Genomic DNA, 571,835 nt, shown 5'->3' with positions numbered 1-571,835 from the left:
TCCGACTTCGGCTCAGGTCATGATCTCAAGGTTCGTGGGTTTGAGCCCCGCATCGGGCTCTGTGCTGACAGCTCAGAGCCTGGAACCTCCCAGGCCTGGAACCCTCCCTCTCTCTCTGCCCCTCCCCTTCTCATGCTCTCTCTCTCTCTCTCTCTCTCTCTCTCAAAAATAAACATTTTTAAAAATTTTTTTAAATGAATAAATAAAATATAGCCTTTCTGGATCCCAACCCAAATAAGGGGGTTTCATTACACCCTGAACTCTGATCCTTTTTCTCTAGGACCTTGAAGATTGTCAAAAGCACTTAACTGCATATTAGGAAAGAAGAAAAACTTCCATAAGCAATGAGCTAAACACCCACCTTAAGAAGTTTAAAACGAAAAGAACAAGTTAAAGTCAAAGAAGGAGTGAGGGTAATAAATGAAGGTGTGAGTTAAAATAAATAAAATAGAAAAAAAATATTATCACAGGGAAGATTGACAAAGCCACCATTTGTTCTTTGAAAAGTGTAACTAGTAAAATTGATAAGAGAGAGAAGGCACAAAATGATGTACACCATAAAAAGGAGAACATAACCACAGATGCTGCCAACATTTAAAGGATTATAAGAATGTATGAAAAACTTTATTCCAAAAAATGTTAAAATTTTTAAAAGAAGAAGTGTGAAATCTGAACAGTTTTATAATTATTAAAGAAATTAAATCTTTGCTGAAAGACTTTTAACACAGACAAAAAAGCATCAGGTGAATCTCCACCCGATATTTAAGGAATAAATAATGCCAATTTTACACAACCTCTTCTAGAGTATAGAAAAGCAGAATTCATCCCCCAACTGTTTTATAAAAATAGAATGGCTTTGATAATAAAACCTATCAAGGTCAGTAGAAGAAATTATTTCTTTTATCTTTTTTTCTTTTTCTATTCTTATTTGTTCTTTTATTTCCATTTCTATTTTATCGTTTGAGCGTCCAACTCTTGATTTTGGTTCAGGTCATGATCCCAGGGTTGTGGGATCGAGCCCCACATCTGGCTCCACACCGAGCATGGAGACTGCTTAAGATTCTCTCTCTCTCTCTCTCTCTCTCTCTCTCTCTCTCTCTCTCTTTCTCACTCCCCCCGCCTCTGCCCCTCTCCCCTACTGTGCTTTCCTCTCTCTCTCTCTCTAAAATAAAGTAACAAAAGAAAAAGAAGGAAAACTTCAGGCAAATGTCATCATAAGCATTATGGAAAAATCTGAAATAAAATGAGGCAGCGATATATAACATAGAAGCTTCACTACAACAAGCTGGGAAGCTGGGTTTGTTCCAATAGGCAGCGTTGATGTGTCATTCAAAGGCCAGGACCATTCACCAAATTAACAGAATAAAAGAGGGGGAAAAAATCAATTGATCTTGTCATTAGATGCAGAAAAAAAACATTCGGTAATATTAAATATCCATTCATGATAATAACATGGATAAAACTATGAATAGAAGAAAACATCTTTAATGAAGATTATCTACCGAAACCTACAGCGAACATCATGCTTGCTGTTGACTGAATGTTTGTGTCCCTCCAAAATTCAATCATTGAAACCTAATCCCTAATGTGATGGTATTTGGAAGGGGGGCCTTTGGGCAGTGATTAGGTCATGAGGATGGACCATCGTGAATGGGATTAGTGCTTTTGTAAAAGAGATCCCAGGGAGCTCTCCTATATCTTCTGCCAGGTAAGAACACAGTGAGAAAATGGCCATCTATGAGCCAGGAGGCAGGTCCCCACCAGACACAAATTCTGCCAGTGCTTTATTCTTATACTTCCCAGGGTCCACAACCGTGAGACATAAATTTCTGTTGTTTATAAGTCACCCAATCTATGGTATTCTGTTATCGTGGCCCCAGCTAAGACAGAATGTTGCAAGCTTTCCTTCTGATACCAAAAGCAAGTGCTATCACCGCTTGTATTCAGCATTTTCCTGGAGGTTCTTGCTAGTTTGATAAGGCAAAGTTAGTATTTTATTATTTAAAATAATGAGACTTGGAAAGGAAGAACTATCATGATCACTTTTCGTAGATGATACCTTTGTGTGTTTAGAAAATCTAAAAATCATATGACAAACCATTAATAATTGAGATTAGCAGGATTTCTGGATACCAACTCAGCTGCACTTCTCACATCAGCAACTTACAGTTAAAACATAAAAATGAAAAGATAGCACTTACAATAGCATCAAAAATACCAAATGTCCCGAAATACAGTTGATAAGAGATGTGCAAAACCTGAGATGGAAATTCTACGGCATAATGGGGAGAAATCTTTAAGGACAAAAATAAATGAAGGCTTATCCGTGTTCATCACTGAAAAATATAACATGTGAAGAAGTAGATTCTCCCCAGCTTGATCTATATGTTTAATTCAGTCCCAAACCAAACCTCAACAGGTGTGTGTTGTGGGGAGGAGGGAAGCAGGGGGACTGGAGAAGCTGATGCTAAGATTTTTGTGGAAAATGCAAAGGCCCCCAAATAGCTTGAAGAACAAGCTGGTGGACCTTCTGGACAGTGAGACTCATTTTCTATAGCGATTAAGATGTGTAGTATTGATACAAAGACAGGCAGATAAACCAGTCTAAAATAAAACAGAGTCCGGAAGTGTCTTCACACAAATAAACACTTGATTGACAACAAAAGGTGGCACTTCAAAGCATTGGGGAAAGGAGGGTCTTGTCAACACATTGTATGGCACAAATGAATATCTAAACAGGAAGATATGAAATTTGACCCATATCTCAGACTACACACAAATGCCAGTTCCGGTAGATCGTAGATCTAGATGTAGCTGGGAAACAATAAAGCTTCAAGTGGATAATAAAGCAGAATATCTTTAGGGCTCAGGATAGAGAACATTGTCTTAAATAAGACAAAAGCATCAATCATAAAGGGGAAACACTGAGCCACCTGATTGCATTAAAATGAAGGACTTCTGTTCATTAGAAGATACAGATAAGAGAATAAAAAGAAAGCCACAGACTGAGAGAAGATCACGGCAACATATATATAAACAACTAACTAACTAAGGAATTTCTACAAATTAACTCAACAAAAAGGTGGACACGGGACTTGGATATCACACAAGAAGACATCCAAGTGGTCAATGAACCTATTATGAAAGCGCAGCTTCGGTAACCAGGGAAACGCTCACGCAGGCGGGCATTCATCAAAGCCTCACACGCAGGCAGGCCAACTCCACAAGCTAGAGTGAGGACGCCAAGGCCAGGTCACTGGCCATCACCTGGAGCCCCATCCCCTTCTCTCGGGAACCCGTCTGGGCAAAGCACCACCTACGCCCCGGCCGCCAGGTGGCAGCCTCAGCGCGGGGAACGCGGGAGACTCCTCCCAGGCGGCCCAGGCGCCGTCCGCAACCTGGTCAACAGGCCAGGTGTCCCTCGGCACGAGTGGGCGCCGGCCACCATCCACAGGAAGCTCGTGGCCATGAGACACGGCAGCGCCTTTAACAAAATTTGCCCTGATCCCTGGGCTGAGGCTAGAAGTGTCTGTGCGGCCCCACCTCCTGCAGGTGGTTCTGCGTTTGCGCTGGGGGGAGGGAGAGGTTAACCGGCTCCTGACAGCTCTCTCATTTCCAAAGAAGTTCCCCAACATGCTCCGAAATCAGTATGAACAGATCTGTCTCCCGTTTGCCCCGGCATTCTGTAAACTGCTGTTTTCATGTTGCCTCTCCGGGCCGGCTGCTGTCTCTGTAAGGGTCGTGACACAGTTACCATTCCCCACCCCCCGCCCCAGCTCACCCAGGGCTGAGTCAGCTGACTTTTAAAGTTCCAGGCTCCAAGTTCCACTAGTTTTGCAAACGTATGGAATTCAGCCCCTCTGGTTTTTAAAGCCAAATGGCATGGGGATTAGTCTTCCCCGTGAGCTCCCGGGTGTGAGGGGCTGTTTCTCTGCCCTTTCCCTGCACAAATCTGCCTCCCTCCCGCCAGCAGCCTCCCTCTGACTTTCTGACCTTCCTCATCTTTCAGATGCAGCTTGTCCTCTATATTTAGTCGTGGACTTTGTTCTGCCGGTCTTTGGGTTGCTCTCTGGGCTTACTGACTTAGATGTGGATGATATCCAGTTGGAAACATGGGATGGTGTGAACTCAGGTCCTCCTACTCTGTCACCTTCCTACGTTCCTCTCTTTTCAGAATCAATTTTTAAAAGCTATGGCCCTAAGATAATTGGAACAGAGCAGATGATCTGAAGTGCTTTAAAAACATTTTTATCAGTATGCAGAACATGTCACTGTTAAGGTAGAATAAATAAATTAGTTTAACAAGGAAAATAACTATTGTGTTGAAATTCCATTATTATACCTAGAGAATACACTTTTTTAAATTAGCAGCAAAAATGACAACTACGAAAGCGTCTAGCCAAGCCCAGACCAAACCCTAAGCTGGTAAGACTCTCTCCCATAATCCACGTCATGGAAACAAGTGCTACTTTGACCACAACAAACTCCAGATAGTATTAATACAGTTCATCAGATCACTGAAAAACAATGCTATAACTCCTGGAGAAATCTGGGAAACTGCATTTATTCTATAAATATTTATTGTTCCATGCTCTACGTGAAGTATGCTGTGATACCACAGAAAATAAGATGGATGTATCTTACTACACAGAGCTTATCACAAAAAGTAAACATAAAACTCAGAAGTATACCGAAAAAAACATAATATTGGATCTGATGATACAGACCTTTCTAGAGGAAGCAATAATTTTTGCTGGGGAAGTGGAAGAAATTGAGACAAAGACAAATGTTCTTTGGTGAATGTTTGTCAGAAGCCACAGCAATGAATTTGTCACATTTTGTTCCTATCAACTTGTGTTCATTTTAGTAAGGATACGGTTGGCTATGCTGAGGTAACCATTGGCTTCAAAATCTCAGGGATTAACGCAACAAAGTTAATTTCTCAATCATGCCAGATGTACATATGTGGAGCTGTGCTGAAGGACCTAAGTTGACAGAGGCTTTATCATCTTGAACTGAGAACCCAACACCTCTGAGGTCACCACAGCAGGGAAGAGCGGAATAGAGGAGGTACATGGGCTTTTAACTTAGACCAGAAGGGACACGACGCTTCTGCTCACAACCCGAACCTGAGTGTGGCAGACACTGGGAAATGTAAGGGAACACATGGTGGGCCCTACTGTCCCTGCCACAGATTCTTTCATTACAAGCAACATAAATCAACGAGCTTACTTATTCAGGGGAAAATATATATATGTTGGAAAGATATGGGGGGAGAACACAGTACCAAAGAGAAGATGGAAGGGCCATCTTTGCACAGATAGGACTCAAGGAGCCTCAGGGGTTCTTGATAACAAGAAGCCTTTGAGTATCTCTTCTGGGAACCACTACTAGAATGGCCCTAGTCTTTTTTCAATTCTCTTCGATTCTTGTATAAGCGTCAAAATCCCAAGGACTAAGTGGGAAAAGAAACGGTCACTTGGAAGTAGCCTCCAGTTATCCCTTCAGTTTAATATAGTGCAAAGTCAGCACATCTGGGTTTACTGCCCCAAACCAAGATCACATCCATGGGATGAAGGAATTTCCCCAACGGTAAATCATAGCCCTGTTATGAATGGTGAATAGACATAGGGTGAGCACTCTGTTGATATTCTCACTTTCATCTTTATCCCGGTGTTTCCACTTACTTCTCCCACCCTAGCTAAGTCCAGAACCTCAGGGACCCTGCTATGAGGACTGATCACCTTGTTTAAAGCGAGAAAGCTGAACTGGAGAAGGTCTTCTCTGAGAATTATTTTAGCTTAGGTGGAACTGGTGAGATTTAAATAGGTCAGGTGAAGAAGCCCACTTTATGTCCAGGACATTAGTGGGTCATGTATTTCTCTCACTAGCCAGATAGCCAGAGGAGGCCCCAGGAAATTTGAATGCTAATTCTCAGAAGAAAGTCTCTGGGAAACAATGGTGACAGGGCTACACCCTCAGAGTCAAAAGACCAGGTACAAATCCTGGATCTTCAATATACAAGCTGTGTGACATAGGGCAATTTATGTCTGAACCCCAGTTTTATCATCTATAAAGCAAATATAACAATGCCCAATTTATGGAACTATTGGGATTATTCAATGACAATATATATAAACAGTAAGTGTGAGGCCCGGTAGGTATTCTAAATGGGGTAGCTGTTATTATTATTATTAATTACTCCTTTTATTAGTTTTATTTTCTCTCTTCTTTCCTGAGCTTGCATTCTTTGTTCACCTCAATTAACCCACAAAAAGGAAATTTTGGCTTTTGAGAGTTATCCCCAGAGAGTCCTTTGCGCCTTTGTTCCTGGGGATTTAATTTTTTTTTTATTTATGTTTGAGAGACAGAGAGACAGAGGACAGAATGTGAGCAGGGGAGAGGCAGAGAGAGAGGGAAACAAAGAATCCGAAGCAGACTCCAGGCTCTGAGCTGTTGAACACAGGGCTTGAACTCATGAACTACGAGTTAACCAACTGAGCCACCCAGGAGCCCTGTTCCTGGGGCTTTAGATGAAAATGTTTAGCATGGATATTTTCACTGTGTACAAAACAGTGGCTACTGGATCTCCTCTAGTGAGCTGTCCCATAGACCAGGGAGCTGACAGCAAGGTGGGAGCCACTGGTGTTTCTCTTAGGAAAAAAAAAAAGATTCTGAAGATAGCTGAGACAATACAGGTAAAGAAAAAGATGTCAAGATATAAGAGGGCTGGTAGAATGGCTAAAATTAAAAGACTGACAATGTCAGGTGTTAATGAGGATGTGGAGCACCTGGAACTCTCAAACATTACCAATGGGAGCATAAACTGATAGAACCATTTTGGAAAACTATTAGGCAGGGTCTAAGAAAGTGAAACATACATCTACCTTTTGGCCCAGCAGTTCTCCTCCTAGGTATACATCAAGGAGAAATGAAAACATATCCACAAGTAGCCTTGTATAAAATGTGCATAGCAAAAAAAAAAAAAAAAAAAAAAAAAAAAAAAAAAAAAAAAAAAAAAAAAATGTGCATAGCAGTGAAAGAAAGAAAGAAAAAGGGAAAGAAAGAAGAAAGAAAGAAAGAAAGAAAGAAAGAAAGAAAGAAAAGGAAAGGAAAAAATATTGTGCATAGCAGCTTTATTTACAGTTGCTGAAAACTGGACATGACCTAAATATTAATCAATAGAAGAATGAGTAAGAAAAATTTATCACTATAAATCCATACAACTGAACACGACTCAGCAATAAAAAAGCACAAGTTGGGGCGCCTGAGTGGCTCAGTCGGTTGAGCGTCCGACTTCAGCTCAGATCATGATCTCACAGTCTGTGAGTTCGAGCCCCGCGTCGGGCTCTGTGCTGATGGCTCAGAGCCTGGAGCCTGCTTCGGATTCTGTGTCTCCCTCTCTCTCTGCCCCTTCCCTGCTCATGCTCTGTCTTTCTCTGTCTCCAAAATAAATAAAAACATTAAAAAAAAAAAAAAGCACAAGCTACTGACACATGCATCATTGTAGATGAATTTGAAAACATCATGCTGGGCAGAAGGAACCAAACCACAAAGAGTACATACTATGTACATACTGTATGATTCCATTTATATGAAACTCATGAACAGGTAAATCTAACATATGGTGATAGAAATCAGATCAGTAGTTGCCTCAAGGTGGGGGATTACTAGAAAAGAGTATGAGGCCCTTTCTAGGATAATGAAAATATGCAGTATCTTGACTACAATGATCATAATATGATAATATGTAACACGTTAATACATTTTGTCAAAATTTACTGAACATACTGACCTATGCAGTTTACTGTGTATAAATTATATCTCAATAAAGTAAACCAATAAGTATCAGGGCTAAAACAATTACTCCACCAAGAGCAAGGGAACAGAGTCATCAAATGCATATCAGAGAACAAATGCTTTCATCGTGGTCCCAGATCACAAAACAGTCAGGGATGATGTACAACAGAAAGAAAGAGTATGAGGAAGGTGTAGGTCATGGCAACAGGGCTGGTCATGAGCAGGCAGTCTCCATGAAGGTGTAGCACTGGAGGGCAGGGGTGACCATCGTACAGTGGAAAGGGTGACAGATGGCCACGTAGCGGTCATAGGCCATTGTGGCCAGGAGAAAGATGTCCGTGTCCCCAAAAGTCAAGAAGAAGTACAGCTGGACCAAGCATCCTGCATAGGAAATGGACCTGCTCTGGGTCTGGATATTCACCAGGGCCTTGGGCACGATGGTGGAGGTGAAAAGGATGTCAGCACAGGACAGGCTGGCGAGGAAGAAGTACATGGGTATGTGAAGACGTGCGTCAGTGCCAATGACCAGAATGAGGGTTCCCAGCCACAGTGACCACATACGTCTGCAGGAACAGCAGGAACAGGATGTACTGCTGTTCTGGACGCTCTGAGAGTCCCCAGAGGAGGAACTCCAAGATGCTGGTCTGGTTCCCTCCTGCCATGAGCCCAAAAGCTAGAGAAAGAGACCTCCACGAAGAGACCCACGAAAACTCTAAGCATATTTCCGTATATATTAGCAATATCCCTGCAATTCAGGTTAAAGGAAAATAAATAATTTTTTGAACTCCTTATTTAAATCCCAGTTACTTAATATACAGTGTAATATTGGTTTCAAGTGTACAATTTAGTGATTCAACACTTACATACAACACTTGGTGCTCACCCTCCTTAATACCCATCACCTATTTAACCCATCCCCCCGCCACGCCTATCATTTGATAATCATCAATTTTTTCTCTCTAGTTAAGATTCTGTTTCTTAGTTTGCCTCTCTCTTCCCCCCCACCCCAACCTGGTTGGTTATTTTGTTTCTCAAATTCTACATATGAGTAAAATCATATAATTGTCTTTCTCTGACTGACTTATTTTGCTTAGAATAATACTCCTAGCTCCACCCATGTCATTGCAAATGGCAAGGTTTCAATTTTCTTGATGGCTGGGTAATATTCCATTGTACACATATACCACTTCTTCTTTATCCGTTCGACGGCGGATGGACATTCAATGGCTGATGGACAGGCTCTTTCCATAATTTAGCTACTGTAGACAATGCTGCTATAAACATCTGGGTGCATGTATCCCTTTAAGTTAGTATTTTTGTATTCTTTGGGTAAATATCTAGTAGTGGCGAGATCACAGGATAGTTCTATTTTTAACTTTTTGATGAACCTCCATACTGTTTTCCAGAGCGGCTGCACCAGTTTGCATTCCCACCAACACTGCAAGAGTGTTCCTGTTTCTCCACATCCTCGCCAACACCTATTGTTTCTTGTATTGATTTTAGCCATTCTCACAGGTGTGAGGTAATATCTCAGTGTAGTTTTGATTTGTATTTCCCTGATGGTAGGTGATGATGAACATCTGTTCTGTATGTTGGCTGTTGGCTATCTGTATGTTTTCTTTGGAGCGATGTTTGTTCATGTGTTCTTCCATTTTCTATTTATTTATTTATTTAATTTTTTTTTTTTTTTTTTTGAGACAGAGAGAGAGAGAAAGAGATAGAGAGAACTTCAGCAGGGGAAGGGCAGAGGAAGAGAGACGGGGGGTTTGAGAGAGAGAGAGAGAGAGAGAGAGAGAGAGAGAGAATCTTAAGCGGGCTCCATGCCCGGCACAGAACCTGACATGAGGCTCAAACTCACGACCATGAGATCATGATCTGAGCCAAAATCAAAACTCAGACACTCAGCTTACTGAGCTACCCAGGTCTTCTGCCATTTTTAAATTGGATTATGTGTTTTTGGATAAGTTCTTGATATATTTTGGATACTAACCCTTTATCAGATATATCATTTGCAAATATCTTCTCCCATTCTGTAGGTTCATTTTAGTTTTGTTGATTGTTTCCTTTTCTGTGCAGAAGCGTTTTATTTTGATGAAGTCCAACAAATTGGACAACTTCAAGAAATGGATACATTCCTAGAAACAAATAAAATGTCAAAACTGTAACAGAAAGAAATAGAAAACTTGAACAGACTGATGACCAGCAAAGAAATTGAATCAGTAACAAAAATACCCCAACAAACAAAAGTCCAGGGCCAGATGGCTTCACAGGTGAATTCTACCAAACATGTAAGGAAGAATTAACAGCTACTCTCCTAAAACTATTCCAAAAAATAGAAGAGGAAGGAAATCTTCCAAATTCATTCTATGAGTCTCACTAAAGTCTCACTTAAAAAAGAGAACTACAAGCCAATATCCTTGATGAACATGGATGCAAAGTTCTCAATGAAATACTAGCAAACCCAATCCAACAGTACATTAAAAGAACCAGTCATCACGATCAAGTGGGATTTATTCCTAGGTTTCAAAGGTGGTTCAATATTCACAAATCAATCAACATGATACACCACATTAATAAGAGAGCAGTATTATCATTTCAGTAGGTACAAAAAAGGCATTTGACAAGGCACAACATCCATTCATTACAAAAACCTCCAATGAAGTAAGTTTAATAAAGGTCATATACAAAAAACCCACAGCAAATATCATCCTAAATGGGGGAAAACAGAGCTTTTTCCCTAAGGTCAGGAACAATACAGGAAGATCCACTCTCACCATTGCTATTTAACGTAGTACTGGAGGGGCCTGGGTGACTCAGTGAGTTAAGCCTCTGAATTTGGATCAGGTCATGATCTCACAGTTTGTGGGTTTCAGCCCCGCATTGGGCTCTGTGCTGACAGCTCAGAGCCTGGAGTCTACTGCCAGTTCTGTGTCTCCCTCTCCTTCCCCTTCCCTGCTCATGCTCTGCCTCTGCCTCTGCCTCTGTCTCCCTCTCTCTCTCTCTCTCTCTCTCTCAAAAATAAACATAAAAAAGTTAACATAGTACTGAAGTCCTAGCCACAGCAACCAGACAACAAAAAGAAATAAAAGGCACCCAATTGGCAAGGAAGAAGTCAAACTTTCACTATTTCCAGATAACTTGATACTCCGTATAGAAAACCCAAAAGATTTTCCCAAAAAATTGCTAGAACTGATACACAAATTCAGTAAAGTCACAGGATACAAAATCAATGTACAGAAATCTGTTGCATTTCTATACACAAATAATGAAGCAGCAGAAAAAGAAATTAAGAAATCAATCCCATTTACAATTGCACCAAAAACCATAAGATCCCTAGGAATAAACCTAACCAAAGAGGTGAAAGACCTGTACTCTGAAAACTATGAAACACTGATGCAAGAAGCTGAAGAAGACACAAAGAAATAGAAAGACATTCCATGCTCACGGAGTAGAAGAACAAATATTGTTAAAATGCCCATACTACCAAAAGAAATCTACACATTTAATGCAATCCCTAACAAAATACCAACAGCATTTTTCACAGAGCTAGAACAATCCCAAACTTCATATGGAAACACAAAAGACCTCGAATAGCCAAAGCAACCTTGAAAAAGGAAAGCAAAGCTGGAGGCATCTCAATTCCTGACTTCAAGTCATATTACAAAGCTGTAGTAATCAAAACAATATGGTACGGGAACAAGAATAGACACACATTTCAAAGGGAGAAGGACAGAAAACCAAGAAATGAACCCATTTCGACTATACTTCAAAAACGCAGGAAAGAATATCCAATGGGAAAAAAGCAGTCTCCTCAACAAATGGTGTCAGGAAAACTTGACAGCCACATGCAGGAGAATGAAACTGGACCCCTTTCTTACACTGTACACAAAAATAAATTCAAAATGGATTAAAGACCTAAATGTGAGGCATGAAACAATTAAAATCCTAGAAGAGAACACAGGCGGTAACGTCTTTGACCTCAACCATAGCAACTTCTTACCGGTTATGCCTCCTCTGATAAGGTCAACAAATGAGTTTATTTACTGAGCATCATCTCCCTGCAAGGCTCTGTGTTGACACTGCCAGGAATGTAGACACAGTCCTGTACCAGAAACTTCTCCCTTCTTTCTAACCTGAACGTATTCTGCTATAGTTTCTTCTCTTTCCCTGATTCACTGAGTAGGAAACACTTGGATGCTTTGGCCAAACTGTTGCAGAGAAGAAGAATGGCAATAAAACAAAAATTGACATACCTGGGGAAAATCGACTGGCCAAGAGTACTTCAGAAGGCACATTTGGTTCAGTTCTCAACCCTGTAGCCTCAGAAACCTGTGTCAAGGGCAGATCCCACTAACCAAGCTTCAGGTAGGGACAGATAGAAACCAGAAGAACCCCATTCCCCACGCCTGATAAATAGAACTTAAAGGTAGAAGAGAGATTCTGCTGGCACTAGATCCTCTGCCTCTAGACAAGCTATATCAGAGTGTTGCTTGATGAACACAGTCAGATTGTACTGTTTCATTGGAGCCCTCTGTTTACTATAAGGAGAACTTGGTGAAGGAAAGGGTCGTGCCAAGCCTGACAAGTTATTATCCTCTCTTCCAGTCAATGCTTCCAAAGGCACTGCTAGCACTGCTCTTGGAAGACCCAGTTTTCCCCTGGATTTGCCTGGTCGACCTACTCCTTTCTGTTCTGTTTCTCCAAACAGGGTTTACCACAACCAATTAGCTTTCACTTACGAACTTAAAGCCCCGTACAATCCTACCTCCCTAAGATTCCCCCCAGGTCACCTTAATTTGGTTGGAAGGTTTCCAAAATTCTTCAAAGACAGTTTTACAACTAATCTCTTGATATACTTAAGCATGTGGCTGATTACATAATTTGTGTGCGGATTTTACTTATTTAACTCTCAAAGGGCAAACTTACTTCAAAGTTCACGGAGAGATCCATCAGCTCAGCCTGTGTCTAATATATTGATGATATCCCTCTACTTTTTCTTCTTCAAAAAGAAATAAATTCTCATGGTGATAATAACGTAAGCTCTCTGGGAGAAGAGATTTTGGTCTTTTTCCTGCTGTATCTCCAACACCCATACCCTTGTTCCTAGCACAAGGTAGCTCAATAAATATTTGTTGGTTGAATGAATGAATGAACGAATGAATACATGATCTATCCCGTCAGATTGGCTTGGTTTCCCAGACGATTGCCAGAGACAGAATTTAGCCCAACTTCTTTGTCTCGGGGTGTCTTTAATCACGTAGTGAACTTTCTCATTGTACTTACCTACTTAAGTCATCTACATTGAGATCTAGTTCTTCACGTCTGTCACATCTTGTCAGCTCCTTTGGGTTACAATTTCACTGTGTTCCGTATGTTCTTTCTGAAGCAGCATGTTTTCTCCCCACTTTACGCCTGTGGTGTTGGTGATTTCAAACATGCACTTTTTCTTCCAATGCTAAATAAAATGGCATGCAGGGGAGCCCCTGTCCTGTGCCTGCTTATGAGGACCTGACATTGTTCGGAAACATGACATCCATTTTACGCCAGTTCACATATTTCCATCTCTTTACAATTTTAAGTTTCTAAGTGGTATGAGTTCTTAAAACATACCTTTATTTCCTTGTTTCCATGAGGAAGACCCTCATGATTTCTGACCACTTGATAGTATTTCTTTGATCTGTTCTCCAAGAAACTTTGATTTCTATATTCCGCATTTTCTACCCCTAATAGTATGCTTTGTGCTATGACTTTCAGAGATACTAATACAGGTTCCTTACTCTATGATTACAGGGGACTCTTTATTTAAGTAGCAGTTCAGGAAGCAGGTATACATAGTCTAAAATGTTGGACTTATTTGGAATCTTCTGGGCTAGAAGATATAAAGATTGCCTTAAGAGAGTGTGGGGCGCCTGGGTGGCTCAGTTAAGTGTCCGACTTTGCCTCAGGTCACGATCTTGCGGTTTGTGAGTTTGGGCCCCATGTCAGGCTCTGTGCTGACAGCTCAGAGACTGCAGCCTGCTTCAGATTTTGTGTCCTCCTCTCTCTCTACCCCTCCCCTGCTTGTGCTCTATCTCTATCTCTCAACAGTAAATAAGTGTTAAAAATCTTTAAGAAGACAGTGCAATATTCACGCAAAATATTTGGCCCACGTTTACAAATTCTAGCATTCTCATGGCCAGAGCCATAATGCATACTACAGTATCTTAAGAAACTCTTTATGTTTATTCATAACAAACTAAATGTGTTCTTAATTTAACAATATTAAAATACCAAGCCAACACTCCTAATTTTATTTTTAACATAAAATAAGATAAAGTATATTCTAACATAAGAACTTACTCAGTATAGATTCTCGCCCTATAACATTTCCAGCTGTACATAAACTCTTCAGAACAGGAAGGTACTTAAAAGAATCCACAGTGGAAATTCAACAAGCAGAGTCCAAGACTCCTGGAGATGCTGACTTTCACATATTTCTAAAATGGCAATCAAGTGTCCAGTTGTGTGGAAAGTTGACCTGGCATCTGAGGTCCCTCCTCTAGACTCAGGATTTACACTCTTTCGAAATACAATTAAATTGATGGAGGGAGGTGGGTGGGAGACAGGCTAGACAGGTGAAGGGTATTAAGGAGGGCACGTATTGGGATGAGCACTGGGTGTTGTATGTAAGCGATGAATCATTGAATTCCACTTCTGAAACCAATGTTGTACTGTATGTTAGCTAACTAGCATTTAATTAAAAAAAACCACAATAAGTCAAAATAGGCCTTTAATCCTTCATAAAGATAATTTATAATTTTAGCATCTTTATATTCCCCTAAATAAGAATTAACACAAAGTAATGTGATAATTCTCTTTTAAAAATAATAACAATGCTAATAATTGCACAGTATAACTTCTCACTCTACTTTAGAAAAAATATGAGTATCACAATTATGCAAATTTTTAGACTTCACTTTGGTGAAGTATAAAACTTGAAGTATAAAAACTTGGTATTTTACATATATCTACATATTCAATTTACATATATTTAATTTACATATTAATTTACATATATTTAAATATAAAATAAATATTATATTATTAAGCCACAATACATAATATAAGTATTACATGAATGTTTAAACACAAAATTACATTATTAAATCATAATAACGTGAATATTATAATACATTTTCAAATGTAACATATACGCCTTTTTGCGTTCACTTGGCACAGTGTATCTTTGGAAATTCCTCCACAAGTCAGTTCAAACCGATGTGAAACCTGATGATATTTATCCTATATTTATTCATTTGTCAGAGAATTATAACTATGCTAATATAAAAAGAAAACTTGTTTTCAGTGGTTTACACTGAAGGAAAAGTACAAACTTCAAATGCCTCATTTTACAGCTTAGTGCTTGTCAGGTGCAAGGGCCAAGTCAGAACAAAACCCTGACTTGGAGTTGCCTATATTGGGCTGGAACAAGGCAGGTAAACGTAGGTGAGCACAGCTATACCTCATGTGATTGTAGAGAAATGCACTCAACAGTCAAAGGAAGTGAACAGGTTCTATCTTCCCCAGAGACAAAAATGAAGAATAAAAAAGTTAACACTAAAAATCATAATAGTATTTCACTATTATGAAATAGAGAAAGCACATTCACCACTGCTGGTGGCTGTGTAGTTAGTAAAAAGGCTTGCTTGATGAATTCCTTCCCTACATTTATCAGGAGTTAGAGAAATGTTCACCTCTTTGACCCTGGATTTTCTCTGTGGGGTCTTAGGAAAGCAGCAAGGAGGAAAAAAGGCCTGAGTTGACATACCTTCCTTAATAATTTGTTCAAAGTTAGGACGATAATTAAATAACCTGTGGCATGTTCATTTTATGGGATGTGTAGTTATTAACATGAATATCATGTGGTTTATTTTTTTAACTTAAGGTCTGTGGTTGAAAAGGAAAAAATGGTCAGCCTTGTGTATGTGTTGGAGGGATAAATACAACGAAAATACTTGCTTCACTAGAAGATAAAATCCTTTGCCAATATCTCTACATATTTCCTTTATACTTATATTCTCTTTGTACTAAAAAACACATTAAAAAAACTTTATTTGTATTTATGTGTGTGGATGGATAGATGGTGGATGATGGATGGATGGATGGATATGGGTTTGTATGAGCTGAGACAACAGCATGGAACCTGACTGTCAAAACTGACTACCTCATAGCGGTGGGATATGGGAAGAGGTCGGGAGAGATTAGTTTTTTCTTTATACATCTCTATATTTTTTAATTTTTTATAACAGGTAAATGTTACCCTTAGAGTAGGGGAAAAATCAAATAAAGAAAATTTAAAGGTGAGGAGGAGAATAAACAAGAACATTTTTTATTTTTAAGAAAAAACAAATTTGAAAAGAAAAGTGGTACTTAATAGCACTGAACCATACACGTAAACACAGTTAAGATGCGGTAAACATAGGAATGCATATATCCTTTGGAACCAGTGTTTTGATTTTCTTTGGGGCAAATACCCAGGAGTGGGATTACTAGATATATAATAGTTCTATTTTTAACCTTTTGAGGAACCTCCATACTATTTTCCACAGTAGCTGCACCACGTTGCATTCTCATCAACAGGGCTCAAGCGTTCCTTTTTCTCCACATCTTCACTGACACTTAATTGTTTCTTATGCTTTTTCTATTAGCCATTCTGACTGTGTAAAGTTGATATCTCACTGTGATTTTAACTTGCATTTCTCTGATGATTGGTGATCTTGAGCATCTTTGCATGTGTATGTTGCCTATCTGTATGTCCTCTTTGGAAAAATGTTCATTCGGGTTCCCTGCCCATTTTTTAAGTGGATTATTTGTTTTGGGTTATTGTGGGTTTTGTTTGTGTTTTGTTTGTTTTTATTTTTGGTGTTGAGCTCTATAAGTTCTTTATATATTTTGGATGAACCCCTTATTAGACATATTATTTGCAAATACCTTCTCCCATTCACTAGGTTGTCTCTTGTTTTGTTGATAATTTCCTTTGCTGTGAACCCCTCTGTTTATTGCAGCATTATTTACAACAGGAAACAACCCAAGTATCCATCAGTAGATGAATGGAAAAGTAAGATGTGTTATATATGTACAATAGAATATTACTAGCCATAAAAAAGAACAAAATCTTGCCATTTGCAACAACATGGATGGACCTAGAGGGTATAAAACTAAGTGAAATAAGTCAGAGAAAGACAAATACCATATGGTTTCCTTCAGATGTAGAATTTTTTGTTTCTGAGAGAGAGAGAGAAGCAGAGGAAGAGGGAGAGAGAGAATCCCAAGCAGGCTCCACACCCAGCACAGAGCCTGATGTGGGGCTCAATCTCATGACCGTGACCTGAGCTGAAATCAAGAGTTGGACACTCAACCAATGGAGCCACCCAGGCACCCCTCATATGTGAAACTTAAGAAACAAAATAAATGAACACAGAAAAAAGAGATAAGCAAAAAAACAGACTATTAAATACAGAGGACAAACTGGTGGTTGCCAGAGGGGAGGTGAGTGGAGGGAAGGGTGAAAAGGAGAAAATAAGATTGAGTACACTTATCTTGACGAGTACTGAGAAATGTAGAAAATTATTGAATCGTTACATTGTACACCTGAAACTAATACTGTGTTAATTATACTTGGATTCTTAAAAGTAATTAAAAATGATTAAGATGGGGAAGCCTGGGTGGCTCAGTTGGTTAAGTGTCCAACTCTTGTTTTTGGTTCAGGTCATAGTCTCACAGTTTTGTGAGTTTCGAGCCCTGAGTCAGGCTCTGTGCTGACAATGTGGAACCTGCTTAGAATTCTCTGTCTCCCTCTCTCTCTGCTCTTCCCCTGCTCAGGCTCTCTCTCTCTCTCTCTCTCTCTCTCTCTCTCTCTCTAAGTAAATAAATAAACCTTTAAAAAATGGTTAACATGGTAAATTTTATATGTATTTTACCACAATAAAAACTTTTTGGAAAAAAGAAAAGAAAATCATGCCATAGGAATTTAGAGCCAGCAAGTCTCTGAAGAATCCCTTTGATTTAGTTGTTGCCATTTTTCCTTGGCAGCCATGTTTCCATTGTGCAGTATGGAATGTTAAACAATTGTTAAACAATAGGAGCACAGTGAATAGAACAACATATTATCACATGCTGTAACAACATGCTATTCTTAGGACATTAGTCATTATCCCAGGATCTATTTGAAACAGCTACTAGGAACATGAAGACAGTACCTTTTTTAGTGAGCAACAGTCATTTCATGTGTATCAGCAAAATGGAAAAATTCAAGGTGCCTTCCTTAAAAGAAAATCCAGGTCAGGAGGGTGCAAGAACAAACCCTAAGACACTTAGCACATAGTAAGAATGGCCAAGGGGTAATAACTGTCACAGCCAACATGTAGCCTGTGGTTGCTGTGTGCTGGGCACTCTTCCAAGGGCTTTGTGTTCCTTGTAGCATCCCTATAAAATAGGTTCTATTATTATTATTATTATTATTATTACTATTACTATTATTATTATTTGAGAGAGAGAGGGAGGGTGGGAGGGAGGGAGCGCGAGTCAAGGAGGTGCAGAGGAAGAGGGAGAGAGAGAATCCCAAGCAGGCTCTACTCCAGCACTGGGCCTGACATGGGGCTCGATCTCACAACCGTGAGATCATGACCTAAGCCAAAATCAAAAGTCAAAGGCTTAACCAACTGAGCCACCCAGGCACCCTCAAGTAGTTTCTATTATTTTCCCATTTTAAAGGTGAGATACTGAAGTACAGAAAATTTGACTAACTTCCTCAAGGTCTCACAGCAAGAAGGGCAGGATCATGCCGGAGACCCTGGGACATGGATGCATGGACCTTCTCCCCTATTGGAAACTTGTACAGGTAGCCTTTCCCTTCCATTGTATTTCCCGGGGCCCCTCTGCATGTACCATGCTCCCTAGATCCCTGGGTTTTCCCACACTGCCCTCCCACACACCCATATCCTCCCATTCTTCTGCTCCATTTAAATCCCACTTTCTCCCAGGTATACTCTCTGAACACCCAAACCATTGGCACAACTTCTACTCTGAGCCCCACGGGCACACACTGCCCAGCATTGTACTGCCTGTGCCCAAGCCTCCCTCCCCAGACCTGAATGTTAACTATCCAGGGCCCATCCATATGTTCCATTCTCTAACATGAAGGGATCCTCAGACTCTGTCAGTTCACCCTTCTCCATTTACTGATGGGGAAACCGAGGCCCAGAGTGGGGAAGACACTTGCCCAGACTCCCACAGCTGGTCAGGACTTGAACGCCTCACTCATTCCAAGACTTCTCTGACACTCCTCAGAGCGCAACGGGGCCAGCACCCCATGGACGCTGAACAATGTTTTCAAACTGAGTGAATAGTCGAGTTGGAGAGGTTATCCCCTGGGATGTGGCTACCAGTTAGTTCCACACATTTAATGCGTCAGAAGAAATTAATCAGCCTGGGAATTAGGTCGCCCCGCAGATGCAGGAAGGCTGCTGTGTCAGGCCAATGAGGACAGGACAGTCAAAAGGCTTTGGAACAAGGAGCAGAAGTCCTCTTGCCCTGGCTCCAGCTGGGCAGGGCTGAGCTCCTGGCATCTCGGACCGGGGCTGTGGGGTGACAGAGGGCAGCACTCCTGAAGTCCATCAAGCACAGCTCCACAGACATCTCCCGAGCCTGCTGTCCTGGGGTGAATCTGCCGGCAGCTCCAGCCCCTCCTCCCTCCCTCCACTTCTAGGTCAGGTGGGAACTCTGGGGCGAGGTGGGCTCAGAGTAGGGCTCCGGGAGCCCAGGCTGGAAGACTGGGCATCTAAGTCCCCAGCTCCACCTTACTGCTTTCCTCACAGGGAGGTCAGAGAAAGGGCTCTTCCCTAACAGAGGAATCACAGTGAGGTCACAGCTTTGAGGGGTGACAGTTGCGGCACAGCGTGAGTACAGCCAGATAGAATAGACCAGGGTCCCTTGCTCTGTGATTGTCAACAAGCCCCGTCCTTCTCAGGCCATTAGCACTTTCTTAGAAGGAGGCAGAGGAGTGATAGCATCCTCTGAGCACAGGTGGTCACCACAGAGGGGTGTCTCTCCCAATTCTGGATTCCCAGACTCCTTTGTTCCCCCTCTCCTACTCAGTCTCTCTAGAAGGGTAGGAGAGAAGTCATGCTGGCTGAGGGCTCCTCGTGGGGCCGGGGGGTGCAAAGCCCATCCTTTATGAAGTTTCCTGGTTAATTAATTAGTGAGTGACCCTCTGTGCTCCCAGCCGACATGCCACCCCTCTCACCTTTGGCTGTTGAGGTCAATCTTCTTCCCCAGGCGTGCCTGCCTTAACTCCCCCTGCTGGTAGCAGATCAGCCTCTGGGTGTGTGGTGTGGAGGGCAGAGCCCATCTGTACTCACAGGTAAGTGGTCAGGCAGGAGACTTGCTGGCACAGAGCAGAATAAACAATGGCAGAAAGGCAAGGGCTAAATCAGGGGGAGAAAGAGAGAAGGGGAGGGAGAGAGATAAACGAGAAGTACCTGCCAATGCGTGACAGAAGGATGAGGAAGTGCACAAAACCATACGTAGTTCAGACTCCTGGATTCAGTTCCCAGCTCTATCCCCAAATTGCTGAATGACTTCAGACCGTGTTCTCTGGGCCTTGTTTCCCATTTGTGTCATGGCTGTTGGGTTAGGTGATATGTTAAAATCGTTGCCAATTGCTGATGCCAAGATAAGAAGATGAACTCTTTGATCGTGTCTTGTTCATAAAGCTCTGAATGCCCTCCCTGCCTGGTGCTCAACTACCTGCCCGGCATAGAGTAGATACAACAGGCAAGATTGCTATATAAATTATTAAAGAGAAATGAATGAGAAGTTGGCAGAGGAAAGGAGAGGATAGAAGGAAGCCCTTGGAATAGAAAGGCCTCATCTTTGGCTAAAACTGGTTGAAGAGAAGGCTATTCAGGAGAAGAATCTGAGCTGACCAGCAAGGGACCAAAGTCAAGGAGTTGGATAGACATTCCCAGGACTGGGAGTGCTGGGGGGCCAGCGACGGTTTCCCCTTTTTCCCACTGCCCATGTCCCCATCTGATAAGGCACATGGAGACTTTCAGCAAGAGTGAGAGGAAGGAGGAAGTTGTTGGCATTTGTGTGTTGACTCCTGTGTGGCTGGAAGAATCCATGGAGGTCTCTACGTCTCTCGCATTTTTGAGTGTAGGGGTCTGGGTCTGGGTCTTTGTGTGTATATGGCAGGTATGTCTTTGGATGGATCTGTGTATGCGTCTACACCTCTGTGTAAATGACTGTTAGTGGGTGTCCATGTGTGCCCATGTGTGTCTATTGCTGTCCTGGTGGGTGTGAGTGTGACTCTGGCATGTCCGTGTGACTCGATTTATCAGGATATGTCTGCATCTTTGTGCAGGCTCGTATCCCTGTGTACTTCTATGTCTTGGGGCATCTGAGTGTTTGCTGCAAAGGTGACCTTTTCCGTAAGCTGCCTGGGGGACGGGGTTTCTGGTTCTAGATCCTAAGATTCTCTGCCTCATTTTGTGACCTTAAATAAGTCACTCCTATCCATTTCAAAGAGACACCTGCCATGCCTGGGCCTTAGGAAGGGGTTCGGAGTCAAAACCTGCAGCTCAGCATCCAGGGAAACCAGTCCTGTGCCTGGATTTCCAGGGGAGCCAACATAAATTCAGTCAGTTTACCTCCCATCACCAAAAGTGTTTCGAGGCTGGGGGAGATGGGGAGGAAATTGACATTTTTAAAGTACCTACTATTTGCTAAGTGAATATATATGCCTCAAAGAGGTTAAGTAACATCTCTGAGGTTTCTCTTGTAATTTCCATTGTACATGCTATTCCCTCTTTCTAGAACTCCTTTCTGCTCTTGTCTGTCCAGTGAATGTCTTGTCCTTCAAGCTGGCCCTGTTCAAATGCCGCCTCCTCTGTGGAGCCTTCCCTGACTGCCAGGAGAGTTAAGACAAAGCCCTGTGTGATGGGGCGCCTGGGTGGCTCAGTCAGTTAAGTGTCCGACTTTGTCTCAGGTCATGATCTCATGGCTTGTCAGTTTGAGCCCCACGTCGGGCTCTGTGCTGACAGCTCAGAGATTGGAGCCTGCTTCCGATTCTGTGTTCCTCCCTCTGTTCCTCCCCATCCTCACATTCTGTGTGTCTCTCTCTTTAAAAGATTAAAAAAAAAAAAAAAAAGACAAAGCTCTGTGCCAGGTCTGAGGCCAGATAGAAACAGATGAGTAAATATTTGCCCTCAGAAAGTCCATCATCTTGTGGAGAAGATGAGCATTACAGCAGAAGTCACAACACCAGCAAATAAGGGCTAAGTTCCAAAGGAGGGTTACAAGACAGAGAGGAGAGAGGCATTCAAGCGAGGGCTGGAGGAGTCAGGAAAGAAGGTGGGGCTTCCTGGAGGGGGTAGAGCCAGAGTTGGGTATTGGGAAAGGGTAGGAAGAGCATTTCAGGTAAGGAGCAGTGTACAGGAAAAGCCTGTGAGAAACGTGTGAACAAGAGATGGTGAGGAGGCCAGCCTGGCTAGGGTGGGGGGACAGGGAAGCATGTGGAAGTGGTTGGAGCTGAGACCACCGGAGAACCAAGTTGAGAAGTTCTGGCTGCCAGGCTGAGCCATTTGCACTGTACCCGATGGGCAATGGGAGACCAGCAGGGCAGTAAACTGAGTAGAGAGAGCATGGCTCAAGAATCTCCAGGCCCCTTTTAGTCCTGGCTTTCTCTCTCTTTAAGGCTGCTGTCCTAGCCCACAGGAAACACGCTGAAGTCTCTGGGTGAAGATGGATGAGAATGCATCTGTCCTCAAGATCGGGGACCTCTGGCCAGGAGGGAGACCAGCCCACAGACGGTGCAGACAGTGTTGAGGCCTGGCATGCTGCCCTTCAGGTGAGAGAACCCAACATTCCTCTGCTGTCTCCCTGCCTTGGGTCCTATCTTCCACCCCACCCCACTCCACTGTGCCTCACAGGGGTAGGGAGGACAAAGCCATGTGTCAGCTCTTCCCCCCACCCCCCCCCCACCCCCAAATACCTTTCTCTGCCTTCACATTCTCTCTGCTTGCCTGAAACGCCCTTCCCACTTCCAGGTCTCTATCTGGTGAGCTCCTACTGATTCTTCCAACCCCAGTTCAAACTTCACCTCTTCTTTGGAATCTTCCCCGAATCAGACAAGCACAGGAAATTACTCCTACTACTTTGTTCATACAGTTAGTGTAGTGCTTATTGTTGTGCATGGCTGGAGGTCAAGGACCGTAGCTGACCTGCCTTTATAATCCTAGAGACCAACATAAAGCCTGATCCAAAGCAGGCGCTCAACAGATAGGTGTGAAGTGGACAGCTGAGCTGTTACACTGCTCCCAGAGAACCCCACACAACCCAACCCCAGAAAGACCACTGAGTCCAATTCCAGCTAAAAAACACATTGGCAAAACAGAGGTTGACCGTAATGGAAAAGGACCTGGAAATTAGGTCCTCTAGGAAAGAATCTAAGGCACCAGGTGTGTTTGGAGTGGAGAGAAGAACACCTCATAGACTTTTTTTAACACTGTGTGAAAAGCTGCAGAGAAGGGAGATTAGGTGTTTAACCTTCAGTGGCCAAAACTTCGACCACTTGTAGAAGTTACAGGGAAGCAGGTTTCAGCTGAGATTAAGAAAAACATCTTTAAATAACTACAGGCTTCCAGCAGTGGACTGGATTGCCTCTAGTAGCCTCGGGGAACAGGGAGAAGGCATCAGAAGCTGAGGGAAAGGGAACCAACATCTACTAAGCAACCATTCCCTGCTACGTGCTTATATATACATTAGCCATTTAATCATGGCATCAACCACGCAGAGAGGAATCATCAGTATTTCCATTCTATAGATGAGAAGAGTAGAGATGGAACGAATATGGGTCTATGTTTACAAAGTCAGTCAGGATTAAAACCCAGGTGGCTCTGACTGCAAAGCCAGTGGCTTTTCCTCTATATCATGCACTGCCCACCTGGAGGTGGGGGGGGTGGGGGGAAGGTCAGGGGCTCTGCAGGGGAGAATCCTGTACCTCAAAAGAGGACAAATCGGAGAGGTATCAAGGTCCTGGCTGTTCAACACTTCAGCTCTGTTCTGGGGATAGGGGTGGAGTTGGCATAAGCAGATGACTCCCTGCGATAGCCAATGAGTGACAGTGATAGAAAAGCAGAAAAATGAAAAAATAGGCTACATCTGGGACTTCTCCTGAAACGCGACAAGAGCAGACACTGCAGTTTGCACATCATCTCCTCTCTTCCACCTTCCCTTGCCTCTTTTTTCTCTCATTGCTCTTTAAAAAGCTTCATTCAACAAATACCGATTGAGTGAGTTTTGTGTATAGATCACTTGGCAAGACAGGGAATAAGCACAGCTCCTTCTTGCAAGGGGCATCTGAGCTAAGAACTGACTCGGTCCACTCTCTGGGATCTCACCAAAGCCTGGCCCTCTTTCCTGACAAAGCAGGGATAGGCTAGGCTAGGAATAGAACATTTACAGAAACTTTGCATCAGTGGGAAAAAATGTGTTTTAAGGAAGAGATTGAGTGGGTGACAAAATGAGTGCTTTGTTTCAGAGATAATTGAAATCACTTGGTTTACTGAGAAACTTTGAAGTTTTCAGTCAGCTGAGGTCAGAGCAAAGACAAGACTTGCCCCAGTATCATAGTGGATGTTACCTTCTTCATTCCATGCGCCCTCTGCCAACAATCCCACACAATCTCTTCCCCCTGTCTGGATGCCTCCCCCTCCGACACCATAGCACGTCTGCTGGATAAAACTGTATTCATTCTCTAAGACCCAGTTCAAATCCCATCTCTTCTTTATATTCTTGCCAAACTCCTCCAGTAGAATAATTTACTCCCACATGGTTCATAAAATTAGTAAAGGAGGAAACACTGCAAGCTGCTCTAGGTCAAACTGTGGGCAAAAGCTAAGCTTCACCCTGTTCCCCACAGGCCCCAGCACAGGAGTCAGCCAACTATGTCTTACGGGCCAAATCTGCCCTTCTGCCTGTTTATAATAAAGTTTTATTGGAACAAAGCCAAGGCCGTTCATTTACATACTATCAATGGCTGTTTTCACACTTCAATGGCAGAGCTGAATACTTGTAAGAGACCCTATGGTCCACAGGCCTAAAATACTCTATGATCCTTGACAGAAAAGTTTAACGATTCCTGAGTTAGCACATAATACGTGGTGAATAAACAAATGGCAAATGCCATAAGGGGTTTTATGAAGAAACTTCAACTGGTGTTCGGATGGCCTGGGTCCCAATTCTGCCTCAACTGCTTGTTTGACTATGCAAATGATGGTAGATAAATAGACGGGTGGCAGGGAGGTGGGTAGATAGGCAAGAGTTTTGGGTGCTGGGTGCTGCGCTAAGTATTTTACACTTATTACCCACTTTATCTTCACAACAACTCCATGGGTAGCTATTAGTATTTTCTTCAATGAAAGAAGAAGAAATGGAGGTTTAGAGCGGTCATAGCACCTGAGTGGTAGAGCCAGATCTCAAACTCAGGTCTGTTCTACTCCAAGCTTGAAACTACCCGCTACCTTAGGACACCCTACTGAGATTCAGATACTGAGTTTCTTCATGAAATGAGGATTACTGGGTGGGCAGTGTGGTTTCCAAGCCTTTTTAGCAAGCGTAAATTTAAAAATAGGATACGGAACCCGCACATGCAGAAGCCTACTGAAAGGTGCCAGAACTTAGGCCTGCTCCTCATCTGCCCCCTCAGCGCCCCCGCCTCTCTGGCCACTCCATGGCCCTGGCCAACCTCACGACGGCCCCAGAATTCCTCCTCCTCGGCCTGGTGGATGGAACAGACATCCACCCGCTGCTCTTCCTGCTCTTCCTCGGCGTCTACCTGCTCAATGCCCTGGGCAACCTGGCCATGGTGGTGGTGGTGAGGTCGGATGGGGCCCTCCGCTCCCCCATGTACTATTTCCTGGGTCACCTGAGCCTCGTGGACGTCTGCTTTACCACTGTCACGGTCCCCAGACTGCTGGCCGGCTTGCTCCACCCGCGCCAGGCCGTGTCCTTCCAGGGATGCTTTTCCCAGATGTACTTCTTCGTGGCTCTGGGCATCACCGAGAGCTACCTGCTGGCAGCCATGTCCTACGACCGCGCGGTGGCCATCTGCCGCCCCCTGCACTACTGCGCGGTCATGACGCCCCGGCGCTGCGCGGCGCTGGTGACCACGTCCTGGGCGGTGGCCCACCTGCACTCGCTGCTGCACACGCTGCTCATCTCGGCGCTTTCCTACCCGTGCCCCGCCCGTGTGCGCCACTTCTTCTGTGACATGACGGTGATGCTGAGCTTGGCGACCTCGGACACGGCGACCGCGGAGGCTGCCATCTTCTCTGAGGGCCTGGCCGTGGTGCTCACCCCGCTGCTCCTCGTGTCGCTGTCCTACGCGCGCATCCTCGTCGCGGTGCTGGGAGTACGGGCGGCCGGGGGCCGGCGCCGTGCCTTCGCCACCTGCGGGGCCCACCTGGTGGTGGTGTCGCTTTTCTTCGGCTCTGTCCTCTCCGTCTATTTCCGGCCGTCCTCCGCCTACTCAGCCCTCTATGACCGCCTGGCCAGCGTGGTCTATGCTGTGCTCACACCGACCTTGAACCCTTTCATCTACAGCCTTCGCAACAAGGAGGTCAAGGGCGCCCTGAAAAGGGGGCTCAGATGGAGGGCTGCACCCCAAGAGGTGTGAGGGAACGTCCTGGTTCACTGGCATTTCAATGATAAGAAAGATTACAAAAGAACACGCCCCTCTTTTTCTAGCTTCCCAAAGCACTAGCAGTATTGGTCCTGTAGCATCTTATTTCTGGTTAAATTAAAAATTAGACCCGAAACAAAGGTGACAATGTGTTTATTTTACAGAGATGGGTACATAGCAATAAGCTAAATTCATTTCTGCCTTGACTGAATGTTTGAAATAGAAGCTACTTGTAAATTTTGGAAAAATGAAAGGGAACAAGCAGGGGACCAAGGAAAGAGCCTTGTAGCTTCTGTAGAGAAAGGGAGAAGAGTGTGATATGGCAGCAGTCTAGTGGATGGAGAGGAAAGCCGAGAAGCAGTGCAGATGCAAGAGTTTTTAAGGAGGTTTTTTTTTGGCAGGGGGTGGGGTGGGGGGAGAGGGCACTGCAGTGTAGACCACATTCTTTTCAGACTCCTTTTCTGGAAACTTCAGGAAAGACCTAGTTTTTATTTTAAGTAGTCAAAAAATTATTTTTAAGTTCTATTCCCTAGACAATATGTCCATCATTTTCATGGCAGGAGTTCAAAAATACAGATGAAGATACAATTCTCCTTGACTATCACTCAATCCAACCTCCACCCCCATCCCAGTTACCAGTTCAATACCTCCCTTGCCTTCCTCTCCCTGCTTTTGACACATAGATCTTCTCACTCTCTACATATTATTCTGTAATTTCCCTTGTCATGCAACAATAATCTAGGAGATCTTTTCTTATCACAATAGATGGAACTTTTTCACTTTTAACTTCATGGTATAGAACCCTATACTGTGATATTCCAGAGTTTAACCATTCTCTTATTGATGGTTATACTTTCCCAATGTTTCACTATTACAATGATGTAATGATATCCTTGTCATAAAAATAATAAAAGATAACATTTAGTGAGGACTTATGTGCCAGACGCTGTCCTAATTACTCTACATGTATGTCTGCCTTAAATCTCACAAGATTCCAGGAGGAAGATATTATTCTCATTGCACAAGAGAGGAAACAGGCCTAGAGAAACCAAGCGGGCTTCCCAAAGCTGTAAGACTAAGCAGTTTATCTTCTTCAATAATTTGTAGTTGACTCTTTTCATAATATTGAGCATATTTTAGTAATATATAAGTTCCTAAAATATAACTGTACCTGTATTTTCAATTTATTTTATTTCAGTAGTATTCTTGTGATTTTAAGATTGCCTCTTTAACTGTTAATTTTGCTTCTTTTTCACTCCCAGAGTTCCTTATTTGTATCTTTTCTATTTTGTTGCCTTATTTTATGTGCCATTTCATCTGTTATTATTCATATTACCAAAGAACCAACATTTAGTTATTATCATTCTTTTGCTTCTTGGTTTTCAACTCCATCAAGCTTTTACTTTCATAGTGATGAATTCCTTCCTCCTGGTTTCTCTGTGTTGATTTTGTTAAACCTTTTCCAGATTCTTGAGGCTTGTGTATCCTCTCGACTTCGGGAGGGGTGTCTCTGCTAAGGTCCACTGTTGCTGGACCTCGACTACACTCAGCATGGATAATACATGTCTTTTCTTTTGAGAAGGGAGTTGATGCCCTTCTTAGGGCTTACTGTTTCTGCTGACTGATTCTGTTAGACGCAGCAACATCTTCCATCTGGTTCTGGGCTCTGACTTTAGCTGCCGCTACACGGTCCCCTTACTCATTATCCTGATAGCCTCTGGAGACACACTAGCTCTCAACTCCAGCAGGGCTCCAACAGGGTACGTAAGAACTTTTCAGATCTTCATGGCCCAACATGGTTGCAAAAATTCATGTTTATGTGCATGCGCATGTTGTGTGGGATTTCAGACACTCTTCCATAGACCAGAGCTGTCATGATATGGCCGTGTAGTGGTGGGCTTTTCTGCAAAGTGGCTTCTCCCAGAGTACCACCAGACAAGGAGGGAAAGTTCACTGTGGCCTCCAATATCCAAAACTATTTGAAGATTTTACTATACCCCCATTTGGTTATTGAAGGACAAAGAGCAGGGCCTCACACTAATATCTGGGCTCTCCTTAGAATCACTATTATTTCACATTATTCTTTTTTTCCCCCTTCTTTTAAAATTTATTTATTTAAATTCAAGTTAGTTAACATACTGTGTAGTATTGGTTTCAGGAGTAGAACCCGGTGATTCATCACTTCTGTACAACACCCAGTGCTCATCCCAACTAGTGCCCTCCTTAATGCCCATCACCCATTTAGCCCATCCCCCCACCAACTTCCCCTCCAGCAACCCTCAGCTTGTTCTCTGTATTTAAGAGTCTCTTATGGTTTGCCTCCCTCTCTGTTTTTATCTTAGTTTTCCTTCCCTTCCCCTATGTTCATCTGTTGTGTTTCTTAAATTCCACATATGAGTAAAATCATATATTTGTCTTTCTCTGACTGACTTATTTCACTTAGCATAATACACTCTAGTTCCATACATGTTGTTGCAAATGGCAAGATTTCTTTCTTTTTTGATTGCCAAGTAGTATTCCATGGTATATATACATACATACATGTATACACACACACACACACACACACACACACACACACACATACACACACACACATCTTCTTTATACATTAGAAAAAAGAAATAACAGAACTAAGTATTTGAAAGAAATATGTATACTTACCAATCCTGATGTTAACTTTGTGTATCTTCAGTACCCAAGACAGGTAACTGAAATCCTTATTAGAAAACAATAAGAGAATTTAGTAAGGTGTAATATTTTTAAAATGATATACAAAACAATCAGTAACTCTTTTATGTACAAAAAACTTACTTGTCTAAAAACATAATAGTGACCCCATCCAACATTTTTTTTTCAATGTAAAATACCTAGGACTAAATGTAGAAAGTAATATGTAATAATATACTAGGTTAAGACACCTACAAAATTCAACTAAGAAATGAAAACCTGGAATAAATAGAAAGGTATTCATTATTTATAGTTTGTAAGACAACTGTACAAATAGCCAACTCTAATTCACAAATCAATGTAATAATTCAATGCAACTCAAGTTAATTTCCCAACAGATTTTTTAAATTGTAATTTAATAAAATAGATCTAAAGTATATCTGAAAGGATAAATGTGTCAGGAAAGTATTGGAAGAGAAGAATATAGAAGAGGGCTTGTCACACAAGGTACTTAAAATGTACCGTTATACATAGTATGGCCTCAATATAATAAGTCCAGAAATGAATAATAATAATAATAATAATAATAATAATAATATAAGCCCAGGAAGTATATGTGAGCACTTAAGACATTGTAAAGGTAGTTTTTTTTATACCTGTGAATGTGGAGACAACTCACTTGCTGAGGAAGGGGAAAAAAGAAAAAGGACAGTTGGCCTTAAACAAAATTTTGGGTGGATCAAGCATAGAGATGTGGAAACTAACACTGTACAAGAGCTAGAAAAAAGAATGAGATAATAATAATAATTTGGGGATAGAAAAGCCATTTCCAAGCATGTGGAAGAAAAAAATCATGAAGTAAAAATCAACTTATTTGTCTACTTTGAAGTTTATGATCTTAGTAAGGGAAAAACACATCACTACCAAGTTCAAAAGATGAATAACAGACTGAGGGAAATGTTGCCTACAAGATAGATCATGTGATCATAAGAAAAAAGAAAATCGACTCAAGGCTAAGGACATGCACAAGGAAAAGTAACTAATCAATATAAAGAGATGTTTGAGCTCACTGATACATACAAAGATTCAATTTAAAAATAGTAAAATATCATATTTTGATGAATATTTTGAGAACAAAAAATCCAGAGTTGGGAACATGTAAAGAACCAGCCACTTTCATTCACTTTTGGAAGGAATTTACCTTAGCAGAATTCCTGGGAGGCAATTTGACAACTTCTACCCACTTATAACCTGTTCATATCCTTTGATCTAGTACACCCATTTCTAAGAATGTGTCCTTAGAAACACAGCATAAGTCCACAAGGAAACGTATGGATGAGGAAATAAAATTGAAGTATTTTTCAAAATCATAAAAAACTGAAAACAACCCAAGTGTTTACCAAGAAGATTATTTAAATAAATTATAGTAAATACATCCATTCAACAAGCACTGTATAGATTCTAAGATCATTATATGTCTTTATATGAAATGATGAATTCAAAATATATTTTATATAACCTGAGAAAATGGTGTGTATAATTTAATGCTATTATATGTAATGTTAGTCTACACAGAAATTATCTATGTACATAGAATATTCCCCAACTTCTAACTGCTTTTATGGGGGAGGGCAGAATTTGGGGGAACCTTCCATTACAGTTTATTATTTATTTCTTTGTTGTTTGGATAATTTTCCAGTGAGAATGTATTCTTTTTGTAGTCAATAAAAATTTTTTAAGAAGAAAGGAAGTCAAAGTTGGCATTATTAGGAAGACTTCTTTTAAAAGGTGAGATTTTTTTTTTAAGGCACACTTTAATTTCAAGAAACATATGAAAATGTATTCAAATCAAATCAGTTATTATTGTCCATCTAGCAAGTACAAGGCACTGAAGTAGTCATTGAAGAGATAAGAGAGCACCTGTCTTCAAGACACTGAAAATATACTTGAAAAGAAGTAAACAAAGAAAGCATCACATAATTTCAGTGTAGTATTTCAGAGGAAGAAAATCTACCTGGGGGTCATAAATAGATTCTAACCCTCTGTCACTATTTGTGCTACTTTAGGCTATGTATGGGCCACCATTTTACTGTCTATAAATTAAACAATTCATAAGAGAATCATATGGCTCATTCCATATAATATGATTTTAATTCAAAAGAGAAATTTTCATCCAAAATATAGATATTATCAAAAGAAGCAGTCTGTCATTAACTGACAAGTGATTGATAAATCAAAGGAAAAAACAATTTCGGGTATGATCATAAAAGTGGTGAATCAACCAACACCTGAAATGAAGATTAAAAACTAAATAAATAGGTAAGCAATGGAATAAATGATGATCCTTGGAGAGTAAAAAATTACAAAAGCAGTACATAATAAACTGGAAGACATTCTTCATGAAATAAACATGTTTGGCAGAAGCAAAGCACTGAAGGGGCTGAGAAATTTGGATTTATTTATTAGAGAATTAGGAACTACTGTACTTTCTCTGAGTGCAGTAAACACTAGCGTTAGAGTGATATTTATTCAAATTTGAATAATAATTGCCAAGTGTCCACTACATGTCAGTCCTTGTGCTACATCACCCCCCAGATTCTGTGGTAAACCCAGGATGTGAGATGGACCCACCCCTAGTGACAATGAGAAAACCCCCTGGGCTGCATTAGCTTGGTGCTTACTAGACTTTACGGAATACTACTCATTGTCAATATTATGCCTACTGTTTGAAAACATACATTAGTCTTTAGAGTCCCTGTCCCAGAGAAAGCTGAATCGTCCATTTGGAAAATACTCTTCCTAAGGCTCCCTTTATGTCCCGATTCCTCAGGCTGTAGATGAAGGGATTCAGCATAGGGGTGACCACAGTGTACATCACGGCCATGACAGTCTCCTTAACAGTAGAATTGTTGTCTGAAGGGCACAAGTAGAGGCCAATGATTGTCCCGTAGAAGAGAGACACCACGGAGAGGTGGGAGCCACAGGTGGAGAAGGCCTTGCGGATGCCCCCGGCAGAAGGGACCCTGAGGATGGAGGACACAATCCGTGCATAGGATAAAAAGATCAACAGGAATGGAACAATAATGACAAGCCCTCCCAAAATAAATATCACCATTTCATTTATTTGAATGTCAGAGCAGGCCAACTTTAGCAGAGCTGACATGTCACAGAAAAAGTGAGGAATCACATTATCAGCACAGAAGGACAGCCGAGCCATGAGTAGCGTGTGCAATAAAGAAATAAAAGTGGTTAGCACCCAGGACAGCACCACCAGGGAGAGACAGAGCTTGGGGCTCATGATGGTGGTGTAGTGCAGGGGAAAGCAAATGGCCACATAGCGGTCATAGGCCATGGCCACCAGGAGGAAGCTCTCCAAGTCTGCAAAAAGCAAGAAGAAGTACATCTGGGCCAGGCAGCCGGCATAGGGGACGGACGGGACCTGGCTCTGCATGTTCTGCAGCAGTTTGGGCATTGTGACAGAGGAGAAGCAGAGGTCAGAGAAGGACAAGTTACTGAGAAACAAATACATGGGCGTGTGGAGGCGGGAGTCCAGGAGAATGAGGATGATGATGAGCAGGTTCCCCACGACGGTGGTAACATACATGAGCAGGAACAGGGCATAGAACTGGTCCCGCAGCCCTGGCTCAATAGGCAGACCCAGGAGGAGGAACTCTGAGATGACACTTTGGTTTCCCATTTTCATGTTGATTTTGTCCTACCTTTGTAAAATTAAAAATAATTTGCATGACAGCGTGAATACGTATGTGTATATACACACATATATACACACTTCAGAATTTTCAAAAAGAAATCTTAATTTTTTTAATTAAATACCCACAAGTCATAAGGGTTAAGTTCAGTACTTCTTCCACTAGGATGAAAGTATAATATGTATTAACTCATTCATTCTTCACAGCAGCCCTATGAGATAGGTACTATTTTCTTCAGTTTTTACATTTAAAAAGTTGATATTTATACTCAGTAGGTAACTTGTCCAAGGTCCCACACCTGTTGAGCAACAGATCTGGGACTGCAGCCAACAGTCTAACTTTGGAGCTTGACTTTTAGTGGGGAGTGCTTCCAGAACTGGTTACACTTTGCAGGTTAGCAGGTATTACTGAGACAAAGTCCTACAGACGGCAGCACAGACAGAATGAGTTCTGAGAGTAAAGCATTATGGGGGAGGAAATGTTTTTTATTCACACATCTGATAATTAAAGAGAGATGCCTACAGTCAGCTTCAGAATATCCATAAATACAACCATTTTCTCTTGGTCAGAGGACACAGCAAGAGGGTCAGGTCCTCTCTGTGGTAGAGGTACACAAAAGCACCGGGAACCACAAAACTTGTGGTGCAAATCAACCAGTTCAAGGAGTGGGAAATTAAAGGGTCCTTGAACTCTCTCAATTTGTGAATACCTCAAAAAACATGGATAGAATAATTTTTGACATATTACTCTTAGAAGGTTTTGTTTCCTCGCTCTTCACTTTCACTTCTTCCCATTCAATAGATAGTTAGCTCTATGCTCCTTGCCTCAGGATACAGACGTGGCAGGAAAGCAGAAATGGTTCACAAGTTTTCCTGGCTTTTATTTCCAAAAGCCTGAGCTCCAGAGTGAAGCCAGAATTTACCGGTAAAGAAAAAAAATGTCTGGACTAGAATTGGGAGGTGAAGTGAAGCTTCCTCCCAGCAAACCAGAAAGAGATCTCCTTGAGCTGGGGGTGGGGGGTGCAGGCAGAGGAAGGGTGGGAGAATGATCAGTGGGTCACAAGAACAGAGATGGCAGACCTGGCAATGCCACCAGGAAGGCAGGAAGGTCAGATATAATCACTGATTCAGAGGAGAGAGAACTTTAAAAAAGTACCGTATGTAATTTTTTGCCAATAGATCTGATGATTTAAATGAAATGGTTAACTTCAGGGATACCTGGGTGGCCCAGCTCGTTGGACATCTGACTTTGGCTCAGGTCATGATCTCGCAGTTCACGAGTTCAAGCCCCGCGTTGGGCTCTGTGCTGACAGCTTGGATTCTGCATCTCCCTCTCTCTCTGCCCCCACCCCCTACCTCACTCTGCTGTCTCTCTCTCTCTCAAAAATAAATAAACATTAAAAAGTTTTAAATAATAATTAACTTCGGAGAGGAAAAAACAAGTATATGACCAATATTTACCCAAGAAATGAGAGGTGACCAATGCGGGCTTCCCCTCTTGTCTCTGTGGATCCCTCAAAGCCAATGGGCTGGCATTCATTTTTCCCCCCCTAGCCAGGCAATTAGAGCCCCGGTCTTCTAAATAAGGAGTTATGAGCTCAAATATCACCAGGGCTGCTTAACAGGATGTAGCCTCCAGAGCCGACCCACCGTGAGGGCCAGGACTGTGTCTACCTTGATCACTGTGAGATCAAGTTTTCTACTTGTAGATTTGATGGTAGTTGATGGTATCACCACATTTGTTGATTCTAGCAACTGCATGAAGGACAATAAAGTACCACAAATTCTTGTAGAACTTATGGTCCAAAAAGAGAAGTTGTAGAGACCACATTATTTGAAGGTAGTGCAGTAAAATGACAAATTAATAACAAACATGTGATATACTTGGATATTAAGCCTCTACTAAATGATTTTTACATCAAAGAACAAAGTAACACTGCTCTATTGAGAAGGAACATACTACACACAGAGTCATCATGGAAAAAGAAAAATCTATGCCTCATTTTTACTAATAAGCTAGGAAAAAATAAAGTATTAAGCTGAAAAGGATAGAAAAAAGAATGGCAAAAATTCAAATAAAAAGGATTAAGAAATTTATAAACTTAAAAGCGTATATTAGCAAAATGGAAAACATAAAAGCAGTAAAATGATAAAATAATTTGAGAGCTTTGTTTTCAAAAGGTCAACACAATAGACAAAACTGGCCAATTAAAAAATAAGTATAGAAGATTAGGAATAAAAAAAAGGATACAGTTACAGAGACAAATTTTTAAGTTTTCCTAAAATGTCTGAAATAAATGTGAAAATCTGGATGAGACATTTGCTAAACAAAAACAAATTGAAAAATTGGCTCAATAATAAATATACATGATATCTGAAGAGACCATTAAAATAAACAGTCAAGAAGTCGAAAAAATCAAAGACCAACAAATATGAAACAAACTGAAAAAAATAAGTATCTATAATAAATTACTTTAAGCCAACAATAAGCATATAAAAAGATGCCCAACATTATTATTCAAATTAAGATCATAAGATAGTACTGTACACCCACTAGAATGGCTAAAATGAAAAAATTGACAATATCAAATTTTAGTGATTAATATTCTCATATATCCCAGATAAGGATATAAAATAGTAAAACCACTTAGCAAACTGTTTGCAGTTCTTAAAGGTTAACATTCACTCACCCTATAGTCCAGAAAATTCATTCCTGAAATATCCCAAATAAATGAAAACAAATGTCCTCAAAAGCATGTTTAATAGAATTTTCCAAAGAAGCTCAAGTCATAAGAGCTAAAACTGAGAAACCCAGTGTCCAGGAGAATAGATAAAAAAAACTGTGGCATATTCATTTTAATGGTGTACTATATAGCAATGAAAAAGAATGAACTATAATGATTCAAACAACAGAATGGATAAATATCAAAAACATTACGTTGAATTAAAAAATCCAGACTCAAAAAAATGTGGGTTGATTCCATTCATACGAAGTTCATGAGCTAGCAAATCTAATCTATGATGATAGAAATAAGAATAGTGGTTACCTCTGGACATGCATGGGCACTAACTAGGAGAGGGCATAGGAAAACTTCTGGGATAATAGAAATGTTCTGTATCTAGATCAGTGCAGTGGTTACATGGGTGTAAAATTCAGCGAGCTGTACACAGAGATTTGTGCACTACATGTAAATTATATTGCAATTAAAAAAAATCATTGGGCCAGGAAGCTTTTTGGATTTTTCAAACTCTCAAGGAACGATAATCCCCAGGCTCTACATAAAGCATTCCAGAGCCTAAAATTAAATAGAAAGCTACATAATTTACTGAAACAGAGGGGGGGGAAAGACATGAAAATAGAATTATAGAACAATTCCACCTATAGAAATGGATATGAAAAGCCTAAAACACTAATAATTCCAAATTTTCATATTTGAAAAAAAGCTAATGTTTAATTTAAAAAATTAGTATTAATGAACCACAGCCAAAAGGCAATTGAAAAATATCAATACCAATTCCTGATCAAAGCTCAGAATAAAATAAGAGATTACTTCCTTAATATAATGTGCTAGGATCTGCCAAAATTGGATTGTGTCCCCTCTCCAGATGTGAGCATACTTTCATTCTCTAGATCACAGTGAAATGGAAATCATAGGACTCCATCAAGAGATTTAATCCTATCACAAGATTTTGTTCTCCTTTAATTCCCCATTAACTGTAATGCCAGGTCTCAACCACATTGCTCCCAGCAAGGCTTCTTCAACTGTTCAAATACTTTCAGGGCCTCGGAACTCAACAGTGGGTTGCTTGCCCTACGTTTACCATCAAGTTCTGCTGGCAACACTGGGTGACTGCTGGCATCGGCACAGACTGTTCTCATATCTTCAACAGCTTTACTCGGAGCAGACCATGAGGACATCAAACACACTCTCATCTTGCCCTGTATTATTTTTAAACCAAAGGGACTCTGAACAGATTTACAATCTCTGCATATTCTCCTACTTCATTGCAAATATGAAGCCTGGTTTGTTTTTTTTTTTGTAGGACACTTAAAGACACCAGTGCCCTTGCTTAAGAAAAAATAGTTGGTCAGTTTTGACTAATTTAAGAAGAAACACAACAATTAAGTAGGGTGTCTCAGGACACACATAGGGCATTTTTCTGAGAATTCCCAAAAATACATAATAAAAAGATCTAACTTATCGAGAGTCAACATCATACATAATGGTAGAAATTTTAAATCCTCAAGACTCTGGAGGCAATCAGAATGAAGCATGGTGGTTAATCTAAAGCAGCACTGTCCACTGGCAATAAAATATATGCCACAAATGTGAGCATTTTAAATTTTATATTTTCAATATAATTTTAAATTTTCAATAAACACATTTAACTTTTCAATAAACACATTTAAAGTGGCAATTTTAATTAAAAACAGAACTACCCTATGACCCAGCAATTGCACTAAGAGGTATCTATCCAAGAAATACAGGTATGCTATTTCGAAGGGGCACATGCACCCCAATTTATAGCAGTGCTATCAACAATAGCCGAAGTATGGAAAGAGCCCCAATGTCCATCGACGGATGAATGGATAAAGAAGATAATGGAGTATTACTCGGCAATCAAAAAGAATGAAATCAAGGGGAGCCTGGGTGGCTCAGTCAGTTGAGCCTCCGACTTCCGCTCAGGTCATGATCTCATGGTTTGTGGGTTCAAGCCCCATATGGGGCTCTGTGCTGACAGCTCGGAGCTTGGGGCCTGCTTCAGATTCTGTGTCTCCCTCTTTCTCTCTGCCCCTCCCCTGGTCATGCTCTGTTTCTCTCTCTCTCTCTCTCTCTCTCTCTCTCTCTCTCTCTCTCAAAAATAAGTAAACATTAAAAAAAAAGAATGAAATCTTGCCATTTGCAACTATGTGGACGGAACTAGAAGGTATTATGCTAAGCGAAATTAGAGAAAGACAAATATCATATGACTTCTATCATTTGAGGACTTTAAGACACAGAACAGATCAACATAAGGGAAGGGAAGCAAAAATAATATAAAAATGGGGAGGGGAACAAAACATAAGAGACTCTTAAATAAAGAGAACAAACAGAGGGTTGCTGGAGGGGTTGTGGGAGGTGGGATGGGCTAAATGGGTAAGGGGCATTAAGGAATCTACTCCTGAAATCATTGTTGCACTATATGCTAACTAACTTGGATGTAAATTAAAAATAAATTTAAAAAAATAAAAATAAAATGGCAATTTTAAATTTTCAATAAACACATTTTATTTTTATTTATTTTTAATTTTTTTAACATTTATTTATTTTTGAGAGAGAGAGAGAGAATGGGAGCAGGGGAGGGGCAGAGAGGGAGACACAGAACCTGAAGCAGGCTCCAGGCTCTGAGCTGTCAGTGCAGAGCCTGATGTGGGGTTCGAACCCACAAACAGTGAGATCATGACCTGAGCCAAAGTTGGACACTCAACTGACTGAGCCACCCTGGCGCCCCTCAATAAACACAATTTAAAAGGCAAAAAGCAGGGTGCCTGGGTGGCTCAGTTGGTTAAGCGTCTGACTTCAGCTCAAGTCATGATCTCATGATTCATGGGTTCGGGCCCTGACTCGGACTCTGTGCTGACAATTCAGAGCCTGGAGCCTGCTTCAGATTCTGTGTCTCCCTCTCTCTCTGTCCCACCCCTGCTCATGCTCTGCCTCTCTCTGTCTCTCAAAGCTAAATAAAACATTTAAAAAATTATATGTAAAAAAATAAAAGAAAATAAAAAGGCAAAAAGAAACAGGTGAAGTTAATCTTTGTTACGTATTTTATTAACGTCAAGATATCCAAGATACCATCATTTCAACACATAATCAATACCTGTACGCTAAAAACTCACACATCTATTTTCTTCGAAATCCAGTGTGGATTTTGTACATACAGCACATCTCAATTGGAACTAGCCACACTTAACTGCTCAATAGTAACATGTGGCTAGTGGTTACCAGATTGAACAATACAGATCTAAAGTATAGCTTCTCTATGGCATACTCTGTAGCCAATTACAACAAAATGTAAAAAACAAAACAAAACAAAACAAAAAAAAGTGAGTAGGAGTGCTGGAAAATGGTGCCTTGGCATGCCAGAAGTTTTGAGAACTAGATCATATGAATCAGTGGGAATCAGACTGAGGAAAAGTTCATCAGAGTAACTGACTCTCATGTAACACAAGCTATGGAGAGACCCGCCTAGAAAATAAATGGTCCATTTCTCCCAGAAGCACTAGAAAACTCTCAAATTCGTAGAAGAAAAAATTAGATCACAGGGACATTGGGAGGGTGGAAGGGAGTGTAAACAACAAATTCTGAGGAACACAGATGGGTCCCGGATATTAAGATATGAAGCACTTAGGGGTGCCTGGGTGGCTCAGTCAGTTAAGCATCTGACTTCAGCTCAGGTCATGATCTCACAGTTCTCGAGTTCGAGCCCCGTGTGGTGACAGCTCAGAGCCTGGAGCCTGCTTCGGATTCTGTGTCTCCCTCTCTTTCTGCCCCTCCCCCACTCATTCTCTCTCTCTCTCTCTCTCTCTCTCTCTTTCTCTCTCTCTCTCTCAAAATAAATAAACATTTAAAAAAATTTAAAAAAAGACATGAAACACTTGATCACAACCCAAACCTAGACATCATCCCAGGCATGCTGGCCTATTAAGTAACTGGGAGACTTTGCTGAGGCAGTCTCCTAATGAAGCCAATGGGGCCAGACACAGGGGGAGATAAAACTCTAGCAAAGGTCTGGTCACCACAGCAAGCACAGCAGTGAAGTCCCCTAATCTGAGCCTCCCCACAATGCTTTCTCCTTCACCTTCATGGGGTCTGTGCCCCTTGTGAGTCCACCATTGAGGCTGAAGAAGATTGTAGCCAGGGAGCAGTTGGGACGTAAACAGATCAAAGGGCCACCAGAACCCTGAGCACTCAGCTGTTCTCCTGAGCTTCCCCTCCACAAGCTTTACTTGGAAGAAGGCGTGTACAAAACCAAGTGGCGGCTCTACCCCCACCTACCCGTCAGCAGCCTCATCCTTCTCGCTGGTCTGCACCCAGCACTCCTACTCCAAAGGAAAACCCATTTGTTTGTCCGCCTACCTGGCTTACACACCCTCTCAGCCACCCACCTCAGTGGGTGTAGGGAAAGAAATGATGAGCCCAGACTGATCTGAGCCCGTGTTGCATACCCGTCTCAGCCTGGGGGCTGTTTAGAACCAGGGGTCTGCCCAAACTGCAGAATGACACAAAGGTCTGAGTTGCTTCAGATTAGAAGTCAATAGATGTTCTCTCATCATCTGCAGGCGCTAGACCCCAACACTGTAGTTCCTAACACTGGAACTACTAGAAAAATGGCTACCCCAACCCACGTGAAAAGCTTGTCTCTTTTCCCTTTTAAGACTTGATTGACTCAGGAGACATTAGTCAGGGAAGCAAGAGTTAGAAGAGAGTAAGAACGAAATGGACATTCTGGGGACAGCAGCTGACGTGGTTGAGGCTGGGAGGACCCCAGTGTGTGTTTACAGTATTTAAGTGGTGGGCCCTGGAGCCAGGCAGCATGGGGTCACCTTACTACCCCCATACCTGCTTTGTGACCTTGGCCAAGAAGCTTAATCTCCCTTAGTCTGAATTCCCTAATCAGCTTAATAGAAACACAGCAGTACCTAATTTATCATGCCAAGGTAAGTTGAGACGAAGTGTGGTATTAGTAAGACCACTGTCATCATCAAGTTCTGTGATGAGGATGCAGTGTTTTCCCAAGTACCCCTGCCCTCATCTCCCTTTCACCCATGAGCCCAGCATGTTGGTACAGGTAGAGAAAAGGTAAAGGAGCACTGTGGGATAGAAGAAGCTACTGGCCCAGAAGGGACAAATATTTGGAACCCAATAGTGAGGATTTCCTCTCAAGTTATGAGCTAAAGATATTAATATTAGGATAACTCTGTGGAGAGTGAGGAAAGCCAGCTTCATGGAGAGGCGTTCCCCAAATGGTCTCTTATACCCTGTTTACCTCAGTCCCAAGCAAGATATTTAGGAACCAACAGAAGTCAGACTCCATCATTACAGGCTAGTAACCTTGGCAAACTGCTGAACTTTTGCAACCTTACACTCCATCATCAGTGAATCTTACACACCTTACAGAACTGTGGGTTTGGAATGACTGGCACTTGCAAAGGATAAAGGACTCCACAAACATACGATTTATTTTTTCCCATTAACAACTGCTCTGGTGATTCCCAGTTACATTTGGAGACGGGAATCACTGTTGAGAGAGGAAAACAATGAAGCTGACGACTTCTAAATCATCCTGCAAGAACTGCACTACAGAATTATGGAATCTTAACATCTGTTGCACGGGATTTTAAAGTAACTACCTCTTCTGAACTCCCTCCCAGCTTACCCAGCTTCTCTGAGTGTGGCTCCAGAACCTGCTTCCTGTTTGTTACTTTTCCATCATACATGTTAGGCTGGAGTCTCTGCCATTGTCTCCTGACTCTCTTCTATAATGGCCTGACTCCTGGGATCCCTGGGTCCCAAAGAAACTTATTAGTATCAAACCCAGTGCTTGCCCCCACCCTTGCGTCTGCATTTTTCTAAACCCTGAGACAGAACTCTGGGTTCACTCTAAGTCTGATCTTCTCAGGAAAGTTTTCCCCAACCATTAAAGCCCACACTAATATCTCCCTTCTCTATCTTTTGCAGGATCTGGCCTTCTACAATAGTTATCAGAGTCAAATACTGTGGCATCTGGCCACCGCTATTAGATGTTGTCCAATGACCGCTTCCATTTATACCAACCTTCTCTTCTCAGGTGGGCTTTAAACTCCATGATAGCAAGCATTGTGTTGACCCACCCAGGAAATACTTAATCTATTACATCATTAATGCATTCCTTCTAAAAATATTTACTGGGTAACTACCATGTGCAACGCTCTGAGCCACGTATTTCTCTTTGCCTGCCCTCAAAGTGCTTATAGTCTAGACGGCAGACATGCAACTAAACAAGCTCCAACCAAGCATTACAAATGTCCTCACAGGGGAAATAAAAGATGTGATAAGAGCGCATATCAAGGACACCTTTATCTGTTAGGTCAGAGGAGACATGTTTTATTTTGTTTTGTATTTTAAGGAAATTCAAGCGAATCTGAGGAGTTTTCCAGAAAAAGAAAATAAAAGTATCTAGAGAGGAAATAGTATATGGAAAAACTCAGGTGAGAGAGCCTGGAGCTTTTTAAAAATAAAGGAAGTTCAGTGTGGCTGAGGTATAGTGCATGCTCTGGGAGGAGGGTAGAAGATGGGGGTCATTGGGAAGGAGGAAGGCGAGTGGTACAGTCTGGTGATTCCTCAAAAAAGTTAAGCGTACAATTGCCATATGATCCAGCAATTCCACCCCTTGTGTTTACCAAAAACAAACAAATAAACAGAAGTTATAGAAAAAAATACTTGTATATGAATGTTCATAGCAGCACTATTCACAATAGACCCAATGTGGAAACTGCCATCATCTGATGACTGGATAAAGAGAATGTGATATATCCATACAATGGAATAGTATTCACCAATAAAGTACTGATACATACACAATATGGATAAACCTTGAAAACATTATGCCAATTAAAAGAAGCCAATCGCAAAAGCCACATATTATATGATTCTATTTATATGAAATATCAAGACTAGGCAAATCTATAGAGACATAAATGGATTGGTGATTTCTAGGGAAAAATGGGTAGTGATTGTTAATGGGATTTGGGGGGGTGGGTGATGAAAACGTTCTAAAATTAATTATGATGATGGCTGCACAATTCTGTGAATACATAAAAAATAGTTAATTGTATATTTTAAATGGGTGAATGGTATAGTATGTGAATTGTATGTTAACAAATCTCTAATAAAAAACAAGTCTTTTTCATTGGGAAATTTGTATGTAGATTGTATTAAATATATGTATATTAATGTTAAATTTCTTAAGTGTGATAATGTAACTATGTATGAAAATGTTCTTGTTTCTAGGAGATCCTGAATGCGGAATATAGTGGCTATGTGCTTTGATGTCTGAAAATTATCTCAAATATATCAGCCATTTTATTTTTTAAGTTTTTATTTTAATTCCAGTTAGTTAACATACAGTGTTATAGTAGCTTCAGGTGCACAACATAGTGATTCAACACAGATCAGTCATTTTAAAAAGAAGAAGGAAGGAAAGGAAAAGGGAAGAGAGACAGGCCTAAAGGTGCGGTGACGAGAGAATTACAAAGCAGGGGGCTAAGACTCCCCAGGAACAGAAGCACCGGTCCCCTGGCTCAAGCATATTTTTGCAATTTGTCTGATAACAGTGAGCACATACAACATGGTATTTGGCATCTGGACAGGTCATGCACCTGCAGTGTATTCCATACTGGGTCAGGAGTATGTCTGGCACCAGACAAAACATTCTTATCCCTGGCTTGGTGCCCATATGATGTCCTCCTGGAGGGGATGAGCAGTCCCTGCGGCTTTCCACCTGGGAATGAAACTGCTTTCAGTTCCTTGCTGTTCTGTCCTTTTCCTTCAGGACATTCTTACGGTGCCCCCGGCTTCTTGTTTTCCAACAGAAAAGAAAAAGGAGAGGGAGAGGGGGGAGGGAGTGAGGAAGAGAGAGTTTGATATTGGATGTAAATATGAACAAATGAAATATGAACAAATTTGAGCAATGGATGGAGTATAAGAAAAACAAACTAATTTGAAATTAAGCCTGGAGCTTTTGTTTTGAATGTCACAGGTGTAATGACATAGGATTTCATCTTTAAAATCTCTATCCCTGCATCTTGTTATAAAAATAGAAATTTAAAAAAATAAAATAGAAATTCAGTCATTTATAAATTTATCAATTATGTTTATTCTTTTTATTATGAATCAGCAGTTATTTAGTAAAATTATAACACAACATGTGTTTTTACCATGCTTTAGGACACAAGATGAGGTTGAGACTTGGAACAAGTATATATGGTAGACTAACTATATATGTGTGTTTTTCAATGTTTATTCATTTATTTTTGAGAGAGAGAAAGCACACACAGCAGGAGAGGGGCAGAGAGAGAGAGGACGAAAGAGAATTCCAAGCAGTCTCCAGGCCATCAGCGCAGAGCCCAACCAAGGGCTCATGAACTGTGAGATCATGACCTGAGCTGAAACCAAGAGTCAGCCACTCAACCAACCAAGCCACCCAGGCTCCCCTGTATGTTTGTTTGTTTGCTTTTTAAAGAAAAATCAAGATCTAAAACAAACTTGACAAATATTTGAAAATGCATAATGTTGGCACAGAGTTGGTCACTGTATTATCCTTTATAATTTTCAATATAATTGAATATTTTCATACTCATACTGTTTGTTCTTTATGAATTTTCTGTTAATATTTTTTATTTATTAAGTTTTTCTTTTAATTCCAGTAGGTAGAGTTAACATACAGTGTCATATTAGTTTCAGGTATATAATATAATGATTCAACAATTTCATACATCACCCAGTGCACATCATGACAAGTACACTCCTTAATCCCCATCACCTATTTCCCCCATCCCTCTGTTCACCATCAGTTTATTCTCTATAGTTAAGAGACTGAATAATATTCCATTGTGTTTATACACCACATCTTCTTTAACCATTCATCTATCAATGGACACTTGGGTTGCCTCCATATCTTGGCTGTTGTAAATAATGCTGCTTTAAACAAAGGTACATGTGTATCCCTTTGAATTAGTGTTTTGTATTTTGGGGGGAAATACCAGTACTGCAATTACTGGATCATAGAATACTTCTATTTTTATCTTTTTGAGGAACACTGATTTTGTTTTCCAGAGTGGCTGTACCAGTTTGCATTCCCACTAACAGTGCACAAATGTGGGGGCACTGGGTGGCTCAGTTGGTTAAGTGTCCAACTTTCGGCTCAGGTCATGATCTCACAGTTTGTGGATTTGAGCCCCATGTCAGGCTCTGTGCTGACAGCTCAGAGCCTGGGGCCTGCTTCAGATTCTGTGTCTCCCTCTCTCTCTTCCCTCCCCAGGTCATGCTCTCTCTGTCAAAAATAAATAAACATTAAAAAATTTAAAAAAAAAAACACAAAACAGTGCACAAATGTGCCTCTTTCTCCACACCCTCACCAACTCTTGTTTCTTGTGTTTCTGATTTTAGCCATTCTTACAGGTGTGAGGTGATATCTCATTGTAGTTTCAATTTGCATTTCCCTCATGATGAGTGATGTTGAGCATCTTTGCATGTGTCTGTTAGCCACCTGTACGTCTTCTTTGGAGAAATGTCTGTTCACGTCTTCTGCCCATTTTTTAACTGGATTATTTGCATTTTTGTGTTTTGGGGATTTTTTGGATCATCTGTTTCTTGGGTGTTGAGTTGTATCAATTCTTTATATATTTTGGATACTAACCCTCTATCAGGTATGTCACTTGCAAATATCTTCCCCCATTTAGTTTTGTTGATTGTTTCCTTCGCTGTGCAGAAGCGTTTTATTTTAAAGTAGTCCCAATAGCTTATTTTTTATTTTATTATCCTAGCCTCAGGAGGCATACTGCAGAAAAACGTTGCTATGGCAGATGTCAGAGAAATTACTGCCCACGCTCTCTTCTAGGATTTTTATGGATTCAGGTCTCACATTTAGGTCTTTAATTGATGTTGAATTTATTTTTGGGCATGATGTATGAAAGTGGTCCAGTTTCATTCTTTTGCATGTTGCCATCCAGTTTTCCCAATACCATTTGTGGGAAAAGACTGTATGTATTTTTCCCACTGTATATTATTTCCTCTTTTACTGAAGATTAATTGACTATATAATTGTGGGTTTATTTATAGGTTTTCTGTTCTATTCCATTGACTTGACTATCTATTTTTGTGCTAATACTATACTGTTTTGATCACTACAGCTTTGTAATATAACTCGAAATCTAGAATTGTGATGCCTCCAGTTTTATTTTCCTTTTTCAAGATTGCTTTGGTTATTTGAGGTATTCGGTTTATTTTATTCTTATATTACTTGTAGGTGTTCTTTGTATATTCTGAATTTTAATATTGTGTCTGTTAGACATGTAACTGTCACGTCTCTTTCAAGTTTGTTTGTGTTATCTTTTCTCCTAGATAAGTTTCTTATTTTTATGTGGTCAAATATGTCAAACACACATCAATATAAACTTGTCAGTTTCCACTAAAATAATTCCTTTGAGAATTTGATTTAGATTGTATTGAATGTATATGAGGAGAACTGATATTGTTAAAATATTGACATTTCAAAACTCATCAAAATGCACAATTTTAAATGGATTGATTTTAGTATATAAAATTTACTCCTCAAAAGCTGTTTAAAATGAGGCATCCTGGGTCACTGTAAATGTCCACTTATTGTGGTATTCTTTTATATCTTTCAGTAAAGTTTTAAAGTTTTCTTCTTATGTTCTTGCACATAATTCCCATTGCTATTGAGAACAGGATCTATTTTTCATTGTCTTTTTTAATGGAATTTTTGTTACGGATGGAAGTGCATTAATTTAATCTTTTTCTTGCCACTATATATTTGTTGTATGATGGCAATGAGATTTCAGAATTTATCCAGTATAGCAACTAGTGTTACCTTAGCTAGCTACCTCATAAATATAATAAAATATTTCAAGAAATGAAATATTAAATGAAAATGTATAATGCAAGATTATATAAACTATAATCGACTTTTATGAACATATATACATATACATAGGTGGCTGTTAAGGTAACTGGGTAGAAGGTGACATCAGAAATCAAGATGTAGAATAAAGGACAAAGAGCAGACCTGAGGGAACATAAAGAGTTTAATAATGTGCATGTTGAGCTTCAAGTGTTCATAAACCCTCAAGTAGAGACATCCAATGGATAGATGAGAATAATGGTCTGGAACTCTTGAGAAGAGTCTTGGCTTCAGATAGAGATGTGGAAGTCACCAGAACATACCTGAGGATCAAAGTGGTGGGTTTGGATGCCATAACTTAAGGGGACAGCTGAGGATACATATGGACCAAGGTTGGAAAACTAGTCCATACCATAAATGAAGCTAAGAGAGGTTTGTTTTGTCTTGTTTTTAATGGCTGCTCCCCTTCTTTCTAAAGTGAAAGAATATGAGAAGAAATTATAGAATTACTTAGTCTAGGATCTTCCATAGATTCAACAGTTGACATACTGTGTGACTTGGCAAGTAATTGAATGCTATATTTTTCAGTCTGTGAAACAGTAATAATATCTACCCCAATCCTTGGAATTGTCATGAGGGTGATGGTAGTGTAAACATACAGATATAAAGTTCTTTTATAAGGTCCAAAATATCAAACAGAAAAGAGGTATCCTTAAACTCTGAATTTGTCTACTAGCTTCCAGCTTCTTTCGCCATTCCTGGGGAAATCAGTTTTAGGTCCCCTGGGTATTAGTTATTCCCAGATAAAGACAAAATACACTCCTGTAGCAAAGGGCTAGAAAACTCCATTTCAGGTCAGGCCAGGTCAGAAAACAGAGTAGACATGAAAATAAGTAAGAGGGGGAAAAGGTTGAGAGATAAAGTGATGTGAATCTTGTGCAGAGAGAGGTAAGTAGGAGATGTTTAGAGGGAAGCTGGGAGGTGGATATGGTGGAGCTTATTTAGTCTTGACCTAAGAATATAGAGAATTATTTTTAAATTATACCATAATCAAAGCAGAGTTCAGGCTTAAAAAAAACATAGTCTCCTATGATAAATTAGTTAAAGACTATAAGGCATGAAGATCATTTAAAACAGGAGTTTTTAAAGTACACTTTTTCAGGATCACTGAGGAAACACAAAGAGAAGGCTTAGCCAGCAGGTCACCAAGACCTCTCTTCCCTCCTTCAACTATACACCTCCACTTCATCTCTTTTACATATTGAATTTAGTATGTGATTTTAGCAGAAAGTTTCCATGGTAAGGGAAAAAAATCTGGGATAATATTCCAATATTATTATATCTACTAGATAGAAATATGTAAAAATACCAAATGTTACCGTCATACAGAGAAGGGAATTTTCTTTCCACAAAAGACTCTTCCCAGGGCTCCCTTCATGTCTCTGTTCCTCAGGCTGTAGATGAAGGGATTCAGCATAGGGGTGACCACAGTGTACATCACGGCCATCACAGTCTCCTTAACAGCAGAATTATTAGCTGAAGGGCACAAGTAGAGGCCGATAACTGTCCCATAGAAAAGAGACAGCACAGAGAGGTGGGAGCCACAGGTGGAGAAGGCCTTGCGGATGCCCCTGGCAGAAGGGACCCTGAGGATGGAGGACACAATCCGTGCATAAGATATGACAATGAGTAGGAATGGGATGATGAGAATGAGCCCTCCCATGATAAATATCACCAACTCATTGACTCGAGTGTCAGAGCAGGCCAGCTTCAGCAGAGCAGACATGTCACAGAAAAAGTGGGGGATTATGTTGTCGGCACAGAAGGACAACTTGGCCATGAGCAGGGTGTGCAACATGGCATGGGCAGCAGTCAGCACCCAGGACAGCACCACCAAGGAGAGACAGAGCTTGGGGCTCATGATGGTGGTGTAGTGCAGGGGGAAACAGATGGCCATATAGCGGTCATAGGCCATGGCCACCAGGAGGAAGCTCTCCAGGTCTCCAAAAAATAGGAAGAAGTACATCTGGGTCAGGCAGCCGGCATAGGGGATGGATGGGACCTGGCTCTGCATGTTCTGCAGCAGATTGGGCATTGTGACAGAGGAGAAGCAGATGTCAGAGAAGGACAAGTTGCTGAGAAACAAATACATGGGCGTGTGGAGGCGGGAGTCCAGGCGAATGAGGACGATGATGAGCAGGTTCCCCAGGATGGTGGTAACATACATGAGCAGGAACAGGGCATAGAACTGGTCTCGCAGCTCTGACTTGATGGGCAGGCCCAGGAGGAGGAATTCTAAGACAACAGTTTGATTCTTTCCTGTCATGCTCTGTCTTCAGCATTTTAGGAAGAAATTATAGTGTCCATTAAAACCTGAATTTAAAAATGAACATATTTCTATGATACATGGCCTGCTGGGTGCTCTGCAAAGATACTTTACATCACTCTCATCACAATAATTACCATTCCTATACTCCAAATCTCTACAGTCAGAATGTCTATGATTGGAAATGACTTTTCTTCACTTCTCTTTAACATGTAACAATATCTCAACTTTTATAAAACAATCTTATCCATTACCTTCTGAGACACATATATTCATTTTCCTCATATCTACCTGACCAGGCATCCTCCGTAACTCTGATTTCTGTTTTGTCAATCTCTTCATGTTGATGTTCCAGGGCTTTCTCCTAAACACTATTCTCTTACAGTGCTACATATACCACCAAGAAAAACTCATCTACTCTAATGGATTTGATAACCATTTAATCCTCAGGTGTAGGTGACTTTGTAACCTAGTTACTTAATGATTATCTTCCCTGAGACTTATCACATGCATTTAAAGCTCAGCAGATCCCAAAGGAAACATGATGTTACCCTGGCCATCTCCCAGTCCCAATTCCCTCCCCCTGTAGGTCCCCATAGCTCACCAAAAAGGAATCCAGGTATACCAGTCGTACACCTGAGTTCTCTTTCATTCCCTCCTTTCTCTCATTATCAGTATCCAATCTGTCAACACATCCTTAAGATGCTGCCATGTAAATCTCTTTCTCATTCATCCACTCCTTATCTCCACCATCACTACCCTGGCTGGGCTAACATCATGTCTGCAATATTGGAACAGCCTCTTCACTCATCTCCCTGCATCCATGCTTGAATAATCTCCTTTAATATCCTTTGTTTGCACTGTGGCATTATAAGATGAAAATCTGATCATCATTCTCCCTAAAGTCTTCATAGATTCTCATTGCTCTTAAGATAAAGGCAAAATTCCTTTCAAAGGCACGAAAGGTGCTTCATGACCTGACCCTGGCCTACTTCCACCAGCTTCACCTGGCCCCACTGTGGCACTCACACTCACCTCTCCAAAAATGCTGCACTTGAAAGTCACAATTTCTTGCCTCCAGACTTTTGCACTTGCTGTCCCCCCTGCCTAGCATCTTCCTCCCCCTGCTCCCTCTTCACCTGGTTTTCCCTACTTATCCTTCAGGCATATTACATGTCACTTACTCAGCTATACCTCTCCTGTGCCCTCCAGACCAAGTGAGAACCTGCTGCTATGTTTCCACAGCATCCTGTGCTTGTCCCCAAAGCACTAAATGCCCAGGGGATTGTGTATAGCTGTCCTCCCCAGTGGACTGTAAACTTCATGCAGGAAAGGTCATGTCTGCCTTCATGACTGCAGAAGTGCCAGCACCTGGCACGGTGCCTGGATGTAGCCAGTGTTTCATAAATATTCATTGGCTGTGCTTCAGGCTGAGACATGCATTCCTTCAACTTTAAAGACAGCAGACTCCTGGGGCACCTGGTGGTTCAGTTGGTTCAGTGTTTGACTCTTGATTTTAATTCAGGTCGTGATCCCAGGGTCGTGGGATAGAGCTCCACTTTGGGCTCCATGCTGAGTGTGGAGCCTGCTTCAGATTCTCTCTTTCTCATTCTCTCTCTCTCTCTCTCTCTCTCTCTCCCATTGCCCCCCTCTCCCACTCCCCCCACTCTCTAAAATAACAGTAATAATGAAAACTAAAGACAGAAAACTCCTGTTAGAATATCTACTCCTACTAAATGCTCTCAAAACAAGAACTCACTAGCTTCACCATTTAGCACTGAATTTGTCACTTTGTTACAGATTTATGAATGTAATACTGCACCCATGGAAAATGTTGGAGCACCTCAGATAACACTACTCTTATCACTGATACATCTGATACAGGTAATAGAGATATACAACTGTGTTTATAGATATATAACAATAGATATAGATATAATCTCCTATTGGTTCTGTTTCTCTGGAGAACCCTGACTAATACACCTCCGTGTGTCTCAAAGCTGACAAAGAAAGCAGAGGAGAACCACCAAGAGATGTGGGAAGCTCCTTCATCAAAGACATAACGGAGAGTCCACGTGCTAAGACTTTCACCCTGCTGGTGCTGTTTGATCCAACCACATTTAACAGCTTTTACACATGGATTTTATGTACTGGCATTACAGTGGGAAGAAACATCTAGGGGAAATCATACAGCTGTTTTCTCAGAATTTTGCTTCCCAGTAAATGAGCGGGATCCATCCCTGGTGTTGAGGGTATGATAAGGAGTCACCACCCAGAGACAGCACTTGCAGATGCTACTACTGATTATGCAATGACCATCTTCACCCATCGTCAGTAGTTCTCAGACTAGACTGCACATGAGAATCACCTAGCACAGTACTTCTAAAATTAAATGCTCATGCAAATCACCCAGGAGTTCTGCTACAACACTGATTCTGGTTCAGGGGGCCAGTTTTACATTTTTAATTAGCACCTGCTGACTGTTATGCTGTGGTCCATGGGCTACACATTGAATAGCAAATATTTATGATGCTTTTAAAAATGAACATTACTGGGTGCCCTCAGATATATATAATCACAATCTTAGAGGAGGCCTGTGCAAAGATTTTTAAAGCTCCAAGGTGATTCTAAAATAAAACAAGGGCTCAGACTATTACATTAAATTAGCCTACCACAAGAGCCATCATTACATTGGAATTATACAATCTTGTAAGAATACATGACACAGTAATATTTACAAATGCTATCATTGACCACAAGATTGTAACTGGTGAACATCAACTGAAATATTTCTAGAATGTGGGGATGTCTTCGGAGGCAGGGAGGTGAAGAAGAGGAGGGCTATCATACCTGAAGCTCTATCCTACAGAACATCATACAACCTGGGAAAGCAAGACCCTCAGGTTGGAAGGACCCTAAGAGACCAGCTCATTCACCCTCTGCCCAACTTACCCAGTGTGTCTGAGGGTGACTCCTGGACACTAACCTGAGGTCCTGTTTCCCTTTATTTACTAAGACATGTGAAGTGATAACCTCTGTAATTGTCACCTGTGTCTGCAGCATCCCTTATCACATCTCCCATTGTGCACATCCCTGGCCCTAGAGGGCCCTGGATCCCAAAGGAGTCTAGATCCTAAAGGAACTCATTAAAGACACAGAAATTACCCAGGACTCCTTAAGATAAATGCTCTCAGAGTCTTGGAGTGGTGATTGACTACATCACTGACCACACCTGACTAAAGGTGGCAATGGAGAGCAGCTCATATATGGATGAGTAGTCACTGCCTGTTTAGGGAATGGGCAGTAGTCCTGTGGGGCTGGAGCCTACAATTTGGGAGGTGAAGAAGGATGGTTGGAGAAGCCATGGAAATTAAGGGATCAGACTGAATAGCCTGAAACATCTTACAATGTAAGAGGCTTTATCCTATGGCCAAGAAGATGTCATCAGTGGTCTTTGAACAAAGTGCCATGAAAGACAAGTATTTTTGAAAGATTCCCAGGGTGGCATACTCTCTCACTACAACCTAGTTCCTCATAAACATTCTCAAGGGGAGAGTTAAACCTGCAGCTAACAAAAATTAGATCTCTATGACGCAACCATATGCAGGTACATAGAAAGTACTGGAATAAGAGAAAATCTAAACTCTCCCAGATTATGTTCAATTCTTCCTCATGCAGAGATAGAAAAAGAAACTCAGATCTGAATCCCACTGAGGTACTTCTACTTCATTACCTCTCTTGGAAAATCTCCATAGAACTCTGTCACCACCATCATCTCTACCACTCTTCCTATGTGTCAGATTACCTCTTATTTTCCAGTTCTTCCTTGTACTGTGATTGATCACAAGGCCATAGGTGACATTTATAAATCCTTCTTTCACTAACACATTCTATGTTCTCATTCGCCATTATCTCTGTCTGGATGGGAGTTTTTTCCATAGCAGTATCATGCAAACCTTCATTCCTAGGAAATCTGTACCCTCATTGGTCTTGCCTTTATTAGGTTGTTATAGTTTCCATTAAGATTTATTATTAGACAAAATCTTAAGTGGCACCCAAAGAATTCCCCAGAATTTCAGACATGATCCTAGCTGCACCATTTGTGTACAGCAACCCAGATTCTCCTTAGTAATCAACATCACCACCTCAGGCAGAATGGCAACTCTTCTCTTTGTGCATCAGTTCACATAAGAACAGCAAAATGTCCAGATGGTGGGCTCAATTTCTAATTCAGTGAAACCATCGTTATGGAAAGCCACCCCCTGATAGAATCACTCCTCTCTTCAGAACTATATAAGACACTGCTTGTGCACCATTTTCAATTCTTCAGTTTCATTTTTTATTTTAGCCACAGCTTCAGTAACTGCACTGACTTCAATGAGCTTTATCAGAAGCTACCTGACAGCACGTTACCTCAATTCTGCTGCACATGCTCCTTGTTTTCTGCCCTGGGACTTCTCTTACCTCACGAAACAGGATGCTATGGGGGAACTTTCTCAGTACTCATATTTGTATGAGTGCATGATCCATTTTGAGTGAATTGTTGTAGAGATTGTGAGGTATGCATTGAGGTTCATTTTTATTTTTTGCATATGGAAATCTGATTTTTCCAGCACCGCTCATTGAAAAGATAATTTTCCATAAATTATCTTTGCATCTTTGTCAATAATCAGTGGACAACACTTGAGTGGATCTATTTCTGGACTCTATGTACTATCCTATACTGTTACACTCATCAATAGTTCTATATTTTCTCCAATACCATAGTTTCCTGATTATTTTAATTAACAGTAAGTCTGGAAACCAGGCAACATGAGTCCTTTTAGTTTGTTTACTTTTCCAAAATCAGTTTTAATTTTTAGTTTCTTTGCCTTTACATATGAATATTATAATCATATTGTTAATTTGTATCAAAAAACTGGGAATTTTGATTGGAATTGTGTTCAATTTCTAAATCAGTTTTGGAAGAGTTGACATCTTAACAATATTGAGTTTTCTATCCATGACCATTTTACATCTACCCATTTTTTTATTTGACTTCTTTAATCAGTGTTTGGTAGTTTTCAAGATATAGTTCATTCATATATTGTGTAAGATTTATACCTAAGTATTAAATGTTTTGGTGTTAGTGTAAATAGTACTTTAAAGAGTTTTTCTTCCACTTTACACATGTTTATTTCTAGGTGATATAAATATAATTTTAATATATTAATATTATATTTATACACAGAAATGAAACTTCTTAATATACTGACCTTGTATCCTATGTTATTACTAAACTCACTAATTCTAGAACCATTTTTTATGTTCTTTGGGACTTTCTAAATAGACAATCATGTTGTTTATGAACAGAGATGGTTTAATTTCTTACTTTCCACTCTATATACTTTTTATTTGTTTTCCTTGCCCTTTCTCACTGCTTAGGACTTCAAATACAATACTGAATAACAAGGGTGAGAGCAAACATTTTTACTTTGTCCCTGAACTTAGGGAGAAAGTATTCAATCTCTCACCATCAACTATGATATTAGCTATAGTTTTTTAGAAGTTGCTCTTCCATTAGGTGGAAGAAGTTTCCTCTATTTCCAGTTTGCTGAGAGTTTTAATCACAAACTGGTTACATTAATGTTGAATTTTTTGTCAAAGGCTTTTTCTGCATTTGTTCAGATGATTCTTTTTCCCAGGTAAATCTCCCTTTTTAATAACAAAGGGTCACTTGGTAACAACTGTACAATACACTTACCCACAGAATTATACTTTGGGACACAGCCTTAATTAAATGGTTTCTTTGAGGTTTAACACCATGCTGATTTTAAAATCATATGGCTTTTCCCATTTGCTTTATTGATTGATCGTTTAGATTGATTGGTTTTTGAATGTTGAATGAACAGCTTTTCATTCCCATGATAAACCCCATTTGATAGTGATATATAACCCTTTTCATGTATGGTTAGATTCTGTTTGCATTAATGAGGATTTTAGTGTGTATGTTCGTGAGGAATATTGGTCTATAGTTTCCTTATAATTTCTTTATCTGGTCTTGATATCAAGGCTTCATAAAATGACTTGAGAAGTATTTCCTCCTCTTCTAAATATGGGGAGAATTGCATAGAAAGTATCCTTTTTCCTTCATATAATTGATCAGTAAAGCCATCTGAAGTTTTCTTTGTCAGAAGGCTTTTACCTACAAACTCTGTTTCTTTAATAGAAACAATGATTCAGGTTATCTATTCTTTGTGAGTAGGCTTTGGAAATTGTGTTTTTCAACAAATTTGCCCATTTTATCTGAGCTGTAGCATTTATGGGCATAAGATTATTCATAGTATTCCATTATTATTCTTTGAATGACTATAGGGCTTTGTAGTGACATCTTATATATCTTTCCTAATATTTATGCTTTGTGCCTTTTCTTTTTTCTCCTCTTAATCATTCTGACTAAAAGTGTATTTATTTTAGCTAATTTTTCAAAGAACCAACTTTTGTTTTCATTTTTTCTGTCTCATTTTTCTGTTTGCAATTCATTGATTTCTGTTCTTTTTGTTATTTCTTTTTTTTTTTTTTTTTTTTTTTTTTATTTTTTTTTATTTTTTAATATATGAAATTTACTGTCAAATTGGTTTCCATACAACACCCAGTGCTCATCCCAAAAGGTGCCCTCCTCAATACCCATCACCCACCCTGCCCTCCCTCCCACCCCCCATCAACCCTCAGTTTGTTCTCAGTTTTTAACAGTCTCTAATGCTTTGGCTCTCTCCCACTCTAACCTCTTTTTTTTTTTTTTTTTTTCCTTCCCCTCCCCCATGGGTTTCTGTTATGTTTCTCAGGATCCACATAAGAGTGAAACCATATGGTATCTGTCTTTCTCTGTATGGCTTATTTCACTTAGCATCACACTCTCCAGTTCCATCCATGTTGCTACAAAAGGCCATATTTCATTTTTTCTCATTGCCACGTAGTATTCCATTGTGTATATAAACCACAATTTCTTTATCCATTCATCAGTTGATGGACATTTAGGCTCTTTCCATAATTTGGCTATTGTTGAGAGTGCCGCTATAAACATTGGGGTACAGGTGCCCCTATGCATCAGTACTCCTGTATCCCTTGGATAAATTCCTAGCAGTGCTATTGCTGGGTCATAGGGTAGGTCTATTTTTAATTTTCTGAGGAACCTCCACACTGCTTTCCAGAGCGGCTGCACCAATTTGCATTCCCACCAACAGTGCAAGAGGGTTCCTGTTTCTCCACATCCTCTCCAGCATCTATAGTCTCCTGATTTCTTCATTTTGGCCACTCTGACTGGCGTGAGGTGGTATCTGAGTGTGGTTTTGATTTGTATTTCCCTGATAAGGAGCGACGTTGAACATCTTTTCATGTGCCTGTTGGCCATCCGGATGTCTTCTTTAGAGAAGTGTCTATTCATGTTTTCTGCCCATTTCTTCACTGGGTTATTTGTTTTTCGGGTGTGGAGTTTGATGAGCTCTTTATAGATTTTGGATACTAGCCCTTTGTCCGATGTGTCATTTGCAAATATCTTTTCCCATTCCGTTGGTTGCCTTTTAGTTTTGTTGGTTGTTTCCTTTGCTGTGCAGAAGCTTTTTATCTTCATAAGGTCCCAGTAATTCACTTTTGCTTTTAATTCCCTTGCCTTTGGGGATGTGCCGAGTAAGAGATTGCTACGGCTGAGGTCAGAGAGGTCTTTTCCTGCTTTCTCCTCTAAGGTTTTGATGGTTTCCTGTCTCACATTCAGGTCCTTTATCCATTTTGAGTTTATTTTTGTGAATGGTGTGAGAAAGTGGTCTAGTTTCAACCTTCTGCATGTTGCTGTCCAGTTCTCCCAGCACCATTTGTTAAAGAGACTGTCTTTTTTCCATTGGATGTTCTTTCCTGCTTTGTCAAAGATGAGTTGGCCATACGTTTGTGGGTCTAGTTCTGGGGTTTCTATTCTATTCCATTGGTCTATGTGTCTGTTTTTATGCCAATACCATGCTGTCTTGATGATGACAGCTTTGTAGTAGAGGCTAAAGTCTGGGATTGTGATGCCTCCTGCTTTGGTCTTCTTCTTCAAAATTACTTTGGCTATTCGGGGCCTTTTGTGGTTCCATATGAATTTTAGGATTGCTTGTTCTAGTTTCGAGAAGAATGCTGGTGCAATTTTGATTGGGATTGCATTGAATGTGTAGATAGCTTTGGGTAGTATTGACATTTTGACAATATTTATTCTTCCAATCCATGAGCAGGGAATGTCTTTCCATTTCTTTATATCTTCTTCAATTACCTGCATAAGCTTTCTATAGTTTTCAGCATACAGATCTTTTACATCTTTGGTTAGATTTATTCCTAGGTATTTTATGCTTCTTGGTGCAATTGTGAATGGGATCAGTTTCTTCATTTGTCTTTCTGTTGCTTCATTGTTAGTGTATAAGAATGCAACTGATTTCTGCACGTTGATTTTGTATCCTGCAACTTTGCTGAATTCATGTATCAGTTCTAGCAGACTTTTGGTGGAGTCTATCGGATTTTCCATGTATAATATCATGTCATCTGCAAAAAGCGAAAGCTTGACTTCATCTTTGCCAATTTTGATGCCTTTGATTTCCTTTTGTTGTCTGATTGCTGATGCTAGAACTTCCAGCACTATATTAAACAGCAGCGGTGACAGTGGGCATCCCTGTCGTGTTCCTGATCTCAGGGAAAAAGCTCTCAGTTTTTCCCCGTTGAGGATGATGTTAGCTGTGGGCTTTTCATAAATGGCCTTTATGATCTTTAAGTATGTTCCTTCTATCCCGACTTTCTCAAGGGTTTTTATTAAGAAAGGGTGCTGGATTTTGTCAAAGGCCTTTTCTGCATCGATTGACAGGATCATATGGTTCTTCTCTTTTTTTTTGTTAATGTGATGTATCACGTTGATCGATTTGCGAATGTTGAACCAGCCTTGCATCCCAGGAATGAATCCCACTTGATCATGGTGAATAATTCTTTTTATATGCTGTTGAATTCGATTTGCTAGTATCTTATTAAGAATTTTTGCATCCATATTCATCAGGGATATTGGCCTGTAGTTCTCTTTTTTTACTGGGTCTCTGTCTGGTTTAGGAATCAAAGTAATACTGGCTTCATAGAATGAGTCTGGAAGTTTTCCTTCCCTTTCTATTTCTTGGAATAGCTTGAGAAGGATAGGTATTATCTCTGCTTTAAATGTCTGGTAGAACTCCCCTGGGAAGCCATCTGGTCCTGGACTCTTATTTGTTGGGAGATTTTTGATAACCGATTCAATTTCTTCGCTGGTTATGGGTCTGTTCAAGCTTTCTATTTCCTCCTGATTGAGTTTTGGAAGAGTGTGGGTGTTTAGAAATTTGTCCATTTCTTCCAGGTTGTCCAATTTGCTGGCATATAATTTTTCATAGTATTCCCTGATAATTGTTTGTATCTCTGAGGGATTGGTTGTAATCATTCCATTTTCATTCATGATTTTATCTATTTGGGTCATCTCCCTTTTCTTTTTGAGAAGCCTGGCTAGAGGTTTGTCAATTTTGTTTATTTTTTCAAAAAACCAACTCTTGGTTTCGTTGATCTGCTCTACAGTTTTTTTAGATTCTATATTGTTTATTTCTGCTCTGATCTTTATTATTTCTCTTCTTCTGCTGGGTTTAGGCTGCCTTTGCTGTTCTGTTTCTATTTCCTTTAGGTGTGCTGTTAGATTTTGTATTTGGGATTTTTCTTGTTTCTTGAGATAGGCCTGGATTGCAATGTATTTTCCTCTCAGGACTGCCTTCGCTGCATCCCAAAGCGTTTGGATTGTTGTATTTTCATTTTCGTTTGTTTCCATATATGTTTTAATTTCTTCTCTAATTGCCTGGTTGACCCACTCATTCGTTAGTAGGGTGTTCTTTAACCTCCATGCTTTTGGAGGTTTTCCAGACTTTTTCCTGTGGTTGATTTCAAGCTTCATAGCATTGTGGTCTGAAAGTATGCATGGTATAATTTCAATTCTTGTAAACTTATGAAGGGCTGTTTTGTGACCCAGTATATGATCTATCTTGGAGAATGTTCCATGTGCACTCGAGAAGAAAGTATATTCTGTTGCTTTGGGATGCAGAGTTCTAAATATATCTGTCAAGTCCATCTGATCCAATGTATCATTCAGGGCCCTTGTTTCTTTATTGACTGTGTGTCTAGATGATCTATCCATTTCTGTAAGTGGGGTGTTAAAATCCCCTGCAATGACCACATTCTTATCAATAAGGTTGCTTATGTTTATGAGTAATTGTTTTATATATCTGGGGGCTCGGGTATTTGGCGCATAGACATTTATAATAGTTAGCTCTTCCTGGTGGATAGACCCTGTGATTATTATATAATGCCCTTCTTCATCTCTTGTTACAGCCTTTAATTTAAAGTCTAGTTTGTCTGATATAAGTATGGCTACTCCAGCTTTCTTTTGGCTTCCCGGAGCATGATAAATAGTTCTCCATCCCCTCACTCTCAATCTAAAGGTGTCCTCAGATCTAAAATGAGTCTCTTGTAGACAGCAAATAGATGGGTCTTGTTTTTTTATCCATTCTGATACCCTATGTCTTTTAGTTGGCGCATTTAATCCATTTACATTCAGTGTTATTATAGAAAGATATGGGTTTAGAGTCATTGTGATGTCTGTATGTTTTATGCTTGTAGTGATGTCTCTGGTACTTTGTCTCACAGGATCCCCCTTAGGATCTCTTGTAGGGCTGGTTTCGTGGTGACAAATTCCTTCAGTTTTTGTTTGTTTGGGAAGACCTTTATCTCTCCTTCTATTCTAAATGACAGACTTGCTGGATAAAGGATTCTCGGCTGCATATTTTTTCTGTTTAGCACACTGTAGATATCGTGCCAAGCCTTTCTGGCCTGCCAAGTTTCAAAGGAGAGATCAGTCACGAGTCTTATAGGTCTCCCTTTATATGTGAGGGCACGTTTATCCCTTGCTGCTTTCAGAATTTTCTCTTTATCCTTGTATTTTGCCAGTTTCACTATGATATGTCGTGCAGAAGATCGATTCAAGTTACGTCTGAAGGGAGTTCTCTGTGCCTCTTGGATTTCAATGCCTTTTTCCTTCCCCAGTTCAGGGAAGTTCTCAGCTATAATTTGTTCAAGTACCCCTTCAGCACCCTTCCCTCTCTCTTCCTCCTCTGGGATACCAATTATGCGTATATTATTTTTTTTTTAGTGTATCACTTAGTTCTCTAATTTTCCCCTCATACTCCTGGATTTTTTTATCTCTCTTTCTTTCAGCTTCCTCTTTCTCCATAACTTTATCTTCTAGTTCACCTATTCTCTCCTCTGCCTCTTCAAGCCGAGCCATCGTGGATTCCATTTTGTTTTGCAATTCGTTTAAAGCGTTTTTCAACTCCTCGTGACTGTTCCTTAGTCCCTCGATCTTTGTGGCAAGAGATTCTCTGCTGTCCTGTATACTGTTTTCAAGCCCAGCGATTAATTTTATGACTATTATTCTAAATTCACTTTCTGTTATATTATTTAAATCCTTTTTGATCAGTTCATTAGCTGTTGTTATTTCCTGGAGATTCTTCTGAGGGGAATTCTTCCGTTTGGTCATTTTGGAGAGTCCCTGGCGTGGTGAGGACCTGCAGTGCACTTCCCCTGTGCTGTGGTGTATAACTGGAGTTAGTGGGCGGGGCCGCAGTCCGACCCGATGTCTGCCCCCAGCCCACCGCTGGGGCCACAGTCAGACTGGTGTGTGCCTTCTCTTCCCCTCTCCTAGGGGCGGGATTCACTGTGGGGTGGCGTGTCCCGTCTGGGCTACTTGCACACTGCCAGGCTTGTGTTGCTGGGGATCTGGCGTATTAGCTGGGGTGGGTAGGCAAGGTGCACGGGGGCTGGAGGGGCAGGCTTAGCTCGCTTCTCCTTAGGTGATCCACTTCAGGAGGGGCCCTGTGGCAGCGGGAGGGAGTCAGATCCGCTGCCGGAGGTTTGGCTCCGCAGAAGCACAGAGTTGGGTGTTTGCGCGGAGCGAGCAAGTTCCCTGGCAGGAACTGGTTCCCTTTGGGATTTTGGCTGGGGGATGGGCGGGGGAGATGGCGCTGGCGCCTTTGTTCCCCGCCAAGCTGAGCTCTGCCGTCCGGGGGCTCAGCAGCTCTCCCTCCCTTTGTCCTCCAGCCTTCCCGCTTTCCGAGCAGAGCTGTTAACTTATGACCTCCCAGACGCTAAGTCGCGCTTGCTGTCGGAACACAGTCCGTCCGGCCCCTCCGCTTTTGCCAGCCAGACTCGGGGGCTCTGCTTGGCCGGCGAGCCGCCCCTCCGCCCCGGCTCCCTCCCGCCAGTCTGTGGAGCGCGCACCGCCTCGCCGCCCTTCCTACCCTCTTCCGTGGGCCTCTGGTCTGCGCTTGACTCCGGAGAGTCCCTTCTGCTAATCCTCTGGCGGTTTTCTGGGTTCTTTAGGCAGGTGTAGGTGGAATCTAAGTGATCGGCAGGACGCGCTGTGAGCCCCGCGTCCTCCTACGCCGCCATCTTCCGGAACCTTTGAATGAAGTATTCTATTCTCTGTATTTATGAGTCCGTTTCTGTTTTTCGCTTATTTGTTTGTTTATTCATTTGTTCCAGTGAAACAGGTTTCAGATGCCAGTCTACAAAACTTGTGTGTGGTCTTTGCCCAGGGTCTCAGGTACACTGTGCAGAGGCCCTCACAGGTACAGCTCAAAGGCTGGGTCTATCTGGCATGAAAAATCTGGTGACCATGTCCCAGCATCTTACTCTCCTGGCCTCACAAAGCCCTAAAACTTCCCCTCACAAAGTCTCCCCACAAAAGCCACTGCTATCCCCATTCCTATGTCAACTCCCTGTCTGCTCCTTCAGAGAGTTCTCCAGTCTCGCCTGCTGGCATCACTGCCCCTCCTGTTATTTCTTTTCTTGTGCTTGCTCTAATTTCCTCTTTTCCTCCTTATATCTTTAGGTTGGAAGCTCAGATCATTTATTTGAGAACTTCATTCATTTGTAATATAAGCATTCAGTGCCATAGATTTTCCTTTAAGCACTGAGTTAGCTGTATCCTACTAATTTTGATATGCATCTTTCACTTTATTTTAATTCAAAATATTTTCTAATTTCCCTTGTGGTTTCCTACTCTACCTATAGATTGTTTAGAAATGTGTTGCTTACTTTCCAAGTATTTGGATATGCCTATTCATACCAAATACAAAAATCATTTCCAGGTATATTGTAGATGCAAATGTGAAAGATTTTCAAAATAGAATGGAACAAGGGCACTTGGGTGGCTCAGTTGGTTGAGTGTCCAACTTCAGCTCAGGTCATGATCTCCCCATGAGATCTTGCTGCTGTCAGCCTGTCAGCGCGCAGCCCGCTTCAGATCCTCTGCACACCCCACCCGCCCTCCCCACTTGCACTCTCCCAAAAATAAATAAATATTTTAAAAATAGAATAGAACATAAAATCTTCTAGAAGACAGTATAGAGTATCTTTAGTGTCTTGGATTTAAAATAATTTTGTTTTGATTAAAAGCTCTACATTTAACAATTTTAAAAAATTCTGTCATCAAAAGACACCATTAAGACATCAAAAGATACCATTAAGGATAAAATTCAAGTCACAAATTGCAAGATATTTGTGGAGTGGTGTCATCAAGATAGCAACATAAATCATTCCCAACTTCAGTTCTCTCACCAGAAGACCAAACTTTCCATTGACAAGACACCATGTGAAAATATCAGGACATGAAGTTGAGGCTAAAGTACCACAGAGACCAAGAAGGACTGCATTAGAAGAAGAGGAATAGATGAATTCACTATTATAGTTGGAGACTTCAAAATCCATCCCTCGGAAATGTACAGATCCAACAGGTAGAAAATCAGCAGAAATGCAGTTGAACTCAACACCACCACCTATCAACTGGATATAATGGACATCTACTGACTACTTCATTCAACAACAGCACAATACATATTCTTCTCAAGCTCATCAGGCATTCTGCCCACAAAACAGACCTTAACAAATTTAAAAGAATAGACATCATACAATGTCTGCTGTCAGACCACAATGGAATTAAACTAGACATCAATAACAAAGATAGCTGGAAAAAATCCCAAAATAGTGACTAAGCAACACTTGTAAATAAAATATAGGTCAGAGAATAAATCTCAAATTTATTTTTAAAATAGTTTAAAAATTAAAACACAACTTATCAAAAGCAGTGCTGAATGGGAACTTTACCACATTGAAAGCATTTGAGAATCATAAAATGGAAATCAACTTACATCCACATTTGTTACAACAGACTTCTCAGACTCTAGCCTCAGCATAGACAAGAAAACAATTCATGCAATGCCACATCTTGTCATAAACTGAGCATGTCACCACTCCTTACCTCTCTTGTGTTTTGTCAGGTTTTCCCAACTCTAACCTTCCTTATACAAAGAACCTACTGTCTACTCTCATTAAAATGTACTTAAGGCTCACTTATCCTATATATGCACAAACTTTTTATATCCTATTAGAAGGTGTGCAAAGGGGAAAGAGAACACTGGGATAGCAAAAGATTGACACCATGTCTTAAAGGAATCAGCCAGACTTAAATAAAATTGAGTTAAGCCTAGGTGTGGTTTAGATTCTAAAGGTAGCATGTTAGAGAAACTTCACATATTCAAACTTACCTTGAAAATTCCCTTTCAACTTTTAATACCCTACTTACATCAGTAGACAGGTCATTATCCAAACAGAAAACCAAAAAGGAAACAATGGCTTTCAATGACACACTGAACCAGATGGATTTAACAGATTTATGCCATCCTAAAACAGCAGAATATACATTCTTTTCAAGTGCCCACAGAACATTCTCCAGAATTGATCATATATTAGCCCAGAAAGTAAGTCTCAACAAATTAAAAGACTGAAGTCATACCATGCATCTTTTCTGACCACAGTGTTATGAACTAGAAATCAACCACAAGAAAAAATCTAGAAAGACCACAAATACATGAAGGTTACAATAACATGCTACTAAACATGAATGGGTCAACCAAGATATCAAAGAAGAAATCAAAAAGACATGGAAATAAATGACATGAAAACACAGTCATCCAAAACCTTTGGGTTGCAGCAAAAGAGGTTCTAAGAGGGAAGTTTGTAGCAATGCAGGCTTACCTCAAGAAGCAAGAAAAATCTCAAATAAACAACTCAACCTTATACCTAAAGGAGTTAGAAAAAAGAAGAATAAACATGAGAAGGAAGAAAATAATAAAGATTAGAGCAGAAATAGCTGATATAGTAACTAAAAAAACAATAGAACAGATCAGTGAAATCAGGAGCTGGTTCTTTGAAAAGAATTGATAAACAAAATTGATAAACCTCTAGCCAGACTCATAAAAAAAAAAAAAAAAAGAGAGAAGACTCAAATCCACAACTATAAGGCTAATAAATCTTTAGAAATCATGAAAGAACATCCAACGGGAAAAAGACAGTCTCTTCCAAAATGGTGCTGGGAAAACTGGACAGCAACATGAAAAGGATGAAACTGGACCACTTTCTTACACCACACACAAAAATAAATTCAAAATGGATGAAAGACCTAAATGTGAGACAGGAAAACCATTAAAATCCTAGAGGAGAACACAGGCATTAACCTCTGACATAGGCCATAGCAACTTTTTTTAAATGTTTAATTATTTTTGAGAGAGAAAGAGAGGCAAAGAGAGAGGGACAGATCCAAAGAGGGCTCTGTGCTAACAGTAGAGAGTCCAACGTGGGGTTCAAACTCACGAAATGCAAGATCATGACCTGAGCCAAAGTTGGACACTGAACCAACTGAGCCATCCATGCACTCCTGGCCATAGCAACTTCTTACTAGATATGTCTCCTGAGGCAAGGAAAACAAAGTCACAAATAAACTATTGGGACTACATCAAAATAAAAAGCTTCTACACAGTGAAGGAAAAAAACCAACAAAACTAAAAGGCAACCTACTGAATGGGAGAAGATATTTGCAAATGACATATCTGATAAAGGGTTCATATTCAAAACATAAAAAGAACTGATACAACTCAACACTCAAAAACCAAATAATCCAATTTAAAAATAGGCAGAACACATGAATAGACATTTCTCCAAAAAAAGACATACACATGGCTAACAGACACATTAAAAGATGCTCAACATCAATCATCATCAGGGAAACACAAATCAAAACTACAATAAGATATCACCCACACCTGTCAAAATGGCTAAAATCAACAATGCAAGAAACAACAGGTATTAGTGAGGATGTGGAGAAAAGGGAACCCTGTTGCATTGTTGGTGGGAATGCAAACTGTGCAGCCACTCTGGAAAGCAGTAGGGAGGTTCCTCAAAGTTAAAAATAGAACTTCCTATGATCTAGCAATTGCAGTAGTAGGTATTTACCCAAAGAATAAAAAAATACTAATTCGGGGCTCCTGGGTGGCTCAGTCGGTTGGGCAGCCGACTTTGGCTCAGGTCATGATCTCGCAGTCCATGAGTTAGAGCCCCGCATCGGGCTCTGTGCTGATAGCTCGGAGCCTGGAGCCTGTTTCAGATTCTGTGTCTCCCTCTCTCTGACCCTCCCCCGTTCATGCTCTGTCTCTCTCTGTCTCAAAAATAAATAAACATTAAAAAAAATTTTAAAAAAATACTAATTCAAAGGGATACATGCACCCAATGTTTATAGCAGCATTATCTACTATAGGCAATTATGGAAATAGGCCAAATGTTCACGGACTGATGAATGGATAAGGAAGATGTGGTATATATAACCAATAGAATATTATTCAGCTATAAAAAAGAATGAAATTTTGCCATTTGTAACAATATAAATGGAGCTACGGAGTATTATGCTAAGAGAAATAAGCCAATTAGAAAAAGACAAATACCATATGATTTCACTCATATGTGGGATTTAAGAAACAAAACAAACAAGTGGGCGCGTGGGTGGCTCAGTTGGTTAAGCAACTGACTTTGGCTCAGGTCATGATCTCACAGTGGGTGGGTTTGAGGCCCGCATCAGGCTTCATACTATTAGTGTGGACCCTGTTTGGCTCTCTTCTTCTCCCTCTTTCCTCTCTCTGCCCCTCCTCTGCTCACACTTTCTCTCTCTCTCAAAAATAAGTAAATAACCTTTAAAAAAATGAAACAAAGCAAACAACCATAGAGGAAAAAAAGAGAGAGAGGAAAACGAAGAAGCAGGCTCTTAACTGTAGAGAACAAACTGATGGTTACCAGAGGGGGGATGGGTTAAATAGGTGATGGCGATTAAGGAGGGCACTTGTTGTGATGAGCACAGGGTGTTGTATGGAAGTGTTGAATTACTAAATTGTACACCAGAAACGATATTACACTGCATGTTAACTAAATGGAATTTAAATAAAAACTTAAAAAAAGAAAATAAAAGAAAAGCTGGAGGAAAAAACAAAATAACCAAATTTAAAAATGGGCAAAGGAGACATATAAATGGCCCATAGGCATATGAAAAAAAAATGCTCAACATGACTAATCATCAGGGAAGTACAAATCAAAACCACAATGAAGTAACACTTCACATCTGTTAGGATGGCCATTATCAACAAACAAACAAACAAACCAGAAAATAGAAAGTATTTGTATGGAAATGGAGAAATTGTAGCCTTTGTGCACTGTTGGTAGAAATATAAAATAGTGGAGCCACTATGGAAAACAGTGTGGAATTTCCTCAAAAATTATAAATATAATTCTCAAATGATCCAACAATCCCACTTCTAGGTATTTATTCAAAAGAAATGAAAACAGGATCCTGAAAAGATATGTGTGCTCCCGTATTCATTGCAGCATTATTCAGATTAGCCAAGAGACAGAAACACCCTAAACATTTATCAGTGGATGAATGGATAAAGAAACTGCAGTATATACATAAAACAATATTATTCAGCCTTAAAACAGAAAGAAATCTGTCATATGCTACAAAACATAAATTTGGAGGACATATTATGCTAATGTCAGTTACAGAGACATTACAGTTAGAGAGAGATAATTACTGCATGATTCCACTTACATGAGGTTTCTAAAGTAGTCAAACCCATAGAAGCACAAAGTAGAATACTGGTTGCTCAGGGCTGGGGAAGAGGGAAATGAAGAGTTGCTGTTCAGTGGGTATAGAGTTTCAATCACGCAAGATGCAAAAGTCCTAGAGATCTGCCCTACTACAAAGTGCATAGAGTTAATAGTGCTCTACTGTGCAATTACAAATTCACTAATAAGGTAGATCTCATATTATGTGGGGTTTTTTGCCAAAATAAAAAAAAAAAGAAAGAAAGAAAGAAAAAGAGAAGAAAGAAAAAAAGCTGGCTGGCTCCTGGAGCTAAGATGGCAGAGGAGTAGGGAAACCCTAAGCTTGTTTCATCCCTTAACACAGCTAGTTTTATCGAATCATTCTGAACACCAAAAAAAATCAGGGGTCTGAGAGAATGAAAGCTGCAAGACTAGAACAGAAAAGCAACCACCTTTTGGAAGGGAGAAAGTGCGAAGAGTTTACAGGAGGAGATATTGCTCTGGGTACAGCAGTAGGAGGGAGCTGGCTCACAGAAGCTACTGCAAAGTAATATAAGCAGGGGAGCACAAAATCTGAACTTTTAGCAGTCTGCTACCAGTGAGGGAAGTGCCTGGCTTAAAGGCGCTCAAGTGGTACAGCAGGAGAGAATCCCGGGAGTGACAGCATGGTCTGACGATCCCTTGGGTCACAAGGAAGATGGGTTGTGCAAATGGGCTGTGCAATTTCCAGGCATAAGAGAGGGGACTCCCTCAGGTTGAGGGCAGTACGCAGGGGTGCTGGCTTTCTGTTCTGACATAAAGTCCGAACAGCTGCACTGTCATGCCACTGCTTTTTTTGCACAGACCAGCAAAAGTCAAAAGCATGGTAAGACCCTCCCCTAGAGGAAGAGCATGGGTCTGTGCTGCAGGAATCCTTAAATTTGGAGTTTTGAAGCTCAGTCATGAACCTGAGATTAAAAAGTTGGACACAGGCAGGGGGAACGCAGGGTTCTGATGGAAATGACGTGTGATTAATTGCTCCTCTGTGAAGTTTTCCTGAAGAGGAAGGGGTGCAAACTTTCAGCTCCAGGGCTATAGAACTGGGACGCAGATATCAAAATACAAGGAGCACTGAGAAAACTCCCATTAAATTCAACAAAAGCCAACTATCACCAAGGCATATCATAGTCAAATTCACAAAATACACAGGAAAAAAAAATCATGAAAGCAGCAAGGGTAAAAAAAGTACTCAAACTACAAGTGAAGACAGATCTGTAAAGATCTGCCCACAGAAACTTGCCAGGCCAGAAAGGAATGGCAGGATATATTCAACGTGCTGAATGGGAAAAATATGTAGCCACCAATTCTTTATCCAGCATGCCTGTCATTCAGAATAGAAGGAGAGATAAAGAGTTTCCCAGACAGACAAAAAATAAGGACGTTGTGACCACTAAACCAGCCCTGCAAGAAATTTTAAGGGGAAACTCTTTGAGTGGAGAAAAAAAAAGACAAAAAAAGACCAAATGCAACAAAGACTAAAAAGGAACAGAAAACATCACCAGAAACACCAGCTCTACAGGCAACACAATGACAGTAAATTCATATCTTTCAATAACCACTCTGAATGTAAATGGACTAAATGTTCCAATCAAAATACACAGGGTATCAAAATGGATTAAAAAAAAAAGAGCCAACTATGCTGCCTACAAGAGACTCATTTTAGACCTAGAGACACCAGTAGATTGAAAGCGAGGGGATGGAGAACCATCTGTCATGCTAATAGATGTCAAATGAGAGCTGGAGTAGCCATACTTACATCAGACAAACTATATTTTAAAGCAAAGACTGTAACAAGAGATGAAGAAGGGCATTATATCATAATTGAGGGGTCAATCCATCAAGAAGATCTAACAATTAAATATATTTATGCCCCAGCTTGGAAGCACCCAAATATATAAATCAATTATTCATAAACATAAATAAACTCACTGATAATAATACCATAATAGTAGGGGACTTTAATATCCCACTTCCAACAATGGACAGATTGTCAAAGCAGAAAATCAACAAGGAAACAATGGCTTTGAATGACACACTGGACTGGAAGGACTTAACATATATTCAGAACATTTCATCCGAAAGCAGTAGAATACACATTCTTCTCAAGTGCACATGAAACATTCTCCAGAATAGATCACATACTGTTCACAAATCAGCCCTCAACAAGTACAAAAAGTTGAGATCATACAGTGCATATTTTTGGATCATGCTGTGAAACTTGAAGTCAACCACAAGAAACAATGAAAGCCCTCCAATACATGGGGGTTAAGGAATATCATACTAAAGAATAATGGGTGAACCAGGAAATTAAAGAAGAATTTTTTTTTAAATACACGGAGGCCAGGGGCACCTGGGTGACTCAGTCAGTTAGGCGTCCGACTTCAGCTCAGGTCATGATCTCACAGTTCGTGAGTTCAAGCCCCGCATCAGGCTCTGTGCTGACAGCTCAGAGCCTGGAGCTTGCTTCGGATTCTGTGCCTCCCTCTCTCTCTCTGCCCCTCCCCCACTCACGCTCTGTCTCCCTCCATCTCTCAAAAAATGAATAAACGTTAAAAAAAATTTTTAAATACATGGAGGCCAATGACAATGAAAACATGAGAGTCCAAACCCTTTGGGATGCAACAGACAGTCCTATGAGGAAAGTATATTACAATTCAGGCCTATCTCAAGAAGCAAGAAATGTCCCAAATACACAGCCTAACTTTACACCAAAAGGAGCTTGAAAAGGAACAGCAAACAAAACCTAAACCCAGTAGAAGAAGGGAAATCATAAACATTGGAGCAGAAATAAACAATATACACACAGACAAACAAAAAACAGTGGAACAGATCAACAAAACTAAGAGCTGGTTCTTTGAAAGAATAAGCAAAATTGATAAACACCTAGCCACAGATATCAAAAAGAAATGAGAAAGGACCCAAATAGATAAAACCATGAATGAAAAAGGAGAGATCACAACCAGCACCACAGAAATAAAACAATTATAAGAGAATACTATGAAAAATTATATGCCAACAAATTGGAAATCTGGAAGAAATGGAAACATTCCTAGAAACTCACAAACTACCAAAACTGAAAGAGGAAGAAATAGAAAAATTCAAAGATCCATATCCAGAAAAGAAATTGAATCAGTAATAAAAAAATCTCCCACCAAACAAGAATCCTGGGCCAGATGGTTTCTCAAGGGAATTCTACTAGACATTTCATGAAGAGATACTACCTATTCTCAAACTCTTCCAAAAAACAGAGATGGAAGGAAGATTTCCCAACGCATTCTATGAAGCCAGCATTACCTTAATTCTAAAGCCAGACAAAGACCCCATTAAAAATGAGAATTACAGGCTAATATCACTGATGAACATGGATGCAAAAATCCTCAACAAAATACCAGCAAATATAATTTAACAGGACATCAAAAAAATTGTTCACCATGAAGCTCAGAGCCTGGAGCCTGCTTCAGATTCTGTGTCTCCCTCTCTCTCTGTGGCTCCCCTGATTGCTCTCTCTCTCTCTCAAAAATAAATAAACATTAAAAAAATTAAAAATTAAAAAAGAATTGTTCACCATGATCAAATAAGATTTATTCCTGTGCTGCAAGTATGATTCAATATTTGCAAATTAATCAATATGATACACCACATTAATAAAAGAAGGATAAGAACCATATGATCTTGTCAAAGATACGGAAAAAGAATTTGACAAAATATAGCATTCCTTCTTGATAAAAACCCTCAAGAAAGAAGGGACAGATGCAACATACCTCAACATCAAAAAGGCCATATACAAAAGAACCACAGCTAATATCATTCCTCAACGGAGGAAAACTGAGAGCATTTCCCCTACCATCAGGAACAAGACAAGGCTGTCCACTCTCACCATTACTATTTAACATAGTACTAAAAGTCTTAGCCTCAGCAATCAGACAACAAAAAGAAATAAATTGCAGACAAATCAGCAAGGAAGAAGTCAAACATTCACTGTTTGCAAATAACATGATACTCTATGTAGAAAACCCAAAAGACTCCACCAAAAAATTGCTAGAACTTGTACATGAATTCAGCAAAGTCGCAGGATATAAAATTAGCATGCAGAAATCTGTTGCATTTCTATACACCAGTAACAAAGCAGCAGGAAAAGAAATCAAGGAATCAATCCCATTTGCAATCGCACCAAAACCAATACGATATCTAGGAATAAAACTAACTAAAGAAGAAAAGACCTGTAGTCTGAAAACTAGAGAACACTTAGGAAAGAAATTGAAGAGGACACAAAGAAATGAAAAAGCATTCAATTCTCATGGGTTGGAAGAACAAACATTGTTAAAATGTCTATACTACCCAAAGCAATCTACACATTTAATGCAATACCTATCAAATACAATCAGTATTTTTCACAGATCTAGAACAAACAATCTTAAAATCTGTATGGAAGCACAAAAGATCTTGTTAGTCAAAGTAAAATCCTGAAAAAGAAAAACAAAACTGGAGGCATCACGATTTCAAGTTTCAAGCTATACTACACCTATAGTCATCAAGACAGTCTGGTGCTGGCACAAAAAGAGACACACAGATCAATGGAGCAGAGTAGAAAATCCAGAAACAGACCCACAACTACATGCCAACTAATCTTCCACAAAGCAGGAAAGAATATACAATGGGAAAAGGTCCCTTCAGCAAATGGTGTTAGGAAAACTGGCGACATGCAGAAGAATGAAACTGGATTACTTTCTTACACATTACACAAAAATTCATTCAAAATGGATGAAAGACCTAAATGTGAGACAGAAAACCATTAAAAGTCCTGGAAGGGAACACAAGCAGAACATCTTTGACCTGGGCCAGAGCAACATCTTACAAGATACCGCCAAAGGCAAGGGAAATAAAAGCAAACATGAACTAATCGGACTTCATCAAGATAAAAAGCTTCTGCACAGCAAAGGAAACAATCAACAAAACTAAAAGGCAGCCTGTGGAATAGGAGACAATATTTGCAAACAACATATCTGATAAAGGATTAGTATCCAAAATCTATAAAGAACTTATCAAACTCAACACCCTCCAAAAAAAGTGTCTAAAGAAGACATCCAGATGGCTAACAGATGCATGAAAAGATGCTCAACAAAACTCATCATCAGGGAAATACAAATCAAAACCATGATGAGATACCACCTCGCACATGTCAGAATGGCTAAAATTAGTTAACACAAAAAACAACAGGTTTTGGTGAGGATGTGGAGAAAAAGGAGCACTTGTGCACTTTTGGTGGGAATGCAAACTGGGGCAGCCACTCTGGAAAGCAGTAGGGAGGTCTTCAAAAAACCAAAAATAGAATTACTCTACAATCCAGCAACTGCACTACTAGATATTTACCCAAAGAACACAAAAGTGCTGATTTGAAGCAACACATGCATCCTGATGTTTATAGCAGTATTATCAACAATAGCCAAACTATAGGGAGAGCCCAAATGTTCAACAACTGATGAATGGATAAAGAAGATGTGGTGTAGATATACAATGGAATATTACTCAGACACCAAAAAGAATGAAATCTTGCCATTTGCGATGACATGGATGGAGTTTGAATGTATTATGCTAAGTGAAATAAGTCAATCAGGGAAAGACAAATACCATACGATTTCATTCATACATGGAATTTAAGAAACAAAACAGGCTGATGTATGGGAAGCAGTGGGGCCAGGGGTGGGGGGGGGGTGGGGAGAAGAGAGGAAACAAACCACAAGAGACTCTTGATGACACAGAACAAACTGAGGGTTGATGAAGGGAGGTGTGTGGGAGGTGGGCTAGATGGGTGATGGGTATGAAGGAGGGCACTTGTTGTGATGAGCACTGAGTGTTGTGTGTAAGTGATGAATCACTGAATTCTACTCCTGAAACCAATATTGTACTGTATGTTAACCAGCCAAACTTTAAATTAAAAAAAAAAGTTATTTCCAAAGAAAAGCTGGAGGCATCACAATTCCAGACCTCAAGTATATTACAAAACTATATTAATAAAAACAGTATGGTACTGGCATAAACATAGACACATAGACTAAGAGAACAGAATAGAAAACCAAGACATAAACCCACAATTATATGGTCAATTAGTCTTCAACAAAGGAGAAATTGAATGTACAATAGAAAAATACAGTCTCTTCAACAAATGTTATAGGAAAAACTGGACAGCACCATGCAAAAGAATGAAACTGGACCATTTTCTAACACCATACACAAAAATAAATTCAAAATGGATTAAAGACCTAAAGGTGAGGCCTGAAGCCACAAAAATCCTAGAAGAGAGCACAGGCAATAATGTCTCTGACTTTGGCCACAGCAACATTTTTTTAGATATGTCTCTGGAGGCAAAGGAAATAAAATTAAAAGCAAACCATTGGGACTACCTCAAAATGAAAACTTCTGCAAAGAAAAGGAAAAAAATCAACAGAATTAAAAGGCAACCTACAGAATGGGAGAAGATATTTCCAAACGACATATCTGATAAAGGGTTAATATCCAAAATATATAAAGAACTGATACAACTCAACACTCAAAAAACAAATAATCCAATTAAAAAATGAGCAGAAGACATGAACAGACATTTCTCCAAAGAAGACATACAGATAGCCAACAGAGACATAAAAAAACACTCAACATCAGGAAAACACAAATCAAAACCACAAGGAGACATCACCTCACACCTGTCAAATGGTTAAAATCTACAATACAGGAAACAACAAGAGTTGGCAAATGTGAAGAAAGGGGAACCTTCTTGCACTACTGGTGGGAATGCAAACTGGTGCAGCCACTCTGGAGAACAGTATGGAGGTTCCTCAACAAGTTAAAAATAGAACTATCCTATGATCCAGTAATTGCACTACTAGGTATTTACCCCCAAAATATAAAACATTAATTCAAAGGGATTCATGCACCCTAGTGGTTATAGCAGCATTATCTACAATAGCCAAATTATGGAAGCAGTCCATGTGTCCATAGACTGATGAATGGATAAAGAAATACACACACACACACACACACACACACACACACACACACACACACACTGGAATATTATTCAGCCATACAAAAAAGTCATGAAATCTTGCCATTTGAACAACATGGATGGAGCTAGAGAGTATTATGGTGAGCGAAATAAGTCAGTCAGAGAAAGACAAAGCCATATGATTTCACTCATATGTGGAATTTAAGAAACAAAGCAGAGAAGAAAGCAAGAGAGAAACCAAGAAATAGACTCAACTACAGAGAACAAAGTGATGGTTACCAGTGGGGAGGCAGGTGAGGGGGATCAGGATAGCACTGTGTAATGTAAAGAATTGTTGAATCACTATATTGTACACCTGAAACTAATATAATACTGTATGTTAACTATATTGAAATTAAAAAAGAAAATCCCCCAGCAAGGGACCCCATTTTATAGTAATATTGTCTATCAGTAGGTCAAATGTAGCCAGTTTTTCCTTTCATTTTTTAAACAGCTAATACTTCTTTAGTACAGCACCAATTAAATGCATACCTGTATTTACACAAAGGGAAAAGATATGTATCTCTACACACTAGACTCTTACATGGCATGTGAGGTACTCATCATTCATTTATTTTCCCTTTTTATCTCTCTCTCTCTGCCCTCTGTTGCTTTTTGAACATCTATGATCCCATTTATATAAACTAAAATTAAGATTATCATATATACCTGTGTTTCCTGTACAGTCCCATTATAGTCCCAGACCCCTTTTACTCTCAAAATATACTACAGTTTGAAGTATGAAGATGTAACACAGCAGACATCCTCTGTGGTGAGACAACAGTTCTGGAGTTTGATTTTGATGGTTATATGAATCCATATATGTAATAAATTATCATAAACTACACACAAAGACATCATCATCATCATCATAATCTTCATAAAAGAATGAGTGCAGCAAAACTGGTAGAATCCAAGTTTGTGGTCCAGTTCATTGTGATGTGCTAGTCAATTTCCTAGTTTTGTTAACGTGTTCTACTTATATACAATGGTACCACTGAAGGAACCTAGATGAGGTACAAATTATCTTTCTGTACTATTTTTTTAAATTTCTTGTGACTCTGTAATTATTTCAAAATAATATCTATCTATCTAACTATCTATCTACATGGCAGTCTAGGAGGAAGCAATTTCTCACCACATCCCCTTATCCACCTTTTATCTAAGTTGAGCTATGTGGCTGAGTCCTGGAGAACAAAATGTAGGTCAAAGTGATGTATGCCATTTCTGGTTCCAGTTCATTGAACTCTTCACTGTCGTCCTCTACCCACTGTCTTCCTCGGGGCTGAATGTCAACACCTGAGGTGACTATGGAGCCTCCATCAACCTGATGACATGAAACATAGGGCTCTCCATGTGTCAATGCCAACTCAATTTTACATGAGCAAGAAAAAACATTCACTGTATCACACCACTGAAATTTCAGGGTTTATTTGTTACACCAACTACTGTACCTTAGGTAACACATGGAGAATATTAAAATAAATCAGCAAGCATAATAGTAAATGGAAAAAGAAAAACTGAATAATAACCCATTTTCATAAATACATAGACACACAAACAGTTCTTTGGGTAACTGGATGGAAGATAATATGAATCAAGAAATGAAATATCAGGGGCGCCTGGGTGGCTCAGTCGGTTGAGCGTCCGACTTCAGCTCAGGTCATGATCTCACGGTCCGTGAGTTCGAGCCCCGCGTTGGGCTCTGTGCTGACAGCTCAGAGCCTGGAGCCTGCTTCGGATTCTGTGTCTCCCTCTCTCTCTGACCCTCCCCCGTTCATGCTCTGTCTCTCTCTGTCTCAAAAATAAATAAAAAAAACATTTAAAAAATTAAAAAAAAAAAAGAAATGAAATATCATTTGATGCAGTCCCACTTGTCTATGTTTAGTTTTGCTACCTAGGCTTTTGGTGTCAAATCTAAGAAATCACTGCCAAGATCAATGTCAAGAAATTTTCCCTATATATTTTCTTCAAAAAGTTTTACAGTTTTAGGTCTTCTATTTAACCCCTTACTCTATTTTGAGTTGATTTTGGTGTATGGTGTAAGATAAGATATCCAACTGAATTCTTTTTTCATGTGGATATCCAGTTTTCACAACACCACTTGTTGAAGAGACTATCATTGCCCCATTGCATGTTCATGGCGCCCTATTTGAAAATCAGTTGATTGTATATTACATGAATTTATATCTGGGTCCTCTACTCTGTTCCATTGGACTGTATGTCTATCTTTACACCACTACCTTACTGTTTTGATTTCTGTGGCTTTGTAATATATTTTGAAATTAGGAACTATGATGCCTCTAGCTTTGTTCTTTTTGCTCAAGATTTCTTTGGTTTTGCAGAGTCTGATATAGTTCCATATGAATTGTAGGATTTTTTCTATAAAACACGCGATTGGGATTTTAATAAGGATTACTGTGAGGCACTGGGTGTCATACGTAAGAGATGAATCACATGGTTCTACTCCTGAAGCCAAGACTACACTGTATGTTAATTAGCTTGAATTTAAATTAAAAAAAAATATTTTTTAATGTTTATTCATTTGGGGGAGATAGAAAGACAGAGACAGAGTATGAGTGGGGGAGGGGCAAAGAGAGCAGGAGACACAGAATCTGAAGCAGGCTCCAGGCTCTGAGCTGTCAGCCCAGAGCCCGACGCAGGGCTCTAACCCATGAACTGTGAGATTATGACCTGAGTTAAAACTGGAGGCTTAACCAACTGAGCCACCCAGGGGCCCCTAAAATAATTAATTAAAAAAGAGGAAAAAAATAAGGATTGCAGTGAATCTGTATATTGGGAAATATGGACATCTTAACAATATTAATTCTTCCAATCCATGAACAAGGGCTGTCTTTCCATTAATGTATCTGCTTTAAATTTTTTTATCAGTGTTTTATAGTCTTAATATACAAGTGTTCCACCTCTTGGTTAAGTTTATTCCTAAGTACTTGATACCTTCTGATGAGACATCAAACTTAAAAGCTTCTGCACAGCAAAGGAAACAATATGAAAATGCATCCTATTGGATGGGAGAAAATATTTGCAAATATCTAATTAAGGGTTAATATACAAACTATGTAAGATTCTCCTACAACTCAACAGCAAAATAAAAATAAATAACCTCATTAACAAATGAGTAAAAGACTTGAATAGACATTTCTCCAAAGAAGATGTACAAACGGCCATTAGGTATATGAAAAAGTTGCTCAATATCACTAATACACCAGGGAAATGCAGATCAAAAACCACAATGAGATATCACCTCATATCTGTTAGGATGGATATTACTTTTTTAAGATAACAAGTGGTCAAAAAGGAGAACCCTTTTTTTTTTTAAATTTTTAATGTTTATTTATTTTTTGGAGAGAAAGACAGAACACGAGTGGAGGAAGGGCAGAGAGAAAGGGAGACATAGAATCCAAAGCAGGCTCCAGGCTCGAAGCTTCACAGCTTCAGCACAGAGCAGCATCAGCACAGAGCCCGACGCGGGGCTACAACCCAAGAACCGTGAGATCATGACCTGAGCCGAAGTCAGATGCTTCAAAGACTGCGCCAACCAGGTATCCCCGAAAAAGAGAACTCTTACGTATAGTTGGTGGGAATGTACAGCCACAATGGGAAATTGTAAGGAGTCTCCTCAAAATAACTAAAAATAGAACTACCATGTGATCCAGCAGTCCCAATGTGGGTATATATCCAAAGGAAATGATACCAGGATCTCAAAAAGGCATTTGCACTTCTGTGTTCATTGCAGCATTATTTATAAAAGCCAAGATATGTAAACAACCCAAATGCCCATCAACAGATAAATGGATAAAGAAAATGTAGTACATACATACAGTGGCTTATCATTCATCTTTTTTAAAAAAAGAGAAAGAAGTCTTAAAATTCATGACAACGTGGATGAAACTAGAGGATGTTATGCTAAGTGAAACAACCACAAACTGAAGGACAAATACTGCATGATTTTATTCTGGATAAGAGGTGTCTAAAATGGTCATAACCACATACAAGGAGAATTGAATAGTGTTTGTTGGGGGCAGAGGGACGAAGAAATGCAGAATTGGTTTTTCAATGGGTATACCTTTCTGTTACATAAGATGACTAAGTTCTAAAGATCTGCTGTACAATATAATACCTACAGTTAATAATATGGCATTGTGCACTCCAAAATATGTGAAGAGGATAGATTCCATGTAAAGTATTCTTATCAAAAAAGAAAAAAACACAAAAGAACACATGGAAATTCTTGGATATTATGGATATATTTAATATCTTGGTTGTGGTGATAGTATCATGGGTGTATGCATAAGTCTAAATTCATCAAGATGTCTACATTAAATGTGTGCAATTTTTATCAATTATACTTCTGTAAAGCTAAAAACAAATGGAGTTTAAGCAAAGTGGAAGTTTGGGGGGAAATATAAAAATTCAATTTTTTGTAGGTTAAGATTGAAGTGCTCATAGAGCATCAAGGGGAGAGGTCTACTGTGAAGATGAAAACAAAAATTGAGAACTTGTAAAAGATTTAGACTTCAGATAGATATGTGGAGGTAGGCAGTATTTTTGAGAGGATTAAAATAATGGATTTAGATGCTATCAGAGATAACAGGAAATGAACAGTCCAAAGTTAGAATTCTAGACAATGCTATACATGGGGCTGACTGAAAAATCAATGGCTTTTCCCTTATTTCTGAGGTGGGGGAAATGAGAAGAAATTCTAAAATTAGATAGTCTGAGATCTTAGGCTCAATATTGACCAATTCTGGGACTTTGGCAAGTTATCAAATTCCACATTTTCAATCTTTAAGATGGTAATAAGATTCCTTTGTGGAGTAATCATAAGAGTAGCATAAGTTCATGGATGTACTATTTGTTGAAAAAATTCAAAATACTAAGTAGGAGGAAGACAGCCTTAAACAGTAAGGCTTTAACCAGGCTCTGGCTTTCCCATACCTGTGTGAGTAACTTATAGAGTTCCAGGTATGGGTTAGCTCCCAGGCAAAAACAAACTATTGTAGCAAATGAGATAGAAAGTTCATTTTAGGTTCAGATCAGGTCAAAAAGACAATGTAGACATGAAAATAAATCAGAGGAGAAGAGGAGACAAAATAACGCGAACCCTTGTTCAGGAAGAGGTATGTAAAAATCTGCGTTCAACAATGAAAGTCCAGTTTAGTGAAAGTAAGCAGAGGAGTGAGAGGCTTGAGTTTTAGTCAATATTGACCTGGGAGAGCAGGGCATTACTTAAAGCAGAGTTTTAGTTAAAAAACAAACAAAACATATAATATAAACTAATTTAATATATATATTATAATAAAAATAAAATAAAATAAATAATAAAAATATATATAATATATAATTATATATAATATAATAAAAACTAATAACATATTAGTTGTTTCACAACTGGAAACAGAAAGCTCAATTAAAAGTTTAAAAATAATGTTTCTTCAGGGTCACCTGGGAAGAGCAAATAGAAAGAACCTGCTAGCAGGTCATTGGGATCCCCTTTCTGAGTGCAACCACATAACCCCACTTCATTTGTATTATGTACTGAACAATTATTTAGTAGGTCTTTTTAATAGAAAAATTCATGGTGAGAGAAAAAAAAGAAGCCTGGGTCAACATCAGTGTATCTACTTGATAAAATTATGTAAAAATCCTCAGCTTTACCATTATACAGAGAAGGAAATTTTCTTTTTGAAAAGGAGTCTTCCCAGAGCTCCCATCATGTCTCTGTTCCTCAGGCTGTAGATGAAGGGATTCAGCATGGGGGTGACCACAGTGTACATCACGGCCATGACGGTCTCCTTAACAGCAGAATTATTAGCTGAAGGGCACAAGTAGAGACCGATAACTGTCCCATAGAAAAGAGACAGCACAGAGAGGTGGGAGCCACAGGTGGAGAAGGCCTTGTGGATGCCCCTGGCAGAAGGGACCCTGAGGATGGAGATCACAATTCGTGCATAAGACATGACAATGAGTAGGAATGGGATGACGAGAATGAGCCCTCCCATGATAAATATCACCAACTCATTGACTCGAGTGTCAGAGCAGGCCAGCTTCAGCAGAGCAGACATGTCACAGAAAAAGTGGGGGATTACGTTGTCGGCACAGAAACACAATCTGGCCATGAGGAGAGTGTGTAACATAGCATGGAACATGGTCAGCACCCAGGACAGCACAACCAGGGAGAGACAGAGCTTGGAGCTCATGATAATGGTGTAGTGGAGGGGGAAGCAGATGGCCACATAGCGGTCATAGGCCATGGCCACTAGGAGGAAACTCTCCAGGTCTGCAAAAAACAGAAAGAAGTACATTTGGGTCAGGCAGCCAGTAAAAGGGATGGATGAGTCTTGGCTCTGCATGGTTTGCAACAATTTCGGAATGGTCACAGAAGAGAAGCAGATATCAGAGAAAGACAAATTGCTGAGAAACAAATACATGGGTGTGTGCAGGTGGGAGTCCAGGCAAATCAGGAAAATTATCAGGAGATTCCCCAGTATGGTGATAAGATACATGGCCAGGAACAGGACATAAAACGGATTTTGTTGCTCTGGCTCAATTGGCAGGCCCAGAAGGAGGAAGTCTGAGACAATAGTTTGATTTCTTCTTGTCATGGTCTGTGTCCTTTAGGAGGAAATAATGGTGTCCATTAAAAAACTGAATAAAAATGAAAATATTTCTAAGATACATGGTCTGTAAGCTGTTCTGCAACAGATTGATTTCATCCTTGTTATCCACAACACTCTATAACCACAAATATAACAATTCACTTAACCTAATCATTTTCTGGCTCAATTTTTTTTCTAGTTAATTAGCATTTAATAATATTGACTCTTCCATACCTTCTGAAACATTCTGATCCCTTCTGTGCAATCATCCTGTTTCTTAGCTCTTCTTTCTCAATAACTGTGATTGGTGTCTTCCATAACAGAATTTTATATATTGGTGTTTTCTTGGGCTTTTTTTCCTAAATCCTATTCTCTTATAATGCTACATAGACAGCCCTAAAAGAGTTGCTTACTCCCATGGCATAAATTACCATCTAAACCTCATGGATAGACCTCTATCACTGTCAGAACTGTATTCCCAACTGTGTAGTGATTATCTCATCATAGAATATCACAAGCATTTTCAGCTCCACAGACCGCAAATAAAGCTCATGATCTCACCCTGCTCCTCTCCTAATCTGTGCCTCCAAGTCTCTCATATCTCAGTAAAAGAAATCCAGGTTCAAGTCATACACCTGAGAGTTTTCTTTTACTCCCTCCTTTCTGTCATTATCAACATCCAGTCTATGAAGTCCTATATATTCTGACACGATAAATCTCTTTCTCATTTATCCACTCCTTATCTCAACCATCACTATCCTGGCTGGGCTGACATCATGTCTTGTCTGCACTATTGAAACAGCCTCTTCACTCATCTCCTTGTGTCCATGCTTGAATACTCTCCTTTAATATCCTTCGTTCACACTGCAGTATTCTAAGATGAAAATCTGATCATCATTCTCCCTAAAGTCTTCATAGATTCTCACTGCTCTTAAGATAAAGGCAAAATTCCTTTCAAGGGCACAAAATTGCTTCCTGACCTGACCCTGGCCTACCTCCACAGCTTCACCTGGCCCCATAGTGACATACACTCACCTCTCCAGAAATGCTGGACTTGAAAGTCACAATTTCTTGCCTCCAGACTTTTCCACTTGCTGGCCCCCATGCCTAGCATCTTCCTCCCCCTGCTCCCTCTTCACCTGGGTTTGCCCTACTTACCCTTCAGGCATATTAAACATCACTTTCAGCTACACCTCTCCTGTCCCCTCCAGACCAAGTGTGAACCTGCTGCTATGTTTCCATGGGATCCTGGGCTTTTCCCTAATACTGCCCAAGGTATTGTGTATAACTGTCCTCCCTAATGGACTGTAAACTTCATGCAGGAAAGGCCGTGTCTGCCTTCATGACTACAGAAGTGCCAGCACCTGGCATGGTGCCTGGATGTAGCCAGTGTTTCGTAAATATTTATTGGCTGTTCTTCAGGCTGAGACATGCATTCCTTCAACTTTACAGACAGCAAACTCCTATTAGAATATCTACTCCTACTAAATACTCTCAGAACAAGAACTTACTAGTTTTTGACATTTTATTATAGAATTCCCTGACATAATCTCTAACTCATGGAAAATTTGGACTACTTCAAGCACACTGCTCTTTAACTGAAACAGACAACCCAGTATACACATCCACACCATCACTTTTTCCTTGTGTTGTATCCATAGGATTCAGTGGTATTGCCATAAAAAAAATCTCATGTATAGACAGGTTTAGTAATTTGTGGAGGAAAGGAAAAAATAAAGGTAATTTCTACCCTTGAGACCTCATTCCAGTGCTTCTCCAGACACCCACACCTCAGAGAGTCCCTCAAAGCTAAGAAAGCTCAGTAGGAGCATTAAGGAATATTAAAAGTTCCCTCCCTAAAGAAGCATAACTGAGTCCAATGGCTAGAATTTTCACCCTGCTGATGCTGTTTGAGCCACATTAAAATTTTTTATACGTGGACATATGTGCTGGTGTTGCAGCAGATAATGACATCAAGTGAAGTTTCATACACCTCATTTATCAGAATTTTTCTCCTCTGGAAAATGAGCGGGCACCATCCCTTGTGCGAACGTCTCATTAGGAAGCACAGACCAGAGAGCTAGCAGACACTGCCACGGATCAGGCGTAGGAGCTTCAGCTGCTCCATTAACGATGCCTCTCATCTTGTTCACATGGCCAATCAATGGTTCTCAGTCTGGGAGGCCCAAGAGGCAGTGCTTCTAAAAATCTACATATGAACTGCCTAGGGGTCCTGTGAAATGCTAATTTTGATGTTGTAGATTTGCAGTGGTGCCTAAAATTCTACATTTTTTTAGGCACTAAATTTTTTATTTTCTGATGCCAAGTCTGCTGGTCTGTGGACCATTTTAAGTAGTAAGGACACACATTTTTAAAATACTGATTACTGTACCAGTAAATGTAATCAGATTCCTGAGGGGAGAGGGCTATCCAAAGTATTTTAAAGCTCCTAATGTAATTCAAATATATATTCCAGGGTTAAGAACCTGTGTATTAAATGCTTGCCTCAGGGGCGCCTGGGTGGCTCAGTCGGTTAAGCATCCGACTTCAGCTCAGGTCATGATCTCGCGGTCCGTGAGTTTGAGCCCCGCGTCAGGCTGTGGGCTGATGGCTCAGAGCTTGGAGCCTGCTTCCGATTCTGTGTCTCCCTCTCTCTCTGCCCCTCCCCTGTTCATGCTGTGTCTCTCTCTGTCTCAAAAATAAATAAACGTTAAAAAAAATTAAAAAAAAATAAATGCTTGCCTCAGAGATCCGTTAAAATGATACAATCTTGTGAGATGCATTATGTAGTAATATTTACGAATGCTATAATTAATAAAAAGACTCAATGTAACTATGAACATCAATCAAAATAGTTCTAGAATGTGGGGGAAGTCTTGGGAGCCAGGGAGGTAAAGAAAAGGAGGGTTATCATACCCGAAGCACCATCCTACAGAACATCATACAACCTGGGAAAGCAAGACCCTCAGGTTGGAAGGATCCTAAGAGATCAGCTCATTCACCCTCTGCCCAACTTACTTAGTGTGTCTGAGCACTCCAGGAGACTAACCTAAGTTCCTGTTTACCTTTATTTACAAAGAAATGTAAAGTGACAGCCTCTGTAGTTGTCACTTGTGTCTGCAACATCCCTTCTCACATCTTCCGTTCTACACATCCCTGGGACTAAGGGGCTCTGGATCCCAAAGGAGTCTAGATCCTAAAGGAACTCATTAAAGACACAGAAATTACCCAGGACCCCTTAGGACAAATGCTCTCAGAGTTTTGGAGCAGTGATTGACTACATCACCCATCATACCTGATCATGCTTTGGTGGGGGGGGTAGGGGGGGCGGTGAGGATAGACAGAAGCTCATATATGGATGCTCAATCACTGCCTGTTTAGGGAATGGACAGTAGTCCTGTGGGGCTGGAGCCTACATTTTGGGAGGTGAAGGAGGATGGTTGGAGAAGTCATAGAAACGAAGAGGGACCAGACTGTGAATATCCTAAAAGATCTTACAGTGTAAAAAGCTTTATCTTGTAGGCAACAAAATGTCATCAGTTGTCTTTGAGCAAAATGTCATGAAAGACATATTTTGGAAAGATTCCCAGGGTGGCATGATCTCTCACTACAACCTAGTTCCTCATAAACATACTCGAAGGGAGAGAGAAACCTGCAGCTAATAAAAATTAGAGCTCTATGACCCAACCATATGCAGATACAGAGAAAGTACTAGAGTAAAAGAGACCTCTCCCAGAGTATGTTCAAGTCAGCTTTGCACAAAGATAGAAACCTAGATTTTTCATTCCTTTGAGGTATGTCTAGCTTCTCACCTCCGTAGGAAACTTTAATAGCACCCCACCACCACTATCAACTCTATCATTCTCCATATGTGTCAGATTATCTCCTAGTTTCCAGCTCTTTCTTACACTGCATTGATCACAAAGCCACAGCTAGTATTTATAACTCCTTCTTCTATACTTCCTCTATATGTATGACTTCAGCTGGATGGTTTCTTTATATTCAACCTTCATTCCTTGGGAGTCCGAATCCTCAGTGTTATTGCCTTTATTGGGTTGCTGTAGTTTTCCATTATATTTTAGTAAGTGGTACTCCAAAGAATCTCCTGGGTATCAGACAGTGCTTCCTCAATGTGTAGAGAAATTCATTTTTCTACTGTTAATTTGGATTGAATTACTCCAGACAGTATGGTAACTCCTTTGTTTGACTGTTGGTTCAGTAACATAAAGAACTTAAAATGGCCAAGTGGCAGTCTCAGCTTCTAGTAGAATAAAACCATTAAAGCACTCCTTGGGAACTGCACCAGACACTTCTTGTGCACCACTTCAGATTCTCTTCAGACGGTCTTTCATTCCAGCTACAGCTGCAGTAACCAGTTCTGCAGACTCCAACCAGCTCTATGGAGACACAATCTAACTGCATTACCTCAGGCCTGCTCCACCTGCTTATTGCGTCCTGTCATAGGGTTTTCCTGCTTCCATGGAGTAGAATACCATGGGAAGCCAGTTTAATATTCATCTGTACACAACCCGAAAGTGTAAGGAAGTTTAGGATCCGTGGGCCAACCCTTAAAAAACAAGTGGTCGCAGGGCACCTGGATGGCTCAGTTGGTTGAGCATCCAACTTTGGCTCAGGTCATGATCTTGCAGTTCATGGGTTCGAGCCCCACATCAGGCTCGCTGCTGCCAGCTGTCAGATCCCCTGTCCCCCTCTCTCTATCCCTCCCCAACTTGCACTTTCCCAAAAAATAAATATTAAAAAAAAAAAGTAGTGGGAGCTGATGAATATATGCTTCCCCCGTTTTCATTAAGGTGGATGATCCTATGATGCATTTCATCAAGTCTTATTCACCCCAGTAGTGGCCAACTTAAATAAGCCACCCCGGTTACTGGTTTTCCCTTCTTTGCTTCTGTCTCTTCCCCTGTGAGGTAACAGTCCCAAATAAACTACTAGTGAATAATAAGACTTCGTCTCAGTGTCTGCATTTGGGGCAAACCAGACTACAACAGAACATAAGATCTCTAAATTAGCAGCCCAAAATTGTGGGGGTGGGAAGCAAAAATTTTGTGAGTACATTATTTGGTCTAATAATAACAAAAGTCAGTCCTGCTACCATCCTTTGATTCCTGGACCCATGAATCAAAGCTATGGAAGAAACAGCACCACATATAGGTTCCTGGTTCAAAGTATATACCATATTTTAAAGGAGCGTACACGAATCTTTCTGGATGTGATCTCCCAACTGGCATCACAACTGAATCTTTGGTATAAAGCAGTAACTACAAAGCTAGAAAGGAACTTGCTATCATCTTCTGTATCCTCCTTTCATGCACCTTCTGAGGGATTCCTCCACCCTGATTATTTTTAAAGCTGGAGATTATCACTCCCCTCCACTTGTTTGCTTCATAGACAGGTAAACAATAGAGATCCAAAAAATGAGGGCAGGGAGAGGATGTAGAGAGGAAAGACCAGAGTGCAAATGTATTTTAGACAGATATAAGAAGTAGAGAGAGAAATGCAAATTATATATATATATATAATTGTATGTATAATACATGCTTACTAAAGCATTTTATTACTTTAAAGTAATAAAATGAACTTCATAGACTAACAGCTCCAGTATAATGCCTGGTAACAGTACTGATAGTGGGCACCCTTGTCTTATTCCTGACTTTAGAGGGAATGTCTCTTTATTTCCCCATTAGGCTTGATGTTGGCTTTTGTGCTGACTCAAATGCATTATTACTTCATGTTAAATAAGTATCTATTCCTATTATATTGAACATTTTTATCCAAAATGGTTAATTTTAGCAAATGCACCACTGTCATAAAAAAAAAAAAACTCTTCCCACATTTAAAAGGACTGAAGTATTTTAATTCAACAAATGAAATACAGAAAAACAGTAGCTATAAAACCATGGAGATGATAACTTAATAACAAAAATGCTTTAAATTATACTATTTAAACTTCCTTCATCACTATTTAAATTTCACTCATTATATTAGTATAATACCTCATCTCAGCATCTGCAATTTTAACAAATGCTTGGAAAGTTTTTTGTTCAGAAACAGATGCTGGTCTGACAGAAACACATTTGAAAATATTCTTTTTCTGGTCATAATTTCCAACACACCTATGAACTCGGCCTCTAATCAGTCTTGGAAGTTCACGATCCTGTTTTTAAAAAAATAAATATCAATAGTTATTTTTTTACTTCATCTGAATTTCAATTTTTTGAAACTAAAAATATAATCAACTAAATATCAATCACCTCAAAATGCTGTAATTCCCTCAGCTGACTTAGAGCCCCACGGCTGACAAGACCATAATAGCTGGGCATATAGGGGTGCCCTGTCACAGAGGAAAGACCTTCACTTGCGTAGGGCTCCTTACAAGCTGGTGAGCTATTGCTTCTTAAAAGACTGAATAATTCCCACTGTAATGGCACATGAATTATTCACTTCTATTAGACTGCTAGAGTTCCACTTTTAGTAGATGGTAGACCAGGTAGTTTAGGCCAAGTCTCTAGCTAAGAACAACTAGAATAGCTGGATGAAATATTTATATCTTCTTGTAGACATTAGAGAGATACCAACGCAGTGGGGGAATACGGAGACACCCATTTGGGAGAAGACAGGGGTCCAGAATGCGGCCTGACATTTACGGATGTTTCTCACTGAGGTTCTGTATCAAGTATAGTCAAGGCAGTTAAGAGTCTAAAAAACTGAGCAGAGTTTCTGACAGGCTCCCAGGACCGGGAGATAAAAAACAGAGTTAGAGGTCCACAAGGAAAAGAGATTCTGGTCACTACCTCCACCATCACCCCCAGCTTAGAGTTAGGACCCAAAAGGACCCATGCCTTAATGGGACTAGTAAAACAGGAAAAAAAAAAAACAGTAACAGGAAAAACACAGCCAGCATCAATTCCTTTTAACCATGAATAAAATTATTCTGGAATTGCTTTCACCAAATGGTCATAAAAAGCACTAGCTATAAGGGGTAATATTGATAATTGCTAAAAGGACTATATTAAAATGAAGAATTTCTGTTCCTCAAAAGCTACCATTAAGAAAAAGCAAACTATAGAGTATGAGAAAATATTTGCAAGACAAATAATGGACAAAAAACTTGTACCCAGAATAGTTACAAAAACAAAAACAAAAAAACAAAACCAAAACCAACTCCTCTAAATAAAGAAGGACAAAACAATAACTCAATAGAAAAAAAGAACAAGAGGCCTGAACAGACTTTATAGAAGGTATCTAAGTGGCCAGTGAACATATATAAGGTGTTCAACCTCATTAGTCACCCGGGAATGTAAAGAAGTAAGACAGCACTAAACACCCACTAAAATAGCTGAAACAAAAAAGACTGACAGTACTAAGTCTTGATAAGAATACAGAAAAACTAAAACTCACCTACACTGACTGTGAGTGTGTAAACTGGTACAACCCTTTGGAAAATTCTTTGGTGAATAACTACTATATTGGAATATACAGATACACAATGATGCAGTGATTTTACTTCTAGGTAGATGCTCAGCAGAAATGCGTGCATATGCATGAAAAACACAGAGAAGAATATTCCCAGAGCATTATTCCTAACAGCAAAAAATCTGGAAACAACTCAGATGCCACCAACAGCAGGAGAGAAAATTAAATTGTTTTACAACAGAATACTGTACATAGAAATATAAATAAATGGGCTATAGCTACATGCAACAACACAGATGAATTTTACAAACATTGTGTTGAGGGAAAGACATAAAAGATGTACCATATAATATTATTTATATAAAGTTCAAAACTAAGCAGAATTAATTTGTGATATTAAAAGTCAGGACAATAGTTACTTTTAGGTAGAGACAGGAGATAGTGTGAGGAGACACAAGGATACATAGGGTGACAATAATATTCTATTTCTTAACCTTGGTAATGTTCACTTTGTGACACTTCACAGATACTTCATAGAACTGCACAATTATGATTTTTACACTTTTAGGTATACATTATACTTCAATAAAAAATTTTAAGCTTATCAGACTAGAGAAAACTATTAAAAATATTACAGAAATTAATAACATAATTACTATTTCTTGATCATCTACTCTATGTCAAATGCTATACATTCATGTTTTATCATCTTATCTCCAAAATAACCTTTCAAAGTAGGAATTAGTCTCCCCATTTCACAGATTAAAAAACTCATAAAGTTGAAGTAGCTTTACTCAAGGTCATAAAACTAGTAAATGGTGGGAGTAAAAACTGGAATCCAAGTCTGATTTTGGAATCAAGGACAAGTTCAGAATTAATACCCAACTCTTCTATAATGTATGTAAGTTAAAAGTCTGCAGCCTCCTTTGTGATCTCCACCCTCCTTTGTCACCCTCAGCCTTCTTTGTCACAAAGAGTCTTTCCTATATCCCAGCCCACTCTTTGCCTTCCTTCAATTTTAAAGCCACTATCCTCACCCCCATCACTTACTGACTCCAGGCTCTGGTAATTATAAACTACTTGCAGTTTCCTCTACAATCCATGCTCTCTCTTAGCATATGCTGCCCTCCCATCTTAGAGTGCACTCCTCACGCTTCTCCCCTCCCCCAACACACTCTGGCTTTACGAGTCTTTAAATATATAAGATCAGATAGGTTACTACATTCTTCAAAAATCTTTCTGATCTGCCCCATCCTTCCTATCTACTTCTATAGCACACTGCACATTCCTCTATCATACCATTTATCATGCCACGGTTTAACATTTATGTAAGTCTCTCTACCTGAGATTGTAATAAACTCTTTGAAAGAAAGCTATTTAGCACTTATATTCCATTTTGTATCCTTTGTATCTAGCACAGCACCTGGCAGGTGCAGGTAGTTTCTCTAGATTAGCTAAACAAATAAACTTTAATGTCAGAACTGAAACCAAACAAAATGCTGAAAGTACTACTAAATTGTTAACAGAATTTCTACCGCAATGGAATTACAGCCTACATTTGTATGTTTTGTTGGCACAGGCTTTGCAAAGAATATTTAAACAAATACTCACGATTTCGTAAAATACACAAGGCAGAGTATTTTTCCCATCTCTCATAAGGAAAGTCTTTGAATAATATGGACCAGGTGTAACAGCTGAATCAAGAACAGCTAAGCAACATTAAAATGGGGGAGGGGGGAGAAACAGCGTTGGTAAATGTAAATAAAACTTAACAGTGAGAAGTGACTTTTAAATACTATTCCTACACCAAGCTCTCCTACTTTTATTTATACAATAATAAAGACAACACTTTAAGAGGGAATGACATTTCTGAAACTGCTTTATACCAAGGAAAGCAAAATTTTTGGCCTTGTCTAACTCAGGAACAGGTTATGTGCCAAAGTTCATACCATGGACAATATTTGGCCATTTGATGCTTTTTTCTTACAGTGTGTTCTATAGAGTGGTTAAATCCTCAGACCATTCTATATTATAATAATAAAATACAAAAACATAATGAATAAGCATCATGGTTTAATGAAGGAAAAAACACTGAGTTAGAATCAGAAATCATTTATTTGCATTCCAGTTCAACTTAACTAAATTGAGCAAATTGTTTAACCTCTTTCAAATCTGTTTCATATATAAAATGCAAATAATATTTCATGTTTATTTCAATAAATTATCAAATGAGAGCATTATTCATTCTTTAATAACCACCTGTTGAGTACTGACAGTGAACATTTGTTATTTTGAGGTCTCCATTCCCCCTAATAATACCCAGATTTTCCTTTAGGAAACCTCTGCTATGTCATTCTTAGCCATATGATTTGGATAGGATCTGACGGACCCACAGATCCAGGAGACTAATTTAACCCATCAGCATATCCCATTCCCAGCTAGAGTTCAAGATTGGCTAGTCATTTGCTAGTTTCTGGAAAACACAATGAGAAGGAACTATCAACAAATGTGACAGTGTGGTATAAGCATGTGTGGTACAGAAAATTTTGATAGTCATCTTAATACCAAAAGGAAAGAGTCAGAAGTGCTGGAGAGACCACATTTGGAGCTTCAGGATGAAGCCAACACTGTGATAGGACAGAAAGATGGCTAAAATCAAAAACATAATTCTAGATGAATATGAATATGTGTATTTTAAAACACATAGAGCAAAAAATATAGATTGTGAAATCAAATGTGCATAGTAAAATTATAAAAGCATGGACAGGAAAGATACCACAGGGATTATCTCTAGAGAAGAAGAAACAAGGATGGGGGCTTCAAATAGATCTCTAACATAGGTATGTGGATATTTATATTCTCTATTTTTCTATATATTTAGAATATTAAATAATTTAAACAGTATTAAATATTTATTTTATTTGAATTAAAAGAAATATGTTTTGAGTCTCTACTTCTTGTTTATCTCTTCATTCTAGGTAAAATCAAATTCTGGAAACATTCTAAAAACTTTTAAGTAATAATTTAAGAAACAGATTAATCATAGGGTGTTTTCTCCTATCACTAAAGGATTCTTCATAGATGTTCTATTAGAGTATTTAAAATATGATTTAACTATATACGAAATTACTACTGGATTTAGTATAATATAGTACAAAGAACACCAGATTGAGAATAAAGGAGATTTGGTTTTTAGATCCATTTCTGCAGCTAAGTTGCTTTGTTGTAGTCAAATGTACTCTAATGAATTGCCCCATTTCTTCACCTACCTCAAGGATTAACTTAGAGCTCTTGTAACAATCTTTCCAGTTTTAACATTATAAATCAGAAGAATATTACCATAAATAACCAAATACATCTTAAGTCACCCAAATCAATGACAAATTCAGGAATTGAAGAAAATCCTAATAAAACATAATCTCCTTTTGCAAATTTTATTTTTCTTTAAGGTTCCCTAGGTATTCCTATTGACATTCAAAACTATCGTCCAAATAGTACTACTGAGGTTTTTTGAAGTACGATACCTACCCAATATTTCAAAAAGAAGTACAGTTTTCTGTGCATGTTCACACCAGTACTTCATGCTTTCAATAACTGCAGATATAATTCTTAAAGAATTATCTTTTTCCTTAAGCTTTAACTGATACAATGAGTCTTCCTTTTGAAAAAATAAAAACACAGCATTAGAAAATCCTTTCATTTTTTTTTTCATCATACTCTTTCACTTTCCATGTTAAAGATTCTAGGTCCCCAGGCATAAAATGTGTAATATATGCAACAAAACCCACTACTGATAATTTTAGTAGTTATTCCCCCAAATTAAAGACATCATTAGCACTTTATAGCAGGAGAAACTAGGATTACTTAGAGACCATTAATCAAGAAGAGAATTATTTATATGAACATTCATCACTCATTTATTCACTGAGTATTTTTAAAGCAAAGAATTATTCATGTGGACATTCATTCGTTTACTTGTTTTTAAAGAATCGTGTGCCAATCCTGTGATAAACACAGGTGAGTAAAACACAATTCCTTTCCCTAACGTGTTAATACTCTAAGAGGGGAGCCAGACACATTCACTCATTCATTACAAAAGTACTCATTGGCAGTTACTATGCACCAAATATTGTTAATGAGGAAACAACACTGAACAAAACAGACAAGATATCTACCCTCACAGATTCTGCCATCTAATGGACGATCCAGAAAATAAACAAATAAATACATAATTGAATGTCAGGAGTTGATATATCCTATGCATTTTTTAAAAACAGGGTAAAAGGATAAAGACAGACAGGAATTATTAAATACATTGATGAAATGAGAACTGAGGAACACTAAAGTATAAAGGCCCTGAGATGGGAATTGTGTTTGGCATTTTAAAAAATCAACTAAGAATACAGTGTGTTAAGTTATTAATTGGGGGGGGGGGGGAGGGTACTTTCCTTTGTGAGGGTGGGGACACATCAAAGAACAACTGATGGGACTTTTTTTCCAACTACAATTACCTTCTTTCTCCTTCTCTTCGTAACCAAAATACCAATGCCTGCCATTGAGAGCTACTGCCATAATGAACAACTGTTACTAAGGTAAACTATGTCATATCATTCTTGTATACAAGGAAACATAAGGTTGAAAGCCACTGTGATATATGCTATATTAGTCAGACTTCTAGCAAAAAAAAAAACAAACTTTCTGTTGAAAAGACTTCTTACGAGTGTATGTACAGAACAAGCACAGGGTACTTAAGCCCTCAAAGACTAACAACAATAAGAAACTACTGTCACTCCTAGGCTGAAAGGACAAAGGGAGGAAGTAAAATTACCACACCTGTGAAAGCTGGACTCATGGAGGGGCTGTATCATTTAGGATCAGCTACTGACTATGACACAACATTTAAACAGGGAGAAAATGGGAAACCCTAAACTTTCTCCCCACCCTCTAATTTCCTGCCAGTGACCCCAACTGGCTGATCCCTAACAGGAGCTAGCCTAGGGACCTCAGGATGCTGTACTGTGTAGGACAATTCAGCCTTCCAAAACACAGACAAGAGTAGAGTGTAAAGAATCTACTGAGCCAGGGCACAAAGGAAGGTAGTGAACAACCAGCACATAGAATATATTAAAGATATTTACAAAGAACAATTAGAGCAAAGAGTGGTGATAGGAGGAAATAAGGCTGAGGTACAGATATAGAGAAAAATATACAGAGTGCATATCATGGTCAGAGAATTGTGAAGGGTCTGAAATGGTTAGTGTATTGGAGAATTAGTAGATTATGGAATACGAAACTGGAAAGGTACAATAAATTCTGACTTGCAGTCCAAATCTATCCTGCTATTTTTGTAAATTTTCATTGGAACACAGCCAAGCCTATTCATTTATGTATTGTCTATGGCTGCTTGCAAGCTACAAAGGCAGAGTTGAGTGGTATAGCTAAGAGACTATATGACCCATAAAGTAAAAAATATTTACTATCTGGCCCTTTACAGAAGAACTTTGAGAATTTCTATACGTAATGGATAAACTCATCACCCCAACAATCAATAAACAGTGAAATTCAGAACCCGGTAGGATACTCTAAAGCAACCATGAACAGGAGCAGCCATTCACAACCTCTAAGAAAATATTTTGGAAATGAACACTCATCCACTCCAAGGGAACTAGATATTTGTGTTAACCAAGAAATGCATGCCATGGGATTGATTTTAAATGCTCTTATCGCTGTAAACTTCTAAATGTTTATCTCATTTTTTAAATGTAAATACAAAAATGTAAATAATTCATATTTAAAAGTTTACCTTGAGAGTGCTTTCTTCTGGAATATAATCCAACATTTTCTTCTTAAATTGGTTTTGTTGAAAATTAGACTTAAATGCCTGTAATGCACTGTTTTTGTCTAGACCTCTCATTGTGGAGCCAGGTATTTTTGATGAATGTGTTTGTCTGAGTACTTCAGTTTCTCTTTGATGAGATGAGTTAGGAGGTTCGGATATTTTCAACTGTTTCTGTTGTTGAGCTCCCCAACTCTTTGGACAAGAATTTATTCCATCATTTGCCACTAAGTTTGTCCTTTCACATTGAGGCCTAAAATCATTTCTATCCCAAGTTTTCCAGCTAGTATTTTTGTTGTCATCTCTGTAGCTGTAATAGTTTAAAATTAATATTAGTTTTTATTTCTATATACTTTTCCTTTTAAAAAATTAATAGTGAAAAATTGTGGTTTATAAAGTACCTTGTAACTACTGACTAGTTGGAAATTCCAAATGCATTATCATAACAACTCTACAATATATTATACCTCTCTTTTTAGGTGAGGAAACGGAGGGACAAAACAACTTGCGTGAAGTTATATAGCAAGTTACTATCAATCTGGAACCCAGAGAATCCTACTCTCCCCACACAGATTCCAGTGCTATAAAGTATATTTTTAAACCATATAAGCCTTCATATGACAGTGGTTGTCTCTGAGTGTAAGATTTTAAGGACATTTTATTGCTTCTTTATACATTTATTTTTAAATTTTCTACAAAGTAAAATTTTTACAAGTTAAACTATGGCTTATAGATGATTCTAAATAACGAGAATAAATATAGGCAGTATAGGTAACTATTTAATTAGAAATTTTGTACTTTTACTACATAGCTTAAAAGCCCAATTTATGAATCTGTTGCAGGATTGTATTATATTAATCTAAGGGAGTTGGATTAATTTAATCTATAAGGAGATCAGAACTTATGAGAACATAATGTTAATGAGGCCAAAATCAAAAGTATAATTTCTGAGCATACTAGTTAAGAGTTCCACAAGGAGAAACTAGTCCAGGTCACAAATTCTCATTTCTGAATAATTTTTCTGAAAATATCACCAGGATCACAAGGGGGCAAATAACACAACTCATCCCTCGTTAGGGAAAATAATCCAAGAAAAGGTCCTGGTTTCCTAGAGACCAGGCACAAGTCCAGACTGTATGGGGCCTGAAGCTTGTATGATGTGAAGAGGCTTCTCAAGTAAATTAGGTGCAAAAGTAGGTATGAAAATAACGAGAAAAGAAATCACAAATAATTACAAAATTTTCAAAGGTGATAAATATCGCAAACATCACAATATCCAGGAAAAAATGTTACTGGCATTTTTATTAATTAATTGTCTGATACACCTCTATAAAACTTTTCCTACATCGATCACCTCCTCATATGACAGCAATTTTATTTCCAATAGTGAGAACAGAAACATAATTTTGTCTTTCCATGACTATAGGATAACTTGTATTACTCAGTTTAGAAAAGTTTCTTTCAGCTTCCCAACTCCTTACTGGTAAACAACACATCTGCAACCTGCTCCAATGCTTTTGTCTAGGAGGTGCTCCTGGCCTGGGGACAAGCCCTGGAAAAACTACAGTCCTAGGTGAGCCCACACAGTTGGTTATTATTAAGTATAAAAATGTTCTAAATGTAATTTTGTCTAGGCAAGGACAAAGAGATGAAGGAGGAGGGAAAGAAGGGGAGGAGGAGAACGGAAGGAGAAAAAGAAAGAGAAATCTTAAGTAAACTCACCTCCAACTACTCTTGCTTCTTTCAGTATTTGATTGAATAGACTTAGACATAGAATCTTGACTTCTCAGGGGAGGAGAAACTGAATGTGGCATTTGCCTTTAAAGGAAACATGTCTTATAAATATTAGTAGTTTGTTTCCAAATTGAGAAATGTAAAATGTACACAGAAAAATGACATCAGTCAATAACAGACACACACAGTCATTGGTGTCCATTTTTCCACATACCCTGTGTTCAGTGTTTTCATTAAAGGAGGCAACTCTGGATTCACAGCTTCCCAGGCCCAATCTCAAAAGATATAAATAACATAGATAAAAGTAAGATAGGTAACATTTTTAAAAAATAATTATTTCATACTTATTTAATTCGTGGGAAACTAAAAGCCTGAATAAGCAGTGGACTCGAAGATATGTATGTGTTCTTTAATAGCATTGTTGTGGAATTTGTCACAGCCTGCCTTATTAATTTTTATAGATGTCTTTCTTCTCCACTGTATTTTAAACAAGGATAATAGTTTAATCTGTATCTTTTCCACAATCAATCCTAGTATATACAGTACCTTGTATTTTGTAACATGAATTCAGCGTAATCAATGTTTCTTAAACTTTTTTGACCCCAACCCACAGCAAAAAATGCATTATAGCCCAGGGGCACCTGGGTGGCTCAGTAGGTTAACCTCCAAACTCTTGATTTCAGCTCAGGTCATGATCTCATGGTTCGTTAGTTTGAGCCCCGCATCAGGCTCTGGGCTGACAGTGTGGAGCCTGCTTGGGGTTCTCTCTCCCGCTCTCTCTGCCCCTCCCCTGCTTGTGCGTGCTCTCTCTCTCTCTCTCTCTCTCTCAAAATAAATAAATAACTTGAAATAAAACTACATCATAGCCCAGAACATATATATATCTATATATATATACACACACACAAACACACACACACACACACACACACACACACACACACACACACGGTATGCATGTGTGTGCATGAGAGAAAGGAGAGAGAACATAAAACTGCACCATCAACTTGTATCCTTACTATCTGTGATGCACTCTCATATTTTTTATTCTACTTTATTCTCTTCTATTTCCTTCTTTAAAGATTAACTTTTTCCCAATCGGACTAACGGATCAAGACACAAATTTGAAAATCACTGATCTAGTCCTATCTTTTACCCAGTATAAGAATCTTATAGATCTCTGACAGATTGTAATCCTGGTCAGAGTTTGGACAGTTCAGTACTTCAGGAGGATGAACATTTCCCTATGGAGTAGCTCCAAATGTTGTTATTTTTCAAGTCCAACATTCATGCTATTTGTAAAAATATTTTAAACGTCAGAGAAATTTTTTAGATGGCAGAGGATGACCAGATAAATGCCCATTTATGTATATCCATGTGAATTTTTATCTTTTATCCATAAAAATGAGAGTAATATAAAATTCCTATTTTAAATTCCTCAAACGTGAAAGAAAATAATTACAGCTTAGAAGCAGACTAAGTAAGGTCTATGATAGCACATTGGATGAAATTAACAAATATATATATTTTATATTTATATGTGGCTACATATATAGATTTTAAAATTCCAGTTGCAAAAGAGCCTATTTAAGATTTTTAAAGTATCCTCAAAATTATATAAATGTATATAACCAGTATATACCAAGTATATTTCAGAATACCTGCCTATCCATGCCTTCTTCTTAAGAGAAATAAAAAGTCAGCAAACATTAAGACCTCTCTGCACCCACCACCACAGCTAATTGTTACAGAGATGAGAGGCCTAATCATAAAGCTAAACCAGAATTTTAATGACCTCTCTGAAAAAGATGTGCTGAACCAAAGGCTCTCTGTCTCTAGAATTTAATCAGAAGATACAGAAGGCAGTCAACAGTAGACTCTGAAAACTAAAACTAAAAAGGCTATGTTAACTCCCAGCAAGGGCAATTTAGTTCATGGGCTAGTTGAAGCTATAAGGAAGCCAACTGGATGAGAGAAATGAAGCATCAAATGAAGAAAGGCAAAAATGCTAAGAGAAGAGAAAAAAGCCAAGCAGCAGAAATGTTAGGCTTCTACCCTGCTACCCCCATTTTTCCTGTGTTCACATGCATACTTATCCCTATTTCTGACGCAACTTGAGTTTCTCCATTCTTTATCACCACATGCCTAAGTCACAATATCCATGTATCTTGAAAAAGAAAAACACAAATCTTTACAATGTGGGTTACAACTTCATTAGAACAAAGGCTCCAGATCTAAGATACTCCATTTAAATGCTAAGCCATCCTTGTAGACAAGGAAACTCAAACTACTGTACTGGAATGTTCAGAAAGAGCCAAGTAATCCCTGTATTTGGATGGTGGAAAGAAGAAAAAGTAAACTTTCTATTTCCATTATAATAAAATAAAAATGGTAATTTTCTATAATCTTCATTCTTATTTTCACCTTATTTTCTTACCTGTTGGTAAAGGAGGGAAGTCATAACTGTCAGAAGCAGTACTGATACTTGGATCATTTGTAAGTGGATTAGAGGTTAATGGCTGTCTATTCCTCTTTTTCTGATTGAACAATGGTACAGGCAAACAGCCTAAATTAAATATATCAATAAATTAGTACATAATAGGCAAATAGTCGATCTAGTTATAGAGTAACTGTATAATATACAACTTGAATTTGTCTACTTCTGTATGTTAATTTTATATTATAGATATATTTCTACATCTTTGGATTGATTTTTACATTCTTTTTAAGATCCCAAATAGCCTCATTTGTCTCTACAAAAACTCCTTTCTTGTTCTACATTAACACTGACTTAATTCCTCTTGTTTGGAAGTAATTCCCATCTCCTTCCTTACCCCCTGACCCTTTCTAAATCCACTTTTTGTTTTCCTTATTTCCCTCCTGTGCTTGCTTATTACCATGTCAACTGGAGGGGATCCTTTAAATACAACAGAGGTGAGGGAGAACCAAACTTTGATCCCTGCTTTCCAAAACCCTAACCACTCTTTAGACTATGATAGCACACTCTTTAGGGCCACAGTTCTCATTTGACTAAGATTTACACAGACTTGTGCTTAACATGCCAGCTCCTAGACCCCACTGTCATAGATTTTATTTCAGCAGATTTAGTTTGGAATCCAAAACTCTACAATTTTAACAAGCACTCCAGTTGTCTCTAATGCATATTGTCTGTGGGTCACTTTTAGAATGCCTTAAAGTGATAATATCCAGTCCACATAAGAATAAATAAATATCACCTCCAAGCTATCCAGATGGGAGGCCTGGGATCTCAAGTCAAGCCAAGAGTTAGAATTTATAAACACTAAAACTAGAAGGGATCTCAGAGCAAAAAAGGGATCCAAAAAGCTTGCACAGTGCCACAACGGAACTAAGGTTCCCAAATCTCAATTCAGGTATCTTGCCACTAGACCATACTCTAGCTGGTCCATCAACATGTACTATGGGAGAATATAGTCTCTGTGATAACTATCTGATGAAAAGCTGGTAAAATTATGTGAGCTCTGAAATCAGACTGCATGGGTTTGAATCACAACTTCAAAATATAAACTTGGGCAATTTCCTTAAACTCGTTGTGCTAATATGACATACATAGAGAGGCAGGATAATATAGTGATTAAGAGCACGGATGCTAGAGCCTAGCATCTAGAGCTAGATTCAAATGCTGGTTCTGCCACTTCATAAGTTACTGATTTAACCCTTCTGTGCCTTAGTTTCTCATCTGGAAAACAGGGATGTTAATAATAATGCCTATCCCAGAGAGCCAGTGTAAAAATTAAATAAAATAATACATATAATGGCCAGAATACAGTACATCCAACAGCTATTACTATCTTCACTATGCATTATCACCATTTCCCTGGTTCTCTTCATTTTTACCATCTGTCCTTTTACTAACTAATAAATTGGGAAAGAAGAAATGGTAAGGGAAGTTGTTACGGAGACAGAAGTGCTTCTGGAAATATTTTAAATAAGTAGGTCACAAATACAAATAGAAGTAAGCCTATTTTTTTGTTTTCAGTTTAAAAGTGCAGAACAACTCAAACACATAAGGTTGGTAGAAAGAACACTAGAGTAAATCCAGGAAAGTTTCATTTTACTCCCACTTCTGTCACTATTTTGCCTTGAGTAAGTTATCTTACTTCTCTGCACCTAAAAGAGGTTAGACTATATGTTCAGTCTTCCTTAAAGTTCCTTCCAAAATGTTCCCTCTATAAACTACACAAGATTTACATGGAATATAAAAATATAGAAAATTTAAAAATAAAAGTTGTTCAATACCTGCTGTACTTCGAGTTGAATTTTCATTTAGGTTTCTCTTCATTTCCTTCAATATTAAAATCTGTAACTTTGTCTTTAGCACTCCAAATTTACAAATGAAGTTGTCTGACTAAACCTTCCAAGAAATATGCAATTCACATTATATCAACAAAAAAATCAAATTCTCAGCCTACTAATTACTGAAATTTTGATTTAACACTATGGCTTCAAAATAAGGTAAACACTTTACAGAACCCTGCTTCCCGAATAAGAATTTACAACATGATCCATTTTTCCAATTCTGTTCAAAATTGGTTAGGACTGAGGTGGCTATAACCTTGCTGCCTAAACATACATTTTTTTTTTTTCCACACAGTCCACATAACATGTTTCACAACCAAAAACCCACAATGAAGATTCTGAACCAGATTTATAAAAGAGGGAAATGGCTACAACACTGGCAAACTGATAGGCTCGCAGGGCCAGGGAGGAAACCTACACAAGTGAACTAACCACGTGAGAACACGCTCCAACTCACTTTAAAACACTGTGCAGATCACTTGCTTTGGCCATTAACTGGAGACCCCTGTATTACAGAATACCAAAGACTAAGGCCTCAATATCCAGATTAATTGCAATAATAAATATCTACTCAATCTATATAATTTCAACAAGTGAAACAAGGTTTTTCTTTGTTTTTTCTTCTACAACAAAATTTGTTGCAATTTTTTTCCATGTTTAGCCTCCTCCTAATATATTTCAATCCCAATTTAATGCAACAAACACCTATTACATGAAAAGGCAAAATACAAACCTAAATAAGGTAACCTCTGCTCCCAAATTCATTATCCAGTGAGGAAACAACTAAGTAACACCGCAAATCATACTGAGGTAAACACTAATTTCCAAATATCACTTAAAGAAATAAAAATGGGGAAACATAAGGGCAGGGACTGCCTCTGCTTTGTTTCCAAATCTTGGGCTTGAAACCGGATATCGCGGGCCCTTTAGAAAATATTCTTGATGTCATTCTAGGAAGCAAAACTGAGGTTATACGACGTTTTCTCCGCACAGAAATACCAACGCAACTCACACCATGAACCTAGAGCGGGGCTTACAAGGGTCATTACGTTTCTGAGTGCCAGCAAACAAAATCAACAAAAATGAGACATCCTCTCCCAGACCGGAGGGCCGGGGACCCTGAGGTGCCCCCACCCCAGCTTCTAACTGGACTCTAACGGCAGTTAGGTGGTTGGCAGCGTCGACGTGCAAAAAGTTTGTTCAGTCAACACACACACACGCACACACAGCCCCCAAAGGCCACTAGCTCAAATGGAGGCAAGGAGGGCCTATTTTGGCCACTCCTGGGCGGTCCAGTCAGGCCTACATTCTCTTTCCAACCACCTCTCCTGACCCAGGGACTGGGGCAGTTTGGTAACTAGAGACAATACACTCTTTCATTTCTTGGCCCTCGGGCCAACACGACACGCAACTTTAACCCTCAGGCTCCCAACCCTCCAACAACTGTCACCCGTTCTCTTCGCTCCGTCGTCGTCGACTTCGCCAACACAGCCCAGTCAGCTACCGCTGACTTCCCGGCCTCTGAAGAAGCACGAGAAGTCGAGCTTTGCGCAAGCGCACCTGCACCCGCGCCGCCCACTGCGCAGGCGCAGGAGCCACCTGCCTCTGGGGCTCGGGTGCTGTGGCATAATCCTTTCAGTGGACGGTGAGAAAAAGATGTTCACGCGCCTGTCCTCCCTGTTCACTACTGTGAGGTACGAGGCGCCGGATGGCTCGAGGGACGAGCCGTTCTATTCACCGCTGAGACGTACCCACGACTGGTGGCCCAACACTCCTCTTTACCCTTTCCCCAGCGCACACATTTTTTTAGGTTCTAAAACCTAAAACGTTTTTAAGACATTGGAGGTTCACCTAGAAGAGAATAACAAGGCCTCGGGCCTGAAAAGCAGGTCATAAGGTTTGTTTGACTTTGCTTCGTGTGGGCTGGGAATTAGTCATCTGGCGGCTGGCTGGCTGGAGAGCTGAGGCCCCGGTTAAGAGGAGGGCCCTGCAACTCTAAGAGCAGGGACTGCACTGTGCGAGAGCTCAGTGGAGGGAAAGGGCGTTCAAGGCCCGGGAGAGGAAATGGAATGCCGCAATGACCCGGAACTCTGGCGCTGGCCAGACACCTCTGATCTTGGGCAAGTTATTTACCCCCTCTACACCTACACTTCTCTTCTCAGTAAAGCAGGTATAACTATTTACTCAGTTCCCCTAAAACTATTAAAAGAGAAAAATGAACAGCCCTGGGGCACAGTAAATGCTCGGTAAATGTTAGCCCGTAATTAATAACAGTAGCTACCATCTACTGAGTCCTTACTATAGGCCAGGAATAGTAATTCTAGCTCTGTCTGAAATCAAAGGCCATGCTATGTTGTTACTATATCTTCTGGCCATTTGAAGCCTGGGAGAGGTGAACAGAAATGTGCGGAGAGTCTACAGATGGAGGGAAGTTTGTTAGTACAGGCCTAGGACTATGAGACCATGAAACCTATTAGTACGGTTGACCCTTGAACGGTACAGTTTTCAACTGTACAGGTCCACTTATAGCTGGTTTTTTAGAGTGCTGTACTGTACATGTATTTTCTCTATGATTTTCTTAGTAACATTTTCTTTTCTGGAGGTTACTTTATTGTAAGGATACGATATTTAATACATATGTAAATTATGTGTTAATTGACTAGCGGTAAGGCTTCTAGTTAACAGCAGTCTATTAGTAGTTTAAGTTTTAGGGAGTAAAAAGTTAGAAGGGATTTTCAGCTGCTTGGGGGTCAGCGCTCCTAACCCCTGCATTGTTCCAGGGTAATCTCTAGTTTCTTATAAGATTAGGTCAAAAGAAGGAGAATGAGTATGAATGCCAAACTCAGGAATAAGTTTGAAGTAATTGTGTCTTCATTTAATTTGGAAAAGAGAAGACTTCACAGCATAAGATGTCTGAAAAGACTTGTTAGTTGTCATGGTTCCAAAGGGAAGACTTTTATTTTTTATTTTATTATTATTATTATTATTATTATTACTATTACTATTAGAGTAAGAGAGAGAGTGCCAAGAAGTGGAGAGGGGCAGAGGGAGAGAGAATCCTAAGCAGGCTCCGGCTCAGTGTGGAGCCGGATGTGGGGCTCCATCCCACTACCCTGGAATCATGACCTGAGCTGAAATCAAGAATCAGATGCTCAATCAACTGAGCCACCCAGGTGCCCCCCTCAAAGAGGAGACTATTAGAAAATGAATAAAAGCTTTAGGGAAGCAGATTTTGACCTAACATATACATGCATGCATACATACATACACACACACATACACACATATATAACACCCACCCATGTGCCCCCCAAATGGATTTCTCATTTAAAGAAAATATTTTAAGCCCACTATGGACAACATGCTGTGCTAAATCTGCCAGAACTGCAGAATGAGCAATGTGGAATCTTTACTAGTTGTGTATAAACTTATCTATTTTATCCCTATCTTGTTTTTGGTGACATTTATTTATTACCATCTGGAAAGTTGGTCCGGATGGGTGACAGCAAGAGGTCCATGGGGGAAGGAAAAAATTTAAATAGAGTAGTTTGAATACATGACTGCTGGACAACCACATTATGTATGAGATACCTTATATGTAATATTGAGAGAAGATCTTCCTTATCCCTCAGCCATACTATTTTGGAAACAACATCTTAAATGCATCTGCCACAAAATTTCTTGCGTGGATTTATTGGACATCCAAGACTATGAAAAATTTATTCTCCCTTTGTTTTATACTACATTATTTTACTAATAATCAGGCACCGCTATCCCTACAAAACATTTATAGTGCTGGAAATTATTAGGTTTATTCTTTTAAATACTTCAAAACATTAAATATTCAACATGATAATGAGACAGTGATGAGGGAGCATGGGACAAGCTGACAGCAATCCCCACCGCCCGCCCCTCCACCCCCCAGGTGGAATATGTGTGATATTCCTTGTTCACTTCTGGCTACCCAAGAACAAAGGAAAGGGGTTTAAGTGCTTGCCATGGTGATGTGGGAAACTAAGACAAATGAAAAATTGAATTCCCTTACTGCCTACAGTCCATTGGCAAGTCCTTGAAACCGGCAGAGTAACCTCCCTCTAGGATCTCAGCTGCCTGAATGATGACACTTTGCTGGGGGCAAAAGGGAATCTTGGCTTAACATTATCCCAACCTTGAGGATCCTGTAAGTCTACTTTAGCATATAAAAATTCCTTTGGAAATTTCTTTCTCTCAACTCCCCCAAGATATGCTGGCAATCATACTCCAAGCTTATGGCCCCCTGATAGAATCTGAAGGGTCTCATGACTGAGGTTTTACTAAATGGTAATAAATGGCATTTCCCTAGCAACAGCTAGCCCCTCAAGGTCCTGGAAACTTTGCTTCCAAAATTCCTTAGAGAATTACTCTAACCCTGACCCCCTCCCAACCTGAAGGTATATAATGAGTTACCTGTCACTACCCCAAGTGCAACTAACTCTTTCCCCCCACAGGTCCTGTCCCCGTGCTTTAATAAAATCACGTTTTTGCACCAAAGGCGTCTTCAAGAATTCTTTCTTGGCCGTCAGCTCTGCCCCACCCCCACCCTGTCACCCCAAAACTTCATCAATAGTGATAACTAGAAACGGTTCTACTTTATACACCATCAGTTCTCTGAACTCTCAAAAAAGAATTAGACTAGTGAAAATTTGTAGTTTTTGTAGGGCTCAAAAATTTAGTGTGCTTTGGGAAACAGGGAGTTAAAAATCTTTCGGAAGTTAACTTGGTATAAGAGTATGAAAAGCCTCTGTTGCTCTAGTTCTAAGGAAATGCTCTCTTTTTTTTCTAATAAAGCTTTCCGCAGAAGACAAACTCTGTACACAATAAACAAGGTAAGTATAGGACAGAATTACTGCAATTCACTAGCTCGCAAAAAAAGTTATTCATTTTGACATGTAAGGGAAACTTTATTTCTGAATGTTAAATGTGCTTCAAAGTGCTGATCTGTTAAAATTCCATAAAACAAGCCTCGAAATGCAAGTCATTTGTGCCAGCTTCGAGTAAATAACCAAAGCAGCATTTCCAGAGAGACTGGGCAAAGGACAGAACTAACCACAAATCAGAAAAGAAACAAAACCTAATCAAGTGTTAATAATTCACCATAGTTACAGTTTTTAAGACCAAAGTAAAAAATACAACCATAATTTGTTTACATTTGCTTTTGTTTTGAGCATCTCTACATTAGTGTTCAGTGTACATTGATGTGGATAGAAAAATCAAATGCTACATGGGCTTTTTCTTAGGTTAGAACAGTAATTTTAACGTGTAAATTTGGATTTTATTATTTTGCTTTCTCTATCTCTGCATTATAATCTCCTAAGGAAGAACATAGGGATTGGTTTATTAAACATTATGAAACATTCACATCTTACACTCTAGCATCTGTTTTGTTTGTATGCTTTTTGTTTCCTGAGCACGCTGTAGTAACTGTTTATGCGAATTCCAAAAGAGCAAAATTAGAACTTTGGGGAAGTCCAAAAATAACAGGAAGCACCCTGTTCTGTTAAAAACACTGGGCTTAGAATCAGAAAACCTGGGTCCCCGGCCCAGTTTTCTCCTGGTAGCTGAGGGACTTTTCCTTTAGCACTACAATGGCCATGTCAGTGCCTAACCCACCCTGTCTTATAATGTAAATATATGAATAAACTGAGGTAATGTGGGAAATTTAATTACAAATTAAACTTCTCTGAGGTTGTGAGGAATTACTCTTGTATCCCTATCAAACAATCTGGCGCTACTAGTACATGGTATTTCCAGAACTTGAACATATTTGTCTTTCTGGATGATCAAGCATGAAATCAAATCTGATTTGGTTCAGAGTCATTTCTCCAAAGGGATGTAATCATCTTAGTATTCTGAATAGTTTCCCCTAATAAGACCCCCTGCTTGAGTAACACATTCCAGTGAAGAGTCTGGGCTTCTAGTAAATTAGACTGTGTATTATAATAAACTCATAATTCGGTTAGTATATATAGCATGCCCCAAGACATTTTCAGGCATTATGAAGACTTGAAAATTATTCACAGTTGCTTTTCCTTTAATAGTAAGGCAAAACGTGGGAAAGATTCCTAAAGAAATTGACAGAGAATTACCGAAAACTTCATGAGAAGGAAATTAAGACATATTTCAAAGTAGCTTTTTACGTCCTAGTGATCATTTATTTGGTTCTTGTGTCTCTGACTATGAATAAGCATACTGAAAGAAATGGTGCTGGCTCCACAGGAGATCTCTCAGGATCTCTCCGCCTTTGGCTGTTTATGGAGGTGAGATTCAAATGTGCTCAGATAATGAAAAGGCTCTGAACTCATTTCAGAGAAGAAATGTTTTGAAATGTGAGTGGAAACATAAATAACAAATCATAGCATGCATATTATGAGCCCCTTCTTTATTTTTTATAGATTTTTAGTTTTTTCTCATATTTTTGAGGATTAGAAAGGTATAAGCTATTTTTACTATTACAGATAGTCATGGAAGCACCATTAGGTGACATTGGCTATAGGTGAAAGGAAACCAGAATTTTTGTATTAGTATGAGAGGCTAATTTATTATTGCATTTAGATCTACTGACCATGTGAGGGAGTAAGAAGTTAAACAGCTGTATCTAGTTCATCTCTGCATATTTTAATCCAAATATGGTAAAGGGCAGGGCTAAAGGAAGGGAGTGTCCCTATAATAAACAGGGCTCAGAACTTGTAACAGAATATTAAATTATACTCCGCTCAAGAGAACTCTGCACTTTGCACTTTGGTTAAAGTACCATTTAGATTTAAATCTCTAAACTTTTCTTGAGAAATTAAGTTCTATTTGATTTCTTCTTTTCTGAATTGCAGAAATCAGGTAAAACTACTTGACAAAAATGACTTCTTGTCATGTTACTGAAGATCCTATAAAAAAGGTTGCTATCTTTGGAGGAACTCATGGCAATGAGTTAACAGGAGCATTTCTAGTTAAGCGCTGGCTGGAGAATGGCACTGAGATTCAGAGAACAGGGCTGGAGGTAAAACCATTTATTACCAACCCAAGAGCAGTGAAGAAGTGTACCAGATATATTGACTGTGACCTGAATCGAGTTTTTGACCCTGAAAATCTTGGGTAAGACTACATTTTGTGTTGTAGCATGTGTGCGTGTGTGTGTGTGTGTGTGTGTGAGAGAGAGAGAGAGAGAACACGTATATGTAGCACATGATATACGTATCCGTACGTATAGTCGCTGTTGTGAAACAGATCACTTTCACTTTTAATCATACTCCGCTATGAAGTACTCAATTACCTAAACTGGGCCTCCACATGCTCTTTTATAAACTTTTAAAAGTATCAGACTGTTCTTAACTGATTTTCTTTTTAAATGCATTCTGTACAGACTAAGACAATAACAATGGTTTTTATTTTTAAATCATATCTTTAAAAAAACAGATTTAATAGTCTTTTGTATTATATTAGTTTTGGCCTGTATGCTTGCATACATATTTGTTAGCTTCCTAGGTGGTTTGCTACTATGTTTTTATACAACTATATTCATGGCAGTAATAAAGTTCTAGTCAAAAAAATTGTAATATTTCAATTAATATTTGTTGAATATGAAAAAGTGAATAAATACCCATCATCAAAAACCATCACACCACCTTGTGAAATGAGGAGTAGATGTACTGGCTTCAGTGGTGGATCCCTGAGAGATAAAAGCACTTCACTTGCATATTCTGAATTTAAATTGCAGCTGGTTCATAATACATTGCATGCAGTGTATGCAATAGTAACACTCTAGGTATTACAATATAATACATAATATAAATAATGCTAATTGTTTTTGCCTTTGTTTACATCCTTATAGCTCCTAGTATAGATATATAGGCCTCTTAGTATTTATTTTTCACCACTTTCTTTTATTTACCTAAAAATATTATTAAACACCTACTCTTCACGGGGCACTGTGCCAGGTACTGTGGGAGTACTATGAACAAAATGGTTTCTATCCACAACGAGTTGGAAAACAACTGACTGAGATGGAACATGTGCAAAGGAGCAACTCATACAGCAGCCACTGCCCTGTGTACTCATGTTCTAATGAAGGCTAACTTGAGTTTACAGAGTTACTTAAATTTAATCTCACAACAGATCAAATACAGTTACTACCTTTAGTACAAATATGCCTCACTTTATGAAGTAGATGTTTTAGGGAGAATTATACATGAGTCACATTTTGTGTATCAAAGCATATTTTTACTAGCATACATTTTAATTTCAGGAATGCTTTATCTTCATGACTGAGGTTATGGTGATATAATTAAGATTTTATCTATTCACCTAGGGGTGCCTGGATGGCTCAGTCGGTTAAGCTTCTGACTTGACCTCAGGTCATGATCTCGCAGTTCGTGGGCTGGAGCCCCATGTCGGGCTCTGTGCTGACAGCTCGGAGCCTGGAGCCTGCTTCGGAGTCTGTATTTCCCTCTCTCTTCGGCCCCTTCCCTGCTCATTCTCTCAATCTCTCTCTCTCTCTCTCTCTCTCTCTCTCTCTCTCTCTCTCCCCCTCTCCAAAAATAAATAAAACGTTAAAAAAATCTTTTTAAAGATTTATCTATTCACCTAAAATAGCTTTTAACTAACTCTTATAAGAATTTGTTGAAGAATAATGCTTTTAGTCGGCATGTTAACTTCTTAAATAACTCTGAAATGGACTGGGGTGGGTTTTCCTATTATGACCATCAGTAGTATGCATTGTCCGTGAGAGCAGTCTTTAAAATTAAATTCGCTTTCTGCTTCTTATACTTTAACACTATTCAGAAGCTAGGCAGTTCTCTCTCAGGGTAGTTATCACACTTATAAAATTTAATTACCTTCTCCTGACTTCCCTCTCCCAAATTTGCTCCTTTTCCTATATTCCCCATCTCAGTAATGTCACCATTACCCATCAAATCTTCTATGGAAATCAACTTAGAATCTTCCCTGTTCCTCAAGCCCCATGTCTACCAAGTTACTAAATCTTCCCGTTTATTCAAGCATTGAATATTTTGCAATCCAATACTCCTCTCCATTTTCGCTACCTTATTTCATTTCATCTGTGGACTGAGTAGCCTCCTAAAGAATCTTTCTTCATCTAGCCTTACTCCAATCCTTCCTGCCATTGACTCAGTTTAATAGCAGCCATAGGGATCATCCTGACAGACAAATCTTATTATGTCCTTCCCCAGCTGAAAATTCTTCAAAAATCTATCTGGCATAGATTTAAGTAACTTAGTGTGATTAAAGTGCCTTTTAGGATCTTGCCCCTGCCCATTCCTTCTGCTTCATCCCTTGAGACTCTTCCTATGAGACCTGGGCCACGGGCATGAGAACTCAAAGTGTCCATTATCTTTCAAGACTTCAAGCCTTGGCTCTGAGCAACTGGGTGGTTAGTGATGCCATTACCAACATGGGGGAGAATTAGAAGCAAATCACTTGGGTGTAGAGGAACCTCACTGAGTTGTTTCATGAATTAACGTTTAAATATTTATTTTGAGAGAGAGACAGAGCATGCAAGCAGGGGAGGGGCAGAGAGAGAGGAAGAGAGAGAATCCCAAGCCGGCTCCCGGCTGTTAGCACTGAGCCCTATGCGGGGCTCCATCTCATGAACTGTGAGATCGTGACCTGGGCCAAAATCAAGGGTCTGATGCTTAACCAACTGAACCACCCAGGGGCCCCCATGAATTAACTTTTAAAATGCATACCTATCCATTAGGAACTATGGTTGCATATAATAAAAACCTGAAAACAGTGGCTTAAGTAAAGGTTTCTTTTTCACAAATCAATCTGGAGCTTGGCGGTCGAGGGCTGGTTGTAGTGGTTCAATAATAACATAAGCGCCACAGGTCTCTTCTGTCTTCCCACTGCACCTTCCTTAGTATGCAGCTTTTGTCCTCATTCTTTTTGCTTTATGGTCAAAAAATGGCTGCTCCACCTTCTTGATTGCATTTTAGGCAGGAATTACCCAGGTTCCAACTGTAGGTCCCTTGAAGACACTAGCAAAAATAGTCAGGGAACAGAAATAGATGGAAGTATAGAGAAGTGGTTGAGTTAAACCATTGTTTAATGAGGAAAAATAAACTTAAATTGTCAACATATACAGTAAGGGGGAAAAAATATCCTAAAGAGTGAGGAGAGGTAGAGACTGATTTGAGAATTCAATAAAAACCTCATCCCAGAAAAAAAATATGTATGCATATGCCTGCAAAATTTTGCATTTTTGTGGAGTTTACAGACTTTGTAAAGCTTACCCTGGACCATAATGGTTCCTAGGACCTCAATTAGAATCCCTAATTAGGTAACATGATCACCTAAGTTTACTATTTTTGTGGACTAGAATTAGCTAGAGGACAAAAAAAAATTTGTGTGTGTGTTTGATAGTCTAGCCCCAATAAATAGCCCAGTGCACATAACTATTTAAAAAAAAACAAAACCAAACTATTGATTAAATTAATGAATACATTTTGTTAAACATTGAAGTCAAATGGTGAATTCTGTTTGAAATGTCCTCCCTGGGATCAGCCACATGAATGAACTACTGTTTGTGAGCATGCCGATGCACCATTACATAAAATCAAATGGAGAAAAAAGAAGGAAGTCTTTATTTATGAAATTTTGAAATAAGTTTCCACTTGACTTACAGATTTTTCGTATTAAAGGTTTGGCAACTGTTTCCTTATACACTGTGTTCTTATTGTATGTTTAATGTTATCTTAGCCACAGATGTTGTTAAATCTTTTTCTTTCTGCTAATAACAGCAAAAAAATGTCAAAGGATTTGCCATATGAAGTGAGAAGGGCTCAAGAAATCAATCATTTATTTGGTCCAAAAGACAATGAATATTCCTATGACATTATTTTTGACCTTCACAACACTACTTCTAACATGGGGTGCACTCTTATTCTTGAAGATTCCAGGAATGACTTTTTAATTCAGATGTGTCATTATATTAAGGTAATGTCAATGTTATTAATTAAAATTCTTTTTTTTAATATTTACTTATTTGGGGGAGAGCTCAAGCAGGGAGGGACAGAAAGAAGGGGACAGAGGATCAGAAGTGGGCTCTGTGCTGACAAGCTGACAGCAGCGAGCCCCATGTGGGGCTCAAACTTATGAACCGTGAGATCATGACCTCAGCCGTAGTCAGATGCTCAACCAACTGAGCCACCCAGGTGCCCCAGTGTTATTAATTTATAAGTTAGCATGGTACCTGTACTTTTAAGTCAATTGTAGATGTAGAGCCACCAGAAAAGGGTTGGAAGAGGGGGTCCAAGAGAGATGAGGGAGTGGGAGGAGCGCACCAGAATAGAGGTGGTGTTGACGGCAGGAGAAAAGTTGAGGAAATGAGTAAAATAATAAACACAGTGAACAAAATAATCAAACAGTTGCGGATTCTCGTGTTTATAAAATTATAACTCACTTATCCAGACAGCCACTAAACCATAAGCTGTTTGGTAAAATCAATACCCACACTTAAAATGGTGTAGTTGACATAGCTCAATGCTAGTTTTAGAAAGCTTGAGAAATAGTCATTTAATATGACCAAAGACCAGTGATAAAAAGGCTGGCTCTTTTTAGTTCTGCCCTTGTCTCCATTTGACTCAGATACCCCAACACATGTCTGTTCTTTCAGTACTTGTATAGCTAATCATTTTAAGGCTCAGAAATTTACAAGATGAAAAATTCAGCAATCCAGGGCTGACAGCTAGAGGAAAATTGCTAGAAAGTAACAACAAAGCAAAAAACACAAATAATGAACTATGTGTTTATTTCTGTATAATAGCTACTCTTCCGTCCAGAGGGCCAATATGCTTAAGTGGAAGGAGTTTGACCTGTGTATCCAGGAGAACCTGGGCTTATATCCTCGCTTTCTCATTCACTAACCTTGGACAAGATACTCCACACCCCAAACCTTGCTCTCCTTGTATACAATTGGCATAATAACACTTACCCATAGGAGTGTTAAAAGCCTTAAATGAGATACAGCATTGAGCCTTATACCTAGCAGACAGTAAAGATTAATTGTTAACTTCTGTTTCCCTTGAGCTTTTGACAATAACTGGCTAGCAGTTCTGGTGGGAGATCATAATGCAATGATTCTTTTTGCTCATTGAAGGGAGAGTTGAATGCTCTGGTTACCGGGCATAGAAGCAGCATGGCTGACAATGTTATCAAAATCCAGAGGCCTTATCTTGAATTCTCATTCAGATAAGTCGAGGTGGGGGGGGGGGGGTTACCTAACATCTGTACGGACCTGGACCATAAGGGTAGAAACGGAATTCTTTATGAGACCTATACTAAACTAAATAGGAAGTGTCACCAGTGGTGAAAACAAAAATAGCCAAATCCATTGAGAAGCAAAATTTATTTCATACATTTTTTATCATGGTTCTGGAGAATTGTTTAATGTACTTTTTGCCCAGAAAGCTATGTATAATTCAATTTTATATGTAATTCATTGATGTGTTTTCAAAGCTATAATAATAACACTGAATTTTAGAGTGTTTCATAAAGCTGTCTTACCTTTGTATTCTATTACTTAATTGATGGAGTAAAGCATATTGAAGACATTATTGACTCTCTAGTGGCAAAGAGAACAAAGCATATGGTCTTTACATAATAAGAAAGATGTTTTAAATTCTTTTCAGACTTCTTTGGCTCCATTACCCTGCTATGTTTATCTTATTGAGCATCCTTCCCTCAAATATGCGACCACTCGTTCTATAGCCAAGTATCCTGTTGGTAAGTCATATTTCCCATTGTCACAACTGCACAAAATATGTCCTGGATGAAACTCTGAGACAATTATTTTCTGGAGAATATTTATAGCTACCTTGCTTATCATTATGGCTTATAATTGTCAAGTAAAAGCAAACTAACTAACTCCAGGCAGGCTCTAACTATATCAAATGTCCTCAGTTTCATTGAGCAGTTTCTGCATTCCAGGAGAGAAACAGTGAACTGAGGGAACTCTAATCTTTTATAATATGCAGTAAACATGCCTGCCCTTGTGCCTAGAAAGAGATCATCTCTATCTTCCAAGACTGTTCACTGTAAAAACATTCTTGAAAAATAATCTGGAACCAAGGCAGTCAGTGTCTTACTGGCAAGACATGCAGAAACACCAGAGACCCATAAAAAATCTTTTCCCAACTTTCCTCTTAGCACCTGTTTTGTACTCATGTCTCCCAAGAGTTGTTTGCTATCTATCCACTCACTCGTTTCCGTGTCAGTTACTGAGCTGTGAATGCATCTTTACCCTCTGGCAAGTTCCAATATGGAGGCTTGCACACTCAGTCTCTTTTTTTCTATATTCCACTCTCTTTCCTGAATGACCTGCTAGCATAATTGTTTGCACAACTTAAAATCCTTTTTTGTGAGATCTAAGATGGTTTTAACCAAGAGTAATTTAATTTCAAAACAAGTTGTCAAACAGTATCAGCAAATTTAAAGTTATCTTGGTTATTTAATTGTTGGTAATTTTGGTGCATAATCGGGGATCTGTTGGGGCAAAGGTAAATATCTAAGTATAGGTAATTATTCGAAATAAACCAAATGCTTAACAATGAATGATAGAGATCCTGTTTTTCTGGGACACCAAATAAAGCTGAAGATTTCCACACTTTGAAAAAGCATTCTTGGTCTATGATATTTGTGGGGAAATGCTGCTCTTAACTAGAACAAATATCTACCAATATATTTGCCCCTTTTTAGGGCCAAGCCTTTCAAATATTTCAATATGATAGAGTACTAAGATCATCATAAACAATTAGAAATACTGTATGTTATCCTGCCAACTTCATTAATTTGGAATATTTTTATACCATCCACTCACTGGGGGGAAAATACTTAAGCTCAGACAGAAACTATCTCCAACCCAACGTTTTACAATATATCTCTATTGTCTCATAGAAATTTGCTCTAGCTTCTACTAGCCTCCAAAAGGACCACCTTTGTATTCTATTACCAAGGCAGCTGAAATGTGGCAGGATCATTCTAAGTAAACTTTATTGTGGAAAGAAGCTGTTTTCTGCAGCCAGCCTTATGATCATTCACAGAATCTTCTTCATTTTCTGTCTCTGTTTCTCTGTCTCTCTCTCATGTGTGTGCATGCACACACATACACACACACCTACACACGTGCACACACACACAGAATACTCTAGACAGAATCTTCTCCTAAGTTAACTTTCCCAGATCAACCATGGCCTCATTTGAGACTCAGAAGATTTAAGTTTATGACCACTACTTCTTCAGCTCCACTTGGGACTATGCTGTGGCTATTTCCTAAAACTGTAAACATTCTTCTCTGACACAGGATCTTGTGTCAAGGGTAATTGTTGGTTTAGAAAATATGGCCACCCTGTTATCTTCCACTCACAATCAGGAAGGAAAAAATCCTTCAGTAACTGACTCTTCTGACTCAGACACCCTCTTCTACCAATCACAACTGCTCTCCACACCTTCCATCTCCTCTCCAAACAAGAATATGTACAATCTTTTTGGCCGCACAAAGCTCAAATGGCTTAAACAATAAAACAGATTTATTATTTTACATTACAGCTCAGCACATCGTGAGGGGCCAGGTTCTTCTTATCTTTTTAGTATACCATCTTTAGTGGAGTTTTTTAGCAGCCCCCATGGCCACAAGATGTCCACTGTAGTTTTAAGCATCATATGCCAATAATACAATATCTAATGGGTGAAAGAAAAGTCTTAGGAACTCCCTGCAGACCTCTGTTATAACCACTTGTTCAGAACTGGATCACATATCCATTCTTAAATCAATCACTAGGATAATGGGAGTACTATAAACGACTTAAACTATTCCATATTTACACCTGGGCTGGAGAAAAGTTCACTTGCCTGGAAGACTGGATATCGAACCAAAATCAGGACTCTATCAGTAAGGAAGAAGTGGAATGGCTTTTGGATGGGCAACCAATAATGTCTTCTACAACACACATATAGACATATCCTTGAACATGTTTTAACACATGTGTACAAATCATTTATACACAAAATGCATACATTAACCACATTTATACCACATACTTAAATGTGTGTCCAGACGCATATGCAAAAAAGCTAAGCACAACAAATAAAAAATAAATGTCAAATACAGAAAGATTTTGTGAATCAAGAAATAAGAGAACTGGGTAAAAATAGAATGGGTGAAAAAGAATGTATATGAATGGATATGAATTGGTTAGAAAAGAATGAATGATATTATTTTTGATAAATGGGGGATAACTGTATGGGAGACTGGAACAGGAGGGAGGTAACTAGATATTTGGTTTAGAGAGACTGTTTTGTAGGTGTGAGGATGGATTGTATTGGGGTGAGAATAAATGAATACAAATTAATCCTAGGGAAAACTAAAACTATTGCACTATCACATTAGAATTAGTTGTTATGTTAAGGGCAAGAATGTTGCTCTAGGGTCACCTAGATGGTCATGTTAACCATCCATGGCACCAAATCTCTGTGACTCAAATAGATGCATTTCCTCCTGTCAAGACTAAATGTTGACAATGTTGATAATATGGCAATATTGAAGGATATTTAAGCAAAAAATGACCCCAAGATCTTACTACTCTAATACAATTCTTTGATATTTTTTCATGTTTTCTCTCAGTTTTTATTCACTATGCTTATAATGTGTACATGTAAATCTTCTGCTTTTATGTTTTGCCTAACATTGTCTCAAATATTTTCCATGATGCTACATGGTCTACCTTTTTAATCATTTTAATGATGATATTCTAGGTCTTAATATATGAACGTGCTCAGTTGTCTAATATATTGTAATATTTATATAAATATTATATGTACCCCTTCTGTACCGAGGTGTAGAAGTTGGTCCCCAGCCTCAAGGAGTTCTGAGAGCCGATATTTTGGATCAAATGAGAAAAATGATCAAACATGCTCTTGATTTTATACATAATTTCAATGAAGGTAAGTAGGAGGCAGGAATTATTTCCTTGTTAGTGTGTGTGTGTGTGTGTGTGTGTGTGTGTGTAAATCAGAAAAGTGAGATGAAATGAACACACATAGTGACCTAACCACTAAACGCTGATATAGCAATTGTCAAATTTGCCATGCTCATGATATTAGATGTTTTTAAAAATGTTATTCACTTCAGCCATTCCTCAATGACCAGAGTAGACACATTTAAGCAAAGCAGCTACTAACAAATCTCCCCAAATAAAATCCTCATTTTCTGCTAATCTACACCGTAAACAGCAAAGAACCACTAAGAAATACAAATATCCAATAAGCGCATGAAAAGATGTCCAACATTACTACTAATCAGAGAAACACCAGTTAAAGTGAGAAAATATTTTCTCCCACCAGAGTGGGCAGATATTAAAACCTGATAACATTAACTGATGGTAAGTGTAGGAAAAGAGGGTGCTCTCATTCCCTGCTGGTATAAATCCAGTAAGGACACTTTAGAGAATAATTTTTATAGTATCCACTCCTGAAAATGCACAAATCCTGTGACCCAGCAAGTCCATACCTCAGAGACATGCAAAAGCACAGGCACACCCGCTGTGTTGTCACATGCAAGGGCGGTCATCAGCATCATTGTAACAGCAAGACAATCGAAATGACCTGAATATTGATCCATTGGTAAACAATTAAATAAATTAATGTGAAAAGATCTTCAAAATACATTGTTAATTACAGAAAGCAAGCTATAAACCAAAACATACAGCACTATACCAGTTTGCTTCAGAATAATAATAATAAACACTTGCTAGAATACACATACATATATATGAGGAAAAAACAGGTTAATTTTATTTTAATTGTTTTCAAGGTGAACAATGTATTTGCATATTATTTGTGTAATTAAAAACAATTAAATGGGGCTGGTGGCAGGATGATATATGGAAGTCTACTATCTGCTCATTTATTTGATAAACCTAAAACAGCAAAAAAATAAAGCCTATTGATTATTAAAAAATAAATGTACTTGAAATTTAAAACTAAAGTATAATTGAAATAAAATCAAAGAAAGCTGAAACTAATATAACACTCTATGTTAACTATACTGGAATTAAAATTTAAAGAGTTAATAAAATTTGTAAAAATTTAAGAATTCCTGAGAGAGAGAGAGAGAGAGAGAGAGAGAGAAAGGGACATCCTACATAAATAATTACTCCAGCAGGCTTAATTGGAATTGTCGTTGAGGAATGAGTCATTATAGTGACAAAGCTGGAGAATAGTTCAGTGTCATGGGGGAGTATAATTCCTTAACCTCAGATTGTGCACCCTACTGCAGTCACAGGAATTTCTTCTGTGCTTGGGAATCCTTTGACTCCAGAGTCATAAAGACTGAAGATCAGCTTTTTACCACCTATGTCTGAGAACCGGTTCTATAACTGTCTCATGCACCTGTTATTGGGAAGGTCACCACTAATTGATAAGAAACCCTTCCGATAGTAAGTGGGGACTACCTTACATTAAGGAACAGTGAACCCAGGTACAAGACCACAGACATGAGAGGAAAGACATGTTTTTCAAATCATAGTCCATAGATTCCTATCCCCAGGGGTGGGGATCTCATGGCTGTCTTGTAGCTCCAGGACAGGCACCCCTACCTCTGCTCCTACCAGACCAGTTCTTCTGTTTTATTGCTCTTCCGTGTAACGTTTTCTTTAAGCAAAGGATCCCGCAATTCAAAAATTTTAAACCACTATTAATCTTGACTTTCCAGTTTGGTGGATTTCTAACTAACATGGAAAGAACACCATTATCCAAAGAATGCTGACAAAGAGATAACCACCTAGAGAAAAACTCTCTAGAAATGTGCAGAAGAGCTCCATCCTTGGCTTTGTGCTACTCAAAATTATTACTAGTAAGTTGGATGAGGATATATGTGACATGCTTATATATAAATGAAAGGTGGCAGGAAGCTTGCAGGAAAATATCTGTGGTTAGAAGGTAGATCTAAAAAGTGCTGACAACCTTTAACAATTGTGTGAGGCAAATATTTTAGGTTAACTACATTTCAGGTTCAAAATTTGCTTTTATGTTTAAAAAAAAAAAAATCCCAGAATAAGGGAAGTGATGGTCTCTTTTCTGCATTGAATAAACACCACTTGGAGAATGTGAATAAATTCTGAGTCCGTATTTCAGGAGGAACCTGTATGAAGTAGAGGTTAGCCAAGGAGAGAATTGAGAAGGCTGAAGAGTTTAAAAACCATAATATAAGAGCCATCCCTAAGATGCACGTAGAACTTCAGTTTACAAAGTATCTTCACATATAACCTCACGAATGTGACATATGTAAGTAGAGAAGAAGAATTCTTAGGCCAGCAAAAGGAGACTTTTCATATTAGAGTTTTAGACGTGTCATACTGGAAAGCAGCAATTAGACATGTTTTCTGTGACTCTGAGGACAGAATAGAATCAGTGGGATGAAGTCACCTAGAGACATAAATGTCTGATTAACAAAGCTGACCGACAGTGGAATGGACCACACTTTGTGAGGCCATCCAAGCAGGAGTAAGATGATCACTTGGCCAGAAAGACGTGGAGAATTCTCAAGCACTGATGAGGTTAGGCATTTGAGGCTTCTTCCAACTGTGAGATTCTAAGTAGCAAACTTAGAATGCTTCTTTACGTTCTACCACTTTTTTCTGTCCTTCTAATAGACCTTCTGCTTTAAAGAGATGACACCTGTAAGTTTCTATCTTCCCTTTGGAAGATGGAGTAGATTGTAAAAATGCCCACAAATTCTTCCCTTCCCTGTGTCCGTGTTCTCACAATGTGGTGTTTTAGATCCTTCTGCCAAGAAATGGAGTTTATTTCCCTACCTCCTGAATCTGGCTTGGCCACGTTACTTGTTTTGTGCCGCAGAAGAAACTCAAAAAGGACTTGCACACTGGAGCTTGCTCTCTGCTCCTCCTAGGAACCCTGTACTGCCAGTATGTGGATCAGCCTAGCCTAGCCTGCTGAATAATGAGAGGTCATGAGGCGGAGAACTCAGACACCCCAGCTCCAGCTGCCAGCCTGGCAAATGCCAGACATGAGAGTAAGACCATCTTAGATCATCCAGCCTCCAGCTGACCTACCAGCTCACCACAAATGCATGAGCAAGCCAGTCAGAAATCAGAAAGCCAGCCTACACCGGGGGAACTGCCCAAACATTCCACAGAATCATGAGCTAAACTGGGGGTGGTTGTTTCACACCACTCAGTTCTCGGGTAGTGTGTTAAGCAGCAAAAGCTAACTGATACAGAAGTGATCACAGGCTATCCACATTCCAACCCGGGGCTGCACTTTCTGTTCTAAGGACAAAGGAAGAGTTTCCTTTGAGTTGCAACCATAGCACACTAAGGATCCTCTCTTGGATGAAAATTCATCCGGTTTACACAGAGCTGCCTGGTGTACATGTAAACTACTCCCTTTACATGTTTCTGGGCATTGGGTTAATGTTGCCTCATCTTTGGAAGTCAGGCTGCCTGCATCCTAAGGTCTCACATACTTAGTTAAGAGAAGGAGCACCATGCTGAAGTCACCTAACCTGCCGGAAGTCCCCCTGAGGATGTGCGGTCATAGAATGTCAGAGCTGGAAGGGCCCTCCGAGATATTGTCAAAACCTTCGTTTGACAAGTAAAGAAAGTGAGCCTCCAGAAGTTAAGCATCTTGCTCAAGATTACACAGCTAGACTGAAGCCCAGGTGTCCTGACTCCCAGCCTATCGTGGCTTTTCAAGTTCTGCTTTCTGCCTCTCCCCATTAGTGTACTTGTGGATGGTGTACCAATAGGAATAATTTGAGAACCTCTTTTGGCTGAATGTTGGTTAAGAATATCCTTAACTTAAAATGGCATGTTCTCCCTGTAACTGTCTTCCTTTTTGGGGTGTTGTTCTTCCGTTAAAGTTTCAACTTCCTTTTTTTCAAGAGATTCTTCTTAATCACTATTCATACACGTTGTTTTCACCATAGGAGAAGAATTCCCCCCCTGTGCTATTGAAGTCTATAAAATAATGGAGAAAGTTGATTATCCTAGGAATGAAAATGGAGATATTGCCGCTATTATCCACCCTGACCTGCAGGTAACATTTGCTGTTTCTTTAAAGTATTCAAATTAATGATGTCTCACTTTCAAATAGAACTTTACAATTCATAAACCATTTTACATACATTAGCTCGTTTACCTGCATTACCTACATTTACCCACATTAGCAGTGTAGGTAAGGTATTCAGACCTTCGTTCAATAAATATTATTGAGTATATCCTCTGCTGGCTCTGGGGATACATCAGTGAATATGGTCTATACTCTCATGAGATTTATAGATGTACTAAACTCTAAACTGTGGTTTAGAAATCAAGATAACCAGATGCCATAAAAGAATAATGAAGTGGGGAGGAAGAGGTCAGACAAGGCCTCTCAGGGAAGGTGAAATTCCTGCCCAAGTGCAATGGACAGGAATTATTGTATCTATTTTATCATAAGAAAACAGGCTCACACAGGTTTCTAGTTATGGAATGATTAAGTCACAGAGTAAAAAGGCACAGCATAGGGAATATAGTCAATGGTATTATAACAGCGTTGTAACTACACTTGTGGTGAGCACAGGTAAGGTATAAACTTGTCGAATCACTATGTTGCACACCTGAAATTAATGTAACATTGTGTCAACTACACTAAAAAAAAAAAGTTGTTTAAAGAAAATAAAATTTAGATCTTCCCCATAGTCTTACAGCTGTCAATGGCACATCCAGAACTAATGTTCTTTGCAGTTGACCACATTGCTGCCACCTCCCTGTGATCACCACTGAATAAGTTAGAGCAAAACACTCAGAACCTCCTTCTCTGCGGTGTTTTCTACCACCACTCCCTGACTCTCCTCAGAACCCCAGTATCTGCTCCTTCTCTGGTTTGATCAATAATGGCATAGTTAAGGGGGAAAAAAGGCTCTTGGGAGAGCATAGGAGATTGAAATCTAGAAAAGGCAAAGGCAAAAGCAAGGAGAAGCAAATATTCCAAAAAGCTAAAATATCCATATCAATTGTGAGAACCCTATGCACCCTCAGACAGATGGAAAAGACTTGGCAGATTATCTAGTCTGGGGCTTTCAACTCTGGTCATACATTGCCTAGAGAGACTTTGAAACATAACAATGCCAGGATCCCACTTTGAGATAATATAATCTTACTGGCCTGGGTAATCAGAGTGGAAAACTACTGAGGCAGTTCAGACTCCGATCTAATGACCCTAGTAATAGTCATCCAGACTTACAACTTAATAAAATAAGCTGTCTGTAGACAAGTGGAGCAAATCCTGCTTTCTGCCTTAGTGGGATCTGGGTGGAAACCAGAAGAAGGAGCCTTAGGCAATGTTTTAAAGGAAAGAAATATAAAGATTGAGGGAGAGAGGAAAGCACTACAGGTAACAAAAATAGCAAGTACAAGAAACAGAGGCCAAGGTGATGATGTCATAACTGGCTACAACACAGGATTTTTTTTAAGATTTGTATTCCTCAAGGATCCTTGAAGAGTACAAACATCATCCTGGTGAAGCAGAGAAGTGAGGTTAATGAGATCAGTAACAAACAGGGTTTGTGGTAGGTCTTGAAAGGAAGGACAGTATTGATTTGGTTGCTCAGTATTTACAAGGAGTGAGTGATTCACTAATTATTGCAATAAATATATTTGAGAGGCACCTGGGTGGCTCAGTCTGTAAAGCGTCTGACTTGGGCTAAGGTTGTGATCTCACTGTTTGTGGGTTCGAGCCCCACGTAGGGCTCTGTGCTGACAGCTCAGAGCCTGGAGCCTGCTTCGGATTCTGTGTCTCCCTCACTCTCTGCCCCTCCCCCCCTCGTGCTCTGTCTCTGTCAAAAATAAATAAATAAATATTTTTTAAAAAAATACATATATTTGAATGACTACTAAGCCTATCCTGGGCCCTGAGGTTCAAGATAGACAAGATCCCTCACGGAGCTTCCATAGTAATCAGGGGATAATGGACCATGAATAAGTAAACAATACATAAACCAGATCATTTCAAATTGTAATGAGTACTATAAAAGAAATGAACAGAATAATAGAGGCTAACAGAGGGTTCCTATCAGATGGAATGGTCTGAAAGAGCCATCTCTTAGATGATGGCATTGAAGCTGGAGCCTGGGCAATGAGAAGTCATCCACGTGGAAAACAAGTCCAAAGGCCCTGAGGCTAGAACAAACTTGGAGTGTTTGAGGAATAGCAAGACCAGTGTCCATGGAGATCAGGGAGCGAACACTGAGGATAGTTGATCCTGGAGAGAGAGACATAGACAGACACCTGCTTGTGAGTCCAGGTTTTATTCAAAGAGAGACAGTTCTTGGTCATGGATGCTCACTGGAATGACCTAGAGGATGTACTCCCAAATGCCCGAAGCCTATTACAAAAGCACTAAAGTGGTGCTTCTCAAACTCAGGCCACAGGAGAATCACCTGAGGAGCTTTTAAAAAATCTTGATTCCCAGGCCCCTTCCCCAGGGATTCTGATTTAGTTCCTCAGGGTGCACACAGGAAATCAGTTAGGTTTACCAGGTGATTTTCATGTGGCTCAGGTTTGGGTATAGTTATATCTATAGTTATATATTTAGATATCTATAGATATAGATATAGAAAGTTTATTTATTTATTTTGACAGAGAAAGAGCACAAGCAGGGGAGGGGCAGAGAGAGAGAAAGGGAGAATCTCAAGCAGGCTCTATGTTGTCAGCGCAGAGCCCGACTCGGGGCTGGAACCCATGAACCGTGAGATGAAACCATGAGATGACCTGAGCTGAAATCAAAAGTCTGATGCTTAAACAACTGAACCACCCAGGTGCCTCATACTCATCTATATTTTTTAAATAGCCCAGTCAATTATAGCATGCAGGTAGGGTTGAGAAACTTACTGTAATGCAGAGCTTCCCAAACTTTAATACTATGCATGTGAATCTCTGGGGACTTGTTAACATGAAGGCACGTCAGCAGCGGGGAAAGAAATTGTGCTTTAATAATAAATTCCCAGGTGCTGCTGAGAAATGTTAGAAGTGCAGAATCACAGAACCCAAGACCTCTAGAATCAGAATCTGCATTTTAACAAAATCTGTACACAGTCTGAAAACATATCAAAGTGTGGGAAGAGCTGCTTTAGTGTTCTTGTGATGTGACAGCACTGGTATTTGAGGGCTCATGGTCTGGATCAGATAACTCCGTTGTTATCATGGAGAACATTCACCTTATCCTAAGACAGGCCCCAGCCCATCCCCACTTTGTCTCACTAAGCCCCATCAGAATAGAGTCCCTTGGTGGGCAGGCACAAGGACTCATTTTTTACATCCCTATAGTACAATGTCTTGCACACTGTTATTTCTTAAACTTTGCTGAACAAGATTTAACTTCTGCTAGCAACAGGTAGAACATACACTTAGGGAGACATGCATTTATTTGGCCCTTTAATATTCTGAATCTCTTTGGCAACATTCAAGGCAAACTTGGTATTGAAACAAACTCCAGTCACATGTATGCGGTATAAAAACTAAATGGGGAACTCTTAAAACTGCCGCCCAAATTAATGGTTCAGTCTCAGTTTGGCCAGATCACTCATGGGCCTCCCAACACATCTCTCAAGTAACTCTTTTGTTAGACACTGCTATAATTTGTTAGTTGTCTAGAGAGCCCGACATAAAACTTTTAAGGTGGGGAAAAAGTCTAAATGTAACTTACGTATTTTAATTGTTTCCTGAGAGGATCAAGACTGGAAACCGCTGCACCCCGGGGATCCTGTGTTTTTAACTCTTGATGGAAAGATTATTCCGTTGGGCGGAGGCAGTACTGTGTACCCAGTGTTTGTAAACGAGGCCGCGTATTATGAAAAGAAAGAAGCTTTTGCAAAGGCAACCAAACTAACACTCAACGCAAGAAGTATTCGCTCCTCGTTACCTTAAGAATCACTTCTAGCCCACCTGTGACACAGTATCTTGACAAACTCCACTAGGTTGTAAGCTCTTGAAGGGCAGGGCTGTGGCTTCTTCGACTTCATATCCTAGTACCTAGTCCAGTGCCTTACCACAGTGGGCATTCAGGCAAGTTTTTGAATGAATGAATAAATTAATGCGTATCTTCTCAAAGTATCATAGTGGACACGTAGCTTATTCAAAGAAGTGCATTTCTTATTTCTGTATAACTTTTTATATATTATACTTTGAGAGTTTAACATTCTTAACAAACAGCCTTTAAATTCAAATTTCAAAACTGAAATGGATACTATACCTTAAAAGTTATTAACTTGAGCCTAGAATTAAATGTGTTTTCAAGTAATGTATAAATGCTACTCGAAACTCATGATGCAGACTTGTGATTTTTAAATTTTTCATACCTGAATTAATGATAATATATTAAGCATCCCATCTGTAACTTTAGCAATAGTTGTGATATCCATAGGAGATTTGTAACTGCCCTTTTGAAGATGAAATGTGAACAGGAAATGAGGGCTGATTATAAAGGTGACACTAGGAATAAATCAAGGACCTGAATGGCCCTTTGTCTGCAGACAGTCGCCCACACAGCACAGCTGCCCCGACATGGCCCCTTGTTCTGCACTGACCTCGGGGAGCGGGGAGCCTCCTCCAGACATCTCACACTCCCCTTGGGAAGCTAACGTTCCTTCCCAACTTGGGAAAACCTGGAAGAGGCATATTCCTTCCAACAGTCGCTTCTCATTTTGAAAGAACGTGCTTGCCCTTGTTCCCAGCCAACACGTGAGGAAGTCTTTGGGCTCCGGCAGCAAAGGCGGTAAAGACAGAAATAGCAGACAGCAGCGGACACTAATGTGACCCAAAACCATGTCTCTGATTCACAGATGCATTCTTTCAAAAAAGTGCCCGTGATCTAAATGCCCAAAATGCCTCCACACCCACGATTCTTCCCCTCAAAGGTCTTTGGGCTGAAATGCTGCCTCCCTCTCTCCCTCCAGCCCCTGCAGGAGCCTCCCTGCCTCCTCTTTTAGGCCCCAGCAGCCAAGTAAAGAGTGTTTTTATCCTGTGATTTGGACCCCAAGGAACCCATGTTTATGGTTTCAAATGTATGTACCAACCATCATACTGTTATCTGAAACAAAGATGTATGTAAATATCTCATTCTCCAGAGTAAACCCCATTAAACTAATTTCATTTTCATATTCAGTGTTTTATAAAGCACAAATAAACTGTTTCTAAATTTTTCTGCACCAATATTTTCGTACTTTGCCAAAATGATTTTTATTGGAATAAACTCTCTTCCTTCTGAATTCTGAGTGAAAGTTCAATTTATCAATCTTCCTTCTTCCACTGTGAAAGTTCCTTCGTGTTTTATGTCTGAGTCCAGTTTTTCTGGGTCAGTTTTTTCCAGATGTAAATTTTGGCAAGAGTACTTTATTTTTCTATCAAACTTTCGTTACCTATAAAATTTACAATGTAAATGTAAAGTCTTATTTCCTCTGACTCAATATTTACAGTATTCAGAGTTTCTAATTAAATGATTTTTTTAAAACCTAGAGCTATAGCCACTTTCAGTTACAGACTTGATGTTTGCATTTGTAAAATGGGGGTCATCATAATAGTGTCCCTTTCTTGGGATTACTGCGGAGAATAAGTGGGCTGATGCAGCTGAGCTCTTAGCACAGTGGCCAGGACAGAATAACAAGTCATTGAAGTTCAAATTCCTAACACGAGGGCCCTTTGTGATTTGCCCCTCCCTCCCCTACAACCTTTCTAAATGCATGGCCCTTCAGGTCCTCTCAGTTCTGGTCTGCTTCACATTGTTTTATTCCTGTATGCCTTCACACAGACTGGTCCTCCCACCCAGAATTCTCTCCCTCCTTCCTCTGCTCCTTTCCCCCATTCAGCCCTCGCTCTAGCTAATTCCTACTTCTCGTTCAAAATGCTCCTCAACTCTCATTTAATCTGTAAAGCCTTCTTGGCCTCTGCCTCTTTGCCCCTTCTGCTTCCGTCCCATTTTGAAGATACTACCGATGTCTTTTCAGTATCTGCAATCTAATAAGTGCCCAATAAGTGTGCTCAAACATCCCTTCTCTGCTGAAGCATCTTCATAATCCACCAATATCCCTATCTTCTCTTTGCCTCCTCTCCTTCTTTCCCAGCCACATCCTCAGTATTCCCATCATTCCCAAGTGAAATTTACTTTTCTACACTCTTCAGATGTCACTACGTCCCAAAGGATGACACAGGGAAAAATACACCTTTTTAGCCTGCAACCCCATTGCAAAAACAGGGAAATGTTCACATGTAATAATTCTCCTGTGTAAAACCTTTTAGTAGCTTCCCCTAACCCTTGATATGAAATCTCAAAGCCTCACGACAGCTGGACAAGTCCTCTGCCTACCACTCCACCCCTATTTCATGTCACTTGTCCCCTTGCTCCCAGAAACTTGGCCACACGGACTTCTCCATCCTCAGCTGCATCAAGCTCCCTAGTAACTTGAGGTCTCTGCCCACATTGTTCCCTCTTCTTGAAACCCTATCCCACCCCCATAGTCCCTTTACCTGGATGAGACCTATTCTGAAATGTGACTGAGGCCACTCTGTTATTCAAACTCATTGGCACTACTGACTCGCACTAATTACTAAACCTCAGGGAGCCTGGATCCTTGGCCCAGGAAAAAGCATCATGACCTTTATGTGTCCTTCTACCTCTCTCCAAGTCTCAATTTCTCTGCTTATTAAATGGGGATATAATACTTATCAACTCTATAAAACTGTGTCATTAAAACAATCAATGTGATTGGAAAAGCTTTATAAATAGGAAACATACACTCTTAAAGGCTTAAGTTACAAAATACCTTTTGGAAGGTAATTCTTCACAATATCAAGAGCCATAAAACTGTTCATACCGATTGACCGAGGCATCCCACTCCCAGAACATATCCTATGACAGGGGTTTCCACCTTTTTTTTCTATCAGTCCACCCAGTATGCTCCTGTGGATAGCACATTCCTAGATTACAGGCCGAAGCTTGTTTGAGCTAGGATGTAGATTATGTATAATTCTCATTTCTTTGCCACTCAAAAAGACCCATCCCAGGAAAGGGTGTTACTCTAGGAGTCATTTGAAGGAAGTAAAAAATTCACCAAATGCAGCGAATCACTTATTAATAGATTGTTTGCAAGTTTTGCAACCCATCAAGACCCAGCGGTGTCTTGGCATTCAAGTTAAAAACTGCCATCCTTATGAAGTAAAAGAATTTTAAACATGCATATACATTGGAGTTGGCGAATAACTATAGTAACATCATTGCCTCCTCACAAAGTTCCTGTGAGGTGGACAGAAGGGACTTACACTTTCTGGTCTCCACGTGGAGCCATGGTTTTGTAACCATGCAAAATAAGTGGAGAGCCAGTAGGGCATGATGGATAGATCACTGCTTGGGGGTCATTTGGCCTAACCCGCTAACATTTTCTGGCTGTGAGTCCTTGAGCGTGTCATTTCAACTCCCTTGGTCTCCCTTTACTCAAACTGACCCCAGACTTGTCGAGTGGTTCAGATGGAATACTGGACATTCAGTGTACTGGGAGATATAAACACTGGGAGATGTACAAGGGTGACCTGTCTCAGCATACTGACTCTATCCCTGAGCTGGAACCAATAATAATGCTTCAGGTCCAAAAAGTGGGCGGGCTCCCCTTTATCCCTAGAGAAAGCAACTCTCCAGGATTCCCAGCTGGTCTTCATATTGGCATACCTAAGACAAGGATAAATCATGATCATGACAAGGCAAAATAAATATTTATTAGAAATAGTAAAAGCATTTCTTCATTGGCACTAAAACGTTCTCTATGACTTCTTTCTTAATTTAACACAGAGTTACACACATAACACTAAAATCAAGTATGTGAATTAAAATTTACAAGGATCAGGCACATTCAGTGAGAACAAGGTGACAATTCTATGTTTGGGACCAAGATCACAGTATAAACATGTAAATCAATGCAAAAATCAAGTATGGCTTACAGGCCCGGATGAAGGCCCATCGACCTGGGCCCCGCCCAGAGCAAAAGGCCACAGTTCACCAGGCTTTGAGGAAGGAAAGGAACTTCAATAATACTGGGCTCTCTCAGGCAGGGGCCTTCTAAGAGCTTAATTACTTCACAGTACAACCTCATACCTTCTGCTACAACCCAGAGGGGAAGGTAAGCACCATTTTCATTCCAAACAGATACATCACATGATGTCTAGAATAATAGATTCCTCCTGAGGCAGTTTAGCTCAAGGAAAATTTCTAGCCAAAACCATTATCCAAGCATGGGAGATTCCATGCCTGGAAAATGCCTACCCCTTAAATTACTGAAATGTAAATCATGAAGTTTTAAGATGTCCTTATATGCCCATGAATTCAATGTGGCACGGTATGTGTGTGTGTGTGTGTGTGTGTGTGTGTGTGTGTGTGTGTGGTTTGGACACACCTATGTGCACACTTGAGTTTTAAATCCGTCATAGGGATCATTGGGACAATGCAGACTGCCATCATGAATCATCTGAGCAAAACCCCAGCCCTCCCTGACATAACATATGTGGCAACCACAAAGGCAGACTCAAGTTTACTGAATAACTGTGCTAAAAAAAAAACCAGAACAAAACAAAACAAAAAAAACGGAGCTGGGAGAGACCAGGAGTCAGAAACTCCAGCTCCAACAGCTCTGGTATGACTTCCTGCCTGGCTTTAAACAAATCCACTTTCCTTTCTGGGGTGTAGTTTCCAGGTGTAAAATAGGGGAACTGATCTTTTTAAACCAATGATCTCTGCTCTGACTCATTGCTTCCTTTTGCTTTGGTAAACCTACTGAGGCTCAGATGATCTAGGCTGAAAGCTTTTTAAGGGATGAATATCCAGGACAGAAAATGGTCCTGCCAACAAATTCCATTCAGACCCACAGAGAACAGCTCTCCATATGTGTGAGAAGACCAAGATCCCATTACTGATTTCCATTTGCCTCACTTCCCAGGTTTTGTTCAAGTGGGAAATGGAGAGCCATGTGGCTCTGTCCATTCATATCCAAACAAAAACAATTTTGGAATGACCAGACCGTGGCACCATGGATCCAAATGGCTGTACTTCAGATCAGGGCACCTGTTCGGGATGTATGCAAGTAGGGAACTCCAGATATAGGATGTTGATCTCCAGGCTAAAAGGACCTCGAAGTCCATCTGACCGTGATCTTTAATAACATCTCTAAAAAGTTCTGCGTAAACATCTCAAATATCTGGAGTAGTTGCTGGATGAACGGAACCAAAATCTTTGTCCTTGAAATTTCCAACCTTTGGCACTGGTTCTGCCCATCTGGAACACACGTGCTCCACCTACCTCCGTGACAACCCTCCTCCCCCAGCCTCCCCTTTCCAGAGGACATGTCAAGTGCCTGCTACCCCTGCCCACACAGGAACTTGACCCGAGCGCGGCTTAGAGCCCTGCTTGGCATCTGCTGGGAATACAGGGGCTGCCGCCGACTTTGCAGGTCTCAGGCTCGCCCTCGACCTCCTCTCTCAGCCCTGGCCCATCAGGGACACAAAGGCCAAGTGTCCACTCACCCAGGGTAGTTGCCACGCAGAGCAGCCCCAAGTGGAGAAATGTCCCCAGAGTGGACTGCTCGGCCTGCACTCCTCGGTTTACCTCAGCTCAGATCCACTAGCCAACTGCTAAGTTGTCTAAAAGCCAAATTTATTTTTATGCCCTTTAAAATTAAAAATTCATGATTAATATCACTGTAAGTCCACCCTCCAAGATTCCCACATGAATCCTTTTACCAGACACATAAGGCAGAGTAGATTTTCTGGCTGTCTAGGCTCCAGTGATCGGGAACAAGTCTTCTGTCTCCACTGCACCTCTGCCCCAGATGACCTTGTGTAATTTCTGGGGGAGGAAATTGGAGGACGAGGCTCTAAATACAAGCCCTGTGCCTTGGCAAACACTCCTTTCTCACACTCCTTCTCCTCAGCTTCAAAATTCACAGTTAACAAAAATATTAAATGCCAGAGCATTTCAGGTATTTTGTTAAATTCCTCCAACGAGAAATACTGTTGTATAATAGTAACCTCTGAGATTTAAGACCGTATAAACAGAACAGCTGCTATTTCTGTTTCAGATGAAGCCACGATCCCAGCTGGGAGGCATGCGTGACTGCAGGCCCAGGACAAGCACAAGGGCCAAGCTCTTCCCCCAGGTCGCAGCAGCCCACACGGGCCCTGCCTGGCATGTCTCATGTGGACTTTTGTGTGTGTGAAGAAAAGCCTTTTGTCCCTGCTCTGGCCACCCTGAGGCCAAGTATATAATACTTACAGCTGCCCCAAATCCCAAAATCTATTTTAAAACCACATACTTCATCTGAAGTAATTTTCAAAACTGAAATGTCTTTTCTCTATTGAAAATAAAAACCCTGTGTTAATTACTAAAAGTGTCTCTCAGTGTGAGACAGTTCGAGCCTTGACGTGCCAAGGCTCTCATTCCAAGAGTAGTTTCCTGTTCCCTGAAGGGTCCAAAAAGGCATTTCCAGAGCTCAGTCCCCTCCTCCCCCAGGATGTCCCACTGAGTTCAGTCCCCTGTTTGTGCTGGGATGGGATCAAGAATCCCTTCAATTCTGGAGCCCAGTCACAGTAAGGGAGCAGGTGGAATGTGTGGGCCGGGATTGGGGCCGGGGGAGGGGGGGGAGTGCGTCAAGGAGATGTTGGCAGGAAGGAAGTTCTGCTCCTCAGGCCTCTGTCCCTTCCCTGCCACGCTTCTCTCCCAGCCAAGATGACCTCCAGTTGGTGAGCCCAGAGACTTCACCCTGGATTTCAGGGACTCCCAGGCTCAGGACTGCCCACCATGGATTTACACAAACTCTTTGCTGAGTAAAAAAAGAAATCCAGGGTGTTTCCCACTCAGACTGACAGCAGCCTCTCTCAGTTCAGTCAGCCGCTCAGCGTGAGGATGCTTTCTGCTTGTAGGCACACAGAGCCAGGCTCCTCCACTCTGCAAAGCCCTCAGCGCCAAGTCCAGGGCCAGCCAGCAGCCTCAGACGGCCCATGCCCACACCAGCTCTGCATTCTGCTCCTACACCGAAGTTTCCGGAAATTCATCTATTTCATCAAAGGCGTTCAGGGTGGTTTTGCTGTTGCTCCTGGAAGAATCTTGGATTTTGTTGAAATCTGCTTTCAAAAGAACCCCAAAATCCCTATTTTAGAAAGGCAGCGCTCTGTAACATGGGCTTCCATGTCCCAATGCACCACCTAATTCTTTTTTCACCACCTGATTTTTAAAAGTTATTCCAGGTAGGGTTATAAAATGTCACAGCTGAGGGGCATCTGGGTGGCTCAGTGAGTTAAGCATTTGACTTCAGCTCAGGTCATGAGCTCACGGTTTGTGAGTTTGAGCCCCACATCGGGCTCTGTGCTGACAGCTCGGAGCCTGGAGCCTGCTTCGGATTCTGTCTCCCTCTCTCTCTGCCCCTCCCCCACTCTCACTCTGTCTCTCTCAAAAATAAATAAACATTAAAAAAAAATTTGCTGCCACAGCTGAAGGGGACCTGAGAACCAATTTGCTTCAACCCTCCCATTTTGCAGATGGGGAAAATCGGGGCCCTCACACACGATTTGCCTAAGATCACATGGTCAGACAGGTGTGGTGGCCACGCTTTCTGACAGCAACAGTACCTGTCCGTCTTACAGGCCCTGGATCTTCATTGAGGAAGGAGACATGCGTTTTCCATTCCGTCCACTTCACCTCATTGATCCTGCAAGTGTGATAGTCATCCTATTTCTCAACTGCACCTCATTAGGTGCAAACAAATAGCATGGCTTTTGCGGTGCCCTAGACAGCCCTCCTCTGCCCACCCCAGGGATCTGGGACTCCTACCTCACATGGTCATGTCAGCATTTTTAGGGTTTGAAATCTACCCAAGTCCCCATTTTCCCAGGCCTCAAGGGATTGGTCTCCTCCCAGTGTGTGGGGCCCCAAAACTCAGAGAGGTGTCAAGGGGACATCTTTAGACAGCTACAGCTGCTCCTTACTGGTCTATGGGGAAGGAGGGGAGGAGGGCCCAGGCCGAGATATGACAGTGTGAGGAGTAAACTTGTGGAAGTTTAGAAGTTTAGGGTTAAACTAGGGTTAAGGTCTCACTAGGTGAAGGTGGTTAGGGTTCAAACCCCAGTAAGAGTGGGCAGAGTCTAAGGTGCTAGATTATAAATGGAGGCAGTGGTTTGGCTGAAGTTCACATTCAGAGAACATCTCTAGAATGAGGGTGTCAAAATGAGAGACACTTGTTAGGCTAAGGATGACAGCCAGAAACGGTGGTTTCCGCGGTGTGGGATTCTCAGTCAGAGAAGCTGTTTCCGGTAAGGTGATACACAGAGGGCAGTGTGTAAGGTCAGGCAGTCAGACGGGGGTAGGATCGTCAGAAAAGTTGGTCACGGCATGAACAAGCACTTTCTAAAAACCAGACAGCCTGATATCTGTCGAAAGTAGCTGTCTCACTTTCCACTTGCCAGTGACGAAATGTGCCTCGGGTCCCCTGGTGTCACATGAACCCACACAGGATAGAGAGGAAGACAAAGAGTGCCAGGCCAGCAAATGTTTCCTAAACCAGACAGTGTCAGGGAGAGGCCATGGAGGCCCCTGCAGGGGGCAAGAGGGGAACTGCAACCAGCAGTCTCCTTTCCTCTCCCTTCGGAAGCTGGAGAAACCTCATCCCAGGGCCAGCAACCCCACGAGAGCAAATTCCCTGTTCCAAGGAGGTCAGAACCGACGGTAGCTGTGGTTTGGGAAGCAAGCGGTGGCACCGTTTCTCCAACGTTCACCGCCTCATCTCTCTCTCCCCGCCCAAAGACCACCACCACCCGGGGGCCCCTCTCCCTTTGTTACCGCAGACACAGCCGGAAATCTTCCTCCGCTACCTTACACAGCTCTCCCATCCGGAACCTGCTTCTCAGCCATTCTGGTAACATTTTCTCAAACTCCAGAATCGTCCTGGCTCTCTGGGGACATAAATGAGCCTAAGCACATCAGTGAGGAGCCAGCCCAGGAAGACAGCTCCACAGGGATGTGCACGCACGCGCACGTGCACACGCGCACACAAGTACACGCACACACACCACCAAACAGCCAGCTCTCCCTCCACTGGGCGCTTAACGCATAGATCCTGAGGGTTCGGCTAATCCACAGATTTCAAAAATGAAAAACCAGTAAGTTTGGGGAAAGTGTTCAAATTGCTTTAAACATAACGTAAACAATGTTTCTGGAAGTCCAGCAGCTTCCTAAGTGAAAATGTTAGGATCCTGGGATCCCACAGGGAAGAGAGGGGCAGACATCACGTAGTCCCACCTCCATGCCAGCCTTGGACTACCCCTCAGCAGTTTTCCTGTCAATAATTTGTCAAATCTATCCTGAATATAATCAACGAACCAATTAAGAAGGCCGTAATAATTAGAAACTTCCTGGTCATTGCCCCCAACACCTCAGTTCTGCCTTCTGGGGCCACAGAAGGAAACTGTCCTTCCACAAGTAGCTCTGCAGATATCTGAGGGAACCCTCACCTTCTTGAACTCTAGTTCCAATACCTTCTCTTGTGAGGCACAGGTTCCAGTCCTCTCTCAGGCCTGGTAACCGGTTCTGGACCATCCTGTGGGGTAGTGTCCTCAGTGTATAAGGCCCACAGCGTGTAAGAGGTGGCAGCCAGGGTCGAGGACAGCAGAATTGTCCTAGGCCCTATGCTGCTCCTCTCAATGCAGTCTAAGGTCACAGTTCAACATCCACATATCACGTCATTAACTCTGAGCAGTACATGTCCATAAGCCTGGGTTTGCATCACATGTGCCGCTGTCCAGTCACACTGCCTAGACCTTCTACCCAGGGAACCTGGACTAAGACTTCCTCAAACCTGGCTGATCGCAGAGCGCTTATGCAGATTCCCAGGCCTCCACCCCAGATCCACTGGTAAAGACAGTTGTCAATACCGTGTGCTGAACTTGGTCCCCGTGAAGGCCCCCGTGCCAGGGCCTCTGCCAGGCTCACCTGTAGACGCCAGATGCGCTCACTCTCCTTGGAGACGTTCTCCACGGTCTCTCCCATCAGGGCGATGAGCATGTTGAGGAGGAGGACGAAGGTGAGGATGACGTAGGTGATGAGCAGGAACAGAAAGAGGATGGGGTACTTGGAGTTCTGTTGTATGTTCAGGTCGCCCAGGCCTATAGTGAGCTTAAAGAGTTCCAGCACCGAATCGCTGAAGCTGCCATAGGAGCTACAGTCCTTGTTGTCACTGGAACACTTCTCGATCAATGAAGCCAGGGCTGGGAGGACATAACAGGGTGTTCTCCTCTGGCTCTGTGCCTGGCTAATTACCCAACAAGCTCATGCATACTTGCACGTAGACACATGCCCCCCGCCCTCTCCCCCCTCCCCCCCCCCCCCCCCCCCCCCCCCCCGCCACATACACACTGCAGCCCTACTGCCTCATTCTCTCTGGCCATTTAGATTCCACCTCCAGCCTCAGCTCCCGGAAGCTTCATCAGGCTGGTTCTTTGCCCTGACCTCCTGCAGAAAGCTCTTCCTGCCCAACAAAACAGGCTCCTCTACCCTGCCATTTGGCCCTTGATCACTCACAGACTTGCAGAGTTGTGAATTATAATCCATATGTATCCCTGGTTCCCCAACCAGGCTTTGGACTCCCAACTTCCTATAGCCTGGGCCATCCTCCAAGACTGTAAGGTCCTGAGTCTCTTTCTAATGCTCTGTAGGGAGACCCTCTGGCCAAGACCTGGCTTCTTTCTTCTCTTCTCTCCAACACACCATACTAGTGGCTCATTGTTGGTTGGATGGATGGATGGATGGTCAAATTAATGAGTAAGTGGATGGATGAATAAATAAACAAGTGAAGGAGGAAATAAATAAGCACATTGTGGTCCAGCAAAGATACCAGAAGATGGGAATGGCTGCCTAATTTCAAATGCCAATGATCCCTGGGGGGGGGCTGGTGGATGGGAGGAGGAGAACTGGCATGGGAAAATACAATGATATCTTTCTCTGCAGGAGTTGTAAATAAAATAAAAATAAAATCAGGTTGTACAAATGAAGAGATTTTAAGTGGGGCCTCCCTATCTCCAGTCCCCAGCAGACCAGAGGCTCTCATAGATATATCCGAAGTAAACAACAAGTAACACAATGCGTGGGGCCAAAGGAGGTTATCTCCATGCATTAATTTACTCCTATTTTTCAAAGACCATTGATGAGTCAAATTTCTGCAAACTTTAGTTTTCCTATTTGTAAAATGGGGCCAAAACCACCTGCCCAGCCTACCTCAGGTTGTGGGGCCACATAACATGCTGGATGTGAATGTGGGTGGCATACCCCACAGTGTGGATGGACAAGAGTGACGGGTCTGCTTCTAAGCCTCAGTTACCTTATGATAAGGGATGATGACTCCCCCTTAGTCGAGATATTGGGAGAAGTAAAAAGACAATGCTTGGAAAATGCTAAGCATGGCAAGGGCTCCACTGGTAGGTGACATAAGTGTTGCTGAGGCTGCTCCTGTGCCTTATCATTTTGACATCTATAGAAGGTGCTTTACAAATGTGGGAGTTCCTATTATTTATAAATCAATTACCTACTCCAAATCCAAGTAAGAACACAATATATACAAACAAGAACTTCAGAACATCATGCAAAATGACCTATAAAGAAAGAAACATGATTCAAGGGTAAGGTTTGAGCACATATTCACTAGACCCTGATCTCCTTACTGCTTCCCCTCACCAGGCCCCTCATCCTAACCATGCCTTCCCTCAGGCTGTCCTCCCTTCCCCTAGACAAATCCCCCTGATGCTCCAAAGTTCAGCTCTAGGCCGACCTCCTCCAAAAAGCCTTCCTTCCCTTCCCTTCCCTTCCTGCTCACCTCCCTCCTCCCTCCTGGAACACAGTCTGTCTCAGTCCCTGATGATTCAGCCTGTATGGGAGCACCTTTCTTCACAGACTCACATCTGAAATCCTCATACTTCCTGGGGGCAGTGGTGTGCTGGAGCCAGCACATACACGCTCGTAAGAGCTGACGGTTACGTTTTCATGAATTTTGTAAGCTGGTGTTTAAACACAACCATTATTAAAAATTAAATCGCATAAGCTTATAATTAAGTAAATTATGTTCAAAACAAAGATAATATTCAACACCCATCACTTAGTTATTTTACAATTACCTATGCTCTTAAGGTTATTTACATCTACAGCAGTCATACGGTGTGCGTGTACTACATAATGTGTTACTGCACATCTCTTCCCGACTCTGTTTGATGATGTCATATTGGTAGCTGGAAATCAGCCATGGTAGGATTTACACCATGGAAATTGGTAAATGGTACAAATCAGAGACATTATTCTGCTGATTGTCTAGGTCTGGAATTAAGACAATGATAGAGAAAATGTTACGGCAGATTAAACTTCCGAATGTATCCTATCTGTAGCTGCTGTATGGTAAATTACACAATAACATTAATGAAACAGTCTTCCAGCATTTGAAAATTATCATCCGATTCAGCAAATAAGTGGCTCACATCATTGACAAACAAGGGAAGATCCCACATAGGGCTTCATCTCACATCTTCAAGTCAAGAAAAATACCAACCAGCATTTATGCTTGCAACAATACTTTTGTCAGTTGCAACCACAGATTGGCAACAGATGGAAGAGCTCAACAAAATCAACAAATCATTCTGCTGGATTCAACTCGCTATGTGGAATTTACAATAAAGAGCATAATTTATTTTATTATTTGTAAATGGTGTACTACTCATCCTTTGCATAGTAAAATTTATAATAAACATAATGTGTGTGTGTGTGTGTGTGTGTGTGTGTGTGTGTGTGTGTGTGTGTTTCCCAGAGAGCTGGTCGTTAAATATTTACCAGCACACCACTGCCTGGGTGTGAGCACACTTCTTCATAAAGCGTTATTCCTTCCCTGTGTCCAACAAGCCAGGTGTTTTTGGGTCTGGACACTTAAAGCCTGACCAAAGGCAAAGAGAGACAGTGGGGTTTGGGAGAAAGAGCAGAGGCTGGCCCATGAAACAAGGCCCTTTTGTTCTCCAGACCTGTCTCCCCACCTGAAAATGGACATTCTCTGAGGGCTCCCCCGCTGCAGAGCCTGCCTGTCTGCGATGCTCAAAAGCTCCAACGCACCTTCTGGATCATGACGCTGTACATGCCCATGGACTGGAATCCCCGCGTGTAGTAGAGCATGTTGGCCCAGCCCAGGGCCATGGCCAGCACAAGGCAGGCGAGGTACTCTTTGTAGGCAAACAAGTACAAGAAGACAGACAGTATCACAAGCACAGCTTGGACAAAACTGTTCAGGAGACACAGGAGACAAGGGCCTTACTTACTCCTCCTCAGCATATGGGTAGATACTCAAACCCCCAACCTCCCACACCCTGTGGGCTAATGCCAAAGAGACAGGCGAGGCTGCCCTGGCCCCACTCAACCATGTCTAAAATCCAGCCTTGCAGGAGCCATCAGCAGATGCGAGTCAGAGCCAACAGTGGGCTGGCTGCAGCTGACAGGGACTTGTTAAAAATACAGATCCCCAGGACTCAAGGAGATTCTGGTTCAAAAGCCCTGCAAAGCAGCCCAAGCGGTTGGATGTTTTTTAAATCACCCACGTGATTCCATGTGATTTCTGAGCCCCACATAGGTCAGGAAACCACTGGGGTAGACAGGATACAGTGAATAATTGCATTTTTAACAAAAATGACAAAAACTGACCATGTCTATACTTAAAAGCCATTCATAACAAAAGTCTCCCACGACCTACTTTTAAAAATCTTTTTTGGGGTGCCTGGGTGGCTCAGTCGGTTAAGTGTCTGACTTCGGCTCAGGTCGTGATCTCACCGTTTGTGGGTTCAAGCCCTGCGTCAGGGTCTGTGCTGATAGCTCAGAGCCTGGAGCCTGCTTCGGGTTCTGTGTCTCCCTCTCTCTCTCTGACCCTCCCCTGCTCACACACACTCTCTCTCTCAAAAATAAATAAATATTAAAAATAAATAAATAAGTAAAATCTTTTTAAAAGCTATAACACATGCTAAACGATAGATACGCTAAACAGAGACTGGTTGCACAACAAAATGAATATACTTAACGCTGTTGAACTGTACACTTATAATGGTTAAGATGGTAACTTTCATGTTACGTGTATTTTACCACAATTAAAATTATTAGGGTACAATATATAACAAACACACGGGATCAAAATTACTCCTAAACATCGCTAACCAACAGCTATGCAGACATCTGGATAAAAAGCTCTCTTGCTTATAACATCACAGTCTCCACGGTTATAAAATATCTAACTAGCCAAAGTAGGACACAGGCAACCTTGTTTTTCTCATGCAGTGAAAAGCAAATGTTTGGGTAATCGATACATTTTGGACTGAAATGAGGAAGCGTGTATACACCCTCCTCATCACTGTCAAAGCACCTAGGAAGCAGAAGAGAAGGACAGTGCATCGGTGCCTTTTGTCTGCACTAAAGCCAGTGGCTGTATAAATGAATTCTTCTCTGGAATTATCTTATTTTCTCAAAGGGAAAAAGACTCCCATGTGGCTCCCATCATGGGGCAGTCCTGCACCTGGCCTACCACTCACTGAAGTATCTGGGCACCCCACCTGCCCGCAGGGATGAAGAATTCCGTTCGTGCCTCTAGAAGGCAGGTACATAGGTAACAAAACACCTAGGTATTTGGAAACATTGGGCCAAGATTCAAGGTTCTATAGAGACCCAGCTTCCCAAATGCTCAAAAGAGGGGACCTACAGAGCTATAGAGCCAAACATTCTTCGTCCCATGCTGCAAATCCTGCTCCATTCACAGGCAGCAATACCGAATCAGCCTCTGTTCATTTAGAGACAAGGGTCACGTAAGCCTCTGATGTCATCTGCATGTGACCTCGTTCAGAAAGGCTGCTGGGCTGGGTTTTCTGGCTAGGGCCCTAAGGCGGCCAACCCTCCTCTAGCATAAGATGAAGATGACTGGGAGGCTGGGGTTGAGGCTCTGCATGACTCACTTCCATGCTCTGGGCTTTGGTTTTTCATGCTACAGATGAGACTCTATGACTTCTCCAGTGCTTTCCAGCCCTGATCTGCCAGAGTCCGACATGGTAACCTTGGACCCCCACACAACTAGAAGGAACTGGCCCAGACCATCCATCCCTTCATAAAGAAGTAAACAACACTACTAAGCCTCCTCCTGCCTTCTCTGCCCCATCTGCTGCCCAGGGCTCTATGTCAGGGTGAAGTCAGTCATCACTGCAGCCTGATGGTGGGCACTGTGGTAGGGTCTTCTGGTCCTCTCCATGGGCATCCATGGGCCTCTCTTACTAGAGGGGAGAAAGGAGGTCCCTGGCCACGAGACTATGGCAGGATGACTGAGACATGGTGACGTGGGAGGATGGTCATTCCAGAGGACACAGCACCCACGACACAGGACTTGAGCCCTGCCTGTGCGGTGCTGACCAATGGGATAGACCTACTTACAAGACAAAGTGAAACCAGGCATCAGAGAGAATGGACTGCAGATCTGAGGGTCTCAGCAGGAAGATCGCCATGCCCTGAGGCCAAAAAGGAAAGAAAAGTTGCACCCTCTTCATGCCTCTCACTGGAGGATCTGAGGAAGGCAGTGTCTCCCCAGGACTGAGACTCAGTGAGGGGGAGGGTGTGAAGGCCAAGCCGGAGCCCAAGTGAGGGATACGGAAGGGGATCTGTGCTGGCACACAGAGGCAGCCCCAGGGTAAGCATGGCTGCACCCCCAAACTTCTCATACCTCTCACTACCCCCTTATCCCCACCCAGACTCTGCAAAGCAGTACAGCCACACAGCTCCCTGCCATTCTGCAAATGTGGCCCAGCTTCTAAAATCAACAACACAAGAAACAACGGGTACTGGCGAGGATGTGGACAAAAAGGAACCCTTGTGCACTGTTGGTGGAAATACAAGCTCGTGCAGCCACTGTGGAAGACAGCATGGAGGCTCCTCAAAAAGTTAAAAATAGAACTATCCTACAATCCAGTAATTGCGCTATTGGGTATTTACCCAAAAAATACAAAAACGCTAATTCAAAGGGATACGTGTACCTCAAAGTTTATTGCAGGATTATTTACAATCACCAAACTATGGAAGCAGCCCAAGTGTCCCATGATAGGTGAATGGATAAAGAAAATGCAAGATATATAGCTATATATCACAATGTGTATATATATATGTGTGTGTGTGTGTGTGTGTGTGTGTGTGTGTGTGTGTGTGTGTATATATATATATATATATATATATATATATATAATAGAATATTATTCAGCCATAAAAAAGAATGAAATCTTGCCATTTGAAATGACATGGATGGAGCTAGAGAGTATTATGGTGAGCGAAATAAGTCAGTCAGAGAAAGACAAATACCATACGATTTCACTCACATGTGGAATTTAAGAAACAAAACAAATAAGCAAGGAGAAAAAAAAAAAGAGACACACAAAGAGACAAACCAAGAAACAGACTCTTAACTACAGAGAACATACTGATGGTTACTAGAGGGGAGGTGAGTGGGAGAATGGGTGAAATAGGTGATGAAGATTAAGGAGTATACTTATACTGATGAGCACTGAGTAATGTACAGAATTGTTGAATCGCTATATTGTACACCTAAAACTAATAGAACACTATGTTAACTGCACTGAAATCAAAATTAAAAATTTAATTAAAAAAAAAAAAGACAAAAAAATTATACGGCCTTGCTTTGCCGCCTCTGAGCCTTTTTTGTATGCTGTTCCCCATGCCCACCCTGTAATGGCCTCCTCCCCAGTGTCCTCATGCCCAATCCTACCCTCGCACACTAAAGGCCATCTCTGCTTTCAAGCCTTCCCTCCCTCTCGTATCCCCAGATAAAAGTCATCTCTTTTCCTCTGAGCACTTGTCTGGACCCCACACAGGGCCCTTTTCGTAGCCTATTTTAAAGTGCAGATATTTATGTCTATCTGAAATCCCCTACAAGACTGTGAGCTCAAAGAGGACAAATTCCCTCCCTCCCTATCACCTCCCCCCAGGGCCCCACATACAGAAGGTGTTCAGCATGTATCTATTGATTCACTAGTTAGATGGATGGATTGATAAGTGATCAATTGATAAACAGATGGAAAGATGGAAAATGGATGAAGGATAGAAGGACAGTGGGGAGAAATGCTGTGAATTCAGATGAATGACAGGGTCAGTGACAGGTGACCGAATGTGTGGATGGAGGGACAGGAAGATGGGTCACTGAGTGGCTGGGAGGGTAGATAAATGGCTGATAGATGGGCAGGGGGGTGGAGAGGTGGAAAGTAGGTAGGACAGACCTGCTGATCTATTTATTCTCATTTTGTAACTAAGAATCCAAAGCTTAGAAAGGAAACGCCTCCCCAAAGCCGCTCAGTAGTAAGGCAGAGCAGGCTGGATCAAAGGCAGGCCTGCTGTCACTCTGCCTGCCTTTCAGGCAAGTCCAAATGGGCTCTGCGGCCCACTCACCTCTTTCACAGAAATGCACGTGGCCCAGATGAGCACGAACATCCTTCCCAAGAGCTGCAGCCACCCCATCTTGTGCGTCAGGGCCAAGGGGTGTGGGAGGGCCTGGGAGGAAGGGAAGGAATGGATGGGTGCAGAATGGGGAATGAGGAAGGCAGGGACCATGCACATACACATGCCTAACCCTCAAGTTGAGCCAAAGGCCAGCACGAAGCCTGATCTCTGTAGGGTGTGAGAGAAAGAAGGGCAGCTCCCTACCCCTGCCCCACTCACAGTGGGAGCCCGGAACTCTACAGTGAGGACACAATCCAGTCCATGTTAGCCCCTCACACCTCATGGCATTCGTTCGTTTCAGAACCCATCCGTATCCCGATACTCACAGGACACTCACAGCTGAAACTCTGGGCCCTGTGTAATGAATGGGAAACTGAGCCCCAGAGCGATGGGAAAGCTTGTTCAAAGTGACCTCCCCCTCCTCCCATTTCCTGTGGCCCTCACAGCAGAAACACCCAATCAGCTCTAGATTTAGATGGAGCCTGGGCAGGGTCTGGGTCTCCCAGCTCTCCAGATCTCCCCATAATAGCTAAGCACTGGAGACATATTCAGTTCCCTAGAAACTGTGAAGGATGACACTTGGGGAATGCCATGCAAATGTCTTCGTCATTCTGGGCCTCAGTTTCCCCATCTGCACATGGGACTGCTCCCAGGTCTTGAAGCTCTGACCATCGCACCACCCTCCCTCCAGGCGCAAACGTACCTCCTCCTCCCGGGGGCGGTAGTAGGAAACGAGAGTCAAGGTGATGTTGTAGAAGAAATAAAAGCAGAAGGACAAGAAGAACATGTACTTGGCAAACTTCTTCCACTTCATATGCAGCAGCGTGTGCAGGGGCTCCAGGGTCAGCATCTCATGCCGGTTCTGGGGGTGGAACACCACTACCATTTTCAAAGGGCCTTCATTCCAGAGGGAGCTCTGAGTCAGCACCACCCCTGGCAGAAGGGCCAGTCATTGTGTCCCATGACTGGTTGGTCTGGGAATGTTGGGAAGGTAATTTCTGACTCTGTAGGCTCTTTCCCAGAGCCCCCAGGCAGCGGCCGAACCCCACAGGAGCCAGGTTTCCAGCAGGAGAACCTGCTGCTCAGTGGGAAGCAAGGGCTATGAGGGGGAAGGGCCATGACTGGGGTTATGGCCCCAACTTGGCCCCCTTCACTGTACGACCTTAGGAAAACCCCTGACCCTCCCAGGGCCTCAGTTTCCTCATCCATAAAGTTGATAGCAATCAAACTGCCCTACCTGTCAGGCTGCCATGAGGATTCCAGGGAGACCCCAGACAAAGCAGGCTCTGGGGAGCATGACTTTTGGTAACACGTGGAGGATGAAGATCCAGCCTGCTGCCTCACTTCCCCCAAAAGCCAAAAACCTCTCACTGCTGATCCTCTCTCTTCCCCTCCAGCTTTACAGATTTCCCCCCTCTTGCCTACTCCAGGAAGCCCTCCCTGATTGCTCCAGCTATGCCTTCCCAGAGGGTAAGGGGGTTTTTGGAACCATTAGGGAAGAGGGGGAGAAACAGGATAGATAAGATCAACACCAGTCATCCCACCCTCGCACCCCCACTCTCACACTGCCCAGGCCAAGATTCTGGGCCCAGGAGACCCCCACCACAAAAGTTTACAACCCAAGGTCAGCTGGGAACAGGCAAATACAGCACCTGCCCTACCCCTCCCCTTTCTGTGTCAACTCTGCCTGCTAAGGCAAAAGACTACAGACATGTCCAGCTAGTGGCATGGGTCTTCCCAGTGCCCCCTGAGCCCCTGGCCAGAGGCCAGCCTCCCGCCCCTACTCTTCCCCAGCCCTCCCAGGAGACCCACATCAATGTTGGTGTTGTAGACAATGATTTCCAGCACTGAGTTGTCTGTTGTAGTGTCCACGTTGGTGAGGTCATAGAGGGAGGACGACACAGGCCCATACGCCCAGTCAGTAAACTTCCTGGACAGACTCCGGAGTGGCTTCTCCTTGATCTCACGGCTAAGGATGTACTTCAAGATCTGGGGACAGGAAGAGAAACAGCTGTAGAGGAGGGCTGGGAAGATGCTCCCACCTGGATGGATTGAATCCTGCCCGTGCGTCTGCCACCAAGACCCCTGGGCTCAGCTTTATCTGTGGAATGGGTATGAAACTTGCTGCTCAGTCTGCTTCCAGGGACTGTGAATACCAGGGACGAAAGGTGTGGAGGCCCTTTGCATGATGCAGAAAGCTGCACAATCAGCTCGTAAATCCTCGTACCAGTTGGGGACCCCATTCAGTGAAGAATCTGGGAATTGACAATTCTGAGAACTAATTTCTGTTTGACCCGGATGTGAGAAGATACTAGAAGTTTTTCTGGCTTCCCTATCCCTCAGTCAAGACCATGCCCATTGAGGCTCACTCGCCCACTGACTGTGGGCCAGACAAGGGGTGATACAAGAGTGCCAGCCTGACAGAGAGGCCTCGGAAACCCACTCTCCAGGTAGTGATCCTCAAACCCCACTGCATGGTAGAGTCATGAGGAACACTCAGCAATCCCTTACCACCAGCTGATTCGGTCCGAATCTCTGGAGGGGGGATGCAGAGATCTGTGTTTTGTAAAGCTCCATGGGCAGTTCCAAAGCGCAGGCAAAGTGGAGAGCCACTGCTCTCCAGCTCACTGCTTCCCAAGACAGGGGCCAGGGCTTCCTGGGGCACCAACCCAAGGCCCAGGAAGAGGGTCCTGCTGGGGAGAACAGCATCAGAGCCGTGATCTCACATATTCCCATGTCATCTCATATGGGAGCCTTGTCCCCACAGCCCAGGCAGAGGGCTCCCAGGGACAGGCAGGTCTCCCCATCCTGAGCCCCCAGCCTCGAAAAGCCTCAAGGAACAGGGTGTGTCTTAAGTGTCTCTGCACCCTCCACTCCTAGCATGGCGGCCACCTTGGGCATCGTCCAGAAAAGTTTTCCAAAAACACTGAATGAAGAAGAGAAGGGACCAGGAATGAGGGGGCCCCATCCCCAGGACTGGCCACAGGGGAGCACATTGTCCTCTAGAGAATCAAGGGGACATGGGGCCATGCTCCACGCGGACACAGCACTTGCCTCAGCGGCTGGCAGGGAGGGGGCCTCAGAGGAAGCTCCACTTGCAGCCCTAATCTGACTCTCCTCAAAGCCTCCCACAAACTGTGTCCCAGCTATGGGTAGGAGACAGTGGGGAGGGTGGGGACGCACACAATTCCTCCTCTGTCGAAGCCAATCTCCAACACCTCCTTCCCCCACAAGAGAATGAAAAGGTCCCTTGTGAGCCCCAGGCCTTACCACTGGGTCTAGACCCAAGGCCCTCGGGGCACCCACCTCCCTTGTCAGCTGCCCCGAGGCTGGCACAGCTGTGATTGTTCAACAGCCCCTGCACCCACCCAGTCCTCCCACAGCCTCCCGGAGCCTCAGTTCCCTCTCAAGGATCAGACACCATGGAGGCTGAGGAGCAAGCTTCTCTGAGCCTTGCCCCCCACCAGAATCCTGACCTTGATCTCAGACCAGGTTGTGACTCCAGCCAGCCACAGAGATGGGAGCCCACCCCAGCCCGAGTCTTCACCAAGGCTAAGCCTTGAGTTCCTCAGCCACACCACCAGGGCACAAAGGGCCGCAAGCAGTCACACTCTCTGCTGGGGACTCGGCTCAGAGGTTCAACATGAGAGACTGAGGTCTCTCCAGATCCAGAGCAGCCATTCCCAGACTCCTGTCCTCATGAGAGGCTGAAGGCCCAGAGGGTCAGGCCCAGCCTCCGCTTGGGTGCCTCGCCACCTGGGAATCCTCAGCCACAAAGCACATGAGGTATTGTGTCACTGTGGTCTTAAAGCTCCCTCACTCTGACCCCAGACAAAGGGTTCCAGAGCAGGGGATAGAAACAGAGTGTTAGGGACTGAAGTCCAGAGCAGGGGCCCCACACGCCGCACCTCAGTGGTCCTGTGTGGTCACTCACTCAGAACAAACCCAACTCAGGCCAAAATGCACTTCAAGACCTAAGGCCAAGATCTTCCCCAGGCCAAGGTGTAATCTGTGGAGTCCCCAGAAAGGCCCATGAGCTGGCAGAGTGGCAGTGAGCCTCCCCGCTCTCCTTCCTGCCCCCTCACCAGGCCCCACCTCGGCCTTGCCCATCTTGGCAGCCAGCTGCAGCGGCGTGAGGCCATCATTGTTGCACATGGTCTCCAGCTCCCAGGTGCCACTCCTCAGCAGGATCATGTCATACATGCGCTTCACAAAGTCATTCTGCGTCTTGAAGTCCTCAGCCACTGTCACCAGCGCGTGTAGGATGTTATTTCCCCGCGAGTCCTGCGAGGTGATGTCTGTCTGCTCGTTCTCCATCAGCAACTGCACAATCTCAGGCTGGTTGGTACATGCTGCCAGGGCCAGGGGTGTCTCGCCTGGAGGGTGGTAGGGGGAGCGCCAGAGCTCAGTTCCCTCTTAGACCAGAAGAGTGTTCCCCAAGCCCTAGGACTGAAGCCCATATCCTTAGCAGGACTGATCCCTCAGATTCCCTGTGACCTCTCCCCACACCTGCCCTGTATGGGGGAGGCTAAAGCTACATCACTTCTATAACCTAACTGGTCTCTCTTCTACCACTCTGGCCCTCCAACACTACCTTCAGCCTTCAGTACAGCAGCCAGATTGACCCTAGTAACACATGAGACTCACCTCACCCAAAATAAAAGCTCAGGTTAGAACAATAGCCCACAAGGCCCTACATGTTCTGACATCATCTTCTCTCTTACCCTCATAATTCCCCTCCAGGCACAACGACCTTCTTCCTTTTCCTAGAACATACCGGGCATTTTCCTACCTCAGGGCCTCTGCACAGGCCATCCACTCTGCTGGTAGTGCTGTTTCTTAGTATCTACATTGTTCATTCCCTCACCTCCTCCAAATCTTTTGTGCAAGCGTCATCTTTTCAATTAATTACCCTAACCACACTATTTAAAATTGGAATCCACCTCCTTCCTGCTCTGGAACTCCCAATTCCCCTTCCCCTGCCTTACTTTTTATTTTTTCAATAGCACTTAGCATTTTCTAACATATTTTATGGTGTTCTTATTTATTATGTTTATTGTTGATGGTTTTCCTCCAGTGTAGAATGTAAGTTCCATGAGGATAGGGATCCTTGTTTTGTTCACTGATACATTTCCGACACCTAGAACACTGCCTGGTATATATAGTAAGTGATCAATAAATGCTTGTTAAAAAAAGAGAAGGCAGGTGACTCACACATGGTCACACAGCAAGCCTGGGATAGAACCAGGACTGGACAACATGTCTCCTGCTGTTTTCTTTCCAATCTCCCTCCTGTTCCCTCTCTTCATCCCTCCTTACAGACATTTCCCAACACTGTCTCCAACGGGGTCTGATGCTGGGCAATGGACTGGACAAGACCCTGTCCTCCTGGCTGCTCAGACCCAGGCTGTCCTTATTGAAAAACCACTCAGAAGAGAAAATAGGCCAGAGGTTGTCAGTCAAGGGCCGGAGTGGGAAGACAGGTTGACAAAGTTGTGTGGGAAATTTTCGGGTGTGATGGAACTATTTATGTCCTGTCCTAATCGTGGTGGTGGTTACACAACTGTATGCATTTGTGGAGCTGAACAGAACGGTCCGTTAAAACTGTGAATTTCACTGTATCTAAAGTATATGTAATGATCTTTTCTTCACCCAGAGTGTCTTGACCCCAATTGCTTTTGGATTCTCTAACTTGTGAGTCAGGAAATTTTCCCCTCTTACTTTTGACTTCCTAGGTGCATTCCTGGAAGGCACTGGGCCCAGTGCCTGCATCAGCTCCTTACTACACTGGCAAATCATTCCCCTTCTGGGGACCTGTCTTTGCGCCTATAAAATAGGGCTTTGTCCCCCAAGTCTCGGTTCCCTACACAGGGCTGCTCAACTGGATGCCCAAGTGCCCTCTAAGATCACAGCTGACGCCCCCAGAATGCAGCTCTCGCATTCTTTCCCCACCTCTCCAGCCCCTCCCTCTCTGGTCCACCCTGGATTTCCGGTTCAGAAGGGTTTGCCCCTTGCGGCCTCCCGGTCCCGGCTCTGTACTGCTGGGCCTTGGACATGTTGAGCAGGCAGGGATCAGCAGTGGGGGCTCCAGGCCCTGTCCCCCAGCGCCGGTTGGGGCAGCCCGTGCCGGGCGGGGGCGGTACCCACCAAAGTAGAAGCCCTCGTGCTGGTACTTGGGGTTGAAGAAGACCCCCCTGGCGTGGGCGTTGACGTCGGCGCCAGCAGCGATGAGCAACGCAGTGACGTCTCCCTGCCGCCGCTCAATGGCGATGTTCAGTGCCGTCTGCCCTGCGGACAGGGTGGGGATGGGGGAGGGTCGCTCAGCGGCTGGGCCCTGGGTGACGCCTCCTCTGGGGCCTCCACACCCTCCACAGAGCCACAGCTAAACACTAGCTGCCTGTCTGGTCTGTGTCGCCCAGCTGTCAAGAATCCCAGCTTCATTCTTTGCTCCATTCATTCGCATGGACGCAAGGAATATTGATGGAGTGACTGCTCTGTGCTCCCGTGCCAGGCGCTGGGGACAGGGAAGTACATGGGGTGTGGTTTTGATTCTTTTCCTCGAGAAGCTCACGGTCTCACTGGGAATTAAGTGCTATGATACTGGGAGGGGCAAGGGCTGTGGTACCTAGAGCAGGAACTCTTAACATAGCCAGAGACGGGGCAGGGCCACGGTTCCCAGAAGTGACCTCTATGCTGAGACCGCTTAAGTTTATCAAGGCTGGGTGGGCTGGCTCAAGACTTCGTAGGCCAGGTTAAGAGGTTGGAACTTTATCCTGAGCACTGTGGGAAGTCATAAGGCATTGAAGCAGGGAAGTGACATGACCAGAGTTTGGGGTTTTCTACCTGTGTATTTTCCCATCACTCTGGGTGCAGAATTGGAGGATGCATTAGAATCACCCCAGATTTGTGAGGAACTGTCACTCCAGAGGAGAAAGAAATGCTGAGGCCCAAAGACCCTTAGGAGAAAGAGTCCTCAGCATGGCCTGAGGGAGTGATTGGGAGAGAAGGGGTGACTAGCCTAGGAGCTGGGAGAATGGTGCCCCAGGGACTGAGGAACAGAACAGGGGAGCAGTAGCAGGAAGGGGCTGGAGGGACCTTAACCCTGTTGGTGGAGGCTGTGGAGCCTCCAGATGGAAGGGACTGGAAGGCTGGGGGTGGGGAAGGGTCTCGGAATGCCCCACCAGAAACAGCATTTTCCAGAGAGAGGCCACCGTGCCATGCCATACACAAAATAAAGTCCTGGTGGATTAAAGAACTTGGCGTTTAAAAAAAATGGAAAGTTCATTTATAACTAACCTTTTGGCAGGGAAGACCTTCTTAAGCAAGTTATAAAATGCAGAAACAACCACAAAAGAAAAACAAACATGTTTGATAAGATAAAAACTAAAGCTTTCTGTATTTCAAAAGACATCTTAAAGAAGGTTAAAAGGCAACTGATAGGCTGGGGAAAATATCTGACATATAGAGACAGTATGTTTTTAAAAGTTCCTGATATATTAGCCAATAGACAAACAACCTGATAGAAAACTGAGAAAAAAATTATTAACAAGCACCTCACAGAGAAGAAAATTCACAAGGCCAATGAAGAAAGTGAAACCTGTTTGGAATCATTGATAATCAAGAAAATGAAAGTGAGAATCTAACAAGTTAACACTTTTCCACTTTTCACCAGCCAGACTGGCAAAAACCAAAACTAAAACCAAACAAAAGGATAATTTCCAATATTAGTGAAGGGTGAGGGAATGAGTATTTGGGAGAGAATAAAGCAGTACTTTTTGGAGGCAAATTTGGCAATTATCATTATACATTTCCTCGAACCCAGAAAATCCAAATCAAAGTATTTTCCTAGAAATGTGCACACTGAGCACAGGGTCATAGACAAGAATGTGCACTGTGAGATATTGGCGAGAATGCGGAAAAAGGGGAACATTTTTGCACTGCTGGTGGGAATGCAAACTGGGGCAGCCACTCTGGAAAACAGTATGGAGGTTCCTCAAAAAATTATAAATAGAGCTAACCCTATGACCCAGCAATTGCATTACTAGGTATTTACTAAAGGATACAAAAATGCTGATTCGAAGGGGCACATATATTCCAATATTTATAGCAGTGCTATCAACAACAGCCAAATTATGGAAAGAGCCCAAATGTCTATTGACTGATGAATGGATCAAGAAGATGGGGTACATATATACAATAGAATATTACTAGGCTATCAAAAGAATGAAACCTTGCCATTCGCAACAATGTGGATGGAACTAGAGTGTATTATGCCAAGCAAAATAAGTCAGTCAGAGAAAGATAAATATCATTTGATTTCACTCATATGTGGAATTTAATAAACACAGCTGATGAACGTAGGGGAAGGGAAGGAAAAATAAGATAAAAACAGAGAAGGAGGCAAACCGTAAATACACAAAACAAACTAAGGGTTGCTGGACGGGTGTTGGGTGGGGGTGGGGGATGGGTTGAATGGGTGATGGGCATTAAGGAGGGCACTTGTTGGGCTGAGCACTAGGTGTTATATGTAAGTGATTACTCACTGAATTTTCTCCTGAAATCATTATTACACTATATGTTAACTAACTTGAATTAAAAAAAAAAAAAAAAAGAATGTGCACTGTGCTATTGTCATCGTGAAAAATTAGAAAACATTCAGATAGCCATCAACAGGGGAATAGTGAAATTAGCCACAGGACAGCCATCCTCAGACTAAGCAGGTAAAAGGAGGCAGATGCTTCGGATTCTGTGTCTCCGTTTCTCTCTGCCCCTACCCGCCTCTTTCTCTCTCTCAAAAGTAGATATTAAAAAAAAATTTTTTTTTAAGTAGACAGACTTTCATACAGACTCATATTCTGAGATGGGAAGGTGTCTGAGGCATATAGTTTAAAAAAAAAAAAAAAAGGCAAGTCGTAGAACAATGCAAACAGCACCATACTATTCTATGTTAAGGAGGTAAGTGAATAAATAAAACCATCTACTTCTATGTGCGCATAGACACATGTGTAGAAAGCCTAGGAAAGTCTTCCAAGTCTACACACCATAATAATCAGTTCTGGATTGGACCATAGGAAATAGGCAAAGGATTTTTTTTAACTTAATTTAAATATTTAAATGTTTGACAATGAAACTCTCTTCATGTGTTATTTATGTAATTAAAAATAGTTATGTTGAATCTCAACAATGGATATATAATGGTTCATTAAGCTAATATCTCAAATATATGGTTAAAACTTTTAATAATAAATGTTTTAACTACATAAATTGCCTTGGAAAAGGCACGTTTCTGAAGGCCTCTAATAAAATGCTAAAAATTACAATATTTTAAAAGTGGTCTTTGGATCATCTTAGCAGCATATGGAGGAAATATTAGTTATCTTTGGATCCTCTTAGCAGCATATGGAGGAAACATTAGCCTCTGCCTGCCGGGGGAACTGAGACTCAGAAAGAAAAGCAAAGTAACATGCCCAGAGTGAGGAAAAAGAGGACACTGGTGGTGCTGGAGCCCCTTAGCCCCAGGCGGCAGGCAGCACCCAGGACTGAAGGAAAGGTGCCAGAAGATACCATCAGAGGGGAAAAAAATGGGGTGGGGTTGGTTTCTGGGAAGACAGAAATAAACGGCTCTTCCCACCATGCGGAGAGAGAGTGGGTGCTCACAGCCCCCAACAAGCCCACCAACAAAGAAGGAAGGGGTGAGGGGAGGCTGAGAAAGGACAGAAGTCAGGGGTTGCAGCTGGGACAGCAAAGCCTTAATACGCTAATCTTCATTTATTCACCCATTCGAAAAGCATTTATTAAGGACATCTTATGTGAGACGCCAAGCATCCCAGGGAATCCACTATGGGCAAGATAGACTCCATCCCCACCCTCAAGGGGAACATGCTACTAGAAAAGGGAGTATGTAAGTCCCTGTAATGCTGACAGGAAGAAAGGGGGACAGAAGGGGACTGAAAGGGAAAAGAATCAGGACAGATAAGCCTGAGGCACTGGCCTAAACCTCCCTGGCTACAAGACTACTATCAACTCCCTGGTGGCAGGCTGAGAACATTTTATAGCTCATCCAGTTTCTCTCTTTGCTTTGGCCACCAGGGAGCTCAGTGTGCAGCTCAGCACTCAGTGGCAGCAGTCTTCCCTGGGTTTGCTCTCTTCTGATCAACAGTGTGGAGTTTTCACAATCTTTGACTTTTTCCTGCATGTAACGAAAACCCTTTAGAGAGTCTGTAGTTTAAATAAATAAATGAATAAAAATTAAAATGACTTTCTCCCATGAGAAAAGTTGAGGGCCCGAGCTAGACCATCACCTGCAAAGAGCAATGGTTAGCGCCCCATGGCATATCAGCAGGATGGCATCCAGTAATTCCTGAGCCCAGCATCTCTGTACCTCATTAGACCCTAATGGGATGTGTACTGAGTCCAAAAACTCCAGGGAGGACACATCTTACAGATTATTCACAACAGATTTGCTGGGCAGCGAAACACCATCTCAGATTTGATCTCCCTGCCCCTCTCCAGCCCATTTAAGAGAGAAACCACAACACTGAGACCCAAATGGGGTGGTTCATGGTAGCGATGACGACAGTTGCCCTGTATTGGCCTCACCCAGCTGTCTGACAGATTCTCTGGCCTTCTTTCCATTGCTCCAGTGTGTCGAACTCATTCCCATCTCAGGCTTTTGCCCTTGCCCTGCTCCAAATCTTTTGTCACCACGTAGACCGCAGGTCAAAGGTTACCTCCCTGCTTATCCACTCTGAAGTTGCCTGTCCCCAGTCACTTTTGATCCAATTACCTTCTTCTATTTTATTTTCATAGCATTTTCCATCTAAAATTACCTTATTTGGAGCATTGGCCTACATCTGTCTTGTTCACCACTGTACCCTGGTGCCAAAGGCAATGCCTGGCATGTGGTCAGTGCTCAAAGCTATCTGCAGAACAAAGGAACAGAGGCGTGCTTGCTATGTGGTGCTAATGCTAAGTGCTTTCTGCGGTGACAGCAGTGTCCCTGCATGGCCTGGCTCCCACCGGACCCTCTGCAATCCCTGTCTGCACGGCAGCATACCTTCGTAGGCCTCCTCTGTGTATGCAGCATTGATGAACCTGTCCAGGATGTCGTTCTCTTCAGCAAAAGCCAGCAGGATCCGCACGATCTCCTTGGTGTTGGGGTTGATGTTTAACAAGGCCTTCATCAGGCAGGTCTTCCCCGTGTCAGAGGCCGTCAGCTTGTGCATAAGGAAGTCTGCAGGGAGGGAAACAGAATGAGCTGCAGGAGGGGCCTGTCTGCTCCTGGCGGGGTTGGAGGGGGGGGGGGGTGGGCAGGGTGTGGGGGCTGCAGGCTCAAACCTCTAGACCCTGCTCCAGGCCCTCCCCTGCTGCACACTCCCCTCCTCCCTCTCCAGCTACTCCTCCCCCAAGGCCCCGGAGAGCCTTATCTGAGGCCTTTTGCTCTTTGCTTTCTGTACCCTCTCCCTTATAGGGGACAACCTCACCCACTGCGTGGCTTTCCACTGTCCACTTCAGTGCTGACATCCTGAAATCTCCAGCCTGCCTCCTCCTGGTAGCCTACAAATAAAGCTCATCACCTCCCCCTAACAAGCTACTCCCCAAGCTAACAGCTTGGGCCCCACCATCCACCAAGTCACCAATGGCACCACCCTAGACTCCTCCCTTTCTCTCGCCCTCCTTGTCCTTGAGTCCAGCCAATTCCACTGCTGAAGAGCTGGTCACCTTCCCCCACTCAGATGCTGCGGTCCCCACCTCGCCTGAATAGCTTCCTTCCCATCCGCCATGCAGGAGCCAGACCACGACCTTTACCTGTTTAAGCCCTTTCATGGCTCCCCATTGCCCTCAGAGTCAGGTTCAAAGTCCCCAGCCCAGCATTCTGGGCTCCTCACACGCCCTCCTCACGGGCTGTCATGGGGGAAGGTTGACAGCAGGAAGCACGCAGGGCCCCCAGCCCTGTACCGTCTCTGCCGGAGCCAGGCACTGACCAGCCACTTCCAGGCCACGACGTCGCTTGCAAAGCTCCTGCAACTCCACCAGCAGCTCCAGCAGCTCCTCCACGCTGTCCTCTGACACGGCTGCAAAGATGCGCTTCTTCAGCCGCCTCTTTTTTCGCCTCTGCTCTTCCTTGGCCAGGTTTGCACTGAGGCCAGAAAGTGTTTCCAACTCACCACACATGCACCCCCACCCCCACTCACGCCCCTTCCCCCACCAGAGCCACGATGCCTGCAGGGTGCTGCAAAGCCCAGAACCCCCTCCATTAGTGCTCCGGGCCCCTGGGATCCGTGTCGCCCTATGCAGGCTTCCCTCCTCATCCAAATGCAATCACATTTTTTCAGAATATACGCTTAGGGGCTCCTGGGTGGCTCAGTCGGTTAAATATGTGACACTTGATTTTGGCTCAGTCATGATCTCACGGTTCATGGGATGGAGCCCTGCATCCAGCTCTGCACTGACGGTGTGGTACCTGCTTCAGATTCTGTGTCTCCCTCTCTCTCTGCCCCTCCCCCGCACACTCTCTATTTCTCTCTCTCTCTCAAAATAAGTAAGCTTTTAAATACACACACACACACACACACACACACACACACACACACACACACATATTTAGATACACATAGTAAAGGTGATTAGGAAGAACTATTAATGGTGATTACCTAAAAAAGTATGAGAGTAGAGGAAGGAAAATCCCACTTTCATCTTTTGTGGTGTCTGAATTGTTTAAATCTATCTCTCTGGGCCCCCATACTCCGAATAGGCAACCATGGTAACTCACATTCTTTTGTTTGTGTGTGTTCTTGCGGAAATGCATATGATGTTTCATGGTTTATATGCATATATTTTTAAGTTACATAGACGGGATTGTGTTAAAGTTCTCATTCTGCTTCATACTGTGGCTTGAATTCTTCACAATGAATGGGTAATACTTTTTATAGTTTATAAAATGTAGTACTCCCCTCCCCCCACAAAAATGCCTACATGCCACAGCCATAGGCCCAGACATTCGTCCCAGCCCCCGGGAAGGGAGGCTTCTTTCTCCTGGGTCCTGGTGCCCGTGTCCCTGACACCCACCTGGTGGACACCGTGGGATGAGAGGAAGGGCCAGGCTCACCTGGGACTGTTGGGATTGGACGGCGTCTCTGTCACGTCGTCCTGAGGGGACTGCGGAGAGTCCATGTCATCACAGTTGCCAGAGAGGCTGGAGGGTGGGGGAAAGGAAGAGGGACACAGGAGTTTAAAACTGGACAATGGTAGCATGCCGCAACCGGGCCTGGCCACGTGGCCCAGAATGAGTCTCCGCCCCCGCCCCCTGGAACTGAGGGCTGGGTTGGCAGGGGGTGGGGACGGCCGGGCAGGGGGGCCGGGACTCACCACTGCCGGATGTTGGAGTCCATAGGCTTGGAGAAGACGGGCGGAGAGGTCTTGGAGACTGTGGGGTTGGGATCAAACCCTTCTATCTCCAGGAAGAAGTGTGCACTGTGGGGACACCCAAGCAAGGCCATCAGAGCTGGGGCAGAGATTGTCCACCTGTGTGTCCTGCAACCCTGCTTCCAAGAGTGCCCAGCCACACAGAGCACTCGCTCTCAGCCGGCTCTGTGCTGGACCCCGTCCCTCGTGGCCTCACTCTTCCCTCACAGCAGCCCTTGAGGATGGGTACCATCCCAATCATCTACATTCCACAGGGGGCCTGAGGAGGCTCTGAGGTCAAGCGACTTGCCCAAGCTCACACAGCAGGCAGGCAGCAGAGCCAAGATTCAAAGCTGGGTTTGGGTGACTCTTGTCACTAAAAATACTGAGTAGATGAACACAGGGGTCTCAACCGGGGTGGCCTAACATCTTAGGGGACTTGCCTATCTGCAGGTGCAAAGGACCCACCAGCGATGGTGAACGTGGCAACAAGAACCACAATTTCCCATCATGCCCCCCAACTGCCCCTCTGGCCTCAGATCTGAAGAGCCCTGCCAGGGAGAGGTCCCTAGATGCTGACATCTACAAGGGCCTTTCCTGGCTGCCAGGGCACAGTCCCCACCCCCACATTCAACCCCCTTTGACCACCTCTCATATTGTTTTGTTGGCACAGAAAATAGATCTAGAGCAGTGAGTGGATATAAAAATTCCGGGTATAGGGCTAAGAACCCCTTGTGGAGAAGGAAAACTCAGGAAAGCACTTTGGACAATGGAGGCAAGGAGCAGTAGAGGGGCAAGTGAAGAGCATGCTTTCCCCCAGGGCCGGAAGAGAGACTTGGGCGCAGGGTCTGTGACCTGGATAAGCCCCAAGGAAAGGGACAGACTTACTGCCCCATGAGAGGCAAGACACAGACCCAAGATAGGACTCCCCAACCAGACATAGACCGGCCTCACCTTTAGACACGCCCACAAACACAGACACGCCCACTCTCAGAACCCACAGTCACACTCTCAGGGACAAGCCTTCTCATGACATCCAGAGTAGTGAGGATCAGGCTGGCGGTCAGTTGTTGCAATACTCCCCACGCCGTGGCTGCTGCAGCACACCTGCCGGCTCGGTGACCTCACCTGGGAACGATGGCCTTCTGCCACCTGGCCTCTCTCCTCAGTGCCTTTGCTGCCTGCCTCTTTCAGGCCCAGAAGGATCAACACACTCCCTCCTTTTCTCACAAGACCACAGAAGAGCTCCCAAGGTATGATTCCAGCCATATCAAGTTCAGAAGGAAGGGCATCAGGGAAGGGATCATGGCCCCATTCTACAGATGAGGGAACTGAGGCTCAGGCTGGAGCAGCAGCTCATCCATAGTCACCCCACCAGGCTGGAAGCCAAGTTGGTCAGAGAACCTGACTCCTGATTCCAGCCTCAAAGTTTATACCAGTATCCATACTGCTCTCCCCTCAGCCCTCTGGATCTTCCAGCCAAAGCAGCTCTAGGGATTAGCTGCAGGTGGAAACTGCCCAACATAGGCACTTCCCAGGATGGGGCAGACAGGAGGGAGACTTGGGTCTTGCCTGGGGAATTCCTCTCCTCTCCAGGTACACACAAACCTGGAAGTCTCAGAACAAATCCAGTACTTGGGTGGGGACAGAAATGCGGTGGGAGACAGGGCTGGCTAGCACATTGGGCCTCACCCTCCTATCTTCTGCCCATCAGAGGAACGTTCTGATCTGACCTGAAATCAAATCCTTCTTCCAAAAGAGAAGTAAACCCCTGATGGGGAGCCCAAAATCTGGGTTCTAGTCTGCCTCGGTCTCTGCTTCTACCTCCTGTATGCCCCCAGGATGGAGAATAGTTGGGCCAGATAATCCCTAAGGCCTGGACTCTGGAGCCAGGACAGCTCTAAAATCATCCACGAATGGACTGTGCAGCTGAAGTGGGCATCAGAGGTCATCCAGTCTGATCACCACTCTTGGCATCCCTGGAGTGCCCCAGAAATGCCACCCTAAAGCTGCCTGGGCTCCTCAGTAGTGCATCTACTCAATAAACATTTATTGAGCACCCACAGTGTATCAGGCACTGTTCTAGGAGCTGGAGATTAAATGGTGCACAAATGGGCAAAGATCGCTCTGAAGAGCTACCGTTCTAGTGAATCGGTCAGAACTGGCCCCACGGATCGGACCAGGGCATAGCACAATGCGGCCATTTCTTTTCCTGCTCCAGACAACACACTGACCTTCAGCTGTAAGATCCTCAGTGGAAGGAACTATAACTGCAATGTCCTTGATTCTCCAGAACCCAGCACTAGCTTTGACACTCAGAAGACTTAACAGAGGAGCAGAACATGGACAGGTAACGTATGAAAGATAAATGCGAGGAAGGAAAAATGGCTGGTCAGATAGATGGACAGATTAGTTGGATGGGTGAATAAGGTGGATAGATGAGTAGATGGTGCACGAATGCATGAATACATGGAAGGCTAGATGAATGGATACATGGATGGCTGAGGAATGAGTACTTGGGTGGGTAGATCAGTGGGTAGATGCAGAGACTGGTAGACTGGCCCAATAAGCAGGTAGGATTAAACCTTAAACTTTAAATGTTGGAAGGTTGCATCCCTCAAGTGACTCCTGTTGGGCTCTCACTGCCCAAAGCTTTCTTCTCTTTTTCTCAGTCTTGCACATGAAGCTAAGGAAGGGTCCCCTGCCTCTCCTCTACCTCTCCTCCTTCTCAGGGCCTCCTCCCAGAGTCCAAAGGGGCCTCAAGGATGGAGCAGAAAATCAGATCATGACAGCATCTCTCTACTCCAGGCCTGGAAAACAAGGCCCCCAGGGAGGGGAAGAAATATTTCCTTATCTTACTGTGAAGTGTCCTCCCTCATGCCGAGGAACTGTGCTAAGCCACCAGGACACTTAATCATCAACTTACCCCCTCTGTCTCTTGTTGTCTCACCTGCTCCTTCACTGACTCACCCACTTACTTAAAAACTACTAGGGGCGCCTGGGTGGCTCAGTCGGTTACGTGGCCATCTTTGGCTCAGGTCATGATCTCACGGTTCGTGAGTTCGAGCCCCACATCGGGCTCTGTGCTGACAGCTCAGAACCTGGAGCTGCTTTGATTCTGTGTCTCCTTCTCTCTCTGCCCCTCTGCCTCTGGAGCTGTGTCTGTGTCTCTGTCTCTCTCTCTCAAAAATAAATAAACATTAAAACAAATTAAAAAAAAAAACTACTAATATGCTCAGTGTAGGAAACCTGGGGAGCAGGGAAGGAAGAGATGACCCTTCTATGGATCCTGTCCTCAGAGATTTCAACCAAAGCTAGGACATCATCCCAATAGGCACCTCAGTCTCTTTAGAGAGGAGCTGGGCTATGGGATCTCAGGGGAAGAGAAGGTTCTTCAGTTGAGGGCAGGGACAAGAATGGGCTTTGTGCTCTGTCACTGTGGGACTTGCTCTGGATCTTGGAGCAGATCTGTGGCTTGGAAAAATCCCCAGAAGCAGAGAGCACAACATGAGAAAAGCTTCCATGGCAGGAAGGCAAGGACTATGTCTGAGGAAGGAAGTCTTTGGTGGCAGGGAACAAGAGTGTTGAGAGCTGGGCTGCAAAGATTACTGACTGTGAGCAAGGACCCAATTCCTGGGATGGGGAGCTGCTAGATCATGAGGGCCATCCCACACCTGCCCTATTTGCCACTGCACATGCCACATCTCACCTGCCATCATGACAGATGGTGAAGTCTTGGCCATGTGCCATCCTAGCTCCTAATATGCAGCATATGCTGTTTGTTTGTTCCTACCTTTGATCCAGACCAGAGGGCACCACAAGTGTGTTGTTAACTCAGGTGAGCATACAGCTCTGCACCATGTCTCCTGCATTTCTGTCCCTTTTGAAGATAATGAACTGCCCCTGAGCTGGGAAGGAGCCTGTGTGGCCAACCACTTTGTCCCAAGAAATGCCCAAGGGCCCTGGTCTCCAAAAGACCCGTTCCTCCATACCCTTCAACAGCCTGGGCCTCTATCCCAGGGTGTCACCTTGCCCAGGATTCAGTAAGGAGGCCATAGTGGTAGCTGTTCATGAGAAATAGCATGATGGTTGAGGAAAAGCTCCAGGTCCAAAAAAATTTCTCCCCACCTAGACCTCTTGGTGTCTTCAATCCCACCATTAGTACAGATTCACTTACTGATCAAACTGGCCTTCTTTATTTACATAGAATTTTTATTTTTCTTTCTAGGCTGAGTCTTATACTCAGTTTTGAGGGAGATGCTCAAACCTTTGGGGTATGGGGGGAAATAGGCATATGAGGGCCCTCAAAGAGCTCTTGGGAAGAAGGGGCTACCATTTCAGGAGACAACAGCCACACCTCACACCCAGGCCTTTGGCTTTTGAGGCCATAGGTAGAGCTGAGTCTACAGCTAAGTCATGAACAGGGATAGGCTCAGAAAAGGCAGTTTGGCTGTGGAAAGATCCTGGGATTTTCCTGAAACCCTGTCTGAAATCCTTCCCTGAGGTCCAAACCTCCCCTAGGAATGTGAGAGGGGGAAAGGGAAAGAGGCAGGAGGGTGGTATTTGGTGGCTTAGCTCAGGGATACCTCCGCCCTTACCTAGACAAGCAAGCCCACCCAGGTCCAGGCTGTCCCCACAGTCCCGCCAATACCTGTCTGAACTCAGTGTCCACTCAGTTTTCTCTCCTACAGTCCAGGATGGAGCCTCCACCTGGATGTCCCTCGGACACTTCTCAGCCAAAATTCACATCTGAATTTGGCTTGTCTCTCCTCATCTTGCTCTTTCTCCTGACATGAGCATGTCAGAGATGGCCCCATCATCCCTGCAGGTCCCCCCACCAGATGAAGGGGATGTCTCTTGGTCCTCCTTGTCCCCGACTTCTTATAGCTGATCCTGCAGACCCTATGATCCTGATACCTTTCTGACCCGACCCCCTCTTCTCCATCCCTGATCACCCAGGTTCAGACCTCACCACCTGTCACTCAGGCTTCCCAAGAGCTTTGTCATCTCCCTGCTCCCAGCCTCTCCTCCAAACCATCATCCACACAGATCACCCAGAGTATCGTTTCCAAAATGAAAGTCTCACCATGCCCTCCCTCTCACACAAAATCCCTTTAGGCTCCCTACCGCCCTCAGGTTTGTCTAAATTTCTTAACCAATCCCCAAGACCCAGCTCCAATGAGACTCATGTTCCCCAAAATTCCTCCACCCACAAAGCACTTCAGCTATACAGTCCCTCACTGGTCTCCGCCCCTAGCCTCTTTCTGGGATGCTCTTTCCTTTCTTCTCCACCTGCCATCACCCATTTCAAACCACTTCATCCAGGAAGTGCCCTGAGACTTTCCACAGGATCAGAACGACCCACCCCTTCTCAGACCCCATCCTGCCTGGTTGTCAGGACACTTCCCACATTCTTCTGGGTGCCTTTCTCACCAGACTATGAGCAGGGATGGCATTCTTTCTGTCTCCCCAGCCTGGGCCCTGGTGCATAAAAAACTTCAGTGATTATTACTCAAAACAACAGACAAAAAGGAAAGCACCAACTTTACATCTGGCCCAAAAGGGGGCCTGGGATGGACACAGAGGAGGCAGGACAAATGAGCTGAACTAGACCTGGAGCTCACCGGGGTCTAGTGAAAGCACAGCTTGTGGGGAGGTGAGCCATTCGGGCTTGAGGGGCACCAAATCAGCTGAGGGTGTGGGGGACTGCCATGGAGGCATCTCAGGGGACAGGGATGACCCTGGAGAAGTACTTTCCTTGCTCCTGCTTCTTCCACATCCCCATCTGGGAAGTAGTCATAGCCATCCCAGCCCCATCCGGTTCCCAGGGGTTCTTTGGAATAATAATAACAATGACAATGATGAAGATGAATCTCCAAGTAACAAAAACACTATCAACACTAGCATGTGCAGGGCACTGACTATGTGCCAGGCACAGAGCATTATGCCAACAACCTCAATTAACCATCATCCTATGAGTTGGTGCCTGCTGGTGTCCCCATTACACAGGTGGCATTAAAGGGCTTGAATAAGCTGTGGCTCAGCACCCAGTGGACAGGAAAGTAGTTGGTGTATGTAAAAAAAGTACCCACTTGGAGGCCCAGACTACCCGAAATTTCCATGTGCTTTCTTGTTCCTTGTTTCAAGGATGGCTCCAGAAATCCCTTGCTTCACCCAGAAGCCTTCCTGAATATTTCTGCATCAGTGCCTCTGATACCTCCAGGGAGACCTCCCTGATTATTCTGGTTGTACTGACTTCCCCAGCTCAGCCCCCTGAGTATGCAGTGCTATTTCCCCACCCTCCCCCCATTTATACCTAGTTGGACACCAAGTCACCCCAGATGAACTGAGAGTCTTAGGTCTACCCCAGGCAAGTGATCCCTGAGGATGGACACCAGGATCCTTCCTGTGCCTTTACAACACAGTGACCAAGCCCTCCAGCCCTACCTCTTCTTTGTTGGCGTAATCTCTGCTGACCTCTTCTCCTGCAGGATGGCAGGGTTCCCACTGGGGACAGCAGCTCTTCTGCCCATGAGGGGCACCATTTCCTTAGTGTGGACATTCATGACTGGAACACAATCACAGCACAGATGCTTAGGTTGAGTAGGCATGGAGGAGCTTCAGGGGGCTTCAGACCCCCATGTGTCACCATGTGGCCCCTGATCATACCCCAGGATAAGGATCTCACTCTCCACCTTCCCAGGCTGCCAACTCTTCCCAGGGACAGGGAGATTGTCCCCACAATTTCTCCTGCTCCCTACTCCAGCATCCCTGCTCCTGTGCAGCCTAGGAGAGCCCAACAGAGCTTCTAGGTAGAGACCACCATGCCCTTAGCTTCTCTCAAGACATCATCTCCAGCCACCAATATTCAGGTGGACTCCCAAGAATTAGCTCTGCTTTTTCTAATGTCCTTATCAGATTTTGAGCTATCCTCAACAGAATAAGACTATCACATCCTTTACTCCAGACACTATGCTCATAGTAATACAGCCTCCAGCCTCTCTGGTGTTTTGGATTTCTTAGCACCCTGGTAGTCTCTGCAGCTAACACACTGATTATCTTTGTGTCATCCACCCAGAGCTGAGTGCAACCGGCCTTGTAGCTATCTGTCCATTGGACTCCCTTCTCACCTGAAGGGAGCAGTGGAGCCCCCTCCCCAATGCAGAGGAGGCAGCCCCTCAGTCTTGAACTGTTTTACTGATGTTCATACTGATGGAGCTGGATGCCATGTTGGCATCCCTCTGAGGGATATGCTAAAGAGAGGGACTGACGTGTCTTTTGAGGACACTAAGGGGACCTTAGAGGTTTCTCTGTATAGGAAAGCCTGAATAAAGACCAGGGCTCAAGAAAGTTAGCAAGTGGCAAGAAGCTGGTGTGGTTGCAGAACCTGGGGAGTTCATGGGGACCACTGGCAGGGAGAGGCTCAGAAGTAGGTGGGGCCATGTTGTATGGGCCTGGAACATCAGTCAGGAGCTGCGGCTGGTCCCAAGGGCAGTGGGGCATGGGAGGGACCTGGGTTACATAGGAGACAGCCATTTTAGAGGAAGGTGGAGTGGAGGATGGAGGAGACCAGGCCATGGGGCTGGGAGGAGGCTGCCGTGGAGGCCATTGGCATGGGTAAGTGTAGGCTGGCCATGTAGGATGAGATGGACAGGGCAAAGGTTTGTGTGGACAGGAGGTGACTCTACAGTAGATGGGGGGGGGGGCATTCTCAACTTGAACAGCCCCCAGAGAACTCCCTCAGAGTCATGGAGGTGGGGGCAGAGGACAAATTTCTATAGGAAGAGTCCAGGTGGGTGGGATGGAGCCAGGGCCACTGGTAACCTTGGTCCAAATAGGAAAAGTTCCTGGAAAAAGTGTCCGGAGCAGTTTGCCATCAGACCGCAGTGAGGTTGGGAAATGGGACAGGCGTCCTCCCCCAAAATTAGCAGCCCTGGGAAAGGAGGAGTTATCCAGGGGAGGGCTTTGGTGTTGGAATGCAGGTACCTTGGGGCAAGGACCTTTGAAGAGGGGCCTTAAGGCCAGGTGGGTGGAGTATCCTACTGAGAGAGAATCATGATCATGTGAGTCCCTGACTATATCCACAGTTACAGGATGAGGCTGGGTGGCCTTTACCACCTTCCTCAGCCCACAGTGGCTTATGGTCAGATACGGCTAAAAGGTTGAGCTAAACCAAGAGTGAAGGAGAGGGATGCAGGGCATGTCTCTTACCCCTCTCTGGGCCTCTGTTTTCTCTTCTGATAAATGGACTGAATGGACCCAAGGACCCTATGGCTCTCACCTATGACAGCTGGCTGCTCCCTCCTCCCTGCCCTGGGCCCATGAGTTGGGGCAATTCTGGGAAGGTGGGCAGGAGAGGGTCAAGAAAACTCTGGTCTGAAGCTATAATTAGCAGTGATAATTAACTCCCTGAGTCACCCCACAAACCCTGCATTCTCACCTGTGGGACTCTCTCGCTGCCTTGCCCTCGCTGTCTCTGGGATTGGGCTTCCTCACCTGGGAAGTGCCTCCCAAGTCCTGATACTGACTGGAATGGCCTTCCCTGGAAGACAGACCAGGCCTGGGGGCCACGGGGAGCCCCTGCAGCTGCTGGCTCAGCACCTGTGAGTTGCCTGGGCCTTGTCTCTCTCAAGCTCTGGGCTACCTCATCTCATCCTTACCCCCTTACACTCCTGCCCCAGAGAGCCACATCCCTGGGGCCTGCTGGTGGGGACAAGAACCTCACTTCTGCCCCTTGGAGGGTGTGAGCCCTTCCCCCTCTTCAAGATCTCCAAACCTCAGGGAAGTTTCCTGGGTCCATCAGAACCTGTGCTCTGGCACACTCCCTGGGCCAAGAGCTCACGTCTAACTTTGTTTCTCCTGCTAGAGATCCAAGCTTCTTCCCAACCCCTCCCCCAAGGCCTATCAGCAAAGGGTGGATGTGACCTAAAGGACCCCTTAGGTCTTTGCCCTAGGGTCCCCTAGGACCTTGGAGGGCACTGGTTGCCATGTGTGGTGAGGACTCACCTGGTAAGGTCCGGGTGGTGGTGGCTGCCCTTGCTCTGAGATCACCGCATGTCCCAGGCCCAAGGACCCCCAGAGGGACTATGGCTGAGGCGGCGGGAGGCTCTCATCATAGGCAGGGAGATGGCTGAAATGAGGCGTCGGAGGCAGAACTGGCTGGGCCACCTGCCCTAGGCGCCAAGCAGGCCACACCCACCAGCCATAGCTGCAGCGCCCGCCCACCCACATGCCTTGCCTGAGTCACCCCCACACCCACACAGCAGCCCAACCTGGAAGAAGGCAGGGGAGGCAGCAGGTGCCAAGGCTGAAGTTCTGGACCCAACTCTTTTCTCTCTTGTATTTGATGTATCATGAGCCTCAGTTTCCACAACTGAGAAATGGGAATTATAATACCTACTTCCCATGGATGCTGTGAAGAGTCAAAGAGATCATGCTGGTGAGAGAGCCTAATGAATGGTCAAGTGCTCTGCCCTGAGCTCTGGGAGGAAAGGCCACAGCCAAGCACTGGCCTGGTTGATCCAAAGGTGGCCAGCCCCGAGACTTGGTATCTGTCCGTCAAAGTCTGGGATCAGACCTTTCCAAAGACAAAGGAAGTCTCCCACTCAAAGCTTACAACCAGATATTATGTACTTCAGACCTTGGGGCCAGACAGCCTCACCCCTTTCTGGCTATATGACCTTGAGCCAGTCATTCCTCCCGTTTCCCACCTGTGAAATGTGCATAATAAATCCACCTTGCAGAATTACTTGAGAAAACACACAGAAAGGACTTGAACAAGGCCCAGAGCACAGAAAGGACTCAAGAAACAGTAACAGCTATTAATTCATATTGGCTTTATCATCCCAGTTGATTCTCCTGGACCACCTGGGCCACCTGCCAACAGGCCAGACCATGGGGAAGACTCTGCCCCCCTCCTCACCCAGGCTGCAGCTGTGAAGGGGGTGGAGCTAAGGCTGGGGCAGCCATGCCTGTCTCTTGTCACTCAGGAATTGCATACCTGTTCCCGCTGGCAAGACAGGACTGGGAGGGAACAGGAAGTGTTGCCGACAGGGATGTAGCACCCGTGACTGATGCAGCAGGGATTTTCCCAACTGTCATCTGGGGCAAGTCCCTCTGGCTCTCATCACCACAAATGGCCAGGCCTGGAGAGAGGCAGGAAGCAGGCTCAGGCTTCTGACCATGGGGCAGCAGGACCTGTGGCCGGTAAGGGGCAGGAAATCTGGCTTTGGGGCCAAGAGGCTTTAGTGTGGGTGAAGTAGGGTCCCCGCTCTTGCAGTTTGACATCAAGGGGGGCCCGGTTCCCACAAACATTGCCTGAAACTCCTTCATGAAAGCCTGATCTTGGATCAATCATCGTCTTCCCTCTAAGATTCAATTAATTGCCCCTCTGACTAGCCCCTTGTCCCTTTTAGCTTGCTTCTCACTGCCTCAGAACCCTAGGGGTGAAGCTGTTGCCAAATTTCAATGTTTACATTTTGCCTGGTGTTAGCACTTTTTCTCAAATACCAGGCTAGAGCTGCTCTAAAAGGCCCCTGTCCTCCACCCAAATACACTTACTCTGCCCAGCAAGGAGTAAGGGGAGCCTCCGCTGCTGTGCATGGAGCAGGGAGCAGGTCAACGACAGAGTCAGAGCCACTACCCCCCACCCTCCTACCCCAGATACAAGGAAACAGCAGCTCCTGCCATCTGAGCTGGTTTGCATTCAATCCCGTTTAAACCAACACATTGTGAGAGCCCACAGTAGGAGATAAGGCAGGGAAACAGGGGCCAGTGTAGGATTCAGAACTGGAGAAAGCAGTCTCCACCCTCAAGAAACTGTGGGCCACACAGGAGACAGGCTCAGGCAGGAACCATGGCCCCACTAGGCAGGTCATAAGGACAAAAAGGGCTGAGGTCACTGAGGGGGAAGGAAATCCCTCCCATGGGGAAGTCAGGGATGGGCTCAGGGAAGCGAGAGCATTTGGGCTGAACTTGGAAGGAGGGAGGACTGCCTACACAGGAAGAACAACAGGAGCAGGACTGGGAGGCAAGAGATCCAGGCACTTTCAAGGAGTGGTGATGAGCTTGGGTGACACACAAGCTCGGTGGGGTAGCAGACAGGAGTTGCAAGTCAGGCCCCAAGCCGCTGAGTCAGCCCTGACCCCTTAATCACAGAAGGCTGCGCTGGTCCAGCCTCAAGGGGGAAGGAGCCCTGTTGGGGATGTTGTCACCAGTGCGGTCAGGCAGGGAACTGACCCAGCTCAGCTGAGTCAGCACCCCAGACCAAAGACAACACCTCCACCAGTGGAACCCCAGGCTGCACTTGCTGGGGCTGCAGGTGAGACGGATTCCCACCCGTGTTTGGGGCCCTCATAGCACAGTGGAGCCAGGAGTCCTGCCTTCTTCTGCCAAGCCTGGAGCCCCGCAGAACCCAGTATTGCGCACTCAGCCTTGGACACCACATGGGTGACTTTTAGCACTCAGTCACTGCAGCACCGGGGCCTGGGAACCTGGAAGGACCAATAAACTGCCCTCCGCAATCCAGCTCCTCGTTCCTCGTAGCAGCCATGAGCCATGCTGTGCCCACCCTTTATCAGTGACTTCAGCTCCTTCTGTGACGGTGCGTGAAACAAGCAGAGCCTAAAAAAAAGAAAACAGTGACCAAAGGAACCTCCCAGATGCGCTGTGTGTGCGGAACAAAACACAAAGGGGAAATGCAGCCCGTGGCCCGGATGGGATGGGGCAGCAAGAGGGAAAAGGGCAGCCATTAGATATTCCTGCCCTAATCTCGCTCCCCAGAGGCCTGAATTTTAGGCAGCCCCTGGACATTTGCCCTACGTGGGGCCCCATCTCACCAGACTGGGGTCAGCGTCTGTCTGCCCTGAACTGTAAAACGACCACAAAGGACATACTGGGCAGGAATCAAGCACAACCTCACCTCCTCCCTATACCCCCCAAGCCCTGCAGACATCAGGCTCTGGTGGCAGGCACACAAGCTCTCCCCTGAAGAAAGAGGTGGAAGAGAAAGGGTGAGTGCACACAGGGATGGGCCAAGGCCTTGACCTGGTCTAGGAAATACACCATTTGGTATAGTGAAGAAGGAGGAAGGACTGAGAGCCAGGCAGAGCTCCATCAACTGCCTCAGGCCTGAACAGATCCACCCTGACAGTGGTCAGGAGAAGCCCTGTCTGCATCCTAGCAGGCCGCAGATATCTCCAGGCTAGGAGAGCTCAGCAGCCTCCCCATTGGGGATTCTGGCTTGTGGCTCATCCTGCCTCCAGGTGATGGAGGGAGGGACACAGGGACAGAGAGAAATAAGGAGACAGTGACCACCACAAAGGGGAAAGAATGGGCTAGTTGCATGTGTCCTTCTTTAAACAACGCAGGTTTACACAAAAGGTTATGATCATTCATTTTACAAAAGGACACCCACAAGCTTCCTTCCAGCTCTGAGTAAGTCTGAAAGTTGCAAATATCTGACATCTACATGACACCTTCAGAGAAAGGCTTACAGATAAAGCGAGGGGTCTCAGGCCCACAAGAGGAAGCACGTCTACCTTCCCCAGGGATGGACTGGCATGCCCCAGCACCTTCTCAGCCAGGTTGCCTGGCACCGCAGGTAAGTTCCAGGCTTTGGAGTCACACTGCCTGGGGTCAGACCCAGGCAATGCTCTTTGTTGACTGTGTAACCTTACTAACTGTCCCAGCCTCGGTAGTATGCGCACACACACACACACACACACACACACACAGAGCCAACTCGCTATGCTAGCCCAGTGACTGGCACAAAGTTCACAGTTGATATGATATTTACCTATTTATTTATTTACTTGCTTACTTACTTATGTATTTGATGGACAACAGGATGGATGGAGGTGGAGATACATACCACTGCAGGGGAGCAGGACGATGGTCACAACAAATAGAAGATCATTAAAAAACTCTTGCCACATGCTTTTGAGACAGGGTTCCATACTTTCATCTGAACAGCAATAGAGCTAAAATTTTTGGAACTGTGATGGATCACACAGAAGGAGGAAGTCACTCTGGAAAAACCTGATTCCACCAGAGCTGGGAATAGGGCCAGCCTCCCCCACCTTCTCTGAGGAATAAACGACATCACCCCCAGACCACTTTGTTCAAGGAAGGTATTAAACCCAATACTGAGAACAGCTTCAGCATTTTACATTGAAGGACATGTTCTAAGAGGTGTTTTCCTGGGCCTCATTCACTTTTAGTCCTAGTGATAGAAAATAAAATAAAATAGGGGCATCACATACGTCCACATAAAGATACATCATTCATGATACTTAACAAAGTCTGTAAAAAAAAAAAAAAAAAGAGAGAGAGACAGAGAGCGAGCAAAATCCTTTCCTTTTAGGAGACTCACTTGGGGACAGTGAGAGTTGGATGGCTATCTCTTCCCAGGCATCCAACAATGCTTCACACAGCTTGTCCAGGGCAGGCGAGGAAAGTGCCGAGGCAGGCACAGACCAGGCCAGGCTGCTGAGAGTGCCGTATGGCAGCAGTGGCATATCCTGAGGCCCAATAGTGTTAAGAGAACCCTGTAGGGGTCGCTCATTTCTCCCCTAAAGCAGCAGGATCCTTGACGACCTCAGCATCTTCTGGCTTGAGGGAACCTGCAAAGTGCCTCAGATGAACCTCCTCCGGCTGGCCAGGGTGCCTTTCTCTTGTACTTGTGTCTCTTAAGAGGGGAACCAGGGCAAAATTCTTCCAGTTTCTTCCTGAAACTGAAGGGTAAAACATCATTACTGCCTTGGATGCTGCAAGCAGCAATAAACACTTATTTGTTGGCCTTACCAATCTCCAGATGAAAGGAGACCCAGACATTTCGGTGCTTCCTGAGACACATGGATACATGCCATTGCCTCTTTCCTTACCCGCTTAAGGAGCCTCATCTTCTCTGGCACTTCCTAAATTCTCTTCCTTCACGTTAACCTGACTTGCAGGGGCCTCATGAGAGCCCATTGCTTGCCTTTCCCAGCTTCCATTTCCCCCCTGCCCACATGGGAGGGAGACCAGGTCTCCACAGAGCAACACTGGGACCTGCCCCATGGTGGCTCCACATCACATCAGCTATAGGGTGATGGACACCAGCCAAAGAATCAGGATTTGGGGACCAGGCCCCACCAAGGCACAGCAAATTGGGAATAGTGCCCAGGAAACCATGATGATACCAGGCCTTAAATGGGGCTCTCATATATGGGCAGGAAGCTCCCGAAGGGGGTCCAGTTGTTTCCCCCATAGCCATCTCCAGGTTCCCAGCCACCTAGGCAAAATGACAGTGAAGAGGGAAAGCTGTACATGTTCTCCTCCCACTGCCAGAGCCCTGGTCAGCCAAGGCCTCTGGTTGGCCACCCTGGGTCTAATCTCTCTGGAAAATCAGCCTAAATTTATACCTCCCACTCTTAGGTCACAATTCAGGCTCCTTTGCTAATGTCAAAGGTGTCAGGAATATGGGAGGCTGGTCCATCATGACCACTCCAGCTGAAGTCTCCAGGTCTCAGTATTTACCCCAGGCCTGCAGGCTGACACTGGCCTGCCCCCAAACACAATCTAATACCAAGCATCAACTCCTGAAGGATGATCCCTTGGGGAACGCAGGCATAGAAGCTGGGTTCATGGGGATACAGGCCAGGTCTCATTGAGACACAATCTTCTGGTTGGCCTCACAGACTGCTTGGCCCAGCTCCAGCTCAAAGGCTCTCAAAGGAGGCAGGGGCTCCCAGTGCCCACTTCCCACAGTCCTAATGCCAAGACTCCCACACATGCCCTCCCTAGTGCCCTCCTTAGTGCTCAGCTACTAACCACTTTTCTTCCCTGGCCTTTCTCTTATACATTCCTTTACCCCTTCCCAATCACAACACACTTTGTGGGTGGGAGAGTTCCTTGTTATCTGAATTATATGACTATTCATTACTAAAGTGTCCATGTTACAAGGTTGTACAGGAAAGCAAAATCCTCAGGAAATATTCACTAATTAATTATAAATGTAAAATCAGGGAACCTCTAACCATCTCTGGCCCCAACCCCAAGTAACATGAATGAATAAGTGTGTCCCTGCCACTTAGCCAATATAATATCTCAGTGAATGTGTAATGTTAGAAGCAGCCAACAATGTCATGCAAACACAATGTAAATCAACTGCAAAGTGAAACACCAAGTCTCTTAAAGATGTGGGGTTTCACAAAATCAATAGGAGTGATGTCGGACACCTGCTCAAATTACAGACAAAGCCATCTTTGAAAAGTTAGACCAGGTAACAATTGAAGAGATAATCAATAAGTATTATGGCATGACACAGGAAGTGCTTCCAGTGAAATTCGTGGGAAAATTACGGGATTGCAGGAAGCTCTTGGGAAAACTGATTACGCCCTTAAGTAGTTTTCCAAAGTAAGCCTCTTGTTAAAATAGATTTCTACTTCCAGCTCTGATGGAGTGTCTAGTACTAGGCTAGCCACTCTGCTGTAAACAACCATAAAACAGGATAAAATACTTGCAATAAATGTTTCCAGACATAGGACACAGACTGGAAACTGTGATTGCTGAGAGAAGTGAAACTGACAAAGTGAGCCCCATGATTGCGCTGATACTTTGCTTAGGGACAATTTCTCTGACCATGGTGCAGCACACAGGAGTCCAAACAGAGTATGGCAGTGCCTCTGAGCTAAGGAAGAAGAGATCAGGGTTTGGAGCAGCCAAAGCAGCTAGAATCTGTGGGACAGGGTGCAGGAGAAGAGGAAGAAGGGAGCTGTAGGGGTGGAGGTCCAGAAGTCTCTGGGATGGGTTGCTGGATCATACCTGCACAGTGTGAGACCACATAAGGCTCACTAGGCAGTGGTCACTATGGGGCTGAAAGTGGGACAGAAACACTAGAAGCTGAGCAGTACTGAGTGGAGAGACCACCACATTAACACTTTTTTTTTTCCTACTATGAGGATCAAGCTAAAATACCAGAAATACCCTATTTACTCTACATGCCCTAGAGTAAGGTCTACTCAAGACCCACCCACCCTAACAAAGCCTAAAACTAAGCCCTGACAAGATCCTCAGGGGAAACAGTTGGGAGGTTGAGTCCCACAAGTTTTATGGGATTGGCAAATAACTTGGCATTTCACATATCTACCATAATAAAGTTTAAAATTAAGTGTATACAAGTTCAGGGTGATTCATCATCAATAATTGAACTGCCAATTAAAACAAAAATTCGGGGCACCTGTATGGTTCAGTCGGTTGAGCGTCCGACTTCGGCCTAGGTCATGATCTCACGGTTTGTGAGTTCGAGCCCCACATCGGGCTCTGTGCTGACAGCTCAGAGCCTGGAGCCTGCTTCGGATTCTGTGTCTCCCTCTCTCTCTGCCCCTCCCCCACTCATGTCTGTCTCTCTCTCTCTCTCTCTCTCTCTCTTTCTCTGTCAAAAATAAACATTAAAAAAAATTGTTAAAAAAAAATTCAACCCAGAGTCTCTACAACATATTATCCATAATTCCCAGTATACAATTAAAAGTCACTAGACATGCAAAGAAACAAGGAAATGTGACTCACAGTAAGGGGGAAGAAAAAGCAGTCAATAGAAACTGACTCCAAGATGGCCCAGATGTTGGATTTAGCAGGCAGATAACTTAAATCAGCTATTATGAGTATGTTCAAAAAAAAAAAAAACAAAGGAAAATATGGTCTTGATGAGAGGACACTAGAGAATCTCAGAAAAGAAATGAAAACTACAAAAAAAAAAAAACCAAATAGAAATTTAAAAACCAATAGCACAATACTTGAAATGTAATAGTCACTGGATGAGCTTAATAGCGGTTTGGAGATGGCTGAGTATAGTATCAGTAAACTTGAAGACAGATCAATAAAACTTATCAAATTTGAGAAACAGAAAAAATTAAGGAAACATGACCAAAATCTCAGAAACCTATGGGGTAATGTCAAGTAATCAAAAATACATGCAACTGGGGTCCGCAAAAAAGAAGACAGGGAGAGTGAAGCAAAATATATATGGTTTCCCAATTTGATGAAACACTGACATACAGATTGAAGAATCTCAGGCAAACACCAAACAGGATAAAACCAAAGGAAACCAAACCTGAGCACGTCTTAGTCAAACTGCTGAAAACCAAAGATGAAGAGAATATTTTGAAAACAGCCAGAGAAAAAAAGACATATTACATATAGTAATGCAAATAATGAGCTACTTTCCATCAGAAACAATGGAGATCAGTGGAGAAAAATAGTGTTGGAAAAAACTTTTTTAAAAAAAGAGGAAAAATATCTGTTAACCCAGAATTCTTTATTCAATGAAGATAGTCTTCAAACATGAGAATGAAATGGACATTTTGACTACTTCACATCCATTAAGTGGCGAGGACAACCAATACACCACCACAAAAACCCAGAAAATAGCAAGTGTTGGTGAGGATGTGGAACCCTCATGTATTGCTGGTGGGAATGTACAATAATGCAGCTGCTATAGAACATAGTTTGGCATTCCTTAAAAAGCTAAACACAGAATTACCATATGACCCAGCAGTTTAATTCCAAAAGAATTGAAGGCAGGGAGTCAAACAGAATCTTGGACACCAATGTTCACAGCATTATTCACAATAGCCAAAAATGTGGAAACGATCCTAATGTCAATCAACAGATGAGTGGATAAATAAAACATGGTATATACATACAATGGAATATTACTGAGACAGAAAGTAGAATAGAGACAGAGGGAAAAATAGGAGTAATTGTTCAATAGGTAAAGAGTTTCTGTTTGAAATAATGAAAAGGTTTTGGAAATAGTGGTGAAGTCTGCACAAATTGTGGATGTAATTAACACCAATGAATTGAACACTTAAAAATGGTAACTTTTGTGTTACGTATATTTTACCGCAATTTTCTAAAATCTAAAAACAAAGAGTTAGTGCAAAATTGTAGTTATAACTCAAAATGTGTTCAATAAAAACTAGGTTTGCTTCATTCTTTTTTTTTTTAAATGTTTATTTACTTTTGAGAGAGAGAGAGAGAGAGAGAGACAGTGTGAACAGGAGAGGGTGACAGAGAGAGAGGAGGGAGACACAGAATCTGAAGTGGGCTCCAGGCTCTAAGCTCAAACTCACAAACAGTGAGATCAGACCTGAGCCGAAGGGGCTCAGGTTGCGGGGCGAAGAAGGCCTCCAAGGAACAAGGAACAAGGAACCCCAAGGCTTCACCTGCCCATCATCAGGCCACCTCTGTGCTACAGCACCCTTCCCTCACACCTCACCTCTGCCTGAGCGCAGAGAGAAGCTCAGGGTGCGCTTGATGCCCTCACAGTTGCCCGGGTCTTCATTGATGATGCCCACATTGGTGTTCCAGGTGGTCCAGTTGACCTCATCCACCCTGCAGGGCAAGGAGACAAGGGAGTTGGGAGCTGATGGCCTAAAAGCCATGCCTATCTTCCCGGTTGAGGGCTTGGTGCCACAGGCCAATCCCAAGAAGCCCATAGAGCAGGATAGGGAGACATAGCCGGTAAGGGGAAGGCTGCAAAGGGCCTGCGTTTTGGACACCACCCCCAAAGCTGTATTCTCTGACCATATCATGGGGCCCAAGGACTTTAAATATTGGATTCCTGGTTCTGACTCTGATCATTGGATGACCCCTTTTGGACACCTCATTTTCCAGTAGGTCTCCTATGCTCACAGCTCAGCCTTGGGATAGCCCTTTACCTAACTACAGATGGCCTTGGGAGAGTCCCCTATGCACATGACTGGTCCCAAGAGGCCCTGAGGAAGGCTTCTGTATCCACAGCTGGCTGCAGTGAGTCCCCTATGCCCACAAAGCCCTAGAATGGCCTCTGTGCCCATAGCTGGCTCTGGGTGGATCCCTGATATCTAGCTAAGCCCTTGAGCTCCCTAAGTTTGATTCCTGCCTGAACATTACCTGAAACACCACCTGTAGTCATCCTTGCCATCAGGTGTGTACCCCACTTGCAACAGCTTGCCTGAGCGGAAGGCCTTCCTCATACACTTAAGGAAGCTCTTCTCCGTGTCCAGGATGGTGATGGCTCTCTGTGGGAAGACACAAAGGGCTGAAGGGCAGAGGCTTGTCCAGGGGCTAGCTTCCAAGACCAACCTCTCCAGAGTTTCTCCCAGCCCCAGTGCCCCCAAGCTGGACCTCTAGTGCCTTCCATACCAGGCTTGTTTCCATAGCCCAACAGGTGCACACTCCAAGCTCAGCGCATCCGGCCCGGACCTGCTCAGGCACTGAGGTGCCTGCCAGGTTGGGGTTAGGGCAGGGCCTCCCATGAGTGATGTAGAGTGTCTCACCCCAGGCTTCCCTACTCACAGAGGGGCAGATAGTGTAGTAAAGAACAGGGCCTCAAGATGAGACAGCTTGACTTGAATCCTAACTGCTACTTACTACAGACAGTCCCCAACTTATGATGGTTCAACTTAATGATCTTCAACTTTATGATGGTGCAAAAGCAGTGTGCATTCAGTAGAAGCCATACTTGGAGTTTTGAGCGTGCATCTTTTCCCAGGCTAGCAATAAATGATACAATCCTCTCTTGTGATGCTGGGAGTTCCCGGTCAGCAATGGGATCACAGGGGCTAACAACCAGTACACTTACAATCACTCTGTACCCATACAACCATTCTGTTTCTCACTTTTATTATAGTAGTCAACAAATTTCATGAGATAGCCAACACTTTATTATAAAATAGGTTTTGTGTTAGATGATTTTGCCCGACGGTAGGCTAATGTTAAGTGTTCTAAGCACATTTAAGGTAGGCTGGGCTAAGCTGTGACGTTCAGTAGGTTAGATGTAATAAATGCATTTTCAAATTACAGTGGGTTTATTGGGACGTAATTCCACTGTAAGTTGAGGAAGATCGTAGTTACCTTGGACACAGATGCCTAAGTGCTCAATGCCTCAGTGCCTTTATACAAAAATGGAGATAGTAATTGTAGCCACTTGACAGCATTGCTGTGAGGATTAACTGAGAGCATATAAAACACTTAGAACAGTACCTGGTATAGAGTCAATGCTACTTAATAATTAGAACGATGCTTTTATTATTAGGTGGGAAGGCAGATTAAGAACCAGGTGGCTCAAAAACGTAGCTGTCAGGATCAACCCCATTTTAGCTGCTCCCCCCAAGTCTGGTGTCTGGGGCCCACCCTAGACCAAGCTCTTGTGAGGTGGGCATCCCATGGGGCTGAGCCTTCCGTTTCCTTCTCCTGGGCACTGCCCAGTCACAGTAAACACAGTGTCTGTGAATACCAGCTGGTGATGCGTAGCAGGGAAACCCTGAAGGAGGGGCCAGAAAGGAGTCAACTGGGAGAGATGCTTCTGCTTGATCCCCCAGGCCTGGCTGGGCTCTCTGCCCTTCCTCAAACCCTGCAGGGGCTCATACACCCCCGCTGTGTTAAGCAGCGACAGAACAGCCAGTGCCCTCCCGCTGTGCACACCCCACCCACCAACCCACCTGTAGCTTCCAGATGTTTTTGCTCTCCTGCGCGATCTTGTTGACGGTCTCACCCATGAGGGCGATGAGCATGTTGAGCAGGAGGATATAGGTGAGAATCACGTAGGCCAGCAGCAAGATGATGAAGACAGCCTTGAAGTCATAGTTCTCGGTGAACTCCAGGTCGCCCATACCAATGGTGAACTTGAAGAGCTCCAGACACGTGGAGTAGAGGCTGTTGTAGGAGCTGTCGGGTGGCCGACAGCCAGGCCCTCGCCACCTGTGCAATGTGGACTCAGCCGGCACAGAATTATTCTTCCCATCCTCAATCAGTGTCACCACCGCTACAGGGCAGGGGCAGGGACAGGTGCAACTGGATGGAAGCCAAGACAGACCCCCCCAACAGACACGCCCCATCTCCCAGGATGTGTCTGCAGTAAGAATGCTGCTCGCCATATGGCACTTTTGTGTGAATTAAAAAAGAAAAAAAACCCCTCTTCTTCAGAACTATCAGCAAACCGTCATAGTACAGTTGACCATTGAACAACATAGGTTTGAACCGCAAGAGTCCACTTATACACAGGTTTTTTTCTGATAAATTCAGCATAGTTGTAAATGTATTTTCTGTATGATTTCCTTGATAACATTTTCTTTTATCTAGCTTACTTTATTATAAGAATACAGTATATAATACATATACAAGATATGTGGTAAGGCTTCTGGTCAACAGTAGGCTATTAGTAGTTAAGTTTTGGGGGAGTCAAAAGTTATTTGCAGATTTTTGACTATGCAGGGAATTGGTGCCCCTAGCTCCCATTTTGTTCAGGGGTCAACTGTATACTGTTTTGTTACAGTAAGAACTTTATCATCATCTGCTAGGGGAAAAAAAATGTTTTAAAAAATATGCAAATGTACATATACAATGTGAATCTAGCTGCCTTTGTACAGTGCACAACCTGTCTAACTTTACGTATCAGTCCTGGATCCACACCCAGCTTCTCAGTCACCCTTGTCTTCCTGTCCCCCTTAGAAGGTGCCCCAAAGCCAGCACATTCCAGAATGATGGAGACTAAGCAGCTCAGAGCAGAATGGTCTCTTGCTGCATTCTACACTTTTCTTTGCAAAATGTAGTCTGGAGCCTGAGAGCTTCTGTAGTTGTTGTGCCCATGGTTACTGCACATCCAGTATCCATTAACCCATTTGGCCAAGTCCCTTCCTGTGGGTACTGATAGACCAGGACCTTCACACAGGGTGCCAGAGCTCACAGGCATCCCTATCAATCAAAGCTCCTAGTCAAAGCTGTCCATAACTCCAAGACAGAGATTCCAAAACAGGCTGTGGGGAGGGGGAAGGAGAGGGTATACATGTGAACCATGTAATTGCAGAACTCAGACGAGGATCAAAGCAGAGCCAGGTGCCCAGAAATTCTGTGGATGTGTCAGAAGGGCACAGGAGCCAGCTTGAAGAGGCTCCCAAAGATGATTTCTCAGACAATCTCAGCATCAAGATGGTGACAGTAAGATTATAACCCATTTAACAAAGTGAGATTCCACGAAAAATGAAACAAAAACAGAAAAGAATCTGTGAGGCCACACTGACATAAATAATAAATGAGTGTAAGAGAATGGAAAGCTCTTCCCTATAATAGAATGCCAGTGAATAAATGTAGAAGGAATGACAGGGTTAGAAAATCATCATTTGACAACCATTAGGATTAAGTGATTCAGGTGAGAATCATCAGCGGATGCTAAAATTACCGGTTGAAAGTGTGATGAGAAACAGGATATTTACCTAGTCTCAAAACATCTCCTCACAAATTACTTATCACACCCATCAAAACCAAGTAATTAAAGTTAACACCACCAGACAAGGGCTAAACAAACGTTACGGAAGCCCTGATACAATGCACTGAGGAAGACACACATTACTTCCTCCATAGTCTGACCAAAAATGCACACCTGGATCTAATTTTGAGGAAACATCAGACAAACCCAAATTGAGAGACATTGTAAAAACTAGCCTTTACTCATTAAAAATGCTGAGGTCAAAAAAACAAGGAAAGATTGAGGAAGCACTCCAGATTAAAGGAAACTAAAGAGGCATGACAACTGAATATAATGCATGATCTGGGATTTTTATTTCTACAAAAGACGTTATTAGGACAATTGGTGAAATCTGAATAAGGCTGGTAGATTAGTTAATAGTACTGTATTGATGTTTATTTCCTTATTCTGATCATTATACATTGTTTATGTAAGAAAATATCCTTGTTTTTAGGAAATGCAGGCTTTATCCAGTGGTAAAGGGTTGATCATGTCTGTAGCTTACTCTTTTTTTTTAAGTGTGGTGTGTGTGTGTAGAAGGGAAAGTGATTTTAAATTGTGATAAAATTTGGGGATTGTGGGTAATATGTACAGAAAAGTTATTTGTACTATTCTTGCAATTTTTCTGAAAATCTGAAATAATATCAAAATAAAAACTTAAAAAAACTAAAAAAACCCTAAATAAATAAATAAATAAAATAAAAATAAAATGAAAACTAAGCCAAAATGCAGCTATACTGTAGGCAAGCAGCACTTCATACCTCTAAAATTGTTTACAATATTTTATGAATCACATTTCCAGGTTCTCCTGCTCATTTCTGTGCGTTCTTTATCCATCCACTCTGTCACCTGCAGATACACACCCCAGTGGGCCTCTCCCCACCCAGCCCCTGCAGAGACCTCAGGAAGCTGAGGGTAGCCGGAGCTCTGCCCGCCACCAGCCCTGACCAAGCCCATTACCTGTGGAAAACCCGAACAAGAAAACAAGGTAGACAAACATGAAGCGACACAGGTCTCTCAGGATCATCTGCAGGAGAGAGCAGGCTTGTCAGAACCAAGTCCAGTCCCCAGGCCGGCCAAGGGAAATGTCACGACTATGTCAGCCTGGGATTAATCTTGAGCCTAAGTAGAACTGGAGAACATGCAGAAGGGTCTGGTTTGGTGGTTTTCAGCTCCAGTGTCATAAGGAAGTCATCCACAGCTTCTCCCACCATGGCCTTTGTTCTGGTGGGAGAGCAGGGCCTGGTATGTAGGGGGTCAAGTTTCAGGGGAGCCCCCAAACCCAGGTCAAGACCAGATGGCCTGAATCTTGAGGAATTATCTGGGAAAGTGGGTGCTGAACTAAACCAGCACCTCTCCAGACATTACAGAGGATGGACAGAGTTTGTAGACCATGTCCCACATACCCATGAGGTAAACAGGTTCTACGGATAACCTGCTTGGATGCTGGCACCCACCTTCTCAATCATAACAGCATAGATGCCCATCTGCTGGAAGCCGCGGGTGTAGTAGAGCATGTTGGTCCAGCCTATGGCCAGGGAGAACACCATGGAGGCCACGTACTCCTTGTGGTGGCAGAAGTACAGCACCACGGTCCCCAGCATGAACAGTGACTGCACAAAGCTGAGGGTGGAGGGATAGGAAGCTCTGTCTAAGAGCACCCAGGAGGCCTGGCACCCCCTCAGAAGCACAGACAACAGGCTGTTGCGGGAGCTAGGGTTGACTGTCCTGTCTCCTTTAGCCCGTGATTCTCAGTAGGAGTAATAGCATCCCCAAGGGGGAAAAAGTTGGTTATGGGAGTACAAAATCTTACTCTCTTTTTGTAGAAAGCACAAATAGAAATACATTGCATGGACAACTCTACAGTATATTTGTGGTATTAGATTTCATGGGAGGGGCAATTAGGAAAAAATGTCTAAAAAGGCAATAATGAAAAAAGTCTGGGAAACATTGCTTTAGCAGTGAGGAGGTACAGGCCATGCTCTCCTGAAAAATCACAGGTGGAGTCTGCTGGCCATACCATCAAACTCAGGAGGAGAGCCAGGAAAGATGTTCCTCAGCAACTTGGTCTGGTGGGGGCTGCCCAAGTAGGATCCATGGATAAGGTGTAGTAAATCTGATGATCCTATGACAGAGTCTGCCCAGTGGTCCTTTCTTTACATATTCACCCCAGGTCTCCTTGTTCATCATAGCCTCCTCTCGAAAGTACCCCCAGTTACATTTATACTGTCGACCACGCTGACAACCTCACTTCCCATTTCTGTGAAAGAACCAAGCAAAAAAACACCACTGTGATGATGTGAGTCTACTGAAAACTGATGCCAATAAACTGGCTCATCAATTGGAATTCTGCTGCAAAGGAAAACTATTCCTCTGTATTTTCAGAACCTTGGCGAAAATAAGAACTGACACCAGTTGAAATAGGTAAAGAGTTACCTTGGGTGGCAAATGGAGCCCCCACATATGCATTTGGGAAGCAGCAGACAAACAGAAACTGACTTAGCAGACCCAAATCCAAATCTGTACTTGGGAAAGCTGAGAATCGGCTCTTTTAACCAAGGAGCCTCAAAAGGGTTAGAGACCTCCAGAAAGGAGATGAAGAGACCTAAAATAAGGAAGAGTGGAGGTTTTGTCTCTGAAGAAGACAAAGGAGAGGATCTTTGGACCCACTTTCATCAAACAACAGTGAAAGCATTGGTATTTTACCAAAAGCAGATTATGTGATTTTTATATAATACAGATTACAGAAAGCCCTCTTCTCCACTCAGTTCTCAGAAAGCTAGCAGCCAGACTTCTTTCCTCCAGGCAGAAGACTGAAAAGATGCAATCGACTAACTTTGGATGTTTGCCAATAAATAGCTTAACCTAGACTAGTTTATAGTGAAGCTCAAAATTGATAAGCCCCATTCATACATTAAGAGCTCCCGGCAAGCTTTTCAGTCCTCCACTCTTACTCATGAGCAGATATAAAAAATTTCCAGAAAACAAAAAATTCCCAGGTATCTTCTAATATGAAAGATAGAGCAAAACAAGAAAATGGGAAACAACAACTTAGAGAAAATAAAGCCTATGCAAAAAGAAGAAAATTTATTTTATTTTAAAATTTTATTTCAATAGTCTTAGAGAGATAAAAGAAGATATTGCATCAATGAAACAAGAATAGAGTGCTATAGATAAGGAACACACAGAAATTAAAATGTGGTATCAAAAGTAATAAACTCAATAGAAGGGGTAGAAATTAAAGTTGATTTGAACTTCCCAGAAAGAATAGCCAAAGATAAAGAGAACACAAGTGAGAAGATATAAGAACTGGTTCAGGACTAAGTCAGGAGGTTCAATATACATATCATAAGAAATAATTCAAGAAAATATCCCCAAAATAAAGGACATAAATTTCCAGATTGAAAGAGCCCACCAAGTGCCCAGAACATTGGATAAAAACAAATCCAATCAAGACATATCATTAAGTTTCAGAACACTAGAAACAAACAGAAGATACCACAGATTTACAAAGAGAAAAACCAAACCAGGTATTAAGAGGATCCAGAATCAGAATAGTTTTGGACTTGTCATCTATAATACTGGAAGCAGGGAAACAATGGAGAAATATCTTCAATTTTTAAAAAATTTTTTATACCCAATCAAGATATCAATAAAATGTGAAGGTATAGTAGAAATATTCTCAGGCATGCCAGATTTCAAATAAATTTTACTCCCCCCTTCCCTACTATGTGCCTTTTTTCTTTAGCTGAGGATGTTTTTCCCTCAAAAAGGGAGTGAATCAGTAAAAAGGAAGACTTGGGGTTCAGAAAATAAGAGATCCAAATCAGGAGAGAAGTGAAAGGGACCTCTAAGGTGCTAGTGAAGGGATGACACCTCGGGTGCACATGTGGGAGAATGAGACTCAAGAACCAGACACAATAAAAGTTGTCATCACTGTGCCCTTCACCAGGAGACAATCCTTTTCACCAAATGACAATACTGAAGGAGGATAAAGGAGGAAAACCAAGAAAGAGACAGGAAGTCTAGCCCAGAATGAAAGCAGTGAGCATCCCAAAGATGGCAACAAAGAGGAGTCCCAGGATGATGGCTAAGCAGCAGGCCCAGAGAGCAACCAGCCCAGTAAGAAAGAGAGGACAGCACTCTAGGAGGAGATCTCTCAAGGAAAAAACTAGGAGCAGGGATTCCAATCATATAATTTATGTGATTGACTTTGAGAAAAATTTTACTGAGAGGCTTTGAGATGTGTGGGACAAGTTAACAACAGGTACAAAGAAAACTAAACAAGTAACAACAAGATAATTACAAATTTTAGGAGAAACAAACAAAAAAAGAAGTACAGTATATTATGAAGCTCAACTGTGAATACTACTTGTAGAGACATAACATAAATTACTCAATACCAACTAAAACAAAAATTACTTCAAACTATATTGGGAGGCTAGAGGAGCAGAAGCAGAGAGGAAGGAAGTAAAAGGATGCTAAATCCTCATCCACCAGGTGAGAAAACATCAGAAGAAAGAGCTGCAAGAATGAAAAGTGATTGTCCCTGGGAAGGAGAATTTACAAGATGGGAAGGTTTAAGATGAGGAATTCATATACTGGCTGTAAGCGTTTTAGTTCTCTTCAATGTTTACCCATGGGCATGAGTAGCTTTGAAAAAGTAAAATAAAATCCATTTCTAACCTGCCTGCAGTAAGTCCTCCTAGGAATAGAATCAAGTTTATTGGCACAATGCTATGTAGGAGAACATTGTTTCTCTTAGTAAAGCAAACCAGCATTGCACTAACCCTATAGACCCAGCCCTTTGGAGTTAAAGTGCAAGTATCTGAAGATTATGGTAAACACATGGGACAAGCTAGCTACAATAGGATAAGAAATCAACTCCTTTCATTTGCCAGGAATAGAGAGGCCTCAGGAATGAAGGAAATTTGGGGATCAGAGTTAAGTCCTTAGTATAAATCCCAGGAGAACCCATCCCCATCTGAAAACCCCCTTTGTGTATCCTGGGTCCTCCAAGGAAATTTCGTAAGGTTCCAGCTTATTTTGTGAAGGAAGGAGGGTCCTGGTGACATCCATGTTGTTCTATAACTATGGTTTTTGCTTATCTGTCTCCCCCTAAAGCAATGATTCTCAGTCTTGGGTGACTTTGTGCCTCCCCAAGTCGGGGACATTTGGCAATATCTAGATACATTTTTGGTCATCAAGAATGGGGGACAGAGAGAGTGCTATTGGCAGCTAGCAGGTAGAGGCCCGGGATGCTGCTAAACATTCTACAATGCATAGGACAGCCCCCATAGCAAAGAATCACCCAGTCCAAAATGTCCATGGTACCAAGGTTGAGAAACACTACCCCAAGGATCGGAAACTCCTTGAAGACAGGAGTCATATCTATTTCATCTCAGTATTCCAATGCCAACTCAGTAACTACCAGATGGTTGGACAAACGCATGAAAAAAAGTGACCAAGGGTATTCAGACTGTAACTCAGACTATAAGCCACATGAGCCCATGTATGTCATTTCCTAGCACCTGGTGCATATATGACACAGAGTAGAGATTCAGTATTCATCCACACATGTATTGAGGGCCTTCTGTCATTCATTCAACACATTTGTGAGGTCCTACTATGTTCCAGGCTTAGCATAGGTGAGAGGATGGGTGAGAACTGATGGCTATAACTTTAGGACTGGGCCAAAAGATACCGTCTGCTATCAAGTCATAAGAGTCAAAGCAACACTTACAAAAGCATCTCACTGTAGCTGTCCACAAACAAGGTCTTCAGAGACGGCCGCCTCTGCAGGAAATATTGAATCTGCAAACAAATAGAGTAAGAAGCCAGGAAAGGTGAAATGGTGAGTGTACTTGCAATGCTCCTAAATGGCCGACGATGGAACAAATGCATCGAAGCAGAGGTTCTGAAAAGGGTAGAACATCGAGGGTCAGGTTCACAGGGTAACATTATGTGACTCAGTCAGGAGAGACTGTTAAAAATAGAGAGTGGAATTACGACTCTAGGTAGAAATAAAGACAGGAAGGAAAAGCACCAAAATATTATTAATTGCTGTGTTTGAATGATGAGATTGAGCAATTTCTTTTCTTCTTTCTAATTTGTGCATTTTCCCCTAGTTTTCTTCAAGAACTATGCATTATAGTAAAAATTCTTTAAGCAGCCTCCACTGCACTAAGTCACCAGATTAGCCAGTGCTGTCTACTCCCTGAAAACATTCTGACTGATGCCCACAGTGAGGGCTGGTGGCTAGGAGACCCTCTCCAGGATACCCACACACTTTGCTCCCTCCCACAGTTAATCCTTGTCATCAAGACTGCACTTGTTACTGTGGCTTTGTATCTTATTATAATATAAAATATGAGTACAAAAATAAAAAGACAGTTGTTTCTGTGAAGACAGCATCCAATGATTTGGAAAGATTCCTTAAAGGTAAGTCACTAAAAAAAAAAAAAAATCAGGTGTAGCTTAGATCAAAAAGATTAAGGGAGGGGCGCCTGGGTGGCTCAGTTGGTTGAGCATCCAACTGCAGCTCAGGTCATGATCTCACAGTTCATGGGTTCAAGCCCTGCATCGGGCTCTGTGCTGACAGGAGACTGCTTTGAATTCTGTGTCTCCCCTGTTCTCTGTCCCTCCCCTGCTCACATTCTGTCTCTCTATCTCTCTCTCTCAGAAAATAAAACATTAAAAAAAATTTTTAATAAAAAAAATGTTAAGGGGGAAAATCACCATAATCTCCAATTACTTGTATATGTAACAGTGGTTCCAATTTCAAAGAAAAGAGACTGTTCATATATTAGAAAAACAGCCAAGGAATGTACATGTATGAGTTTTCAGGCAAAATAAAATGATTCCAGTATATGTGTAGATTTCTTTCATTGTTTTGAGCTTTAACAGATGGTTTTAATTAAATAACCACCAGTCATGATCCTGTCACTTAAGAGACTTCCACTCTACTTCATAATTAAACATTACAGTTGACCCTTGAACAACATAGCTTTGAGCTGTGAGGGTCCACTTATATGCAGTTTTTTATATAAATACAGTACAGTACTGTAAATGTATTTTCTCTTCCTTATGATTTTCTTATTTTCTCTTACTTTATGGTAAGAATATAGTGTGCAATACATGTATCATACAAAATATGTGTTAATTGACTGTTTATGTTATCAGTAAGGCTTCCAATCAACAGTAGGCTACTGGTAGTTAAATTTGGGGGCAGTCAAATGTTATAAGCAGACTTTCAATTGTGTGAGAAGTTGGTGTTCCTAACCCCTGCAGTGTTCAAGGGTCAACTGTATGTCCGGTGGAAAGTCCTGACTATCTGTCTTCGAACACTTCGAACTGTCCTGAGTCTGCGGAAACCCACTGGGCACGAATGCCTCATCTTCACCTGGGCATCTCTCCCCTGAAGTCAAGAATGAGTGAGCAATGAGTGAGTCTCTTGGCTTTTTGTTTTGGTGATAATGGAAACTCACAGTGTGGGAAGGAATGCTTACCCCTCGGAAAAAAAAGTAGACTCCTCCTGATACAGAAAGAATCTCGCCAGTGACTCGGAAATAGTCCCCAACAGTGTGTTTCAGCTTATAGGGAGGCTGCAAGGTGCAGAGAAGTTAGTGACTCAATTCACTCATTCATTCACTCAACAAGCATTTACCAAGCCCTGTGATTAAGAGCCCACCCCTGGGGGCATGTGGGTGGCTCAGTTGGTTAAGTGTCCGGCTTTGGCTCAGGTCATGACATCACGGTTCATGAGTTCAAGCCCCACATCCAGCTCTCTGCTGTCAGCAGAGTCTGCTTCAGATCCTCTGTCTCCTTCTCTCTCTGCCCCTCCCCCACTCACACACTCACTTTATGTCAAAAATAAATAAACATTAAAAAAAAAAAAAAAAGAGCTGGGCTGCCCAAGAGGCCCAGCCTCCATCAGGAGAGAGGCATCATTAAAGACAGTGCATTATTGGGGACACCTGCAAGGAGGCCCTTCTGTGGGAGCTGATTCCCAAAGTGGCATCTTTTAGGTGCCAAGCAGAGCATCCTTACAGTGCTGTGCTCCTTCCCAGATACTGTCCAGCCAGGAGCACCTATGGGAGGGGGTAGATGGCATAGGTGGAGACACTCATAGACGCTAATGCCATATGCTTCCTGCTGCTCCCACAGCCCATGGTGAACCCCTGGTGTCCCATGACTGTTGGGGTTTCCCCTGGATGGTGGGAGGTGAGATGTTCCACACACGTGTGTGTCATCCTTGTGTCTCAGATACATTCCTGGGGTGGGTTTCCTTTCTGCTTGCCATTGATGTTTGATAAACACTGCCTCACTAGCTTGTCTTATTAGCACATTTCTCTTTTCTCATAAAATGAAATGGTTAAATGGCCTTACTAGGTGGATAGAAGTCAGGTTTCACCTAACTAGGAAGTGGGGTTTTAAATCACATTTATAAGCAAGGCGCCCTGGAAACAAAGGCAGCAAATTAAGTGCTTGGGTATTGAATGGAAAGGATTCAGTTTAGTAACTCAAAGGAGTCCATGGCTCTTGGTAGAGGAAGAAGTCTGGTCTCAAGCCGATTTGATGGATGGCCCAGGGCCTAGCACAGAAGAAATGCTCAAAAGTAGATGTCCAGGGAACAAACAATGAGCGAGTGAATGAACAAAAGTGGGCAGGCCAGTGGGATGGCAATAGGCTCAGGGCTCACGCCAACTCATGACCCTACAGACAGCCAACCGAGGGAAGAGCTGCTTCTAGAGCCCTAGTTCCTGCATCTTTTCTAACCCGTTGCCCCTCCTCAGCCATCAGGGACCTCATAGACCACACACTCAGCCTCACAGAACCAGGAGACCACAGGAGGGACTGAGAAGGGGGAGGGAGGGTTGCCAGGACAGCCTGAGACATGGAGGGCTGTGTACAGGGACATGAGGAGCTCCGGCTGATCCTTCCATGTCTCCAGTGAGCTGGGAAGGAGTCCAGGGCCTGGCCTGGGCCTGGGTCTCGGGGGTCTTCTGGAAATGCCCATCCCTCTCCCCAGTCCCCAAGCCTCAGGCCGCACCAAGCCATCCACAGGCCTGTAGTAGGCTGCTGTGGTGAAGATGATCATATACAAGCAGTAGACGAAGAAGTTGAAGTAGAAGATGCGCTTGACAAATCTGTCCCACTTGTCCTGCAGGAGTCGGTTCAGCGGTTCCACCAAAAGCATGTCGTGGCGATTCTAAGGGGAGCAGAGAGAGGTGAGGCTCACTCCCCAGCCAGGAATGACAAAGTCTCATATCCAAGAGATCTCTGTTGAAGTTCCAGTATATTCCTAAGATGGACAAGCCAAAATCATCCTCTTTTGCAGGTCATCGACCCAACCCCCAGCCCAAGCTCTCGCTCCCCCAGTAAGGTCCCGGTTCAATGTTTTCTTCAGTGCCTTTGGGATGGGAAGCTCCTCGCTGCCTCGAGCAGCCTGGGGAGAAATGCTAACTGTCAGGAAGATCAATTCTCTGGAGTAAAGTTGGTCTTACTTCTCTGCTTTCCACCAGTTGTCCCAGTTCTGCACTCAGGGACCCCAGTATTGCATTTCTGCCTGAGAGAGCCTTCCAAGACATGAAAATGGCAGCGTGGCCCCAGAGCCCTCTCCTCTCTAGGCCAAACACCTCAGCCTTTTTGAAGCTGTTTCCTACATGAGCCAGCTCTCTGGGGACACTCCATTCGGGATTCTGAATCCAATGCCCTGATCCAGCATGGCAGCCCAGGTGAAGGCTGGCGGGGCACAGCCAAACAGTCTAGACCTCTCTCCCCCACTAGACTTTGCCCCTGTAAACACAGCCTCTGCCCTCTAAGATACTGTGGTAGCCTCCTCACCAGCACAAACTCCAGCCTAGCCCCTGGGGCTGCCTCGGGGGCAGGTATACCTTAGAAAGAACAGACAGGGAAAGTAGCCTTTCAAAGCAGTGGGGGTAGGACAGGCTTTTCATTTAGTGGCCCTGGGACCCTCATGTGGAAACAAAATAATTAAGTGAGATGCCTACCTCACCCCTACACAAAAATAAATTCTAGACAAATTAAAGAGACAAACGTAAAATACCTACAAAGGAGCTAAACAAAAATATTGAAGGATATTGTATAACCTTATAGTGGAAAAGGACTTACAAAGCAAGATAAAAGTCACAGAAGTTATAAAAGAAAAAGACTGATTTGGCTCTCAAACTAAAAACCTTTCATAAGCAAACGATGCATTGACTGAAGTTACAAGAGGCAGACGAAGAAAATAAAATATTTGCAATATATGCAATAGAGAAAGGATGGATTCACTCCATACTAAGAGAACCTAGAAACAAAGAGGAATGGGGCAAACAGTTCAGCAGAAGAGATGGCCAAGGACAATGAATAGGAAATCTACCAAGGAAATATGAACGGCCAGGTAAATACATGAGAAAATTATTCACCTCATATTAGCCAAGAAAATGAGAATTAAGACATCAGTAAGATAGCATTTCAGGCCCCAAGAACTTAAACCAGTTTTTGAGAAAAGACTGATAATACCCAGGGTGGCAAGGGCATGGGCAGATTTTCCCACTGGTGGGGGCAAATGCACTGATGGAGTCTGTGGAGGACAACTTGGATGTAGCTATTAAAATGCTAAAACATACATACTTTTTGATTTAGCAATTCCATTTCCAGGCATCCTAGAAACATTCTCAAACCCATGCTAAGTGGCCCGCAGTACTGTAAGAGCGGAAAACTGGATATAACTCAAATGTCCTCCAATGGGCATTTATCCCCAGCCCTCCTACAGAACACTGCGGGGTTTTTTTTTAATGAAGCAGATCCATACCTACTCTGATATAAAATTATCTACAAGATACACCAGTAAGTAAAAAAACTGGTTGTTTTACATTTTGCATAGTTTGATCCCATTTATATAAACAAAATAAAGCTACATGTTTTTATATGGTATAAAAAGAAGGTTGTTTTTGTCTGTGTATATCTGAAATATTTACGCTTTTATGGGAATATCATTGTACACTGTATGATGAAGGAAAACATTCAGTGGGAACAAATGGGGAGATGAAGCTTCTGGGCCTAGACCCCACGCAGCAGGTTTTCAGTGATGAGAAGACAGGCAGAGCTGGATCGAGGGGCTGGAGTGGAGGCTGGGGGTGCAGTGAGACAAGAAGCCCACCCTGGCTGAGTCCCACCCCGGCCCACTCACAGGGGTGTCACTGCTGCTGTAGGCGATCACTTCTAGCACCGAGTTCTTCTCGCAAGTGTCGACGCAGGACAGGTCGTAGAGTGAGGAGTGCACAGGCCCGTAGGCCCACTCGGTGAACTTCCTGGACAGGTGCCTGCACTCGGGCTCCTGGATCTCCCTCTGAAGAATATAGGCCAAGACCTGCCATGGGGATATGAGAGCCTGTTAGAGACCATCCTGGAGCCCCAACCACAAGATGTGTCTCTACCAGGCTACCAACTCTGCCTCAGGAATAAGTCTGCTTCCCAGCTCAGTTGGAGACTCTACCCAAGCCCTAGGAGAGTCCTCACCTCTATCCAGCAGCCTCCCGACCACCATCAAGATCAACCCACCCACTGCCTCAGACCCCAAATGCGGCCACATCAGACCCATTGCCTGATCACACCTGGCTGATCACACTTGATCACATCAATTTCACCCTTGACTCAACATACTCTTATCCCCAGGCCCTAGCACCCCCCGTCCCCCCTACTCTGTGTCTGGCTAGTGCTGCTCACACGTAGAAATGAGAAACAGTCAGGTGTGATGCTGGCTTCTGCCCAGCATCTCACAATTCCTCTGGCTTCCTCTAACAGCCCCCTGCCCTACCCCTACAGGCTAGTGTCACAGTAGCAGGGCTCTGCGTGATGGTGATGCCAGGCATGCAGCAAGGCAGACCGTCCCTCCAACACCACCATCTAAAGTCACACTCCCTGCCCAGGCCCGAAGCCTCCCCCCTACCCCAATCTTCCCACTCCTGGCAGCCAGAGCCAGTGGCGTCAGCCCCTTCTTGTTGGTGAGCTCCTCCAGCTTCAGTGTAGGGTGGAGCTTGGCCCCCAGGATCAGAATCTCGTTGTACATGCTCGTCACAAACTTAGTGTTGTCGGCTGTGTTGTCGGCCACCTCCACCAGCGCATGCAGCACTGTGTTGCCCACCGAGTCCCGGGCACTGATGTCTGCTGGCTGCCAAGAGTTCTGCAGCAGGAACTTCACGATGCCCAGCTGGTTGGTACATGCAGCCAAGGAGAGGGGCAGCTCACCTGTGGCCAACACAGGCATATGATGGGCCTCAGGAATAGATTGGCTTGGTCCCTGGACCACCCGGCCTCCAAATCCCTCTCTCTCCACCCGATACCTCCCCTTGGCAATTGTCAAAAATCCAAGGGTCTACCCCATGGTCTCCCTACCAAAGTAGAAGCCGGGCCGCCCTTTGGTTTTCTTAAAGAAGTCCCCGTTGGCTGCAGCCTGGACGTCTGCCCCGTTCTCCACTAGGAGGGTCACTAGTGCCATGTTCCGCCTCTCAATGGCAATGTGCAGGGCCGTCTGGCCTGTGGAGGGTGTGTGCTGTTGGCTTTGTACTCACAGTCCTGTGGGGGTGCTTAGATAGGTGCAGGGGGAAGACCTGGGCAGAAAATGCCAGATGACTCCCCCATACAAGAGGGGAGCAGGCCAGAATGCCCAAAGGGGGCCTAGAGAGTCCCTGAGGCAGAAGTAGAGACCCCCAGGGAACACCAGACCATGACGACCATGACCTGGAATAGTCAAAACTGCCCAAGGTCAAGGAACAGTAGCAGGGAGAGTAGCCATGGCTTCTGGAAGCAAAGAACACCGAGTCCACAGAGGGGAGGATGGGACCCTCAGCACCAGGAGAAAACAAGTCCAGCAGGTGGGGGAGGCAAGGACCCCCCAGGACCAGGAGATGCCAACGCAGTGGCTGGTGCAGGGAGTACGAAGCTCAGAGGCTTGCCCAGGCATGCCACCTGGCTCCAGCTGTGCTTGTGCACAGAGTCATGCCAAACCCCGTCCCCCTCCTCACCCTTGTAGTAGCTGTCTGTGTAACTGGCGTTGACAAACTCCTTCAGGCTGTCCGTCTGCCGGGCAATCTCCAGGAGCAGGGGAATGGTATCATTCTGCCCATCGTGCAGGTTGAGCATGGCTTTCAGCAGACAGGTCTTCCCGGTCTCTGGGTCTGCAAGACAAAGTGAGGGTCAGAGCAGCGCATGACAGCTGGGGCCCGACCCAGGAGCCCGGCCCTGCAGGGGCCACCTTTGAACTCGCTGTCCATGAGGTGCTTCTGGCTCTTCTGCAGGAAGAGCAGCAGACTCTGCAGCTCCTCACAGTTATTCTGAGCGACAGCTTCAAAGATCTTCCTGCGATCATACAGCTTGAGGTTCTTCTCAGACCCAGCAGGAGCAGAGTTCTGGGAAGACTGCCTGCAGGCCAGAAAACACCTTCATCTCCTGCTCTGACTTCCCTTCAGCCCTGGGGCCTCCAGAGCTTGTCAGGGAGTATGACTAAATCCCAGGGCAAACCAAAAGGTGAAAAAACATGATATAAAACCCATCCCTCAGTCTAGATGACCGTCCAGGAAACTGATGTAACAGGGAACGATGGGGTGCATGTGTCCACACTCTGTCCCCTCCCTGCCTGTAGGCACCATCTAGAAAGTCTTTGCTGCCACCGCTTCCCCCAACACCCAAGCCACTCACTTCTCTGCCTACTCAGGAGCTGGGGCTCTGGGGGCAGTAGCCCGGAGGGGGCTGAAGGCGGGGAGTTGCAGCAGTTTGGACGGTTCCTGTTAAGTGAAAAAGTGTCTTCACACTGGCCTGGAGGTCAGCCGGCCCATGTACCTCCCTCACCTGCCTTGGAGGAAGTGAGAGGGCCCTTGGGCTTGTCACTGGAACTGTTCTGCGCTCTCTAAAAAGCATCCTGGCCCTGAGGTTTTCAACTTAAGAGTCTAAGTGTTTGGGGCTGGTGAGCATTTGAGGCCTGGAAACCTAGAGATCAGCCTGCAGCTAAGATCAGCAGATAGGCCAGCATCCATGACCATGTGTCCTGAGGCTCCTAGGAGTGCAGATGCTGGACCAGACAATTTGTGAAGCCTCCCCAGTTCCCTGGCTCTATGACCTTCAGCCCATAAGCTAGAGGAACACATGGTATCTCCATAGCTGGGGCCTTAGCTGGCAGAGCCAGTGGGCTCCTGGTGGGGAGGGGCTCAGGCTCCAGATGCAGCTTACCTGTCACAGGTGGGGCCATCCTCATGCTTCTGGATGATGACAACAGGGCTGACGGTGATGGCTGGGCAGGAGGCTAGCTGGCCTTCCTCGTAAGAGCAGTCCATAGGAGAAGCTTCCTCCGAGTCGCATTTCCCAAAAAGCCGACTGCGGCTCTTGGCCGTGGGGAAGATGTGGGGTTTGGCTGGAGCTGGCCTGGAGTTAGGGTCTCCATCCAGGGGGTCTGAGCAGGAGTCTTCTTGGGGTGGCTCCTCAGACTCCCCTGAGTCTGAGCTCCCCCATTTCTTCATCCTTGTCAGATCCGTTGTGGCCTGAGAGGCAGCCTGCAGGCAGCCACCAAGATCAGGTGTGTGCCCAGCTTGAGGACTCCACAACTCTAGCCCCCATCTGCCCTCCTTGCAAAAGCCCCAGTGAAGCAGGACACCCCAGAGATCCAACAGCTGCTGGCCCTAGCCCCCCAGAACTAAAGCTTCTAGGGGTGCTATACCTCCTACCTCAGAGGCCCCAGGGGTGAGCAGGCCTAGCAACCCCATGGGCATTGGGCTCAAGGGTGGATGTGTCCCCCAGCTTGAAGCCATAAGCTCTGAAAGACTTGAATGGATTGCTCTCCTCTCTGGGCCTCAGTTGCCTCATCTGTAAAGTGGGATCATAACTACTGCTCTGCCTCCCTCCAAGATCAGAATAAAGGAAACAATGGGAGTGGCTGTCAATGGCTGGGCATTCAGGGAGGGACTCGGGTGATGTGAATGGCTCAGCCTCAAAGAGCAGAACAGGCTGTGTCTCTGTGAACAGGGTGAGCGGCAGAGACTGACACGCTCACACTCCATGCTGCACAGGCCTTCTTGTGCCACGTGTCCCCGTCACCAGCCACGTGCTTGCCTGCTTTTGCTCTTCGACCTGGCAGCTGCAACTATTGAGTTGGTGGGGACTTTTTGCACTTTTTTGTCATTTTTGTGAAATTTCAAGCATCCCTGAATTTTTAAACTTTAAGAGATTAGAGGCTGGTGCAGGCCTTCCAGGCCTGAACATGTGGTGTTCAGCTGGCACTAGCACTAGCACATATGGCCGTGAACTTGTTTTGATAGTGTCTTCCACCCCCTTCCTAACCTTCTGTCCCACTCCTCCCTCCATCCAGCAGGGCATCCCCACTCCCTGGTACCCAGGGCTGTCCCACATCTCAGAGGCCTTTGCCTCTGCAGTGTTTCCACTTGGGGGGCATTTTCCTTCTCCTCTTCATGCCCAAATCCTATCACTTTTCAGAGGCCACCTCCTTTTGGGGTCCAACACTAATGCTGCCTCCTCCACACCCCCAGGCTCTGCACTGGCTGTGCTCCCTCCCCGTCCAGAGTGGCCCAGTTGGTTGTCCATCATCCTTCGTGGCCCTGTTAGCACCATCCATTTTGCAGTCTAGCAATTTCTATCTGGCACTGCCTTATCTCCCCCACATCCTATGACCTCTTCCTGAGCAGGGCACTTGCCTGATCCCCCTCTCTATGAAATAAAGCTGTGGTCACTGTCGGGGACATGAAAGAGATCAGATATAGACCCTTCTTGTTCCAATTTCCAAAGAAAGTTAGTGAGATTCATGTTCCAGCAGTGGTTGGATTCCAAAAAATAGCCAGTCAAGAAATGGGAAGCTGCTCACAACCTGCATTTTCAAGTGCAAGTTCAGGCAGTGAACACTCAGAGCACACAGCTGGGCCTCGGCAATAAATCAGCTATTATCTGATGCCCAGGTCCTTGGGGGAAAAATAAATGAGGCAGCCTCACCACTCTGCACCCTGCGAAGAAGACAGACAGCTGACTGCCGGCCCATTTTCCATCCTGCCTGCTGTTCCTCTCAGGGGGGCTTGACTCTCAGGGGGGCTCGAGTCTTTCTCTGGGTTATCCCTCAGATGGAAACCCTGTAGCAGGAAGTGTTCCTGGCCACAGGGAATCCTCCTTCCAACCACTCACCCATTTGTTCATCCCATCACTCAACAGCCATCTACTGAATCCTACTGGGTACCCAGGCCTGTGCTGGGGGCACAGAGAGGACTCGGCCCCATCTGAGACAGAAACCAGGTGCTGGCTGGGGCAGGGGTATCACAGGAGGGGCCAGGGTCCTGAAGAAGGCCTCATGGAGAAGGTGACAGAGGATCTGGGCCTAGAAAGAGATGAGGGTTGATCTGGGGCCAGGGGAGAGGATGGGGATCCCAAAGTAGCTGGTGAAGAGGAAGCCAGTGGGCCTGGAGGACAGGCAGCAGGGCAGAACCAGATGGCTATTGTCCTTGAACATCAAGGAACAGGATTTGGACTTTATTGTGTGGATGGTAGGAAGCCATGAGAAGCTTCAGAAGCATAAACACCAACACTCATCTGCGCTTTCGGAAGAGAACGTCTTATTATGTTCATACTATGTGGAGCCTGCTACCATTAAAAGGCACAGGAGGCTAGTAAGAACGAAAGTAACTAACGTGCTTGAGCACGTACTGTGCGAGGGTGGGTACCATTCTAACACTTCACATGTGCTCACTTCATTCTCACATCTCCAAGAAGTAAATATTTGACAGATGAGGAAACTCAGGCACAGTGGTTGCTGGAGGCCACAGTTAGGACGAGGTGGAACCTGGATTTGATACCCGGAAGCCTGACTGCAGAGTATCTCTAGCACTCCACCACAGGGGTCTTCTCAGCCATTAAACTCAGCCCCGGACTTCACACCAGGGTGAGGAACTGATCAGCCCAAAGTCCCCTAGCCCTGGGGCCAGGCAGGCAGGGACAACCCCCTTCTGCTCAGAAGCCCCAACCTGTAGCACCTTCCTGCTCAAACAAGCATCCCAGGAAGCTCAAAGGCCAAAATGAAGTACAAGTAGGAACCAGGCCATCTGCCAGGGCCTGACTCTCGCAGGGCATCTCCCCTTGGTAGGACTGGCCACAAAACCAAGAATAAACCTGATGCCTGACTCACAGTTCTTAATATCCCAACCAGAGCACCCATTAGCAGGGGCCCCCACAAGTCATTCCACAGTGTCACCTTTTGCCTCTCCCTCTGACTGGTCCAAATCTAACCAAACCCAATAAACATGAAGCAGCCCACACAGTACCATCATTCGGTCAGTCAACAAACCCCAAATCTGCATTGCATGCCTCACACTTGATTCCCTACTGGAAACTAAGCTTCTTCCAGAGCAGAGGGCAGGACAGGGACTGAGAGGCCATTTGCTCTGGGCTGCAGGGTGGACAGGGACAAGATAGTCTGCCACTGCCAGGCCCGGGTGTGTCTAGCACATGAGCCCCGTGGCAAGGTACCTATCACAGTTGAATGTCCTACTATGATGGGGGAAATTTCCAGCTATGACTTGGGGTGTCTGATGGAGACGGCGGTTCTGGTTTAGGCAAGATTCACAAACCCACCAATGGAGACTAAAGGACTGTCCTGAAAAAAATGACCCTGCTCAGCAAAACTTGGTTTGGCCTCTGGATCTTTCTCAACTCCAGAGCCAGGAAGGAAACTGCCCACCACCTGGGCGAAGCCCCCTTTTTCTCCCTAATCCGGGATGTGACACATCCCGGGGCGCAGCTCTCCTGCTCCCTCTCTGCTCAAAGCATCTGTCTGCCTCCAGCTTCCCTACAGGCTCTTGGGAACTGGTCCAGGATCCACCCCTGATCATTCCTAAAGAGAAATTCCTACCTGAGCATTTCCTAAAGAGGGACGGAGATCCGGGGGCTACCCAGCCTATGGATGAAGAGCCACAGGAACCCTATCTAAAACAGAGAGCGAGTGGAGCCTGGGTGAGAACCCAGGACTCCTGCCACCCCACCCAGCACCCCTTCAGCCTGGAAGGAGCTATGTGGCAAAACCTCCGGCCACAAACCACTGGCCTCTTTGCTCCAGGAGGAGGGTCCAGGATGACCCTGATGCAACTCATACACAATGACAATAGCAACCTCCACAGTCACTTGCCAAGTGTTTACGATTAACCAGGCTAAGTGCACCACCACTATAGTTTCACTTCAGCGTCACCATGACCTTTGAGGCAGCCACTGTTATTATCCCCAGTTTTCAGATGGGGTAACTAAGGTGCTGAGAGGCTAGTTGAACTGCTCATAGTCACGCAAGCGGACAGAGGCAGGGCTCAGTTTGTGACAGCTCCCTGTGCTAGCATCGGCACCGGCCAGCAAACAACAGAAAGGACTCACCAGTTAGGTGCAGCACACCCCGGACACAGCAGGTGCCAGCGAGCTCCAAGGCTTTGTTACTTGAAGGGAGAGCTGGACTGGTGTGGGGAGAAGAGTTGCCTCTGTGAGGGTCCGTGGCCCCTCCCTGGGCCGCGGTCACTCAGCACTGGCAGGGATGGGCTGTGGATACACTCTGGCACTCAAGGAAAATGTTTCCAGCAATGGCAGCAGCTGCTGTTGCCGTGGTTCTGATTCCCAGAGGATCCCAGAGCTTTTCCCATCATTTTTTCCCTTTTTCAGAAACCACTTAGCTGCTGCCCCTCCTCCCACCATGCCAGGGCTGCAGTGCACTTAGCCACACACAGCCCAGAGCCAGCCAGAGCTGTGACCTCAGCTCTCAAGAAGAAGGAGGCCACTGCTCAGGCCTCTCAAGCCCACCACTCTTACAGATAGGGTGGTCTGGGGAAAAAAACTCAACAACCAGAGAAGTAAAACCCAGCATCATGAAACTGCTCCAGTTTGAAAATGTGGAAGGAATGTAAAGGGTCACATCACCCATCACACAGTCCTGGCCTGACATTCAGGGACCTGGTTTTGAATGACAGCTTTGCCAACTCTGTGCAACCTTGGACGAATGCCTGCCTCTCTTGGGCCTCTCATTCTCTGTGGAGCCTCATGTAGGATTGAGGTGGAGGCTTCTGGGTCTGCCAGGTCCCAGCCTTACTCAACTGGGATTCCTCATGGAACCACAAAACACAGAAAATTATTTCCGTGTCTATTTTCTTATTTCTCCTAGTATGATTGTAAAAGCATAGGAGGAAAGTCAATACTGTAAGGCATAATTCCCTCCTGGAACATGGCTGAGAAAGGCTGCAAAGTCCTTCTGAGTGTGTATACAGTCTGCAACCTGAAATGCCCTGCAGAACCCATCCTGGCAGCAGCTGCCCGTAGGAACCCTACAGGACTCCAAAAAGCCGGGGGCCCTACATGGCCTGAAATGAGCAGCTATGTGCCAGAAAAGTCCCATCGTAGCCCTCCTTGGAGTAGCTCACAAGGTTGACCCCTGAGTCAAGACACTGAAGTGCAGACACTTCATGGACTCTGCACGACATTTTACAGTTTACAGAGAAGCTGCACAAACCCACTCTCACACAACAACCCTGGGCATACTCATTTTACATATGAGAAATCTGTGCTGGGTGCCTGGGTGGCTCAGTTGGCTAAATGTCTGACTTTGGCTCAGGTCATGATCTCACAGTTCGTGGGTTCGAGCCCCACGTTGGACTCTGTGCTGACAGCTCAGAGCCCGGAGCCTGCTTCGGATTGTGTCTTCCTCTCTCTCTCTGCCCCTCTCCCATTCGCACTCTGTCTCTTTCTCTCAAAAAGAAACATTTTTTATTTTTCTTTAAAAAAATTTTTTTTAATGTTTATTCATATTTGAGAGACAGAGAGAGACAGAGCACAAGCTGGGGGTGGGGGCAGAGAGAGAAGGAGACACAGAACCTGAAGCAGGCTCCGAGCTGTCAGCACGGGGCCCGATGCAGGACTCGAACCCATGAACCACGAGATCGTGACCTGAGCTGAAGTCAGATGTTTAACTGACTGAGCCACCCAGGCGCCCCCAAAATAAATAAACATGAAAGAAAAAAAGAAAGAAAGAAAGAAAGAAAGAAAGAAAGAAAGAAAGAAAGAAAGAAAGAAAGAAAGAAAGAAAAAGAAATCTGTGCAATTAGATGACTGCCCAGGTGAAGCTTCTGGCCTGGGCACAGGAGCCACCATTTCAGCATGCCATACCATGTCCCTTGCTTGGACACTTTTTTATATGTGTGCCATTTTAGCTTCAATTAAAATGAACCTTGGGGGGTGCCTGGGTGGCTCAGTCGGTTAAGCGGCCGACTTTGGCTCAGGTCATGATCTCACGGTCCATGAGTTCGAGCCCTGCATCGGGCTCTGTGCTGACAGCTCAGAGCCTGGAGCCTGCTTCAGATTCTGTGTCTCCCTCTCTCTCTGACCCTCCCCCGTTCATGCTCTGTCTCTGTCTCAAAAATAAAAATAAATGTTAAAAAAAAAATTTTAAATGAACCTTGGAATTCATCCTTTTTTGAGAAATTTTGGTAAAATACCTATAACATGAAAAAATACCATTTCAACCACTTTTCAGTGTACAATTCAGGAGCATTAAGTACATTTATAATGTCACCACCATCCATCTCCGGAACTGTTTTCATCTTGTGAAACTGAAACCCTATACCTATTAAACACTAATTCCCCATTCTTCCCTTCCCCCAGCCTCTGGCAACCAGTCTACATTCTGTCTCTATGAATTTGATTATTCTAAGACCATCATGGAAGTGAATTTGTGCAGTATTTATCTTTTTGTGACTGGCTTGTTTCACTTAGCATAATGTCCTCAAGATTCATCCATCTTGTAGCATACTACAGAATTTCCTCCCTTTATAAGGTTGTACGATATTCCATTGTATGTGTAGACCATGTTTTGTTTAGTCCTTCATCGGTCAATGGACACTTGGGTTGCTTCCAACTTTTGCCTGTGGAATATCGCTCTGAACATGGGTGTACAAATATCTCTTTGAGTCACAGCTTTCGATTCTTTTGGGCATATACCCAGAAGTGGGATTGCTGGACCATGGAATTCATTCTTAATCATGCATAACCATCTGTTACACATATTTTAAAAACTCACCAGCAGTGACCCTTCAACCTACAAGTTCTCTAGGGTCACTGTTCCTTCTAACCATGTGTGTGGGCCAGAGGTGCTGCAGAGAACACCTCTGTGTGGAGACCAACATGCTGATGCTGTGTTAGGGACAGCCTCTGGCTCACACACTGGCTGGGCCTGGTCCGGATCTCAGCCACAGCAGCCCTGGGGCATGGGTGGGAGACATCTGAGAAAGGCACTGAGAGAACTGGCCAGCCCAGGGCAACGTCCAAGAAAGGGGAGGGTTATACTTCTCTACCAGAGGTGTCCCCTTAGCTTCCAAGGTGATTTCTGCCTCCAGTGAGGACAACACATGTCACTAAATGTGTCCCCTTTGTAACATAGCCATTGGGCACTGACAACATCTCCCAGAGTCTACGTGGCACCATGCACGCTGCGAGGGCTACAGGGAAATCCTGGCCCTTCTCCTCCTTCCCTGACAACTTTTCCTCAATATAGGAAAAGGACCCTTATCTCCTCCTACCCCTTTCTGAGACCCCCCACTCCTCCAAGGACCCATCTGACATGCCCAAGCCAGGGACTCCCTCATCCAGGGATCCAGCCCCATCCTTTCCCCTGAGCTCTCCTGGAAACTCCAGGTAAAGACCACAAACCCCTTCCCATCAGCATGTCCCAAGATGAACCCCTCTGCCCTCCACACTCCCTCCCCTCAACATTACTGCCTATCAGACAGCAACATTTTAAAAAATTTGTTTTACATTTATTTATTTTTGATAGAGAGAGACAGCATACAAGTGGGGGAGGGGAAGAGAGAGAAGGAAACACAGAATCCGAAGCAGGCTCCAGGCTCCAAGCTGTCAGCACAGAGCCCGTCGTGGGGCTTGTACTCACAAACCGCGAGATCATGACCTGAGCTGAAGTCGGACGCTTAACCGACTGAGCCACCCAGGCGCCCCTAAGGCACCAACTTTCTTATGTCAAAGTCTGACATACTTTGTCATCTCCAGCCTCTCCTTCTCTGTTCTGTCCAGGCTACGTTTCTGTGGCTCATATGGATCCTCTGCGGCTGGCAGCTACTTCCTCTCACCTGAGGCACCAGAAGTGCCCAGCACCCTGACTCATGACCTCCCAATCCCCAGACCTAGAATATCCTCCTGACTGTGCCCCCTTACAGAATAAGGCCCTACCCCTTGGCTTGGTACCCTGAGCCGACAACCCCAGTCTCCACTCCCACTGTGGCCCAGCCCCTCCTGTTACCTGGACACATCTCCTCCCAAGCCATACTAACTGTGCTTGCCTCCACCCCCTTCCCCTGTCCTCTTTCTGCCCAACGTGTTTGCACTATGCATCCACTTAACCTGTCTTTTAAGGACCAGGTGGCAGGTGGGACCTTTGGATGCTTAGGCTCTATCATTCAACTCCCACCTCTTCCAAAAAGCCTCTCCACCAAGGGCCCAGCCAAAGTGCTCACCTCTAAACCCTACAGAAATCTAGACCCGCACCTTCCTGCAGCAACCAGTGCATGTGATCACAAAGACAACGATAATAGCAGTGGATGCTTATTAAGACCATGCAGTGTGCCAGGTTCTGGGATAAGCACTTTATGCATTAGCTCATCAGGCTCTCACAAAGTTTCATGAGGAGAGTCTGATTTTGTCCCCCATTTTATGGATGAGGAAATGAAGTATAGACAGGCTATGTTACCTGCCCAAGGACAGTGACAACCATACTAGTCTTGTCTGAAGCTTCCTAAAGCTTGTATTGAGCTTTAACTGCTCTGAGGTTTGTGTCTTATTTGGCAGATTTTCATGGCTCCAGAGTGACAGGGCTCTTGCACCCTCAATTCTCCTTCTCTAAGCCTACCTAGCTCCACAACTTGCCCAAAGGAGCACAACATATACATTTATTGGCATGGTTTTATCTGAGCCAAACCTGCGCTGAGTGGTTCTACTAAGACTCAAGAAATGGCAGCAGACACAAGACCTTAGGGTTGAGCACTGCTGCCATCAGCCTGGTTTTCTGGGTGGTATTTTGCCAACAAGGTGTTCTTGAATCTATGTAATGATGTATCCATTAAAACTCTTTGTAAGTAGATCACGTTTCAGTGATGAATTCTGGGAGGGGGCACGTACCCCAAGCTCAGGTCTGATGGGAACAAGAGGCAGTGCAGCAAAGTGCTAGGGGCCACACCAGCACGTGGGTGGGCCAAGTGGGCTGGGCCCCAGGTCATCAATGGCTGCAGTTCTTTAGCGTCACCACCAGGGGGGGCACATTGACTTAAACTCAGCCCTTGACCCTGGCAATGTGATCCTCATTTATTTTCTTCATCCATCTGGGTCCCTCATGGATTTGAAGCCAAACTTTCTGGTACAGCTAGAAACCAGCAAACTGTCGTGTGCTAATAAAAGCCTGATTACCCAAATCAGGAACCGTCAGCCCCTCATTTCTGGGAGGACCCAAGTAGGAATAAGCAGAGCTAGTTCCGGCCCCAGAGAAGGTGGTTAAAGCACCATCGCGAGTACCTGTAACCCACCCAAGGACAGTGCCAACTCTACCGGTCTTATCTTGGGATTGCTAAATCTTGTGTGGATTTTTAACTTCCTGACTTTTGTGTCTTGCTTCCCAGATTTTAAACGGCTTCAGGGATCCGGATACAAATGGCAAACAGCAGACTTAGAAGAAAACTACTTTCCTTTCTGCATTTGGTCTGTGCATTAGTGTCACCAGGTACCCACCTGAGTCAGTTCCCATGGAGGGCAGGGCTCTGTGAGAGGGGACAGCGCACTCCAGAAGTGGATGGAGCTGGCCATCTAAGCTGGGGAGGGATGAGGCATCCACTCAGCACCCGACAGCTGAGCCCCGCTCTGCAGAGCTGGGACCCAGGGTGGGTACTGGCAACAAGACAGAGAAGAGATTGGAGGGTCAGGAGCATGGGCAGAGAATAGAGGCAGGAGAGGAGACCCAGACGGGCCCAGCAGACACCCCGCTCCATAAATTTGGGCTGATAGCTGAAGCTCTGGGTCCTTATCCCCAAAATGGGTGAAAGCACCTGCCCTGCCTGCTTTATGAGGCTTTTCTGGGGATTAATAAGAATACTGGATGTGAATGAATGGTCTCTGTGAGCTGGTAAAGCTCTAGGCAAGCATGAGGGGTTACTGTGCTCATCATTTCAGAAGAGAACCGCATCTGCTGATTGTTGAGCTATCTCCGGCCATTAGCTCGAGGTTGTGACTAATTGTTTTTTAATGAAAAAAAAACAAGATTTGCTTAATGTTTCATGAGTCACACAGTGAACATCTCTAAACCCAGAATCTCTCAATTTCAAAGATGGGCTATCTGTCCATCTAATTGTGGCTGAGAGGTCAGGTGCAAACCACCCTCTTCCTTGAAGCCCCACCAAGCACTAGCAAACCACAGCAAGTGAGTAGGATGAATAAGATGGGTCTCTGACCTCGAGAAGGCCAGGACACATGAGGAAAAACTGCTAGGCTCTCTCTGACGCTTTACTGGGTGGGGCATGCTGTAACAGGCACAAGCCAGGAGCCAACAGGCCATGCCAACAGCAAACACTGAGTTGGGTCCCAGATGCCAGCTGCAATTATAATCCAGTCACAGATATGCTTCCAGGGAGACTGTGCAGCAGGAAGATAGCATCTGAGCTGGGCCTTGGACAAGGTATTGTGTTCTTCCCTGGGAGAAGGACATTCAAACATGGGCATCAGCCCAAGATTAAGGAGAAGGGCAGGGCAGAGAACACCTAAGAGGAAGCCTACCCTCAAGCAGCTTTCAGTCAGTTGAGAAGAATAAAGAACATGAAAGCCACATAAACATTATATGCATCTAGGCATAGTCAAGGGCCAAAAGAAGGGTATGTGTGGCAGGCTCTGCCCCCACATTGGTTCAGGCCTACTGTCTCTCACAAGCTGTTTTCTAGGCCCCTCCAATTGGGCCCCCACCTCCTGTAACACCCATTCTCCACTCTAAAGTCCCCATGGCTGACAGTTACACTCCTAAAGCTCATGAAGTCTGTCCTCCACTCTGCTGCCCACAGGAGAAAGTCTAAACCCCTCAGTCTGGCATCTAGGACCCTTCACAGTTTGGCCAACACGTCCAGCCACAAGTTCTATCACACCCTTTCATAAGCCCCGTGACCAAGTTACACCAGACAGTTCATCACACCCTGCTCATGCCGGTCACTTTCATGTGAATACACCTGCTCTCTCAGCCTACAATGCTAAAGAAAATGGGCTCTGGGGTTGAATCTTAGAGTTGTGATCTTAGGTAGGTTACTTAACTTGTGTCTCGGTTTCTTCATCTGAGAAATGAAGATAATAGTACCCACCTTCTAGGGTTACCATATAGATCAAATAGGTCCAAACAAGTATAGATTAGCTCTTACTACATAGCTCAAAAAATGTTAACTGCTGTTGGTATTGATGGACTGAAACTCTCCAAGGTTTAGCTTAATGTCACTTACATAAAGAATGAATTGTTCCTTCTTCTGCACACATGTGTTAATCTGTCCTAGTGTTGGCAATTTAGCCCTGTCCTGACAGAACACCCAGCTCCTAGTGGGTGCTCAATAAATGTCTGGGTCTGTGCTGGGTGCAGCTGAGACTTCTTAGACACAGTCTCTACTGTGGTTGTAGTGGTCAGGATAAACTAAGTTATGCTGTGGCAACAACCCCAAATCTCAGTGGCTTCAAACATCAAAGGTTTATTTCTCAGTCACATTTCATGTTGCACATTTGTTGGTGAGGGTTCTACACCATAGTGCCCTAACATGGAACACAGGCTGACAGAGCCTCCATTCTCTAGGACACCACCAGTCACTCCTGGCAAAGGGAACGGAGTGTGGAAAATCACACACTGGCTCCTAAGGGCCTCTGCTTAGAAGTAGAACACTTCTGGTCACATTTTGCTGGCCGAAGCAAATCTGGGGAGAAAGTGCAAGTCTACCACCTGCTCGTAAGATCAGGATATGGGCAAACAGTCCTAAAGGCCAGTTCCTCATCTGAGGATCACACTGGTATCAAACACTTACTGGTACCTCCAGGGAATGACGGCAAAAGCAGTGAGTGGTTTATGATTTCAGGCTGAAGAAATGAGGCCCTGGAAGCTGTGCTCAACCCCACTGCAGAGGCTCCAGGCCTGTGCAATAAAAACAGTAACAGAGCTTTTAGCTGGCAAGCTTGGACTGCACAAGGCTCGGCCCTCAGAGATAGAGTGGACATGTGGAAAGGGAACAGAGAGTTCCAGCACCGCACTGGGCACTGGTATGGGCTACCTGGCCTTCCATCCAGTTCCTAATCTTACATTTACAGGCTCCATCCATAGCACTGTGAGAATACAAGACAGGCTGCCTCCCAGGAGTCAGAGGGCCAACTCCTCCTGATGGACAGGCTATCTGTTATCCTTTGGCCTATCCCAAGTTGACCTCTCTCACAGGCTTTCCATAGGGGCTCCAGAATAATGGTGTCAACTCATCTTGGCTGAGAGAAAACTCACATGACTTTCCCGAGTGATCTTCAGCTATTTGTCCTGGTACAATCATGGAGCAGGTGGGGTTTTCTGCAGAACAACCTACAAATGATCCTTATGTCCAACCTGCCAAACCAAGCCCTACAGCTATGCCATAATTTACAGTGTTCCCAAAGCAGACAGGGGTGTCTTATTAAAGGGACAAAGCTCTGAAAGAATGAGCTTTAGTATCTGAAATCCAATCAGCATGGCAAGGCAGATTAATCTAAGAGCTCAGACAACCACATAATTCATAAAGTGACCTTTACAAAGAAACAACATGGCCACTTCCCAAACTCATAGTTGCCTAGGAGTCTCAGAGTCAGGCCTGCCTGAACCTTGGGATCACTCTTAGGAGTCTGGAACTAGATGCAGGAATGACAGCCTTTTCCTGGAGCCATTCCATGGTCATCCCTACCAACTACAGAAAGGTTTAAGATGCTCTGGGACCCCCACATGGATGCTGACTCTAGTGGGATGTTTCTGCAGGCCAGAAACACATGGTAGGCCAGCAAGGCCGACACCAAGAGAAAGAAAATCTAGGGCCTGCAGGATAAGGGGTCCTCTCTGATTAAACTGACCATCCTCTCTGACAGGAGTATGCCCAGCTGCATCCCTTCCCTTGGGAAGGCCTCCCAAGAATGTGCAGGAGAAAAATACACTGCTGCCCAGACACACCTCCGAAAAAGGGTCCTGCCTGGTCAGACTATTGGGAACAATGTGCTTGAATGGTGGGGCCACATAGCATCCGTCCCCCTTGCTGGTCATGCCACCCACCTTTCCTTCCCTGTTCTGTGCCTTCGAGCCAGTTGTGTTAAGGATCTGGAGCAGCTCCAGTGCAGCAGGCTGTCCTTGGAGGGGAAGTGCATGGTGAGAAGGCAGCATGGATCCCTGCATCTTCATCTCAGCCAGTCTGCTTTACTGCCCTGGGCGACCCCCTGCCTCAGCTATAACCAGCTGTGGCCAAGGGAGAACAAGAGTGAGAAAGGGACCTCAGGGTCACATGGGACAATCCAGTAGGGAAGGACTTTTCCAACAGTGCATGGGACCCAAGCCTGGGTTTCATGTCCTTTTAAAAACAATCCAAAAAGCTGGATTGGGGGGGGGGGGGTCTTCTTTTCTTACTTTGAGCGCACAGTCACCAGACTTTTTGGTGCCTAAAGTCCATATTTATTTTCTGTTTGTCTACAGGTGAGTCATAGATGAGCCTGCTGACCGGGATGCTGGGGTACTGTTCCTTTTCTTTCTCTCTCTCTTCTCTTCACCATATTTATATTTGGGACCAGTTCCCAGGTGAGTCTCTTTTGGAAAGTACTGATTTGGGATCCAGTTGATGAGTCCTGGCTGCATTATTAGAGTATGCCCTGAAGGTAGGTTCTTGGTCAAGATGGTGCCCTGAGAACAAGCTTTGCTTAAAAGCTGCCCACAGGGGCACCTGGGTGGCTCAGTCGGTTAAGCAGCCAACTTCAGCTCGGGTCATGATCTCGCGGTCCGTGAGTTCAAGCCCCGCGTCAGGCTCTGTGCTGACAGCTCAGAGCCTGGAGCCTGTTTCGGATTCTGTCTCCCTGTCTCTGACCCTCCCCCATTCATGCTCTGTCTCACTCTGTCTCAAAAATAAATAAACGTTAAAAAAAAAAAAAAAAAAAATTTAAAAAAAAAAAAAAAAGCTGCCCACAAACGTGTCCAGGAAAAGGATGACCCCAAGGTCATGTGAGAATCGCTAATTAGATAAAATTTGCAAGTCCTTTGGCCAAAGAATGTATTAAGACTCCTTCTGGTTAAGGTTCCTCCGGAGCATGACCAGAGCTGCCCCCACAGCTGCGTCCACATCCTGCCCAAAGGACACTGGGAAAGGGAACGCCCTCTGCACCTCCTGCTTCAGAACCTCGTTCCTGGACAGCGCACTCCCACTGCCAATCACCCGCTCCACACCCCACTCCTTGAGCTGTTGAAATGGAAGCATGGAGTGCAGGTTTTGAACAATGCCTCGGCACAGGGCCCGGGTCACATGACCCAGGGAGAGGTCAGAGGAGGAGATTCTGGTCACTGAGGCCAGTTGGTCCGGCAGGTGCCTCTCGCCCCACACCGTTGGAGTGATAGTTAGGCAGGTGTCTCTCTGCTGTGCAGCTGCCTGGATCATGCACGAATATACAGTGGGTTCTTCGACCTCCAGACCTTCCAGGAACAGAAAAGACCTGTGTGAGTTCATGCACCCCACCTGTTGCTGCAGGCTGAGACAGTTTGGAATTCCCAGAGGGCAGGGATAGATCTACTTGCTGCTTCTCACTGAGGCTAGATGTTTCCTGGCTCAGGGACTCACATAGTCTGGCTAGCTGTGCTCTGCCCCAGACCCCAGACTAGACTTAAAGGAGAGATCTCATAAGTGTTGCTGTAAGCGCTAACCATCCTACAACTAATCATCCTACAACAATGCTCCCAAGGAGGACAAATGAATACACAGATCAAAAAGCATCGTCATGGGGCACCTGGGTGGCTCAGTCTTAAGCATCCAACTCATGATTTTGGCTCAGGTCATGATCTCATGGTTTGTGAGTTCAAGCCCCACATGGGACTCAGCTTGGGATTCTCTCTCTCCCTGTCTCTCTGCCCCTCCCCCACTTTCTCTCTCCCAAAAATAAACTTAAAAAAAAAAAAAAAAGCATCATCACAGCTGCTACTAGACTTATTAGCAGTGTCATAGAAACCCCAGGATCACAGTGCTGATCACAATCCAGCCCAGCCTCAGCAGAGGTTGAAAACCACCAGTCTAGACCAATGCTTCTCACATTTGAATATGTATATGAATCACTTAGGGATCTTATTAAAATGCAGTTTCTGACTCAGTATGGCTGGGGCAGGCCTTAAGATTCTGTATTTGTTATTCACTTCTAAAAGCCAGTACTGCTGGCCCAAGGACCACGCTTTTGAAGTAGAATCACCTGAGGAACTTCTATAAAATGCCTGCCCCATCCCACCCCACAGCCAAATCACCAGCATTCTACAGGCAGGATGAAGACATCAGCATTGTTTTAAAAACTCCACAAGCATGGGCACCTGGGTGGCTCAGTTGGTTAAGCGTCCGACTCTTGATTTCAGCTCAAGTCATGATCTCCTGGTCATGAAATTGAGCCCAGTGTCAGTTCCACACTGCCCATGGAGCCTACTTGGGATTCTCTCTGTCTCTCTCTGCTCCTTCCCGGGCAGTGCTAAGTAAATAAATAAACCTTAGAAAAAAATTTTTTTAGAGAGCTTGGGTGGCTCAGTCAGTTAAGTGTCCAACTTTGGCTCAGGTCATGATCTCACAGTTCGTGGGTTCGAGCCCCGCGTCAGGCTGTATGCTGACAGCTCAGAGCCTGGAGCCTGCTTCAGATTCTGTGTCTCCCTCTCTCTCTGCCCCTCCCCCACGCATGCTCTGTCTCTCTCTCAAGAATGAATAAATGTTTTAAAAAAAATTTTTTTTAAAGAAAATTAAAAAAAAACAACTTTTTTTTAATTCCACAAGTGGTTCCAGTGTGCAGGCCAGTGCTGACAGCCACCACCCCAGAGTCGCCATGGAGTCTCATTGGCAGCACATTTAACTTGTACAAATTCAACCATAGACACTCAGGAATGAAACAAAGAGGGAGAGAGAAATAATTAAATATTATAGCCAAAATGTGATCAGCAGGACTTTGGTTAAATATGTCAGAATGGGGACACCTGGCTGCCTCGGTCAGTAGAACATGCGACTCTTGATCTCAGGGTTGTGAGTTCAAGCACCACGTTGGGCATGGAGCCTACTTTAAACAAACAAAAAAAAACCCAGAATAAATGTCTTTCCTCTCCCTCTAAAAATTCTACTAAAATCTCAGAAAAATCATGTGCTTGGTGAATAACCTAGCATGTGTGTACAAGTGTATAAATATGTAGGACCGAGTCCTTGGAAGAGAACTTCTGGTTCAAAAGTTATGCACATCATACTTGCCCCTTAGAAGCAGGCCTGGTTTACACCAGCACTGCAATATGCAGGAGGGATTACCTCTCCATATCCTAGGAAACACAGTGTGTTAGAAACTTCTAAAAGAATAGATGAAGAATATAAAACCATGAAACTGATGGGAAGAAAAGGAAGGGAGATGAAATAGAAAAAAACAGATCAATCAAGTAGAAAGCAGAGAGGGGCGCCCAGCTGGCTCAGTCAGAGGAGCATGTGACTCTTGATCTCGGGGTCATGAGTTTGAGCCCCAGGTTGGGTGTAGAAATTACTTAAATAAATAAAAACTTTAAAAAAAAGAAAGAAAGAAAACAGAGAGACTAAGGAGATGGGATGATGAAATGCAATGTGGTATCCTGAAGTAGATCATGGAACAGAAAAACGACATGAGTGGAAAACTTTCAAAAGAAAAGAAAGTCTATAGTTAAAAAGAAAAAAAAAACAATGAACCATGTGCTTGTATATCCTTAATAATGTTAAGAAAATGTTAAAATAAAGTGTTCTTCCTCACTGGGAAACACTTGGGCCACAACCCCAGCCTTGAGGAGCACCTGAAGGAAGGTCTATACCAGCTGGAGACTGGAAAGACCCGGCTTCTAGCCCTGTTTCTGCATCCCTTGGCTTACCACCTCATCAGAATCTAAATACTGAGTTGCCACATGTTCACATCATGGGCTTAGAAACACAGACCATCGGAACTGAAAAAACACAGAAGGGGAAAGGACTTGCCAAGGCCACATAATGACTTAGGACAGAGCTGAGAACTGAGGCCACTCTCCTGGGTAGCACCACCACACAAGCATTTGTATCACACTTATTATGCGCCAGACATCATTCTAAGCGCTTTGCAGTATAACTCATTTGATCCTTGCTGTCCTCTGAGGTAGGTACTAGCACCTCTTTTCAGATGAGGAAAGTGAAGAACAGACGGGATAAGGAACCTGCCCAAGGGCACAAGGAAGTGGTGGGGCTGGGATTCAAACCCAGGCCACCTGGCTCCAGAGTCCCTGCTCTAAACCACAGGAGGGTGGAACTGCCTGTTTTCCAACTTCTGGAAAACAATGCAAACCTAGGGTATTCTGAATAGAGAGAGAGAGTTTAATTTTTACACCTTATGCTTTAATATTTCCATTTCTGGTTAACAGATGTGATGTCTTTTATCTGAATAAACCTGTTGTATTTGCATCTATATACTTTTTAATCAAATGGCACAGTGTAGAAATTTCATAAAAGGTTAAGCTACCTATAATACTAACCTTCAAAGTACTCAGTTTCATGAAAATAAGAACCATGAAAATGCAAAAGACTTTTCTTCTTGAAAAGATCTTACAGAGAAATCAAGTATTACCATCTCTTTCAGGGGTAAAAATAACAGTCACTTCCGTATAAAGAGAAATACCAGTCAATAATTGATAGAGTCATCCAGTTAAACCAGTATCTAAATATAGGGCTTGCCTGAAGGTTCTGATGACTGGTTCTTGAAAACCTTTTCTGATGCAAGGCAAGACAAAATCCGAGTTCTGTTCTTTTAATGAAACATTCCTGAGGGGATCCGAGCCAAGGGGGCAGAATTCCCCTGAAATCCTGACATCCCTGGGCAGCCTGAGAGAGGACTGACACGGGTCAGTGACGCTTGTCTACACAACCAGTATGAGCTTCCTATGGGCTCCCTGCTGCTCTGCCTCACTTTGTTACTATGCTGAAAGTTCCCCAGAATGACCTGATTCAGAGCTCCTACAGGTGGACCAGTGCACCTGATGAACACGATTTCCCCAGATCTGCATGGCTGACCAGAAATTTCATTTCTACCTTAAGTGCTTGGAAAGGGAACCTCTTCTGAAAGAAGGAGGTTGCAGGTTTCCCTGCAAATGAAGAGCAGAGAGAGGTCTGATCGGTTCTATCCTGAAGAAAGCAGGAGGGCATCAGAGTTTCCAGGGATCCTTCTAAGAAAGGGAGTCAGGAACTACTTGCCAGGAATAAGTGCTATGAGGATTTTATAATACTGTCAAATACCATCCACATTTGATCATTTTATTTTCAGCTGTCTGAAGTCATTAGAAGGAAGACTTCAAATGCAAGGGACCCAGAGACTACTTGACAGAGAAGGTGACCAAGTGGGGCAGGGGAGAGCTAAGACACTATTATGATATTCCATAGTCAAGGTTAGGGGAGAAGATGCCCCCTCAAAAAAAAACCATAGGTGATGGCAGCTCAGAAGATGAGAGGAAGGAAGGCTATACATCCAGATCCCTAAGGAAGGAAGGAATGTGTTGGAGCCTGGCTGGGTCTGACACATGAATCTAGAAGCTTAAATAACACACTCAGCAGCAAGACACTGCTACATAGAAAGGACAAGCAGGAACACATCACTGTATGGGCAACACCTTACCTAGATCGGCCATCCACTGTACCAGCATGTGGACAAACGCGGCCAGCACATTGCCCCCATTGAGCGACGCTGCCACCGCCAGGTAGGTCCTGTCAAAGTATGGGAAGTAGGTGACTGGAGCTGTTGGGTCTGGAGTCTGTGCCGGCTGGAATCCTGGAGGCATGGAGGTTGCCAACTGAACAGAGGTGCTGATGTTGAGAACTAGGGTCCAAAGAAAGCAGAAGTTAGGCCTGTCAGGCTGACCCAGAGGTCACAAGTCACAAAAGGGCAAGGGGGAGAGTGTGTTGGTACACAAATTCTTTGGTACTCCTCCTTTCAGGATGTAGAGCCTAATTCCTGCGCACCCCCCCCCCCCCCCCGCCATCACAACCCCCTGAGTGTGGGCTGGACTCGGTGACTTGCTTCTAGTGAAGAGAATAAAGCAGAAGTGACCATGTGTGACTTTGGAGACCAGGTCATAAAAAGGCACTGCAGCTTCTGTGTTGGATCACTTCTTCTGGGGAAAGGCAGGCACCATGTCATGAGCAGCCCTGTGCAGAAGCCCATGTGGCAAAAAACTGAGGCCTCCTGCCAAGAACCACATGAATGAGCTAAGAAGTAGATCCGCCAAGCTTGGTCAAGCCTTTGGATGACCGCAGTCCCAGGGGGCCAACAGCTTGATTGCAGTTTCATGAGAGACCTTGAGCCAAACCATCCAGCCACATGCAGATGCCTGACTCTCAGAAACTTTGAGAGATAATAAATGTTTGCTGTTTTAGGCCACTGAATATTGGGGTGATTTGTTACGCAGCAATAGAGAAATATTTGCAGGGAGAAAGAGCTCAGCCCAAGTATTTAACTCTCTGGTGAGGCTTCATTCATTTTTGGCAAGCACCACCTCCTTCCCATTTCCATGGCTCTCTTAACCTTCCTCTACCAGTGGGGGAAAAGGTCCCAGACCCAGCACGTAGGGGATGATTTTCTCCTCTGGATTGAGGCCAGGGCCTGTGGACTGTTCTAGGAGTCTCTTCTCTTCCACTTCTCACAAGACTTGGCCAAAAAGCCTGTGCTTCTCAGTCTATTGGGGTCTGAAATAACTGAGGTCAACGTTTAACTTTCCCATCTAGTGGGGGTTTGGAAGCAAGGAGACCAGAAACAAATCGCAGAAAGTCAATATCCTTTACCTTCTGCCACATCAAGCCTTTCCCCGTGACTCTTTACCAGAAGCAACATGCCCTCTACCTGTCCCCCGAAGTGGAGGTGTCAAGGATGGAGGCCAACCAACCTTGCCCTTAGACACAGCACAACTGACTACAGCCAGCAGCCACAATCTGGAACCAGAGACTACAGCCAGCTCACTGAAGAGGGAGCCTAATTCTTAGCTTCTTCCCACTTGACTAGCCCCTCACTTACTATGTAGGACACACATTTACATCCAGGCACAGGAGAGCCCTCTGTTGAGGGAACAGCCTATGATTTAAAAACCACCAGAGTAGTAAGAAAGAACCAAGCTCTTTACAGGCACCAGCCCACTGTGTCACCATAACCACCCCATGAGAAAGGTGTTGTCACCCTCATTTTAGATGATGACAAGGGCTCAGGAAGAAAAGCCACCTGCCTAAGGCCACACCAGAAGAAGGAGAGGGGCTAAATTCTAACCCAGGCCTGGGGACTGACTCCAAAGCCCACATGAGTTCCCTGACATTCACACTTTGAGATGAAATGATACAAGGCAAGAGCTGGTGTATTGGGAAAATTAAAAGCCACAGAACAAACTTAACATATTCCCAGAGCATTGATTTTAGATGAAAATTTGGGAGAAAAGAAGGTTTTGAAAAACTTCTGACCTTAAAAGACTTTATCACATGTAAGTGCCAATAAAATGGGCAGAATTTCACTTTTCCCTCTCAGCTAATCTTGAATGAGGAATTGCTACCCCAAACAAAACAATAACAGTCCTTGAAATGTTATTTCTTAGGAATACCACAAAATAGGGGTGCCTGGGTGGCTCAGTCGGTTAAGCGTCTGACTTCCACTCAAGTCATGATCTCATGGTTTGTGGGCTTGAGCCCTGCCTCTCGGGCTCTGTACTGACAGCTCAGAGCCCGGAGCCTGCTTCAGATTCTGTGTCTCCCCCTCTCTCTCTGTCCCTCCCCTGCTCGTGCTCTGTCTCTCTCTCAAAAATAAATAAACATTAGAAAGAAAGAAAGAAAGAAAGAAAGAAAGAAAGAAGAAAGAGAAAGAAAGAAAGAAAGAAAAAGAGAAAAGAAAAGAAAAGAAAAGAAAAGAAAAGAAAAGAAAAGAAAAGAAATGAAATGAAATAGGAAAAAACTACATAGAGAAGGCTGGTCAGACTTTTTAAAGTCAGGGTTGAAGTGTAATAGTTCTATCTGATGGATGAAAGAAGACGTGACTACAAAGAGAATTCAGGTAAGATGAATGAATTCTCCATTCCCCTTAGTAACAAGGAGGGGCTCCCAGAGTGGACTCACTTGGCCAAGCTGCCATGAGGGTCAAATGAAACCACCATCCTGCAACCACCTAGCTTGGGCAGGCAGGCCCCAATTCTCCCCCTAGCCCGGGGAGGGGCAAACAACAGCCCACAGGCCATACCCACTCAGCCATGTGTTTTTGTATGGTCTGAGAGCTAAGAATGGCTTTCACTTTTTTTTAAAATAATAGCTTTATTGAGATATAATTCACATCAATTCACCATAAAAAACAACTTTTTAAAGGGTATAATTCAGTGGTTTTTAGTATATTCACAGTTGTGCAACCATCACCACTATCTAATTTTAAAACATTTTTATCACTCCAAAAAGAAACTGTACCCATCAGCAATCACTGCTTCCCCCGGCCCCTGGCAACCATTCATCTGCTGTCTGTCTCTATGGATTTGCCTGTTCTAGACTTTTCACAGGAATGGAAACATACGATACACGGCCTTTTGGAACTGGTTTCTTTCATTCCTCCCTTTCACTCCCATGTTGTGGCATTTCAGCTGTGTGGATATAGCACACTTTCTAAATGCATTTATCAGTTGGTGGGAGTTTGGATTATTTCTACTTTTTGAATTATAAGTTGTTATGAACAATGCTGCTAGGGACATCTGGGTGAAGTGTGGACACTTGTTTGTGTGGACACGTGCTTCCAGTTCTCTTCAGCGTGTGCACCTGGGAGTGGAATTGCTGGGTCATGTTTAACTTTTAAGGAACTGCCAGGCTGTTTTCCAAAGGGGCTGCAGCATTTTACAATCATAGTGGCATGTTCTTACATTTTTAAATGGTTGAAAAGAAATCAAAAGGAGAAGAAAATTTCATGACACGTGAAAATTCTGTGGAATTCACATTTCAGTGTCTATAAATGAAGTTTTATTAGAACACAGCAGCACCCATTCATTTATGTATTGGCTATGGCTGCTTTCAGGCTCTAACAGCAGAGTTACATAGTTATGATAGAAACGACATGGCTTACAAAGCCTAATATATTTATTATCCGATCCTTTACAGGAAAAGTCGACCAAGCTCTGCCCTAGACTGCAGCCTCCATCTCACTGTGACTCTCTTACACTGAATACAGAAAAGACTCTGCACTTCTAATCAGATGAGATGGAACTTTCATTGAGAAACACAATAACAAAAACCCTAATCTACTAATCTATTTTCTTGGTCATGGAGTTACACAGCAATCAGCCAGCTAGAAACAGTCATTTCCCTTACCTGGCCATGGAAAGGAAAAGCACAGACTGTGGTCAGGGACAGAACTTGCCCTATAGGATTGCAAGCTCCCAGGGGAGGGGCTTCAGAACCTGTAGGAATGAGGCTGTTTTTCATGTTTACAGAATAACGATCAACAGGATGCCGAGGCTTTGGTACATGTTCCCCTTGTACCCTCACACAGACCTGGAGCTTAGAAGGCACCAGTAGAAGTCTGAGGAAGGAAAAGAAGAAAGACTTACCCGCATCTGTCCTTTGGGCCATACAGGAATAGACGGAGGCCTGTAAATCACCCAAGGCCACGCCCACCCGCGTCCCCTTTGGGACTCCAAACCAGGCACGGGAAGTTCTGCCCGCCAAGCTGCCGGCCTCAGCGATGTCTGGGAGCAGGTGGATGGGAAAGCCTGAGGTCCTCAATCTGCAATCCAAAAATGGACAGTGTATTTACCTGGTGCTGGGTTTTTTTGGTCTTTGTTGTTTCCAGGAAACTCAACAAAGGAAAGCACTAGAGGATAACACATACGGGAAGGGAGGGTAGAATCCAGTGTTTTCAGAGAGGGCCTCTTTGGCTTTTTTTAAAACCATGAGAAGTAGACTTGTATTTCTTAAAGAATGAACACTGGCTTTCAAAAGCTTAGGATTAGCCTTCCAGGAAAGAAAACAACCAGTGTAAGCAGGGGTGATCAGGAAGGATTACACAAGAGCCAGATATCATCCCCACTCAGCCTCCTATGTTTGAAGGGAACACAAATACTCTGCAAAGGGAGATAGAGTTCCAACACAAAGTCACAATCAGTTAGCACAGGCCAAACCAAAGTCAAATCCATCAGTCTCCTCAATACCAAACGCATTCATCACTCGGGGTTAGTGAACACGGGCTGTCAATTTTATAAAACATGCTGGAAAGTCCTTTACCTGAACTACCAGGTGCTTTTTGTTTTATTACAGAGCTCAGAATTTGGACCCTGAAGGAAGTGAACTTATAGGGCACTGGATTTCTGGATCTGAAAAGGCAAAAGATTGCTTAAAAAGAACTTTTAAAAGACATCTCTCAAGACTGCTACTTCCATTTTTTAACTTTATTTTAAACTTTATTACAGTGAAAGTTATTCTTTGAAATCTATAGGCTAGGGCTGAGTCACAGAGAACTGGGGAAGCCAACCTAGGTCTGGGCAATTGTGGAAGAGCAGGACAGCATGGCGTACAGGGTAATCCCCTGCAAGGGTTCGCTGACAGCTAGGCCCACCCATGCCTGGTGACTGAAACAGGCTGAAGGACATTGGAACTTGATTCCTGGCCTCTTGGAATCCTCCACTCTTCTTGAATGGGAAAGTCCCACTGAAGCTCTCGCATTAGAGATTCTGACCTTTAGCCTGGAGCCGGCCTGCAAGGATATACTCACATCTCCAAGTTCCAGCTTTGGCTCTGAGTGTTGAAATATCCCCAGCTAGCAGCATTCTGGTCGCACATCAGGGATCTTGGCAAGCCACACAACATGGCAACCACATAGTCATGGATGGTGCCCACTGCATCATAGGACTTCAGGAACTCTGGGCTAGTTTTCATATCAAAAACAATTCAACATGGTCTAATAGCAACTTGAAAGCATGCACCATACCTAGCTGCAGGCAGTAGACTAGACATGGCATAGCCGGGTGGCAACCAGCACCCCACAAACAGCTCCCTGACAAGTAAACCTCCCGGGGTGAGGACCTCCCAGCCACTCAAAACACAGCTGGCTGGGGTCAGCCTTAGGGGAGTGGTCTCAGGGGAGAACGCTTGGGAAAACCGGACATTGGCCGTTCTCAGCAGCCCTGACCCTACCATTAACTCAGCACGTGACCCTTGGCAAGTCCCTTGTCCTCTCTGCCCCTTTCTTTCCGCCCCTGGTTAGAATCAGATAACCAAAACTTCTGAGAAATGAAGCAGCTCTGGACCAAGTCTAGGTCCTGTGACCACACTCTGTGCCAGGCCACCTCACTGAGGAACACTCCAGCATGTGGAGTGATGCTGACCAGCTGGAGGTATAGCCCTCTGGCCACTCTCATTTCCCCGGAAACCCAGAATCCAATTCAAAAACAGTTGTCCGTACCTATTCTTCGAAAGCCAGAAGATGGTTGCACAGCCAAACCCTGAGGCCACACTGAGATGGGACTCCGGCCGGGGCAAAGAAGCCAGGAACTCGCTGCTACACCGGCCATCCTGCCATGTGACCAGGTGGCTCACAGCTCTGGGCTCAAACACGGGGGAGGCCCCTCCCTCTGTCCATTCACAGCCTGAAACAAAGGAGATTACCAAACACAGAGAAAAGAGCCACTGACCAGCAGCAGCATGTCCGTGAGACCATTCTGCTAGTGAGGTTAAAGCACAGCTTTATCACCCCTGATAATGCTTCACTCACACACCTGGGTTCTGATATAAGAGCACCTGGGTTTAATACCTGGCTCCATCACCAATGGCTGTGTGGCCCTGGGCAAGTCACCTACTCCCTCCATTTATCCCACTTCTTCTATATTCCTTTTTATTCATTTTTTACAGTTGATATTATATCCCCTTTCACCCTGTAAGGAAAGAAACTTAGCACACTCTCAAGTCCCCTAGTCTCCATCCTTCCAACTCTTACCATGAGGATACTACCTAGACTGGATTCTGGATGATGATGGATATATTTTCTCTTTGACTTTGATCTTAGCTAACTGATTTTTAGGCATCAAACTTTATTCAGGAATCTAGCCATCTTTACTTCATTTATGTCATTTATCTCTTGAAATCTTCTGGATCTTTCTCTGCTCTTATTTAAATTGCTCAAAACTAGTTTCAGTATAGTTCGTTCTGTGGCAAAGCATCTAAAGGCCTATATGGCTCTGAATATCTTTTCATATCCTCATACTTGAAGGACAGTTGTAATATTCCAGGTCCTAAGTTCCTTTTCTTCAATACTTAAAAACACTTTGTAGATTTGTGATAGATTGCCACAAATTCCTTGCTACTCCTCCCATTAAGGGGCAAAATCTAAATCCTCTTTCCTTGAATCTAGACTGGACTTGATGATTTGCTTGACCAAGAGAATGTGGGGGTAGTGACATCCTAGGACCCCCAAAGCTAGGTCATAGAAGTCTTGCGGCTCCCACCAGAGCCTTTTGGAGCACTCACTCTGGGGAAAGCCAGCCACCATGTAAGAAGTCCCACTACCTGGGGCACTTGGGTGGCTCAGTCAGTTAAGCATCTGACTCTTGATTTCGGCTCAGGTCATGGTCTCATGGTTCATGACATTGAGCCCCACATCGGGCTCCATGCTGACAATGTGGAGCCTACTTGGAATTCTCTCTCTCTGCCCCTCCCCCCACCAAAATAAATAAATAAACTTAAGAAAAAAAAAAAAGAAGTCCTAAGGCCACCATGCTGGAGAAACTACATGGAGAAGTCACATGTAGGCATCTAGAGGCCATCCTCCAGGCTGACTCCAGCCTTCCAGCCTTCCCTACCAAGGCATCAAGCATTGAGTAGAGCCACTCTTGAACCCTCCAGACCAATCTGTCCACTACACAAATACTTCCAAGCAACCTCCATCAACTCCGTGTACAGTAGCTCTATCTGATATGCAGAAGTAAATTGTACAAGATATAATAAAATGTTTGCTGTTTTAAGTAACTGAGTTTGGAGGTAGTTTGCTATACACCAGTAGGTAACCAAAATACTATTCCATTGCACTTTTACATAGAATGTTGCTATTGAAAAATGTCTAGTCAATCTGCTTGTAATTCTTTTATATAGGATCTGGTCTTTCACTGTGTACGCTTTTGGTATTTTCTTTGTCTGAAATCCTTGAAAGTTCACTATATCTGGCTGTGAGGTTTTCCTTCTCTCCCTTCTTTGACATTCTATGCACCCCTTCAGTCTGGTGCATATTATTTTGTCAATTATGGTAAATTTTCTCCGTTAGTTCTTCAAATATTTCCTCCTCTACCACTTTTATTTTTCCTTTTCTAGATCTCCTATTATTCAGATGCTAGTGTTTCTATTTGTATCTTCAATATCTCTTACCTTTTCTTTTATATTTTCTACTTCTTTGTCCTTTTCTTCTTCCTTCTGAGAGATTTTCTAAATTTGCATCTTTTATTTTCATATTTGTCCTGAAGTTCTATCCATTTTGTTATTAATCCTGTCTATTACATTCTTTATTTCAACCATTATATTTTTTCAGACCTAATAATTCTCCTTGGTCCTTTTTATGTTTTCTTGCTAATATTCTCCTTTCATACATTTTAGTAGGTATGTCAAGCTAATTTTAAATTAGACCGTTCTAACAGTTGTTTCTCAAAGAATCTCCATCAAATCACCTGGCACAATGTTTTTCTTGTGAAACAGCTGTGCTCTTCAAATGTCTTATTGTCCTGGCCCATGAACTCATTTTGTGCTGGGACTATTGGCTACTCTGTCAGTCAGTGTAAATGGGCCAGATCTCCATCCCTGCCAGCCTCCAAGGGGCTGGAAAGGATGAATGAATCCTGGGGTAAATCTGCAGCTAATCCATCCCACCGTGCAAAACATCTCCTCAGGTCAGTACTTCCACTCTGCCTCCCAGGAAAAAACAATGTTTTGAGGATCCTTAGATTACAATGTCACCAGCCCTGGGATTTGGAAAGAGACTCCTGCTTTTCTCCACTGCCTTGATTTTATTCCTGAAGACACCTGAGCTGCTGAGGGTATGCGGACAATGCTGCTTGTCCCACAGCCATGGCAGTCCAGGGGACCAGCTGTTCCCCTCCTGATTTATCCTCTCACAGGCAAGGCTGGTTGCCTCTTGCCCCAGACCCAAGCCACTGTCAACCCACACATCCCAAATCAAAGCAGCCCCATCACCCCAGGCTCTCTCACAATGTTCTCCCCTTTCCTTGGTGTTTTTCTCTTATGATTCCTCTAAAACTGACCTTGGCAGAGACAGCCAGCTGTCAAACTAGTTCAGCATCTTGGTGGCAACTATATCCAGAAGCCCAGAGGTAAAGGACACTTATAATTCTTTCCTGGGTCCTGGTAGCTCTTCCTGCCATGTGTCAACTTCACTCTCAGACTAGTGGCAAGGGGAAGGATTAGAGTTAGGGTTAGGGTATGTAGTGTGTGTTGTGTGTGTAGGGTTGTAAGTATTAAATGAGTTAACACATGTAAAGCATTTAGAACAGTACCTGACACAGTCAGTACTCAATTAATGTTAGTGATGATAATGGTGATGCAAATGAATCTTTACCTTCTAAACTCTGTCTGTGGTCTAAGATTTGCAGCAGCCTTCAAGAAAGACAATACACATCCCTACATATGTTTTGTTTTCTCCTCTTCTCATATAAGGAATATATCTCACACTTCCACAGAATATAAATACAACCACTGTAGCAGAATGGGAAAAGAATCTTGAGTGCCAGCTGAGAAAGGTTATCAGTAACAAGAACATTCCGGATCTAATGGACAGAGATGAGAATTTGTTCTCCATATGTCCTGAGATGGCCTCCAGATGAGAACAATGCCTACCATAAAGCAAAGCAGGGCAAAGCCTCACATGCAGCTATTTTGTGGCTATGTCTGATCTCAGGCCCCAGATTTGGGAGCCAAAATCATTACATTTTCCTATAAATTTTTTTCATTAAGAACCAAAGAAAGAAACTTAACTGCCTCTCCCCTCTTTGTTCCAGACCATGAAACATCCATTTGTTCATTCATATGTGGGTGATTGAATGACATGTTTATTAAGTATCTAATATGTATTAGGCACGGGTTCTAGTCCCTGAGAATGCAGCAATCAACAAGAAAAAGTCACTACTGTCATGAAGCTTCTACGCTAGGTATATAGAATATACACAAGCAAGTATATAATATCTGATACTTTTCATTGCTGTAGAAATGTGAGCCATAAGAATGTCTGGGGAGGGGGCGCCTGGGTGGCTCAGTTGGTTAAGCATCTGACTTTGGCTCAGGTCATGTTCTCACGGTTTGTGAGTTCAAGCCCCGCATCAGGCTCTGTGCTGACAGCTGGGAGCCGGGAGCCTGGAGCCTGGAGCCTGCTTCGGATTCTGTGTCTCCCCCTCTCTCTGCTCCTACCCTGCTCTCTGTCTCTGTCTCTCTCAAAAATAAATAAACATTAAAAAAAATTTTTTTTTAAAAGAATGTCTGGGGATACATGCTGCAGGTAGATGGGTCAGGGCAAAGGCTCTGAGACAGCTTGTCAAACTCTGGTTGGTATCCCCAGCCAGTAACCAGAAGAGCAGGGAGGTGCCTTACAGATCATGCACCTGAAGTGTATGAAGTTTCACTTGGGGTAGGGGTCAGGGCAAAGCAGTGCACCTCCACAACTACATACTGTATTTGTACCTACACTTAAAGCTGGAATTCTTTTTTTAAAAACATATATTTCTTACTTTTTAAAAATTCTTTTATTTTTAAATAAAAAAAGAGAAAGAGAGAGCAAGTGAGTGGGAGAGGGGCAGAGAGAGGGAGAGAAAGAGAGAGGGTGGCAGGAGGGAGAAGGCTCCATGCTCAGTGCAATGGAGTCCCATGACCCTGGGATCATGACCTGAACCAAAACCAAGAGTCAGATGCTCAACTGACTGACCCACCCAGGTGTCCCTAAAGTTGGGATTCTTATTCCAGCCCTAAAGCCGGATTTCTACAGCTTTTTTTCAACCCCTTTATCTGCTTCCAAAACTCTTTGATCCTTTAAAAAAAATTTTTTTGACTAAGTTTTATTTTGTTTGTATGAGAAAACAAATATGGAATCCTTACTATGTACCAGGTATTCTTCAAAGCACTTCAAAAATAATTCATTTAATCTATATAACAGCCTTATAATATAGGCATGATAATTCTTCCCTTTTTACAAGAAAAATGAAGCAGAGAGAAGTTAAGAAAAATTTGCCAAAGGTCACATAGCTATTAAATGGTAGAACCAAGATTCAAATCCACTCTGTTTCAGAATTTGGTCTGATATTTGTTAACTTTTTTCTTTCTTCCTTCTCTCTCTCTCTCTCTCTCTCTCTCTCTCTCTCGGCAAAGAATTGATATATTTTTAATTTTTTAATTACAGAAGTGACAAGTGAATGCATTCTCGGTATGAGATGTTCAGCTATTACAGATAAAGCCAGAGGTCCGCTTATACCCCTACCTGAGTCCTGGCCCCACTCCTGTCCCTGTTAGCACTTGTGGGGAACTATCTCAAGTTTTCACACTCACACAACATATTTTGTTTGGCTTGATTGACTTTATTTTGTTTTTGTCTATTTTTTTTTTTTTTAAGCAAACAGCATTGTACTATATTTCTTCTTCTAGGGGTTGTTTTTAACATCCAGCAAATGTTCTAGAGGCCTTTCCATGTGAGTGTATGTGAATGCACCTTATTCTTTTTGACTACACTGCATATCCTCCTGCAGCCTGGGCATACCACCATTTATGCATCCATTCCCCAGAGCTTAAACGCCAGTTTTCGCTACCATAACAAGGTAATGAACGACCGTGATTACACCTCCTTATGCACATACATGGTAAAGTAATTTTCCTGAGCAGATACCAAGTAGCAAAGCTGCTGAGTCACAGCAGCCCCCTTGTTTGGAACAGGCCCCCGCCAAACTGCCCTCCAAACCACCATGCTAATTTATACTACCACCGGCCATATTTAAAAATATCAATTTTCCACCCCATTTCCCAACCTTGACATTTTCAGACTTTGATTTCTTACAACTCAGTGGGTGGAAATGATTTCTCATTGTTGTTTTCATCTGCCCTGCCCTAATTACTAATGACATTGAGCCTCTTTTTATATGCTTATTAGCCACTTGTATTTCCTCTTCTAGGAACTGCCTATAGGTATCCTTTGCCCATTTTCCACAGGACCATTTGTCCTTTCTCTGTCCTTATTTCTTTATATGTACCCATATTATTCACACAAGCAAACATTTTCTCCCAGTCAGCCGCTTGCCTTTTAGCTTGGTCTTATCATGCCCACTTCTCTCCTGCTATTACTGACCCTCGAAATGGAGTCTACAGGCATAACCACAGGCCTCTCAGAAGACACTCTCACTATTTTTCCTCTCCCTGCTGGCTGGCCTGTGCCCTCATGGAAGCAATTAGCTCTCTGCTCGGCTTACTGGTGCCTGTCTGTGTTGACTGCCTTGAGTGTGCCCTGGAAGGTGAGGGCTTCGTCTGCTAGTTTCTACGTCTCCCGTGGGGTCAAGTACTGAGCCTTATTCACTGTAGGTACTGAAGCTAAACTGATTTATGGCCACCATTAAAAACACAATGTCTTGATCCCAAGTACGATTTCACTCAACTCTGCTAAGCAAGTATTACCATCGTCAAATAGTGGTTTCCCTCCTTCCCAGAAGCAGAAAACAAAGCAAGGAGGCATGTGGGCTGACTCAATGAAATATTAAGCAGCTCTCTCCAACAATGTGGGCAATGGTTTGTGTGGTTGTTACAGAGTCCAGGAAATGGGCAGAAAGGGAGGCAGATGACCAGACCACAATCATTAGATCTCTGCTGTCCTCTTTGGGACAGGTTTTAGTATTAAAAGGACATTTATTCTCGTTAATGCAAAATTAAGGAGTTTAAAAAGTTTTTACAACCTAGACTCCCTCTGAGAGGTCAGCTCTAACATCCTAATTGGCCTTCTCCTCCTGCTACTGATTGGAGCCAAGCAGCTCCTGTGGTCCCAGCCAGCCTGACAACAGGCAGATGAGGAAGAGGGAAGAAGCAAGAGGTCCTACACTGGCTTCTACAGTCACCCAGCCCCTCCTGGGAACTGATCAAAGGATGCATCACTAGACACCAGTCATGCTGCTGAGAAGCAGGTCACCACTCATTTGGCCCCGGGGAACTGGAATCACTGACTCTCCAGGCAAAAAGGGGTGAATCTGGTGTTCAAATCCCCTTAACTACAGCCCCCAAAGTAGCCATCCATCCTCTACTTAAAATACCTACAGTAGGGGGTGCCTGGGTGGCTCAGTCTGCTAAATGTCTGACTCTTGATTTCAGGTCAGGTCATGATCTCCCGGTTCGTGAGATCAAGCCCTGAATCCAGCTCTACACTGACAGTGCAGAGCCTGCTTAGGTTTCTCTCTCTCTCCCTCTCTCTCTGCCCCTCCCCAGCTCGTGCATGCTCTCTCTCTCTCTCAAAATAAATTTTTTAAACCTTAATAAAAAAAACCCTGCAGTAAAGTAGCTGGGTAATGGGTGTGTGTTGGTCCATAATACTCCCTACTTTTATGTCTGTATAGAACTTTTTAGTTAAAAAAGTTTTTTAATGCTTGCTGTAATAGGAGCTCATAATATCCTAATCCTTCCTCAGACATTCTGTTGGGAAGTTCCTGGCTTCATTGAACTGTTGCACCCTCGTGCAGCTTTGGTTCTCCAAGAGGCCTTTAAAAGCTTAGTGTCTGAAGTCACACCAACCTGGGTTCAAAAGCTGGAGTCCCCACTTGCTGCCATATGAGCCCAGGCATATTAACTTCAGAACCTCCACTTCTCATCTGCACAATGGGGACAATAATGTAACCTATATCATGAAGATGTCAGGAATGTTCAATGTGATCATGCAGGTAACATCCTTAGCCCAACATCTGGCATGTAAATTACTCATCATTATTTTGCTGGCTTAATAAGTCTCTTCCTAGAGGCCAAAAAGAACAGGTCACCTGCACTGTGGCATTTAAGATATAAGGCAACCAACTAAATAATTCTTAGCACTTGAGCCCATAAAAAGGACAAGCCCTGGAATTCAAAAATCACAAATGTCTGTGATTATGACAAACAAACAAAAATTATGCCCAAATTCAAAAGTATTTCCACTGTGTCTTGGCATCTCCTATAACCACACTAATCTCTTAGTTGTCTACTTTGATGCTCTGAGACCCTGACACAAAAGAGAAAGCTGTGGAAAATCCACTCCACTGAATCCTACAGAGAATCAGAGACAAGTCACTCTTTTCCCTCACCCTGCTGATGGACGGTGTGTGAGTGGACAGTTCACTTACTCATTACACATTTGTACAAGATAGGAGGTACACAACATACAGGACGTACACAAAATACAAGAGACAATATGTGCCATTCCATTCCTACTGCAGGGTGACCCGATCCTTCAGAGAGAGCCTTCCTGCAGCACTTTGCTGTTCCACAGTGGTTGCTAGAAGCACATGATCATCCCTGGAGCCCAGCGTACCTTGGCCTGTTTTCCAAAACATGACTCCATGCATCTGTCCTGATACTCCAATGCCACAGACTTCCTGGAGCAACTGCTGAGGAAGGGCAGCAAGGCACTCATTTAGGGCTTGGATGATTCTGCTTACATCCTGCTCCCGCCCCTGGAAACAGAACAGGACGCGTCAGGCAGTGGCACACAGACAGGAGGGGGGGGGGGGGGGAGGAGGGAAGGGCAGAGGCCCCAAGGGATTTCCTGGGTAGCGGCTGCCCAGCTAATTCCACTGGGGTCACTTCCAGGACCTGCTGACTAGGCTCACGGATGACATGTGGGACTGAGGGTTCTCCACCACCTCCAGCAGCACCTAGAGTAGGAATGTGGTGGACGAGATTCCACTCCCTCCCCGCACAGGTGAGGTGCTGGGGCAGATGAGGTTCCAAAATGGCTAAGACTCTGCCCTCTACTGTGGGCAAGTCTGAGCTGAGAAAAGCACTGCCTCTGCCCTATAGGAACTGACAGTCTAACATTAAGGATAGGAAAACACAAGACCAAGATGTAAGGAGAAATTAAGGGTCTATCTCAAGGGACACAGAGGATTGGGATAAGGGCAGGATGGAACACAGCAGGAAGGAACCTGGAAGGAAAGGTGTAGCCAGGAAAGGCCTCGTGGACAAGCCCTAGTGTTTGCTTCTACTTGGGACTTTAGTTCATCCATCTGACAAACATTTCCTCAGTGCCTTTAGGGCCAGGCCTTAGACTTGGAAACAAAACACCAACGGGGCGGGGAGGGGGGGGGGCGGGGCGGAGGGGCAGGGGCGCACCTGGGTGGTTCAGTCAGTTAACTGTCCAACTCTTGATTTTGGCTCAGGTCATGATCTCACGGTTCCTGAGATCAAGCCCTGCATCAGGCTCTGTGCTGACAGCGTAAAGCCCACATGGGATTATCTTTCTCCCTTTCTCTCTGCCCCTCCCTGGCTCTCACACACGAGCCTTCACCCTGGGCCACTTGCGCACGTGTTTTCTCTCTCTCAAAATAAATAAATAAACTTACCAAAAAAAAAAAAAAAAAAAAAAAGAATAAAACATCCACTAGAGGAGGCAGGCAAGAAGAAAGCCCAGAGAATACCTGGGCACAGCAACAGTGAGATGGTCCATGCAAGGGTGTGGTGGGAAATGAGGCTATAAAAGAGAGGCTGAGCCCAATGGCAGACCTTGAGCCCCAGAGTAAGGGGCTCCTCCTAAAGCCAATGGGGAGCCCTTGGGGCTTTCTGAATGGGACAGTATCATCATCAGAGCAGTGTTTTCAGAATATTAATTAGGCAATGAGATAAGGTACCCAGAACGAGACTGATAGTATAGAAAGATTTTTAGGGGTGGAAATGAGATTCAAGAAAGTCAGGACCATCTTCTCCTGATTTGCCTTTTCCCCTGATTTGCCTCCTTACAAACTTGTCTAGGCAAAATAACCTTGAAAAACAAAGTCATGAGAGTTAAGAACATAATCAAATAGCATGCTAATATCTCTGGGTCCAGTGGTCTTAAGAGACAAGAATATGAATAGAATGCAGGATTTGAAAAAAGTTAGAGATGTCTGGAATCAGATGGGAAAACACATTTAGGGATCTTAGAGATAATGAAATGCCAAATCCAATCAAGCAGTACATCCAGATGGGTGGGAGGTAGAAACTAATATAACTTCAAAAGTAGGTGACTCACACCAAAAAATTTAGGTTTCCATGACCATCTCTTCTTCTAAATTATGAAGTCTCTGTTAAAGGCTAGAAATCAGACTCCAAGATCCCATCCCATCCCAGGAGATGCCTCTAATCAGTAAGAAGTCTCAGTAAGCTAAGGAGGCCACCAAAATATATAGACTTGGAAAAGCAACCCAGATGACAGAACTGCTTCCTTGATCAAGAATTAAACATGCATGTTTAAAAGAGTCATACCTATGTGATTAACATTTGTGCTTAAGGAAATCTGAGCGTTTGGTATTTTAGGTAAATTTATATGTTTAAGAGAATTTGGCCTAGGTTACCTCCGCAACTCCAAGTTAAAATGTGAAATTGAGTAACTGATCTAGATTTGTAATTATAAGTTCAAATCTCATTACTGTATATTTATAAAAGGATTTTAAACATATAAGAGCATTTAAAGTTTATGTAGTTATCCATTTAACTTATTAGATTTATAAGAATTATTTAAGTATTCTGAAAAGCTGTGGGTCAGGCAACTACAGTACCTAAATATATATATAGATAGATAGGTTTATAAATATATATAAATATAAATATATATAATATTTATAAATTTATAAATTTATTTATAAAAAATATAAATATAAATCTATATATAGATAAATATACATTTATCTAGTGTATATAGTGTATCTTAGTTATACACTAGATAAATATATATTTACCTATATATATAAATATATATATTTATATACTGTATAACTAAGATACTTAACTGAAATAGCATTAAGTATTATTCAAAGGCCCTCAAAAATGATAGTGACATGTTAGACTTATATATGGAACCAGCTTTATAACCTAAATTTAAAAGTTTAAGAACTAGGGTTCTGAATTTAGTAAATTGAATACTTACTTTGATTTCAACCAAAGTGCAATGTTTCTGGCACACAAAAATCACCTCAAGGTATAATAAGCTTAACAACTAGAAGGACCCCTGGAAAACTCAGAAGAGAAATGTGGCTCCGTTCTTAATAAACGTCTGGTCTCTGGGGAACTGAGAAAGCTTCCGGTCTTGGAAAAGCATCTGAAGACTGAGCCCTCAAGCCCCAGGCTATCCTGCCCAGGGCAGAACACAGCCCTCCCCCTCCTTGGGACAGACCCCTCACTTGTCCGTCAGCCTGCTGGCCTTGGGCAGGGGCAGTTCCAGGCTCCAAACAAGCGTGAACAAAGAAACAGAAAAAAAGGAAGGTGAGGATGAGTAGAATGGGGAAAAGAGTGCAGAGGGAACACAAATCATTTTCCTGAGGAGGCAGCCCCAGACCCTAAAGAGACTGTATATGGAAGAGACTACAGCAGAACTGGCTGGGCAGTGAGAGCCCAGCAGAGAGGAGGTGCATGGCTGGCACTGAATTGAGATGTGTTGCAAGTGTAAAATACATACCAGACTTCAGATTTAGTATGAAAAATGCACAATACCTTATTAATAAATTTATATTCATTATTATATATTGAAATGATAGTTTGTTGGATACAGGGAGCTAAATAAAATATGCAGTTAAAATTAATTTCAGCTGTTACTTTTTACTTTAATACTAGAGAACTGGAAATTCCAGGTGTGGGTCAGCTTCATAGCTAGAGTTTCTACAGGACAGTGCTAGTTTAAAGAGTTCCCACATGGCCAGCTGGTATATCAACCCAGGACAGAGGAGCCACTGTTTAAAATGGGCCCACTGGTGTGTGAGTTGTGTGGGTGGGACGGTGAAGGAGGGAAATGGGCCAGGTGGGAGCGAAGACAAGGAGGCAGTCAGTGTTCAGCAATTAGTTCGAGTTTCAGTGGTGAGTATGATGAGGGAGCAGCTCTCGAACAATGGGCATACCCACAAGGTAACAGGAAAGGCGCTGCCTCCATTTCTTGGTTCAGACTATCAATCACTCTATCCAGATCAAATCCTAGAACTTTAGATTTGAGAACAGAACTTAGAAACTCAAGTCAACCCTCCTCCTCCACACCCCTCTTTACAGATGAAGAAACTGAGGCCCAGAAAGGAAAAACTAACTCCGAAAGGGTCACAGAGATTCACTCAAAAATCCTGGTATTTTAAGGTTGCAAACACCTAAAAGCCTGACTTTCTATACAGCTGCCAAGCTTGGCCTTGTTCTACACAATACTTCTTAAGAATGAAAAGTATGGACATAGAGAGAACACAGGGACACCAGGTGTTTCTGTCCCCTAGGGTACATTTGGCAATATGGAGACATTTGGGGGTGTCAGAACTGGGTAGGAAGGGTCTACGGGCATGTAGTAGGTAGGGGTGCTGAACATCCTACAATGCACAGGACAGCTCCCCACAACGAAGAATCATCTGACCCAAGTATCAACAGTGCCAGGGTGGAGAAATTCTGCTAAAGATTAAATTACAGCAATGCCGTTTGTCCCAGAGCACAAAGCACACACGGAAGATGCAAGGGGGGTATTACTGGCCTCTCCGAAACCCCTCATTAGGCAGGTGTGGCACACTGTGTGCCTGTAAACGCGGAACAGCCTGCTGAACGCTGGGGGAAGCTGAGAAAGCAGTTTTCAAGAAGTGGCCCTATTGCAAGAGAAAGGGCACTGCCTAAACTCACATCCTCTAATCCCAGCTGCTCACCCCCACAGGGTCAGAGCTGAATTTGCCGTTTCACAGTCCATGAGGTGAAATAATCATTCTAAAGTACCCTGATGCCCCAACCAAACTAATTTTGAAAGTCTCTATGAAAATGCAAATGCAAAGGGCTATAAGAGACTCTTAAAAAATGAGAACAAACTGAGGGCTGATGGGGGGTGGGAGGGAGGGGAGGGTGGGTGATGGGTATTGAAGAGGACATCTTTTGGGATGAGCACTGGGTGTTGTATGGAAACCAATTTGATAATAAATTTCATATATTTAAAAAAAAATGAAAATGCAAAGTGCTCCTGTAATCTTTATCCTCTGAAATGTTTCTGAGCAAGACGGACTCTGAACTGTAAACAACTGAGTCCAGATAACTGGCAAGAGATTGTGAAAAACAAGCTCTTGGGAGTATGGCCCAGAAAAATCGGAGTTTGTGGCTGGAAGGGGCCTTAGAGGCCTCCTATTACAACTAGGAGAACAAGCAGAGATCCAGGAAAAAAAGTCCAAAGGTTACACAGAAAGTTCCTACATATTAATTTCTATTGTCAATTAACTGAACACAGGGAATTAATGGAATCCAGTTTTAGATTAAAGGTAGATTAGATTCCAGGTAGATTAATGGAATCTACCTTTTTCAGGGAATTAATGGAATCCAGTTCTAAGAACTGATGATGTTACTGAACCCAGAGCTCTCATTGTGGTGAAATTCTCCCCCATTTCTACCTTGTAACTCTCACAAGACACTAGTTTTGAGTATAATGATGAATCCAATCTTTTTCTAACATTTTAATCGGCTTCTCTCTCCTGTCTTTCTGTCTCTGCAGTCCTTCCTCCAAAGTGTCTCAGCTTTTGGAACCTGGTGTCTTTTTCTGACCAAGTGTTTCAAATCCCCAGTCCACATTCCACCCCTGCAGAATGAGAAGAGCCTCTTTCGCCCTGATTCTTCCTCTTAGTTCCTGAGGAAAATCCAGATTCTGCCCTGGGGAACAAACTGAATCCTAAACTTGACACCGGCAGGTGTGAGGTGCAGAGACAGCAAGAACAAGAGAGGCCTGAGGTCACTCCACAGACACAAGGAGAGAAATTTCCCGCAGGTCAAGTGGAGGGCTGAGAGCACGGGGATACAGCGCCATAAGCAAGGACACCAGAGGCCAGAGAGTGAGGAAGGAGATCGGTGCCAGCAGGTGGGAAAGCTACCGGGAAGAAACCTAACGGATCAGAGGGAGCTGCAGCAGACAGGCAGAGGTCAGGCAGGCTGGAGAAATCGGGGAGACTTCCTTGCAGAAAAGGGGTGGGGGGGAGGAGAGTGGCTCCCCGAGGCGGTGCAACTCCAGGACGCTGCCTCACCTGGGGCCCTGCCGCAGCGCTCTGGGCCGCTGCCTCGGCCCGCGCAGCCCGGGCACAGCTCGCCAGTACCAAGAACCCGGATGGGTCGCCGGGCGCGGACTCCACCAGGGCCGCTTTCACAGACGTAGTGCCCAGGTCGATACCGAGAATGACCGACCGTGCAGCCATAGTCGGAGGGCGAAGCTGCCAAAGCTTCAAAGCGCGACACAGCTGACGTCGGAGGAGTAGCGCCCCCTCCCGCACCCTCCACCCGGCTTCAAGGCTCCGACGCGAGGCCTCTCCTGCCAATCCTTCAGCCACACCAACATGGAGGCCTCTCGCCTTCCCATTGGTCAAGAAAAGCGGAGCCCCGCGCCACCCCTCATGGCAGGCCCTGGCTATAGGCGGAGAGGCTATGGAAGGCGGGACCTAGAAGGCCCGTCCTGCAAGGCAGCAGTTCCAGGGCAGTGCAGCGCTGCCCGGGCTTCGTTTACCGAACTAGCGCAGGGCACGCCGACAGGCACTGGGCGCTCCAGGGGTCTCTGTGTCGTAAAAGGGGCTTAATCTTCCCTCACACCCGAGCCCTCATCCCTCCCAAGACGCCTGCGCCCCTCTGCTCCGCCCCCAACCCTTCCTGATGGTCGGGCTACGACTAAACTACAGTTCCCAGAGTGCATAGCGCCGAAATCTGTACCCGGAGAATCAGGTGGCTGGAGTCCGGTGACTTCTGGTCCGCCCTCACCCCAAGTCAAGCCGGCCGGGGGAAGCGGGTGCAGTCACAAACGGCTCCTGCGTGCCGTGTGTTGGGTTCCCCGGGCCTAGAGGATCTCAGGTGAGAGCCGGCGTGGCCCCAACAGCCTCCCCCCATTTCCCAGACGGAACCCCAGAGGGCTAAAGACTGGTACAGTAAGTCGGTTGAGATCTTGCAGCGCATCTAGTTTCCCCCCAGCCGCGCCAGGGCTCCACCACCTACCAGCAGTCCCGGCCTCGAGACACCGGACAGCCTCGAGGTTGAAAGGCCCGCTTGGTGGTGAGCAGAGGCAGGGGACGTTGGGCTGATGAGGCGGTGTGGGTGGCTCTATCCCAGTGCAAGTCTGAACCCCTTCCCCGCCTTCTGGTTAGTTGCCGCCTGAATCCAGGTCGCGGAATTTGCAGTCTACTTTGGAGAGAGGAGATGCTGAGAAGGCCCTTCCAGAAACTCCAGTTGATGTGCTGAGCGCGGGTCTGGGCTCTGGGGAACTGGGTATGATGAGACCCTGCCCTGCATTCCGGGGCTTTCAGGCTGGAGGAAAGGATGACAAATGACTGGGCCCTGCCTTTTCAACAGAATTGAGAAAAAGTAACACCTATGCTTTATGAGAGCTTTCTAGGCGCCCTAGGCAACAGCAGTAATCATTTTACAACTTTGTTTCTCAGTCTTTTTTCCTAATCAGACCGTCCCCACCACCATGAAATTTTAATACCACGAATTAACTCTGTTTGTGAACTGTGGCTCTTTGGAAGGCCACAAGCCATGCTTTACTTTTCATTTCCTTTAAAAGTCGTATGATGTAGTCTCACTGTCCCTGTTTTACATTAGGAAATTGAAACTTGAGGAGGTTAAATAGCACCCCAAAGTAATACGGCTAATAAGTGGGGAGCTCAGGTTCAAACCTGTGCAGTCTGTCTGTAGGGTACACGTTCCTTGCCACTTTCTGTATTCTTCAAGAGGAGACGCAAGAAATTCCAGGTTATAAAACAGTTGACAGGACTAAATCAGATACCTGACAGGAGTTGGAGACCCCTAGCCACAGGTTTCTTCTGGAATGGATGGTTTGAGAGTGAGAGACCTCTTAAAGTGGTATCTGAGTGAGGCCTGGAAGATAGACCTTAACACAGGAAGAGGGGCATGCCTGACTGAACCCATTGTCATGAAATTCTCCATTTCTACCTTGCAGCATTCACAAGACATAGTTTTAGTGTGTAGCTATGAATCTGACCTTTTTCTCACATGTTAATCGACTTACCTCTTAATGTCTATCTGTCCTGATGTCTTTCCTCCAAGGTATCTCAGCCTCTGAGCCTGGGAGACCTTTGCTAACCAAATATTTGAGTTTTTCAGCCCACATTCCATTCCTGCAGGATGAGAGAAGAGTTGGTTAGGCCTGATTTGTATCTGATTTCCAGAGGAAAATCTAGACTCTACCCTGAGGGACATTCTTAATCCTGAACTTGAGGACACGGGCAGGTGTGAGGAGCAGAGAGTGGCAAGAGTGAATGGGAGATGCATGGTCATTCCAGACACAGGAGAGCAATTCCCTACAGGTCACAGTACAGAAAGTGGGTGGTAGAGGGCACAGGGATGCCAAAGGCGAGGCCTCCAGAGAAGGCTAGAGAGAGGAGGTCAGTGCCAGCAAGGGGAAAAGCTCCGGAGATAAGACCTAACAGTCAAAGGGAGCTGCATCAGGCAGAGAGGCCCCTGGAGGAGGCAAGGACAAGCAGAAGTCAGGCAGGCTGGAGCAGTGAGGAAGACTTATTTGAAGGGAGGGGTGTATCAGGAGGCTCCTTGAGGCCTTTTGGGAAAACTGAAACCAAAGGGATGTTTCCACACAGACCTCTCCTAGCTGTCCCCACAGGGATCCCCAGAGGCTGTCAGGTGGGAAGGCCTGGGCTCTGTGTGCCAAGGCAACATGTATAGACCAAGTTACAGATATCCATGCTGACCTGCCCCATCTTGACACATGGTTCACCTGCTGTGCGTCGGGGATTATGGGTATTATGCAGTGCATCTCCCTCGCTTCACCAGTGAGTTTCTCCTGGGCTAATCAGGGCCTTGTCCCTCACTGGCTCCCCATCATGAGTGATCCCTGCTAGTCCTGGAGGGACTTAACCAAATGTCAGTTGGTGGCATTAGCCCCTTAGGCTTTTGTCTCCGGACGGGGAATGAAATTAATTTCCTTAAGGGTTTAAGTTCGCAAAGTTAAATATCTGACTACAGTGTGAATAACTTTTTGAAAAAAAGGACCCTCATCCGGGAAGAGTGCATTCTTTCTTTTCGTTAACTAGGTTGCAAGAAGCAGTTGAAGAGGGGAAAAATTCAGTGTTTGTCTACTTCCTCAGAGTGGAACCTTACACAACACGCTTAGCCTCTCTGAGCCCATTTCCCCACATATCAAACAAAACTAAGTCTCCTCACACCCACTCACCCTAGAGTCTCCTCCTCTAAGCTGGTGATACAAAGCCCATGAGGTCACAGGTGTGAGGTGAAAGTCCTTTATGAACTGTCTATGCCATGGTTCCAAATGGCATATTGTCCACTTGTTGCTGAGCTGCTCCAACTTTAACCTGAACTTCTCTTGCTGTGTGTTCTTTTTCCTAGTTCTTTGAAATTGAAGAACATGATAAACAGTTGGCTGATGATTTCTATCCTTCTTCCCCTGAAGTTCATAGAGAAATGTGGTAAGTTTAGAAATGGGCCTCTTTGTAAAGAGGGAGATGGTGCTATAGAGTAAGTGGCCTGACCTGTTTGTAGCCAGTGGCTTAGGATTGTCCAGACTACATGCGCCTGCCTGCCCGTGGCCAAACGACCACTCGGTGATGGAGCAGACCCAGGTCTGGAGTCCAGGAGTTTGACAGGGAGCCAGACGGTTCCAAGATAATTGGCCTTTTTCACAGGGTCCCTGTTACTTTTCCATGTCACCAAAGTCAAACTGTGGAACTCCGACAACTTCTTGCCCTTTAGACCTCACAGAGGAATTATGTGGGTCCTGGGAGATGCGCAGAAGCAAATGAGGTGGCCACCTTTTTGTACCTGGTTCTTCTCTCAGGTTCAGATACCTGAGGAGTCTGCCTGGCATCCCCTGGTAAGATGAAAAGACCTTCTCTTAGGAACCGAGGAACAGGGTGCCGCAGCCCAGGAAGGGGTAGGGCCTCACAGAACGCAGGCTGGTCGTCGAAAGATGCCTTAGGGTTTGTGCATCTTTGTGAAGCTTGATCTTCAGAGCAGGGCCCTTAGAGGGCTGCATCATTCTGTCAGTTCTCCTACTGCCTGAAACATTGCTGAGATTCCTTCATGAAAAGAAAAGAAAGTGTTTAGCACTCCTAAGATGGCAGGCCAGTTATTTTGATCATCAGCTTGGCTATCGTCAAGGGACAATAGCAAGGCTATTTAAGGGATATCTTCAAATCCCTAACAATTTCAAATGAACCTTATACAAGCAATACAAATCCTGCAGAGGCTTCCCAACCGTACACAGTGGCTGTACCATTACAGTTATCTGGCCTCTTGAAGGCTCTTCCAGGTTTATTAAACAATCAGTCATGTTACTTTGCAGTCACACCTTGTGGATAAACAATTTCCAAGAAAGGGAAGATTGCACCATCCTGGTGTTCCTCAATACGGATTCCAGAATCCCGCCCCAGACCTGTGGGATCATATTCTCGGGGCCTAAAAGGCTGAAGTGTATGTCACACCCGCATTAGCAGGCTTTAGATAAAGCCTTAGGAGAGAAGAGCATATCCAGCCACCACCATCTCAATTAAACAGAGGGGAAACTTAGGCCCAGGAGGGGGTAAAAGTCTTCCCCAAAGTCACAGAGCTAGAAAACAGCAAAGGTGGAACCTGCCTAGTATCCCTGCTCCATTTTATTACTTCACCTCCTTTCCTGAATCTCATTGAAAAAGAATGGTGGAAGCCACCATAAAATCAAGTGAGTGAAATTGGGTTTCTGACCTCATTCTGCCTTGCCTGTCTGCTCTTTACTTTGGGCGTCGGTCGTCCAGGACTGGATGAGATGATTGGCCTTCAGAGTTTGTGGTGTCTGACTTCTCCGGGTGGAATCTTGAGGTACTACAACCTAGTGGCAAGAACCTGGGCTTGAAACTTGGGTTTGAATCCTGCCTCCATCACTGAGCCGTGTGGGCAAGACACTCCCTCTTGGGATTCTCAGTTTCCTTATATCTGAATTGGAAATGAGAATACCCACCTCTCACTGTTACAATAATTAGAGAATGGGTTAACAGTGTTAGCAGAGTGGGTGGGGTGGGGAGCACAGTGGGCGGTGCCAACAAGTATTTCTTAAAAAAAAAAAACCCAGGTTTTTCTCAGGGGAAACTTGGGGTGGTTTCATTAAGACTTATTTGGTAATTCTGATGTGTCCAGAGACTCTTCCTCCAGGGCAAACTGTAAAATATGCTTTCCCTGGATATGATGCCTGCTTTGTAACTGCCTTCCATCTTGGGCTTAAAAATGCTCTGCAGTGTTTAAATGATGACGAGAATGGTCACCAGCAATTATTTAGCACTCAGGCCATGTGGAGGGTGGGTCGCAAACACCAGTGTTACATGTAGTGCCATTCTCCCCATTTTATGGGTGAGGAAAGACAGACCCATAGAGGCTCAGAACCTTACCCATTGTCACACAGCGAGGACGTGACAAAGCCAGGATGAACCGTGTGACTTCAGAGCCCAGTCTGTCAGCTGCTAAGTGCCACTGTCTTCCCTGGCTCTAAGTGAGGGGAGAGTAAACATTCCCTGATGTGGTTCTATGAGAGTTCACAGCCTCCTCTTTTAAAATGCAAAGACTGTGGATGAGCAAAGGCATGTTGATCTCTCACTCACCCTGACCACAGCCCAGCAGAACCCTAGGGCACCAGAGCTTATGGGTGGACCCAGAGGTGTGGGTAGCTGCCTGGCCTCACTTTCAGTGTCCCTGTCCTGGGCACTGTCTCGTCAGTGGTTTTGCTTGTCTAGTGTGGCCCTCAACTCTAGACAGAAAGTAACATCAGGGACTTACACACTACTGCCCCACCCCGCTCCACCCCACCCCCAGCTGTGCAAGCCCAGAACAAGCCCAGAACAAAGCTTCGCGTTGACATCAGAGTGTGGAAAAGGGGCAGAGTTGCCAAAGCCGCCTCCAGGCCCTGAGGCTACACTTAAGGGAGGGATCATCTTACTCAGCTCTGAGAAGCTTGGCCTCTGAAAGGGCCAGCATGGGGACAGACCTACTCAGCGGCACTCAGCCAGGCAGCTGTACTGAGAGCATGGAACTAGAGACCTCAGACTGTGGGAGTCTCAGCTTGGAGGCTTGCAGATGCAGGTGACAGAGCCTGGGTCTGCATTCATGTGTGCAGGGCTAATGTGGGCCCCTCAGGGGCCCCAGGCAGCAGAGCCAGGCCCGGGAGTACAAGTTCCAGGCTAGCCAATTCCTTTGCCGGAGATGAGGTTACTATTCCTAGAGATGTTCAGGCAGAGGAAGAGCACCTTCCAGGTAGGAGTAATGAAAAATGGGATCAGACAGTGGAGGTTAAATTAGGGAACTTTTATGTTCCCTTCCAATCTGAACACCTAAAAATCTCAGATCTCAGTTCCTCATCTTCTGCCCAGAGGGGAGTGGGGAGAGAGAAACCTGGGGCTGCCTACAGCTGCTCCCTCTTTAATCAAGTTGAGCTCCTTCTTTCCCCTGTGGACTCCCTTTCCTGCCCAGTCTAGATTAGTGACCACTCCTTAGCCCTTGCATAACCGTGAAGGCCTCGAGGTAAGGGAGGTGAGGTGGACAGGCACCTGGGGCTTTGAGCACACCTGGGAGTAGGGGTGGGGTGTGAGTGTGGGCTGCCCAAAGAACACTGGAAGAGGTCGGGGAGAGGCTGGCTCACTCTGGTTCTATAGCCAGGTTGCTCTAGGGTATTTGGCCTTCCCAACCTGCTTCCGCCCTCACTCCCAAGGCCTATTTGTCTACTTTATCCTGCATCAACACCTTAATGCCAAGAAGAAATCCCTATGTGAGACTGTGGTGTTCACCATTCTCCAGCCCCCAGAGTCAGCCTCAGGAAGAGGATCAGTGAATGGGTTTAGCTAAGTTAGTATGGAGCCCAAAGGGGTTCTTTAGAAACAGGATAGCTGAGCCCTGTGTGTCTCTGAGAGTACAGGAAGGGGCTGGAGCAGTTCTACAGGGCCATTTTAGCTCCATGAACAGAGGAGACCCCTGTGCTTTCCCATCTGAAGAGGTGGTTCAAGTCCACATTTTCCAGTCCCGGATCGATCCTTGAATTCCTGCGTGACAGTTTTTGGGGCTCCTATCTCTGGGTAACTCAGCCCCAGAGCTTCTTGGTGTGGGAAAGAGGAAGCTACACTGTTTCCTGCTCAGGCCTGTGTCTGCCTCTGTCTCTCTGGTGTCAGAGGGAAAAGAATGTAATGAAGGCTCAGGTTTCCAGGTCCATCACTTATGCCCCCCAGGACGTCCACATCTTCTCCTAGAACATGGGGGTTGCCGTGAGTCAGCGCTCATGAGTTCAGATGTCAGGGATCCTTGTCCCAGCTTTTCCTTGTGGGCCTGAGTTCTCTGACCTGATGGCTTGTCATTGGTTTGGGCCCTTCCAGAGTCGACAGTCGATCTCACTGTTCCTCCCACTGTGAAGCTGGAAAATGGAAGTTCGGCCAACATCAGCATCACCCTTCAGTAAGTTCCCGGGCTCAACTCTACCATCAGCTGAGTTCATTCACCCTGTGGCTGGGTCAGAGCTGACCCCTGGCTCCGTTCATATTTCAAGTGTGATGCCTTTGCCTCTTCACTTTAAGACAAACTATGGGGTGCCTGGGTGGCTCAGTCAGTTAAGCGTCCAACTTAGGCTCAGGTCGTGATCTCCCAGTTCACAAGTTCAAACCCCACATCGGGCTTTATGCTGACAGCTCAGAGCCTGGAGCTTGCTTCGGATTGTGTGTCTCCCTGTCTCTCTGCCCCTCCCCTGCTCATGCTTTGTCCTCACCACCCAAAAATAAGTAAACATTCAAAATAAAAATTAGAAAAAGACAAGCCAGAGAAGGGTCAGTGGATATGCTATATGGTATTCTATATGGTATTATCAAGTCCCTTCTCTCTTGAAAAAATAAAATTTTAAAAACAAAAACCAAAAGACAAGCCAGAGAAAGAGAGGCGATAGCAGGTGGTCTGCAGATTGAGGTCCTAGAGTCTTTCCCCACCAGCCGCTGAATCCTTGTTTCTGGTCAGAAGAGGAGGAAGGGGGATTCTCCATAGAGACGTGAACCTTTTCCCCTTCTGAGAGATGGCCTTAAGTGACCAGCAGTTGATGTCAGACCTCAGGGTGGTCCTTCCCAAGGCTCTGAGAATTTGATGACAGCCCTGAAGATCAGGGGGCAAGTTGCTGAGCTGCTCACCAACACTTCTGAGATCCCTCCTGAAAGCAGAAGTGAACATACTGGGTGAATCCCATTCATGGCAACCCTCATGCTTAGCCTTGTCTGAGAGTGTTCCTTGCTGACCTTTGCTGGTTTAGGGGTGAGGTGCTGGCCGAGTACAGACTGCCAGAGAGCCTGCCTCCTCTTCCATATTCTTCACTGCTTCTCTCTACTCTTGCCTCCCAGCCGGGAGGATACCCCAGGATGAAGGTCTAGAACCCTGTCCTTTACTCTTTGCCCTTCTGCCTTTTCTTTACCTCTCCTGGGCAGTCTGATCTCAGACCAAAGCTTTGGTAGCAAGGCTCCCTAACAGACCTGCATTCTGTCCCAATTCCTGCCACCTCTCTATGTGGATACCTTAAAATCTGACAGGCCATCCCCTCACCACATCGTCCCTCTCCAGAATCCTTGAGTGGCATTCCATAGCCTTCCAAATTAACTCCAGGCCTGTACATCCACACTTGAGGACACCACCGACTACTCCCATCAGACACATCTCATGGCTTTCTAGGGACACACCTATCCCTGCTCACAATTGAGTCCTTGGTAGCCTTCTCCACCAGAGCAAATGGCATGGTCCTGTTGGCCTCTGGCAGTCACAGCCAGTTCCCCACCTTCTCAGGGTCTCACCTGGCCCCCATGGGCTTCTTGTCTCCTAATACAGATAGAAAGCTCCTAAGGAGCAAGGACCCCACCTGTCTGAGACTCAGGACCTAGCACATAGCACATTTAATGCTAATTGCTTGAGAAGTGACAGGCCTATGTGAAATCGAGAGGGTTGGTTGAGATCTCACAGTGTCCGGCTTCTCAGTAGTAATCAGACTCTTGTCCTCCACAGGCATCCGTTAAATGCAACCTTGGTGATCACTTTTCAAATCACATTTCGTTCAAAAAATGTTACTATCCTTGAGCTCCCTGATGAAGTAAGTAATGAATTTTAACTGATGGGTGGAGAACTGCTGGGTAACAAAATAGTCTTTAAGTGCGTACCTGTAGAAATAGGCCACCTTGTTTTTATACTGTGGGCCGCCCCTGTTCCATCATTCTCGAAATCTCTGATTTTGGCTTTGTTGGTCTCTTTGACGATGGGCATTTTATGCCACATAGATGGAATTAGGAAAGTGATGGTAAGAAATTTGAGGCAAAAATGGTCCTGGGAACGTAGAAGAAATTCATATGATGATTTTCTAAAATTGTGCTACTTAGAGGGTATTGGTGGACCAATACTATTGTCCCTTCTTGAAAACCTTTTAGAAATGCAGAATCATGGGCCCCATCTTAGACCTACTGATTCAAAACCTGCGTATGAGCAAGATCCCCAGATTATTTAGGTCCACACTGAAGTTTGCAAAGCATTATTCTGAGATTCCATTGGTTGAGTGTTATTTCCAAAAATCAGTGCCAAATGCTGTCTAATGATCACGATTCATAGCCCTTATGCATTTATATGTTAATATACACACTGCTTCTACCTTACCAACATTTGAGCCAATTACAAATTGACTAAGTAAAAAATACCAATAGGGGAGAATAATGTAGAGAATAAACAGTGGTTTAAAAAAAAAGACAAAATAAATGCAGGGATAACTCTGAGGCATGTCACAGGCCCTGTGTGGTTGTAGAAATGGGCTGCAAGTTGGCTCTGAGGCCCCTGGCAAGAAAATGGCACTAAAGCATGCGATCAGATAAAGCCTGTCAACCCAGAAGGGCCTTGTGTGGGAAGGGAGTCCCCTCTCACCCTTTGGTGAGCACCACGCCTCATTAGACTGAGCCACTTCTCACCACTTCCTCCTGCCCTGGGGTATGAAGCCTGCTGCAGGGTAAGAAAAGCCTGGTGGTTCTTACAGCAGGTTGTGGCACCCAGCTGACGTCTGGCGTGATCCACAGATCAAATTTAGACTCTGAGGAATGACATTGATCGCCTAGTTTCAGGTCAGACTGCTAAGTAAAAGTATCATCTTTTCGAAATCCGTGAAAGTCAAACATCATTTTAAGCAAAAGAAGCCTGACACAGTAAAGTAGACTGTATGCTTCTTTGTGCATAAAGTGCACACCCAGTCAAGGCAAATCTGTGGTGTTGGTCAGCATAGTGGTTTCCCCTTGGGGCTTAGGTGTGACTGGAAAAGAGCCGAATAGGGCTTCTGAATGCTGGAAGTGTTCCATTTCTTGACCCGAGTGCTTGATCTTGGTTTGTGGATATTATTTCATCAAGCTGTGATGTGTAAACTTTTCTGCACATATGTTATAATTCACTTTCATAAAAATGTTAATGGTGGATAACATTGTATGTCAACTATAATTAAAGAAAAAAAATCAATGGTGGGAGTCAAATCCAGTTTTAGAGTGATCCATATGAGTACCAACCCACTTTCCAGGAGCCAACCTATATGGCCCCTCCCATCCAACTCTAGCCAGTCCTGTCTCCTGCCTTTGGAAACTACTGGTTAGAACTAGGGGCCTGACCTATGAGCCTTGGACAAGGTACACCACCTAGCACATCACAGATTCCTCACTTGTAGACATAAGGTTAATAATGTCTGCTTGACAAGGGTTATGAGGATTAAAAGCCATAGCGAGTATAAAATGTCTAGGATTGTACCTGGCATGCAGAAAGAAAGCATAGAGTGAAAGATAGTGGTAAATTTTGTGGACCTAAAACTGCTCTTAAAAATAAAGTTTATTAATTAAAAAAAAAAAAAAAAAAAAAGATAGTGGTAGTTATGATTTCCTTCTGCCCTGTACCAGTTGATTTCCAGTTGACCAGTTTTCTTCCTTCCTAGTTCCTGAAGGGACGTAGTGGCCCACTTACAAATACACAAACAACATTGCCAAGAAAACCTGTTAAAAATGAGAAAAAAATAGCCAAAAGTAGTATGCATCATGAGGACGTAGCTTGCAAGAGGTGGGCCATGAATTAGACCCTGGGCTTTGCGGCAGCCGCTCATACCATTTTATTTGTTCCGCCAAAGCCCCCTGATTTCTAGTGCTAAAAACATAGAGTCCTTCTAGGGTCCTCATAAAGAAGCCACTGAATTCTAATGACTGCATCCTCACAACGCCTGTGATATGGGTGGAGGTGTGGGGCCCAGAGCATTACCCAAGGAGCAAAGAGGGGGAGACAGTTTGGGTCAGCAAAGGTATCATCCTGCTCCCTGCCACATTCAGGGGATTTGAGAGTATCCAAGGAAATGACTGGGAGATCAGATGTTGCAGGCAAGCCTCTCTCTTTCTTGGAGAGAACTTTTGATAAACATAAAATGTTTATCAGAAATGAGGGTGAGAATGTTCTCCCTGACAAGTGTCTGTTGATTGTACCTCTTCTGTTTTGTCACTTGGCAGCCACACTGGGCGTGGGGCAGATGTTGTTTGTGGATATTGAGGAGCCTTCCATAATAGCAGAAGTAGAAGTAATAACAGACATAGTATTTATGGACTTTATGTCATTCATAGCAACCCTGAAAGGTAGACACTTCTGTTATCCACTTGTACAGGTGAGCAAACTGAGGTTGAATAACTTGCCTGAGATCACATGGTTAGTGAGAGGAGAGCTGTCCCACCTTCCCTGGGAGTTGAGGCCTGAGGGCAGGGCTATTGTTCTGCTCAGAAAGTCTAACACACAGGTGGGGGGAGGGGGTTCTTGGGGGAGGGGTAGTTGGTCCAATGTTTCTCCCTTTTGTTAGTAAGCTCTTGGAAGGTCCGAACTGTGTGTGATCCGTCCCACTATTTCCTAGAGTGGAGCCTGGAGCTGGACACTCAGGTCCCAATAACTATGTAGCACTGGATCGAATTCAGTTTTCCTAACAGGTTGTGGTGCCTCCCGGCGTGACAGATTCCTCTTTTCAAGTGACGTCTCAAAATGTTGGACAACTTACTGCTTATCTGCACGGAAACCATTCCAACCAGACCGGGTAGGCTGGCCTCAGCCCACATAGGCTTAAATGATGAGATGGGAGGCGGGCATCGTTGGGCACATGGGGGCTTCCTTCGAGCCCAGCCTCTGCTCATCCCCAAATTCTTTCTAGCCCGAGGATCCGCTTCTTGGTCGTCCACAGCAATATCGTTAGCATCATAAACCAGGTGATTGGCTGGATTTACTTTGTGGCCTGGTCCATTTCCTTCTACCCTCAGGTGATCACCAACTGGAGGCGGAAAAGGTAACCAACTCACTGAGCTTTACTTGCAGTCACTTGGGGCTGGTAAGATGGGAGGCATCCCAGCGAGGCTGTAGGCAGCATGGGTTCAGACTTTCTTCCTCGGCTCTTCTCTCTTCCTGCCCTTTCTAGAAAGTTGTCCAGTATGAAAGCTCTAAGAGCCTGTGGCAGGACTTGCAGTGCTAGGCATTTGGTCTGTGGCCCAGTTCAGCCCCTCCCTGTGAAAGCAACGAATTGGGGCTTCTCAGGGAAGCAGAGAATGTGCTGGGAGGGAGGAGTCCACCACATCTGCGGTTCTTGGTCCATCCAGCCCTGCAGGAATTAGTGTCAAGTCCTGCTGCAGTGCTAGAGCTGGGTCCTTCAGCCTTGGAGGTTAAGCGACCCCACCCTGACTTTAAAGACAAAGTGGGCCTGGAGTTGTGTCTTTGCATAGCAAGGACCCAAGCTGTCCTGCAGTTACCCCAGCCACATGGGCCTCATAGGGCTGCTAAGCTGGGAGCCAGGGACGGAGATGCTTTCTCTCTGAAGGAGGCCTCCAGACTTCCCTCCGGGCCAGGACTTATGGAGGCAGAGACAGGGGAAGGAGGGAGGACACTGGTTCCCAAGAGGGTGGGATAGTGTGGCATCGATTGCGGTGTGCAAAGGGGCCTGAGGACAGTGCTCTCCTTGGGAGAGCTGGGCCCTCCTCCCCATGTGTTGGGAGCTCTGTCCCCTCCCATCTTTCCAGTCTCACCTTTTACCCTGCTTTGTCTCTTTGTCGCTCCCATGCCAGTGTCATTGGTCTAAGCTTTGACTTCGTGGCGCTGAACCTGACAGGCTTCGTGGCCTACAGTGTGTTCAACATTGGCCTCTTCTGGGTGCCCTACATCAAGGTAATGCCCACTGCAGCTTGGCCCCGGTTGTTTGGTAGCTTGGCTGCACCTCACCCCCAGGCTTCTCCCAACCCCTCAAACAGGAGCAGTTTTTCCTCAAGTACCCCAATGGAGTGAACCCCGTGGATAGTAACGACGTCTTCTTCAGCCTGCACGCAGTTGCCCTCACCCTGGTTATCATCGTGCAGTGCTTCCTGTACGAGGTGAGAGATGAGCTGGTGCCCACCCCACCTCAGGTGCCAACACCCACCACCACCAGCCGCCACCCATACCTCCTATTTTATAGAAGACACAGAAACTCGGCATCTGCTTACTGGGGCCGAGATAAGAGGCCCGGCCCCATGCTGGACACAGGAAACACCCATGAGCCCAAGCCCTCAGGACCCCCAGGTGTGGGGTGAGAGACACAGAGGCAGTGATGACCCAGCGGGTTGAGAGTTGAGTAGGACGGGAGGACACGGGCAGCTCATGGAGGCCCTGACACAACCAGAGAGGAGGGGGAGGGCGTCAAGGAAGTGGCTCTGAGTTGTGGTCCATAGTATAAGTGATGTTGCCGTGGTGGTGGGGCGGCCCCAGTGGGAGGACAGAACTCTGAAGGCCAGGGGGCAGTGAGAGGAACTATGACCAGATGTTTGTGGCTGGGGTTCAGGGTCCCGGTGAGGGGAGCAGGCTCCTGAGGGGTCCAAGGGTCTGGAGTGCCAGGCTGAGGAGAATGGCCTCCGCTGCACTGCTGGGGGCTGTTGAGTGCCTCAGCAAAGAAGGCACCATAAGGCCGGTTTTCAGGGGATCACTGACCTGCACGTCTTCTCTCACTTCCCTGTGGGTGCAGTGTTTCCTTCAGGGAGTTCCCTTTGCACATGCAAGGTCAGCCGGGGACTGCTTGGTTCCCACTGTCACGGACCTTCTAGGTTACCTTTCTGTGAAGCCTGGTGAAGGAGACCTGCTTTGGGGAAAGGTAGGGGTGAGGGATAGATTCCAGAGATGATCAGGCTCCACCTGGATCATGGAACAAGTCTGGGCTGGAATGGGGCACCAGGCCTCCAGTGTGTTGGGGGCCACGTTCCCAGCCCTTGGTGGCCTGTGAGAGGTACCCGTTCTGCAGTGTGGGAACAAGAAGCAAATGGGCTCTGGAAAGTCCAAGAATGACTGAACTAGAGATCCTGATAGCGACAGTGGTGTGCTTGGCACTGGACTCTCAACCCCCACCACCTATCCCCTTCCCTTCCCTCTCTCCATCATCCTCAGCGAGGCAGCCAGCACGTGTCCTGGCCTGCCATCAGCTTCCTGGTGCTCTCGTGGCTCTTTGTGCTCATCACCATGATTTTGGCTGCAGTTGGGGTAACCACGTGGCTGCGGTTTCTCTTCTGCTTCTCCTACATCAAGCTCGCAGTGACGCTGGTCAAGTATTTTCCACAGGTACCTCCAGGGCCCTCCTTACTTTCCACATGGCCATTAGAGTGAGAGGGATGAGATACAGACCCCAGGTCCTCCCACGGGGCAGCCCGTAGCCGGGGTGAGGAGGCATGAATGGAAGGTTGCAGTGGAAGCCACGAGCACAGCCAGAGCAGGGCCAGGCAGAAAGCCGGCCGTAAGTACTGCTGCTCCTCCCTGGAGCCAGGAATCGCCTGAGGAAGTCAGTGGAGACTTCTCTGAGCTCATGCTCCACTCTGAGAGTCAGGTTGTGCAGGTCACTTCTCTCGCCATCCCAGTCTTTCCTAATGACTTCGTCTGCCCCCTACTCTCGCCCCCTGTTAGCACAACTGATGACCCTGAAGAACAGCAGCCGGATACTTGGAAAAGATTAAGTGAGAGGAAGTGGCCTGGGGCTGCGACCTCTGACCTCCATCTCCCATCCAGAGATGCCTTCCTCAGAGGTCTCATCCAGGGTCCACTTTAGGGGCCTTCAGCATGCTCCCTCAAGTACTAAGGCCTATTCAGATGCAGAGACCTAGAGTCAAACACATCTTGCCCCATAGCCCAATGGCCCAGGACAGGGGAAGGTGTGAAATAGCTGCTAATGGTGGGCTCCACCCCTGAATCTAGGGCCTCCTTTAACCTACCCCATTTCCAGTGCAAAAGCCCCCTTTTCAGTCTCCCTGGTGCAGGGAGGCTTGTATTTCCTGGGCTCAGGAAGGATAGCATTTTGCCAGAGTCAAGGTCCATCTCCTGGAGGGCACGGAAACAGATCAAGAGCCTTAAGGATGAGCAGGACTTAATTGTGTGGATGAGAGAGGAGGGGGCATTCGGGGGGGGGGGGGCAGCAAGGAGACCTTGCTGGCTGAGCAGTGTTGAAACTAAGAGGGCCCTAGGGGGCTGGGGAAGAAGGCTTCGCAGTTGAGGGGGATAGGTCTTGAGGGAACCGGGGCCACAGTTCCTGAGTGTGGGAAGGCTTGGGCCTGGTCAGTCTAGGAGGCAGGAGCCCCACCTGGAGACGTTTGGAATTGTCCCAAAACTGGAGAGGTGGCCGCAAGCATAAAAGAGGGTGGGAGAGGACAAAGGGGAACTCACAGGTGGCTGGCTGAGAGAAGACCACCACAGGGGCCATGCCCTCCCTCTTGGATGATAGGGAGGTTGCCCCAGTCAGAGAAGTCCAGAGGGTTCTGGTGTTGGAGGAAGGATGTGGGGCAGCGGCGGCAGGAAGTGGGGGGATGTCCACGTAGACCCACCCACTAGACCTAGGAAGCGGAGTCCCCAGAGCCCAGCCAGAGCTGTGGTGGAAGTCCAGTCCACTCTACCGATGGGGAAAACTGAGGTTAAGAGAACTCCAGTAACTCTCCCGAGATAACCTCCTTCCCGGGGTGGAGCTGGGGTACCAGACCAGACAATCAGACTCCTAGCCTATCTTGATAAGCACAACATGAAGTCCAGGCTGAGTTTAGGAAGACCCTTCAATGGAGATGAGAAGAAAAATCAGTTGCTAGAAAACCAGGGCAGGGTTTTGTCACAGAACAGGAAAGGATGAAGACTATGGAGAAGCAACATCCCCCACTCCTTTGCAGTTGCTAGGTGCAGGGATGGGAGGAGGAGGGCTGTTGGCCGTGCACCCAGATGAGACCCCCTGGACCCGCCCATACTCCTTCCTCTGCTGGCAGAGATTGTCAGAGCCCAAAGGTCACTGTGTTCTTTGGAGCTGAGGCCCAAGCACATGAGTGGGAGGAATTAGAGCTGCTCTTGTTTAGAGTGGCGGTCACAAGGTGCATGAGGCAGCCACTCAGCCCCCTCACTGCCGACCTTATGTCTGCCCATGTGTCTGACTCAGGCCTACATGAACTTTTACTACAAAAGCACCGAGGGCTGGAGCATTGGTAACGTGCTTCTGGACTTCACCGGGGGCAGCTTCAGCCTCCTCCAGATGTTCCTCCAGTCCTACAACAATGGTGAGTCAGCCAGCAGGCTGCCTGCCCGTTCAGCGGGCTGGAGGCACAGGGTGGGGGCCAGGCTTCCTGGGACACCCCTCCATCTGACCCCCAGTCCTTCAGCCTGGGAATCCAAGCCAATCCCAACACCCAAGGTGAGACTTACCTAGGGGCCTTGGCAGCTGGAGGATTTGTGGTTTCCTGGGCAGATGAGGACCCCCCCACCCCCACAGCCCCATATGCTCCAGCTGCTTCAGGAGCTGCCAACTTAAAGCCAAACTCTGTCCCCTGTGGCTATTAACAGACCAGTGGACACTGATCTTTGGAGACCCAACCAAGTTTGGACTCGGCGTCTTCTCCATCTTCTTCGATATTGTCTTCTTCATTCAGCACTTCTGCTTATACAGAAAGAAACCAGGGTATGACCAACTGAACTAGCACCCAGGGACCCAGCATAAATGGCCCAGGCCCTGCGCCCGCCACGAAGGCTGGGGCAGAGTCTGGAGTGCAGGGCTGGCGCCTTGTGCTGACAGTGTTGAAGCGCTCTCTTCCTCGGGGCCAAACGCCTTATGCGCAAACCAGCCTGCCTTCAGCCAGGATTCTCCCAGGCCGGGCTGGGGAGGAACCTCTCTCTGAGACAGACACCAGATTCTGCTCTGATACGGAAAACCACACTGCTGACGGCCCTTCCCAGGCCTTGCCGGCCAGGCATCTGGCCCTCCTGCATCTTGATGCCACCGTCTTTATTTTCTTTAAGGCTTCAGGCAGCACACACGGGTTCTGACAGCCGTCCCAGGCAGGATTGAGTGCTGAGCTTGGAGCCGAAGGCCTTGACCTAAACAACCAGTGTTTCTGGGAGCAGCTTGAAGGACTGACCCTGCAGTTGTGAACCAAGGGCGCTTTGCTGCCACTGCCGTGTTCCCAGAGACCAAGCAGCCTGGTGACGTGGCCAGTGGACTCAGAGGTGCTGGTGCTGGTGGCAGAGGGGATAGGATATTGGGGTCAGGCCTTTGGGGTCCCTTCTCTGAAGGCCACAATCTCTGAGCACTCACCGTCCTGACACTCCTACGTAATTCAACTCCCACAACTTAATCGCAGGTGGCCCCGGCCAGGGTCTGGCAAAGAAACTGTATTTCTGAGCCTTGAAGTGCCCAACAGATTGGTTCTGAGCTAGGCTTATGCCCAATCCCTCTGGATCTTTATCACACTAACCCCTTTTGGATTTTTTTGAGGGATGTTTTGGAAGTAAGTAGCTTAATTTCTTCACCTTCTGCCTACCTCCACTTTCCCAGAGTCTGGGGCCCCACGTAATCCCCTTCAACTGCTCCTCATCCTGCATCTGGAGTATGGGATGGACGCGCGCGCCCACACACACACACACACACACACACAAACCTGTGCCTTAGAGGCCTGTAAGACCTGCCAATTGGTGAGTGTAGCTCCCCTACAGGGGAAAACTGGCCCCCTTCCCTCACTTCCCCCAGATTCCTACCTGAGCCTCACCAATTTTTTGGCTGTTCAGGAGCCTGAGCCTGACATACGGACTTGAAACCACCTCACACAATCCTCATGGGCCCAACCTTTATTCCAAACCCCCTTCTCTTCTATCCCAGTCAGCTCTCCTTCCTGTGGCAGGAGGGGAGTGTCCCAGGATGTGCCTTGTCAGTTCACTCTCAAGACTTTTTTACTACGAGATCAATGTGAGGTGCCTGTATCCTTAATTAAAACCTGATTTGTTTCCTTTCTGCACACTGAGCCTTTGCCAGATGCAGAAGGCAGGTGTGTTGGCTTCAGAAACAATCCTTAGGGCTTAGGGAGACAGCCCTACTCAACCCGTGAAAGGAAACGCCAGGGGTTGCAAAGTACACTGATCCCGAGGTAGCTGCATGCCGATCCTGCACTTCATCGGGGAGCCCTCGTGGGTAGTGCAAGATGCCTGCCTGCTCAGGGCCAGGTAGGTCCCACGGGTACCATGTCTCTCTATGACACTTAGACTGTGGTTGTGAGCACAGGTTGGGTGGGTTAAGTGTATACTCTTCATGTTGGCGGGGGTGGGGGTGGGGTCTTATCTTCCAGATTCTTCCTCTATCCAAATATCAAAGAATTTCAGATCTTGTTTCCCCAAAAGCAGAGATTGCAGGCTGACCAAGCCCACAGACCTGTTTTATTGGGTGCCACCCTGCAAAAATAGGAGATACCAAATTTCCAGTTTGAAAATTTGGAAAACTGGATTTGACGCTTGTAGGCAGATCCATGAATGACAGTAATCCCCAGAGCCGGTAGCACAGCAACACTGGGCCAGGCAGAGGCCCCAGTGTTGTCCAGCTTACCTCCATCTCCTCGGAGGACAGCCTCTGGAATGTGGAGCTGCACTCCTGCCTACAGGAAACTGCATGCTCCCAAGAGTCTTGGCGGGGGGTGGGAGGGGTTCCCATGAACACCTCGGTGCCCATGAGTCCTCCCCCACCCCCCCACCCCTGCAAGGTGCAGCAGCACATAAATGACACATGGGAAGTTCGGAATTCCCTGCCCCCAGTTCCAGTGAAGGTGCTTCCAGACGTTCCCACAGAGGCAGCCCTGACCAGACAGCAACAGGCAGGCCTGGGAATAGCTGGGCTTCGTCTCAGAAGTGGACGGGGACCAAGCTAAGCCAGCCCGACGACCAGAGCTCTAGTTGTCATCCATCCCCAGATGTCCCTACCCCACGCCTCAGCGAAAACCCCTTATGAATTCCAGCACTTTATTTGGGCACAAGATGTCAGGTATGGGCAGCTTCATACTGCCCCATTTCCACAGGAACCAGAGCAATGCTTGTTCCCAGATGTGAATTAGTAAGCTAAATTCAGAAGTAGAATTGGCACCTCCAAACAGTAAGATAAAAATGCTTTTGTATCAAAGTTGTGATTAAAAAAATATAAAGTTAAACGCACAGGCATAGAGATGGCAATCCTCAGAACTGCCCTGAAATGTCAGCCTCGAATTTCGTCTAAGTCTCGTAAGCAGGTGAATCCTGGGGAGGTCAGCGTCCCTTGGGGAAATGGGGTGTAATGGGGTGAACTGTGAGCCTGCCTGGCTTCCACATGGGCAAACCTCTGTAGCACCTCTGGTAGTGTGTCGAGTCCCTGCCGGGGAAGGCAGGGAAAAACATGGGGCACGGTCACTGCAGAGCTGAGACACAGGGACAAGGCCAAGCCCTACAGTTGGGACTGAGTGTGGGAAAGGCAGGCCCCACCTGGCATCCTCCGACTTTGTGGTGGCTCTCATGAAGTGGGGCCTCTGCCCATCTGGTCACTGCTGAGGCCATGCAGCAGCAGAGTCTGCGGGCCAAACCTGTGGTCACTACAGACTGAATACAATTCAACTCCAGGCCCTTACTTTCCATCAGTCTGCAGGAGAGAGCTGGTCCCAGACGCTCAAGCCAGTGGTGGGAGAGGGGAAGGAAGGCCGAGTCAGACCAGGGACAGGCCTCTGGGACCAGCTCTGGCCTTTCAGAGCTGGGGCCCAGCACACATCAGAAGCCAAGATGAGGGGCAAACAGAGCGTGGTGGCGTCAATGCAGGCAGGCAGGCACAAGTCAGGGACCGCAGCAGGCTGCTAGGACAGCATGGACTGCTGCACTGCCTTCTGCAGCGACTGCCGCGTCACCAGCAGACGCACCACCTCCTCCGAGCGCTTGGTGAGCCGCTTCCGGGCTTGGTCGTGCGTGACCATGGTCATGTCCCAGCCATTCACCTGGCCCAAGGAGAAAATAGAGCCTACCTCAGTTTTCTGCCCTCTCGGATCTGGAAGCAGGTTGGGTTTTGGGGTCCTGGGTCACCCAAGCAGGCTCCCAAGCTGATGTCTCTTGGCTGAGGGATCACCAAGTACCACAGTTGAGGCACACAGAGGAGAGAGCCAACTTCCTCTGGGGGCAACACCAGCAGGGGCTCCAAACAGTTTCAGGGAGCCTCCCAGGTGCCCCAGGAAGCAGGGGCAGCCCCCAACCCAAGTGCTTCAGACCCTGACCCAAGCGTTATTTTCCTCGTCTGGGACATGTGTTACCTGCATAATCTTGTCTCCAATCTGCAGCCCAGCAATTTCAGCAGGGCCTCCTTCAGATACCCGTGTGACATAAATGCCCTGGAAAGAGACAGCCTAGGTCATTAGACTGGTCCCTTACCCAGAAAGCAAAGCCCAACATGGCAAACTCCCAGCCAACTCTGCACAAGCCTGCCCCCAGCACAGGCTGTGCCAAGACAGCCTAGGGGAGAGCGGGGCTGCCCCACCATGCTCTGGCACCTCCTGCCGGCCTCTTCCTGTTCCTCCTGGACTCCTGAGTGAGTCTTCCTAGGGCTGGGAGGTCCACTCCCCCACCTCCATCCCTATGTATTCCCACCAGATCATTTCTTAAACCTTCTTAGGGAGGACTATTTGAAAGACAGAGGTCTGCTCCCTCCGTGAAGGCCCTGGAAGCAGAGACCCACCATCTCAGGCCTCTGAGCCCAATGGAGAGCTCCCAGGCCCCTGGTCTCTCTCACCTTATCTGTCTTGTCTTCTGAGAAAGGATTCTGGGAGGGATCCTGGTCAATTCCACCTCCAATGCTGAAGCCCAGTATTAAATTCTCACCTTGACGCAGCTTGTGAATTTCAACTCTTTGCTGGCAAAGGGAAAAACATGTTGGAGGCAGGTGGGTATGTGGACAACAAATCTGATCTGTGTCCAGCAGTAGCCTCAGGCTGCTAAGCCAGCTCAGAGCCATGCCAAGGGGGTGGGGCCCAGGGCCCTCTTCAAGATTCCAGCTGGTCACCAGCCTGGGAGACGGGGGTGAGACTCAGAACTCAGCCACAACAATCCACCTACGCAAGCTGTCGGAGCCTTGTTCCCCTTCCTATTAGTCTCAGGCACCAACCTTAGTCAACATGCGCTTTAAGCCCCTCCTGGCCCAAGAGCCAGCATGCTATGGCTGCTATGGGTTGGGAGGGGAGAGGAAGGGGGCTATGTCCCAGGGGAAGGACCACACAGGGCAGAAGGGGTCAGGCCCTGTGGGGGGAGGGGGGAGGGAATGTAGGTACCTTGCTGAGGCAGCTCATTGCTGAGCCAACGCTATCAAGGGCAAGACTGGAGATGCTCCAGAAAAGCAGAGAAGTTCAAACTTGCACAGAAAGGAGAGGAAGGGCTGTCCTGGCCAAGGGACAAGAGCATAGACTTGAAAGTGGTACAGATACATGTCCATGAGATGAGTGTACAGCATAGGTCTGGAACTGGGTGCTGAGGTAAGGCTGGGGCCAGATCAGAAAAGCTGCGGAGTGCGGGCCCAAGAGGCTAGCCCTGAAGGAAGGAGTTTCTCCCTAAGCCCCAGACCTTGCTGTTCATGCAGTGTAGGAGGCAGAAGAGGGTTCTAGGTCTGTGATCCCCAAACTGCCAAGCTCCTTTCAAAGCCCTCAGCAGGCACCCTTCAATCACCAAATAGTAGGGGTGGGACAAGATCACTGCCCGCCCCCGCCCCCTCCCCACCACTCCCCCTCACCCAAAGTTGAGTTCTAACAGGAAGGAAAAAAAACCAAAGTGACTTGATCTGGACGGAGGAAGGATCATTTGCAGCAGGCCTTGAAGGAGTGACAGGAGTCTGGACACCTGATTTTGATTCTGGGCCCACTAGGGCTCCCAGGAGTAAGGTTGGTCATGGTCAGGTTTGAGGCTAGAATGACCACTTGGGTAGTCAGGAGGGCAACGGGTGTATCCCAGAGGTGGGATGTGGAGGCCAGGGAACACGACTACTTGGAAAATGAGGTCAACAGACTTGGGGACTGCCCATGGTGGAGAGGAGTCAAGGGAAACACGCAGCCACCTGGCCTGGCTGAACACAACCATCTCTCAGCTGGTGACCCTGAAGAAGCATTTTGGAGTTCCAGGAGCCACCCAGGCAAGTGTCCAGAAGGCAGAAGGACCTATGAAACCAGAGTTCAGAGGAGAAGCGAAAATGGTTTTAACATTCGCAAAATGGTAACTACATGGGAGGAAGCAGGAAGGAAGCCTCCTCTACCCCTTCCCCAATCCAAAACACAAGAGGGAGAGGCCAGACCCCCACCATGTTCAGACATGATCCTAGTGTTCCCAAGAATTGGAAGGTCATGGTCTTACAGTTTTGAGGAAGGCCTGCGGACCTGCCAGAATAGGAGAGAGGGGAAGCAGGAAGTATAACTAGGCCCACTAGACCTAGGTCCTTGTGCCCAAAAGTGTGAGCTCCTCCAGGCTTGCTCCCCCTCCTCCAAAACAGAACTTTGCACACCATTGACCCACCCTCAAGGTCAGAAGGGAGTACAGGCCCTTGGGCTGGAAGACAAGGCCCTGTCACTGACCCACTAGGTGAAGTCAGGAAGGTTACGGCCCCTTTGTGGTGCCTCCCGTACACCCCCTTTTTTCCATAAGAAGCAAACCTGGCCCCTTCTCTCTGAGGCAGCTAGGGATCTAGAAAGCCAAGGTTGGTGCGGCCAGGGTGAAGCTTAGGACAGCTGTCCCCAGATCCAGAAATGTACTTTCCCAGGCCACAGCTCGTTCTCTAAGCTCAAACTCACATGCCACCTTTATCAGCAGCTTCACACCCTGCCAACTTCTGACTGCAGGAGCTCCGCTGTACACCCATCTGAGATTCTGCGGCAAGTCCCATGGCCTCAGGACTGGGACTTCCATCTGACCCAATGCTGCCTGGCAGGCATTTCTTCTCAGAGATCTGGGTTTTTCCTGAGGACTTCCTTTAGACGTGGACATGACTAGACTTCTCTCTGGGACTCAGTTTCCCCACCTCCGCCTTGGAGTTTGCCTCCAGGCTTCATTCAGCTTTGGCACTGGCTTCTGAGTCTAATGTCCCAGCCTGCCTTCTTCCCTCTGCCTAGTCTAATAGCATCTGGCACCCAAGACAAGGCAATGGGGGGGGGGGGGGGGTGCTGTAGGCAGGGCCCTGAGCTAGCCCGAAGTGCCAGGCGAGGAACCTGGACTTTGCCCCAGGGCTAGGGATCCGGGGAAAGTTTGGAGCAGGAGCGAGCCAACTGCATGAGCCTTCACTCTGGAGCGGGCGGCGGAAGGTCCGAACAAGCAAGCCTGGATGGGAAGGATACTGGGCTGCTACTCAGGCTCAGGCCATCTCCACCCCCCAAGTTTCCTTCTGGGCGGCGGCGTCGGCTGCAGCGGAGGAAGCACTTCCTCATTCCAGAGGCTGCGACTCACGGACGTCGGGCCCGGTGCCCGCCCCCCTCGGCTGCTCAGCTGGGGACTCAGGCCTGGGAAGGGGGCGCTCTCCCGGTATTCCCACAGCTGGGGACTTTCTCCTCAGTCCTTCCCGCAGGAAGGAGTCCGACGCAGCGGCGGTAATGTGCGGGGTCCGGCCTCGGTTCAGGGTCTTCAGGAGGCGCTTGGGTCCCAGCCATCTCTGTTGCCTGGCTGGGGAAGACCGCGGTCCCGCTCAGGCAGAGCCGGGACCAGAGCCCTGGCGCCGGTTTGCAAGAGCCCTGGGTTCAACGCTTTGTCAACCTGTCTGGGGCGTCAGTTTACCTATCTGCAAAGTGGGGACAAGCCAAGACGAGGAGGAGCCCGCGAGCGCACTCACCACCACAGCGGTGACCGGCTGGCCGGGGATGTAGGACATCTCGACCGCAATCTGGCAACCAAGCTCAGCTCAGTGAAGCCCGCAGCGAAAATCCCAGCGGCCGCGCCCTCCTTGGTTAACAAAGGCAACCCAACTCGGCCCGCCCCCTCATGAATAGTTAGCAGATCCCCAGCCAGTCACCGGTCGGAGCGCTGTTCAGCTTTCGGAAGTCCCTGTGCGTGCGCAGAAGGACGGGGAGGGGGTGGAGCGTGCTCGGGGAGCCCGCCGCGTACGCGTCAGGGGGCGGGAGCGAGGTTTTGGCGCATGCGCAACCTGGGTCCTCCCAGCAACCTCCAGCGCAAGATGGCGTGGGGAGGTTGTCTGCCGCTGGCCGTCTGAGGGAACGCTAAGTGTCTGTGTCCGCCGCCGTGTTGCAGGTACCTGGGCGAAACTGGGCAGGGCCGGTCCGAACCCTCAGCCTCCTCTGCGTCTCGCGAAGGTCCGAGATCCGCGAATGGTGGGAGGTCTTGGAAGTCCCGGGGGGGAGGGGCGGCGTGAGCGCAACTCGCCAGGCTCCCGGGGCCACTTGTAACTTGGTTCCCTCTGCAGCTCCGCGAGAAAGCAGAGGCTGAGCCCCGGCGGGTGCGATGGCCGCTGTGGTGGCCAAGCGGGAAGGGCCGCCGTTCATCAGCGAGGCAGCTGTGCGAGGCAACGCCGCTGTCCTGGATTACTGCCGGACCTCAGTGTCAGCGCTGTCGGGGGCCACGGCCGGCATCCTCGGCCTCACCGGCCTCTACGGCTTCATCTTCTACCTGCTTGCCTCCGTCCTGCTCTCCCTGCTCTTAATTCTCAAAGCGGGAAGGAGGTGGAACAAATACTTCAAATCACGAAGACCGCTCTTTACAGGAGGTCTCATCGGAGGCCTCTTCACCTACGTCCTGTTTTGGACATTCCTCTATGGCATGGTGCACGTCTACTGAATGGGGGCAGGGATGACTTTTTTAAAAAACCAGATTGGGAGGACTGTCGCCAGGATTTAACACCGTGTACACTTGTTTTTAAATTGTTGAATTCGCTGCTTGTTCTGTAACGTTATAACTTATATCTGAAGACGAAGAGTCTGTAATATTCTTCAGATTAAATGAAGCGTGAGACACTTCGTGGAGTTTTTTGCCTACCTTAACTCATACCCCATGTGTGCCGTGGGTGCAAAATTGGAGAGCTGGGACTGGCTTCTGTAATTTCCCTGCATTTACACATAGGCCACCCAGAGAGGGCCAGTAGGGCCTAAATAAAAAGAAAACTTACTGTTAACATCCTGAGAAGTAATAACAGTTAATATTTATTGTGTTTTCTATATGCCAAGCATTGTGCCTTGTACCTTTTACACCCATTATCTCGCTTAATTCTAGCAATATCCTTATGGGGTAGATACGTTATCCCTCGTTGATGAAGCTGGGGCTCTGGTTAAATATACCTCTGCCATTAGAGGCACAGCTAGAAAGAGGCAGAGCCAAATTTCAAATACAGGTCTTTTAATTCCTCTTGCTGTACTGGCGAGTGTACCTTTTCAGATTCCAGCCTTCCTTCCCAGTAACCACTGCTTTCAGATATGAATGGTGCCATTTTAGTTCCATTTCACCTGGTTACAGCTGGCTGTCATTTCCATTTTAAATAAGTTCAAGCTCTTTTCTAGAATATGTCTAATGGAGATTAAACAGACAACATTGAAGCTAAACTTTGGGCTTGTTTAGAGTGTCTGTCTATATGCTAATCTACGATCCCTTCTTGTCGGGGTTGAGGGGTTACATCAGAATAAAGTGCATATACTTAATTGAGAAATATGTATTGCGTTAGAGTTATAGTAGCAAACGTGTTGCTCAAGGAATTTATAGTTAACTAGGAAGACCAGTATTACCTAATTTCACAAATATTTAAATTATGGTAAGTGCTGTGAAGAGAGCACATAGGAGCCCCAAACTGAGCTCAGGTTGGGGAGTGGGGATCAAGAAAGCCTTGAGGAGATAACATTACATTTGAGACCTCAGAGTTGAAGAACAGTGTTGAGGAACAAAGTTGAAGAGGCTTCTTGCAAGAAAGCACATGTGTGGGGGCCATTGGGCAGGAGGGAGTTTGACATGTATCTGGAGTTAGAGAAGAGGCCATGACCGGGACCTGGAAGGCTACGGTGGGGATTTTTTGGTCTTGGTCCTAAGAGCAGTTTGGGGGAGCCTTTGGAAGTTTTAGCCAGGAGTGATGTGACATTTGGATTTTCAAAAAAGATCAGCTTTAGATCAGAAGATGATCTGAGAGCTTGAGTCCAAGTCTCCTTTGACACATGGTGTATGGTCTATGGCCAATAACGTAAATGGATCTGGGACCCAGGCCTCCTGAATCCCATTTGGGGCTCTGGACCACATGCTTGCACATGAAGGGAAGAAGCCGGTGAGGCCACAGCTTTGCCTCCCCCTCCCAAAGACCTCTAAACCCTTTCTCAGACCCCGACTAAAGAGGCTCACATTCATGATTTGCATACTCCCCCTTCTTAAACTCCCCCGTCCCCTCAGGGCCTTCTCTGGAGAAGGGAAGATTCACTCCTGATGTGGAGTAAAGGGAGAGTCCTACTGGATATGGGGGCGGGTGAGGGGGTGGAATAAGTGAACTGATTCACTTAACTATTTCTCTATCTCTAGGCAGTTAAGGTTGTTTGAAATGTTAACTGTTAGAAAAAAAATACTGCAAAGAATATCAATGTCTGTATTGTTTTCAGGGAACTTAATAAGCTCCTAAAACAAGATAAAAGCTTGATTCCAAATGCTTTCCAGAGTTTTATCAAATTACACTCATTGAATGAAAATTACCAGTTTTATCAGTGCCTTCCTAGTCCTTTAATGTTTGCTCATTTAAAGAGTTTCCTTATTTCCATTTGAATTTCTTTGCAAGAGAATAAGGAACATAATATATTGCTTACTAATTGTTTGTGTCTGCCTCTTTAGGGCTCACTTTCTCCTTAACATTTTCCTCTAAAACACGGGGTGACTAAGACTTGAAGGGAAAAAAAAATCAAGACATGTTTACAGTTAAAACTTTTTATTGTTTTATAACCAAATAAAAATATCAGAATACATTTATGGGGCAGGTCTCAGATATTGGCTGCCATCTTTCCTCCTTTAATTCTGTGCACTGGCCTGAGGGGAAACAAAGAGCTGGGAGAAAGGTGTGCCTTTTGGAGACGGTGCTCTTGGGTCCACTGGAGAGTATGCTCTGAGAAAAGTTGTGTCATCTGGGTGGAGGGGAGTGGGTAGCAACCAGGTGGAGTCCTTTTCCGGACATGCAAGATGCCATTCCAAGTGGGGTGATTTAGGGACTCTGCAGGGCACTGTCGTCCATAGCTGGGGTGCTTAGACACCTGGAGGAAGTCATGTTCCCCCTTTACAACTGGTCCCCCAGTAGGGCAGCAAGCCACAGAGAAAGAGCTGATGGGATGGTGGCAAAAAGGCAGCCATGACTGGGCAGTCCTGGTGACCCCTGCATCAGGAGTAGAGGGCGCTTCGCTCTTTCATGGCTGGTCCTCTTGATGGCACATTGGTAGCACCCAGTTTTCAAATCCCGTTAGCCAGCATCATGGCACTCCCAAGGCATGGAATTAATCATTAGGAAACTACTAGGTAGATAGCTTTAGGCCACAGCCTGAATGTGAGCATAGGCGACAGTTCAGGTGATCCTGTAATGTCAGCACGGACAGGAGCTCTGTAGAGGCTGGCGTGCTCATCTACCTGGTGAGGCAACTGGTGTCCTGAGAGAAAGGGACTCTCCCAAACAGCTCGAGTTCCCACTTCACTTGCCATTTCAAAGCCAGTTTCTGTAAGATTTATGAACCTCCCATTCATGCACCAAGATTATGCAAAGAAAGAGGGGGTAGTGGGGAGCTGTGCAAAAGCAAGGAAACTGGCAGTGTGCAGCACTATCCGGAAGCTGTAATGGGGTCACTGGCTTTTCTGAGCACAGACCCATGACATGTAGGGGAGGCCACCTGGAAAGCTTGGCTGGACTTGAAACCATTAGGTTAGGTCCTCTGTGGCAGTGAAGTTTAATGGGGCAGCCCTTAAGATTAAAGAGAGTTGATGGAAAGAAAGCCTCATAAAACCGGCTTCAGTCACACTATCTCCATCCAGCTCCTCAATTACTCCTCATGTCAAAGCATTTATTTTACACATGTGGTTCCCTTACCTGGAATGCTTCCCCCATCAACTAGACTGCTTTCAGATTTCGGCTTATATGTCACGTCCTGGGGGAAACCTCTGGCTACTCCACTGAAAATTCGGTCTGTGATTCTATGTGTGACCACTGATTAAGGCTCACCTCCTAGACTGTAAGCACTTGGGCAGGGACAGTTTCTGTGTTTCTCACAACTGTTACCAGATTTAGTCCATCACCTGACAACAGGTACTCAATAAATATTTACCAACTGAATGAAAACTGTAGGGAGACATTTTCATTCCAGTGTAAAACGAATAGTACAATTTCCCCCAGGTTATATGGCTGCCGCAAAGCAATTCCAAAAACAGGCTAAAAGAAATCAGACCAACTCCTAAGCAGTCATGACCCCTGCCCTTTCTGCTTCCTCCCAAATGTAAAAGTATATCAAATCCTAGGGTTTGCTTTAGTGAGGAAGTGAAACACCATAGTAGATCACCCAGATTTTTCACTTTCTATTCAGAGAGCAGGTGGGTTGTTGACAGGTTACCAGTCCAGAGTGAAGGAGCCACTTGCTCCAGAAGGAGCAAGCTTCCCGTTTCGGGGACCATGCCCTGCTCCAGTGGCAAAGCCTTTTGCAAGCCCCTCTGTCCCTCTCCAAAGGCCCCGGTCGGTGGAAGGATGCTTCCCGCCTCCTCTGTGTGCAGAGGAGAACCAAACCCTTCTGGCCTGAGGGAGGCCCAGAGAGAGCACTTCCAAAGAGGACACTCCTTAGCATCCGGGGAGCTGTGCAAACCAACCATGGAGCTTGCTGAGCCACAGGCAGCCCCACAGGCCTTTGCTACCGAGCAGACCAGACAATAGTTAGTGATGAGCTATAGGTCTCTCCCCTTGGGTTTACACGAGGACTCCTCAGACGGTGGGAGAGGGAGAAGGGAGCTAGCCCGGTACTTCACTGTATTCCATCGTGTCCCTTCGTGACAGAGGAGACTTGATGGGACGTTGCAGCCATCAGGAAAAGTTCATTTGCTGAGCGAGGGCACAAGCAACCAAGCAGATTCTCAGCAAAACAGCAGAGCCTCTTGGCATCAGTAACGTCGCCTTGGGGAACAGGGGTGGGAGGCAGGCTTTTCACTGTCTATTCTTTTGTACCTTTTGTTTGGTTTTTGAATCATATAAGTATTATCTAGTCAAAATATTTTACTTTAAATGCATTGAGCATAATGTCACCTTCCCGGGGGTGGGGGTGGGGTGGAATCCTCTTGCTCTCAAAGTAGAATGTGTGTAAGTCTGACCTGAAATCCGCAGCGGCTGCCAAAGCTGGCCTTCTCCTCCCTCAGAACCAGGCGCTGCGTATCTCCTTAACCAGTGCTCTCACACGGGAACGTTCGTACAAATCACCCGAAGTCTTGTTGAAACACAGGTTCTGATTTCGGAGGACGACGGAGGGGGCAGAGACTGCCGTTCCAACAAGCTCCCAGGTGATGCTGATGCTGCTGGTCCACAGGCCACACCTCTGAGTGAGTAGCGAGGCTCTGCAGCCACTAAATGGGGGAAGCAGCATAGTTCAGCAGTGTGGGGCTGGGAAGGAGGAGGGTAGGGAGAGAGGCTGGGGTGAGGGGCGAGGGCCTCCCTGTTAACAACTGCTTCCACCTGCCAAGTGAGCTCCACCTATTCTTATCTCCTTAGCCCTTCAGACCCCGCCTATGAGGAGAAAGGGAGGGAAGGCGGGTAGGGACACTCAGCCCCACAGAACCACAAGGGAGAAACGACCCAGGCAGCTGGTCTCCCGTTTGGGGGAGACACTATGCCCAGAGCTTCCTGAGGCTAGGCAGGAGGACTGGAGCAGAAGCCTCCCTGCCTCCCCTTCCCCACCTTACGTGGAAACCCTCAGAGGCTGCCTCTCCCCTCAAGGGCTAGCTGCCTCTTTCCAAGGCCCAGTCCTTCCCTGGTTGCTTCCTTGGCCACCTATTATTTTATCCCTGAGGGCAAGGCCAAACGTCCCCTTGGATGCCGGCCAAAGTCTTTCTCTGAGGAGCCATCATTCTCAACAGGGATTTGTGAAAGTCTCAGGTAGAGGCTGGAGGAAGGCCAGAGTGGCTGAGCCGGGCTGTGACGTCTGTTGGCTCTGGAAGGAATTACACGTGTGCTCCCCGCACCCGGGGGCCAGGTCAGCATCTCATTTAAGCATCTCTTGGATAGAGCACAGCCCACAGCACATAGCATTCACTGTGTGAATGAATGAATGAACGGAGTTCTCGGAAAAATGACAACATTCGAGTACCACTCAGGCCCCTGGCCTTCCCCACTTCCCTCTCCAAGTCCTCCTCTTCTAGATCCGAGCCACACTGGCCACTAGGAGGCTTCCCTCCCCTGACACACAACGAAAAGCTTGCAGTAAGATCCCAAGGTGCAGAAGAGATGGCTGTGACCGGAAGCACCTCTCCCACGCAAACACAAAGAGTTTTCAGAGCTGCAGGCGGTTCTGCCGCAACATCTTCACCAAATCTGCTCTCAGCGAACACCTCTGGCTATGCCTCCGCTGTCTGCAGGTTCTGTAGCTGCTCCACATTCACCTTTCCATTCCCCGGGTGGCCAGACCTGTGTGGGGGGAGTAGGGGGCACACAGAGGACAACTGGGGACCCTGTGAAGAGGGCAGGCCTCCCTAAGGGCAGACTCCACCCGCGGCAGCCTCTCGCTGGTGGCACTGCAGACAGAGAGTTTGCAGAGACGGGCAGACTGGCGGAGTCCCTGGCCACAGCCCAGGTCCGTGTAGGTGCTCGGGCCGGGGCCTCCGGAGCTGTACCAGCAATGAGCAGCTGCCCTGTGGTGGCACCCTGAGGGCACTGGGGCCTCCCAGAGCAACAGGCAAGGCTGGTCCCACAGCCAACACCAGCGGGGTGGTCATTCTTCCCTCTCACAGGCTGAGGAGCTCAGGGAGCACATTGGGAACTGCTGCTGGGACCCCAGCCTCCCTGCCTCCATGCCCCAGCCCCGTCTCTGTCTTCCTCACTTCTCTCCCTCCTTTGCCTGCATCTCCTTCCCAGTCCATTTCTCACTCCTGCCCTGCACAGGCCCAGCTCCCCACTGGAAGCTGCCAGTCCCTGAGTCAACAAAGAATGAAAGCTGGGAACCAGAGGAAAGTCCCCCAGTCCAGGCCAGTAAATGGATATGGTTTACAAAAGGAGAGTTAGCAGCCCAGCCTGACTGAGCAAGAGGATCCCCTGTGTGCAGCCCCCAGTTGGGGAAATAAAGGGCGTTTACAGGCCCAAAACGGACCACGTACCTGCTCAAGGACACACAGGCAGAAGGAGAGGCCTAAGGCCAGCCTCCTGACCCAGCCCAGGGCCACCTCCTGCACCAGGCTGAGGTCGCATCTGCAGATATGGCCAGGCTCCCCAGGGAAGGGCAGCCTGCAGGCCCACCTGTCAACATACCACCACTCTCCTAAGGCGAGGGCAGCTCCAGACTTTCTGGAAGGCATCTGATGAGGAGTAGGGGAATGGGGGGCTTGATAAGGCAGAAAAGCATCATGGAGAAGAACTGGATTCTAGAGACATACTGACTAGGTTCAAATCCCAGCTCTGCCATTTATTAGCTGTGTGACTTGAGCAAGCCACAACCTTTCTTGCCTCGGTTTCCTCATTAGAACAGGGACTGTGAGTGTCCACCTCATTAAGTTGCTGAAATGGGTTCATACAAACAAAGAGCTCAGAGAGGAGAGGTGCCAGGCAGAGGAAGCCTGAGGAAATGACATCGTACTCTTGTCTTAATTCTGGGATAGCACGGCAAGCAGACTGCTTTGTGGTAACTTAGGGGTGTTGAGGAAATAATGGGGATCACAAAGGAGCTAAAGCACCCCTGTCCCCCACAAAGTCCAGCTTGGGTGGGTGCTCCTGCGTCCCGGATGTCCTGCCTTGTGTCCAGGTCACCCTGGAGCAGGGAGGAGAGGAGAGGGCCAGGCCGTCTCTGCAAGGCTTGTTCTCGGGTCCTCAGCCCAGCAGCCCCTCACCTGGCGGGCAGCCATTCTCCTTCTGGCTGCCGCCTCCGTGCTGTGCCTCCGGCTGCTCGGCCAACCCAGGCCCCGCCGCTGCCTCCTCTGCCTCTGGGGTCCTGTCCTGTTGCGAGGACTCAGCCAGGACCCGTAGGACACTGGGCAGGACAGGACCCAGTTAACCCTGGCCTGCAGAGCCCAGCCCACCTTCCCCAGACTGGCGGGGTGGGGGCGTGGGGCAGGCCCTGTAGAGCCCCTCGCCCTGTGGGGGGCACCCCTCTTCCTCCAGCAGCTCAGCCAGGAGGCATGGGCAATGAGGGCTCCGTCTGCGACCAGGGTCAGGGCTGAGGGCTCAGCCTGCATCAGGGCTGGGTTCAGTCCAGGCAAGTGATGTGGGCTGACCCTCCACCTGCTGTCCCAGGCTGCGGTGGGGTGGAGGGAGTGCCCAGGTGCCCATCTGGAGCCCACCATCTGCAATTGCCCATTCTGATCCCAGCTCCTCCAGAATGGCTGGGTCAGAACCCCTTTCCCCTTCCAGTATGCCCACAGACATCAGGATTTCCCACTCATACTATGTTCTGCTGCTATGAATACACGCATACACACCACCATGCTCAGGGCCCGAGAGAGCCTGGAAATGGCCCCCACAGGAAAAAACAAGAAATCTATCATTTTCTTCCGTTACCACTCCAGCTACCCTCAACCCCAGCCAACCAGGACTACAAGTCCAAGAATCCTAAAACATAAGTGCTAGCATGCTCACGGAGAGAGAAACTGAGGCCCAAGGAGGCCTCGGACTTGTCTGAAGTCACATGGCAGATAGCGGCAGAGTCAGGCCTGGAAACCACGTCCCCTGCCCATGGCCTCTGGAGGCCTTTTCTTCTGCCAGCTGCTCTGAGGCTGTATCCAGCTCTGTAAAGCATGTTCTCAGAACATTCCACCTTCCGCGGCCCTTCCAGGGGAGCTCCCAATGGCCCTGCCGCCACACACCAAGCATTACCATCCAACCAGGGTAAAGTTTCTAGGCCAGGGAGGGGAGCTCTGATCAAGGGGGCCCCCACAAAGGTCCCCCCAGGCTGCAGGGGAAGAAGCATAACTGACCTCACTTCCTCGTACTTCTTGTCTCGGTAAAAGTGGCTCTTCTTGATTAAGTAGATAAGTACCAAGTCACAGAAGAAAGCCCCCTGCAGCAAAAGAGTTAGGGTTCCTGACTCAGAATCCTAGGTTTCCAGAAAGCACCCTGCCATTTGACACACAGTACCTTCCGTCGGACCCTATAACGACCCCTAAAGAGCACCATTATCCCCAATCAATAGATAGGAAACTGGGCTCAGAAAGAGGCACCTTTGTCCAAGGCCACAAAGTTTGTCCGTGGTACAGCCAAAGTTAGCCCAGAGTTAGCAGATGGACTCCATCTGCTCTATCAGGCCAGGCACCCCTGCGTTGCCCTGACCCCATCCAATCATGTCTTCAACAAATGTCTACTGAGCACAGGCATTGCAGAGGGAGCAAAGGAAATTCCAGAGGGCCCGTGTTGCAAAAGCAAGAGACACTTCTGGAGATGGGGATGGGGACATGGGGACCAGCCTGAAAATTTTCTTATAATGCCTTTGAGGCCTTGGTCTTAATCCATCAGGGGGAGGCCTTGAATAGGGGCAGACACAGAACTGTGGCATTCTAGAAATTTCTAACTTTCTTTCTGGTAGTCAGTGTGAGAGACGGGTTGGAGAGGATCTGAAGAACAAGAACGACAGGGGTGGTCAGGGATGGGGCGAACGACAGGATGAGGTTGAGGACGGAGCTAACTCAGGGGAACCCACCCACACCTGTTCACAGAAGCTTCGGACCAGAGTGCATGGTGCACACGCCCGTCTCGTCCACCAGAGGGCCACTCCAGCCCATCACGGAGGGGATGAAGCAGGGGGGTGGGCCAAGGGAGACCTAGGCCTCTGACAGGGCACTGCACAACTCTTCCCCCGCCCCTGCCCAGATGCCCCAAATGTTATTTATCAACTCCTCCTTCCACAGAGAACACTCCACCCAACCCAGCCTCCGCCACCACCTTTCCCATTACCTTGATTTCACAGGTATGTACCCCATGCCCTCGTGTTCCGATTTACCCACATCATAAGAAAGTAATGACTGACAGTGGCCCCTCTCTAAGAAAGTTACATAAGCAAACACAGGATTCCCTAACAATGGTTGTTTGCAGTGAAGAGGAATCCTTTGGGGCTCACTGTCACCCACCACCTCTCAGGAGAACAGCCTTGCTGAATCCTGTGACTTGTTGATACTGTTACACGGTTTTCCTGGCCTCAATAAAAAGTCCATCCTAGGTCCTGCCAGAGGCCTCCAGTGGGGCCAAGAGGACGAGGCTGCCGGAAACCCTGGCAAGGAGCTTGCCAGGATGGGCAGGGGCCACCCACGGACAGCTCCCATGTCTTTAAAAAAAACTTCCAGGGGCGCCTGGGTGGCGCAGTCGGTTAAGCGTCCGACTTCAGCCAGGTCACGATCTCACGGTCCGTGAGTTCGAGCCCCGCGTCGGGCTCTGGGCTGATGGCTCGGAGCCTGGAGCCTGTTTCCGATTCTGTGTCTCCCTCTCTCTCTGTCCCTCCCCCGTTCATGCTCTGTCTCTCTCTGTCCCAAAAATAAAATAAACGTTGAAAAAAAAAAATTTTTTTTAAAAATTAAAAAAAATAAAAAAAAAAATTAAAAAAAAAAAAAACTTCCAGAAGAAAAAAGGGGCATGACAAGAGATTCGGGGGAAAGCATTGCCCACCATCCAGCAACTACTTTCCCTCCTGTGCGTCCCTCTGGGCCTAGCTGGACAGATCTGAGGAAGGACCACAGCCTGACTCCCTCGATGCTCATCTTTTTAGCCCCCGGATTTCCAACCGGGGGTGATTTTGTTCCCCGGGGGACATGTGGCAATTTCTGGAGACATTTCTGGCTTTCACAAGGGGGAGAGAAAGCACTGTGGGCATCTAGCGGGGAGGTAGTGCGATGCTGTTAATCATCTCACAGCACACAGGGTGGCCCCACACAGAAGAGCATTAGCAGTAGGGCCACAGCTGAGCAGCCCTGCATATAGCTGGATCCTGCTTCTTTTTAGCAGCAGTGGAGATGAAGCTTAGACGTTCAGGGTTGACCCAGGATCCCAGAGAACCCCAGCCCCGCCCCCAGCTCCAGAGCTCCAGGCAGATACCTCTCTGGCTCTGGAAAGAGAAAGTCAGTCAGTCAGTCACTGCCACCTGGGGGCTGTTGGCAGGTTTCAAGTCCCAGAAAGCCCTCTTTACCCGCATCCCACTGACCTCGCCCATTCTTATTCTTTCTGAAGCATAAGGACAGCACCTCTGGAGCAGTGTCCCCCTCCCCGGCCAGTGCTCAGAGGGTGAAGGTGAGGGGAAGGAGGTACTCACAGCACCCATGAGCGCCACCCCAGAGCCAATGTTGATGATTGTGGGGATGATGTTGAACTTCCCTGCCTGTAGCACAGAGAAACACAGCAGGGTGAACAAGGAAGGGCGGACAGCAAGATTCCTAGGTACTCCCAACATGCCCCACTCCAGACCTGCCCGGCCTCAGGATGGGAGATACACCCACACACCTTGCCATTCACCATCACATCAAAGCGGATCCCATAGGCCTTCATGAGGGTGCGGAACTCCACTCCAGCTCCATCTCGGTAATATTTGGCAAACCTAGGGGAGACATGGCCCAGGGGAGACCTTCTGTGCTTGGCAACACATACCAGGCCGCTTTGGAGATTTATGAGCACCCCCGGGGAGGTTGGAGACCCTCTTGCTAACGTTATGGTAAAGACTCATCCAGATCTTTGAAATCCTTACAGACATCCCCCAAGAGGCAAGGGCTTTCCCACGACACACTGGGCCAACCCAGGGCCACTAAAGCACTGATGGAAGTGACCGAGCTAAGAAGCTAAGCCTCAGCTTCCTGGCGAACCCACAGGGTGACAGGAACTTCTCTCCTCTCCCAGTGATGCTCCCAGCTGGCACCCCTCACCTCTCCTCAGCTCCTTCTCCCTACACCTCCCACTCTGACAACCTCCCCCGAGTAAGGGGTGTCATAGTGCTGGCACCCAGAAAAGGACAAAATGTGGCCAGGATCACAAGACAGCAAGTCTAGCCCCAGTTACCTGAAGTTGTACCCAGAGGAGATTGAGTTTTCTGAAAATTTGTTGTCCAGACGGCTAAAAGAATAGCGAGGGTTGCATTCAGAAGAAGCTTTATCAAGATCACAATCCCATTCAATCTGAATTCCTATCACACCACCCTTGATGAAGAAGAGACAAGAATTAGTGCACAGAACTTTGTGGAGATGGGCAGAAGTCACAGACCGGCTCTTCACCGAGAGCTGGACAAGACGGGGAAAGTGCTCAGGCCACGGGTCAGCCCCGCCGGAGCATCCTCCCAGGAGGAAGGCAGAAGCTCCAGGTCCCTTTGGAGAGGCTGAGAAAAGCACTTTGTGACAGCCCCCACCCCCCAAGTCCCCTGTTTCATGCTTCCAAGGAGAAGGGAACTACTGGAGCCAGCACCTTACATGAGAGCCAGACGCACCAGTGGGGCTCCTTCGGGCTCAGTTTCAACTGATGCCCCCAAGGACTACGAACCAAACAGCAGGTGCTCGCTGTGCGTTTCACTGAGTGCCTGGGTTCTGACAGGCTGTGCGTCAGAGCTAATCCTGAAGACAGTGAGTCCCTGGGGCAGGGGACTCTGCACTACTACCCAACCCCAGGGGTCCCCCTCCTCACCACCCTCTTCCTGGGCCCAGGCCCAGAGCTCTTGGGCCCGCAAGCCCCCAGGCAGGGCTCCTGAGTGCACGCTACCCACCTGCAGGGCTATCTCCTGGAAGTTGCTCCCTGTCCAGCTGACCACAGACCCCAGTCGGAAGATGGGGCAGTAGGGGTTCTCGGGGCCAAAGTGACAGGACTTCAGGAAAGCCTTGTCTTTGGTGTCCAGCACATTGGTCCTGGATGGAGGCCACGAACAGACAGTGAAATGAAGCCGAGACTGGCTGTTCCCAGGCCAGACACAGCCTGACTGACGCAGGAGTCCCAGGGCCTTTACTTGGTCCAGGCTGAGTCCCCGATTTCAGCCCCTACTCAAGTCCTGGCTACTCCCCCTCAGCACCCTCCTCCATTCAAGGACAGAACGCCCCTCCCACAGCAGAGGGGAGGCGTGCCCCAGCATCACCCAGTGGTTCGTTCACATGCAGATGTCGCACACGCCCATGCACACGGGCCCACACACAGTGAACAAGGAGGCAGGCCCTAGATCCCCAGGAACCAAGTCCCACATACTTGGAGAAGTTGAATTTGGGGAAACGGATGAAGTTCTTTATGTAAATGGTGAAGTCTTCAGCCTTGCCCAGGAGTGGCTTCCTGCAAATCAAGCCAGGACAGTCTGTCCAGGAGGCCCTGGCCCTGCTCCCTCTATACATCCCCCCAGGCCTGTGGCACGGCTGAAGCCTGCCTGCTCCCTGGGTCCCCTGGAGCCTTTGCCGAGGACCACCAATTTGTTCATGTTGGGGTGATCCTCAGGCCTTTGTGGGGCATCCTCAGAAAGAGGATCTCAGAGTACACATGTCTCCACCATCAGGCTGAGACCCGCTCACTGCCCGGGTAGTTCTTCAGGGTCCCCAGGCCATAGCCACTCACTCTGGCCTGGACTTTGTCTCCACTGGGCACCAGGCGAAGATCTCGCAGGTGCCCCTTTGCATGTTCCCCACCCGAAGGCAGCGGCCAGTCCGCACTCCTGCGAGATTGGGACAGGAACAATGCTATAAGCCTCCTGGCTCCAATCTCCCCGCTTTGCTCCCAAACCCGCCATTCCAGGCCTCACCATTTCCAGCCACAACGGGCTCCCCAGGAGGGCAGTCACTGTCTCTGTAACACAAGGCATCCGGAATGCTTTCACTCTGCCGGAAGAGAAGGGGCACCTGGCTGGGCGTTCCCCTGCAGGGGCTCCAGTTCATAACCAAGGCCCCACCCCAGGTGTTGGGACGGGGGTTCCTCCCCTGAGTGGGGCCACACACACCCTGGGAAACCTGCTTCTCTCCCCCCAAGCGATGCAGGTCTGTGCTCCAGTGTACATATCCTCCGGGCATTGGAAGGGGGCAGAAACCCCTACTTCAGGAGAAGGGTAGACCCCAACCACTGATGGAGGCTCACCCCCCCCACCCCCAGCTTTCTGCACCAAATCAAACCTCAGCACAGGTTTTCTGCTGCTGGTTGGGGGTCACGATCAAGTTGGTGATGACAAAGAAGACGTTCTCTCCCTGAGAAGCCAGAGAGGGGTTGAGGGACATCCTCTTACCCTCTCGGGGACCCTCCTTCCCAGGATTCCTGGCAGGGGTTGTTGAGGACAATGGGGCCACAAAATCAGTGGATCCCACCCATTTGCCCACTGACTCTGAAGTCCTTGAGTAGATGTCCTTCGATAGGTCCCTTTCAGGCCCACAACCCCAAACTGGCCCCATCCACGGATCCCTATTCTGACCTCAGCCCCTGGGATCTAAGCCCAGATCTGGGAGAAGAGGTACTGACAGGGTGGCCAAGGCCCTGGCCCGGGCCAGTTGTGAATAGGCCAGGGAGCCATTCCCAAGGGCAGCAGCTAATGTATGGGAGCAGTTCTCTGTGCCAGGCCACCTGACTCACACTGATCTGGAACTCCTTGGGGCCCCATTTGGTCTCTACAGGCTCAGGGTTTGTTGGGAAGGGAGCGGTCCCATAGGTGCAGTCAAGGAGGACAAGGGGTTGGTGTTGGGGGAAGGATCTGTGCAGGGTCTCCATCTGCAAACCCTGGCAGCTGTCCCGGGCCAAGGGAGAAAATCGATGAAGTCCCTGGGTACCTCAGCAGCTTCCTATGTGACCCACCCCGAGCCAAGCCCTACTAGCTGAGGTCCCAGTGCTGGGTGGGGCTCAGACCTGGGGTGGGATGACGTAGTCCGCAACATCCCAAAGTCGCTCTCCGAGCTCAGAGGTGTTGGTGAAGGTCACGCCCTTGACTTTCGTGATGATACTGCTCTGCAGGGAGGTGTCGGTGTCTTGGTAACCCTTCTTCACCAGGAACACCCACCTGTGGGAAGAGGGCCCGGCAGGTGGGCATCAGCGTCACTGCTACCCTCTGGGAATTTTCCCCGGGGTATTCACCTTTCCCCAGCTCCTGAGCAGGGGCCACGACGGCACTGCTGCCTGAGACCCGGTCCTGCAAGCAGCAGAGGCGACAAGCAACCCCGAGAGCAGGAAGATGGCTGCCCTCAGGGGCTAAGGCCTTGAAGCTGGCCCAGGCTGTGCCAGCCCGCTCACCCCTGCGCTGGTGATGTGACCTCGGGAGGGCTGATGAACTCCGGGGGTCAGCACAGGGACAACAGTGCCTCCCTCCAGGGGTGTGAGGACAGTTAAAGGAAATGGGGCACAACCTGAAACTAATCATGAGGACACCTCAGACAAATCCAACCTGGGGCATTCTACAAAACAAGAGTACAAAATCCTATACTCTTTGACACCCAAAACACATGCAATGAAAGAAAAAATAGATGAGTGGAACTTCACCAACATTAAAAACTTTTGTGCATCAAAGGACACTGTCGAGCAAATGAAAAGATAACCCACAGAAGGGGAGAAATATTTGCGAATCAGATAGCTGGTCAGGGTCTGGTACCCAGAACATATAAAGAACTCTTACAACTCAGCAATAAAAAACACAAATAACCCAGTTAAAAAAAAAAAGGAAAATAATGAGTGTTGGTGAGGCTGCAGAGAAACGGGTACCTGCCACGGTACAGCTGCTGTGGCAAAGTCTGACCATTCCTCAAAAGGTAATGATCTGTCCTCGCAACTTCACTCCAAAATATACACCCCAGAGAACTGGAAACCCACGTGCACACAAAAACTTGCACACGAATGGTCTCGGCAATGTTGTCTGTGACAGCCAAAAGGGAGAAACAACCCAAATGTCTGTCCACACAGAACAGATAAACAAAATGCGGTTTATCCATACAGTGGGATCGTGTTCAGCCATAAAAGGAATGAATGACTGATATACGCGACAGCATAGGTAAACCTTGGAAACATTCTGTTAAGTGAAGTAAGGGAGAATGCCAACCCACTGCTAGCAGTTAGTTACGGGTTTCCTCCTGGGGTGATGGAAAGGTTCTGAAACAAGATAGCGGTGACAGTTGTAAACATGGTGAGTATTCTAAAAGCCACTGAATCGGATAATTTTAAATGCTTGAAACGGTGCGTTACATACTATGTGAATTTTACTTCAATTTAAAAACTGTAATAAAGTAAAAATCCTGCACTCTTCAAAAAACATCAGTGTCATGAAATACAAAGACAGTCTCAGGTACAATTACAGATTAAAGGAGACTAAGGAGATAAGACAAATGAATGCAAGGCAGGATTTGATTTTTTTTTTTTTGTTTTTTTGTTTTTTTTTTTTTTTGTTGTTATTAAAGGTAATTATTAGGGGTGCCTGGGTGGCTCAGTCGGTTGAGCGTCCAACTTCAGCTCAGGTCATGATCTCGCGGTCTGTGAGTTCGAGCCCTGCGTCGGGTCTGTGCTGACAGCTCGGAGCCTGGAGCCTGCCTGGGATTCTGTGTCTCCCTCTCTCTGCCGCTCCCCCACTCATGCTCTCTCTCTCTCTCTCTCTCTGTCAAAAATAAACTTAATAAAAACTTTTTTTTAATAAAAAATAAATAAAGGTAATTATTGGAACCATTTACAAAAGGTCTGTAGGTTAGAAAATAATATTGATTCAATGTTAATTATCTAATTTCCATAGCTGTACTTGGTTAAATAAGAGAATTCCTTGGTTTTAAGAAATACACACCAAAGTATTTAGTGGTAAAGGGGCATAATGTCTGCAACTTCCTCTTAAACAGAAAAAATTGCATATATACACACACATCACATGTGTGGAGAGAAAAAGGGAAAAGGACAACACAAACGTAGTAAAATGTTAACATCTGAGCAATCTAGGTGAAGGACGTTTCAAAAAGTTTATGCTACTCTTGTAACCTTTCTGTAAATCTAAAATTATTTCAAAATATCAAAAAAAATTTTGTTTTTTCAATGAGATGGCACATGTAAATTGCTTAGCACAGTGCCTGCCAGGCCAGGGAAGAGCTCAATAAATACAATTCATCAACTTACTGATGACGTGACAGTTAAGGTTAGAGACTATACAGCTTGACCGCTTGGGAAAGTTGGGAGGCCAGGAGAGGGCAGGAAGCTGCCTGCCTGAGGTCATGCAGGAGTAATGGGGGATGGCCTTCACTTCCCATGATGCCAGTAAGGGTTCTTTGCATAGCAGGTGCCAACCAAAATGTGCCCACCCTCTTCATCTCTGGAGGCAGACCTGCTATGCCCTAAGCCCTAGATTCTCCTTGTCTCCAAGGAACCCTGAGAGGGCTGGGACAGTGAGCCAACATTAGTAGGCACAAACTGGGCCCAGCCTGGACAGAAACATTGAGCAAATTCTCAGGGAACAACACTCATTCATTCACTCATTCATTCATTCATTTCACACCTACTTCCTAGCAGTTAGGTGATGCCAGGCCCTGCCTGCCTTCATAGTGTCTCCAGAATGGACGGGAGTCAGGCATTAAGCAAACGATCCCTGTGGAATGCATCAGAGTTATTCGAGAACGTGGGTCTGAAGCATGAGCGGGCGCTAACCAAGGAGAGGCGTAAAGGCGCACGTGGCTGAGGAACAGCGTGTCCAAAGGCCCTCAGGTGGGAGGCATGCAGGTGCCTTGGGATGAAGCTCCACGGGCAGTTGGGGCAGTGGGGGCATTTGGCCTCCTAGTGAGGTCAGGGTGGCGCTCCCAGGAGGAGCATCTGTTCCTCCCCCAGTCAGGAAATAGTAGGGACTCAACAGCATTTACTGAAGCAGCAAAAGAGGCACACCAGCCTCCCAGACATCTGGTATCATTTCCTCCCTCCACCTGTTCTCTCCCTCCTTGGGGGCGAGGGTACTGAACAGTGCCTGGCCCAGCAACTCCAAGGAGCTGCCCCCTCTGCCCATGGTGCCAGCTCCCGCCAGGTGGGAGGGGGGAAAGGTAGAGGCAGAAGGTCCGGCTGGGTGCCCGGTAGAGGGCCTCAGGGCAGGACCCCCAGCGGGACACCAGAGAGGCCGCCTGCCCGGGGTGTGCTGAGTTGACCAGAAGGGAGTGCTGGGACATACCAGGCTGCTGAGTTGTCCCGGCCAGGAGCTTGCCACTGAGCTCAGTGATTATAAATAACCCACCCGGTGCCTGGGCCTGCACCAAAGAGACCAGGGAGGCTCCCAGAGAGACAGCTGGAGCCAGGCCCCTGCGTCTTTGCCCCTTTCGAGTGGCCCCGACCCCAGGGCCCCGGCCCAGAGGAAGGAGCTGCCCACGGAGAGGCTGATAAATGAAGGAACGCAGATTTCCCTGCCCGCATCTCATCACCTCCAGAGCCGGTGGGGGAAGAGGGCTCTCTCCTTACCTGCCACCCTTAGACCTAAGAGCCCCTGGCCGAGCCCGAGGAACGCTCGTCCAGGTTCCAGGTCCCAGGTCCCTGGAGGGGGCAGCCGCGGCCCCGCGCCTCCCCCACCCCCCGACAGCCCCCGGAGAACTCACACCACCAGGTAGGTCAGGATGGAGACCTGCAGCAGCCGGTAGAGCAGGCCCACCTTCTTGTTCTTGGCGATGACATATTTCTCGGTCTTGTAGTCCAACAGCGACTGGGAGAGCCCCTTGCAGCCCGCCTGCCCCATGGCGCTGCCTCACCTGCGCCTGCGGCCCGGGCCTCCGCTCGGGTGCCGCATGGGAGTCGCCTCTCGCCGCTGCTCCCCGCGGGTCCTAGGAGGCTCGGCACTGCGGCTCCCGAGGGCGCGACTCCAAGCAGCGGGGTCGCCGGCCGGGCGTGCAGGGCGAGGAGCGCGCGGGGGCACCGGCCGCTGCGGGCGAGGCTGCGGAAGCCGCGGCCGGGGCCCGGGGGGTGGGGGTGGGGTGGGGGTGGGAATGGGGACGGGGGCGGCGCCGGGCCGCGACCTTGCTGCCACCTCGCCCTCTTCCTCCTCTGCTGACGGCGAAACCCCGACCATCTGCCGGGCCACCGGCCGGCGAGGGCACTCCTGAGGCGCAGGACCGCACGTGCGGCGCAGGAAATCGGAAATCCGGCGCTGCAGGGGCGAGGAGAGGAGAGTAGGCAGGGCCGCTTTTCAAACCCACCTTTCTCTACTCCCAAAGAAATCCCAGGGGGCGTTGAATAGATGGAATAGATAGGGAAACTGAGGCCAGGGGAGGAGGGACCTACAGCGCAGGAAGTGAGGAGGGGTTGAAAAAAAGTTGGAGGCAAACACACCAGGTTTCTTGATTTTTCCTGCTCTCTGGGGAACCTTGATTCTCACCACTCAGGCTGAAAACACTGAAGACAGGCCCGACCCACGGCTCCCGTGTCCTCTGTGTTTAAGTGGGTGTTCCTGCTGCCGCAGCTGCCTCTCTTTTAAAACCCCACGTTCCCAGGGGGTCAGTTGGCAAGCAGGCCCCAGCCAGCGCCCACAGCATGAACTCCCCACCACATCTAGGACAGACGGATGGGCTGGGGGTGTGGAGATGCAGGCAACCGAGACCTAGGATCATAAAATATGCCAGGGGGGTGTTCAGACCAACTGTTTGAAAGGTTCCCCAAAGCAAGAGATGGGCCTAGTCTAGGGTGCTAACCCTGCACCCCTCTTCACAAGAGGTGAAATGAAATGAGAGGGTGTGAGCCCTGGGATGAAGGAGGGCATGTCCGAGATCAGTTTTAGAAGTTACGACAGCCACGGAGAGGCAGGCCCCTGGGGGAGCTATGTGTGCGCCCCCCTCCACCCCCTGCCTTGAGCTAACACAGTACGCCCACTCACTTTCTACATCCTGCCACCTGACCAGAAACAGTTTGGCTCCTCTCTCTACCCTGGCCTTTCATATACCTGTGAGAAGTTCCCTTCCCTGAACCACAGGCTGCAGGAGTTGGAAGGTTCCCGAAAGCTCACCAAATGTGCCTCTAAAAGTAAAAACTACAGGGGTGCCTGGTGGCTCAGTGGGTTAAGCATCTGACTCTTGATTTGGGCTCAGGTCATGATCTTGACGTTCGTGAGATGGAGCCCCACGTAGGGCTCTGTGTTGACCCAAGCACGAGACCTGCTTGGGATTCTATGTCTCCCTCTCTCTCTCTGCCCCTCCTTCCTAGGTTCCCCACCCCAGTCACTTTCTGTTCTATTACCCCTTCTTATTCCCTGAAAGCACTTGTCATTCTTGGATAGGATCTTGCTTACTTATTGACTGTGTCCCCCACTAAGACCAGAAAGCTCCTGGAGGATGGGGACTTTGCCTTTGACAGCTTTGTATACTATGCTCACTGCTGTATCTGCCATATATTAGTTCAATATATATATGTTGAGTGAGTGAACAAAATCAGGCCTGGTTTTTTTAAATAGGGAGGAGATTTGGAGCTGCCACCCTGTCCCAGTCATGACTAAGGATTTTAGAAGCTGATGTCATCCTGGGGGGGAGGCTTGGGAATTGTCACCAGACCTCCCTTCCACTCTCCTACAGGCCTCTTCCTCAGCCCTCCTCTCACATGGATCTCCCAATAGTCAGGGGAGAGGCAGCCTCAATGGAGTGACACCACATCTGTGAAGATTCCCATTAACCTGAGCCCACAAGGAGGCCTTTCAAGACGTCAAGATCTGGCCTGAAGAGTTCGAGGCTGGAAAGCATCACCCCCCACAGAGCCCCCTCACCCTTGCATAAGCCGCGTATAGGATGTGCCCCACTGGGTCTCTCCCCCCCACAAAGGGAGTTCCAGGCTTTGTGGCATGGCCTGCGTGTTCTCCTGAGAGATCCTAGAGGCCACGGCCTTCATTTTGCAGGTTGGATCACTGAGGCCCCAGGTCATAGGGCACAGCCTAGCACTAGCCCCAGTCCAGTGCACTCTCCCCTGTTCTCGCTATACCGAGTACCTACTGTGCGCTGCGGCAGAGGCTGAAATGCAAGGCTCCCTGCCCTCTGTGGCTCATATAACTGCCACTCTAGACCCTTCTAGAGAAGGGTCTCTGCACTTATTCGCCCACCAGTGTGGGCAGCCGCTCTCGAACCACCCCATGACTCAGCCAAGACCAGGCTGCGGTTTCTGACACAACTATCCTAAAGCTTTAGGGACCACATGAGGGAAGACTGAAGGGGAAAGGGCCACTCTTGGGGCCGGGCCAGACCCTTCCTGTGGATTCCCTTATGGCGCAGCTCCTTAAGACTGCTAGATCCAGACCCATCAGTGGGTCATGGTATCGATTTACAGGGTTACAACCAAGCACATTCAAAAAGAGAGAGAGAGAGACATTTCAAGAGTTGAAGAGTTCAAGAGCAAAAGCAAAAATGAGAGCGAAAATACCAGTGTAGGGTAGGTATAGTTTTCGTGAAACTTTTGTTTTTAGTATGAGTGTGTCCACGTGATGTGGAATGTATTTCTTCCTGGGGCTCATGGTCACAACACTGTGAAAAATGCTTCTAGAAAGCTGCAAACCCAAGTATCTGCAATCTGCCTCCATATGGGGGAGGCCAGCTCACCACTCCCACCAGTTCAGCCAAACACCCAATATACCCAAGGCAGGAGAAGGGGCCTATGCACTTTACATCTCCATCATTCAAATTCTAAGGGATGTTTCCAGATCCAAGATGAATTCTCCACTTGAAAGAAAATTGCCTACTGCTTTTGATTGATAGTTTTTCCAGCTTCTACCTAACCCTATCTCGTCTTACAAGCCCCAAGGCACCCTGCTCCAGTATCATCACCATTACCAGATGTCTTAGCACTCACTACTTGCCGAGCACTCTTCTAAATGCACTATGTGTGTGGGCTCACTTCATCATCACCACCCTAACCACCTATGTGGTTGGTACAATCATTATCTTTATTTTTCCCTAAGAGGCTAGATGAGTCTACGAGTAAGCATCTGAGCCAGAATTTGAATCCAGGTGATCTGGCTCTCCAACCCCAGCGGTCATCTCCGTTTGTCACCATGAGCACAGTGCTTTACAGTTTCCACATCAACTCACTTGACTCATTCTGTGAACCCAGCCAGAGAGGTAGCTGTCAATCCCATTACACATTTGATGGAACAAGGTCCCAGGTCACCTAAAAAGCTAAAATTAGTCCTAGGTCTCCCAGCCATCCACTCAGGGCTCAGCCCTCTGGAACTGTGGCTTCCTCTGGATGACCTTTAATATGTAGCTCACACGTTTGCCCTGCTGCTGTGGAGGGAAGCCACTGCCAAGGCCCAGAAGTATAGAGCTCCGCAGAGGGCAATGGATTCTCTCATGATGCCATATTGGAGTGAGGGGTCCGTCAAGAGAATGGGCACCTTCTGCAGGAGCTCCCACTGCTGCGGGGGGTGGAGCGCATTCTGGCATGCCAAGAACTGACCGCGTGCCTTGAAACTTCACTTCCGGGGTCAGGGGTCAGGGGTGAATGGCCTGTCTTCAAAGTAGTGAAAACCCCTCCCTGGCTCACCACCACATCCCTTCCCTCCCCTCTCCCAGAGACGTCTACATGATGCTTCATTATAATGAGTGCTGGCAGTGAGTGAAGCATTCTCATCTGGTTCACAAGACTTTGTCCAGCTGAAAGAGTTAAGGCACCAGCAGTAAAGTGATAGGGAATTATAAGATGAATTTCTTTTTTTTTTTTTTTTTTGGAAAATGAATTTCTAAAGGGCCTTTTTTTTTTTCTTTTTATATCATCTCACTTGCTCCTAAGACTTGCCAACATTTTAAGCTTATTGTTCTGTGTGGTCTGGACCCCCTGCTGTGGCCATCTTGGTCTCCTCCGGGTCCTGGGATAATTTCTAGTTAAAAACATGATGGAGCCTCAAATGTTGAAGTTGACACAGACAGAGCCCTCACATGTCTCCCCCAAAGAAATGTGCTGGACTCTTTATTTAAGGGGAAACAGACCCTCATGATTCTGACTCCAACCTTTTCTCTATACCATTCTCTCTTCTTATTCCCACGAATTTTGTAGATCATAAGGGAGGGGGTATGGTGCAATAGAGTGGGCCCTGGAGGCAGGAGAATTATAAGGACATCACCCCTTTATAATCTTTTTTTTAAATGTTTAGTATCTTTGAGAGAGAGAGAATGAGACAGAGCATGAGCAGGGGAGGGGCAAGGAGAGAGGGGGGCACAGAATCTGAAGCAGGCTCCGTGCTTGTCAGCACAGAGCCCAACGTAGGGCTCAAACTCACAGTGCAGAGCCTGACGTGAGGATCGAACTCACGAACTGTGAGAGCATGCCCTGAGCCGAAGTCAGACGCTTAGCCGATTGAGCCAACCCAGGTGCCCCAGAAATCACCCCTTTAATCAAGAAAAACTCCCAATCTCTAGGAGATGAGGAGCTTCTAAGAGGGAAACCACTCTGCCTGCAGGTGGGTGGCTCCACAGGAGTAGCCAATAGCATCACTGCGTTTCCATCAGAGGCGTGGAGGTAGCACTTGGTCACCCTGTGGCCTCAGAAAACATACTTTTCCCTATAGCCCTAGCAAGGGTGGAAATTCCCCTAGGTACTAAAGCTTTCCCTTTAGCCCAAGGAGGCCAACAAAAACTGTTCTCCAAAACATTAAAGGAAGACAAAAAGAAATTTAAAAACCACAAATTCCATATAATAATATGGTTCTTGCAGCAGAGGTGCAGATATTACTTACACACAGCGAATGTGTTTCTATTTCCCACCCCTAAGAGAGGAGGGTTCACGCAAGGCCTAGAGGTAGATTTGAGTCTGTGCTGGGGCACAAGAGGAGGTCACCACAACATAAGGCCTTAGAGGGCCATCGGCAGACCTGGGTTTCCTTCTGAGTCCTGAGTATCCTGGATGGCCCAGAAGGGACAAGAGTGGGAAAGGTCTCACAATAAGAGTGGGTGTGGGAAGGGTTTCACAATAAAAGACCTTGCAAAGTAATCTGTCCTTTAGCTTTTCTTTTCCTCCGACAGTCCTTCTATGATAAACACATTCCATTAATAGACATTACTGGTCCATTTAAGAAATAGCAGATGCATTATTAATGCCATTTCAGTACAGTCAACAGGAAAAGGTGGCTCCTCTCTGTGGGAAGCATTTCTGAGTCCATCAGTGGCTTGTGTGACCCATCTTAATTGATGGGTTGTTATTCATTACTTAGTTCTCAAAATGCAACCTGGGGAAAAACTCTACGGAGATATCAAGTACTTAAAAAGGGCAGAGTCAAGTGATGGTCTGCCGAGCACTAAAAAGGCTAAAGATTCACTCAAGCCAACCAAACCCTCAGAGTAGCGACATCTCTCACAAGGTGTGCCTTAGGGCAATCTCATCTTTTCCTTCCTCCTGCTCCCTGCACTGCTTTCTCCCGTAACCTTCGCGAAATTCCTCACAGCCATCCCTTCCACTCCCCTCCACTCTCCAGTTCACATAACTGAGGTAGTAATGAAATGAGAACGTGCAGGAAATCCTCGTATGAAAAATACACCGTGAGTAGTTGTGCTTCACGTAGTTCCTGTACACAAGGTGATTCCTTAGGTGATTCTTGATTGTACTTACTGTCCCCGCCTGCCTTTCCAGCTCACACGCCACATCATGCACACTCAGCTTCAGCCGAATTGGCTCACATGCTTTACCACATCTGTCATTTTCCAACCTCTGTGCCTTTGCCACGGCTGGTCTCCCCTCAGTCCTCCATGGCTTCAAGGCTCACCTTACAGGGGTCTGTCTCCTTCATGAAGGCTTCCAGGACCCCCTCTTCTTCCCTAAATACCCAAAGGACAGGATCTGTACAATTTAGGCGGTTACCATTGGATACATATCTGTCATATAGGACTATGAGTGCAGGAAAGGGATTTACCTTACTTTGTACCACGGGGCCTTCATCGAGTAGGTGGTCACGGAGGCTTGTAGAATGATAAGAGATGGGGGAGGGGGACAGAAAGGAAGGAAGGAAGAAACGGAGGGAGGGAGGATGGACTGATTCCTGATCACCATGCCTCTGGCCATTAGCCGGCATATTTGAAGCGTCTGAGGACAGAGTGACTAAGCCTGTGCATATTCATAGATTTCAGAGATAATTCTGCCAGAGCATTAAGTTAAATTTGTCTTCTGAAGCAACTTCTAGGTCACCAAGGCTCCAAGTCTGTGCTAAGGCCTATCCATTGACAGAAGTGTAATCAGATGAACACATTTGATCTCATAATTAGCATCTCCCAGGGGGTGACCCTTGCATGAAAATCATCTGGAGGGCTTGCCAGATTTTTTTCAGCAGATTTTTTCAGGCCCAAGCTGGGCCAGAGCATCACAGCCCTTAGTGGGCAAGGCCAAGGAACCTGAAGAACTGAGCCACCTGCAACTGTTGTGCCAGCAAAGTCTGAAAACCGCCACTCCGCCCAGGGCTGTCAGCTCCGTCTTGCCAAGCCGACGGGAAGCTTTTGTGGAAAAAAACCATTCGATTTGGAGATCCAAAAATCTGCTGTTGTTCCAACAGCTCTGCTATAACTAGACCTGTGGGGTTGTTTCTTCCTTCAGAAAACAGAGCTAAAACTCTCTGGAATGATCATTAAGATTAGCTGCAAAAGTACAAAGCCCAGGGTAGGACACTGCTTTTTTTTTTTTTCTTTAAGTTTATTTATTTATTTGGAGAGACAGCCCAAGCAGGGGAGGGGGAGGGAGAGAGAGAGGGGGAGAGAGAGAGAGAGAGAGAGAGGTGGGGAGAGAGAGAATCCCAAGCAGGCTTCATGTTGTCAGCACAAAACCTGATGCAGGGCTTGAACTTACAACCTGTGAGATCATGACCTGAGCCAAAATCAAGAGTCAGACACTTACCAACTGAGCCACCTGGGTGCCCCTAGGACACTGCGTTTATTAAATGCACCAGAACATATGAAGTAGGAGGTCTCTATATGTTACATTTTTTTTTTACCACTCTTTGACTGAAATGTAACATTTCCTTTAATTATGAATGTAGGCAACAAAACATGGCCATGTTAGCAGTATCTGTATCTTCACACCAATAGAAATTACAGATATTTTCCCACATTACAGTTATTGCAGATATCTCAAAATACATTTTAAGCTCACCACTACTTTAAAAGATGGGTAGTTAAGGGGCGCCTGGGTGGCCCAGTCAGTTAAATGTCTGACATCAGCTCAGGTCATGATCTCACGGTTTGGGAGTTTGAGCCCGTGTCGTGCTCTGTGCTGACAGCTCAGAGCCTAGATCCTGCTTCGGATTCTGTGTGTCCCTCTCTCTCTCTCTGCTCCTCCCCTGCTTGCACTCTGTCTCTTTCTCTCTCTCGAAAATAAACATTAAAAAATAAATAAAAGAAGGGTAGTTATTAGAACTGTTGCTTTAAAAAAGAAGCACATGAGTCTCCATAAGAATTTTTCAATATTCTGATTATTGTATTTCAATATAATTGGTTCTTTGTAAACTTTTTTTTTTATTTTTTTAAAAAAGAGAGAGAGACAGAGCATGCGCCGGTGAGGGGCAAAGAAAGAGGGAGACACAGAATCGGAAGCAGTTTCCAGGCTCTGAGCTGTCAGCACAGAGCCCGACATGGGACTCAAACCATGAACTACAAGATCATGACCCTATAGGCTAAGTCGGATGGACTCTTAACTGCCTGAGCCACCCAGGTGCCCCTGTAAACTTCTATTTTTATGTACTTGAAAACAAGCTGATGGATGGACAGATGGGAAAATATGTGATAAAGCAAGCATAGTATAAAATGTTAATGGAAGAAACTAGATGGTGGGAAGACAGCTGTTCGCAACGCAGAATTCAACTTTTCATAATACAATGTTGGGAGAAATCTGAAAAGGGGTGCCTAGGTTTCACCAGACCACCAGAGGGGTTTATGGCCTAGGAAAAAAGTTAGAAACCCCTGACCTAGTGGTACTAGTGTCCTTTACTGGCTAGCCAGTCTTCACTCACTCACTAGGTGAGTTCTTCATCATTGGACAAAGGACCCCAAGCCCCAGTGTCGAATTCCAGGAGTTAGGCTGGTAACCTTTTCCTAGACTAGGAAATCTCAAAGTTTTGCAGAATCAAAGTGGGTCAGTGGTGTTTTCTCCCACCTCAGCCTTCCAACCTTAATCTTACACCTCACTCATAGCTCTGAAGAGAGAAAAGATTACCCCAAAGTAGGACACTAGTCAAATCCCAGAAACCAAAGCCAAGATCACGAGAACATCTGCCGGCACACCAGGCAGGGCAAGTCCGGGCCCCTTTCCCAGGCCCTAGACAGAAGAGAAGACATTCCCAGAGACACGCCTTCAATCACCAGCCACTCGCCCCCCAACTCTGCCCTCAGGACTGCAACTGGCTATGGGGTCCCAGAACTTCTTTCAGGGAGGAGGGAGGGGGGAGGAACAGAGCCTCCAACTGGCTCCCCTGGACATTGGAACCATGGTCCTGGCTCCTTTGTGGTACTTGGGAAGAGTTCTTCTTTCAGACAGACCACCAGGAAGGACTAGTGCTTCCTGATGCCCACCGGTAAATCTGCACAACTCAGTTCTCCCATTTCTGGAGGTCATGCTGCTCCAATTCTATCTGAATCAAAGCATCCTTACTCACCCAGAGGCTCCAAAGTTCAGAGGGAGAAATACACCTCTTACTTCTATCCCAGAAGACAGTGCAGTCCAGAAGAGCTAATGAGAAGGAACCAGGGCCACATTTGAACTGGACAAGAAAGTAAAGCACAGAGGGCACAAAAAAGTCATCTTTTTTGTGGTTGTTGTTGTTGTTTACTTATTTTTGAGAGAGAGAGAGGCAGGGGCAGAGAGTGGGTGGACAGAGGAGCCGAAGTGGGCTCTACACTGACAGCAGAGAGCCTGATGCAGGGTTCAAGCCCAGGAACCGCAAGATCATGACCTGAGCCGGAGTCAGATGCTTAACCGATTTAGCCCCGGGCGTCCCCCCCAAAAAACGTCTTCTTATTTCATGGGAAAGTACATGGTCTTGCCGACAAAGTAAGGTAAACTAAAGCTATGATTATATATCCATTAAGCAAATAAGTCAAGTAAAAACAGAGATCCCAGGACATGTTCATGCTGCTGATAACCATGTAACACGGCTCAGTCCTTCTGGAAAGCTATTTGGCATCCTATAGCAATTACAAAAATGTCTTTAATTCCACTTTTGGAAAAGTTGAAAGGGTCTCTTTACAGTTTATACTGTAAAGAGCTCTGCACAGTTATTAATTCCCCAAAGACACACTAGACCAAGGTGTCACTTCTCCCCATCCCATCCACCTACATTTGTCAGCAGCATTTTTTTCTCTGACACTGGTTCCTTGAAAATGGTCACAAATTCTCACAAATGGCAAAATATATGGTTCTATTTATGTAAAAGAAAACAGGGGCGCCTGGGTGGCTCAGTCAGTTAGGCATCCAACTTTGCCTCAGGTCACGATCTCACAGTTCACGGTTTGAGCCCACATCAGGCTCTGTGCTCAGAGCCTGGAGCCTGCATTGGATTCTGTGTCTCCTTCTCTGTCCCTGCCCCCTTGTGCTCTGTCTTTCCCAAAAATAAACATTAAAAAAATTATATAATGCTATTTAAAAAAAAAAAGAAGGAAAACAAAACAAAACCCCAAACCTATGTACTATATACGTATTTATGTGAATATTTACAAGTGCACAGGATAAAGCCTGGAAGGATGTACACCACACCAGTTCACCTCAGCTTCTAAGGAGGGCCACAGGGTGGAGCAGGGTGTGACAAAGGCAGTTTTTCACTTTTCACTGTGATCTTACTGTGAGAGTGTGATTAGTTATGTACTTTCCAAAATATACTTCCACTAATCAAAGTCAAGTTAACTGAAGTTGGAAATTGTCTATTTAGGTGCGTCCAGCTACTTCCTGACCTCTGATACTAGAACTACTCTTCCTAAAGTGATTAAATGTTTCCCTTGATTCCATTTACTAAATCTGTTTTGTTTTGTTTTTTTAATTTTTTTTAAGGTTTATTTATTTTTGAGAGACAGAGAGAGACAGAGCATGAGCAGGGGAGGGGCACAGAGAGAAAGGGAGACACAGAATCTGAAGCAGGCTCCAGGCTCTGAGCTGTCAGCACAGAGCCCGCTGTTGGGCTCGAATTCACAGACAGCAAGATTATGACCTGAGCCGAAGTAGGAGGCTTAACCAACTGAGCCACCCAGACGCCCCACTAAATCTGTTCTTAAAATAATGGTAGGGGTGGCTGGCTGGCTCAGTCGGTGGGTGGAGCATGCAACTACTGATCTTGTGGTTGTGAGTTCAGGCCCCACGTGGGGTGTAGAGATTTCTTAAAAATAAAATCTTTTTTAAAAAAAAAAAGTAATGGTAAAATTCTGGCACTATTACAAGGCTTACCATTACTAATTATAGCTAGGAGACCCCAAAATACCTATATCCCTAAAATACCTAATTTCCCTTCTTGTAAGGGTACAGAAGATGTGCACAGACCTTTCACTATATACAGATAATGTAAGACTGCTGAGCTTTGCCATACGAAGCATCCTTTCTCAAAATTTAATTAGGCCTAACAAGCTTGCCAGATTAAGGTTTTCACATCTGCTTGATGTCATGCCTTCTTCAACAACCAAAGTTCAGATGTTTTCAGAAGAGAAAAAGGTTATTTGAATCTGTGCTCACTAGGTGTTAAACGGGGGAAATGAAAACAGAGAAATCACAAGGGGCATTTTCCCCATGCTAGTGTCAAGCTGACTTCATCTTGGTCCTTATCTGGTCAAGACAGCAGCCATAACCCATTGTCCTTGTATCTATACAAGCTTTGGCACTTCCTGTTCTCAGGGAGAGGACGATGAACAGGAAATGGAAAATGCCTGGCACTAGAAAAGCATCTTTTAGAATAAAGGCCTTGGCCCAAGCTACAGCAGATGAATTTGTAAAATCTAATCATGTCTCTGTTTATAATAGTCCTTTCCCTTCTCAGACTGGTCCCTTACACAGTCTCTTGACTACAAGTGCATTGGTTTAACTCCAATCAGATCAGCACAGCTCAGTCAATAGCTCATAGGTGGTCAATATAAGGCTTGACTGTTATAATGGGAGTAGGATCTTATTTGTAATAATAATTTTTTTTAAATTTTTTCTTAATGTTTATTTATTTTTGAGACAGAGAGAGACAGAGCATGAACGGGGGAGGGCCAGAGAGAGAGGGAGACACAGAATCTGAAACAGGCTCCAGGCTCTGAGCGGTCGGCACAGAGCCTGATGCGGGGCTCGAACTCACGGACCGTGAGATCATGACCTGAGCCGAAGTCGGACGCTTAACCGACTGAGCCACCCAGGCGCCCCATAATAATAATTGTTTAAAAAAATATAAATCCAAGGGGTGCAACTCACCTAAAACACTGCAAACTTGGACATAACTCCTGGATCCAACAATAGGAAAATATCTAAGCAAACTTACCTCTTTCTTTGCCTTCAAAGACAAATCCTCTGAAGTAACTCAAGAAGTGTAAAGAGGGAAGAAGTCCATGGTAGCACTGGAAATTGAGAATGATACAATAAAGGAACCAAAAATATGAAGGAATTCTTGGAAGAAGTGATGCAGATGGAATCAGATCAGCAGAAAAGCTGATCACGCTAAAGAGCCAGTGATTTAACACAGGTAACATAAGAGGCTCCATGAGAAGTGGATGGGTTCTCCAATCAAGCCCCAGAAATTGCCAAAGGCAGAGTGGCAGGGAGTGAGACCATGGGCAGGCTGTGAGGCAGAGAGTGGAGGGTACACACAGCAATCCCCTTAACATCAGGCAAAGTTAACTTCCCAGAGCTCTACAAGTTCTAGTCAAAGAAATAAGGGTGAAAAAGAGTACAAATACAAGAAAGACTCCACATCACCATTATTTCTTTTTTTTAACATTTATTTATTTTTGAGAGAGAGAGAGAGAGAGCACACACGCATGAGTGGAGGAGGGGCACAGAGAGAGGGGGACAGAGTATCTGAAGCAGGCTCTAGGCTCCGAGACGTCAGCACGGAGCCTGATGTGGGGCTCAAACTCGTAAACTGCGAGATCATGACCTGAGCCAAAGTTGGACACTTAACCGACTGAGTCACCCAGGCGTCCCCCAAATCACCATTATTTCCAGACAGGATTTTCTCCTTTGAAAATCCAAGAGAATCAACTAAAAAGCTATTTAAAAAACAGAGTTCAGTAAGATGGCCAGATAAGATATTCAAAAGAACAAATTTTCTAAATACAAGCTCTATAATCAGCCAGGGGAAAAAGACATTTTTCACAGTAGCAATAAAAAATATAATATAGGGGAGCCTGGGTGGCTCAGTCGGTTAAGCATCTGACTCTTGGCTCATGTCCTGATCTCACAGTTGGGAATTCAAGTCCTACATCGGGCTCTGTGCTGACAGTGCAGAGCCTGCTTGGGATTTTCTCTCTCTCTCTCTCTCTCTGTCTCTCTCTCTCTCTGTCTCTCTGCCCCTCCACTGCTGGCATGTATGCACATGCGCTCTCTCTCTCAAAAATAAACTTAAAAAAAAAACAAAAAAACAATACAGCTGGAAATAAAAGTCTTCATAAATTAAGATCTCTGAAAGAAATTATAAAACCTTGCTGCAGGGTGTTTTCAAAAATCTCAGCGAGTGGAGAAATGTCTTATTTCTGAGTAAGAAAATAATGCTGTAAAGAAAGCAGTTCTCCTCAACGTAATCTGTACATTTATTTATTTAAAAAAAAATTTTTTTTAACATTTATTTATTTTTGAGATAGAGAGAGACAGAGCATGAACGGGGGAGGGGCAGAGAGAGAGGGAGACACAGAATCGGAAGCAGGCTCCAGGCTCCGAGCCATCAGCCCAGAGCCCGACGTGGGGCTCGAACCCACAGACCGCGAGATCGTGACCTGAACTGAAGTCAGACGCTTAACCGACTGAGCCACCCAGGTGCCCCAACCTAATCTGTACATTTAAATTAAAACCTCAAAGGTTTTCTTTTAGGAATCTGAAACACTGATATTAAGAATTATCTGAAAGAATAGAAGCAGTAGTTTTTCTTAAGAATGAAAATGTCCTATCAGGTATCACAGTTTACTGCAAAGTTATAATGAAAACTGGTATCAAAAACAGAATCCCATTTTCCACAATGATCAGGTTGGCAAAATAGTGAAAATGTGATGATGCCCAGCTGGTGGCAATGGACACAGTGGCACTTTGATATTCTCTGAGTGGGGGTGTCAACTGGTAGAAACCTTTTGGAGGTTGTCATCATCTATCAAAAACAACTGAATTGAAGTGTAGCTGACAATGTCATATTCGTTTCAGGCGTACAACGGTGATTCAACAACTCTACATGTTCTGCTGTGCTCACCACAAGTGCAGCTACCTGTGTCACCATACAGTGTTGTCACAATGCCACTGGTTACAATCCCCGTTCTGTACCTTTCGTTCTCATGACTTATTTCGTCTATCAAAATTTTAAATGCACGTCATCTTGGAGCCAGTGATCGTGCTAGGAACTTACCCATCGACATACTTGAAAAGCACACCAGGGAGGATACGTGTTTAGAGATGTTCATCACACCTTTTCTTTGTAATAAAAAGAAGGAAAGAAATAGAAACAACCTAAATATCCACTTGTAGGGATTTGTTAGGTAAATACAATGCAGTGTATCACGGAACTGTTAAAAAGGATGGGGTAGATCTGCAGAGGTTGCTACCGAAAGGTGCCTAAAATCCATTAGATGAAAAAGTAGGAGGGAGAACAATCTATACAATCTAATTCCTATATCCATACATGGATATGCATATGCTGGTATATGCAGAGGAATATTTTTAAAGAATATCTAAAAATGTATTAACAGTGGTTGGTTTTGGAAAGAGATTGGAGGTGGAGAGGAGAGGGAGACTAACTTTTTATTTTTTAGATACCTTTGTGCTGTTTAGAATTTATCGTTTGCATAATGCTAAAAAGTGTTCCTTCAATTGTGGTACTGGTACAGTAACAAACAGATCAGTGAAACAAAATTAAATTTCCAGAATTTATATGCATTCATAGGAATTTCACGAGTAGTAACAGCAGAATTTTAATTTATTAAAAAAAATTTTTTTAACGTTTTATTTATTTTTGAGACAGAGAGAGACAGAGCATGAACAGGGGAGTGGCAGAGAGAGAGGGAGACACAGAATCGGAAGCAGCTCCAGGCTCTGAGCCATCAGCCCAGAGCCCGACACGGGGCTCGAACCCACGGACCACAAGATCGTGACCTGAGCTGAAGTCGGACGCCCAACCGACTGAGCCACCCAGGCGCCCCAGAATTTTAATTTATTAATGGACATTTCATTAATGACATAGAGACAGCTGTTATTCACTGGAAATAAAATAGTTGGACTCGAGGTCAACAGGAAAACAGAAACCACTCTAGATATTTCAAGCAGAAAGGGATTTACTAATGAGAGTTATGTTTCAAATCTGTTGGGAGGGCTGGGAGATAAAAACGGGAGAGTTGGTATCACCCAGAGGTCGGGAGTTGCAGGGAGGGGCCGCGCTGTCGCACTGCCGCTCAGGGGTCTGCACTCACCTGCCTCCACCACTGCTGCCGCAACCAAAAGAAAGACCTCCTATCTTTCCACCTTCCATCTCATTCAAGTGCCTCTCACTGGCAAAATTGAAATTAGAAACCCACCTCAAAGGAGTCTGGGAGATGTTTGAAGCCTTTTAGCCCCTGCGAAACGGGAGAGCGTGAATAAGCAAAAAGGAGGTGGTTATTTCAGTTAATGGTGCTGTCAAAGTTAGTTATGCTTCTGGGAGAAAAACAAAATAAAAAGCAAAACTCAGTCCCTAATTTGCACTTTATACACACACACATTTCAGAAAAAATTAAAAATTAAAAAAATAACGAAAGCATCTGAATTAGATCAAGAAGACAAGGATATCTTTCTACATTATATACTGATAGACCATTTAATTTATTGCGATGACTTTTATGATCCATGAAAACAAAGACTGTTCCATTGCAGGGTTAAAAGTGGGGAGATGGGGCCAAGTTTTGACAGCAAGGGATATAAAAATAAAATAAGATACTAAGAGCGAAGCCGGCCTGTAACTAGGCCCTCATCTCTGTGCCCCCAACTCCCAGGCCAGGTTCCATCTCTTCCTGTGGAAGAATGCTCTCTCCTGGTGACAGTATTTACCAAGGAACAGAAGTCTCCCTGAGCAATCCACTGAGCAGGAAGCTGGGTAAGGATTAGCACAGTGCATGAAATAGATGTATTCATACATACAACAGAAATGAAACTACAGAACAGTCTTGCTTTTCTCCTCACCTCCTAGTTCCTGTTTTGGTGACCTCTGTTTTTCTACTTTTTACATTTGTTCCAGGCGTGCTTTTTTTGTGTTTTGATTTGAAGTAATAGGCCACATCTTAGGATCTTGAAAATGCCAGGATCTTTTGACCACTGTCCCCCAAGATGTACTTTGTAGAACACTATGTTGGGAGACATCAATGGAAATGCCAAGAAAAAAGCATTCTTAGGCAAATAAGGTTGGAAATTGCTATACCTCCTCTTGGAGAAAAAAAATATCACAAAGTATATTTCTGTATTAAAGGCACTTCTTTAAAGAAAAATTTAATTTTATTTAATTTCAAATGTTTCCCAAGTTTATTTTCTGCACAATACACAGACACTCTGGGGACAGTGTATGGTTAAAAAACAATGTTCCATTAACAATTTGTTAGATTCTGCTCTAGATCATCTTAAAAAAAAAAAAAAAAAAGGTAACGACACCAAGTCTCTAGAACTTGAAGGACTGGCTGATGTTCTCTCCCAATGGATGAGGAAGCTGGTCCTAATTTTCTTCTGTGAGCAGATTCTCTGATTTCAGCGAAGCCTTCTGTGTGCTGTCCAAGTTCAGATGCTGGTATTTTCTTTTAAAAAAGCCAAACTAAAACAAAGGAGGGGAAGTCCCATTATAGGCCTAAGATACCCATCTGTTTTAGAAAACCGTCATCTAGTTCTCTAGAACTTCTCACACCTCCTCTGAATTTCTCCCTGATAATCCAATCCTTCAAGATCAGTCTTAAAATGCTACCTTTCCACAAGTCTTTTCATTCTCCAGTCAGAAGTGATTTTCCACCTTCCTCTGAAACCCCAAACCTCCTTAACCTTTTTTTAAAAATTTGAGTGAGAGAGCATGTTTGAGTAGAGAAGAAACAGAGGAAGAGAAAGAGAAAGAGAAAGAGAAAAAGAGAGAGAGACACAGAATCTCAAGCAGGCTCCAAGCTCAGTGAGGAGCCCAATGCAAGCCTTGACCCCATGACCTAGGATCATGACCTGAGCCAAAATCAAGAGTCAGGCACTTAATGGGGCGCCTGGGTGGTTCAGTCAGTTAAGTGTCCAACTTCGGCTCAAGTCATGATCTTGTGGTTCACGAGTTTGAGCCCCGCATCAGGCTCTGCACTGACAGCTCAGAGCCTAAAGCCTACTTTGGATTCTGTGTCTCCCTCTGTCTCTCCCCCTGCCCCACCCCAGGTCACAGTCTGTCTGTCTCTCTCTCTCTCTCTCAAATAAATAAACATTAAAAAAAAAAAAAAGTCAGACACTTAACCCATTGAGCCACTCAGGTGCGCTGCTCCTTAACCTTTTTTTAACTTAACTAATTCTGCAAAATATCATAATTTTGGCTATAATGGATCTTAGTTATATAAAAATACTCAACCTACTACAGACAGTATGGCCTCCTACAGCAAGAAATGCACAATCTAGGGGCAGCTGGCTGGTTCAGTTGGTAAAGCATGAGACTCTTGATCTCAGGGTTGTTAAGTTCAAGCCCCATGTTAGGTGTAGAGATTACTTAATTATAAAAAAAAAAAAAATTGAGGAAAAAAATAAAAGGGAAACTCACAATCTACTAGGAACAGAAATAATTATAATACGGTGTGATGACTGACACTTGGAAGGGTTTCCAGAAAGTAGCTCACAGGAAAAGCACATAGCTCAGAGGACTGAGGAATCTCTGGGCTGGGTCTTAAGGAAAGAGTGTGAGCAAGGTGGGAAAGGGCATCGGGGTGGGGGGACGGCAGTATAGACAGCAAGCACACAGACACAAACCTATTTAGTTACACGTGTTTGGAGGAAAAAGCAAGACTTAAGAGTTGAGAAGGGTAAAGGCTGGAGAGTGAGGATCTTGAAAGCAGTAAAAAAAATGTCTGAACGTTAAAACAGGGGAAGGAAAGTAAAGGATTTAAAATAGGGGAATGACCATCAGATCCGTTTTAGGAAAATCTCTCTGTATCTTAATACTTCACATGAGTAGAACTGACCTTGAAAAGGGTGATTATAATCACAATCAAAACCAGAAGGCCACCAGCACTGCTTATAAAGATGAGGTGCAAATACTCCTTCTCTTTCAGGAAGATGATAGTGATCTAGAACAAGATACAGAGATCATCCAATAAGTCTCCTAAAGCAGATGAGAAAAAAATTCCACATGTTATTTTAAGGAGCAAAATATGAGAACTTGGCAACACTCTGTATATTGACCAAGACTGATGACAGTAAGGGAAAAAGCTAAAGTTTCCTGATGCAGCATCTAAAATTACCTAACGAGGCTTTCAGTTTCTGGTTCTACATGTAGAGAGCGTGGTACGTGCCACTCTGTACTAACAAGTAAAAAGCTGAACAGACTGAAAAAGCAACAACTCTTCTTGGCGCCCTAAGAGAGGGGAGGATACTTGGCAAACTGCTGCCCCCAAGATTAGCGAGACAGATAGACAAATACAGGCAGTAGAGGCTTCCCAGCGCTGGGGTAGGAAAACCCAATCTGTAATTCATGAATTAATCATGAGAAGTTCAGTACTGACAACTCTCAGAGTTAAAACCTCCAGGGAACCCAGTCGTATGGGAGCCTCCACAACACTATAAGGTTTTCCTCTAGGAGCTTGACCAGATCCCTACGGTAAATGCTCGACAAAAATCCCTTGATGCTTCTGGCAAGGGGAGAAGAAAAGGAACCATTTTGAAATAGGCCAGAGCACTCTGGCCTGCCATCGGGGAAACTAGTTAATTGGAACGTAACCTGCTAAGAGCCTAACTGACCCAGGGTAAGAGAAATACCCAACTCTAGGTATCCTGTCCCACCTAAGGGGACTGAAAAAAAAATGAGAAATACTTCTGAGGTTCACAGCCCAGAGGTGTAGGTTCACAGCACAGGAGCATGGGCTCACTAAAAGACTGAAATCTGATCACAGGATGGTAGAGCACATAAGCACTTCCTCCTTCCCCTCCCCCACACCTCACCACCACATCACTGAAGACCTATTTACAACAGTTCCTTTACCTGGTCCATCGTATCTGGTTATCAGGAAAAAAAAAATTACCAAGAAAAAAGAAACAAATAAAAAATCATAAAACATATCCAGATGCAAAAAACATCTTGAAGAGACAAAGCAAGCCTCAGAAGCAGACACGGAAAGGTGTTTGAATTATCATCAGACTTGGAATTTACAACAACTATGATTAACATGCTAAGGGCTCTAACAGATAAAGTAGACAGCATGCAAGAACAAAGACAAAGAACAGATAGGCAATGAAAGTAGAGAGATGGAAATCCCAGGAAAGAACCAAAAAGAAATGCTAGAGATAAAAAAAAAAAACCACTGTAACAGAAATGAAGAAAGCCTTTGATGGGCTCATTAAAAAAAAAAGACTGGACATGGCCAAAGAAAGAATCTCTGAGCCAGATGTACCAAAAACAAAAAAAAAAATCCTCGAAAACCAAAGAGAACAAAAACTGGAGGAAAAAAAATAACAACCCCCCCCCAAAAAAAAAACAAAACAAAAACAAAAAACCAACAGCACAACAAAATTATGTAAAGAACAAAACACTTTACACTATTTTGGTCAGTCAGGAGATCTGCTAAGGATTATCTGACAGTTTAACAGAGGTCCCAAGGGACTGGTCTCTAGGTTTGAGAGAACACTGAAAGAAAATCAGTTTTACATCCAGCTCTGCCACTCTGTGTCCTTGGGCCCCCAGCTCATCATCTTCAAAATGAGACCTATTTTAAATGATCTCTAAGTCCTTTCCAACTCTGTTCTGACATCATTCTGACAGCTCTTTTTGACCTTGCACAAACCCCTAAAGTCTGATAACACGTTTGTCCCACATGAAATATGACAAAGACACTGGTCTGCTCTTCACCAAACTAAAGTATATGTTAAGATATGATAATGAATGCAATATGGCATCCATGTATACTACAGTTGACCCTTCAACAACACAGGCTTGAACAGTGTAGGTCCACTTATATGCAGATTTATTTGTGATATAGTACTATAAATGTATCTTTTATGACTTTAACATTTTCTTTTCTCTAGCTTACTTCATTATAAGAATACAGTATATAATAGAATAATATAATAAGACATCCAGTCAACGGTATACTATTAGTAGTTAAGTCTTTGGGGAGTCAAGTTATACATGGATTTTCGACTATGTGGGGAGCCGGCACTTCTAATCCTCAGGTTGTTCAAGGGTCAAGTGTACTTACAGAGTTCTTGTATTAGAAGCATCCCCAGCATTGTCGTCTAAAGGCTGTCTCAATCTCAAGAGTCTAAGCTCTCTTCTCACTAACAGGACTCAGCTGGAAAGCTCAGCGGATGTTGCTTCCCGAGACCCATTTATGGCCCTCCCAAGCTGTAGCCAGCATACAGACCATGCCCAGAGCATGTTCCCAGGACTTAAGTGGGGCCAGAAGGCCATGAAGACTTCTCTGCCTGCCCAAAACACTGAGTCCTTTCATGCAAGTGTATAAGCAACAAGGTCAGGGATAACTGCTGTATGAGTTGGAAAGATGGACAAATATACTCCTTTAAGGCCTCCTCAATTAAGTTATAAATGCTGGTTACTTCCTAGGGTTGACCCTCCAGGCAACTATTTAATTCAGACGGAGCTGAGCTTAATAGGTGTAAGTTCTGGGCCTTGACAATAGAGAGGGAGCAAAGCAACAGACTGGGAGGAAGAACAGGAAGAGAGCTGGTTTTTCTTCTATGTAAGAGTGAATGGGGGGGGGGGGGGTAGCAGGGGGAAGGACTTGAGAGTATGGGTTTAGGAAAATAATGAAAGGAAATCCCAACGTCATAGTGGTATAACAGGCCAGATCTGAGTAAAAAAAATGCTCCTCTTTCTCAAAGCCTCTTCCCCTTTTCCTCTTCTAAACCCACAGGTTCCAAAGGTACCCCAAAGCTACCCTGGTAAAGGTGAAGGAGAAGCGGGACACAGGGTACCTACTGCTTGCAGCTGAACACTGAATTTTTGAATTTTCTATCAGAAATCATGGCTGATCTAAGCTAATCATGACAGAGCTATTCCCCTTTGCCAGTGACTGACATGAGATCCAGTTCTCACTGACAAGATGTAAGGAGACAGCTGTTGGGAGTTTTTAGGAAAATTTCCCTTCCTACAAAGGGAAGTTTTGCTACTGATTTCTTGCTTCTTATTTTGTATCCTGACACATGAAAACACAGCACTTGGAGAGGTGGTAGCTTTGTGCTGGCCACAAGGGAAGGTATCACCAACACAGATGGAAGGGCACAAGATTCAAAGGAGCCAGGCCGTTGACCAGACAAACAACAGATGCCCTTATGGTACCTTAGTGAGAGTTTTCCCTTACTTGCAAATGAAACGCACTTGGATACATAGGTATTTATACTCACAGGTTCATTCTACCCTTGTTGCTTATTGTCAGGAACAACTTAACACTTTGCTTAGAGTATTGAATTTAAAGAAAGGAAAATAATTATAAGGAATCTATGTATAGAAATAAAAGCCATCAGCAAGAGGAAGAAATAAATAATTTACAAACGTGCATATAAGAAACTGTTAACCATAACACCCTTTGGGAAGAAGGAGCTGGGGGCATGGGAAGGGGGGGGAATTAAGGAACCATTATTTTTCATTTGATATTTTTCTGTAAGGCTTGGATTTTCTTGCTCTTCTATTTTTTTTTTTTTAATCTAGGCAGTGGGACAATGGGGCACTTCTCTTTCCCCCATATAATTTTCTGTATTAGAAATAGTTAAAAAGAAAAGTGTTATTTCTGACATGTCTAGAGAACTGTTCGTTTCTCATACCCCAGGAAGGAAATCAGAGAGCCTAACATTTAGCAATCCAGCTCATTTTCTTGACATCCCCTCCAGTAATGATCGTGCCTGACTAAAGGGCCCACAGATGGATTCTCTCTCAAGCCAGGAGCACATCTAGGTTAAGTGTCAACAAGAATGACAGCTCAGAGTAGCACACACAGCATTGAGCCCATAGATCACAGACATTAGTATGATTTGTAGTCACACTTTTGCAAAAGACACCACAAGTGTTCCAGTATTTAGTTTAAGATTTATAAAAGAATTATGCATTCCTGAGTATTGTAACTGGTTAATACCATAACTAAACAATACTACACACGAGGAAGGCAATTAATGTATACAAAAAAATAATTTCTCACTTGGCAAATTTTAAAAATACAATACACTCTCAAATCAAAGTATACATAGCTGTTGATTTCAACCTAGTTATTTCAGCTTAAGCCTCTTACCCAATTGCTTCATTTCACAGATGGAAAAATGGAGGTTGATGCTGGCTAATTCAAGGTCACAGAGGCAGCTCGTGGTAGAGGCAAGATCAGAGGTGTTAAGACTGAAAACAGGAAGAGTGCTGGTACAGGGGCTCTAAGGCTAGGCACAGTTTCCCCAGGATTCTGTCCAGAACAACAGAAAACAGCCAGGGATTACCTTAGTTCTGTGGTTCTCTGCATTCAGCCCCTCATACAGAGATTTGTTGAAAGTTATTTCACCAAGGATCTGCAGTTCATTTACATCTCTCTGTAACTATAAGATAGAGGGTAGATAAAACATATTTTAGACATGGACTTACTATTTTTGAACAGCATCTTTTCCTTTATATGTGTTCCTTCTCCTGTATTCCTTTGTCTAGTTAGTGGTCTTGGCAACCACAGTTACCCAAGCAAGTATCCTGCAATCGTTCCCCAACTGCTTTTCCTTTGCACTTTACCTCATGTCACAACACCATTCACCAGCCCCGAATCAGTTCCTGACAATTCTTTTTGTTCTTTCTCTCATCTGTCTGTTTTCTCCAACCCTCATTGCTACTCCTTCAGTTCAGATCTCATCATTCTCATCTGGATCACTGTGAGGTGTTACACTCGATCCTCCTATTTCCCACTTTAGAGTGAGTGATCAGGGAAGGCCTCCCTAAGGTAATGCCTGAGCTTACCTCATGCACATAAAGATACAGGGAAAAAGCACTGTCATGCAGAAGGGACAGCAAGTACAAAGATCATGTGGCCAGAACAATATTGGAGAAAGGACAATATCTGGAGTATAAGAAGTGGGGAGTGGCAAGGGGAGTGCCCCTGGGTGGCTCAGTTAAGCATCTGACTTCAGCTCAAGTCATGATTTCACAGTTTTGTTGAGTTTGAGCCCTGCTTTGGGCTCTCTCCTGTAAGCACAGAGCCCACTTCAGATCGTCTGTCCCCCTCTCTCTTCACCCTTCCCATGCTCGCTCTCTCTCTCAAAAATAAATATTAAAAAAAGGGGGCTGGGTGGCTCAGTTGGTTGGGCATCCAACCATTTCAGCTTGGGTCATGTTCTCGGAATTTGTGAATTCAGGCCCCGCATCAGGCTCTATGCTGACTGACAGTGTGGAGCCAGCTTTGGATTCTCTCCCTCGCTCTTTGCCCCTCCTCCTCCCTCCCTCCCTCTCTCTCTCTCTCTCTCTCTCTCTCAAAATAAATGAATAAACTTTTTTTTAAAAAGTGGGAAAGAGGAGAGTACTAGGAGATAAAGTTGAAGTAGCAAAGACTAGATCACGCAGTACCTTGCAGGCCACTGAAAAAGTATGTGTTTTAGTCTAGAAGTATTCATTTTTTTTTTTTTAATTTTTTTTTTTCAACGTTTTTTTATTTATTTTTGGGACAGAGAGAGACAGAGCATGAACGGGGGAGGGGCAGAGAGAGAAGGAGACACAGAATCGGAAAGAGGCTCCAGGCTCCGAGCTGTCAGCCCAGAGCCTGACGCGGGGCTCGAACTCACGGACCGCGAGATCGTGACCTGGCTGAAGTCGGACGCTTAACCGACTGCGCCACCCAGGCGCCCCTAGAAGTATTCATTTTTTAATTAATTTGTTAAAAAATATTTTGGAGAGAGCACACGCACAAGTTGGGGAGAGGGGCAGAGGGAAGGAAAGAATCTTAAGCAGGCTCTATGCTCTGCGCAGAGCCCAACAAGGGGCTCAATCCCACGACCCTGGGATCATGACCTGAGCTGAAATCAAGAGTCAGACCTTCAACTGACTGAGCCATCCAGGCGGCCCTAGTCTAGGTGTATTCAAATGTCACTTTTTTTGTTTTTGGAGAGGCGTGGCACAATGTTTACTTTTAAAATAGCTGTTATGTGGGGCGCCTGGGTGGCGCAGTCGGTTAAGCCTCCGACTTCAGCCAGGTCACGATCTCGCGGTCCGTGAGTTCGAGCCCCGCGTCGGGCTCTGGGCTGATGGCTCAGAGCCTGGAGCCTGTTTCCGATTCTGTGTCTCCCTCTCTCTCTGCCCCTCCCCCTTTCATGCTCTGTCTCTCTCTGTCCCAAAAATAAATAAAAAACATTGAAAAAAAAAATTTAAAAAAAAAATAAAAAATAAAATAGCTGTTATGTGAAGAAAGATTTGTAGAGGCCATGGCAAGAGCGCAGACAAGAGGAAAAGGCAGGTTACTGTAATAGCCGGGGCAAAAGATGGTGGCCAGAACTACAATAGTAGCAGTGGAGATGGAAAGAAGTGAATGGATTTAGAATGCATTTTTGGAGGTGGAATGATAGAGCTTGCTGCTGTAATAGATATGGGGATGTAGGAAAGGAAGGAGAGAGTCACAAGTATTTCCTAAAATAAATAACTAGAGTAAGTTACCCTACTAAGTTACCCCAAGTAATTGAGTAAAGAACAGATTGAGGCAAAAAGTAGATCGAGACACCTGTTTTGGACATGTTACATTTGAGATGCCCTTAATTTTTCTCCGAAAGATAGGAGATGCACGTGAGGAACAAGTGAGTCAAATCTGGAGCATTTCACCATCTCAAGTACCTGCTGAAATTGACTCAAGTAGAGCTCTGCAGCCACCGTTACATTTTCCTTATTTGAAGTGATGACACAGCTCACTGAATGCCATTTCTTCCCATGCTGAAAAGGAAACTCTGGTTATAATTAGCACAATCCCTTTTTGAGTGCAAAAGATGAAAGCTTTAACACTTAGCACGCAGGGCACCTTAAGATACCAGAATAGACGTGTATACAGTTTCAGCCCTCACCTTGGCTCAAGCAAAGCCACAGATATGGCTAACGTTACCCAGGGAAGAGGCTAAGGAGCGACTTGAGGCCGCCCTGCATACGTTTTCAGGAGTAAACGTCGGGGAAAGGAGCATCGGACCTCTCACGTCACCCGCTTCAAGCACTTCTTCCCTCCCTCGGCCTCTCGGGAAGGCCGCGCTCACCTGAACAGGATCGCTCCCGCACCTTTCCACCTGAGTCTGGCTGCACAGAGTGTGGTCCTGAAACGAGAGCCATTCCACGGCGGATATGAGGACGCCAAAGTATCAGTTATCCGCCCTCTCCCAGCCCCGGCGAGACCCATCGTGATGCGCATGCGCATGGCCGGACGCTAGGACCCAGCAGTCTAGCTGGCGAGCGCTTCTGCCTTCAGGAAGTCTCGCGGTGTTTGCATTTGAACCTCTGGGCGGGTGCCGACGATGGCGGCGTCGCTCCCGCGACCTGGGAATCGGCTCTTCCGAACGTATGGGGCTGCGGGCGGCGGGGGGCCGCGGCGGCGACCCGGCAGGGCAGCGGCGCAGTGGTTCCCGCCGAAAGACCGGAAGCGTTTATTCAGCAGCAGCAGTAGCAGCGACGCCAGCAGCGGCGGCCCCTCGCGCTCTATCGCTTCCGACGATCCCGACGACCCAGACTTCCTCGGCTTTCCGGTGGGTCGACGGCGGAGGGGCCCTGGCGGTCGAGTCTCCGAGGACCGGCCGAGTTTGATCGTGACCCCAAGACGCCTGAGGCTGCGAGCTCGGCCTCCGCAGAACTGCAGCACCCCCTGCGGGCCGCTCGAACCGCCGCCCTTCTCTAACGGCAACCCGTGCCTACTGAGCCCGGACCTCAGTGCATGCAGCCGGCCCGGGGACGGCGGCGAGCTGGGCACCAGTGCCTCCCTGTTCAGCAGTCTGGCCTCTCCTGGCCCCGGCCTCCCAGCTCCAGGAGACAGTGTCCTCGGGACCGGCCCCGCCGCCTCTTTGGATGCAGCCTCTGAAGTTCCGAGTGGCTTACACCTCCCAGCAGCCTCCCTGGACCCAGCATCCCTCCACCGCCTCCAGGAGGCAGCAACAGGAGGAGGCAGTTTCACTAGGCTGGCCCACCAAGCCCATGCCAACCTCAGGTCAGCTCTCTTTAGTGTCACGGACTCTGGAAACCCTGAGGATTCTGAGAGTGGGGCAGTTGGGAGGAATATGAGGGAGTCTTGCTGTGAAATGGAACAGAGGGGGAAGAGGCTGGAGAGGCCAGGTTTTTCAAGCATGGGTAAGAAGAGGGTCACAGACCAGGACTGTTGTCAACAGATTGGGTCTCAAGGGGCTGCCCAGATAGACTCCAAGGAGGCGGATGGTTGCAAGGGCTGTATTGTACCTGGGGAAATCAACAGGCCTGAGAGAACTGGGCCTAGTCGAAAAAGGAAACTGCAGGAAACAGTAGAAACCTCCCTTCTCCATTACCACCAGTTTAAGAGAGACCAAAAGAGGGAAAAAGACTCATCCCTCACCCAGGACCTGACTCATTTACAGAATGCCTCTTGGACCAAAGCCAGGGCTTCCTTCAGTTTCCACAAGAAGAAGATGGTGACCGCCGTGTCGGAAGTATGCAGTAGCTACACCGTTGCCAGTTCTCTCTCTGAGTCCCTCATCTCTGAATATCCAAACCCTCCTGTTACGAACAGAACAAATAGTGCTGTGTCTCCTTGGAACTGTTCTTCCATGTATTTGCTAACCCCGTTTAAGACACTAGGTGTCACAGACAAAAAGGTATCAGATGCTGAAAAGGTTTACGGGGAATGCAATCAGGAGGGCCCTATCCCCTTTAGCAATTGCCTTTCCACAGAAAAATTGGAATGCTGTCAGAAGATTGGAGAAGGGGTGTTTGGTGAAGTGTTTCAAACAGTTGTTAATCACACACCTGTTGCCCTAAAAATCATTGCTATTGAAGGACCAGATTTGGTCAACGGAGCCCATCAGAAAACTTTTGAGGAAATTCTGCCGGAGATCATCATCTCCAAAGAGTTGAGCCTTTTGTCTGATGAGGTACACAACCGTACAGAAGGCTTTGTTGGTTTGAATTCGGTGCACTGTGTTCAAGGATCTTACCCTCCCTTGCTCCTCAGAGCCTGGGACCATTATAACTCAACTAAAGGGTCTGCAAATGACCGGCCTGACTTTTTTGAGGAAGACCAGCTCTTCATTGTGCTGGAATTTGAGTTTGGAGGGATTGACTTAGAGCAAATGAGAACGAAGTTGTCCTCCATGGCTACTGCAAAGAGCATTCTACACCAGATCACAGCATCTCTCGCAGTGGCCGAGGCATCACTGCACTTTGAGCACCGAGACTTACACTGGGGGAATGTGCTCTTAAAGAAAACCAGCCTCAAAGAGCTCCAGTATACCCTCAACGGGAACACGAGCACTATCCCCACCCGTGGACTACAAGTCAATATCATTGACTACACCCTGTCACGGTTGGAACGGGATGGGATCGTGGTGTTCTGTGACATTTCCATGGATGAGGACCTATTTACAGGTGAAGGTGACTACCAGTTTGAGATCTACAGGCTAATGAGGAAGGAGAACAACAACTGCTGGGGTGAATATCACCCTTATAATAATGTGCTCTGGCTCCATTACCTCACAGATAAGATTCTGAAACAGATGACCTTCAAGATTAAATGTAACACCCCCGCCATGAAGCAAATGAAGAGAAAGATCCAGCATTTCTATAGGACAATGCTGAATTTCAGGTCTGCCACTGACCTGCTCTGCCAACACAGTCTATTTAAGTAAGCCAGACATGCCTTACAGGCCCAAACTGAGAGGGTACTGGTCTTAAAGCCCTTGATGCTGTTTTCAGCCTTCATCCCCAGAGCAGGGTGGATTTCCCATTCTAAATGTTTCTAATCAACTTTTGAAACAAGAATTTTGTTTCCTAGTAGAAACTAAAATGTTTCTGAAGTTAACAAATGTTCTTTAAAAATAAACTATACATGGGAACAAGTGATTACAATTTAGAAGTCCTCTTTCTGTCAGCAGAGTCCATTCTATAAATGCCTTTCCATATATTCATTTCTGAGCCTTGACATTTCATGTACCTTGAGCTAAATAAATAAATAAGTAACTAAGGAAAGCCAAAGACCTCAACTTTCATACTGATGAGAGCCTGTGGCTGTAGGTACCATAAGGGAACCATACTACAGATGAAGAGTCAACTGAGAGTAAAGAGGCTGTAGCAAAGCAGAAATAGACTGGAGGGAGGAAAGGAAGATGGTAAATTTATAGGGAGAAGTGCAAGAAATATCTCATGTTTATCAAGCTCATTTGCCAGTCACAAAGAGAAGCAGAATTTATCAGTTTCAGAGGGAAAGTAAGTATCTCCATGGGTATTAAAAAGGTTTGAATTTTTGCTTATTTTTCATCAAGGGGAGGAAAACAGAAGTGTTGCTTTAAGAGCTGAATGGTTGATATTTCTTGTGAACATGACTTTGGCAATGTGTTCCCAGGCTAACTAAACATGTTTTTACTCCTTTTCTAGAACTCTGGTTTCATACCTTTGAGAATCCATAGTCACTTTGAAAAGACGTGTGATCATGATAAAGAAATGCCTCTAAGTACCTGAATTTTTGTCAGGCTTTTCACTCTTATAATCTGGAGATCTTGTAATTTGATTGGAACACAAATTTGCAGCTGGAATTCAGCTCCAAAGAGATTTTCCCCATGTATCTGCAAAATAAAATCAGAGCGTGGGAAATCAAACTGGTGTTTTGCCACCTGTAACTTTGCAATTATAGGCACTAAGCACTTACACTGAAGAAGAATTCTTTGTAGACGGAAAGCCCCTGGCTTGTGTTCATGTATATCACTGACGGTCTGCAATTGAGACGATATTTGTTAGGCCTCAAGGCTCCCTTCTTTCAAAGGAGCCTGAATGCTACCAACTGTATACACTAAGAAAGAGGGTACCAGATCCTTAAGATGAATCAAAGCTGAATATCAAAATGTAGAGTGTCGGTAGGGCAGCTGGGATCAGGTAGGATATTTGAATTCTGTATATTAGGGCTGGTTCTGTGTGTGTCTAATTATCATTCCTCAGAGTGGCCTTACTTTTCTCTTTCCTTATTTCTCAATGCCACAGCTCCTCTCTTCCCTCCTTAGCATTACGTCAATAACTTTTGTAGCAAGACCAGCAGGCACTGCTCCCCCTTTGGTTACTACCATGGTGTTTCTAGGACCCAACTGTTAGTGCCCCAGAGATCAGTGGGAGCCTGGGCTTTAAGCAGCCTCCTATCAGTGAAAGACAAGGCCCACATCCACCCCGACCACCAGTTCCCACAAGAGAGAATTCCTGCAGGTGTTGGCCCCTCGGAAGTACTTACTTGGGAAGAACTGCAATGAAGGCATGCTTGAACTGAAGGCTCTGGGTCTTTGTGACCAAAGACTGTTTTCCATTGAAACTAGGAAATAAGAGTGTCAGTTGACAGCACACCTGCTTTGTACACAGCTACTTACATACCTTGGCTTCTCCGGGTCAGTGAGGGTCAGGTAAGAAAAGACTCTTGAAGATAAGTAATTAGAGTGCAGAAGACCATACTTGGAGAAACACTGATTTTAAAAGAGTTTCTCAACCTTGACAGTATTGACATTTTGGGCCAGACAGTTTTTTGTGAGAAGCCATCCTCCTGTATGATGTTTAGCAGCATCCCTGGCCTCTCTCCACTAGACAGCAGTAGCACCCTCCACCCCCTACTCCAGGTTGTGGCAACCAGAAATGTTTTCAGGCACTGCCCCTGAGGGGCAGAATCATCCCCATTTGCGAACCCTTCCCTAACACTATACCCTACACCCCCAAACATAGAAGTTTTGCAGATGACAGAACTTCTCCAAAGTTAAGTGAACCAGAATTAGAACTTGCGTCCAAGGCTCATTTACCAGACTGTACCATAGTTTTGCTTTGTGTGTCACTAAAAGAAGGTTTTCAATATTTCTGATAGCAAGAAGGGAAAGCCAGGTCACTGCAGCAGCATAGGTTCTTTTTGTGGGTTCACTGAGGCTCTTCCTGAGCAGTGAGGGAGCCATAACTCTTAACACACATGCACGGGATGGAGACTTCTTCCAGGGCCACAGCCTGGACCTGCTCTGACACAGACAGTACTTACTTGGTGGCTGTCACAGTGATACTGGCTGTCCTGTTTGGAAAGGCATTCTCTTCTAGCTGCCAAATTACTGAAAAGATTGCCTATTAAAAAAAAAAAAAAAAAAAAAGTCACGTGGTTCCTCTCTATACCACCCTCAATTCTGATTGCTTCCTACTAACTAAACAGACCTGGGAAGCAATTCATATTCCTCACATTTTTGTAGCACAGGATGCTTCCACATCTATTATTCCATGTAAGCCTCACAATGTCAATATGGAATAAGCTGGGCAGACAGCATTATTCCTTCTGTACAGGTGAGGAAACCACTTCAGAGCTTGCCCACGGCACAAAGATCATCAGTGGCAGATCAGGGACTCCCTTCACAATAATAACGCTGGGTCTGTCGCTCCCCCCATACTACTCCCAACTTCACTCTGCTGTAATGGGGGTGAACCAGCAGTTTGCGGCTATATCTCCCACCCCACCACTCCCTACTTTGAGAGCAAACTTGGCAGCTCTAAGCTCTGCTGAAGGGATTGATTACAGTACAGTGTGGAGACCACAACTAAGAGATTCAGATGAGACCGGGAACGTGAGAGACACCAAGTCCAAGTTAGAAGAGTCAGCTGACCAAAACAGACTCACAGACGACCTCCTGAGTATAGGGTGACCAATCTTGCAGTTCATGACCAGCACAGAAGCAGTTGGCTTAGGGTCATCACACCAAATGTCTGGAGAAGGAGGCTGTTAACACAGAAAAGACCCTGTTCTTAAAGAGCAAAAAAGGAAGCAGTTGCCTCATACCAATTCACATATTCACTGATTTTCTACATGCCAGAGCTCAGGCTTTATCTGCCAGGAGCTCAGGACACAAATCAGATTTGGTCTCTGTCTTCCTCACAAGCTGGGCAAAAGGGATCAGTAGTAGGTAGTTGAGGAATTTAAATACAAGGCCCAGGGAGTGGTTCTGTAAAGCTGTGAAGGGAGTCCCTGATCTGCCACTGAAAAACAGTATCAAAGAGGTGAAATCCAACGAGGAGGAAGGAATCTGTGAAGTCTTCATTGGTAGCGAGGCATTTGAACTGGGCCTTGGACCAATGCAAACTTAATATCCTGAGATGGGCTGGAAGGCTAGCATGAGCCAAGCACTGCCACGGAGCCTTTCTCAACCATGGATCTTCATCTAGACCACTGAATACAGAAGGTGATTTCATGGACAATTTTCTTAATTCTCCCAAGGATAGTGCAACACCACTTCCACTCAAGAAGCTTATGAGATAATTTCATTATTTTCAGGTAATCGATGCTATCCTAGCTCAAATAGCCTAAGACCCCCGGGACAAACCTGTAGTTTGACAAAGGCAGGTTTAATGATTGCTTACAATGAGGAAAACTGCACCAGGGTATGTCTGTCTCACCAAACAAAAGCAAAGACAGTTAAAGGATTCCAGGAAAGGGTACAGTTCAGGTGAAATATAAGTAAAGCAGAGGTTTGACAGGCTCTACTAAGTGAAGTAGGGCCAGACCCAGGGACCCCTTCCTTGGAAACTATTAGGGTGGATTTGTAAAGTTGTGTCCAGAATGCTTTGTCTGAAGCGCTGTACCTCAGATGAAAGCTTCTCTTCAAAGTGACATATCCAATCAAGAGTGAGATGGTTTCATAATTACAGATATAACTTCAAGCAGCAAAGTCTCTGATTGCCTATGATTTTAGAGAACACTTTTCAGCGTTACTTCACAGCTGCAGGATGTCCTTGGGAGAATTATTGTTTCCTAGTATCTTGCAGCTGGCTTTGAGTCTGTGATCCCAGGTTGATGAATGGCAGGGCAGACTTTTACTTTCCCAGCTAACTTAGAAAATATTTTCCTCTCAGAACCCTGGTTAAGAAAGGCTGCAGGCAAGGAGTGACTGCAGAACGGCATCACTGGTGGCTCTTTAGGCAGAGAATAGCACGACTGAACCCATAGCACAGCATGCGGTTGGACTGGAGGGGATCCATCTAGTTTATTGGATGGGCCTGGATGAGACTGGAGGCAGGGAGACCAGTTCAGAGGTTGCCATAAAAAAGCAGGTGTACAGGAAGGGACAGCCATGAGTGTATGTTTCCAAAACTGCCATCGTAGTTACCTTCTGTATCCTCTTAAACTGTAAGTTTCTGGGGTAATTCAAAGCCATGCTCGTCATGTAGGAATCTTCCCCAGAGTTAGTTAGGTTAATGTTCAGAGTCAGCTCCTTTGTGAGACCCACCACCAGTTCCTGCCTGCACAGCAGTAGGCAAATAGATACATGTTACCAATTTATTTGATCTGTAAAAACCTCAATGCAATACAATAGCACAATCTTAACTAACTTCTTAAATTGCCTAAAGGATACATTTAGCCTAGATTTTCTTCCCCCTCAACATAAGCAAACACCTGGACTGCTATACCCCCTCAGTTGCTATGTGAGACGGTGATAATGCTTCCCATTATTTGGTGCTTACTATATGGCAGGGACTGTGCTCGATGCTTCACATCATCAATTAATCCTCGTAATAACTGTATAAAATAGTATGGTTACTGCCCATTTCATAGAAAAGGAAACAGAAGCCAAGAGAGTCTAATTTGCCTGAGGTCTAACAGTCTCAAAAGGGGGTTGGGAAAATTATAATACTCTTTCTACTGCTAATTCACTGCAACCCTAAGCAAGGTACTTCATTACACAAATTCATCCATTTCATATATACTATGGAGTACTTTCTCTGTGCCAGATACTCTGCTCAATACTGGGGCGTCTAGGTGGCTCAGTTGGTTAAATGTATGGTTTAAAACAGTCTGTTCAGACTTGAGAAGACTTGGGATTTGTGAGAGCTTCCTTCAGCCCACTGAGGTGCTGTGGGGCCCCAGAGTATAGAACCACTATCCATAACCAAGATCTGCAGGAGAACACATTAGCAATATAAGGAAAATTTCCTAGCCACCTGGGAAATCTGTTCAAAAACAGAATATGAAGCTCTGGGAAGTATTGTGACATGTGTTTTGTTGTTGTGGTAGTATTCTTTTTGTTTTATCAGAACTGAGAAGAGGATAGATTGATTAGCAGGAGAGAGGGTGTGGAGACAACTAGAGCCTGCTGTGGAAATTCATTGAAGAGATGGCAAATGCCTGGGACACCTGGGCGCCCCAGATGGTTAAGCATCCAACTTCGGTTCAGGTCATGATCTCCTGGTTCATGGGTTGGAGCCCCACGTCGGGCTCTGTGCTGACAGCTCAGAGCCTGGAACTTGCTTCGGATTCTGTGTCTCCCTCACTCTCTGCCCCTCTCCCACTCACACTCTGCCTCTCTCCTTCAAAGATAAACATTTTACAAAATTAAAAAACAAAAAAAAAGATGGCAAATGCCTGATGTAATACAGTAGTAGCGGGGATAGAGAGAAGGGATAGAAACCAGATATGGTAAGGCCACGCTTGTAACCAGAGCAGCAGAGAGAGGAGTCAAGGATGAGCCCTGAATTTTCACACTGGATGACCAAGTGGTCCTATTCGTGAGGGAGAGAACACTGGAGGAAGACCAGAGGGTGGCAGCTGACAGATGAGTTCAGGCAGGGATATAAAGAGAGGTGCCTATGGCATAACAAGGTAGAGATGTTGAAACATCAGTTGGCTATACTGTTCTAGAGCCCACGAGAGAGATCTGAGAGCCACTGTTCTATTTCACAGGGGTTCTTAACCTGAGGGCCAGAGGCAGTTTCAGAGGGCCCCAAATGCAAACACTTATGTTTTATGCCCATGTCATCTTCTAGCTTTTTCCTTCGATTCTTTAGGAGATCCATGTCCATAAAAAGGTTGAAACCCCTGAAACATTTGGATGCTAACTAAGGATTAGACTCAATCATACTTTTTGAAAAAAGAAAAGACTGCTTACTATTTACACTAGGGGGTGATGTAGGGCCAGCTGTGTGTGCTATATATATCCCAAGGAGTTGGCTGGGAGGGAAGTTCTTGGCTGTAATTAATTCCTGTTGGAAACAGCTGCATCTGTTTATTGGGCTGGATTCCAAAACACTCAGAAGTCTTGAACTGGATCCTTAGCAATTGGGATGGGCCGCGCTAAGCCATCCACAGTTCCTACAAATGTCTATGAAAAGGCTTACCAGGACTCAGGCAACAGCGTTCTTCCACCCAGATGCCAACTCCGGCCAATGGGCCATCAGTGCCATGTTATGTGTGCAGCACTACTAGCCAGGAAGGGCATTTTAAGACCGTCACGTGTCCAAAGTCAAACTCCTTATCTCTTTCTCTCCATCCTGCCTTCCAAAATCAGTCTTCTAAAGGCTTCCCCAGTTCAGTTCTTGGCATCGCCATTATTGTGGAGTTCAGTGTGATCCAAGGGAACTTTCGCAGTAATGGAAATAGTCTATATCTGTGCTATTCAATATCACTGGCCATATGTGGGTGTTGAGCCCTTGAAATGTGCCTAGTTCAACTGAGGAACTAAAATTTTAATTTTACTTAATTTTAATTAATTTAACTAGTTAAATGTGACTAGTGGCTACTGTATTGGACAGCACAAATCTAGATGTTCAGGATGAAACCATGGAAGCTGCCGTAGACCCTTCTTTTTCTCTTACTCCCCTGATCCGATCTGTCATCAAGTCCTGTGGGCTCTAACTTCAAAATATAGGCACTTTCCTGCTACCACTTTGGCCCAAGTCACCATCGCTTCTCACCTGAGTTATTATAATAGATCCTTACTATCTCCCTGCTTACACCTTTGTTCCTGCAGTCTACCACACAGCAGCAAGAATGAGCCTGTTAAAATGCAAGATCCTGTCATTCGTCTGGCTTCCCAGTTCACAATAAAAGCCCTTATGCAGGGCCTCAGAAGTCCCATATAACCTTTCTCCCTGCCCCCACATTACCTCTCCCTCATTCTACTGCAACCACACTGGTGTCCTGGCCATTCCTCCCACCTCCAGGTATGCTCCCATCTCAGGGAATTTGCAGCTGCTCTCCCTGCAGACACCCACAGAGTTCATTCCCCAATCTCCTCCTGTGTGTACCAAAATGTCACCACAGTGAGCCCTTTCCTGACCACTCCAAAACTTCAATCCACCCCCACCCGGCACTTTCTCCTGCCTTCCCTGCCTTTTCTTCATAGTACATCTCATCAACATAAAATGTACCTACTATCTTCTCCCCCTAAAACACCAGGAGGGCAAGGCTGTTTTGTCTATGTTGTTTGCTGACGTATCTCCAGCATGTAGAGTGCCTGGCACAGAGGAGATGCTCCATAAATATTTAATGAATTAGTTAAGTAATTGGGTTAAGAGGTGAGCCAAGGAAGAGGCTACCTCTACCTGGGGTAGTCCTAGGAGCAAGAAACACTAGGGTATGAAAATAGCAGTGTCCAGGGTGTCAGAGATCTGGGTTCAAGTCCACCAAATGAGCTCTGTGATCCCACACAGTCCCTCAGCTACTGAGTCTGTTCCATAATCTATAAGACAGAAATACAAATCTCTTGCCTCCCTCATGGTGTGGCTGAGGACCCAATGAGGTAATAGATTCAAAGCCCTTTGTGGGTCATGAGGAAAAGTCAAATTTTGATGAGGGGTTTGCCGGGTACACCTTCAGGAGAAAGTTAGTTGCAGTTGACAACTCACTGAGAGGTGGTGATGGCCATCTGTAAGTCAGCAACACAAAACAGCTTATTCATGCAGTTCTTCTCATAGGGCAGCTATAACCAAACAGAGAGAGGCAGGGGTCAGACCAGGGACACCACCATCCCTGGGAGCTTTGCCTCTTAATCTTCTCCGTAGGACATACCTCTCCTTCCTTAGACTCTGAGAAGTGCAGGTAGAAGGACGTGAAGGCCAACAGACTGGGGTTGTACCCACTTGGCCAAGAGAGCTGTGACTGTGACATTCCTTGACCTGTCAGGGGTACGGAGTGTGCTTGGTCTTACAACAAAGGTACACCGGGATTTAGGCCTCTGGCCAAGGTGAAAAATGGGGGGACCTTCATGGAATGGGGGGGTGCCTGTCACATTTATATCATGGGAATTAAGCAGCAGGCTTGCTCACAACTCACTAATCTGAACATTTTAGGGAGGAAAACCTAAGAGAAAAAAAGCTTCCTTAGTCCTTTTAAGTAGAGGCAGGAACAGCAGGAGCAGGAATGGGGGGACACCTAACCCAAATATTGTGAGGTCCAGTCCTGTGAGGTTCTTGTCCCCATGACTAGTCTTCTCTGTAGGATAAATATTCCCCTTGTAATTTTGCCTATACTAAAACAAAATCATTTGGAAAGTTACCTAATTTGCCTGGGTCCAAAAGGCCCAGGCAAGGCGAACAGCCCTAGTTAAGTTAAAAAATCAAATTTTCTAAAGGAGCTGGATCTATTTTTTTATTATGAAGGAAACAGCCAGCTCCTTAACTGGAGAATCTCTGTGTTTATCTCCCCAGCAGCCAGTGACCACCTCAGTAGCTTTCTGCAAGGAATGTTACCATGGCCTGGAGCTGGAATGGGAGCCCGAAGCTAGAAAGGGAACTTACTTCCCAGAGGAGGGAGATGTGGTTTGAAGAAGTCAGATCTTGGAGTTCTATCTGGCTAGCTTAACAGTCTGAGGCAGGTTTTTTTTAGTTTTGCTTTTAATATAGCCAAGTAGCCTGCTTTTTCACCCAGCCCCAGTGAGAGAGAGCAGGATTAAAGCATCTAAGCTCCCAGCTAGAACTCATTCTTTGGAAACATCTATGTGCCTAAGCTAACACCAAATAATTTCTCCTCACCCATTTCATTAGTGGAATAAATTTTTTTTTAAAAATCTCTTTGTTAGGGGCGCCTGGATGGCTCAGTCAGTTAAGCGTCTGACTTCAGCTCAGGTCATGATCTCACAGTTCGTGGGTTCGAGCCCTGCATTGGGCTCTGCGCTGACAGCTCAGAGCCTAGAGCCTGCTTCAGATTCTGTGTTCTCCCTCTCTCTCTGCCCCTCCCCCACTCACTCTCTGTCTCTCTTTCTCAAAAGTAAATAAACGTTAAAAAAAAAAAAGTTTAAAGATACTTATTAATTACAAAGGGAAATAGTACCAGAAAGGGACAGATCAACATGTTGTACCTCCTATGCTGTGCACTTAGGACACAACTTCACTTCTGTGATACTCCTGTCAAAAATGCATAACCTGAATGTAATCATGAGGAAACATATTCTACAAAATAATTGGCCTGTACCATTGAAAAATGGTGAGACAGACCGAGAAACTATTGCAGAGGAGGAGACTAAAAAAAGATGAGTAATAAAAAAATGTAATGAATGATCTTGGGCCAGAAAAAAAAAAAATTGTTTTCTTTTGCCATATAGGACACTAATAGGACAACTGGTGATATCTGAATAAGTTTATACATTACATAAGAGCATTTTATCATTGTTAGTTTCCTGATTTTGATCTTCATACTGTGGTTTTATAAGAGAATGTCCTTGTTTTTTAGGAAATATATACTGAAGTATTGGGGTTTAAGAGGCATCCTATCTGTAACTTTGTAACTTACTCTCAAATGGTTACAAAATATAAACGTGTGATATATATACATACACATACATATATGGAATGTGTGATATGTATATATACACATATATGTATATGTGATATGTATACATTGTATATATGCACACATATATGGATGTGTGACACGTATATATTCACATATATATGTATATGTATGTGTGTATATATGTATATGTGTGTGTGTGTGTGTGTGTGTGTGTGTATATATATATATATATATATATATAATAAGAGAATGATAAAGCAGATACGATAAAATATCAAAATGGTAACTTTGGGGGAATCTAGATAAAGAATGCATGGGAATTTTTTGGACTATTCTTTCATTTTTTAGCAAGCCAAATATTTCAAAATAAAAAGGTTTTGAAAAACAGAATGTATATAATTAATTATAATCTACTTATTCATGAAATTTTGTTACATTAGTTCTCCTAATCTTTTCTGAATCATCTATTCTGTCAATACCAAAATTTTAAAAATTATTTACAAAATAAATATACTATTATAAATTTAAGATAAAATTTCTTGCCTGAAAGAATTAAGATGACAATCTTTGCTCATAGGGAGGCTGATTCTCCTTCCTGGGCAGAAGAGCAATGGGAAGAGTCACCCTAGTTATATTATTCTCTTATTTCTATTCACTGTTTGTGACTGATTCATTGGATACTGGCCAAAACTTAAGCCAATATTTATTTAATTTATATAGAGCATTGTTGTAAAAATATTAGACAGTCATGAGTGTCCTATGATTACCTGGAAATATATGTATGCTACCTGAAGATTTTCTATGTCAGTATGAACTGCTTTTGGCGGCTTTTCCTTTTCATTCCAACTGACTGTAATTATTATTTTAAATGTGTATGTTGTCACTTTGATCTTGCTGATTTTTCTATATGCCATAAGACCCTCTAAATGAAGACTGACAGAATACCAATGGGGGCCAGGGTATGGAGAACCAAATCACCCTATATATCAAAGAATCAAGAAATTTGAGGGGTGCCTGGGTGGCTCAGTCAGTTAAGCATCCAACTCTTGGTTTCAGCTCAGGTCATGATCTCACGGTTTGTGAGATCGAGCCCCAGGGTGGGGACTGCGCTGCTAGCCCAGACCCTGCTTGGGATTCTCTCTCTCCCTTTCTCTCTGCCCCTCCACCACTTGTACTTTCTCTCTCTCTCTCAAAATAAATAAATAAATATATAAAAAAAAGAAATTTGTTTCTTTTTCCCTCTGACTTCTCTGAGTTATGAGAGAAGCTTCTTGTGACAGACACTCACCAAGTTTCTGGGTAGATCAGACATTCAGCCTGAAGGCCGAGGTCAGGGCCTGGGTAGGCAGATGCACTAAAGAGCATCCTATCTACAGGAAGGAGCAGGTTGGCCCAGTCCAGACTCCACACAGGACCCCCACCACACTATCACCAGAGACCCTTGCCTAGTCGGACAACAAATTCCTATGCATCATTAAATATGTAGCAAGCATGTTTTCTGTGAACATAAAGGAACTGACCTTGCATGTGGTTTGGAGACTTGTGTTACCCACCAGTAAGGCCCTGGGCAAATGAACACCATCTCAGGAACTCAGTTTCCCCCGTTTAAACAGCAATGGGCCCAAATACTGTCTGAGGGTACTCCTAACTTTAACATTCTTTAAAGTTAGAGGAACAGGTACTTTTTGGGGGATGGCTCCCAGGAGTCTCGCCTCGCTGCATCACCTGGAAGATGGTGAAGGGCTCAGTGTAGAGGTCCAAAACAGGGTGGGGATGGTCCCTCTGGCTCTCTGAGGTCTGGAGTTGGTAGCTGACCTTGACGCTGATGCTGGAGAAGCAGTCCTCCTCACAGAGCTACCACAGAGTCACCAAGTAATACAGGATTGGAGTGGCATGTGGGGGAAAAATGACAAGGAGAATACTTTTAAGTCTGATGTAGTCATAATAAGAAATAAACAATGAAAGTGTTGAGTCAGAAGTCATAAGCCTCTTCCACATAAGCCAAGCTGAAGGGAAACTTCCTTCAACCAAGCTGCCTAGAGCTTTGGAAAAATCTCACTTGATCTGCTACAACCTCAGGCCTGAAAACTCATGATGGTTCCCATCCCAAACACAAAGGGATTTGGCCATCAAGAGTTACAAACCAACTTGAATATTTTTTGGAGGGCAAATGGAAGCCACAGAAGGAAAGAATTGTGGTCACATCTATGTTCATAAAGGTCTTTCTCAAAGCAACCTGGAGGACTTATTAGAAAGGTAAAACCTGGGGCGCCTGGGTGGCCCAGTCGGTTAAGCGTCCGACTTCGGCTCAGGTCATGATCTCACAGTCCGTGAGTTCAAGCCCCGCGTCGGGCTCTGGGCTGACAGCTCAGAGCCTGGAGCCTGCTTCAGATTCTGTGTCTCCCTCTCTCTCTGACCCTCCCCCGTTCATGCTCTGTCTCTCTCTGTCTCAAAAAATAAATAAACATTAAAAAAAAAAAAAAAAAAAGAAAGGTAAAACCTAAAGATGAGGAGATTACCTAGGGTGCCATTGGCCTTAAGTGAGCCTTTCAGTGATGGTAGGAGCTTTGAACACCTGAGAGTAGGTGAGCATGATCCCTGGGTAGAAAATGTAGTTTTTATTTAAGGAAGGCATAGACTTGCTACAAACACTTTCTTAATCCAATTAACACCCTGAACAGATATGGGAACAGATACGTAGTGAGAAGCATAACTTATAAGTTTATTGGAATAAATGATCCTTATAGGTCCTTCTAAGGCTGAGTCCTGACAAACGCATGTCTTTTATGTCTCCAGGCACCTCTGTCAGGAGTAAACCTTTGTAAATGATACCTTTTGTCTTTATTTTATTTTCTCTCATTCAATGTTTCTGATGTTTACTCATATAAGGGCACTCAGCCCCACTGCTAGGTGAGATGACATGAGGCTGGGGTGGGGGGATCCACCGTTATTCCCGATTTGTTGCCAAGAAGAATGTCAGCCATTAGAGCATTTCCCTTTGTGTCCAGTTTCTAGGAAGCTCAGAGACATAGTGTTCAATTTCAGTAGATTTCTTTACTTTGGAGTTCTAGTATAATTAACTCCATCTCCCATGCCATTATATGGTTCTTGATCTGCTAGGATTATTATAATTGTCTAGTTTGTTTTGGGTATATATCCTTCATGGCAAGCATCTCAAATCTTTTTTCTCAAGAAAACCCAGACCCATCATGACTCTCTTCTAAACTCCTCCACTTACCTTTCCCTCTGTGGGAATGAGCAGGAGGGGCTCACAAAGACGGGACACACTGCCATCCCATTCCCTAAGGTGGCTCTGACAAATATTCTTGTCTGAACACTGCAGTCTTTTCCTCTGCTTCATCACATCCACGTCCAATGTGAAGTTCAGAACCGTGTCTTTGAGGCCTGGGAATGAAGACCAGACCTTCCTGATAAGACTGGGATGGGTAAGCCCTAGACAGAGGGCCCCTAGCCTGCCTGCAGTTTTTATGAGCCCTTCCTGAGTGGTGTCCCCACCTAGTCCCTTGTGTTGGAATCCCAAGTTTCTTCATTTCAAAAGTACTTTTCTCATGGTCTTCTGGCACCTGGTTCTAGTCCCTCAGTGCCCCAGCCCCAAACCCAAAGCAGCACATTCCCAGGGCTATGATTGAAAGAGAAAACTATGAGGAAGAACAATTCAGAGACTGGAGAGAGAAACCAGAGTAAAACCTGAGGATAGCGGAGCTGGAAGCACCTTACAGACTACCTGGGCCAACTCTCTTACTGTACAGAATAGAAACCAGGGCCCAGAGAATGAAAGACACTTGCCCAGTGTCACACAGCCACTCAGAAGCTGCTATTCAAGCAATGTGACCTGAATCTTTCATCCTATACAGCTGGAACTGATAGGTCTGTCATTTTCTACCCCCAGATTTGATGAAGGCCTCCTTCTACAGGAAAGCCACTCCCACCTGGGAGAATGCTTTCTGACCTGCAAGAGGCAAAGAGACATCTTAGGTATTGTTCTGGAGAGATTAAACCTTGGGGACTGTTGCTGAGGGATTATTCTGGAGGGGAGCTCTTGGGTTAGCAATAAGTACCTGGGCTATGAAAACCATGCCCATCCTCTGCCTTCTGGAAAGGCACCCAACCAATGCCAAGTATGGGGATGGAAAAAGAGGCCAGGCTTCCAGCAGGTTATCTAATCCCACCTGCCTAGGGAGACACAGTGAGGAGGGAAGGAGGGAAGATGTGATCAGAGAGTAAGAGGAAAGGCACTTCTCAGGAGCCCCTACAAACACATGCACACACACACGGGCACAGGAGAGGGGGATGGAGGCGTGGCTGCCTTTTTTCTGAGTCTTCTTTCAAAAACTCAATCCTTCAGCCTTGAGGAAGGGATCCAAAATCCTTCTGCCCAACAAGGGTCAGATAAATCCCTTCATAGTATGGATGTAACAGCAGACCGCTCTTTTCTGGGACAGTTCCCATTGGGCAGAACCTAACCTCAAGGGAACTAAGCTCTAATAGAGGGATTTCAAGTACCAGGACTTCATAACACTCCCGGCACACCACCACCCTCCCAGTCTTCTTTCTCTGTCCCCTACAGAAGCCAACAAGGAATGACCACAACACTGGGTGGGGGGGGGGGAGGGGGGAGGGTGGTCAGCCAGGCTGTCTATTACCTTTCTCAGCAGCTGTAGTCACAGAGCTGATTTCAAAACACAAAAAAGCATTCACACTGCTGTTGAAGCCAATGGGCAGTGCCATGGGGGTGAAGGTCATGGACACATTCAGGTAAACCACAGGTCTTGAGCTAAACAAGATAGCAAAGAGAACCATGAGGAGTGACCACAAGACTTCAGTGCTTGGCTCATTCAATTATTCAATGAATATTTATTGAACATCTCCAGTATACCAAGTGCTGTTCTGCATCCTCAGGATGTAGTAGTTGGAAAAGAGACAAGTCCCTTCTCTAGTGAGAAAATAGACAACAAGCAAATAAGAAGAGACAGGAAAATCCTATGTACAGGTAATGCTATGATAAAAGTAAAATAGGGGGCACCTGCGTGGCTCAGTCAGTTAAGGGTCTGACTGTGGCTCAGGTCATGATCTCAGAGTTTGTGAGTTCAGGCCCTGTGTCAGGCTCTGCAGTGACAGCTTGGGGCCTGAAGCCTGCTTTGGATTCTCTCTCTCTCTCTCTCTCAAATATAAACATTAAAAAATTTTAAGAAAATAAAACAGGTTAGGGTAATAGAGATTGGGGGCTACTTAGTTGGGTGATCAGGGATGGCCTCCCTGATGAGACATTTGAGATGTGTCAACAAGAGCTAGCTGTGTGAAGAGAAGGGGAACCTCCTTCCAGGCAGAAAGCACAGCTAGTGCAAAGGGCATGCGGTAGCAATGAACTTGTAAGGAACACAAAGGTCAGCACGACTGGAGCACAATTAGTGAGACAGAAGGTAGTAAGAGGAGATGGGGATGGAGGGATGAGCAGAGACAAGCCATGGAGATGGTGAGCCACGGTAAAGAATTTGGATTTTACTCTCTAAGTGGGAGCCACTGAGGGGTTTTAAGCAGCAGGAGAAAGGGACTCCTCTGGCAGCCGTGTGGAGAACAGAGCACGGGGAGTGGAAGCAGGGAAGAACACCATGGCAGTGGTGCAGGTGAGAGATGCCAGCGTCTTATACCGGGAGGCATTGTGGAGGCAGAGCCAACAAAATCTTGTTGATGGGGTGGTGGGAGAAAGAAAAGAGAGGAATCAAGGATGACTCCTGGGTATTTGTCCTGAACAAATGGTGCCATTTACTTAGCTGGCAAGCCTGGGGAAGGGCAGCTTGGGGAGAATGAGGAGTGGGTGAGAATACGAAGTCCATTTTTAGACATGTTAACTTTGAGATGCCAGACAGCAACAGCCAAGAGGGGCGTTAAATAGGCAGCCAAGTTGGAGCTTAGTGGAGTGCACAGGACAGATAGGTGCTCTGCCAGATTATTTATAGCCACGGGGTTTGATAATTCCCTTAGGGATGGAACACAGAAGTTCTGAAAATCATCATATCATCAAAATAATAGCTTTCAATGAGTACTGTACCAAATCTTTGCAAAGATTCTCTCAATCTTTATAACTCTGTGAGGGAGGTGCTGTTGTTATTCCCATTTACAGATCAGAAAACTGGGACTCAGAATACAAGAACCTGCCCAAGGGCAAATGGTTAATTGAGAGCTGAGGGTCAAACCCAGATGGGCAGATTCGAGAGCCAGTGCCCTCAACAACCACATTTACTCTCTCCCATCAGTGCCTGGTGTCTTCATGGGGTCACTGAAGACAGGGCAACTAGGTGAGGCTGGGACTTGGGACCCCAGGAGGCAGGACGAATCCCTACCGGAGCACAGCTGCCCGGCCCAGAGTGCCCACGGTGATGTCAGCAAGGCCGTCACCAGTGAAATCTAAGCCACCAGCCACTGACATGCCAAAGTAGTGGAGTCCTGAGGCCACCTCTGAGGCTCTGATCCGCTGTGGAGAGAAAAGCACAAGGCATGGAGGAGGAGAAGGGGAGCCCTTTTGGGTTTTATTCAAATCAGCATGATAAGCCTTGATCCCCACCCCAGTGAGCCCTCAACTGAGGAACTGAAAAGAGAAGGGCAAGGTTTTCCAGGGGGAATGGCAATTGAATGGAGCCCTGAAGGGCTGGTGGGACTTGACATGGCAAGTGATGAAAGCTGGGGTTGGGGAAGAGCAGGACATCTGAGGACATAGCTAGGGGTCACTGCAGTGGGAACAGAGGGGGTTTGGGTGCAAGGAGGCTTGATGAGGGGCTGGAGAATGAGGTGGGCCTGACTAATCAGACACAGGGTGGAAGATAGCGAGTAGGAGCAGCCAGGCCAGGGGTGGTAGGGATGGAGAGAGACAGGAGCCAGGCCAGGGCTGGAAATGGGAGAGAACCATTAGGATATGTGTGGGGGATAGGAGAAGGGGTCCAGAGGAGCAGCAGGTCTGGGAGGAGAGGATGCTTTGGGTTAGGCAGCATGAGACTGAGATGCCTGGGGGGCCATCCAGCAAGGTGCTCGGGACACAGCTAGACATACAAAACTGAAGTTAGGAGAACAACCTTGGTCTGAGATGAGTGAAAGTGCCCACAAACTATGTAACATGAGAGGCTGGCAATGGAGTCTTGGGAGATGAGGGTTAAGGCATGGATGGGGTTGGGTGGGGGGGCAGGAGCCAGAGAAGGGACAGAAAGTGAGGAAGGAGAATCTGAGGCAGGTCCATGGTCAGGAATGCCAAAAAAGGAAGATACAGGTCAAGAAACAGATGTTGCCACAACCTCTTACCCCACTGGAAGGGTCTGGGGTGAGGTCCTGGCCTGGAACCTCCAAGTGACTTCTGTCCTTCACTGGGCACTACTGACCCTTTGGGACTCGCCTGACACTTAGAACTGGAGCTGACTTGGGGCTCAGGCTATCACATCTAGGGAGGTCAGAATCTCATAGTAAAGGCTGGAGAGAGCCCTGCAGGTTACCTGAGAGGGGGTGGTAGAAAGGCCATCCCAGCGTCCATTGTAGATGTACACGCTGCCGAAGCTGGTACCATCATCTGCCCCAAAACCCTCCAGGGGGGCCCCAATGGCCACATCTGTGAGCTTATCCTGACTGATATCCCCCACTGTTGCCATGGCAAAGCCAAATCGGACATCGGTGAATCCAGGGTACCCACTCAGCGTGTGTGCCAAAGAGAAGGAACCATTCTGTAAAGCAAACAGGTAGCTCAGCCCTCAAGAGAGGGATGCAGGGTGCACAACCACAGCCATCCCAGAAGGCATGCTCACTGGACTTGTTTCTGATTCTCTAGCAGGGAGGCTGAGGCTCAGAAAAGGCAACGGACCTCCCCAAGGCTACACAGCAAGCGAATGGTAAGGCTAAGATCCTCCTGCCCAGAGCCTGCTAGGACCCAGAGCCTTCTCCCTCTACTCCCACAGTTAGGGGTACCGCACTGGCAATTGGGAGGCCCGGGTTCTAGTCTTGGCTCTACCACACACTCGCTATGTAAACCTTAGCAAGTCTCAACATCGTTGAGCCTCAGCTTCCTCATCTGTAAAATGGAAGTGACACAGTTAGTATGAGAAATCACAGTTACAGTTAGAAACAAGCGAGATCATAGACAAAACATGCTTTGTCGAGCGTGCAGCTATTTGGGATGTTATCATCATCAACATGGGATGATGGGGTGGGGAAAGTGAGAAGGTGGAGCAGGGGAACAAATGAAACAGCCGCCCCAGCTGTCCACCATCCACCCTGCGCACCTCCCCAGCACTGTCCTTCCAAGCAAGGCAGGGCCAGGGCGCTCCCAGCCTCCATCACCTCTGCAGCAGGCTAAGCACCCACAAGCTCAGCAAGTTTGCGAAGATGGAGACTCCCACCTGCTTGTTCAGATGGTACACGTAGACTCTGCCTTCCTCTCCGTAAATGTGGTAGAAAGGAGCAGCCACGAGCAAGAAGTCCGTGGTCCCATCCATGTCAACGTCCACAGGGCACAGCTCAGAGCCAAAATAGGATCCCATCTACAGCCCAGGAGGAGCTCAGCTCACAAGGATGCTGGGGAGGCCTCCTCTGATACCCCTCAGCAAGCCTAGACTCCTGATCCTGTTCTTCCTGGACTGCCAATTTGGGTCATTCCAGATCAATCTGTTCACCAGAGAAACCTAGAAGCCTGGGTGAGCGGCCATATGCCCCACAGCGGAGGAAGCCAGTTGATAACCAGACATGCAGAGCTGGGGCAGTGGCACTGCATTCTGTCTGAGTTCTGTCCAGGCTGAGGTGATGCCCCTCGGTGTGCCTTGGAGCCTGTCCCATTCCCTCTGGGACTTCCAGATCCTCCATCTATAATAATGGGGGCATCCTTCTCCAGCAAGTACCTGCTCTCCCTCCAGCACTGGCACGAAGTTGGTCTCTTTGCCCTCCTTCTGAAGCTCAAACACGGCCCCCCGCTGCTTGTACCGTGGAGCCCCTGCCACATAGGAGAGGCCACAGGCCTTGTGCAGCAGGGCCACTGAGTAACCTAGGAGGGAGGAGGTGGTGGTTGTCGTTGGGAGCTCCCAGGCCACTCCTTAGAACCCCCACTTTCCCAGCCAATCCATCAAAGTAGCCTGGGCAGAGGGGAGCAGATCTGGAGAAACTGTCTTTCTCATCCTTTTAAAACTTGGCATCAGGGAGTGCTCCCACTTAACCACCGTGGCTGGTCACACACATGTGCCCCATCACACAGAAGTGATACACACACATTATCATATATACAGCTTCACTCCAAATATACTCCTTCACACACATTCACCACCCATGTTCATCATACACATGGTATATGAGGACCAAGGAGAGGGGTGAAGGGTTACCCACCACTACCGTTAGTGGCAAGGCCCCACATCCTCAGGGCCACCCTGAGCTTCAGTACCAAGGAGGCCTTGTCCTCATCCAAAAGGCCCTAATTCTCAGCCTCGAGCGTCCCTAACCAAGGCCCATCCCTCAGTCCATGTGACTGACCAGAGCCTGCCCTAACTGGGAAGCCTAGTGCAGGCTAATGCACAGCCTCAGTGTCCCTGTGTAGGCCCCACCCTCACTCAGGTAGTCTCCAGGCCCCGCCTCACCTAGATAGCTGTACTGTGCAGTCTTGGTATCTGCTGCAGTCTGGTTCAGGAAGCGACCCCGGCGGCTGTGCAAGTTGTAGAGCAGTGCTCCCCCTGACCAGTTAAAGGCCCCGACGGCACCGAGCAGCACCTGCCCCTATAGGGGATGAGGGTTGGAGGTCATCTGAGAGGGAGGGGCCGGGGCCAGCCACAGCAGCCATGGGCCTACCAGCCAGTGTCACAAACCTTGGGTTGGGGGTGGGGGATGTTCGGTGATCCCTGACCACCTGGCTGGAAACGCAGAAGGAAGGTGAAATGGCAAATACCCAGTTCCTACCTTGTACCCATGACCCTATCGGGGCAACTGTCTCTCCAGTGAGTGCCTCTCCAGATTTCCAGGGTGGAAATTTGACCCGGGCCAAAGACGTTGAGCATTAAAACAAAGTATGGTTGAGCAAGACAGAGCTCATCTCCTTCTGCACAGGTTGCTCAGCCTGTGCCTGACACCCAAGGCCTACCTGTGTTGAGTAATTTGCTAACCCCAATTCCACCTCCGTGCAGGGCTGATGTCCTCACCATGCCTGCATCTTTCCCCATCTGGGAGGAATAGTGCCTCCGGTGAGGAGTACTCAGCTTGGTAGGCAAGTGACCCGAGCCAAAGCTTGTGTTAGTAGCGTATATTAAGAGGGAACTGCTCAATCTTTGAGCACACAGAACAAAACTGACCCCTGTAATAAATATGGCCATTCTTTTGTCTACCTCAAAGGTCCAGATTAGGGCAAGCAAGTACAAGAGTTTTCTTTTATCCTAAACGGGCTCCTTCAGAGTCCTCATTACAGGAGGACAGAGCCCTGCACTGTGAGCCAGGGGTCCCTGAGTCCCTGGGTGTCACTGAGGCCCTTCCTCTATGGTGATCCTGCCTGGTGCTGAGTTCACCACATACCTCATCCAGGATCTGGGCACTGAACCCGATCTGTGCCAGTTGGTAGTGGAGGGCCTCTCCAACAGTGCCTAGAAGCCAAGAAGCCCAGTGAGATGCTGCTGTGGGCTGAGGTGAAGGGAGAAACTAAGTCAGGGAAGGGCCCAGTTTGACCTCATACCCAGAGGGAACGATGTTCGGAATAATAGGACATATACCAGGCTGAGAGTGGAGACCTGATCCTGCTTTAGTATCTACCCGCAGAGTAAGCTTGGGCAGCTTACTTCCTCTTTCTGGGCCTCAGTTTCCTCATCTGTGAGCTCCTGAGAGTGGGATCCATGTCCCAGTCATTCTTTCTCCAGCACTTAAGCTTCTCATCAGAGGTTCAGGTAATTCTGGGGAAGCGATGAGAGCTGGGGATATTGTTACCTTTTTAGAGATGGAACAGCTGAGGCTCAGAGAGGTCATAGGAGTTGCCCAGAGAACCATATGGAGGTAGGACAGGGGTGGGGCTGACACACAGGTCTTGGCCTCCTGCCAGAGGCGAAGTGGACCACACTGGAGCCCTCACCTTCCGTGTGAATGATATTCTGCTGCAATTTGCTCAGCAGTCCATCCAGGGCTGAATAATTGGTCACTGTGAATGCATGTCTCTCAAATGGGTCTGAGGCAATCAGCTTCAGTTCCTTGAGGGTCTTAGTACTCTCATTTCCCACCTGCACAGAAGCCCCGGGTCAGTGGGTCAGCACTGTGAGGGCTGGCTGGTTCCCAAGCCCAGGGAGCTCTCTAGGCTAGGAGAGGGCTGAGTCTCTCTGCTGGCCTTCAGGGCCCTTCACCACCTGCCTCCTTTCCCTGCTCCCTGTTCTCCCACACATACCCCTTCCTTCTCACACCAGGTTCATTCTCACCTCTGCACATGCTGTGCCCTTTGCCTGCAGAGCCCTTCTACCTTCCCTGCACCCTAGGCCAGCTACTCCTGCTTGTCCTCCAACACTTAGCTTAGCACCATCTCCTCCAGGAACCTTCCCTGATGTTCTTCTTTTGGGATCCCTGAGTGTCCACTGCTCTCCCCATCACTGCTGGGTGAGTGAGCTGTGACCACAGTTGGGAAACAAGCCCTCTGTGTGAGGACCCGATATGGGATGGGGGAAGTACAGGACATAGGGACTGGGAGAAGTTGGTGAGAGTCTGTGAATAGAGCAAGCCCCTATCGGGAACCCTGGCTCCTCCCCACCCCAGGCTGAACAGGGTCAGAAGGTGCCCCCCGACCCAACTCCCAGCTCTTACCCTGATGGCAAAGCGCTCAACACCTTGCATCTTTGGGGAACTGATGACAGTCGTGAGGTTGAGTGGATCCCCAAATATGTCCCCATCAGTGATTACCACTATGACCTTGGGTGCATTTTTTCTGGAGCCGTGGCTTGGCGTGAAGATGTTGTCTCTAAGTAGGGGAGAGTAAATAAAGAGGAGAACTTTGCCAGAGGGATACTGAGCTCTGGGGAGATTTTACTCACTGACCTGTTTCAGAATTGGAGAGGATTAAGGAGCCCTCCAAAATGGGGGAACAAAAGCCAGAAGAGGGGTGGTGATGCCCCTGTGGCACACAGCAGGGCCAGGTGGAGGGGAGGCTGAGACATACCTAGCCCCTCACCTCCTCCCATAGAAAGGTGCTGGATAGCAGAGTCTATTCTGTGTGTATGTGTAGGAATGACAATGATATTAATAAAGAGTGGCTAATATTTACATAGTACTTATGTGCCAAGCACTGTTGTAAGTGCTGTGCATATTTTAACCCATTTAATCCTCACAAAATCCTATAGAACAAATAATATTATTTTTTTAAGTTTATTTATTTATTTTGAGAGACAAAGGGAGCATGCAGAAGGAGAGAAAATCCCAAGCAGCCTCCACCTGTCAGCGCAGAGCCTGACGTGGGGCTGGAGCTTACAAACTGTGAGATCATGACCTGAGCTGAAATCAAGAGTCAGATGCTTAACTGACTGAGCCACCCAGGTGCCCCTGACAAGCATTATTATTATTCTCACTTTAAACGTGAGGCAACTGAAGCATTGACAGGTTAGGCAACTTACCCAAGGTGAGTACAAAGTAGAGATTGAACCCACGCAGCCTGGCCACGAAGCCCATCCCTGTAAGTAACGTGCTCTACTGATGCTCACAGCAGGAGTCTTTGGAAGACTTTTTGGAGGATGTCTTGGGATGTCAGCCATTAACAAAGACTGGGTTGAAAGACCTCACACATTTCCCTCAGCCAAAGAAGAGCTAGAACCTGATCCTCTCCTCTTCACAACTCCATCCAGCCATCTCTCCAGGCATGAGGCCTCAGAACCTCTGGGCAGGGCCGTGAGCTGGCACCCAGTAGGTGCTCAGGTAATTCCCACTGCCCTCATACTTACAGGACATGCTGTATGGCAGAAGCAGTCTTGGTGACACTCTTCACTTGAGTGATATTCTGGACTCTGGCGAGGGAGGTCACCGCATCCTGGCTGTCCCGAAGATCAAACTCAGTCTGTATCACTTCCCCATATTGCACAAGGGCAAAGTTGCACTATAGAGGAGGAGCCGAGGTGGGGAGGAGGTTGGCAGAGTCGCCATGCCCAAAGCCGCCCCTGCCCCCTAGACGGTTCCTCCTGGAAGCAGTGGAAGAATCCACTCATTTCTCCTTGCCTCCAGGCAGGAGGAGATGTTAAGGCAGAGGGAAATCTCTAAGCAAGGAGAAGTGGAGGAAGGTATAATAGTACTGGATCACAGTGAATCATAGACTTGCCCCTGAAACCATGTCTTTGTGTAGTCCCCCTCCCACATACTGACTATGGGGTTGGTCATGTGACTAGCTTTGGTCAATGGAACATGAGCAAATGCGATACAGTCAGAAACTTGAAAAGTACATGCATGCACTGGTTCTTGCCCTCTTGGAACACTGCAGCCATGAAAAAGTTAAGCTGGCCTGCTGGAGGCACACGGCCCAGACAAGTAAGGCCATCTTAGGCCATCCAGTCAAACAACAGGATGTCTGCAGCTGCAGGAGTAACTCCAGGCAAGGCCAGCAGAAGGACCACCAAGCTGAATCCAGCCCAAATAGCTGACCCACAGAACTGTGAGCAAATAAATGGTTGTTGTTTTGAGGTAGTTTGTTCATGGCAATAGAGAACTAATAGACTGTGTGAGTCTAGCTCTTAGGGAAGCCCACCTCAAAGCACTTGGCATAGAAGTTCTTCATCATGTTGGAGATGAAGTCTTTGGCTTTCTGGAAGTCTGGGGGATCAATGCTTCCTGAGCCATCTAGGATGATGGCAATCTCAGTGCCTGGCCAAAACAGGGAGCAGGTTAGAAGTGGACACGGAATTTGACACAGGAGTGAGGGCAGCATGTGCTGCCCTGCAGGGCACCCACCCCATTCAAGCCCTGAGGGCTCAGTTCAGGGAGGAAGCTGGTAAAGTTCCCAAGAGTGAAGCCTTTGTCTCGGAGGCATAGATAGCCACGGCCTACTCAGGCTCTGACCTGCTGAGTGAGTCACTCCCATAGCTCCTGCTCCTCGGGCCTCAGTTTCCCCATCTGTAATATGGAGGGGGCGCAGAGCTGGGACTAACTAGGCCTATAGAATCCAGCCACTGCTTCCCATCTTCCGGCCCTCGGCACACCTCACCCCTGGAGGTCGCCAGCCTAGGGGTCAGCTCTGACAGCCTCTGGGAACAACCCAGATCTGCCTCTTCTCACCAGCTGCTTCGTCATCCTGCCCCTCTTGTGTCTTCAGAGCCCGGCGCCACCTGGCTGTCTTCTCTAGGCTGCCATTCTTGTTCCTATAGCAGTCTCTGGCATCCACATGTACATTGGGATCAAGGAGATTTTCTTTAAAAACACATACAGAAGAACTCAGAGTCAGATAGCCTCCTTGTTCACCTCCAGGCAGGCCCACACTTGTCTCTGCTCTGATTTTCTTCACAGGGCCTTAGGCTTGCCTTGCCCTCTCTGGGCTTCTGTGTCCCTCTAACATCTGCCACGCCTCTTCCTGGAGACCCAAGGAGATCTCTTTAGAGCTATCTAAGGTCAGTCAGTGCCCAACCCTTACCAAGGTCAGAGAAGTAGACCTGAGCCTGGGGTTGGAAGTTGTTGGCTAATAGGCTGCAGGTGCCTGTGAGTTCTGGGCTGAGGCTGTGGGGCTTCCGGGACATCACTTGAATACAGATCTAGGAGACAGGGGGAGAGAAGAAGGGGAAAGCCTAGGTCATCTCCAGCACAGGCCCCCTAATCACAGCCACATCATCACCCCCATTACAGAATCCATCACCTCCATTACAGAATCAAGTGCCACGACCAAGTAGAAGATGCAGGAATAGTTTGCTCACCCCTCATCAGGGGTAGGAGTCAGTGCTGGGGCCAAAGCTGAAGTTAAGCACTTAGGTCAGTGTGCTGGGTCATGGAGAACCCAGGTCAGAGCCATGGTTAGCCCTGGGGTTGGTACCAGGGAGGCAGCTGGGCTCAGCCCTGAGAATATGCCAGTCAGACTGTTATCAACACCGGTCAACTACAGGGTAAGCTCCACCTTCCCTAAAGCCCTCCATCATCCCGCCTCATGCATACTCACCAAAACACTGTGGTGGTTCCGGACAACTGTCACTCCCGGGTGCCTTCCCTTTGGGATGGGGGCATGCTCTGAAACAGTTAAGCCTAGGTAAGGAGGGAAGGATGCTGGGAGGCAACCCTACAGCCAACATCAGAGGTCACATGATGGTCAGGGCCCCATAAAGAACAATCGGCCACTCAGAGCAGCCTCTAGAAGCTGGTTGGGGGGCCTTCAAGCACAGGCCTGGACATGTTCAAGGCAAAGTGCCTATTCCCTGGGCTTATTCACTGACTCATTCAACAAATGCCCTGTGATGTCTGCTCTGTGCCTAGCCTCATGGCAGATGGTGATAGGGATCTAGACATAACTGAGACCTGGTACTTTACTTACAGGGGATCCCAGTTTGGAAGGGCAGGAGGGTAGAGAAGAACTAGCCGGTGGTTGTGTGCAGCACTGGGGACGGGTGAAAGATGCTAAAGAACTGGCTACATGGACCAATGAACTCTCCACTCTCCACGTTCTATTTCTGGGGACTCTTAATGCCTCAAGACCCCAGGGTGAAAGTGTAGCTCATTCCTCTCCCTCCACAAGGTGGGCCTCAGGAGACTCATTTTTGAGCCATAGAATCACCCGCTTATGCTGCCAGCCTGCATCCCCTTCTGAAGCAGAGACTGAGGCTGATCAACACCATGCCTTTCACAGAGACAAGAACCCTACCATACACAGCTGAGGGTTCATCAGCAAATGTGGGCCTTGAGTTGAACTGGATGGAATGAGTAGAGTTGGTTAATGTGTGAATTAGGTCCATTCACTTGTTCATTCATTCATTCAAACAGCATTTATTGAGTGCCAATCCCCATGCTAGATGCTAGGATGGCCACAGGTCGGGAGGGGTAAATTTAGATGAAATGGAGGTGTGATGAATTGGGACATGTTGGGTTCTGGAATCAGATAGAGTCGGGTCTGCCAGCTGTAGTACTGCCAACACTAGATGCATGCCCTTAGTCGTATTGGCAATTAAAGGACTGCTCTGAACTGTAGCTTCCTTTTCTATAAAATGGGAGTGAATTTGAGAATTAAAAGTGAACAAAGCACTTAGCAGAGTGCCAGGCACTCTGCTACATTTTAGGTATCATTTAGGTAGCACTCGATACATTTTAGGTATCATTTTTGTTAGGACCAGATATGGAAAGGTGGGCTGGGGATTTGGGTTGGGTTGGGTTGGGATGGGATTGGGCTTTGGGATAGAAGGCCTACTGTGGGTGGTGGTGGAATTTAGGGTCGAGGGACTGGACTAAGTGCATCTGGGTTCAAATGGTTTCGGCCAGATAAGTGGGATTCCTCAAAAGGAGGTCCAGGGAACATTCCCTGGAGTGGTGGTTGACTTACCTACTGGTTGGCAAAGAATCTCATCCTGGATGAGGGAACAACGATGTAGGAGGCCTGCTGTCCCGTTGGTTTGAGGACTGGTGACCAGGAGCCTGAGTAGGAAGGTAGACAGCAAAGCTGAGCTGGCCAATGATTCCCTCCTCCTTTCTGCCTGCCCAGGCACAGGCTTCCCACTCCAGGCCCCACTCCAGGCCCCACTCCAGACTCACAGGCTCCCTATCTGGAAAACTAATGGAAGAGGTCCAGACTTGGGTCCCAGCCCAAAATGGCAGACTTTGCATTATGTGAAAAGCATTTGCTCAGCATTTACATTTACACAGCTCCAGGGGAGAAATAGTTAAATGCATCTGTTCTCTGCCTGCTGACCTACCCTGACAGAAATGGGAGTGGTATTGATGGTAAATAAAGACTCTCTGCTCTTTGGGGAGGGGGTGGGTAGATGCTAGGAAGCCATCAACAGGACAGCTGGTTCTGTCAGGGGCACTGCTGGCTTCCTAGTGGCTGCCAGGGGAACTGACCCACCTGGCCTCAGTGATGGTATTTCTTGAGAAGAGCATCCTGGCACTGCTATGCAATGGGTCAGTAAGAAATGGAGGTTTGATTCCAAACTCATTCTATGAAGCCAGCATTGCCTTGATTCCAAAACCAGTCAAAGACCCCACTAAAAAGGAGAATTACAGGCCAATATCCCTGATGAACCTGGATGCAAAAAATTCTCAGCAGTGTACTAGCAAAGCAAATTCAATAGTACATCAAAAGAATTATTCACCATGATCAAGTTGGATTTATTCCTGGGCTGCAGGGCTGATTCAATATTTGCAAATCGATCAATGTGATACACCACATTAATAAAAGAAAGGATAAGAACCATATGATCCTTTCAATAGATGCAAAAAAAGCATATAACAAAATACAGCATCTTTTCTTGATAAAAACCCTCAAGAAAGTGGAAATAGAAAGAACATACCTTAATATCATAAAAACCATATGTGAAAGGCCTACAGATAATATCATTCTTGATGGGAAAAAACTGAGAGCTTTCCCCCTAAGGTCAGGAACACGACAGGGATATCCACTCTCACTACTGTTGTTCAATATAGCACTGGAAGTCCTAGCCTCAGCAATCAGACAACAAAAAGAGATAAAAGGCATCCAAATTGGCAAGGAATAAGTCAAATTCTCACTCTTCACAGATGACATGATACTCTACATGGGAAATCTGAAAGACCACCAAAAAACTGCTAGAGCTGATACATGAATTCAGCAATGTCGCAGGATATAAAAACGATATACAGAAATTAGTTGCATTTCTTTACACCAATAATGAAGTAGCAGAAAGAGATATCAAGGAACTGATCTCATTTACAATTGCACCAAAAACCATAAGATGCCTAGAAATAAACCTAACCAAAGAGGTAAAAGATCTATACACTGAAAACTATAGAATACTTATAAAAGAAAGTAAAGAAAACACAAAGAAATGGAAAAACATTCTGTGCTCATGGATTGGAAGAACAAATATTGTTAAAATGTCAATACTACCCAAGGAAATCCACACATTCAATGCAATCCCTATCAAAATAATACCAACATTCTTCACAGAGCTAGAACAAACAATCCTAAAATTTGTGTGGAATGAGAAAAGACCCAGAATAGCCACGTAATGTTGAAAAAGAAAACCAAACCAAAGCTGGAAGCATCACAATTCTGGACTTTTTAGCTACATTACAAAGCTGTAATCATCAAGACAGTATGGTACTGGCACAAAAACAGATACATAGATCAATGGAACAGAATAGAGGACCCAGAGATTGACCCACAAATATATGGCTAACTAATCTTTGACAAAGCAAGAAAGAGTATCCAATGAAAAAAAGACAGTCTCTTCAGCAAATGGTGCTGGGAAAACTGGACAGTGACATGCGGAAGAATGAACCTGGACCATTTTCACCATACACAACAATAAATCAAAATGAATAAAAGACCTAAATGTGAGACAGGAAACCATCAAAATCCTACAAGAGAAAACAAGCAAAAACCTCTTTGATCTCAGCTGCAGTGAGTTCCTACTTGACATATCTCTGTAGGCAAGGGAAATAAAAGCAAAAGTGAACTATTGGGACATCATCAAGATAAAAAGCTTCTGCACAGCAAAGGCTACAATCAATGAAATAAAGGGCAACCAATAGAATGAGAGAAGATATTTGCAAATTACATATCAGATTAAAGGGTTAGTATCCAAAATCTATAAGGAATTTACCAAACTCAACACCCAAAAAATAAATAATCCAGTGAAGAAATGGGCAAGAGACATCAATAGACACTTTTCCAAAGAAGACATCCACATGGCTCACAGACACACGAAAAGATGCTCAACATCACTCATCATCAGGGAAATACAAATCAAAACCACAATGAGATCTCGCTTCACACCTGTCAGAATGACTAAAACGAACAACTCGGGAAACAACAGATATTGGTGAGGATGCCGAGAAAGGGGAACCCTTTTACACTTTGGTGGGAATGCAAACTGGTACAGCCACTGTGGAAAACAGTGTAGAGGTTCCTCAAAAAGTTAAAAATAGAGCTACCCCACGACCCAGCAATTGCACTACTAGGTATTTATCCAAAGGATACAAAAATGCTGATTTGAAGGGGCACATGCACCCCAATGTTTATAGCAGCACTATCAACCATAATCAAATTGTGGAAAGAGCCCAAATGTCCATTGACTGATGATTGGAGTAAGAAGACGTAGTGTGTATGTGTGTGTGTGTGTGTGTATGTATATATGTGTATATATATATATATATATATATATATATATATATATATATAACAGAATATATATATATATATATATATTGTTTGAAATATAAATGAAATATAAAATGAAATCTTGCCATTTGCAACAACGTGAATGGAACTAGAAGGTATTATGCTAGTGAAATAAGTCAGTCAGAGAAAGACAGATATATGATTTCACTCATATTTGGAATTTGAGAAACTCAATAGATGAACATAAGGGAAGGGAAGGAAAAATAAGAAAAAAAACAGAGGGAGGCAGACCATAAGAGACTCTTCTTAAAAAAATATTTTTTAATCTTTATTTTTGAGAGAGAGAGCGAGAGCACATGCATGCATGAGCAGGGGAGGGGCAGAGAGAGAGGGAGACACAGAACTTGAAGCAGGCTCCAGGCTCTGTGCTGTGAGCACAGAGCCCAATGTGGGGTTCAAACCCATGAACTATGAGCCAAAGTGGGACGCTTAACCAACTGAGCCACCCACACACTCCACCATAAGAGACTCTTAAATACAGAGAACTGAGGGCTGCTGGAGGGGAGGTGGGTGGGGGTATGGGTTAAATGGGTGATGGGCATTAAGGAGGGCATTTTTTGGGATGAGCACTGGGTGTCATATGTAAAAGATGAATCACTGGGTTCCACTCCTGAAGCCAAGACTACACTGTATGTTAACTAACTTGAATTTTTTTTTAAAAGAAAGAAATGGAGGTTTGAGGGGTGAGCACCTCAGCCTCATTAAAGCAGCCTCCAGAAATAGTTCCAATGGCAAACTTTACCCCTTATTCCAAGCCCAGAGAGACAGCAGAGTCCAGTGTTAACCTAAGCAATCTCCCTATCCACGCTGCCCAGGGATAACTGGTTTACCTCAAAACAGGGCTTTTGAGTAGGGGGTATTGAGGAAGTGGCCCTGAGGCTGGGCTTGGTAACAGTGAACTACGTCCAAGATCTTTGTGCTGAGGGCATTAAGGGAGTCATGGAGGACTTGATAAAGGGGATTAGTCTGTACTTTCAAAAAGGTCAAGATGTAGCTATGGTGAATCAGGTGGCAGGAATGAGGCACCATCTCCACTTCCTTGCTTCCCATCACTCTATTGTAATTATAAAATAGATCATTTACTTACCTCCATGGATTAATAATGATAATAATAATAATAATAATAATAATAAAGCCTATACCCCAACCCTCGTTTAACCCACCCCAAGCTGATTCCACAAGCTCTTGTCAAGGTCATCAGTGGTCTCCACCTTGCCAAATCCAATGGACACCTTTCCGTCCTCATCTTCTTCAACCTCTCAGCAGCCCTGGACATGTGACCATCTCCTCCTTGAAACACTTTCTTCTTGATTTTCCCCTAACTCTCTCAATACTCCTTCTGAGACTCTTATTGGCTTCTTCACTGTCTAACTTCTAAATGTTGTTGGAACCTTGGGGCTTGGTCCTTGTTTTCCTTGCCAGCACATTCTCCCTAGTGATCCCCTCCAATCCCATGGCTTCAATACACCTATAAATGCTGAACTTCTGTGGCCCTAGAATCCTTCCACCAGAAGTCAGACCAGCATAGCTGTAAGAAATAGAATAATGCCTCCACCACAGATGTCCATGTCTTAATCCCCAGAACCTGTGGATGTGCTTTTTATGGGTAAAGGGATGTTGTAGACTTAATTAAGTTAAGGATCTTGAGATGAAGGAAATAATCCTGGATTATCCAGGTAGACCCCATGTAATCACAAGGGTCCTTATAAGATGGAGGCAAGAGGGTCAGAGTCAGAGAAAGATCTGAAGATGCGACACTGCTGATTTTCAAGATGGATGAAGAGGCCAAAAGCCAAAGAATGCAGGTAGCCTCCAGAAACTGAAAACAGTGAGGAAACAGATTCTCCCCTTGGGCCGCCAGAAGAAACACAGCCTTGCTAACACCTTGATTTTAGCCCATTAAGACCCATTTTGGGCTAACCTCCAGAACTGTGAGACAATATATTTGTGTTGTTTTAAGCCATAAATTTTGTAGTTGTTACAGCAGCAACAAGAAACAAACACAATAACCAACCCCCCACTGTCTAACAGGCATCTCAAACTTTAGAATGTTCAAACTGAGCTTGGGGTCTTGTCCTCCCAAGCCTGTGTTTCTCCATCTTCCCCAAGGCTATTAATAAATGGTAAAACCAACCACTACATTCTAAAGCCTGAATCCTGAGGGCATCTTTGCTTCATCTTTTCACTCATCCCTGCATCAAGTCCATCACTAAACCCTGTGGGGATCCTTCCTCCAAACTATTATCTATGGAGCGTCTCTTCTCTCCATTTCCCCATCACCATCCTGGCCACCACCATCTTGCCTGGTCTATGGTAATAGCCTCCTGACTGGTAGCATTTGTATTTGAAACTTACCCTTGTAGTTTACACCCTGTCACTCCCCTGCTTCAGTAGCTTCCCATGCGCTTAGAAAGAGTCCATACTCCTGGATACAGCCCACAGGGCCTTGCAGTCTGACCCCTCCCTGCTCTGAGACCTCCCCTCCCGTCTCCTTTGCTCTCCAAGCTCCAGCTCCAGATGGTTTCTGTTCCTTCACAGCCCCAGTTCTTTCCTACCTCAAGCCCTCTGCCTTGCTGTGTCCTTTGCCTGGAAACCCTGCCTTTCACTCCCCAAGGCTGGGTCACTTTCATCCCCTGGCTCTGCTTAACTGTCACTTCCTGATAAATGCCTTCTCCAGCCAGCCCCACCTCACAACATAGCTACTGTTTCATGTCACCCTGTTTTATTTCCTTTTCAGAACTCGTCATCATGTCTGATAATATCTTCTTTCCTTGCTTGTGTGCTTGTTATCTGTCTCCCCCACTAGACTGTAAATTCCTCAAGGATCATGTCTACCTTGTTCACCATGGTATTTCCAGGGCATGGAAGAATGCCTGGCACAGAGCTAGGGCTCGGTAAATATGGTTAATGAAGAATGAATGACAGCCCAGGCAGCAAGTAAGGGGGCTAATGTGGGGCAGGGCTGAAGAGCGGAGGGCAGGTGTAAATGAGCTCTGTGGGCTCTGCAGCTGAGCTCCCAAAATAGGTCACCTGCTCAGCAACCCTGTCTCTGCTCCAGACCCTTCCCCAGCCTGAGCCACAGCCCTCATCCCCTGTCTCCAACAAAGATGGGCTCAGAACTAGTCTCCACCCCAGATCATGTTTTGGTGGGTTAAGTCCAGGCCGGGAATAGCTTCGGCTCTCCTTCCTCCTTCATGCTGTTACCCAAGCTATTTCCTTTGCCTATAATTCCTTCCCACCTCCTTTTCCTGCCAAAGTCATTCTAAACACCAGCTCCTCAGGAAGTCTTCCCAAAAGGAGCAACTTGACCCCCTCCAAGCCCTCCAGGTAGCCTTGACTACTGGAACCCACTTCCATACTCACCTAGACTGTGAGTTCCCAAGAGACTACCATACGCAGCTGTCTGGGCTGTGCAAGGTTGCCATTCATGTCACAGTCATGAAGTGCTGTGGCCTGGGGCCCAGTATGAGCTGTCTCTGTTGTCTCCCATTTAATCCCTGCCCCGCCCCCCCATGGTGGGTAGTTTCTTGATCTCCAGGTTTGTTGACTGAATGATTGACTAACTAAACAATAATCAAACTATCATCAGCTCACAGCCTCAGGGACCCTATTATATGCTGGGCTGGAAGCAGTCCATTTCCTGCCTTGACCCGCCTCCAACCTGTCTTCGTTCAGAGTCTATTCCCATACCTCGCAGGGGAAGGCCTTCTTTTTTTTTTTTTCCAAGTTTTATCATGTTTTTTTTTTTTTTAGTTTGCTTTTTATGGTTTTATTTGCATTTTTATTGAAGTACAATTAACATACAATGTTATATTATTTTCAGGTGTGGAAGGCCTTCTTTATGTTCCACTCATCTCACCCTACAGCAACCAAACCCATGATGCGATGAGCCCTGGCTGTTATATTTTAAGGAGAAACAGGACAAGGGAGTGAGAGGGACATGCCACCCTCTCACAGGGCTTTCTGGCTGCTTTCTGTGGCCCTGGGGCAGCCAGCAGTGCATTTCCTGCCCTGCACAAGCCCGTGGTCTTAGGCTTCACCATTTGTGGCAGGAACCAAGAAGTGCCTCCCACCACATCCTCCCATGAGCCCTCTCTTCAGCAGGTATTCAGGGAGGTTTTCATGAGCCCAACTGGGCTCTTCCTGCAAGCCCGGGGTGGACTCAGAGCCTTCTGCTCCAGGAGCTTCAAGCTCCTCTCATCCACCATGTCCTCTCAGCTTGGCTTCTAAGAGGCAGGGCCCTGCTGAGGTACTGGTGGAAGGGGAATGGGCAAAAGATGGTCACAGATAACTGGGACTGACTCCTGACCTTCACGAACATATGGAGCAACCAGAACGCTCGTGCACTGCAAGTTGGCAAAACTGAATGTTGGCCCAGTGCGTATAATGCCTGATAAAAGGAAGTACACCTGCCTCTTGAAAGAAAGTGCACAGCAGCAAAATTTGTCCAAGGAAACTGGCCAAATGCTCATCATCAGCACCGTTCACATGATGGAAAACTCTACCAATGAGAATAAGTATCACTGTCTCAGGCAATACCACATTCAAAATTCACAGACTGTATATTGAGGGAGAGGAGCCTGACATAAGAGACCACATACGGCACACCTCGTTTATAAGTTCAAGAACAGGCAAAACTAATCCAGGGAGATGGAGGTCAGAGCACTGGTTATCTCTTGGCAGGGGATGTACCTGGAAGGGAGCACCAGGCTACAGAGGGCTTAGGTGAGGCTGGTAATGTTCTGCTTCTTCATCTGGGTGCTACTTACATAGGTGGTTCACTTTGCCAACATTCACTGGGCTACAGGCTTATGATGGGTGCATTTTTCTGTGTGGCAAATGTCCATAAAATTTTACCAAAACAAAAGACAACAAACAGCAACCTTTAATTCATCTTCCTGCAGCCAAAAACTTGCTAACAACCTTCTCACCTCCCCTCCCTGCTTCAAAGCTTCCTGGCTCCTCAAACCCTTGATGCCCAGGTAACAAGGCACTACCCACTTCTCCCAACCTAATGCTCATTACACTCAGCTTCAACCACCTGCCATTTTCTGTTCCTTGACTTTGCTCGGGCTAATTCCCAGGCTTCTGGCCACACTGCTCTCAGTTGGGATATCCCCCTCCCCAGCCTTCTCACACTAATTCCTACTCATCCCCTCGGTCCCAGTGTTGATGCACACCCTGTGGCTGAAGGGTACGCCTGCCTCTATGTCTCCAAAGCGTCCTGGACATCTCCACCAGAGCAGCCATCACACCCCTTGTCACTGCCTGCCTTGTCTGTCTCCTCCAGGAGCCAGGGAGTTCCATGAGAGCAGGGACTATGCCTGTTTCACTATCTTATCCTCACACTTGGCCTGTCATTGAGTAGATGCTCCATAAATACTTGCTGAATGAATGAATGAATGAATGAATGAATGAACGAACAAAATGTCCCTGCCTTCACCATTTACATGGTCACCAGCCTCTTTGCTGTACAATGAGGAAACTACAGTCCAGCAAGCGGTCCAAGCCTGCTAGGCTGGCAGGGTCATGGCCCAAGTCCCAGGGCTATAAGGCCACCTCAAGAGTTGCTACTGCCCACCCACGCTCCACCAAACAGAGCTTCTGCTCTGCTCAGCTCAGGAAGATGGGGAGCTCTGCTCAGCCAGAAACCTTGAGCACCTCATCTGGCTCTGCCCCAAGCCCATCTAGATGCGAGGCTCAAGGTTCATGTGTGCTGTGCAAGAAGGAAACCCTTGACCAATGACTAGAAGCAAAGCAGAGGGGAGGGGGAAGGGACTCGCCTGAGGCAGGGCATGAGCATGGCTGGGTCACAGAGCAAGCACAGAGAAAGCCATATAACCATTATGAACAAAAAGGAAAGGAAAAATTGCCCTAGATTAAAAGAGAATAAAGAGACACAACAGTATGTGACACGGGAACCTTGACTGGATCCTGGCTTCAAAACAAAGCAGCTCTAAAGGTCATTTTGGTGACAATAAGGGAAAAAACTAAAGACATGCTTCTACATTACCATCTCACCACTATCACCATCCGATACAACACGTATTTTGCTTGCTTGTTTATTGTCTATCTTCCCCGAGCCAAAGAATTTTTGTCTACTTTGCTCACTGCTGTGAGCTTTCAGGGCCTCTTTAGGGCTTGGCACATAGTAGGTGCTCCATACGAATATTTGCTGAGTAAATGACCACGGTATATATAATCCCACAACTTGCCTTTTTTTATCTTATGTTTCAGGGTTGATTCAACCACTATGCTCATTTCATTCATTTGACCTACTTCTAATATTGCATTGTATATGATTCATAACTTATTTCTTCCATTTACCTAATGAGGAACATTTCCAGTCTTTCACTATTCTAAGAAATGCTACGATAAATACCTTTACATGTGCCCGTTCATATCTTTAAGGTTGGTGTCTGTGAGTGGAATGGCCGGGTCAAAGGCATCTTCAACATTACCAGATATGGTAAAACTATTCTCCAGGTTGGTTATATCAATTTACAGTCCCACACGTCCCCACATCCTCACCAGTAGAATTTTGTCATGTTTAAAACTGGTGGCTTATCTACTGGGTGGGTATAGATGAGATTTTAAAAAAACATAAAGCAATGTTTAGTGAGCTTGATTTCGGCCAGAAACTGTGCTAAATCCTTTATGTGCATTAATGCAAATAGTCTTTGCAACAACCCTGTAAGGTAGAGAAATCTCTACCCCCGTGAAGATAAGAAACTGAGGCTATGGGTTGAGCACCTTGCTACAAATACAGAGAAAAGTTGTCACTGACCCATGGCTGAGATTCACAGCCTGCCCCTGAACCACGTTCCCTGCTGCCTCATATTTTCCATTTTTTCTTTGATATTTTTGTCACTGTCCAAAGTTTATATACTGAGCATGTGTTACTTCTGTAAGAGATAAAAGAGCCTTAAGAAATTTTATTTTAAACTAGTTTTGAGGTCATTCTCCCACCCCCGGCAGTGAAGAGGGCAAGGATTAGTCTGGTGCTCACAGCCTCTCTCCTGCACACCCTCTGTAGGCGAAGGGAGGTTGTCCCTAAACTGGGGGAGGGATGCCAAGGCCTCCTCGGCAGCTTTTTCAGGCTCCCCAGAGGCCCCCTCAGTTATGCCTCCCATCTGCCAGGCCCTGCTCACCAGGTCCGGTTGGTGCTGGAGTCTTGGTGCAGAAGGGCGTTGAGCACGTAGGGTACACCTCCCTCAGGAGTCACCCAGGTCCGGGCCACATCCACATTGAAGGCCACCAGAGGAACAAGGCCTGTGGAGAACAGAGGGACATTTTTTTTTTTTAATTTTTAATGTTTATTTATTATTGAGAGACAGACACAGAGCATGAGCAGGGGAGGGGCAGAAAGAGGAGGAGACCTAGAATCTGAAGCAGGCTCCGGGCTCTGAGCTGTCAGCACAGAGCCTGACATGGGGCTCGAACTCACAAACTGTGAGATCATGACCTGAGCTGAAGTCAGACGCTTAACTGACTGAGCCACTCAGGCGCCCCTAGAGGGACATTTAAGAGATGCCTGTTAAAGCCATGGCTGGCCCTTTGACTCCCATCATTCTGTCACATCTGGTGGTGTCATCATCCCCATTTTACAGATGAGAAAAATGAGATTCCCCAGGACCTTTTCCCTATGGGAATAGGACAGGAGTGTAGGCATGTCTGACCCAGAGCTCCTGATCCTCCTACTATGTCAGCACCAAGGCCCCTCCTCCAGCAAGCCTTCCCTGGTTCTCTCCTAGAAGTACTTCCCACCTTCTCACACCTCCCACTGTGCACTTTCTGTACCTGTCAGATAGCATATACTCATGACAGTGTCTTGTACCAAAGTTCAAATAGACTATGAGCCCTAGGGCTAGGATATACATTCATTCTGTCTATGAGGCCCCATCAGATGACCCAGGAGAAAACATGTCCTCAAACATGTACAAGAATGTTTACAGAAGCTTTACTTGTAATAGTTCCCGAGTGGAAACAACCCAAATGTCCATCAACTGGGGAAGGGATAAACTAACTGGTAGAGTCACACAATGGAATACTACTCAGGAGTAAAAAGAAATGAGCGATTGACACACACGACAAGATGGGTGAATCACAAAAATCATTATGCTGACTGAAAGAAGCTTTACATAAAAGAGTACTGTCTAATTCCATTTACATGATGTTCTAGAACCAGCAAAGCTAATCTATAATAAAAAATATTTCCTGGGGGTAAAGGGATGTGGCTTAACTGGGAAGGGACAGGAAGAAACTCTGTAGGCTTATGGAAACACCCTAGGTCTTGATAAGAATTTGGATGACGAAGGTGTGTGCGTTTGTCAAAAACACACTGAATGGTCAACTTAAAACTTGTGACTTTCACCGAATATAAATTTTCCCTCAAAAAAGAATGAGAAACAAACATTGACCTCTGATTGATAGGTATGTGGAAGCATTTAGGGATGAAGTGTACCAACCTCCGCAATTTACTTTGGAATGCATCAAAATGTAACGTGGCTTGATGGATGGATAGATGGATATATGCAGATGGATATATAGATATATGTTTACATATGTGTCTGTGTGATGTTGCAAATATAACGAAATGTTGACAACTGTAAAATCTAAGTGTGGCATATAGTTTTCCACAATACAATTATTTCAACTTTTCTGTATACTTGAAATTTTTCACTAAAAAGTTTTGGGGAAAAACTGATATTCACAGATTGCCCCCAACCTCAGAGGTTGTGCCAATCCATACCACAACAACAGAAGAGGAGAAGGCCTGTTTCCTCACAGCACTGCTTGAGGTGTGTGCAGACCATCCTTGTTTTGAAAGAGTTTCTTATCATTTTGTTCCAAAATATCTTTTTTAATTCTGAATGAGGCCGAGTCTCTTATTTTAAGTTGTTTACTGCCTATTCATATACATTAACCATTTGTAGGAAACATTGCTTTCTTATTAATTTGCAAGAGCGTTTTGAATCAGAAAAAATTACCAATGTGTTCAAGATAATACTTCACACTTAGCTATTTGATGTAGGTATCTTTTCCCACATCTCGAATTTATACGTAGTCAAGTTATTTTTCTTTTATGACTCTTCAGTTTTATGCCATGCTTCCCCATTCAGAGATTATTTTTTTTTAAGTTCACTCATGTTTTTGTCTGTATTTTGGGGGGTTTTGTTTCACTTCTTACACTTGAATCTTTGATTGATCTGCACTCTATTTTTGTGTACAGAGTGAAAGAGGGATCCAGCCTTTACCCTTTCTCCCCACAATTGAAATTGTCTCAACATTTTTCCTTGAATGGCTCGTCTTATCCCCACAGATCTGCAGTATCACCTTTATCATTCTCAGAATTCCCATATGCATTTGGGCCTCAGCTGGGACTCAGTTCTGCCCTACTGACCACATTGTCTCCCGCTTGGATATGTTCATTAGTCTCCTGACCTTTCTTTTCCAAGTCTTGTCCCTCTGGATACAACCTCCCCATATCAACTGCCAGAGAGATTTTAAAAGTATGTCCTGACTATGACACTCCACCGTAAAAACTCTAATGTATATTTACAGAGAAAAAGGGCAAGGTGAAGTTGAGTGTACAGAACTTATCTGTTCAATTACTGTTCAATGAACAACGTTTTGGGGGAAAAAAAGCTTTTTGGAAAACACTCTTTTTTAATGATGGCATAATGACTTTTTCATTCCTAAATATACCACATAAACATGCCATAAGAATGATGTTCTGACATCACACATTCATGCAAAAACATACTCACTAATTTACTTAGTAAAGCAGTTTTTAGACCCACAATTCATAGGAAACAAAGGTGAACTGCTCATCTTGTTTGGATAAATTCAAAATGTCTTGTTTAGCATGTACAAGCCAACTGAGACGGCTGAAGGGGTGTAGCTTCTGTGATTCTGCAGTCTGTTAAAATGTACAAACTATGCCATGTATTTTGAAGTGCTTTCAGGTTTAGCATTTATTTTTCCCTCAATGTATGTTTTCTGTGCTATAACTATATTTAAACATTTTTTTAATGTTTATTTCTTTTTGAGAGAGAGAGACAGAGACAGAGAGAGAGACAGAGCATGAGTAGGGAAGGGTCAGAGAGAGAGGGAGACACAGAATCCGAAGCAGGTTCCAGGCTCAGAGCTGTCAGCACAGACCCCGATGTTGGGCTTGAACTCACGAACCACAAGATCATGACCTAAGCCGAAGCTGGACGCTTAACCGACTGAGCCACCCAGGTGCCCCAATGTGCTATAACTTTATTTTTAAAGGTAGTTTGAATGCAAGATAACCACGAGTACCCAAAAGACTGAAGAAACAGTGAAGAAATGGTGAATGAGAAATGTACCTTCTCAATGACTCCCTCACAATTATCCTCCACTACTCATCATTAAGTCTTCATTTCCTCTCTTAATGAGGACAGTAAACTTTTATTACAGTAAGTTGTATATGTAAATTATATTTTATATTCAAATTAATTTTTTTGGTATAAACTTGTTTTATCGGCCAGCTAATAAATTTTTCCATCAGTAAAAACTGTTTGGGTATATTGAGCTAGATGGAATGAACCACAGTTTTTCCAATGAAATTGATGGAAATAGTTTTTCCAATTAATGACTTTTCACTTAGCAGCACAGACGTTAAAAACAAATAAAAATCATTAGGCAAAGGATACGTTAACGGACTTTTAAGTAAGGAAGAGAAAGAAATATATACATATAAAATATGCTGTTCTTCATTCACCAAGAAGATATAAATTTAAAATCTATATGTCTCCATTAACATCACTTCAAAATATATTTTAAAAATTGACTGAATGGGGCGCCTGGGTGGCTCAGTCGGTTAAGCGGCCGACTTCAGCTCAGGTCACGATCTCGCGGTCCGTGAGTTCGAGCCCCGCGTCGGCCTCTGGGCTGATGGCTCAGAGCCTGGAGCCTGCTTCCGATTCTGTGTCTCCCTCTCTCTCTGCCCCTCCCCCATTCATGCTCTGCCTCTCTCTGTCTCAAAAATAAATAAAAAACGTTAAAAAAATTTTTTAAAAAAAATTAAAAAAAATTGACTGAATTAAAAATACAAAAATCCACAACCAAAATGGGAGACTTTAATGCTTTAACAAATCTTTCATCAAGCTACAAAAGCACATTAAAGTATCAATAATGATATAGAAGATCTGAATATCACAACTAACAGAACACTGTACCTAACAATGGTAAAAGAAACATTTTTTCAAATGCACATGAAACATTTACCCAAATCAAATATATATGAAAGGTCAAAAAGCAAGCCTCAATAAATTTCAATGCATTGAAGTAATTCAGAATAGGTTCTCTGACTACACTGGAATTAAACTAGAAGCCAATAACAAAAGAAAACTATGATAACTTGAACTTCTCAGAAATCAAGCAATGCACGTCTGCATAAGTCAAAAATGAAATCGCCATGGATATTTTTTAGTGATAATTAAGATATGACAAATCAAAACTTGTGGGAAACAGTTAAGGCAGTGCTCAGAGGAAATGTGCAGCCTTAAGTGCCAATGTTAAAAAAGACAAAAAGCTAAAATCAATGATCTACGCTTCCATCTCAAAAAGGTAAAAGAATAGTAAATCAAACCCAAAGAAAGTACAGGAATAAAGATATGAGTATGTATCAATGAAATAGAAAACTAACTTAGAGTAGAGAAATCAACAAAGCAAAAGTTTACTTTTAAAAAAGCTTAATGAAACCGATAAACTCTTAGCAACATTGTCAAGAAAAAAAGAGAGAACACACAAGTTACCAACATGAATGAAAAAGAAGCCATCAGAACAGATCCTAAGACATTAAGAAATAATGAGGATAGTATACACAACTTTATGCCACTATACTTCACAATTTTGTTGAAATAGACAAATTCCTTGAGATAAAGATTTACCACAACTGATGAAAGAAATGCAAGCTGAATAATCTTGTATCAAAAAAAGTAAATCCCATTATTAAAAATCTTAGGAAGAATTCCAACCCAGATAGCTTCACTGTGAACTCTTCCAAACATTTAGAGAAGAAATACCAAACTTACACAAACTATTCCAAAGAAAAGAATTGAGGGAATACTTTCCAATCATTTTACAGGACCAGAATAACATTGATATATGTTTTAAATGTTTATTTATTTATTTATTTTGAGTGAGGACAGAGAGAGAATCCCAAGCAGACTCTGCACTCTCAGTGCAGAGCCTGACACGGGGCTCGATCCCACAAACTGTGAGATCATGACCTGAGCCAAAATCAAGAGTCGGATGCTTAACCGACTGAGCCACCCAGGTGCCCTAACATTGATATTAAAACCTGACAAGAGCAAAGACTTAAAAAACAAACAAACAAAAATCAGAAAAAGTCTGACAGGAGCCGTACAAGGAAGGACAATTGATGATCTCTCTTGAACACAGATGTAGGAATCCTAACCAAATATTAGCAAATCAAATCCGGTGCCATATAAAAATCATAATACATCACAACCAAGTGGAGTTTTTTCAGGAATGCAAGGGTGGTTTGACATTTGATAATAATTTATTTCTTTTTCACATTAACAGGAAAAAAATCATATGATCATTATGATAGAAGCAAGAAAAAGGCATTTGATAAAATCCAATACTGCTCTGTGATTTAAAAAAATCATAGTAAATCAGAATAGAAGGAATTTATATAATCTTATCAAGAATATCCACAAAAAACCGTCAGCAAACATCATTCTTATTGGTGTGTTATTAAAATCTTTCCCTAAAATCAGGATTGAGACAGGGATGACTACTCTCACCACTTTTACTCAACATTTTACTGGAGGACTTAGAGCAGTGAGAAAAGGGGGAAAAAATGGAGCATAGAGATTAAAAAGGAAAAAATAAAACTGTCATTATTGGCAGGTGAAACTATTAAGTACACTGAGAAATCCAACAGATCTACAAACACTGAGAATTAACAAGAGCCTTTTTAGCAAGGTTACTGGATACAGAGGCAATATATGAAGAACCACTGTACTTCTATACACTATCAATGATCAAATAAAGAGTGAACAGTTTTTAAAGATGTCATTAACAAAAGATAGAAATATCAAATGCTTAAAAATAAGTCTACTTAAAGATATGTAAAACCTCCATGCTGAAAACTATAAAAGATTAGGAGATATTAAAGATCTAGATACAAGGAGGAATAGATCATGTTCATGAAGTTAAGACTCAATAATTGTTGTCAGTTACCACTCTATTGATCTATAGCTTCAATAGAATCCTAATCAAAATCTCAGCAAATTATTGGGGGGGGGGTGTTAACAAGCCAATTAAAAATTTATATGAAATTGCACAAGGCAAGAATAGTCTGGCACTCTTAAGGGAGAATAACAAACTTGTAGGACTTGATAACATTACACTATTATTCATCAAGACATTACAAAGTTATAGTCAAGACAGAATTATACTAGCACCAGACAGGCAGATAGACCAGTGGAACAGAGAGTACAAACACATATGATCACCTGTTTTATGACAAAAGTGACAGTGAAGAACAGAGAGGAAAGAATGATCTTTTAAATAAAAGGTGCTGGGTCACTGGGATATCAATATTGAAAAAAATTCATCTTGACTATTCTCACACGATCACACACACACAAAAGTTCTTGATGGGCTGAAATGTGAATTTAGATAGACTGTATATCTAAATGTGAAAAATGAAACAATAAAGTTTTTAAGGGAAAATGAAGGACCCTGGGGTAGACAAATATTTTTTTCAACAGGACACAAAACACACTAATGTAAAGGAAATAACTGATAGACAGATCTTCATTAAACTTAAGAACTTCTGTTTATCAAAAGACACCATTAAGGGAATAGAGGCAAGACAGAGTGAGAAGAGATATTTGCAACACAAATATCTGACAAAAGATTATCAGAATATGTATAAGATTCCTATAGATCAATAAGGAAAATGCATGTAAGCTAACAGAAAGACGTTTCACAAGAGATTATCCAATGGCTAGTAATCAAATGAAAAGGCACTCATTAGACTTCAGAGAAAGGCAAATTAGAACCACCATATAATACCACCACACAACTACCAGAATGGTTAAATGAAAAAAAACAAAACAAAACAAAACAAAACCCAATACCAAGTGTTGACACTGATTGGGAGCAACTAGAACTCTACTGGTGAGATACTGCTGGTAAGAATGTAAGTCAGTACAACCCCTTTAGGAAACCATTTGGGAGCATCAACTCAAGTTGAGCATAAACTGAATAGTCACCAATGGAATACTCTACAGCAGTGAAAATAACCTACAACAAGGTGACTGCATTTCAAAAAACACAGTGTTGGGTGAAAGACTAGGAACAAACCAGATCGTATTGTATAATTCCAGTTATACAAAGTTGAAAACAGGCAAACTAATCTATGCTATTGAAAGTTAGGAGAGTGTTACCCTTGGGGGTAAGGTAATGAATGACCGGAGGGAGTGATAAAGGGTATTTCTGGGCTGTTAGTCATACTCTGTTTCTTGAAATGGGTGTTAGTGACATGGATTTGGTTTAATTTGAAAATTCACTAATCTGAATTTGTCCATTTTATTGTGTAATTCAAAAAAGTTTATATAAAAAAATAATCGCAAGTTTCTGCAACACACGAATATATAAATATTCTATACGTTAATAATAATATTTTGGAGAGAGAAAAAAAAAACAAAAATTTTAAAACTGCATTGGTTAGCATTGGAAGTAATGAGGGCAACCATCCCTTTACTCTGAAAATTGTTTACTAAAAGGAAAATATTAAGTAGTTTTCTTGTCTTCCCTATATAAATTGAATTTCAGGATCACCAAATAGTTCTAGTTGATGTGGGAAGAATAATAGAATCATAAAAACACAACTTGGCAAGCCATTATACAATAATTAATTCAGGCCATGACCATCAATGGATGAAACTACTAGAAGAAAGTTTGGTAGAAAACTTTACAATTAGACTGACACCACCTGAGCCCACCAGTCAATCTTAATGTCCCCAGGAATACTGGGTCCTCAGACATATGTCCCTCTGAGTGTGATACCACAGGAAGATTATAGGAGCCCTAGACTCTGTGCTCCTAACAAGCTCCCAAGTGATGCCCACGCTGCTGGTCCTCAGACCACATTTTGAGTAGCAAGTCTTTAAAATACTTTGGCAAAAGAAACAAAAAGGGGGAAGTGAGATAAATCCAGGAAGTATGTCACAACCCCCCGAAAGTTTTAGAGTGTGTTTGCCAAAACAGTTAAACCTGAATTTAATGAAGTCATTGCCACCAACATCCAGGTTTTGGGAAATTCAGGGGATAGAAGACAAACTGCACCAAAAGGAGGAAACACACAAACCCTGAATGAAGCTGTTCTATAAGAAAAGTGACCAAGATCTGCAGTAAAGGAAAGACTTCAAAAAGACACACAAACCAAAAAATTGGCAAGGGGGCCACTCTAGACTAAGAGAGGCACAACAACCAAATGTAATGTGGACCTCGTTTGGATCTTGACTTGAACAAACTTATTGTTAATAAAAAGATAAACAGAGACAGGAAGATTTGAATGTGGACTGGGCATTAGATAATACCTCAAAATTATTTTTAACTTTGTTAGGTGATTAAAAAAACATTGTGGCTATGTGAGAAAATAACCACACAGCTCAGAAACCTGCACTGAAGTACTTAGGGGTGAAACAACACAATGGTTTTTTGGGTTTGCCTTAAAATAATGTTTCGGAAACATTAAAGTGCTAGTGAATCACCCAAGTTTCTTATTAAAATACAGATTCTGATTCAGTGGATCAGGAGTGGGACTGAGAGCCTCGTCTAATGAGATCCTCAGTGATGCCAGACTGCTGGTCACAACACCAAGTTTGAGCAGCACAGCTTTCAAGGAAACCAAAAGGGATAGTGAAATAATGCAGCCAGTGTGACGGTCTATCTGGGCGATGGTATATTGAGTTTGTGACTGTTATTTCCTCTGCTTTTGTACATGCTTCAAATTTTGTTCAAAAGTCACCTTCCAGAGGCTCAAGTAGGTGGCACAATGTGAGAGGGCAGTGTTCAAGCTCTCATTTCTCAATTCCCAGGCCCTCTCCCTGAACCCGCACAAAGCAGCCATCTGTAGTTTATTTCGTTCCCTTTATACCTCGGCCTTGCCCAGAATGATTTGTGGCAACTCATAAAAGTATACAATGCATTAAGATAAAACTAATTTTGGGGCGCCTGGGTGGCTCAGTCGGTTAAGCGTCCGACTTCGGCTCAGGTCATGATCTCACAGTTCGTGGGTTCGAGCCCCGCGTCGGGCTCTGTGCTGACAGCTCAGAGTCTGGAGCCTGTTTCAGATTCTGTGTCTCCCTCTCTCTCTGCCCCTCCCCTGTTCATGCTCTCTCTCTGTCTCAAAAATAAATAAACATTAAAAAAAAATTAAAAAAAATAAAAATAAAATGATTTGTTGAAAAACTGTATAAATGGATAAACTTCCTTGAAGCCAAAGTAAGGATGAAGATGATAAGCTATATTACTCACAGTGTCCACAAAATCAGAGGGAAAACCTTATCCCGGGGAAGCAGAAAAAAAACAAAACAAAAAATTTCCCTGAGGATTCTCTTCATGAGACCACTGAATGAATGGGGGCAGAGCGGGGTTAAAAAAACAACAGCAGCAGTGAATGAACAAACCTACATCCCAAGTTACCCACAGCTGTTATTCGTGTGCTCCCTGCCATCACCCAAAGTACAATGCATAAAACACGACCAGACCGCAAGCTGTTCCCTGTCTGGGGGCCATGGATCACTTTGAGAATGGGATGAGAGCATCAGAGCCTTCCCCACCCACCCAGCTGTATCTATGCCCAAGTCTTAGCTCTGCTCTACTCCGAGGTGATCTCCTGCCTTGCCATCTTCACCATTCAACTCCTCCAAGAGGCCTTCCTGACCTCCAGACCCCTATCTGGGCCCTCTGTACCCCTGCAAACCTTCAATCACAAACTGAAACTCTCCTGCTTATCTCCTTGTTTATTTATTGCCTGTGACTCTTTCTCCCACCACCGGTGAGCCCCTCTGAGGGCAAAGACTGGGCGTCAGCCTTGTTCATCATGTCATCCCAGGGCCTGGTAGGTGGCCTACACCTAGTGCGTGCTAGATGAGTGAACAGGGCTCACAGGCACCTCTGTAGCCAACCCATGGATCCTCAAGGGTTCTAGATCAAGACCCTACGTGGGGAATAGGGAGCACTGTTCTCTGTGAATACAGGAGGATTGGGCTCAGGCTCCTTGGCTCATTTTACACCAAGCCCTGTGTTTGTTGGTCAGGCAGGTTAGGGTAAGCAAACTGAGTAGGAGAGAATTAAAAAGTAAGAACGAGCAGCTTCTTCTTGCAAGGAGTGATTAGGAGGCTTTCTTTCCCGTTTTACCGTGTAACTGATAGACATGGTTTGAAACCCCTGAGGTAAGTCCAGTCTCCTCACCTGGGCATCTGCGGCATCTCCCTGCCCAGCCCAGTGCCCCTTCTGCCAGGTCTGCTCTCCAGCCGCTTCAAGCTCCTCTACACCTCACTCCCTGAACACCATCCCCATACCTCCCACCTCTGGGCCTTTGCACAAGCAGTTCCCTCTGCCCGCATGCCTTCCTTGCTCTCACCTCTGCCCCGTCTTTGGGGACCTGCTCAGGCACTAATCCAGATCCTCAGCCAGAGTAACTCACTGGTCCCTGAGCCTCCACCACATCCCACAGTGTCTCTGTCTGGCTCTAAGTTCTGTCTAGGTCAGAGTGATCTGTGATTAAGTCTGTCTCCCCCCAAAATGTGACCTAATCTGAGTCATCCATGACAACCCCCTAACCACAAAGCCCGGTTCAGCACAGGGCCGGCCCCAGAAGAGGTGTCCTGGAACTGTCAGAGTAGGTCAGAGATTCCTGTTCCCCACCCCACCCCTGTCCCCATTTTTGCTGTTTTCAACTGAGGGATCGTGGAGCAAGAACCCTGAGGGGTGGGAAAGGGGAGGAGACCAATCACAGCTACCCTCCCGGAGCACCTGATTCCTTCCAGGCACCACACTGGGTGCTGAGGCTCAGAGAAGTTGAATTATTTGCTTGTGGCCCATCAGCAGATTGAATACTTGTGTCTAGGGCCCAGGTCTGCCTAATTCCAAAAGCTTTAGTAAAAGCTGGAGGCACTGAGGGGTTGTTAAACAGACAAGAGGGTCACAAATGGTCCCAGAAGCTGGGCACAGCTCCCAGCTGTGCCAGCAGCTCACTGAGCCTGGGCAGAGCTCTGGGTTAGATAGTTGGTAATGAGGTCAGCGAGAACCTCCTGTGCAGGCACAGTGGCACGAGAACGTGTGTGGAGGGCAGCACCATATTCACTGAGCTTTCCCAGTTACCAGCACCCACCCTGAGAGCTGGCTGGTGCCTAGGATCTGCCAGCCGTAGGCCACCTTGCTAGAGCAGACTCCCTCCAGGCCCCTGGCATTTTACTTTTGCTTGGGCTGTCCCTAGATCAGGCAACTGCTTCCTTTCCTACTGAAACAGAAAAAATAGCATGGGTCCCAGAGGGAGACGGTCCTGTGTTCAAATCTTGCTTTGCCACCGAGTTACTTAAGGACCTTGGGCTTGTCACCTCACCTGCTTCCCCATCTGTGATAGAGGGCTGTGCTGTGCAGAGCAAATAGGGCAATGCCTGCCCAGTGTCTGACACACCGGAGACCCAGTGTGGGCGCTGACGTCAGCGTAAAGCCACAAGGGAGGGCCTGTCATGCTCCCTCTGACAGCCTTACCCTCCATCTCAAGCCCCTCTTGTGTGCTGTCAGACATGAGAGCCCAGCCAAACCAGTGTCTGTCACCACACTACCCACAAGGCTGCCTCCCCTGAGCTGTCTCCAGCCACATAGGCCTTCTGAGTCAGAATAAGACCCTCCCTCCATCCTGTCAGCCAGCATCGCTTCCCCCTCAACCATCTATCTTCCCCCAACACACTGGGCATTTTAAATACACATTCTCACGCCACTAGTCTCTGTTTAGCAAACTCAGGCCCAGGGGGAATGATTTGCCCAAATTTATACTAGGAGCTGGCTGTAGAACTGGGACTAGAGTCAGGTGTCCTGACCCGCCACTCAGGACACCCAGAAGGGCCTTGGGGAAGCTCTTGCCTCAGAGCCGCCTGCAAGGTGCCTGTCCCACAGAGGAGCTCATTTTCAACCCACCCACCCACACCAGTCTTTCACACAGGAGCCTCATCGTCTCGCCTTTCTCCAGGACTCCACCTCCCAACGTGCAAGTCTCACTGTTGCCACCCTGCTCAAGATCTGCTGTGGCTTCCCGTTCCCCTCTGGGTGAGGTCTAAGCTCCCTTAGCCTGGTACTCTGGCCCTCCACACTGCCCACCAGCACCCTGGACCTCTCCAGCCTGACTGCCCCACATGCCCCCCATATATACCCTATAAGCCGACCTCCCAGCCAACGTTGGAGACATCTGGTTCCCAAGTGGCCTACAGTCCACACCTGGCTTGTCCACAAACACCGCACTTCGCAGATGTTTTTCCTCTGCTTGCAATGCCCTTTACCCATCCCCCACGCGGGAGACCTGAAGGAATCCTCAATGGATCTGCTGGCTGGGGCTAGAGGTTTCTCTGTGTGTGAGTGCAGCCGACTTTCTCTTCACACAGGGGACCCAGGACAGGGATTGGTACACGCTCACCCCCAGGGCTCAGCATGTTCTGGCTAGGGGTAGGGGGTGCAGGATAGACAATGTCAGAGCAGAGAGCCTTCTGCTCTCACTCAAGCCTTGCCCTGCATCTTCCTGAACAGACTCCTCACACTCCCCATCTTTGTCCATACTGTTTCTACACAGAAACACCCCCCGCCTCACTCCAGCACTCTATACTTGCCAAAGACCTCCTCCATCCTCAGGGCCACATTGGACACCGCGGTCCCCCATCCCTAACAACCAAGGTTTGTCATTATGTAATTGCACACAAATATAGGGGTGTTCCTGGGGCAGAACCAGGACTGACACCTTCCCAACCCCCCACAAGGGCCCAGCAGGGCCACAGGCCTCAGCCTGAAGTTGGTGCGACAGCACAGCGGGCCCTAGACTTCTGGCTCCTTCTTCACCATTGTAAGGTGACCCAGGGAAGAGAAGTTAAGTGGCTGGGGTCACAGAATGGCTCAAGTGTAAAAACTAACCTGGGGATAGCAGGCTGCATGGTAGCAGGATGAGATGGGGCTAGGGGTGTGGGTATGGGTAGCTCCAGCATCACAGTGTGTCTGTGTATCTGTTCCTGACTAGAAAACTCTTTGATAACTGATATTATCTCATCTGCTCCCACAGATGAGAAGTGGACACCACTGTGGGTGGCTTGGGAAGGGTGGAAGGTCAGGGTCAGGCCAGGAACAGTCTGGATTCTCTCCAGCCTAGAGAGGCCCAGCCTGGACCTGGAGTCATAGTCTGAGGGGTCCCTCCCACCTTCGCTGCATCTCCTCGTCAATTTCTCAGACTCTCCCCAGCCCTTAAGACTCAGCACCAGTCTCACCTCCTCCAGGAAGCTCTTCAGGATTGGTCCATCCCTCCATCCCACCTCACAGCTCAGAGCAGAACTGTCACAGCTTTATTTCTCCCACTCAGACTGGAGCCACTGGGGCCTTGCTCTTACACCCTTTCCTTAGCTTAGCCAAGCTGAGGGCTCAGTGACCTCATTGCAAGCCTGCTCCATCTTGCTCTCTGCTGTCCATTGGCCTGGAGACTGTCTAGGCCCCAGAAGGGCTTTGATAAATGTCTCCTGGATTGACATTACTGAAAAAGGTGCTGGGGCAATGGCTGGTCATGCCTTAGGCCACAGGAAACAGAGACTAGCAGGAGCCCCAAATGATGCCAGGGTTAGCATCCCAGGCCATGGGGTAGTCTAGAATTTGGGAGGCAGGACAGAGGCCTGAGCTTGAGCCCCATTTCTACTGGTACTTGCTTGTAACCCCCGACAGTCACTGCACCTCTCTGGGACCCGGTCACCTCCTCCATTTTGAGAGGAGGGAGGACCAGAGTCTAGTCTAAGCATCTTTTTCAGACGTACTTGGTGATGGGGCATCAAAGCCATATGCCATAAAAAGTGTGAGATTTTCTCCGCACTATGTGACTGAAAATAAAGAGAAGTCTAAACTGTAAAATAAGGAAAAGGAAGTTCAACAAAGTTTCGACCTTTTCATAATGACTATTTTGAACACCAAATATGAAAATGTGTCCAAAAATGTACGCTTTGCTGGTGCCCTACATGTTTGGCCTGCCTCCTGATGACCTGGCCCCCGGCTAGATGCTAATTTTGAGCTCCCTCCAACAACGGATTCAGCTTTCTCAGACACTGTCTAGTACTCACTTGCTTGCCCCTGCCCATCCTTCAGGGAGAACTCAGGCTCCCAAGAGCCTTGAAACTGTATCTGCCTGATGTCCATCTCATTCTTCTGTCAAGTTTCTGCCCAATGCAGGAGACCCCTGGGGAAGCTTGTCCAGATCACTAGGCTGGACCACCCTGGCTTGATCTGAGCGGCCTCCAGGGGCTCACTGACCATGTTGAATCTCAACCGAGGCCATCTGGGCAGTTGCCGGCTCATGGCTTGGCTTGCCCCAAGTGGTTTCCATGGTCTCCTAGAAATGGGACCCCCAATCCGGGAGAAAAGGAAGTGGCCCCCTCTGTCCACACACAGGTTCTCATACCGGCCCTAACATCAGAAACAGGAAGCAGACTCTCCCAGTACATTCGCCTTCTGCCACACAGACACCTGCCCCCGTCTCTCCTCCATGCTCACCTTCTCACAGGGCCCTCACCCTCCTCAGCTGAACCCATCTGTGATGGAAGAGGGTGCTCTACTGGGCAGGATGGGCATCATCAACCTCCATGCTCAGAACAAACTCACACAGACCCAGGGACCCACCCGTAAGGGGTGCTGTAGAGAGAAAGCCCAGGGCAGGGAGGGGAGGCTGGCTGGAGGAGGAACAGGGCGGCAGAGCTCTGAAATCTGAAGACACAGGCTGTTGGCACCGTCAATAGCCTCAGAAGCCCTTCTGAGCAAGGCTGGGGATCCAGCAAGCAAGAGTACCTCCCTGAGGGATTCCCCACTTTCTCTGACTTCTGGCTCTGAGTGAGCCCCATTTAGACACACAGGCTGTGCTGAGGGCACAGCAGTCTCTCAGGGCAGGGGGTGAGGCTGACTTACTGGTCATGTAGAGCAGAGTGTGGAAGAGCCACATCCTAGCTGGAGCAGAGGCAGCAGTGTGGACCTCGGCCTATTCAGCTTCCCCTCTTCAGCTTGGGTAGCCAGAAGGCGGAGTCAGAGACACACAAAAGCAAGGACCCACAAGCAGATAAGCACTTTAAAGTAGACATGGAGGTTCCCACTTGTACACAGCTAGCTGTGTGGCTTCCTCAGCAGTTGTGGGCTGGGTTCTGGAAGCTTAGAGACATTCGTCAGCCCTGCTCCATCAGGCACGCTTCTGTGAACGATGAGCCCGAGGTTTGGCCTAGGAACATAGTTCTGGATATCCTCGTCAACAGATGTTTGAGTGTAGGAGTATTAACCTGGCCGTTGTTTACCATTCATGTGTGAGAGTCCCAGTCCCCTCCCCTGTCCTAGTACCTACCACCAGATGCCTCAGCCCAACACCCAGCCTATGGTCCTTGGTGGTGTTTGCCTCAGCAGAGAGAATGAGGTCCCCTTCCCACTGCAAGTGCTCCCACAGCTAGAAACTGGGCTCTTGCACCTGGCTCCCACACTCAAGGCCCTGAGACTATGGAGGGCCTGGTAAGTTGAAAGACCCAATGCACTGACTGAAAACACTGGCTCAGTGAATTCAGCTTTGGCTACATTCTCTTTAAAACCTGACTACAGTACCATACTGTGGGGAGTAATTTAAAAGAGCTCTGAGGTGGGGTGCCTGGGTGGCTCAGTCGGTTAAGCATCTGACTCTCAGTTTCAGCTCAGGTCATGATCTCACGGTTTCGTGAGTTCGAGCCCCACATCAGGCTGTGCACTGATGGTGTGGAGCCTGCTTGGGATTCTCTATCTCTCTCTCTTTCCCTCTCTCTCTCTCTGCCCCTCCCCTAGTCACACTATCTCTGCGTCTCTCAAAATAAACTTTAAAAGAAATAATAAAATAAAATAAAATAAAACAAAACAAAATAAAACAGCTCTAAGGTACCAGGACAACAGATGAGGTAAAATTCCATAAGTCTTACCAGCATACCTCTGATCCAATCCAGCACCCCAACTGCCAATAGTCTGCAACCATATTTAAAAGCTAACTTCACAATTTGTCAGTTTTCCATGTGTGAGCACGTCTGTCGCTTAAGGAAGTGTCGCCTGCACCCCTACTTCCCAGATTGTTGGAAGTGCAGAGCATTGTCCAGCAGAACTATGATGTTCTAGATCTGCATTGTCCAACACAGCAGTCAAGAGCCACATGTGGCTACTAAGCCCTTGAAATGTTGCCAGTGCAACTGAGGAGCTGAATTTTTAATTTAATTTTAATTAAGTTACATTCAAAAAGGCAGGACATTCTGTCTCTCACATGTTTGCATCCCCGGGAAGAGCACTCGAGTGTTAATGTTAAGTGTTAAGGCAGACAAGGGTGTTGGCTTAATGACTATATAGATGAAAATCAATTTTATTTTGTTTCTCACACTGAAAGCTTACTTGGCCAAAGTCTTGTGGAGATCAATGACACTTAAAACATTTTTGCATTGTCTGCTTTGGTCTGACAAAATACCTATAACCTAATGCAATAGTTCCCCGATGCTATATGGTTGCTTGAACAGAGATTACAATGTATTCATTATTTGGCCTGCTAAAAAAGAAAAAGAAACAACAAAAAAAATGAAATTCTAGGTCTGATGCTCTGCCTGCCAGATCACAATGAAAACCATCCAAATTGGCTTAACCTTGTCACAGGTCAGAGGCCTGGCTGGTCTTCCTACCACTCCAGGGTTCAGTAACTCTCCCCCTATTCCACACTTGTTTGGAGTGCCAGGGGCACATGGCAGAGCCAGGAGAGGCTCCTCTCCCCACCGCTGGCCCAGAGCGGGGAGAGAGAGTAGCCCCAGGCCACGGAGTAGATCAGCGGTAGGGACAGGTTGGAACCCAGGACTGCAGCTTGCTCAAGATTTCTAAGAGCAGGACTTCATGTCTGGAGTGTAAACTTCAGGACACCTCAGGAGGCGAAGCCAAGGTGATGACCGGAGGAGGGTGGACAGGGCGCAGGGCCACTTCTGCATCTTTGGAGACTCCTAGAATGCAGACTCATCCTGCATCCCTCAAAGATGTTATTTATCCAAGCTTGGTGGTGTCAGCATGGCAGACTCCTAATCATGAGCACACAAAGGCCCTTCAAGCCCATTTGACAGTAACTGCTGTCCCCACACATAAAAACTTAAGATCCCAAACAAAGAGCCAGACTGTGCTGTACAATGCTTCCACTCACACAGCCTCATACAGGCTTTAGACAAATGTTAAGGGACCAACTTGAGGGACATTCCACAACATAACTGGACAGAACTCTTCAAAAACATATCATAAGACAAAGGTTAAGAAATTGTTCCAGGTTAAAGAAGACTAAGGAGAGGACACAAAATGCAGTGTGATCCTGGATTGGATCCCAGAGTAGGAAAAAAAAAAGAAAATGCTTTAAAAAACCTTATTGGGATAATTGGCAAAATTGAAACATGAACTAAAGATTAGATATCACTGTACTGACCAGATAAAATAATGTATTTCCTGAATTTGATAACTATATCATGGTCATATGAGAGATTATCCTTATTCTTAGGAAATGTATACTAAAATATTTAGGGGTAAAGGGGCAGGATGTATGCAAATAATTCTCAAATAGTTTATGCTTTAGAGGTGGGGAGCTATGGAGTGGGGGGAAGGTGGAAGGCACAGAGAGAGAGGGGAGAAGGGAAAGAAGGAATGATAAAATATGGCAAAATATTCTTTGTCCTACCCTCGAAACTTTTCTGTAATTTTGGAATAATTTCAAAATAAAGTCTTAAAAGTTAAGAGAATAGAGAAGATCTGTTCAGCAAGAGGTAAAAAAACTAACTGCTCTGCCTTGAGAGCGAGTCAAAAGCTCCTGATGTCTGCACTCACCAGTGGATGCGGGGCTGTTCCTCATAGCCTCTAGGCACAGGTTTCTAACTACCCATTGGCCTTCTTGAGTTCTGGGAAGCTAGGAAGAGGGAATTTGGAAGTGAGGACTTATTAAGACAGGACTGCAGTAGAGGACAGAGCTGGCAAAGGGAGCTAGGGGAAGTCTGAAGAGCAGTAGGAATCACTACCATTTGAGTGCTAAGGAGGGAGTGCCAGACTCAATGCCAAGGGCCTTCCATGCAAGGCCCTCAGCTTATCCTAACAGCCACCCTACTTGGCTATCCTGATTTCCCAAATGAGGATGATGGATCGGAGAGGTTAAGTGACTTGCCCAAGGCCATATGGCTAGTAAGTGGAGAGGTGGGACTCAAGACAGGTGTATGTCCTCCAGAGCCAGGACTCTGAACCACTACAACCCTATTACCCTCACATCCATTGGTCTAAATCCTTCCCAGTTTGTGAGCTTTTAAAAGCAGAGACCTCATTTCACAAACATTTCACAAACCTGGGTTTTTTGCATTACTGGGTGTCATGGACTAAATTGTGTACCACCCACCTCCCAGCTGCCAAATTCACATGTTGAAGCCATACGCCCCAATGTGAGTAAGTACATTCGAGATAGAGCCTAAAGATCCTAAAGGAGATAATTAAGGCCATAAAGATAGGGCTTCAATCAATAGGCTTAGTGGCCTTAGAAAAGGAAGAGAGATCTCTCTCTCCACGTGCATGTACCAAGGAAAGGCCATGTGAAGACACCATGTCTGTCTACAAGCCGAGAAGAGACCTCACCAGATCCTGACCTATGCTAGCATCCTGATCTTGGCTTTTCAGCCTCTAGACTGTGAGAAAATAAATTTCTGTTGTTTAAGCCACTCAGTCTATGATATTTTGTTATGGCAGCCCAACCTAATACAGTGGACTACCTCCTAAAAAAACCAAAACACTGAATGGTGTGGGTGTGTGTGTGTGTGTGTGTGTGTGTGTGTGTGTGTGTGTTGGGGAAGGTGGGCTTAATGGGGAGGGAGCATGGAGGAGGATCCTCTTGGTTTTCCCTGAGGGGTTGGTTTACAGACCAAGGGTCCAAGGACTTGGGCCTCTTGCTCGCCTCTACCTCCTTCCTGTTCAACTTAGGTTCCTAATGGTCTTTGGAAAACTAGAGCAAAGATCCTAGAACACAACATTAGCACTACAAGGAAACCAGGAGACAATCCCAGTTGAGCCCTTCATCTGACAGACAGAGAAACTGATATCCAGAGAGGTGAAGGGATTTGTTCAGTCTTTTCCAGTTTGTATAGGAGACAAAATGAGTCCCCAGGGCTTCAGGCCCAGCCTCTGGCACTCTATTTGACCCTCCCCAAAAGACACCCTACTTGAGCTAAAAGTGCTGCCTACTGCTCATAGGCCCTCTAATCCTTGCCAATGACAAGAGGGGATGTGTCACACAGGTAAACACACAACACCCAGGAAGGGACAGAAAGGTCATGTCTCCTCTCCTGCCTTCACTAACTAACCTACACCAGTCAGGGGTGAGGGTGACAGACAACTGGAGATAACACAAAGTTTCAGCTACTGAAGAATCTGGTCATGCAGAGAGGGCCTCTAGAATTGCTCAAACAAAAACAGGTAAGAAGCCTAGGGCAGGTTACTGGTTTTGGCAGGTTAGTACCACCCATACTCTTGAGTTTTATTTATAGCACAGGAAAGTCCCACTTTAGTGCTCACAATCTGAAATAGGCTTTTGAGCCAGCATTTCCGTAAATGTTCCCAGGAACATCAAAGTCCTTTCAAATGTTCATAGAATTTCATTTTTAAAAAACGCTACCATATTTTTTCTTCTAAGATTTATTTAATAAACATGTAAGAAAAGTTCTGGATTTCTGTTGGTCAGATTATGCAATAACAATCTGCCTTGAGGCAAGTGTGATTTTCTCAAAATTATCAAAAACATTCTGTACTTTTAGTTCTTAAAGGAAAAAAAATGGTTTAACTTCTCATTTGTTTCCCATTATATAAAGTTTAAAAGCAACTACTCGTACACCAAATTTCTTTGTGCAGCGATGAATTGATCCGTGAAGCCATGATCTGCTGTTAATATGAATCCAAACTGCCCACTGGCACTTCAGCATAACTCTCAGAATGCCCAGACTGAGAGGTGGAGGGCTGCTGGAGGCAAAAGAGCTACTGCCCGGAAAGGGGTTCCTCTTCACCTTCTCTGGACTGATGTCACTTTCCTCTCCAACAGGACCCACCTAAGACCTGGCTCAGCAATCCCTCTTTGGGGCCTCTCATCCACCGGCCAGCTTCCTTTCCTGCTCTCCTGGGGCAGATGAATGCTTTCTAAAAAATATCCTCCACGATTCTCTAACAAATTCTTTACACAGCAAGTAAGCTTCAGCTCAGATATGGCCAGATCATCAAAATTTGAATTTTATGGAGATCGAATTAATGAGGTTTTTTTCCCTTATACAAGTACAGTTTATGCACTACTGGATCATCTTCCTCTTTTTGAATCTGGTAGTCTTACCTAGAATTTGACCAGCTTGCAGACAAAGGAGCCAGAGCTGGGTTGTTACCGTAATTCACTCATTTACCAACCACTCTTTAAGTACTATTTACTCTGAACTGGCATGGTGGGAGGACACAGAGATAACAACATGAAGACACCTGCTCGTTAGGAGCTCACAGGCTAACAGGGAAAATAAAACATGAACATCAAGTATTATGTGTACAGGGCAGAAAACAAGGACTAGCCTGTAATAGGACCCCAGGGCCTCAGAAAATGGAGCTGTTCCTGCAGCTGAAGGATTTATACATTCACCACATGTTTCCGGACGACCTACCAGGTGCCAGACATGTTCTAAGACTGGAGAAACCCCCATGAACAAACCAGACATGGTCTCTGCTCTCACGGAGCTTACAATCTAGCAAAAAAGACAAAGTAGGATCAGGGTATTACAATTCAGCATATAGGTGTGCTGACTCGGGGCGGGGGGTGGGGACGGGTACAGAGATTTGGCATCATACACACATTTCACTTAGGCAAACACAATGGTGTATTTTTCTGAAAAGTTAAAAAAAAAAGACAAGGAAAAAGGAAAACAATGTTAAGTCATTTGCGCCATTTCACCGGCGCCTCCACTCACTGAACAGACCAGCTGGAGGGCCTAAGGCAAGCTTGTGCCCCTGCCGCTCCTTGTGGCCTGTTACAGTTCCCAAGAGCCCTTTCAAAAGTGAGCTGCTTGCCTAAGTGTAAGTCCAACACCTAAAAATATGTGGGTATTTTTGCACAATATGGCCCTAATTGCAGGCCAACCATTTTATCTGGAGCTCAACCAAAGAAACTCTGATGTATTCCCACACAGGAAGGAACCAACTGTGCTGGATCTTTCGATGCCGGTTTTCAACATGGCACCTTACTCAGGGTTTCCAAGAGGAATTTTGATTACACTCCATTTTTATCTTAGGTGTGACTGTATAACCCAACCGTGGAATGAGCCGAGTCTCGTCCAAGGCAGTACTGTGGGATACATAGCAGGGGCCCATAATCTGGCTCTGGAAGTTGGGAGGTAGCCTCCTGGAGGGGTCTCTAAGTCCTTGAAGATGAGCAAAAGAGAAGGCAAGGCTCAGATGGGAGAGAGAAAGGTCCGGGGGGAGCGCGTCACTGCTAGAGAAGAACAGCACCGAGCAGAGTTTGAAAGGCTGGTGAGATCAAGGTGGGTCCAGGGAACTTGTGGGCACAAGGGCAGGGGAGGATGAGAACACGAGCCTTGTGAGCTACCACAGTAGTTTGGAATTTATTCCAAGTGCAACAGTGAAGTCTGGAAAGGTTTTAAGCAGAGGAATAACAGGAATAACTTTAAGAAAGTTCATTCCGAAGTGCATGAAAAGATGCCCAACATCATTAGTCATCAGGGAAATGCAAATCAAAACCACAATGAGACACCAATTCACACTGCAAAATAACAAGTGTTGATGAAGATGCGGAAAAACTGGAACCTTTATACGCTAATGGGAAAAATGGAAAATGATGGAGCCACTTGGGAAAACAGTCTGGCAATTCTTCAAAAGGTGAAGACGGAGTTACCATATGACCCAGCAATTCTACTCCTAGGTATATAACCCAAGAGTAATGAAAACATCACCACGTAAAACTTGAACATAAATGTTCCATAGCAGCATTAGTCATATCAGCCAAAAATGGAAATAACTCAAATGACCATCGACTGGTGAACGGATAAATAAAATGTACTGTTCATACAATGGAATATCATTCGTTAATAAAAAGAAGTACTGACACATACTACAATACACCATGATCCTCGAAAATATGTTTAGTGAAAGAAGCCAATCACACATCACCACAAAGTGTATGATTCCATTTATATGAATGTTCAGAATAGGCAAATCCATACAGACAACAAGTAGTGGTTGCCAGGGTGCGAAAAGGGACTGGAGAGTGACTGCTAATGGGTACTGGGTTTCTTTAGGGTGATGAAAATGTTCTAAAATTGACTATGGTGATGGTTGCACAATTCTGTGAATAGACTAAAAGCCACTGAAGTGTATACTGTTTTTTTAAAGGTATTTTTAAGTAACCTCTACATCCAACGTGGGGCTCGAACTCACAACCCTAAGATCAAAGTCACATGCTCTACCAACTAAGCTGGCTAGGCGCCCCTGAAGTGTATACTATAGAAGAGGGAACTGTATGCTATGTAAATAATATCTCAGTAAAGCTGCAAAAGACAACGAAAGTTTATCCCAGCTGCAGTGCACATAACAGAGGAAGGGATGGGGTACGGGCCAGAGACCGGGGAGGAGGCTGCTACAGGGATAGAGCAGGAGAAGATAGTGACTTTGAACTAAGGGGAAGATTTCATGGGACCAGACTAGAGGCCAGAGGAGCGCTTGTCACGGGCTCCACAAGTTCTCCTGGGTAGCTGGTGTGTCTCCCAAGAGGGAGAGTGGGGGCACAGAAATGAGGTATCTGCAATTACTATCAAGCAGCAAAACGTATTTGAAATCTCATGTGTAAAGACTAAGAAGAATACAGAAAAATGTGTAGCTCTCCTGCCCACATGCATAAGGAGCACCCAGGCACGCTGAGCTGCCACTAGGGGACCATCCTGACTATCCACCCCCACTCCCAAACTCCAAAGAGAGGGCCTGGGCATTCAAACCCCTGTAAGATGTTTCAAGATCTGAGTGCCTGAGTGTAGGCTGGAGAGTGAGACAGGAGGTGACCAACCATAACTTGGGGAAATAAAATCTTTAAGATACTTTTCTGGTTCTGTGTATTTGTAAGGACTGCAAGGCTGCTCAAGCGGGCATTTTTCTTGGTTAGATCAAAAGTCCAGTTTTCACTACACACCACCACCACCCTCCCAGAAAGCCTTCCCTGATCTCTTAAAGGAGACTGGCAAGGGCTTAAGGTCATGGGACAGATGGGCCTGAACTACTGGTGGAAAAGGTCATGACTGGGAAACACAGAAGCATAAAGAAGGGCATTTCTTGAACACTGCTGAGACCACATCAGTTAGGACCCTGACCACAAGGACATCTTTGTCATGCTTGAAGACCCACAGACTGTAATGGAAAAGGGATGGGGGTGAATCCTTGTCCACAACCTCATGGTGTCACAACCCTCAACTGTCTCTTTGACCTACCCCACACCTGTAACAGAAACCAGGGCTGGCCAGCCCACCACAACCATTGCTTCAGGAAGAGTAAAAACACCACAGAGATGCACCAATGAAGTCAGAAGCTGTGGTACCAGCCCATTCAGTTGCTAGATGGGAAAACTGAGGCCCAGGCCCGTGGACAGAACCAGGAGTTGGCACCCGGGTCTCTGACTCTCAGGTCCTTGTCCTTCTCATTCTACCAACTCCCTAAACCTTGCCCCTTCTCAAGAACCTGGCTTTCAGCTGTGTGCTTCACAGGACCAAAATAGCTGAGAAACTTCAGAAACATTAGGTCTCAACTGGCAGAGAACCATCTCTTTCCCAGAATCCTATCAGGAAGCAGAAACATACAATAGTTACAGGCTCCGATCTTTCTAAAGGGAGTGAAAAAAGCACATTAACCAACAAAACATGGTACAGTACAACTGTTGCAGCTCTTAAGTCCCACAGCCCTTTATTTTCTTTATTAGCAGCAGCATTCTGCATTCAATCATACCATACTGTAATCAACTATCAATGCGACCATCAGCTCAGCCACAAGTAAAGATCTCTAGAATCCAGGGCTACACTAGGTACTGAAACACGCCAGACAGGTGAAGAGCTGTGACATCACAAAGGGACAAAGGTTTATAATCTCTAACTCCTAAATTCTAGTGAACTGAAGAGAAACACTATTTTTAAGCCTGCAAAGGAATATAAACATTAAATACTTCAAGATAGAGATCAAACAGGAAGACAAAATAATCTACTGCCTTTAAAACAATCTGAAAGGAGTTTAGAAATAAACAAGAAATAAGCAAACTAAAATTTCCATAACTATGATCTTATTAGCCAGTTTTAAAGATAACTTCAGGTGCCAGAACTTGGAAATAGAATAAATACCAACGTATCACTTCTGAAGTGATAATAAACAACAGGACCCCATCTCTGATGGATGGATTTTTTTTTCCTACAGTGGCCAAAAAACAAGTTGAATTCTATATACAACAGACAGACTATACAATTAGGATCATTTAAAAATAATGAGACTCCTCTCTTTGCCTTCTTCCAAAGTATATAATATATATTTAACAGCACACATAAGACACCACTTGAGCTTCCCTTGTAGCCAACAGGAAGTATTTTCACATATAAAAATTAAAAATTTTAACTTTTAAATCATTAATATTTTTAAACATAATACAGACTTAAAAATTGTTCAACATTAACCCATGACCCCACCCCTAGCACAAAAGTCCACCCCAAATCCAGAAGTCACAGTTTTTTGTTCCTAAAAATCCCACAGCACTGAACTTGATCTTCACTTCAAGCTGATTGCTACGAAGAGGCCCCTAACAGAAATTCCCAGGAAGGAATGGAAGCACGATCGACGCTGCATCTCTTATCTACCTGGGCGGCACTGGTGCACCTCTGTAGTCAGGTCCATGAGATTCGGCCCCGACACTAGGGTCCTGGAAGGGTGAGCTGGCAGCTTCCCTCATCTTCCCCCTCGAAGGCTGTCCAATAAGCACCTGGGAATTGACTTTTCTTGGGAAAAGGGTGCTGGTAACAGCTGTCAGGGCCAAGGCAATAGTGAGAAGTTCAGTTCTCTGCTCTTTGGATGAACTGTGTAAAACATTTCTTTAAAAGACACAATGTTAAAAATATTAAGAAAAACGTCTACAAAATCTGGAGGGCTGCCTTTCCTCAAAGGGTAAAGCTTGTGGGATAGTGGGAAAAAAGTTGAGGGCCCAGAACTCTAACTCTGCAGCAAAAGATAGATGCCCTTCAAAACACGTCACATTCTTAATATGTCTTGCTGAAGTAGCAAGAGCTGAGGGTGACTGTGTAAGAGCAGGAGAGGCGCCAACTCCTGCAGGGGGAGGGAGGGAAGGTTCCTACTGTGCACCCCACCCTGCACGAGAATGTCAGACTTTAGGGCAGCTGCCATTGGCCCCAAGGGCATCAGGACTCTGCCTCTGAACCAGAGCTGCTTTCCCGACTAACTTCAATCTGGAGAGATGGTAAGTTATCTAACCGGCTCTTCTTTTGGCGAGACTGTTCTTTCTCCTTTATCAGAGCCCCCCATGCCCTTTGCAGCTCAGAGTCGTCTTCCTCAGTGCCCGGTGTTCTGTGATCCACCTTCTTCGTGTTCTTTTCTTTGGTCTTGGGTGCAGATCCTAAGCGAGTCCATAAACTACCTGTTTGGGTGAGAAGGCATTTCAGTTTTGGTGGTCAATGCTGAGAAGCAGGGGCACTGCCAACAACCTAATGTGCAAGAAACACGGGGGAGGGGGTCTGTGGCTCTTGGAACCTTTGTGCAGTGCTGGGAAGGTTATCTCCTTTCCCTGGCTATAGTCCCCTGCCTGCAAAGTGAGGGATCTGGACCCAATGGGAGACTCTCACAGCTAGGGACATGTGCCTCCCATATGCGTATCAGAATCACCTGCAAGGCTACTTATGCTACATCTCCCCTCCCTGGTGAGACTCACCATTCAGTGTAGAGCTTCATTCTGCCGGGAGCGGGCCATTCCCAGATCATTCCCAGCTATAAATTCTGCAAAGTGAGGGACCTGCTACACTGTAAACTTTCAGAGATTTGGCCCAATATCTATTCATTTTTAAAATATACTTTATTAATATCTCACAATAGAGAAATATGCGTTTAGAATTTCATAGCATACTATAAGGCAATTAAACATTTTATTTATAAAGAATTTTAACAACATGTGGGGCACCGGGGTGGCTCGGTCAGTTAAGCCTCTGACTTCGGCTCAGGTCGTGATCTCACGGTTCATGAGTTCCAGCCCCGCATCAGGCTCTCTGCTGTCAGCACAGCTGTCCCCCTCTCTCTGTCCCTCCCCTGCTCACGCTCTCTCTCAAAAATGAACATTAAAAATATTAAAAAAAAAAAAAAAAGAACTTAACAATGTGGAAAAATGATCACAATAAAATGAAGAAAGCAGGTTATGTATATGGACAAAGACTTTAATGGAGACTTAAGACTAAAAAGTATTTGTGCTAAACAGAAAGAACCAAGGCTGGTTTTGTTTTTTTCTATTTTCTACATTTCCTATACTGTTATTATTACAATTATGACAATGACTATAACAGAAGAGGAAAAATAATTTAATTTTGACATATGCTATTTCCTGCCTTCAACTAACAAAGTATTTCTATGCTATAGTCTGCTCTTACCCAATTCCTATCTCCTTCAGTTTTAAGTGTTACCAACCTGATTTCTTCTCCCGAGTATCAGAGTAGAGGCCTTTAACATCTTGCCTGGGAACACCCAGTCTACTATGTACATCAGAAAAAGGCTCTCTCCGAAAGACTGGGTTACTACTAAAAGCCTTTTCTGGAGAATATGGTCTTTTTCCTAACCGCTGGCGTATATCTAGAAGAAGAAAAAAAAGTATTACTGTGACCAAGCTTGTGTGCTTTGTTATTCATACTGTCAACCTGAGATCTCGACAGGACCTAGTGCCAAATCTCCCCAAAGGAGGACAAAGAGCCTGACAAAATCAAGCTTCTAAAATTCTTCTGTGTAATCAGTCTGGATTCCCCTAGGAAAGTGCAGACATAGGGGCTTTCAATGGAAAAAAAGCCTCTCAGCTGACTGCTCCAGAAAGGAATTTCTGAGGCAGAATCAGCTGTTTGGGTTTTTTGTTTTTGTTTTTTTGTTTTTAGTAGAACCAAGTATACCAAAGAATTTCCAAACATCTCAGCTAACAATACTATAAGTTCCCTGAGGGCAGAAGCCACAGTCTTTGAACATATAAGGAATTTTTAATAAACTTATTACATTTAACAATAAATGTAACAAGATGGCTAAAACCCAAAGGATCAAGAGAAGATATTCCAAATCAAATTTGCTTTTCCTCCCTCCCATCCCTCCGAAGTCTGTCCTGTTGAGTTCCCTCTAACAATACGCAGCAGCAGCAGCAACAATAGGTTTATTCGCAAGTCATTGGGGTTTTTACCCATCCTGCTAATTGTCTCACAGAGCAGCATTCCCAACTTTCTGGTTCCTCAGGGCTGAGCCCTTTGGCTCCTTTCCCTTTGCTCCCTTCTTCCCAATGCTGAGTCTTCTATCTTCACAAAGTTTGATGTTCTCATCCATTCCGTCTCTACTTTCCCTGATCTAGTTCAGGTCCTTGTTACTTATTTAAATCTCTACCCTACCCTACCTGGCCACAAAATTATCTTTCTAAAATAGATATAAGATTAGGTTATCTCCCACATCAAAAAACTAGGTTTGCCAACTGAGATCCCACACCACTGCTACCAAGGCCTTGCACTAAAGCCACTTCCTCCGAGAAGCCTTCCACAATTCCCTCAGTAGACTCCCTCCCTCCGTGTGCCCACTGCCCACTGCTTACAGACCTATGAGAATACTTACACTCTGCTGTGGGGTGGGATTACCTGAATATGCACACTCACGTTACTACATCTGAGTCCTAGGATGACTCGGCAGACCCTCCAAAGATTCTAACACTCCCAGCACCTACCCCTGGCACACAGCAGGCATGCCCAAGTACCCACTCTATGTGTATTTGCACATACATACTATCTAGTTCAAATTCTTAACCATTTACACAACAACCCAATTTCTATTATCCTTATGTATGAAGTATATCAATGACATTCAGAGCAAAATAATTGTTTGGGACAAAAATATTGAAAGCCAGTATTGTAAAAGTATGATTATGTTCCATGTCTTAAGGTTCCAATGCCTAACCAAAAATTTAGAAGTGATGAAGCAGGATAACTAAATCAGTTCACTAATGGCAATGTTTTAACCAAGGACTTATCTCTGCCTGAATTCACTTTCTGGAGCTCAGAATGAAGCTGAGAAATGCAAATGAATACTACCTGATTTAGTATTGCTGCCTGGTGGCCGTGGACGTGTGTGCTGACGTTTTTCATCTAACAGATGTCGGACATCTACAAATTTCTCAGTCGGTAACTTGTTACCGATTCGGTTTTTGATATTGCTTGTGGATACAGTATCTGCCCTCATGGAGTTCCTTAAAAAAAAAAAAAGGCACAATTAACCAACTTCAACTGTGGGACAACGCCTATGCAACAATCTCATATACTTTGGAGAAAACTTAAGATACCAAATTTAATATACCAAATATTCACTCACAAATACCATACACCAATAATTATTTGCTTATAAAAATCATGATCAGCTTGCTACAGAGAGACTAGTCAGGGCAAATAGGTTCCTGAGTTTTCCAGGGTGGTTTCCACAAATGATACCTGTAAACTATCACAGAATGTATAATTACAAGTTCCCTCCCTTCTGAGACAAACATTAAGTAAGGCCTGCAAAGCGCTCAGGGATCTCTGTTCATGCAGGCTGTGATTTCACAGTAGTCAAGATACAAGAGGATCTATAATCTCTTTCTTTAAAGAGCAGACTTCTCTGTCAAAGACATCTGCTACCATGCACCAGCATTATTCTGACAGCATTCAACACTGGAAAGTTCTCTAAAAACTAAAAATAAGGATGTGAACAAAGTCATACAAACAAACCAGATTGAACTGTTTTTCCTTTCCCCAAACACACCACCAAGTACACTTAGGGAGAGCAACTCTAGACCCCAACCAACCCTTTGAGCTGTACATCTGCCCTCAGGAATCTGCTCATCCCCACTAGTCATCAAAGAAATACACATTAAAATAAATTTTTTTTTTTTTTTTTTTTTTTTTGGCCCACAAAATTAGCAAAAAGTAGAGAGTGATAAGTTTGGCAAGTATATAAGTAGTAGGTTATAAAGTGAGTAAAACCCTTCTGGAAAGATATTTAGCAACACCACATTTTTAAACACACATATTGTTTTGTACAATAACTGGAATTCAAGAAATTTAATTAGTGCAACAGTAAGAAGATAGAAACCTAAATGTCCATCAATAAGGGACCGGTTAAATAAATCATGCTCCTTTCAAACAATGGACTACATCTGGGTGAAAAATAACAGAGTTGTATATATAATATATGAAATGGAAAAAGCACACTGTAAAACAATATAAATCCAACTTCATTTTTGAAGAAATATATTTCTCCGTGTGTTATGTATACACATAAAATTATTCATTCAATTGCTTAGTCGCTATTTTAGGAGAGATTGAAACCATGGGTGATTTTCACTTAATATACTAACATTTTTATAACAAGGAATCAATTGTGTATTTAAAGAAACAAATGGATGCTTTTATTCAAATTCTTCATAAGACTGAAATTAGAACAGATAAAAGTGACTATAAAATTAAGAGGAGCTAAGAGGAAGTTAGGAATTAGTATTTAAAATCAAATTAAAAGCGAATGGCTCAGTCAGCTGAGTGTCTGACTTCAGCTCAGGTCATGATCTCGCGGTTTGTGAGTTCGAGCCCCACATCGGTCTCTGTGCTATCAGTGCAGAGCCTGTCTCAGATCCTCTGTCTCCCTCTCTCTCTGCCCCTCCTTCTCTCTCTCAAAAATAAATAAACATAAAAAAAAATTTTTAATTAAAAAAATCAAATTAAAAGCTCGCATTGATAAAAAGAAAAGGCTTTTACCTAATATTTTTCAACTGAGATTCCACTTCATCAGCGTACATGGTCATTTTCATGCTTTTCTTTGGTGAAGGAGTGGAAATCATTTTCAGTTCTAGATCATAGTCCATTTCATCGGAGTCTGAACTGCTGGCACTGGACTGCCTCGATGTGCTCCGCTCCCGGGTCTGCTTGAGAGCTGGGAGCTCCTCGTGGTACTCTACCACCACTCTGTCATCTGCATCCATGTCCTGGTCTTCCTCCTCCTCCTCCTCCTCCTCTTCCTCCTCTTCAATGGGTTCCTCCGGAACATTTACTAGTCCTAAGAAATTTAACCAAGAAACATTAGGAAAAGTATTAAAACTAACAAATCTGATTTTCTGCTCTACACTGGTGGCCTTTTTTAAAAAGGTGGGGTTCCCACGCCTGAGATCTTACTGGAGCATTATCTACATTAGTGCCAACCCAGTTGCCATTCCGATATCTACAACAGAAAAATGGCTAGGTAAAGTATGATCTAGCAAGCTGACGGATATTATAAAATTACCTACAATCTAGTCGACTGTCGTTATTCATGAGTTCTATATTTGCAAATCTGCCAAATTTATTTGTAACTCCAAAATCCACACTCACAGTGCTTTCATGATCATTTGTGGACACATGCAGAATGGCAAAAAAACCAGACAGGCATATTCCCAGCTGAGGTCAAACGAGGCAACACTCTGCCTTCATGGTTCAGGTCTCATACTATACACAAGTATCCTTTTTGCAGACTATTAAGTGTCATGTTTTTCATATTTTTGAGGCTTTTGTTGGTGATTTCACTGTTGAAAAGGGCTTCCAAGTGTAGTTCCAAAGCTGTCTAGTGTTTCTAAGCTCAAGAAAGCTGTGATATGCCTTATAGAGAAAATACGTGTTAAATAAGCTTTGTTCAAACATGAGTTAAAGTGCTGTTGGCCGTGAGCCCAATGTTAATGAATCAATAATATGTATTAAATGTCTTTAAACAGAAACACACATCAGACAAGGTTATATATTGATCAGCTGATGGAAATGGTGTGACCAGAGTCTCTGAATGGTTTAGTATTCACTATATCAATTGTCACAGTGACTTTATAGCACATAACCACTGTGAACAATGAAAATGAATTCTAACTTCAAAGTTCATGAGAAGATGCTCATAAGTGGAGGACTATAAAATATATGTTCGTAGCGATTATATTTATTATGAAGAGACAAATAGGAAAAATGTAAAATTAAATCAGTTGTTATATTAGAGTGCTAGAATTATGGGCAATTTGCTTTTTAATTTCTTTAGTAATATATACATAAAGATTATAAAAATATCTTAGAGTAACTGAAATTAGAAGCCTATAACGGTGTAATAGAAAAGTATGTGCATTTTTAAGATGCAGATTTCAAATATACAATTTTGGATATACACATAAAATAAAAACGATAGACTTCACCTCTCCTTGTCCCTGTCACAATGATAAACATGTATGCATGTTATCCCATGTTTGTATGCTAACTTAGTTCTCAAAGCATGTAGAAGATTTCACATCTTTAGATTCAAAATAAAAACAAATCTTTATAAAACATAATGAAAATGGTTCTTCTATAATAAGCACCAAAGAAAGAAAGGAAGGAACAAACGAACAAACGAAATGAAACCCAGGTCATGGTATCTCATTTAGCTGAGGCATTCGTGTGCATGAGCCAATAAGCATAAAACACCAGACACAGCAGCCTATTTTCATCATCAGACAAAAAAATAAAATCAAGTCATCTGATAAATTTTTTTCATTCAGCTTTTGATATTAATAGTAGAAAAATTAGATTCTTACAAAAAATTTTCATTTTTTCCTATGTCACATTTGGCCTTTTTTTGTTAGAACAGCTTTCATAAAATCATTTGACCTCTTTTGTATGGGCAATTTAAAATTAATTGTGACTTGACTTACTTTCCTATATGTTGGCAGAGGGTGAGGGCAAGGAAGAGAGGATGATAAAGTTTGGAACCTTAAAAGACTGTATTAAGAATAAGAATATGATTTCGGGAGCCAAACATGTGTCTACCCAAGAGCTGAGCAGGCAACTACCGGAATGTCGGTGTTTATAGGACGTCAAGCCAACGTCATCCCCAATCAGGGCTCTCTTCTTGATCACATCCCGCTGAATGCGACGGGAATGATACCTTCGCTTCCTGCAACGTTCCAAAATAAGCACATGATCAAAAACCAACAAGAAGGACTCTGAAATCCACTAATTGAATTCAACTATACACTGATGAAATGTTAGGTACTGAAACAGAGACATTTTACATGAAACTGTAACTCAGCCTTTCATACCATTTACCACAGTTAAGAATCCTGACTCCTTCTTGTCTTCCTTCAAGTCCACACATGGCACTGACACTGCACTGCAGAAGACCAACTGAAGGATTAAGGAAACCTTAAGTACTATTTAAACTACTGTATTTTAAAGTTTTGGACTCACCAAGAATTACTAAGAATTCCTTTCATGCCTCCGTAATTTGGATTCCCGTATTTCATGTAATACTGACTTCTTCTGGCTGCTCCAAGTTCCTTTTTGTCATCTAAAAATTAATTACAACAGTTACCCAGGATTTCCCACTGGTGTGAAGACAATGTTGAATGGTTTAAAAAAATGTCTGCCGGGGAGCCTGGGTGGCTCAGTTGGTTGAGCGTCTGACTTCGGCTCAGGTCATGATCTCACGGTTTGTGAGTTCGGGCTCCACGTCTGGCTCTATGCTAACAGCTCAGAGCCTGGAGCCTGCTTTGGATTCTGTGTCTCCCTCTTCCACCCCTTCCCCCGCTCGCTCGCACTTGCTCTCTCTCTCTCAAAAATAAATAAAGGTAAAAAAAATGTTTTCTGTAGCTGGGATCACATCAGCACAATTTGCCAATAAAAGGGAAAGATGCACTACAAACATTCACTCTCAGTGCCTATAAAAGCACTGCAGTGTTCAGGGGGTGGGGCAAAAAACAGAGATGAATGAGGTTAAGCTGTTGTTAAGGAGCTGACTGACCTCACAGAGAAAATACTATTAAAAACAACAACACAGCATACAAGGTTCCAAGAAGCATAGGAGAACTTCAGTCACTAGAGCTGTTCAAAAACTAAAAGGCTTTCTAGATGAGGTAGCTTTTTTACTGGTCCCCCGAAAGGTATTTGTTTCTGAATGACAACACCATAACACAGAATCTAAGTATTAAAGAAACAGATTATACATAATTCCATATATTTGGTAAACCAGTTTTTCTAATTTATTGTTATGTTCCTCAAAATGGCTTAAAGAAAATAGCCTAGCACCATTTATCTAGAATGCACTCCAATAAGCCACTCAAATGAACACAGAAAAGATCACTTCTGTCAAGTTAAAATGCCAGTTAACAGAAAGAAAAAGTGGGCAGTGATCTTTCATAACATAAACATCTCTGATGGCTTTCATAACATAAACATCTCTGATGTTTTCACCATAAACATAACATAACATAACTTTCATAACATAAACATCTCTGATGGCTCCTAGGGCACTCACTGACTGCAAAGGATGAAAACCAGTGCGAATGTATCCATCCAGTACTACAAGTAAACAGTGGCACAAGCTAGTATGTACACCCTTCAGAAAGACATGCCCACCAGCTCCTTGGAGAAATGGCTGATTCCAGATCTGGGACAGGAAAAGTACAAGTTGAGTCTGGGAAAACAACATGTTTCACTGGGCCACAAAGTAAGAAATTGCTCAAAGAATCATGGAGGCATGTCAAAATAACGTAACTTGAAGGGACTCCTCTGGCCCAACTCAAGAACATTTGTAAAGCAAACAAATGATACGAATGAATGATAAACCACTGAATAAGACTCATGAGTCTAAACTGATGTAAGTAAATAAACAAATGGGTACAAAAAGAAAGTTCTTCCTTGTAGCAGAATGCCAACTCATAAAGAAATGTAGAATTAAAAAGTCCTCAATGGGTGATAATTGGAAGTATGATGAGCAGAAAGCAGTTCACATAATCTCAAAGTACCTCCCTACAAATTTTAGATTTACAAATGGAAAAACAGGAGAAACCTGACAATCATTACTTTAACCAAGTGAGAAAAGTTAACACCTCCAGAAATGGGACAAATAAATATCATGTGCCTCCTGACACGATGCACTGAAAATGATAACAGCAGCACTTCTGTGGTACTCTTGCGAACACGCACAACCTGATTTAATCATGAGGAGGTAACAGACAAACCAACACTGAGGCAGAGTCGATAAAATAATGAGCCAATACTTTTTTTTTTAAATTTTTTTGTTTTTACATTTATTTTTTTCTTCAGAGACAGACAGAGACAGCGTGAGCAGGGGAGGGGCAGAGAGAGAGGGAGACACAGAATCAGAAGCAGGCTCCAGGCTCTGAGCTGTCAGCACAGAGCCCGATGCGGGGCTCAAACCCACAAACCGTGAGATCATGACCTGAGCCGAAGTCGGATGCTTAACCAACTGAGCCACCCAGGTGCCCCAGTTTTGTTTTTTTTTTTTAAACTAGGCTCCATGTCCAGTGCAGAGCCCAACATGGGGCTTGAACTCACGACCCTGAGATCAAGACCTGAGGTGAGATCAAGAGTCGGATTCTTAACTGACTGAGCCACCTAGGCACTCCAAGCCTATACTCTTAAAATATGTCTCAGTCAAGAAAAACAAACCAGAGTACTCCATATTCAAAATTCTTACATATTTTAATGTACACCAAAATCACTGTGCATAAAGAGACTTGCAAACTTAAAAGGCTTGGCACGACTGAGTGGCTTAGTTGGTTAAGCGCCTAACTTCGGCTGAGGTCATGATCTTGCAGTTGGTGAGTTCGAGTCCCACATCAGGTTCTCGGCTGTCCACACAGAGCCCGCTTTGGATCCTCCATCTTCCTCTCTCTACCCCTCGCCCCCACATGCTCACATGCACACTCTCTTTCTCTCTCTCAAAAATAAATAAAAACATTAAAAAATTTAAGAGGCTTTTAATTGGACTCCTTAGAGAATTAGAGCTGAATGGCACTATTAGCAATGTCCAGGAGGACACTGCTGTGATAAATTTAAAAGTATAATTTAAAAATGTTTTCAGGGGGGCGCCTGGGTGGCTCAGTTGGTTAAACCTCCAACTCCATCTCAGGTCATGATCTCACAGTTCATGAGTTCCAGCCCCACATCGGGCTCTGTGCTGACAGCTCGGAGCCTGGAGCCGGCTTCAGATTCTGTGTCTCCCTCTCTCTCTGCCCCTCACTCACTCACGCCCTGTCTCTGTCTCTGAGAAATGAATAAACCTTAAAAAATAAATAGATAGATAGATAGATAGATAGATAGATAGATAGATAGATAGATAATGTTTTCAGGGACGCCTGGGTGGCTCAGTCAGTTAAGCATCCGACTCTTCATTTTGGCTCAGGTCATGCATGATCTCATGGTTCATGAGTTCAAGCCCTACATTGGGCTCTGCACTGACAGCATGGAGCCTGCTTGGGATTCTCTTTCCCTCTCTTTCTGCCTCTCCCCTGCTCACTCTCTTTCTCTCTCAAAAATAAATAGAAACTTAAAAAAAATGTTTTCATAGTTCAGATGATAATTTGGCTGAAAAACACAGAGGGCAAAGTAGCTTTAACAGAGAATAACTTCCTTTAGGCAAAAATCACAAAAGTATACAAATAGCTAACATTCACTTTCAAAGTCTGAAATTTAACTTAGGCAGCAAGCCATCATTTTACAAGTACAGAATATTATACAGTTTGAATGGACTTTGAGATTACTTGACCGAACTTCCTATTCAAAAGAGAAGGATGTCACTGAAAAATAAATGACTTTGATTAAAACTAAAAATCAATGCCAAGAATCACATTTACCTTTTGTAGCAAATCTCATGAATAACCTATTTCCTTTAGCAAGTTTGTTAGCTGGACGAAGATCGTTTCTTAGCAGAGACTCTTCTTCTACTTGAGACAATGTGTCCAACTTAAGAAAAAAGAGCATTTTCAATATAAACATTAAAGCTTCTTTAATATTTATTCAACAGCAAAGTCACCATTGATTGAGAAAGCATTCTTCAACAATTCTCAAAGCATGACAGCACTGTTCCTCTGAAGCATTGCTAAGTCAGATGTTCTCCCTGAACATTCTAAGAGTCTCCATCATTCTCTATCTGTTTACCCTTCTTTACTTTCCTCCATAGCACTCCTCACTTCCTGACATTATATTACATATCTGTGTATCTGTGCATTCTCTGTCTTCTCCACTAGAATGTATGTTCCAACAGGGGCAGGACTTTGGCTTGATCTATATCCATAGCACCTAGAATTTGGTATATAGAAGGTACTCAATAAATGTTCTTTAAATGAATACACTTTGATATTTCCAACAAAATACATGCTCCATCAGGAAGTAGTCCATCACTTGCTTCTTCTTAATTTTATGGATTAGACAAGTAACACTTCAAAGTATTTCTCAATAAAACCATTTTCTTTTATACAGAAGTATGAGTACAATTCTATGATCTCAAGAAGAATCACTCATTACAGCCACATGAACTGAAAGGCCAGGCACCTGGTGCACCCTCCAAAGGTCTAAAAGTGAAAGCCAGAGGAAGAATGCAACGCACTAAGTCTTTAAGACTTATATAAAAAGACAGCTTTTGCTGTCATATAAAAAGACAGCCTTTTGCACTCAAACCTTTAATATATCTTTGCCCTATTACTAACCTCTATATCACTGGAGTTCTCATCTTCAACTTCTCCTTCTTCGGCCTCATCATCATCTGAACTGTCTTCCTGCTTGTCTAAAACATAATGCAAGCGACAAGATGAACCTTAACATAACTCCATCTCATGTAATTTAAAAGTTCAAGATTTTCTCCCTCTTTGGATTATCATAGCTTATTTTAGAAACAACTGACAATGAAATGCTATATAATGCTCTGCACAGAAACCTAAACTAACTGTGTAAATAACAGGACTTTTAGCCCAAAAGTCCCTCCTTTGTGTTACCTTTTTTACTTTTCTCAGATGACCTGTCCTCATTGGCATCCCTGCTTCTTATCTTATCCAGGGCTGGCAAAGAGCTCATATTGATAAGGGCTCGTGTGGCTGTCATTTCATCCAGCCAGACAACATTACCTGAAACAAAATGTAAAATAAAACCTGACATCGCATCTAAATGGTAAGTTTTTTAAAAACAAAGACTGCAACATGTTCCTTGCTATGGCCTCATCTAGCTACAGATCAGCATCAGTAAATGTACAAACCAACTAATGAAAGAAGTACAGAAAGTGGTAGTAAAACCTCCTTGATAAAATCAGCCTAGAGCTGCATTCCCAAATGGGGTTCCACAAAATAACTGTCAAGTATTCGATGAAAATGGGTTCTGTGTATTAAACCTGCCTGGCTCAGCGAGTGTTACGTAGTGTTAGCAGTTCTGATGATGATGATGATGATGATGATGATGACGACGACAAGAGGATAACATCAAAACAAATTTGGATTATCCTTCATACTACTGTCCCCTACAGGGAAGCCATCTGCTGTTCCTTATCACTCAAATGTGCTGAATGACTGTTTCCCACTGTAAAGTATGAGTGATGATGGCATCCACAGAATATACAATGGAGGCATGACAGTCACTTGGCTTTGTAGCAACTACTTTAATCTGCTTCTTTAAGCAAGAGAATTTAGCAAGAAAAAGGTGTTGAAAAGTCTTGTAGAAAAGAAATCTGTTTAATTTTGTTTAAAACAGCATTTCTCAAACTAAAGTTACCCTTACATCTTACTTACATCTCAGTTTGGGAAATGAAAGGCTACAGATTCTTTCTCACTTTTGTTATAAATATGCCATGTGGCCTTGGGTAAACAATTTCCCTTCTCTGTTTTTCAGTTCTGATGTACAACATGAGTTAGCAAAACTGTGTAAATCTAATAAGGGTCCCTCCAACTCTAATATCCCTTAGCTATAGTTTTAGTGACTTAGATCAGGAGTTAGCAAACTACAACCTGTAGGCCAAATCCAGTCCACCACCCGTTCATTTATTTATTTGTATTAGTACCAGCTTTATATAGGTATAATTAATGTAAAATAAAGTATACATCCCCCATGTTTTTGTAAAAAAAAATTTCTGGGGCGCCTGGGTGGCGCAGTCGGTTAAGCGTCCGACTTCAGCCAGGTCACGATATCACGGTCCGTGAGTTCGAGCCCCGCGTCAGGCTCTGGGCTGATGGCTCAGAGCCTGGAGCCTGTTTCCGATTCTGTGTCTCCCTCTCTCTCTGTCCCTCCCCCGTTCATGCTCTGTCTCTCTCTGTCCCACAAATAAATAAAAAAACGTTGAAAAAAAAATTTAAAAAAAAAAAAAAAAAAAAAAAATTTCTATGGAAAACAGCCAGGCTCGTTCAATAACATATTGTCTATGGCTGCTTTCATGCTACAATAGCAGAGCTGAACCAACACAACAAAACAAAGACTGTATGGCCTACAAAACCTAAAATATTTACTGTCTAGCCCTTTATAAAAAAAGGTGTGTCAACCTTTTATTTAGATGGTGTAAGTTAAGCAAACGGAAAAATGGAGAAAACTCTTCAATCATGTTTCTTCTTTCAATGAAAACACTGAATCAACATCTTTAAAAGCTTTTTTTTTTTTTTTTTTTTTAATGTTTTATTTATTTTGGAGAGAGAGAGAGGGGCACAGAGGATCCGAAGCAGGCTCTGTGCTGATAGCGGTGAGCTCAATGTGGGGTTTGATCCCAAAACTGGGAGATCATGACCTGAGCCAAAGTCAGACACTCAACCAACTGAGCCACCCAGGTGCCCCTGAATCAACATCTTCTAAAGAAAGCAGCTGGGAAACCCAGGCAGCTATCCAGGGTACAACCTAGCAGATCAGCAAGCTGATAGTTAAGTAAAGCCAGACTAGAAGTGAGTTAAGACAAGAAGCTGGCAGAGTGGTTACCACAGGTCCTGCCAGGCTTGGAGTGGGCAAGCAAGTAAAAATTACAGCTAGTTCACAAGTTAGAGCAAGCAGGTGAAGTTCCAAAGCAAGTACGGGTGAGAGGTCTGATACAGTGTCAGAAGGTTCTGGTTCAGTTCTAGCTCAGATACTAAGGCAGAACCAGACATGTGAGTAGCTACATGGGAAGGTGCACTGACAAAAGCTAAAGCCCTGAACACACAGCCCCAAGTCTATACAGTTGGATCCACCCTTTTATTGGGAAATTGTGGGAGTTAAGGAGGCCTCGGTCATGTACATATGACTTAGATGCCAGCAAGTAGTCTGAACCATAATCATTCACCATCTGACATGGCAAGAACTCCTAAAATCATAAACAAAAGCATATTCAAAAAAAAACTTGCATGTACTTACAGGAGGTATCATCCAACCATTCAATGTGAGCTGGAGGATATTCTTTAAAATAGGAAAAGATATCCTGGGTACTCATCTCATCTACTCCGCAAATGTAGATTGTCTCCAATCTCACTTTGGGGATTGCTAGAAAAACAAGACACAAAAGAGATGATAGAATTTTCCCACCCACTATTGTACATCCCACAAGTAGTCATTTATGACAGTTCAGATAACATATATTTAGAAAAGAAATATGTTAAAAGAGATGACAATTATTTCAAAAGAAAGGAAATATGACAGAAAGGTAAACTATTTTAATTTTTATCACAAAGCAAGAGCATTAAACAAATGATCTAATTCAGAACAGGCATATTAGGCTGAAAAAGATGAAACAAATGGTGTTAGTAAAATACATGATACCGCTCCCCAGATTAACCTGTAATAATTAAAGCAATACCAAATTCAGCAGGATTACTCCTTGAACTTGACAAGGTGATTCTCTAATTTTTAAATGCTTGTCAAAGAGAGATGTGCAATAATAAAGACAATTCCAAAGAGATGTTGCCTCTGAATATAAAGCAAAGTATCAAACTAAAGAAATCTTACAAACAATAATAAAATGACAGCCCAAGATAAACATGGACATGAACAGACATTTCACACAAAAGGAAATATAAGTGGTCAATAAACATATAAAAAGGTTGATCTCACTAATGATCAGGAAAATGCACATTAAAAGAATACACCAGCTTTCATGGCCCATCTATTGTTTGGTGTAGTCACCTTCATTAATTATCTTAGCTAGATCTTCTGGATTATCTGCTGCAGCTTCTACATGCTTGCTGCTTCACTTTGTGCTTTTACATTACAGAATTGGATGGCTTCTTTCCTTAAACCTCATGACCCAACTGCTGCTGCCTTCGAACTTTTCTTCTGCAGTTTCCTCACCTCTCTCAGCTTCACAGAATAGAAGAGAGTCAGGGCCTTCCTTGCTCTGGATTAGGCCTTGGCTTAAGGGAATAGGCTGGTTTGATCTTCTATGCAGACCACAAAACTCTCTCCATATCAGCAATAAGGCTGTTTCACTTATCATTTGTGTGTTCCCTGGAGTAGTACTTTTAATTTCTTTGAGAACTTTTCCTTTGCATTCACAACTTGGCTGTTTGGCACAAGAGCTCTAGTTTTGGCCTGTCTTGGCTTTGGACATGCCTTCCTCACTAAGCTTAATCACATCTAGCTTTTGATTGAAAGTGAGGGAAGTGGATCCTCCTTTCACTTAGACACTTAGAGGCCATTGTAAGGGTCATTAATTGGCCTAATTTCAATACTGTTGTGTCTCAGGGAATGGGGACTCAAGGACAGGGAGAGAAACAAGAGACCAGCCAGTTGGTGGAGCAGTCAGAATACACACAACACTTACCAAAGTTCTCCATCTTATAAGGGAGTGGTTCGTGGCATCCCCAAACAATTACGACAGTAACATCAAGATCACTGATCAGGGATCACCAAAACAAATACAATAATAATGAAAAAGTTTGAAATATTGCAAGAATTATCAAAATGTGACACAGAGATACAAAGTGAGAAAACACTATTGGAAAAATGGCACCAACAGACCTGCTCGACACAGGGTTGCTACAAACCTTTAATTTGTTTAAAAAAAAAAAAAAAAAAAAAAAGAGCAACATCTGCAAAGTGCAATAAAGTGAAGTGCGATGAAACGAGGTATGCCTTGCAATGTGACGACATGAAAAAATTAAAATATAAACACCATCATACACTTTCTAAGGGTATGTATTTGTGAACACAAAGACCTAGAAAAAGGCTGGTATAATTCACACTGATAACAGCTGTTACTGCTGGGGAAGAAGAAAGGCTGACGGCTATAGTCAAGAAGGAACCTAAAGACCTGTATTCTGAAAACTGTAAAACACTAAGGAAAGAAATTCAAGATGGCATAAAGAAATGGAAAGACATTCCATGCTCATGAGTTGGAAGAACAAATACTGTTAAAATGTCTATTAGCCAAAGCAATCTACAAATTTAAAGCAATTCCTATCAAAATAACAACATAATTTTTCACAGAACTAGAACAAACAATCCTAAAATTTGTATGGAACCACAAAAGACCTCAAATACCCAGAGCAATCTTGAAAAGCTAAAAAACAAGAAGTATCACAATTCCAGATTCATTTACATTACAAAGCAGTAGTAATTAAAACAGTATAGTACCAGGCACCTGGGTGGCTCAGGCTCTTGATTTCCACTCAGGTCATGATTTCATGGTCGTGAGATCGAGCCCCACGTTGGGCTCCATGCTCGTTGGGGATTCTCTCTCTCCTTCTCTCTGCCCTTCCCCCGCTAGTGTGTGCACGGTCTCTCTCTCTCTCAAATAAACAAACATTAAAAAAAAAAAAAAAAAAGAGGGGTGCCTGCGTGGCTCAGTTGGTTAAACATTCAATTCTTGATTTTAGCTCAGGTCATGATCTCACAGTTCATGAGTCTGAGCTCTGCATCCAGCTCTGCACAGGCAGGGCAGAGCCTGCTTGGGATTCTTTCTCTCTTTCCCTCTCTCTCTGCCCCTCCCCTGCTCATGCGCTCTCTCTTCTCTCTCTCAAAATAAATAAACATTATAAAAAAAAAAAAGAGTACACGTATCATGATGAGATAAAATAAATTAAAAGCCAGAACCCCCTCCCCCCCCCGCAAAAAGGAATCTCAGCTTTACCAGGATCATGTTAATTTTTTACTAAATACTTTAAACACTTAATCTTCATAGTTGTGAAATACACAAACATATCAATAAAAATTTTTTAAATACCTGTACATCTACCACCTAACCTTATGCTTAATTTCCTAAAAAGATGAGGCACATAAAACATTACATATAAAATTGGGGCCTGTGTAACTCCTCACCCTTCTCTCCCTCCCATCTTTGAAGTAATTCGTCAAGAATTCAATGTCCATTACTCCCAAGTACGTTTTCATGTCAATTTATTTATTTATTTATTTTTTTGAGAAAGAGAGGATGCAAGGGAGAGTGGCAGCGAGTGGGGGAGAGAATCCCAAGCAGGCTCCATGCTGCCAGCACAGGGCTGGATCTCATGAACCATGAGATCATGACCTGAGCAGAAATCAAAAGTAGGATACTTAATTGACTGAGCCACCAAGACCCCCCCCCCCATATGTCTGTTTAAAACAAATGAACTTAGGGGCACCTGGGTGGCTCAGTCGGTTAAGCGTCTGACTTCGGCTCAGGTCATGATCTCGCGGTCCGTGAGTTCAAGCCCCACGTCGGGCTCTGTGCTGACAGCTCAGAGCCTGGAGCCTGTTTCAGATTCTGTGTCTCCCTCTCTCTCTGACCCTCCCCCGTTCATGTTCTGTCTCTCTCTGTCTCAAAAGTAAATAAACGTTAAAAAAACAAAACAAAAGGGGCGCCTGGGTGGCGCAGTCGGTTAAGCGTCCGACTTCAGCCAGGTCACGATCTCACGGTCAGTGAGTTCGAGCCCCGCGTCAGGCTCTGGGCTGATGGCTCAGAGCCTGGAGCCTGTTTCCGATTCTGTCTCCCTCTCTCTCTGTCCCTCCCCCGTTCATGCTCTGTCTCTCTCTGTCCCAAAAATAAATAAACGTTGAAAAAAAAAAAAAACAAACAAAAAAAAAAAAAAAACAAATGAACTTAAATACTTAAAAGTAGGTGAACACTTTCAGATTAAAAAATAAAATGTTTAAATACTTGTTGTTCTGTCATTTTGGTCTTGTTTGTTTTTTAAATGTTTACTGATTTTTGAGAAAGAGAGACAGACAGAACATAAGCATGGAAGGGGTAGAGAGAGGAGACACAGAATCCGAAGCAGGCTCCAGGCTCTGAGCTGTCAGCATAGTGTCCGACGTGGGGCTCAAACTCACGAACCATGAGATCACGACCTGAGCGGAAGTCAGACACTTAACCGACTGAGCCACCCAGGCGCTCCTATTGTTCTGTCCATTTGAAGAGTACAAGCCAGGTTTAACTAGAAATCATGTAGATATGGCCAAACTAAATCAGGTGAGTGCTTTCCTGCCAGCCAGATTCAGGAAGACAGAGATATCAAGACTTATAAACTCTGGCAAGTCCTTATTAGTGACCAGCAGTTCAATAGTAAACAGAGGCGCCAGGATTACCTTGATTCCAAAACCAAAGACCCCACAAAAAGGAGAATTACAGACCAATCTCCCTGATGAACATGGATGCAAAAATTCTCAACAAGATACCAGCAAACCAAATCCAACAATACATTAAAAGAATTATTCACCATGATCAAGTGGAATTTATTCCTGGGCTGCAGGGCTGGTTCAACATCCGCAAATCAATCAATGTGATATATCACATTAATAAAAGAAAGGGTAAGAACCACATGATCCTCTCAGTAGATGACAGAAAAAGCATTTGACAAAATACAGCATCCTTTCTTGATAAAAACCCTCAATAATGTAGGAACAGAAGGAACATACCTCAGGATCATAAACGTCATATACGAAAGATCCACAGCTAATATCCTCAATGGGGAAAAACTGAGAGCTTTCTCCCTAAGGTCAGGAACATGACAGGGATGTCTACACTCTCACCACTGTTGTTCAATGCTGTGTTAAGTCCTAGCCTCCGCAATCAGACAACAAAAAGAAATAAAAGGTATCCAAATCCCCAAGGAAGAAGTCAAACTTTCACTCTTCACAGACCACATGATAGTCTATGAGGAATACCTAAAAGACTACACCAAAAAACTGCTAAAACTGATATATGAATTCGCCAGAGTTGCAGGATATAAAATCAATGTACAGAAATCATTTCATTTCTATACACCAATAATGAAGTAGAAGGAGAAATCAAGGAATCAATCCCATTTATAACTGCATCAAAAACCATAAAATACCTAGGAATAAATTTTAGCAAAGAGGCCAAGGATCTGTATGCTGAAAACTACAGAAAGTTTATGAAAGAAATTGAAGAAGATACAAAGAAATGGAAAAACGTTCCATGCTCATGGATTGGAAAAAAAAATATTGACTTTTTTTTTAAGTTTACTTATTTTGAGAGAGAGAAAATGCATGAGCAGGGGAGGGGCAGAGAGAGAGAGAGAGAGAGAGACAGAATCCGGAGCAGGTTCCGTACTGTCAGCACAGAGTCCGATGCAGGGCTCTAACTCACAAAACACGAGATCATGACCTGAGCTGAAGTCAGACGCTTACCTGACTAAGCCACCCAGGCACCCCAGAACAAATACTGTTCAGTGTTGATACGACTCAAAGCAATCTATACATTCAATGTCAATCCCTATCAAAATAACACCAGCATTCTTCACAGAGCTAAACAACTCTAAAATGTGTATGAATCCAGAAAAGACCCTGAACAGCCAAAGCAATCCTGAAAAAGAAAACCAAAGCTGGAGGCATTACAATTCCAGACTTCAAGCTGCATTACAAAGCTGTAATCATCAAAACAGTACTGGCACAAAAACAGACCTACAGATCAATGGAACAGAATAGAGGACCCAGAAATGGACCCACAAATATATGGCCAACTAATCTTTGACAAAGCAGGAAAGAATATCCAATGGAAAAACGACAGTCTCTTTAACAAATGGTGTTGGGAAAACTGGACAGCAACATGCAGAAGAATGGAACAAGTCCACTTTCTTACACCATACACAAAAATAAATTCAAAATGGATGAAAGACCTAAACATAAGACAGAAAACCATCAAAATCCTACAGAAGAAAACAGGCAGCAACCTCTTTGACCTTGGCCAGAGCAACTTCTTACTAAACAAGTCTCCAGAGACAAGGAAAATAAAAACAAAAATGAACTATTGGGACCTCATCAAGATAAAAAGCTTCTGCACAGCAAAGGAAACAAACCCCAAACTAAAAGGCAACTGACAGGATGGGAGAAGATATTTGCAAATGATATATCAAATAAAGGGTTATATCCAAAATCTGTAAAGAACTTATCAAACTCAACATCCAAAACACAAATAATCCAGTGAAGAAATGGGCAACAGACATGAAAAAACACTTTTACAAGGAAGACATCCACATGACTAACAGACATGAAAAGATGCTCAACATCACTCACCATCAGGGAAATACAAATCAAAACCACAACGAGATACCACTTCACACCTGTCAGAATGGCTAAAATGAACAACTTGGAAAACAACAGATGTTGCCGAGGATGCAGAGATAGGGGAACACTTTTGCACTGCTGGTGGGAATGCAAACTGGTGCAGCCACTCTGGAAAACAGTATGGAGGTTCCTCAAAAAGTTAAAAATGCCCTATGACCCAGAATTGCACTACTAGATATTTATCCAAAGGATACAAAAATGCTGATTTTAAGGGGCACATGCACCCCAGTGTTTATAGTGGCTCTAGCAACAATAGCCAAATTATGGAAAAAGCCCAAATGTCCATTGACTGATGAATGGAGTAAGAAGATGTGGTATATATACACAATGGAATACTATTCAGTGACCAAAAAGAATGAAATCTTGCCATTTGCAATATGGATGGAACTAGAATGTATTAGGATAAGAGAAATAAGTCATTCAGAGAAAGATAAATACCTTATGATTTCACTCCTATGTGGAATTTAAGAAACAAAACAGATGAACATAGGGAAAGGGAAAAAAATATGATAAAGACAGAGAGGGAGACAAATCATAAGAGACTCAATACAGAGAACAAATACGGTTGCTGGAGGGGTGTTGTGTAGGGGGATGGGCTAAATGGATGATGGGTATTAAGGAGGGCACTTGTTGGGATGAGCACTGGTTTTATATGTAAGTGATGAATCACTAAATTCTACTTCTGAAACCATTATTACACTATATGTTAACTTTGATTTAAATAAAACATTTTTTTAATTAAAAAAATTAGTGAACAGCAGCCAAATGCAAATGAGATGGATGTGCACATTGGACAGGAGCCTTCTCAGTTCTTTAAGCTAAATCATGACTTTGAAGAAACAATCCTGAGAAACACAGACATGGTTCTGAAGAAGGTAATGAACAACCAGGAGATCTCCTGGTGATGACAGAGGGAAAAGCATTAAGATCAGGGAGAAAATACCTTGTAGGAGACTTGTTGATCTGGTAATAAGGATTTAATCACAAATGAGACATTAAGAAAAAATAAAGACCAAAAAAATGACAAAAATAAACATCAAGAGTATCACAGCACTGTTCTATCAAAACCTTAACATTAAAAAAAAAAAAAAAAAAAAAAAACCCTACATGTGAGGAGAAAATAGCTTAAAAATGAAAGGAAAAGAACGTAAAGAACAAAGCTTCTAGCCTCAGATGTTTGTATTTTAAAAAAATTTTTTAACACTTTTTATTTATTATTTTTGAGAGACAAAGAGAGACAGAGCATGAGTGGGGGAGGGGCAGAGAGAGAGGGAGACACAGTATCTGAGGCAGGCTCCAGTATCTGAAGCACGCTCCAGGCTCTGAGCCGTCCGCACAGATGCTACATGGGGCTCAAACCCACCAACTGTGAGATCATGACCTCAGCCAAAGTTGGACACTTAACCGAATGAACCCCCCAGGCACCCCCAGATATTTTAAAATAGAGAGAATGATATACAAATCTAGAAATGGACAGTGGACAATCTTGCTCAAAAGAAGCAGGTAAAGATGCAAAAAAAAAAAAAAGATGCAAAGTCGTATCATTGCAGAGAAAAACTACTCTTAGTCATCTGGAGGATAAGAAAGGTTCATTCTCAAAAGAGAACCAAACTGACTGACAGTGGGAAGACCCACTGGAAATGGAAACCTTAAGCTCAAGAGTTGACGGAAGACTGCCAAAGGAGAATGCTCAATACTCCCTCACCTTGCTGACAAGGTCACTGCTTAAAATAAAACAACAAAAAGGCGCCTAGATTTATGCCCAACCTATGAGAAAGGGCTAACTGCTGAAGTGGCAGTGAACAGATGCACTGGGGAATGAGGACTGGACACGTGAGTGCTAACTATAAGCAAGGTGGCGAGGGGCATCACCTTGGATTTTCTAACAGGAAATAAGACAATGAATGACAGACAGTAGGACACAAAACTCAAGGAAAATCCAGAGAAAAAGTATCCAATTCTAAGACCTCAGATAAAAATGATTAAAAACTCTGGAAGACACTAAATACAGTAACTTGGGAGTATGAGAGAGGCAATCTCCAAAAAACAAAAGGCAGTGGAGCTTAGGTGAGCACAAGTTGCCAAACAACAAACATGGAAAACAGATAAAGAGTAAATTACTAATGATTAATGTAAGAGAATGAACATCAAAAATATAAAAATCTAGAAGACTAATATCAGGCATGGAAAATGTCGATGATCAGCTATCAAGCAAAAAGGAAAAAATCAATATGACTACAAAGGGAATAACAAAAATAAAGTCCCTACCCAGAAAGGATTAGAAGAAAATACACAAAATGTCAAAAATGACTGAGTTTAGGTGGTAGACTGTGGGCAACCTCTTTTCTTACTCTACTTTGCTAATTTTCTTTGGTGAATATAAATTGTATAAAATCTAATGAAGGAAAGGTTAAAGTCCAGAGTAAACGGGCTTATCAAAAATGCTAATGGCTTTGTTTTTAAGTGTTTGGAGCAACACTGCTTTGGGAAGAGAAGCAAGAAAAAGGACAGAACTGTTGCTCTTTTGTGCTATTCTAATAACTGACAGTAGAGCAGCTATTATTACATAAGAACTAAAACCCAAGAGGGCACCTGGGTGGCTCAGTCAGTTGACAGCTCAGAGCCTGGAGCCTGATTCAGATTCTGTGTCTCCCTGGCTCCCTGCCCCTCCCCCACTCACACTGTCTCTCTCAGTCTCTCAAAAATAAATACACATTAAAAAAAATTAAAAAAAACAAAAACAAAAACCTAAAACCTAAAACCCAAGATAGATGACAACAGCGAGAATCAGTTTTAATAGACTTAAATCTTCTAGTCCAAAATTACACCTGGTTGCACTGGACTCATACTCAGCTATGAGTTCACACTTAAACAATAATCTCTAAATCAGGTAAGCTCTAGAAAATTGCAGGGGAGTAAAGTTCCTTAAAGTCTTGAGAGGGACTAATCCTGTGCTGATTTTATAAGAGGAAAAGAGAATTTCCAAACCACAGATTAAAAAGATCAATGTTGGGGTGCCTGGGTGGTTCAGTCGTTAAGTGTCCAACTCTCGATTTCAGCTCAGGTCATGATCTCACAGTTCAATTCGTGAGATTGAGCCCTGCATCAGGCTCTGCACTGACAGCACAGAGCCTGCTTGGGATTCTCTCTCTCCTGCTCTCTCTGCCTCTTCCCAGCTTGCATGCACATGCTCTTTCTCTCTCTCTCAAAATATAAATAAACTAAAAAAAAAAAAAAAAAAAAAAAAAAAGGAAAGAAAGAGGAAAAGATGATCAATGTCATTCTCTGAAATTAAAAACAAAAACCAAAAAACTTCTCAGAATCTATGATCTTTTAAGAAACTAAGTCTTTCCCATAAGAAATGACAAGAGCTTACACTAATCTCTTTCTTTTTTAATAGGGTCACCAGACCAAGAAATTCAAAGAATACCACAGACGGTGTTCTACCTCAAGTTTATTTATTAAAGCATATAATCTAGTTTCTCATGACAACAAAATTAAATGTGGACCTGAAAACAGAATAAGACTAATAATTCATGGATTTTAAGATTTACCAACAAGATAAGGATGCAGAAGCCATGCATACCGAAGTGAGGAGTATAGCTAAAATGTTTAAAGGCAGAGTTAAGATAAAATCAACTCAACAGGCTGAAATAGTCTTGAAACCAACAGGATGTAAACTGATAGGGACAAATAAAAAGGTAACTTCTTTAAAGTGCCTCAAGTACAAGATGAGAAAGATTGTTTTGACGGGTGCAGTTCGTAGGAAAAAGCCCCGGATAGTTAGGTTGACTAGAAGAGTAATACAATACTATGAAATAGCTAGAACAGAGACTAGAGTAACAGTCCTGCCATACTCTCCATCTGGAATCTACACCTCACCTTATGTAGGGCATTTTGAGACTGGAAAGAATCTAGAGGACGAAGACCAGAAAGTCATGACACATAAAGAAAGTGGGCATAGGCTGCCCATCCCTTCACCAGAAGGTTCACTGTGTGAATAAGGAAAGGACTTAATGTTGTTCTAAGAGGTACACAGTAACCAACAGAAATTACTAGAAAGCACTTTCTGCTCAACATGAGGAAATATTCAAACACAAGACCGACCACTTCATAAATAGTTCTTGTGCCATCACTAGGAAATGTTCAGGCAGAGCCAAATGACCATTGGAAACTTTGCCAAAAGGCCTGCAGCACTGGGCAGGAGGTTGGTCTAGATAACCTCTAAGGTCCTCCTTCCAACCACAAGAGCTTTGAACTTGGGAATAAGGAGACTGAAGCTGCTTACGCTGAATCACTCAAGAATAGCAAGAATTCTTACTGAAGAATGGTCTAGTACAGCATATCCCAAACTATGTTCTTGAATGCTGGCAGAGGGATTAGGAACACAGGCCTCAGTTAGACTGGCCTTCAAATCCCAGCCTTGCTGCTTACCTAGCTGTGGGACCCTGGGCAAGCTTCTCAACCTCTCAGCACCTTAGTTTCCTCATCAGTAAAACAAACGATGAATATTCTTCCCTCACAGCATTGTTCAAAGGGTAAACTGACTACCTAACAGAATGACCAGCACATAATAAGCATTTATCAAGTGATATCTTTTATTACTGTTGGTATTAAGAAGAAATAACTTGACACCTGGTATAGCTCCAGGAGTTAAGATGCTTATTACGATGTGCCCATTCTCCCAAGAGGCTAGGCCACTTAGATGACTACCTGGAATATGGAGAACACCAGATAATGATAACAACACATTTATTGGGCACTTAACTATATGTCAGTCATACCACTCTAAGAACTGTAACATTTTAATAAAGCTTCTCAATAACCCTATAAGAAGTACTGTTATATGCCTTTCCAGAAGACGAAACGGAGGGTTAGAGGCTAAATAACTTGCCCAAGGTCACGCTTCAGAAAGTAACAGGTCAGGCTTCAGAACCCATGCTCTTAACCATGACTATAACAGCTCTCAATCCTGACTGACTGTACATGTTTAGAATTACCTGCAGAGACACAAAAGAAAGAATGATCTCTGGGACCTTTATAACCCCCCCTCCCATTCCGACTTCAATTGATCTGGGATAGGCAGCAGGGTTCTCCAGAGTTCAGCAACACTATCCTAGGGCATGCCACCTCCTAGAGGAAAAACAAGTTGTAATGAACAACTTGCTCCGGCTGACATGCCAAGCAGATCGACTGCTTTTTAGAAATATCTTTAGAACCATGAGATCAGGACTGCTTTTCCAAAAACAAACAAACAAACAAGACAAACAAAAAACAAAAAACAAAAACCACCCACGGGGCACCTGGGTGGCTTAGTCAGTTAAGTGTCCGACTTCAGCTCAGGTCATGATTTCACGTTCATGGTTCGAGCCCCACATCAGGCTCCGTGCTGACAGCTCAGAGCCTGGAGCCTGCTTCAGATTCTGTGTCTCCCTCTCTCTCTGCTCCTCCCCCACTCATGTTCTGTCCCTCTCTCTCTTTCTCTCTCTCTTTCTCTCAAAAATAAACATTAAAAAAATTAAAAAAAAAAAAAAAAAAAACTACCTACAACTTTTTATTTATTTATTTAAAACTTAACCCTGAAAGTGATCCTTTTCAGGTAGGTGTCATTTTCCTACTTTATAGACAAGGAGACAGACATAAAAAGATTCAGTAACTTGACCACATTCACAAGGAAATGAATACTGAATTCTAGGAGGGCTTAGGACCCTAAAGAGCTCCAACAGAGTTGGGAGAGAAATTTGAGTGTATGATTAGGGCTGCTTTACGGAGGAAGTGACATCTGAGCTGGACAAAGCATGGCATAAGAAAGGGTTAATCAGCAGAGTGAAAAGCATGAATAAGAGACAAGATATCACAAGAAATGTTCACAGGACTATAAGTAAACAGGTGGTGAAACTATGGTGCTTAAAGGTGGAATTGTGAGAGCAGCCGCAGAGCTCTACTTCAGCCCAGACTGTACATGCACATGAATTCCAGGCTGCACAGCTGTCCTTGGCCTTCAAAGGAGTTTTCCTAAAACAGAAAGCCACTCAAGCGGATGCCTGGAAACCCAGTCGACAAGGGAAGCAAGGTCATATTTCCAACTTGAACTCATGATGCAGAAAAAGAGTAAAGCAGTATCCAAAGTTGAGCTCTGCATCCAAGCTACGGTGTCCACTGGGATGGACTCAGGAGGTTTGAGTTTATGGCATCATACATATTATAAGGCAACAGAGCAGAGTAATTAAGAGCAAGGCTTTAGAGTCAGAGAAACCTGGGTTCATACCCTGATTCCACTTATCACTAGCTGCGTAAGACTGGGAATTTATTAAATTTCTTTGAGCCTGTTACCTTCTTTATAAAATAGGGATAAAAATATATTCCTTAGAAGGTTGTTGTGAGAAACAAATAAGAAAGGAGTATGTAATATGCTAATTAACATAGTGCCTGGTAAGAGAGCAAGCTCCCAAAAAATAGTAGCTATTCTTTCATTCATTCAACATGCTTTTATTAACCAAGTAAACCTAGAGAAACTCTCAGCAAAGTGGTGAACTTTAAAATGCATCCAGAGGGATGTCTATTAAGCCCTTCACAAATACCCAAATTTGCAAATACAAGAGAGGGAAACTTTCTGCATTGAGTGGAATAATACAGGTTGCGAACTAAAAAAGTAGTACTTTTTCCTGTTATTCATAAATTGCTTTGGAAGACTGGGGCAGATTACTATATATAATTCATGGTGAGTTTTAGGAAGCAAAATATTTACCCTAACAAAACATAAAAATAGAATTACAAGCCTGTATCAACAGATGTATTAATGGCTTTCCCTACCAATCCCAGTATCCCTCTGACTCCCCTAAAAAAAAAGTGGCACTGTGATACACTTCCACTACATTTACAGGCAAGGAGAAGTTAACACTTCCAGGATAAAAGCAGAAAATCAGTAAGAGTCTGTAGAAGTGTAGGTTCTAATCTCAGCTCTGCCATTAACTGGGTGACCTTCACTGGGCTTTCTCAAACAAGATCATCTTTTTTTTCCAGCTATAACATCTGAGACATAGCTAACAGCAACTCAACTTTAAACAGGTCACTTCAGACACGGAGCTTTCACAAGTCCCTTCCTTTGGGAGTGTTTGGATGAGGACTGGGCATGCAAGGCAAGGCCAGAAGCACAAGGCCATGACAGGGAAAGGTCATTCTCTGGGGAAATGCAGAAAAATGCCCCCCAAACACCGCGTACCTTTCTTCATCATGTCTCGGTCCAAGGCTACATTTCTTTGGGCAAGATTTACTTCTGATCGAAAATGGAAGCGCTTGGCTCGCTGTTCTTTCTTTTCAATTGCTTCCTACAAGGTACAGAAAAGGCCAAAAAAGTGACACGTGGAGAAGGAAAGTTAAATCACAAATGCAACATAACGATTCAGTGACAACCCTGAAGTAAATCAGAAAAAATAGGCAACATCATGCCTTTAATAATTTTTGCAGAGAACTGGCTATTGACAATGACTGGGAGAGTGTACGCTACCACTGCTATAATTTGCAATCACCTCCATGATTCAGTGCCTATCACTATGTCTGGGGCATAGTAGGAATTCAGTGAATATTTGACTCAATGAGTAATGAATGTTTTAGTTCTCTGACATTTTATTTATTATTTGGAATCATGCAAACAAATTACAACTGAACAATCTCCCTCCAATCTTCCAGGTGCAGAAACTGAGGTATAAAAAAGTCAAAAGGTTTGTTGGAGATACTTTGGCTAGTGGGGGGAATAGATCTGATGTTGGTTCTATTTCTAGAGGCCCCACAACCACCACCCCCATTTCACATCATCTGTGAGCATGGTAATCACACCTATCACATTATGTCTGCCTGAGCAGTGCACTCCCTAAAGCATTTTCCCTGTTTAAAAATAACACCAAAGCAAAGAAACTCTCTCCTCTATTCTAGGCTTGTGTCCATGGAATTGCCAGTTTTCATCTGTAAGTGACAAGCAGCACTGATACTTCACTGAAAAGCAAAATAATCAGCTTCATAAATTTTTCTCCAAGAGCTAAAATAAATCCAGATCCAGGAACTCTTCACTCATTGTATATTGACTTTGCCACCCTGGCTGAAGGTCTGACTACAAGAAAGCTTGTGGGGATTGGTGAAGCAGCAACACTTTGTTACTCCCCAATAGTTATGCTAATTTTCTTCAAGGGCTGCAAACAACTAACCTATCTTCCCTTAGTAACCTTAAGTACCAATTCTGGGGCTACCATCTTTTCCCCCACACGTTTCACATAATGGCAAACTGTACAGGAGCAAGAAGAGCACAGTCTACCGCTTTTTCAGTTACAGTAAGAAAACACTTTAGTCTATTTTCTTGCCTGTCTAAAAGATGATCAGTTCCTTCTTTTGGCCTTTAAGCAATCTGAAACAGATTGAGACCCAGATAAAATATAAAAAGGTGAGCATGACATATTTATTTTTATTTTTTGTTTTTATACAGCAAATATAGTTAAATAGTACTATTATTTAGAATTACAATTCAAAATTCTATTCTAAACTTAATTGCACACATTAAAATCAGAAAGAATGTCTAAGTTGGACGTCACTAATTAAAGTGACAGATGTGTACTGTTTATAATAAGGAAAATAATAGGTTTGGCTCGGTGAGGAGTTATAGGAAAGCTGGTAATCTAGTAATAGTAATCACCAGATAAAAGGCAATACTCCCAGGTACTGAGTAATTCGGCTGACTTGGCCTTCAAAATTTAGACAGCCACATAATCAGGAAATCCTATTTTTCTAAGCCTGCAACCAGTGAAAGAATAAAGACATTTACTAACGGCCTACTATATGCCAGGTACTTTTCATGTTTGTTTCATATAAAGTGGAATCAGTATACACATTTTTAAAGAGTGGACAAAACACAAAAAAAGCATTCCCAGAGCAGAACTTTTTCCAGACATGGTTAAGCATGGGCAACTAGGTACATGGATTTTATCTTGTCATAAATGCCAGAACACAAATGCTACCTGGATGTTTTCAGGAGGCATGAAGGCATCATTGTGCAACACAAAATTTAAGTTAAGGAAATGTTCTAATCCACCAACAAAAGAAAAAAGGAGGTAAAGAATAACTGCTGTTCTACAAGTCCTGGGGACCAAGCTCATGGAGTTCACTTGCTTAGCAAAATGAATAAATTATGGTCTGTCTTACCTTGGAGGTGACATCAATTCCAGTGATGAAGCTGCCAGCCTTGTTTTCGTATCTTCTGCTTGTGTCCTAACACGAGGGGGAAGGGTGAGAAATGCTAACAGCAATTGAGGAAAAACTCATGATAAAAGATAGTTCCGTGGGGCGCCTGGGTGGCTCAGTCGGTTGAATGTCTGACTTCGGCTCAGGTCACGATCTCGCGGTTCGTGAGTTCGAGCCCCACGTCAGGCTCTGTGCTGACAGCTCAGAGCCTGGAACCTGCTTCGGATTCTGTGTCTCCCTCTCTCTCTGCTCCTCCCCAGCTCACACTCTCTCTCAAAAATAAATAAAGATTTAAAAAAAATTTTTTTTAATTAAAAATTTTTTAAAAACACCAGTTCCGCAACAGATTCCTTTGGGATAGTCATTCCTTTCAGCAATCCTTCCTCACCCTGACAACCCTTTATTATGAGGAAGCCTGTCTCAGCGACTCTGGGTAGTAAGCAATCAACCCCTCTAACAAGAAGTCTTTTCTAGACCAGATCCTGTCCCAAACCTTAACTAAGTCTATCAGCTGAAGGTATTTAGGTTAAAAAAAAAAAAAAAAATCTACAGGCTTCCATGAAAAATGTCCAAGATAAGTTAAGGCATACTCATTCATCTCCCCAACCCACACAGGACAAATTCATCATGTCATGCCACCAGGTGGAGCACAACTCCTCACCAAAATGCAGAAAGTCCAGACTCCCCTAGATCTCCTGGGAAAACAGTACAGTGCAATGAAAAGAGGATGGGACATCAAAGCCAAAGACTCAAGTCACAGCTCTGACATTCACTGATTACATGACACTGTACAACTCCTTTGGTCTCTCTGGGCTGGGTCTCCTCCATGGTATCTGCCAACCTTCCTGAACTCTTTAACTGCTCTCCCATTTGCTCTACAGAACTTAACGTTTCTCCAACAAAACAATCTTGTTTCCATCTCAGAGCCTTTGCACCTACTGTTGCCCCTGCTGGGAACACTTTCTTCCAAATCTGCACACGGTTGGTTCCTTTTTTGTCATTTAGGCTTCAGCTTAAATATCATTATCTCAGAGGAATTCCCTGACCATCCTATCCCGTTGGCTTCCCACACTGCACACCCTCCCTGTCTTCTGTATACTCTGTCCCATTAATATGTTTTACTCTCTTCATAGCACTTACCACTGCTAGAAATTCTTTGTGTCCTCCAACTGAAACATAAACTCCAGTAGAGAGTTTAATAGGGACACAAGAATTGCATGTTGCACTGAATGAGTAAAGGGATGATACCTACTTCACAACTGCAGTAATATTTAAACAATACGATATAGTAAATGGTAAAATGCCACTACGTTGTTACTAGAGTCATTATCATTTGCTGTCTTTAGTGATTTCTATCTTCACCTTTTTCCATAATTTCAGTTTAAAAGCCAGACTTGCCGACATGTGGTAAAAAGTAGTTCATGTTAGATGAGAAATTAAGTACAAGAGCCATGCAGGACTGAGACCAGCCCTAAGAACCAGACCCACCAAATCAAAAGCAAAACGCCTCTCACCAACCCCTTTGTGATAAAAGACGGACCACTGCTGGTTCGTTTACGTTTTGGTCTCACTAAGGGTCACATGCTGGGGCCACGGTGAAGGTATTATACAGAGCAGATGGAATGAGGACAAGATGCCTCTGAAGTCACAAAAGAAACACTGAGTTTCTGCTGCTGACAAGTCCAACCCTCCAAGAGAAACCGCGAGTGCTATGTTTAACAAATATCAGCTCCACCGGAGCTGAACTCAAGGGACACCTGGACACCGGCGTCACTCGACAGTTCCTTCTGTTCCCGCCTGCCCCCCCCCTCCTTTATCTCAAGCCCTCAGACAACCCCAGCCCCTCCTCACTCACCCCTTTGCACAGCCTGCCTCAGAGAAGCAGCAAAGGGGGTGTCCTCAACTACCCCCCTCCGCTCCCCCATCTTCTCCAGCCCCCTCAACACCCATTTCCGGGCGCCCTGGGGTCCCTTCTCCCGCTGCCCGTCTCTCCTCGAGCTTGGCGCCTCCGTCCCCTGAGCGCTCGCTCCCGGTGACTCCCCCAGCCCAGGCGCCGGCCGCCTCCCCCGCGGGACACTAGCTTGGCGACCTCCTCCTCACCCCCGCCCCCCGCCCGTACCGGGATCAGTTCTTTCAGTGAGCGCCGCACCGGCACAATCTCCAGCTCGCCCTCCTCCACCTCCATGGGCTCCGGCTCGCCACGCTCCAAACTGGAGTCCGTCTCAGGCGACGGGAGGCCCAGGGCCGGCCCCGCTGGGGCCTCTGCTTTCACCGACACTCGCAGGCCCCGTACGGCCGCCATAGCCGCCCGCCGGCCGCACCACCGAGAGCCCGCCTCGCACACCCGCCGGCTAGAGCGCCGCCGCCACTGGCCATAGAGCAGCCGCTGCTACTCCCTAGAGTGTCACCTGCTTCGGCTAGAAGCCCCCCCACTCAGCGCTGCCGCCCCCTGGTGGCGGGAGAAACCCAGGACAGATGGAGCGGGACCTGGTGAAGAGAAGGCGGGCTCGAATGAAGACGTGGGCGGGGCCTCCTGGAGGGGGCGGGGCCTGAAGGAGATTGGTGTAGTCCGCTCTGAGAGAATAGCTATGCCTTAAGCAGTAAACCTGTTAGAAAAGGCAATTTTACTGAGAGAGCATTACATGTCAGTGTTCCAAGTGCTTGAAATCATACAACTCTGTTGAATAGGTGCTATTATTACCATTTCACATATGAGGAAAGTGAGGCATAGAAATTTACCCAAGGGTTTATTTAAGGAATAAAACCTGAACCTGAGCCTACCGAGTCTGGCTCCAGAGCCCAGAGTGAGCCTTGGTCTATCACTTCTGGGCAATATGTAGGTTTACAACATACTTGTCTTGAGAACTTTTGTCTCTTTCAAGTCTCCCAATAATTGGTCCATTTTACATGCATAAAAATTGAGACTCCAAGAGGGCAGTGAACTGCCCAAAGCCCAGAGCTTGACCCCCAATTTCTTGACTCCCCAGGGCTCAGTCCACTGTAAATTCCTGAGCATGGTTTCTTGCAACATTTCTAACAGCCTGGTCGGGAGACAGGGAGAGTCCTCTAGGCTTCCAGAGGGCGCCACTGGTCAGTTTTTGCTTTGAGTCCTGATTTTTCACCTTTCTCCCTGTGTTACCTTGGTCTAGTTCTGGCCCCTAACTGGGCCCTATCTTCACATCTGAAGAGGGCGTAGGTGGACTCCTACGGTCTCCCAGGCCCTACCAGCTCTGATGGTGGAGGAACAAATAATTATAAACCAAGGGAGAATATGATCAGCATCAGACACACCTGGGTTCCAAACTGACTGGCTCTGCCCCTTGCACCATGTGTGACTTTGGCCAAGCCACTTAACCCTTCAAAAATCTTCAGTAAAATGGGACAATATTTCTTACCTCCCCTCAAAGGAGATTGTGAGGGTTAAATGATGTATGTAGATGCAGGACCCAACGGAAGGGGTACACACATCAAAGTTTTTCTTAAATGTGGGCTGTATCGCAGCACGAACACAAGGTGGGGCTCTTTAGAGGGCTAGTTTTGCTTGGTGACAATAGTTACAACATTGGATTGAATGCATGGAATGCATATGCATGCATTTTTAAGAACATTTCAAAGACATTTTTTGCTTGGAGTGGCCAGCTTTGGATGACAGTTACAGACCCCACCGTTACACTTATTTTTAGGCCTGAAGGGGAGAGGGATGGGGAGAGGAGAAAGCAATCCTTCCTCAACTTTGGCCTCAGGAGGCCAGCACATAAAGCTGGGTAAGCCCTCCCCGCTCAGCATAGGAGTCTTCTTGCTTGAGGATCCAGGCATTGCAGTTCAGCACAGTTCAGAGGAAAACCAGTCCCCTGGCGGAGCTCTAGCTGGCAGGAGAATTAGGAATCCAGAGCAAGCCAGGACATCAGGTAAACATCAAGTTCCTAGACTCCTACCAGGAAAGCCCTTTGTGCCTATCCTTTTTGGGTTCACATAATTTATCCCCACCTCACCACCTTCACTTCGGTCCTCAGTGTTAGCCTGCTGTGGTGGAGCCACAGAATTAGGAGGGGTAAAGAATAATTTTCAAAAAAGTCAAAAAACATGACTTACGTATAAAATGAACACATGTCAAAGTTTTTATTCACTGGTTAATGAATGAGGACATCAATAAGATATTAAAACTAGTTCAAAAGAGAATTTGAGAATGAATACAGAGTTGGTCAAAGGAACACTGAAATGAACTTAACAAGACAGGTTAATGCCCCACAAGGCAAGAAAGTGCAACCTTTGCGGTTCCATTTTCTACCAGGCAGAAAATATCTATATTGCTATTGGACAAGAATTATTTACTCATTATAAGTCTCCTATAAATTAGCCTCTACACTTACAGAGTTGTAAAATACCCTAATCAAAAGTAAGTCAGAAGTCAAGCAAAGATACACATCCCTAGAAAATCAGATGCTCGCCAGCTGGAACTGGCAGGTTGGACAACACCTGACACTACACTGAGAGGACATCAGCGTAGTTCTTTTTCCTATTCCTTTTTCCTATGTCCAAGTCTGGATGATTTTTTATTGACAGAGGAAACCAGGGAAGTGGGACATTGGGACAGACAGGATAGGGAGTTCCACGAAGGAAGTGATCAAGTGGCAAATGTGGTGGAACTTGGCTTGGGTCTAGAGGTTTGTTGACTGTTGGTGACCTTGAGGAGACCAATGTCCATGAAGGGGAAGGTAGATTAATGGCGCAATGTGAGAAGTTATGGACGACTCTTTTGAAAAGTTTGTGAAGGGGCGCCTGGGTGGCGCAGTCGGCTAAGCGTCCGACTTCAGCCAGGTCACGATCTCGCGGTCCGTGAGTTCGAGCCCCGCGTCAGGCTCTGGGCTGATGGCTCAGAGCCTGGAGCCTGTTTCCGATTCTGTGTCTCCCTCTCTCTCTGCCCCTCCCCCGTTCATGCTCTGTCTCTCTCTGTGCCAAAAATAAATAAAAAACGTTGAAAAAAAAAATTTAAAAAAAAAAAAAAAGTTTGTGAAGATGGAGGCTAGGAGACAAGGGAGGATATTAACAGGGTCTTCTATGGAATTCACTTTCTTTTTTTTCTTTGACTGAAGTTGGCCACACCCTTTCCTTTCTTTCTCTCCCATTCAGGGATGAGGGGAATAAAAATAATAGAAGCATACCTCTCCTAGGGTAACAAAAGGAAGAGCCATTAAAAGGCAATATAAGCTTCTAAGGTGAAATCAAATGCTACCCGAGAACTGGTAACATGGCCCACTGACCTGATGTGATGCCTATTCAGAGATGTTCTTTAATGCTGTTTTAAATTGGGCAAACATAACCTCATGCTCCACACCCCCAAGTTCATGTCTATCCTTGGAACATGTACAGGTCATTAGTTAAGGAAAAATTTCCACGGTTAAAAGAAAGGTCATGAGGCAGCTGGCCCTGGTGACGGGGTTGTATCCATGTCCCCCAACCTGCTACACAGCTAAAGTCTTGAAAGGACTATCATCCCTCATTTTCTCCATCTGACTTGACCATTCAGCCTCATGGACACTGATGGCAACTCCCTAGTTCTTGAAACTGCACACACTCTTCCATTATAAAGCCACACTTGGTTTTTCTTTTTCACCTTCCCTGCCCCTCCTGCTCCAATGCCTTTTTGGGTTCTTCCTCTGTATCCAGTCCTCCATGGGTCAATCCTAGACCCTCTTTCTTCTCACCCCATGCTCACACTCTAGGCCATCTTATCACATCCATGGCTTCCAGTTCCACTGCCAACCATACTCCAAGGACACCCACATCTCCATCTCTGGTTCTCCCCTCTCCTCCAAGCTCCAGATCCACATGTCTAACTACCTACTGCACATCTTCCCTTGAATATCTTAAGGCACCTCTGCTTCCTACGTCTCCCTCATGTCCGTCTGCTTCTTTGCATCCTCTTGGCTACTGCTCCTCAGCTTATTTCCATCCCAGCTATCATTGTATCCTATCTTGTCTGGACACTGCAGTGGCCTTCCCCCCTCCCCCCCGCCTCGATTTCTCCATTTTTCTGATTTCTTCACCCTCATGCCTCCTCTACACTGTAGCCAGACTGATCCTTTCGATACACATTATCCAGGTCTGCCTCCCCTCCAGCTTCACTTTGCACTGTTCTCCTCACTCCTAACATCTCCACTTCAGTTGGTAAGCACCATGCTCCCTCTTACCACAGGATTCTTGCACAACCGGATCTCTGTTTGGAGCTTTCTTTCCTCCCCCTTGGCCTAGTTAGTTCTTCCTCAACTTCAGATCTCAGCTGGAACCTCCTTTTCTCTGGGAAACCTCCCTAACTACTCTTAGAAAGCCACCACCACAAGCCTTTCCTATACAGCACTCATGTCAGTTCAAAATCATCCACACACATGCGTGGCAACTTGATTAATGTCTGTTGCCTGCAACAGACTGTGAGAGCCATGAGAGCAGGAATAGTGTTGATTTAGCTGAGTGTCTAAGTCAGTGTCTAGTTATAGAAGGCCCTGGACATATACTGAAACGATGGATGGATTGATGGATGGATGGATGGGTGAATGGATGGACATACCTAAAGAAAATGAGACTTTTGTCCACATTATATTTAGAAGCATGGAGCAACAGATCTACTATCCATCTTTACCAAATTCTAGACCAGGGCTATCCATGTGAACCATCACTGTTTGTTAAAATCACCTAGGTAAGGATGGATACTTGCAACTGGTAGATAAATAAGTGTTGGAGATGTAATACACGGTACAGTGATTATAGAAAACAAAACTATTATAAATATTAAACTTTCTAAGAGACTAGATCTTAATTGTTCCCACCACTAGAAGAAATGATAAGTATGTGAAGAGACAGAGGTGTCAGCTAATGCTACAATGGCAATCGTATTGTAGTACAAATGTATCAAATCAATACGTTGTACACCTTAAACATACTATATTAAATGGCAATTACATCTCAATTAAAACTGATGAAGAAACTTAAAAATCAACTGAAAAGATTGGAAGCTAGGAAGCTGAAAAGATTACATACTGTATGATTCCAACTCTCTGAAATTCTGGAAAAAGCAAAAGTATGGATACAGTAAAAAGACAGTGGTTGCCAGGGGTTGGGGATTTGTAAGGGGTGACGGTGGGGGGAGGGAGGGATAGACAGGTGGAACATGGGGGATTCTTAGGGCAGTGAAACTATTCTGTACCAAACTGTAAGGATGGAGACATGATATTATACATTTGTCAAAACTCATACAATGTACAACACAAAGAGTAAACTCTCAACTGTGGTCTTTAGTTAATGATGATGTGTCCGTACTGCCTCACCATTTGTAACAAATGTACCACACTAAAGCAAGATGTTACTAACAGGGGAAACTGGGAGTCCAGAGAGGAGGTTGAGAGGGTATAACAGGGGACTCTGTACTTTCCTTTCAAAGTTTCTGTAAGCCTAAAACTGTTCCAAAAAATAGTCTATTAATTAAAAAAAAAAAAAATCGTGACTCCCAGACCAGTTAAATCAGATCTCTGAGGGTTGAGCCCAGGCATCAGGGTGTTTTCAAAGCTCCCTAGGAGATCCTGGCATGTAGGCATGTTGATAACTACTATCTAGACTGAATTGGGAATGGGAGGGGGAGACGGCAGCTGGGAGCCCTCTCTCAGCTCTGAGGCAGGTTTCCCAGGAAGGTGGGTGGATATTGGCACGCCTTGCCTAAAAGGAGATGGGAGCGGGGAGGGGATCCTCTTTTGTGAAGGCCCCAGAGCCTTAGGGATGGTCCCTGGACTCTGCGGGAGACCAAGTGTACAGGTTTAACCAGCTTCTTCCTGTGTTGCAGCTCCCCATTGTTCCCTTTCTGTTCCTTCAGCATAGAGCCCTGTCCAGGCCATGGGGGGTGGGCGGGGGGGGGGGTGGGGGTGGCTCTTGAGGAGACCAAAGGTCTGCGGGCGGGGGGGCAGGGAGGGGAATGTCACAAGATCCTCAATGCAGACAGCAGCAGCCAATTGCAAGGACCACGGCTAGGAAAGTGACTGATCTTGCAGGGGATGGGGCAGAGTGAGCCAGTCAGTAACAGGAAAGAAAGAGCCACAGCAGAGGGCATCTGAGAGAGAAAGCAGGAGGGGCTTCCTCCCACACGTCCTGGAGAGTGGGGCAGTAGCCTTTGGAAAGCCAAAGGGGTGGAAATCTGGGTTATAGCTACAGGGGAGTCCTGAGCTAGTTTGCTAGGCTGAGGAGCAGGAACAGGGAACTGGAAAAAGCCAGAGATATACAGGCCAGAGAAAGGCCTCATTACAGATCAGGTGGAGAGAATGGGGCTCCCAGAGGGAAGGCCCCATCTTGTGATTCAGCTGAGAGATGCTTTTTGAACGATCTTCATCATGGTGAAACAGTCAATGGGCAGATATAAGTTGAGAAAGTGACTCAGCCAGTGGGTGAGGTTGCAATTCCTGGGCCCCGATTCCAGTGTTGTGGGAGAAGGACTGGACACCAGACCACATACCAAGGGTGTCTCAGGGGCTATGGACCAGGGATGGATTCCTAGAGGAGGTGACTTGGAGATGGTGGGGGCCCAGGCAGTGGGGAGGGCAGGGAGGCTGACCACAAAGCTGGGATGGGCTAATGACAAACTGGTCAGCTTAACCTGGGAGGGGATTGGCAGCTGCCCTGGAGAATGAGAGGATACGGACTTTGTTGCCTGGGTTGTCCTAGCTGGAGAAATAAATGGGTCTGAGATCCCAGAGGGCAAAGCCAGGTCTGTGTATGTATGGGGGAGGGGACCTGGGAAGAAGATGGTCATCTAAGCCATGGCCACCCAGTCCACCAGGGGGCTGGAGTGGTGCAGGGAGTCCTTGCAGACCAGGGCTCTGTACTGCCGGTGAGATGGAGAACAAGCCTTTCTCCAGACCCTTCTGGGCCTCAGTTGATCCCCAGAGTCCAGTGCCACCCACTGCATGGCTCCCCTGGCCACTCTCGGCAGGGTCCCAATGGCCCAGGAAGCAGGCCTGCTTGTTTGCCCAAGGGGTGTGCAGGCATGTGTGTGTTTGTGTGTAAGAGACTCCATTATCTGTGGGGTGTTTATATGGGTCCCAGTATATGTCTGGGTGTCCCCCTGGGAAAATTGGAACCCGCAGTAGCCTTGAGCACCCCTCCCTCTTCTACCTTAGACTGAGACCACTTAGGATAATAAGTATTGGGGAGATCAGATACCAAACAAAGTGCCCATGGGTTCCAGAGCCCAAAGAGATTCTCTGCAAGTAATCAGGGCACTCCAAGGGCAAACCCCAGACTGGCCCCGAGCCTTCAGTTGGACACCACTGGCCTCAGCTCAGCTCCCCTGTTTAGGCTTGGAAGTACAGCCTCTGTCTCTGGTTTTCCTAGATGTCCTTACCCTGTGCAGCGTTCTCCATTTTCCTGGCAGCTGATGTGGGAAGACCTGGGTGGGGTAGGTGGGCTGGGGACCTGGGCTCTAGTCTGGCTCTTCCCTAGCTTGCCATGTGACGGAGCAAGACACTATTTCCTGAGCCTCAGTTTCCCTACCACGGTGTGCCTCCTAGAGTGGTTGTCCTTGTGGGGAAATGGTGTCATGCAACCTGTGGTCCTATTCAAAGCTCTTATGCATGATTTGGCCTGTCATACCCAGGCCCAGGGCTCGGTGACCAATGCCAGGGATGAACCAACCCCTTGAAGGTGGGACTGACTTTGACAAGCAAAGGCAGGGATGAGGGAAGGCAGTGTTCTAGAGGAGTGGGTGGGTCTGGAGAGCTGTGGGGAGTAAGGACTCAATGGAGTGTGGGGCATGGTTAGGAAACCATCCAGAGAGGGTAGCAGGGTTGATGGCAGGGGCCTCAAACTGGAGGAGCATGGTAGGGTTCTGAGAGGGAGGAGTATGGCCAGGTTGGTGCCTGAAGATTGCTCTGGCAGGCAGTGAGAGGATGGATTGGAGTCCTAAGGACCAAGGCCAGATCAGTGAGGAAGTGAGAGATGGTGGGGAAGAACTGGGAACAGATCTACTTACTGGTCTCGGCATTTGGGAAACTTCTGCCTGGCTACCAGTGTCCCTCTTGTAGAGGGCTTGGTACAGTCAGTCCCTCATGGGACCTTCACAGGATGACCAGGAAACATGCAGGAGAAACTTTGGTATCCATTTCTCAGACGGAAAAACTGATCCCCAGGCTGGGTAGCCTTTGGCTTGGTCTCCTGGTGGGGCTCCAGTTTTACCCAGCTGGGAACTCCACAGACGGGTAAATACCAATCATGCAGGATATGCTGAGCCCATAGTCATTAAGGCTGGTTCTGGGCAGCTCCAGAGACAGAAAGTTCTTTTTAAGACCCTCCCTTGCTGAGTCCTTACTAGATACACAGCACTGTATCAGATGCTTGGCACTAGGACTTCATTTAATGTCACAAGAACCCCCCGAGGAGGTGCAGCTGTTATCCACATTCTATCAATAAGACAACCGAGACTCCTCTCCTCCGATGGCTTGCCAAAGGTCACACAGAGCTATTAAAACAAAAGCTTGGATTCAAGCTCAAGGCTGTCTGGCCTCAATGATGACTGTTCATGATGGCCATGGGGGGCCTACTATGAGCAGGGGGCTGCAGGGTCCAGAGAGCCCATAGCAGTGCTCAAGGCCAAGGGGCCACAGTAAAGACACTAGGCTCATGTCACAGAGACTCCGTGATGCTCCACTGGGACTTTTGCCCTATGAGGAGTGGGATGGCTCCCAAGGACCCGACCTTGGGCTCCCTGGGCCCCTGTGAAACATGGGCAGCCCATTGGCTCCTAAACATCGTGTTCTTCCCAAGGAGGGGCCGCAGAACCTGCTCCAGAGCCTGAGCCACATCCTGGACTGTAGCTCCTCACCCTCCAGAGCCAGTCTTTCTCCCTCCCTCTCCCTCCTTTCCTCTTTCTCGCCTCCCTCCAGAGCTCCTCTCACCACTGTCCTGTTCAGACCCTTGCAGAAAAACTAGAAAGCCAGCGATCCAGCTGGTGAGAAAGAGCACACATCCCGATGTTGAAAATGTACACACAGTTTGTTGTTGTTGTTGTTGTTTAACTCAAGAAAGGGCTTTTATTGTTTTTAACTCACTTCCTGGGAAGTTAATTTTTTAAACACTCTTATGGAGTTTGTTCATCATATGTGCTACATTCAAAAGCAGTAATGCCAACCCAAACCTTCAGTGATGCGGTAAGCACCCCATCCAGGCTCACGTGGGCAATGAAGCCAGGCCCACCTTTGAGGTCTGCGAGGGCAGGTCCAATCGATGTAGGCCCCTGAAACTCCCACCCTCCGGGCCCCAGTGTAGAGATGCTCAAGGAAACTTGTGGATCTGTGATTAGCCTCCCATGAACTCTGAAAAAGTGTTCTTAAAAACAGTATCGAATTATTGTTTAAGCCCTGGGTTACAATGCCTTAGTGCAGAGGGGCCAGGGAGAAATGTGGGCCCATTGACAATGGGCCACATTCTGCTCATAGCCTTAAAGACACATAGAAACTATATTACAGATGCACGTGCCAGTGCAAGACATGCAGGTGTGCTGTGTGCAGCAGATGGGCACGCACATGCGTGTGTGCGTGGAGGCGCGACACATACCCACAGGCACAAAGATGAACAGGACACAGACACTCCTCCAGCCCAGCCTCCCTTTCCTTCTCAGTGCCCGCCTTCCTGCAGTAGGAACCCCACAGAGGCAACTGAAATCCCGTGTTTAGCCCATGTTTTCAGGGGAGGTATCTGAGTCCTGCTTTATTTTCCTTTGGGGTCAATCTCTTGAGCCATTTGGTCAGTAAGTGCCAAGCCAACCAGGCACAGATCCCAGGGAGAAGATAAAGTCTGCCCCAGCATGGCCAGGTCCACACACATGCTCCAGCGCACCAGCTCTGAGCAGGCCGAATATCAACCGTCTTTGGGGTGAGGCAGTGGCAGGAGGCCCACCTCTCTGTGGCCACTTGCCAGCATGCACACCCCACCAGGGTCCCGCTTCCAGTGCTGCCTCCAACCTGGGCAGTTTGTCCTTCATTGTAGGAACGTGAGGGCAGCTTCTGGGGCCAGATGGGTAGGCCAGTGTAGGGTCGGAGATTGGATTCCAGTTACATCAGCATCTGCAAGGCCACAGCCCTGTGAGTCCAGGGCCTTTGGTCGGCCAGCCCCTGGTGTCTCTCCTACAGGGGAGCCACACGGGGAGGGAGTAAAGTGGGCAGGGAAGGTGGGTGCTCCTGGCTCAGGCCCCTGCCGGAAGCTTTCATTTAACCCATTCTCCCGGTGGCGCCGAGTGTGACAAAATCAAGGAAGGTCAGTCCATCCCACCTGGCTGCCAAATAATGAGGAGTGTGCCGGGAACCACCCAAAGCTGTAGGAGAGCTTTCTAGGTGTTCCCAAGCAGGCCTTTACACCACTCCACTCCTGACATTAAAAACAAAAGTAAAAGACAGCAAAAAAGGAATCTGAATTCTCCAATGCTGGCCCCTGCCTCCCTGAGGCCTAGGAATACCCACTGAGGGCTCAGAGCCTCCATGTCAGCATTCTCAGTAGACAAGAGCTCCGGCAGGACCCCCTCTGAGGTGGGCAAGGTACAGCTCTCCATGCGCATGAGGCAGTGAGCCAGGCCCGCCTGGCTCCCCGTGGGCGGTCTCTGCTATGGTGGTAAGCCAGGACTCCACCTGCTACCTTGGTTTCCTACCTCCTGCCTTGCCAAGCAGCCAGGTGGCGTTTCTAAGGCACCATGGGTACCTCTCTTTCCCATAGGATGGATCCCATCAGGGAGAGCCAGGACAAGGAGAAAGGCCTTATGGGAGCCCTGCCCCCCAAACCCCAGATGACAAACATTCCAGTCCTGTCCCTGGACTTGCGCGCTGAGGTCATGCAGCATGATAGAAGGAGGAGGGCCGGAAGAGGGGCCACAGTCCTCAGCCCCCTGCCCGCAGGGGCGACTGTCGGCATGAGGGCAGTGGGCCTTTGGAGGCGTGGGATGAGCGTGCTGCCGGCGGCCCTGGGCGCATGCAGGGGCTCAGGATGCAGCCTCATCTTCTTGAACGCCGGGGAGCTCCAGGCTCTTGCCCCCTTCGCCACACCTGTCTTTCCTGTTCAGGGGACACCACGGGCAGAGGGACCTCAGGGGTCAGAACACGCACTCAGGAAGACACTCTCACACATACTCACACAGCCATTCCTTTTCACAATTTCTCAGCCACGTCCCCCTACCCATTTCCCCAAGCTCACCTCAGCCTCACCCCACCCCCCCTGCCACCGCACTGTGGCCCCTTGCTAGTCTCCCTACCCCTAGCGTCGGCCCACAACCTTCCACCATTCCTTGTCGCCTGGAGATGAAGTCCACACTTCCCAGCCCGGCTTTCAGAGCTTCTCACAACCTGACCCGGCTGGCTCACAACCTGACCCAGGTCACAGGCTCTCCATGTTGACCTAGCTCAGCCCCCATGGTCCTGGGTAGAGGAGCTTTGGTTTTGAATTTCCTTTGCTTTGTTCACAGGGAAGAGTCTACCTACCAGTTTTGGAATTTTGTCATGTAGCAAATAGGTTCCTGTATCTGATTATTCCCCTAAGATCTTTGTTTTTAAACCACCAATGAATAGGTTCTGATATTAAAAAACAAAAAACAAAAAAAAACAATCCCATTTAACTCTACTATGGAGTTTCACCAGTTATCCCAAAGCATAAAAAACAGAGTCTGTCGGGGTGCCTGGGTGGTTCAGTTAGTTAAGCGTCTGACTTTGGCTCAGGTCATGATCTCACGGTTCAAGGTAAATTTAAGTCCTGCGTCGGGCTCTATGCTGACAGCTCAGAGCCTGGAGCCTGCTTTGGATTCTATATCTGCCTCTCTCTCTTAAAAATAAAAATAAAATAGGGGCACCTGGGTGGCTCAGTTGGTTGAGCGTCCAACTTCAGCTCAGGTCATGATCTCACAGTCCGTGGGTTAGAGCCCCGCATTGGGCTCTGTGCTGACAGCTCAGAGCCTGGAGCCTGCTTTGGATTCTGTGTCTCTATCTCTCTCTGCCCCTGCCCCGCTCATACTTGTGTCTCTCTCTCTGCCTCTCAAAAGGAATAAATGTTAAAAACATTTTTTTACATAAAATAAAACATTAAAAACAAAAACAAAAAAAACACAGAGTCGGGGCACCTGGGTGGCTCAGTCGGTTAAGCGTGCAACTCTTGATTTCAGCTCAGGTCATGATCTCACTCACAGTTAATGAGTTCGAGCCCCACATTGGGCTCTGCACTGACAGAGCCTGCTTGGGATTCAATCTCTCCCTTCTCTCTGACCCTACCCCACTTGCTCTCTCTCAAGATAAACTTAAAAATAAAAAAATAATAAACTTAAAAATTAAAAAAAAAAAAAAAACCAGAGTCTGTCAAGGATAAATGTTGGGACTCTATGATGAAGTAAAACCTACTTTTCAAAATTCAACTTGGGTCACAGAATTATAGAATTTTATAGCTGAAAAGGATTAAGCCCAATCCTCTCACAGTCCAGATGAGGAAACGGGCCTTTCTCCCCATTAACGTGTCCATAAAAGGACAATGATTAGTACAACGTTGCTCGGTTGTATTCCTGGGTCCCAGTTCTGTGCCAGATATAGACTAGATGTCTTTAGCCTGTGACTGCCTTTTCACACCCCTAGGGGGCACTGAATCACAGGCACTGAGCTAGAGTTACCAGACGTCCAGGTTTGTTCATTACGGTCGTACTTATGCCTTTTGTCCTGCCATAATTAGTAACAGATTCCTCTTTCACTCTCAAAAGTGGCTCCATTTAGATGTTAAATATGTGATCCCCTACACTAAACCCAATTCCAGCCTCGAGGCCTGCAGACTTAGAGGAACCCAGGGAACCCCTTCTTCCAGTCCTGCCCACCTCACTGAAGAGACAGGGAACTGAAAATAAGCTCAGTACCGTCAAGGCCTCTCCAAAGCCCCCCCTACCTCAACTTCCATTGGCCAGGAAATTTGTCAGCTGGAGGGCAGGAAGTTGGTATATGGACATTACTGAGTGCTGGAGCAGACCCCAGTTCACCCACTGTGATGGGACTTGACACTTCTGAAGAGCCCACTTACAAAAGGGTGGCCTCACACAAAGCCAGCGTGTGGGCCCCTGCACAGCACAAGTGGTGCTACTCTTTCCGGACAGGCTGAGGTACGTAGACAACATCTGGCACTCACCTCTCTAGGGAGCACGCCTTTTCCACACAGCAGGTGGAAGGGGCGGAAGATGGGGGTGGGGGTGCACAACGTCTCCTCCCTGCAGCATCCTTCATGGGCCAGAGGAAAGCAACCAATGTCCCAGGACCACCTTCTGGTCTAGGACCCCTCAGGGTTTTCTCTCTGCAGGTCTGCGCACAAACTCCAGCAGGCCTTGTTGGCATCCCAAACTGACTTTTATTTTAATGGAAGAAGGCGGAAAAGCTGAGGACGAGGCTCACAGAGGTTTGGGGAATTGCTTCTCTGACCTCTCCTAGGAGGTGGTGAATGCACATGCCTGGGTCACAGTAGGGAGCCTTCAACAAACGGGAATCTCTTCCCTGGCCCTATCAGCCAACCCATCCATACTTGCGGGACAAGCATTTACAAAGTGATGACAGAGCACATGGCCTCAGCAATGGCTGGAGGTAGCATGAGCCACTCAGGAAGGCAGCTAACAATCCCCCCGGGCCAGGAAGAGTCAGCAGAAGTGCCCCTCCTTCCACAGACAGGCAACCTTCTACAAGGAGCAGATACGAGGCCTATCCGCAAACCTCTACCAGGCTGCCATGGGCTGAGGACAGAGGTGTAAACAGGGCCTTCCTCTGAGACCTGGCGAGTCCCCAGGCTCCAGGCTCAGCCTGCACAGCCCAGTGACAGTGAGAATCTCGGGGATATAACACAGCCCCCACTCTACCCCAGGGAGCACCCTGCAGGCCTCAGCCCACAGATACTTACGACAGTAAGTTTCCTGGAGCAGACATAGATCGCTCTTCCCTCCGAGCTTGGGGCTCAAATGGGTTCCCAAAGGAACGCTTTCTCAGCATGGACTTAACCAGGATCTGGGGAGGACACACATGTCAGAGTGAGGAACACAGAAACCCGGCTCCCAGACACATTGGCAGCCTCTACTCTGATTCCCTAAGGGCACAGCTTCCAGGTGGCCCTGCTGAGGCTCCCTTTCAGTCAGCAGAGAAAGAAAGAGAATTCCAAGCAGAGGAAATGGCAAGAGCACGAGCGGTGATGTTGAAAGGTGAATTCTGGGAATGGTGAGGAGCTTGGCACAACTGGTGGGGGTGCCCAGAGGCCAGGAACAGACTACGAAGGGTCTGGAATGCCAGGCTGAAAGGGGGCTTTATCTTGAAGACATGGGGCGTGCAATCAGGAAATGCTTTACAGCTAAGGTGGGGAGCATGGAGTGAAGGAGAGGTTGTGCCAGGCAGAGCAGAGAGGAGGCACACAGCAGCCTGGGGGAGATGCCTGGACAGGTAGAGGCTGCTGCACCCCAGCTCTCTGACTTTGTCCCTCCTCCTGCAGCAAGGACAGTTCTAGGCTGCTGCCTACACACACACACACACACACACACACACACACACACTCACAAACACATGCCTGGCATGGGGGCGCATTCGTTTACTTCATTCATTCATTCATTCATTCAATCAACAACTATTTATCAAGTGCCTAGCATATTCCAGACACTATTCTAGGTGCAGGGGCCACACTGAGGCAAAAATTCTTGCCCTTTATGGAGCTTATGTTCTAGTTAGGGGGACAAGTAGTAAATAAGACAAATCAGTAAAATACATGAGTTAGTGATACAGGCTAAGGAGAAAACGGTAAAACAAGGCAGGAGGATATGGAAGGACAAAGAGGAGATGGGAACTTTTGATAAGGGGCCAGGGAAGGCCCACTTCTCACTGAGGTGACTTTGGAGTAAAGGTCTGAAGGGAGTGAGGAAGCGAGCCCTGCAGATTTCTGGGCAGGAGCACCCCCCAGGAGGAAAGGGAAGTGCAAAGGTTCTGGAGCAGCAGCTTATGCAGCACATGGTTGGAGCTGAGCAAATGGAGAGAGGAGAGGAGAGACGAGGTCCACAGGGAGATGGGGGCAGAAGGTACGCAGACTGTGCAGGCAGTCAAGGTTGTGGCTCCTACTCCGAGTGACATGGGAGCCTACGTGAGCAGGGTAGACATGAAAAGTGACATGAACAGTCACTGGGACCCACCCTGGCTGCTGAGCTGAGCACTAACTGTCATGCGGGTGACGGTGGAAGCAGGGGACAAATTGGGAGGCTATTCCAGTGGTTAATGGTGGCTAAGACAAAGGAAGAAACAGAGACCCTATGGAAGCTGACTGGTTCCAGAGACCACAGAGCCCTGGAGCTCTATGGAGCACAGGAATAAGCAGGACTCTGGCCACCTGTCCCTAGCCGGGCCTGGACCAAGCAGGGAGGGCTAATGCACACAGGCCTGATGTACCCACAGCACAGGTACCAGCTCTCTCTTTGCCTCGTGCTTACTTTGACTCGCTGTGATATCTCAATGCAGGGAAGGTCATGGTTCTCAGTGTCCTCCACAAAACCCCATGTGGCCACGAGGGGCTACATGAATAACTTCCAACAGTTAACATGGAAGATGTCCAGAGAAAGATGAGAAAAAGTAAAATGTGAGAGGAGAGTGGAGGGAGCACATGGGTGCGGTCCAAAGAGCTCAGGGCCACCTCTCCAATTCAAACGCTTCCTATGCCTTCTTAGCATCATGTCCTTGACACAAAGTACAGTGCTTGGAAGCAGGGAGGGAGGGAGGGAGGGAGGGAGGGAGGAAAGGAAGGAAGGAAGGAAGGAAGGAAGGAAGGAAGGAAGAGGGAAGGAAGAAAATATTTCTTCTAGTCATGGTGAAAGATACTCGGTGAGGGCAGTATATTTCTTTAAATCAGTCACTCTCCTCACCAAGTCTCCTGTTCTCCCTACTGCGAGGCTGAATAACATGGCCTCTTTCCCCACTGCCTTTCAGCAGCGCCCCAGTAGATCAGCATTGGGGATGACTGACCAGATGGCCCTCTGTCCCCTGACAGGGCCCGCACAGAGCTAGTCTCAGGCAATGACCATGCCCTCCTCAGGCCCTCCCAGGATAAGGGAGTCTTTGGCCCATCACCCTCTTACCACCGTGGTCCAGCTGGGGATGAGCTTGACCGAGTTCTTCACTTCCTCCTCGGTCACCTCCACCACACTGCAGTGTTCCTCCTCTGAGGGAAGGGGCTCCTCCCCACTCTTGGTCACCCAGGGGTGCAACTGTGGTGTGGGAGGACAGAGAGAGGTCAGACAGACACCCAGTCAGCAAAGAATACCACGGGCATTCTATCAGCAATCGCCTTGAGGGGACCCAACGCCCATAAACCCCCAATCCAAACCCAATATATATATGACTTGGTGTAGGGCTCTCTAGAAGGAGATACTGAGGCCTGTTTGCTGTGTCCAAGGCCAGCCCAGCTCAAGACCTCTGGTTCCCCAACCTTGATGTCTGGCACCCCAATCCTTGTTTCAGGATTCTTGTCTAGCATCTTCAGAATTAGGTCCTTGAGCTCCTCACTGATGTTTGGCCTAAAAGTGGGGAAGGAAGGAGATGAGGGAGAGACAGTCAGTGAGGATTCTTTCTTGCCCACCTCTCCATCCCCACCTGCTCTGGGATTCCCTGAATAGTACATGCCAGGTCAGAGACACACCCAACCCTCACTTCTCAGAGAGCAGGAAGGTATTGAGGCAGAAGGAAGGAGTTTCAGAACAAGTAGATGGATATCCTTCTTTCCTGAATAGGAAGTAAAGCCATCTCCTCCAGAGGCAGGGGCCACAAATACAAATGCGGTCCAGGGGTACTGGAGACCCTCTCAGTGCAGAGATGGTGAGGATAGTGAGAAAAGTCATTTTATGGGACACCAGGGGCCTTCACCCCGCTCACCATCTTATCCTCTCCTCTGCCTGGGAGGTAGCCAGGAAATACTCTCATTTGACAGAGGAGGAAACTTAGGCCCAGAGAGGTTAGCGGGTTGGCACATTGCTACCCACAAGAGTGAGGGCAGGGATGAGAGATTCAGGGGAAGGGGGAGCAGGACACTCAGCCCCACATTAGCCTGACTGTTTCTGCCCAAACTCCAGGCTTCTTTGCTACCAACATTTTTGGGGAGCCCATCCATCCAAGCCTGCAGAGAAGGAACTCACTCTTGGGACTGTTGACCTTGGTTCCCTCTGCTGTCCTAGATATTTAATCCCATTTACAACTCTTGGGATGGGAAGAAAGAGGGAAGAAAGAGACCTCCGGCAGGGGGTACAGCAGGAGGAAAGGTACAGAGAGACAGGCAAAAAGGGGTGGAGTCTAGTTGGCTAGTGCTGTGGGGGAACAGGTGGCAGAACCCAGATGTCCTTGAATGCCAGGGTCAGGGAATGGCCTCTTCATGCAGGCTTTTGGGAAGCCTTGGAAAAACTTTAAGCAGGAGATATGGTGAGATTTGTTGTGCTTCATCAGGGTCACCCTGGCCTGACTGGCGGCTGGACTGGAGGGAGGCTGGCAGCAGGGAGACCAAAGAGAAGGTAGCTAGATAAATCCAAGGACAGAACCAGTCAGGGGCGCAGGTGGCAATGGAGTCAAGAGATACAGAAGAGGTGGACTCAACAGGGCTCGGGGACCAGACAGGGAGTGGGAACGAGGGAGCAGGAATCATTGAGGACGATGCCCAGTTTGGTTTCTGACCTTCCCAGGGCACTTTGATCAGATGGCAGAAGGGCCTGATAAATAAGGAGCCATGGTAGCCAGTATCATAACCAGAAGAACCACAGATGAGCAGGGAGACCTCTCCAAATAGTCCCTCTCGGCTCAGAGACCCCAGTTACAAATGAATGGATGGGGAGGAGGGAGTGGCTTCAAATCCCAGACCCACTGATAACTCTCCTCTGGAGCCTCCACTTTTCCATCTATGAAATGGGGAAGCAAACTGGGATCTTGAAGGCCTCCTACCCCATGTGGGGAAGATAGGGGTTCCCCATGATTCCAGGATCCGTGTAAAGTTGATGCCCATTGACCCCACACAGGCCTTTAGTGAAGGAGTAGTGTGAATGTGTGACCTGGGGTCATTCTTGCCCAATTCCAAGCCTCAGAGTTCCATTTGTACAGTGGAATCCGATTAGATGTCTCTGAGACCTGGCTCTACAGTCCCACCCCTCCATCTGCTCAGGAGCCCCTCCCAGGGAACAGCACCCCCAGAAAGTTGGGGTGGGGCCTTCAAAAGGCAAATGCTCTGCTACAATTCAGACATGCCTCCCTGGGGGTGGGCAGGAGCCCCCTTTCATGGGCAACTCACTCCTCGGGAAACACCACGGCCTCATTCTTGATCTTCCTATGCAGGGCCAGGATGTAATCATCGATGAACGGGCACTGTGGGGTGTAAAAACAGACAAAGGATGCAGGCCCAGGGCCTCAACTTGCCTTGGGGGACTGACCCCATTTCTCGGTGTGGCCAGAAGTGGGGGGCAGCTCTGGGCTCCTTAGTAGAAGGGAAGAACCCTGCCTAACTTGTTCAGGGCTCAGCATACAGTAGGTGCTCAAGAAACACTAACTGAACAAATGAGTCATTGAGGGAACTATGTGGCTGGGTGTACCCACTGGCCATAGAGCCACCTGCAGAAAGGCTTCCACTCCCAGGGCTTGGAGTTTGCGAACATGTTCACTGAGATTCCCTCCTGGCTCTCAGTGCAGTCACTAGAGTAGGAGCACCTGTGGACAGGGATTTTGGCTAAGTCAATGTTGAGTGTTCCCAAGGCCCATCCTGACCCAGAGCAAGAGTCAAGGACAATTTGCGGAATGAATGAATGAATGAATGAATGAGTGAACATGTGAATGAACAAAAGAATGAATGGCATCAGGGCCAGAAGGACAGGGAGCACTCTGGTGGGAAGATGGCAATACTGCCATCTACACCTCCCATTGGGATGTCTGCTGTCCGGGACTCCTTCATATGGATCTCCTTCCAAGGGTCAGGAGAAAAAAGAAAAAAGCCTCTTTTCCCTCAGTCTTCTCTGGGTCAGGTGGCTCCTTTCAAAAGTCACTTTACTTTAGGACACAAAGGAAATGACAGCCTGCAGCTATCATTCATCCTGGTTCAGCTTGGCCCCGCCCATGGCACCAAGGGGCTGGGCCCACCCAGCTCTGCCAGCCCACCCAACACTCACCTTGCCATAGACAAAGCAGTATAATGTGACCCCAGTGGCCCACACGTCCAAGGCCTAGGAAGAAACAGCTCGCATCAGTTCCCCAAAAGGAACCAACACCCCTTGCTCACCTAGCTCCCATGGGCTATGGGAGAGGGCATGCTGGGAACCTCCTTCCTCAGTCATACATTCACTCAACAAACACTCCCAGGCACTCGTTCCATGCCTGACCTGTGCTGAGCACTAGGGACACAGGGCTGACAAGAACAAGGTCCCGGCCTCTCAGGGTTTCCATGTCCCCTTGTCACAGACCCAAACCAGATACAGTTCCAACTCAATAGGTGCAAAACTTCCTTCACCTACAGGGTCACATTGCTATACCTGTGACACAGATGCACCCCAGAAACCATGCTATGTATTGACCTTATACTCACTAAATTAGCTCGTCATCCCTTTTCCCGATATTCCATTGGAGAAGCCACCATCCACCTTCCTTCTGACACCAGAAACAGCCCCTGCCCACCCCAAGGCCCTGGCCCTTGGCCACCTCCACAGCTCCTCACGGCTCCCCCATATCCTGGGTTCTAACATGTGCTCTCTCTACATCTTCCCCCTCTGGAACCCCACCTCCTCTCCTGGTTTCCACTTTCTCTCCTATGTGAATGATTCTCAAATGTCTACCTACATATTCCTGCCACAGATGATTCAATCTGAATCCAACCAGGGAACGCCAGACGAATGCAAACTGATATCATTCTGCAAAGTAACAGGACTGTTCTCTTCAAAAATGTCAAGGTCAGAATAGACAAAGAAAGGCTGAGGAACTCTTCCAGATGAAGGGACCCCAAAGAGATGTGACAAGTGAACGCAGTGACTAACTTTGAATCAGATCTTAGACCAGAAAAAAAAAAAAAAAGGCATTAAAGAACAGTATCCAGACAACTGATGAAATCTGAATAAGGTCGATTAGATAACAGTCTTTTATCAATGATTAGTTTCCTAATTTTAATAATTGTACTGAGGTTATGTAAGAGAATGTCCTTGTTCTTAGAAAATACCTGCCAAACTATACTGTGATAAAGGAGGGTAAGGTCTCCAACTTAACTCTCGTGCAGTTCAGAAAAATGCAATACGTGTATAACAAATATAGGGAGAGACGGTGAAAAGGTAAATGGGATAAAATGTCAATAATTGGTGACATAGGTAAAAAGATACATGGGAGGGTTTTTTTTTTGTATTATTGTTGTAATTTTTTGTAAATTTGGAATTACATCAAAATTAGAAATTCTTGAAAACAATCTCTATCTACATCCCTGACCTCTCTTGAGCTCCACACCCACACACATGTCCAAATGCCTCCTGACCATCGGCTCCCTGGCAGAGGCACAGTGAGGCAGCCAGCACTCCACAGGTGGGAACAGGCATGTGGCCAGGGGAACAGACGGAACCGCAGCCCTCTGCTCAGAAAGCTTTGCCCACCGCCTCTGTCAGTTAGGAGGAAGCACAAACTTCCAGGCCTTCTAAACTCTGCCCAAGACCCATCATGCCCCCTTCCCAATGCTCCTCAGTGCTCTTGTACATTCTGTGGTCTCCATCTCATGCTCAAATCCTCCCCATTCTTCAAGGCCTAGTTCAAACCCTGCCGTCTCCAAAAAGTCTGAGAGGAAGCTCCAACTTCTTCCCAAACATGAGCTCTCCTGTTCTTTTCACCATCTCCAGAAGGACAGAGAACTGGGCCATCTGGGCTCTGTCTGTTCCACAGCCCAGCCCGGTGCTCCGTACAGAGAAGCTGGCAGGAAATATCTGCAGTGGAGACCCGGGGCCATCCTGCTGGAAAATGACAGGAAGCCAAAGATGGGGAGTTTCTCAGACTTCAGGAGGCAAACAGGAAGGAGAGGACTGTGTTCAGTGTTCGCGCCTGAGACATAAGGACTCTGATACCCTCAGGTTGGAAATGAGGCTCCACTGCAAACCATTCCACCCCTCCACCTGAATGCCAACTCAGCCTAGGTCCTAGAAGCCACCTTCCCACTGAAGCTCTGGCCGGAATCAGAAATGGCTTCGGGGGCCATGAACGCTGGAGTCCCAGCAGTGCTGGACAGCTGAGCGTCGTTCCCCTCAAACTGGTTGCTGACGCCAAAGTCGGCAATTTTCACATGCCCATCATCGCCCAGGAGCAGGTTGGACGGCTTGATGTCCCGGTGGATGATCTTCTGGCAGTGCACTGCAGAAAGAGGCAGCTTGAGTGCTGGCCTGGGGGGCCACTGCCTGGAACCCCCCCCACCTGCCCTCGCCTGGCCAGGGAAGCCCATCTTAAACTCTAGGTGAGAAGGAGTGGGGCTATCCTAGCCCATGCACACACTCATCTCGTGAGGACCTCAAAAGAATTCAGGGCCCTCTGCTCCACTATGCAGTAGTGACATCACAGCCAGTCCAGGCTGTCAGAAGCAGAGCTAGGACTGGAGTCTTTGGACTCCAAGTGCAGTGCTCCCTGTGGCAATCAAGACACCTTGTTGCTGAAGGGGCTGTCAGAGGAAATTGGGAAGGGAGCCTCTCCAGAGGCCATCTCTGGCCCTCCCCATGTTGTCTGCAGTCCCAAAGCCTGTCAAAACCTTTTCTCAGTCTCTTCTCCCACCCAGCCAGGTCGGAAATGTTCCTCCTCCTCGGACTTAGGGTGGAATAGTGGGGTATCCTGCAGAAGTACTGCCTCGGGCTTAGGGATTCTGGGCTGAAGAGCATCAGGGGGAGAGGGCATCCCAAGCCTTGGGACTGCTGGGATGAACATGGCTGGGGTAAGGGTCAGCCTTCTCCAGTGGACTGAGAGCTCACCTTGCTTCCTGGGTTCAGCAGTGCCAGGAAAAGATGGGAAGCTCAGGCTGAGATGGCCAGAGACATCCCAGCTTAGAGAAGGCACTGACTCTACCCCACAGTCACCCACTTATGGGCTCTACCTCAGCAAATACTTTCCTCTGGATCAGCAGTCCCCAAGATGTTGGAGAGGAGGGAAGATGGAAAGGGCAGGAGGAAAGAAGAGAGGAGAGGCGGAGATGAAGGGCAAAGGGAGTGAGTGTCACACAACAATAACTACGAAACCAATGTTCCTCTAGTGACTGCCTCTTATGTGCCTGATGCACTCAAGAGATTTGACACATACCCATCAGAGTCCAGAGGCTCAAGAGACTGTGTATTTGACCACGGAAAGTGGTCTCAAATTCTTATCTCAAACCCTGGCCTCTCCCCTGAACTCCGGGATATTTATCCACATGGATATCCGGCAGACATCTAATATATTTCTCAAAATTTCTCAACAACACATCTAATTCAGAACTTGATTGCACTGTCTGCAACCCCCTCCCCATCCCTCACCAAACAAACAAAACAGAAGACCTCTGCTTCTCCTCTAGTCTTTCCTATCGGGTTAATGGCACATTACCAGTTGCTCAGGCCAAAAACCTCAGGATCATCTCCAACTCCTCTCTCTTTCAGACACCACATCCTATTCAATCAACAAGTCCTATGGGCTCAACTTCTAAGATATATTCCAGATGTGACTGCTTCTCATACCTGCATTGCTATACTTGCCCCATCTACAAGAATCAGGTCTGGGCCCCCTGACCATGGAGCCTTCCCCAGGCAGCCTTCATCTTCCCTTCTGAGGACCAGAATGACAAGGAAGGTCTTCAGCACCTGACGCCTCCATTCATCTGCCTGTCCAACCTGTGGTTCTGACCAGTGGGCTCTGGGAAGCCCTTCACTGTGATTAGCTGGGTCTTGACAAGACTTTACTCCAAAGCCAGATGGATTAGCTTGTTTTGGGATGGGGGAAACAGAGGATGGGAAACAAAAGGCACTGAGCTGAAGAGAAGGGCCCAGGACAGGAAGGGGTGGAAGCCAACCTGGTACAGGGTTGTGCCCACCACTCATCACACCCAGGGTGAAATGCCCCCTTCCCATAACTCTAAACCCTTGATAGAGAGTTTCTGCAAAGCCCTCCTCTCTGTGTGCCTCAGTTTCCCCATATGTGCAAAGAGAGTATTAGAGGGCAGTGGAGTGGCTCAAATGAGATAAAGACAATCCTGGTATCTGATACCTCAGATAGGTCCTCACCCTGTTCCCCTAGGAAGAGAATATGCTCCTGATAAATCCAGCTAAGATTTGAGAGAGATGGGCACCACTCCTGTTCCCCAAACCAGGCCAGAACCCTCAATGTCTGAGGAACCTCCCCTCCCCATGACCAGCCAGTCATCCAGTGCTGCCCCCCCTCACCTCCTTCATGTCTCCTCCCCACTGCCACTGCCCTAATCCAGGCCTCACCATCTGTCGCTTGGGCTGTAGAAAAAGCCTCCTTCCTCACCTCTTGCCCTTCATTCAGCCACTACACAGCTGCCGAGCTTTCTGAGATGCAAATCCTATCATGCCCCTCCCTTCTCAAAGCCCTCATCGGTTTACAATGCTGACAGAATGAAGTCATGAAAGTCCTCTGTGGAGGTATTCCCAGCCCTCCTGGTATGGCCTGAGTAGCTTTCCAGCTTTGTGTTTCACCACTCTCCACCCCATGCTTCAACCAGATTTTACGTCTCCCCATTCTTAAATAGAACATGTCCACTCCCCTCTGTGCCCCTGCTATGCAGTTCTCTCTGCTTGACATACTCTCTCCCATCCATCCCTCAAGCCTGGCCGATGAACTCCTACTTATCCTTAAGGACCCTGGTCACAAATGGTCTCCTCTGGGAAGCCTCCCTTCAGTATCTGACAGCCCTGTGCCACCCCAGCCTTAGCCAGCACTGCACTGTATCTGCCTGCTTAGGTTCCTGTTCCTTCTGCTACACTGAGATTCTCGAGGTCACATTTGGGTCTTTGTCAATCTCCTGGCGTCTAGCTGGCGCTTAGTAGGTACTCATATATGAAAGAAGCAAGTGAAAAAAAAAGAAGTAAATGAATGAGTAAATAAGTGAATTCCAGGGACAGAGGCTAAGCTAACATCCTCCCTCCTGAGCTCTCATCACCTTTGAGCCCTCACAGTAAACCCACCCTTCCTCATCTACAGGACGCATGACATGACAGACTATTCTTCAAGCAGCTGGACATAAATCTCTTCCTTCCTACATCTCTTGAGGCCCTGCGGAAAGGTTAAGCTTGACTAATAACTCAGCAGAAGAGATACAGAGAACACCCAAGGCGCAGCTCCACTTGAACAACCTGGTGCAAACCCAGCGAAACCGGCCACCACTCCGTTCCCTTTTCCAATCCGGGAGGTTCTGGCCCCTCCCACAGTCCACACCACGCCCCCAAACGAAGCTGATTGGTAGATCAGCGCTGACTGATAGGACTGCTAAGAGCTAGCTCAGCCCGGGCTCTACCCTTCCGGTGCCCGCCACCCCCCCGCCCCCAACCCCGTCCCCCGTTCCAAGGGGCAAGCAGACCCTCGCTCACAGTACTCAAGGCCCAAGATGACGTCCCGCAAGTAGAGGCGAGCTTGCTCTTCGGGGAAGGGCTTGTCGCTGGGCACCTCCATGACCGGCCTACAGAAAGGGAGGGGAGGAGGGGTGTTCAGCTGAATCATAACGAGTAAAAGCAGACAGCTGGTAGGGAGACAGGGGCTGGGCCATTTAGGCCCCTCAGGACTTCCCGGGAGCCCTCTATGCTCAAACACCTCCCCAGAACTCAAGACATTAGCTTTTTCTCCCATATGATGAAACATTGAAAACACATAGACACAAATATCCCCTTACAATCATTATAATTTCAAATTAGCTTTATCTTAATTTCTGATTGGCTTGGTATTCCTTCTACTAAGTACTTCTCTATAACCAAACTGTTGCAAAGATGCCATTTACCGCAGTGTTTTTCAAACTGTAGGTCCAGACCTAATAGAGGGTCATGAAATTAATTTAGTGGTTGGCTAATGCTTTTTTAAAAATTTCTAATGAAGTAGAATTTATCAGAGTACATCATATGTGATAAAGACATGTAATGTTTTGTAAAACTTTGGTTTCAATTACAGAGATGGATGACAATGTGAAACTTATATTTCTTACTTCGATGAAGGTCAAAAACGTTTGAAAAGCTCTGAGTCTTAAAGGGATACTACTCCCAGCCCCCTCCTCCCCGCAGAGAGGCAATCACAAGCCATACCCTGTATTTAAGGTCTTGACAGTTAGGGCCTATGGTCCACCCAGGCCTATGCCCACTACCCCAAGTCTGCTGCTTTGCTAATACTGTGAGAAGGCCAAATAGAGCAGACGTGAATTAGACTCAGTGTGTGACCTTGGACAAGCCACTTACCCCCTCTGAACCTCAGCTTCCCCTCTTGTAAATGGGAGCAAATGGAGTCCCACCCACCCAACTCATAAACTTGTAAAGCTGAAAGAACTCTTTGTGATTTGAATCCAGGTGAGAGCCCCATCTCTACATATTTGCTTGAGAAACACTCCTTTCTTCTCCCACTCCTCCCTCAAAATCTTTCCAGTTCTTCAAGGCCTGGCTCAAAACCCACCCCCTCTTCCAGAGAACTCTGAATATTCCAGCCTCACTGACCCGCAGCAGACTTCAAAGAATTGCCCTATTTGTCTCTCATTTCCCCCCAAATCAGAGCTCCCCAAGGGCAGGGCCTGGGTCTCCGCTTTCTCCTAGAGTAGCTGACCCTGGGACTAAGGGCACAGGGAGGGAAAAGAAGGCCTGGATTAGACTTGACCTGCCTGATTGGGATGGGGAACTCACCCCTTTCTCAGGAGGTCAAACACTGAAAGAAAAGAAAAGAAAAGTAAAGTAAGTAAGATGCAGCCAGGCTTGCAAAGCAGGTGATGCCAAGGTCCCTCCCTGTTCTGGAAAGTAGGAGAGGGTCAGGCATCCAGGCATACTTGCAGGATGGATGGGACAAGGGTCCCAGGGTATCAGAGGAAATAAATGGGTGAAAGTATGGTCTACTTTGGTCTACTATGGATCTGCCTCATCCTGATTCACCATGGATTCCTTTCTTGGGAAGGAGGTGAGTAACTGAGGCTTGCAGAAGGGGCAGGAATTTCCCTGAGGGTCACAGCAGATAGGCAAGTAGGACAGGGAGTGAAGACTAAAGCCTTGACCTTAATTTCTAAGCCCAGTGTTTTTTCTGTCCCGTTTCTGGAGGGCCTCTAAACTCATGAATCAGGCACCGTGAACTTAAATAATAACAACATTAATAACAATCTTGTATATAATGACTCATTTACTCCTCATATCAACCCTATGAGTTAGATATATTATCCCCCATTTTACAGGTGAGGAAACTGAGGCACAGAGCTATCATACAGGGTCTGGGAACCCATATCACATAGCCTGCTTCCTGCACGTACTTGATCCACTGTCTCTCTGATCAGTGGAGTGGGAGCTTGGGAATATTTATTGAATCTATGTGGGTATTCTAAGTTTGGATTGGCAGGGCTGGGCAAGGGAATCCAGGGCTTGAGAACATGCTCATACAGCCCATTTGAAGGTCACATGTGTCCCTGGGGAGCCCTTGGACTGACCCTAGGTAAGCTGCTTTGGGAAGAGCTGGGTCACTCACCTAAATAGAGATTGTCCTCAGCTGGGTCATCCAAAACCTAGTCAGAGGGAACAGACATGGTGGTAGGGCTTGAGGACCCCCAGTATGCTGTGCAGCCTCCCTGGACAATGGAGCAGGAACTATGTAGGCCCCAGACAGATGAGGCCTCGAAAATCACTGACCCCCAACCCTGGCCCACCAAGTGACATCCAGCTGTTCTCTCCTCCTGCCATGACTGGGGGCTCACTTCTTGCTTCTGGGCAGCCCCTTATCCTCACTGAGACCTTGAGAATATTGCAGACCAGCCTGAACTGAACCCTAAAGCCTCCCTATAGCTGCCACCCCAAGTCTAGCTCTGTCTTTGGAGGCCTTAGCCACAGATACTTTGGGAGGAGTATCTGGTGGGAACCCTAGGTCTGTGCTGAGTGTCCCCAAGCACCACAGGTTTCTTCACAGGACTTGAGTTCCCACCCACTCACCACTGCCTCCTACCTCAATCAGCTTGACCACATTCACATGGTCCAGCTTCTTCAAGATGGCAATCTCCTGGTACACTCGCTCCAGTGGCAGCAGCTGCTTGGCTGGTCCTCCTTGGGTAGCTTGGGACCCCCTTGGGGGAGGGCGACCTGTGACCAGGAAGGGGAGTTGAGCCTCTATTGCAGGAGGCTGGGCCTCACCTTGGCCCCACAACCAGCCTCAAGCAAGAATCTTGCAATGGTCTTGTCCCCAACCCACCAAACACATCCCCACTACCAAGCCTTTGCTCATGCTTTCCCCACCTCTACCCCCAGTCCTAACAAAAATAGTGAGGGACTGAAGTGTCCTCCTCTTCTGCCCCCAAGCAGGGAGCTCCCAAGCATAGGACCCAATAGATACATACGTGGAAAGCCATACTGCTTCAGTAACTTCTTTTTGGAAAGAACTTTCATTGCCTGAGGAGGGAGGGGTAGAAATGTCATTTGTGTGCAGCCACCAGGAGCTAGAACAGGCTGGTTACATGTGGATGGAGGTCCAATCACTAGTGGGTGACTGCCACCAGAACTGAAAGTATGGCCTAGGTGTGGTTAAGCTGGGTTAGGAGGTGGCCATATCTGAGTCTAAGCCTTACCCTATTTCCCCAACAAGCCTTTCTGGAGCTCTCCTCTCAGAAGGTCCAGCCTCTGCTTGCATATTCTCAAGAAGCTTACTCCGTTTTCATTCCCTCAGGGACAGGAGCCCACTCCCTCTAGAGGCAGCCTTGTCCTCTGTCTTCCCAGCACAGCCACTGCCCACCTCCCAGGCTTCTGGGGCCTGGCTGGGGCAACACCTCCCTCCCCTCCCCAGACTCACATAGTGCCTGTCTTCACTTTCGTTGTAGGCCAGTCTCACCACGCCGTAGGCACCCTGGAAATAGGCACCAGTCAGCCCTGCCTGGACAGGGCAACCTCCTCCAGGACTAGCTCAGGGAATGGGGAGCCTGAACAGCTCCGGCTCCCTCCCCCCTCATCCCATCTCCACCCCCACCAGCTGGCCACCAGCAGGCATACATTTCAGGCAGACAGAAAGAGGGCTGCTGTTCCTGGTAATTGCCTCTGCTTGGCTCAATGCAGCTCTATGCTGCCTCAGACCCTCTTTGTCTTCCATCAAAAACTAAGGAATCAGGAATGGAGAATCATTTCCCACCCCACCTTAGGTATTTCCTAGAGGACAAAACTTTCTTCATTTCTAAGCTGGGGCCTTCCCGGCTCTGCCTTACATTCCCAGGGGAGAAAGAACTGCCAAGCAGAGGATCCTGATAGGCTGCCTACCCAAAGCCTCAAAGGAACAGTCCCCACTGCCTGTCCCAGTCCTACCTTGCCAATCTCACTCTGTAGCTTGTATTGGTTCAGCTGCACACAGTCCTGGGTGGGGGCGGCAGGGAGGGGAAAGGGAAGCATCAGATGAAGCTTAATCCAGAGGCAGTATTGATCCCACCTCAGCAGCCTGTTCAGGGTCCAATCCTGGCTCTGGGCCCCTCAATCCCAGACCCCCCCCCCCCCATCTCATCAAGCTTTCATGTTTGGATGGGGAAACTTGGTGGTCTCTATGCCACGAAAAAGGACAAGAGGCCTTGCACGCTCATGTCTGCAAACATGAATGGTGAGCCATGGCTGTACTTTACTCCCTAGGAAGTGGTGAAGGAAAAATACACTGATTCCTGCCTGGATGCTGGGGTCTGGGAGACCTAAATCTGTGAGAAATGCATAAGCAAGTATTTATAGAAGTAGCTGAATGCAAGGTCTTGGCTGCATGGACAAGAAAGATGAAGAGAGCCTTGGGGACAGGAGACCACAGCCCTGGCTCAGGCATAAGAAGCTCAGCCTGTGCAATCAGTAGATTGCTCGGTACTAGGGTTCACTGTCAGATCTAAGTGGAAAACAGAGCCAGTGGGATAGAGGCGCAGAAGTAAGAACAGAGACTGGAAGCGTGCTGGCAGCTTCTGAGTCAGAGGAGACTCTAAGAAGCAGGATTAGAAGTGGGGGCTAAAGCTAGGTTTGACTTGTTATGGGGAGGGTGGACATACTATCGATCTTCAAATTTCTAAGAGAACTTCTTGGGGGACAAGGGGAGGGCCTATTTCTGAGGCCTGGCCTAGGGACAGGAATGGAACTTAACAGTGATTGGCTCAGAAGGAGCTCCCTGGTGGGAAGAGCCATATTGTGAGGTAGCAGGCTCCTCAACTCTGGGGGTATGCAAAGCAAAGGCTAAACAGCTGTGCAGCAGGGGCACAGAAAGAAAAACATCTTCATTTAGGACTATTAAAAGCTTGTGAGCACCCCCTAGCTCTGCCCCACCAACCTCTGTATCTGAGATAGCCACGTGGTGGGACTCAATGGTGGGCCTCCTCCAGACCCGTGGGGAGATGTGGCTGGCAGGCCCTGTGGCATAAGGCCCAGCCTGGGCCTCCAGGCAGCTTCCTGCTGGCCGCTCTTGCAGGGAGAACTTCCTGGCTGAAAGGCTGGGCCGGGCTAGTGGGGGTCTTGAAGCACCACCAGGGATCACAGAGGCAGCTCTGGTCCTTGGCGGAGGGTCCACGCCATTCCTGGCAGGCTCTGGACCACCACCTGCCTCCTCCAAGTGGGCCACATCAATGGCTGCCACTCGTTCCACCAACTCTGCCCGAGGGTCCTGGCAGCAGACTGCTGGGCCCCCTTCCATTGCCACAGTTAAGGGGGTCCTCTGTGCAGCCTTACTGGGAACCTGAAAAAAGAGGACAGAGAAGGCTTCAATCCTGAGCATGGACTAAGGAGGTCAGATTTCCAGGCCCTTTGGTCCCACCTTCATGACTTTGCCCTCCCTGTTTCCCCTGCCTGAGTTGCCAGCATCCGAAGTCAGGTCTGCCCCTGCTAACTGAAGGAGTTCCAGGAACTCATGTGGCTCTGCTGCACAGCAGCCCTCTAGACCTCAGTATCCCCATTGGTGAAATGGGCATAGTCACATCTGCCTTGCTGGCTTCACAGGGAAGCAGGGAGAATCCGAGATTCTGGAGTCAGGACAGACTGACATGGGCAGAATACTGGAGGCCCAGCAGCAATGGGAGAAACAGAGTCCAGGGTCAGCTCAGGCCCCTTCCAGCAGACAGTCCAGTGAGTCACCAGCCCCACCCTGGATTGTAGAGCATTCCAGTGCTGCTGCCTGGAAGCTGAGCTGGGCACTGGTAATGCACAGGCCTCCCTGATACTCCAAACCAGTCACTTACCCTCCAGGAAGGCCTCTCCAGGACCACAGAGCGAGTTTCCCATCCCCCATTACTCCCTTCCCTGCCTCAGCAGAGCCTGAAGCCTAGGAGAGGGTCCTTTAGGGGAGGGGCTGCTGCTTTGGTGGCTGTCAAGAGAGAATTCACTAAACTAAAAGGTCACTCCCGGGGTGCCTGGGTGGCTCAGTTGATTAAGTGTCCAACTTCGGCTCAGGTCATAATCTCACAGTTTGTGAGTCCGAGCCCCACTTGGGGCTCTGTGCTAACAGTGAGGAGCCTACTTGGGATTCTCTCTCTCTGCCCCTTCCTTGCTCATGTGCACACACTCTCTTTTTCTCTCTCTCTCAAAAATAAATATTTAAAAGGTCACTCCTTATTTTTCCTGGTTTTTCCTTCCAGTTTATTTGTGTGCCCCAAATATTTGTCACAGCTACTCAGACTGAGATGTTCTCCATGGCCTGACCTTACACCCACCCTGACCCCACTACATTCTGAGCCCCAAACCAGGCTCAGGGCCAAAGGCTGACCCCAGCTTGAACCCCAAACTGACCTCTAACCCAGCCCTCACCTTCTACCACAACCCTGGGATGAACCCTGACCCCAGGCTAAACCCTGACCCTCAGACTGGGCCTCCATCTCTGATCTGCTCTAGGCTGAGCAGTGGCCCCAATCCAGCCCAGTGCCCTTCCCCCTTCCTGGGCCAGACTCAGCATCTTCTCAGGAAAAGGAAGTGAGTGGACTCCTGACCCTCTGCCCTTCCTGTTTGGTGGTAACCTCCTCTCTACCCACACAGTGACTTTAAGAACATAAGTCACCCCTTGTGCCCCCATCATCTTGCTTTGAGAGATGTCAAGCAGGTAGGGCTCACTGGAGCCCACTGGCCACAGAGGAGCCTGGGCTGGGTTCTAATCCTGCCTGTCAGCCTACTGTGGCATCCTGGGTGGGCTCCTTCCTGAGTCTGAGCCTCAGCCTCTCCATCTGTACCATGGACGCAGGATCTTCCCAGATTCCCTAGGGCCAATGCAAGGCTTAGAGATGGACTGTGGGCAAGGGTGTCATCCAGAAGCCCTGTGCTTGGTACGGTGCGCTGAATGAGTGGAAACCCAGAGGTGGTATCACTGATGCTGACATGCAGAAAGGAAGGGGGAAGGGAATCCAGACTGGCAATAGGAAAAGACATGAAGGTTGGACCTAGAGGAATGAGGAAGCAGTTGGTGAGCCCAGAGAATCAAGGATGCCTCCCTGGAAGAAGTGAGAGAATGAGTAGGACTGGAACATCAGGGAGACTTCCCTGGAGGAGGTGAGGGAGGCAGGTAGCACTGGAACATCAGGAAGGCCTCTCTGAAGGAGGTGAGGAAGGTGAGTAGGGATGAAGCGTTAAGGGGTCCTCCCTGGAAAAGATGAGAGGGACAGTGTATGCAATTGAAGGAAGTATCAGGGAGGCTTCAGGAACCAGGCCACTTGTGGGAAGGAGGAAGCCAAGGATGAAAGGAGCCCTCCAAGCTTGGCTGGCCTAGCCCACTCCGTGTAGATGGCCCACTCTGTTGCCCGTCACCCTCACCCTGTAGGCCTCTTTCCTCCTACTAGAATATAAAGTCCATAGATGAGGGCTCTTGTCTGCCTCATCTCCATGAGATCATCGGGATCTGCAGCAGTGCCTGGCACATGGTAGAAGCTCAATAAATGTGTGTTGAATGAACGAGGGGTAGCCATAGGGATCATTAGAGCGCTGTCCCCAGTCGACACGGGAAAGCAGCGTCAGAAACGGGACCCCAACAAGCCCGGGGCCCCAGTCTGTCGTAGGGAATGAATCAATGTCAGGAGCTCAGGCTCTAGGTCTGCAGCCCCCTGAAGAGCAGCGGCCACAGGTGGCCCGGGCCCATAAAATTTGCATATGATTTCCCTGAGGCTGTTATCCCAGCAGGAAGCCAGCTTCCTCTAATGCCCTTCCTTTTCTTTTCTCGAGGGGAAAGTGAGGTCCAGCAAGGGCCAGGGAAGGGCTCACACAGAAAGCCAAGGCAGAAGTCTTTCTGCTCCACCCTGGGGCCCTATTACCTGGTTAAGGGTCCAGGCTCTGATGCCAGGCTGCTGGCCCCATCTCTTCCTGGTCTGGGTCCACAGGCAGGTGACTTCACCTCTGTGCCCCAGTTTTCCTCATCTACAGAATGGGGCTAATAGCAGTCTCACCTCCCTGGGTAGTTGTGAGGCATAAACGTGTGAATCCTGTCCGTACCGGTCTCAGAACTGAGCCTGTCACTGCGGAAGCTCCGTAAAAGTGAGTTGTTGTGCTGCTGTTGTTGTGATTGCCTAGGACACGCTGTGGCCCAGATGGATGTGCAGGCGGCACAAGGCGGCTATGAGGGCTGACGTCAGGCCCTCCACCCTCCCTCCTCCCTGGATCAAATTCAGGTGACTAAGCATGTCTGCGCAGGAGGCACTGGGGAGGCCCCAGGTTCCAGCCTCATGTCCGGGCAACGGCGCCTGGCACCTGAGGCTATGCATCTGAGGGCATGTGTCCACACGTGAGAGAATGTGCGGCCACATGTGAGAGAACTTGTACGGGCAGGGATGTGGGCCGGGGTCATGTGTATGTCTGGGGTGGGTGGGGAGGGAGTCCACACATAGAAGCACATCTGGATGGAGATAGAACTCTACACAGGTGGATAAATGTGTTAATGTGCACTGGGTGCCTTTAGGTCCTCGTGTACGCGTGCTCCAGAATTGGGGTGGGGGGCGGTGGCTGCACGGGGACCATGGGAACCTGATCTTAGAAGGTCAAGTCTGAACTTCCCACACGGTCACCTGTCCACCTGGCTGGGCTGTGTGTCCTGGGCAGGCACCACCCCTCTCTGAGGGGCCACCGAGAAGGTCTCTCAAGGCCCTCCCCAAGCTGAGGCCTCAGTAGTCACTTTATTGCAACTGACTGTGGAGGCAAATGGGGGCTATGTGGGCAAATAGAAGGACAGACATGGGCGCCTGGGTGTCTCAGTTGTTAAGTGTCTGACTTGGGCTCAGGTCATGATCTCCCAGTTCGTGAGTTTGAGCCCCATGTCGGTCTCTGTGCTGACAGTACAGAGCCTGCTTGGGATTCTCTCTCTCCCCCTCTCGCTCTCTGCCCCTCCCCCACTTCTGTGTGAGCACAAGCACACCCATGCTCGCTTGTCTCTCTGTCAAAATAAACTTAAAACAAAACAAAACAAAAGGACAGACAGGCTAGGACTGAGGTCCAAGGCCCAGCAAGGACTCTATGGGCATGGAGAGTCCCCCAGGAACCAGCTTAGTCTGGTAGCCAAGAGTGACTAAACTCAGGCCCTCTCTCACTGGGAAAAGCTACTGTAATCCTGTCCTCCCAGACTTGGGTCATGTTGCCTTGGAAAAGTCATTGAGACTCTTGGAGCCTCAGTTTCCTCATATGTGAATCAGACAAGAGGCTGCCATCCTGCCAACTCCCAGGGCTATAGAAATAGATGAGATTGTGGCTAGAGAAGCAATTTGTGCCTGAAGATGTATCTACATGTAGAAGCCGCTGAGAGAGAGCCTTGATGTACAATGTACAACCCCATATCTGCCCCCTGGCTCCAGGAGGGCCTGGCACATAAACCCCTCAGGGAATCCCCCCACCCCCAGGCATCTGGCTACTTCCAACATGCAGACCCTGGCCCCAGATGCCTACTTGGCCTGGCTTCCTCCTCAGGATGTTCCCCGTCCACCTGGGTCTCTCAGACGAGACCCAGAGTACCAGAGAACGGGCAGATCCCGCCTTTGTCCAAATGTTCGAGCAGCCCCTCTTGGGATGACTTCAGGCACCACTCAGACCTCACTGTGAGTTCTGGAAGGCTGCTGAGAATCTCAGGGCTAGGTTGAGCAGCCACCATGCAGGCAGAGAAGACACGGCCCTGGCCATCCAAACACTGCCCAGAAAGGAAAGCTGCAAGGAGGTGGTCAGGCCACCCAGGCCAGACTCAGAAGGTGGCCCTGACATCGCCAGGCTGCCTCACAGGAGCCGTGTTTATGCTCCTGACAAGTGTCTGGATGGCCCTGGCAACGGGTGCCCTCTGCAGTTCCTGCCTCCGCCCGGGATGACTCAGTCCTCCTTGAGGGAGGCCCAGGCATCTAGTGCCAAGTCATGCTTGAGGATGCCTACCGTGAGGATGCCCCCTCCCATCATCCCCGGAGAAGCCCCAAGCACTGAGGTGGGACCTGCACCCAATTTCGCACGGCAACCCTCAGTGCTTCCTCAGCACATCTTGGCTGATGGTCTCCAGGCATCACCTTCTATCTCTGCCCCTCCTCATCTTCCACACCAGGTCTGCACCTCCAGCCCCACTCTTTCCAGCCAGCTGCCTCCTTCCTGCAATGTTCCTGGGCGTTTCAGACCCACAGAGTCCCCATTGCACTTGGCACTTCCCCCAACTCTGCTCTTCCTCTGTGCCTGTCGCAGAGGTGGATGCCATCATCCTCCCAATTCTCCAGAAACCCGGGAGCCCTCCGTATCACCCATCTTCTCCCTTTTGCTCATCCTTGCTCCCTTAGCCCCACACTTACTCTCTCCTCTGGCTTCACCACACCACTCGCGGCTTCCCAAACTGCAGACTCTGTTCCGCTGCCAGGGCTTTGTACAAGTTGTGCCTTCTGCCAGGAACACACCTCCCTCTATTTTGCTGCTGGAGGATAGCTCAGATATCTCCTCCTCCGGGAGCCCTCCTTCGTCTCCCCACTGCTGGGTGAGGTTACTAAGTTGGACCCCTTACAAAATCAGGATTTAGATCTCTGCTTTTCTTTCCCACTGCTTCTGCCACACAGTCTCCCCACCTCCAGGCTCATACCCTGAACCCACCCCAAGCCCTCCTCCACATCAGTCGCTAGAGGGAAGATTTCTAACATGCAAATATGGTCACAGTTCTCCCACACCTGGCCTTCCAGGAACTTGGAATCTGGAGGACAGAAGAGGAGGAGACCTAGCCTCATACTGGGGGCTCAAAGGCTAGGGAACAGCCAGAGACACAGACTTCTGGGATCCAAATCCAGAGTCACTCATTCATGCAACAAATATTCAATAAGTACCTGCTATATATGTGTCCAGGGACTGTGCTAGGTGTTGGGAGATAAAGCAGTGAACCATAAAGTCCATGCTTTCATGCAGTTTAATTTCTAGTTAGGACAAGAAGCAACAAACCAGAAAGGCAATAATTAACAGATGATACGTCAAGTGGTATGTGCAATGGAGAAAAATACAGTCATGTAAGGGGGATCAAGAGTGAGGGGCTGGGGGGGGGTACTATTTACAGTGTGGTCAGAAAGGCCTTTCTGCAGGATTTGAGTAGAATCTGAAGAAAGTGAGGGAGCAAGCAGTGTGCACATCTGGGAAGGGCATTTCTGGCAGAGAAACCGGCCACTGCAAAGGCTGTGAGGTGGGATGGTGCTCGCACTGTCTGAGGAACAGCAAGAAGGCTAATGTTGCTGGACCGGGATTCTGCATGTGAGAAGTACCCAGGCGAGCAGAGTTACACCCAGAGGAGAGGGCCCAGCCATTTGCCGTGCCTGGTCCCAGGGATGGCTTCCTGGAGGAGGTGGCATGTAAGCTCTTTCATGACCACTGAGTAAGGATTTCAGAGGGGGAGTGGATGGAAGTTCTCACTATGCATGACAGAAAGCCATTTTCTGGCTGAGACTCAGGGCTTGGCCTTGGAGGGGTTCGTGGACAGAGACCAGGAGGCCTCAAAAACCGGAAGATGCTTTTGAGCAGGGGAATGACTCAGTTGGATGAGGTTTAAAATGATCCCCCTGCCTGCTGTGGGTACTGAGAGAGAGAGGCGAAGGAGGAGGCAGAGGTCCCCAGAGTCTGTGGGCCTAGGACACAGTCTGACACACAGTGGGTGTTCAATCTGTATCTGCTGAATGAGGAGTGAGGGCCGTGTGGGGGCCAGTGCATCCTCAAGGACACAAGCTGCGTGCTCCTCCCAACTCCCCAGCCCATTTGGCAGATACACAGCCGCATATGCACCCACCAAGACATAGTCCTGTGACCTGGGACACAACCTTTTCTACACACCTCTGTACCCTCAAGGCACACACAGACGCCTCCCCAGATAGGCGCACGCCGACGTCCACATCCATGTGATCGGCCCTCACACACCACTCCATCCAGTCATGCACTCCCCTCACACACACAGGCACACTCGTGTCCACGTGACACACACACCCACCTCCAAACACCACACACAGGTCCCTGCGCACGTGTGCACCCTTCCAGCCACCAGTTCTGTGCCTATCAGGCCCCTGAGGCCGCAGCGCCCGCTTTCGCCGCTCCCCTCCACCCCGCTCCATCCAGGGGAGGACTGCGCAGCTAAAGCCACCCGCCACATCTGTCCCATTCATCCACCCCCTCTCCGCCTCTCCCCAGCTCTTGCAGGAAGACTCGGCGGAGGGCCGTGTAGGAGGAGCACTCAGCGCAGATCCACACGTGGGTGCACAGATCTGGGCCCACTCCGCATAGATACGGCCTCCCACCCACAGCTGGGGCGGGGGTGGGTAGTGCGCCGGGTTATGAACGCAGTCCCGCAGACTAGAGCTGGGGAAGGGACGCAGACGGCGGGGCGCCCGCATAGATGCGGTCCCGGCTGCCGGCGCCGACAGAAGCAGGCTCCGGAAAGCACCCAGTAGATCCGGCCCCCCAAAAGGGGGAAGGATCCCCGCACCGATGCGGTCCCAGCTGCCCTCGTTAGACGCGGCCTCACAGACCGTCCCTCTTCCCTGCAGGCTCCGCCGAGCAGACGTTCAGGTGTTCGTCCCCTCCCGCTCCCTGCCCCTGGTCCCCTCCCCACCGACCCCTACCTCGGCGCCCGGCGACAGTCTCCGCGGCCCGGCGGGCGACCAGGCTCGCTCCCGCGGCTCGCGCCCCGCCCCACCCGCCTAGCCAGGGCTGGGATCGCGGAGCTCAGACTGCCGGCGCCGCTCCTCCAGACAGCGCTCCCTCCCTCGCTCGCCGCCGCGCCCGGCCCTCGCTCATTGGTCCGGCTCCGCCGCCCGCGGCGCCGCCCAATCAGTGCCGGGGACTCCTGCCCGGCTCCTGGAGGGGAGGGGCCACGGCGGGCAAGGGCTCCGGAGGGGCCCCTCCCCATGCGGCGGGGCTGGACCTCCTCACGCCCTCGTCGCCCCAATTAAGGCCGCCTGGGCTCCCCCCAAATCCCTCCAAGCTGCGGTCTGGGCCTCTCAGCCGGGCCTGCGAGGTCCGAGTGCTTACCTCCCCAAACCTTTTGTCTCCTCCCGTCTCGGCCTGGCTGGGGCATGGGCGCTTCGCGGGTGGGGAGTTGGGGGTGGAGATGCGCGGTGCTTACTAGGTGAGGGGCAAAGTGAGATCCGCGACTGAGGGATGCGGCAGAGGTTGGGCGCCAGGGAAAAAGGCCAAGAATGGGAGACTCAGGACTTGAGCCTTCTGCTGGGTGGGGGGGAGGGGAAACGCGAAGTGGTTTATCACAGAGTGTTGGGGTCATAGTTGGATTCATGTTTGGGGAAGGGCTCTATGAACAGGCGGCAGGAATGGCCTAGTTGAAGCAGACGGGATGGAAAGAACTCACCAGGACGTCCTGACCTTCACAGGGGCAATTCCTGGGGATTCCGCCCACCCCCATACCTCTCCTCGGGATTGCTCAACAATTCTTGGTTCAATTATGCAAAGTTCCCTTGTGAATCCTCTGGCACCTCACCCCACCACCTGCCCAAAACAGAGCCCCATGTCACTCCCCCAAACCTGGCCTCTTGTGTCCCTGTCTCAGTCGGGAGCCAGAAAGCTGGGAGTCCCCCTAGCCTACCCCTCCCCGCAACCAGTCCTGTTGAGGATACCTCTTAAACGTGGCTGGAAACCATCCACTTCTCACCGGCTCTCTGCCTCTATGTTAGCTCAGGCCACCATCTTGCTGCACCTGGATTGCTGCAGCAGCCTCTTTGGCCTCCGGTCTCACTCCTCCTACTAGCCTTTCTCCATTCAGCTCCTGCTTAGGAATCTTCTGTGGCTCACCGGTATTCTAAGAATAGGTCTCAACAAGACCTCCATGACCTCAGTCCTAACCACCTGCCTGTCTAACTCCTTTCAGGGCTTGGTTCAATGTCCCTTCTGCCAGGAGCTCTTCCCTATGACCTCCTCACTGCCCAGCATGGCTTAGCAGCCCCTCCTAGGGACTTCCCTGTACTCAGCATTCGTTTACCTGCCTATTCCCCCTCTGGACAGGGTCTGTGTCTGATTCACCCAGCATACAGTCTGACACATCGTGAGCATGTAGGTGCTCAAAAGATGTTTGTCTAATGAATAATTAGATATGGCACTTGGGTTGGATATGTGAGAGTAGCGTTTAGGAAAGAGGGCTGGACCAGAAAGACACTTTTGGAAGTTGTCAGAAAAGACCCCTCATGGTAAGTAGAGCCATGGAAAAGGGTGAGATAACTCAGAGCAAATAAAGCAGAGGCCAAGGATGGAACAGTTGCTTTTAAGGGGGAAAGATTTCTGTACCAAGTAGGATCAGTTTTGACTTAGGAAACAAAAATTCCCATATAAGCCTCAGAGAAGATAGTCCAAGGCTAGTATGTCAGCTCTGTTCCACAAAGACCTTCCAGATGTGGCTCTTTCCACGCCCTTTCCACTCCAGCAACCCCTTGGTATGACTCTCGTCCTCATGGTTCAGGATAATGGCTAGAGCTCCAGTTGTCACATATGCATCCCTTGCAGTGGATGAAGACAAGGATGAAGAAGAGGGCAAAGGATCTGCACTAGCTCTCTTTTAAGGAAAGGTCCCAAAAGGTGTCACATGCTACTTCCACTTTTATCCCATTAGCTAAAACAGTCACATGGCCAGAGCCAGGTGCAAGAGGAGTCTGGGAAATGCAGTTTCCATTCTAGGCAGCCACATACCCAACTAAGAACCAAGGGTAGCATCACTGTAGACTAGATATCCAGGGACAACTAGTTGACCCCACTATTGAAAGAGAGGCTAGATGGAGAGGCAGAGCACTACTGGTGTGCGAGGCTCTGTGCTAGGCACCTTACATATCTTATCTTACCTCAACCTGAGTAGAGGCTATTATTATCCCTGCCTTGTAGAGGAGCTTGGAGAGTGAAGCAACTTGCCTAAGGACATACAGTGACCCTTGGCAAAGCTGCAGTTGAAAACTGTCTTTTCTTTGTGTACTGGTCTGGCTGGAAATTCAGGAGAGGGTGGGTCCTAGGAGCTGTTGGAAGGAAATCTTTTAACAAAGGAGGGCTTGGTCAACAGTGTCAGAGGCTGACAGGCCAAGCAGGATACGGGCTGAAGTGTCTGCTTGGATTTGGCAGCAAGGACGCTGTTGGTAACTTTGCCAAGGGCATTTAGGAGAAGTGGGGGTGGCCGCTGGAGACCAGCTGCACAGGGTGGGATGCAGAAGGAAGTGTAGAAATGTGGGTCTTTCTGGAACAGTGGCAGTGAAGGGAGAGCACGCAGAGCTGCAGAAGAACAAGGGTCCAGAGGAGGCAGAAAGGAGGAGTAAATGCAGGTATTGGCAGAAAGGAGAGGCAGCCTCTACCGGGAGGCCTCTGGGCTAGATAGAAGGGTTGGATACAAAGGAGGAATCCTCTGCTCATTCAGGAGGGAAGAGGGCAGGAGTTGCAAAAGCAGGTAGGACTGGAGAAGGAATGAAGGGAAGAAGAAAGAGTTCCTGTCTTGTAAAATCTGAGGGATGGTTCTTGGCTGGGGAAGAGGGTAGAAAGCCAAGGGCCTGAAGGACGGGGAAGGGGCTAGCCTGTGCCATCCAATATCATTTCTTACTGCCGCTAGCCACGTGTGGTGATTTAAAGTAATTAAAAGTGAATAAAATGAGAGGCTCCTGGGTCGCTCAGTCGGTTAAGTGTCCAAATCCTGATTTCGTCTCAGGTCATGACCTTATGGTTCGTGAGATCAAGCCCACGTCTGGCTTGCGCTGACAGTGCAGAGCCTGCTTGGGATGTTCTCTCTCCCTTTCTCTCTGCGCCTCCCCCTGCTTGCATGCTCACGCGCACACTCTCTCAAAATAAATAAGTAAACTTAAAAAATAGTGAATACAATTAAAAATTAAGTTCCTTGGTTGTACTAGCCACGTTTTAAGTATCCCGTGGCCACATGTGGTTAGCGAATACTATTTTGGGCTGCACGATAATGTTTCCATCATTGCTATTGGACAGCATGGGTCTAGATAGAGCACGGTGATGGGGGGGTGGGGGGGCGGTTCCCAGAGATGCTGCCTGGCCATAAGTCTAGCGTGCAGGTCTTGCCACAGCAGAGCCCCTGGAGAATCCCTCCACACTACCTCCATTCAAGACCTTCCTCCTCTCTTTGGGATTCTCTCAGACCTCCCTCCTGGGACAGCCAGCCCCATTCTTATCCTTGCTGTCATGAGGCCACTTCTGAGGGTATCTGCTTGTCCGAGTGCCAGGCCTCTCAAAGCTGTGGGAGGGGCATACGGAGGACCAGGAAGAGCTCCAATGTTCGGGTACAGTGGCCCATGGACAGAGGTGAGCCGACCTCCAGTACTGCCCCTGCTGGACTGAAGACGTAAATATTGGCTCACCACTGTCTACCAAGAGATGCAGAGGACCTCAGAGATCTCTCAACTCGGCCCCCCACATTTCACAGACGGGGACACCTAGTTTCAGAGAGGGAAAAGTGGGGAAAAGTACAGAAGGCAGAGGTTTGTCCTCATTCCTTTTATTGTACTCCGCCCCTCACTTTCCCCAGACCTTGTGTTCAAACAGAACTGGGCAGGCCTTAGGCGCTGAGGCTGGGACAGGAGTAGGAAGCCCAGGATTTGGCCAGGTCTCCACCCCAACCCGAGGTAGCTGAGTAAGGATTCATGGCTAGAAGGGACGGTCTCAGCCTGACACACTTGGGGAGAAGCATATCCCCATGGAGGTGCTGTGGCATGGACCATGTGTCTGTACTCGAGGGCATAGGTATATTTAGATGGTTGTGTTTGCAGGGCTCTAGCTGTTCAAAAACAGAGTGTGGATGGGAATGGGGTGTGCGTGTAGATGAGTGTGTGTACGGGGGTGTGTACGTGAGACACCACGTGGCTTATAAACACACCGCACACCTGCTCAGTACCTGCATCCGCGAGGCCATGCAGGCCCAGGCTGAATCTGATACCTAATCAGAGGCAGTTCTTGAACTTATATCCTGAAAATGGTCTGGAGTTTGCCATCCTTACAGATCTGTGGCCAGCCCTACAGATTCTGGTTGAGGAGGTCTGAGGTGGGCCCAGGTGCCTGCACTGTCGATAAGGTCCCTAGGCAAATCTGGGGCCAGTAAGAAATGGGGCTTACGCAGAGCTGTCCAATGGAACTTTCTGCAGTATTCTATGTGGTTCAATATGGCAGCCGCTAGACACATGTCTATTTAGCAGTTGTGATGTGGCTAGTTTTAGGAACTGAATTTTGTATTTTATTCAATTTAAGTTAATATAAATTTAAATTGTCATCATGGCTAGTGTCTGCCATATGGGAAAGCATGGATCTAGAGACGTGAGGCAGTGGGGTAGCGTGAGGGCCCAGAGAGAGAAGCACACTTCTCTGACACAGGAGTGTGAGAGGAGCCTTGCCCAGCCCCAGTTGCTCTAGACCAGGAGTGGCTGAGGCTGAGTGAAGCTCCCTTGGAGGTTGTGGAGTTGGGGCCAGAGCCCAGAATTGCACAGGTCTCTCCCAGTGTCCACGCTGAGCCGCAGGCAACCTAGTGTCTGCCTGGCTAAGAGGTTGGAGAGCTCCTGAGGAGACCTCTGTGTCCTGGCTGGGACCCCACCAGGGCCCCCGCCTGAAGCGTCATGCTGTGTCTGGTTAGGAGTCAGGGGCCGAGGGTCAGGATGTCTTCATGTTGTCCTGCAGGCCCAGGGTGGAGCTGGTGGCCGCGGGGTCATGCTCCCCCTGTGTAAGCATTGGAGGGGATAAAAAGTCAGCCCCAGGGAAGCAGCTGGCCCCCCCAACACAGACACGTGGGCCTAAGACCTCAGAAAGGCCCAACTCAGGGATTCTCTTACCGCCCCCGGCCCCATGTCCTCCGCATACTTGAACTTCTTCTGCTTGTAGTAGTGCCTCTTGGGCAGGATGTGGAGCAGCAGCAGGTCACAGAGAACCGTGGCCTGAGGGCAGCGAGATGGTGGATATAACATGGTGGCGAGGACCGAGCCCTCCACAGCCCACATCGGTCCCTACTGGCTGTGGGGGCCTGGCTCAGTCCTGCCCTATCCACACCTTAGGTTTTGAAGGGGGTGGGGGGGATGATGCTCTGTTGTTCTCTCAGGGCATCAAGATCACCCCAGCCCACCTCTGTCCTGCCCCAGCTCTGGGCCTCAGTTTCTGCAGACATACTGTGGGTCTGAGGCAGTGGGGTAGGCACAGTAGGGGTGAGAGACTTGGCTGCCACCGAGATGTGGAGGAGGGACTAACCCCTAGCACAGTGGCCCCGTGATTCTAACACTTACCACTCCAAAGATGCCAATCCCAGAGCCGATGGTCGTCATCGTGGGGATGATGTCAAACTTCCCAGCCTGGTGGCAGGGCCCAGGGAGAGAAGAATTAACAGTCAGAAGGAGCCAGGTAGACGCGGCCTTTCTCAGAAACCCTAAGGCCAGACCTGGGGCAAGGGGCTCCCCATCTGCCCCCACCCCCGCCATCAGCTGGCCCCACAGACTGCTCCCCACAGCTCTAGCTCTACATGGGGACCCAGCTGCTGGTTAGAAGCACTGGGTTTTGACCTTGGCTCTGCCTCCCTGGATACAGGGAGGTAGTGGAGGAGGTGAGGTCACAGACTGGAAAGACCTGCCCTCAGCAGGTATCCGGGTCCATCTGTTATTAGAAGTAAAAGTACCGAATGAAGCCCAGTCAACTTCCCGTTGTCCATAACCGTGGACACCTAACAAGCACTCATGGGAACTGAGATTGTGTCTCTGGCTGTCCCTCGCACCGGACACTCACCTTGCCATCCACGAGAATGTCAAAGCGAATCCCAAACACCTTGAAGAGGTGCCGGTGGTTGGTCCCGTTTTCCACGAAGTGCCTGGCAAACCTTGGGGAAAGGGTGAGGTTGCAGAAATGAGTGATGGAGAACAGTTTCAGGTCCAGTGTTCTCAGAGCTCAGCAGGAGCCCTCAGAGGTTTGTGAGGACAGTCCCATGCCCCCCAACATTCATTCCAGGAATGCTGTGTTCCACCTTCACCCTAACTCCTGAGGTCGGCAATTTCCCCTGCCAGCCCTGGCCAGGCAGGCCTCAAAGGGCGGAGCTCAGGCTGCCAAGGTCCTGTTCCCTGTGGGCTCCCTGCTTGGCCAGTCCCAGGAGAATGGGAGCTGCCCGGCTTCCTCTGCTTCCTTCCTGGGCACACTTGCTTGGCCTCAAGGGGTTCTGGGACCCCAAGGAAGGGTGCACCGGTGGGGTCCTGCACCTGAAATTGTGTGCACCTGTTCAGGGGGACAGGCACCTGAAATTGAAGCCTGGAGACAGGTTTTTCTCCTCATACAGTCCGTGGAACTCGTAGATGGGCTTGCAGTGCTGTACCTGCCAGTCCAGGTCACAGTTCCAGTCAATGGTGATGCCTACCACGCCGCCCTGCAGGGACACGGGTGTTTAAGATCCAGGATTTCGGGATCAAGAAACTCCTGTCTTATGCCGATGCCAGCAATCTCTTGAGTGGGGCGGGGGGTGGGGGGAGCATTTTTTGTTTGTTCAGGAAGAGACTTCGAGAAGCTGCTTCAGGGTGAAGGTCCTGTCAGTTTCGCTGGCCCCACCTCCCATCCATCACACTTCAACTTTCCGATGGTTTCTAGAACACACCAAGTTCTTTCTACCTCAGGGCCTTTGCACATAAAGTTCCCTTAGTTCCAAAAGGCTGGCTCTTTCTTATCTTGTGGTCACCTTCTCTGAGGGGTCTTCCCTAACCACACCTTCCAGTCTCAAATGTGTGCCTGTTATTCCCTCTGTGTTTTCTCCTGGAACATTTGCCAGTTTGAAATCATATATTTATTTCGTGTGATTATTAGCCCATCTCCTCTAAGACTGTATGCTCCATGAAGGTGGGGCTGGCTGTCTCATTTGTCACTGACTCCTGAGTTCCTAGTGAAAGTCACAGCATGGAAGGCAATCGTGTTGAATAGTGAGTCTGTCAAGACCTGGGCTAGGAAGAGAAAACTTGAACAAGTAAAGCTCCTCTGGGCAAGGCAAGAATCAGGGACACGCAGGGTTAGGCTGAGCAACAGGAGTGCTGGGAAGGGGTCAGAGTGAGAGGAGAGCTGGGCAACTAAGCAGGAGGCAGGTACACAGGCATCTGTAGATGATGGGGAGGGGTAAGAAGTGCAGGTGACGGGGAGATTTTAGGGACAGGGAGGTCCAACATTCAGCTTTCGGGTGGCATGTGTTGCTCCAGTGTAACCCCCTCCAGGGTTTGGCAAGCTGAGGCCAGAGGGCCGAGTCTGTCTGCGTATCATCCGTGGCTGCTTTTGCCCTACAGCAGCTGACTTGAGTGATTGCAACACGGTCCATACAGCCTGTGACGCTGAAAATACTTACTCTCTGGCCCTTTAAAGAAAAAGTTTGCTGGCCCCTGTGCTAGACGTGTTGTGTGTGTATGTGTGATATCACAGAAAATAAGCTGATTTCCTGCCCTAAATGGGCACTTGCAGGAGAAGGATGATAATGATCACGTGGGAACATGTACGGGGGGGGGGGGGGGGGGGGAGGGGGTTGCCACATGCCAGGCAGCACTGAAGTGCTGTCCCACGTGTGAGCTCACTTGATCCTCAAGACAACCCCCCTGAGCCTGGTACTGTTATTGTACCCACTGTGTAGGTGCAAAAGCTCAGTCACAGTCAAGGTAAAAGACTAGTCTGAGGTCACATTGCTCGTTAGGGGCAGAGACAGGATTTGAACCCAGTCAGATAGGTCTGCGCTCCTTATAAGGTACTGCTTCTCTCGGAGCCCCAGGTGACTGTGCAAATTCCAGCTTCTGGAATTCCCAGGAATCCTGGGCAGGGTGCAGGATTTCTCAGGGCCATGGGTCATGGAATTCAAGCTGCTTTTATCTAATATTTAAACAACAGTGTGACCTCAGCAAACATCCAGGTGATAAGATCTGCCCACATCCAATCATTCTGGGTGCCTCCTCCGTGTCAGGTCCATGCCAGGCTGGCTGAGGACTCAGGCCTGACCCTCAGGAGTGCCCAATATTAGGGAATAGATGCATATATATACTCAGCCCTCACCAGAGAGGCTGGAGGGGGGCACTACCTGGGACTTAAAAGCCTTCATTGACCTGATGATCCCAGGACCCAGCCTTCCTCACTCGCCTGGCACCATACCTTTTCAGCCAGGGTGCTAAAATTCTGTCCTGACTCTTGTACCACATAGCCAAGCTTGAAGACGGGGCACAGTGGGTGCAAGGCCTTGTGATAGAGGCAGGTCCTCATGTAGGCCGCATCCACCTCTTCCACCAGGTTGCGCCTATAATGGGAGTGGAGAGCATCAGTGGCCGCAGAACGCCAGCTGGGAGGTTGCCCACCATGCCCCAAAGCTCTGGGGATCCGTCACAAATTCCACTAAACCCCGCCCTTGGAGACTAAAAGCAGCCCACCCGAGGGGCCCAGCTCAGGCTTCTGTCTCCAGAGTGAAATCAGCAAGAGTAGAAGGTGACAGAGACAGTCAAGACCAGCTGGAACAGCCTCGAGGGGCTCCTGCATTTCTGCCCCCTTTTCCCACAAACCTGTTGACCTTGAAGCGTGGAAAGCTGATGCTGTTCTTGATGAAGAGAGTGAAGTTCTCGGCCTCTTGGAGAAGGGCAGGGCTGGAGGAGACTGCACTCACTCACTGCCCCCTCCCCAGGAGTCCCCCGTGCGCCCACCAGAGTTTGTCACGGGTGTGGGGGTGTGATAACCTATGGGATCTTCCTGTGGCCTTGGCTTTGTGGGAGATGGGTGTGCTGTAATGACCAGGGGCCAGGGGGATCATTGGCTTGGGCCATACAGATGGGGTAAGGGTGGGGTTGGAAGAAGGCAGGACAGATCGTTTCCAGAACTGGATCCGGATGCCCCTCTGCTTGGTTAGGGAACCTGCTTCTAGCTCCCTGGATGGATAAGGCATTACCGTGGGACGTTGTCGTCCACCTCCACGGGACACCAGCCAAAGATCTCACATGTCTGCACGGTGTCGTTGAAGGCCACACACTTGCCTGTGCGGATACCTGGAACAAGGGAGGAACCCGTGGGTGCTCATCCCAAGCTGGGGATACAGAGGAGGCCCCTCATCCACAAGAGCCCCCAGTGATGGGACACCCAAGAGCAGAAACCTGAGGACAGAAATGTGTCTGGGTCTGGGACAGGGTAGGCCAAGGCTAGGATGGCAGCAAGGGAGAGAGCAGGAAGGATCTGCTGGTGGAGGAAGCTTGGAGCTTCAGGGCTGTGCAGGGGGACAGGAGGAGGCTGAGCTTACCTTGGGCCTTCCTTTCTGCCTTCCCTGGGGTGCAGCCAGTGTCATTTGTGCATATGCCCCCTTCCGGGTGCTAAGGGAAGGGAGAGTTGCTGGTCCTAGGCCCCTTGGGTGGGTTCTAAGAAACTCTCCTCTCACCCCCAGGGCCCTAGGGAAGTCGTGGGGCAATCTTGGAGCACCTTGGGGTGAACTTTGCTTACAGCTTCCTCCTCCCCCCAGACCCCTCCCAGGACCCTTCTGGGCTCATGTCCAGCTGCCCTATTACCAGTGTCAGCTGGCAGGGAACAGGGACATTAGGGTTTGGGGATTGGGTGAGCACGGAGGCTCAGCACCTTGCTTGACACACAGCTGGGAGGGAAATCTCGGATTGTTACTTCGTGTGAGTCTATGCCTAAAATTTCACCACTGCAGTCTCCTTGGGAATCCTATCTTCAACCCCCAGGGGGACCTTCTCTTCCATGTTATTTTTCCCTGGGTCCAGGAAGCAGGGAGAGGGGATGGGTAGCAGTCCTCACCTCTGCACAGTAGCCTTGAACCTGCCGGGGGGTTGCAATGAAATTCGTCATGATCACAAAGGAGCTGTCCCCCTGGAAGTGAGGGGCAGGGGAGGGGAGACCAGGGCTCTGAGTTGGGAGAACAGCACCCCCCCAGAACCCAAGCACTGCCCCAACAAACCCTCAGAATCCACATGATACCCAGCGGCCTCCATAACAGATGATGGCAGAGTGGGATGATATAACAACCTGTTTTTGGTGGTTAGGGAAGCTGAGGCCCAGAGGGAGATAGGAGCTGGACTCGTCCCATCTGTTATTGGACAGAGTCCAATCCTGCTCCGAGCCAGGCCCTGTGGGTGGAAGGTGTATCCCTGAGCCAGCTCACCTGGGCTGGGAAGACGTAGTCAGCTACATCCCAGACTTGGGGGCCCAGGCCTGGGAGCTGTGTCACGGCCAGACCCTTGAGTTTCACAGACACGCTGCTGATGAGGCCACTTGAGGTCTGGTAGCCTTTCTCGTAGACAAACACCCACCTGTGGAGTGTTTTGGGGGTTAAAACGACCAGAGCTGTGCAGAACCATTCAAAGATGGCATGAGGTTACATGGGCTTCTGCCCTTGCTGGCACCAGCTAGACATGTCAAATCCTTTGCCCTCCTGTCTCCAGAAGCATCTCTGAGCCACTCTTTGCTCCTAAAGCTAACATCTTGGGCTGGGGGCAGGAGAGCCTCACCTGCCTCCCTGAGCTGGCCTGTACCTGAAGTTCCACCCTGCTTTTCCCTGGGAAAATACTAATTCCCAGGGAGGAGAACCGCTGAAGGACTCTCTCAGATCCTTTTCCAAGAAGCAGGATTTTCTGGGGCCTGGAGGCCAAGCTTCTGAGACCATAATCCTTATGCCAGAGTTCTCCTTCCTTCCTAAGATTCTCCCACTGAGACCTAGCAGAGCATGATGGCTGAGAACCTGATATTTGGTGCCCAAGAGCCTGCATTGGAACGCCAGCTACACTACCCATGGCTGTGTGATTTGGGATAAACTCTTCAATCCCTCTATGCCTCAGTTTCCTCATCTGTAAAATGGGAATAATAATAATAGTACCAATATTACTTGTTGTGACTTAATGCACATAGATCACTTAGAGTGGGGACTGGCAGGTGCGGTAAGTGCTGTAGAGACATTAGCTATGATTATCTCAGCCACGCTGGGAGCCCCTGGCAAGGGGGACTGGAAGAGAAACAGAGGGGGGCAAGTGGCCCTCCGAAGAGCTTGTGTTATCTGGCTCCATTTGAGGCCTTTGTGGGAGTGACTCAGGCTGGAGGCCTCCCAGCTGTCTTGGGACATTCTGGCCTTCCCTTCCAGCATGAAGAACCCCTGTTGTTTTAGGTTGTTCACTTTCCATCTGGGAGGTTCAATGAAATTTACCTCCGTCCTAACCTTGGGGGCTGGAGGGTGGGGCACACAACCAAGGCTTGCCAATCAATGTTCCATCGCCCTAGCAACAGTGATGGGTCTAAAGATGGACTCTAACTGTTAAAAACTGAGAACAAACTGAGGGTTGATGGGGGGTGGGAGGGAGGGCAGGGTGGGTGATGGGTATTGAGGAGGGCACCTTTTGGGATGAGCACTGGGTGTTGTATGGAAACCAATTTGACAGTAAATTTCATATATTAAAAAATAATAAAAAAAAATAAAAAATAAAGAGAAAAAAAAAATAAATTACTTCAAAATAAAAAAAAAAAAAATAAAAATAAAGATGGACTCTAAACCTGGGGAGTTTCAGCAATGAGGCCAGGGTTTTTCTGGGAATTACTGGTAAAGAGACATCCTTTCTGCAGGATAGCAAAACAATGTAGCTATAAGACCAAAACTAAGGTTAGGCATTTTGCTACCTCACAGAGAGAGTAAACCTGAGAATGAAGCCAACTTAGAGGAAAGTCAGGCCAGGAGATGGAGAGGGCAGCCTCCTGATAATGGTTGAGCTCCTGGATCTAGCCATGCCTGAGGCATGTTAAAAAAAATTTACTTCTGGACTTTTCTGTTATATTAGCTAAAAAATTCCCTTTATTTAAGCCAATTTGGGTTTGGTTTCTGTTACTTAACAACTGAGGATCCTGGGTATGCCCCATTTCCTTCAGGAGAGACTGCATGGAGATTCAGGGTAACTGTGTGTGTGTGTGTGTGTGTTTGTCCATGTGTGGTGCCCGTCAGAGTGTGTAGCTATGTATCTCCAGGGGAAATCTGTAAGCACACCTGTGGCTGTGTCTGACTGTAGGCAGGTATGTTTATATCCCCTTCATCCCTCACCTTACCCTCAGCCCACCTGTCCAAGCAGAGCTCAAAGCCTCTCTCCTGCGTCCCAGAGCTCAGGCCTGGTAGCAATTCTCTGGGCATCTTAGTCCCAGAGTCAGTGCTAGCTTTTTGGGGGCTGTCTTCCTGCCCCAGGGCCCAGAAGTCATCCCACCCGTCCGTCCCTCTCCAGTCCCATAGTCCATTCTTCATCTTCTCTAAGTCCCTCCCCCAGCCTGGCTCTGGAGGTGCCCCCAAGCCTAAGCATGGTCACTGCTGCCCCCTGCAGGTCCCAGATGGAAACAGGTGAGGCATGACAAAGGCCTCGAGTCCTCAGTGCTTCCAGCCTCATCAGGGAGAGTTGGGGACATCACCTACTGCTACCCTCCTTAACCTCTTTCCTCCAGGGACGATTCTGGATTAATGCCCAAGCTCAGAGGAGCTGTTGGGGGTGATGGGGAGTTGCTCCATGTCCTGATCCCCTATAAGAGGGTCACAGGTCTCCCTCTCTGCAGCCCCCATCCAACATCTCAATAGAATTTCTCTCTGGGTCCAATACCAACTCCTTACAGTATAGATGGGGAAACGGAGGTCTGAGGGAGTGTCCTTCCCAAGTCAGGGGCAGACCCCAGGCTTGAGGTCCCGGCCCAGGTCTCTGCCCCTCTCCACTGAACAGCCCAGCATCAGCATGTCTGCTAGGAGGCAGGAGAGTGGAGCCACACCACGGCTGTGTGCAGGGGCTGATACAGTCACTCTCGGCTATGCCCGCCCCCGTGGACTGTCAATCCTGGGGGTAAAATGGTAAAGTCAATCTGACATCAATGACCTCGGTTCTGATAATAATGGATTAACCGTGGCATCAGCCCCCCGCACCCATGCTTACCTTGACCTGGCCTAGCTGTCACCATCAAGGGGGTCTGATGTCAAAGACATGAACATCTTCAGAAGTCCCTCCTTTTCCAGACATTATCTTTCTCATTCTTTCCACCTCATCCTCAGCAATACCCTGTCCTGAGTCTTTTCTCCGACAGCCCCTCATGGAAGACGGCACATAGTGGACTGGCCAAGAGGGACTGGCCAAGTGCCCCCCCTACCCTCATCCCCACCCCCACCCCCAGGGAATAGGAGCCAAGATTAGGGTATCGGCACTGCTGCTTGGCAGCTGTGTGACTTTAGCCTCACCAGGCTAAGGACAAAACCTCTCTGAGTCCTGGCTTTCTCAGTAAAAGAGTTGATGGCACCTACCTCAAAAATGCTGTTCATTCAACAAATATGAGCAAGGCCCTACCATGCACTCAACTGTGGGCTGGGCCCCAGGAAGAAAACAAGTCTAGGTGACTAGGGGATGTTCTCATGAGTTCTCTTTAAGGAAATGACCATGCAGTAGGCATGTGATAAATAATTCTCTTATTTTCACTGTCTCGAGTCAGTGATTTCTCTCTAAATGTCCATCTGCCCCCATGGCCCTGGCTGCCATCCTCAGCCCAGACAGAACCTCGTGCGAGCTGTCACAGATACATTGTGTCCCCAGATTTTTATCCCTACTTCTGCACCTCTCCTGAGAGATCTAATTCCACACATTCATTTAGTGATTCAACAAATACTTATTTGTTATTTATTCACTGTTCTAGGCACTAAAAATACAGAAGTGAACAAAACAAACCAAAATTCTGCACTCAAGGAACTTACATACATGTCTACATGGCCCACTGCTTTGTGACACACATTCCTTCCCTGTTTCTTGGTCCCTCACCCCAGATATCACACAGGCACCTCAAACTCAAACTCAACCCTTTGCAAAACAGGCTGGCAGTTCCTCAAAAAGTTAAACATGGAATTACCCTTGACTCAGCAATCCCACCCCTAGGTATGTGCCCAACAGAACTGAAAATATGTCTGTATGAACACTTGTATACAAGTGTTCACAGCAACATTATTCATAAGAGGCAAAAGCGGAAACAACCCACATGACCATACACTGATGAATGAACAAACCAAATGGGGTATGTCCATACAGTGGAATATTATTCAGCCAGAAAAAGGAATGAGCTACTGATACATGTTACAACCAACATGGATGAACCTAGTAAATATTATGTTAAGTGAAAGAAGCCAGACGGGAAAGGCCACATATTATATGATTTTATTTATATGAAATGTCCGGAGTAGGCAAAATAGGCTGTAGAGAGAGAAAGAATGGAGGGTGATTGCTAAGAAGTGTAGGCTTTCTTTTTTGGACTCGTGAATATTTTGTGGACCTAGATAGTGGTGGTTGTACAACTGTGTGATTATACTAAAACCACGGAGTTGTATATTTTTAAAGGGTGAATGTTATGGCATTTGACTTCTATCTCAAAACAAAAATTCAGTGGGACCAACCTGAATGCCTCATGTCCCCACCGAACTTGCCCCTCTGGTGCCTTCATCTTGGAGGACGGCACCATACCTACTGTATCCCCCTCAAAGCCCAGGTATCATCCTCACACCCTCATTCTCCATTATCCCCACATTCTTTGGGGCAGATGCCAAGGGAACTTGGGCATGGGACGGGAGGGTAGGTTGTGGCTGGTGGGACACGAGGTGTACCCATAGACTGTAGGCAGCAGTTGACCAGCCCAGGCACATGCTATGGGGCACAGAAGCCTTGGGGAGGGCTAAGACCAGACTCCAGGCATGAGAAGGACTGAATTCACAGCTGGGACCCATGCTGAGTGTTCAGAGGTTAATCAACCTGCAGTCTGCAGATAAGTCAGGCTGACAATTTGTGTTTTTAAACATTTTTAACGAGGCATTTTTAATGCCTCCTCACAGCTGCCCACTTCTGGCCTCCACCCCCACCCCAACACCTGCCTGCCCTGGGCCTTCCCCTGATAGACATCCTTCTATGGCTCCCCACTACCCTCTATGGCTCCCCATGTTCCTCAGCCTGGCGTTCAGAGGCCTGGATCAGTGGCTGTTCTCACCCTCCACTTCCTTTCCCTTCAGTTCTCTCATTATCCACAGCCTAATCCTAGTGACTCTTTTGCTGTTCCTTTCCTGCCCCAGGACCTTTGACCATACCTTGCTTTCCAGCATGAGTGCCTGGACCATGTAGTCACACAACCAGACTCTACTAATCAGAGTATCTCATTTCCTTGACCATAACAATTGGTTTTGTGGTAGGCCCTTGACCTAACCCCTGCCAGTAAGAGTTGGATCTGGGACTTTTGCTGGAACTCTGGAAAATGATACAGTCTTATGCCCCAGGGATGGCTAAGCTGGTGGGACATCAGCCTGGAGTTGTTGGGGGACATTTTGCCACCATGAGGACAGAGAGACTGCCTAAGAATGAAGCCCAGAGGATGGCAGAGCGGGGAAGGGGAGAAGATCCTGGCTTCTTTGGAGAACCTAAGTAGGACCAACCTGAACTCCCCACCATTTCCCTGTGGAACTTTCTCTTCCTGTGCTCTCGTCATGGAGGATCCAGCCAGGCCCAAAGCCTGCTTTGATTTTTTTTTTTTTCCAGTTATATAAACCACTCAATAGCCCCACTCTTCACTAGGAACCAAAGAAGTCCTGGCCAACTCATTCTTCACTCCTCATTTTTCCTTTGCCTACCCTGTACCCCACCTTTTTCTCATGGAGCCCAACACAGAAATAGGCACAGAGAAGATGCTGTAGAAATGTCCCTGAATGCATTTTTCCCAGCAATAATTTGTATCTATCCTAATCCCTGATTGGTGTGTTCCAGGATTCATATGAAAATCTTAGAAGCATGTAAAATTCTCAAGCACTCTGTGTGGAGGTGCACAGGGGGTTAGGAAAGCCAAGAACAGGCTTTCCTGGACTATAGCCCCTAGGCTTCTTTGCTCAAGGTGGTTCCACCACTGTGTTGTCTCTTTCAGGAAGTCTTCCCACACTCCTCTTACCAAGCAGCATTCACAAATCCCACTGGGACTCTCCTGTGAGCTGCAGCCAGACCTCTCTCTTCTCCAAACCAGAGCTCTCCAGGCAGGGACATATCCCAGTACACTCTTGTATGGGCCTGATAGGTCATAGATGACAGCCCACAGCCTATATGCTGAGTTCCAGAGAGCGCATCACCACCCAGGAGATAGTTCTAACTGAAAATTAACCATTTAAAAATATTTTAATGTTTATTTATTTACTTTGTGTGTGTGTGTGTGTGTGTGTGTGTGTGTGTGTGTGTGTGTGTGTTTGAGAGAGAGAGAGGGAGAGAGAGAGAGAGAGAGAGAGAGAGAGAGAGAGACCACAGCAGGGGAGGGGCAGAGAGACAGGGAGAGAGAGAATCCCAAGCAGGCTCCACACTCAGTGCAGAGACCAACTCGGGGCTTGATCTCAGACTGCAAGATCATGACCTGAGTCAAAATCAAGAGTTGGATGCTTAACCAACTAAGTCACCCAGGCGCCCCACAAATTAACCATTTTAATTTGAGCCCAAAAGAGTAACAGCTTAGCTCAGCCCACTGGGGCCTCAGGCCCACTTGCTCGCTCCACTTGCCATGGATTTCCCAGAAGAGTGTGACTGATAGAGAACACAGCCTCAGTTTCCCTCCTCAGAGTCTGTTCGGGTTCTCAGCATCTCAGCCTCTCTGCCTCCATCTCAGTAATTCTCCATCTCTAAGTCTCAGGACCTGTCTCTTCATCGGAATGGTTGTGCTCCAATGTCTGTCCCTCTGTCCAGTTCTGTCTCTCTGTCCGTCCATCCCCCATCTTGTTTGTGCCCTTGTCTCTGGAATGCAGGAGTCTGGCTCTTCTCCCATGCTCCCTTTTGTACCCTGCAGCAACCACAGGACCAGACAGACAGCGGCCTTGGGAAGGGGTGGGGGGGGGGGGTAAGTAAAGAAAGGCCATTCCTCCTCAGGAATGTGCCTGTGTACAATATCTTTAGAGGGGATCTCCCCGCCCTTGTTTTGTGGAACAGCTGGGAACTTGAAACCTGAGATAGTAAGACCAAGTCCAGGCTGGTTTCCATCTCCAGCTGAGTGGTTAGCAAAGCAGTGGGCAGTGGCCAGATGAGGGTGCCAGAGACAGCAGGAGTTGGACGTCTGGGCTTGTGGGTGGGGTTGTGGGGGGGTGGGTATCGTAGGACACCCTGCCTTCCTCTCTCTGCTATACGCTTGGGCAAGTCGGTACCCCTCTCTGAGGATGTTTCCTTTCCAGGATCTCAAGGCCAACTTTGGAAATTGCAGCTGGATTCAGAGCTGGTTCAGCCTCTTTCTAGTTGTGAGATCCACACTAAATCACTCATTGTCTCTGAGCATCACCAACACTGAGGAGGCCACATCCATTTGGAAACTGAGTAGACTGTCCTTGGGAGGGAGGAAAGGAAGGAGGGAAGTAGGCAGGTCCCTGTTACTAGAAGTATGTGTTCAGGACTGAATGGTGGCTTGGGGCATATGGTGCAGCTAGGGGTGGGGTGGTGGGAGGGGAGGACTGTCCCTTTCCCTCTGACAGGCTGTGACCAACACACAAGAGGGTCCTGGCGCTGGTCCCAGTGCTGACCTGAAAGCAGAAATAGGGAGCCACGGGGGTCACAGTGAGGACAACCGTCTCCCATCTCTTTGGGTGAAGGATGGGCTGGGCCTGGGTGGGCAACCTCTCTTTTCCCTGGAGGATCAGGAGCGCAGCTAAGGATGAACTTTTAAGCCTGTCCTGTGCCTGGCATCATAGCATCAGTGCCTCACTGCAAAGTTCTCAGAGCCCGTGTGAGGTGGGAAAGGAGAAGGCAGCACCAAGTCTTGGGGGCAGGAGGTCTCAGTTCTAGCTGGGACCCACTGCTCCTTTCTGGAGGAGCTCACATGACATTGCAGATGTCAAACTGGTCTGTGAGCAGCGGGGAGGCAGAGGCTGAAGGTATCAGAGGCCTAGGTCCTGGCTCTGACTCCATCTGACCAGCTCTGAGACCTTGGGGGCCAGATGGGGGTAGAGGGAAGGCTGTTTTGGATAACAGAGGCCCTGGAGGGCCCAGAGAGATATGGTCACTGTTTGGCCTCCTGGTCAGCCTGCCCTGGGCTCCAGTCAGCAGTCCTGGTTTGGTCCCACAGCAAAAATGGGGATATGGGGAGCAGAGGGGCAGGGCCCTCAGAATCACAGAGCAAAATGATTCTGCCGGGCATCCCTCAACCCCTCAGCAGGAGCTGAAACCCTTTCAGTGGCCCTGGGGCCTTCAAGAACCCTTTGCAGCATCACTGTGAGTGGACATGATGATCTCCCCACCTCCACACACATGCAGGGACGAACACGTAAGGTACCTAGCCACTTCAGCCACAGGACATGCACATGTGGATACCCAACCCCAGGGACACACCCAGTAGGCACATGCCCAGACACATGAGAACACATGCATCCACACAGAGCTTTAGGTACAACACAGATACATACACCACACACACACACACACACACACACACACACACGTGCTCACACAAGCACACACATGGGTAAGCCCCTGCCAGGCCTGTCTTGGTTTCTGGGACAGCAAGACTGATTTTAAGAAGATGGCCTTTGCACAGTTCCCAGGACAGCCAGACTGCAGGGGACTCCCACCTTACTTCTGCCTCAGCGGGACAGGTCTCAAGATGCCCATAAAGGAGCAGTCATCCCTGCAACCTGATGTGACCTCCAACCTCTGCCTGACATGCCACCGTTTAGGTGCCAGGTGTTCTGAATTTGGAAGTTTCTTTGCTCTGGGGGTCTCAAATATTGCAGGATGCCTCTAATTTAGGCGGGGCAGGTGGAAGCAGGGTCTTTCCCTCTTTGGCCTATAAAATGGGGTGCGGCCTCCATCTCTTAGTAGTGGCCAGCTTGGCTGGGTGGTCAGAAGTAAGACTTGGATGTGGTTTGCTGGGGCCCTGGCCTCCAGCGCCACTCACCACTTGAAAGACTGTTAACAGTGAGTCAGTTCCTTAGAACCCAACGGCTTTGCTTCTTGTTCACCATATGACCCAGAGCAAGGCTTCCCTTCTCTACCTTAGTGTCCCCATCTTGACAGTGAGTTATCAGGCTTCCATTCTTTCCGAATAGCATTACAGTTTGTCACGGAGGATGACAACCAATGGAGAGAAAGAGGGGCTCGTTGGGATCCTGGGGGGCATCCCCGAGCCTGGAGAAAAGGCCCAGGTTGGGAGCTGGTGCAAGAGGGTGGCAGTTAGGGGGCCCAGACTCACCCGATGACGTAGACCAGAACCACGAACTGGATCAGGCGGAAGACGACGCCCACCTTCTTGTTGCGCACGAGCACCATTCGGGGAGTGTCATACTCAAAGAAGAAAGCAGACAGCTCATCCTGGAGCCGCTGTGCCATGGTGGGCCAGGCTAGGGGCTGAGAACTGAGCGCCTTGCACAGCCTTTGCTCTTGAGGTGAGACCACCGTCAACGCCCACGTCTACAGTGGAGCTTCTAGGGGTTTCCTGGTCCCTTAGGAAGGGTAGGGCAAGGCAGCTTGGGGCCAGAGGTCAGGAGTCAGGGGTTAGTTGGAGGCATTTGGATTGAGAAGGAGAATCCTTGGGTGGTCAGAGCAGCTCTTGGCCCCTGGCAGGCAATGGACTGTGGGCCAGCCCTGTCTGTGGACAAATAAATTCCCAAAGATGGATGGGGGCGGGGCTAGTGGGGCCACCCAGGCCCAGCCCCACTGCCCCTCCTGGCTCCGCCTCAGCCCTGCTGAGCCTCCGGAAACAGAAGCTGTTGGCAGGAAAACCACAGGCCACTCGTCACAAGGCAAAGATAAAGCTGTCAACCCCCAACGAACCTGGCAGAACAGAACAGAGCAGGGCCAAGGGCTTGGGTGGAGTGGCCTCAGGCTGAAGCCCTCCCCAAACCGGGGATCCATCCCCACATCCAAACATCCTTCTCACTCTACCTGTGCCCCCAGGTGGGGAGCTCTGTCCCTGGGAGGTTTGCGGCCAGGAGAGCAGAAGAGGACGTAGGACATTTCTGGTCCAGCTACCTGATACTTCCAGAGCCTGTGACAGGACCCCCACCTCTGTCCTTGTAGACCACCTTCCATCCACCTGTCCGAGTCCAAGCCTGGCCTGTGCCCAACCAACCTTAGCATTGGGCTGGCATCTCTATAGCTTACCTCTCCTCTCCCATCACCTGCCCTGTCCTGTCCTAGCCAGGCCTCCACCTCCCTGAAACAAGCAGAGGGAGGCAAGTGCCTAGAAGAGTCAAGGGCCACATCAGTTACACATTGCCATTGGGCTCCCTCAGATGCATCCGGGTAAGCCTAACAGCAGACGGCCTTGGTTAATATCCTTGGCTTTGCCACTAGCTGCCTGTGAGGGCTTGGGTAATTTGCCTCACCTGTCTGAGCTTGTGTCCTTATCTGTGAAATGGGGATGATAATGGATTTCTTTCATAGGTAGAGGCCCTAGCCAGGTGAGTCCCAATAATGCTGAGGACAAAAAAAACAAAAACAAAAACAAAAACAAAAACAAAAACCAGAGGCCACTATTGATCTTGGGGTACAGCCCCTCTGTACCCCTGTCTTCAACCCCAGCTCAGGGCAGGAATGCAAGGCCCCAGGGACTGGGATGGGGCAGAGGCCTCATGTTGGCTTTTGGAGCCAGAGGCCTCCTCCGACCCCATGCCTTGTTTTGCAGATGAAGAAATGAGCTCAGAGAAGAGAAATGAATTGCCCAAGCTCACCCTGGGTGGTACTGGAGGCTTCAGCTTGAAGCAGGAAGGCCTTGCTGGCTGCCCCTCAAACCGGGCCAGGTGTCCTTGGGACTTCCTCTAGAGGTGGGAGTTGGAGGCTGGGTGTCCCAGGGGTGTGGGGCGCTCCCCTGCAGTCCAAACTGCCTCACCCTGAGGGCTGATAAGAGTCTTCTTCATGGCTGGGAAATTAGCTGGGAAATTGCTCTAGTCAGGGAACCATACCCAAGGGCTGGAAATCCCAGGTGTGCCTGAGCAGAGCTGCTCTCTGGATGGCAAAGGCCCCAACCGAGGGCAGGTCCGTGGCCTCTTGCAGCACCCTGGGCCAATCCCCCTTTCAGACAGATCAGTCTCGCCAATCTCAGACTCAACTGTGTGTCCAATGCCACCGTCAAGCGGGGCAGGCCAGAACCATGTCCTGGGATTTTCTAAGCAAAAAATCCAGAGATGCTGGGAGCCAGACCTAAGGGGATCACATCCCCTCGGCCTGGTCTTGATCCCACATAAAAGGGCCTATTCTCTTTCCAGCTGATCCCGTGGCTCTTGGAATAGCAGGTCCCAGGACATGAATTGCTTGTGATGAAGAGCCGGGGTGGATGCTGGCATTTCCCGAGCCATCTTTGTATCCCTCTCCTCCCATGATTCCTGGATATTAAGGAGGGCAGCCGGCACTTAGGTGAGGGGAGGAGGAGGGGGCAAGGGAATTCAGGCAGTCATCCTCCAATCTGTATCTGCCCTTTGGATACCATCACCGTGACCTCCTCCACCTCCTCCTCCTTCTTCTCCCCTCTCCCCCGTTCCAAGGAGCCAGCCTTGCTGACAGACAGATGGACCAATGGACAGATGGCTTCCTTTGCCTGGCTAAATTTAGTGGCCGGTGGGGTGCAGAGGGGGCCTCTGCTCATCCTGGAGGCCAGCCCAGGCCCTCAAGGGGTTTCGGCACAAGGCTCCAATGGGTCTCCTTAGCTACTCAGACACCCTTGTTTGGAGCACACACATCTGCTCCTGTTAGAGCCTCAGTTCTGACCCTGACATTCAGAAAACAGACTGTCATGGAGGATTATTTCACTTGAGGTTTTCATATCTAGAGCACGCCCCAAAGAAAAAGAAGTAAAAGCAATTGCATTTCTCTTCCCAGATCTCTTTTTTCCTAGTAACTTTGCCAGAGTAAGAGAGGCAGCTGATAGGATCAATGCATCTTTCACTGGTTCTAAAATGCATCTTTCCATCCAGGACTATGTTTTCCCGCCCCTGCCCCCACTCCAGCATCCCCAGGGACAGACATCTGTGATTGTTCTAGGCATTGTGGGGAGCAGGGGTGGGCAGGGCAGGGGTCAGAGTTTACAGGGGACGTGGTGCTTTCACACTCCACAGATTTTATTTAAAACAGCCCTGTGATGTAAGCACCGAAACCCCCATTTTACAGATAAGGAAACTGAGGCTCTAGAAATTGAGTGCCTTGGCTAAGTAGCTCCCTTGCTGGCCAGTGGCTGGAGAGGAGGCTCCCCAAAGTCTGAGAGCTTGGCCCAGAGCCCACCCCGAGACTCCAGTATTTGAGAGCTGCCAGACCTTATAAGCCCAAAGGCCAAGTGGCTGGCTCTGGTATTGGGCCAGACCTTGTAGGGAGACAAAGCAGTGCTGCCAAGCCCTCAGCCCCAAGACAGCCTCCTCTGCCTGGCTAAATTTAGCCGCTCTATGGAGTGTAGAGGGGGCCTGTGTCCGTCCTGGAGGCCAGCCCAGGCCCTCAAGGGGGTCAGCACAGATTCCAATGGTCTCCTTAGCCATTCAGGGTCCCAGAGTTGCAGGGATAACACCTCTGCTTGAAGAGTTCAGGCCAGTCCCCACACTGGGCCCGTCGGTGTCCCAGGGCTCGCTCAACGCCACTCGACTCCTTAGATGATGGCCAGAACAGGGCCCTGGGCCAGTGTACAGACACTGTCAAGCGGAGGTTGTAGGGGACACTGCCAGGCATTTATGGGGAGGCCACAGCAGGGGTCCTCATGGTTGGCCTCTCCCAGACCTTGCACTGCTTCTCTGGCCTCTTCTAACCTCCCCAGCTGTGGGCCATGACCTGGCCGGAGCCCCTTCTCCCCAGCATCTGAGACATCACAACCCTCTGGTTCTCCTCCATCCTTTTGAGTCATTTCCTCTTGGTCCCCATCCACTTCCTGCCCCTGGAATATGGGGACTCCTTGGGCCGACCTAGGTCCCTGCCCCCTAAACACTGAGCGCTCCTCGGGAGGCTTGTCTCCTTGCCTCCTGATGTTGCTGAAACTTTTACACCCACATGGCAGCCACGTGCCCACCCACCTCCTCGGGCTCCTACCTCTATCTTTTCTTCTAAATCCAACTGTATTGAGGAGTAACTGACATACAATAAAATGTACCCATTTTAGGCACAGAGTTTGATGAGTTTTGACAAATGCATGTAACCCCCACCCCCACCCCTGTCATCTGTCACCTTAGAATGTTCCCTCCTGTTCTTTTGCTGTCAATCTCTCCCCAACCCCCAGCCAATTACTGATCTGTTTTGTCACTAGATTTGTTTTGCTTTTTCTAGAATTTCATGGAGGTGGAATTGCACAGTATGAGCTTCTTTCACTCAGCACAAGGGTTTTAAGCTTCATCCATGCTGTGGCATATGTCAATAGCTTGCTCCTTTTTTTCACTGAGAAGTATTCTGTCGTATAGACATACCACAGCTTGTTGTCCTTCCCCCGTTGATGGTCATTTGGGTTGTGTTCGGTTTGGGGCTGTGATGAGTAAAGCTGCCACAGACAGTTGAGTTCAGTTCTTTGTGTGGACGTTAGGTCATTTTCTGATTTTGTACCTCCATTTCTCCCGGTACGGCCCCAACGAGGTCTCTCCTACCCCTGTGAGGGGTGTAGCATGGGAGGCATGGGAAGCACAACATGGGCCAATGGAGGGGGCAGGAAAAGGCCACGGACATTTTGGCAGCTGCCATCCCTGAGCCAGTGCAAAGTGAGCCGGGGCTTGCCCCAGAACTCCCTCTTGGGTGAGTGGCTGTGAGGTAGGAAACCTCTGTTTACCTTGGCTGCTCCATCCTGACCTGCCAGGCTCCATGCTGTGGGCTGGCGAGGCTGGGTTTGTGCAGGCTTGGGTGGGGGCAGAGGTGAAGCCGGCCTGCCCATGACCTCCAGCAGCTGATGGAAGTCCTGGAGCTGCCCTGTCTCCTAAGCAAGCCCCCCAAGCCCATCTTAGCTCCACACTCTGCCTATACATCATGAGGAAATCAGCTACATAGTCAGGCTCTCAGAGTCTTGGGGATCTTTTATCCGTAAAATGGAGCCCTAACCCCTGGCTTGGCCCATCTCAAGGAGCTGGCTGGGCACCCAGGGAGATGCAGAGTATGCAGAGGTTTGGGGATCTGAGAGGTCCTAGTGATGGACCACGCAGAAGGAAGCATCCTGCCCATCCTTGGCTCCAGCTGTGAGCCGTGTGCCAAATCTTGCCCTTCCCCCCACATAAAGTCTAGGAGCTCCTAAGGGCCAGTCATGGCTGGCTTCATGGATGTGTGCTCTAGGCAGATGCACTGGACCCCATGCTCAGAAAGGCCCTGGTCTTGGTTTTAATGCTCTGCTGTCACTGTTATGAAACTCTTACTTTTTAAACAAAGGGCTCCGCATTTTCATTTTGTACTCAGCTCGCAAATTCCAAAGTCAGTCCTGTCTCTGGCTCTGTGGGCAGGGCCTGATTTCCCTTCCCAAGGCAGCTGGGCAAAGGATTAGATACAGAAACTTCATGAATGAATCTTCCCTACAGAGGAAGGAAATCAGGGAGATGGGGACGCACAGCTAATTCCTTTTGCAGAGCCCCTGCTCCCAGAGGGCAGGGTCACTTGGGTGAGTCAGGAGTTAATATCAAGCAGCCTCTCAAAGGCTCTTGGACAATGTGACCTGAAGGAAGCCATGGAGAGGTGCCTTTGAGCTGGGCTTGGAAGGGTCAGAAATTGAAGGCATCCTTGGGGTTCAAGGAGGGCAAGGAAGCAGAGCGAGAAACCTCAGGGAGAGATTCAGGACCCACAGAATAGTCAGGGCTGGAGGCCCCTGATATTTAGGTTCCAGGCCTAGCCCTGCCCCAGACCAAGTCATAAACCCCTCCCAGCCTGTTTCCTCACTGATGACATGTGAGTCTTAACATGTGCAGGGGGTTTGAACACATGCACCAACTATCAAGTGCTGTCCCTGTGAGGAGCAGAGTTGTGTCTCTGCCATTTGGGAGTGGCTGGGGAAGTCAGTGCCTTATCTCAGAGGAAGAGGGCAATCCCTGGCTGGCAATGTGGGAACCCCAGACCTTGACTCTTGTTCCCAGAGGTGAGGTGGGTATAGCTGGTGACAGCTCAGGTAGACCCATGGGCAGATGGTGGAGCCACTCATTAGGAAAACAGATGGTGATGATCCTCCATTGCCCCCGGCACTCAACCTTTATTTCTCTACCAGCTTCACGTCAACAGGTGGGTTCAGGGCCCTCCCACCGTCCCCCACCTCAAGATCTCCCTTCCCTTCAGCAGGACGGAAGCAGAGAATCTCTGTGGGCTAGTGCCCAGGGGAGCCCCGCCTGACTGAGAGAGGGGAGGGAAGAAAGGTGTGGTAAGAGGCCACAGAGCCTGGAGCCCATTTGTCTGCAAGGCAGGCTAAGGGCGCTTTTTGATTCTGGGGACCAGGACAGGGATGTGAGTCTTGATTTACACATAAAAGAATCACTTGGTATACTCTCCAGGAGGGGTGAGGATGTACATTGACCCACTGTTTTCTTCCATGCCTAATTTTTGCCAGAGGGGCAAGAGCCGAATTAAAAGAACATTTATGTCCATCAAACGCTCTTTTCCCATCATCCAACATGATCCATGATGGACACACATTCTTCCAGCAATGAGGGAGGGAGAGTAAGTGCTGTTGGGTAACTAGCCATTCTTAGTGACATCCTTTCAGCTCACGGATATGTGGGGTTGGAGGTGAAGAGTGAGGCCAAGAGTCTAGAAGACTCAGAATCACCCAGCCATGCAGACTGTGGGATGGTGCACACAGGGTTGAGCTGAGAGGGCACAGTGATCAGGTACCCAAGGATGTCTGGGGTCTTAGGCACCAGGGACATGGAGGGCAAATCCAGCCTCTGCTTGGCAGACTGGACAGCAACGAGACTTGGCATGTCTCATTTGCTTAGGACAGGGAAATCTCAGTCTGGGAGTGTCCAGAACTGAGGCAGCCGAGGCAGCCAAGCCAGCTGTCTCCTGGGAAGGGGATCCTTACCCAGCACCCCCGCGCACCGCCCCCCCCCCCCGCCCCACTACTACCATCTCCCTCCCACTGACCCTTCAACCCCCTGCACATATAAACAGTAAGAGGCTCAAACCCTCACGTGCCAACTTTGTGGGAAAAGAGCAGAGTGGAGGGGGGTTGTCTGCCCTCACTGTGCACAGCTGGGCCCAGATGTCCTCCCCTTCACCGCCCCCCGTCCCGCTGACCAGGCCCCAGACCAGGCACTAAGTGAGAGGTCAGAGCTAGCAGGAACTCCAGGAGTCCTCCATCAGTACAGAAGCACCAGTGACCAAGTAAAATGCCCAGCCTCCAAGCAAGGGGGTGCCTGCTCCAGAATGTGCTCATAGATCTGGGGGTAGAGGCCTCTGCATGTCTGGATCTGCTTCCAGCTCTGGCTTCTGGGCAGGCCCCTCCTAGGCTGCTGCTCTGGAGCCGGAACGTCAGGGGTGAACTTCCCAGGAGAGTCCCAGAGGCATGAGTTGCACAGCCCCCATGCATATGGAAGCGAGGACAGAGACCCTCGGCAGGGCCCAGTGAGCAAGCGGTGAGCGTGATGGCAGTGTGGGGAGTAGGAGTGAACACTTGGGCATCATCAGGCTGAGGTACGCACTGGAGACTCCACTCTGTTCCCAGCACTCACTTCTTGTCCTTTTCTTCTGGAAGAAAGACCCGAGAGTATGCTGAGATGTATGTGTGACGGTACACAGCCAGACTGGTTCTGTCTGGCCCCTCCCACCGTCCATTTCTCTCGGGACAGCTGCATTCTCCCGCGGTATCAGTCAGGGGACCCAGTTCCACTGAGTCTTCTGATGCCGCTCCACGTATCCAGCTGCTGCCCGGGCACATTTCCCTGATGCCCCCTGGGCCTCCTTCACTCCACATGTTCTATCAACACCTCCAGCCCACTCCAGGGCGTATTTTCCTCTCAGTTTTCAGTTTGGGGAACCACTACCTAGCATGACGACATCCAGAAACTGGTGGCATGAACTCTTTGTTCATCCCACAGACTCAGGCTTGCTGAGTTTACCACCGATGTCTCTCGAGTTCTCTTCCTCCTGCTGCCCCGTGCCTCAAGTCCTCTCAGCCCTGCTCTTAGCCCCCATCTTACCTCACCATCACCCTCCTGCCCCTGGCATCACGTTACAAATCCAGCCTGTCATCCCCTTTGATGGCTCTCCGTTGCCTTCAGAATAAAGTGCAAGCCCCCCTCGCATTCTGGACTCTCCCAGATCAGCTCCTCTGGGCCTCCCTTCCCCTCGGTCTGGCCCTTTGGCTTCTGCCTGACAGCTGCTCAGTCACACCTAGGTATGGCCAAGAGATGGGGCAAGAGGACCACCCCCCCTCGCCTACCCCCTGCGGATGACCCGGCATCCGCAATTCTCCCCAGGACACATCCCTCATAAATCATAGGGAAGCTTATAAGTATCAGGCCTCAGTAAAACTTCCCTAAAAGGCCACCAGGCTGGCTGGGAATGTAACAGGGTCCCCTCTCTCACCCCTGCCCCATCCGGCTTTAGAAGGCCCAAGGGACTCTGCAGCCACACAGGACAGAGCTATCTGGGCTTGTGGCAGGCACACACCAGGCCACCTCTCAGATGTGGCTGCAGGTGCCCAGCCTGAGTCTTTCCTGTGGGCCCCATAGCCACTCCCTACAGCAGGGTACCGCCCTTTCAAGCCAAGCCTCACCAGAACTGTAGTCAACATCTCAGGTTAATGGTGGAGGTGGAGGTGGAGGTGTTGCCCAGGACCAGTTCGCCCTGGGCTGGGACTCAGTGTCTCCCCCTAGACCAGCTCAACACAGCTCATCAGCCTCCCTGCTTTGACCCTCCCATCTGTCCTCCATGGTTACCCCAGTCCCTTCCATGCTTCTACCCTTCTGTGGCTCACACTGCCATGAGGATAATGCCCAGGGTCCTTACCTTGGCATTCGAGGCCCTTTCCACACTGTAGCCTCACTTCTCTACCCTGCACTCTGAGTCCCAGCCCCACTAGAGACGCCAAGCCATGCTAGCCCAGCCCTTTCACCCCCAAGTTCCATCCTCCCCGTTTGAACCTCTGCTTAGATCTTGTCTCTTCTGGAAATCACCTGCAACCCTTAGCCAGCAGGGATTGCTTCTTGCCTAGCCCTTCCAACCTGCCCTGTCCTGTTAGGTGCCTTCCCTCCTCTCAGGCCAGGAAGCTTCCACCATGTGCCAGCCAGTGCCGAACATAGGCTTTTCCCCATTGGCCGAGAAATTTTCTCACTTCTAAGTTTTCTCAAGAAAATGTGCTGAACTCCTTAGCAGATATGGCTGCTAGGGAAGGCTCTCAGGGAAGACAGAGAAACTGCCCGAGCTGCCAATGAGGCCTGACTTCCCAGGTGAGATAGCGTGATCAAGGCCGGCCAGCAGAATTCCTGGTAGGTCACCTCTGTGCTTCAGCCAGAAATGGAGAAGCCCTGGGCCCCCAAGGGTGGAGTTTTAGGTGACAGTCCTACTTCTCCTTCTTCAGCTCCCTAGGAGTGTCCACGGTGGGTGGGTCAGAAAGAACCGTACTGGGGGCAAAATGCTTTGTCTGGCTCCCGCTACCTCACCCGTGGGTCCCAACAAGGCCTTGCTTTGGCTGAGCACCTACTTCCACCTCTAAATGGTCTGGTCACACTATGGACAGACCTGTGGTGGGCCAGCTTCTCCAGAGAAAGAAGGCCAACTTGTTTTAGCCTCTTTAATAAGATAAAATGTTTACAGCGTCTAGGAGGGTTGGCCAGTGTGAGACAGAAGCCGATTGATCGCCTTGGCCCCTATGGAATGACAAGCACGTGATCTATTTATAGCCCTCCCCCCAACTCCAGGCTCCCTCCCCTGGGGCCGTGACACATTCCTGCCTGAGATGACCCTCAAGGACCCAGCTGCTCCAGTGCAGGCCTTGGGCTATAGCTGGGACTAATCCAGACCCTCCCTAGCAATCTGGCCACAGGGCTACTGCCTTGGCTCAAACTCCCAGGAACAGGGAGTTTCTCATCCCTGCCTTCTTCCATTTCTAGGCAGCTCTGGCAGTGAGAAGATGGTGCCTCCCTTGTCCTTGGGAGGTTAGAATCACCTACTCTCTCAGGCTCCTCCACCAGCAGAAGCTGGCAGATGGATGCCATGCCCCAGCCTCCTCCTCTAAACACTGCCTCCAATGCTGACCCTGCCATTCTTCCTCTATTACTGGATCAAGGCAGACCCAGAGCTGTGAGCTTAGAAACAGAGAACGCCCTCTTCCACCCTCCTACAAGGTAACACCAAAGAGGCCAATCCAGTGTGGTCTGGGATCCTGGAGGTGGTCAGTGGCTGCCCACTCCATGCCTGGGAGACTGCCCTGAGAATATCTGCATTAAGACAGGCTGGGTTCAGAGAAGTCAGAGGCCAAGGCCCAGAGAAGGGCACACTGGGCCTGGCCATGCAGGGTGGATGGCAAGTGAGGAGAGGGAGGCAGCATGGCCCTGACTAGTGATCCTGCTGGCTGTGCCCTTGTAGCACAAGACCCTGCAGGTATCATGAGTCATAGCCACCAGAGCAGAGCCCCTTCTTGTCCTCTACTTGGTGATCCAAGAATACTTCTTTCTCTGTATAGACAGGGAGGTTGAAGCTGGCACCAGCCCGTTGCCACCTGGGAGCAGAGGCAGGCAGGGAAGCGGGCAGGGAAACAGACTAGAGGCAAGCAGGGTGGGGAGGGTCTGGGGCTTCCTACTCACCATCCACGTGGTTCCGGGACAGGTACTTGAGGGCCTCATCAAGCAGGATGACAGGCAGAGATATCTGGAGCACCACTACCCACTGGCGCCCACTCAGTGGGGTCACCTGGAAAATAAGCTGGGGAGTGGGGAGGTTTGGTTAAGGGAAGGACTTCTCATGTCCCCGCGATCCACCTGCTTCATACACCTGGGCTGCAATGGACCGGACATGAGCAACTCCAAGATGCTCCTTGAGGTCCCACCTCCAGATCTTTGTCCACTCTGTTTCCCCTGCCAGAAGTGCCCTCCCCTGCCCTTAGCCAAGGACCAAATCCTGTTGGGCCTGTTGAGAAGTGGGAGGCATTCTGTACTGGGGAAGAGCATAGTGTTTCCTCCTGCCCTAGCCTTGGGAAATTCCCCAGAACAAGAAGTCTGGTCTCCACCTCTTCTGTTCCCCAAGTCTGAGGGCTCCTGAAGCACAGGCTGTGTGCACCAAGCACCTTCAGATCTCCCCACTCCCAGTCCTCCAGGCTTTCCATAGCAAAAGGGTCCACAGAGGCCCAGTGACCAACCCAGGGCCAGAAATGTTAAAGGAAGGTTTGGACCCTGTTGCAGAAGGGGTTTGGAGTCGGGCAGAAACTCACGGGCAGGGGTGGCACCAGCAGGATGAGGAAGTGCAGGGCCATGGACATGGCCACAGCTGCCAGCAGCCAAGGGTTCAGCCAGGGTGGCATCCGCAGCAGCGACTGGTTCTCCGAGACGCTGCCAATGGTACAGGATACTCATCTTGGGCCCGGATGGGAGCAGGCCCTGCGGTGGGCACCCATCCACCCATGTGGAGGTGCAGGGAGTGGCCTGAGCCTCAGAATTTCCCTAATTGGGCCTGTAGGCTGGAGTGCTTCTGGGAGGCCAGTGCAGCTGGGAGGGATGTGTCACAGTTGTCTGCTCAGCCCCCCAGCAGCCTGTCCTTAGAGCTTGAACCTCCTTTCTCTGTCCCTCAGACCCAATCCTGGCCCCTCCGTTTCTTTAGACCCCAGTCTTGGCCCTCATTGTTCCCTAGATCTCAATTCTGGCCCCACTCATCCTCAAAACCCTCTTCTGGACCCCTCTGATCCTCAGCCCCCACACTTAGGCCTCACCCCCCATCCCTCAACCCGCTCCGGGCCCCTCAGCCCAGCCCACCTGTTGAGGGCATTGCACATTTCAATGGTCACCAGCACAGACAAGGCCATGGTTGTGGGGAAGCGTGACTCGAAGACCTCGCAGTCAATGTCAGCAAAGAGTGGGTTGTCCTCGGAGCACTTCAGGAAGTTCCTCTGAGGGCACCAAGGTGGGGTTGGGTGGGGTTGGGTGGGGTTGGGGAGAACAGTGGTCAGGGAGGGGCCAGTGTGGGGGAAGAGGGAAGCCTCACTCCGTCCTCAGCCTATATCTGAGGACATAATACAACCAGTGGGCAGGGTGCTGCCATGGGGTGGGCCCAAGGAGGGGTGCCTACCCAGGATGGGGTCAGAGGTACTACACTGTTCCAGAGAAAGGAGAAGCTAGCATTAGGATGGGGAGGACAGCAGACGGCCCTGGGATCAGAGGGAGGATGCAGGCATTACCCTGAAGGTGCTTGGGGAGCCCTGAATACTGGGGATGCAGGACTGAGGGTGGTGATTACCTGAGACCACAGAATAAATAAATGCCTATGAAAACCAATCAGCCAAACTGTTTGAATAGAATTCACCTTTGGTGGGTAGACAAAGGCTGCATGTACTCCTAATCACCATTAAATAAGACTCCACTCATACTTCCCTCCAATTCTGCCACTGAAATTGAGCTCTACCACACTTGCCTTTTGCTTACAACACGGATTAATGAATTGCTAGGTGCAGGCTTACTACACAGCTTCTTCATAATGAAGAAGAAGCTCTCGGGGCTTGATAAGGGAAGTGGCTCTTCCCCCTGCAGTCCCGGGGGAGAGTTTTCTTCCTGTTCATAAACTTTGCTCACAGATTCTTCTGTGATAAGATGCTGAGCTGAGGCCATGTATGAGAATTTCTGGCTTGTTCTCTTTTGCATTGCTGGGATGAGTGTGAATGTTCATAACTGTTAAACAGCTCTGTTCTCTAATAATATAAATTTGTTCTCTGGACTCTCCTCTGAACACAGAGATCTTTTAAGCTAAAGGTTTAGAAACTGGAATCACATGCTGTAAAAATAACCCTCAAAGAGAAGCCTGTAAAATGACCGGCTGTCTGAGCTCCTGTCCAGTAAATACATCCCTGTTTTCCCACACTGCATAAATATGGGTAAGGTGACTTTCAGCCAGAAGGGGCCGCTAGCACTTTCCTTTTCTCCCTCATGCAGGATAAAAAATTACAAAAGGCTAAGGCTTGGTCAGATTTCTTATTTTAACAAAGAGATGGAGGTTCTTATCTCATTTAAGTCAGCAGTGGGATTTTCTCCCCAAATCGAGCTCCAGTATTTGGGACAAATGCATGTTTTTATTTGGCACTGATCATAGAGCAAGAAGACCAAATGCCCCTGCCTGTTGTGCCACTGTGGTCAGCACCCCCCCACTCCCCCGCCTTTCCAGATCTCAATGGCCTGTGTACACATGTACATACAAATGCCGTATACACACCTCCCACTCAGGCATGTGCACGCCTAGATCCTTATGTATGTGCAGAGGGAAAAAATACAAAAAGGATCACACTAAGAGTTTCAATAGATAAATACACTGTCCAGTTTAAACCTTCTGGGTTTTACCTGTGTGCCTCTGCCACATGCGTACATTATGCCCCAGGTCATGGGTCATAGAGTGGCCTCCTGAATTGATTAGAAGGTACATCGGGCTGAAACCTCAGTCTCCTAGTTTCATCATGAGCCTTGTGGTGGTGGGGGCCTGTTTCTTTGGGTGAAGCCAGTGTTCTGCCTATTCCTTCCCTTTGCCTCTCTGGCTATTTCCTATTTACCTTATGCTGCAAGGCCTCCTCTGTGTTTCATTAACTTAATTCATCCGTACATAGCTCTTACTATGTGCCAGATGTTGGTCTAAGCACTTTACAAGCATTGACTCAGTTAATCCTCCTGATAGCCTTATGAGGCTGAGGCAGATCTGTTATTATTATCCATTTTGTAGATAAGGAAACTAACACAGAGAGGTTAAGTAGCCTGTCCAGAGTTACACAGCTGGTGTGTGGTGGAACTAGGGTTTGAACCCCGGGCAGCCTGGATCCAGGCTCCATACTCTGTGCTCTTAGTCACTGCTGCGTTTTTGGCAGCTTTCTTCAGGAACCAAGCAGGTGGGGGAGGGGGAGAAGGCTCTAGTCAGTTCTGCTGAAACCAGCATCTGAAGCTGAAAGTTCTACCTTAGGTCTAACCTTTGACCACCTCCAAGTCTCAGAGACACCTGCATTCTCTGCTGCAGCACTTCTCACCTTAAAATGTGAACGCCCACTGCCATGCTCTTCCCAGCTCTTTCCAGAGACTTTGCCTGCTTGGTCACTACTAATTTGTGCCTGGCATACAGTTGGTGCTTAATAGCCATTTCTTAACCAGATGGATAAATGAGAAATGGAATGACCTGAGGACAGTTGGGAAGTTGGCACCAAGGGGACTGGCGACTAATTCGTAGTGGGCGTGGGGTATGTGTCTACCACGACCCCCAGCTGTCTGGCTGGCATGGGTGACCAGGGAGGCAGTAGAACTGAGATGGGGATGAAGGAAAGGGATTATCTGGGGAAAGGTGATAGATCTGATCTTGGACTTAGTGAATACAATGGGCCTGTGGGACACCTCAGAGGAGGTATCCAGCTGGAATTTTGGGACTGGGACTCAGAAGAAACATTGAGAGCACAGTGGCGGGGGGATCCTGGGAGATTTGAGATGTATAGATAAAGGAGGTTAATTGAGACAATGCTGGAAGAAGGCAGCAGCGGGATGGTGAGCACGCCCTTGCTCTGCATCTTGCTGCTCCCACAGGAGCTAAATGAGCAGAGGTGCCTGAGGCTGGCCCGAGCCTTCTGCCAAGGGCTTGGGGGCATGAGCCTTTGGGATGAGGGCATGGGCCTATGCTCTGCACTGCTGCAAGAAAGGAGAGCCCATGAGCTTCAGGGCTGGTGGGTACAAGAAAAGCGTCCCTGAGCTGACTGCACCTAGATATGAACACTGCGAGAATGCCTGAAATCATCACAGAGCCTCCCCAGGGAGGATGGGGCAATGAGTCAGGTCCCTCTTTTGAGCTCTTCTATCTACAAGAAGGTAATGAAGACAGACACTCTCAGAGGAAAAAGATCCCAAATCCCTGCAGCTCTCAGCTTTACATGAGAATTCCAAAGCTGACATTGCCAGATTCACTGCAAAGGTTCTTTCAAGCAAAGGAGATGCTCAGACAGAGGGTCAGATCGACAGACAGAGCTGAGGGGTCTCCTTGCTTGCTCAGTTCAGAGCTGTGCTGAGCTAAGCCAGCCCTGTGGTGGGCATGTACCAGCTAGGTGACTTCAAGAGGTCAGTGGATCCCTTTCTTGAGAAGCATGTTGTTATAGGGGTGGGGTGGGGAGGGAGAGCCTGGCAGATTCTTCCCTCCATTCTTAATCTCCTTATTTAAAAAGAAAAAGTTAATGTATATTTATTTCTGAAGGGGGGGGGAGGGGCGGTGAAGGGGGAGACACAGAATCCAAAGCAGGCTCCAATCTCTGAGGTGTCAGCACAGAGCCCAACGCAGGGCCTGAACTCACGAACCGTGAGATCATGACCTGAGCCAAAGTCGGACGCTTAACCGACTGGGCCACCCAGGTGCCCGTCTTAACTCCTTATTGACCCTCCACCTGAAGTTCTACATATCTCTGAACCCTCAATGTTTTGGGGGTTCCCTGATAAAGGCAAGATACTTCTGGGCATTTATGCCCCTTGGCAGCCCCCTAACCAAATGACTGGGAGAAGCAGTAACCGCTTCTCTGGCTCTGGGGCCGGGCTGCTATCTCTAAGTTTCCAGTGGCTTCTGAGCTTGGCTCCTTAGATGGTGGATGTCTATGTATGTGTATGGGGGTAGGGAGGGACAGCCATTGGCCAACCGTGGAGTTCCAGATCCCTTTCCCCTGGAGCTCCAACAACTTGGGCAGTGAGTGCTACCTCAGAAATAACCCCAACAGAGTCCCTGGCCATCCTTGCTTACCAGCTGGTAGAAGGTGACGTGAGGTCCCTCGGCATCATATAGGAACCACCAGGTGGCGGCAGCCACCGTGGCCAGGCCTACGTACACTGCAAGGAGGGCAGGAGGAAGCTGGCTATAGTGGATAGCTGTGGTTTTCTGGCATCCATTTCCCCTTCCTAAAAATGCCCTGAGTTTCTGTCAGGGAACCGCCCTCTCCCTCTCTGAGCCATGTGGTTTATAGCACCTACCCTTAGTGACAGTGGTGGGCCCTGACTGGCAATCAACATCTGCCACACCCCTGGCCATGGTGACTGGCTAGGAGATAAGCAGGTGGCCCAATGTGGGCCAAGAACAGACCTGAGACTTTGATTATATTACTGACGGATACTCTCTCTTCTGCTGAATTGGGGGTTGTAAGAGAGTAAACATGAGGGCTACAGCTGCAGCAGCCATCTTTCCATCTCAAGGAGCACCTGTCCGAGAATGGAGCTGAGGCAGAGCCAAAATAGGCCAGTGATACTGAGGCCTGGATCCAGCCATGCCTGAGGAATGCTCTAGTATTTTCCATTAGATGAGCCCACACAGCTTCCTTTGGCCTATGCCAGGCTGAGTCATACTGTCTGCAGTTTGCAAGGATCCCTGATAGAAGCTCTCAGGAAGCTCCTGAAACCCCACTGAGGGCTGGGGCCCCACTCACCTCCAATAGCCAGATATCGAAAAAAGAGCCAGCCACTGATGAGGGCCTCACGAGGGTTCCGGGGCAGCTTCTCCATGATGTCCAGGTCTGGTGGGTTGAAACCCAGGGCTGTGGCAGGTAAGCCATCCGTCACCAGGTTCACCCAGAGCAGCTGCACAGGGATCAGGGCTTCCGGCAGGCCCAGAATTGCCGTGAGGAAGATGCTGGAACCAGGGTCAGAGGCTCTAGGGCCCAGCAACTGAAGAGCCCAGCTCCTACTCACACTCTAGACTGGGAAGCTCACCTACTGTCTTCACAGGAGCCCCACCTCACTTTTCTAGTTCTTATGTGTGCACACAAGTGAGACTTGCATATACATGGCTCTGCTTCACACTGGACCACTCGTGCCTCCTAATCTCAGCTCTGGAGGCTGGATGATTCTGCTCTTTAGGCCTCTCCTGTTTAGGCCAGAGCTCCTCTCTAGGGCATGTACACATGTGGACAATGCATGCCTGAGCACATACAATTTGTTCGCAGACAGAAGTAAAAACAGCACAGGCCATACAATCGCACAAACACAAGCAAACACCTACATGCTTGCCCGGACAAGCAGAGGTGACAGAAGTCACATGTGTCCAAGCAAACATGTGCTCACCATCCCCCACAGGCATCTCTTACACGTGAACCTAAATGTGTACAAATTAGATGCTGGCACAAATCCTCCGTGCTTCTGCTTATGCCTCAAGATGCACAAGAGCACACATGCACATGGCTGCCCACACCTTTCATTCGGGTACACACGCCATGTTTGCACACACCTGTGTGCACACACTCACACACACACGTGAACACGTTACTGCCCCAGAGCAGCGCTAGTTCTCCCATCTTGGCAACTGTGAGTGTGGGGATTATGGCTAGAGGGATGACAGGGACTTTTTAGGTATCTCCTTGGGGGCCGGGATGCACCAAGGCCTCTGGAAGAATGACAAGGCCCTGCCCTCCTTGAGATGAGGTCCTAGAAGGCCGCCTCCAGGGCAGGGCATGTGTACCTCTATCCCTGCAGCCCCATCCGAGGAACAGGCATTTCCCTTAGTGACCTAGAGCTGGTCCAGAGGGCTGGGAACAAGAAATGCAGGGCCTCACCAGACAACCTCGCCGACATTGGAGGAGATGAGGTAGCGGATGAATTGCTTCATGTTGTTGTAGATGGCCCGGCCCTCCTCCACTGCAGCCACAATTGAGGCAAAGTTGTCATCTGACAGCACCATCTCAGCTGCCGACTTGGCCACAGCTGTGCCGGAGCCCATGGCAATGCCAATCTCTGCTTTCTTCAGAGCCGGGGCATCATTCACCCCGTCTCCAGTCTAGGGGCCAAGGTAGGTAGGACCATGCCTGAGAAACTTCTCTTCCACCTCCTTGACTCCTCTCAACTAAGCCTATCCCTAAGCTCAGGGGATGTCCCCAAGGAAGCAGACAGCTGAACAAAACAAATGGTGAGGTTGAGAATGAGCTCAGAGATTGGGCTGGGGTATGAGGCTGAGGGGGAAGCCAAGCGTTGCAGACAAGGACAAATTTGAAGAGAAGGTCAATTCTAAGGTCAGAGAAGATGGTGAGGATGGACTTGGGGATGACAGTGGGTCACTGATGAGGATAGAGATGAAATTCAGGTTGGATGTGGTATAAAATACAAAGCTGAGGTTAAGGGCAAAGTTAAGGTTAAGTCAGGGATGAGGTCAAGGTTGTGACCCAGGCAAAGGATCAGGTGGGTGTTATAGTTAAGGTAAAGGCTGGAGCCAAGGTGAAGGTCAGGGTCACACTGGACTCAGACTCAAAATTAAAAACTAGACTAAGGCAAAGGTCAAGTCAAAGTCAAAGGCCAAATCAAGGTTATGGCCCACATCAGGAGTGATGTCACAGACAAGGTTGGAGTTGCAGTCAAGGTGAAGATTAGAGGCCACATAAAGTTGAGGTCTACAAAAAGTATTGGGTTGGAGGTCAAGGTCAATGTCAAGGATCAGGTGAGGGTGCAGGTCAAGACTGCAGCCCATTTAGGGCTGACCCAAAGTAAAAATCAGATTAAGATGGTCAAGGGGCGCCTGGGTGGCTCAGTTGGTTAAGCCTCCGGCTTCGGCTCAGGTCGTGATCTCCTGGTTTGTGAGTTCGAGCCCCACGTCGGGCTCTGTGCTGACAGCTCAGAGCCTGGAGCCTGCTTCGGATTCTTTGTCTCCCTCTCTCTCTGCCCATCCCCCGCTCATGCTCTGTCTCTCTGTCTCTCAAAAATAAATAAACATTTTTAAAAAATTAAAAAAAAAAAAAAAGATTAAGATGGTCAAGTTCAAGGTCAGGGACCAAGTCAATATGAAGGTCAAAAATAAAGTCAAGAACCAGATTATAATTATGGTCAAGTCAAGATTGGTGCCCAGCTCAGTATCAAGGTCAAGACTGGATCACAGGTCAGCATTAAAGTAAAGAACTGGGGGCTGGAGGTCAACAGAGGCCAGGTCAGGGGTGAGACTGGGTTCAAGAGTCAGCTGAGTGTTGATGAATAGGTTAGTAATCAAGAATGAGACAAAACAAAAACTGGGCCCAAACAAAATGTCCATCGAAAGGTGAATGGATAAGTAAACTGACTCACAGTGGAATGCTACTCAATGCTTAAAAAAAAAAAAAAAAAAAAAGCAATCATCTACTGATACCCAAAGCCACATGGATATATTTCAAAACAAAGAAGCCACACACAAGAACACATACTATATGATTCCATTCATGTGAAAATCTAGGACAGACAATCTATGGTGGAGAAATGGCCTGTTGTGGGACAGGGTCCTGATGGGGAAGGTGCATGAGGGAACTTCATGTCTCCATGGTAATATTCCTTATCTTGATAAGAGTTTGGATGACACCCAAAGGTGTGTCTGCATTTATCAAAACATGTCAAATGAATGCTATGCTTAAGACTTGTGCATTTCATTGCATGTTAGTTTTACCTCAAAAAGGAAAAAAAATAGTGGGGCGCCTGGGTGGCGCAGTCGGTTAAGCGTCTGACTTCAGCCAGGTCACGATCTCGCGGTCTGTGAGTTCGAGCCCCGCGTCAGGCTCTGGGCTGATGGCTCGGAGCCTGGAGCCTGTTTCCGATTCTGTGTCTCCCTCTCTCTCTGCCCCTCCCCTGTTCATGCTCTGTCTCTCTCTGTCCCAAAAATAAATAAAAAACGTTGAAAAAAAAAAAATTTTTAAATAAAAAAAAAAAAAAAAAAAAGGAAAAAAAATAGAACCACAAAGAAATGCTGCTCTCTAGATAGAGTATGCATTCTAAATTATGTGAGGGTGAAGTGTACTGATGCCTGCAATTTACTTTGAAATTTACTTAAGAAAAGCTGGATTGAGGATGGATAGATGGATAGGTATGTGCAAAGCAAATATAACAGAACGTTACTTGTAGAATCTAGATCGCGGATATTATAGATGTTTACTAAAAAACTATTTTAATTTCTTTTTGTGTTTGAGACTTTTTGTAATAAAATGCCGAAAAAATAAGAATGAAGCAGGGGCAGATGTTGTACGGGTTGCTCTTTCCAAGCTCTACGGTCAGTGACCCTCCTCCCCCTCCCAACTCCTCACCACCTCCACTAGGCTCCCATCTTGTGGCCTCACCATGGCGGTGATCTCATTGAAGGACTGTAGGTTCTCTACAATTCGGGACTTGTGTGCAGGTTCCACACGGGCAAAGCAGCACGCTGTGCGGCAGGCCTGGCGTTGCTGCTCAGGGCTGAGGTCATCGAATTCGCGACCCGTGTAGGCCTTGCCCACCACATCCTCTGTGTCCTTGAAGATGCCAAGCCGGCGGCAGATGGCCACAGCTGTGCCTTTGTTGTCCCCTGTGATCATGACCACACGGATGCCGGCCTGGTGGCAGCGTGCGATGCAAGCAGCCACCTCGGGCCTTGGAGGGTCCAGCATGCCCACGCAGCCCACAAAAGTCAGGTCCATCTGTAGGGAGGGCGCAGATGCAAGTGGGGCCTGGGCCCACGCTCAAGCTGCTACCTGCCCAGCCCTGGCAGGGAGACACGTGGCTCCCAGCCCTGGGCCCTGCCCTGGCACGCACCTCGTACTGCGCAAATTTGCTGCAGTCATCCAGCTGCATGTCCTCCTTCCTTGGGGGTGCATCCCGAGTGGCCAGTGCCAGGCAACGCAGCGTGTCTGAGCCGGAGCCCCAATCCCGGATCTTGGCGAGGATCTGCTCCCTGGAGGTGGCGTTCAGGGGTACTGTGCGGCTTCCCACTCGGACTGAGCTGCAGCGCTCGATCACACTCTCAGGAGCCCCCTGCGTCACGGGGGAGGGGAGAGGTAACTCTGTCAGTTAGGACCCCTCCTTTCCCTCTTGCCCAACAGAGGAAGTTGAGGCCCAGAAATGGGAAAAGGCCATCCAAGGGGACACACAGCAAGGCATGGACCAGAATCCATTCTCTGGAAGCTCAGATTGGAAACCAAGGGGGCCCCACTGGGAGAAACCCAAAAGGAATGGGGGGTAGTGGCTGCCCGTGGGGAGGCCCCCTCCCCCCACCAATCCAGAGCTGAGAAGGTCTGCTACAGCATCTGGGGCAGGGGGTAGGAATAGGACTGGCAGTCCTCCTACATGCCCTGTTTCCCTGCCAACCTGGTGCTACCAGGATCCCAATTCTGTAGGGGGGTTCAGCAACGGGAAGCAGGCTGAGCCCTGCCTGGGGACCAGAGACACAGCCACGCTGAGGGGTGGTGGGTGTGGCCCTGGGAAAATGTGACAGGGGTGACAGGCTCCTCAGTAGCCTTGGGGTCTCACCTTGGGTCTCACCCCGGGCCTGGGAATAGCTTCTGAGCCCTTCGTCATGCCTTCTCCCTCTCCCCAAAGGAGAGGAGAGTTTTCAAAGTGGCTAAGTTTTCAAAGTAGCCTGAGATCCCAATACAGAAGGCTTTTCATTTCAAAAGAAGTTAAAACTTCCACTTCAGCATGAAGTTAGGGCTGTGATTCCTACGTCAGGTTGAAAAGCAGTGACAGTAACAGTGCTATGGGCAGAAGTCTGGATGGGAGACTTCCCTCTCTAGGACTCAGCTGCCAAAACATGAAGCACCAAAGATGGGCACCAACTACCTCAATGCCCCTCATCAGAGGTGAAAGGCTTCCGAGACCTTCCAGCTTGATCCTGCCATTTGGATGGGGAGACTGAGGCCCATGGAAGAGCAAAGGTGACCCCAAGGTCATGTGGTGAGGCAGTGCCTCTCAGCCCAGAGCTGCGACCATGGTGAGGGGCAGGCCTTGGTGCCTAGCCCCGCCTTTATCTCCACCAAGACCAGATCCTGCTCCCAGTGCCCCACGGCAGGCTGACCACCCTCGTTCTGGATCCGCTGCTTTGACCGTGGGCCTCACAGCTCCCTTGGTCTCCCACAGCTGCAGTCACTGGCTCTTTAGAACACTGGAGATCGGATCTCCCAGGGACTCCACATGGGCAGCGGCCCTAGGCCAGTTAGGCAGGCCCCACCTTCACAAACATCTTGCTGCCCTGGGCTGCCAGGCCAGGGCGAGTGGGCGTGCAGTACACTGACATGGACTTCCGGTCCCGGGAGAACTCCAAAGTAAACTCCTTCCGCATCAGCTGCTTGATGACCTACGGGGCCCAGGAGGGTCAGGATGTGAGAGGCAGAGCCAGCAAGTCTCACTGCTTTCTTTCCAGCTGTCCGATCCCACGAAGAGCCTCCTGCTCCCTGTGGGATGGTGCCTATCCTCCTCTGAGCCTGGCATTGGAAGCCCCCATCTCCCTCTCCAGCCTGAGAAATGCCAAAAGGTTGCCACTTCCTGACCATGCTGTGTACGTCCCAACTCTGAATCCTCGCCCACACTCAGTCTTTTCCTCTCTTTTCTTCCCAGCGAAGTCTTACTAGCGTCTGAAGTCCCTCCTCCTCCCAGAAGCCTCCCAAGATTTCGCCTTCCTCCCTCCCTTCTCTAGATGCCCAGAAGCCCCCGCTATGAGGCCTGTGGCCAGAGCTCTCACTCTACTCACCGCATTGCAGGCACTGGCTCGTTCCACTCGGGACAGGGCCTGGAGGTTGGTGTCAAACACGTTCATTTTCTCCACCAGGCAAGTCAGGGCTGTCTCCGTGGCCTCTCCCACCTTCTCATATACGCCCTTAGCCTGGTGGGGCCCAGAGTACAGGGCGTGAAGAGCAGGAAAGCCTCCAGTGGACCCCCAAGCCTCACCTCCCACTCACTCCCTGACCCCTAGAGCTCCCTTGGCCAGTTACCTTAAACCTCCTTTGCATCAGGCCTCTGGACCCTTCCCAGCCCAGCTGACATGAGGTCTGGGTAGCATCCGACACTGACGCTTCCCTTCCCTTCTGACCCTTCCCTGACATCAGTGAACATGTGTTCTCCCGGCCGTCTACCTCATGCTCTGCATGCTCCCAGCCTCCTTCCCCAGATTCCTCTTTCTAAACCCTGCTGTCCAGTCCCTGCTTCTCCCCTCCCATCTTCTCTCCCTGAGGCCTCCTACGCTCCCTGCTGCCCCCACCTTTCATGTGCTTGACTTTCAGTGCCCAGCCTGGCAGTGACCTTTCCCCTGAACTCCAAGCTGCCTGTTGGACTTGGTTCCTTACTGACCCTCAGGCCACCTCCCCTTCCCCCTGTATTTGCCATTCCAGTGACATTCCCAGCCCGGACACCAACCAGGAGCTATCCTCCAACTCGTTCACCTAACCAGTCACCAAATCCCAGGAGTTTCGTTCCTAATTCTCTCTCCAACCTATGCCTTCTCCCCTTTCCCTGAAGCCCCAGCCAGCAACTCTCCGACCTGGAGGACCACACAGGACTTCCTGAATCCAGTCTTGCCCTATCTGTTCCATCCTTCACATAGAAGCCTGATCTTTCGTAAATGCAGACCTGACCATTATCACTCTCCTGCTCAAAACCCTTTGGTGGCTCACTATTGTCCTCAGCTCGTTATGGGACCTGACTTGGTGTGGTCAAGTCCTTCCCTCAGGTAGGAGTGTCTTCCTGCATGTTCCATTCTACTGCTCCAGCTGCAGTCAAGGGCATTCAATGCCTGCATCACATCAGGCTGCTCCTGACCTATGGGCCTTTTTCGGGCTGTGCCTTCTACTTTAAACACCCTCCCTAGCCCTGCTCCCCTAATTTCTTCCTCTAGGCACCCTGGCACTACAGTCCCTTACATTACAGTCCCCCACAGTCCAAGAGCCCTAAGGCACTTAGGGCACTGGTTCTAAAGCCAGTCTGAGGAAGGAATGGCAGTGGGGGGTTGTGCAGGGGTGGCAGTGCCCCTGGGGTGTGGCACTCCAAAGGGTAAGGGACTGCCAATCCTGGGAGTTCTGAGACTCAGAGAAGCGTCTGTCCTGGGCACCTGGATACTAGGGAGGTCACGAAAGGGAGCTGGGGCCCACCTCATTGTAGTCCAGCGCTGAGTCGTTGCACAGGGCACAGATTGTCGCCAGCTCCACCAGCCCATCGAACTGCCCACAGCGCACGAGCTGCTCCGCCTGCCTCCTGTGGGGCTGGGTCTCAGTACCGGGGCATTTAGCCCGGCCCCTGGGAGGCGCACAGCTTCTTGATCCCGCCCCCAAGGAAGCCTCGCCCACTGACGACTCTCGGAGCCGTCTGTCCGGTGTAGCCCAGCTCACCAGGAAACCACGCCCACCCACTCTCCCTCGCCCAGCACTCACACTTCGCCCTCCGGGGCGTAAGTGGTGCCGGAGATGGTGAACTCGTGCAAACGGCAGGAGCTTGCTTCAGCTTCGGCTACCACGAACATCTGGGGAGCGGAGAAGCATGCTCAGGCAAGCCCTCACCTCTCTCCTCCTTGGGCAACCGGTCTGAATAAAGCCTGATACCAGGGTGGGGTTCTCTGGGCCCCCAGAAAAGCCACTGGCCTTCCCTCTTGCCAAGGTCTGAGATACAGTGTTAAGGGTAGGGTTCAGGCTGAGGCAGGGCCTCTGCTCTGGACCCCTGACGGGTTTATGGCTGGTTCCTCAATGTTCTGGAAGGAGCGGCAGAAAGCCTGGGTCCTTGCCCATTTTGTTATGCGATTCCTGGCTGAGAACCTGAGCATTAGTTTCTCCACCGGTAACATGAAAAGAGAGTGGGGTCACACTAGAGCTGCCCCTCTCTTCCCTTTGAAAGGATGAGTTCCTGGCCCCCGAGGGAGGAAACCCACGGCCTGCTCTGAGGCAGAGACCCTCCTGCCCAAAGGTGTTCCCAGAGAGTGTGCTCTTAGGCCTGCCGGGTCACCCAGCCCCTACCTGTGCACTTCAGGGTCAGGGGGTTCACCCCTCCCAGGGCAGCGCATTTTTTTGTCTGTCAGCCAGCTCTGCCAGGGAGAGCTCTTGCTTTCTGGAAACTGCTTTGCCGTACATTCCCAAGCCAATGGCCAGCTCAGCACCCAGGAGGTGCTCACTAAATGCCCCTTCCTTTGAGCTCTCCTCCCTGCTCCTAGGGGGCAGCCCTCCAGCCAGCATAACTCTTGAGAAGTCATTTCTCAGCTCCTTGTCCAGCATGTACGGCCTCTACAACTTCCCCATAGTGTGTTTTTCAAATCTTTATTTCAGTTAAGGAACCCTCTGTTCAAATGAAGTCCTACTAGAGATTTTAAAGGTCAGGGGCCTCAGGATATAAAGCTTGCTGGTGCCCCTTCCCCTGTGACAACCTCTGACGGGCTTCAAGTTCTCGGATACAGAGCCTGAGTTTCCCAGTGGGCAGATTATGGAGCAGAGGTGAGAGAAGGGGGATGGGAGAATCTGAGAGGGGTGGGAAGCCCACAACCTGCACCATTACCCCACCCACCCCTCTGCCCCATGGGCCTGCTGGAGTCTCAGCCAGAATCCCTGGAGCATGCAGGCAGCAGGCCCAGGATCTGGGACTGAGTGCCAGGAAATGAATAATTCCTGCCCCGGCCCTTCCCAGGTCACTGGAGCTGACATATCTGGTGACAGGCGTTGACTGCAGAGTCACAGTGGAGCAGGACAGAACCTGGCTCAGATGCCAAGGCTGTACTTGACCCCCTCCCGTGTCCTTTATGGTTGTCTACCAAAGCTTGCAAACCCAAACTGCAGGTGAAGAAACTGAGCTTCATAGGCAATGACCTGCCACAGTGATATGTGGGTCCTAGTGACACGTGTCCAGCCAGACTTAGCTGCTCTGCCCCGGGAAAACCTGGATCTGCTCCCCACCATGGGGCAGCCCACAGGCTCTCTCCTCCATCCGCTGCCAAAGAGCAGTCAAGGGGCAGCCCAAAGAGGGAATTCGGCCAGCTGAATGCCACACGGCAACACCGGTGGGGCCCCAAGCTGGCCGCAACCACTCACCCGGCAGACAGACATCTGATTGGTGGTGAGTGTGCCTGTCTTGTCGGAGCAGATGACCGAGGTGCAGCCCAGCGTCTCCACAGAGGGCAGACTCCGCACAATGGCATTCTTGCGTGCCATGCGCCGTGTGCCCAGAGCCAGGCATGTAGTGATAACAGCTGGGAGGCCCTCAGGGATGGCAGCCACAGCCAGAGCCACGGCAATCTTGAAGTAGTAGACGGCACCACGAAGCCAGGAGCCACCATGGGCTGGGTCAGCGAAGTGGCTGATGTTGATGACCCACACGGCCACACAGATCACAGAGATGGCACGGGACAGCTGCCGCCCGAACTCATCCAGCTTGTGCTGCAGCGGTGTCCGCTCTGGCTCCACTGCCGCCATCTGACTCCGGATCTTACCCAGCTCTGTGTGCAGGCCTGTGGCCACTGCCACCCCCAGTGCCTTGCCCGATGCGATGTTGGTACCCTGGCCAAGGGAGAGGTGAGAAGGGCTGCTTAGCACCCTGGTTAGGGCTGAGGACCCCTGACTCCTTCGGGCTGGCGTAAGGTGCTTACCCCCCTACTAGGCTTTTTGTCTCCGTGTCACTTAGTGCTCTCAGACTTATGCAGCTATGTAGGACCAAGCTATCGCTGTCATCTTGATGACAGTGTCAGCTCTATGAAGGCAAGGGCTTGGTTCAGCACCACGTCCCCAGTGACTAGCATGGGGAAGCACCAGGCCAATATTGACGATAGGATCAACCAGCACAGCACAACATCAATCCCCCAAAATGTGATTCATAAAAAGCCAATGTGGCCATGTAGGAGTGCCAAAGCTGACTGTGATCCTAGGTAAATAATCTGTAAATATTTACTGAAGAACCCAGAAAACAAGTTTACGTCCATCCACTCCCAGGGCCCTGGTAAAATCCTTAAGTCCTGATGTAAAGGCTAGCTAGCCTTGAGCCTCTGTGTCCTCTTTGATAAAATGGTCCCACAAAGGAGCTTCTCTGAGGGGGCTAATAACCCGGTACCCCTTCAGACAGGTGTCCTGGGCTGAGGCTTGAGAAAAGGTAGGTGCCAGTAGCAACCTCAGTTTCTTTTCTCTTGTCCTGAGCAATGCAGCTTCTACTCTCCCATCCCCCTGTCCCCACAGTTTGCAGGCCCTTCAGCTAAGGAAATGACCTGCAGTTAGCCAGAGCGTGCACCTCAGAAGGCTGCTTAGTGACAGCTGCTGATGCTGGAGCATGCCTTGTAAAGTCCCTCCCCACCTCAAAGCAGCTTGTCCAAGGCTTCCATGCATCTAGGCAGGCAGTTCTTAAGAAGAACTCGGAGCAAATGTTGTGTTCTCCATTTCTGTTCACTTCTGGGGAAGTCTTCTAGCCCTATAACTTGGTGCCTTGGGACATGGCCAAATGGCCTGACCTATCGTGGCTTCTGTGTTCAGCTTCTGGCTGTTTCTGGGCGGCCTGTAACCTTCACTGGTTAAGTACCTCTGAGGCCACAGGGCCATATCATTCCCACCATGGCTGAACCCACCACCCTCCCTGAAAAGAACCACCGGGCCCTGGCATCTTGCCTTAGGGGGTCAGTTTTCCCATCTGAGATATGAACTGTTTCTGCCATACTCCACCACTTTGGCAACCATCTTCTCTCTAGAGGCGTCTCCACTGGGAAATTATAGGCTAGCTCTGTCCCTCTATAGATTAAGGCAGGGTAAAGCCTAGCAGGTAGGAGGAAAATCTCTGGACTCCGAGCGTCTGAGTTCACATCCCAGCTCTGCCATTCACTGGCTGTGTGACCTTGGGCAATTTACTTACCCTCTCTATGCCTGTTTCCTTGCTGGAAAATGTGAAGAATAAGAGCACTCATTTCAAAAGCAGTGTGAGGAATAAATACACGTAAAGGGCTTAGAATAGTGCTAGGCACATAGCCTTCAGTAAACACAAGCTATCACTAATACCATAAATTTGTACATATTGTCAATAATCGATGAAGTTCTTTTTGTAGGGCTTTAACTGAGTCATCTAAATGTTACCGTTTTTATTAGCAGTGTCCAGCCATCCCAGGGACTTACAGAGAATAGCATGTTCTTCTTGTCCTGGTTCACAGCTCTGGGATCCAGGATAGCATCTGTGTGTTTGGTCACAGACACGGATTCACCTGGTTGTGGAATCAGAAATGAGAAGCCTTATGTGAAGACACCCCCACCCCCTGACCTAGCCCCTGCTCAGCCCCAGCCTCCAGGCCTCACCTGTCAGGATGGACTGGTCCACTCTCAGAGTGGTGGACTTGATCTCAAGGAGGCGGAGGTCAGCAGGCACTTTGTCTCCCACTGTGGGGAGAGAGTTGGCTGAGTGTGGCTTTAGGCACCACCCCCTAGCAAAGCCAGGAGAGCTGCCAGGAACCAAGGCTGGGGCTGAGAGGCAAGGGCCTGAGTTGTGATCCCTGAGATAGGTGCTGCTCCCTGGCCTACAGTCTCCATATCTGGGGTTTTGGCCAAAAAGCTTTGGAGGGATCCAGCAGCCACCCCGCTCTGTGTATACAGCCAGAAAGATGGGGACAAAGGGAGGATGGGCTCGCCAGCATCACATAATGAAAAGAGGCCCCTAGTGTACCTGCTACTTCCACGATGTCTCCAGGGACGATGTCCCGGGCGCGGATCCTCTGCACGCCCTTGCGGTCCGAGCGGATCACCTTACCCATCTCAGGCTCATACTCTTTCAGGGCCTCAATGGCACTCTCAGCATTGCGTTCCTGCAGAATACGAGGCAGGTAGGTGGTCTGTCCCCACTGGCCCTACCTGGCTGACCCCTTGTAATGACACCCTTGGGGCCTGGGATACAGCTAGAAGCAGAAGGACCTGCAGCGGGACTCTAACACCAAGTGGCGGTCACATCCAGCAGCTGGGACACCCCAGGGTCCAGCCCACCTCTACCTCCCACCTGCCATACGCCCACGATGGCATTGGCCACGAGGATCAGCATGATGACCAGAGGCTCCACGAAGGCTGTTGTGGTCTCCTCACCCTCCTCAAAACAGGCCAGGACCTATGGAGTGAGAGTTGGTGAGCTGGGGCTACGCTGTGTGCCGGGGTCTGCTCACCGTTTCCTTCACACCCCGGATCTCCTGTCTGCTCTCCTGCTTTGGGAGAGATCCCCCCAGGGCGCCCTGGGCTTGGAGAGGGCTGCTCTGAGGCTCTGGCTTAGAACACTCAGCTCTTGCAGTTAGTGACTGTCATGGCCCACATCCCACCCAGCCGACTTTCAGGACAAGGGGCGGTTATACAGCTGCCAGCCTGCCCAGCTGTGGTTCTCCAAGTGTGATGCCAGACTGGCAGCAGTAGCAGCATCTGGGAACTTGTTAGAAATGCAATTCTCAGGGTCCATCTCAGTTCCCCTGAGTCAGAAAGTCTGGGGTGAGGTCCCAACAGTCTATGTTTGAACAAACCCAGCTAATCCCATTGCAGACTAATGCCTGAAGTCCACTGGCCAGAGAAGCATAATTTCAGTCAGAGTCCAGGCCTGGAGGCAAAAGACCTGATTAAAGTCCCATTCCCACCTCTTGGCCCAAGTGGGTACTTGTTACTCCCCTCCACGGGTCTCAGTGTGTCCATCTGTACTATAGAGGAGTATCAGCACCCTTTTGGCTAAGCTGTTGTAGGCACCTGCATAGATAGGGTTTTTTTTCTCTGGAGGAGTCCTCAGTTTCTACAAGGACAGTTGCCAGGAAGGCCAGATACAGCTGGCTGGGCCCCCGCTGCCCTGCACTCCATGTTACCTACATGAGGTCTCCTCCCCAGGCCCTGCTGGGCACAGGGCCAAGAGCAGGAACTGTGTCCACTCCCAGGGGGGCCATTTCCCTGCATTACCCTTGGGTTTCTGCTGCTCAGCCATCAGTGACAATCACCACCCCCCCCCCCTCCCCACAGCTCCACCCTGGGCCCCTGATCCTACAGGTCCAGGAGGGTTTCAGGCAGTGAAAATAGCGGAAGAGTAAAGGGAGAAGCAGCCACAGAGAAGCTGTAAGAGGTTAAGGTCCAAATTCTTCTGTGGGACATTGGGAACCATGGAAAGGGCTCTCCACCACCAGGGATAATTTGGCAACATAGGGAGACTTTTTTTTTTAATGTTTTATTTATTTATTTTGAGAGACAGCACATGTGTGCACTCATGCATGCGCATGAAGGGGGGAGGGGCAGAGAGAGAGAGAGAGAGAGAGAAAGAATCCCAAGCAGGCTCTGTCCTGTCAGCACAGAGCCCAATGCGGGGCTTGATCCCATGAGCCTGTGACATCATGACTTGAGCTGAAACCAAGAGTCAGACGCTTAACCAACTGAGCCACCTAGGTACCGCGACAGACATCTGATTGTCACAACTGGGGAGTACCACTGGGGAGGCAGGCTTTGAGGCAAGCTGAAGTCTGAGCAAGGCAAGAGGTATGTAGGGGTCCAGGGATGCCCATGGCTAAGAAGACAGACCTGGGATTCAGAGCCTGGGCCTCTGAGCACTGCCCCAACCTGGTCTTCCCTTCCGGGAAGACTGATGCTGTGGGACGGGGGCCTTACTTACGAAGGAGACCAGGGCAGCCAACAGCAGGATGCGCACCAGGAGGTCTTCAAACTGCTCCAGCACCAGCTCCCACAGGGACTTCCCTGAGAACCGGAGTACTAGGTGAAGCCTGGATTCCTTACCAAGTGACTTGCCCGCATTCAGAGCTGGGACCGCCTCAGAGACCACCTGGCCCACTCCCTCCATACCACTTAAAGACTGAGAGCCTGAGGCCCTACAGGCACAGGTGGGTGATACTGGGGGGGGGGGGGGGGGGCTCGGCAAAGCCTCACTCTGTTGGGGAGAGGGAAGGCTACAACCTGACAGTGAATGGCCCAAGAATGTTGCCTGGTGGCCTTGCAGCCCACCCTGGCCCAAGCCTTACCTTCCTCAGTTGGGAGCTCTGTGGGATCCAGGCAGTCACAGGAGCCATGAGGAGACAAGAGATAATCGGGTTATGCAGTGGGGCCATGGAGGAGTCTCAGCAGTCCCTCCCCACTATGCCTACCCAGACCACCATGATGGTCGAGAGATATCCCCACAGCTCTCTGAGGTCACAGAATGGATGGTCTGAGCACAGAGGCTTCCATTGCTCCCCTCGCTTCACCCCACTCTGGTTGAGGAAGATCTGGTATGGCATGGTATGGCATGGCTCACCTTGGGACATGGGTCCTTCTAGACCCTCCTCCACTGCACAGAGAAACTGAGCAAACTGTTAAAGAGAAGGGACCCCAAAGGTCACCAGTGAGTTGATAGCTCCCCTGCACTGCTCTTTCTCAGATGTCTGCCCAATTCTGTTCAATGTCCTCTATGGCCATGGCAAGGTAGCCCCTCCCTCAAATTTAAATGAATGAAAATTAAGTAAAATTTAAAATTTTACTTGATTTTAGCTCAGGCTACTTCTGACTTACCTGCTCCCCCGGGAGTACTTGGACAAGGTCTATAGCACAGCCAGCCTGCTGAGTCCCCCATACCTGGGGGTTCCCTTGGACACAACCTCAGCAGCCAGCACCCCAGGCACCCTGCCATGGTTAAGTTCCTAGAGGCCGAGTCTCACCTTGTCCCCCCCCCGCCCCAAACCCTCCACTCTGGGCAAACTCCATGAAGATCCATCCCACACGCCTGGTCTGTGACCCGTAGAACAGTTTGAGGAGTGATGTTCCCAAACACCACCAGGACCTGCTGTCACTTTACAAGCTCTATTTTTATCTCCTCCATTTCCTGAAGGACCTTTTATTCCAGGCGAGCCGGCTGCCTCAGTACCTGGAGTCTTTGAATCTTCCCAACAGTCTAAAGGGAGACAGGGCAGGAATGCTCACCCTGTTCCGCAGGTACAAGAACTGAGATCCAGAGTGGAAAAGCGGCTTGAACAAGGTCACAGAGCAAGTAGGTAAGTCTAGGGGAAGGGACAGGAGCTGGGACTCAAAGGGTGGAGTCCAATGGGCTTCTCCCTCCAAGGGCTGAAGCCAGGCTCTGTTGAGGCCTGAGGCTCCTCCCAGACTGAGCCTCCCTGAGCCCTGCTACTCATTGGCCTGTCTCGACTAGCAGCGCTGGCATCACCTGGGAGCTTGTCAACAACGTGGACTCTGAGGCTCTAACCTAGGCTGGCTCTCCCTTCCTCTTCTTCCTTCTTGGCACAGGTCCTTGTATCTGTCCACCTGTTTTGAGCTCGAATACCCGCAACCATTCTCCCTGTGGGAGGCCTCTCCCCAGACCACCTGTTCGGAGGATCTGGGGCATCCGGCAGCTGAACCATGGAGAGTATCAAGCAGCCCACTGGGATGCAGAAATCCAGGAGGGAAACACATAACCTAAAAATACATTTTCTGGTCCTATTTTAGGCAACGGCTGACATTTTCCGTGGAAAATGTAATCTCCAGTGTCCTGCGTTGAGATTAAAATCAAACAGACTTTTTCCTTCTGATCTATTTAGCTGAAGTGAACAGGAAAGGCAGGGGGAGGGCCAGGCCTAGTTTTCTGGGCCAGTTCTCCAATCCAGCGGGGTCCTTTAGGGGTCATGTCTGCCATGCCCCAGCCTTGGCACAGAATATTTCCAACCTCATGGCACACCTCAGCCTGCTTCAGCTGTGCTCTAATCAGGAGACTCCCGAACCCCCTGCCTCTGTGGGGATGTTCAGGGTTCCTGACCAATGGGAGCTTATCCATAAGTCTCACTGAATCCCTCCTGCTGTCTCCCTAACCCCTCCCTCTGTCAGGCATGTAGCCCTTAGGCCACCATACTCCTTACGGCATTTTTTCTGGGCAGGGTCAAGGCCTGGGGTTGGGAAGCATTGTCACGGGGCACACGTACCAGCTCGAATTCCCCCCAAGCTGCCCTCTGCCTGCCTCAGTCACCTGTCAAGTTCTCCCCTTCTGCTCTCTGACCCAACATCCGACTCAGGATCCACTCTTTGGTGGCCGTTTGTTCTCCAAATGCTTCTGATTGTCCCCACCTTGCGGGCACATAGTATGACTGCACTTTCTGGCCCTTGTGCAAGTTACAAAAAGAAGGATGCATGTTAGTTCTGGGCGGGGGCATTAAATTGGTGGCAGGAGACTCTCTATTTAGAAGGGTACTGTCTAGTGGAACTTTCTGTGATGATGGAAGCGTCCTCTAGCTGCACTGTCCCATACAGTAGCCACTAACCACATGTAGCTATTGAGCATTGGGAATGTGGCTAGTGTGGCTGAGTAGGTGAATTTTAAATTTCACTTAATTTTCATTCATTTACATTTAAACAGCCAAACAAGGCTAGTGGCTATAGCATTGGACAGTGAAGATCCGGAGCTCTTTGTCCTTCTGCTACAACAACCAGCAACCCGTGAGACGTGTCTGCTCTGTGAATCAGAATCACAGAGTACAGGAGACACAAAGCCCCCAGACGACCTGCCACTGACATACAGATCTACAGCGTGAGCAAGAAATGACCTGTACTGTTTTCAGCCACTGAGATATGGGGTTTGTTACTGCAGCATAACCTAGCTGATCCTGACTGATACCCCCTTCTCCCCAGACCTGGCCTCTACCACAAGGTTCCCCTTCTAACCTACCCACTGCCCTTGGGGGAGGCTCAGCCAGCCACGAGGTCACAGAAGATGCCCTGCCCGTCCCTGTACATGCAGTGCACATACTTCTAGTTTTGCCTGAGCAGCTGGCTCCCTGTGGGATCCTGAGCCTCTTTGGAAGATGGGGTACCCACTCCCACCCTGAAGGGCTGCTGTCATTAACATTAGTAAGAACCACATTTACTGAGCACCTATTATGTACCAAGCAGTGTGCCAAGTGCTTTATGGGGTGGGTACTATATGCTGAGCATATAAGAAGGTACTCAACAGCATAATAATTAGAGCAGAATTATTAGTCTTGGGCGTGCCAAATGCCATGCATCCTCTTGGGCATTAACTCTCTTGTGATGCTCAAACAACCTGAGAAGGAAGATACCATTATTATTCCCCTTTTACAGAGTAAATAACTGAAGCACGGAGAGGTTGAATGACTACTTTATGGTCATACAGCTGCGAAGTGGCAGCTTTAAACTTGGGTAGTCCAGGGGCGCCTGGGGGGCTCAGTCAGTTAAGCATCCGACTTCGACTCAGGTCATGATCTCGCGGTCCGTGAGTTCGAGCCCCACATCAGGCTCTGTGCTGACAGCTCAGGGCCTGGTGCCTGCTTCAGGTTCTGTGTCTCCCTCTCTCTCTGCCCCTCCCCTGCTCATGCTCTCTCTCTCTCTCAAAAATAAATAAGCCAAAAAATTTTAAACTCGGGTAGTCTGGCTCTTGACCCCCTGCTCAGCACCTCCTGCGCTGACTCCTAAGCTGCTCTGCCTTCCCATCCCTGTTGCACTGCCTTCGCTAGCCAAAGTCACCTGAAAAAACTTGGCATCCTATGTTCTGATTGTTAGGCTGGGTGCCCTGATTCCATCGGCTAGCTCACCCCTTCGTCGTGATCCCAGAGCCACTAGCCAAAATCGTCCCTGCCCACAAAGGCTCTGCTGTCCTCACAGGTGGTGTTTTGATGGTTACTAGGCTCCGTCTGCTCAGGCCTGGTCTACTTCAAATTCTAATCCTGCCAAGACCCCAGACAACCCTGGGGCTGTCCCTTCATGTGACCGGGTCCTAGGGCCACGGAGGGAACCCAGGGGCTAGGAAAGCACTGTCCCAGCCTCTCCCCAGGCATCTCTGGAAGATGCTGGTTCCCCCTTGCTATCCTCAGGCTGCATGTGGAGGGGGTGGTGCGCTGAGCCCTCAACAGTGTCAGATGCTCCATTTGTTAAATGGGGAGAATGCCCCAGCCCTGCCCACCTCTTGGTGCCATTCAGCAGGCTGCAGCCAAAGACAGTAACAGGAAGTGCTATTCCCTTCCGCATCCCAGCTGGGCCAGCCCGGTGGCATGCAGTCCCCCACTATTCTTCTGAAATAGTGTACGTGGTGGACTCTCCCAGCCAACCCCTTCCCTAGGTCACTACTGTCAGTGAGCTGGCCCACGCCCCCAGATGCCCAATGTGGGGCTGGCCTGAAGGGGCCTGGAAGTTAGCCTGTGGGCCCTGGAGGACAAAAGGGAGTATATGATCAGAGAAGCTTCATGGCTTGGGGCAAGGAGTCTGGTCCAGAGGGCTAAGTTCAAGTCATGCTCTATCTCTTGATAGTTCTTTGGCTATGGACAAGTCAATTAACCCCCTCTGTGCCTCGGTTTCCCCATCTGCAAAATGGGGATGATAGTAACCACTTCTGAAGTCACTGTGAAGATTAAACAACACGCACGGCACATGGTAAATGCTCAGTAAATATTAGCTATAATATTGGTTATTAAAACGTAAGCTCCATGCCAGTAGTAATTTGTCAAGTGCAGTGTCTTCAGCACCTAGAGCAGTGCCTGGCACATAGAAGGTGCTCGATAAAGATTTGGAAATGAGTGAATGACCCTGCCTCTGTCCTGCTCACAGACCAATAGTGGCTCCCCTTGGCCTGAGGAATAAAGACTGACCTTAGCATGGCCTTCAGGGCCTTCCTGGATCTGCCCCAAGCTGACCTTTCAGAACCTCCTATATCCTGGACATCTGCCAGCCAAGTGAGATGCCTTAGAATTGCCACTACCTTCCCTGGTTTTGCTAAAGCTTCTTCCCCTCCAAAGTTTTGCTTGGGCCATTCTTTCTGTGCAGAGTACCTTTCCGCAGCTCCTCATCTAAACCCCAGCCTTCCAGGAAGCCTTCTTGGAAAAGCCCATCCACCCATCCCTCCGCTCTTCTCTTACTAGTCATCAGTATTGCGGTCACCCCCACCTGATGGGAGCCCTTCCAGGGCGGGGAGGGAATGAGTCACCCCTGGGTCCATAAAGAGCCTCACAGAATTGTTTACTCAGTCGCCCCATTGTTCAGGTCAAGGCCCTGGGCCCACAGCCTGGAGCCCAGGAGAAGTGGGGTATACGGCCAAGGCTACCCCAGGCTGCATGCATCACCTGCTCCCCTGATCTTCCCTCTTGACTCCTTTTTCTCATCTCAAAACATTGGAAACTGGTATTTCAACTTCTAAATTGTTGATTCCAGCCTGGAGAGGCAAGAGCTCACCAAGGTCTTCCTCAAAAGTAAGTTTACAGGGCAATTAAGTTATCACTTGCAGAATCAGGGAGACGCCTTCACTGGGCAGACCGCACCCAGTTCACCTGGCCCTGTCCGGGTCTCTAGGACCTATCTAGAGTGGACAACATGGTCCTGCTCTCCAGGGGGCCTTGGGAAGCAGCTCCCCAAATGCAGAGGCCTACAGACTACCTGGCTGATCTGGCAGTAGAAAACCCTGGCAAAGGGTCTGCTTAACATCTATATGCCAGCATGGTGTGGACAGACTCGGTCCTGCCTCAAGGAGCTCCTGGTGTGAGGGGATGCTGTTCCTGGGGTGGGGGCGGGGGAGTGCCAAGGCTGCCCAAGAGGGCCAGTGGGCATGAAATCTAGGGTGGACCTAAGAGATCTGGAACTTCCCATGCCTGTAGGGAAACCACACTTTCCTCAGATCCAAGAATCGTTTCATATCCTGCAAGGCCTTCAGGGGAATCTCAGGATCCCACGTCTGCACTGAAGAGGGCACTGAGGCCAAGGAAGGACAAGTCTTCCTGAGGCCACCCAGCAAGGTGGACCACTCAGACCTCACCCCCTCCTCCTGCCTGGCCCCACACCCCTTGGCCAAGTTTCCTACGGCCACACACATGGGTTTCCTGAGTTCCAGCAGCCAACTGGGGCCCGGGTTGAAGGCAGGAGATAAGGTCACAGCCCAGACACGACTGGCAATAATCTAAATCTAGCCACCCCTCCCACCTGCAGCTCTGGGGCCGTTGTATCCAGTGTACAGATGGAAGGCTCCAGTTCCTGTTAGAGCCCTTTCCCTAGCTCCCTTGAACAGGAACCACCCCAGACCTTCTGGGATCTTGCCTGACTTCCAAATCACTGGGCTCTCCAGGGCCCTCAGGTGTTGGCCTGCTTGGTAGGACATGCCCAACACAGTCCTGCCTCTTGCCTTGGCTCACATCCAGCAAAGGTGATGGGCAGCCCATTCACGGACACAAGAAAATCAAATGGCTCCAAAATACATGGAAAAATGCCCAACATGACTGGTAACCAGAGAAATGCAAAGTAAAACTATGAGAGGACACTTTTCCATCAGATTGGCACAGATCAAAATGTCTGGTGATGCATGGCAATGGTGCAGGGGTGACGAAACAGGCAGGTCAACAGGTGCAACTTTATGGAGAACAATTCAGCAATAGCTGTCAAAATGTAAAGTACACATGCTGTTTTGCCCAGCAACTCCACTTCTAGGAATTTATCCTTTGGCAATATTGACAAGTGTGTGAAGTGATGTGGGGACAAGAATATGCCTTGTGACATGTGACAGGAGAGGCTATGAACAATCTGAGTGCCCTCCAAAAGCCAGGTGAAGAAATACCAGAAGAGCCACATGAAACCCTGCATAGCTACTAGGAAGCCCCAGGATGCTCCACAAGGCACCATCTCCAAGAGTGATTATCACGTGGAAAGCAGGGGCAGAACAGCACTCACGATCCACTGCCTTTCGTGTGAAAAAGTTCATAAGGATCCAAAGGAGTATGTACACAGCATACCTTGGGAAGGAGACACAAGACCCTAGGAATACTGGGTGGCTGGACAGGTCTGGGGAGACTTTACTGTACCTTTTAACCCTTTGAATGTTGTACTGTGTGTACATTTTTATTCAAAAAATAAACTGAAAGGATGTAGAAAGACCCCCAAAGAAATGGAGTCCTGGGCACCTCTGGGACCTGCTGGGAAGGGCACACTCTCGAGAGGTGCTGGGCCAGGGGCCTCCTGTGCACTCCCCTGTTGGGGTTTCAGAGGACACATCTGTTCACTGGGGTTGGGAGAGGCTGTGTTCTGTGTGTATGGGGCATTCCCAGCTGGCAGACTCACAGCACTGCTGAGGCCCCATCCCCCAGCTCTGAGGAGGGAGGAGTTAGAGAAGGTAGGAGGACAGGATCCCCAGCCCCTGCTTTCCAGCCTCCCTTCCTCTCTCTACCAGCAGAATTTGCAAACTTCAGGACTTAAGCAAATGACTTCCTTGTGGTTTCCAGCACTAACGACCTTGCAGGTGCACAGACTCCTGGGGCGGGGGAAGTCACTTGTCCCTGGGGTGTTCCCCTCCACCTGTAGGTCTAGCCCACCCCACCACCCAGCTGGCCCAGATCCTGGCCCAGACTCTTCTGCTACCAGGAGGGATGGCTTGGTGCACACAAACACTCGCAAGCAACTCCAAGACGTGGATCCTATTATGGCCTCACGAAGAAACCAAGGCACAGAGAGGAAAAGTGGCTTATCCAGGATTGCACAGCTGTGAATGGGGCAGAGCTAAGGTTCAAAATTCTGTCAGCCCAATCCCAGACACGAGTAGACACCACTCCAGGTTACCCAAGAGGGAAAGACCCCCCCAGTGCCCACAGAGACTGCAGAACACAGATGACTCCTCCTCAGCTGGGGCTGGTTGGAGAGAGCATGATGCGGGAAGGGGCAGCTGGCTCCCCTCTCCTAACCTGAGGACTTCCAGAGTCCCGGAATGCTTCCTGAAGAAGAAGCCAATCAGTGATCTGAGGGATCTCTAGGGCCCTGTGAGGGCTGGGGGCATTGCTGGGAGAGCTCCTGCCTAATTGACCCACCTCCTAGCACAGCCACCATCAGGGGCCCAAGGCCTGTAGAACCAGTGACTCCCTTCTACAGACAGAAAAAGGGAGGCTAGAGAGGGACAGGTACCCAGGACCGGCTCCATCAAATATTATCTGACCTTGGGCAAGTTGTCTAACCTTCTGGTGACTCAGTTACCTCCTCTGCAAAATGGGAATGACAACAGCTGTTTTCACAGAATTGTTTTGGGGAAGAAATAAGAGATGAAAAGTGCTAATAGTGCCTGGCACATAGTAAGTGCTCGGTGAACATTACCTTTTATTATTACCACTATCAAAGCACAAGGGAACCAGGGACCCCATCAGTGCCCCCCCCCAACTTTTCATACTTACCACCCCCCAAAAGCACATCCACCTCTTTGTGGACCTACACACCACATCGACATCCTTATCTATCACTTCACACAGATGCTCAGTGGACTGGTCACCCCCAAAGCCCCTCACTAGACAAAATAATATGGGGGAGAACTAAGGCTCCCTCCTTCTTAAGCAGCCTCTCCTCTCCTGGATCAATGAACACATGGGAGCCAGAAAGAAGAGGGATGTAGGCTAGGGTCACACAGGGCTTCTGGAGGCAGAACCAAGGGCTAGGTCTCCAGTTTTCCTTGGGAATCAGGACTCCCAAGCTGGAGGCCACAGGGCACAAAAGAGGCTGTGAAACCCCAGACCTGCTGCCCTGACCCCCATCCCCACCCCCACCCCAGGGTTGGGGGAAAAGTCCTGCTGCCCTGTCCTCTTGCAGCAATGACACCCTCCCTGCCAAGTCACTAATGGAGGATATTAAATAATATTTATCTCCCTAGTTCCTCCCACAGCTCAACTAAATATAGCAACTAATTTTTTTGGAAAAGGATTTCTGCTCCAGAAAGATAATATTTATATAAGAGGTGGTTTTCATAAGCCAATACAAAACCCAAAGCTCCCTTTCTGACAGCTCTTTGTAATTTTCAAGCCATCCCTGAGCAGTAAGACACTCAGGCCAGAGCACCTTCCCCTCTGGCTGGCCGGGATCCCTGAAAGGGTGAGGCCCCAAGTCCTAAAACAAAGTGGGTCCAGGTTGCACTTGGGGGGGTGGGGGTATATTTCCATCTGGATCCCCAAAATTGTGCACAGTACCCTGGGGGTGAATGAAGAGGGTGGCAAGTCCTGACTGGAAGTGACTTGAGGAGGGGACCCCTCCATCTTCCACCTGTGTGCCTGGGCCACATCTGGGTAGTACCTGGTACTTGTGCCTTTTGGCAGATGGAGAATCCCAAACTCCTTAGAAGATAAGAAGAAATGATACCACTTCCACCCAAACAGCAACAGCATAAACGCTCCCTCCCTGCCCAGCGGCAGTCAGGTGCTGCTCCCGGTCACAGTCACGGTCACGCAGGAGGGAAAGGCCTATCCTGGCAACTCCCTGAGCCAGGCCTTGAATCTGCCACCCCCAGGGAGGTAGGTCTCCCGCCTAAGCAGTTCAAAGCCCCCACCGACTCCCTCCCGCCAGCCACATCCGCCTTGGGTTGCAGAAAGAGGAAGACCTGAAGGTGGGGGTGGGGGCACCAAGGCTGCCAGCTGACAAATTGCACCTTCTGGGTGTTTATTGAGCCCTCAGGGGAGACCCTCTGGGCCAGCTGGGAGGCTGGGTCTTAGAGTCCCTGTTGGTTCCTGGTCAGCTGAGGTCGGCGAATGCCTTTGCACAATGGGGGCAGGTTGCAGTGCAGGACCGGAACCCAGCGCTGACCGCGGATGGGGGTGGATTAAAGCTTGCGGGAGTGGATGGGGTGGGGAGTGGATGTGGAAAGCCTGTAAGGTCCGGACAGATCCCTGGGCCTGGGGAAGGGGAGCCAGGGGTCAGGTCTCTAAACCCGGAACCCGCCCTGCACCCCCATGCGAAGGTGGCCGCGCAGCCCGTCCGAGTGCCCCAAGAGCATCTGCAGAAGTTTCTGGAGCCCTCGCTTCCGGCCCGCCTGCGGTAACCGAGGGTTGGAACCGGAGAGGTCCGCTCCCCTTTGCGGCGCAGGGGAGTAAACTGAAACTGCGGGTCCCCGCTTCCCTGGCCAGGCCGACGCTCTCACCGTTGGGGCCGTAGCGCTCTCGCGCGCTAGTCACCTGCTCTGGCCTCAGGCCGCCCTCGACCGTCACCGAGAAGCGGCGCAGCACGTCGGCTGCCGAGAGCAGGTGCGCCGCCTCCATGCCGCCCGCCTGGTTTTCTGCGCGGTCTGCACCGTCCAGTCCGCCGCCTCTTCGCGGGGCTACTGCGCTGGGCGCCGGGAGCTCCCGCCCAGGAGAGCGGCGCGCGAGGTCATGTCCGCGCCGGGACCTTTCCCGACGGCAGTGGCTGCAGCGGCGGCGGAGGCCCGCGCCAGGATGCAGCGCCCCGGGCTCCCTCCCCGGGGCGGGGCGGCGTGGAGCCCGCCCCCGCACTCACACCCCTTCCGGCAGCCCTAGGAGCCCGCTGCCTCCCTGCCCCGCCCCCGCAGCGCCCCGGGGCGCAGAGGCTGGGCCGTCAGCCCATTCTGCGGAAGGGGGAACTGAGGCCTCCTGCGGGGAGCGCGCCTAGCGTGTCCGGGAGGGGCCGCAGCCCCTGTCCTCAGGGCTCTGGGCGCCACCAAGGGCCGAGAGCTGCGGAGGGCTGCGGAGCACGATTCTCAGGGCTGTCCTCTTTTGAGCCTTCCTGGGTCCTGGGGGGTTGCAAAATCGAGGTGTCCATAGAATGGCTTCCTATCCCCGAACTTGAATATGCAAAGGAGGACCTTGGGTCTAGAGAGAACCCAAAAGCCTGTGAATAAGCGCAACTACTGCGGAGATTACTTGATGTTTTCTTCTTTTGATGTCTGTGCTTTCTTTATCTCTTCCAAATGGTCAGCGATGCATGGTTATTCCTCATACAACCGAACCTCTAACGATGAACCAGTGTATGAGAAAGAAAATCAGTCTCATTACCTTAGACTCACAGTCTTACCCCAGCAGGAAATGTATCTGCCAGGGTGGGGGTGGGGCTCCCTAGAGGCCTGAGGGGCTGGGGTAGAGGCCTCTGCCCAGGGTCCCAGGGAGAGTGACCCTGAGTCAGGGATGGGGAGGGACCTAGGAACCCCCAGTCCAGCGCTCCCTGAGTTCCAGCCTCTCTAAGGGGTGCCAAGAGAAGGAGTTGCAGGTCAGGGAATCGAGCTGTGGGAAGGCAGAAACCACTCACCCCATCAAAAGAAGGAGCAGAGAGCAGTCTACTCCAGGCACCCCCTTCAGCTTAAGAGCCATCCAGTCTCATCCATCTGCCCTCTTTCGCCCCACCCCCTCCCAAGCTGGCCTCTGCTGTCTTCAGCCTCTGGGATCCACCTTGGCTGCACCAGGTCATAGATTCCAGATTGAGCCCACCCAGCCAGCTGTTCAAACCCTAAACCCTACAGTGAGTTCCTGTGCAGCCAGAAAGCCTTTCCAGATACTGCAACTGCACACACAAGCCCAAGCTTTCAGCCTGGCCCTGGTTGCTGACCCCTATCCGACCGTGTGTACCCCCCAGCTCCTGATCTCTCCCTGCCAGGATAGAATGTGGTCCTCCTCCTCTGTCTGATCTTCACTGTGCCTCCTTAAGCATTGAGACACTCAGTGAGTGTATGCTTTATCTGCACTTGGACAAACAGCTGGTGGCCAAAGTGACATGGTCACAGGCATGCTGTCCAAAGGGCAGGTCTATCCTCCCCACCTCCCAGCTGCCGGGTACTGAGAACTTCGGTCCTGGCATCTGGGCCCAGCTCTTTCGAACTCTCTCACAGGATAGATGGTTGGCACAATTTACCGCCTCTCTGGCAACAGACATGCCTACCTCACTTCACCTGAGGAGACCAGGCTGGAGCATGGGGGAAAGGTAGGTCTTCCTTAGAAGGACTTAGACACATGAGAAAAAAAGGGTGTTGCAGTCAGAAAAAAACAGCCAGTGTTGAAGGTGGGACACCTCAGCTGTCTGCCAGGGGTAGTGATTCAATCCTTCAGCATGGCTGGATCATAAGGAGCATGAGCACCAGGATTAGGAAGGTAGGTCAGAGAGACAGGGCTATGATGCTGAGAACCTTGATTGTCCATATAATGGCCTGGATTTTGGACTGAAGGCTTTTTAAGCATTAAGAGATGGAGCTTTTGAAGGGGAGAGCAGAGGCTGAAGGGACCCTGCAATCCTCCTGACAAAAAGTGAGGCAGTGTGAATCAAGACAGACAAGGCTGCAATGGACTGAACCTAGTAATGGATTAGATTCAGTGATGAGAGATAGTGAGGAGTCCCAGCTAACCCCCAAGTTTCTGGCATCAGTAGCTGGGTGGGAGAGAGGTTCAGCCTTGAGGTAAGGGAGCAGCAGATTGATGTGGGGAGAGGAATCAAGGGGTATATTTGGCGCCAAGTGGGGTACCAAGGGGTATGAGGGGTCTGGGAGACTCCAGGTAGAGATGTCTTAAGGCAGCTGTGGTTTGGGGCTGAAGAGGGATACCTGGGAGGCAGCCTGAACTGTTCATGTAATCCCCCTTCCCAGCTGAGTGACCAGGGGAGGGCTCTGAGCCAGGAGTCACTCAGCCATAGGCAGGTGAACTGAGCCAATCAAAGTCTCTCTCGAAGAGTTTAAATGTTGAGCCAGAGGTTATATCCAGACCTATGACCATAGGCGCTTGGACTACAGTTAGAGGGCAGGAGTTAACATCATGTGAAGTACAGCAGTGGGAGAGCGGAGGGAAAACCAAGTCTACACAAAGCAAGACATTCAGGCAAGATACCATGTGGTGTCAGAGAGAGGGAGAGAGAGGCAGAGACGGAGACTGCTTAATGGCATCCAAGTTCCTCAGAGCCTCTACCGTACTTCTGCCCTTGGCTCCCCGAGATTCCACAAGGCACAATTCTGTGCACTTTGCATAGACCTGCCTTTATTTGTCACAGTTTGAGCAGGTTTTTGTCTACTGCAGCCAAAGGGCTGTGACTAGAGTCTGGTAGGCTCGGCTTTGAATCTGGGCTCTGCTTCTTGCAGGCTGTGTGGCCTTGGGCAAGGCACTTCACCCCTCTGAACCTCACCTTGTTCATCTGTAATTATTAGGGTAAGTCAACTACTGTAACAAGGTCACTCCAAAATGTGTAAAGACTTAAGCAACATGGAAGTTTATTTCTCGGTCATGTTAAGTCTGAAGCAGGTGTTCTGCTTGGTGGAGTGGCGACACTGAGGCCCAGGTTCCTTCTGCTCTGTGATTCTGCCATCTCCAATGTGGTTCCAAGGTTACCACACTCACGTGCATCCAGTCAGCAAAAGGAGAAAGAGGAAGGAGGGTGGTGATCAGTGTATGAGGCAGTCCGGGAGGTGAGGACCTCATTTTCTCTCAAGTTCCATTGATCAGAATTCAGTCATATGGCCACATCTAACTACAGGGAGAGCTGGGAAATGTAGTCTACCTGTGCTTAGAAAGAAGTGGTGGGGGGGGGCCTGGGTGGCTCAGTTTGTTGAGCGTCCACCTCTTGATTTCCTGTCAGGTCATGATCCCAGGGTCGTGGGATGGAGCCCTGCATCAGGCTTGCGCTGGGCCTGCAGGCTGCTTATGATTCTCTCTATCTTCCTCTGCTCCTCTCCCCCACTCGTGTGTGCTCTCTCTCTCTCTTTCTCTCAAATAAAAAATATATATATTTAAGAAAGAAGAGAAAACTAGTCTGGTGAATAGGTAGTCTTAGCCATATATGGAGATAATAATGACCCACTTCCAGGATTGATGAAACCCAGCATCCATCCTCCTTTCTTGGTTTTCTTTATGAGAATCTTCCCTGCTCCTCCCTCATTCCTTGTGGTTCCCTTAGAACTGATCCCATTTCCTAGATCTAGGGGTGGCCTTTGACTCTGTTCTAGCCAAGGAGGGGCCTATAACTCCCTGGCCATAGAGACCGATTGGTTCAGGACAAGCATGTGACCAGAAGTCGGCCAATCAGAGCCATTGACTTGGATTTTTATTAGAATATTAGGGAAAATATTGTTATTATGTCCCTAAAGTGGTGGTGAATCTGGTGCACTGTAAGTTTGGTGTTGCTGGCAGCCATATTGCCACCATGAGAGTAGAGTTTTCCTGCCATGAAATTACCACAAAGAGAAGTAGAGAGATGGAGAAAGGCAAATTTCTGATGACATCTACCTGCAATCAGTCCATCCCTAGTTGGTTTTTTGTTTTTTTGTTTTTTTGTTTTTTTTTTTTTCAGTTGCGTGAGTCAGTAAATTCCTTTCTTAGTAAGGGCTTCTGCCATTTGGAAATGGCCTTAAAGAGCTGCTGTGGGAACTAACTGATGGATGTTGGTAAAATATGGTGTCCAGAAATAGTACGTGCTCAATAAATGGTTCCTAGCATTACTCTTACTCTTATAGCAGTGGGATAGGGACTTGCAGGGGAGATGGAGAAGGAGCAGCCAGAAACGAAGATGAAAAACATGGGACCAACAGAGGAAGGTTTCCCAGATGTCCCTCCTCTGGGCCTTGTCCTAGAGCCTCATTGGCTGGCCTGAGGTCTGTGCCCCAGCACTCTGATTTGCCTCTTGCCTGTCACCTGAGGTGAAGAGTCACCATGTGCCAGGCCCTGTGCTAAGTTCTTTTCCCATATCATCTCATTTAATCCCCACAACAACACTGGGGTAAGTACTACACAATTATTCCCGGCTACATGGGCATATAAAGTGTATGATTACGCAGGGTCTGGTGCTTGGTTAATGCTCTGCTATCATTGTCTCGTAATTCTGCATAATTTTATCTCTGAACTTACACTTTGTAAATGAAGTCAACAGAGCATGTATGTAAGCCGAGAGGCTATGCCAAATATGCTGTCACATTCAAATATAGAGTTTGTGATGCTCTATGAGCTCAGAATTCTGGTGGACTCATGATGCATGGGAGTTCAGTGAGACTCAAACTGGGTATAAAGCAAGCGTGTTATGTCTACAACTGAGTAAGTGGGAGTGCTGACCACCCTGATAGGCCATGCTTTGCCTTTGAACCAGAACTTGCTTCAAAAGCAAAAAGAAGGCAATAGTATCCTAAGAAACACTTCCTCACTCATGATACTTCCCAGCATTTGCCAGCCACTTAAATTAGAAAGGATGCCCTATTCCATGCTGATGGTGCAGAGCCTGCATGGGATTCTCTCTCTGCTCCTCCCCTGCTCACTCTTTCTCTCAAAATGAATAAAACAACTTGAAAGAAAGAAAGAAAGAAAGAAAGAAAGAAAGAAAGCCATAGAAGAAAGGGGAAAGAGAGGGCAACCCAGAGTTCCCTTTTCTTTTAGTATATCCTTACTCATCTGTAAGCCCAAGGGCCAGGATTCACCCATGTCAAGAAGTGAAATGAAAACAGTGAGTAAGTATTGTGCAGCATTCCCGCTGTTCTGGTCCAAACCACATATATATGCATGCACGGCAGAGTTGCACAGTGGAAGTGTGCTGGGCCCACATATGCACACACCAGCTATGAAATACAATTGGTGTCATTTTAGTGATTGAACATATGAGTGAAATGCTCTTAATTTTGCCTTTAAAACTGGCATTGCACAAAATAAAGATGAATGGTACAATTCAGGCTAATAATTTAAATTTTGCATTTTCCTTTACTTAGAAGAGTAAATAGCAAATTAAAAAAAAAAAAAAACCCATCATGACCAGTAAAGCAGAGATTGCAGAAGGAAAAGCTTTGTACAATGTATAATGTACAATGGCACATTCCCCCCCTCTTTTTTTTATAAAAAATTTTTCTTAATGTTTATTTATTTTTGAGAGAGAGAGAGAGCAAGGGGCAGAGAGAGAGGGAGACACAGAATCCAAAGCAGGCTCCAGGCTGTGAGGTATCAGCACAGAGCCCGACATGGGGCTCGAACTCACAAACCACGAGATCATGACCTGAGCTGAAGTTGGATGCTTAACCAACTGAGCCACCTAGGCGCCCCTTCACCCTCTTTTTTAGAGAGGGGCTCCACATTTCATTTTGCACTGGCCCTACAAATTATGTTGCCAGCCCTGTTCTCATTTCCTAGACAAAGAGATGCTCTGAGGGCCTAGGGGACTTGCCCAAGGGCACACAGCTGGATTTCAAACCTGGGCTACTCTAACTCCAGAGCCCAGGCTCCTAAACACCCCACCAGTCTACCTACCTGGAAGCCCCTCCCAAAGCACGAGGTGAATGGAGCTTTGACCAGTGGAGAAGGGTGGTCTCCTGCCTGCTCTATTCTTCCTGCCTCCCACTTTATTATCACTGCCTGAGCTCAAGCCCCACCTTCTCTCTCAAGCTTCCTCCCTGGTCTCCCCGCTTCCAGACCTACCTCTGCACATACAGATTGCCTGACTGAGCTGGTGGTTCCATGAGTTCATCCCTCTGCTTATGAACCTTTCTTAGCTCCCAATTACTTCAGGGTAAAGTCCAAACTCTTCAACCCAGCAATCACAGTCCTTTACCAGTTGGCATCTCTAGGTGAACTGGTCTCAAAATTCCTCAAACTGGCCTTGTGCATTCCAGCTCCACCTCTTTGTTCACGCTGTTCCCCTGGCCTGGACTGTTCTCCTAGGCTCCTCTCCCTAAAATCTCTCTCCACTTGGGAAACTCACTTCCTTAGCCACCTCAGTCCTGTGTATTTGCTCTCCTCCCTGCATACTTTTGATGGGCTCTGAATGAGGCCAGAATAAGGCCTCCCTTTCTCCCTCCCTCCCTCTTTGTAAAATATTTAACAAGGACCCAGCATGTACCAGAGACAGTGCCAGGCCCTGGAGGGATGGCCCCTGTTCTCCCTGAGGTCGCTCCCTCAGTCATTAATCCCAACTAACCACACATAGAAACAGACTGCAGGGTGGCCATCAGAGTCTTGACACATGGTCAGGAGGGGGTTCTCTCAATCAGGGAGCTCAGGGAAGATCTCCCAGAGGAAGGAACAGGGGAAATCTGAAGGAACAGGGGAGGGAAAAGTGATCTGGGCTGAGGGACAGCCTGTGTAAAGTAGGCTTTTCTGTGAGGCCTTGGAGGTGCCTGCTGTCTCTGGGCCTCAGGCTCCCGTCTGTCGCATCAGTGCTGGCTGTGGGAGGGACTGAGGCAGTGCAGTCCTTTGAGAAGACAGAGAGGCCGGGGTTGCCCTGCCACTGCCCCACTTTGGTTTGTAAATGGTTTGACTGAAAATGCAAACAGCCCTAGAGACCTGGGAACCTCATTTCCTCTTCACCAGCGTCATCCAGGCCCAGCCAGCAGGTGTCCCAGGCTCCCTATGACCCTGCTGCTGAGCACCAATTCTAAGTCCACTGTCTTATCCTCCTACCTCCACCTACTTGAACAGTCCCCTCTGGAGGGGCAGGAAAGACTGGCTCCCAACTGTTCAGACCGGGAGATGCTCCTGTCTGCTATCTTCTCTCTGATGCCAAGTTCTTTTATTTTGATCTTTTGGGCTTGGGGACCCCATGTAAGCACGCCCACCAGTCCTCCTGGGCCGGAGCCCCACCTGGCCTGGAGCCACTTGTATAACCTCTCCCTTCAGCCTCTCCCTGTGCTCTAAGATGGGGACCTTCACCGTGTCATCTCCCCTCAACCTTGCCTCTAAGAGGGTATCTAGATTTCCCAGCCCACCATTCAGCCGCACTACTTCCTGCCTCCCATGGTTGTCACACGGGGGCCACATCTAGGTCATTGCACACAATAGGAAGTTTCTTGCCTCTGAATCTTTGTTTATTCAGTCGTCCCCTCTGCTTGGAACACCCGTCCATCTTTTAGTGCTGATCCCTACTAGTTCTTAAGGCTTGGAAGCCACTTCTCATCCATGAGGCCAACAGGGCTCTGGTAGCCCGCATGACCCCATCAGGCTCACAGCACCCTGGTGTCCATTGTCTGCTCTGCTCCCTGGCCTGTTGATACCCTTGAGGGCAGACGTCTGGTCTGACTCACCTTTGTTCCCAGGAGGTGTCAGGGAGGGTGTTTGCACGACAGAGTTGAGGTAGGAAAACTCCAGAACCTCTTCCTGGAACAGGAGCATACCTGGTCTTCAAGGGCACAGGAAGTGCAGACCTGTCAGCAGCAGGACAGAGCAGGTACCCAAGGGCCCCTCAGCCAGCCCAGGACACCTGGATCGTTGCATTTTGGCCTGAGGGGCCTGGCCTCCTTCCCCTGAATTTACCTCTACAAGGACACCCTGCACAGGGTGGGGGTGGGGGCTTTGGGCCAGGCTGCCAACTCCTCAGCTCCTTAAGACAACTTCCTGTCCTTGCCACCTTATCTCCCTGGCCAGGCTGAGGAGAGGAAGTTGTCCACTTTCTCCCAGTGGTGGGCAGAGACACCCCAGACCTCAGGAAATGGGGAGCATATCATGTGAGGGTATGCCTGCCTCCTTTTGCTGCTGCTACCAGATTTCTCTTCCTAAAAAAGTCATGCTAACTAACACTCTCCTGTTCAAGTGTCTTCCGTGGCTTCCTATGGTCTTTCCCCCAATAAGATCAACTCCTCAGCGGCGCCTGGGTGACCCAGTCAGTTGAGTGTCTGACTGCCTCAGGTTGTGATCTTGCGGCTCATGAGTTCAAGCCCCACATTGGGCCTGCTGCTGTGAGCCCAGAGCCCACTTGGGATCCTCTGTCTGCCCTTCCCCTGCTCATGCTCTTTCTCTCTCTCTCTCTCTCTCTCTCTAAGAAAGAAAGAAAGAAAGAGATCAACTCTTCAGCCTGCCAACCTTATCTTGTTTTCCTGTCCCCTCAACACCTTAAACTTAATCACATTGGTTTATTTTCTCCTTTCTTGCTCCAAGAATTCCTCTCTTTCTGCATTTGCCCATGCTGTTACCTGTTCTGGGAAACTAGCTCGTTCATCTTTACCTATCTGAACCCTCCTCACTCTTCAAATGCCTTCTCCAAGAACTCCTCCTTGACCCCTTGGGAGTCAGTGACCTTGTACCTGCTGAGTGACCTGTTTGTGTGCCCCTCCATGTTTGCCTGAATTCGCAGTTGCAGCATCCAGCTGTATCCCTCCAGAACAGGAGCTGTATCTGAATCATCTCAAGATCTCTAGAGGGTGGCCCAGTCCATGAAGGTCATTATAAAGTTGCCCTCTAGATTGAGAATCTCCTGAGGCCTAAGCTGAGTCTATGGCACTCATCATTGCATCTCAGTGTCTCGTACCTGGTTTGGTACCCACTAGACTTAAAAATGTATGGCGGTTAAATGAACAAGGTTCTAGCCAATGCAATAAGAGATAAAAGTAATGAGGTACAAATACTGGAAAGCAAAAGAATGAATCCATGTAAAACAAAACAAGTTGAAAGTAAAAGAAAACATTCATGAGCTGTGATATTCTCACGGTGGGATGTATCAGAGTTAGCATTCCCATAGTATGGAAAGGGGTTTAAGGCCCACCAGGGTCACATGGGGACTTGGGTTCCCACCTAGCTGTATGCTTCCTTCCTTGCTCCACCGTCTGGCACAAATGCATAGTCTCTCAGCTAGTCTTTGGCAATGCCTATCAGCACCTTGGCCAATGAGGCAAGAGGACCTGCCTGGCAAGGAGGGGGCTCCAGCTGTTCCAGGCCACGTCTGACCAATCTGCCTGCAGGGACTCAGCTGGTAGTGGGTTGTAAGGAGATAAAACACAAAACCCTTATTTGCCTTGTAAATTGTTATACTCAACCAGGCTCATCAGCCTGAGGCACAAACTTGTAAAGGAATTTGGGGGGCACCTGGGTGGCTCAGTCAGTTAAGCATCCGACTTCAGCTCAGGTCATGATCTCTGCAGTTCGTGGATTTGAGCCCCGCATCCCCGCGTTGGGTTCTGTGCTGACAGGCTCAGAGCCTGGAGCCTGTTGCGGATTATGTGTCTCCCTCTCTCTCTGACCTTTTCCTGCTCGTGCTCTCTCTCTCTCTGTCTCTTAAAAATAAATATTTTTTAAAAAGTTTAAAAAAAAGACAAAAGGAAAGGAATTTGGAAGCTGAGACCTGCTCCCTGGTATGGGGAAAGGGCGTTGGACCTAGAGCATCTGGGAGCAAGGCTTGTCTTAGTCAGTCCCTTAATCTGGAGTCCCGGCCTTGCTACTTGTGTGCAGAGAGCAGGGACTGCTGGTTTAGCCTCTCCCAGAGGGTATCCCCAGGCCTGGGGCTGAGCTGCGGGGCTAGCCAAGTCCTCAAGCAAGGCTGGGCCCTCCTCATATCATCCTGGCCATAGGAGTCTGAAAAGGCCTCTCTCCCTCAGGACCCTGGGTCTTTGTCCCAATGGGGGTGGGACAGATGATATCTGGAGCTCACAGGAACCCTGGTGGGAACTTGCTCACACTGCCTACCCAGGACCAAAATCAGGACAAAGTGGCAGGAGACTGGGTCCTGCCCTTGGTTCCCAGGCTAGGGGCTGAGGAGAAACTTAGGTCTTTATCTGTGGGCCCCTCACTGCCTGTAGCTGTGGTTTCCATTGCACTCCCAGCCTGTCCTTTACCCTCTCAGGGCCCAGCTGTCCTGGCTTTGTCTCCTCCGTGTGCTTTTTGGGCCTCTTGTCGGCAGTGCCAGCCTCCACCCCAGTGTTCCCTGTGTGGCAACCAGCCCAGCTCCCTGGGGATATCCTGTCATTGTGGCCCCAAGCCTAGGCATTGAATCCTGCCAAGTCAGCCCCAGTACTCTGGGTTCCTTCCAGATCCCCAGATGGGGACCACAAACCCAGAGAGGTTGGGGAAGTTGGCAAAGGCACCCAGATCTCCCGTGTGGCAGAACCGGGCACCGTGCCCAAGACACCTGACGCCTGGGCTGTGGCCAGCCTCCGGGCAGACACATGGGCAAGGCCCGCTGCCCTGTCGCCAGCCCTACAGGTGACCTTGGCGTGTCCTCTACTTCTCTGGGCTCCCTCCCAGACCCAGACCAGGCCCTGCGACTAAGGGAATCTGTGTGAATTGTGAGTGCGGTTACTTCCAAAGGGGCTGGGTATGCTGGGCATACTCTCTGGATCTCGGGCTGACCCTCTGCACAGTGAAAGTGGGAGCATGGGAGGGGAGCTTCAGCTGGGCCCCATCTCTTGACCTCTAACAACCATTCTCCATGAAAATGACCAAATTTGCAAGTGGGGTTCCATTTGCGTTTAATTCCCTGAAGTCACACCTGCCTCATTTGTGCAACCAAATCAGTCCAGGCCTTCCTGGGTCTTTCATTCACAAAGCCAGCTTTGGGGCAGAGGGAAGGATGGGATTAGCTGGGGACCTTTGCCTGGGGCCCCTCACAGCACTGTCTGCACTGGGGCGGGGATAAAAGAACTACCTAACAAGAACTGGCTCGGTGCCAGGCACTGAGCTGAGGACACCATTTAATCTTTACAAGCTGCCTTTAGAGCAGGTTCTTTTTGCTCTTCTTATAAAATTTCACAATGGGGTGAGGGTCACAAAATTGGTACCTGGGAGAGCAGGAATGTGAACCCAGGCTGTCTGGCCCCAGAGCCCAGGCTTTTAACCACTGGACTATGGACAGAAAGAAAAAGGTAGTGTGTCGCCTGCCTAAAGTCCCTAGGCAGTGTAAGGCTGGGGTCCTAACCTGGCTCTTATTCAAAGCCCCTGCTTGTGACTACTGACTACTGGCCTGGTGAAAGCCCCGAGGATGGGCCAGGGACCTCCTTGGCCTCCAACAGCACTCTCTCTGGGGTGCCTGGGATAGTAGTCACTCTTGACTGCAGAACGGACCCCACCTAAGAAGTTCACGGGCTTTAGTTTTTAATCCAAGCTCCACTGTGTGACCTTGGGCAAGTGACCTAACCTCTCTGAGCCCCAGCTTTCTCAGCTGTAAAATGGGGAAGATAGTAGTCCTAAGCCCACAGGTCATTGGGAGTGCTAAGTGAGCCAGTGTATGTGGAGTGGCCAGCCTAGTCCTTCTGGACTGCAGATGCTCGGGGCCCATCTTTTCTTGCATTCACTCCCAAGGACCCAGAGCCAGCCTGGTTCTGCCCTGTTCCCCAAGACACACCCCTCCAATCCAATTGTCTGTGACCTGACCAGGAAGCTGGCCAAGGGCAATACCCACCCAGATCCTGGAGGCAAGAGGCCAACAGGCGGGAACAAAGAATTTTCCATGGCTTCATAGTTAATGAGGAACTGACTCTCTTTAGGGCCTCAATTAGTCTTTCACCCTCCTCTCCTTCCCCTAAATTTCCATCATTGGTGATATTTACATTGGAATTCTTCCCGGGACTTCAGGAACCCAGTATGGGTAAATGGAAAACAATACAGAAGAAGAGATAGGTGTATTTTTTAAAGGTAGCATTGGCAAGTTTGCATTCTTGGTTTTAAAACACACGACAAAGCAGCAAGTATCAAAACAAAATAATTTTGTATTTAAATCAATTCAATTAAGCTTCTGTCAATTGTAAGACACTGCAGAAATGCAAAGATGAAGACATGGTCCCTTCCCTCAGTAGGGTCATGGCCTAGGGTGATATATACCCAAGAAGCAGGTACCTAAGGGTATACAGTAGATAAGAGCGTGCTTTCAGGAGATAGACCTGGGATTGAACCCCGCTAGTTACCAGTTATGGGATCTTGGGCAAGTTACTAAATGGCTCTGAGTCTTAGTTACACTATTTGTAAAATGGGAACTTAAAAAAGGCCCACCACAATGGACTCCTGTGAGTTTCATTGAGAAGACACATGGCATTGTTAGCTACCCCACAAAGGTGTCCCCTTTTTGCTAACAGAGCCCTGACTTTGTTTCAGGTAGCAAAGTGGCCCAGTGTAGTGCGTGAATCATGAATGGTTTAAGCCAATCACAGTGATGTCCTTCTTCTTTGCCAGACACTGGTTTTCCCAGTTCCCTGGCAGCTGAGGATGGGTACGTGACTCATTTAAGGCCAATGAGGTGTAAGGGGAAGTCGGCAGAGGGCTTCCTGAAAAAATACAGAGGATGAAGCCTTTGCTTTTCCTGCTTCCTGCCTGTGAAGAGTTGGGATGCTTGGAACTGCAGCATCCATGACCATGAGGCATCTTGCTTGAGGATGTGAAGCCCACATATTGAGGATGGCTAAGTAGTAGGATATTGGCAGGGGAGGCATTATCGAGCTATAGAACAGCCTGAGATTAACCATCTACCTTTCTTGTTTTGAGAGATGATTTTAAGAGCCCTTATATAAAGCAGTTGGGAAATCTGTTATCTGCTCCTTTCAGCTGAAGGCACCCTTTGATACAGGATCTTAGCACCAAGCTTAGCACATGGTAAGCATTCAATAAATGCTATCTGTGACCTTAAAGACAAGTCACAGCATATTCCACATTCACTTACACGTGCTCTGTAGACAGAGAGGGAAAGAGGAAGGAAGGGTGTAAATGGTGTGAGTGACTCCACTTGCCTTGCCATTCAGTGGGTGAATCTGCTGTCTCCTGAGTATCTCTCAGGACCTCAGGATGTAAAGATGGCCTTGGCTGTGGGATCCACTGGAGAAACCAAGATTATTCCAGGCCTGGCAGGAAAACTAGCAGGCAGGAATCACCAATGAGTGATGGCACCTGGCTCCCCACCCCTTCTAGAAGGGTTTCAAGGGTAATTTCACTCATCTTCAGTTTTTACCTTATGCTCCAACTTCGGAATGGTGGCCTTGTTTTTGAGTCAGAACTGATGGAGGTGCCTGTTACCCCAGCGGATGGAACAGCTGGAGAGAAGCCAGCAGACCTAGGAGCTGACTCCTTCTCCAGAGGTTTCCCAGGGAGAACAAAGAAAGGAAGAGGGAGAAAGACAGCTCACTTAGAACCTAAGTGATTAATTACAGTCTTAATTTATGAATGAATGCTGTACCCCACAACAGGCCTACCTGGGACTTTATGTGACATCCCAGTTTACACGGGATTTGGAGTGAAACAATTTGACATCTCAAGAGCTGGACTCCTTTCACATGAAATTTCTGTGACGATGGGGACGGTCTGGGACTTGTGATAATGGGTGGTACCCAAGTAAGATAAATCCCATTTGGTATCTTGGCCCCCAAACCTTTCTGGCTATCTCCCTGGGTTGTAAATACTACAAACTGGGTTTTTTATTTCTATTTATTTTATTTATTTTTTAAATGTGTATTTATTTGTGGCTGTGTGTGTGTATGAGAGAGAGAGAGTGCACACGCGCACACGGGGGAGGGGCAGAGAGTCAGGGAGGAAAGAGTATTGGAAGCAGGCTTTATGCTGACAGCAGAGAGTCCGATGAGCCGCTCAAACTCACGAACTGTGAGCTCATGACCTGAGCAGAAATTGGACACTTAACCGACTGAGTCACCCATGTGCCCCAGGTTTTTATTTTTATTATTATTTTTTTAAACAGGAGGTGGTGCAGTGTAGAGGTTAAAAACACAGATTCTAGGGGCACCTGGGTAGCTCAGTAGGTTAAGCCTCCACTCTTGATTTTGGCTCAGGTCATTATCTCACTGTTCCTGAGATCAAGCCCTGTGTTGGGCTCTGTGCTGTTAGCTTGGAGCCTGCTTGGGATTCTCTCTCTCCCCCTCTCTCTGCCCTTTCTCTGCCTGTGCTCTCCTTCTCAATCTCTCTCTCAAAATAAATAAACATTTAAAAAAATCCACAGGCTCTGCTCTCTGTTTTTCTGTCTGAGAAATGGGAATAATACTAGAAAACCATCTCAGCTGGTGTTATGTAGCTCTGTGAAGTGAGGTGTCACCCCTGAGCATAGGGCCCAGCATAAAGAACTGCACCAGGGGCCCCTGCAGGGTTCAGTCGGTTAAACGTCTGACTTTGGTTCAGTTCATGGTCTCGCAGTTCATGGGTTCGAGCCCTTCATCGGGCTTTGTGCTGACAACTCAGAGCCTGGACCCTGCTTTGAATTCTGTGTCTCCTCCCCATGTCTGCCCCTCGCCCACTCGCACTCTGTCTCTCTCTCAAAAATAAATAAACGTTAAAAATTTTTTTTCAATTAAGAAAATAAAGAACTGCTCCAGATGTCTTAAGTGTTAGTGGTGTTGCCCTGCCATCATGCAGGAAAAGGCACTTTGAGCACAGATAAAGAAGGATGTCCTAGGCACCACACCTTCTCTGCAAGGTGTGCTGATGAATCGCTGCCTTAGGGAGGAGGGAAGGAGGCTGTGGCTCTGTCCCTTGCCCCATAAATGACAAAACTGTACAACCCGGGATATCTGACCTGGAAAGAGCCTCTGAGTCATCTCTGCCCACCTCTGCCTTGCACAGGTGAGACATGAAGCCTGGAAAGGTCAGGGACTTTCCCAAGGTGAAATAGTGAGGCCAGGCAAAGGGGAAAGGAATCCAAGTATTGAAGAAAACAGGTAATGTTATCAGCAAGAAGATAAATGAGGGCAAATGAAAACAATGCACTTTGTGTGATGACGTTTTTGTTTTTGTTTTTGTTTTTTTTTGTCATAAATACCAAGAGAACAGCCACAGAACGGGAAGCACATGGGGTGGCAGCAGTTACACACTTTTGCTCACATATGGCAGTGTTGGGATCTGGCACCAGCTTGACCAGTGCCCATACTGGAGGGACAGCCCATACCCTCAGATGCATATGTTGCATGTGGTTATTGGGGGAAGTAGAGAATCTCCCTTGCAATAAAAATGCAATGTAAATCTATTCGTGCAGCTTGAACTGGTGACAGACACTCCCCCTTTGGACTGGATGCCCGATCGGGCCCAGAGTCTTCTCAAACAGCCAAGGCTCCCAGAGTTCTGTGGCCAGAGGTTATGCTAGACCATCCCACACTGTCCCACCCTCTTGAGGCTGACCAGATTCCTCCAGCTCTGCCCTCCGGGAGAACATGTTAATTTGCGTGAGTTAACGATGGGAATGAGGCAGATACCTTGTGCCCCTAACAACTTACCTGAGACCCCTGCCCTGTCCCTAGTTCCCTGACTCCCCTTAATTGTGCAGCCTGAGAGTGCACAGTTCGTACCTCTTCAGCAGGCTGAGGGGAGCTGGGGCCAGCCAGAGCCCTCCAAGCTGGTGGAGTCTTGAGTTGGTCCTGAACCACCTCCACCTGAGCACCCCCGACCCTGCCCAGGGCAGAAGGACACCTCCCCATAAAAATCTTTCTGAGAGGTACCTGGGTGACTCAGTCAGTTAAGTGTCTGACTTCGGCTCAGGTCATGATCTCACAGCTCGTGAGTTCAAACCTCACATTGGGCTCTGTGCTGGCAGCTTGGAGCCTGGAGCCTGCTTCAGTTTCTGTCTGCCTTTCTCTCTGCCCCTCTGCCACTTGTTCACACACATTAAAAAATTTAAAAAAAAATCTTTCTGAGGTGACAGTCCCTAGTAGAACTGGCTGCCTTCCTGATGGGGTCTTAGGCTTACCAGGAATCAAAACTCCCAGATGTCTCTTAGTGCAGGATACCCTAGCAGCCACATAGGCCCCATCCAGGCAAGGCAGTGTAGACACCTCCAGCTTTACCTTGGGAGAAATATGCACGTTGGCGTAGAATAGGGTTTGGAATTAGACAAGGGCCTTAGGCTGCCAAGGTCCAGCTCTCGTGGCCTGGTCTCTGGGCACACATGCCCTGTTCTGGGTCCCTGGCTACCTGTGCAGCTCAAGCATGTGCAATAGGCACCCTCCACCCTGTGTGGGGAAGCCGGGGCCCTCCAGGCCTGTGGAACTCTGGCAGGGCTGAACCATTTGGATAGCCTCCTGGGTGGAAGGATCCCATCTCCAAGGATCTTTCAGAGGTGGCACCTTGAATGTGGTGACAGTCAGTCCCCATTTGGACTGCCTGCCTAATGGGGTCCCTGGCTTCTCTAGCAGTTGACTCCCAGGAATCTCTTGCAAAGGGATACCTTGGCCAGCTGCCCCCTCCTGTCATTGCAAGGCAGTGTTGTTGCCTCCAGACTAGCATTCAGTGGGAATTTGTGCATTTTTATAGGCTGAAGGCTTCTAATGAGGCAGATGCCAGGTACCTCCAAACAGCCTACTCCTGTGACCCAGCCTCTCTGTATAGTTGCCCTGTCCCAGTCTCCCAGCTACTCTGAACAGATGTGTCACCTGTGCCTTATCAGTCCACATTTCTCCACTTCTTTCTTCTGGGACAGTATATACCTTTGTGCAGGTTTGGACTCAAATTAGGATGATGTCCTGTATCTCCGAGTGTCTGCTCCTGTGACCCTGCCTCTCCCTGCAGTTACCCTGATTTAGGTGCCTGGATCCCTTGGCCTACTGGGCCTGACTGCTCATTCTGACCCTGTCCGTCAACCCTGGATAGCCAGGGCACTCCAGATGTGTGGGGCTTGAGCTGAGACCCAACCACCTGCAGAGCTCTTGAGTTGGAGGGAGCTCACCTACCAAAAATCATTCTGACATGACAGCTTTAAACTTGTGACTGTCACTCACCATGTAGACAGGTTGCCTGATAGGTGGCAAGCTTCTTCAGAACTCAAGGCTCCCAGGTGTCTCCTTTGGCTGCTAACCAGGCCAGCGGTCAGGCCCTGACATGACAGGGCAGTTGGAGTCCTCCAGATCTGCCCTAAGGGGGAATAGGCCCAATAGTATAGGTGAAGTCCTGGAAAAATGTAGATGTCAGGTACCCCCAATAGTTTCCTCCTGTTACCCAGTCCCTCCCCACATTGCCCTGTTCCAGGTTCCTGGCTTCCCTGACCTGTGCAGCTTGTGCATGTGCAGTCTGTACCCTGTGAGCTGGCTGCAGGGGGACACTCCAGGCCTGTGGAGCCAGAGCCAATTTCCAACCACCTGCATGGCTTCAAGGGTGGAAAGAGCCACACTCTGAATAACTTTCTGTGGGCTATTTTACACCAGGGATTGTGAGGCCTCATTTGGACTGGCTGTCTCTATGGAGCCCAGGGCTTCTCCAGCAATCAAGGCTGCCTAGGTGTCTCTTCTTGGAGGTTACCCCTAACTGTCTCATGGGGTCCCACCCTGCGAAGGCAATCCAGATTCCACCAGCTTTGCCTTCAGGGAAAATATGCACATTTGTGTAGGTTAAGTCTTAGAATTAGGCATATGCTAGCTACACCCAGTTGCCTGCTACTGTGGCCTGGTCTCTCCTTACAGCTGCTCTGTTCTAAGTCCCTGGCTCCCCTGACCTATTCTGCCCATGCATGTGCCACTGCACTGTGTCAGCCAAGAGTTGAGCGAGGGCTTTCCAGTACTCAAGGCTCTGAAGTGTTTCCTTAGTAACCTTCTACTCTGACTATTCCTCTTCAGTCACTTGTCCTTTTCCATATCCATGGTTATCTAGACTTGGGGTACCCAGGTATGTGCAGTTAGCACCCTGTCAGTTGGCCTCAGGTTGCAGGTGCACTCTAGATCTGTGGAGTGCTAGCTTGACCCTAACCACTTGAATGGACTCAGGGCGCGGATATCTTTCTAAGTCTACTTTTTTTTAGTGTTTATTTTTATTTTTGAGAGTGAGACAGAGCATGAGTGGGGGAAGGGCAGAGAGAGAGAGAGAGAGAGAGAGAGAGAGAGAGAATCCAAGGCAGGCTCTAGGCTCCAAGCTGTCAGCACAGAACCCGATGTGGGGCTTGAACTCACCAACCGTGAGATCAAGACCTGAGCTGAAGTCAGATGCCCAACTCAATGAGCCACCCAGATGCCATTCTGAGTCTACTTTTTAAAATGGGCGTCTTTTATTGGATATGAGAAGTCTTGGAATTAGTCATATGCCGGGTACTTCGTATAGTTTGCTACTGTGACCCAGCCTCTCTCTACAATTACCCTGTGGGACCATGCTGCCCAATGATAGCTGACAATGTGTGCGTGTGTTGACCTCTTAAATTAGCTAGTCTAACTCAGGCCAGTCCCTGACTCTTTTGTGGCCTCTATGGTAGAGAGATCCCACCGCCAGAAAAATCCGAGGCTTTGTTTTAAATAGGGGACCATTGATTCCCCATTCAGACAGCTACCTGATGGGGTCCAGGCTTTTCCAGTAATTCAGGTTCCTAGGTAGCATGCAAAGGTGGCACAGGCCAGGGAAGCCAGGGAACCTGGAACAGGGCAGTTGAAGGGAGAGACCAGGTCTCACAACCTCTCTGGAGTGACTGGCATCTACCTAATTCTAAGTCTTAGCCTACATGAATGAAGATGCCCCCCTGAAGGCAGAGCTGGAGGAATCTGGACTGCCTTGTCAGCTTGGGGCCAGGAAAGATGGCCTGGGTAGCCTTTACTAAAAGACACTTAGGGACACTTGGTTGTTGGAGAAGTCTGAGAGCCCTTCAGGCAGCCAGTCCAAAAAGAGACAGACAGTCCTGTTTCAAATTTAGGCTCAGAAAGATTTCCTGGGAATGTCCTCTTTCCATCCTGGAGGTTCTGTACGAAATTGAGGACTGGCTTGAGCCCCACAAGCCTGGAGGGGCCCTGCCAGCCAAGCCCATCTGACAGAGTGTACTCTGTACATGCATGGTCTGTGCAGGTCATGGGAACCATGGACCTGGAACTGGCAACCTCTCAGGGAATCTAGGTTTCATGGGCAGGCTCTTGGGGGCCATGGAATCTGCCTAACCTATAAAAAATGCACATATTTACTGTGAAGGTAGAGATGGAGGTATCTGGGCCATCTTGCTAGGGTGGCACCAGGCAGGCTGACAGGGGTGTCCTTCACTAAAAGGGACCTGAAAGCCTTAACGACCGGTAAGCCCAGGACCCCATCAGAGAACCAGTCCGAATTGGGACTGACTTCATGCTAGTTTGAAGCTGAAGCCTCAGAAAAAAATTTGGGGGCGGAATCTCTCCACACAGGAAGCTGTCCTAGTTGTAGAGGACAGGCTGAAGCTCCACAGGCCTTGAGGGCCCGAAATATCCAAGGCTGGCTTCAGGGCAAGGGCTATCCCAGGTCCTCCAGATCAGGGCATCAGAGGACCTGCAGCAGAGCAGTTGGAAGGGGAGGCTGACATATAGGAGCAAGCTGTGTGGGGCACCTGGCAACTGCCTCACTGCAAGTTTTATCCTGTTCCATAAGAGACACCCAGTTTGAAATGCTGCCTTAAAGAGGTACTTGGGGGGCACCTGGGTGGCTCAGTCAGTTAAGTGCCTGACTTCAGCTCAGGTCATGATCTCACAGTCTGAGTTTGAACCCCTCATGGGGCTCTGTGCTGACAGCTCAGAGCCTGGAGCCTGCTTCCGATTCTGTGTCTCTCGCTCTTTCTCTGCCCCTCTCCCACTCACACTCTGTCTCTCTCTCTCACACACACAAATAAATATTTTACAAATTAAAAAAAAGAGAGAGATTTTGGAGGTGTGCCCTGGAGGCTCTACAAAATTTGAGGACTGGTTTATGCTCCACCAGGTTGGAGGACCCAGGCAGACAAAGGCCAACTGATATAGCACAGACTACCCATGTCGGGGGGGCTAGGGTCTGGGAAGATGGGGACCTAGAACAAGGAAGCTGGAGTAAGAGGCTGGGTCACAGGAGCAGGTTCTTTGGGGGTACCTGATATCTGCCTCATTTGTAGCTTTGGTTGATACGAATGCACATATTCCCCCTGCAGGCCAATCTAGAGGCAACTGCACTGCCTTGTCAGCACTAGGGAGGAGAACTGACCTGAACAGGGCAAGTGTCCTGAAAAGATGGGTCTTGGGAGTGGGCTGTTAGGGGTACAAGGCACTTGCCTATTCCAAGCCCTATCCAACACAAAAATGCATATTCTCTTTAAAGGTACAGGTGGATGGATGAGTCTGGTCTGCCTTTCCAGGATGCAGCTTGTTGGGATACGTGCGTATCCTTCACTGAAAGATACCTGGGAGCCTTGATTATTGGTAAGCCCTGGACTCCTCAGGTAGCCGTTCAAAATGGGGACTGAGCTTGGCCAGTTGAAAGGTTCCATCTCAGAAAGATTTTTGGGTGGACAGCTCCCTCTGGCCTGGAGGCTATGCAGGTGGTTTGGGACCAGCCTAAGCTCCACAGGCTTGGAGGGCCTCCTAGATACTCTCAGCAGGTTGATAGGGTGTTTCTTGCCAATGCATGAGCCATGTAGGTGAGTGTAGCCAAGGGTGTGGTATAGGGCGAGTCTCTCTGGAGAGGCTGGTTCACAAGGAGTGAGCTAGTGGGGACACATGGCACATGCCTATTTACAGGTGCTAATCCACATAAATGTACATATCCTCCAAAGGCAGAGCTGGAGGAATTTAGAAGCCCTGCAAGTGCTGATTCTAGTGTGCTGACCATGGTATCCTTAATAGGAGACATCTGGGAACCTTCATTGATGCAAAAACCTGGGACTTCAGCAAACAGTAAGCACTGTTTGCGAACTGACTGCCACCCATCTCAGTGGCTGCCTCAAAGAGAATTTCAGGGGTGAGCACCCTTCACAGTTAAGGCAATGCAGGTAGTTGCAGATAGGCCCTATATCCGTAGGCCTGTAGGGCCCTGGCTGCTCATGGGCAGTTGACAGGGTGTGTCTGTACAGGTGTCAGTTTCACAGGTCAGAGTAGCCAGGGACCTGGAACAGGGCAACGTTAGATGAGGTCCGGGCATATAGTAGCAGACTCTTGGGAGTACCTGGCATATGCCTAAATCCAAGTCCTAACCTACACAGATGCACATATTTTGCCTGAAGTCTGGTTTTGGGGGGGGGCACCTAATGCTCAGACTGCTTATGTCATTGCCAACAGTGTCCTTAACACTGGTTCACTGTGGGAATTACTCCAACTGTTTTCTAACTAATATGAGTTTGCTCCTTGGTGAGTTACAGGTAGAGACTGCACCAGGTGAAGTTGTCACACAAAGGAAACTTTATTTGCAACAAATAAAGACATCCCAGGGATAACCTCCAAAGCCATGACTCCCTGAGCAGGGGCGAGTGGGTTTCTTTTATTTAAGGTTATGGTGAATATTCAGAAAGGGGGCCTTGTCATCATATATAGAGGTAGGCATAAGGTTGCACATGCATCTTAAGGAAACATGCCTATACACACATTGTATGTTATGTTAAATTTTGGACAGAGATTTAAACATTATAATGAATAACAGGTAACTGACACTCCATGATCCACCCCTACAGGTGTGGGTTGGTGGCCAAGCTCAAACTGGTCTAGGCTTGCCAGAGCTCTTTCTGCTGTTTGCCTCTAAAATATAAGGTTAACATTCCTGTGAAGATGGGGAGTAAGTGGGGGTCTTCCTGGAGAACATTTTAACCTAATTAACCCTGAGGCATAGTTTCAGTCCTGCAAAAACAACTCAAGAATGTGCCTTAAGTCAATTTCTACTTTTGAAACAGCACTAGGAGTTTTTTAATTATAAGTTTTATTGATTTCCATTTTGTGTTTTATTAATTTTTTTCTAGTTTACAATTAATCTCTTCTGATTTCCTTTTTTGTTTGTTTGCTTTTAGAGAGAGAGAGGGAGGGAGGGAGAGGGGCAGAGGGAGAGAGACAGAATCCCAAGTAGGCTCCATGCTCAGTATGGACTCCAACATGGGGCTCCATTCCATGACCCTGGGATCATGACCTGAGCCAAAATCAAGAGTCAGATGCTCAACCGACTAAGCCACCCAGGAACCCCTATTTTTTTTTTTAAGTTTTTATCTAGGGGCACCTGGGTGGCTCAGTCGGTTAAGTATCCGACTTCAGCTCAGGACATGATCTCACGGTTCATGAGTTCAAGCCCTGCATCGGTCGGTCTCTGTGCTGACAGCTCAGAACCTGGATGTCTCCCTCTCCCTACCCACCCCCCACCCGACTCATGGTCTGTCTGTCTGTCTGTCTGTCTCTCTCTCTCAAAAATAAGTAAAGAGTAAAAAAAAATTTTTAAAGTTTTTATTTAAATTCCAATTGGTTAACATATAGTGTAATCTTAGCCGCAGATGGTGTATAATATAGTGAGTCAATACTTCCATGCATTACCTGCTGCTCCTCACACCAAACGCACTCCATAACCTATTTCACCCATCCCACCCCCCCCACCTTCCCTCTGGTAACCATAGTTTTGTTCTCTACAGTTAAGAGTCTGTCTCTTGGGGCACCTGGGTGGTTCAGTCGGTTATGTATAAATATAATCTCCCACATCTTCTTTATACATTCATCAGTCAATGGACATTTGGGTTCTTTCCATAATCTGGCTATTATTGATAATGCTGTTATAAACATTGGGGTGCATGTATCCCTTGAATTGGTATTTTTGTATTCTTTGGGTAAATATCTAGCAGTGCAATTGCTGAATCACAGGGTAGTTCTATTTTTAACTTTTTGAGGAATCTCCATACTGTGTTGTAGAGTGGCTGCACCAGTTGGCATTCCCACCAACAGTGCAAGAAGGATACCCTTTCTCTACATCCTTGCCAACATCTGTTGTTTCTTTTTTTAATTTTTTTAACGTTTTATTTATTTTTGAGACAGGGAGAGACAGAGCATGAACAGGGGAGGGTCAGAGAGAAGGAGACACAGAATCCGAAATAGGCTCCAGGCTCTGAGCTGTCAGCGCAGAGCCCAATGCGGGGCTCAAACTCAGGGACCGCGAGATCATGACCTGAGCGGAAGCCAGCTGCTCAACCGACTGAGCCACCCAGGCGCCCCACCTGTTGTTTCTTATGTTGTTGGTTGTAGCCATTATGAAAGGTGTGGGTGATATCTAATTGTAGTTTTAAGTTGCATTTCCCTGATGATAAGTTATGATGAGCATATTTTCATGTATATGTTGGCCATCTGTATGTCTTCTCTGGAAAAATGTCTATTTAGGGGTGCCTGGGTGGCTCAGCTGGTTTAGTGTCCAACTCTTGATTTTGGATCAGGTCATGATCTCATGGTTCATGAGATCAAGTCCTGTGTCAGGCTCTGGGTGTGGAGCCTGCTTAGGATTCTCTCCCTCCCTCTCTCTCTCTTTGCCTCCCCCCATCAAAATAAATAAATACACATTTTTTAAAAGTTTTAAAAATGTCTACTTATGTCTTTTTTCCCATTTTTAACTGGACTATTTACTTTTTGGGTGTTGAGTTTGACATGTTCTTTATATATTTTGGATACTAATCTTTTATCAAATATGTCATTTGCAAATATCTTCTATTCCATAGGTTGCCATTTAATTTTGTTGATTGTTTCCTTTTCTGTGCAAGAGCTTTTTATTTTGATGTAGTCCCAATAGTTTACTTTTGCTTTTGTTTCCCTTGCCTCAGGAGGGAAGAAGTTTTATGGCCAATATCAAAGAAGTTACTGCCTGTGTCCTCTTCTAGGTTTTTTTTATGGTTTCAAGTCTCATATTTTGATCTTTAATCCATTTTTAATTTATTTTTGTGTATGGTGTAAGAAAGTTCAGTTTCATTCATTTGCATGTTGCTGTCCAGTTTTCCCTACACCATTTGTTGAAGAGACATTCTTTTTCCCACTGGAAATTATTTATAGCTTTTTCAAAGAGCAATTGACCATATAATTGTAGGTTTACCTCTGGATTTTCTCTTCTGTTCCACTGATCTGTGTCTATTTTTGTGCCAGTACCCTATGGTTTTCATTAATACAGGTTTGTAGTATATCTTGAAATTTGGGATTCCAATACCTCCAGCTTTGCTTTTCTTTTTCAAAGTTGCTTTGGCTATTCAGGGTTTTTGTGGTTCCATACAAATTTTAGGATTGTTTGTTCTAGCTCTGTGAGAAATGCTGTTGATATTTTCATAGAGATTGCATTAAATGTGTAGATTGCTTTGGATAGTATAGGCATTTTAAAAACACTTGTTCTTTCAACTCAAGCATGGAATGTCTTTTCATTTCTTTGTGTCATCTTCAATTTCTTGATCAGTGTTTTATAGTTTTCAGAGTACAGATACTTCATATCTTTGGATAGGTTTATTCCTAGGTATCTTTTTTTTTTTTTTTTTTTTTGGTGCAAGTCTAAAAATGGTGGAACTACCCTATGATCTAGCAATTGCACTACGAGGTATTTACCCAAAGGATACAAAAATATAGATTCAAAGAGGTACATACACCCCAATATTCATAGCAGCATAATCAACAATAGCCAAACTTTGGAGAGAGCCCAAATGTCCATCGACTAATGAATGGATAAAGAAGATGTAGTAGATATATATACAATGGAATATTACTTAGCCATCATAAAAATGAAATCTTGCGATTTGCAGTGACATGGGTGGAGCTAGAGAGTATTATGCTAAGTGAAATAAGTTAGTCAGAGAAAGATAAATGCCATATGATTTCACTCATATGTGGAATTTATTTATTTTTTATTTTAAGTTGTTTTCTTTTTTCTTTTTTCTTTTTTTTTAAATTTACATCCAAATTAGTTAGCATATAGTGTAACAATGATTTCAGGAGTAGATTCCTTGGTGCCCCTTACCCATTTAGCCCATCCCTCCTCACACAACCCCTCCTGTAACCCTCTGTTTGTTCTCCATATTTATGAGTCTCTTCTGTTTTGTTACCCTCCCTGTTATATTATTTTTGTTTCCTTTCCCTTATGTTCATCTGTTTTGTCTCTTAAAGTCCTCATATGAGGGAAGTCATATGACTTTTGTCTTTCTCTGACTGACTAATTTCACTTAGCATAATACCCTCCAGTTCCATCCACGTAGTAGCAAATGGCAAGATTTCATTCTTTTTGATTGCTGAGTGTGTGTGTGTGTGTGTGTATGTATATATATATATATATATATATATATATATATATATATATACCGCACCTTCTTTATCTATTCATCCATTGATGGACATTTGGGCTCTTTCCATATTTTGGCTATTGTTCATGGTGCTGCTCTAAACATGGGGGTGCATGTGTCCCTTCGAAACAGCACACCTGTATCCCTTGGATAAATGCCTAGTAGTGCAACTGCTGGGTCGTAGGGTAGTTCTGTTTTTAGTTTTTTGAGGAACCTCCATACTGTTTTCCAGAGTGGCTCCACCAGCTTGCATTCCCACCAGCAGTGCATCCTTTCTCTGCATCCTTGCCAACATCTGTTGTTGCCTGAGTTGTTAATGTTAACCATTCTGACAGGTGTAAGGTGGTATCTCATTGTGGTTTTGATTTGTATTTCCCTGATGATGAGTGATATTGAGCATTTTTTCATGTGTCAGTTGGCCACCTGGATGTCTTCTTTGGAGAAGTGTCTATTCATGTCTTTTGCCCATTTCTTCACTAGATTATTTGTTTTTGGGGTGTTGAGTTTGATAAGTTCTTTATAGGTTTTGGATAGTAACCCTTTATCTGATATGTCATTTGCAAATATCTTCTCCCATTCTGTCAGTTGCCTTTTAGTTTTGCTGATTGTTTCCTTCGCTGTGCAGAAGCTTTTCATTTTTATGAGGTCCCAGTAGTTCATTTTTGCTTTTGTTTCCCTTGCCTCTGGAGATGTGTTGAGTAAGAAGTTGCTGCAGCCAAGATCAAAGAGGTTTTTGCCTGCTTTCTCCTTGGGGATTTTGATGGCTTCCTGTCTTACATTGAGGTCTTTTATCCATTTTGAGTTTATTTTTGTGTATGGTGTAAGAAAGTGGTCGAGGTTCTTTCTTCTGCATGTCACTGTCCAGTTTTCCCAACACCACTTGCTGAAGAGACTGTCTTTATTCCATTGGATATTCTTTCCTGCTTTGTCAAAGATTAGTTGGCCATACGTTTGTGGGTCCATTTCTGGGTTCTCTATTCTGTTCCATTGATCTGAGTGTCTGTTTTTGTGCCAGTACCATACTGTCTTGATGATTACAGTTTTGTAGTATAGCTTGAAGTCTGGCATTGTGATGCCTCCAGCTTTGGTTTTCTTTTTCAAGATCGCTTTGGCTATTCGGGGTCTTTTCTAGTTCCATACAAATTTTAGGATTATTTGTTCTAGCTCTGTGAAGAATGATGGTGTCATTTTGATAGGGATTGCATTGAATATGTAGATTGTTTTGGGTAGTATCAACCTTTTAACAATATTTGTTCTTCCTATCCATGAACATGGAATATTTTTTTCTTTTTTGTGTGTGTCTTCTTCAATTTCTTTCATCTATAGTTTTCAGTGTATAGATTTTTCACCTCTTTGGTTAGATTTATTCCTAGGTATTTTATAGTTTTTTTGTGCAACTACAAATGGGATCGATTCCTTGATTTCTCTTTCTGTCACTTCATCGTTGGTGTATAGGAATGCAACTGATTTCTGTGCGTTGATTTTATACCCTGCAACTTTGCTGAATTCATGAATCAATTCCAGCAGTTTTCTGGTGAAATCTTTTTGGTTTTCCACATAGAGTATCATGTCACCTGCGAAGAGTGAAAGTTTGACCTCCTCCTAGCCAATTTTGATGCCTTTTATTTCTTTGTGTTGTCTGATTGCAGAGGCTAAGACTTCCAATACTATGTTGAATAACAGTCATGAGAGTGGACATCCCTGTCCTGTTCCTGACCTTAGGGGGAAAGCTGTCAGTTTTTCCCCATTGAGGATGATATTAGCGTTGGGTCATTCATATATGGCTTTTATGATCTCGAGGTATGCTCTTTCTATCCCTACTTTCTTGAGGGTTTTTATCAAGAAATGTTGCTGTATTTTGTCAAATGCTTTCTCTGCATCTATTGAGAGGATCATATGGTTCCTGTCCTTTCTTTTATTGATGTGATGAATCACGTTAATTGTTTTGCGGATATTGAACCAGCCCTGCATCCCAGGTATAAATCCCACGTGGTCGTGGTGAATAATTTTTTTAATGTATTGTTGGATCCAGTTGGCTAATATCTTGTTGAGGATTTTTGCATCCATGTTCATCAGGGAAATTGGTCTATAGTTCTTTTTAGTGGGGTCTCTGGTTTTGGAATCAAGGTAATGCTGTCTTCATAGAAAGAGTTTTGAAGTTTTCCTTCCATTTCTATTTTCTTGGAACACCTTCAAGAGAACAGGTGTTAACACTTCCTTAAATGTTTGATAGAATTCCCCTGGAAAGCTATCTGGCCCTGGACTCTTGTTTTTTGGCAGATTTTTGATTACTACTTCGATTTCCTTACTGGTTATGGGTCTGTTCAAATTTTCTATTTCTTCCTGTTTCAGTTTTGGTAGTGTATATGTTTCTAGGAATTTGTCCATTTCTTCCAGATTGCCCATTTTATTGGCATAAAATTGCTCATAATATTTTCTTATTATTGTTTTTATTTCTGTTGTGTTGGTTGTGATCTCTCCTCTTTCATTCTTGATTTTATTTATTTGGATCCTTTCCTTTTTCTTTTTGATCAAACTGGCTAGTGGTTTATCAATTGTGTGAATTCTTTCAAAGAACCAGTTTCTGGTTTCATTAATCTGTTCTACTGTTTTATTGGTTTTGATGGCATTAATTTCTGCTCTAATCTTTATTATTTACTGTCTTCTGCTGGCTTTGGGTTTTATTTGCTGTTCTTTTTCCAGCTCCTTAAGGCATAAGGTTAGGTTGTGTATCTGAGGTCTTTCTTCCTTCTTTAGGAAGACATGGATTGCAATATACTTTCCTCCTATGACCGCCTTTGCTGTGTCCCAGAGGTTTTGGGTTGTGGTGTCATCATTTTCATTGACTTCCATATACTTTTTAATTTCCTCTTTAACTTCTTGGTTAGCCCATTCATTCTTTAGTTGGATGTTCTTCAGTCTCCAAGTATTTGTTACCTTTCCAAATTTTTTCTTGTGGTTGATTTCGAGTTTCATAGCGTTGTGGTCTGAAAATATGCACGGTATGATCTCAATCCTTTTGTACTTACTTAGGGCTGATTTGTGTCCCAGTATATGGTCTATTCTGGAGAATGTTCCATGTGCACTGGAGAAGAATGTATATTCTGCTGCTTTAGGATGAAATGTTCTGAATATATCTGCTAAGTCCATCTGGTCCAGTGTGTCATTCAAAGCTATTGTTTCCTTGTTGATTTTTTTTAATTTTAATGTTTATTTTTGAGAGAGGGAGAGAGATGGAGAGTGAGTAGGGGGCAGGGGTGCAGAGAGAGAGGGAGACACAGAATCCAAAGCTGGCTTCAGGCTCTGAGCTGTTAGGACAGAGCCTGATGTGGGATTCGAACCCACAAGCTGTGAAATCGTGACCTGAGCTGAATTCAGACACTCAACTGACTGAGCCACCCAGGTGCCCCATCCTTGTTGAGTTTTTGATTAGATGATCTGTCCATTTCTATTAGTGGGGTGTTGAAGTCTCCTACTATTATGGTATTACTATCGATGAGTTTCTTTATGCTTGTGATTAATTGATTTATATATTTGGGTGCTTCCACATTTGGCGCATAAATGTTTACAATTGTTAGGTCTTCGTGGTGGATAGACCCCTTGATTATGATATAATGCCCTTCTGCATCTCTTGATACAGTCTTTATTTTAAAGTCTACATTGTCTGATATAAGTATGGCTACTCCGGCTTTCTCTTGTTGACCATTAGCATGATAGATGTTTCTCCATCCCCTTATTTTCAGTCAGAATGTGTCTTTAGGTCTGAAGTGGGTCTCTTGTAAACAGCATATAGATGGATCTTGTTTTCATATCCATTCTGTTACCCTATGTCTTTTGATTGGAGCATTGAGTCCATTGATGTTTAGAGTGAGTACTGAAAGATATGAATTTATTGCCATTATGATGCTTGTAGAGTTGGAGTTTTTGGTGGTATTCTCTGGTCTTTTCTAATCTTTGTTGCTTTAGATATATGTATGTATATGGACATATATATAGCCATCTTTTCTCCCCTCAGAGAGTCCCCCTTAAAATTTCTTGCAGGGCTGGTTGAGTGGTCACAAACTCCTTTAATTTTTGTTTGTCTGGGAAGCTTTTTATCTCTCCTTCTATTCTGAATGACACCTTGCTGGATAAAGAATTTTTGGCTGCATATTTTTCTGATTCAGCACATTGAATATATCCTGCCACTCCTTTCTGGCCTGCCAAGTTTCTGTGGATAGGTCCGTTGCAAACCTTATCTGTCTTCCCTTGTAGGTTAGGGACTTTTTTTTCCCCTTGCCACTTTCATGATTCTCTCCTTGCCCGAGTATTTTGTGAATTTGACTATGATATGCCTTGTTGATGGTCGGGTTTTGTTGGATCTAATGTGGATCCTCTGTGCTTCCTGGATTTTGATGTCTGTGTCTTTCCCCTGGTTAGGAAAGTTTTCTGCTATGATTTGATCACATAACCCTTCTACCCCTATTTCTCTCTCTTCTTCTTCTAGGACCCCTATGATTCTGATGTTGTTCCTTTTTAATGAGTTACTGATTTCTCTAATTCTTAAATCGTGCTCTTTTGCCTTAATCTCCCTCTTTTTTCTGCTTCATTATTCTCTATAACTTTGTCCTCCATATCGCTGATTCTCCATTCTGCCTCATCCTTCCTTGTCGCCGCTGCATCCATCCGTGATTGCAGCTCAATTATAGCATTTTTAATTTCATTCTATTTTTTACTTCTTTAATCTCTGCAGAAAGGGATTCTAATCGATTTTCAACTCCAGCTAGTATTCTTATTATCGTGATTCTAAATTCTGGTTCAGACATCTTGCTTGTATCTGTGTTGGTTAAATCCCTGGCTGTCGTTTCTTCATGCTCTTTATTTTGGGGTGAATTCCTTCCTTATGTCATTTTGAAGGGAGAAAAGGAATTAATGAGGTAGAAAAATTTAAATTAAAAAAATTAAAATTAAAAAAATATTAAAATTAAAAAATTAAAACACACACACACACACAATCTAATAAATGATGCTAGATCCTAAGTGTGTTTTGGTCTGGGTGTTGACAGTGGTTTGATAGATTAGAGGAAAAAAAGTGGGGCAAAGGAAATCATTTGAGAATTTGAAAAAATGAATACACTGAAGTAGACTAAAATGAGGTGATGGGAGTAAAATAGACTTTGAAAAAAAATACACAAAAGTAAAGAATATAGTAGAAAAAATTAAAGAAAAATATTTTTAATAAGAATTAAAAATAAAAATGAATTTTTTTCTCTTTCTGTATTCAAGAAAAAGAAAAGAAACAAAAAAGAAAAAAAGAGAAAAAAAATCATTTGAAAATTTGAAAAAGTGAATACACTGTAGTAGACTAAAATAAAATGATGGAAGTAAAATAGAATTTGAAAAAATTTACATAAGAGCAAAAAATAGAGTAAAAAAGTTAAAGAAAAATATTTTAATAGAAACTGAAAGTAAAAATGAAGTTGTCCTCTTTCTGCATTCAAGAAAAAGAAAAGAAATAAAAAAGAAAAAAGAAAAAGAAAAAAGAAAAAAAAGAAATCGTTAGAAAATTTGAAAAGGTGAATACACTGAAGTAGACTAAGATAAAATGATGGAAGTAAGATAGAATTTTTAAAAATTTACACAAAAGTAAAAAATATAGTAAAAAAATAAAGAAAAATATTTTTAATGAAAATTGAAAATAAAAATGAATGTTTTCCTGATCCCATTCACAATTGCACCAAGAAGCATAAAATACCTAGGAATAAATCTAACCAAAGATGTACAAGATCTGTATGCTGAAAACTATAGAAAGCTTATGAAGCAAATTGAAGAAGATATAAAGACATGGAAAAACATTCCGTGCTCATGGATTGGAAGAATAAATATTGTCAAAATGTCAATACTACCAAAAGCTATCTACACATTCAATGCAATCCCAATCAAAATTGCACCAGCATTCTTCTCAAAACTAGAACAATCAATCCTAAAATTCATATGGAACCACAAAAGACCCTGAATAGCCAAAGTAATTTTGAAGAAGAAGACCAAAACGGGAGGCATCACAATCCCAGACTTTAGCCTCTACTACAAAGCTATAATCATCAAGACAGCATGGTACTGGCACAAAAACAGACACATAGACCAATGGAATGGAATAGAAACCCCAGAACTAGACCCACAAACGTATGGCCAACTAATCTTTGACAAAGCAGGAAAGAATATCCAATGGAAAAAAGACAGTCTCTTTAACAAATGGTGCTGGGAGAACTGGACAGCAACATGCAGAAGATTGAAACTAGACCACTTTCTCACACCATTCACAAAAATAAACTCAAAATGGATAAAGGACCCGAATGTGAGACAGGAAACCATCAAAACCCTAGAGGAGAAAGCAGGAAAAAACCTCTCTGACCTCAGCCGTAGCAATTTCTTACTTGACACATCCCCAAAGGCAAGGGAATTAAAAGCAAAAATGAACTACTGGGACCTCATGAACATAAAAAGCTTCTGCACAGCAAAGGAAACAACCAATAAAACTAAAAGGCAACCAACAGAATGGGAAAAGATATTTGCAAATGACATATCGGACAAAGGGCTAGTATCCAAAATCTATAAAGAGCTCACCAAACTCCACACCCAAAAAACAAATAACCCAGTGAAGAAATGGGCAGAAAACATGAATAGACACTTCTCTAAAGAAGACATCCGGATGGCCAAAAAACAGGCACATGAAAAGATGTTCAACGTCGCTCCTCATCAGGGAAATACAAATCAAAACCACACTCAGATATCACCTCATGCCAGTCAGAGTGGCCAAAATGAACAAATCAGGAGACTATAGATGCTGGAGAGGATGTGGAGAAATGGGAACCCTCTTGCACTGTTGGTGGGAACGCAAATTGGTGCAGCCACTCTGGAAAACAGTGTGGAGGTTCCTCAAAAAATTAAAAATAGACCTACCCTATGACCCAGCAATAGCACTGTTAGGAATTTACCCAAGGGATACAGGAGTACTGATGCATAGGGGCACTTGTACCCCTATGTTTATAGCAGCACTCTCAACAATAGCCACATTATGGAAAGAGCCTAAATGTCCATCAACTGATGGATAAAAAAATTGTGGTTTATATACACAATGGAGTACTACGTGACAATGAGAAAGAATGAAATATGGCCCTTTGTAGCAACATGGATGGAACTGGAGAGTGTGATGCTAAGTGAAATAAGCCATACAGAGAAAGACAGATACCATATGTTTTCACTCTTATGTGGATCCTGAGAAACTTAACAGAAACCCATGGGGGAGGGGAAGGAAAAAAAAAGAGGTTAGAGAGGAAGAGAGCCAAAGCATAAGAGACTCTTAAAAACTGAGAACAAACTGAGTGTTGATGGGGGGTGGGAGGGAGGGGATGGTGGGTGATGGGTATTGAGGAGGGCACCTTTTGGGATGAGCACTGTGTGTTGTACGGAAACCAATTTGACAATAAACTTCATATATTGAAAAAAAATAAATAAATAAAAATAAATAAATATGCAGTGTTTATGAGCCAAAAAAAAGAATGCTTTCTCTTTCTGTATTCAAGAAAAAGAAAAGTACTGTAAAAGAGAAAAAGAAAAAAGAAAGAAAATTGAATAGATGGACTTGCTAACAGATTTAAATAGGACTGACATTACTTCGTTTTCCCCCAGAAGTCAGACTATGTAGCACTTTATCGTCCATAAACTAAGTAGGCGGTGAGACTTGTGTCCTTGAAGAGCGAGGTTGGCCCAGTTGGGTGGGGCTCAGTGTAATGGCTCCGTTCTCCATTAGATGGCGCTGCTAGCCTACTGGAGTGGATTGTTGCCGCGCTCATAGATGCTGTATGCGCATGCGTGGGAGTGGTGAAAATGGCGTCAACCAGCTACCCAGTCTGTTCTCCTGGATCAGCAATCGAGCACCTGTCCTCTGTCTTCAGCCTTCGTCCACTCCCCGCTCTTTCACTCTCCGTGACCAGGCCTCAGGCAGTACCTCGCTCCCGAGTTTTGTCTCAGATGCGGCTGTTTTCCCTGGCCCCTTACTTCTGAAGGACTGCGGCTTTGACCCATTCTGCCCCTCTGCAGGAGGGTCTCACCGAGAAATGGCCAAGTGCCGGCTGCACCCAGGAATGCTTGCTGGACCCTGCTGCTGCCGGCGCCCTGAGACTGCGACCAGGTGCCAGCCTGGCCCAGAAAAAGTTCACGAGGTAGTGTAGCAGCAGCGTTTCAGGGACTGTGGGAAATTACAACACACATCTGCCACTAGGCTTCACCCTTTACGATCTTGTTCCAGCACCAGCAAATGTGGCTGTTTTCTGGGGTCTATTGGCACCAGGTGGCTTCAACAGTCTCTACCAAATGTTCTTCCAGCAGTGGAATCGCTTTTCCTCGTGTGGCCGAGAACCTCCCGGACCCCACTCTGTTCCTGGGGATTTGCCCTTCCCACCAGAGCACCACCAGGTATGGAGCTGCGGAGTTGCAGACTGCGCACCCCTTGTTTACAGTCTTAATGGAATTTAAATCCTCTCCTTTCTCCCTTTTTAGTTTAGTCCCTGTGGCAGTTTCCAATTTTCCACTTTCTCTCCAGCTGCTTTTGTGGAGGGGTGCTTTTCCCGTATTCTCCCCCCTCCCACAGTGTCTGTCCTCTCTCTGCCTGCAAAAGCAGCTCTCTGCCCACTGCCAGCTTCTCTCTCCCCAAGTTAACCTCTCCAGGCCACGTACCTGCTGAATTCTGTGGTTCAGGTTGTGCAGATTGTTGTGTTAATCCTCAAATCAGTTTTCTAGGTGTGTAGGATGGTTTAGTGTTGGTCTCGCTGTATTTCATGGATGTGAGACACACAAAAAACTTCCATGCTGTTCTGTCATCTTGGCTCCTCCTTATGTGGAATTTAAACAAGAAAAAAGATTAACACATGTGAGAGGGGAAAAAGAAGATAGAGGGAAACAAACCACAAGAGACTTTTAATGATAGAGGACAAACTGAGGGTTGATGGAGGGAGTTGGGTGGGAGATGAGCTAGATGGGTGATGGGTATTAAAGAGGACACTTGTTGTGATGAGCACTGGGTGTGTGTGTAAGTGGTGAATCAGTGAATTCTACTCCTGAAACCAATGTTGCACTATATGTTAACTAACTAGAATTTAGATTAAAATTTAAAATGAAGAAATAAAAGGTTGTTTTCTTAATTTCTCTGTCTGATATTTTATTAATTGGCGTATAGAAATGCAATAGATTTCTGTATCTTGATTTTGTATCCTGTGACTTTACTGAATCCATGTATTTATTCTAGCATTTTTTTGGTGGAGTCTTTCAGGTTTTCTACATTCAGTATCATGTCATCTGCAAATAGTGAAAGTTTTCTTTCTTCCTCGCTGATTTGGGTGAGTTTTATTTCCTTTTGTTTTCTGATTGCTGTGCCTAGGACTTCTAGTACTATTTTGAATAAAAATGAGAGTGAACATCCTTATCTTGTTCCTGACCTTAGGAGGAAAGATCTCAGTTTTTCCCCATTAAGAATTATGTTAGCTGTGTTTTTTCACATATGAATTTTGTTATGTTGAGATATGTTACCTCTAAACGTACTTTGCTGAGGTTTTTTATCATGGATGGATGCTGTCCTTCATCAAATGCTTTTTCTGCAGCTATTGAAATGATTGTATGCTTCTTATCCTTTCTCTTACTGACGTGATGTATCAGATTGACTAATTTATGAATATTGGACCACCTATGCAACCCAGGAACAAATCCCACTTAATTGTGGTGAATGATTTTTTTTTTTTTTGATTCAGTTTGCTAGTATTTTGTTGAGGATGTTTTGCCTCTATGTTTCTCAGGAATATTGGCCTGTAGTTCTCCTTTTTAGTAGAGTCTTTATCTGGTTTTGACATCAGTGTAATGCTGGCGTCATAAGATGAATTTGGAAGTTTTCCTCCCTTTTCTATTTTTTGGAATAGTTTGAGAAGAATAGGTATTAACTCTTCTGTATATATTTGGTAAGACTCACCTGTAAAGCTCTCTGGTCCTGGACTTTTGTTTGTTGGTAGTTTTTTTGTTATTGACTCAATTTCTTTGCTGGTTATTGGTTTGTTTAAATGTTCTACATTTTCCTGTTGCAATTTTGGTATATTTTATGTTTGTAGGAATTTACCAATTTCTTCTAGGTTGTCCAATTTTTTGGGATATAGCTTTTTTATAATATTTTCTTATAATTGTATTTCTGTGGTGTTGTTATTTCTCCTCTCTCATTTCTGATTTGAGTCCTTTCTGCTTTTTGCTTGGTAAAAGTGGCTAGAGGTTTATCAATTTATTGATTGTTTCAAAGAACCAGCTCCTAGTTTTATTGATCTATTCTATTGTTTTTTAGTTTTTCTATCATTTATTTCTGCTCTAATCTATTATTTCCTTCCTCCTGCTGGTTTTTAGGTTGTGTTAGTTGCCTTTTTTCTACCTCCTTCAAGGTGCAAGGTAAGGTTGTTTTTTGAAATTATTTTGCTTCTTGAGGTAGACCTGTATTGCTATACACTTCCTTCTGAGAACCACTGCTGCTGCACCAGGAGGTTTGGGACCATTGTGTTTCATTTTTGTTTCCATGTTCTTTTAAAATTTCTTCTTTTTTTTTAAAGTTTTTATTTAAATTCTAGTTAGGTAACATATATTATAAAATTGGTTTCAGGTGTAGAATTTAGTGATTCATCACTTACATATAATACCCAGTGCTCAATCCAACAAGTGCCCTCCTTAATTCCCATCACCCATCTAGCCCATTCCCCACCCACATCCCTCCCTCCATTCAACCCTCAGTGTGTTCTCTATTGGTAAGAGTCTCTTATGGTTTATTTTCCTCTCTTTTTGTTCTCTTGCCATATGTTCATGTGTTTTGTTTTGTAAATTCCACATAAGAGTGAAGTCATATGGTATTTGTCTTTCTCTGACTTAGTTGTTCAGCATAATATACTCTAGCTCCAACCACGTCATTGCAAATGGCATGATTTCATTCTTTTTGATGGCTGAGTAGTATTCCAGTGTATATATATCTACCACATCTTCTTTATCCATTCATCAGTTGATAGACATTTGGGCTCTTTTCACAGTTTGGCTATGGTTGATAATACTGTTACAAACATTGGGGTGCATGTGCTCCTACAAACCTGTATTTTTGTATCCTGTGGGTAATTGCTGGGCCATAGGGTAGTTCTATTTTTAACTTTTTTGAGGAACCTTCATACTGTTTTCCACAGTGGCTGGCTACACAAGTTTGGATTCCCACCAACAGTGAAAGAGGGTGCCCATTTCTCCACATCCTCGCCAACATCTGTTGTTTCCTGTGTTGTTAATTTTAGTCATTCCGACAGGTGTCAGGTGGTATCTCATCATGGTTTTGATTTGTATTTCCCTGATGATGATTGATGTTGAGCATCTTTTCATGTGTCTGTTAGCTATCTGTATGTCCTCCTTGGAACAATTGCTGTTCATACCTTCGGTCCATTTTTTAGCTGGATTATTTGTGTGTGTGTGTGTTAAGTTTGATAAGTTATTTATAGATTTTGGATAATAATTATGTCAGACATGTCATTTGAAAATATATTCTCCCATTCTGTAGGTTGCCTTTTAGTTTTGTTGGTTATTTCTTTCACTGTGCAGAAGATTTTTATCTTGATAAAGTCTCAATAGTTCATTTCTGCTTTTGTTTTCCTTGCAGGCAGTGACATGTGTAGTAAGAAGTTGCTAAGACCAAGGTCAAAGAAGTTTCTGCCTGTGTTCTTCTCTAGGATTTTGATGGTTTGCTGTCTCACATTTAGGCCTTACATCCATTTTTAATTTATGTTTATGTATGCTATAAGAAAGAGGTCCAATTTCATTCTTCTGCATCTTGCTTTCCAGTTTTCCCAACAACCATTTGTTGAGAGACTGTCTTTTTTTTTCATTAGATATTCTTTCCTGCTTTGTCAAAGATTAGTTGGCCATATAGTTGTGGGTTCATTTTTGGATTCTCTATTCTGTTCCATTGATCTATTTGTGCCAGGACCATACTGTCTTGATGATTACAGCTTTGTAATACAGCATGAAGTCTAGAATTGTGATGTCTCAAGCTTTGCTTTTTTCTTTTTTTCAGAATTGCTTTGGCTATTTGGGGTCTTTGGTGATTCCATACAAATTTTAGGATTTTTTGTTCTAGTTCTGTGAAAAATACTGTTGGTATTTTGGTAGGGATTGAATTAAATGTGTAGATTGCTGTGGGTAGTATAGATATTTTAACAATATTTGTTCTTCCAACCCATGAGCATGGAACATCTTTCCTTTTCTTTGTATCCTCTTCACTTTCATTCATAAGTGTTCTATAGCTTTCAGCATACAGATCTTTTACCTCTTTGGTTGGTTTTATTCCTAGATATCTTATTGGTTTTAGTGCAATTGTAAATGGAACCAATTCCTTGATTTCTCTTTCTATACTTTAATATTGATGTATAGAAATGCAATAGATTTCTGTACAGTGATTTTTATATCCTATGACTGCTGAATTCATGTATTGGTTCTAGCAATTTTTTGGTGGAGTCTCAGGTTTTCTGCATAGAGTATCATGCTATCTGCAAATTGTGAAAGTTTGACTTTTTCCTTGCTGATTTGGATGCCTTTTATTTATTTTTGTTGTCTGATTGCTGAGGCTAGGACTTCCACTACGATGTTAAATAACAGTGGTGAGAGTGGACATCTCTGTCTTGTTCATGATTGTAGTAGAAAACTCTCAGCTTTTCCCCATTGAGGATATTAGCTGTGAGGCCATCACATATGGCCTTTATGATGTTGATGTATGTTTTCTCTGTTCCAATTTTTTGAGGGTTTTTACCAAGAAAGAATGCTATATGTTGTCAAATGCTTTTTCTGCATCTATTGAGAGGATCATATGGTTCTTATCCTTTCTTTTATTAATGTGAGGTATCATATTGTATGATTTGTGAATATTGAACCACACTTTCTGTCCAGGAATAAATCCCACTTGTTCATGATGAGTAATTCTTTTAATGTACTGTTGGATTTGATTTGCTAGTATCTTGCTGAGGATTTTTGCATCTTGGTCCTTCAGGGATATTGGCCTGTAATTCTCCTTTTTAGTGGGGTCTTTGTCTGCCTTGGAATTAAGGTAATGCTGGCCTTGAGAATGAATTTGGAAGTTTTCCTTTCATTTTTATTTTTTGGAACAGTTTGAGACGAATAGGTATTAACTCTTCTTTAAATGTCTGGTAGAATCCCCTAGGAAGCCATTTAGCCCTGGACTTTTGTTTGTTGGGAGACTTTTGAGTACTGATTCAATTTCTTTGCTGGTAATGGGTCTGTTAAAATTCTCTATTTCTTTCTGTTTCAGTTTTGGTAGTTTGTATGTTTCTAGGGATTTATCCATTTCATCCAGATTGCCCAGTTTGTTGGCATATAATTTGTCACAATATTCCAATTGTTTGCATTTCTGGGGTGTTGGCTGTGATTTCTCCTCTTTCATTCATAATTTTATTTATTTAGGTCCTTTATCTTTTCTTTTTGATAAGTCTGGTTAGGGGTATATCAATTTTATTAATTCTCTCATAGAACTAGCTTTTGGTTTCATTGATTTGTTCTACTGTTTTTTGTTTTGTTTTGCTTTGTTTCTGTATCATTTATTTCTTCTCTAATCTTATTATTTCCCTTCTATTGTTTTTAGCCTTTATTTGCTGTTATTTTTCTAGCTCCTTTAGGTGTAAGATTAGGTTGTGTATTTGGAGACTTTTCCTGCTTTTTGATGTACGTCTGTATTGCTACATCCCTCTCAGGACCACTTTTGCTGCATCCCAGAGGTTTTAGACTGTCGTGTTTTCATTTTCTTTTGCTTCCAAGTATTTTTTTATTTCTTCTTTAATTTCCTGGTTAACCCATTCATTCTTCAGTAGGATGTCCTTTAATTTCCATGTATTTGTGGTCTTTCTCAATTTTTTCTTGTGGTTAACTTCAAGTTTCATAGTTTTGTGGTCTAAAAATATGCATGATATGATCTCAATCTTTTTGTACTAGTTGAGGCCAGATTTGTGACCTAGTATGTGATCTATTCTGAAGAATTTCCATGTACGCTTGAGAAGAATTTGTATTCTGCTGCTTTAGGACGAAATGTTCTGAAATGTCTGTTAGGTCCATCTGGCCCAGTGTGTCATTCAAAGCCATTGTTTCCTTGTTGGTTTTCTGCTTATATAATCTTCCCATTGCCATAAGTGGGATGTTAAAATTTCTTACTATTGTATTATTATCAAGGGTTTCTTTATGTTTGTTGTTAATTGATTTATATATTTGGATGTTCAAGTTGGGGGGCATAAATATTTATAATTGTTAGATCTTCTTGATGGATAGACCCCTTAATTATGACATAGTGCCCTTCTTTATCTCTTGTTACTCTCTTTGTTTTAAAATGTAGTTTGTCTGATATAAGTACGGCTATTCTGGCTTTCTTTTGATGTCCATTAGCATGATAGATGGTTCTCCATCCCCTCATTTTCAATCTACAGGTGTCTTTAGGTCTAAAATGAGTCTCTTAGAGGCAGCATATAGATGGATTTTGTTGTTTGTTTTTTAATCCATTCTGATACCCCAGGTCTTTTGATTGGGGCATTTAGTCCATTTACATTGAGTAATTATTGATAGATATGAATTTACTTGTAAAGTTGATGTTTCTGGTGATGTTTTCTGTTCGCTTCTAGTCTTTGTTGCTTTTGGTATTTCTTTCCCACACAAATAGTCCCCTTTAATATTTCTTGCAGGGCTGGTTTAGTGGTTACAAACTGCTTTAGTTTTGGTTTGGAAAACTATCTCTCCTTCTATTCTGAATAATAGCCTTTCTGGATAAAGTATTATTGGCGGCATATTTTTCCCCTTCAGCACATTGAATAGATCATGCCATTCCCTTCTAGCCTGCCAAGTTTCTGTGGTAATATCTGCTGCAAACCTGATTTGTGTCCCCTTGTAGGTTTAGGACTGTTTTCCATTTTTGCTTTCAGGATTCCTTCCTTGTCTGTGTATTTTGTAAATTTTTCTATGATATGTGTTGGTGTTGGCTAGCTTTCAGTGATTCTCATGGGAATTCTCTGTGGCTCTTGGATTTCAATGTCTGTTTCTTTCTCCAGATTAGGGAAGTTTACAGCTCTAAATTGTTTAAGTAAACCTTCTTTCCTCTTTTTCCCCTCTTCTTCTTCTGAGACTCTTATGAAACAAATCTTGTGCTTTATGGAGTCACTTAGTTCCCTAATTATATATTCGTGATCCAATACCTTTCTTTCCCTCCTCTTTTTCAGCTTCATTATTTTCCATAATTTATCTTCTATATAATTGAATCATTTCTCTGCTTCATCCGTCCTTGTTGTCATATATCCAGTCAGTTTTGCATCTCGGCTATAACATTTTTTATTTTGGTCTGACAAGTTTTTAGTTCTTTTATCTCTGTGGTAATGGGTTGTCTAGTGTCTTTTATGCTCAATGCTTTCCTCAAGCCTGACTAGTATCCTTTTGATTGTTGTTTTAAATTCTGGTTCAGGCATATTACTTATATCTGTTTTGATTAAATCCCTGGCCATGACCTCCTCTTGTTCTTTCTTTTGGGGTGAATTCCTCCATCTTGTCTTTTTGTCTAGGTCTCTATTTTGGTGTGTGTTAGGAAAGCCTGTTATGTTTCCTGCTACTGGGAGTAATGACTATATTAAGAAGAGGCCCTATACTGTACAGGGCCTGGCACTTCAGGAAATGTTTCAGTGTGTGCACTGTGTTGTGTTTCAGCTTTTCTTTCCCTCAGGTCAGTCCTCTGCAGAGTTTCTCCTTCCCTGAAGTGGAGAGTGTTTGGACCTGGTTCAGTGTGTGGAGTTTTAACTAGGTGTGTTTTGGTCTGCTTGTTAAAATAACTTTGATCCTATTTCCACTAGATCTGAAGCTTTGCAGCAGTTTACGATCAGTAGAATTGGTGCCTGCAAAGGGTTTGTGCTGGTCTTCTGGTGGAGGGTCCTGCTGCGCTGGTTCTCAAGCTGACTTGCCCTAGTGAAGATGCAGCTGCAGGCCACAGGGGTGTGAGGCTTGGTGTAAGTGGCTCCAGCCTCCACTGGGGGTGCTGTGTAGCTCACTGAGGTCTGTCAGTGTTGATGAGTGGGGGCAGGGGGAATCCCATCACCCAGTTCTCTCTTCTCTGGAGCAGGGAGTTTGTGGCCAGCCACTGGTTGGGAAGCCCTCACAGAAGAGCAAACAGTCTCCCCTCTTGTGTCTCTGGCTTATGTCATATCCTTGTCTTTACCCTGACTGTGTCTGTGCTGTCTGCCTGCCAGGTGGGTGGCACAGTACATATGTTTTATCTCAGGTGCGGTGCTTGGTTTCAAAACTCATATTTTAGGGACCTGGTGTGGCATGGACCCATGCTAATCCTCTAGGGTATGGTCTTGCCAGGCTGCGGCTGGTGCCAGTTTATCCCAGAAAAGCAGTTGCGTGATCATACAAGTGCTCGGAGTTTATGGTAAAATGCAGTAAATAGTTGACACCAAGGTTTGCTGCCCTCAGCAGGTGTCTCTCTCTCTCTTTTTTTTTTAAATTTTTTTAACGTTTATTTATTTTTTTGAGACAGAGAGAGACAGAGCATGAACAGGGGAGGGTCAGAGAGAGAGAGACACACAGAATCTGAAACAGGCTCCAGGCTCTGAGCTGTCAGCACAGAGCCCGATGCGATGCGGGGCTCGAACTCATGGACCGCGAGATCACGACCTGAGCCGGAGTTGGATGCTCAACTGACTGAGCCACCCAGGCGCCCCTATCTCTTTCTATGCTAAGGAATGGGGAGCACATTGGCACCTGCTGGTTCTTTTGTTCCCTGAGAAACTGTGCCACCTCTCCAAAATGCACTCTAAGAAGGGGAACTGTCTCTCCCAGTGTGACCCAGGGAACCCTCAAACCACACTGTCTTCTCACGGGCCTCTTCCCTCCTTACCCACAGGAGCACCTCTAGGCCCACCAGCCTCCATCCAGCGGTGGCACAGATTTCTAAAACTTCAAACTTTCAGCTCCACTGCTTGTAAAATCTTGTGATAATCAGATGCTCTAGTTTTCCCAATCAATGGTTTTGGGGAAGTGTTTCTCTTGTATAATCCCTGTGTACTTCTTTCTCTCTGTTTCTCTCTCTCTTTCTGTTTCTCCTCTCTCAGATTAAAACTCCCTCCCCTCTGCAGCACCCACGATTCTTTTCTCCCCAGAATCTTGTTTCTGCAGCTCCTACATTCCATGATGTGGCTTCTTTTCTCCCTCTCATTCTGAGGTTTGTTCTCTCAGCATTCAGATCTTTGATATCCTGGTTGACCCATTTGTTGCTTAGTAGCATGTTATTTAAGCTCCATGTATTTGTGGTTTTCTAGTTTTGTTTTGTTTTGTGGTTGTTGATTCTAGTTTCATAGCACTGTGGTCAGAAAAGGTGCATGGTATGATTTCAGTCTTCTTGAATATGTTGAGGATTATTTTGTAGACTAATATGCGGTCTTTTCTGGAGAATGTTCTGTGTGCACTTAAAATGAATATTCTTCTGTTTTAGGATGGAATGTTCTGCATGTATCTGTTAAGTCCATCTGTCTCAGTGTATCATTCAAAGCCATTGTTTCCTTGTTGATTTTCTATTTAGATGATCTGTCCATTGATGTAAATGGGGTGCTAAAGTCTCCTACTATTATTGTATTATTTTCAATTGGTTCCTTTGTGTTTATCAATTATTTCATATATTTGGATTGTCCTATGTTGGGTGCATAAATATTTACAGTAGTTATATCTTTTTGTTGGGTTGTCCCCTTTATTATTATATAGTGCCCTTCTTTGTCTCCTGTTACAGTCTTTGTTTGTTTCAGTCTTTTTTAAAAGTCTGTTTTGCCTTATGTAAGTGTTGCTACTCTGGCTTTCTTTTGACATCCATTTGTATGATAGATGTTTCTCCATCTCCTCACTTTCAATCTGCAGGTGTCTTTAGGTCTAAAATGAGTCTCTTGTAGGCAGCATATAGATGGTCTTGTTTTTTAACCCATTCTGACACCCTATATATTTTTATTGGAGCATTTATTCCTTTTACATTCAAAGTAATTATTGATATATATTATTGTCATTTTATTATTTGTTTTGTGGTTGTTTCTGAAGACTTTCTCTGATCCTTTCCTGTCTTTATTGCATGTTTTGCTGATTTCCTTTAGTGATATATTTGGATTTCTTTTTCATAATTCTTTGCACATTTATTAGTGGTTTTGATATTTGTTTACCATCAGGTTTGTAGATAACATCTTTTGCATATAGCAGTCTATATTGTTGATGGTTGTTTAAATTTGAACCCATTCTTTTCTCTTCTCACATTTTAGGTGTATGTTATGATATTTTATATCTTTTTTTGTGTGAGTTTCTGACTGATTTTTTTAAATAAGAATATTCATTTTTACTGCATATACATCACCCACAAACCACACATATGCCACATACACAAACACACATGAAAGTATATATACTTATAGCACACATATTCCACACACCACACACACACAATACAAATACACCACACAGGAAAACACTCCACACAAACACCACACACACTACATACACACAACGCACAGAACACACATACCACACAGATATCATCACACATGCACCAAAAACACCAAAAATATAACACACATACACCAACCACCAACCACTCATAACAAATGCACACACAACGCACAAAAATACACTGCATAGGCAGCATTCACACAAATACACCATTCAAACACCACACATATACCACATTCTGAAACACTCAACACCTATACAAGTGCATCACTCATATACAACATATACACCACACTTACACCACACACACACCTCATACATCACACATAAACCATACATATACCACACGAACACACCACAAACACAACTCATACGCCAAACACACATCATCACACAACACCACAAACACAACATACATACATTAAAATTACCACACATACACTACACACGGGTACACACCACTCATTCTGAACACACACAACAAACACCTAACACACACAAAACCACAAACACCACACACTGACCACACATACACCACATTATACCACACACACACACACACACACCACACCACAGACCTGACATACACCACAAACAGAAGTACCATAGATATGAACATATACCACACGTACACCACACACATAACACATATACTACACACATACTCATATATCATACACATAAACACAATACACATACACCACACACACAAATGCACACATCAAATTTATACCACTCAAATCACACACACACACACACACACACACACACACACACCACAACTCCCCCCAAACACCATACATAAAACAGATACAATACATGCACAAAACTCTTGCCACACATACATCACACACCTATACCACACACACCCTGCACTTACCATACCTGTCACATAAATACCACACTAGCTCCCAAACCACACATACAGCACATACAATACAAACATCACACATAATCACACATTCACCACTCCAAAAACATGTGTACCACACACCACACATAGAACATACACACTTCACACTCACAACACATACACCACTCATATACTGCACTGAAACCATACATACACCACACATCCATGTTGCTTATCTACACACATACACCACATGCACACCAAACACTTACATGTATTACACACACCACACACACCACAAAGATACCTCCCACACACCACAAACACCCCATATATACCACAGATACACATCACATATGCACTACCCAAAACATACTTATATCATATAGAAACACCAAACCCTAACTACACATACTTCACACACACCACATATACATACCATACACATACACCACACATACATGCCACACACACCACACACATCACACATATACCACGTATATATGACACATATATTACACACACTCATACCACACATACATACACCACAAACACACCAAACATATACCATACACATACTCCACAATATACCATACACTCACCACACATATAACACATACACACCACAAATATAGCATATATACCACATATACCACACACATCACACATATACCAAACATACACAATACACATACCACACATAACCACAAATACAGCACACAAAAAGGCATATCACATGCACACAAAACACATATTACATATATTAAATACACTCTGCACAGGCACCACACTGGGAAACACCACAAACACACACGGTACATACTCCATGTACGCAATACATAAACCACAAAGAACCACACATACCACCTACCTACAATTATACCACAGACACCACACATACCACACACACATACACACCTACTACATGCAATATTTACACAACACATACACTACTTCCACACCACTCACATATTACACACAATATATCAATATATATATATATATATATACTGCTCACAGACCACAAATATACTACACACACATAGCACGCATACTCAATACATATACCACACAACCACTACATGTATAATACCAACACTCACCACACAACACAATTTGCACTCAACACATAAGCCACACACACACCACACACACACATACCTTAGATACACCACAAAATCTTCACATATACACCCCCCACAGACCACACATACACAATAAACTTACCACACATACCATACACTAACACAAAAAACACATCATATGTGGTATATATACACAAACACACATACCACATATACTCCAAACCCACATAATATATGAAATATACACCACGTACACACCCAGATACCAAACACATAAAGTACACATACACCACACATATTCCATGCAAATAAACATCACATATGCTCCACACACACACCATATATATACCACAAAGATACCGTGCCCACAAACTATAGGATATAACACATATATACCACACACATATGCATACACCACATAAACCACACATATAACACACACAACCAGAAATACACCTCACTCACACCACACACATAACACATACCACACATGCAGCACACACATCACATATATACCATATATATATATATAAAATTACCATCATAAACTCCATATATACCTCACCCACAACACAGAAACCACACAGAAACCATACATTTGCCACACGCACATCTCACAACACATGTATACAAAGCACTAAAAACACATGTACCACCCATACACCACATACACACCACACACAGCACATACACACCATATACATCACCAAAATACCAAACACATACACCACATATACCAAAAATACATAACATACAACCACACATACATATCACACACCACACAAAGACACATATACCAAATACACAACACACACACACACACACACACACATACAACACACACATCACAAACACACCTCAAATATACCACTAACAGATGCAACACAGGTACACCACAGACACCTTACATATGACAATTACATATACACCAAAGAAACCACACACACACATCACAGGTATAACAAATACACGCCACACATACACTGCACACATAAGCATACAACACAAACACGACACACATGCATACAATACAGACATAACACACATACATCACAGAGATAACACAAATTCCACACATATACCACACTCACAGCACACATTCACCACACACAGATATCAAACATATCACCACACTCTTAATATACACCCACACAATCACATATAGTCCTCACACACGTAAACCACAATACAGCACACATCACACACAGAAAACAGATACCAAACACACACCACAAACACACCACGCATGCAACACATACATATCACACACACCTGAAATATACTGCCAACACACACAACACAGATACACCGCAGGCACCAAACAACACTTACACAAATACCACATATACACCAGAGCAACACCACACACACACCACACAAATACCAAATACACACACACACACACCACACACACACAATACATTCAACACAGACACAGCACAATACAACATAGTGAAAATACACAAACTCCACACATACACCACACTGACCACATATTCATCATACATTCACCATATACATGCCATTCATACCAAACATCTGCAATACAAGCTCACACTCACCACAGATATACCAACACACACCAAACATATACCACACACAGACATCAAACATACACTGTATACATACCACACACACACTTCACATACACCAAAAACACAGCACAGATATAACGCACACAACTACCATACACAACACACATATACCACACAAACACCACACAGATACAAATACACATCACACACAACACACAATCACAAAACATATATCAAACATACATCACACATAACCACATGTACAACAAACTCACCACACATATAACGCATATGTACACCCTCCATGCAAACCACACATATCACACACCACACTTGACACACAAATACCACATACACACCCACATCACACATACATTGTACACACCATATGTACATTACACATACCTCATATACACCACACACTTACCATGCATATACAACAAACATGTCTAATATCTAACATGTCTAACATCACACATGCACCATACACCCACACTTACACCCCCTCACACAAACTTACCACATACAACGTGCATAAAACACACATATACCAAACAAAATACCATACATATACCACACAAATGCAATCAATATATATACCACACACACCAAACATATACCATACATACACCACATATACACTAAAACCACACCACACCATACTTCACACATGCCATACATATGCCGTACACACACCACAATGCCACACAATACCATACAAACCAAAACACTACACACACACTGCACAAACACCATGCATACACCCCCAGAAACAATTAGCACACACAACACACATACAACATACGTATGCCAACAAAACACATACATGTGTATCACACGAACATACTTCACATATACACCATGCACACCATATATCACACACACACAACACATATACCATACATGCACCATACACTACATATAAACCAAATACATACCACAGTACTTCACATATTACCTCATACACACCACACATCTCACACAAACACTGCACATATACCATACACGAAAAACACACATACACCAAACACTGCACAACAAAACACACACTCTTTACACACATCACATAAACATACATGCCACAAAACACACAACACACACATACCCTACACATATAATGCACACACACACCTCTCATATACCAGATATATGATATTTTATAATTAAAGCATCCTACAAGTAACATCTTAGTTTCATGAAATTAGAGGCTTTTAAAATGTTATGAGTGTAGGGACACCTGGTTGGCTCACTCAGTTAAGCATCCGACTCTTGATTTCAGCTCAGGTGATCTCACCGTTCGTGAGCTCAAGCCCCACATGGTTCTCTGTGCTGACAGTGCCAAACTTGCTTGCTATTCTCGCTCTCTCCCTTTCTCTCTGTCCCTCCCCCACTTTCGCTGTCTCTCTCAAGATAAATAAATAAACTTAAAAAATAGAATTTTATGAGTATAAGCACTTGTAAGTCCATGTGCTTAAACCTTGAAAGTGGACTCTGTTTAAAGTGTTCTTCAAATAACACTTTTCATCCTTATATGTGTTTTTTTTAATTTGTAAATTTTATTTAAATCCAAGTTAGTTAACATATAGTGTAATAATGATTTCAGGAGTAGAATTTAGTGATTCATCACTTATATATAACTTCAAGTGCTGGGGTGCCTAGGTGACTCAGTCAGCTAAACATCCGACTTTGGCTCAGGTCACGATCTTACGGTTTGTGAGTTCAAGCCCCATGTTGGACTCTGTGCTGACAGCTCAGAGCCTGGAGCCTGCTTTGGATTCTGTGTCTCCCTCTCTATCTGCCCCTCCCTGGCTCATGCTCTATCTTTTTGTCTCTCTCAAAAATAAACAAACATTAATAAAAACCCACCAAGTGCTCATCCCAGCAAGTACCCTCCTTAATGTCTGCCCATCATTTAGCCCATCTCCCCCTCTACCTCCCCCAAGAAACCTTCAGTTTGTTCACTGTATTTAAGAGACTCTAATGGGGGCACCTGGGTGGCTCAGTCGGTTAAGCGTCTGACTTCAGCTCAGGTCATGTTCTCACGGTTTGCAAGTTCAAGCCCCGCATTGGGCTCTGTGCTGACAGCTCAGAGCCTGGACCTGCTTCAGATTCTGTGTCTTCCTCTCTCTCTATCCCTCCCCCACTCATGCTCTGTCTCTCTCTCAAAAATAAATAAACATTAAAAAAATTTTAAAAAATAAGAGTCTCTTATGGCTTGCATTCCTTTCTCTTTTTATCTTAGTTTTCCTTCCCTTGTATTCATTTCTTTTGTTTCTTAAATTCCACATATGAGTGAAATCATATGATATTTATCTTTCTCTGACTGACTTATTTTGCTTAGCATAATACACTCAAGTTCCATCCACATTGTTGCAAATGGCAAGATTTCACCATTTTTGATTGCCGAGTAATATTCCATTGTATATTTATACCATATCTTCTTTAACCATTCATCAGTTGATGGACATTTGAGCTCTTTCCATAATTTGGCTGTTGTTGATAGTGCTGATATAAATATTGGGGTACATATGCCCCTTATAACCAGCATTTATGTAGCATTTGGATAAATACTAGTAGTGTAATTGCTGGGTCATATGGTAGTTCTATTTTTAATTTTGGGGAGGGAACCTCCATACTTTTTTCCAGAGTGACTGCACCAGTTTGCATTCCCACAAACAGTGCAAGTGTTCCCCTTTCCCACATCCTTGCCAACATCTATTGTTTCCTGAGTTGTTAATTTTAGCCATTCTGACAGGTGTGAGGTGGTATCTTGTTGTGGTTGATTTGTATTTCCCTGATGTTGAGTGATGTTGAGCATTTTTTCATGGGTCGGTTGGCCATCTTGATGTCTTCTTTGGAAAAGTGTCTATTCGTGTCTTTTGCCCATTTTTTCAGTGGATTATTTGATTTTTGGTGTTGAGTTTGATAAGTTCTATATAGATTTTGGATACTAATCCTTTATCTGATATGTCATTTACAAATATCTTTTCCCATTCCACCTGTTACTGGTTAGTTTTATTAATTGTTTCCTTCACTGTGCAGAAGGTTTTTATCTTGATGAGGGCCCAATAGTTCATTTTTGCTTTTGCTTCCCTTGCCTCTGGGAACATATTTAGTAAGAAGTTGCTGGGGACATATCTAGTAAGAAGTGGTGAGGTCAAAGAGGTTTTTGCCTATTTTCTCCTGTAGGATTTTGATGGTTTCCTGTCTCACATTTAGGTCTTTCATCTAGTTTGATTTGTTTTTTTGTGTATGGTGTAAGAAAGTGGTCCAGGTTCATTCTTCTGTATGTCACTGTCCAGTTTTCCAAACACCACATGCTGAAGAGATTGTCTTTTTTTCCATTGGATATTCTTTTCTGCATTATCAAGGATTGGTTGGCCATACATTTGTGGGTCCATTTCTGGGTTCTCTATTTGGTTCTATTGATCTATGTCTCTGTTTTTATGCAGTACCATACTGTCTTGATGATTACAGTTTTGTAATATAGCTTGAAGTCTGGAATTGTTATGCCTCCACCTTTGGTTTTCTTTTTCAATATTACTTTGGCTATTTAGGCCTCCTGGTTCCACACAAATTTCAGAATTATTTGTTCTAGCACTGTGAAAAATGCTGGTGTTATTTTGATACAGATTGCATTGATGGTGTAGATTGTTTCGGTAGTATAGACATTTTCACAATATTTCTTCTTCCATTTCATGAGCATGAAATATTTTTCCATTCCCTTGTGTCTTCTTCAATTTCTTTTATAAGTTTTCTATAGTTTTCAGTGTACAGATCTTTTACTTCTTTGGTTAAGTTTATTCCTAGGTATTTAATGGTTTTTGGTGAAATTATAAATGGGATAAATTCCTTGATTTTTCTTTCTACTGTTTCATTATTGATGTATAGAAATGCCACAGATTTCTGTATGTTGATTTTATATCCTGTGACTTTCCTGAATTCATGGTTCAGTTATAGCAGGGGTTTTTGTTTTTTTGTTTTTTTGTTTTTTGGAGTCTTTTGGGTTTTCCACATAGAGTATCATGTTGTCTGCAAAGAGTGAAAGTTTGGCTTCTTCCTTGACAATTTTGATGCCTTTTATTTCTTTTTGTTGTCTGATTGCTGAGGCTAGGACTTCCAACACTATGTTGAACAGCAGTGGTGAGGGTGGACATCCCTGCCATGTTCCTGAATTTAGGGAGAAAAAATCTCACATTTTCCCCATTGAGGATATTAGCTATGGGTCTTTCATATATGGCCTTTATGATCCTGAGGTATGTTCCTTCCATCCCTACTTTCTTGAGGGTTTTTGTCAGGAAAGGACACTGTGTTCTGTCAAATGCTTTTTCTACATCTATTGAGAGGATCGTGTGGTTCTTATCCTTTCTTTTATTAATGTGATGTATCACATTGTTTGATTTGTAGATATTGAACCAACCTTTCTGTCCAGGAATAAATCCCACTTGATCGTGGTCAATAATTCTTTGATGTATTGTTAGATTCAGTTTGCTAGTATCTCGTTGAGAACTTTTGCACCCATGTTCATCAGAGAAGTTGGTCTGTGGTTCTCCATTTTAGTGGGGTCTTGTCTGGTTTTGGAATCAAGGTAATACTGCCTTCATAGAATGAGTTTGGAAGTTTTCCTTCAATTTCTATTTCTTGGCACAGTTTCAAAGAAATAGATACTAATTCTTCTATATGTGTTTGGTAGAAATCCCATGGGAAGCCATCTGGTCCTGGACTCTTGTTTGTTGTGAGATTTTTGATTACCGATTCAATTTCTTTACTGGTAATGGGTCTGTTAAATTTTTCTGTTCTTCCTGTTTCAGTTTTGGTAGTTTATATGTTTCTGGGAATTTATCCATTTCTTCCAGATTGCCCAATTTGTTGGCATATAATTACTCGTAATATTCTCTTATTATTGTTTGTATTTCTGTGGTGTTGGTTGTGATCTCTCCTCTTTCATTTGTGACTTTATTTGGGTCCTTTCCTTTTTCTTTTTGATAAATCTGGCTAGGGACTTAATGATTTTGTTAATTCTTTCAAAGAACCAGCTCCTAGTTTCATTGATTTGTTCTATTGGATTTTTTAAATTTAGATATCACTGATTTCTGCTCTAGTCTTTATTATTTTCCTTCTGCTGGTTTTGGGCTTTATTTGCTGTTCTTTATCCAGCCTCTCTAGGTGTAAGGTTAGGTTGTGTATTTGAGGCTTTTCTTCCTTCTTTAGGAAGGTCTGGATTGCTATATACTGCCCTCATATGGTTGCCTTTGCTGCATCCCAGAGGTTTTGAATTGTCGTGTTTTCATCTTCATTTGCTTCCATGTACTTTTTTATTTCCTCTGTAAGGAATCTGCTTTAATACAGACCTGCTGTGAACTGGATTTGTCTTCCATTGTAGGTTAAGAACTTTTTCCCTTCCCTTGCTGCTTTCAGGATTCTTTCCTTGTCTATGTATTTTGTGAATTTGACTCTGATATGCCTTGGTGATGGTCGGCTTTTAATGAAATTAATAGGATTTCTCTGTTCTTGGATTTTGATGTCTGTGTCTTTCCCCAGATTAGGGAAGTTTTCCATTATAATTTGCTCACAGAAATGAGCTGTCCCTGTTTCTCTGTCTTCAACTTTGGGACTTCTATAATATGAATGTTATTCCTATTTTATAAATTGCTGAATTCTCTAAGCCATGTATTGTGATCTTTTGCCTTTGTTTCTCTCTTCTGTTCAGTTCTATTATTTTCTTTAATTTTCTCTCTGTATCATTGATTCACTGCTCTGCTTCGTCCATCCTCACCGTCATGGTATGCATTTGAGATTACATGTTGGTTATAGCATTTTTTACTTCAACCTGACTAGATTTATCTCATTTATCTCTGCAGAAATGATTCTCTGCTGTCATCTATGATTTTTTTTCAACCCCAGCTAGTATTCTTATAATCAAGGCTTTAAATTCGAGTTCTGACATCTTACTTATATCTGCACTGATTAAATCGCTGGCTGTCATTTCTTCCCATTCTTTCCTTGGTGGTGAATTCTTCCATCTTTTCATTTCAGAGGAAGAAAAAAATAATAAAATAAAATATGAAAATTTAAAAATTTACAACAAAACAAGGGGCGCCTGGGTGGCTCAGTCAGTTGTGTCCGACTTCAGTTCAGATCATGATCTCACAATTCATGTGTTTGAGCCCTGTGTCAGGTCCTGTGGTCACAGCTCAGAGCCTGGAGACTGCTTAGAATTCTGTCTCTCCCTCTCTTTCTGGCCCTTCCCCCACCTTGCTGGTTCTCTCTTTCCCTCGCTCGCTCTCTTTCTCCCTCTCCCCCCCCCCTCAAAAATAAATAAACATTAGGAGTGCCTGGGTGGCTCAGTTGGTTAAGCATCTGACTTCAGCTCAGGTCATGATCTCATGGCTCGTGGGTTCGAGCCCCACATCAGGCTCTGTGCTGACAGCTCAGAGCCTGGAGCCTGCTTCGGATTCTGTGTCTCCCTCTCTCTCTCTGCCCCTCCCCCACTCACCCTCTGTCTCTGTCTCTCTCTCAAAAATAAATAAACATACAAATTTTTTTTTGCATAAGTAAACATTTAAAAAATCAAATAAAAGAGCTAGATCCTAAGTGTATTTTGATCTGCTTGTTAAGACAATATTGATAGAAAAGAACAAAAAGAGAAAAGAAAAAAATTAAAAATATAAAAATTTTAAATAATTAAATAAATAAAATGAAATAGAATTAAAAATTTGCTCTGGGTCCAGGAAAAAAAAAAAAAAGAAAAGTGAGGGAAAAAACAGCAACATAAACAAAAACAGAAGCAAAGAAAGAAACAAATGATCAAACAAACAAAAAGAAACCCAAATGAAGCTAGATCCAGTTTCCCCTAGAGCTGAAACATTGCGAAACACTATGATCCTTAGACTGAGTGGGTGGAAGGGATTTGTGCTGGTGGTCTTGGGGCAGGGCCTACTGTGCTGACTCTCAAGCAGACTTGTTGGAAGTCTGGAACCTGGAAGCAGACTTCGTTGGAAATGCGCTTCCAGGTTGCAGGTGGGCAGGGTTTAATGTAAGTGACTCAGGAGAATGGTCATAACTTAAACAGTCTGAAATGGTACTGTGCTTAAAGCAGATATCAATTAGCATTTCAGATAAATATAGTAAGAAGTGTTCTTAACCTTTCTTCAAAGAACTAGGGAGGGGCTTAAGTGTCTGAAACTACGTTGTGCTTATAGCATCAGTTATGAAGCCCTCACATAAATATCATAGGAACTTTTATTGAAACAGTCTATGTTAGCAATAGAAAATGACCATTTGCTTAACTGCCTAAAACTTCACTGTGCCTCATGCATTCTTCATGTAGTCTTTTACATAATTCTCCTAGGAACTTTTGTTGAAACACTATTAGCAATGTAAAAGGTCCATATGCTTAAATACCTAAGACTGCACTGTGCTTCAAACAACTTTATGGAGACTTTCACATACATCTAATAAGACCTGTGTTTAAAAATTTCATACTAGCTATAAGAAATGACTAAGTGTTTATCTGCCTAAGTGTGCTGTGCTTCAAGCATGTTTCAAAGAGTTTGGGATACATACAGTCATAAGTGTCCTGAAATTCTTGTGTAGAATCACTAAGAAATGGCCTTGTTTTTAAGTATCTAAACTACATTGCTTACTACATCTTTCATATAGTTTGTAACTGACATCTAGTATAAACTTCTGTTTAAACCCTACGTGCTCATGAGCTTATTTGTAGATGAAACACTGTGCTTAAAGCATTTTGGGGTTAGCTTCTTAGATTTACCCAGTAAGAAGTATGGTTAAATCCTTTAGTTAAGCACTAGGGAATACCTATGTGCTTACCTACCAGAAACACCTGTGTTCTCAGTGAAACTATCCAATGCTTCTTAAACACATGTAGTAACAAGTATCCTTAAACTTGTTTATACCAGCACTAAGGAAGGGTCTTATGCTTAACTGCTTAAAACTACACTGGGCTTCAAGCATTCTTCATGTAGCTTTTCATATTTATCTCATAGGAAATTTTGTTGAAACACTATATATTATCAATAGGCAAGGGCCGTGTGCTTAACTGCCAAAACTATACTGTTTTTCATGCAGCGTTCACAGACGTCTTACACATTTAATAAGAAGTGTTTCTTAACTGTTTTCTATAAGCTTTCTTTTCACATCCATTGTCATGATAAATGTTTCTCCATCTCTCACTTTCAATTTGCATATGTCTTTAGGTCTGAAATGAGCCTTTTGTAGGAAGCATACAGATGGGTCTTGTTTTCTTATCCATCCCATCACCCTCTATCTTCATATTGGAGAATTTAGCCCATTTACATTCAAAGTAATTATTGAAATGTGCATTTATTACTATTTTATTACTTGTTTATTGTTGTTTTTGTTGTTCTCTGTTGCTTTTGTCCCTTGCTCTCTTCTCTCATGATAAGTTGGCTTACTTTAGTGACATATTTGTATTCCTTTCTCTTTATTTTTTGTATATCTATGACTAGTTTTGGATTTGTGGTTACCATTAAGTTTGTATATAACATCTTCTGCATACAGCAGTCTACATTAAGTTGATGGTCGCTTAAGTTTGAACACTTCTTAGGGTCTTCCTACTCTGTCACTTCCCCACAATCTTGGCTTTTCTTGTAACCTTTAATGTACATCTAAGGAACTTTTGTATAAACACTCTATATTAGGAGTAGGGAATGGTCATGTGCTCAGCTGCCTAAAACTCAAGTGTGCTTCAAGTGACCTTCATGCAGTCTTTAACATACAACTGAGAGAAACTTCTGTTAAAACATTCTATAAAAGCAATAAGGAATGGCTTTGTTCTAATTGGTTGAAAAGCAAAATGAGCTCATAGAGGATTTCAAGGAATCTCTGGGAAACATGAAGAAAGTTTTCTTAAACCTTTTTGTGTAAGCACTAGGAAATGACCATGTGCTGAACTGCATGAAACAGCTCTGTGCTCAATGAGGCCTTCAAAAACCTCTAAGTACATGTAGTAACAAGTGTCCTTAAACTTCTATTTATAAACACATGGGAAGGACACTGTGCTTGTCTTATTGAATCTAAACTGTGCTTAAAGCCTCCTTAATGTAGCCCTAATGTATACTCAGTATGAACTATCCATAAACACTCTATATAAGGTATTGAGATTTGCCATGTGCTAACTTCCTAGAACTAACTGCATTTCAATCCCCTGAATAGACTTATAAGATACATATTATAAGTGTTCTTCAATGGCTCTATATAAACACCCGGAAATGGCTTTGTGCTTAACTTTCTAAACATAAACTATTCTTCAAATGGCTTTCTTGGACATCTTAGACACAAAGTAAGAAGAGTTCCATGGGAGAAGTTAAGATGGTGGAGTAGTAGGGGGACCCTGAGCTTGCCTCATCCCTTGAACAGAGCTAGATCAACATCAAATCATCTTGAACGACTAGGAAATCTATCTGAGGATTAAGAAAACAATCTGCACAATTGGAGAAAGAAAAAGCAGCAGATGTGAATTTCAGAGCCATGAATTGGAAGGGAGAAAAGCCACAGTGCCAAGAAGGGAAGGGGACCCTCTTTGTGAAGAGTGATCAGGATGACAAAGAGAGAACAGGGGTGGGGTAAGGGTGGAGGGAGCAGTGTGTAGTGTTAGCACAAGACTATGGTGTGGGGATCCCCTGGGTTGTACTGGGATAGATTCCTCCCCTTCATGGAGTACATTTTAAAGAGGGTATTTTGCTTCTCCAAGAACAAAAGGCCCACCAGGAGCCCTTGAGTGGCCATTCAACAGCAGAGAACAGAGGTGTGCACAGACATCAGATAACCTGATCACAAGTTTTCACTGTGCACCACAATAGACTATAGCCACTGTGCACGCAGTGTGTGACTGTTTTTCTGGGACAGAATGGAGCTAGGGAAAGAGGCACGTGCAGAAACCAAATAACCTGGTCACAGCTTTTCACTATATACCACAATAGACTCCAGCCACTGTGCACACACCATGTGACTGATTTTGTGGTACAGAACGGTGCCACAAGCCTCTCTGGAGGAGGAGGGGAGTGGGTCAAAGTGATGTGGGAAACAAAGGCAGAAGGAAATGGAAGATGAAATTAAATTTCCTTATAACCTGCAGCCCATTGCCAAATACTTGAGGCAGTCATCATATAACATTTCTCCAGGAACTCCCTACTGTCTCAATGTTAATGCTTTGCTAGAGGGAAAAACAACCTTAGCTTGACAATAGCTGTGAGCTTTCTTTAGCAAACAAAAATCTCTTTTGAAACTTCCTCTTGACTTTACTTCCCCCAACTCTCTTCATGGTCCTAGGGCAGCTCTCTCTGCCTACAAGTCCTGTCCCCATGCTTTAATAAAAATCACCTTTTTTGCACCAAAGATGTCACATGAATTCTTTCTTGACTGTCAACTCTGGACCCCACCACCACTCCAAAACCCTATCATGAATTTTGCCAGGCCACTGGCCAGAGATAAAACACAGAACTGTGGTATTGGGCATGCCAAATTCTGGGCACAGAGGTTAATAACAGGGTTCTGACTAAATCCTGGGACACTTTTCTGTCAGTACCTCCTGAACAGTCATGGTCCTGAGTTCTCTTCCCAGGGTACGAGAGGATGGGATGACATCATCTTCCACCACCACCTCTTCCTGCCCACCAGCAGGGTCAGACTACAGAGAGAAACACAGTGCCACCTAGTGGAGGCTGGGGTCACTTACACCAAAACTCACCCCCACTGCACCCTGGAGCAGCATTTCCTCTGAAACAAGTCAGCCTAAGAAATCAGGCCCCTCCTCCAGAAGACCATCACAAACAACACACTTGCGCCAAGCCAACTGATCATAGAGTGCTACAAAGTTTCAGCTCTAGGGGAAGTAAGATCTAACTTCCATTTTACTTTTAATCTTTTTTTCATTTATTTTCTTATTTTTTCCACTCTTTTAAATTTATTATTATATATATACATACACACACACACACACACACACACATATATATATATATATATAGTTTTAGACATACATATTATTTAATTATTTAATTTTTTATTTTATTTTTTCTGTTTTCATTATATTTTATTTTTGGATCTAGATTCTTTTAACAAATAGACCAAACACACCAAGGATCTTGTGTTATTTTGTTTTGTTTTGCTCTTTGGAGTTTTTCTCTTTGCCTCGTTTTGTTTTCCTTTCTTCTTTTTGTTTCTGGCAAAATGACAAGGTGGAGAAATATGCCCTAAGAGAAAGAACAGGCAGTAAAATTCACCATCAGGGATTTAATCAATACAAATATAAGAAGATGTTTGCACTAGAATTTAAAAACGCAATTATAAGGATACTAGCTCTGCTTGAAAAAAGCATAAAAGACACAGAGAATACCTTTCTTCTTTTATCTAGAGATAAAAGAACTAAAATCTACTCAGGTCTAAATTAAAAATGCTATAAGCAACACGCAAGCTTGAATGGCTGCCATGATGGTGAGGATGGATAAATCAGAGGAGCAAATCAGTGATATAGAAGATAAAATTACAGAAAATAGTGAAGTTTAAAAGAAGAGGAAAACAAAGGTAAAACATCACAAAGGCAGACGTAGGTAACTCAGTGACTTATTAGAAAGGAATAGCATTTATATCACAGGCATCCAGAAGATGAAGAGAGAGAAAAAGAGGCAGAAGTTTCATATGAGCAAATTATAATGGGAAAAAATCCTTAATATGGGGAAGGACACAGACATCAAAATCAAGAAGCACAGAGAAAACTCATTATATTCAACAAGAGCCAACCAGCACCAAGGCATATCACAGTCAAGTTCACAAAATACATAGACAAGGAAAGAATACTGAAAGCAGCAAGGGAAAAAAAGTCCTTAGCCTACAAGGGAAGACAGATCAAGTTCACAGATCTGCCCACAGAAACTTGGCAGTCCAGAAAGGAGTGGCAGGATACATTAAACATGCAGAATGGGAAAAATATGTATCCAAGAATGCTTTACCCAGCAAGGATTCATTCAGAATAGAAGGAGAGATAACAAGTTTCCCAAACAAAAACTGAAGGAGTTTGTGACCACTAAACCAGCCCTGCAAGAAATTTTAAAGGAGACTCTTTGAGTGGAGAAAACAAAACAAAACAAGATCAAAAGCAACAAAGACTAGAAAGGACAGGGGACATCACAAGAAACACCAACTCTACAGACAACACAATGGCACTGTGAGAAATAAGCCCACTGACCCAATCAAAGAAGGGACTCAGAGACTCAGAGCACAGTGAAGTGAGGCTTTACTCAATGTTCTTGCAAGAGTGGGTGTCTGATGGACAGGCACACTCAGGACAGTTACAACAGACAATTTATCTCCTAGCCTGCAAGTCCCTCTCTTGATTCCTCATTGGCCCAGTACAAGAGGTTACCGCCTTACCTGGATATTTCCTATGCCCCTCTAAGCCAAAAAGTACTCTGATTGGAACAAATGTACATTTCCTGAGGTGACATGGAGATTTTCTGTCCCTTTGTTCTTTGACACATGCTCATTGCAAAGCTCACAAAAATAAGCCCACGAAACGGAGAAGGGAAAAAGAACCAGAAGTGAAGTGTCCAAGGGTTTGGGACTCCATTATGGGAGAGGGGAGGTTGTATATATTTCCAAGAGGTTGTAAATCTATTGTTAACTAGATAACACAGTTTTATATGGTATTTCTGAAAATGAATCATCTCCCTCACTTCTCACAATCCTTTCTCTTCTAAGTTGATTCCATTTTTATTTATATTTCCTTTATTTTTTGTGGCCTCACTCAATCATGTTCAGCAAAGTTGTCTCTCCTCTTCACAGTCAGGTGTATCTTCCAATAACAGGTTATTTTGGGCATAGGTACAGACATTTGTTTCTTAAGAGGAACCTTACACCCAAGGGGGTTTGCTGTAATCAGATGCTCTCAGTATTGTTTCAAAATATGTGGGTTTTTTTTCCTACCCAGGGACCTCAGGTCCTAACCTTTCCCTCTTTGCCTACTGAATCCCATCTTTTCCTATCATATCCCCCCCCTTTGAACACATGACTCCTAACTGCCATTAAGAATTGGGATGATGACCCAGCTTAACTGCTTCCTGCTGAAAGAGGGCCACAACAGGAGTACAGCAGTCAGGGTAGGTTCAGAGGTCTATCCAGAGGTCTGAAATAATGAGAGGGTGTTTGGAAGGTCTAGGCTAGCAAAATTTTCTTGGATGTCTTATTTTTACGGTATATGAGATGGCTTCTACAAATGACATGCAAAAAGAATATTAGACTAGCAAGCATTAATATTCCCAATCTAATGCCTCCTAGGGAGGAAGTCACACCATGGAAAGGAAAGATGCATTGTAGCCACCCAAAAAGTCCCTGACATGTCTGGTCTTTTTTTTTTTTTTAACTATAGTTTTTCCTCCCTCTTCTTGGTATTTATTTGGATCTTGTGATATTGTTGCTTAGAATAATTACACATTTGAAGTAGCTTTTGGTTCTCAATGCTCCAATCTTCCTTTGGGCATCAATTTTTCCATAGGAACAATTCCATGAGGCATATTTAATGTTACAAGAAAAGATTGATCTTAGATATCCAGGTTACTATAAGTTTAGACAATTGTTTAACAGTCCTGGACCTAATAGCACTATAATCTGTAATTCAGTCAAAATGTCTCTTTCTAGAAAGGGAGTGGGGCCTCTCTGGCATTATCAAAAAAGAGAGAGAGAGAGAATGTGAAAAAATCTCCCCATATGCACCCCAGTGGCTGAGAGAAAATTTAGTAGTAACTTTTCTGGAGACACCACTAATTGTTATGCTGTGTTTGGATGGTTGCACAGGAGTGTAAAGGAGGACAGAAAACGTGGCTCTGATGTCAAGGAGGAAATTAACTGGTTTTCCTTCTATTTCTAGAGTTACCCAGGGCTCTGTATCTCTAATAGACAGTTGGTTCAGGGGAGCCACGATGAAGAGCCCCAGGACCCATTAGTTCTTTTCAGGGGCATGGTTATCTGAGCCCTTGCACACTGAGGTCCCCAAGGGCATTCAGATTTTTCAGTGACTATCTCCATACAAGGGGCATGCATGGCTTATGGGGTTTCAAATTCGGTTGTCCCCTCCGAGGACATTCTCATTTCATAAATGGTGCCAGGACCTCAGAAGTCTGGTCTGACATAGTAAGTAAGGCCATGACTAAGGCCTTAGTTGTTTGTTTGTTTTTTTTAAGACTCCTTTCCTGTTCCTTATTCTCCTCTTTATTTTGGTTGTGATATACCCAATTGGCAGCTCATAAAAATTCCTCCACGACCCCTTCTGGGCCAATAGCCAATTTTTGCAGTTTCCTTCAAATATCTGGGGCCATTTGAGTGACAAATTTGTCCTTTAGTATTGTCTCAGCTTCAGAGAGTTCAGGGGAGATAGTCATGTATTTAACCTTAACCTTTCCAGGAAGGCCACCAGGCTGTCCTCCTGTGTCTGTAAAATAGTGGCTAATTTAGCATAATTTAAGGGTTTAACTGTAGACCTCCTTAGTTTTTCCAAAACACAAGTTTTGAAGTGGCAATGATACCATTCCCCAATGGGATTATCATACTCCCAATTAAGATCTTGGGGTGGAACTGCCTGAATCCCAGTAGGGAACTGGGAGTTTGCAAAGGATCCCCAGTCCCATGATAATTAATGAGTTGCTCATCCCCATATTTCTCAGCCACTGACAGAATACCACACTTCTCTGTCTCATTAAGACCCTGATTGAAGGGTGCCTGGGTGATTCGGTCGGTTGAATGTCCAACTTTGACTCCGGTCATGATCTCACGGCTCAAGAGTTTGAGCCCCACATTGGGCTCTGTGCTGACACCTTGGAGCCTGGGGCCTGCTTCAGATTCTGTGTCTCCCCCCCCCCCGCCCCTCCCCCACTCACACTCTGTCTGTCTCACTCTCAAAAATAAACATTAAAAATTTTTAAAAAGAGTTTGATTCAACAAAAGCATCATATATTTCCAGGTCAACTCAAAAACATACCTAATATTCTGGAAAGCCTCTATATACTTATCCGGATCATCAGAAAATTTATCTAGATTTTCTTTTACCTGTCTTAAATCTTGCAATGAGAAGGGTACTTGTAATCTTGGTGGTGCCTCCCTGTGTTTCTCCTTCTGACACTTTAGCTTCTTGTAGGGGAAACATGTCCGTTACATTACAGGGAGTACCTGGACAAGGTGGACAGCAAGGAGCAGAAGTGCACGGGGTATTTTTTTAATGATTTTTTAAAATTTACATCCAAATTAGTTAACATATAGTGTAATAATGATTTCAGGAATAGAATTTAGTGATTCATCACTTACATATAATACCCAGTGCTCATCCCAAGTGTCTTCCTTAATGCCCCTTAATACCCATGTATCCCATCTCCCACCCAAAACCCCTCCAAAAACCCTCAGTTTTTTCTCTGTATTTAAGAGTCTCTTATGGTTTCTCTACCTCTCTGCTTTATACTATTTTTTGCTTCCTTTATGTTCATCTGTTTTGTAACTGAAATTCCACATGTAAGTGAAGTCATATATTGTCTTTCTCTGACTTCTTCCACTTGGCATAATACACTCTAGGTCCATCCATGTTGTTGCAAATGGCAAAATCTCATTCTTTTTGATCGTTCAGTAATATTCCATTGTATGTATGTGTGCATGTATGTATGTATGTATATATACACACCATATCTTCTTTATCCATTCTTCAGTCGATGGACATTGGACTCTTTCCATAATATGGCTGTCGTTGATATCGCTGCTATAAACATTGGGGTGCATGTGCCCCTTTGAGACAGCATACCTGTATCCCTTGGATAAATACTTAGTAGTGCAATTGCTGGGTTGTAGGGTAGTTCTATTTTTAATATTTTGAGGAACCTCCATACTGTTTTCCAGAGTGGCTCCACCAGCTTGCCTTCTACCAGCAGTGCAAAAGGGTTCCTCTTTCTCCACATCCTTGCCAACATCTGTGGTTGCCTGAGTTGTTAATGTTAGCCATTATGACAGGTGTGAGATGGTATCTCAATGTGGTTTTGATTTGTTTTTCCCTGATGATGAATGATGTTGAGCATTTTTTCATGTGGCTGTTTGCCATCTGGATGTCTTTGGAAAAGTGTCTATTCATGTCTTTTGCCCATTTCTTCACTGGACTATTTGGTTTTGGGATGTTGATTTTGATAAGTTCTTTATAGATTTTGGATAGTAACCCTTTATCTGATATTTCATTTGCAAATATCTTCTCCCATTCCAATGGTTGCATTTTAGTTTCTTTGATTATTTCCTCCACTGTGTAGAAGCTTTTTATTTTAATGAGGTCCCAACAGTTAATTTTTGCTTTTGCTTCCCTTGCCTCTGAGTACATGTCTAGTAAGAAGTTGCTGTGGCTGAGGTCATAGAGGTTGTTGCCTATTTTCTCCTGTAAGATTTTGATGGTTTTCTGTCTCACATTTAGGTCTTTCATCTAGTTTGAGTTTATTTTTGTGTATGGTGTAAGAAAGTGGTCCAGGTTCATTCTTCTGCATGTCGCTGTCCAGTTTACCCAACACCATTTGCAGAAGAGATTGTCTTTCTTCCATTGGCTATTATTTCCTGGTTTGTCAAATATTAGTTGGCCATATGTTTGTGGGTCCATTTGTGGGTTCTCTATTCAGTTCTATTTGGTTCCCTCTATATGTCGGTGTTTGTGTCAGTACCATACTGTCATAATGATTACAGTTTTGTGATACAGCTTGAAATGAGGAATTGGACTTCAAAAACAGCTTTGATTTTCTTTTTTCAGGATTTCTTTGGCTATTCAGGGTCTTTTCTGGTTCCATACAAATTTTAAGATTGTTTGTTCTAGGGCTGTGAAGAATGCTGGTGTTATTCTGATAGAGATTGCAATGAATATTAGACTGCTTTGGGTAGTATTGACATTTTAACAATATTTGTTCTTCTAATCCATGAGCATGGAGTGTTTTTCCATTTCTTTGTGTCTTCTTCAATTTCTTTCATAAGCTTTCCATGGTCTTCAGTGTATAGATTTTTCACATCTTTGGTTAGGTATTTATTCCTAGGTATTTTATGGTGGTTGGTGCAATTGTAAATGGGTTGATTCCTTGATTTCTCTTTCTGCTGCCTCATTATTGGTGTATAGAAATGCAACCGATTTCTGTACATTGATTTTATATCCTGCAACTTTGCTGAATTCATGGATCAGTTCTAGTAGTTTTCTGGTGGAGTCTTTGGGTTTTTTACATGGAGTATCATATGTCACCTGTGAAGAGTGAAAGTTTGACGACCTCCTTCCTGATATGGATGCCTTTTATTTCTTTGTGTTGTCTGATTGCTGAGGCTATGATTTCCAACACCATGTTGAATAACAGTGGTGAGAGTGGACATCCTTGTCATGTTCTTGACCTTAGTGGGAAAGCTCTCAGTTTTTCCCCATTGAGGATGATACTAGCAGTGAGTCTTTTGTATATGGCTTTTATGATCTATCCTACTTTCTTGAGGGTTTTTATCAAGAAAGGATTATGTATTTTGTAAAATGCTGTGTCTGCATCTATTTAAAGGATTATGTGGTTCTTATCCTTTCTTTTATTAATGTGATGTATCATATCAATTGATTTGTGGATATTGAATCAGCGCTGCATCCCAAGAATAAATCCTACTTGATCGTGGTAAATAATTCTTTTAATGTATTGTTGGATCCAGTTGGCTAGTGTCTTGTTGAGAATTTTTGCATCTAGATTTATCAGGGGTATTGGTCTGTAGTTCTCCTTTTTAGTGGAATCTTTGGTTTTGGAATCAAGGTAATGCTGCCTTCATCAAATGAGTTTGGAAGTTTCCTTCCCATTCTATTCCATAAAAACAAGGAGGGAACAAAACATAAGAAAATATAGAGAATAAACAGAGGGCTGCTGGAAGGGTTGTGAGAGGGGGGATAGGCTAAATGGGTAAGGGGCTTAAGGAATCTATTCCTGAAATCATTGTTGCACCATGTGCTAACTAACATGGATGTAAATTATAAAAAAATTAATTATACAAAATTATATATATATATATATATATATATATATATATATACATATATATATATATATATATACACACACAAAAATGATCATACCCTTTTTAAAAAGTAGGAATAGAAGGAACATATCTCAACATCAGAAAAGCCACATATGAAAGACCTACAACTAATATCATCCCCAGTGAGGAAAAACTGAGAACTTTCATCATAAGGTCAGGAACACAACAGGAATGTCCACTCTTACCACTGTTGTTCAACGCAGTATTGTAAGTCCTAGCCAGAGTGATTGAAAAACAAAAAGAAAAAAAGTCATGCAAATTGGTAAGGAAGAAGTCAAACTTTCACTATTTGCAGACGATGTAAAATGGATTTAGAAAATCCAAAATACTTCACCAAAAACTGCTAGAACTGATACATGAATTCAGCAAATTCACAAGATATAAAATGAACATACAGAAATCAGTTGCATTTCTATATAGCATTCCAATAAAGCAGCAGAAAAGAAATCAAGGGATTCATCCTATTTACAATTGCACCAAAAAATCATAAGATTCCTAGGAATAAACCTAACCAAAGAGGTAAAACATCTGTACTCTGAAAACTATAGAACACTGGTGAAGAAATTGAAGAAATACACACACAAAATGGAAAAACATTCCATGTTCATGAATTGGAAGAGCAAATATTTTTAAAATATCTGTACTACTGAAAGCAATCTACACATCCAATGCAATCATTATCAACAGAACACTAGCATTTTTCACAGAGGTAGAACAAACAATTCTAAAATTTGTATAGAGCCAGAAAAAACCCTAAATTGCCAAAGTAATATTGAAAAAAAGAATACAGGGGCACCTGGGTGGCTCAGTCAGTTAAGTGTCTGACCAGCTCAGGTCGTGATCTCATGGTTTGTGGTTCAAGTCCTGCTTCAGACTCTGTGCTTACAGCTCAGAGCCAGGAGCCTGCTTTGAATTCTGTGTCTGTCTGTCTCTGTCCCTCCTCCACTCACACTCTCTGTCTCTCTCTCTCAAAATAAATAAATATTTTTTTTTTTAAAAAAGGAAAAGGAAAAAAGAACACAAACCTGGAGACATCACAATTCCAGACATCAAGCTTATTACAAATCTGTAATCATCAAGACAGTATGGTACTGGCACAAAAACAGATACATAGATCAATGGAACCAAATAGAGAAACAAGAAATGGACCCACAATGTATGGTCAACTAATACTCGACAAAGCAGGAAAGAGTATCCAATGGAAAAAAAGATTGTCGATTCGACAAGTGATGCTGGGAAAACTGGACAGTGACATGGAGAAGAATGAAACTGGGCCCTTTTCTTACACCATACACACAATAAATTCAAGATAGATGAAAGACCTAAATGTGAGACAGGAAACCATCAAAATCCTAGAGGAGAAAAAAGGCAGCAACTTCTTTGACCTCAGCCACAGCAAGTTTTTACCAGAAATGTCTGCAGAGGCAAGGAAAACAGAAGCAAAAATGAACCATTGGAATCTCCTCAAGATAAAAATCTTCCTCATAGTGAAGGAAACAATCAACAAAACAAAAAGGCAACCAACAGAATGGGAGAAGACATTTGGCAAACGACATGTCAGATAAAACGGTGAGTATCCAAAATCTGTAAAGAACATAACAAACTCAACAACAACAAAAAAGCAAATAATCCAGTGAAGAAATGGGCAGAGGACATAAACAGACATTTTCCCAAAGAAGACATCCAAATGCAGGTGCCTGAATGTCTGTCAGTTAAGTGTCCAACTTTGGTTCAAGTCATGATCTCATGATTTCTGGGTTTGAGCCCCACCTCAGGCTCTGTACTGACAGCTCAGAGTTTGAGACTGCTTCAGATTCTGTGTCTCCTTCTCTCTGTCTCTGTTTCTCTCAAAAATAAGATAAACATTAAAAAAATTAAGACATCCAGATGGCTAATACACACATGAAAAGATGCTCAACATCACTCATCACCAGGGAAATACAAGTCAAAACCATGATGAGATATCACCTCACACCTGTCAGAATGGCTAAAATTAACAGCTCAGGAAACAACAGATGTTGGCAAGGATGTAGAAAAAGGGGAGCCTTTTGCACTGTGGGGAATATAAACTGGTAAAGCCACTGTGTATAGGTTCCTATACGCAGTATATAAAAACCTATATAAAACCAGTATATAGGTGCCTCAAAAAATTAAAAATAGAACAACCATATGACCCAGCAATTGCACTACTAGTTATTTACTAAAGTATATAAAAATGCTGATTCAAAGGGGTACATGCACCCCAATGTTTATAGCAGCACTATTAATAATAGCTAAATTATGGAAAGAGCCCAAATGTCCATCAACTGATGAAGAGATAAAGATTGGTATACAATGGAATATACAATGGAATATTACTCAGCAATCAAAATGAATGAAATCTTGCCATTTGCAACAAAGTGGATGGATGGAACTAGAGTATATTATGCTAAGCAAAATAAGTCAGAGAAAGAAAATATCATATGATTTCAGTTATATGTAGAATTTAGAAACAAAACAGATGAACAAATGGGAAGGGAAGGAAAGAGAAATAAGATAGAAACAGAGAGGGACTAGAGCACCTCAGTGGCTCAGTCGATTGGGCATCTGACTTCAGCTCAAGTCATGAACTCGCAGTTAGTGGTTTTGAGCCCTGCATAGGGCTCTGTGCTGACAGCTCAGAGCATGGAGCCTACCTCAGATTCTGTGTCTCCTTCACTCTTTGCCCCTCCCTCACTCACAATGTGTGTGTGTGTGTGTGTGTGTCTCAAAAATAAACATTAAAAAATTAAAAAAATAAAAACAGAGAGGGAGGCAAACCCTAAGAGACCCTTAAATATAGAGAACAAAGTCAGGGTTGCTGGAGGGGACATGGGGTAGGTGTTGGGCATTAAGAAGGACACTTGTTGGACCACTGGGTGTTGAATGTAAGTGATTAATCCCTAAATTCTGCTCCTGAAACCAATACTACACTATATGTTAACTAACTTGAATTTAAATTTTACAAAAAGAGTTTGATAATCACTCCATACACTTCTAAGGAATGGCCCTATGCTCAATTGCCTAAATGTACACTGTTCTAAAGTGTCAGTCTATTAGCATTTAAATGCATACAGAAATAGGTGTTCTTAAAATTTTCTTTACAAGAGCACCTGGGTGCCTCAGTCAATGAACCTTCCAAAGTCAGCTCTGGTCATGATCTCACGGCTCGGTCCATGAGTTCGAGCCATACATTGGGCTTTCTGCTGTCAGCACAGAGTATGCTTTGGATCCTCTGTTCCCCTTCTCTTGCTTATTCTGTCTCTCTCTCTCTTTCAAAAATAAGGAAATAGACCTAAAAACAAATCTTAAAAAAAAAAGCATGAAACATGTTTACTGACAGAAGTGTCTTTAGTTTTTCTGAATAAGGCAAAAGACAAAAAACAAAACAAAATACACTGTGTTTAGTAATTCACCCTTTAGTATTTTATCTTATGTGAAAAAGACTTAGATGTCCGATGAATTTAACCCAATTTATCACTTAACTCAGCAAAGCTTTGAAGTCCCATGTTATCAAAGATCTGGGAAGCCATTTTAAAAGTTTACCTATAAACCTTTTTATGTATTTAACCTATATCCTCTCAACAATCACCCATGGACACTGTATGAGACAGACAAAATGGAACATCATTTGAAGTAATTTTCCCTGACATACTGCAACAGGTACTAGTTAACTAATAAAATTAAGTCACATAAAAGCTGATTAGGCTCCTCCCTCAGGGATGGATCCTGAAGTGAGTGTCAGGGTAGAACAAGGGTGTATTTGTTAAGGTTTTTTTTTTTTTTTATACCTCTTGTAAAACGAGGGATAAAACATGTTGTTTTGTTTATAACGGCCACAATTTTTGATAACCACAATTACAGACGGGCTCGGTATTGGGACAGAAGCAAGGCAATTCCACTGCCCACCCCAAAGGCTTGTAATGCAGAGAGTACCAAATTCAAGCGATGATTTTACAACAACAACAACAACAACAACAACAACAAAGAATAAAGCCTGATTATCTGTATTGTGTTTGATGTTGAAAGCTCCAAAAACATGTCTGTTTTAAATAAGCAACCAACCTTGAATGGGATTTAGTACTGAATATGTCACATCTGTGTCCACTAAAAAGTCAAACGGTTCACTTCCCCTCCATCAGGCTCCTGTGGGAAAGTCTGAAGTGGGCAGTTGAAGCCCAGGGGACCTCTTGGCCCCCTTCTGCTGATTTGGTAGGTGCTCCAATTTGAACCTCATCAGGAAGTGGCCCAAAGTCGCCCTCACTGAAGGCCCCACCACTGGGGATGGCTGAGGAGATCACTGGAGCCACACCAAGTGATGCAGAAACAGGAGGAGTGGGGGAGGGAGGGGAAGGGAGAGGTAACAAGGGAGCCACTGGCAAGGCCCCAGACAGATTTAAAGTTTTGGAATAACATTTTTCCATTTCTTTTATCTTTTTATTTCATCATTTTTTTTTGCACCTCAGCGTCAGCCACCTTCTTCTTCCTCTTCTTCTTCTTCCTTCTCTTCTTCCTCCTCTTCATCCTCCTCTTCTTCCTCTTCCTCTTCCCCTTCCCCTTCTCCTTCTCCCATCTCCCATATCCCATCTCCCATCTCTGTCTGTCTTTCCCTCCTGCTAAAGTGGCTTTGTCCCTGGTTGCTTTTCAGCCCTGTGGAAGAGGTGAAGGAGCAGGCCATGGGGTGGGCACCAATTCTGGCACTTGTGCTTGGGGAGGGGGAGGGGTGGGTTTAGAATCACTAGCATCTGCCTGCCTTCCTCCTCTTCCTCATTCTTCTGACTATTGGGAAAGGGTGTGTGGGAGGGGGCAGGTGTGTTCAATTTTTATCTCTCCTTCTCTCTCTGGGCCATCAATTGTGTCCCATCCTGTGAGGCAACTTTCTTATTGGAGTAACATAAAACTCTGAATGTAGAGAATTTCACACACACACACACACACACACACACACACACACACACACCATTCATGTGAATGTGAAAAACATTTGAGTTTGTTCTGATCTTCCTGAGTGTTAGAATGCCCAATGTTTACAAGAGCTTGCCTTGAAACACATTAACGGAGCTCGTTTACAAATTGGTGTTAGCAATAGCATCCAGAGGTAGAGAAAACATCTCACATGGATAACACCTGTGGCCATAGATCCACAAACAAGATGCAAACCAACATCAGCTTTTGTTTCACTCCTATTTGTGGAGAGGACGTGAAAGACCCAATGGTCAAATCTCCCCCTTTTATAAAAACAAATTCAATCGCACGAGAGCATTACCGTGGATGGATCCCATCCTGCAGGTGGATATCTCCGTGAGCATTGGTTCCTCCCCAAAAGGTGGCGCTTCGCTGATGGAACCAAAGGGCTTTCTAGTTTCTGGCCGCGTCGTCTCACAGCCAGCTTTCTCTAAGGGAGCACACAAGAAAACTCATTCAGACACCTCCAAAGAACCCCATCTGGGCCATCAGGGACTCAGGTGACCTTTCCATGTTCCCATGTAAGTAAGCACTTGCAAGTATAGGCTCCATATGTCCTATACGTGTAGCCTGCCGAAGTTTCCTTTTGGGGATGGGTGGTTGCTTTCTCCACACTTAGAGCAAGGTTATTAAATGGTGGCGGTCACGGTGGTGTTTTTTCCTCTTCCGTAAAGAGTTACAAGGCGGCCATTTCGTGGGAGCGAAGCGGTAGGTGGGCTGCTCCTGGATCCCTCGCCGCTTCGGGTTCCCTGTCAGGCTTCCTAGCAGCGGCCTAGCGGAGAAATAAGAGCAGGTGTCTGAATGTACTCGGGTGACCAAAGATGAGAATGACGAGCCCATCGAAATGCCATCAGAAGACGACGGGACAGTGCTGCTGTCCACAGTGACAGCCCAGTTTGTCGGCAGCACGTGGACTGCACTACCGGAATCCAGCATCTCAGTGTATGAGAGGTGTCCGGCTGGTCAAAGACATTCTGCACATCCCTGATGCTGGCTGGGGGAATCTGGTACCTGTCGTCAACTATCCCAAAGATAGCCACAGAAAAAGGGACGAGACAGATGCCTGCTTCTTCAGCAGTGAAAGTGAAAAGAGCTGCCCAGAAAACGTCAGATTTAATAGTGTTAGGTCTCCCATGGAAAACAACCAAACAGGATCTGAAAGAATATTTTGGTGGCTTTGGAGAGGTTTTATGATTCAGGTCAGGAGAGATATTCACACTAGTCCTTCAAAGGGGTTTGGCTGTGTTTGTTTTACGGAATAGGAAACCCAGGTGAAAGTCATGTCACCTGTAGAAACATACGATCAAGGAACCATGGTGTGACTGCAAACTTCCTGAATCTCATCCAAGCCCAGACGAGCTTTTGAGAAGCAGGAAGGCGTTTGTCGGGTGCCTTACAGAGGGACGTGACTGCCTATAAGCTGCAGCAGTTCTTTTGCCAGGACTGAGAAGTGGTAGACGGCTTCATTCCCAAACAGTTCCCGGACTTTGCCCTTGTTACATTTGCAGAGGATCAAGTCCCGTCTATCTTTTTTTTTTTTATTTTTATATATTTTTAAATTTACATCCAAATTAGTTAGCATATAGTGCAACAATGATTTCAGGAGTAGATTCCTTAATGCCCCTTAATGTTTCAGCCCACTGCGCCTCCCACACCCCCTCCAGTAACCCTCTGTTCTCCATATTTAAGAGTCTCTTATATTTTGTCCTCCTCCCTGTTTCTATATTATTTTAGCTTCCATTCCCTTGTGTTAATCTGTTTTGTATCTTCAAGTCCTCATATGAGTAAAGTCATATGATATTTGTCTTTCTCTGACTAATTTCACCTAACATAATACCCTCTAGTTCCATCCACATATTTGCAAATGGCAAGATTTCATTCTCTCTGATAGCCAAGTAATACTCCATTGTAGATATACACCACATCTTTTTTTTTCTTTTCTAGTACTGAGTAGGCAGTGGAAGCTCAACTTGAACTCCTTATTTTAGTTTGAAAAATATAACATAGGTTATTCAGATAGCATATAGAACCCAGGAAGGTGGGGGAGTCATGGAGGGAGTGACTGTAAACCATGCATTTGACTCTTCCCTTCCCCACCCCTCCTAGAGCTGAGGTCCAGAAAGGCAGAGACCATTCTCCACCTCCCACCCCCATCCCTTCTGTGTCTTAAAGCCTCATAATCTGAGGCTCCCCTTACTGGTCCTACTTTTTAAAACCTTCCTGTAGGTGGAACTTATGAGAAACTAAGCTCAGTAGGATGTTAATGACTGAAAAAGGTTAATATACTGGTTTTCTAGGGGTATTTGAAATGTGGTAAATGCAGGAAGCCACAGCTTAAAAGAATAAATCTGTGAATTTTTAGGCCTCATTAGGCAGATGGAGACATAATTTTATGAGTGTGGGAGAGGCCTTCTTGTTGATCCTGAAATTACATCATGAAAACAGCTGCTAATACTCCCTGTTGTTGTTGGAACCTGCACTTTAGGGACTAGTCAAGATAAGACTGAGCTGTGGAATTCTACAACCTTTGAAAAATCTTTCATGTGAGGACAACATGGGACAAGCCTCCTACCGAAATACCTCAGAAATCTGTGTCATGCCATTATGGTGAACACCCAAGAGCCTCCCCCTAAACCACAGCAGCCTCCTGAGGACAGAGGGAGGAGAAAGAGAAATAGGGGTTATGGCCTTTGAAAAGAAAGGATATACATAGAGTGTGGAGTTATTTCTAGAGAATGTATTGTAAGCCTTGGGAAAGTGAATGGGGTAACTGCTGAAACGTCAGTGATGTTCTGGTCTCAAGGCTATGGAATGCCATAGCACTGTGAGATCAAGAGCCCCATGATCTCCCAGGAGCCAGTGAGGGAAGGGACCCACTGTCATTGCCTAGCAGTCCTTGAAACTGCACATCTTCCCTGCATGCTTTCACATAAACACCAGATGTGTGTTTGGTCTATGTCTGGAGGCTCCTTGTGTTTTCCTCCCAGGCTCTAACATTCTTTCATATTTATACCTGGTGAACATGAAACAAAGACTATGTGTAGTTTGCTCCTGCCGCTATTTTTCTGGCAGAGGCAGCCCTGTACGTCTGCTCAGTCTAAGTGGGAACTTTTTCTTCAGTGTGCAGCTACAAAAGAGGCTATCCAGGCTGGGAGCCCAAGGATGGCAGCATTTTGGTGGGTCCAGCATGTTCTGAGCCTGTTCTTGAGTTGGTCAATTCCTCCAAGTTACCTCACTGGTGTATCAGATTTGAGGGAGTCAATGGGGTCTGAAAAATCAGGTTATCTCAATTCAAAAGAGACTGTTGTACAACCAGATACAATTGTTTATTTTACAGAGACTATGCTTGGCAAGAGGACATGAATACTAATGGCAATTGGTCACTGCATTCTCTCCCTGGAAGGAATTTCTTTGCAGGGGGCAGCATGATGTAACTTGTCATTCAGGAATTTGATTTTGGTGTCACAGAGCCAGAGAATCCCCGCTTTGCCAACCAGTGTCTATAAGACTTGGGGTATATCAATTACCTTCATGAGCTGCAGGCTTTCACCTATAAAATGGATCTAGAAAGAGTGGGTGAGAGAAGAAAATGAATATGTGGGTGCAAAGTAATCACCACATGATTGGCAACTAGCTAGGTATTTTTAAAAATCTATAATGAATCTGTAAGCAGACCCAAAGGAATTAGGTAGAGAACCTACATGGTGAGTTTCATTGTTTTTATAATCGACAGAATCAAGCCTTCCAAGGGAACTTTCTCCTGTCTGCTGGTCAAGTCCCCATCTTCTTTACAGTGTGCCTGCTCTTGACTTCCTTCTTTCTAGACCTTTGTGCAGACCACGACACATCCTTAAATTTGTTAGATTGTCCACTTGGTTGCAGGCCAGTTTAAGCCTGCAATAGAACCACATTGATTGGCCTTGACTGGCTCCAGATTACTGACAGACCAACACATTCACAAACCATCTGAAGCAGAATTATTTAAGCAGTTAGGTCTGGTCATGGTGTGCTCCTTCTTACTATTCTTACACACCATGTGTGGCTTCATCTTACGCTCTAGTGCTTTACGTTACTGATGGTGGGGCTTGGTATATATTTCTGACAAATTCCATTTGGTTCAGAAGATGGGGGTTTCGTTACCGATAACAGAAATGGTTCCAGCTAGTTTGGGTGGAAAGGGACTTCATACAGGGAATTAGTTGACTACAACATTGTTTAAAATGCTGGAGAAACAGCAGTTAGGCTGAGCCTCTGGGAAGGACTGCAGAATAAGAGTCCCACCAAAATTGCTTTAGCCCTGTCACGGTTATAATCCCAGGAGGTCAGGGGGCTGCTATTCAAAATTCTGGCACCAGTTTCATTCCATCTCGGCCATAACCCAGCAAGTCACTGCTGAATTTGTTGGCTCCAGCTGCATGTGTCTGCTGAAGTCTATACTACTAAGGGACGGTTCTAGGACTACTTTTATCTCCATTTAACACATTTCTAAAACAACTCTTCGGTTGTGCCAATTACATGCAAATACAAAGCCACACTGATAGCCAGATGAACAAGGGTGGCTGGGGGATGTTTTACTTTCTTGCAGAAAAGTACAAGGAGGTTGGAATAGATGTTGAGCAGGCCAGTCAGCTGGACACATGCTAGGCAAGTACCTGTGGAAAGTAATAGTTCTGGCTCTATGGAGAAAATAAAGACGAGTAAGCTGGATTCTCTCTTTGAGAGTCATAGTTTAATAGGGAGAGGAGACCAGTTCAGGGTCTTGATTATTATGGAATTGTTACCTTGAGAATAGGGGAGGATTTCCTTTCCAGGTACCCACAAAGCAGGTTTCTCCTAACACAACTTCCACACACAGGATGGTAATTGCTGGTTATCTCATCTGTGTACTCAGTGGGCTGTGAGCTGTAAAAGATAGGGGCCGTATGTGCCTTGCTTACTGTGAAATAGCCAATGTTTGATCCTATGCCATTAAATATATGTTAAATGATTGGGTAAATGAAAGAATATTTAAGTAGGAGTCAAAATGACAGCTCTAAGAATGTGTTAGCTTATTACAGCAAAAAGTGTTTTCTTCCTACCAGATCTCAGCCTTGTCTGTAGGTTATATCTGAAGACTTGAAACAATAAATTGAACACTGATGTTAGGAGAATATAATTCCTCATTATGGTTCACCAGTCCTAAATTCTCCCTAAAGGACAACTGTATATTTGTGGCTGGAGAAGCTACATTGAATTTCCTTTTGCTATTAGCATGAGAAGTGAACACGGTGCACCCTAAGTGATGCCACTTGCTGGTTGGTATAAAAAATGAGTATCACATTCAAGATTTCCTGCTCTTTAGTTACTTCTTGGGAATGGGCATTCCAAGGTGTTTCTGTATCTGGGATGATGCTCTGTTTATAAATAGTATTGGAAATACCACTTAATGCAGCTGCTACTACTAATTAACATTTGCAGTACATAATGAGTGTGAATCTTAGGGCTTGATGCTTTATACTCATGATTTCCTGTAACTTAAAATCATACCAGCTCATGAGGTGAGTTGCTATTTCACTCCATTTTACAGCTAACTGAGATTTGGAATTGAAATAACTTGTCCAATATTACCTGGTTAGTGATCTAGAAGGTTAGCTCTCAAAGTTAGGTCTGTGTGATCCTAGAGTCCACGTTCTTAACTCCTAAGTGAATTTCACTAATTATTCTGTAAGAAATTTCTTCTTATCACAAATATTAAGAATTTATAGGGATGTAAAGCTCCCATGATGCTTTTCTGCATGGTAATGGTTATTAATCCTCACAATATCTGAGAAAAGTATTCTCCTCTCCACTTTACAGATCCTAACACAGAAACTTAGAATAGGTAGAGTTAAATTTTGAATTGAGGTATTTGGACTCTAAACGCTGCTGTTGGGGCTTTTCATGATGTTTCCTCCGGCAATGTGCAGTAAAGACCTGCAGGCTGCCATCTTTTCCATATGGCTCCGTGGGACCCTGGCGTGCCAGAGCTGATAAGGTGATTCTTGGTTACCGTGGTGCAGCCGTCATGGCATGGGGAGACTCAGAGAGGGACGTGTGCATTGAATTCCAATTTTTAAAAAGTCCTGCTTCTCTAAAATGATTTATTGTCTTTTTCATCCAGAGAGGACTCCTTCTGTTGTCTTTCCAGTGTAAAATTAAAAAAGCCATTACTTTAAAGGAAATTTCATTGAAATTCCTCCTATTACAATGGGAACCCTCCCCTACCTTTTTTAATCATTCATTTCTCATTGAAAATAGAGAATAACCAGTCACTTCCATTAGATCTAATGCTCTTGAAGATAACTACCAAACAGACCTTGTTCTCTGGGAATGATGTGTGGGGTAAAACCCACTATTGTCCCAGTACTTTTGAGGATGTTTGGTATATGATCCATCTTCAAAGATTTAGGGTAGGTGGTACTGGTTAGACTAATTGAGTTTTAAGGAGTTGAGGCTAACTCAAAATTTTCTCAGTCAGGGAACTTGTTATATGAGTATATAGGCATGGGACTTCAGAAAGAGCCAAACAAACTGAAAAGAGCAGGAGCCTGAGGGTGGTTCTGGGTTCCAGTGGCTTAAGTACCCCAGCAATTGGGATTGATGGCTTTTCATTCTAGGACTCCAACTTAATGTTATGCCCAAGACACAATGTGTCTTGGCTTTTTCATTATCTTACATTTTACTTTACCATTTACCTTACTCTTTGTATTTAACTTGTATTCCCATGAGTGGCAACATGAATTTCTTAAAGATAGACTTTATCCCAGGTCTGGGACAGATACTCCTCAGCTAAGAAGATGTCTTCTCCAGTATCCTGGACCTGATGGGTGGTGGGATTACATGGGCAAAATATGGTGGTCTCTTCAGCAGAGGTCATGAATGAAATTATTTCCATCAGACAGAGCTGAGGATTAAATGAGCTTTTATTTTTTTTTTTTAATTTTTTTAACGTTTTTTTTAATTTATTTTTGAGACAGAGAGAGACAGAGCATGAATGGGGGAGGGGCAGAGAGAGAGGGAGACACAGAATCGGAAGCAGGCTCCAGGCTCTGAGCCATCAGCCCAGAGCCCGACGCGGGGCTCGAACTCACAGACTGTGAGATCGTGACCTGAGCCGAAGTCGGACGCTTAACCGACTGAGCCACCCAGGCGCCCCTTTCTTTTTTTTTTTTTTTTAATTTTTTTAACGTTTTTTTTAATTTATTTTTGAGACAGAGAGAGACAGAGCATGAATGGGGGAGGGGCAGAGAGAGAGGGAGACACAGAATAAATGAGCTTTTAAATGAAATACATGTAGGGGCACCTGGGTGGCTCAGTTGGTTGGGCATCTGATTCAGTTCAGGTCATGATCTCACATTGGTAAGTTCGAGTCCCACATCAGGCTCTGTGCCGACAGCTCAAGATCCTGGTGCCTAGGGGCGCCTGGGTAGCTCAGTCAGTTAAGTGACCAACTTTGGCTCAGTTCATGATCTCACGGTTCATGAGTTCAAGCCCCACGTCAGGCTCTGTGTTGACAGCTCAGAGCCTGGAGCCTGCTTTGGATTCTCTTTCTCCCTCTCTCTCTGCCCCTTCCCTGCTCACACTCTGTCTGTCTGTCTGTCTGTCTCTCTCTCTCTCTCTCTCTCTCTCTCTCAAAAATAAATAAACATCAAAAAAATTTTAAAAAAAGATCCCGGTGCCTATTTCAGATTCTGTGTCTCCCACTTGCTCTGCCCCTCCCCTGCTTGCTCGTTCTCTCTCTCAAAAATAAATAAACATTGAAAAAACATTTTAATGAAATACCTGTAAAATGCTTATTACGGTGTCTGGTCCATATAGTAACTGTAAATGTTAACTGTCCTTTTGACATAGGTGTTTCTGGGCATATATGGTGAGTACGGGGGGTGGGTGTTTGATAGGCAAATGCTTGGATGTGCATGTGTTTGTACATGAACATTGTGTGGCCAGTGATTATTAGAAATAGATAAAATGTTCATTTGCTTGGGTTCATTCTCTCAGGTTATTAGAATTACGTTGTATGCCAGAGAAAGTCTATGAAGGAAGGGTATGGAGAGAGGTAAAGTAAGGGCTAAGAGAGAAGCTCCCTGAAATGAATTATTTGTATGACCTTTACTGGAGCCTCATGGATCCTTATTCCTGAAGATGGGCTCATGGTTTGTCTACATTTTTTTTCTGAATAACCCAAGTTACAATATGGCATTTATGAAGATGGCAGTGTTTCTCTAAGTAACATTGACTTGTGCAATGTCTGTTACCAACACTATGAAATGGAACCTAAAATGTTTATTTTTTTTATGTTGTAATCTGACATCCTGAATGATTTTCCTTTGATATTAAAATGACATTTTCTTTTAGTGTTGTGGGAAATCATGAAATAGAAGGCTAAAATAATGTGGATTGCCAAGCAGAAATCAAAATTGATGAAGTGTCTTGCTGAATTTATCAAAGTGTTTGGGGGTTGTTACTTTTACTCCTATTAATTTTTAATCACCTAAATAGTGGTGGACCCCACTAAGAGATTGATGTGTTTGATTTTTATACTACCAGGTGTCATGGACTGAATGCTTATATCCTCCCAAAGTTCTTTTATTGAAACCCTAACCCCCAATGTGATGGTATTTGGAGGTGGTCCCTTTGGAATGGTGATCAGGTTTAGATGATATGATGAGGATGGGGCCCTGTGATGGGATCAGTGTCCTTAGAAGAAGAGGAAGAGATCAGAGTTCCTTCTCTTTCATCCAAGTGAGGACACAGGGAGAAGTCCTGCAAGCCAGGAGGTCCACCTTCCCCAGTGAACCAAATCAGCCAGCACCTTGGTCTTGGATTTCCGAGCCACCAAAACTGTGAGAAATTCCTGTTTGTTTGTTATTAATTAATTAATTAATTAATTAATTTGAGGGGGAGACAGAGAGCGAGCAAGGAAGGGACAGAGAGAGAGGGAGACAGAGAATCCCAAGCAGGGTCCACACTGTCAGCACAGAGTCTGATGTGGGGCTAGAACTCATGAACCACGAGATCATGACCTGAGCCGAAATCAAGATTCAGGTGCTCAACCGACTGAGACACCTTGGTGCCCCAAGAAATTCCTGTGTTTTAAGCCAGCTAGCCTAGGGTATTTTGTTATTAGCAGCCTGAGTAGAATAAGACACAAAGGAAACGCCTATCAATTGTAAAAACAGTCTGGAAATTTATGATAACTAGTCTCTAGTAAGTTTTCTTAGTATATTAACCCATGTTGCTAGAATTTCCTATATCTACAAGGGTAAATGTTACCTAGTGATACAAGTGAAAGATTTTTCACTAGCCTTTATGGAGTCTATGTTATTACACAGTGTCTGTCTCTTATGTATTAAGCTGTAAGAAGTTAAGCTCTGAGCTCAACAGCATGTTTGCCCTTGTCACTAACACCTTTATCAGAATATTATGAGAAACTAACTTTTAGTTTGTGTACACTTTGGAATTTTAAGTTTACCACCTAGTCGGTGAGTTACTTCAATATGTTTACTTAAAAATTTCACTTAGTGATGCCTGGGTGGCTCAGTCCATTGGGCAACTGACTCTTGATTTCGGCTCAGGTCATGATCTCACAGTTCATAGGTTCAAGCCCCGTGTCAGGCTCCTCACTGAGAGTGCAGAGCCTGCGTGGGATTCTCTCTCTCTCTTTTTTCTGCCCCTCTCCTGCTCATGCTCTCTCTCTTTCAAAATAAATGAATAAACTTAATTTTTTTCATTTAAAAATATCAAGTTTTCTTTGTATAATGACAATGATTTTTTACAATCATTTCTGTTACCCTTAGGCCATTTAGAAGAGGATTTCTGGCAAGCTTTAGAATATGAATATGTCAGTTATATTCCCATCAAGGCTTGTAATACCTGGGCATTGGATGCATTTACTAAAATGGAAATTGGTCTTCTAGACAGGACAGCTACCTCTCACTTAGCTGATAGGATAGCCTCAGTGCAATCTGCAAATCTTATTGAATTGGATTGATTCCATTATCTTCCTCACAAACCTTTAATTAATCCTAGTTATGTAGCAGAAATGTAATTCTCCTACTTCTTACCACTTAAAAAACCAGTGATTTAAAAAGTGAAAATTTCTTACAGCAAAGAGGAACTAAAGAAGTGGACTTCACAAATACTAAATATAAGCTGTGTTCTAACACAGAGCTGAATGCCTTCATTGTGATATTTATTTTCCAGAAGAACACTGTGCCATATGTGTTCTTATGTCCCTTTTGAAGATGAGCTTAGTAAGTGGCAGAGATGTTATTTGAGTGGGATTTTGATTCGGCTAAAAGCTCATATTGTAGAAAACAGTGGTTGAGATCAGTCATGTATTAGACAGCTACTATTCCTAATCAGTTAGATGCAGAACTAGGACCAAAGGTGGTCCTAGTATATATACACACACACACACACACACACACATATATGTATATATATATATATATATATATACATATATATATACATACATGCGCACGTGCACACACACACACACGTATATATA

The 571,835-nt window shown here is 45.6% G+C and overlaps 19 protein-coding genes, 2 long non-coding RNA genes and 1 pseudogene across 61 annotated transcripts; 7 read left to right on the top strand and 15 right to left on the bottom strand.

Annotated features, from left to right (window-relative positions):
• Positions 1-7,905: 7,905 nt before the first annotated feature.
• On the bottom strand, positions 7,906-20,171 carry LOC144614351 (olfactory receptor 1P1-like; annotated as a pseudogene). The gene is made up of 3 exons (XR_013552061.2): positions 20,084-20,171; positions 18,039-18,264; positions 7,906-8,473 (listed from the first exon to the last, which is right to left on the bottom strand). The product of XR_013552061.2 is annotated as an olfactory receptor 1P1-like (transcript).
• On the top strand, positions 20,117-24,875 carry LOC144614352 (uncharacterized). Of its 3 annotated transcripts, none has more exons than XR_013552063.1 (3): positions 20,117-20,200; positions 22,535-22,687; positions 24,761-24,875. It is a non-coding gene; the product is annotated as an uncharacterized LOC144614352 (long non-coding RNA). The 3 variants fall into 3 exon arrangements; XR_013552064.1 differs by lacking the exon at positions 24,761-24,875 and adding an exon at positions 24,380-24,752; XR_013552062.2 differs by lacking the exon at positions 24,761-24,875 and adding an exon at positions 22,887-24,174.
• Positions 24,876-25,498: 623 nt separating this feature from the next.
• On the top strand, positions 25,499-27,887 carry OR1R1 (olfactory receptor family 1 subfamily R member 1). The gene has a single exon (XM_060646979.3). The coding sequence runs from the start codon at positions 25,571-25,573 to the stop codon at positions 26,513-26,515; it is 945 nt and encodes a 314-aa protein (XP_060502962.1). The 5' UTR covers positions 25,499-25,570; the 3' UTR covers positions 26,516-27,887.
• Positions 27,888-31,226: 3,339 nt separating this feature from the next.
• Positions 31,227-32,905, bottom strand: LOC132688170 (olfactory receptor-like protein DTMT). The gene has a single exon (XM_060646980.2). The coding sequence runs from the start codon at positions 32,892-32,894 to the stop codon at positions 31,938-31,940; it is 957 nt and encodes a 318-aa protein (XP_060502963.2). The 5' UTR covers positions 32,895-32,905; the 3' UTR covers positions 31,227-31,937.
• Positions 32,906-41,062: 8,157 nt separating this feature from the next.
• On the top strand, positions 41,063-51,062 carry LOC132688172 (uncharacterized). The gene is made up of 4 exons (XR_009614435.2): positions 41,063-41,284; positions 41,621-41,729; positions 50,689-50,772; positions 50,889-51,062. It is a non-coding gene; the product is annotated as an uncharacterized LOC132688172 (long non-coding RNA).
• Positions 46,671-49,237, bottom strand: LOC132688171 (olfactory receptor-like protein DTMT). The gene has a single exon (XM_060646981.3). The coding sequence runs from the start codon at positions 48,886-48,888 to the stop codon at positions 47,944-47,946; it is 945 nt and encodes a 314-aa protein (XP_060502964.1). The 5' UTR covers positions 48,889-49,237; the 3' UTR covers positions 46,671-47,943.
• Positions 51,063-79,634: 28,572 nt separating the features above from the next.
• On the bottom strand, positions 79,635-80,628 carry LOC132688648 (olfactory receptor-like protein DTMT). The gene has a single exon (XM_060647860.3). The coding sequence runs from the start codon at positions 80,626-80,628 to the stop codon at positions 79,684-79,686; it is 945 nt and encodes a 314-aa protein (XP_060503843.2). The 3' UTR covers positions 79,635-79,683.
• Positions 80,629-86,475: 5,847 nt separating this feature from the next.
• SPATA22 (spermatogenesis associated 22) lies at positions 86,476-101,513 on the bottom strand. 2 transcript variants are annotated; one of them, XM_060647017.3, is made up of 9 exons: positions 101,415-101,513; positions 99,905-100,019; positions 98,064-98,192; positions 95,841-95,901; positions 95,615-95,710; positions 93,860-94,202; positions 91,585-91,714; positions 89,668-89,765; positions 86,476-86,797 (listed from the first exon to the last, which is right to left on the bottom strand). In XM_060647017.3, exons 2-9 carry the CDS (start codon positions 99,945-99,947, stop codon positions 86,606-86,608), a joined length of 1,092 nt encoding a protein of 363 aa, XP_060503000.1. In that variant the 5' UTR covers positions 99,948-100,019; positions 101,415-101,513; the 3' UTR covers positions 86,476-86,605. The 2 variants fall into 2 exon arrangements, with proteins under 2 accessions (XP_060503000.1, XP_060503002.1); XM_060647019.3 differs by having other exon boundaries at positions 99,905-100,013; positions 101,415-101,499.
• Positions 101,514-106,689: 5,176 nt separating this feature from the next.
• Positions 106,690-125,273, top strand: ASPA (aspartoacylase). 2 transcript variants are annotated; one of them, XM_060647022.3, is made up of 6 exons: positions 106,690-107,089; positions 110,752-110,947; positions 112,642-112,735; positions 115,850-115,951; positions 119,955-120,064; positions 123,736-125,273. In XM_060647022.3, the coding sequence occupies exons 1-6, from the start codon at positions 106,854-106,856 to the stop codon at positions 123,931-123,933; spliced, it is 936 nt and encodes a 311-aa protein (XP_060503005.1). In that variant the 5' UTR covers positions 106,690-106,853; the 3' UTR covers positions 123,934-125,273. The 2 variants fall into 2 exon arrangements, with proteins under 2 accessions (XP_060503005.1, XP_060503004.1); XM_060647021.3 differs by having other exon boundaries at positions 106,691-107,089; positions 115,844-115,951.
• Positions 125,274-127,748: 2,475 nt separating this feature from the next.
• On the bottom strand, positions 127,749-161,563 carry TRPV3 (transient receptor potential cation channel subfamily V member 3). Its single transcript, XM_060646999.3, has 17 exons — positions 161,435-161,563; positions 154,952-155,056; positions 154,692-154,778; positions 153,568-153,722; positions 152,640-152,816; positions 147,731-147,871; positions 145,679-145,959; positions 143,396-143,572; positions 142,287-142,445; positions 141,533-141,634; positions 139,517-139,590; positions 137,174-137,339; positions 135,612-135,678; positions 134,024-134,298; positions 132,875-132,987; positions 131,668-131,747; positions 127,749-131,163 (listed from the first exon to the last, which is right to left on the bottom strand). Exons 1-17 carry the CDS (start codon positions 161,551-161,553, stop codon positions 131,069-131,071), a joined length of 2,373 nt encoding a protein of 790 aa, XP_060502982.2. The 5' UTR covers positions 161,554-161,563; the 3' UTR covers positions 127,749-131,068.
• A 6,210-nt stretch (positions 161,564-167,773) lies between these two features.
• Positions 167,774-205,390, bottom strand: TRPV1 (transient receptor potential cation channel subfamily V member 1). 9 transcript variants are annotated; one of them, XM_078437607.2, is made up of 19 exons: positions 204,622-205,389; positions 203,833-203,907; positions 201,060-203,475; positions 195,666-195,742; positions 191,487-191,806; positions 190,516-190,682; positions 190,286-190,438; positions 189,657-189,797; positions 189,211-189,509; positions 188,452-188,631; positions 186,307-186,465; positions 184,763-184,858; positions 182,998-183,068; positions 178,712-178,877; positions 178,215-178,281; positions 175,453-175,775; positions 173,903-174,030; positions 173,247-173,362; positions 167,774-168,720 (listed from the first exon to the last, which is right to left on the bottom strand). In XM_078437607.2, the coding sequence occupies exons 5-19, from the start codon at positions 191,771-191,773 to the stop codon at positions 168,548-168,550; spliced, it is 2,526 nt and encodes an 841-aa protein (XP_078293733.1). In that variant the 5' UTR covers positions 191,774-191,806; positions 195,666-195,742; positions 201,060-203,475; positions 203,833-203,907; positions 204,622-205,389; the 3' UTR covers positions 167,774-168,547. The 9 variants fall into 9 exon arrangements, with proteins under 9 accessions (XP_078293733.1, XP_078293731.1, XP_078293732.1 ...); XM_078437605.2 differs by having other exon boundaries at positions 201,060-203,260; positions 203,369-205,389; XM_078437606.2 differs by having other exon boundaries at positions 201,060-201,139; positions 203,369-205,389.
• Positions 205,391-205,586: 196 nt separating this feature from the next.
• On the bottom strand, positions 205,587-230,944 carry SHPK (sedoheptulokinase). Of its 3 annotated transcripts, none has more exons than XM_081791192.1 (7): positions 230,729-230,944; positions 224,103-224,244; positions 215,994-216,177; positions 215,304-215,456; positions 214,144-214,319; positions 210,207-210,407; positions 205,587-206,019 (listed from the first exon to the last, which is right to left on the bottom strand). In XM_081791192.1, the coding sequence occupies exons 2-7, from the start codon at positions 224,134-224,136 to the stop codon at positions 205,607-205,609; spliced, it is 1,161 nt and encodes a 386-aa protein (XP_081647318.1). In that variant the 5' UTR covers positions 224,137-224,244; positions 230,729-230,944; the 3' UTR covers positions 205,587-205,606. The 3 variants fall into 3 exon arrangements, with proteins under 3 accessions (XP_081647318.1, XP_060502988.1, XP_060502987.1); XM_060647005.1 differs by lacking the exon at positions 230,729-230,944 and adding an exon at positions 230,450-230,518; XM_060647004.2 differs by lacking the exon at positions 230,729-230,944 and adding an exon at positions 229,777-230,144.
• Positions 230,489-248,055, top strand: CTNS (cystinosin, lysosomal cystine transporter). Of its 3 annotated transcripts, none has more exons than XM_060647014.2 (12): positions 230,489-230,587; positions 233,114-233,193; positions 237,112-237,190; positions 238,766-238,850; positions 241,732-241,835; positions 241,950-242,081; positions 242,851-242,950; positions 243,034-243,153; positions 244,196-244,366; positions 246,210-246,327; positions 246,611-246,725; positions 247,064-248,055. In XM_060647014.2, the coding sequence occupies exons 2-12, from the start codon at positions 233,133-233,135 to the stop codon at positions 247,110-247,112; spliced, it is 1,134 nt and encodes a 377-aa protein (XP_060502997.1). In that variant the 5' UTR covers positions 230,489-230,587; positions 233,114-233,132; the 3' UTR covers positions 247,113-248,055. The 3 variants fall into 3 exon arrangements, with proteins under 3 accessions (XP_060502997.1, XP_060502999.1, XP_060502998.1); XM_060647015.3 differs by lacking the exon at positions 230,489-230,587 and adding an exon at positions 230,615-230,785; XM_060647016.2 differs by lacking the exon at positions 246,611-246,725.
• A 974-nt stretch (positions 248,056-249,029) lies between these two features.
• Positions 249,030-254,023, bottom strand: TAX1BP3 (Tax1 binding protein 3). 2 transcript variants are annotated; one of them, XM_060647023.3, is made up of 4 exons: positions 253,890-254,023; positions 250,824-250,943; positions 250,348-250,425; positions 249,030-250,038 (listed from the first exon to the last, which is right to left on the bottom strand). In XM_060647023.3, the coding sequence occupies exons 1-4, from the start codon at positions 253,926-253,928 to the stop codon at positions 249,901-249,903; spliced, it is 375 nt and encodes a 124-aa protein (XP_060503006.1). In that variant the 5' UTR covers positions 253,929-254,023; the 3' UTR covers positions 249,030-249,900. The 2 variants fall into 2 exon arrangements, with proteins under 2 accessions (XP_060503006.1, XP_060503007.1); XM_060647024.3 differs by lacking the exon at positions 253,890-254,023 and adding an exon at positions 251,359-251,767.
• Positions 254,024-254,169: 146 nt separating this feature from the next.
• Positions 254,170-255,027, top strand: EMC6 (ER membrane protein complex subunit 6). Of its 2 annotated transcripts, none has more exons than XM_060647025.2 (2): positions 254,170-254,305; positions 254,478-255,027. In XM_060647025.2, the coding sequence occupies exon 2, from the start codon at positions 254,516-254,518 to the stop codon at positions 254,846-254,848; it is 333 nt and encodes a 110-aa protein (XP_060503008.1). In that variant the 5' UTR covers positions 254,170-254,305; positions 254,478-254,515; the 3' UTR covers positions 254,849-255,027. The 2 variants fall into 2 exon arrangements, with proteins under 2 accessions (XP_060503008.1, XP_060503009.1); XM_060647026.3 differs by having other exon boundaries at positions 254,182-254,367.
• Positions 255,028-256,941: 1,914 nt separating this feature from the next.
• Positions 256,942-276,642, bottom strand: P2RX5 (purinergic receptor P2X 5). Of its 9 annotated transcripts, XR_013552067.2 has the most exons (14): positions 272,840-276,642; positions 269,007-269,157; positions 268,286-268,357; positions 267,922-267,997; positions 267,738-267,834; positions 267,381-267,461; positions 266,911-267,049; positions 266,217-266,353; positions 265,668-265,761; positions 265,480-265,545; positions 263,162-263,244; positions 262,079-262,218; positions 259,946-260,666; positions 259,503-259,609 (listed from the first exon to the last, which is right to left on the bottom strand). XR_013552067.2 is itself a non-coding variant. In XM_078437613.2 (13 exons), the coding sequence occupies exons 1-12, from the start codon at positions 273,154-273,156 to the stop codon at positions 259,402-259,404; spliced, it is 1,521 nt and encodes a 506-aa protein (XP_078293739.1). In that variant the 5' UTR covers positions 273,157-276,642; the 3' UTR covers positions 256,942-259,094; positions 259,361-259,401. The 9 variants fall into 9 exon arrangements, 8 of the variants coding, with proteins under 8 accessions (XP_078293739.1, XP_078293738.1, XP_060502994.1 ...); XM_078437613.2 differs by lacking the exons at positions 259,946-260,666; positions 262,079-262,218 and adding an exon at positions 256,942-259,094 and having other exon boundaries at positions 259,361-259,609; XM_078437612.2 differs by lacking the exons at positions 259,946-260,666; positions 262,079-262,218 and having other exon boundaries at positions 256,942-259,609; positions 272,840-273,234; positions 273,417-276,642.
• A 121-nt stretch (positions 276,643-276,763) lies between these two features.
• ITGAE (integrin subunit alpha E) lies at positions 276,764-352,079 on the bottom strand. Of its 8 annotated transcripts, none has more exons than XR_013552066.2 (33): positions 351,648-352,074; positions 336,578-336,698; positions 326,589-326,680; positions 325,221-325,288; positions 324,705-324,822; positions 324,353-324,484; positions 324,137-324,190; positions 323,826-323,941; positions 323,032-323,183; positions 321,905-322,058; positions 321,189-321,333; positions 320,642-320,709; positions 319,720-319,855; positions 318,994-319,136; positions 318,499-318,639; positions 317,602-317,826; positions 316,465-316,595; positions 314,767-314,897; positions 313,341-313,507; positions 311,828-311,956; positions 308,218-308,291; positions 304,704-304,836; positions 303,221-303,319; positions 302,597-302,676; positions 301,817-301,894; positions 301,247-301,310; positions 301,056-301,163; positions 297,627-297,683; positions 297,220-297,315; positions 294,861-294,956; positions 290,393-290,497; positions 287,651-288,556; positions 276,764-286,658 (listed from the first exon to the last, which is right to left on the bottom strand). XR_013552066.2 is itself a non-coding variant. In XM_078437599.2 (32 exons), the coding sequence occupies exons 1-32, from the start codon at positions 351,679-351,681 to the stop codon at positions 288,494-288,496; spliced, it is 3,510 nt and encodes a 1,169-aa protein (XP_078293725.1). In that variant the 5' UTR covers positions 351,682-352,074; the 3' UTR covers positions 287,209-288,493. The 8 variants fall into 8 exon arrangements, 6 of the variants coding, with proteins under 6 accessions (XP_078293725.1, XP_078293724.1, XP_078293729.1 ...); XR_013552065.2 differs by lacking the exon at positions 276,764-286,658 and having other exon boundaries at positions 287,209-287,794; positions 288,396-288,556; XM_078437599.2 differs by lacking the exon at positions 276,764-286,658 and having other exon boundaries at positions 287,209-288,556.
• HASPIN (histone H3 associated protein kinase) lies at positions 297,810-300,570 on the top strand. Its single transcript, XM_060647002.3, has one exon. It carries the CDS (start codon positions 297,882-297,884, stop codon positions 300,228-300,230), a length of 2,349 nt encoding a protein of 782 aa, XP_060502985.2. The 5' UTR covers positions 297,810-297,881; the 3' UTR covers positions 300,231-300,570.
• Positions 352,080-360,684: 8,605 nt separating the features above from the next.
• On the bottom strand, positions 360,685-393,898 carry NCBP3 (nuclear cap binding subunit 3). Its single transcript, XM_060647003.3, has 14 exons — positions 393,678-393,898; positions 391,520-391,585; positions 389,553-389,658; positions 376,187-376,312; positions 373,825-373,953; positions 373,540-373,616; positions 372,688-372,796; positions 369,278-369,377; positions 368,881-368,984; positions 366,803-367,100; positions 365,111-365,265; positions 363,471-363,632; positions 362,274-362,436; positions 360,685-361,808 (listed from the first exon to the last, which is right to left on the bottom strand). Exons 1-14 carry the CDS (start codon positions 393,858-393,860, stop codon positions 361,700-361,702), a joined length of 1,887 nt encoding a protein of 628 aa, XP_060502986.1. The 5' UTR covers positions 393,861-393,898; the 3' UTR covers positions 360,685-361,699.
• A 5,621-nt stretch (positions 393,899-399,519) lies between these two features.
• CAMKK1 (calcium/calmodulin dependent protein kinase kinase 1) lies at positions 399,520-430,951 on the bottom strand. Of its 3 annotated transcripts, XM_060647027.3 has the most exons (17): positions 430,796-430,951; positions 423,064-423,465; positions 422,079-422,126; positions 421,576-421,629; positions 421,127-421,178; positions 420,739-420,872; positions 420,268-420,304; positions 419,445-419,466; positions 418,158-418,246; positions 414,749-414,948; positions 412,746-412,799; positions 411,878-411,951; positions 410,039-410,126; positions 409,689-409,817; positions 407,486-407,589; positions 406,730-406,818; positions 399,520-404,634 (listed from the first exon to the last, which is right to left on the bottom strand). In XM_060647027.3, exons 2-16 carry the CDS (start codon positions 423,421-423,423, stop codon positions 406,734-406,736), a joined length of 1,530 nt encoding a protein of 509 aa, XP_060503010.1. In that variant the 5' UTR covers positions 423,424-423,465; positions 430,796-430,951; the 3' UTR covers positions 399,520-404,634; positions 406,730-406,733. The 3 variants fall into 3 exon arrangements, with proteins under 3 accessions (XP_060503010.1, XP_081647316.1, XP_060503012.1); XM_060647029.3 differs by lacking the exon at positions 406,730-406,818 and having other exon boundaries at positions 399,522-404,634; positions 430,796-430,950; XM_081791190.1 differs by lacking the exons at positions 406,730-406,818; positions 430,796-430,951 and having other exon boundaries at positions 399,521-404,634.
• Positions 430,952-434,625: 3,674 nt separating this feature from the next.
• P2RX1 (purinergic receptor P2X 1) lies at positions 434,626-451,286 on the bottom strand. 2 transcript variants are annotated; one of them, XM_060647036.3, is made up of 12 exons: positions 450,372-451,279; positions 441,304-441,451; positions 440,940-441,011; positions 440,428-440,497; positions 440,083-440,179; positions 439,703-439,783; positions 439,302-439,443; positions 437,429-437,556; positions 436,929-437,019; positions 436,436-436,501; positions 435,992-436,093; positions 434,627-435,878 (listed from the first exon to the last, which is right to left on the bottom strand). In XM_060647036.3, exons 1-12 carry the CDS (start codon positions 450,506-450,508, stop codon positions 435,813-435,815), a joined length of 1,200 nt encoding a protein of 399 aa, XP_060503019.1. In that variant the 5' UTR covers positions 450,509-451,279; the 3' UTR covers positions 434,627-435,812. The 2 variants fall into 2 exon arrangements, with proteins under 2 accessions (XP_060503021.1, XP_060503019.1); XM_060647038.3 differs by lacking the exon at positions 439,703-439,783 and having other exon boundaries at positions 434,626-435,878; positions 450,372-451,286.
• Positions 451,287-456,269: 4,983 nt separating this feature from the next.
• On the bottom strand, positions 456,270-491,093 carry ATP2A3 (ATPase sarcoplasmic/endoplasmic reticulum Ca2+ transporting 3). Of its 4 annotated transcripts, none has more exons than XM_060647032.3 (21): positions 490,774-491,092; positions 480,902-480,919; positions 480,538-480,620; positions 478,912-479,016; positions 478,585-478,723; positions 478,221-478,301; positions 478,044-478,129; positions 475,989-476,453; positions 474,351-474,439; positions 474,072-474,174; positions 472,679-472,810; positions 472,160-472,285; positions 470,749-470,967; positions 470,298-470,633; positions 467,790-468,010; positions 466,668-466,870; positions 465,992-466,077; positions 462,013-462,146; positions 461,475-461,592; positions 460,852-460,969; positions 456,270-457,792 (listed from the first exon to the last, which is right to left on the bottom strand). In XM_060647032.3, the coding sequence occupies exons 1-21, from the start codon at positions 490,889-490,891 to the stop codon at positions 457,773-457,775; spliced, it is 3,000 nt and encodes a 999-aa protein (XP_060503015.3). In that variant the 5' UTR covers positions 490,892-491,092; the 3' UTR covers positions 456,270-457,772. The 4 variants fall into 4 exon arrangements, 3 of the variants coding, with proteins under 3 accessions (XP_060503015.3, XP_060503016.3, XP_060503018.3); XM_060647033.3 differs by having other exon boundaries at positions 456,270-457,789; XM_060647035.3 differs by lacking the exon at positions 456,270-457,792 and adding an exon at positions 457,838-460,500 and having other exon boundaries at positions 490,774-491,093.
• Positions 491,094-571,835: the final 80,742 nt, after the last annotated feature.

The sequence above is a fragment of the Panthera onca genome, chromosome E1 (assembly GCF_046562875.1).
Source record: "Panthera onca isolate mPanOnc1 chromosome E1, mPanOnc1 haplotype 2, whole genome shotgun sequence".
NCBI lineage: Eukaryota > Metazoa > Chordata > Mammalia > Carnivora > Felidae > Panthera > Panthera onca.
Note: the sequence above shows the minus strand (reverse complement) of the source record. Positions and strands in the feature narration are given on the sequence as shown.

What these genes read in the sequence shown, in the direction of transcription:
- OR1R1 (XM_060646979.3), top strand. Translation starts at nt 25,571, where the DNA reads ATGGCCCTGGCCAACCTCACGACGGCCCCAGAATTCCTCCTCCTCGGC.
- LOC132688170 (XM_060646980.2), bottom strand. Translation starts at nt 32,894, where the DNA reads ATGAAAATGGGAAACCAAAGTGTCATCTCAGAGTTCCTCCTCCTGGGT.
- LOC132688171 (XM_060646981.3), bottom strand. Translation starts at nt 48,888, where the DNA reads ATGACAGGAAAGAATCAAACTGTTGTCTTAGAATTCCTCCTCCTGGGC.
- LOC132688648 (XM_060647860.3), bottom strand. Translation starts at nt 80,628, where the DNA reads ATGACAAGAAGAAATCAAACTATTGTCTCAGACTTCCTCCTTCTGGGC.
- SPATA22 (XM_060647017.3), bottom strand. Translation starts at nt 99,947, where the DNA reads ATGAAGAGAAACCTAAATGAAAATTCAACTCGAAGTACAGCAG. An exon ending in CAGAAGAAAGCACTCTCAAG is followed by an intron (nt 91,715 to 93,859) that starts GTAAACTTTTAA and finishes TTTTTTCAAAAG; the next exon opens with GAAGACTCATTGTATCAGTT. An exon ending in CTTGTGTATTTTACGAAATC is followed by an intron (nt 86,798 to 89,667) that starts GTGAGTATTTGT and finishes TTTTAAAAACAG; the next exon opens with GATCGTGAACTTCCAAGACT.
- ASPA (XM_060647021.3), top strand. Translation starts at nt 106,854, where the DNA reads ATGACTTCTTGTCATGTTACTGAAGATCCTATAAAAAAGGTTGCTATC. An exon ending in TATAGCCAAGTATCCTGTTG is followed by an intron (nt 112,736 to 115,843) that starts GTAAGTCATATT and finishes TTCTGTACCGAG; the next exon opens with GTGTAGAAGTTGGTCCCCAG. An exon ending in TTATCCACCCTGACCTGCAG is followed by an intron (nt 120,065 to 123,735) that starts GTAACATTTGCT and finishes GTTTCCTGAGAG; the next exon opens with GATCAAGACTGGAAACCGCT.
- TRPV3 (XM_060646999.3), bottom strand. Translation starts at nt 161,553, where the DNA reads ATGAATGTCCACACTAAGGAAATGGTGCCCCTCATGGGCAGAAGAGCT. An exon ending in TCGTGGCCTGGAAGTGGCTG is followed by an intron (nt 152,817 to 153,567) that starts GTCAGTGCCTGG and finishes CCCTCCCTGCAG; the next exon opens with ACTTCCTTATGCACAAGCTG. An exon ending in GATTTCCGGCTGTGTCTGCG is followed by an intron (nt 131,748 to 132,874) that starts GTAACAAAGGGA and finishes TCACACTTGCAG; the next exon opens with GATCAATGAGGTGAAGTGGA.
- TRPV1 (XM_078437605.2), bottom strand. Translation starts at nt 191,773, where the DNA reads ATGAAGAAATGGGGGAGCTCAGACTCAGGGGAGTCTGAGGAGCCACCC. An exon ending in ACAGCAGCAGTGACACCCCT is followed by an intron (nt 186,466 to 188,451) that starts GTGAGTGGGCCG and finishes TGCTCCCCTTAG; the next exon opens with AATCGCCACGACATGCTTTT. An exon ending in CTTGTTCGGGTTTTCCACAG is followed by an intron (nt 175,776 to 178,214) that starts GTAATGGGCTTG and finishes CCTGCCCTGTAG; the next exon opens with CGGTGGTGACACTGATTGAG.
- SHPK (XM_060647004.2), bottom strand. Translation starts at nt 229,944, where the DNA reads ATGGCTGCACGGTCGGTCATTCTCGGTATCGACCTGGGCACTACGTCT. An exon ending in GCGCTGCGGCAGGGCCCCAG is followed by an intron (nt 224,245 to 229,776) that starts GTGAGGCAGCGT and finishes TTCTGTTTCCAG; the next exon opens with GGGCGGGAGCAGGATGTAAG. An exon ending in GTTTTGGAAAACAGGCCAAG is followed by an intron (nt 216,178 to 224,102) that starts GTACGCTGGGCT and finishes CCTTTGTTTCAG; the next exon opens with GCTGTGAATGGACAGAGGGA.
- CTNS (XM_060647014.2), top strand. Translation starts at nt 233,133, where the DNA reads ATGATAAACAGTTGGCTGATGATTTCTATCCTTCTTCCCCTGAAGTTC. An exon ending in GAAGTTCATAGAGAAATGTG is followed by an intron (nt 233,194 to 237,111) that starts GTAAGTTTAGAA and finishes GGGCCCTTCCAG; the next exon opens with AGTCGACAGTCGATCTCACT. An exon ending in TGCAGTGCTTCCTGTACGAG is followed by an intron (nt 243,154 to 244,195) that starts GTGAGAGATGAG and finishes CATCATCCTCAG; the next exon opens with CGAGGCAGCCAGCACGTGTC.
- TAX1BP3 (XM_060647023.3), bottom strand. Translation starts at nt 253,928, where the DNA reads ATGTCCTACATCCCCGGCCAGCCGGTCACCGCTGTGGTG. An exon ending in AGCCGGTCACCGCTGTGGTG is followed by an intron (nt 250,944 to 253,889) that starts GTGAGTGCGCTC and finishes TCCCTTTGCCAG; the next exon opens with CAAAGAGTTGAAATTCACAA. An exon ending in CAGAAGACAAGACAGATAAG is followed by an intron (nt 250,426 to 250,823) that starts GTGAGAGAGACC and finishes GTCTCTTTCCAG; the next exon opens with GGCATTTATGTCACACGGGT.
- EMC6 (XM_060647025.2), top strand. Translation starts at nt 254,516, where the DNA reads ATGGCCGCTGTGGTGGCCAAGCGGGAAGGGCCGCCGTTCATCAGCGAG.
- P2RX5 (XM_078437613.2), bottom strand. Translation starts at nt 273,156, where the DNA reads ATGGTCGGGGTTTCGCCGTCAGCAGAGGAGGAAGAGGGCGAGGTGGCA. An exon ending in GAGACAAAGTCCAGGCCAGA is followed by an intron (nt 267,462 to 267,737) that starts GTGAGTGGCTAT and finishes CTTGATTTGCAG; the next exon opens with GAAGCCACTCCTGGGCAAGG. An exon ending in TCCTCTGGGTACAACTTCAG is followed by an intron (nt 265,762 to 266,216) that starts GTAACTGGGGCT and finishes TGTCTCCCCTAG; the next exon opens with GTTTGCCAAATATTACCGAG.
- HASPIN (XM_060647002.3), top strand. Translation starts at nt 297,882, where the DNA reads ATGGCGGCGTCGCTCCCGCGACCTGGGAATCGGCTCTTCCGAACGTAT.
- ITGAE (XM_078437598.2), bottom strand. Translation starts at nt 351,681, where the DNA reads ATGTGGCTCTTCCACACTCTGCTCTACATGACCA. An exon ending in TCCAGCACCAACCGGACCTG is followed by an intron (nt 326,681 to 336,577) that starts GTGAGCAGGGCC and finishes CTTCCTACTCAG; the next exon opens with GCTCCTGGTCACCAGTCCTC. An exon ending in GATTCTTTGCCAACCAGTAG is followed by an intron (nt 325,289 to 326,588) that starts GTAAGTCAACCA and finishes TAACTGTTTCAG; the next exon opens with AGCATGCCCCCATCCCAAAG.
- NCBP3 (XM_060647003.3), bottom strand. Translation starts at nt 393,860, where the DNA reads ATGGCGGCCGTACGGGGCCTGCGAGTGTCGGTGAAAGCAGAGGCCCCA. An exon ending in CATGAGATTTGCTACAAAAG is followed by an intron (nt 369,378 to 372,687) that starts GTAAATGTGATT and finishes ATTAATTTTTAG; the next exon opens with ATGACAAAAAGGAACTTGGA. An exon ending in TCTCGCCAAAAGAAGAGCCG is followed by an intron (nt 361,809 to 362,273) that starts GTTAGATAACTT and finishes TGGCCCTGACAG; the next exon opens with CTGTTACCAGCACCCTTTTC.
- CAMKK1 (XM_060647027.3), bottom strand. Translation starts at nt 423,423, where the DNA reads ATGGAAGGGGGCCCAGCAGTCTGCTGCCAGGACCCTCGGGCAGAGTTG. An exon ending in TGGCTATCTCAGATACAGAG is followed by an intron (nt 422,127 to 423,063) that starts GTTGGTGGGGCA and finishes GCCCCCACCCAG; the next exon opens with GACTGTGTGCAGCTGAACCA. An exon ending in ACTGCTTTGTCTATGGCAAG is followed by an intron (nt 411,952 to 412,745) that starts GTGAGTGTTGGG and finishes TACACCCCACAG; the next exon opens with TGCCCGTTCATCGATGATTA.
- P2RX1 (XM_060647036.3), bottom strand. Translation starts at nt 450,508, where the DNA reads ATGGCACAGCGGCTCCAGGATGAGCTGTCTGCTTTCTTCTTTGAGTAT. An exon ending in ACTACGTCTTCCCAGCCCAG is followed by an intron (nt 441,012 to 441,303) that starts GTGAGCTGGCTC and finishes CCTCACTTCCAG; the next exon opens with GGGGACAGCTCCTTTGTGAT. An exon ending in TTCAAGGCTACTGTGCAGAG is followed by an intron (nt 440,498 to 440,939) that starts GTGAGGACTGCT and finishes CCCTTCCCTTAG; the next exon opens with CACCCGGAAGGGGGCATATG.
- ATP2A3 (XM_060647035.3), bottom strand. Translation starts at nt 490,891, where the DNA reads ATGGAGGCGGCGCACCTGCTCTCGGCAGCCGACGTGCTGCGCCGCTTC. An exon ending in AGACATCGTGGAAGTAGCAG is followed by an intron (nt 478,302 to 478,584) that starts GTACACTAGGGG and finishes CTCTCCCCACAG; the next exon opens with TGGGAGACAAAGTGCCTGCT. An exon ending in AGAAGAACATGCTATTCTCT is followed by an intron (nt 476,454 to 478,043) that starts GTAAGTCCCTGG and finishes TCCCTTGGCCAG; the next exon opens with GGTACCAACATCGCATCGGG.